The following is a 576,716-nucleotide window of genomic DNA, read 5'->3' as shown; positions in this document are numbered from 1 at the left end:
TGTCTGCGCGATGAAGAGGAAGGTAAACGGCTGCCACAGAGCGTGGTAAGTCCTTTAGAGAGTGTGGGAGGGAGGGAGAGAAGGGGAAATAAGGGGAGAGAAGGACAAAGAAGGGGAGAGAGAAGGGGAAGGGAAGGGGAGGGAAGGCGAGAGTGAAGGGGAGAGAATTGGAGAGAAGGGGAGAGAAGGGCAGAGAAGGGGGAGGGAGAAGGAGTGGAGACAGTTTTAAGAAGTTTAATAAAGTTAGCGGGCATTTTACCTTCCGGCGGATCTTCTAGGTCCTGAAAACCAAAGATCCTATAGGATCTTTGCTGAAAACTCCAATGAGCCATTCAAAATGGCCGGTCAGTGAACGAGATGGCCTTCGACTGCCTGTAAGTAAATAGCAACCGCACTCCACTGGCTTCGACCAAACGGCAACCTATTTTTAGTCGAGGCCGGTTTTGGTTTCGTTGAAATAATCGCAGGAACATAGAAGAAGCCTCGACCACGCGGAAACACTTTCGACCATTAGGGAGAGTGACCAAAACCTCCGGAAACCTCTCGGAAACCTTGGGTGGGGTGCAAGGTCACCAGAGGTTTCCGTTCAGGTTTCCTAAGTGGGACAGGGGCATAAGTGGGGGACTACCATCGACTCCACAGTCTAAAAATAGACTGATGTACTTCCTGCGGCAGCTGGGGAAGCACAATCTGCCACAGGCAATGATGGTCCAATTCTATACGGCCTTCGTAGAGTCTTTCCTCACCTTCTCCATCATGGTCTGGTTTGGCTCAGCCACCAAGCACGACACCTGGAGGCTGCAGCGAATCGTCCGATCAGCAGAGAAGGTTATTGGCTGCAACCTTCCCTCCATTAATGAACTGAACACTGCAAGAGCCAGGAAGCGAGTGGGCAAGATCATCTCTGACCCCTCTCACCCTGGCCACAATCTCTTTGAATCACTTCCCTCTGGAAGGCGACTCCGGACTGTCAAAGCTGCCACAGCCAGACATAAAAAGTTTTTATCCACGAGTAGTTGCTCCACTCAACAGCCAAAAATCTGTAGCCTCCCTTTGATCTGGTATTTTGTTGGTTCACATCCTTGATCAATGGTGTTTTATCATTAATGTTTTATTAATGTTTAGCGTTTTCTGAGTCATTCGTAACTGTCACTGTATGTCATGTTGTTACTTGTGGGCGGAGCACCAAGGCAAATTCCTTGTATGTGAATACTTGGCCAATAAACTTACTTATTCTCCAACACCCCTTCCTTTTTATCAACCCCCTGTCTTTCACTCAGATTCCTTTGCCTTCCCCACCCAATCCATCTGTCTAGAACCCCTATTCCAACATTGCCCACTACCTCCCTTATTCAGTGCTCCATCTACCTTTCCTTTTAGATTCTATCGGCAGCAGCACTTCGTTATCTCCACACCCGTCTATTCCCTTCCTGACTGTCTGCCAAACAACCCCACCTTACCAGGACCCACTTAGTATAGAAACAAAGAGTTTATACCAAAGATAGACACACAGTGGAGAGAAATGATCTCCAGAGCTGCTGTTTGACCCGTTTAGTTACTCCAGCACACGTGTCTATCCTCTTACCACTTGCCAGCTCTTGCCCCACCCCCCACTCCTCGCTTTATTCTGTCTATCTCCCCTCTACAGGGGTTATGGGGAGAAGGCAGGAGAGTGGGATGAGGAGGGAGAGATAGATCAGCCATGATTGAGTGGCGGAGTAGATTTGATGGGCCGAATGGCCTAATTCTACTATTCCTTATGACTTAATGATATAAATAATGTTGCGTGCGCGCACACACGCATATATGTATATTTTATCTCCATCCGCATTACAGTGGTTTCCACGCGTACTCATGAACATTGCTCCAATTTCCACATTTGAAGTACCCCCTTACCCGTGGGCGTTTCTTGAAGCCATGAGATTGGGAAAGTGAGTTCTGTTTTTGAAGGTGACTGTAACATGTGGAATGCATCTGCTTCCTCCGCAGCTTCCCTCTCTATCTTTCTGCCAGGATCTCATTGGAGACACCAAACGAGGAAGAATTGTATGCTGAAATGGGATAGCATGAAAAAGATGGAAAGAATGCGCAGGATAAACCGAGGCGCACGGCTGTTTTTGTGCTGTTAATTGCACAATACTATGCAATACACATGCCCCCCTTGCGATTCTTTAATATCCTCTCTTATGTTGCGGAAATTGCGGTATTTGATTAGATCGGGTCGCTTCTGGGGAATGTGGCCTTCTCAGCTGCTTCCCGGTCTCTGGACGAACAACCACTGATCATTCCCATACACTGCAGCAATGCAATTACATCGCAAGAGGTGCGTATTGAAATAAATATAATGATCACTACAGTGTAACGCTCCCCCAAATATGGTTTAATGCTATAATGTAAATGTATTTATATCCTATGAGAAGCGTTAATGTTGTTTAAACTGCTTCCCTATCCCTGAAAAAAACCCCAAACTTACTTACATTAGCAGATGACCGCAACTAATAAACAAACAACCCGCAGGAGGAACTCAGCGGTCACGTAGCATCCGAGGTGGGAGAGGTCAGCCGACCGTCCTGACCCGAAACATAATCTGTTCATTTCCCTCCATAGACGCTGCCTGACTCACTGAGTTCCTCCAGTAGGTACACACAATTGCTGGGGAAACGAGTTCCTCCAGTAGTTTGTTTGTTTTTTGCTCAAGATTCCGACATATTTACTCTCTTGTGCCACAATAATTAGTAAAAGTAGATACTTTTCCATTCCATTCCTCTCCATGACTGCAACTCTTTTTTTTCTCCAATGGCAATCTGATTATGCCTTATTGTCAGTGCTTAATCACTTATTTTTCTAAAGATAGACACAAAATGTTGGAGTAACTCAGCGGGTCAGGCAGCATCTCTGGAGAAAAGGAACAGCTGAAGGTCTCAACCCGAAACGTCACCTATTCATTTTATCCTGATATGCTGTCTGACCCGCTGAGTTGTTCCAACATTTTGTGTCTATCTTTTGTGTAAACCAGCTACTGCAGTTCCTCCCTACACATTATTCTAGTTATATGTGATTCCTCAATGATCAATCGCTTCTTCGAGCCGAAAGACAGGAAGTGTTGGAGTAACTTGGCGGGTCGGGCAGCATCCGTGGAAAACATGGATAGATGACGTTTCGAGTCGGGACCCTTCCTCGGTTTACTTTTTGTAAACCAGCAACTGCAGCTCCTCGTTTCGACTTCTTCGAGCTATTCTTGTGCTGTGACTTTCAATGCAGTTGAGCAGATTGTGCAGTGGTCTGGAAATTGACGTCAGAACATGTTTATTTTATGCTGCCGCTCATGCGGGAAGATTTACTAACACATGGCGAGGAGGAGAGGGTGGGAAGCGGTGATGGGTGCGGTCACTGAATTCAGAATACATCCCTGTAAATCAATGGCACGAACTTTTCCTTTTCTCAGATAATAAATTAATCGCTGGGCGTGTCGATCCGTGAAATGTCACTTGCATTTCCTCTTGCAATATCCACGTAGTGAATTTTAGTTTATATTTACCCACTCCTGACACCTTATCCTCTCCTGTTCGTGTTATTTTCTTCCCACTCGGTATGTTTTAATTAAATGTAAGGAAACATTTATCGAGAATTGTGTATTATCGCAGTGTTTGAACGTAATGGTCTCACATGCTTTAGTTCCCTTTAACTACAAACACACTTGTGTCTACTCGGTTTTTAAACCATCATTTGCAGTTCCTTCCTATATATTGTAAGCTTGGTGTTTACCTACCCCTCATCTCTTCCAGCTTCCCTCTCCCCCCACAGTTTGAAGAAGGGTATCGAGTCCGTCCCGAAACGTCACCTCCATGTTCTCCAGTGATGCTGCCGGACCCGCAGAGTTCCTCCAGCATTTAGTGTCTTTTTGTTTAAACCGTCACCTGCAATTCCTTCTTTCCACATTTAAGCCTGATGTTTAGGTGTGATTTCGTGGACGTCCAGCGATCACGTTTCTCTCGTGACAAGCTTGGGGAATAAAGCACGAGGTTGCAACCAAGATCTATGATCTTTGGTCGCAACCACCCTCTTTTCACACCCCAGCATAATAATGTAAAGGGGCAAAATAGGGGAGGGGAGGAATAGCAGTTTCGCTATACCCCCCCCCCGCCCCCGCCCGGTGGCATTTGGCTCAGTGGCATCCCTTCGCTGCTACTTTGTATTTGACATTCTGTGTGTGAGAGAGAAAGTGAGTGAGAGAAAGTGAGTGCGAGAGAAAGTGAGAGAGTGTGTGTGTGAATGAGAGAGTGTGAGAGTAAGAGGGAGTGTGTGTGAATGTGAGTGTGTGAATGAGAGTGTGAGAGTAAGAGAGAGTGTGTGTGAATGTGAGAGTGTGAGTGTGTGTGAATGAGAGAGTGAGAGTAAGAGAGAGAGTGTGTGAATGAGAGTGTGAGAGTAAGAGAGAGTGTGTGTGAATGTGAGAGTAAGAGAGAGAGTGTGTGAATGAGAGAGTAAGAGAGAGGGAGAGGTGTGTGTGGAATCAGAGCATCTGCAGGCGTCCTGTGCAGTGCAGGGGAGCCACTCCTCCTCTCCTCTCCTCTCTCTCGCGATGTTGACTGCGTGTCTCCAGCAGCAACACCCCCGCCGCACTCGGCGGCCGCCAATGGGAGGAGCAGCGGCAGCAGCCCGCCCGGCACCCTGACAGATAAAGGAAGGAAAGGGCAGAGGCGCAGGCAGTGACAGCCGGAGCTAGCGGGAAGCAGGGCAGGGGAGAGAGGAAAGGGAGCGGGAGTAGTCATCCATCACTCACTCACTCACTCCGGGCTTGTGTCCGCGGCCATGCGAGCAGCGTTGGGCCACTCACCACATTGATGTCCGGAGACTGCGGCCGTCGGCTCAGACCGCTCGGGAGCGGGGGAACCGGCAGCAGCGACTGAGGGGAGCCCAGGTACAGGCGGCAGCGGCAGCGGCAGCAACCGGCGTCCGGTGGCGTTTAATCCGTGTGGTAGCGGAGCGGGAATGGAGGGCGAGCAGCGAGCCCAGGCCGGCGCGGAGCCACCGCCGTCACCGTCACCACAGCAGCAGCCGCTCCGTCCCGTCGCCAGTCAGAGCCGCTTCCAGGTCGACCTGGTGACCGAGGCAGGGGGCGATGGGCAGAAAGGCCGCACTTCACCAGCCGATGCCGCCGATGCCGCCGCTGCCGGGCAACCGCCTCCTGCTCCCGGCGCCAAGGACAGGGCAGATGGCGGCGCTGCAGCCCCGTGTCCGGCTGAGCCGCCCATCGTTGCCGCCGAAGAGGCCAAGGGACGGTTCCGCGTCAACTTTGTGGAGCCGGCCTCAGGCGGGCAGCATCAGCAACCTCCGGCCTCAGGAGGAGGAGACCCTGCGGCTGCCTCGGCCTCCACCGCCGAGCCGTGTGCGACCGCCAGCGAGGCTATGAACGGCTACCCGCAGAACGGCGACACCATGCTGAGTGAGGGCAGCCTGCACTCGTCCGGCACCGGCGCCCAGCACTACTACGACACCCACAGCAACACCTACTATCTCAGGACCTTCGGCCACAACACCATCGACGCCGTGCCCAGGATCGACCACTACCGCCACACGGTAGCACAACTGGGCGAGAAGCTCATCAGACCCAGCCTGGCCGAGTTGCACGATGAACTCGACAAGGTACGTAATTTCAACACATCCCGCTTTTTCCTCCCTCGCCACTCGCGTTGCTAATTCATTCTCATTCAGGTTTGCATCTCCTCGGCCGCTCGGAAGCTTGGTGCAGCAATCGGTGAGAGTGGTGTAGTCACATTTTCCGTTTCTCGATAATTTGGTATTGAAGATTACTGCCGATGTCACACGATTGTCAAGGTGAAATTGTTAGCTCTCTGTGGCATTGCTCATTGGCTATCCTTGGGTAAAGGTCGGAGAATCAGGATCGATTCGTTTTATTTACCATTAATTGTATGTTTTTACAGTACACTTTTTCCACGTTAATTGGAAATTATATATGAATGCCACTCAAATAATAAAATGGCAAACAAGAGACTGCAGATGCTGGAATTTGGACCAAAAACAAACTGCCGGTGGAATCGAAGTTAAGCAGTATCTAGCAAAGATCCTATAGCGGTATCTAGATTCAAAGGGATATTCGGCGTTTCAGGTCATGGCAGGGAGTGCAGAGAGAAGATATCCAGTATAAAGGGATGACGACGGGGCTGGTTTTAAGTTACAAACGGAGGAAGTTGTTGGAAACTCATTCACAGAATACATTTTCTTGGCTATTTAAAATAATCCGACCATAACAGTAGATTCTTAGGTGCTAGTTTTGGTAGAAAGCTTAAGTTAGGATGGTGTTTCTAGATGTTTTGAGCATTCAGGTTTGAGTATAGAAGTTGGGAGGTCATGTTGCGGTTGTATAAGACGTTGGTGAGTCTGCATTTAGAGTATTGTGTTCAGTTGTGGGCACCATGTTATAGGAAATATATTGTTAAGCTTGAAAGGGTTCAGAGAAGATTTATGAGGATGTTGCCAGGACTAGAGGGTCTGAGCTATAGGGAGAGGTTGAGTAGACTGGGACTCTATTCCTTGGAGTTCAGGAGGATGTGGGGTGATCTTATAGAGGTGTACAAAATCATGAGTGGAATAGATCGGGTAGATGCAAAGAATTTCTTGCCCAGAGTAGGGGACCAGATGACATAGGTCCAAGGTGAAGGGGAAAAGATTTAATAGGAATCTGAGGGGTCACTTTTTCTCGCAAAGGGTGGTGGGTGTATGGAAAAAGCTGCCAGTGGAGATAGTTGAGGCTGGGACTATCCCAATGTTTAAGTAATAGTTAGACGGGTTCAGGTTTGGAGTGATATGGACAAGTTTGGAGGGATATGGACCAAGCGCAGGCAGGTGGAACAAGTGTAGCTGGGACATGTTGGCCGGTGTGGGTAAGTTGGGCTGAAGGGCCTGTTTCCACACTGTATCACTCTATGACTCTAAGTGACCATGTTGTGGTTTCAGTCTTTGTTTTGAGGAATTAACCAGCTTGTTTTCAGAAGTAATGCTCTGTCTTGTGATGTTAGTGTAACATTCTACATGGTGTGTACTTTCCCTTTCTGCCTTCTTTGCCACTTTTTTCAGACAATTTGCTGTAATACAATTCTTTTAACATACACTTGAGTACCATTACAGCTGGGGGTTATTCCAGCAGTGTTTTTCCAAGACTAGATCTGGAGAAGTGAGAATGATAATTACGAAAGACAAAACATTCATGTAACACGGTTGGGTTGTGATTGTTTGTTAAAATTCCATGTGGGTGTTAATTTTCTGGATTTGACTTTATCCCATTCCTTCATTAACTATTATCCTTTGATCTCATGAAATATATTTTCCATGTTATGATGGTGCTTTGCCTGCATCTGGACTTTTGTGTACATATTCGCTCCTTTTGGTAGTGGCTGTGGTTTCTCATGACTGAGCTTCCCTGGGACAGTAGTGAGGAAACCAACATTGTTTTTTGCGTAAAATAAACGTGGGCAACTTTGCGCTTGTTGTTTTTCCTGTGAAGAAAACACGTATACAATTTAGGCATTCAATCTATTTTCAAGAAGCTGTTGCAATTCATCCTGCCCTCACCTCTCCATGGAGATGGGAATTGTTGCATTCCCTTGTATTTTGGATTAGATATTGATTGTGCAACTATTTCTGGTGTAGATGTACCCTTGGATGAAATAGCATCGCTGGGGCTGGATCAACATTTGTAAAGAACTAAATGATTCATGCTACTATATTGTGAGTGCACAAATAGCTGTTGGTATCGGTGGGTACCCCCTTATACCTTCATGTGTAAAGTTCTTATCTGTTTGCAAATGTACATCCACCCAAAATTTGGGATGTTGGATAAAATTTGCTCTCGTGGAATTTAAATGGAAATAAAAGTACAGTATATAAATCAATATCATTTTTTGAGTAGCTCCCTTTTTTGAATAACAAGTAAACTCATCTATGATGTCTATGATCAGATCTATGCATTTAAAGCTGTCTTTGTCTGCTATAGTTTAGCATCCAAAATAAATTATTTATCTAGTGCTTTAATTCAATGGCAAGAGATCAGTGCCTGCAGAACTACAGTAAATATACATTTAAAGCCAGCATTATGGTCACCTGTCCAAAGAAAAACATTTGCAGTTTCTATCGCCTTGGATTTATGTTGTGCCTGTGGATTTATAGGATGGTCCTGATAGAGTGACTTGTTCACTTTTTAACATAGAGACAATAGTTTTTTATGATAGTGGTTTCTCTGCTGCATTGCAGAGAAATGTAGGTGCTCCTCTCTTTGGCAGTAACATGTTTGTTAAATGCTTTATGCCCCATCAACAGTATTCAAAAGTGGTACTAATTCCTGTTTTTATTTCTTTTGTTATTGTTTTGTAACATTAGGAAGTGGGCTGCTTTTGGTGTTTGTCTTTTTTAAATCTACTGCTCGTATTAGAAAAGAAGCTTTGTGAGGAATGTTGTGAATATGCAGTGAATTATGATGCATGCAACTGATTCCTTTTCATGTTTGCTATGTCATCAGGGTGAAGAGTTGATAGATTTCCAGTACATCAGATTTATTCTGTTCTTTCTAGCCTCTTTGCCTTGCATAGATTAAGGAACGGTATTGTCTTTGATAAGAGGGTAGAAAATTAAAAATGCTATGACTTTGTTTTGCCATTGCTTTGAAAACGTTTCGCTTCAGGTTAATGTTTGATGCTAACATTACTGTGCTTGCTTTTAGAGCAGTCAAGATGAACATATTGAACAAGCTGAGGAATTGTGAGAACCATTATTTGTAACCTCGCTTTATAAATAATTTTTTGATTTGATCAAGAAAGACCGAGGCTGGTGACAGATTAGTTACTAACCAGAGATGCCACTCTACTTGATCATTTCCAATTTAATTGGTGTTAAGATCTTGAGATTTGGCATTTTAAACTAATTTTTGGATGAACTCTTTTAATCACTTTCCCCATTCTTATGTAGTTAGACATAACATTGTATTTAGATAATGCTGTCTGAGACATGCCTTGGCATGTATATTAAAGGCACTATAAATATATATTGTTAGTACCAATGAGACCATTGGGGAGTATAATGGATGCACCAAAACATACTTGGGTAATGTATTTTTACTGGTTCAGAATATTGGCCTATTACTTTCATGCAGAAAAGTAACCTTCACTCTCAAGCTTTAAGGCTAATGAAGAGGTACAGTTCTTTTGGTATTCGGACACCACCATGTCAATGATTTTAAAGTCTAAACACCAAGCACCACTTCTAAGAATGCCATCTCATCGTGTAGATGTGAATCGGAAATCTTCTGGTCTGTATATATCAGCTTTGTATCACAGTGCATTTACCAAGGGATTTTTTTTTGTCATTTATTTCCTAAGACACATTAAATCTTGGCATCAGATTTTCTAACTTTCATAAATACTGCATTGCGTTTCATTGGAAATGTAAGCGATGACATTGTGCAGATATGATGTGCCAAGTGATTATATTTTTAAAAATAACCTTTTCTTTTGGATAATGCGCATAATTCTGTAATTGCTGCTTGATGTACTTGATTTTTGTGTTAATCCTTGTGTCTCATGCATCATTCCACTAGAACTGATAGTGAGATTCACGGTTGATATCAGTTGACCTTGTGGCAATGTAGTTCCCAGCTGTAATACAGACTTGTTTTTACAAACAATAAAATTTTCAGTCCCTGAAGGCAGTTTGGGTGTACAGGAATAGTGTCTACAAAAAGGAATCTCATCAGTTGAGACTCTATTTCATGCATTCTTTAATTTACAGAGAAAATCTTTTGAGTCCTGAGCTATTTTCACACATTTTGTTTTGGGGGGAGGGAGACAAGTGATAACAATGCATATACTGATTCTATTGTCCCTGTTGTTCTCCACTGTTTAAAAACAATGGGAACATTCACATGGCAGTAATTCTCCTTACTTGACTGATTTTTTTTTTTAAAGCATGTAAGGTTGTGCTTTTGTGTTTGGTAACTGAAGTGACAAACTATAGTGTCATAAAATGTTGTCTAATAGTTTTATTAAACTTCAAAGTGCAAAAGGTAAGAACAGGATATTTAGATGACCTGCATCTTCCAAATGCTTTTCTTCAATTCATCTTGGGCCTAGTGATTGGAAAGCACTTCTGTAATGGGTAGCAGTTTTACAAATAGATACACATCTCTATTGAGAAAGGATTGTTTTAATTTCTCTGGAGGGGGGGGGGGTGGGGGGGTGCAAACACAATACAATGACAAGATGGTTGGTGAGCTGTAGCATTATGATGTGCTTGTTTTGTGCCATTTGGCATTGAGACAATCTTTATGGATCTCCGGCTTAAGATCATGGCTTGCAAGATCTAATGTGGCAGTTGTATAATGGACACTGATCTTTCAGGGCAGTTATATTTAAGAAGAATACCCTGCTGATCCTCTTGCTGTCAGCACGGGCTTTTGAAATCAAAAGTCCATGTACAGTGGTTGATCTGTTCTTCTGCTGGTGTCATGTGGGCATCTACATAGCTGTGAAATCTGTAAGCAACCTTTAGGTCAGTAGGAAATGATTGAAGAGGATCCTCGCAGTAACTTCCAATGGCATATAGCAAGGAAATCACTCTTGTAATTGCTCCATTTATATTTATTTCCCTTTCTAGAAGATGGTTGCAGTTCTAGCATCGGTGGGGTCCCTGATGCGTTGTCCTCATCGTAGATGTGGGTGATGCAGGCTTGAATTTGTTTGAACTCTAACAGGGAAACAGTCAGGCGCTGTAATCTTGTTTTTCATTTGGTACATGGGTTTTCCAATTGCATTTCTGTTTGATGTGGCATCTTGCCCAGGTAAGCGATGAGTCACAGTTACGGAGTTCTGCCATGATCCCTAGTTTTCAGTTCCCCTCCTTTTTTTTTACACTCGGCAGGGTGGAGGATTATGCTATAGGTGGTCTTGACTGTACCGAGGTTATCAAAGCATGTCAAATATATCAGTGAACTGATGGATCCCCAGGAGCCTTTCCATAAACTGTTTACTCTTTGGTTCATTTTGCAAGTGCCTATGTAAAAACCTCTTGACTGCGACATTTAAAAAAAACAAAAAACCTCTCTTTTAAACTTTGCCCCTCGTACCTTAAAATTATGACATCTAGTTATTGTTGTTTAACTCCTGGAGGTAAACATCCTTAATATCGCAACACAATTCCATCAGTGTTTCTCTCAGTTGTAAAATTCAATGCAAGTGATAGAATGAAAGTGGGGGGGTGGATTCAGCAGCCTTGAGATTTGTGCAGTTAAAAATGATATGAATTGCTTGGGGTGGGAAAGAATACAAATGCCATAATTGAATATAAGCAAAATGACGATGACAGAGGCATGTACATGTCTTATTGTGGTAGCAAGGGTAGAGGTGGAACAATAGAAGATTTAGCTGGAGGATGTTGTTTTAGCCTTCTCTCTCTGCCTGCGGAATAGTTGAGCACTTAGAATTTCCTCTGCTTGTTTTCTACTTGGCTGAAGCAGTCAAATAATTGGTAGAATATTTTACAGTAATGGTTTCATTTGGTCTACTCTGGTTATCAATTGCACGATTGTCTCTTTTTGCATCTGCATGATGCCACTTTCTGTCAACATCCGGCGACTTGTATTCAATTATTTTCAATTCTTAATCCAGTCCTTTCTCTTTGCTTATTGAATATTAAAGAAAGAAAACTATTGCAAATGCTACATATCTGAATTAACAACAAAATGCTCAATATTCAACAGGTCAGCCAGCATCTGTAGAGAAAGATTAATGTATCTGATTTTCTTTTTGTACAGGAACACGAGAAAATAGGAGTAGACCATCAAGCCTGCCCCACCACTTAGAATTTTCATGTGCTGGTCTCAACTCCTTTTCAGTGCCATTTCTCCATTCCCCTCTTTTCCACAATCTGTCAAGTATTTATTCACATCCACTTAAATACTTCTGATGATTTACCTTTCACCAACTGCCAGGCATAGAATTCCAGAGATTTACCACTCTCTGAGATAACAAATTTCCACATATCCCAACATCATCGACTCTATCAAGCCCCCTTAGCACTTGTATGCATGAATAAGGTGACCCACATTATTCTGAACCCTAAGGTATACAGCTACAACTATTTAATCCCTCGTGGTACAACAACCCTCTCATCCAGGAATTATCCTGGTGAATCACTTTAGGACTGTCTCTGTTACTATATCAGGGCTCGAAATTAGCGGTTGCCCGGGTGCCATTGACCACCCAAAGTGCCGCTGGGCAAGCTAAACGGCAACTCATTTTGCCCGGCTTGGCACGCAGATACTGGTTTATACCGGTAGACACAAAAAACTGGAGTAACTCCGCGGGTCAGGCAGCATCTCTGGAGAATAGGAACGTGATGTTTCGTGTCGGCGGCGGCTGTATTGGGGGGCAAAGATACTAGGAGCAGGGTGACGAAGGGTCGGAGCAAATGACGGACTCCGAACAGCGGCAGCAGCGGCCGCGACAGCGGCAACAACGGCTCTTCCTCCCACACCCCGCCCGGTGGAAGGAGCTGCAGTTTGCTGCAGTTATGTCCTTTGGTCATCTCTTGTCAGTTAGTGTCATGTTTAACCTGTCAGATGGGTATAGTCAGTTTTAACAGCTATTATCATAAAATGCCTTTAGAAATTTCCTTGCAAGCTGTATATTTTGTTATGGATAAATTATGTGGGAAGCCAGAGTGTTTCTGTGCCAATAGCTATAACGACCCATGCTATGGCCATGTCATGGTAATTTTCGGACCTTCACAGAAAACATGCTTGCATCAATCTGTAGTGTGCGTGGTTAAGCATATATGTTACCATGGCCCAGGATTTATTGACACGGGTTGATCATATGCTGAATAATCCAACCACATTTTTGTTTGGAAGTGGAAAGAACTAATAGAAATTACATTAATTGCAATGTGTAAAAAGAGTTGAGATATTGTATTATAATTTTGCTGCATGTCATTGTGGTATATATCATGTCTTGATTGGTGAATATGTTTAGTTTGCGACTTTATTTGAAGCAGAAATAATATGTGAATGTAGACAAAAGTGCTGGAGAAACTCAGCGGATGCGGCAGCATCTATGGAGCGAAGGAAATAGGCAACGTTTCGGGCTGAAACCCTTCTTCAGACTGATGGGTTTCGGCCTGAAACGTTGCCCATTTCTTTCGCTCCATAGATGCTGCTGCGCCCGCTGAGTTTCTCCAGCACTTTTGTCTACCTTCGATCTTCCAGCATCTGCAGTTCCTTCTTGAACATAATATGTGAATGCTTCATTGAGCATAATTCCGACTGGTAACTATGCACTTCGTCCGAGCACATTATCGCACGCGTCATGCAAACTGTCTTAAATGACCATCTAAACTGCATTTGGCAACCTAAAAAGCTGTCAAGGTTGCCTGGCTGGCAACAGGGGAAAAAAGGTTAATTGAGAGCCCTGTACATACTTTTTAAAATATATTTTTGTACATGGTATTCAAGTTGAGGCCTGGGCAACACCATGTGCAATTGCAAGAAAACCAGTTTAAAAAAAAAAAGATTACGCTGTTGGTCATAAAGGCCAAAATGTAATTTGGCGCCTGAAATACTTGTTTGACCCACCTGCTAACTTTGATTTAAAAACTAGAACACCTAGATTCTGCTGTACCTCACTTTGTTGTACTCTCTCTCCACTTGGAAAACTGCCTTAAGAATTCCTCTTACCAAAGTGTATGACCTTGTACTTCCCCATGTTAAACTCCTTTTTGCGGTCATTAATCAATCCATCTATGTACTGCTGCAGAATTGCAGTATCCTTATCAGAAACAGCGATGAATGCTGTGGTGGATGTTTATGTTACAGTTTTATTGTGTGTTCTTTATTATTGTACTGCTGCTGACAACCCAAATTTCCACCGACCCTGGTTGTGTGGCAATAAATTATATCTATCTATCTAAATCAATGTTGATTAGGTTTATTTATATTTGGCTTTCCTGAATGATTAGTCATAATCATCTTTGATTATTAACTCTAGCATCTTTCCAATGTTAGTTGTTAAACCAACTGTCCTGTAGATCTCTCCGTTCTGTTCTTTTCCTTATTTCAAAAAGCAAGAGTCACCTTTGCTATTTTCCAGTCTTCCAGTACCACCTGAATTTGAGTTGTTAAGCAATTGTGATCATTGGATTCACTGTCTCTGCAACCATTTTCTTTAAAATCTGTGCATGTAGTTAGTTCATTGTATACTGTCATCTTTAGTCTCCCTATATTTCTCCAGTAATTTATTCTTATTGATTGTCTTGCTGATACTAACAAATGTTTTATTGATGTAAAACATTATTCAACATGCTTGCCTTTACCTTGTTTGCTGTTATTAATTCACCAGGCCCTCTTACAGGTCTCTCTCAAGGCCCCACATTTACCATGGCCGTCTCTTCCTATTTAGATATCTACAGAAACATTTTTCTGTATTTTTGAACTACATGCAAACTTTCTTTCAAAATTAATTTTCTCCGTCATTGATTTTTTTTGTTCTTTAGCTGGATCCTGAACATTTCCCAGCCCTCTGGTCGTTTTAACTTTGATGTTATCTTTTACATTTGTTTGTTAGTTATGGATTGTGCTGGTTTGTTGTGGAATTCTCTTTTGAGCAACATTTTTGCTTGGGATTATAAAGCAGCTTTTTGACTATCTACCACAGTTCTCCACCTGACCTGTCTCTTGCTTACTCAGTCCATTTGGACAACTCCTCCCACATACATTTATCATTGCCATTTAAAAAATGTACTATTCATTATCTACTGGAACTAGGAATGGGAAGATAGAAAAATGAAATTAGGAGAAGTAGACCATTTGATACTTTGAGCTCATTCTGCCATCCATCAAGATTATTTTCATGCATCTATCTCGTATTCCTTGATATCCAGAAATCTTTGTCTCTGTTTCGAATAAACTTGATTAAGCTTTCACAACCCTTCAAAGAGAATTCCAAAGATTCATTACCCTCTAGGTTTAAAAGAATCGGTGGGTGAAAGGGGAAAGAAAAGCCAAAATAGTAAAGAAGGCAAATGCAATGTAAGCATTTATTTCAAGAGGGTTAGAATGTAAAAACAAGGATATAATGCGGATATAATAAGGCACTGGTCAGACCCAAGTAGGAATATAGTGATCAGTATACGGACCCATGTTTGAGGTGGGACGTGCTGGCGTTAGAGAGGGTCCAGAAGAGTTTTGAGAATGATCCCGGGGATGATTGGATTAATAAATAATGAGTGTTTAATGGCACTGGGCCAATACTCTCTGTAGTTTAGAAGAATGAGGGGGGACTTAATTGTAAGGTCTTCAGTCATTCTTTGCCACAGATGGCTGTGGAGGCCGTCGGTGGATATATTAAAGGCAGAGATAGATAGATTCCTGATGAGTACAGGTATCAGAGTTTATGGGGAGGAGGCAGGAGAATGGGGCTAGGAGGGAAAGATAGATCAGCCATGATTGAATGGCGGAGTAGACGATGGACCGAATGGCCTAATTCTACTATAACTTATGAAACTTATTGAAAGCAAAATACTTGAATAGAGTGGATTTGGAGAAGATGTTTCCACTAGTGGGAGAGTCTTTGACCAGAGGGCACTGCCTCAGAAGGATGTACCTTTAGAAAGGAGGAATTAGCAAAGGTGTCAAAGTTTAATGGGATAAGGCAGGAGAATGGTATTGAGAGGGAAAGATAGATCAGTCATGATAGATTGGCGGACTAGACTCAATGGGCCTAATTCTGCTCCTATGACGTATGAACTTATGACAATATGTACAACTATAGAGGTTATCATCCTAGCAACAGATGGAATGCATATGGATAAATGGAATGGGAGGCTTGTAGGTATTTGTGAGTGAGGAAATGCAATTGGTGTCATTGTGCAAGTTGGTAGGGTAAGTTGCTAGTCACTTCCAGATATAGAGGTTGAGAGATTGAGCAAAGAAAAAGTTGGAGATGGTCTGAGGGAAGGATGGAAATTGGTCATTAGGGTTGAGCAAAGGAAGTAGCATGAGTATAGTGAATGTACTACAAAAAGGAAGTAGGGCTAAGATTGAACGAATTATGTTAAATTTTGGGTTGCGAGAACGCAAACATGAGGGGATTGTTAATTGGATTGCATAGAATTGAATATTCCGAGGGGTAAAGACTGGGCTTGCGCGATGTCTCATAGCATTTTATATGGAGAAAATAAGCGAAGTAGCAAGCTGTTGTTCTATATGAGAAAACACTCGGCCAAGGCATTAGTTGGGCTTCTAGTCAATGAAAAATTAGGAACCTTAAATGTTTTTTCTGGTAAATGGCTTGAACTATTGGGTGACAAGAAGATGAGACAGATGGGTTCAGGCACCTGGCAAATAGTAGCAGGTGAAAACTAAGAAAATACGATCAAGATGTTAAGAAATAAGTTCATTCGGTTGAAATGGGGAGTACTTGCAAAATACAAATTACTACCTGTATTGACTGGAATTTTTATGCGTCATGGTACAGGTCCGAGAAAGCAAATTGTCAACTAAAAGATATGGTTATCAGAGTGGGGGATAGACACAACGCTGGAGTAACTCAGCGGGACAGGCAGCATCTCTGGAGAGAATTAATGGGTGATGTTTCGGGTCGACCCTTCTTCAGACTGATGTCGGGGGGGAGGGAGATACATGGATAAGAAAGTGTGAAAATGGGGCAAAGGGATTGGAGATCTTGGAAAATGTAGAATAGATCATTGTTAGCTGGGAGGTGACAACAAAGCAAACAGATAAAATGTTGTCAGAGACATTAAGACTGGTTGGAGAACTGGGAAGGGGTAGGGGTGGAGAGAGAGGGACAGCAAGGTTTACTTGAAGTTAGAGAAGTCAATGTTCATACCGCTGGGGTGTAAGCTACCCAATCGAAATATGAGGTGCTGTTCCTCCAATTTGCACTGGGCCTCGCTTTGACAATGGAGGAGGCCCAGGACAGAAAGGTGTGGGAATGGGAGGGGGTGTTAAAGTGTCCAGCCACTGGGAGATCAGGTAGGCTTAGGCGGACTGGGCGGAGCTGTTCAGCTAAACGATCGCCGAGCCTGCGCTTGTTAACTGGGAATTAGTGGAGATTTGAGCTGGTTGAAATGTAGCCAGGCTTGGAGCTCATGTAATACAAATACAGAGTGAGCCATATTTATTTTGCCTCCAAGGTAAACCGATAGTCCACATTGTCTATAAGCGTTTCTTTTCTTTATCCATTCCATTTCCTTTCCCCTTCTCAACCATTAACGCATAATGATCAGATACATTATTTGTACACGACCTCCATTCTTCTCCCTTTGTTTCTTAAGATACTCTTAAGATAATGACAATCCATGTTTGAAAAACCCGCCAAGAAACTTGCGCTGCGCATGCGCATTACGCTGCGCAGCACCTGCACGCAGTCGATGGTGCAAAGGCAGAATTTCAGCTGCCTTTATAGACCGTTGTCTTTGAACACTTGAAGCAGCGTTGATGGCACATGTTGCACATACTTTTGTGTGTTACATGTACTGCGGATGAAAGGCACGGGAGAATTATGCCTACCTAAGAGATCGATCTCATGCCGTTACTATTTATATTAATAATTACCATTTTATAATTTTTGTCAGGTTAGGCACTGCCTACCTTGCCTACCCTGACGGCACGTCCTTTAAAAGGGGAGAAGGAGTAGAGACAACTTTTTAAGAAGTCTGAGATACACGGCTGTGAAGCTCGGAGGACATTAACATTACCAGTCGGTTATCCTTGGTTCTGAAAACTACTGCTCACTTTTTTTTTCTCCCAATGAGCCAATGAAATTCACCAGTCAGCGCGGGCTACAACCTACGACTACCTTCGACCTGGCAACCCACTGCACCTACGGCACGAGAATTCTCGCTACTGTCCATGGTGACTTCGTTCTGTCGCCGCTAATTTTTCAACATAATGAGGTCGCGTCTAGTTCCCAGAATAGTGGGATCGCATAGTGTCCTGCAGTCGCCTAAAAAGTTGCCTAAGTGGGACAGGCCCATTATTGGCGTATGTCTTTCAATGTTTTTTGTTGTAACTGAGAATATGGTTTGTTGTAAGTTTTATACTTTTGGGGAAATACAATATGCCAACATTAAAAGCTGCCAATTAATCATACAATTGAATACAAAGTTGTAGAAGAACCAAGGATTAAAAGCAAGTTTATTTTAGACAATAGGTGCAGGAGTAGGCCAGTCGGCCCTTCGATCCAGCACTGCCATTCAATGTGATCATGGCTGATCATCCCCATTCAGTACCCCGTTCCTGCCTTCTCCCCATATCCCCTGACTCCGCTATCTTTAAGAGCCCTATCTAGCTCTCTCTTGAAAGTATCCAGAGAACTGGCCTCCACCGCTCTCTGAGGCAGAGAATTCCACAGACTCACAACTCTCTGTGAGGAAAAAGTGTTTCCTCGTCTCCGTTCTAAATGGCTTACCCCTTATTCTTAAACTGTGGCCCCTGGTTCTGGACTCCCCCAACATCGGGAACATGTTTCCTGCCTCTAGCGTGTCCAAACCCTTAACAATCTTATATGTTTCTATAGGATCCCCTCCCATTCTTCTAAACTCCAGAGTGTACAAGCCAGCCGCTCCATTCTCTCGGCATATGACAGTCCCGTCATCCCGGGAATTAACCTTGTAAACCTACGCATGTTTTTTTGGGGTTTTTTGCCCACTTTTTAATGTATTCCTGGTGAAAGCAAGATAGTAACATCAGTACCTGGGAGAGTTAGAGTATATTAATTTGTGGCAAGTATACTCTTAAAGTCAAACTTGAGTGCTATATTTTCACTTTTTCTTTTTGCAATTTAATAACTACAATCACTTGTTGAGATTTTCTGGGTTTTTTCTTGTTGGCAGGTGAATTAAAAAAAATTAGCATGCAATGTTTTTTGGAATCTTTTTTTTCTTGGGCTAACTAAAGTGCAGTTTTTTTTTACTGATTAAAGAATCTCTATAGTAATTGCTTTTTGGGGTAAAAAGGGGGAAGACAAATGAGGAAGGAGGGCTAAGTGCAAATCAAACCGCGCATCATCAAAATAGACAAAACAGATTGTGAAAAAGCAGTTTGGCTCAAGTTTGAAAATGTTTAGAGGTGTGTTCTGAGCAGGTGAATGGATTATTGGATAGGCTGTTAAGGTACTGGTAAAGGACTAATTAGTTGAAGCTGTGTTATTGTATAATATGAAGCAACTCTGATTCCAAATTGGCTATGTATCCTTTATTGAGTGTTGCAGAAATTTGCATCTTGTAGATCAGAATTGTATGTTGGAACTCTTGCGTGTTCTTAAAATGCAGGCTAGCAACAACATTGCTGATTCATCTGTTTGGCTGGGTAAATTGCTGTGTTTTGCTTGAGCACTGCTCATTAAATTCATTAATGGCTGAATGGGTTCTGAAGTCATAGTTGTACAGCACAGAAGCATGCTCTATGACCCACGACATCCATGTTGATCTTGTAGATCCATGTAGTCTGAGGAAGGAAGTCTACCTGAAACGTCGCCCATTCCTTCTTTCCAGAGATGCATCCTGTCCCGCTGAGTTACTCCAGGATTTTGTGTCCATCTTTGGTTTAAACCTGCATCTGCAGTTCCTTCCTACATGTTGATCTTTTGTGCATCAACACTAAACTTGTTTTCCCACATTGAGTCCATATCCTTTAATGCCTTCCTTATTCAAATTCCAATCTAAATATCTCTAGAGCATAATGATTAGGTCTGATTCCACTACCTCTTCTGGCAGCATGTTCCAGATATCAGCCGAGAATATGTATATAATACATTCATGAATATTTTTCTAAAATTTCCCCTTGACTCTTTAAAAAAAAAAAACAAAAAAAAAACACACACACACCCTGTTGTTTTTTTTTTTTTTGAAATCCCTCTCATCTGCCTACCTTATTTCTGTCTCCTTTGCTCTAGGGAAATCAATCCCAATCTTTTCCTTCTTTCTCCATAACTGAGATTTTCTAATCCAGGCAACATCCTGGACGCGATAAGTTCCTCCCGCACTTTGTTAAGATTCCAGCATCTGCAGTTCCTTGTGTCTCCTCACCTGCTAACCAACATGTTTTTGGCTTGTGGGAAGAAACTCACAATGAGTACATGCAAACGCCAGGCATACAGTGTTGGAGGTCGAGATTGAACCCAGGTCACTGGAGGTGCGAGGCAGCAGTTCTAGGAGTGATTGTACGCTTTGTAAATATTGAAAAAGACACTGTCTTTTGCTCCTAGCACTGATGTCACAATTCTATACCTCATCCTACTCACTTGTGCATCAAATTAGACTGAACTTCCCTGAGGTAAATGCTAAACAAAGAAGCTCTCCTTCACAATGTCCTTTGAGTTTCATCTGCCTCCACCCAAATGTCTTCGTTAGTTGTCTGGTCGATCCAGACGTCCAAGGAAGATGATGCCTGTGGCTTGCCTGGAATGGGGAAACTCCAAACAACTAGAGCACCGACTGGACTTTTAAAATGGCCCCTCATGCAGGACCAGTGGACTATTTGCGTACGCTTGTAATCGGGGATGTTGCGTTGTATGGCAATACTTTACTGGACTGTTTAAGACTATTTCACTGCATTTATACTTCACACCTTTGAAGGTAGGCATGCCGTATGCTGCTTTCACCTCCCTATAAACATGGTACCACCTTCGGAGAACTATGGACTTGAGCCCCAAAGTCACTCTGTTTATCAACATTCCTTTGTACCCACTAATTTATTGTAATTCCTTCGTTACTTTCCAAAATGCATACCTTGCACATGCCACGTGTGGCTAATTTCCATCTGCTAGCAATCTGTCCAACCTTCCATCTGATCTATATCAACCTCCCTGACTGTCCACAACATCACCAACCTGTGTCATCTGCACACTGACTAATAATACTTCCTCCATTCACATCCAAGCATCCTGGAATCTCATTTATCGCTTGGGATTTATCAGCCTTTGTGTGCCCCATGACATTTAACACCACCATAACCTGATATCTGTTACGTTTTTGTTAACACTATTGGCCATGACCCGAGTATATTTGGAGGTGGCACTGAACATATGGAATACTGGAATACTGATGTGTTCCAGGCTAGCAACATGCATCTTCCATGTTCTGCTTGGCAGGTGCTGATGAGAAGTATTTATTTGGGAATCTGTTCACCTCACTCCACACAGATAACACATTTGGTCCGCAAGGGGACCTGCTCTCTGGCTACCATTTTGCTGTTGATACAATATATTTACTGAATATCTTAATAGTCCTTCATCATACTTGTCAAGGATACTTCATGGCCCCTATTTTGGTTTTAACCCCCTAATTTAAAATTTCCTAACATATTCCTCGAAAGACTTATTTGATTCTAATTGCCCACACCTGCCATATCTTAAACTCTATTTGCCTATTAATTGTTGCTTTACCCGCAAGTATTATTCCCATTATTTTTTTTTCCAGGTCCTCTCACGCTATTGAAATCTGCGTTTTTCCTCATCACACCCCCACCTAATTCAACGACTTAATTTGAGAACGACCGTTGTCCTTTCCATAACACTTGAAACCTGCGTAATTATGGTAGTTGTTGCCCCCCCACCAACATTTACTACATATTTCGTGGCGAACCACACATTTTCTGAGGCGTTTTGTTGCAGTGTTGGTCCAAAAGCAATTAATTCTGTCTTGATTTATTTTATTTTTTGCCTTGTTGTAATCCATAATGTTGAAACTGCATATCCATTGTTTGCAAATTCCTTGTATAAAAACAAAAATCCCTATTTTTGTGGACCACTACTTTGGTGTTTATGCAGCATAATTAGAATTAATGGACGTTGTTTTCGGAAGGAGATGAGGTAACATTTCTTTAGTCAGAGGGTGGTGAATCTGTGGAATTCTTTGCCACAGAAGGCTGTAGAGGCCAAGACAATGGATATTTTTAAGGCAGAGATAGAATTTTGGTTAGTACAGGTGTCAGAAGTTATGGGGAGAAGGCCGAAGAATGGGGTTAGGAGGGAGAGATAGATCAGCCATGATTGAATGGCGGAATATTGATGGGCCGAATGGCCAAATTCTACTCCTACCACTTATGAGCTTAATTCTAGATTTGAGGGACAAAATGAAACTCGTCATGCCTGCTCTTTGGGCATCCAATGTCTTCCATAGATGGACAATTTCTGATGTGCATAAAGGTTGCAGTGCACAAAGCTTCGTTTGTTGGAAATATTTTTAATTTTGTTGTGTTTTGGAAAATTGTTTTTGTTCCTGTGAAATGATGTTGACTGAAAGAAATCGCCATCTTGGCAATACCAGTATCTACCTGTTAGGTACGTCATAAAATGACATCTCTCAGCCCTTGTGATTTTTGTCTCTTCTTTGGTTGCATTTTTAATGCTCCCATACAGTCTTTCCCACATTTGATCACAAAAATAAATTATTATTTTGGGTTTTTGCAAACATTCTCCAACTGAAAATCAAAATTACAACTGTTTTATGAATTTCATTAAAAACTACTTATTGCTGTAAATTCAGCATTTTAGGCTGCCCTTGGAATCCCAAATGTCTGTGGACTTTTGAATGTCCAATTCAATCACCCGATCTGAACCCAATTGAGCCCAAAAGGCTCTTGTGTAGTGTCATGGCTAAACAAGGTGTTGGTTGCGAGGGCAGTTGGAAAGCCAAGATTGCCGATTGGGCTTGCAGGAGCACTTACTCTTGCACATGCCTCCTCCTGCCATCCTTTTCGGAAAATTACTGTTCCAAACAGCATGGCATAGTGGTGCAGCTAGTAGAGTTGCTGACTCGGCACCAGACAGCTGGGTTTGATCCTGACCTCTGCTGTCTGTGTAGAGTTTGCATGTTCTCCCTATTGGTTTCCTCCAGGTGTTTCATTTTCCCTGCAAATCCCAAAGACATGTATGTTTGCAGTTGCTCTCAGTCTGAATAACCCGAAACATCACCTATTTATTTTTCTCCGGAGAGCCTGCTGCTGTTAATCCAGCCCTTTGTGTCTATCTTGGGTTTGTTGTTAGTTGGCCTCTGTGAGATTCTCCTAGTGTGTAGGGAATAGGTGAGAAAGTGGGTGTCCTGAAACTAGTGTGGATGGTTGACCAATGGTCAGCGTAGACTCTAAACCTGTTTCCATACTGTGTCTTGAAACTAAACATAATCCCACAAATAGATAGGTGTTGCTTGGGCTCAGTGCCCACTGCCACTCCTTTGCATCTGGAGAAAGTGAGGGGAATGAAAGAATATGTTTAATATGAGAACCAGTTCAACCAGGAAAATGGGTATGGGGGACTTGTGTGTTGGGCCTCTGCTCCAGGAGGAACCCCTGGAATGGGAGGTGTAAAGAAGCTGCATTGGTGATGGAGTTTAGCCTATTAGGACCAGGGAATTGGAAATGGTCAAAGTAGTGGAAACCATCCAAAGTGTTACATAGAAACATAGAAAATAGGTGCAGGAGTAGGCTATTCGGCCCTTCGAGCCTGCACCACCATTCAATATGATCATGGCTGATCATCCAACTCAGTATCCTGTATCTGCCTTCTCTCCATACCCCCTGATCCCTTTAGCCACAAGGGCCACATCTAACTCCCTCTTAAATATAGCCAATGAACTGGCCTCAACTACCTTCTGTGGCAGAGAATTCCAGAGATTCACCACTCTCTGTGTGAAAAATGTTTTCCTCATCTCGGTCCTAAAAGATTTCCCCCTTATCCTTAGCCTGTCCAACCCCTTAAGAATTTTGTAAGTTTCTATAAGATCCCCCCTCAATCTTCTAAATTCTAGCGAGTACAAACCGAGTATATCCAGTCTTTCTTCATATGAAAGTCCTGACATCCCAGGAATCAGTCTGGTGAACCTTCTCTGTACTCCCTCTATGGCAAGAATGTCTTTCCTCAGATTCGGAGACCAAAACTGTACGCAATACTCCAGGTGTGGTCTCACCAAGACCCTGTACAACTGCAGTAGAACCTCCCTGCTCCTATACTCAAATCCTTTTGCTATGAATGCTAACATACCATTCGCCTTCTTCACTGCCTGCTGCACCTGCATGCCTACTTTTAATGACTGGTGTACCATGACACCCAGGTCTCGTTGCATCTCCCCCTTTCCTAATCGGCCACCATTCAGATAATAGTCTACTTTCCTGTTTTTGCCACCAAAGTGGATAACCTCACATTTATCCACATTATACTGCATCTGCCATGCATTCGCCCACTCACCCAGCCTATCCAAATCACCTTGCAGCCTCCTAGCATCCTCCACACAGCTAACACTGCCCCCCAGCTTCGTGTCATCCGCAAACTTGGAGATGTTGCATTCAATTCCCTCGTCCAAATCATTAATATATATCGTAAATAGCTGGGGTCCCAGCACTGAGCCTTGCGGTACCCCACTAGTCACTGCCTGACACTGTGAAAAGGACCCGTTTACTCCTACTGTTTGCTTCCTGCCTGCCAGCCAGTTCTCTATCCAAGTGTTGTGGATAAGAGTGGGTAGGGATACGATCAGAGGGGACAGGATAGAATCAATGTTTAAGAAAAAGTTTAGTAGGGCTAAATCGGGCAAACAATGGGTCTGACAGGGCAGTACTGTTTATGAATTTTGGGCAGGAAGTAGAAATTGGTCAGGATACTATGGCTGGAAGCAGTGGAGGGATTTCCTGAGGAAATTATGCCCTTGACTCCTCTGGGGGACCATGGTGTTCAATGGAGGGATCATGATTCAATGAGGGATATGAGGAGCAGTTTGAGAGCTTGTGTCTGGCCTCCACGATAGATGCAAGTTCACTTGCCACCCATGGTGTGAGGTGAAGAGACGCAGGCACATTTTTGTGGCAATGCTTTGTTTCTTTGGCTCCATTGATGGAACCATAGGAGTATTGGATCTAAAATATGTTTTGCCTCTTTTGTTATACCTGCACGGATGTTGCATGACTTGAGCGTTGGCTGTAATTTATGCTGTTCTCTTGTATTTGGATCTCAGTTACATTTAGATGAGGGTTTTAAGTTGAGCAGTTGGGGCAGCAAATTTACTGAAAACAAAAGATACTGACATACCTGTAAAGTCAAATGTGCAGATGGTTCAAATAATTGCCCACTATTGCAAGTAAATGGTAGCTTGCTGTTTGTTTGCCTTCAAACCTTCCTTGTTTGATATATTATTTTACTCCTTTCAATGCAAAAGTGCCATTGTCATGCAAATTCTTGATCTGGTAACAAAATGCCTGTGCAAAATGCTTGAAGTCAATGATTATTTTCATACTTTTTTTCCATTTTATCTGATTGAAGTATTTTCCCCTAGGTATAAACTCCTCACACATATACTGATTTACCTCTAGATTTTCTTATTTGCCATGCAATTTGGTGCCCTGGGTGATTTTAATTGATATCTTGTTTCAATCAAAGATATTTGCCTTTAAAGCACAACAGGAGGGAGCAAGATGTGTTTGGGGAGGAATGAGTTGGATGTTTTCAGGTGAACTAGGCTCCTGAAATTAGGGAAGGGATGGTAGTTTAGGGATAATTTACCTTCTACAACTGCTGCACAGGTACTTTAATTGGTAAGGCATAGAAGCCAGGTGGGGTAAATGGAATTAGTATAGATAGGTATTGCAATCAGCATGGATGATGTGGGCCTAAAATTTCCTATTTCCATGTTGTACTTTTCAATGAATCATGATATATCATTGTAGTATGAAACAAAAGATGTAGATTTTGGCTCGTGCTTTCTTCCAGGGTAGTAAAATGAAGCCAAAACTTATCCCATGACTTCATTTGAGGTAGAGCAGGAAATGTATTTACAAGCTAAAATTCATTCTCAGTAGCAGAAAATAAATTATCTGATTACTTTTTTTTGATGTTATTGTGCAACTTCCCTTTTATTGCAACAATTACTACATTTTAGAAATATTGGATGTGAAATATTAGAATGTTGACATAGGTTTGTATTCATTTATTTCCAGTATACCCTGGGTAACAGTAACCTGGAAAGTAAGGTGCAAAGTCTGCCATTCTGAGTAGCAGTCTTGCATTCTTTTTGTGTGATGTACTGTAACTGTCAAGTATGTCATGGGGATAATACAGCATGTGCATTAATATTTTAACAGTATGCCTTTGATAACGAAGGAACGGGGCTGGGCACTTGCAGAAACACTTGTAGTATTGCCACATCACTGACAGAACTTGTATTAAAATGACTTTCTACTGCAAAATATTTTATTTGCATTTGCAATTTTCCTGTTTGTTCATGCACCTCAATAATACATGGCTTGAATTGTCTCTCAGATACAAGTACCAGAATAAAACTCATGCATAGAATGGTTGCTTTTGTATATTTTGCAATAAAAGATTTATGCTTTATCATTCTTGTAGAGGTGAATTTTAAGGCATTTTGGATACAAAGTGAATTTAATAGAATTAAGTCCCTAAAGAGTGCTGAATAATCCAATCCCCTAGAAAACGTACAGTGACCTGTCTCAATGACTACCACCCAGTAGCTCTTCCATTGACAATAATGACCTGCTTTGGGTGGGGGGGATTAATGGCGTACATCTGCATCAGTCTTCCAAACAGTCTTGAGTCCTTGTAATTTGCATACTGGAAAAATAGGCCATTATCTTCGCACCACATTTGGCTTTGCATAATCTTGAGAATAAAAATATTTATGGCATTCATTGACCACAGCTCTGCCTTCAACACTAATATAGAATAGGCTCATCTTTAAACTCCTGGATCTTCACCTTGGGGCCTCCATCTGCAATTGGCTTCCAGTCTTCCTGACCGTCAACTGCAGATGCTCGTTTACAAAAATGTTCTGAAGAAAGTTCCCGACCTGAAACGCCACCTATCCATGTTTCCCAGAGATGTTGCCTGACCTGCGTTATTCCTGCATTTTGTATTCTATTTCTCAGTTGGTTAGAATTGCTTTAACATTTCCTCTGCCCTGCCCTGAACACTGGTGCTCCCTGGGGATGTGTGCTCAGTCTCGTGATCTCCCTGTACTCCCCTGACTGGGAGGCCAAAAACAGCACCAACTCATTCTTTTAAGTTCACCGCTGATATCACTATTGTTGGACTGATCATCAACGCCAACATCTATGACACCTAGTATAGGAAAGAGAGCAATAATTTATGTCCTGGTTTCAGAACAACAACCTAGCCCTTAATGTCACCAAGACAGAAAATAATTGGTTGTTAACCTGGGGAAGGAGCAGAAGGGAGGAAGTGGGTGGTGGTAAACAGGTTTTTAAAAAAAATGCTGTAACGTCTGCTAAAGCACCTACACATTGTCAATACGATGTGCAGGAATTCTTGAATTACTTTGATATTGTAATTTTAATGGACACCTTGTTTAAATCATGGATATTGCCTTCAGTTACAGCACAGCAAAGGAGACGTTTTGAATGGGGTGTCATTTGATACAGAGAGCGAGATGTGGTTTGGGGAAGATTGAGATTAAAGTTTTTGGGTGAACTCGGCTGCTGAAAGTGGGGAAGGATGATAGTTAAGGGATAATTTACCTTCTACAATAAATTGTAAATGATTTGGCATTTCATCCTTGATGCAAAATAGCTATGGGTGTTTGAGTAGATTTGTATCTTGATTAATTAAAGACTCGCAAAACAATTGGTGTTTTTTCTGTTATTTAAAACTGATTGACTATATTCAAAGTGAATGAATGAAAGTTTATTGGCCAAGTATTCACATACAAGGAATTTGCCTTGGTGCTCCGTCCACAAGTGACATACAGTGACAGTTAAGAATGATACATAAAGCATTAAACATTAATAATAAAACATTATTGATTAAACGTGTGAATTAAATAAAATACCAGAGCAAAAGGAGGCTACAGATTTTTGGTTATTGAGTAGAAAAAAGCGTTTATACGTCTGGCTGTGGCAGCTTTGACAGTCCGGGGTCGCCTACCAGAGGGAAGTGATTCAAAGAGTTTGTGGCCAGGGTGAGAGGGATCAGAGATGATCTTACCTGCTTGCTTCCTGGCCCTTGCAGTGTTCAGTCCAAATGAAGGCCATTCCATAGAAATCAAATGAGATGAACTGTGAATCACAAAAATGCCCCTGGGCCTGCTGCAAATTGTGAAGATATTCCATCTGCTTGAGCAGCAGAAGCAAATTCTATTTTTATTTAAATAATGAAATTCATGCTAAAGCATTAGCTTGTCAATAGGAAATTATATAGTCTTTGGTTTTCAAGTGTTTCTTATTTGGCAGGTTTTCAGCGACGTTGCTTCTATTAATCTCTTCTTTGTAATCAATATTGTATGGCGATTTTGTGTATGTGGTGCATGAATGTATGGTCATTTTGACATACAATGTATCACAACGTCTTTAAATTTAAATCCATAGGATTCCTTGGCAGGCTGCATTGCAGTATATTGATGGAATTGAAACTATATTTATCCTTTGTGGCACTTGATCATGGAAACAAAATAAAAACATGGTGCATAAATAATGGATATCGAGAGTCAAGCATAAACATATGTAAACTGGGAAGGGAAAAGTGGCAATGTGCCAAGTATATATTGAGTAGACTTTTTGTCTACGTTTACTCTCCTTTCAATTGCTAATACAATAAGATAGCCAAAAAGACTAAACTTTGATTTCAATTATAACATGTGTTTTTTTTGAAGCACAATATCACAAACACCTGGAGTTATATCTTGGAACTTTTAAATATATTTGGAGAGAAATCCAGTTTTGTATTTTTGTAGATTTTTACAATCGTATTGTTGAATGAAATATCCTTGACTCTAATTCTCATTACTATAATTTTCAACGAACAAATTAAAATAAATATCTTTGCTGTTAAATGACCATGCAATAGCAAAACCGTTTTTTTGGTTTCATTGCAGCAAGTCATTGTATTATTAATAATTAAAGCTTAGCAATTTTTTTCAACCTACTCGAGAAGTTAACTCTTTGGACACAAGCATGTGGGTATAAATATTTGCCCATGATATATTTACAACTTTTTTAAAACCAAATCTAGATAACCCAGTGGATGCAGAAGCTGCAAATGCAAAGTATTAAATGCAATCTTTTGTCTCCTCGGGTTGTTTCTGTATGGTAGGTTTTGCCAGAAGTTTTTGTATAAAATTCTACATTGTTTACAATTTTAGCTAACTGCAATGGAGAAAGGGCAAAACAGACCTTCCCCGCCCCCCCTCTTTTTTAATGTAGACTCTAATTGTGTACTTTGTCATGAAACACCTTTTCTTGATTAGATGAAAAATAACTGCAGACCTTGGAAATATAAATAAAAGCAAATGCTGGAAACACTTGGTAAGGCATCATGAAAAAGAGAAATATGATGTTTCAGGGCGAGTGACTAGTTTTGACAATTTTTCTGTTTTTCTTTTCGTCAATGTCATCAGTGGACGTGATGCAACAGCCTGCTGTCACCATTTCCCATATCCCCCTCCGCTTTTCATCACAGCCCCATGTCCTTGAAACAGTCCCTTTAGCCCAACTCATCCACTGTTTTATTCATGGTCTAGTTCAGATTGGTTTATATGGTGAGTGCTACTATAGAGGGGAAAGTGAAGTGCATGTATAGAGAGTGGAGTTAGAGTAAACATGAACAGATTTGAAGTATCAAGACCAGCCATTTGCCGATTGCTATATTTTCTCCCCTCTCGAGCAATAAATGAAATGTTTCTTTAAAAGATTATATACTTTTTGTGATGGGGCGTTAGGGAGGAGGAGGAGGAGGGAGAGAGATGTGCAAATATCCCTTTTTACAAAATGTGAACTTGCTGTTGGAGAATAATGACAGACAACTTTTGATGAATGTATCAAATATGTTTGGAGTATTCTTGACTACTTTTGGGAGATTTGATCATTCCATTGACATTGGTTTCAATAGTATGCACTAGTTAAAAGCTTTTATTGTGCAAACTATTTTTTGAAATAATGCATTTAAAAGTAGATTAGCAGTACTGTTACTGTAGTCAGTGAATATTACATGGTTAGATTCAAGATTCAAGTTCAGGGAGGTTGGTGAGAGTGGGTAAGGAACACGGAATGGGTTACCTGAAACTGGAAAATTCAATGTTCATACTATGTTGGTTAGCCTTTTGGCTTTGCTATGACAGTGGAGAAAGTAGTGGATGGCTTGATCTGCAGGAAGGGCAGTTGAAATGACTTTGGAATTGGAAAGCTTGTGTTTTCTTTGCATTTGAGGTAATATTTCTAAATTACCGGCGCCTTGGCTCCAGGTCTCGGAAGTGGTGCCTGGATGTGTACATCTATTCCAAGAATGGTTTAACCAAAATGTGATGTTTACTGTCATTGCTTTTAAAGTATATCCATTTAGAAATTGGTTCATTTAATTTTGTTTTTTTTATGACTAATTTGTGTTGTGAAATTTTTGTGATCAATGCATTTGTATTTTGAACCCTTATTGCTCTTCTGCTCCACTTAAACTTTCACCTGCATTATTAATAAAGTTGCAACCCAGTCGTCTTGAACATTTGGGGATGGAGTAGAAACATTTGTCCTGTTCACCAACATTCACACATACCATGCAGAGAAGGGTGGCACTGCAATATTGCTCTTAGCCTGTGGGCCCAGGTGCTTTTTCGTTTAAGTTTGTGACCCAAATCACGTAACTACCTGAATTTTTAACATATTGTGTAAAAATATTATAGAAATCATACCCGAAACTCATTAAGAACAAAATCTGCACATATTTTTTAAATGAGAAAAACCTCCAATTTTCCGAGTAGTAATGGTCCAATCAATGCACGTTTGACATTGCGTCGGACGTCAATTGACCAATCACGCGCTTTGTTTCATGGTAGCTAGGCAGCGAGCACTCTGGGATCATGGCTGCCTCCTAATTGCATCAAAACAATTGCAAGGTTACAAAGGAATAGAGGTAATGCTAACCTTGCTGATAATTTTGGGTTAGGGTTAGGCATTTTCCTGTCGGTGGAAGATGCCTTGGCCTTCCCCCCCCCCCCCAGCCTGGCACTGCCCCAATCCCACTATGGCCATGACCCCCACTCTGCACATTGGCAGTCAGTGGGGTTCGGTGAACGGGGGAACCCACAGGAACTGCCCTCGCCCATTAATTGGGTTCAGGAGCCGAACCTCTGCGGCAGTCTCATTCAAAATACACACTCACAATTATATTATTTTATATAATATAATTATTCATATTCACAAGTCGTGTGTGTGTGGTTTAAATAGCAGCACGGAATTGGGCTCCCCATGGAGTAATATGAGCTTTGAACACTAGATGGCGCTTACTTTTTCGATCTCATTATATAATTAGCTTAATTAATTAATGCAACATGGCACTGATGAGTTATGACTTCCTTCTCAATTATATTTTATTTAAATCTGTGCAAAACTTCAAGTAGCTCCCAGACATGGGCCACAAAAGTTAAATTTTAGACTAATTTTCAATGCTCGGCCCACAGCCTATTTCCTACGTTAATGACTGTCTGCAAAATACGAGGTGCTCGAAGATCTCTGGGCCAGGTAGCATCTGTGGATGGAATGGATAGACCACATTTCAGGTTGACAAAATGTGGTCTGTCCATTCTCTGCTCAAATGCTGCACTGTGGTGGTGGGCCTGATCTCCAATAACGATGAGAAGGCCTGTGGCTGATCTGGCACTCTGGTGTCAGGGCAACAGCCTCCTCTTGAATGTCAAAAAAACTAAGGAGCTGATCGTGGACTTTAGGAGGGCACAACATCTGAGGACGTACACATCATTGAAGATAAATGGGGATACTGTGGACAGGGTGAGCTGCTTCAAATACCTGGGAGTCCACATCTCAGAGGATCTGACATGGACATCACACGCTGCTGCACTGGTGAGTAAGGCAAGGCAGCGCCTTTACCATCTCAAGCAATTGAGGAAATTCAGAGTGTCTCTGAGGATCCTCCAGTGCTTCTACTCAGCGGCTGTGGAAAGCATCTTGTCTGGAAAAATCACAATTTGGTTTGGGAACTGCTCTGACCAGGACAAGAAGGCTCTGCAGAGAGTAGTGCGTTCAGCTGAACGCACTATGGGAACTACACTCGCCTCCCCCCCCCCCCCTTGCAGGAACTGTATATCAGAAGGTGCAAATCAAGAGGCAACAAGATCATGGGGGACCCCTACCATTCCAGCAACAGACTGTTCCAGCTGCTACGGTCAGGCAAACGCCTCTGTTGCCATGCTGTGAAAACAGAGGATGAGAAGGAGTTTCTTCCCAGAGGCCGTTAGGATTGTAAACTCCTATCTCACCAGGGGCTAACTTTTGTACCAATTTACTGTTGTGTGTTGTCTTTTTAAATTGCTGTTTCTTTTTTTTCTCCTACAAATATGTAATTCTGATTCTGTTCCATTCTGTTTTGTAGTTTTTATTGCACAATCCGCAAGCATTGTCACTTTTCATTTCACTGCACATCTCGTATGCGTATGTGACGAATAAACTTGACTTTACTTGACCTGTTGAGTTGCTCCAGCACCTCGTATTTTGCTCAAGATTCCAACATCTGCAGTTTTTTTTGTGCAGGCAATTCGTCTGAGCAATTTTAGCACATCACTCGTTCTGTTTATGCAAATATTATATAAAGTGCTACTGTTTGTTAAACTTGTCTTTATCTATCTTTCGGTTTGGTCACCTTGACTGCTTTTATCTCAGTAGGAAGATATCAAAGCAGCAAACGCAGTTGTGTTTTTAATGGTGGGTATTTATTGTGAAAGAAAGTGGAAATAACTGTCTGTTCTGAACGTCTAAAATAATCTGATGCTTAACTTTGTTTTGCATCCAGCACTTTAAATTGCATAATGTAGAAATGTCTTACATATATGCATTTCTATTTTCACCCCATTTTCATTTTTATATTTATTGAATCACTTGTACAATATTTCCAATGCCTCTTTTCCCCATATATTCCTCTGTCCCATTTGGTCCATTTAAACTACATCATGGGCAATACATTCTGAGTTTTCCTTTTGTCCATATTCCCGTTGTAGACATGCCATAATATCTCTTGGTATGCTTGTAATCTAAAATCTTGCATTGCTTTCTAATCAAAAATTGTTCTGCATTATGCACTCATTTGCCAGACTACTTAGCAGTTGTATGTTGAAACATTTATCTTGAATATATGCTTTCTTCGCAAATGGTAGCTACTTTTGATAACTTATCACATAACATTGAAACAAAGTTTTATATGCTGGCAACTGAATCAACTCCAGAATTCTATAAAGTCACTTCAGAATTTTATTATGCAGGTGGTGGGTTTAGATTTCTTTCAGCAAATTTAATAAACCACTGTTATCGTAAAACAATTTGTCTTCAATGAACCATGTATAACCACATGGTAAATTGTCTAATTATAATGTAATTTTATCTTAATGTTACTTTATGGCTACATTTCTTAAATGCCAGTTGGTTAATGATTCTGAAATTAAGATTTGTACTTGTAATTTGTTTTGCATTAGAGGCTGACTGTATTCTGGAGATGGGTCACTTTGCAAACAAGTTCAAATGACCATTTTAACTTGACAAAACGGAGATTTCAAATCCATTGGATTAAATGTTCAATTGGTTAAAATGATATTTGCAACAAATTTCAGATGATCCTAGATTATGATGGACAGAAAATTCTTAAGATTGTTGTGTAGATCTTGTCTTTGATCCAGAATTTAAACATGGGCAGCGCAGTGGCAATGCTAGAAGAGCTGCCTCCTTCCATTACCGGAGACCAGCATTCAATCATAACCTTGGGTGCATTTGCAAGGAGTTTGCATGTTCTCCCTGCAACCATTTGGGTTTTCGTGGGATGCTACAGTTCTCTCCCAAATCCGTTCACACCAGAGCATCAGTTGGTAGATGCATTGACCACTGTAAATTACCCTTGGTGTGTAGCTGAGAGGGAGAATTTGGGGAGAGTTGATGGGAATGTAGTGAGAATAATCAAACTGAAAATGAAGGATGAGTATAAATGTGTGGCTGATGATAAGTATGGACTTGGTGGGCCAAAGTCTCTGTCTATTACTGTATTTCCAACTTGATGAACAAATAATGTTTAGATTTGAGGTTACAACTGATAATGACATTATTTTCAATTGGTGCTCCAAGATGCTTTGTCCTAAAAGGAGCAATGATAACATTAGTTATCTTGAGCCAAGGAGTTTGAAGACATTCTGTGATGACCTTTCTCGATTGTTTTCATTACACATTTATGTTGCACTGTGCTAAATCGTGACGGAAATGTGATAATTGGAGATGGCAATGCAGTCATGTTGCATTTATGCCTAGATGCAATTTGCATCTCTCATCAATTGATTGAGATCGTAGTGCTGCGACATGTAATGTGCATTTACCAGCTGCTTGCTTTGTATTTTGAGTGCATAACAACAGTGTTTTGGAAAATATCGACGTTTAAGTGTTTTTAAATTAAGCAATTGTTCACTATTACTTTATTCAGACTTGCTGATCAAAGCATTTTTGTCTGGTTTTTGACCCCAAGGAAGAGAGTAAATTAAATTTTCCCATGTATGGTGCTAACTGACCTGATCAATTAAGTAGTTGATGCCTCTTACTTTTTGTAAACTGACTTCCTCAGGAAGTTGGTTGAATTTTATTTTGCTTGCCTTTCACCTTCAATTTACCATTTAATTGTATTATATAAATTTGTCTTGGCAACTCTTAATAAACAAGCAATTTTAAGTAAACCAATTCTGCACATTACCATTTAAACAAACTGATGTTATGAAAAGTGGCAGAAAGGTTATCAAACTGATGAAGATGAAACATGGAAATACTAGCAAAAAATTGGGATTGTTCTGATCAGAAAAAAATTAAGTGACATTTCATAGAATGTTTCACAGTTATGATTCCAATAAGTGTTTTACATTGGCTGGGATGTTGTGAATTGGAGACCATGGATTTGAGATTTACAAAAATGAAGATGAGATGAGAAACATTTTTCGATGTAGGAAGTTATGACCTGGAATTAGTTTTTGGTGGTGGTAGCAAAATTAAATGATTTCCAAAGAGTAAAGTGAATAAATTGAAAAGGAAATTGTTTGCTGGACTGTGAAGAAAGAGCAGAACATATTGAACAAATAATCTCCATTTCAAATATTCAAAAGTCAGTTTAATTTTAGAGTAGTTCTTCCCTTGTACTGACGTGGTCCTCTGAAATATCACTGTTAGTAGTACTTTGTTGATCACCATTGTTGTTTGTGCAATGTGATGTTCCAGACTCTGCCAATAATTTAACAGCATCATAACCAATTAACTTATTAAGAGATTTGATGGGTATCAATGCCATGCAAATTGCATGAAATGAAGTAGACTTTAATGTGGGCAAAAGCTTGGACAACTTTGAAATCTTTCGCAAAATACAAACTGCTGGAAGAACACAACACATTAGGCAGCATCTGTGGGGGGAATGGACAGATTATGTTTTGGGACGGGACCTTCTCGATACTGTTGCGTAGCCCGCATTAAAACATTTTTGCATTTTAAAAAACAAGAAAAACTATTGCTATTAAAGGTGCTGAAATGACGTGTTCTTCAAAGATGGTTGCTCACCCCAAACCTGAATGGTTCTGCATAAATTGATTTTTTTGCAATATTAAACAATTTAACTAATTTATGAATATTATGTATTAGTTGTTCACTGTCTCAATTTTTTTTGCTGTTAAATTCTGTAAGATCCATTTTTTGAAATTATAGTGGAACCAAAGTAGTGTGCTATTTTTCCACTTTTAACCATGCCCATATAGCTGTTTAGCACTGAGGCCCTGGAGACAGCGCCAGACAATTCCAAGGAGACATTTTGTTTTCTCCTGATGAGCAGGATGCTGGCAACAGTTTGCACTGTACACTGCCAAATACCAATGCTGATGTTAAGTACATTGGACAGCAGGACAACTTGTGCTGACATGGTTTACAGCAAATGTGTGCCCTGCCACACGCATTGTGAAAAGACTGAGCACTCTCAATGACGTGAACTTGGAGTGAAGCTAGCTGGTTGAACCGGGTGGCCTCTATCTTCCCTGCAGTATAATTTTTATCATGGAATTGGGGCTGGCCCATTTCATTGCAGCCCGGGACTGTCTGAACCAAACATGGTCAGCTAGCCACTCTCTATGTGTAGGAAGGAACTGCAGATGCTGGTTTAAACCGATGATAGACACAAAAAGCAGGCGTAATTTAGCGGGATAGGCAGCATCTCTGGAGTGAAGGGATGGGTGACGTTTTGGGTCTCAACCTGAAATATCACCCATTCCTTCTCTCCAATGATACTGTCTGGCCTGCTAAGTTACACCAGCTGACCACTCTGCTCCTTTTTAACTCCATCTAAGAGCATTTCAGCAGTCAGTGAGAATGTCAATGGAATTTATTCTTTTTTAGATAATAGTTATTCCTCATTTCACAAGTTCTATTGATATACACTTCAATCTATTCCCAGACGCTCCCTTTTCTTAACCCCATCTTTATTTCCCAGTTTACTTTGTTATTCTCCTCCTTCCAACCAATATGAAATTATTGAAGACTGTTCTACTTCTAAACCACTGGCAAGGGGTGTCAGGTGTGGAGGAACTGGGACCAAGTCTGAATTTTTGACAAGTGAGACTGTTCTGATCATATTGCCTTTAATTTCTGAAGCTTTAAGCAAAACCACTTTCTCTGCAAAATCTTCCCAATTCACTGGCAGGCTGAGTATTGCAGTTATCACCCTAACTAATGAGCCCCTTGCTCCTTTGGATGGACTATGTCTGTTATATACCCTAGACTACTGAAACGGACAAAGCTATTTGAACTCTCACTTTGAAGGATGGTGGAGACAGAGCCTTTAAATATTTTAAGATGCAGGTAGTGATAAACAGCTGAGATGTATACTTGACTGCTAATAATTTTTCATAGCAAATCCCATGTGGAGTGGGCCATATCTACTGAATTCAAAATAAGTTGTTTTTGAATTTTCAAATGAGGTCTTTTGTTCTAAACTTTTGCCTCGTTAACAGTTCTAGTTTCCTTTTTGTACCTGCTACCCACCACAACCTCCACATTGGGTGTTCTATGAGCAATTCACAAATACTATTTGTACTGCGTTCTTTTCTACAGCCCTGTTTTTGTTGAGTAAACGTTTGTATTCTATAGGGTAGCTGTCTAAGTGGAACTCTTTATTCATTTCCTTGCAACTCTGATCAGATAACATTTGGCAAAAAAAGTGTTTATTGTATTTTGTAACAATGCACAATATTTTCTATCTTCCTGTAAACTAGTTGTTCATTATACAATAGCCTGATATTATACACTGGAGGTTTTTGTACTCCCACAGCAGCGTTCTCAATTGTACACTTGTTCATTGTCTATTATTTAAGTGACACCCACATGCACGAGGAGTTTACAGTGATCTCCTTGTGCCAATTTTGAAATCACGAGCTCAGAGACATTGCATAGTGTGGAAAGAAAAATGTGTGTTTAGTTTTGAGGTTCCCATTTGCTGCCCTTGTTATTGAATGATGACTGAATTCATTCTCAATACTTTACCAGTTCATTCAACAGTCTTTACTTATTGCAACTAGCTGTAACTTATTCAGCTGCAACTAAATTTAGCTAGATGTAATTTGTGTGGCACAGTTGCTTGCTTGAATAGATATTAATTATATTTACTATTTTCATTATTAGTGGTGCTAACAGATGATTTTAATACTATTTATTACCAGCCAGTTCCTGCTATATCGCCTGTTCTTATTTGCTGCATTTTCACAAGAGTCTTTGGTTGCCATTACAGTGATGACAAGAATGCACATTCCTACACCCATCTCCTTGTGAATCTCTAGGGCCAATTAAACCAATCTGTCTTCTCAAACCATCTTGTGCAGCCGGGAAATTTAAACTGGAATTATTCACTATCTAAACCAGTAGTCAGTATATACATTCACCAGCCATACGAGAATTTTGATAAAATGTTTAGTCAGTTTTTGTTTTTAAAAATCGTATTTTTGAAGATATATAGTTTTTGGAGAAATGCCAAATTTTTTGAATTTTTGTTTGTTTTTTCCCCCTAAAGTGACAAGTTTGGTATTTAGATGAATTATATTAAAAAAAAAAAGTAATATGCCTTACTCCAAAATACTGGCCTTTTTTTACTTAACTCATCCTTCAAGGCATTTTTGTGTGAACTTAATGTTAAATCCTTGCTGGGATTTTTAATTACGACGAGTGTCAAAGTGGATTAGAAACGTAATAAATTTGAAAGGTGTGCATTGCAGAATATAAACTAAGTTTTGAAAAGTCAACTACAAGAAAATAGCTGATGATGATTAAATTGGTTGGTGCTTTCTGGCTATGCGATTTTGTAAACATGTATTTCCATCTTTACGAAGGTTTGTTTGAAAACAGTCTCATGACTTCATTTTCCTTGGTAAATGCATTAACTGTTTAACACTCCTAAAATAGTTTCCTAATAATGAACTATTATCTACGCTTATGACATGCATTACCCATGGTAATATGTGTAAGAAAGAACTGCAGATGCTGGTTTAAATCGAAAGTAGACACAAAATGCTAGAGTAACACGGCAGGATAGACAGCAGGTTGTTCAAAAGGGAACTGCAGATGCTGGAATATTGAAGGTACACAAAATTGCTGGGGAAACTCAGCGGGTGCAGCAGCATCTATGGAGCGAAGGAAATAGGCGACGTTTCGGGCCGAAACCTTTCTTCAGACTGATGGGGGGTGGAAGAAGAAGGAAAAGGGGAGGAGGAGGAGGAGCCCGAGGGCGGGCGGATGGGAGGGTGGGAGGAGACAGCTAGAGGGTCAAAATTCTCCCATTTTTTGCTAGCCCTTGCTGTCTCCTCCCCTTCCTTAACCGTCTAGCTGTCTCCTTCCACCCTCCCATCCGCCCGCCCTCGGGCTCCTCCTCCTCCTCCCCTTTTCCTTCTTCTTCCACCCCCCATCAGTCTGAAGAAGGGTTTCGGCCCGAAACGTCGCCTATTTCCTTCGCTCCATAGATGCTGCTGCACCCGCTGAGTTTCCCCAGCAATTTTGTGTACCTAGGATAGACAGCATCTCTGGAGAGAAGGAATGGGAGACGTTTCGGGTCGAGACCCTTCTTCAGACTTAAAGACAAATGTCTGAAGAAGGGTCTCGACCCGAAACGTCACTCCAGAGATGCTGCCTGCCCCGCTGAGTTACTCCAGCATTTTGTGTCTACCCATGGTAATATGTTGGTTTTATTCAGTAAAAGCATATGCCAATTAAACTGAAGCAATAGGGCTAACTGTTTTAAACCAAAGCTTCATAATATGAAGCTGGAAAGATGTATTTATAAAATCGTCTAGTCAGAAAGCTCAATCTATTTAATGGATATTCATATAGCAATTTCAAAGGGATTCATTTGACATGGAATGCACATCAGAGAAAATACCTTTCAATATGTGCTTGGTAGGAAGTAACAGCAAATGCTGGTTTAATCCGAAGATAGATACAAAATGCTGGAGTAACTTAGTAACAAGCAGCATGTCTGGATAGAAGGAATGTGTGACGTTTTGGGTCAAGACCCTTATGATTCTAGACCGATTCAGCAAATCAAAGGGTTAGATGGATATTTTAAAATATATATAAAGCTACATGGCATAACCAATAGATGACCAGTCCAAAATCCTGTACTCCAATCAGGTGTTTACTGAGAAAACCATGTTCTTTTGGAGCAACTGGTGCATGGATCAAAAACTACTTATCATTTACCCTCCAAATAAAAGTATGAAACTCTCTCAAGGACTTGCCATAAATGCATTAATGAGTTATTGGGAATTTGTTATCGGTCAAATATGTCAAAATTGGATGTTCTTGTATATTTCTTAAATCTAGTTTTAATAGTTGTAAATATTTTAAAATGATAGAAGCAAGTACCTACTTTTTAAAACAGTCCCATTTGTCTTTATAATGCACGTTAGTTAAAATCTTTATTGAAATTGTTCGGGGTCTAAGGGGTTGAAAGATCTGTCACCTCTGTCTCAGACCTTTGTTTGCTAATGCATGCAGGGATAGAAACATCGAAAATAGGTGCAGGGGTGGGCCATACGGCCCTTCAAGCCAGCACCGAGAGTCAATATGATCATGGCTGATCATCCAAAATTAGTACCCCGTTCCTGCTTTCTCCCCATATCCCTTGATTCCATTAGCCCGAAGAGCTATATCTAACTCTCTTAAATATAGGAATGTCTGAAACCTTGATGTCTACACTCTAATGGGCCTGTCCCCTTTAGGCAACTGCAGGAGAATATGCAGTCGCCACATGTTCGCGGGTGGTTGCCGGGGAGTCGCCTTCATGGTCGTGAGGAGTTCCCACATTCTGGGAACTAGTCGTGGCCTCATTATGGTGACCGAGAATTTTTCAACATGTCGAAAAATTAGCGCCGACTAGAATGAAGCTGCCGTGCCGTAGGTGGGTGCCAAAGAGGTCCTAGTGGATTGCCAGAAGGTCGGAGGTTCTCGTAGGTTGTAGCCGGTGCTGACCAGTGAATTTCATTGGCTCATTGGAGAAAAAAAAAGACGTATGCAGTAGTTTTCAGAACCAAGGATAACCGACCGGTAATGTTAAATGTCCACCGAGGTTCACAGCCGTGTATCTCTGGCTTATTAAAAGTTGTCTGGCTTCTTAAAAGTTGTCTCCACTCCTTCTTTCTTTCTCCCCCTCCCCTCCTCCCCATCTCTTTTAAAGGACTTACCGTACACTGTGCTAGCCTGTGTTAATTACAGCGCCAACCTTCCTGTTCATCGCGGTGTGTGTCTGTATCACCTTGGCTGTGCACCGTGTGAATTTCAGACTCGCTTGCCCTAGCCCCCGCCTTTGTGGTATGTGTACGTGTGTGTTCCACTGACAGTCGCCGTTCCAGTCGCCTATGTGGGGCAGGCCCATTACTGATTACAATTTTACTTCGGAGTCACTACGTGAGTGACTACGTGAAGAACCCGCCAGGACGCATGCGTGTCATATCGACTAACGCATTGCGTACGACTGGCAGGGTGGACGTGATTCTCCTGCCAGCAGTCAGACCTGAAGGTAAGTTTTTGAAAACTTTTTCCAGGTTTTATCTTCCTGCAGGAGCCTCTACTTAGAGGTCCTGTAAAGCCCGGGGCGAAGTCCGGACGACCCAGTCAAGGGAATACCGGTCACGACCTCGGGCATACCCGAAAACATCGGGGATACCCCCCGACATATAGCCGCTTTAAAGACCGTGAAAGGCGGGAGCGGGCGGCGGTGTATTCGCCTCTCAGGCCGCTGGCGTTGGAGCCAGCAGCCTCATACTGGTGCCGGTGGCACCTGGGAAAACACAGCGGGGATACCCCGACACACAGCCGCTTGAAAGACCACGAAATATGGGTAACGGGCGGCGGAGAAGTCGTCTCTCGGGCCGTTGGCATTGGAGCCAGTGGCTTCATACTGGTGCCAGTGGCACCTTCACAGCGGGGATACCACCCGTCAATGTATATCGCGGCTATCCCTTTCACAGGGACCGCGTGGATATCCCTGCTGCAGGAACCATGGGGATACCCAGCACGGCGGGGGGGGAAGGCCCGACTACAAGTGTCCTTGAGACTCTTGAAAGGCGCCCATAAATAAAATGTATTATTATTATTACAAGGGAACCCGGCTGCATACAAGGACCTCGAGACCAAGCTCGAAGGGGGGGGGGGGGGGGGGGGGGGGGGGAGGAGCGTTGCCCCCGCATTAAAACAGGACCTGCAGGTAAATTCTTTACTCTCAGGTTGTTTAGTTCTATTTCTGTGAGGATGTGTTACAGGAAAGGAACCATGGACTAAGTCCAAATGGAAACTGACTGCGGAGGACCGCGGGAGTGCGGGCAGTCAGCAGCGGTTGGCTACACCTGGACCGCTAATCGATCATCAGTCTCCGACCTGGCACCTGCACAGTCAGAATCGACACAGACTGGCGGGAAGGCCAAGCAAAAAGTTCGGACAGGCCCGAAGACTCGGACAAGTCGGGCTGTGAAGACTCACCGCCAGCGGGAGCACTGTGATCGCATATCCCGCATGGAGCGGTTGATGGAGCAGATGCTCCAATGTGAGATGCTCCGGTATATGGAGTCTAGTCACCATGGGATCCTAGGACGCCCAAGGCAGCACCTTATTGAGGGCTGCATAATGCATCTCCCTCGACAGAGGGGAGCATTAGGAGTCATCTCTGGGCTGACTCTGAAGACAGGGGTTTGGCTGAAGATACCACAAGTGTGCAGGGGGTGCAGGAACAACACAACCAGCAGCAGGAGCTCGACGAGGGCCATCCGGCTCAGGAAGGCCACATCATCACACAAGACCTCACATATCCGGCGGCAGCACCCCTACGCACCCACCAGCAAACCACGATGCACTGAAGCTGGTGAAAGCTTGAAGGCCGTACAACCAGAACAAAGGTCTTTTTTAGGCCACAGCCCAGAACGTCCTTCCTGGAAGATGCGCCAACCCCGTACTCGAGCTCCTCTACCTCCCAGGAGCAGAAGTGAAAAATCATGCACACATGGTTGAGGCAGCTCCTGGGTCCGGTTGCATAAGTCCTCCCATTCGGATAAAGGTATGGAGCCACATCGATGATGTCTCCTGTCACGGATACAAGTTGGTAATACTTAAACTGGTTTGAATATTTACACTGGTTTGGGATAACATAAGATTAGTTTATACTGCATAACAGGTGTGGTTGGAGTTGCCTTTCAAGGCAGGCTCACATTATGGGATGTGGACTGATCATTGTCAACAGCCTCAACCCGCATGTGCAGTATAGACATTTCTGAATAACTTCCATGTGATCATTTCCTCTCACAGAGTTGAAGATATTTGAAATTTAACTGGATGAGGCATTGATACACTCAAAAGCGTTGCAAAATGGGCTAACTTCAGTTTCCAGATTATTTACCAAATCACTACAATCAGTGCTTCGACTGCACAGAGCTAACAAATAAGTGGCATGGCCAATCTGGATGATATTGAACATAGTGTATTTTACTAAATTAGCCTTATCAGCCACATAGCTATATTTGAGAAATTGTGGTTCTCACCCGTCCAGTTAAATTCAAATTAAGTTGATACCAACTGAAACTATTGATTATTGGGAAACAATCAAACCATTTATTTGTCTGGGATCAGCTCTGAGACAAAAGATTAGACCTCTGCTATTCTCAGCTGAAACTACAAAGTCACAATGATGGACGAACAATATTCAGCGTTGCTCCACTAAAAACCTCTCATCTGTAAATCTGAACCTCTCATCTGTCATTTCAGTCAAGCACCTTGAGTATTAGAAAGGCGCTATATAAATCCCATCCATTATTATTATTATTATTTCCAAACTGATGCTATTGCCCAAAGATGGGAAATCTACTAATACCATCTCTAGTTACAGAGGCAGATGGGATTAGCATGAGTTATCAAGTGTTCAGTCATGGTATCAACTGCCAATGGACACCAGGTGCATTCTGTGCATTAAAGAACGTGTGGATACGCATAACCTGCATGCACAAGTCCAAGTTGATACACTTTGGTGGTGGTATATGTTAATCACAAAGGTACAATCAAATCAAAGTATCCGGTGATAGTTTTACCTAACCGCATTTAGCACTGGTGTATTATCATGCAAAATCAATGACAACACAGAATGAATGTGTGATCACAAAGTATTTAATGACATTGTGGATCGATGGAACACTAACGATTGAGATACTTGCATCCAGGCTCAATCAACAGTTGCAAAAAATACGAGGCATATTAGTGGCGAAGGGTGCATTCTCGCTACACTAGGAAGGAATGGTCTTTTTTGTCTTCCTCCATTTGGCCTCAATAGACGGGTCTTGCAAAATTCAGCAAGATTACCGCTTCTGGGTTTTCATAGTGCCTGCCTGGGTTATATACCCATGGTTCCCGCTGATGTGGGGAATGAGCAATAAAACCTTACATGGTTATTTCCGGACAAAAAAGATGCTGGTTCAGTTGTGATGTTGAAACCATCCTCTGCATGATATAATCAATTCATAGACTTACAGACTCTGAGAGACCGTTTCCTGCGGCTCGGGTTGTCAAACCATAAGCATTAAGAGTGCCCACTGCAGATTGCAGGGATAGCACCAAATAGCAGCAAACCGGATAGGAGATGGGAAGTATTGTTTATTCTTCTTTATGTTTAACTCGGCACGGATGACTGACACATTAAAATTCAGTTTTATGGGATTATAACATCAAGTTAAAATTCCATTTACTGTGCCTGAAGTACCTCCTCATCATTTGGCTGCAGAGAATATAAACCACTCTGTCCGGTCTCACCCTCTGACGTCTAGATTATGAAGGGTATCGTCAACTAAAAACCTCCTAGGCCTAGGGACGCAGAGATATGGGTTATTAACATTGTGCTACGTCACTTCGCCGATAGACACCAGCAACATCCCTGTCCTTGGTCAAACTCACGTACTAGTGGTTATGCCATGGCGCTGAGTACAGCGCCACGGGTCCAGTCATTGCTACACTGGATAGAATGATCATATCTGCCGGCTATAATAACATGTTTTGTTTATGATTAGTCAAGCAGAGTAGACAGGGACACAGACCAAACTAGATGTTGTATATCCCATGGACCTTGGGTTGCGTGTGATCACGCATCTACACCAGTATGTCAAGGTCCCTAAGAGCCCCATAGACTCTGACTAGCAATATTGTTAGTTACATAAAACCTCGTTAGAAGGAATCACTACGAACCTTCTCCAGAGGGTTAAATGGGTCTGGCATATACAGGAGTGAACATTGAAATTGAGTCTCACTCTACCAGGACCGCTATACCTCAGCAGCAGGGTTATGGACCACATCCTAGCGGCTGCAGTATGGTCAAACTATTAATCTGTACAAATATTCAGAATAAACCCATTGCCAGATCGGGGGTATTTGCCAACTCTATGATAGGTATGGTTCATACTTCCTCCATGTTGAGGGAGGTTACGATTTCCACTATTGTTCATTAATAGCATCAACATGTCTATATCTATGTCATGACTGAATGCAATATTAATGTTCACTCATCATTGGCCCACTGATGCTGTGTATGACGCCTGGACTCGTTTCCACGGCATGAAATCACAGAGCTTTAAAATCTTCACGTAGTCACTCACGTGACTCCGAAGTAAAATAGTAAGATTAAACGAGAACTTACCAGTTTGAAGTTTGATCTTTATTTTATGAGGAGTAACGTTGAGGGATTACGTGCCCTCCACGCCCACCCTCGATCATAAAGTTCAACTGGTATCCCATTTCTCTAAACTTACTATGTTCAATTCATTTACTGTTATCTGTGATTTCACACCGCTGCTTTGAAGATTGACACGCATGCGTCCTGGTGGGTTCTTCACGTAATCCCTTAATGTTACTCCTCATAAAATAAAGATCAAACTTCAAACTGGTAAGTTCTCGTTTAATCTTACTATTAAACTACTTTCCCCCTTTTTTATTTTTAATATTTTGCAACATGGTGGGATGTAAGTAGTATTGCACTGGCATTTAGGGTCATTTCCTTGCATTCTGTGAATGTACAAATAAATTGAGGCAGTATGTTTGGAAAAAGTGGCAATTAGTTGGAAAGGAATATATCTTTATGCGTTATGTTGCTTGATTTTTATAGCTATGGGTTTGCAAACAACTACATTATAACTAATAAAATATGGAACCATGCCCCAAGACACCATGAGCTTAATTTTTACTGCTGCAATTAGACATTTTGAAGCATTTGATGACCACTTCTCATCAGATTTGATGACCACTTCTCTGTCAAGATTTGTGTCTGAAGTAAATGCTAGATATCATTGCTTTGTAAAACATGATATATACTTTGTGCACAACTTGAATGCTGCAGGTGTGTTCTTGAATATTAATAATTTATTTGTAAGACTTGTCATTGCTATCAAAATTGAAGGAAATTAATATTTTTCCTCTAATCGTACTAGGATTTATTCTTTCAAAGGTTAACAAATGGGCAGTCATTAATAACATGGGGTCATTTTAATTTCTTGCAAAATATTGTTTAGTGTCATGGATCTTTAATTCATACTGACGCATTATAAATTGTGGATTGCTAATACTAAATTCACAACTTTTATTGCCTTTCAGGAGCCTTTTGAGGATGGCTTTGTAAATGGAGATGAAAGCTGTCCAGCTGAAGGTGCTGTTTCAAAACATGTTGTTGACAATATAGGTGTTGTAAAATTTGGCTGGATTAAAGGCGTGCTGGTAAGTAATTTCTAATTTGTTTTGTTTCTACATATTGGAATATCAAATGTAAAAATAAATAAGAATGGGTTAGAACAAGACTTGTTAGCTTAAGATTTCTGGTATATGTGTGGTTATGGATTCAGTTTTGTGTGCCTGGGTGTATTAGTTTGCAACAAAAACTAATCCTTTTTTACAACTACTAATACTTGGGATTTGAAGATGTACTGTCCTGTGATAATTAAAAACTTGTATTATTTCAGCAACAGTTGCATTTGTAGGTATTAACTGCCAGGAATAAACTGCATTGTGTGCCCTTGAACAAATATAAGCAAAATAGCCAGTTGTGCAAAAAATAAACTTCCATTCACCATTTTACTAAGTGTGATATTAATTATAATTTCACCTTCCACCTAGTCTGGTTCAGTCAAACACTGAATAGAAACACTGGAATTCCTACTCTATTTTATTGTATACCGCGGGACCGATCCTCAGAACCACTTACCCGAGCCCAATACAGCCTCGCGCAAATAGAACAGACTAAAGACAATTGGCACAGCCCAATGTACTCCCCACCCCTTTATACCCTTCCGAACTAAGGGTGCGAATGTAGGGATTCTTAATCCTTAATTCTCAAATCATGTGCTCATGTTTGAATCTTCCCTACACTCAATGGAAAAAGCTTATCCACGTTAACTCTGTCTATCCCTCTCATCATTTTAAAGACCTCTATCAAGTCCCCCCCCCCCTTAACCTTCTGTGCTCCAAAGAATAAAGACCTAACTTGTTCAACCTTTCTCTGTAACATAGTTGCTGAAACCCAGGCAACATTCTAGTAAATCTCCTCTGTATCCTCTCTATTTTGTTGACATCTTTCCTATAATTTGGCGACCAATATTGTACACCATACTCCAGAATTGGCCTCACCAATGCCTTGTACAGTTTTAACATTACATCCCAACCTATACTCAATGCTCTGATTTATAAAGGCCAGCACACCAAAAGCTTTCTTTACCACCCTATCTACATGAGATTCCACCTTCAGGGAACTATGCATAGTTATTCCTAGATCCCTCTGTTAAACTGCGTTCCTCAGTTCGCTACCATTTACTATGTACGTCCTATGTCCAGCCAAGATGTAGCACCTCACACTTATCAGCATTAAACTCCATCTGCCATCTTTCAGCCCACTCTTCCAAATGGCCTAAATCTCTCTGTAGACTTTGAAAATCTACTTCATTATCCACAACACCACCTATCTTAGTATCATCTGCATACTTACTAATCCAATTTACCACACCATCATCCAGATCATTGATGTATATTACATTAGATAAATAAACATCTTTGGTGAGGCCACTTTCTGGACCAAGCACAAGTGCCAGCAGGAAGGTACTGAAACATAGTTGAGACATACCAATCACAAGCATGCCTTTAGCATCAGGGCATAGCTGCATTGGCAGAATCCCAGACATCTTGGCAACTTGTGGGCCATCTGGACAGAAACCTTCTGCAACCGCTTCCCAGGCTTCAGACTCCCTGGAGCCATTCATGTCACATGGGTCTCCAGCTCCCTGCAAATGATGTCACCCTTAGTATCGGAGATGTCATCATTCTTCAGGGAACGGCGGTTCCCCTCTCCTACCATAGATGAGGCTCTCACCAGGGTTTCTTTGCTACCCTGTGACACTGCTCTCTCTCCCCACCCCCAACCCCCACTCGTAACAAGGGCAGGGTCCCCCTAGTTCTCACCTTCCACCCCACCAGCTGTCACGAACAACAAATAATCCTCCGTCATTTTCGCCACCTCCAACGTGACCCCACCACTTGCAACATCTTCCCATCTCCTCCCCTGTCTGCTTTCCGCAGAGACCGCTCCTTCCGTAACTCCCTGGTCAATTTGTCCCTTCCCACCTGAACCACCACCTTTCCGGGCACTTTCCCTTGCAACCGCAAGAAATGCTACACTTGTCGCTTTACTTCCCCCCTTGACTCCATTCAAGGACCCAAGCAATCGTTCCAGGTGCGACAGAGGTTCACCTGCACCTCCTCCAACCTCATCTATTGCATCCGCTGCTCTAGATGTCAGCTGATCTACATTGGTGAGACCAAGTGTAGGCTTGGCGATCGCTTCGCAGAACACCTCCGCTCGGTTCGCAATAACTAACCTGATCTCCTGGTGGCTCAGCACTTCACCTCCCCCTCCCATTCCGAATCCGACCTTTCTGTCCTGGGCCTTCTCCACGGCCAGAGTAAGGACCACTGAAAATTGGAGGAGCAGCACCTCATATTTCGCTTGGGCAGTTTGTACCCCAGCGATATGAACATTGACCTCAAATTTCAGGTAGTCCTTACTGTCTCCTCCCTTCTCAGCTCTCCCTCAGCCCTCTGGCTCCTCCTCTTTCTTTCTTCTTCCCCCCCCTCCCCACCCTCACATCAGTCTGAAGAAGGGTTTCGGCCCGAAATGTTGCCTATTTCCTTCGCTCCATAGATGCTGCTGCACCCGCTGAGTTTCTCCAACTTTTTTGTCACCCTAAGTGAAGCAGGTTTCACGGACATTTTCACAGACATCTTCCATTTTTCCAAGTACCCAAACCCCAGCATATTCAGTTTTTGATTGGGAATGGCCCGTCTCTATGTGGTGTAACTGACCCTAACGCACTTATTAAAAATAATGTTAGACTGAGCATGACTATGGCAATTTCAGTATAAATGAATAAAAATTGATTCATTTAAACTCCAAATAATTTTTTTGTTTGTTTAAGTGAATATGGATAGGTTTGGTAAAAATCCAAATCTCATTGCATTTCTCCTGCATTAAAGCTTTCCAAAATCATTGCATAAATAGAAATTTCGCAATGCTAATTAACTGCCAGAAAGATTGTTAGCAAACCCATGCAAACATAAAGCCAGTGATATTGACTACAGTGTAAAAGGTCAACCAAGTCATAAAATAATTGCAGAGATTTTGGTAGTGCAATCTAAATTTGACCATTTAATACCCCATAAGTATATTCTAACATACCTCCGATCCAAAACGTCAACTGGAAATTCTGTTAAACATGAAACTGTCTGACACTTCCCTATCTTATTTAGTTGTTTTTTCCAAGTGGTTCGTATATTTTCTTCATCCAAATTTTTTGAGATGCAGCAACTGAAATTTTAGAAGAAATTTTTTTTTTGATTTGTTTATTTTCTGTAAATTTGACTGGGTCTAGAAAAAATATTCAATGGTTCAGTGTCCATGTTTGTGGGTAACCTAGTGGGACAGCAGTTAGCACTCCAGAGACTTGTATTTGGCCCAGTTTTGGTAAATTTTATTGTGCTTTCTGAATACAGCCATTATGTAGATGGCAAAATATAACATCCTTCAAATACAGTGCCTCCTTCCATTAAATGTGATTTCCCCCCAAACCACCTGAATCTCTCTCTTTTCTTTCCACCACAAGCCATGCAGAAAACCATTCAAAATATTCAAAGACTATTCCAGCACAGTAATTATTTTATGCATGCACCCAAGTAACACATTCTGGACCTGGTTTGTAGACATGGCTTTTATTCGATATCTTTGAAGTTTTCTTTGCAAAAGTATGTACTATTTGGATCTGTTCATCAATGACTATTTTACTTCCTTGGGCAAGTTGGGCTATATTTTGTTATTCGTGGCTGAAAAGACTATAACCATAATGACCTGGATAATTCGCTGCCTCTTCGATTTATTAACTCTAGTTTGGTTAAAATGTGGAATGTGATCGTCAAGCTTTTCTCATGGAAATTTTCACTATCCACTAGGTGCGATGTATGCTAAATATCTGGGGGGTGATGCTCTTCATACGTTTGTCATGGATTGTTGGCCACGCTGGGATAGGCAAGTAAAAAAAAATATTTGTGGTGGACTGGTGCTTAACTGAGCCTTATTTCAAATGCAAGTGATTAATTTATGTAACACCTGGTTCACTTTCCTGATCTTGGTTGATGGATGTTAATATTACAGTTTGTCGTGAAATAATTACGAGCCAGCACAATTACTGCACTGCACAAGTGATACACAGCCGCACAATTAATGTGTGGCATTAGTAACGGCACAGTTCATGTACTGAGGGCAAAATATGCAAGAGTTGAACCTTCACTCAAACATCTTGCATGTGCAAAAATTACGTTGGTCTTGTTGCATGAACATGGTTATTACATTCATTCCAACTTGTTGGGGAATAATTACAGACAATGTTTTCAGTTTGCCTTGTGTTCAGGGTCTTCATCTTTGCAAAATGGGGACAAAACTGTGGGAGATTTTGTTAATAAGATGTTTTATCAGGTTAAGTTTAACATTGTGAGCTGCTTGGAAACGTTTACTTGATATGTTAATTGAGATATTCCTATTTCAAAACACTCCATTGTTGTTGCAAATCCCTATTCTTGAAAAATTAATTAAAGGAGCAGTTTTCCAAAGCAAAGCAGTACTAAGAGAACTGATTTATCCGGAAAAGATTATGTCCTAGCTCTATCCGGATTAATAATGCAAGTTGAGTCGTATTTTGTTGATTAAAATATGTTACTTAGCTTTCTATGATTAAAATTTGCACATATGTATTCTTATAGAAGTATCTTTGGAATTTGATGCTTGGAATTCATTTTTAAACATTTTGGATTTTGCATTATTAGATGCCTAGCTTGTTTTAGTGACAATATTCATGCAGTACCATAACTCTAAGCCATGCCTCAATTTGTCTACAGCTGAAGCCCTTCATTACTTTTTTTTATGTGAGGGCTTGATTATTCCAATGTATTTTCTAGCTAGTCTCTTTCTTTCCAACTTCAACTGGAAATGTTCCAAAACGTTTGCCCATCTCTGCACCAAACGCAATGGTTCTTAAAGTATTGGTTGTTCTCCACACCCCCCCCATGACATCCTTGTTTTTAAACTCTCATGTTCAGAGATTTGCAGTATTCTCCTGCCCTTTAAGCAGTTGTGTGTGTAATTGTGCTCCACCATTGGTGTTCATATCTTTTATCAGCCAAGTCTCTCTGGAAATCCTCACAAATACCTTGCTTTAAATGAAGCTTCCAGGAATGTGAACATTTTCACTGCACAAATGTTGTCCCCCAAATTGTTTGAGGGAGGAATCCTTTTAAAAGAGGGAATATTAAAGGGGTAATGGGGAGCCTGCAGGAAATGCATTAAATATTATATTGGTAGAGAAACATCCATGTGGAGTTGGTCCAAGTTGTTTGTTTATGTATTGTAACAACTTTTTTTAGTGTTTATAGTACCGATGTGCTGCTTCATTTATGCACATGTTTAATTTTTAATGTGAGGGAGGAATTATGATAAAACGTTTGATTGCTATTGGGTAAAGTCAATAGTATGGTCTCTTGGAAGTGAGATATTGCATTAGATGTTGAATATGAAGGCATATTGGAAGTGATAATGGTTTACATTTTCACTTTAATATTTTTTTTAATGTATCTCTAAATCCAAATTGAAGTGTTGCCTGATTTTGGCCTTTATCTGTGAACTGATTTTGAAATAAGCAGTAGATATATTCAAATCTGTGCCATTGTATTAAACTGGTTATTTCAATATCAGTTTGTATTAGTGGAAATGTAAGAAAATGACAAAAGGGAGCAGGTGTAGGACATATCAGCCTTGAACCTCCTTAAGTTCACGACTAATCTTTCACGCTGCCATTTTCAGCACAATATCTATATCTCTTGAAATCTTTTTAATCTCCAGAAATCTCAGTTTCAATAAACATAACCAAGCCTCCAATGCCCTCTGGATTATTATTATTTGGAATTTTTAATCCCAGTGAAGAAATGCATCCTTTTCTTGGCCAAATTTGTAGAGGTTATAAACAGCTGGGGGCCCAAGCATCAATCCCTGCAGTACTCCAGTAGTTATAGCCTGCCAGCTTGAAAACGTTTTTAAAATAGAAGGCAAAAGTGGAAAAAATAATTCTACCCTTGTTGATCAACCTTTAGAGGATCTAAACCAACACTTTCCAAATATACTACATCTACTGGTTACTCCTTTTTGTCTATTTCATCAGTCACGAACACAAATAAATCTAACAAATTAGGCAGACACGATTTTCCTTGTCTCTGTTCAATCCGGTGAAGTTGTTACTGCACCTATTTGATAAATTGCACTGTTAGTACTTAGTTACTCTCGGTATTTAGACAATAAGCGAGTTCGGTATTCCGACTGCGCATGCCCAGGTCATGGGTTACTCGCGATAACCATTCTCTGCAGATCAGCTGCTGCGTGTGTACAGACCCGCGCCCTATCCACAGCCAGGATCGAACCCGGGTCCCCAGCGTCGCCGAACAGCCACTGAACCCTCGCTCCCCACCCTCCATCCGGGGGTGGCCGGCGACCGACTGGACCCCGGACCGACGGGACACCGGCCCGTAGCAGTGCCGGCCCCAGGCCTACAGCCAGCGCGGAGAAGAAGCGTCAACTCCAGCCCAACTCTGCCCGTCCCGCCGGCCCAACCGACAGCTCCGGATCGACTGGACACCGGCCTCAGGACCACAGCAAGTGTGGACCGGCTGTCCGTCAACTCGGCAGGACAGGCTGAGCCGGAGCCAACGCATCTCCCCTCTCTTCCCCCCCCCCCCCGGGCTGGCTGCAAGTCCGGGGCCGCCAGCCCAGGGCTGCCGGCCGACCCTCTCGTGTGCATCCTGTCCCTAGGTTGTTTACCTCGGAGCAAAAAATGGCAACAGCAATTTGTATATTGATCTGTGAGAGCGATTAGTAAATAGTTAGGGAGTCCAGGTATATGGGTAGTCTAAGGTGAAAGATCAACCAGGAACTTGTTAAATAGCAAAGCAGACCTGAAGAACTGGATGGCCTATTCCTGTTTTTTTTTTCACCCTATATTTCGGAGTAGCATAATCAATTGAATTTTAGTTTTAGTGGTGTAATTTTGATATTTAGTGCTAAATTTCACTTTATTATTGAGTTTGATAATTGCTGCTCTTGCTGCCTTTTCTGTTATGCTTTCTTTCCCCGCCTCTGTACATGGGCTAAAAGCTATATTTTATACATTTGCTGTAAGTTCTTGCAAGCATTTACTTCCCTGACACAATCTAATTTATCTACAAGCTACAGTTTTCAATCAGTTGGCCATATTTTATGGCAGTAAATATATACTGATGCACTGTGTGGAACACAGCAACCATTTCTACTTGATTAGGCAATATTACAGTTACAAATTAAAGCGGCTGTATATTGGGCATAATACATTTTAATTGCAATACGTGTAAACTTACACTCCATTTGTGTGACATAAATAGAAATAAAGAAATATTGGACATTCACTCGTATGTTGTACCTATTCTCAAAGACAAGCACAATGGGGCTGAGGTTTTGGTTATGTGGGAGACAGGAAAAGGATTTTCTAAAATGACTTGGTAAGCCTGTTGCTTTGGGTTACGTGGAGTGATAAAGACAGCACTGAAACAAGCCCTTCGGCAACTGAGCCGGTGCTGACGGGTGGCACCAACGATGGCTGCCTCGCCAACAGTCTGTCTGTCCTTTCCTTTGTGTTTAAATTGTATGTGTCAAATGTATGTTTTTAGTGTTCTTTAGCTTGTTTTATGGGGGGAGGGTTAGAGGAAACTTTTTCTAATCTCTTACCTCGACGGAGTCGCTTTTTTTCCTTTTTTTCTTTTTTTCTTTTTTTCTTTTTTCTTCTTTTCTTTCCCCATATCGTATCTCCGTCTACACTGCGGCCTAACATCAAGGAGTTGGCGGCCTCTGCTGGAGACTGACTTTTAAGAACTCCACCGCGGGAGCCTGCGGGACTTTAACATCGCAGATCCCGCGATCCCTTTGCCAGCGATCGACCTCGGAGCTCCAACCGTGGGTGGACTTGCATCGCAGAGCCTGCGGGTCTCTGGTCAGAGACCCGACATCGGGAACGCCAAGCCGCGGGAGTTTCGACCATCCTGATGCGGGAGTTTCGATCGCCCTGACGTGGGAGCTTCGACCGCCAGCTGCGGGAGCTTTGATCGCCCAGACCGATGGTTCGACTGACCCGGCTGCGGGAGAATAAAGATGAAGAAGATAGAACTTTTTTACCTTCCATCACAGTGAGGAATGTGGGGAATCCACTGTAGATGTTTATGTTAACTTCTATGTATTTATGTGTTTTGTTGCCTTTTTTGAATGGCTGTATGGTATCGCATATCACTTTATCTTAATTGGTACATGTGACAATAAAAGCCCTTTGAAACATTTGAACTACCTATTTAACGTGTTTTGATTTACCTTGAGATCTATCTGTCAGAATACCTTCAGTGTGATTTCTTATTTTCCAGATTTTTAACTAAAAAAAAAAAAAAATTTGAGTAAATACTTTAGGCCTCCTTTCCAAATTCATATATTTAAATGATTCCATAGAGAATGTTACTTCATGTCTGGATTTATGTGGGTGAACGACATAGCATAGTTGATGGCTCCGTTTTTCATATTTTTTCAAATGTTTTTTGTTTGCTTTTAATTATTCAACCATATTGCAAGGAGATGGTTACCATAGTTGTATTCTGTAGAGTGATGCTAGTATTAAATGAATGCCAATGTTTCATAGTGCCTGTTCATGTCAAATAAGTATAAATATTTCCCTGTTTCTCGTGCACATACTTCAATGTGGTTCTAATTTGCAGAATTGATTATTCAGAATCTTGCTTCAAACAATTCCTGAATTTTATTTTTCTGTAAACAGGTCTGTCTCTTCTAGTCATTGGCACGGCAACTGTTGTTACCACCATAACAGGACTATCAACATCTGCTATAACAACCAATGGATTTGTACGAGGAGGTAATATTTTTATGCTTTGTTGGCAATATTATGTCATTGCATTTCATCTTTTATCACTCTGTTCTTGATCACTTTTTCTGCATGTGATTATTTGCTTTAGATATAAAAGGAGGAATTGAAGGCTCGTTTGAAAATTTTTCATATTCTCTTCCTTCAATGATTTATCACTGGAAAGGAATTTTAGGATGCAGAAAACCATGATTTTTTTAAATATAAAGAAACAATGCTTTATTCATGTTTCTGGTTAGTTATTAACTACTCCAGAAATAATTTACTTCGTGGACTGGACTTGGCTCATTCAATGTGAAGTGTTTTAAAACTCCTTTTGTATTTGTATGTGATAAAGCAATGAAACGTTGTTTTTAAATACGTGTAAAATAGAGGTGGACAGGGAGTTGGCTATCTAGTTCAATTGAGAGTAAACCATAAAACATTCTGCGCCGTATTTATTTATTAATTGATTAAGGGTTTGGACACGCCAGAGGCAGGAAACATACCCGATGTTGGGGGAATCCAGAACCAGGGGCCACAGTTCAAGAATAAGGGGTAAGCTATTTAGAACGGAGATGAGGAAAAACATTTTCACACAGAGGGTTGTGAATCTGTGGAATTCTCTGCCTCAGAAGGCAGTGAAGGCCAATTCACTGGATGCTTTCAAGAGCAAGTTAGATAGAGCTCTTAAAGATAGCGGAGTCGGGGGATATGGGGAGAAGGCAGGAACGGGGTACTGATTGTGGATGATCAGCCATTACCGGGGCCGAATGGCCTATTCCTGCACCTAATGTCTATTGATCAGGAAGCATAATTCAGTAGAATGGCAGTGTTTTATATTTAAAAGGTACAACCTCCCGCACTCACAAAGCATACTTTCATTCCATTTCAATTATAGATGGGTGGGTTGTGTATAGAAAGACTACTTCAGAAATGGTGATCAAAGCTCTGAATAACTAGGTTACAAGTGCAGACACTGAAATTAGTAGGCCATTTGGTCCCTCGGGCCTGCAGTGCTATTCAAAAATTCCTTTTACTACTTTTTTGGGGGGAAAAGTGTTGTTTAGAGAACTCCTGAATCCTATTATTCTATTGTAAGGTTTGGGGGAAAAAGTCAGTAAATTGAACATCTTGATTCAGACTTCTGTGTCTGAAACCTTAGTACACTGTACTGTAGAACTGCTGCCTCACAGCGCCAGAGACCCAGGTTTAATCCTGGTTTGACCCAGGTAAATTGGCTTCTGTAAATTACCCCTTGTGCGCAGTATGCGAAAGTGGGATAACATAGAACTGGTGTATGGGTGATTGATGGTCGACATGGCTTCAGTTGTCTGAAAGGCCTGTTTCCGTGCTGTATCTCTAAAACTAAAACTGAATATTTGTACATTATGACATCTTCACTTAATTCTGCAGTGTATTATTAGTCCCACAACTAAGTTAATTGTTGGTTAGGTGTGAACGGGGAGGGGATTTGTATGTACCTGCCACGGCAATGTGCCTGGACTGTGTGTGTCCATTCAATATGGACGTGTTATTAAATTCCGGAATTAAGTTACGCTTGTCTCTGGGAGATTTGGGGCCAAGCGAATAGGATATTCAACCAAGAATAAGAAATGGATATCTAATTTCTCTGCCGATCAGGGATGCCAGCTATCTAAAAATTAGATATATACACTAGGAACAGTATCTAAAACGATGTTGCAGGGAAATGGTGAAGAAAAAAAGTTTCTAGTCATCATAAATCTTAATATCAGAATTGAGAAAAGTTATAATTTTTAACAACCACAAATGCAGATGTGACTTTGATAGAATAGAGGGTAGGAGAGATTTGAAAGATACATACAGTAAACATGTTATTACAGACCTCTAATGGATTTTGGTTATAGTAGATGGACCTTCACCTCCTCCCTGGCTGCTTCCACGCCGGATCTACTGCCGCCACAATTGACCCACACAGCTTCCTCAGGCCGCGCTTGCAACTGCTACCACTAATCCTTACCTGCGCTCTGGCAGGTCGCGACCAATGACTCCGCTGATCCTTGCTTCTCCCTTGCCCACCAGAGTTTGAAGAAGGGCTCAACCTGAAACATCACCTATCCATGCTCTCCAGAGATGTTGCTCCATCACTGTGTGTTCTTTTGTTTATTAACCAGCATCTGTGTTTCTACTACTTTCTACAATGATACTCTTAGTCTGTAAAGATAGCAGAGTCTGGGGATATGGTGAGAAGGCAGGAACGGGGTACTGAATGTGGATGATCAGCCATGATCATAGTGAATGGCGGTGCTGGCTCGAAGGGCCGAATGGCCTACTCCTGCCTCTATTGTCTTACTTGGTTATAGTGGACAGCGGCACTAATGGACACCATTTACCCCCCCCGATACATTATAACAAGGGTTTACTGTAGTGGCAAAGTTGACTGATGGTAGGAGGGAGCGAGTAACAAAGGCTAAAGGTGGCAGACAACACTTGAAACCACTGGATGAGAATTGACGGAAAAGACCTGCCATTTCAGCCTTGTACTGAAAATTGCGAAAGTTGGTCAATTCCAGAAGATTAATGAGCCCATTTGGAAGATGGGGTGTTATTCCTTGCACACACAAAGATCAGAAATATATTCTTCACTACTTTTATTGCAGTTTCAAAATATTGAGAATTTAACTAATGGTTATTACTTCTTTAACACTTCTTTCAATGTTATATTAGCTGGTGGAAATATGGAGCTAATTTTCTAATGATTGTTCTGATTTTTGTGGGCTCAATAAACTTGTAACTATGCTTGTCCTGCCCTAATGACCTGATTATTCCCAAATATGTAGACACCTATGAAATCCTTTTAAAATTGTGACGACAGTATCTCATTTCATTGTCAATGTATTCAAATCTAAGAGGTTCTAACCTTGCATCTTTTTCCATACTGCACACCAGCTTCTACAGCAGATGAGCAGAATAGAGAAATGCTATGCTTGCCATCGGGGGCCTACCACCTTTTATGAATGGTCCTTCTTTCCTGCACTTTCAAGCCCTCTCTTCTAAATGCACCAACGCCTGCTTTAGCATGATTCCAGAGGAAATATTTTATCTTCTGTTTGTGGAGATTTAATATGGCCCAGAGCATCCTGTTTATTTTTCACTTTTCACTTTTGAAGGGAAGCATGGCAATTATATCAACTTTCACATAATTAATTCTCATAATATGGTTAATAGAAATGCAATTGAACACAAATTAATACCAGGTAAAAAGCGCTTGCTTCTGCCAACTTGAACAGTGCGTAAAAGTGTAATGACATTGGACATTGAGTTGCCGATTTGGGAATAAATAGGCTGTGATGCCACTGCATGGGGAACTACTCTAACTGGAAGGGCAGACAGTTCCCACTCTGGAACTGACTGGTGACGTCTTGAGTGATCTGGATCCACTGAAAACCCCTCGTGAGTTGGGTTGTTTAACGAATGCTTTGCCCTCCCTCTTCCTCTTCCTCCACCTCCACCATCATGGCACATGCACCAAACTAATTATTGCATAGGAAATAATGCTACATACTGCTCTTTGAATTTTTGTGCAAAGGAAGATTCCTTAGGCACATAATCCCCTCTGTTAAATAAAGGAAGGGGACATCTATAATAGTCAAATCATGTCTAGTAGTTCTTGATCCATATCAATACCAGCCTAAGAAAAACAATCCCTTTTTTTGCTGATCTCCTTTTCCAGTGTCCTGACAATGTTTTCTCTTGGTTTTCTTATTTGGTCTGTACCAACTGACTTGTCAAGCAGTGAATTCTAAATTTTAAATTTTCTCTCACCTCTGGCTATTTTCTAAATTCACTTGATGCATGGGTCAAATAAAAAGGCTGTTATTGCGATTTCCCCCCCCCCCCCCCAACTTTTTGTCAAATCACCGTGCAACTTTGCTCATTCATGAGCCCAACCCCAACTCCTTTAGTCTATCCACGTAATAGCATCTTAGTTCTTGGGTCCTCCAAAATATTCCAACTGGAATTTAAACTGGAGGTGGTGAAGGGAGGGATTAAGCCAGAAAAGGTATAAAGAACACACACTATAGAATTTAACATAAAACATCCCCACACAGCAGAATCAAAGTTTCCCACTGTGTGGGAAGGCACCAAAGTCAGTCTCTTCCTCCACTATTCCTCGTGGTCAGGGCCTCCCCAAGCCCTCCGCAGTTGCAGCTACGGGCGGCCCGATGTCCAGGACCGCTCGCCGGGGTGATACAAGTCCGACGTCGGGGCTGCGGGACGTCCTCAGCGGCGTGGACACCAGAGTCGGCCCCCTCCTACCGGAGTCAGCGGCTTCCAAAGTCCACAGGTCGCGCCGGGTGGAGACTGCCGCTGTAGGCCCTCTGCAAGGCGCCCCAGGACTCCATGATGTTGTTCAGCGCCGCCCGCGTTGGAAGCTCTCCGCACCAGAGCACCACGATGTTGGAGCAACGGCCCAACGCTCCAATCGGCGACCCAGGTAGGCATCGCCCGCTCCGCGGTGACTCCAGCGCTGCGCCGCCGCTGTAGCAGCCCTGGTCCAGTTCCCGGTCCCCGGCAGGAAAGGCCGCTCCGATCCAGCTGGTAGGCCGCGAGGTGGGGGGGCGAGGACGCGACTCGGAGAAATAGTCGCGTCCCCGCCAGGAAGAGACTGGGAAACGGTTTCTCCCTTACCCTGTCCCCCCTCCCCCACATAGAAAAGTTAAAGTTTCCCCCAACACAACACTTTAGACTAACTAAAAATTAAAAAAAAGATTGAAAGACTGGCTGTAGGTAGAGGCTGCTGCATCCTTAATCCTTTAAGTGCATGCTCAAGTTCCATGCCTAATTATTTAATGTTTTATTAACTACTTGCTGATCTGTCCTACCAGCATCATATATTTGTTTTTAAAATGATCCAGTTTCTATTCAATTTAATTCTATTGTTCAAATTTAGCAATTGCAGGCTTTCGTTTGTAGAATTTTCTAATTAATGCTCCTAAAAAGGAGCATATTAAAATTATCTACATTAAATTTCAGGGGGTATCAAATCATTCAATCTTCCAAATGTTGAACCCTATTGCTAGCATAATTAGTCATTGTATGTTGTAAAATGAAACAAAAATGGATTTTGCAGTTGTGCATTGTATTTCCCCACCCTGATCCATTAATGTATACCAACATTTTCTGTGTACTTTTGAACTCCGGGGTACACATTGAAATGCATTTGTGTCTAGCAATTCTGTTTTTCCCCCTTGGAATACACTGAATTCGTTTTCTTTTAAGAAACATTGCTGGATAATTGTCATGTACATGTTAATATTTTGGATAGAAATACTGAATTGCATTAATTGTACTAGATTTTTGCTTTTTTTTTTTGGATGCAAAAATCCAGGACAATGAATGTATCTCAAGCATACATTTTTTCATCCATGTTATGGAATGGCTCTCTATATGCTTGGTCTTCAATCCACAATGCCTGGAAGTAGTTATTTTCTGTTGACGCCCATTTCATTTATTGTTCATTCAGATCTGTTTTCCTTCTGCATTGGTTTGCAAGGTGATCTGGAAGCCAAGTAGAAGAATGTGATCTCTCAAAGTCTGACTCTTCCAGATGCTATTGATGAGCTGCCTGGTGAATTATACATACACCTTAGTACAAGGCTGCTGTCTCCATTGCATATTGGATTCTGAATTTCCTTGAAAGTTTTGACTTTGGCACCAAACTCCATAGTACCAAACTTGACATTCTGAATGCACTTGAAATAAGACTGAAGTTGAATTTCTCCCCCCCCCCCCCATTTAAACATATAACTGTGCCATCAATAGAACAAAAACAATACAACAGTACAGCACAAAGTGGGCCTTACGCCCCACTGTCTATTGTCATCATTATGCCAATTTAAACTGCACATCTGAGTGTACATGCTCTATCTCCCTTTCCTCTCTGTTCATGTGACTGAATGCCTCTTAAAAGTGGCTATTGTATCTGCTTCCACCACCTCCCTTGGCAGTGTAAACTTTCTCCCTCGTCTTGAAAGCTGCACTCACCAGTATTTGACTTTTCCACCCTAGGGAAAATACTCTGATTATCTACTTGTGTAGGAAGGAACTGTAGATGCTGATTTACACTGTAGATACAAAATGCTGGAGTAATTCAGTGGGGACAGGCAGCATCTCTGGAACGAAGGAATGACTGACATTTTGAGTCAAGACCCAAAACGTCACCTATTCCACCTTTCCAGAGATGCTGCCTGTCCCACTAACTTCAGATTTGGAGTCTATTTATTTGGATTTGGAGTCCATCTACCTGATCTGTACCCATCATATACCCATTGTATATTTCGATCAGGTTTGCTCCTTAGCCTCTGACACTCGAGATATAACAATCCAAGTCTGTCCCGACCTCTCCCAGTAACCAATACATTCTAACCCAGTGACATCCTGGTTATCCTCTCTTGGACCATTTCCAAAGTTCAACATTCTCTCTATAATGCAGTGACCATAACTGCACCCAATACTCCAGGTGTGGCCTAATCAAAGTGCCATACAGCTGCAATATGACTTCCTAACTTCTATTTTCAACTCCCTGACTGATGAAGGAATGTGTTCTGTATGATGTTATTACCACCCTATCTACTTATGTTGTCAATTTCAACTAGTTGGGAGGCTTTAATCTAGTTTGACAAGTGGATTGGTACCAGAACAGTAGATCACCAAGTGAAAGAATGAGGGGAATGTAGAGACAAGATCGGGTCAATTAAATCAAGTAGCGTCAAGTTAATTAAAATGATGGGAGCAATGGGCTGAAATGTATTGGTCCTAGCAAGGAGTATTGCAGGTGAAACAGAATTGTACAAGCCTGTATTAGTGCATGGAATATCAATGCATGATGCAGCCATTATGGGGGGGGAGGGGGGGAAATTCTGCAAGAGCTCAATGGTTCATGTATTTCAATAAAATGGTGGATGGTAAAGCATTAAGGATAGTGATGACCTACAATACATCTTTTGTAAGCCAGATGCTGCATTTGGGGCTCTTAATTTATGCAGGATGTGTCCCTTTTTATATGAAAAAAATGAAAAAGCACTTTTTAAAAGTTGATTAAGAACTTTGTACAAATTAGCAAGTTAAATCTACTTCTGACCACTGCAAACACTTAGTTGTAGAGCTGTATGGCACAGAAACAGATGCTTCAACCACCTTGTCTGTGCCAACCAAGTTACTGACCTCTATCACATCAGAAATGGTCATTCGAAAGCTAAAGAAACACTTCTCTACATTTGGCGCACCTGTCCGTTTGCAGACCAACAACGGAAGACAGTTTACCAGCCACGCTTTCAAGCTCTTTGCCAACCGATGGAATTTCCACCATGTCACGAGCAGCCCTGAATACCCACAAAGTAACAGGCTCGCTGAACGAGCTGTCGGAAGCGCTAAACATCTGAAGGAACACGCACACCTAGTGAATTCAGACGTGTATCTCGACCTCTTAAATCACAGGAACATTGCAAGAGACGGAACCCTGAGCTCGCCGGCCCAGCGACTGATGTCCAGAACAACGAGACCTCCGATTCCGATTGCCCAGCAGACGTTGATGCCACGGGTGTTGAAGCCAGCTACAATCCAAAAGCGTATCCAGGAGAAACACGACATACAGAAACGGTCGCATGACAAGTCCAGCAAACCACTCAAACCTCTACTACCGCACCAAGTCGTTCGTTTACAAACTTCCATGGGTCATTCCCGTTTGGGTAGTGTTGGTGGCCTGGCTGAAGAACCACGATCTTACCTTGTGGACTATGATGGCACCCTATACCGTTGGAGCCGCCAACACTTGCTTGCTGTGAAGGAGCCACGGCCACCACCAACTGGTCCTTGCGCTCCACCACTACAGTTCCAGCCGTCTGCTGCTGCGTCCACCAGTTCCAGCGTGTTCCGTACCCCTCCACGACCGGCGGCTATGACTAACCACAATAATACCTCTCCTGCATGCTCCCCCTGTCGGTCACCACTGGTGTCCCCTGCTGCTTTCTCTCTTCCGGGTTCACCGCCTCCCTTTAATCTTTCTGCCAAAGGGGGAGAGGGCTTGGTCCGTATGCGTTTGGGCCGTATTAGTAGACCGCCTGATAGATATGGCGACTATGTTTAAATTCTTACGACATGTGTGCTTACCATGTTCACTCTTTACGGGGAAGGATGTAGATTGGTTTATGCATGAGAACCAATCATGGTAGAATAGCATCACCAACCCCACCCTACTGTACGATTTATACTAACACCCACTTCCTACACTGGTCAGTCTTGGAAGCTGTCACGATGTACTAACAACCTGTACTAACAGTGCTGCAAATGTGTCCTTATCAACGTCCAGTACATCTGAATAAATTTGGAATACATTTTATTAGCCAAGTGTGTATACATACAAGGAATTTGCCTTGGTGCTTGACATCAGCCTCCTGTATACAATGCGCTGACCAATGAAAGCAGTGTGCCAGTTGCTGCCTTCACCTTCCTGTCTACCTGTGTTGACACTTTCATGAAACTATGTACCTGCATTCCTAGGTCTCTTTGTTAAGGCTTACGTTTTATGGCTTGGTATAGAGATACTGCTTGAACATGGGCCGTTTGGCCCACCAAGCCCACACCGACACTGATCACTCGTTCACACTAGTTCTGTTATCACACTTTTTCATTCACTCCCTACTCACTGGGTACAATTTTACAGTGGTTGATTAACCTACAAACCTGCCTGTCTTTGAGGTGTGGAAGAAAGCCGGAGCACCTGGAGGAAACCCACACAGTCACGGCACATGTGCAAACTCCACACACATGGCACTTAAGATGAGGATTGAACCCAGGTCTCTGGCATTATGAGGCAGCAGCTCTCCAGCTGTCGCAATCTATGACTTGTTTTCAAAAAGCATATCCCAAGCATTTAAGTGTGTTCATAACATTACAAGAGATTATATTCTTAAATGCATATTGATACAAGAACAACAACTACTGTACCTTGCTTCCCAGTTTACTGCTCCATGATCTTGTAATTACACAGATCAGTTTGGACATAACTTTACAAAGGTGGCATGCTAAGCTTCATCAGTTAGGGAATTGAGTCCAGCAGATTGGACATTATGAAACAATTGTACAAGAAGTTGGTGAGGCTGCCCATGGTGTATTATTGAGTCTTTGTCATCCTGGTCATCTATAGGAAAGATACTATTAAGCTGGAAAGCATGTAGAGAAAATGTTGAGATGTTACCAGGACCCGAGCTGCAGGGAGAGGTTGGGCAGGCTTGGACTTTATTCCATGGTGAGCAGGAGCCTAAGGAGTGACCTTATAGAGGTTTATAAAATTATGAGGGGAATCAAGAAATAGTTTGAGGTGAGCGGGAATAGATTTAATAGGAACCCGAGGTGCAACTTTTTTTTCTGAGGTTGGCGAGTATATGGACCGAGCTTACAGAGGAAGAAGTTGAGGTGGATACAATAAGAACGTTTAAAATACATTTGGCCAAGTTTATGGATAGGAAAGGTTTAGAGGGATATATAGAGGGATAGAGGCAGGCAAATGGGGTTAGCTTAGATGAGGCATGGTGCAATGAACGAGTTGGACTGACGGGCCCATTTCCCTGCTCTATGATTCTATTTTAGTGCCAAATCTCACGAGTGAAAACTCCATTCTACCAAATGATATTAAATACCTGAAGATGATATTTTGTTTAGTCTTCAAGCAGAGATGATTCTTTCATTTTCTCAATCAATGATATTGGTATGATATACTATTTGACAAGCATTTAATCAAAATTATTGGTCAGGCAGTTGTTCTTGCCATGTCATATTGCTCGAAAGGAATATGTACATTAAAAGGAGACCTGTCTGTCTTTACACACAGTTTGGAAATGCATGAATGTGACTTAGTAGTTGCTATTTTTATTTATAGTCTTGTGTCCTCAGTGCTTTCCTCTAGAATGGGTCATTGATTTTTCAGGTTGCCAGTCAGGAAATTTGCCCAAGCGTCTTGCAATGTGAATAGTGCTTCAGCCAATGCCAGTTTTGATGGTCATCTTTTATTGAAGGTGCGCATTGTGCATGCTTTTAAGGCGTTGCTGGGAAAATAGAATATTTTGTTCTGCAGCACATCTATTAGAACAGTCACCATGTTATATTTCTGCCACCTTTCTAACACTAATTTATAGGGGCCATCTCCTCGAGCAAATTGTGGTTATTGTCCATTAATTTTGTGACAACAAGTTCCTCCAGTATTTCTTCAGTCTGAAGAAGGGTTTCGGCCCGAAACGTCACCCATTTCCTTCGCTCCATAGATGCTGCTGCACCCGCTGAGTTTCTCCAGCATTTTTGTGTACCTCCAGTATTTCTTTTGGTTTGCAACCCTTGGCTGATCCTGCTCCCACATTTGCTTGATATTTCTCATTGTGCACTTCATAATGGCATGCAAAATAAAGTATGTAAGGCTATTTGGTGCTCAAGCTGAATTTAAAGGGATGGGCTCACAACCAAACCTGTCACTGGCGTGCCAAGTAATATGAGATCAATGTGCCATTATTGTTACTGAGGCATTTCTAGGTGTGCTTACTCCTACACTGCTAACACGTCCTCCTCAGTAATTTGGGAAATACAAGGTGCAACTCCAGTTACGAAGTAAATCATTTTTTCATTTTTTCGATACTTCCTTGTAGCCTTGTTTTAGTTCTGACTGGGAATTGAGCAATATGAATAACTAATTGCGACACTGCTATCTGGTGTTCATCTAAGATGTGTTTTGCAAGTACAGTGCAATCTCGCTCAATCCTACTTCCGAGATTAGCAGTTTTAAGTCCTGGGGCTGAGGATATTTAAGAGACTGTCAAGATGACTTGCACTGCAGAATGCGAGAGATTTCAATAACATACCTAGTTTGCCTCTTGCTTTGTTTAAGTCTCTATAAAGGTGACATCTAGGCCACGGTTGGGGGTGTATTCCTAGAAATGGCCCATATTGCAATTTTCCATAACACAAAACTATGTCAAAATACTAGATTTGAAGAAAAAATGCTTTATTTATTATTTTCATGTTGCCTCCATGAGATAATATTTTTTTCTGTATTTCAAATGCTTGAGTGATTGGTAAATTTATGTTGCTAATATAGTGGCTTTGGGCCTATAGATTTTGATGGTGGTTAATATTTGACCAAATTATGAGCTGAAAATGAAGTGTTGTCATCAAAACAAAAAAAGCTTTGTGATTTTAAAATTAGTTTGTCTTTATTAAATGTGGTTAGTCTGTCAACATGCTTGAGATTAGTTTTCATTTACTCTAGCTGACTGATTAAAGGCTCTGGTGATGATGTAAAACAAAAGTTCGAGATTTTCCTGTAGCTACAAAATTCTGCAACACGGTGAGAAAAATATGTTTGATGTAACTCATCGTTAAATGTTGATGTTGCAAGAGAAATAGCTGCTACTACAATAAGCCCAATATTTTATTACATTAGTAAATAGAGAAGTGAGTTTTAAACAGCAGCTACTGTATTTAGTGATTTAAATGAGTTCATAAAACTCGTTGTTTTTGGAAATATCAAACTAAAGGTTTGAATGAATAGATGAAATGATCTAAGAAAGGTGTGAAATAGTTTCTGGAATGTTTTTGTCTATATATTTGGGGTTTCCACAAATTAACTGTTTAATTTTAGGTATTTTTTGTACTGAGGCTAATTTGGTAATACAGTGCAGTGTAATCTCGAGGTTCAATCTTTTGAGGAAGAAAAGTTTGAGAATTGCTTAGTGTAATCTGATAGTTGACAGTTTGTTTTTAAAGTCCTTTTTTGCCAATGTTATAGCTAGGATTATTTTTTTTTGAAGAAGCACTGGGCAGCACAGAGGTGCAGCCAGCAGAGCTGCTGCTTCACAGTACCAGAGACCCGAGTTTGATTCTGACCTCTGTTACTGTCTGTGTGGAGTTTGCACATTCTCCCTATCACTGCGTGGGTACTCTGGTTTCCTCCCACAGTTCAAAGATGTTTGTAGGTTAATTGGGCTCCATAACTTGCCTTAAGTATGTAGGGAGTGGATGTGAAAATGGGATAATATAGAACTAGTGGGAATGGGGGATTGATGGTTGGCATGTATTTGGTGGGCCGAGGATCTGTTTCCATGCTATATCATTCAATTGAATTCAAGACTACTTCCCTAGAAAGCTTGCGTATTATTCCTGAAGTGTTTAGACTGAAAATAAATATAGTTCTTTAAAAAAGACCCTAGAATTTTAACTTGCACAACAGGCCCTTGAAGATGTGTAGGAAGGAACTGCTGGTTTAAACCGAAGATAGACACAAAAAGCTGGAGTCTCAGCGGGACAGGCGGGACCTCTGGAGAGAAGGAATGGGTGAGGTTTCAGGTCGAGACTGGTTAGGGATAAGGGAAACGCGAGATATAGACGGTGATGTGGAGAGATAAAGAACAATGAATGAAACAGGCCATTATATAATATAAATAACAATTACAGCACGGAAACAGACCCATCTCATTGTTAGCTGTTTGTAGGGTGAAAATGAGAAGCTCGTGCGACTTAGGTGAGGAAGGGATAGAGAGAGGGAATGCCGGAGCTACCTGAAGTGAGAGAAATCAATATTCCTCCCACTGGGCTGTAAGCTGCCCAAGCAAAATATGAGATGCTGTTCCTCCAATTTGTATTTAGCCTCACCCTGACAATGGAGGAGACCTAGGACAGAAAGGGCTGTGATGATGGTGGTAAAGTCGGTGATGATGTTGATGAAGTCCATGAGTTCTGCATGGGTGCAGGAGGTAGCACCAATGCAGTCATCAATGTAACGGAGATAGAGTTTGGGGATAGGGCCAGTGTACGCCTGGAACAGGGATGGTTCAACGTACCCTACAAAGAGGCAGGCACAGCTGGGGCCCATGCGGGTGCCCATAGCTATGCCTTGGACTTAGAGGAAGTGTGAAGAGTCAAAGAAGAAGTTGTTGAGGGTGAGGACCAGCTTCGCTAGGTGGAGTAGTGTGTTGGTGGAGGGAAATTGGATGGTTCTGCGGTTGAGGAAGAAACTGAGGGCTTTAAGGCCTTCTGGTGGGGGATGGAGATGTAGAGTGACTGAACGTCCATAGTAATGATGAGGGAGTGGGAGCTCGGAAAGTGGAAGTCATTAAAGAGACGAAGGGCATGTGAGGTATCTTGGACATGGGTCGGGAGAGATTGGACCAGGGGTGATAGGATGGAGTCGAGGTACGTGGAAATCATTTCCGTGGGACAGGAGCAGGCAGGAAACAAGGGGTCTGCCAGGGCAGTTGTGGATTTTGGGGAGAAGGTAAAACCGGGCTGTGCAGGGCTGAGAAACGATAAGGTTGGAGGCCGTGGATGGCAGACGCCAGAAGTGATGAAATTAGTAATGGTGTGTGAGATTAAGGCATGGTGCTCGTCTGTGGGATCATGGTCCAAGGATAAGTAGGAGCAGGTGTCTGAGAGTTGTTGCCTGGCCTCAGCCCTGGTAACGGTCAGCACACCAGACTATCACGGCACCTCCCTTGTTGGCGGGTTTGATTATAATGTCAGGGTTGCTGCAGAGTGAGTGGAGGGCTGTGCGTTCAGAGGGTGTGATGTTTGAGTAGGTAAGGGGGTTGTAAAAGTTAAGATGGTTGATGTCACGCCGGCCATTGAAGATGACTGGTTTACAATGGATAGGAATCTCATTTGACTTTTCGATATTGTGCTTGTTCAGTTTTCCAGAGGGTTGCTGCACTATAATCATTTTGCAGTTTGCCTGCAGCTTCTTAAAGGCTGCAGAAATGCAATTTCACAGTGTCTTGTGATTTTATGTTTCTCGACAATGCGCTTGTTTAACTGTTTGGTTTATATTGTTGCTACTACCCGTGGAATTTCGTTGTTTCAACTTGTGATGTTGCAGGAATGAGCAGTTTTACAGTTAGTAAATGCTCATTTGTCACTGGGATGCACAGTGGTCACTTGTAAGCAACAATGTTAGGACTGCTTTAAATCTTACCAAAACTGTTGGACCAGTTTAATTAAGCTATTTGTTAGTCATGTGCTCTTTACATTGCCCTTCAGTTAACACACTGATCTGTAATAGACACAAAATGCTGGAGTAACTCAGCGGGACAGGCAGCATCTTTGGAGAGAAGGAATGGGTGACGTTTCAGGTCTTGACCCTTCTTCAGACTGATGAATGGGTAACGTTTCGGGTTAAGACACTTTCTTCAGGCTGGTTAAATTAATCAGTCTGAAGAAGGGTCGAGACCCGAAATGTCACCCATTCCTTCTCTCCAGCATTTTGTGTCTCTCTTTGATTTTAAACCAGCATCTGCAGTTCTTTCCTACACTGATCTGCAAGCCTGCTACCCAGTTCTCAGTGTCTCTGCCAATCAAGAACATGTTCAAATATTCAAATGTGTTTAAAAATACAAATAAACATTTAAATATGTTAATTTTTCAATACTGAAGTTGGTTTGATTCAATAAATTTACACGTTACATGAAACTTACCATCCTATGAAATGAATGGCTTTGCTTATCTGTAGTAAAACGTACTTGGTGTTGATTTGATGGCTTACATTCCCAGCACAACAGCTAGGAAAATCGCAAAAAGTTAGTGGACACGAGGAATTGCAGATGCTGGTTTTCAAAAAAAGATACAAAGTGCTGGAGTAACTTGGCAGGTAGCCTAGCATATCTGGAGAATATGGATGGGTGATGTTTTGGGTCGGGACCCTTCTCCAGACTAGGTCACTTATCCATCCATGTTCTCTAGAGATAGTATCTGACCTGCTGATTTGGGCCAACACTCTTTGTCTTTTATTTGCAGAAAGTTAATGTTCTGCTGCCAGGTCCATGTCAGTGGCTGGGTACAGATAATGACTGTGACAAGGACAATGTTGTGTTCATTCAAGTGGGCCATGACAATTCAAACTGGCCCTCTGCAAAAATAAAAGCTGTGAAGTGCGCTCATGTACGATCTGCAAGTTTACCCAAATGTATTGGCAAATGAAGAATATGATCACCTTTCACACCAATCATCTGCTCTCAGGGAGTGCTGGAGTTTGCTCTGTTTACTTCAAGAGAGCCTTTTATTTAAGGGCTCGGGTACCTTGAATTCATGTTCACCTGCTTTGTTTCATACTTTGATGGTTTTCAGTACAATGGAACTTCTTGTTGCTTTGGACTGAATGGGGTAATTTGTATCCAATCCTTATCTTAGTTAAGATTGTGGTGTACCATTAAGAATCAACTCCGAGCCAAAAAACCTAGAATATAAATAACGCGTGTGTTCCTCTGACTGACCTTGCATATGAGTCATGCTGGCAACAAAGCACTCCAAATGATTGATTTAGATAATTGAACTTGTAGAACTGAACATTAAAGTTCTTTGCCGTTGTTGGCTTGAGTGTCTATTGACTAGTAAATATCCTTTTTTTTTTTTTAAAAAGCCCACTTCGGGCAACTACCAGGGTTCTGATGTATCTAGGTTTTAAAGAGCACCATGACATTGGCACTTTGTGTGGGCATTACTGCTTGGACACAGATTTTGGATAGCAAAGCATTTCTTAAATCAGGCCCCCAAGACTTTCTGGAGTCAGTTCTTTAACTGGTAATTTGTTTGCATTAATGATTTATGATGCTCACCATAACTGCAATAGCTTGGTGCTTTTAGATTCAAATCTCTTGAGTTTTTATGGTAACTTGTCATTTTAAGAGACATTAAGTTAAAGGAAAGTTTTTGTGCATGTAGTTTAACAATGGATGATGAAATTTCTGCATTTCTATTTGCAGGTGGTGCATATTATTTAATATCCAGAAGCCTGGGACCTGAATTTGGTGGTGCTATTGGACTAATATTTGCTTTTGCCAATGCAGTAGCTGTAGCCATGTATGTGGTTGGTTTTGCAGAGACAATGAGAGATCTGCTTGTGGTAAGCTTTTTACTTGGTTGAATATTACCCAAGATCCTTCTGTTCTAAATATTTGGATGAATTAATTTTGAGTTACATTGAATTTGGCTATTGACTCTTTCACAATAGGAGGTTGATGTATTAACCTGTTCTAAATTGTTTTATTTTGTAAAGTTGACATTATTTTTCTAATTCTTGAGGATAACAACGCACTCATGATAGATGAAATGAGTGACATCCGGATTATAGGAACCATCACCATTGTATTCCTATTTGGCATATCTGTGGCAGGGATGGAGTGGGAAGCCAAGGTAGGACTCCAATGTCTGAATTCCACTCAAGTGTTTTAACTATGTGCTGTCAATAATAACATATTTGCTCTTAGCAATATAATGTATACACATTTAAAAATTGTAATTTGCTGGGGAAAAGCCATGTGGGAGTAGTTTCTTTTTCTTTTTAAATTTTTTAAAATTTTTATTTATTAGAAGTACAGTAAGTTGCAGTAGTACAAGCCACATATATCTTATTACATTTATTGTACCCCTTCATTTTTTAAGCTTTAAGGAAAGATAGAAATAAAGGAAGTAAATAAAGTGAGAGAGTCGTGTTAGTGTGAAAGAGTGATCAAAAAGAAAAACCCATTAAACAAAGAATTAGGGAAAAAAGTTAAGAAATAGGCCATAGAAAAGAAAGAAAGAAAAAGAAACACAAGCTCTATTATGAAAACCGCGCAAAAAGGATATACCAACTTCGTATTTTTCATCCCCCCCTTACCAGATCCTGACACCATTTCTTTTTTAAAGTATTTGGGAGTAGTTTCTTGAGTGTGGGACTTGACCTTTGACTGTGAAGGAGCAGGAATGTATGGAAAGTGTAGGATAGGAAATGAAGTGATCACCAGATGGATAATAATGGTTAAAGGATGTCCTTGACCTCCTCGAAGAAACACACTTAGCAATCTTTGATCATGACGACCGAAAGTGGCGAATCTCAACACCATGGATTAGGAGCAAATAGAGGCCCTGTGTAAACTGTGGAAGAAATGAATCACCTCGCATGCTATTTGTCTGTCAGCCACTGCCTCTTCCATTTGCCACATCAGAACACACAAAATGAAACTGGAAACCAATCTTAAGGAAAAAGTTATTTAAACGCTGCTGGCCTTTTCAATAGAACGGGTAAAATAAAGCAGGATAAAATAAATACTTTTTTACTGCCATATTAGATATTTATAAACCGTAGATTATTTTCACATTTTACCATGTAATTTGTTATCGCTTATCTCAATTTTGTAAGTGTCTCATAATACTTTTTATATTGATGCATAAGATTTCTTAATTGAATGTTTGGGGAAATTGCAGATCAAGATAATTATGCTCCAATGGTGTTGCTGAGCCCTAGGGTCAAGATTTGTTAATGTGTCTGTTACAATGATGTTATCTGTGCTTAATGATTGTTCAGTTTGCCAGTTACACTGTATCATTCCGATCTGTACACATAGTATAAATACATCATCTGTCTTTTCCCAGACCTAACTCTTTTTAAAACTCAAACTCCTTCTCCACTACCAGCACCAACTGCCTCCTTTTTGACTTTTTTAAAAATAAGTTGGTCCCTGGCATTACCTGTCTTGGGCAAGATAGTGGAGCATTCCTTTGATCTTGTCCTTCCAATCGGCTGTTCGAATTATCACTGTCCTTTTCTTGCTTCTATATCTGTTCCTTGCCTTTATTTTTAAGGGAGAAACTGATTCCTATAACTAACTCCACTGCACCTCTTGCCTGGCTACATTTTGAGTACCCTTTTCTTTTGACCCAATTTTTTGCTTATTGAGTTTGGCCTGCCACCAGTGTCAAGTGTATCTTGAAGTGTAGTCGATGTACCACATTGTTGTATGTTCAAGTTGCATTCTTCACCTCTTCTTGCCTCTTTTCTACTTTTTCTCCTGTGCGTTTCCTAAACCATGTCCTCTCGTTGTGGCATGTGGTGTGGAATGTGTTTACATTTATTTGTTTCCACCACCTCCATTTTGATATAATTACTGTTTACCTTAATCCCACCTTTCAAAGTTTTATGCTACCTTATTTGCACTACCCTGCTTTTACGCTACCCTTCTTTTGGTTCTTCATAGATCTTCCTCTTCCAACACTGTTTCTGCTACAAGTGCACATTTGGCAGAACACTTTTTCAGTCTAAGGGTTTCTAGGTTTCTAGAAACTCTAGGTTTCTGGACACTAGTCAATTCTATATCCCATTCTGAAAAAAAATCTGTACTATGCTTCCAGATTCAGAAGCATGATTCAGGGCCAAAATCTCATCTTTTTAGAACCCTTCTGGTTCTGATATTAAGTTCTGGGTTGATTATTTTTTTTATTGTTCTTTTTCTTGTTCTATTTTCATCTGTTTTTTTCTCACCTTAATGTTTTTATTTCCTCATTAGGGTTTTTACTCCTTTCTGCTACTACTTACTGGTTTCTACTTTTCTTTTTTGCTCTGTCTCTTCCCCCTCCTTCTGCCACTATGTCTTAACCTTGTCAACTGATTTCCAGCTCTGGAGGTTCATCGACTTGGAATATTTTAATAACCGCCTCTCCATTAATGCTGTTTGGAATTTTCCCAACATATCCTCATCAATGTTTTACATAATCCATAATTAATCCAGATAAGATTATTCAAATATTCCCTCTCGTTTCATTGCAGGCTCAGATTGTACTGTTGGGAATTCTGCTAATAGCAATTACTAACTTTGTCGTGGGAACTTTCATCCCAGCTCATGACAAAAGAGCAAAAGGATTTTTTAATTACCACGGTATGTAAATACAAAGAGATTGAACATTTTGTTACGGGTGGTTCTAGAGTTGCTATCCATCATTGAAATATTTATTGAGCTAATATGTCTACACTTTAATCTTTACAAATTCACTTGTGTTTGATTTGCTTGATGCATTGTACTGCCACAGAGGTCTGGTTTGTCCACATGCGAATCCATGTTTTTCAGATTGCTTTACTGTTTGATCATAGCTAACGACAATAAAGTAGGCATGCCCTTAAATTATCCGTAAATATTTGCTTGTAACAGACAAGCGCATTAACAATTAAGAACAGGCATTCTTTGATTCTTTTCATTTTAATCCAGAGCTGCCAAGGTGGTAATGCCAATACAGTCACTTGATTTGGCATTGACATGGATTATTTTGGCATTGACATGGATTTACATGGATAGGGCAAGTTTGGAGGGATATGGACCAAAAGCAGACAGGTGGGACTAGTGTAGCTGTGACATATTGGCCGGTGTGGGCAAATTTTTGCTAAAGGGCCTGTTTCCATACTGTAGCAGTCTATGACTCAGACTGTGACTGAAGATTGAACATAGCTTAAGTTTTTATGTGGACAAACCTATCATGTCATTAAAAGCTTTTTAGCCTTTATCTTCCCATGTATAATTATATTAGTATTTCCTATTTTTGTAAACTTTTTGTATAATTTTACATTCCTTTTTGAGAATTTAGAACATTTGTAGTTTCTGTTTCTTGGTTGCTCACATCTGATTGCATTCCTGTTTATGGATTCTCCTGAATGTCACAGTAAATTTGTGAATTCAGTTTTGTTTGACTTTATTTCTGGGTCTTGTCACTTCTAGACTTTGTTCAGAATGATTACTTCACTTGACTTAATTTCTCTTTCCCCCTCAAATCCTATACACAGCATTGCATTACTGTTACTTTACTTTTGTATCTTGTATTTCATTTTTTTCAGTGAAGTAGCAATCTTGCATTTCTCATTGCGATTTAACACAAGATTGGCTTCCTGACATTAAATTACCAATAATGACTAGAAAAAAAATGAATTGCCTACATACCTGCTGAACTATTTCCAAATATATAATAGCTTGGAAAATGTCAAGCATATGCCACAAGCTGCAGAAGCAGGTGGACGTCAACTATGTTGAGCATGAGACACACTTGTTACTCCAAATGCAAGTTTAGCAACTTTATTGTCAAGCTGGTGCATGATGCAAAAAGGTTTTTATTTGTGACGAGATATTTTAATGATAAACCGTGACCCAAGTCAGAAACTTATTTTAAATTTTATTTTTCTCCATTATTCTCCTTTTCAATTTTGACAGCACGCAACCAGCTGATGATACTACGCACTTTGTTTTTCTTTTAATTCTTTATATTCAAGGCATCCTTTCATTTGTTCGTATATAAGGATTGTTATTAACACATTCTCTTGTCTAATTGTTTACAACGTAACCATTTATGTCATTTAAATTCTCATCACTTTTCTCCCTACTGTTTGTGCAAGTCATTATTAATTGCTTTTGAATCTTGATAATTCACAATTGGTTGTGTAATATTTTTCTCTCCCATCTCTTTGGTCCACAATTTAATTTTCGATGAAACATAGAATTTTCTTGGAAGAACACAGGCACAGTACCCACTTCTGTCAGCACTTCTATCTGGTGCCCTCATTTAACTTTGTGAAAGATTGAAAAGATTCGCATTTTGAGTGTCCTTCAGAACCTGAGGGTGGGCCAAGCTCTTTATATCCTACATAATTATAGTTGCAGTGTAGGGTACAAAAGAATGTCTAATTACTGGGTAATTTGTTGTGGTTTTGATAAGGATACTAGATTGTGCCCTTGGTTGTTTTGATTGCACGTTAGAGGGTAGATGAGGGCCTGGTTTAATGTCATTTGAAGACAGTATCTCACTGTGTATAACACTACATTGGAGCGTTGCAAGCTTAAATTTCCTTAACTATGTGTTCCATTGCATGTTCATTTGCCTAAAATAAACATTTCAGATGACCCTTTATACCTTAGCTAGTGGAACTTGACGTTGTGTATTTGGGATTGTAGCTGCTCTACCCAATTAATAATTACGCATTGAAATAATGTAGAAGACCTGAACAAAGTGTGATCTTGTGAGATTGCAATTACATGTCACATCTTTGCAGGTGTGCAAAAGCAGCTTAGTCTTCCTGACGATAGTCTGGAATAGTTGATACTTTGTGGATGTAAATCACTTCGCTTTTTAATGCAGACAATAAATTGAGCAGTAGTCAATGAAAATACACTTTATCTCAATTCTAGAAGTACAACTTTGGGGAAAAATAACAGTGCTTTCAGTTCAGTATCTTGGATCTATCTCTCGCAATTTCTTGGTTTCTGTCGCTTTGTTTTGTTTTTCTTTTCCTGGAGATGAACCCTTTTAAACGGATTCCTTTTCTGTCAGTCAATAGACTCAATCCCAAGTTTATTCCCCCCTGAGCATAGCTATGAAACATCAACTGTTTGGAGAGTGAATAGAACCTTATGGACTCTTGCAGCAATTGACCCTTTTATGTTCAGTTTAATGCAAAACCAGCTGTGACATGCTACAAACTAAATATGTTCAGTGTCTACAAAACTATCGTGGGTTTTTTTTAATTTAAAAAGATACACATGAGGAAATCACTTAGAATCTTACATTTTTAAGGAAAATTGGTCAGTTCTTGGAATCTGGCATGATTCAGTATGTTCTTTAACCTCAGTCCTTTGAATGAGGGCATTTCTTCCTGTCCGGTAATTGTCACATGAACATTCACAAATGTCCAAAAGTAAAACAAAATTTAATAAGACCTTGGTGCATGGTTACTAAAATATTTCACTGAAAGCACAAATTATAGACATGATCTACTGTATAAAAGCAGTATTATTGAAAAGCAATTGTCACATTAAGTTTACTGTATTTGCATTTCAGGTGAAATATTTTCAGAAAACTTTGGGCCAGATTTTCGAGAAGGAGAAGATTTCTTTTCGGTCTTTGCTATTTTCTTCCCTGCTGCCACAGGTATACTTGCTGGAGCAAACATCTCTGGTGATCTTGCAGTGAGTATTTACTTATTTAAGGAAATTAATTAATTTATGAAATATGTGGTCTGTACAAAATCATCGCTGCAGTTAAGCAGCCATTCTGGCTTTCCCCCAATTTCAGAATTTAGGGGAATATCGTTAGTGATGTACTGATACTAACATTTTAGTGACCTTAAAATAAAAGTAATTATGCAGGGTTTTTTTCACAATTAAATTGTACAAGTTAAATTTTTTTCATTAAATTGCAGGAGAACTAATTTAGTAGTTCTATTACAAAATAAAATCTGTAACTGTCTTTTAAACGTGTGCTGATCTCCCGAATCCTTGCCTGTCACCCGGCCTTGGCTTTCTATTTCAACCACAATATGAAATCCGTATGGGATTTCATTTACAATTTCTAACATGACTGGCAGCAGTGAACTGTACAGTCTCAGTCTGGCAACAGATTTATACGATCATCTCCCTTCATCCCAGCCTTTGATTTTTCACATGGCTTGACTGCTTTCAGTAGCAGAGATTTTCTTCAAAGTATTGCAAAAAAGCTAACAGAATTATCTTTTAATACCTTTTTTGTTCTATTTTTACATTGAGTTTAGGTGCTGGCACCAAATTCTCCCGTCACAAGAATTTCTATTTCCATCTGTTGCTACCTCGGTTAACCCACATAATCTCTATTTTTTTGTTGCTGCAGTCTTGACCAGTCCAACTATTGTCCAGCCTCTCTCGCCACACTTAAGATTCAGTTCATCCAATTCCGTACTGCCTGTATCCTAATGTTCGTACTTGTTAAAAGTCTGGAATAAAAGAAAGGAATGCTGGAAAAGTCCAGCAGGTCAGACAGCATTTGTGTAAAGGAGAAAATTTGGTTCTGAAGGTTTCAGTTTCCCCGGTCAGAAGATGAGCTGCTGCTGTTCAAACTGCCTTTGGGCTCTGTTAGAAAAAAATAGATTGGGAAAAGGTAGATTGGAGATGGGATGGAGAATTGAAGTAACAGGAAACTGGAAGCTTGGGAAAATACTGAACAGAGATGGTCTGCAAAGCAGTCATTCAATCTAGTTGGGCTTCCACATCATGAGCACTGAATGCAGTGCACCAAACTGGAAGAAGTTCGAGCCAATTGCTGATTCACCTGAAGGGCTGTTTAGGTCCTTGGGCCATGGGCAGGGAAGAGGTAGAAAGGCATATGTTGCATCTCTTGAGATTGGATGACAAGATCAATGAGTGGGTATTCAGATTCAGATTCAGATTCAATTTTAATTGTCATTGTCAGTGTACAGTACAGAGACAACAAAATGCATTTAGCATCTCCCTGGAAGAGCGACATAGCAAATGATTTAAATAAATAATAATAAGTGATAATAAGTGTCCGGGGGGTGGGGGGGTGATTGGCAGTCACCGAGGTACGTTGTTGAGTAGAGTGACAGCCGCCGGGAAGAAGCTGTTCCTGGACCTGCTGGTTCGGCAATGGAGAGACCTGTAGCGCCTCCCGGATGGTAGGAGGGTAAACAGTCCATGGTTGGGGTGAGAGCAGTCCTTGGCGATGCTGAGCGCCCTCCGCAGACAACGCTTGCTTTGGACAGACTCAATGGAGGGGAGCGAGGAACCGGTGATGCGTTGGGCAATTTTCACCACCATCTGCAATGCCTTCCGGTCGGAGACAGAGCAGTTGCCATACCATACTGTGATGCAGTTGGTAAGGATGCTCTCGATGGTGCAGCGGTAGAAGTTCACCAGGATCTGAGGAGACAGATGGACCTTCTTCAGTCTCCTCAGGAAGAAGAGACGCTGGTGAGCCTTCTTGGAGGTATTGGAGGAAATGGATGCTGAGTCGCAGAGAGCTGTCCCTTGAGAATGTACTAAGGGGATCGATATAGAAAGATATGCCTGGTGGTGACACATGGTTGAAGGTGGCAGAAGGTGTGAAAGATGAACTGAATGTAAAAGTATTGGATGGAAGGAGAGTACAAAAAGTAACTATTCTTGCTCTGTGCAAGGTAGAATGTGAGATCAGATGGGTGGGCAATGTGGAGATGTGGCTGAGCCTTGTGGACTATTGTGGAGATGTGGCTGAGCCTTGTGGACAATTGTGGAGAAGAACCACAGGAGAAAGACAATTGCCTGAAGCGATTCACCAGGTTCTCTAAAGTCTAAAATTAATTCCTGGGATGAGAGGTTATCTTATAAGAAACAGCTAAAAGGGTTGGATCAATGTACTGCAGAGTTTAGAAAATCTTATTGTAGCATAAGTCCGAAAGGCGAATATTGAAATGTTTTCACAAAGGGAATTTCTAAGGTGGGGAAGTGGTTACTGGTAAAGGGAGAATCATTTAAACTGATGTATAGGAATTTCTTCTTGGGATGACTCTACCTTCGAGCGTAGTGGAGGTAGATGATATTTGAAAGATTGGGGAATTGAGGGTTAAGTTGCACGAAGGAGGAGTTGCTATCAAGGTTTTTGACTACTTCATAATGAAGTTATGCAGCTATACCTATCAGTATATATAAATTTACCACAATAATTGGATTTTCAGGATATATTGTTTTGTACTTGGAATTGTTTTTGTACACAAGAGGACTTGGGAAGTTAGCAAGCACTGCACAGATATTCTATTCAGTGCTTGAGTTTTGCTGTATTTACTGTAGGCCTTTACTGTATGCTTGATTCTTATCATTTAATACTTTTTTGGCAATCAGTTGTGTAATTTTACCTCAATTTATCTGTTTCTCGGTCTCTGTTGCTCTGTTCACTTAACTCCTGTACAATAATTTTAATTTCAGTGAGCATCGTTTCTGCCTCTTCCCATAGCTTTTTCAATTATTTTAAAACCTATTGTTTTAAAAGTAGAATATTAGAACATTAATAACCTACATGAAGGCCATTCACCCCATCCAGACCTGCTTCAATTGAGATGGGGGAGAGAAGCTGCGCAAACTAATCCCATTATTAACTTGCTGTGTGTCGCTTTTAAAGTGTACATTTTAATTGGTGAGGGTTTCTGCCTGTATTGTCCTTTTAATGAGTTCCCTTAAGAGTGGGAAGTCCCCCCCCTACCTGCCTATCTATTGCCTGGACTGCTCATGACTGTGTGCACCTTAATTACTCTTATTTGGTTGCAAATAAATTAGCCCTATCTTTATCTTATCTTCCATTGTCACTACATTTAAGCTCGCTGCTCTTGCAAGTAATTGGGTTTGGTTTCTTTAAAAAGTGCCCCTTTTAATTTTGTGTTAAGAAAATCTCCAAGGCACTTGTTTTAACTCAATTGCACACTGATTCGGCTCTTTTAAACGTGTAAATACTGCTTATGCTGTTTAATAATGTCCAAGTTGTTGTTAATCTTGATCTCGTACAAGTACAGCCATCCTCCCCGAGGAATATTGCTGCCATCTTTTATTATGCTATTTTCAAGTACAATGTCAAGATGAATATAGTCTTTGAAGATAGTGCACATTTACCAGTTACAAATTCTGAAACCTCTTGGGAGTTTTAACAATGTCGATGCAGGGTCAGTTGATTTTAAAATAGCCTACTTGGTTCCTGTCCTGCTGTCCTTTTGTTGAGTAAACAATACTGTAATGTTAAACATTGGGGTGGGGGTGAGGAAGAGAACTAAGATGCAAGGTTATTAAAATGTAATTAATGTTTTCATCTTTAAATAGGATCCACAATTAGCCATACCTAAAGGCACGCTCTTGGCTATTGTAATCACCACAATAGTCTATGCAGGAGCTGCTGTCGCTACAGGTAAAGTTTCTTTTTTTGGTACAATGTTTTTACCTAAATAAAGATGGTATTACAATTAGTATTATTTTATTTCAGTTTGCAATGCTTCGTATTAGACTTCATTCAAGAATTTAGAAAGCATTTACCACAATGCAGTGACCATACTGTAGACTTGAATAATTTTAAAAAATGGAGTGTTACTATAAAATTCTTTATTTTAAAACAATTTCCAATTGCTATTTGGCCAATATTTCCACAACTTGATTTTATCAACATGAAATTGATTGGTTTCATATTATTCACCCAATAGGTGGCTTGATATTTTTTGATTGGTGTAACTTCATTTGTTTTATTTGATCATTCTTGCTACCAATGTCTTGAGCTTATTAGCAATTTTGTAGTGAACAATATTTTACTGTAAATGTTTGCCTTTTTATATTGTGCAAATTAGGAAGTGATTTAATCAATGTAGTACATTAAACAAATTGGCTGAAGCGACAGATGGACAAATATCCATCATTGTGACCTCTTCCCAGGACCTCTTGTATTCTTAACTCTCATTAGGGAATAAATATGTTCGTCACTGGAAAAACGTCATGTATTCTGTTGGGATTGACTTTAATTAACTCCTGATGGTTTTTCCACATTTTGTAATTTATTAGAATATTGAAACAGAGAAGCCTTGAATAGAAAATATTTCAATAATCATTAAAGCTATTTCAAGATGAGCCAGAATTTAGCTAGAATTTGCTAATGATATTTATATACAAGAAATAAGATCTTGCAAAGTAACCATTTTAAATGAATGGTACTTACAATTCTTCTGGTGCATTCCTGTCCTGTATCCTGATAGAAACATAGAAATTAGGTGCAGGAGTAGGCCATTCGGCCCTTCGAGCCTGCACCGCCATTCAATATGATCATGGCTGATCATCCAACTCAGTATCCCGTACCTGCTTTCTCTCCATAACCTCTGATCCCCTTAGCCACAAGGGCCACATCTAACTCCCTCTTAAATATAGCCAATGAACTGGCCTCGACTGCCCTCTGTGGCAGAGAGTTCCAGAGATTCACCACTCTCTGTGTGAAAAAAGTTCTTCTCATCTCGGTTTTAAAGGATTTCCCCCTTATCCTTAAGCTGTGACCCCTTGTCCTGGACTTCCCCAACATCGGGAGCAATCTTCCTGCATCTAGCCTGTCCAACCCCTTAAGAATTTTATAAGTTTCTATAAGATCCCCTCTCAATCTCCTAAATTCTAGAGAGTATAAACCAAGTCTATCCAGTCTTTCTTCATAAGACAGTCCTGACATCCCAGGAATCAGTCTGGTGAACCTTCTCTGCACTCCCTCTATGGCAATAATGTCCTTCTTCAGATTTGGAGACCAAAACTGTACGCAATACTCCAGATGTGGTCTCACCAAGACCCTGTACAACTGCAGTAGAACCTCCCTGCTCCTATACTCAAATCCTTTTGCTATGAAAGCTAACATACCATTCACTTTCTTCACTGCCTGTTGCACCTGCATGCCTACTTTCAATGACTGGTGTACCAGGACACCCAGGTCTCCCCTTTTCCTAGTCGGCCACCATTTAGATAATAGTCTGCTTTCCTGTTTTTGCCACCAAAATGGATAACATCACATTTATCCACATTATACTGCATCTGCCAAACATTTGCCCACTCACCCAGCCTATCCAAGTCACCTTGCAGTCCCCTAGCATCCTCCTCACAGCTAACACTGCCCCCCCAGCTTAGTGTCATCCGCAAACTTGGAGATATTGCCTTCAATTCCCTCATCCAGATCATTAATATATATTGTAAATAGCTGGGGTCCCAGCACTGAGCCTTGCGGTACCCCACTAGTCACTGCCCGCCATTGTGAAAAGGACCCGTTTACTCCTACTCTTTGCTTCCTGTTTGCCAGCCAGTTCTCTATCCACATCAATACTGAACCCCCAATGCCGTGTGCTTTAAGTTTGTATACTAATCTCTTATGTGGGACCTTGTTGAAAGCCTTCTGGAAGTCCAGATACACCACATCCACTGGTTCTCCCCTATCCACGCTACTAGTTACATCCTCGAAAAATTCTATAAGATTCGTCAGACATGATTTACCTTTTGTAAATCCATGCTGACTTTGTCCAATGATTTCACCACTTTCCAAATGTGCTGCTATCCCATCTTTAATAACTGACTCTAGCAGTTTCCCCACTACCGATGTTAGACTAACTGGTCTGTAATTCCCCGTTTTCTCTCTCCCTCCCTTCTTAAAAAGTGGGGTTACGTTTGCTACCCGCCAATCCTCAGGAACTACTCCAGAATCTAAAGAGTTTTGAAAGATTATTACTAATGCAATCACTATTTCTGGAGCTACTTCCTTAAGTACTCTGGGATGCAGCCTATCTGGCTCTGGGGATTTATCGGCCTTTAATCCATTCAATTTACCCAACACCACTTCCCGGCTAACCTGGATTTCACTTAATTCCTCCAACTCCTTTGACCCGCGGTCCCCTGCTATTTCCGGCAGATTATTTATGTCTTCCTTAGTGAAGACGGAACCAAAGTAGTTATTCAATTGGTCCGCCATATCCTTGTTCCCCATGATCAACTCACCTGTTTCTGACTGCAAGGGACCTACATTTGTTTTAACTAATCTCTTTCTTTTCACAGTTTTCTTTCATAATCTATTTTTCCTTTCCTAATTAAGCCCTTTGTCCTCCTCTGCTGGTCTCTGAATTTCTCCCAGTCCTCCGGTATGCTGCTTTTTCTGGCTAATTTGTACGCATCATCCTTCGCTTTGATACTATCCCTGATTTCCCTTGTTATCCACGGATGTACTACCTTCCCTGATTTATTCTTTTGCCAAACTGGGATGAACAATTTTTGTAGTTCATCCATGCATCCTTTAAATGTCTTCCATTGCATATCCACCGTCATCCCTTTTAGAATTAATTGCCAGTCAATCTTGGCCAATTCACGTCTCATACCCTCAAAGTTACCTTTCTTTAAGTTCAGAACCATTGTTTCTGAATTAACAATGTCACTCTCCATCCTAATGAAGAACTCAACCATATTATGGTCACTCTTGCCCAAGGGGGCACGTACAACAAGACTGCTAACTAACCCTTCCTCATTACTCAATACCCAGTCTAAAATAGCCTGCTCTCTCGTTGGTTCCTCTACATGTTGATTTAGATAACTATCCCGCATACATTCCAAGAAATCCTCTTCCTCAGCACCCCTGCCAATTTGATTCACCCAATCTATATGTAGATTGAAGTCACCCATTATAACTGTTTTGCCTTTGTCGCACGCATCTCCAAATTCACTACTACTGTTAGGTGGCCTGTACACAACACCCACCAGCGTTTTCTGCCCCTTAGTGTTTCGTGGTCAGACATATCTGAAGCAACTTGGAACGTGTTTCTTTATATTCGCTATTTATGAATCCAAGCGGTTTGAAATGTTGCTGTTGTAGTAAGTTTGTTTTGGAAATGCTGTAAATTAATTTACGATGCAGACTCCTTTAGCTTGGAAGCTTGAATGACTCTCAATCAATGAAATGACAAGCTTTTAAAAAGAGTGTTTATTGGGAAATTACAATGGGATTTAATTATTGAGTTTCAGAATCCAGGATTTAAGGTTTTAGCAATATTTCGTTGAAACTTTTGTACACTAATCAGGAATTTTCGATTTTTTAATTAAATCGCAACATAAAGAAATGTTTGAGCATTGAATTTTAATGACATAGTGATATTAGCTAAGATTCTATAATGAATCGTTAAACTATGAAAAACTATTTATTGAACCTTGACATTCAATTCATTAAGACATTGTATGGATGATGCTTTGCCAATTTTTGCAGTTATTCTTTGAAGTCTTGGGCATTTTAAATTTCAACCTGAATGTCAGTAAATTTAAGTTCTTTCTACTAAGCTGATTTTAGCAGAGCAGTTGGTGTGGATTATACATCTTCATTTCGCACATTTTAGCCTCACTCCACTGGTTGCCTATTCAGTTTAGGATTCATTTAAAAATTCTTTTATTTGCTTTTAAATCCCTGATTGGTCTTGCCCCGCCCTACCTATCTGAGCTTCTACACCCTTATACACCCACCCGCTCTCTCAGGTCAGATAATCAGCTGCTCCTGAGTGGGCCTAAAACTAAGCGGAAGCTCAGAGGGGACCGTGCCTTTGCTGTGTCGGCACCCAAATTATGGAACGATCTGCCTCTCCACATTAAACAGGCCTCTTCTCTGTCTGTTTTTAAATCACTTCTTAAAACCCATCTCTTCTCTCTGGCCTTTGATACCCAGTAAGATGTCGACTTTATTTACTTGATTTAATTTCTTATTTTGATTGCTTTTATTGCGTGGCTATTATTTTTACTCATGTTTTATGTCTTTTAATTTATTGTTGTATTTCATATGTAATTTTTGTGCCTTATGTGAGCTGTTATGTTATGTTCTGTTATGTTGTCTGTTTATGATGTCTTGTTTATTCTTCTGTACAGTACTTTGGTCAACATTGGTTGTTTTAAAGTGCTTAACAAATAAAGTTGGATTGGATTGGATTGGATTTTCAAAACTCTTCTGGAGTGAAAAAATGTTTAATTATACATTATTTAATTTAATATTCTGTTCCATAACTTTTTTTTAGCTATAGCAGAATATCTACAAAGAAGTAAGGTAGAGAAAGGTGTCACTCAATTAGGTAATTGATCATACAGTAAAAATCCCAGTGTGTACATCATAACAGGAACTGAAATCACCAGAAATGCTCAGCAGCTTGGCAACATCCTAATGGAGAAAGAATTAATCCTCCTTTAGTTCAATGAGCCTGAAGAAGGGCCTCAACCTGACACGTCACCCATTCCTTCTCTCCAGAGATGCTATCTGTCCCGCTAAGTTACTCCAGCCTTTTGTGTCTACCTTCGATATAAACCAATAAACCATAATCTGCAGTTCCTACTTACACCCTTCATTAGAACTGGAAAAGTGGGGGAAAACAATAGTTTCAAGTTGCAGAAAGCGGTAGGGTTGCAGGGAATGGAGGGATGTATTTTTAAAGTGTGCGGACCAACAACTTAAAGGTTCCAATCTCTTGCATTTTCAAACAATCCCCCCCCCCCCCCCCCCCCCCCCCCCAAGTCTAGAGGGTTGCAGCATTTCCAGATGGGAGATGAGGTGCTGTTTTCCAATCATGAATTGGGCAATGTTCCAACAATGTGTGAGGCACAGAAGGAGAATTGGTGATGGGATACCTGATCTGCATTGGTTTCTCCAGGCGATCACATCATGAGCATTGAATACCACACGCTAAGTTGTAAGAGATGCAAGTAAATTCCTAATTCACCTGGAAAGATTTGTTTAGATCCATGGATGCTGTTATGGAGGCGTTGGGGGTATTATTGAAAGGGTCAGTGTTTTACCACCTGCAGATATATAGGAGAGTGGTTTGTGGAGATTAATAAGGTTCTCAGAAGGAATGTCTGTTTCCAACCACTTCTCTTTTGGTATTATACTATATAACAGGAGATGCAATTTTAGAATTGCCAACAATCAGGGACTAAAAGATCAATTACAGGTGAGCCATCAGTTCCCCTCCACTGTTGAAAAATCAAATGTAGGTGTTCTGAAAAGCAATTTCCCACCATTCAATTTGCAAGGGTGATCCTGAGCTTCCTGTAGCTTTAATTCTATATCTTATTCCCATTCTGACCTCCTATCTTATTACAATGAAGCCTAAAGTAAGCTCAAGGGACAGCACCTGATCTTGCGCCTGGACATGTTACAACTTTTGAATTTAATTCAATAATTTTGGCTAACCATCTTCTTAAATGTTGCTGAATGTTTCTATCGATCAGCATTTTTTTTGTTTCCTTTTTCCCTTCCTTCTCCAATTGCCATTGTTCAAGGTAATGTTTACCGTGACAATCTATCCTCATAGATGTTCTCTCTGTTTCGGATGGAAGCTGCATACCAAATCTCGTTGCGCTTATGTGCAATGACAATAGAAGATATTATTATGATTATTCTCCACCATACCTTTGTTCTGTATTCTATTGTATGCTTGTATTCTCCATTATTGATAAAGAGTCCATAACCTGATATGATGATTTTGTTTCTCCATTGGCACTGCCAGATCTGCCGATTGCTTTTGGCACCAGCATTTGCTCCAGTAATAGTGCATACTTTTTATTCCTGGTTAGGTGCTTGTATTGTGCGTGATGCAACTGGGAACCTGACAGATTTGATCACCCCCGGAACACTGAATAATTGCACCACTGCAGCCTGTAAATTGGGTTTCAATTTCTCCTCCTGTGCCACAAATAAATGCTCGTATGGCTTAATGAATGACTTCCAGGTGAGAATTAATTAATTATTTTAAATTTTATGTGCAATCCTGAAATATTTGCGTACAACTAACATGTTAGTGAATTTGTGATATTTTTACTAAGTACTTCAGATTTATAACTAGTGACTGATGTTTGTGGAATACATCCAATTCCAGAGATGCACCAAAAATCTTCTGCTGTAAATAATTTATTGTGAGACTAATCAAAGGATTAATTTTCACATAGATTTTGCTGACCTTAAAGTATACATTGAGAATTTACCTCCTCCAGAAGAGAAAAAACTGGAAGGATGTTATTAGTGCCTGTTGGCTAAGTACCGGATGTTCTGATAATCTAACTTTTTGAAAAGAGGATCAGCAAAATTGTTCTCCATTTTAAAATATGTAAAGATTATAAATTTGCCAATAGTAATAACTTGTAACATTGGACAGTAAATGAAAGCAGCAGAAGTTATTTTTATAGCACCTTAGAAAAAGAGTAAAGCATATTCCATTTATAATTTATCTCATTTTCCTAATAGTATTACACCTGATAGATCCTTATAATTAGATGGCCTTTAATTAGAGAATTACACCATTGAAATCTAGTGAGCACAGCATAAAATTATGCAATAATTAATTTTTAATGATGTCTGGTCCTACTTGTGTACAAAGCTCGGCAGCACAGTGGCACAGCAGTATAGTTGTCATAAGTGTTTATCTGATTAACTCTTTTTAATTGATCTGAATCCCATTTGTTCGTGTTTGCACCTTACCTTCAGGTACATGAGAAACATAGCAAATAGGTGCAGGAGTAGGCCATTTGGCCCTTTCACCCAGCACTGCCATTCAATATGATCATGGCTGATCAACCAAAATGAGTACCCCGCTCCTGCTTTTTCCCCATTTCCCTTGATTCAGTTCGCCCTAAGAGCTCTATCTTAAGGGCCTGTCCCACGGCGATTTTTTTGGCGACTGCCGGCATAATTGACTGACGCATCAGATCAAATACACGGCATGATGCAGCGTGATGACGTATGACGCGGCGTGATAACTAAAACTTTGATTTTGTGCTCTTCCGGTTTGTGCGTTTTTTCTATTTGTGCAAAAACGATACGTGATAGCGCTACGATTTTTGTCAGCAGTCACCATTCTCCTGTGCTGCAAGTGCACCAAGTTTCGTTCCGATCGGTGGCATATTATAAACGTTGGCAAGGTTTAAAAATCGTAAAAAACGCGCGTGCGCAGATCGATCTCCTCTCCTGCCGGTAGGGAGTGGGAAATAGAGGGAATAGAAACATAGAAACATAGAAATTAGGTGCAGGAGTAGGCCATTTGGCCCTTCGAGCCTGCACCGCCATTCAATATGATCATGGCTGATCATCCAACTCAGTATCCCGTACCTGCCTTCTCTCCATACCCTCTGATCCCCTTAGCCACAAGGGCCACATCTAACTCCCTCTTAAATATAGCCAATGAACTGGCCTCGACTACCCTCTGTGGCAGGGAGTTCCAGAGATTCACCACTCTCTGTGTGAAAAAAGTTCTTCTCATCTCGGTTTTAAAGGATTTCCCCCTTATCCTTAAGCTGTGACCCCTTGTCCTGGACTTCCCCAACATCGGGAGCAATCTTCCTGCATCTAGCCTGTCCAACCCCTTAAGAATTTTGTAAGTTTCTATAAGATCCCCTCTCAATCTCCTAAATTCTAGAGAGTATAAACCAAGTCTATCCAGTCTTTCTTCATAAGACAGTCCTGACATCCCAGGAATCAGTCTGGTGAACCTTCTCTGCACTATGGCAATAATGTCCTTCCTCAGATTTGGAGACCAAAACTGTACGCAATACTTCAGGTGTGGTCTCACCAAGACCCTGTACAACTGCAGTAGAACCTCCCTGCTCCTATACTCAAATCCTTTTGCTATGAAAGCTAACATACCATTCGCTTTCTTCACTGCCTGCTGCACCTGCATGCCCACTTTCAATGACTGGTGTACCATGACACCCAGGTCTCGCTGCATCTCCCCTTTTCCTAGTCGGCCACCGAATAGAGGGAGAGGAGGGCAGTGGGGGAGGTAAGGAGGGATAGTGGGGGGGATAGGGGGAGGTGAGGAGTGGGGGATAGGAGGCGGTAGGGAGGGGAGGGGTTATGGAGGGAGTGACTGATGATAGGGGAAAGGAGATGGAAAGAGGTGAGGGAGGGGAGAAGGAGAGGGAGGGCGAAGAAAGGGAGAGAATGCTGGGGATGAGGGGAAATGTGCTGCGCCTGCAGTTGGGGCTATGGGTCAGTGGTGGAATATTGTGTTGGAGGACCAAGCCTCTTGTGTGAAGGGGACCCAATGTTCCTGGTATATGTTAAATTAGGGAATACAGTCCAGTTCATTAACCAAGGTTACACAAGAATAACAAACTACACTGATTTATTGTCATAGTGATAATGACTTTTTTTAAATTTTGAAGACTTGCAGTTTTGATTGCTCAATCAATCATGAAATGTTTTATTTTTTCAATGTTGGGTAAGAAACTAGGCAGATTATATTTGTGCATGTTTAGGGTTCTTTGCCACATTGCCTGCTTGATGAGGAAGATAAAGGAATTAATCTTGGTTTTGTTTAGTCAGGAAAGAGCAGGGACAAATGTGGATTAAACTGCTTTCATTGATTACTGTACTAAAATCTTGAAGGAAATTGAAATTGTAGAGAACAGATTAAACTGTTTCCTTAATCCTCTTGATTATTAATCATGCCATCAAGGGTGCTATCCAGCTTTCAATTGTTGCTGAAGCATTTCAGTTGTTTGTCTGTATGCATTGATTCCGATTAGTGTGTAGGCAATCGCATTTGTTGGTACTGAATGAAGAGCCGCATCAAAGCAGATTAAGGATGTGGCATGGAGAACTTTTTTTTATAAAGCCTGTGGATTTTTTTTAAATGATAGGGTTCCCTGCAATCCAAATGTTCATACCAGGATAAGGTTAAGAGATGGACTTTAACAGTTGAAGGAGCAATTGGTTTCAGGGAGGCTTCAAGGTTATTTTGACCTTCGCTCTATTCACTGAAATGAGGATCAATGCCTCAACAAGCTCTGAATTAACCCCTTGAACACAAAGTGGTAGCATGTTAAAAAGTACATTACTTGAATGTTGCTACCATCAGAGGTTAATTACTACCGTCTGACTGATAAGCAAACTTTATTTGATACTACACGAAGTGGGACCCGTTGGGCAGGCTGGTCCCCCAACGCAATATTCCACCTCTCCAAACCCAAAGTCCAAACCCAAACTCCCAACCCAAAACATTGTCCATCTATTCCCTCCACAGATGCTGCCTAACCTGCTGATTTCCTCCATTTTGTTTTGCTTGAGATTCCAGTCTTGTGTGCCTTGTGCCTTGTAGTGCCTTGTGTCTCCAACAATGATTACTACCTAGCTTTTTGTGCCAGTTTCCTTCTCATTGGCATTAAATTCCATTTCCTTTGTCCCGCATACGATTGAATGCTGCCTGATGTCATAGGCAGTTACTCTTGCTCTGCTTTTGGAATTGAACCTGCTGTTCCAGAAGTATAGATTATTGTGATTGAAGGTTCAATTGTATCGAAAGACTCACCCTAAAGTGAGATAGGACATCATAATAAACATTGCAGTAATATGAAAGATTTGCAGTAAATGTTAAAGATCTGGCTGCAAAAAATAGTCTGTTCAAAGTGAGTTAATGTGATAGATGTAGAGGCACAAAACAATGAATAAGAGTTACGAAATGCATTAAAACTTTCATTGTACATAATGCAACAAGATAAACTTTCTCATTTATTCCAGTAATAAAAATAATCTCATTGCATAATGAATGCTTTTGTTATGCTCTCAAATTAAAGCGTGCTGAATAAAGTGAAGCAAAGTTTCAGCAGCTTTTTCACTAGTATGTCCTGCAAAGGTTAACATGATGAAAGGGGCTTTCATGTCATATCGATGTTTCAAATCTTTGACAGGCATTCAAAGAGTATTAGAAAGGCTCCATATTCTAACGTGGATAGACAATAGGTGCAGGAGTAGGTCATTCGGCCCTTCGAGCCATTCAATATGATCATGGCTGATCATCCCCAATCAGTATCCTGTTCCTGCCTTCTCCCCATATCCCCTGACTCTGCTATTTTTAAGAGCCCTATCTAGCCCTCTCTTGAGAGCATCCAGAGAACCTGCCTCCACAACCCCACCCTCTGAGGCAGCGAATTCCACAGACTCGCCACTCTCTGTGAGAAAAAGTGTTTCCTCATCTCCGTTCTAAATGGCTTGCTCCTTATTCTTAAATGCAGGTTATCTGATAATTAGATTTTTCTGGTTGTTGAAAATCTTCAAGAATAATTCTTGGATCTAGGAGTGCAGCATAGTTCCTTGAAGGTAGGGTCACAGGTAGATAGGGTGGCCAAAAAAAGCTTTTGGCACGTTGACCATCATCAGTTAGAGTTTGAGAATGGGAGGTCATGTTGCAGTTATAAGACGTTGGTGAGGCTGCATTTTGAGTATTGTGGTCGGTTCTGGACACAATTATAGGAAAGAAGTTGTCAAGTTGGAAAGTATACAGAGAAGATTTATGAGGATGTTGCCAGGATTCTGGTCTGAACTATAGGAAGAGGTTGAGCAGACTGTGATACTGTTCCTTGGAGCGCAGAAGGATGAGGGGTGATCTTATAGGTGTATAAAATCTTGAGTGGAATAGATCGGGTAGATGCACAGAATCTCTTGTACAGATTAGAGGAATCGAGAACCAGTGAACAACGGTTCAAGGTGAAGGGAAAAAGATTTAATAGGAATCCGAGAGGTAACATTTTCACACAAAGGGTGGCAGGTGTATGGAACAAGCTGCCAGTGGAGGTAGCTGAGGCTGTGTTTAAGAAACAATTAGACAGGTACATGGATAGGACAGGTTAAGAGGGATGTGGGCCAAACGCAGGCAGGTGAGACTAGTGTAGGTGGGACACGTCGGTGTGGGCATGTTAGGCCAATGGGTCTGTTTCCACGCAGTATAACTCTATGATCGGACAATAAGCTAATTTCAACCATACTCTGATGCAGAAAAACCATTTAAAATAATGTAGTAGCCATTTGGCTTAACTCAGTATGTTATAACTATAACCAGTTACCTTTACATTTAATCTGCCTGTAATAATGTGGGTGGGAAACACGGCATGTTTGCAGGCTGGGATTCTCACGCTCTCGTGCTAGTAATTAGTTTTTTAGTTTAGTAAGAAGAAGCATGGGGAAAGGTCGCGGCTTTCGACCATGCACGTGTTTGAATACGAGTAAGATCAAAATGTACTTAAACAAGAAGACGTTTGGATGAATATCTTATGTTTTTTACTACGACAATAAAGAAACCATTAATTACCATTAATTAAGAGAGTGTGTTTTGAAGATTTATCTTTGGACGGCATTGAATGAGTCGTGGAGAGCTCGTGAATGCGTAACAAAATTATTTCCTTACCCCTGTCTTCAATCATAGTGGCTAGAGGAAAGATTTCTTGAACGATATAATAATCTGCCATTACATCTAGTCGAAAGCTACCCTACAGCCAGGAGGTAGAAGATTGGTTCCGCAGAAGAGGAACTGAAGACTGGTTCCCTAGAAGAGGAACTGAAGATTGATCTGTCAGAGATTTAGAGAAGCCTACCTGACTGGTAGGTTAATGGACAGCTACGCAACTTATCTGAAGATTGAAAACTTCACTGATCGAGAGTGTGAGTAGAACAGCAGGCAGGCTGCCTTAATTAGAACAGCTTCTTAACGAGATGCTGTGAAAGTTCGAAAACATCGTATTTTAAAGAAATTCCTGGCTCTGATAAAGAGTCTGGAGAAGGGCATAGAAGCCAGTTCTGCTAGATTTTGGAAGGCAGCGAAGGGCGACTGGAATCCAGGTGCTTGTCCGTGGTTTGTTTTGAAGTCGAGATAAGATACATTCTTTCTGAACTGAAGTCACTTCTTTACTTCGAAAATATTTGGATGTTTTCTGAAAGTCCAGTTTTGTTTTGGTGTCTTATCGGGTGGTTTGGAACATGGCAGAATGTTTATCAATGATGACTGAAGTAAACTGAAGAGGTCCTGTTTGTCCAAATAGCAGATTTGGCAGTCTGCCAAGACCAGTTTAAATCGATGGAGCAGGTGAGTCAGAGGAGCCACAAGGTGGCGGAGAGAAGCCAAGATATCCGAAGAGCCAAGCTAAGCTCACCGAAAAGGCCCGGGTTGCATTTCTGAAAGAAACCAAGAAGGAGAAAAACAAATTATGGAATTAGATGGTCCAGTTATTTGAATCCCAGAAGGAACTAATGGAATCGGATGAGAACGTGAAGACAGTGCAATCTAATCTGGGGTAACTATTCAGCCTCAGTAAAGAGGTTGGAGATAAACAAAAACACTGCTGGATTCACAGCTGTCTCAGGAAGAACTCGAAAGAGACACCCAGTGGTTCAAGGAAAAGTTGAAGTTATTTGATGATTCTATGGAAGATGCGAAGAGATGGTTAGCTGAAGTTGAACGAAGGACTGCGTGTGCTATAGCAGGAGATGCTACGCAACAAGGTGCTGATATGGAAGAGGAGATTACACCACATGATAGTATCTCGAATGTATCTACACGAAGATCAAGACATAAATCTGGTTCTGTAGCCAGTTCAGCATCAAGAGCCTCGACTCGTGTGGAAGCTTAAGCAACTATGGCTGCTCTTTCGCTACGAGTTGCTGCTTTGGTGAGAAAGCATGAGATTGAAGCGCAGGAAGAACAGTTGAAAGAGGCCGAGGCACGTGTGGAACAGACGAGGAGTGAGGTTGAGGAACAAAGAAGGCAGTTAAAGAGAGAGAAGGAACAGTTGGAATTGGATACGAAGTTGGAAGAAGCCAGGACGAAGATTGACATACTGGAGTGCCAAGGTTCAAGACGCGGCTCAAAAGTATCTCAGAGGAAGAGTTCCTCAGTCCAACAAGGAGCTGCTGAGCTGGAGACAGCAGCTGGATTAAATCCACAGCTGGGGCCACTAGGTCTCGTGGCTTTGAACACCCACTGAAACAATGGTGGGCTGACAAAGCTTTACTTCAACAACAGGATGTCAGACCGAAGTAACAGATTTATGGGCCTCCTGATGAGGCTCATAACAAACCACCAATTCAGTATTCTTTTAGGAGGTGTGATACACAGGTTCGAGCAAGCCAAGATTGGCGGATACCTGTTTATGATACATTGAGGCCCAGCCTGGGAAGAACAACAAGCCAAGGAAACTCGTGACAAAACTTATCCAGACCAGCACTCTTCTCAGAGGCCTGTTTACCATTCCTCTGAGTCCAAGGAGGGATTTAGAGAAGAAAGTCTGTGATTTGATGTGGAATCAAACGAGAATTAGCGAGTCTCTAGCTCAACATAATATCTCTTCCACATTACCTCAAATGGAAATTGTTAAGTACAATGGTGATCCCTTGCAATATGAGACTTTCATAGACCAGTTTGAGAGAGGAGTGGAGAGGAAACGATGATGAAGATTGTTTTCAATTTTTGGAGTATTACACAAGCAGATATCCAAAGGAGTTTGTTGCAAGTTGACGGAGGTTGGCTGCCGGTGAGGGCTATCGAACGGCAAGAAAGTTGCTTAGAGAACAGTTTGGTAACGAGCACCAGATTGCATATGCATATGCATAAAGTAAAGTAAAGTAAATTTATTTATATAGCACGTTTAAATCAACTCGCATTGAGACCAAAGTGCTTTACATAGAAAAAAATAATAATAATTAAGCTTCCGTACATCCATAGAAAAATTAAAATTAAGAAAAATGACACAACATATTGTATAATTCAACACAAACGTCCCCCCACAACAGAATAAAAAATTTCCACTGTGGGGAAAGGCATCAGAAAGTTCAGTCCTCTCCCTCTGTGATCACCTGAGGTCGGGGCCTATTTGTGGCCTCCGCAGCCAGTCCGATGTTTTCAGGCCCTCTTGCCAGAAAGCTGGAATGCCGGCATCGGGTGAACACTCCTCGGCGGCTTGGAAATGTCTGGAGCTGCCGCTTCCTCCCCGGAGACCGCGGCACCCGAAGTCTTCAGACCGCTCTGGTTGGAGCTCCGACTCTGGTGATCTCGAATCCCAGGCTCCGCGGTGTTTAAATCCAGCGCCGCCTGTGACTGGACACTCCGCAGCCACAGCTCCTCGGATGTTGGTCGGCGGTCACAGTACTCCGGAGCTTACCGCACGGTGACCCGGTAAGGCATCACCCACTCCGTGTTAGTGTCCCAGCGCTGCACCGCCGCCGAAGCTGTAGTCCCGGCCGATCCCGACAGGAAACGCTGCAACAGTCTGATGGTAGGCCACGAGGAAGGGGCGAAGAAGCAGCTCGGAGGGAAACCGCCTCTCCGACCAGGTAGGGACCAGGAAAAGTTTCCCCCTTCCCCTCCCCCCACCCACCACATAAAAGAAGACCTCCAACAAACATTTTATAGTAACAGGACTAAAAATAAAAATAAAAAAGGGTGAAAGGACGGACTGCAGGCAGAGCAGCCATACACAACGGCGCCCTACTCTTGCAGTCCGCCATCTTTTTCATGAAATACATGAAAGGCCTATGCTTGGACAGCTATCCAGCTGGAAGACGCGAAAGCATTGCGGGAGTTCGTGATATTTAATATAAGTTGTTGTGTCTCGATGAAACATCTCAACCACATGCAAGAAATTAATGTTGCTAGCCATATGTAAATTATCACACTAAAACTGCTCTATAAATTTAGAGAAAAGTGGAGGGATAAAGCAGGTCTGATGGAGGAAAATGAGAATCGAGAAGCCGTGTTACCAGACCTGGTGGCTTTCTTAGAAAGGGAAGTATGCTTCATGTCAAATTTACGTTATGGGAGTATTCAGGATCCTAAACCAATCGCAACTGTCAAAGGTTCTACCTTTACAAAAACAAAAGGAAGATCAGGACCTAAGGGAAGTAGTTTTGCTACCACTGTAATACTTGCAGAAACGAAATGCGAAAGGGAAGGAGATACATCTACTATCAAGCAAAAAGGATTTTGTTTGTTATGCGATGAAGTTGATCACATCATAAGGTGGTGTCGAAGATTCAAGAAGAGGGAATATAAAGAAAAGATAGATTTCTTAAAGGAGAAGGGAATCTGTTTTGGATGTTTGAAAAAAGGACACATGGTTAAAGACTGTAAGAGTCCCATAACTTGTGATAAGTGCAAGCAAGTTCATCCTGAAGCACTTCACACTGAGCAGAAGAAGCCGGAGCAAATAGAACAGAAGGAGAAGCCAGCTACTAGTGATGCTGTCACCTCACCTCATAACTGCCCATATTGGGGCTGGGGTAGAAACCTGGATCTTCTCTATCTTACCAGTACAGGTAAGGAATAGCAAGAGGAATACAGTGTTGCAAACATATGCATTTTTGGATCATGGAAGTACGGCTACCTTTTGTACAGAAAGCTTGATGAGAAGGCTGGGCATTACAGGAGAAAAGACTAAGATTCTATTGCTTACCATGAATGAGGAGAAATCCTGTGATAGTCATTACATTACAAGTATGGAAATATCTAGTCTGGATGAAGACAGTTTTATACCAATATCTGAGGTGTTTACACATGTCCATGCCTGTTTGTCATCAAAATATACCCAGGCATGAGGACTTGAAACAATGGCCTTATTTGAAAGATGTCAAGATACCTAAAATAAATTCTGGTATCAACCTACTTATCGGAACGAATGCTTTGAAGGCATTGGAACCTATACAGACCGTGATGAGCCAAGGGGATGGACCTTTGCTGTGAAAACCCTACTAGGATGGGTTATCTATGGCTTCTTGAGAAGGAACAACGGAAGCAGGAACCAGAAGAACTACCCTGCCACTGCTGTTAATCAAATATCTACTAGTAAATTAGAAAAACTATTGATCAAACAATACAATCATGACTTCAATGAAAGTACCAATAAGGAACCTGAAGAAATCCCCAGGGAAGAGTTAAAGTTGTTGGATATTATGAACTACTCAGTAAAGATGATAGACAGACACTATTGTTTGGACTTACCTTTCAAACAAGAAAGTGTTAGTCTTCCGAATAATCTGCTAATGGAAAGAGCATTGGGAGCTACAAATGTTTCACGTGGAAATATGTTAAACCGTAGGAAAATCCTGTGGATGAAGTTTCTAGAGGACTGACAGCAGATCACTTCTTAAGCAATAAGAGATGGATCAATGGACCAGTTTCTCTGTAAACCAGATGGAGAATGGCCAAAGCTTGAGCTGGGATTTGAAATCTCTGCTAATGATCCGAAATTAAACAAAACATCACAGTGAACATTATTGCTAGAAATCCTATTATTCTCTCGAAGGACTTTAACATATCAACATTATTGTTACGACATATTCATGAATTGATCGGACATGGAGGAAGAAGTTTCATGCTGTCAAAACTTTGGACTTTTGTGTTTTGGACTATATACTGGGTATCATGCCTGACGTTAAGTGTTTGGTGCGCACAGTACGACTTCAGACTAAGAATAATATTTTAATAAGACTAATAACCAAGTTATGCTTGCTTCGAGAAGATGAAGATGGAAAAATCTATTTTTTTGGATACTGATACTTTCTACCACTACAAATATTTTTTTTATTTTTCATATATATTAAGCTTTTATAGCAACCTTTTTTAATGTCTATTAGTAATTGCCTCGTTATATACTCAGAACAATTAGGGGCCGGTATGCAGTAGCCTTCAGCTTAACTCAGTATGTTATAACTATAACCAGTTACCTTTAAATTTGACCTGCCTGTAATTATGTGGGTGGGATTTATTTTGTGGTACGAGGCGTGTATGTGGCTGGGATTCCCGCGCTCTCGTTCTAGTAATTAGCTTTTTAGTTTAGTAAGAAGAAGCATGGCGGAGAGATCACAGCTTTCAACCATGCACGAGTTCCACCACGCACGAGTTTGACTACGAGTAAGATCAAAATGTACTTAAACAAGAAGATGTTTGGATGAATATCTTACTGTTTATTACTACTACAATAAAGTTACTATTAATGAAGAGACTGTGTTTTGAAGATATATCTTTGGACGGCATTGAATGTCTCGTGGAGAGCTCATGAATGACTCGAAATTATCTCCTTACCCCTGTCTTCAATCATAGTGGCTTGAGGAAAAATTCCTTGAACGATATAATAATCTGCCATTACATCTAGTCGAAAGCTACCTTACAGCCAGGAGGTAGAAGATTGGTTCTACCACTACAAATAATTTCAGTTCAATTTCTACCCTGGATTAAAACATTTAGGGCAGCACAAAGTAGTAGATCCAATCTATTTAAAAAATATTAAAGAAACAATTAACTGCTTCAGTGATGAGGATAATGAAATGAGAGTGCAAGGCATTTTTCTGGTGATTTAAAAGCAATTTAATGACAGAAGAAAAAGGTGAAATGAGATGGCTTTAATGATTGCTAAATTCCATGAATCTGTGGACAAGTATTTCAGTATCCAAGTAAATCATTTTTGTTTAAGAAGGAACTGCAGATTCTAGAAAATCGAAGGTAGACAAAAATGCTGGAGAAACTCAACGGGTCAGGCAGCATCTATGGAGCGAAGGAAATAGGTGATGTTTCGGGTCGAGACCCTTCTTCAGACTAAGGTGGGGGGGGGGCGGGAAAAAGAAAGGAAGAGGCGGAGACAGTGGGCTGTGGGAGAGCTGGGAAAGGGAGGGGAAAGAAGGAGAAAGCAGGGACTACCTGAAATTGGAGAAGTCAATGTTCATACCGCTGGGGTGTAAAGTACCCAAGCAAAATATGAGGTGCTGCTCCTCCAATTTACGGTGGGCCTCACTCTGGCCATGGAGGAAGCCCAGGACAGAAAGGTCGGATTCAGAATGGGAGGGGGAGTTGGAAGTGCTGAGCCACCGGGAGATCAGGTTGGTTATTGCGAACCGAGCGGTGGTGTTGGGCGAAGCGATCGCCAAGCCTATGCTTGGCCTCACCGATGTAGAGCAGCTGACACCTAGAGCAGTGGATGCAATAGATGAGGTTGGAGGAGATGCAGGCGAACCTCTTCCGCACCCGGAAAGACTGCTTGGGTCCTTGGATGGAGTCAAGGGGGGGGAGGTAAAGCGATAAGTGTATCATTTCCTGCTGTTGCAAGGGAAAGTGCCAGGAGAGGTGCTGGGGTGGCTTGGGTGGGAAGGGACGAATTGACCATAGAGTTACGGAGGGAGCGATCTCTGCGGAAAGTCGAAAGGAGAGGAGATAGGAAGATGTGGCCAGTGGTGGGATCCTGTTGGAGGTGGAAAAAATGCTGGAGGATTATTTGTTGTATGTGACGGCTGGTATGGTGGAAAGTGAGGACAAGGGGGACTCTGCCCTTGTTACGAGTGGGGGGATGGGGAGTGAGAGCGGAGTTACGGGGTTTAGAAGAGACCCTGGTGAGAGCCTCATCTATAGTAGAAGAGGGGAACCCCCGTTCCCTAAAGAATGAGGACATGTCCGATGCCCTGGTTTCGAATACCTCATCCTGGGTGCAGATGCGGCGTAGATGGAGGAATTGGGAGTAGGGAATGGAGTCCTTACAGGAAGTAGGGTGGGAAGAAGTGTCATCCAGATAGCCATGGGAATCGGTGGGTTTATAGTAGATGTCGGTAGTCTGTCACCTGCGATGGAGATAGTGAGGTCTAGAAACGGTGGGGAGATGTCGGAAATGGTCCAGGTTTATTTGAGTGCCGGATGGATATTAGTGGTGAAGTGGATGAGTTCTGTATGGGTGCAGAAGGTAGCACCAATGCAGTCATCGATGTAGCGGAGGTAGAGTTCGGGGATAGGGCCACGGTACGCCTCGAACAAGGATTGTTCAACGTACCCTACAAAGAGGCAGGCATAGCTTGGGCCCATGCGCATGCCCATAGCTACGCCTTGGATTTGGAGGAAATGGGAGTAGTCAAACGAAAAGTTGTTAAGGGGTATCAGTAGACAGGAATTGGTTTCATTTTTGTTGGTATGGATTGGCAAGGGCAGCATTTATTTTCTCTCCTTGATTTTTCTTGAGAAGATGTTGACTCACTGCCTTGAACAAGAATCCTTATAATGGCCATAATGCTGTTGGGTATTGGGATGTCTTGAGAATTACAGCCATTTTAAATTGGTTGCTTTTTGTTGCTTTATATACCAGGACCTGACACATGATACTATAAATTAGTTGATTTTTACCATCAATGTAGGCAAGTCTTTGTCCTCTGCCTTGGCTTATTGCATACAAAGTTGTAAACGTATAGATTATAATGTTCAGTTTAGAAATTAATCTTTGATTTCTGAACTTAGCATGGGGTAATTCATGTTTCAAAAAAATAGGATCAAAGCCAGTCGTTGATTGTATTTTTTCACGATATATGGTAACATTACTGATTTTAAAAAGGTTAAGTATCGTAAAATATTTTGGCATGTATGAAGTTTTTGATATTGATTAGCAAGATATTTTACATAAACACAAGTGTATGAGAGGTGAAGGACCATTTCCAGAATGTGCTGCGTTAAAAGAACAAAATTGGAATTTTCGGGTAAAATTAATTGAATGCTTTCTGGTATTGTATTTACACACTGGGGGGTTTTATTTAAAACCTTGTAACTCTATTTTCAATTATAGATTGGTTTTCTGTCTTCACTTTGTGCAGCAGAGAAAGTAAGGCTGGAAAAGTTACAAGGAGCAAATCACTTGTGGCAAATTCTTGAATCCAGTAGTTGGAATTGTTTACATTTGCTAAAGATTGAGGTGGGCAGTGCAGTCTGTCTCAAGTGGTTATAGTGCAATTAGGAATTTTAAAAAATATTATTTTAATGATTTAATATAAAAAATGCTTTGGCTTCTAATCAATTGCTTCTTCTTCTTGCGTATGGCGTGCACAGCCTAAAGTTGTAGGTCAGCTTGTTCTATTTGATCTTATTTGATTATGCAGGCCAAGTTGAATGCATTTGTCGAAGCAGGGTGGACCACGTGAAGGTTGCAATCTCCCACCCCTAATCAATGGCATGCAGCAAAAACACTAAATTACAGGAATAAGTAGAGAGATCCAGGGATCCAAGTTCATGTGTGTAGGAAGAAACTGCACATGCTGGTTTATACCAAAGAAATAGATGACGTTTCTAGTTGGAGCCCTTCTTCAGATACTTCTGAAATAAGAAATAAGAAGATGGGTTCCGACCCGAAACGTCAACTATTCCTTTTTTACAGATATGCTGCCTGACCCACTGAGTTTTTTGTGTCCGTCTTCAAGTCAAGTACATAGTTCCCTGAAAGTGGTGACACGTTGATGGGGTGGAAAAGACTGTCAGTGGCAGGCTTGCCAACATAGATATTGATGTGCACTGATAAATCTCTTGTCAGGTGGCAAAAGGAATTGGTTGAAAGCTAAATTAATAAGGAATGGTGGTGTGCCATCTCAGTGACCACAAAGAATCAGTTTGAAATAGAGGAAGTCTGTTAGTCAGGTTCAGGATAACTGCATTTTGTTTAAAAGTGTCATTTAATTTTCTTCTCCACAGAAGTAAAAAAATTCCCAAGTGTGCAACACTTAAGATTTAAAGACAAAACTATGGTCCCTATTAAATAAAGCTTCATTAAATTCTATGTATTCTTGAAGGGAACTGTTTTCATTTCATAGGGTTCATTGTCTAGTTTAAAGCACTATTTCGTCCCAAACTAAAATGTTAGATTCCAAGGACAGCAAGCCTAGGTAGTTTCTTCCCATTTCTTGACTTTCCAGCATTTGTGTTCTAAAATAAATTCTAATTATCCAATCTGAACCTGCCTAACATACTTTCTCTATTTCAAATTGATTCTTTTTGGTCCCTGAGTTGGCCCACTGCCATTGCTCTCAGAGATCTGGTTACAATTCTAAATTTGTCAGTGGGAGATGTTAGTTTAGTGAGGATGTTAAAACACTAATACTCATGAGAGAGTGTATTACTTGATCCATTAAATGTATGAGGTTTAATTGCTAATGTAGCATTCAAAGAGCAGAAAATAAATACATGATAATTTAAGTATCTCTAATTAGTACTTGAAAGGCTGAAAAACCTAACAGCACACTACCTGACATGTCAGACAGCAGGACCGCAAGAGCGTTTAATGTCATTCAGCTATTGTTGGAGACTTCAAAAGCAATACATTCTGTTTCTAAAGAACAGGTGTGGCTTTTATTCGCGTATGACTCAACTCATTGTTAGATGCACTCTTAATTTATTATGGAAAGCTGTTTTCTGGAGCATTGTACAGTCTTGGGCCTGGACCAAAGTGTATCGTTTCCTGTCCTATTGCCACAGTTCTTTGACCTCCCCCTGCCCAACCCACCCATGAGCCTCGTGAAGTTGAAATGACATTCATGTAATGTTTTGCTTCAATAGACAATAGACAATAGGTGAAGGAGTAGGCCATTCGGCCCTTCGGGCCAACACCGCCATTCAATGTGATCATGGCTGATCATCCCCAATCAGTACCCCGCTCCTGCCTTCTCCCCATATCCCCTGACTCTGCTATTTCCAAGAGCCCTATCTAGCTCTCTCTTGAAAGCATCCAGAGAACCTGCCTCCTGAGGCAGAGAATTCCACAGACTCACCACTCTCTGTGAGAAAAAGTGTTTCCTCGTCTCCATTCTAAATGGCTTACTCCTTATTCTTAAACTGTGGCTCCTGATTCTGGACTCTCCCAACATAGGGAACATGTTTCCTGCCTCTAGCGTGTCCAAACCTTTAACGATCTTATATGTTTCAATGAGATTTCCTCTCATCCTCTAAACTCCAGAGTGTACAAGCCCAGCTGCTCTAATCTCTAAGCATATGACAGTCCCACCATCCTGGGAATTAACCTTGTATGCTGCACTTCCTCAATAGCAAGAATGTCCTTCCTCAAATTAGGGGACCAAAACTGCACATAATACTCCAGGTGTGGTCTCACTAGGGCTCTGTACAACTCCAGAAGGACCTCTTTGCTCCTATATTCGATTCCTCTTGTTATAAAGGCCAACATGCCATTCGCTTTCTTCACTGCCTGCTGTACCTGCATGCTTACTTTCATAGACTGATGTACAAGGGCCCCCAGATCCCGTTGTCTTTTCCCTTTTCCCAATTTGACGCCATTTAGATAGTAATCTGCCTTCCTGTTTTTGCTACCAAAGTGGATAACCTCACATTTATCCGCATTAAACTTCATCTGCCATGCATCTGCCCACATCCCCAACCTGTCCAAGCCGCCTTGCATTCTCATAGCATCCTCCTCACAGTTCACAATGCCACCCAGCTTTATGTCATCTGCAAATTTCCTATGTTACTTTGAATCCCTTCATCCAAATCATTGATGTATATTGTAAATAGCTGCGGTCCCAGCACCGAGCTTTGCGGTACCCCACTAGTCACTGCCTGCCATTCTGAAAGGGACCCATTAATCCCTACTCTTTGTTTCCTGTCTGCCAACAACTTCTCTATCCATGTCAGCACTCTACCCCCAATACCATGTGCCCTAATTTTGCCCACTAATCTCCTATGTGGGACCTTATCAAATGCTTTCTGAAAGTCCAGGTATACTACATTTATTTTCTGAATGGTGGCCGATTAGGAAAAGGGGAGATGCAACGAGACCTGGGTGTCATGGTACACCAGTCATTGAAAGTAGGCATGCAGGTGCAGCAGGCAGTGAAGAAAGCGAATGGTATGTTAGCATTCATAGCAAAAGGATTTGAGTATAGGAGCAGGGAGGTTCTACTGCAGTTGTACAGGGTCTTGGTGAGACCACACCTGGAGTATTGCGTACAGTTTTGGTCTCCAAATCTGAGGAAATACATTTTTGTCATAGAGGGAGTACAGAGAAGGTTCACCAGACTGATTCCTGGGATGTCAGGACTTTCATATGAAGAAAGACTGGATAGACTCGGCTTGTACTCGCTAGAATTTAGAAGATTGAGGGGGGATCTTATAGAAACTTACAAAATTCTTAAGGGGTTGGACAGGCTAGATGCAGGAAGATTGTTCCCGATGTTGGGGTAGTCCAGGACAAGGGGTCACAGTTTAAGGATAATGGGGAAATCTTTTAGGACCGAGATGAGAAAAACATTTTTCACACAGAGAGTGGTGAATCTCTGGAATTCTCTGCCACAGAAGGTAGTTGAGGCCAGTTCATTGGCTATATTTAAGAGGGTTAGATGTGGCCCTTGTGGCTAAAGGGATCAGGGGGTATGGAGAGAAGGCAGGTACAGGATACTGAGTTGGATGATCAACCATGATCATATTGAATGGCGATGCAGGCTCGAAGGGCCGCATGGCCTACTGCACCTATTTTCTATGTTTCTATCCACTGGTTCTCCCTTGTCCATTTTCCTAGTTACATCTTGAAAAGTGCATATCAGTAGGAGAGTCATAAATTAACTGTATATTTTTTACATATGGCACAGAAAGTTGTCACCTTGACTTTAAGAAAGCTTTATATTAATGTAAAAAGTCATTTGTATTTCAAAAATTGTATTCAAATTGTGGATTAGTGTTTTAATTAAACACACCCACCATAGACCTCAAAGCCATCATTCCTGCCATGACTAACATTTTGCTTTTTTTAATAGCGACTTTTGACAAGTTTAAATTTTGTTGTGCATGATAATACTTGATAAAATGAAGTCTGAAACAGATGAGCAGATATTCTAAATAAGTATTGATACTTACCTGGCACAGGTAAGTAGGAAAACGATTGATCAAAATTGTAATCTATTCTGTTTTAATTTGGATTCTTTTCAGGTTATGAGCCTGGCATCTGGATTTGGGCCTTTGATTACTGCAGGAATATTTTCAGCCACGTTGTCTTCTGCCCTGGCCTCATTAGTGAGTGCTCCTAAAATATTCCAGGTATGTATATAACTCCAAATATTTAGATCGCTGGAAAATGTTTTGGCCGCGCTTCCTTTGGCACTTTATAATAGTAAATCTATGTTATGATGGGGACATTGTCTATTGAAGGGAACAGTGCAGAAAAACAAATTATGGTGGCCAAATTTTCTTTCAGAAAGATTGTGCTCATTGAATCTGGATGCTCATCAAATCATAATCATGTGATGTGGAAACAAGATGTTTGTCCTAAACTCTTTCCCACCATGACCCATTTACACTGATCCAATTCTTATTCCCCTCACTGTCCCAAGAACTCCCTCAGATTTACCCCGTGCCTATATACCAGGGGCACCTGCAGTGTCCAGTTAACTTGCCAACTACACCATTTTGGAATGTGGGAAGGTGCCAGGGCATCCAAGATGGTTATCAAAAATTACAACAGGATCTTGATCAGGTGGGCAAGTGGGCTGAAGAATGGCTAATAGAGTTCAATGTCGATAAGTGTGAGGCGTTGCATTTTGGGAAGTCAAACTAGAGAAGGACCTTCACAGTGAATAGTAGAGAACAGAGGGATCAAGGAGTACAGGTACACAGTTCCCTGAAAGTGGCATCACATGTAGGTAGGAGGGTGGTGAGTATGTGGAATGAGCTGCCAGGAAAGGTCGTTAAGGCAGGTACTATAAAAACATTTTAAAGACATTTGGACGTACGTGGATAGGAAGAATTTAGAGGGATAAGGACTAAATGTAGGCAGAAGGGACTAGCTTGGATGGAGCATCTTGGTCGATATGGACGAGTGGACTGAAGGGCCTGTTTACGTGTAGAGAATGTACAAACTCCGCACAGATAGTGCCTGAGGTCAGGATTAAACCTCCAAATCATTGGAGTTGAGGCAGTTATTCTATTTGTGTCACTGTTCTTGATCAAGTTATACGTATGGCATCTGGGAGGAAATATTACATGAAATTTAGATGGACTTTAAAATGCCTTTGCCAGTTGATAGCCATGTAATCACAAATAGATCAGCATCTTGTATATGAAACACTGAGGGAGGTAGTTTCAGCAATAAATTGGAATCAAAATGCCCTCTCAAAACAATTAAAAACTAAGATAGTACAGACCAGTAACATGATTCATTTGATGGCCATTTTTGTGATGGACATGCAGAGGAGGAAATGTTTTTCTTTGTGAATGCATTTTAAAACTTGGAATACAACTTTATACACTGTATATATGGGGAAATTTCTCAGAAATAGTTGCTGAGGCTGCAATTATCATGGGAGATTTTATCTACATTTTGACTGATCAAACCAAACTGGCACGGGTATCTAGAAGAAAAATGTATAGAGACTGCAAGGATGGTATGGAAACTGGATATTTTCAATTTGTTTGTGAGGGAGGAGGATAGATTAATAAGTGATATTGTCGTTATAGATCCTTGTGGAGGTAGTGACCACAATCTGATAAAATCCAGGTGCAGGACCCCAATCATGTCTTCAGCGGTTATAATGGCATGTGTATAATCGCATTAATACTAGTTTAAGATGGACTGAGAGTGTAAGCTAGGATAGGGTAGTATATGAACAGTGTCATTTATTCCTACAGCTGTTCCATAAGGCTTGGGGAAATATTTCCCAATCAAAGATCAGGTTAAATTGAAAAGTAGGATATACTAAGTGGCAAGCGCTGGTGGTGGGCCCAAGGATTGGGAAGTTATTTAGGATTTGGTAGGAGAACACTAAGGAGCTCAGAAGAAAGCAACAAAATAAATTTGAGAGAAAACGTGTAATATCAAAACAAACACCAAGTCTCTGTGGTGATACAAATGGGAAGAAGGCTGTTTAGTTAAGGGTGGGACCCCAAGAGAATGATGCTGTTGAATTAATAACAGAAGACAAAGAAATAGAAGGTACATTAAAGCAATATTTTTGGATCAGTTTTCATTACAAATATCTATAAGATAACAGATGGGCTAATTTCATATAATAGGGGGATATGAGAAGATTGGGAAAAAAAGGCACCAAGTGGTGGAGTAACTCAGAGGCTCAGGCAGCATCTCTGGAAAACATGGATAAGTGATGTCTTGGGTTGGGACCCTTTTTCTGCCAGAAGATTGGAAAACAGCTTTGTTCAAAGGGGGAGCTAGGTTTGATTAGATTTGGCTTTCCCAAATGATTAGTTATCTGGGAAATGGGAAATTGCAGTTAGTTTAACATTCTGTTGTTAACAAGATGGTAGTGTCAAACGGAGGAAATAACTAACCATTTGGGACAGCTGAATCTAATCAAACCTAGTCAGCAATACAAAATTCATGTGTTGGAGAGTTGATGGAGATGATCCTGCAGATGTATTAGGGTTTTTAGATTTCTAAAATACATTTGATAAGGTGACATGTAGGAGGCTGGTGCTGAAATTAAGAGCCCATGGTATTGGAGGAAGTATTTTAGCATGGGTTGAAAACTGGCTGTCACATAAAATAAAGTTGCAATGAATGCATCCTGTTCATGCTGGAGGGATGTAACTTTTGTAACCCCATGGATCTGTTCTTGACTCTCAATTTATTACTATTTCCATGAATAACCTGAAGGAAGGAACAAAATAAACATTCCAACTTTGCTGATGAGACAAAAATAGGTGAAAGAAGATGTTGTGATGAGGACACTGTGATTTTATCGATTGAATGATTAGACAAAAACCTAGCAAATTGAGTTTAAAGTTGGTAAAAGTAATCAAGTCAGATTACTATCTAAATGGAGAGTGACTACAAAATAATAAGATTTGGAAGGATCTTCTAATGCATGAATTACAAAAGGTTTACAGGCAGGTCCAATATGTAGTCAAAAACACAAATGGTATTTTTCCCTTTATTGCAAAGGGATTGGAATTTAAGTATAAGGAGATTTTGTTGCAGTCGTACAGAATGTTGGTGAGGCCACACCTGGAATTCTCTGCATAGTTTTGATCCCCTTACCTAAAAAATATATAACATTTGGGGGCAGTCTGAACGAGATACACCAGTCTAATTCCTGGGATGAGAGGATTGTCCTATCAAAAGAGACTAGGTAGTTTGGATCTTTTAGTAGAATGAGTGGTGACCAGGTTCATATATATAAGATCCAAGAGGGGGCTATTGAGTAGATGTATTTCTTGCTTTCAAGAATTCTTGATCAGTACGGGTGTCAGAGGTTATGGGGAGAAGGCAGGAGAATGGGGTTAGGAGGGAGAGATAGACCTGGGGCCAAATGGCCTAATTCTACTCCTACTACTAATTCTACTCCTATTCCTTATGTCCTTATGAGATGTGAGATATTTTCTCAAAATAAGAAGCCAGTCCTTTAAAACTGAGATATGGAGAAATCTCTTCCGAGGAGTGGATATATGGAATTCTCTGCATCTGTCGGTGGTGGAGAGGCCAGTTTATTAAAAATTGCTACCTTATGGAAATACTGATTTTAAAAGTCAATTTATCTTGCATACCTGATCTTGTTACCAGGTGCATTTTGTACATGTAAGTTTTTTTTAAATTTTGCACAGAGCTTGTTGCTGTTTTGATACTACTTCTGTAATGATTTTGGATGTGCAATGATGATATCAAATGTTTTATTTTTCTTCAGGCTTTGTGCAAGGATAACATATATCCTGGTCTTCACATGTTTTCAGTTGGATATGGCAAGAACAATGAACCATTGCGTGGCTATGTTCTTACATTCTTCATTGGTCTTGGATTCATATTAATTGGTTAGTCAATCTTTTGTAAACTACCTGCAAAATTTTAAAATATAAACTGCAATTTAAATGTAATTAATTACTTTTTTTGTATTTGACATCAGGGAAAATATTTTCCCTATAGTTGCATAATTCCAGAGCAACTGTTTTCCATTAGCAAGGTAGAGGCAGCATTTTTATGTTCTTGTACAATAGTCTTAAAATCATAACCGCTTTTTTAAATTTATCCCAGCCGATGGTAAATGTTTTGTATTTAAGACTTGAATCAGGATTCTCTCAATTTTGTGATGGATCAAACAACTCGGTACTTGGAGCAAGCATTGTGGCAGGAATGGAGTGATCTGGATTTGGAGGGAACTGAGAAAAGCATGGCCAGGGATTGGTTCTTGTGAAAAGATGCTCTTGGCTGTGTCCAATAATATGAGTTTGGAGGGGTGACTCTTTCTGACAATTGGATCGACATATGTTACAATTGACCCCCAACAAGGCTGTATATACTGAGGAAAATATAATAATTTGAACGTGTATTGTTATCACATCCTCTGAACATTCTAAAATGCTTTGAATCTCAGGAAGCGAATGATCATTGATTATGAAGGCAATTCATAGACGGAGAAATGTTTGTGTATTTTGTTCCAAAAATGCCGTGGTGCCTCTTGTGTGGTTTGGCTTTAAAGAAACATTTGCATTTGTTAGAGTACTTCCACTTCACAGGCCTTAAAAATGATACTGAGATAAAGTTGTTTCTGGATGTGAATGCATAACAAAAGTTGGAGAATATACAAACATCTAAGGATGGTGTGTTCTGATGTGTAATTTGCAATGTATTTCTGTTAAACTGATTTCTGGGTGATATCTAATTTGTATTGATTGTGTTTTCTTTTTACTTTTCAGCTGAGTTAAATATTATTGCACCAATAATTTCAAATTTCTTCCTGGCTTCATATGCTTTGATTAATTTCTCGGTCTTCCATGCTTCACTTGCTAAATCCCCAGGTAAGATTTGAATCAAACTCAGAAATTCATCTGGGCCAATGCAGATTTTCCCTTTTTTTGGGAAAGTAAATGTTTACCACAATCATAGGATTTCTGCAGATTTGTTAGAATAGGGGGCACCATTCACTGGCCATCAGGGTTACAGTGACTTTGTCTGGACTGGTTTTGAATTTTATACTGGGTGTTTCAGCTGTACTGGATGAGTCATACAGCGTGGAAACAGACCCTTCAGCCCAACTTGTGTAGGAAAGAACTGCAGATGCTGGTTTAAATCGAAGGTAGAAATGCTGGAGTAACTCAGCGGGACAGGCAGCATCTCTGGAGAGAAGGAATGGGTGACGTTTCGGGGCGAATCCCTTCTTCAGTCTGAAGAAGGATCTTGACCCCAAATGTCACCCATTTCTTCAGCCTAACTTGCTCACGCCGATCTACATGCCCCATCTACACTAGTCCCACCTGCCTGTGTTTGACCCATATCTCTATGGATTCCTAGCCATGTACCTGTTTGAATGTTTCTTAAACATTGTGATAGTACCTGCCTCAACCACCTCCGGCAGCTCGTTCCATACACCCGCCTCCCTTTGTGTAAAGAAGTTATCCCTCAGGTTCTTATTAAATCTTTCCCCCCTCACCTTGATTGGAGAATAGTTGTGTAGTTATACTCTTTGTAAAGTAATTTGGTCAGTTTCATTCACTTGTTCTATGCCTGTAAACTGGAAGTTTATTTTCCTTTAGTAGGCAAGCAAGCCCATGGTGCTTCTCCTGATTGTCACCCCCTGGTCCTGGGCCTGCATTTGTGGCAACATTCCACTGTCCTGATTTTCATCCAAAAACCTCCAGTAATGGGGCTTTCTCTGACACACACACGTCAACTTAAAAGTGTGACATTATGGTGCAGCATTTAATGCTACTGTTCCCTGGCTCCCAGGAACTAGGTTTAATCCTGACTTCGGTTCTATTTGTGTGAAATGCACGGCTTTCTGCCAGGTGCTCTAATTTAACCCCAAATCCCACAAGCAGCACAGTGGCGCAGCGGTAGAGTTGCTGCCATACAGCGTCAGAGACCCAGGTTCGATCCTGACTACAGGTGCTGTCTGTGTGGAGTTTGCACGTTCTCCCTGTGACCAGATGGGTTTTTTCCAGATACTCCGCATTCCTCCCACATTACAAAGACGTGTTCTTACGTTAATTGACCTTGGTAACTTGTAGGATAGAACTAGTGTACGGGTGATCGTAGGTCACCGCGGACTCGGTGGGCCGAAAGGTCTGTTTCCTCGCTGTATCTCTAAACTAAACTAAACTAATTGCAAAGGTGTGCTGGTAGAATAATTGGCCACTGAATATCCAACAAGAAAACAGGAGGGTTGGGATGAGTGATGGATTGTTGAGTTGGGAACAGCATCAACGCCGTGGGCTGATAGATACCTCCTACGTCGTAAGTTGGTCAGTGAGTTCCAATCCAATTTCCTGTAAATGATGGTATTCTTAACCTGGAATACAATGCCTAAAATTAAACGTTTAATCTTTTTGTTCATCCTTATATTTTCATTCTTCTTTCCCCTTCCATTGTTCCTCCTGTCCAAAGATGTCCATTGTCCTTGCACAGCTTCAAATCAGGAGAACAGTTCCTTTTAAGTAGTTCATTTTATAATGTTTTAAGGTTAGCCAGGAGTTAATAGTACCCTGCAAAGTGGTGTCATTTCATCTAATTAGTTTTTTGATTATGTGGTTCAGTTTATGATCAATAATTCATATAGTTTAACTATTCTCTCTAATAGATGTTAAAGCATCATCTTAAGCAGACATGTTTTAAAAAAAAAACTATACACCACATAAAATCCCACAATATAGTTGTGACTAACAACTTGATCACTATTTTTTGTACTTAGGCTGGCGACCTGCTTTCAGATTCTATAACATGTGGATTTCATTGATCGGTGCTATCTTGTGCTGCGGCGTAATGTTTGTCATCAATTGGTGGGCAGCACTATTAACAAACGTCATTGTCCTTGCCTTATATATCTACGTTACTTACAAGAAACCTGGTAAGACTAACACTATGGACAAAGTTTTCATTTTTTTTGTCTGTTTATTTGACAGTAACTTGTATTTATAGAGCATCTTTAGAAACTCTTCCAATAGCAGGAAACTGAAACTTGTTAAACAAACATGATCAGGAAAGCCACTTCCGCCGTCTGTACCAGTGTCTGTTCTTTAATTTGTACGATCCAAGCTGAAGCAACAATATAGCTCTTCAGCATTGGCAAGTTTAAAATAGAAACGGAAAGATTGTCATATAGCATTACTCTTCAATGCTATCCATTACCTCTTGCCTAAATGGATATTTACTTTGCCAGCACAAGGGGTTATATCAGCTATCTAACTATTAACTGTCTAGGTCTATATACGAATAATGAATGTTAGTGCAAATAGGAAGGGTGACCACTCCCTTGTAACCACAATGTTGCAGGTTGGCCAGGAGTGTTAAATTGTACTGGTCTGACAAGTTGTGTTAAACAATTTGCTGTGCATTGAGTCCATGGTCATTTTGTGGGGCTGCTACTTGGAAATTCAATACCATCCAAAGCCTTGGGCATGCCTGACCCAGCTTTACTTGTAAGACCATGAAAGGAAATTGTATTTGGGAGATGCTTGGGGTGATGGGAGGTGATAAAGAGTGGCGATGGAAATGGAACAATACATGGATCAGAGTCTATTGTCAGCTTTCAGTGAGTAGTGGTTTGGGTGGGAGCCGTTTAGCTAATTGGAGAGAAAGGGACTTGTGGTCATTTGGGGGAATGGGGGAGGGACTGAGCTGCAATTGCTGGTTCGAATGGTGGGTGGCAGTGGCAGTGGTTGGGTGATTGTGCACAGGCAAGGAGACAGCAATTGGAACTTCCCTTGGTTCCAATACCTGTCTGTAGCACCCCCAGCGGATTCCCCTGAGTCATACAGAAGTAGTTCTACAAGCAGATAGAAAACTAGCGCAGCCATTGAGTTGCAAATAATCATTTATAGAATGAGACATTGCATGCCAATTTACAATTTGAGTTCCTCCATATGTTATGTGACAGAGATGCAATAAAATCTAGAACCACAAATTATAGACTTCACAATCCATGTGAATCCATCCAAATTATAGACGTCACATTCCTGACGTTTTTTAATTTATTAAAAAAAAATTAAAAAAAAAGCGGAGTCACCTTTCAGAATGGTGGTTTCAAACCCAGTGGCACTCAATTTAATTTGTTGGCAAGTGTCTTTCAGAAAGATTATAAATATTTTCTTACAAGTTTTCACAAGTGCATGCTATGTTTTTTTTTTAATGTTTCAAGGCATGGAACCGATCCTATTTGATGCAGCCTCCCAATTGTGTCATTGGTTGTGGTTTACAGTCCACCTTTACCCCCTGGAGCAATGTCTACAGTTTGATTCTTCACTTAGTTACAAATGAATGGTATTGTCAATGAGCAAAAACAAATTATTTTGTAACATAGTATAAAATGTCTTCATCTCAGTTTTCAGTTGTAATGACAACAGAACTCTTGTTGCTCTTCAGCATTGCCAAATGACAGCAATATTTGTAGTCGGCAAATGCATAATTAAATGCTGAAATTTAGAGGTTGCTGGTGGTTGGTTATCCCTTGTCATATCTTTATCCCTTATCACCCCTTATCGTGGTTATCCCTTATCATATCTTTCCTTGGATCCCATGCGATCTAACCTTCCAGAGCAGCCTACCATGCAGAACCTTGTCAAATGCGTTACTGAAATCCATGTATACAACACCTACAGCTCTGCCCTCAACCTTTTCAGTCACGTCTTCAAAAAACTCAATCAGATTTGTGAAGCACAACCTTCTACGTACAAAACCATGCTGACTGTCCCCAACCGGCCCTTGGGAAAGGCTTTCACAAGGCACCTGGATTTTGGTTGCATATTCAAAACTCTTCATTTCACTAATAACCAACCTGAATGCCCGGTAGCTCAGCACTTCAACTCCCCCTCTCATTCCGAATCCGACCTTTCTGTCCCTGGCCGCCTCCATGGCCAGAGTGAGGACCACCGTAAATTGGAGGAGCAGCACCTCATATTTCGCTTGGGCAGTTTGCACCCTAGCGGTATGAACATTGACTTCTCTAATTTCAGGTAGTCTTTACTTTCTCCTCCCCTTCTCAGCTCTCCCTCAGCCCACTGGCTCCACCTCTTCCTTTCTTCTTCCCCCCCCCACCCCCACCCTCACATTAGTCTGAAGAAGGGTTTCGCCCGAAACGCTGCCTATTTCCTTCGCTCCATAGATGCTGCCTCACCCGCTGAGTTTCTGAGGCACTTTTGTCTACCTTTGATTTTCCAGCATCTGCAGTTCCTTCTTAAACATTTCACTAATTAAGTAGTCTTTTGGCTGCACTCTTATGATTAGTGAGTTGGCAGTTAGTGTGGTGCCAGAATGATCGGCTGTGCATTTTGAAATATGGTTCTATATTGCAACAATAATTGGTTATTAAACTTTTTATCACATGCATAATTGAATAAATCTGAAGAAAATTTACTGACAGTTTATCTTTGTTTTGAAGGAGTATGTCACCAAATTATTGTAAAAAATTGCAAAGCAAATACAATGATCAACTTAGACACAAGGAAATGCAGATGCTGGAATTTTAGTGGAACACAAAGTGCTGGAGTAACTCAGCAGGTCAGGCAACATCTCTGGAGGATGTGGATAGGCAACATTTTGGGCCATGTCCCTTGTCCAGTTTGAAGAAGGGTCCCGACCCGAAGCGTCACCTATCCTTGTCCTGCAGAGATGCTGCCTGACTGCTGAGTTACTCCAGCACTTTGTGGAGAATCATCATCTTTCTGTGTTATGACATTTTCCCTTCTCAATGACATGTTGATATTACCAGCAATGTGTGCCGTGTTAGTCTTCCTTCTCTTCCTTTTATTTATTTTAGTTGCTGTCAAACATGTATTCAGACAGAAACCAGAGTACTTCATTGTTTCTTTTCTTTCCTTGGGAAATGATGTACAAATGTCATCCTATGGTCCTTCAGCTACCACTCACTGAAGAATTGTCAATTAACTCGATAAATTGAATCCGTTTAAGGGGAAATCGGTTTGTTCCTTTTGTTTGTGGCTTAAAGGGAAAAATTCCATGATAGTCGTATGTTGTGGGAATTGTGCAATTTTAAATGTCCTACCGTTTCTCTTTAAGCTGTAATTTATAGCTTGGCCTAGGATTGAAATAAATCACTTGGTTTCCATATAGAGATTCACTTTCAAATGCAAGCACAGAAATCCTGTGTTAGATTTGGAAGTGTTCCTCTGAAGTGAAATTAGCTGGATGTCTGTCTCCCATCATTTGCAACAGAACCTTGAATTTGTTACAAATGTCAAATCACTGGCATGTACTCTGCTGGACGTTTAACCGAAAATATATTGACGACCACAAATCAGATAAAATTATAAACTAATTTCTCAAATATTTGACTAAAACGATTAGAACACACAGAGAGTGGTGAATCTCTGGAACTCTCTGCCACAGAGGGTAGTTGAGGCCAGTTCATTGGCTATATTTAAGAGGGAGTTAGATATGGCCCTTGTGGCTAAAGGGATCAGGGGGTATGGAGAGAAGGCAGGTACGGGATACTGAGTTGGATGATCGGCCATGATCATATTGAATGGCGGTGCAGGCTCGAAGGGCCGAATGGCCTACTCCTGCACCTATTTTCTATGTATCTAACACAACTCTAATGAGTTGACTGTTGTGCACCATGCCTAAAGATTAGTTTTTTGAGATTGTTTTGAGCAATTGGTTTCTTTGCTACTTTTCATTGTTTGAATAGGTTTGGTTTTGATGAAGTGAAGGCAGTAGATATGCTGAAGGGACAATAAATTACATCGTCTGTATCACCCTGTTGAAATCCTGTGAAGATCCTTCTCGCCTTTATTTTATTTCCCTCCTTTCTCCTTGCTCTTTTGTTGCTCATCTTGCCCACTTACATCCTCCTGCTCCCTTTACTGTCTTTCCTGCCCCCTTTACTTTCTTACTTGCCCCAGCAATGGAATTGCAAACAATGTATATCAAGGACAGAGGATTCTGGGATAAGCCATTTAAGCAGCATTATATTGCCCGGGTGAAATGTGTTGGGGTAAGGTAGAATTTATTATACAACAGCTGCTTGTCCAACCATTATTGTAAGGGCATACATTTCTCAACAAAAAATCAGAAAGTCTTTGATTACAATGTCTTTGGTTACATTTACTGGTATCACCCCCTCATCTACGAAAGTGCTTGAAGCTGAATATTGGTGTTGAATTTAAGTTTGAAATGAGCATTAGTCCACATTTTGGCACCCCAATCACTAAGACTGCTTATTTCCATTTCCTGGCATTGACCAATTCTCTCAATCTTGGCATATCTGCTACTGAATCCATTATCCTTTTTTGTGGGTTCAAAAATTCAAAATATATTCTTGGCTGCTCCCCATTCTTACCCTTCATGAATTTGAGACCATCCAAAACACTGCCAATGTTCGAACGCACTTTACCCTATTTGCCCATCTTTGCAATTGTCTCTATTACAGGTCCACCGCTGATTTTCTAGCACCTTTCGTTCCAGACATTATCCACTTTGCTGGACCAAACAGCAGTCATGGTCTCTGAGAGGAGTGTAGTGGCACCAGGCGGTCCGCTTTGGTTGTCGGGAGGGAAGGAGGGGGGCACAAAATCAACCTCAGAAGTCGGTTGAGCTGTAGTTCCAGAGCCCTGGCAGCAGGGGGCAAATTCAACCAGCTGATTGACTGCATAACTCCCGATGAGGTCGATCAGCTGCTTCACCCAACATAGGCACCACACTTCCTGGGGCGATTTCAAGTGTACTCTCATAATTTTGTCCACAGTATACCAGGTGTCAGACTAACAGTTGCCGGAAAATTAGTGGCAGACATGTACTACCAAGTAGACATGTACTACTATCTGTGCTCTCCATCTTCTATCTGTATTACTCTTGTAAGATTTTCTTTAAAACTAGCATCCTTGTGTAGTAATGCTAACTTTTTATTTATTCTCAGGATCTTTTGCTACTTTAGCTGCAATGCAAATTGTGCTGGTTAGAATGAGGTACTGATCTGTTAGGTGGACATAGATGGGCATGCAGCAATTATTTTGTCTTATTACTAGAACTAATCTGATTGAAACAAGAGCAGTGAACATTTGCAGCGTAAAAGAACACTATACCTCGGTACACGTAACAATAAACTGAACTGTTTTTGTTTCTTCCACAGATGTTAACTGGGGCTCCTCTACACAGGCTTTAACTTACCTGATTGCTATGCAGCATGCCATTCGTCTTGCAGGGGTAGAGGATCACGTAAAAAATTTCAGGTAATTGAAAGTCACGTGAATAAGCATTCCAGCATTTAAAGACAAATTTGTAACTGAATTGAAGGATATCAATAAGACCATGTGGATTTTTAAATCCAGTACCAATTCCTTGTAATCATTAAAACATAAGATTAAAGTTGTGTTCAGAATATGCTGGGCAACAACAATACAATACAATACAATACGGTTTATTTGTCACATTACACATAAAGTGCAAGTGAAATGAATATGTCAGCAGCGGTACAATGATAAAGAACACACACAAAAACACAATAAAAATTTAACATAAACATCCACCACAGCATTCATCACTGTGGTGGAAGGCACACAATTTGGCCAGTCATATATGCAGTGTTACAGTAACCAATGGATATGTAATATTTCTATATTAATTTATTCTAAATGATTATCTATGCAGGCCCCAATGCCTTTTAATGACGGGTGCTCCAACATCCCGTCCAGCCTTGCTACATCTTGTTCATGGCTTCACGAAAAATGTTGGACTAGTGGTCTGTGGACATGTTCATACGGTAAGTTTGGGCAAATAATTTATTTTCAATTTAGCCTAACATTTGTATCTTAGCACCTTGCATTTCAGGGCTCCACTATGATAATTTGAAGTAGTTGAATTCTTCCATTTGTCTTCATTGCACACTTTCAGTATTAAGACTGTTTTCTTAAGCTGTAATTCGCCTATGATTTATGCCTCCTTTCTCAGTCAGGATTGCCATCCTTGAATTTTCCATCCAGTTCCCAATGTGACTTGTCTTTGGCCTCATACTCTATTCCAACAAAGCCTAATGTAACATATGGAACAGCACCTCTTCTTCCATCTTGGGCTCAATAATGATTTCAACAATGTCAAATAACTGGCCTTTTCTGAAAGGTCTTCGATCAGGAGCATGAACTCCATTTATCTTGTCTTAGAAGCTACCCTGTTGAGTATCATCAACATTGTCAGTCATTTAATATCCCCCTGGTTTCCACAGATCTTTCCTTTTTTGACCTTCCCCTTTTTTCTGCAACTTTCAAATGGTTTCATTTCAAACTTGTTTCCCAATTCTGATATTAGCACATTGACCGTTCACTCACTCCCCCAGCCGAGTGGTGGTATGACCATTGATTGCAATCCTTATCAACACTTCCATTTCAGTTTTCACAAGTTGTCAAGTTATAGAAGTAGAATTAGGCCATTCGGCCCATCAGGTTTACTCCACCATTCAATCATGGCTGATCTCTGCCTCCTAATCCCATTTTCCTGCCTTCTCCCCATAACCCTTGACACCAATTTTGTACCAGTTTACATCTATATAATCATAATCAAAGTTGACTCATTGAAACGTACCGAATAGTGAAAGGTCTGGATAGAATGGATGTGGAGAAGATGTTTCCACGAGTGGGAGAGTCTAGGACCAGAGTCCATAGCCTCAGAATGAAAGGACGTTCCTTTGGAAAGGGGGATGAGGGGGAATTTCATTAGTCAGAGGGTGGCGAATCTATGGAATTAATTGCCACAGAAGGCTGTGGAGGCCAAGTCAATGGATATCTTTAAGGTGGAGATTGATAAGTTTTTGATTAGTAAGAGGACATGACTTCAGAATGAAGGGACAGAAGTTTAGGGGTAACATGAGGGGGAACTTCTTTACTCAGAGAGTGGTAGCGGTGTGGAATGAGCTTCCAGTGGAAGTGGTGGCGGCAGGTTCGTTGGTATCATTTAAAAATAAATTGGATAGGCATATGGATGCGAAGGGAATGGAGGGTTATGGTATGAGTGCAGGCAGGTGGGACTAAGGGAAAAAAGTTGTTCGGCACGGACTTGTAGGGCCGAGATGGCCTGTTTCCGTGCTGTAAATTGTTATATGGTTATATGGTAAGGGTGTCGAGGGATACGGAAGGACGGCAGGAGAATGGGGTTGAGAGAGAAAGATGGATCGGACGTGTTTGAACTGTGGAGTCGACATGATGGGCCGAATGGCCTAATTCTGCTCCTTCAACATATGACCTTATCTTCACAAGATGTTGCATCTGTGAATCCCATAGGAAAACCTGATTTTCTTTTCTTGCCCATTGCGTCCCTCATAACGTTGGCTCCATTGCCGTACTGTTTTGTTCACTCCAACAAGTACAAGTATACATTGTGTTAAGGCCATCTAGGTAATAGAATTCACTCTTACAAAATTTGCATCGCTACGGACAAGTTTAGTTTAGAAATACAACATGGAACTGGATCCTTCGGCCCACTGAGTACACACCCATTCACACTAATTCTATGTTATCCCACTTTCTCATCAATTCCCTGCACACTATGGGCAATTTACAGAGGCCAATTAACCTACAAATCTGCACATCTTTGGGATGTGGGAGAAAACCGGAGCACCCAGAGGAAACCCACACAGTCACAGGGAGAATGTGCAAACTCTGCACATCAGGATAGAACCCAAGTCTCTGGCACTGTGAGACAGCAGCTCTACCAGCGACGTCACAGTCCTGTCCTTTATTTAAAATAGGAAATGAAATGCACTTTCTTGGGGGGCAAAAAGTAAATAAACACGAAATGCTGTCCTTTTCAATTTGCATTTCATGACACATGGGTAGGTGACACAGCTTTGTAATTTGGAAAATCCCGACGCGGATCATTTTCTAGGAACACTATCCCACCCCATAATGGGGAAGGTCGCCTGTTTGTATTCTCCAATAATTCCCAAGTCTGTTATTGAGTCATACAGCATGGAAACAGGCCTCTCGGCCAACTTGCCTATACCGACCAATATGTCCCATCTACACTAGCATTTCAAATGTGCTTGTTGAATTGTGGTTGTCTGGTGTCAGATCAATTCTTGCGAAACCTAAATCTTTTTGACTAATTCCCAAAATATTCTTCTTAGTCAAAAGTAAGAGTTTTTGAAATAAATTGAACGCAATTATGTGAACTTTTATTAGGGGCCTCGCAGGCAAGCTCTGAAGGAAATCTCTAATGACCAATCTAAATACCAACGGTGGCTAATCAAAAATAAAATGAAAGCCTTCTATGCCCCTGTGTACGCAGAAGATTTGCGTGAAGGAACACAGTTTCTGCTGCAAGTAAGTTTTGAATTTTGTATTAAACACCTTGTAAATTCAACATTTCTGACATGGTTTTGCTGAAGTTCAGTTTTGTGATATCGTTGTGGTCAGGGTAGATGGAATCTGACAAACCATTGCCTATTCATTTCTTTCCGCAAATATTGATTGCTATGTGTGGGTACTCAATTGAAGGCTAACAAAAAGCTAAACATGAAATACATATACTGTTGTCAATTGTCATTTTTTCATTATGTGGATATTGGGATTTGCTTCCAGCGTTGGTGTTAAAACAATTTTCTCTAGTTTGATACTTGGTTGATACCCCCAGTTAAAACCTGGTCTGCAAATCTGACCGTCTTAAATAGACTCGGCAGCAAAAATATTCAAGGTGAATGCTAATGATGCTTGGCTCCGGACATGATAATGAAAAGAATACAAAACTATATTTAGATGTGATGTATAATTCGCACAGATTTGCAGCTATACGACCTGGACCCGCACAATTAAAAAAAAAAAATTTCCTCATCATGTGGCCTGTGGGTTAGATTGACAAGTGCTGACGCATTTGAACTCCAGTGGTTAGTACTGTAGCCCAAACCTGCATTTAATTTCTGTTTCATCTTCTTTCCAGGCTGTAGGACTTGGTCGAATGAGACCGAACACCCTTGTCTTTGGCTTTAAAAAAGATTGGCGCCAGGCACTTATGAAAGATGTGGAAAATTACATAAATGCTATTCAGTGAGTTAATCTTGGTAATTACCGTTCAATGGAATAAAGTAGCTTATTGAAAGTAAAGCATGGGAAAAACAGCTGTAAAATTTCAATAATCCAACAAAAGACTCTTCAGAAATCCTGATGGTTCAGCATCTAGCTCACTGCAGCCCTTGAAGCTCACCCAAAGCTCCATTTCTGGCGCTCCCTTGAAGCTCACGTGGTTCTCTCGAAAATATATTAACCCTCTAGAAAATATATTAACTGGAGAGAGAAACAGAGTTAATATTTCAGGCTGATGACCATTCTCAGAACTAGGAAACGTTAGGAACGTGGACAGCACAATGGCACAGTTAAAAGTGACGTTTCCTCACTGCCCCAGAGGCTCTGGTTCAATCCTGACCTCGGGAGCTGTGTACGGGCAGTTTCCACATTCTCTTTGTGACCACATGGGTTTCCTCCGGATGCACCAATTTTCTCCCACATATTCAAAGACACTGGTTGGGAGTTTAATTGATCATTGTAAATTTCCCTAGTATGTTGGTGAGTGGTGGAATCTGTGAGGAGTTGAGAACATGGGGGATTCATATAAGATTAATGTAAATGGGATGTTGATGGTCAGCATGGATTTTGTTGGCAGACATGTCTGTTTCCACGGTGAATCACTATAATGCAGTGCAATATCTTAATGTGAATTATGTCAGGATATTAATAAGTGATATCCAGTAGGCTGGAAAATATGCCGGTCTGGTACCATCAAGGCCCCAAGTATGCAGGATCCAATTTTACTGTATATAATTATTATGGCTTTTTGTTTCCGTTCATTAACTTCAGAATCAATTAGATCTTTTGTGTAAAGCCCTTTATTCAAGTAGAGAAATTCCTAAATTTTATACAAATTAAATATTACTATTCTATTCACATTTTCATATTGTTTAATGAACCCCAAAACATGTTCTTTGATTATTTTAAATATCTTAAGGTATACATACGTTTCATGTGCATGTTACTAATCCTTATTAGATTTTGCTAAGTATTATGTTTCCTGTTAATGGTTAAAGGGCTGGTCTTGAAATGCATATTTTCTTTGCAGTGATGCATTTGACTATCAATATGGAGTAGTTGTCATTAGACTAAAGGAAGGCTTTAATATTTCTCATCTTCAAGCTCAAGGTGAGATTTTATTTTGATCTGCCACCAATTTAATATTGCAGAGTGATTACATGCACTCCAGGAATAGTGTGGTGTAGAGTTCCATGTAGAGTGGTATTGAAATTGCAGGTACATTTTTCTTCTGCACTGCTCATGGTTTGCAGATATGATGCTGTTACTTGGAATTGTTGATTAATTGCTGGGTGCAGGGGAAATGAGAGGAAGAGATGAATCTAAAGATGAGTAACATTCAGTCGATGTCGCCGTGATCAGTTTTATCCATTATTTGCTCAAATTTTGTATTTTTGTTAATTCTATCTTGTGATGCAAAATGTCAGTTTCTCAATTTGGAGAATGCTGAGCGTCCTTACCATAAGAAATGATTGAGAATGCTATATTATCTATATATTTGAATCGAGGAAAAGCTTCTTACAAATCAGCTTAAGCCTTTATCCAGAATTAAAAGGGTAGAGTTACAATAGACAACCTTTGTCAAAAGCAACCTTGGATCGTTATGATTTCTATGCTGTATCTCTCTCCACATGTATCTTGATATTAAATGTATACCCTGTTGATATACATTGTACTTTGGGGGAATTTGAGGTAGACCTCCCATGTTTTGACACATTCGTCAAGTAATCAGTCTATGCATAGGCATATCTGTTTAAAATTATTGCATTTGGTTCCTTTAAGTATCAACATGACTCTGTTGTGATTATGTTTTCTGGGCCTTCAGTGCATAACTGCAACTATTTTTGAACATTCTTTTGACATATTATGCTGCTTAAGATTAGCTTTAAAAATAAAGTAAATTGGATACCCAGGGACAAATAGACATGGCAAGAAATACTGGGACAAATTTGTGATAATTTATTCAAAAGCAAACCCATTAAGAAAGCTTAATTTTGTTTCCACTTGTTAAATGTTAAAATTACAGTTGGATGTTGAATGATGTCAGGTGTTAAAATTGTATCCAGCTTGATCATATTTTATTATCTTTTCTTGAACTTGACTTTTATGCTCTATTTCTCTCCTTGCTATAATGTCTACATTTAAGTTTGCCTAGATTGTTTGCCAGGCTGTGGGAAGGGACTTGGTGATCTACTAGATGCTCTCTTCCTCCCTACTTCTCCAGTTCCCTTTACTTGATTGGGACTTTAAATGTGTCTCCTAAATACAGGGCATATTCAAAAATATTAACTTGCTAATTGAAGAAATAGATTAAACATTATTTGATGTGAATGCTGTCAATTATTTTCATTTGTACAGAAGAGCTATGTATGTCTCAGAAGAAAACTGCTCATCCCAAGCATACCGTGGTGAATCTGGAACATTCTGATGCTGACTCTAAGCCATCTTCGAAGTCAGTGAGCGAAACTAACAGCCCAGCAGTGTCACAAGACCACAAAGGTAAAAATTCACATTCAGTACAGATAAATAATACTGATCAATATTTTTTCTAAATGTTAATGTTAACTTTAAGTTCTAGTTTTTTTAAATTATTAATCGTCCATTTTAAGAAAATAAAATGGATGTAGAAGTCAATTAATAATACAATACCCTCTTTTGAGGCACCTTTGACCATTCCTACTTCACCAGAACTTGAGCAGCTCTGCTGCTGTTCTTAATAGAACTAAAGAGAAGAATCATTAGTCATTGTCCAATTAATATTGCCACATTTCTTTTCCTCTGTTGTCAACTGACCATTATATTTGTTATTTTTTCCACATATTTCTCCTCTTCCTTAAATTTGTAAATGATTGGTGAATTTTCATTTCTTGACAAAAGTAGTACATTTCCTGAACAGGCATTTTGATGCTGATGCTAAACTATCTTTTTTTAATATATTAATGGAGTACCGATATAATTCCAGTAATTTAGAAGCATTGCCATCTAGCTGAATGAAAGACTTTAATGGCATTCTAATGTACGATCAGAATGCCATATGTTAAACCGTCTGTTCTCTAAACTAACTTGACAAAACTCCACCAATTACTGCACCTAGCAGGAATAAAAGTGGATCTGTCTCGTGAGCATCTTTGGGTGGGTTAAGTTCATAAATTCTAGGTGCAATATTAGACCATTTAGACCATCATTTCTCTTCCACCATTCAATCATGGCTGATATATCTATCCCCCTCAACCCCATTCTCCTGCCTTCTCCCCATAACCCCTGACACCCTTACTAATAAAGAATCTAAGTAAGTGTGTCGGGGGTTATGGGCAGAAGGCAGGGGAATAGGGTTGAGAGGGAAAGATAGATCAGTAACTTAGCAAGGAGAAATAGGATTATGTTCAAATTACATTAAGAGTGTAAAGCGACAAAAGCTATGTTTGATGGATGTAAAATACGCTGCTTTGGGTAGAGGAAATCTCGTATGTCTTTTTGGGTACTTCCAGAAGCATTGTCAGAGCACCGCAACTAAATGTTCATAGCAGGGCTTGTTTTATTTTTGATGGGTGCATTTCATTAAACAGTTGCCCAATTGGCAAAAATATTGTCGCTAATATTGTTAAACCACCATATAGGAAGCAAAATGCGTTTTGTTAATAACGGGGGCATGGAGTGGAGCAGGGCAGTCGGTGAGAGGTCATCCCATAGAGATGCTGCTACATCATAATGGAGTATAGTCACATGAAGTGTTTCTATTCAGGCAGGTTGTTTTCACCTTTGTATGTTTTTTGAAAAAGTATATCAATTTGCAGGCTTTGATTTGGTAGAAATTATAAAGGTAAGGCTGACAATGGGGGTATTGATCATGGCATTAATCAGTGTGTTGCTGAGTGTAGTACAACCAAGTACATGCCACCTGTATGCTCATTTATATGACAAACATTTGATGTTTGAGGTGGCAAATTTATTTTGTGGATGCTGCCAAAAATGGCTAAATCACTGAAGGGAAGTTGGTGATAGTTATTTTAAATCTGGGAAAGGGGAATAAAATCATTCCTACGTGCAAGAGAAATAAAAGAGTAAAATGGCTGGCAAATATTTAAAATGACTCCCACTAAGTTGTAGATTATTTGTAGAGTAAAGCATACTTCACAACCTGGCTAATTAGAGGTGCATTTACTTCAACTGAAGACTGGACCCATGCCCTGGATACGGACAAGAGGCCCTAAGGCCTAGGTTGGCAGTGATGCGATTGCACTGAGAAGGTTTGTGACGGCTTCAACACCAATCACTACAATTTAATGTAACTATTTGCCAATGATCTCAATTCACAATTATAATTCTATCATCATCAATAAACATTAAAAAAAATATAATTACAATTACACTGCAATTAAATGGAGTGAGGCTTTAATTTTCTTGAAACACAGATAAAAATTAATTTATATGATTAATAAGGTAAAATATATTTGCAAATTGACCTTGTCATCTTTGTTTTTAATGGCTTTCCCAACAATGCTTATCAAGCGCTTGCATGCTCCTGCATGGGCAGCTTAAATACCCCTGCGCAGCAAAGGCATATAGTCTTGCACTGATTTTGTACAAGTCAATGCATAAGATGTATCATTCTACTCATGAATGTGGGCAAATAAATCGTTGAAATCTGCAGGCCGAATGCTGAAAGATAGATTAACCCCATTGTCCATTGATTAGCATGGACATGGTGGGTTGAATGGCCTGTTTTCATGTTGTATGACTCTGAAGCTCAAGTTTATAAATCTGACAAACACATTGTATCCATCAAGCTTGGAATAATTATTTAGGAAGAAGCTGCAGATGCTGGTTTACACCGAAGATAGACACAAAATGCTGGGGTAACAGCGGGTCAGGCAGCATCTCTGGAGACAAGGAATAGGTGACATTTCAGGTCGAGACCTGAAGCCTGAAAAAGGCCCGAAGACCGAGAGTCTGAAGAAGGGTCTCGACCCAAAACATAACCTATTCCTCCTCCAGAGATGCTGCCTAATCCACTGAGTTACTCCGGAATTGTGTGTCTAACTTTGGAATAGTTGTTGCCGAGACCCAAGATATCAATCATACCATCAGACATGACCATACTTAAATCTAGGACAGGAAATAAAAAAACAGATGCTTCAATGTAGGCAATCCCTCGGTCAAGGATGACCTGCCTAATCTCCAGTTGTGACATGGGCGAGGTAAAAGTGGGGTCTAGTTACTGCCACAAGTGGACAGAAGGTGCTTGATGGGTAAACTATTAATGATGTGTTCTTTGTATTTTCATTGGGAGAGTTTCAAGGTTTTTAATGTAGCCTGGAACGATCCTTAGATATTTTGCTTAATCACCTGCCAGGGATTTACACAAATTTGTTGGTCCTATTCCAGTTCTTCTCTACCCACTGCCCCCTTCCACCTCCCCCAAAGAGACTTCATGAATACACTTGAGGTGTTTTCCTTCCTTCCTACCAATGGAGCACTTGATGTTTTGTTATTAATCCATCAGTTCAATGTTTCCACTCTGCACTTTCCTCCTTTACATAGAAACATAGAAAATAGGTGCAGGAGTAGGCCATTCGGCCCTTCGAGCCTGTACCGCCATTCGATATGATCATGGCTGATCATCCAACTCAGTATCCCATCCCTGCCTTCTCTCCATACCCTCTGATCCCTTTAGCCACAAGGGCCACATCTAACTCCCTCTTAAATATAGCTAATGAACTGGCCTCAACTATCTTCTGTGGCAGAGAATTCCACAGATTCACCACTCTCTGTGTAAAAAATGATTTTCTCATCTCGGTCCTAAAAGACTTCCCTCTTATCCTTAAACTGTGACCCCTAGTTCTGGAAAAACTGGATGTTACAACAAAGATTTGTAACAGCCAGTCTAAAAATCAGTTGTTTCATAAATTGCCAGTAAATTTCCACATTATCTAATCTCAATGCACCAGAATTATGAAATTGAATAAAAGCAGCGATGTAGTTTCTTGATGCACCAAGGACATGCTCTAAATATATCCATAAACTGTAGGAGATTCAAGGCCAAATGTTTGTTCAGATTACTACCATTTGACAGTGCTATTTCCTTCTTTGGCAGGTAAATGCTGACATAGCAGAAGAGTTGCAGAATGTGCTGGTTGAATATTAATGTGTGCAATAGTAATACAATGTGTGGTATCTCCCCAGATGCTTAAACACTCCAATGGAAAAAACATTAATGCATCTTGCGATTCCATAAACGAATCAATATTTATAGATGGCGACTGTCCCAATATACATTAATGTCAGGTTTTGATTTGCACTCAATCTCCTGTGAAGAGACCAGCTTGCGTCTCCCACAAATTCATACCTTGCTACTTGTCAAGCTAATAAGCCATGGTCTTTAAATTTAACTTGGCTTTTAGTGGGGGGGTTTTCCTCCCCAAATTCTGCAGTTTATGAAATGCATTATTATTTATTCACATTTCTAGAGACTGAAAGTTAGAGATGTGACCTTTTTCCAATGCTGGCATGATATTTCCTGCCACCTGCACTGGAACATATCTTTCATATGATCTCTTCCTTGCAGGGCCAGACTTTTCATTAAATTGAGAGCACTCTGCTCTTTCCCAGCTATTTTCCTTTTGAGCTCTGCACTTGTCAGAGTATGTACTAAAAGGATCGGGACTCCTCATTTCATTTTTTGTTTGTACATAATATTGCTTAGAGAATAACTGTAGAAATTGACACTTGTGAAAGAACAACCCTTGTATCTAGAAACTTTATTAAAGCTGGTCCACTGCCATAATCATCATCCATCATTAATTTAATGGGATGGGTGGAGGAAAGGAATTGACCTATGGATTGATAAAACCCTGCATCAGGACAAAAGTGAGTGGGACAAATGGCCAGGGAAATTGAGACGTTAGTCAAAAACAAGAGGATGCATTGGACAGGTATAGGCAGCTGGGATCAAGTGCATCCCTGGAGGAGTTTTGGGAACTAAGGTGTAAATTAAAAAAGGAAATCAGAAGGGTAAAAAGGGGCCAGGAGATATCTCTGGTGGGTAGCATTAAGGACAATCCCAACAGATTTTATAAATACATAAGGGGGAAATGGGTAACTAGTGAGAGTGTAGGACCTCTCAGGAATCATAGCGGTCACCTCTGTGTGGAGCCACAGGAGATGGGTAAGGTCCTAAATGAGTATTTCTCCTCTGTATTTACCGAGGAGAAAGACAGTAGGACGGAGGAAATTGGAGCAGTTACTGGAAGTGTCTTGAGAGCAGTCAGGGTTACTGTAGAAGAAGTACTGAAGGTACTGTCGTGTTTGAAGGTAAACAAATCTCCAGGGCCTGATCTGATATATCCGAGGACATGGTCGGGATACTGGAGAGGAAATTGCGTGAGCCCTGGTTGAAATTAACTAGTCGTCCTTAAATACAGGAGAGGTGCCGGAAGACTGGAGGGTGGCAAATGTTGTACCTCTTTTCAAGAAGGGCTGCAAGGAAAATGCTGGGAACTATAGGCCGGTGAGCTTAACATCTGTAGTTGGTGAGTTACTGGAGAGTATTCTGAGGGATCGGTTATACATGCATTTGGATGGGCAAGGGCTCATTAGGGATAGTCTGCATGGTTTTGTACGTGGAAGGTCGTGTCTCATAAATCTGATCGATTTTTTTGAAGACGTGACCAAAAAGGTTGATGAGGGCAGAGCTGTAGATGTTGTGTACATTAACTTCAGTAAGGCGTTCGACAAAGTTCCGCATGGTAGGCTGCTCTGGAAGGTTAGATCGCATGGGATCCAAGGAGAGATAGCTGAATGGATAGCAAATTCGCTCCATGGAAGGAAGCAGAGGGTAATGGTGGAAACTTGCTTCTCAGACTGGATGCTTGCGACTAGTGGTGTGCCTCAGGGTTTGGTGCTGGGCCCGTTACTGTTTGTCATCTACATCAATGATTTGGATGAGAACATACAGGGCAAGATTCACAAGTTTGCTGAAGATACAAAAGTTAGTGGTTTTGCAGATAGTGAAGATGGTTATGAAAGATTGCAGCGGGATCTGGATTAATTGGCCAGGTGGGCGGAGGAATGGTCAATAGAATTTAATACAGAGAAGTGTGAGGTGTTGCATTTTGGGATGTCAAACAAGGGCAGGACCTACACAGCAAATGGTAAGCCTCTGGGTAGTGTTGTAGAGCAGAGGGATGCAGGTGCATGGTTCCTTGAAGGTCGAGTCACAGGTAGGTACGGTGGTCAAAAAGGCTTTATGCACTTTGGCCTTCATCAGTCAGAGTATTGAGTATAGAAGTTGTGAGGTCATGTTCCACCTGTATAAGACATTAGTGAGACCGCATTTAGAATATTGTGTTCAGTTCTGGTCACCATGGTATAGGAAAGTTATTGACAAGCTTGAAAGGGTTCAGAAAAGATCTGCAAAGATGTTGCCAGGACTAGAGGGTGTGAGCTATAGGGAGAGATTGAGTAGGCTGGGTCTCTATTCCATGGAGCGCAGGAGGATGAGGGGAGATCTTGTAGAGGTATACAAAATCATGAGAGGAATAGATCAGGTAGATGCACTGAGTCTTTTGCCTAGAGTAGGGGAATCCAGGACCATAGGACATAGTTTCAAGGTGATGGGGAAAAGGTTTAATAAGAATCCTAGGGGTAATGTTTTCACACAAGGGGTGGTGGGTGTATGGAACAAGCTGTCAGAGGAGGCAGTTGAGGCTGGGACTATCCCATCATTTAAGAAACAGTTAGACAGGTACATGGATATGACAGGTTTGGAGGGCTATTGACCAAGCACAGGCAAGTGGGACTAGTATAGCTGGGACATGGTTGGCGAGTTGGGCCGAAGGGCCTGTTTCCACACTGCATCACTCTGTGACTCTATGAAGGGTGAGATGAACTGAGGAAGGGTGAGTGATAATGGTCAGAGGAGCCTGTGACTGGTGGAGTTAGGAGAAGGTAGGGTGATAGAGACAAGGAAAATATATCTCCCTCTCTTTCCTCTCCAGTCCTCATATTTTTGTTCCCTTTCCCATATTTGCCATGTGGTTCTATCCACATATTACACCCACTGAATTCCCTCCCCAGCATTGGTTCCATCTGCTCTTGTTCCTTGCAGCACCAAATGTCTCCTTGTTGTAAAGCATTTCTCCCAATGCAGATATAAATATATATAAAAAAATAATCTTTCAGTATTTTCTTGTCTTCAAATTCTCTATTTCTAAGGGGAAAAAATTAAAACTTTGCCACATGTTCTGGTGGAAATTGGCTCAGATTTTTTCCACAGGAGAATCTGATATTTTGTGGCCATAATACACTGCCTACAATGAAATATCCAAAATCCATCTGCAGCCCTTCTGCTGAATTATAATCTTTTCCTCTTGCAGTTAAACAGATCATTTCACATGAGGTGTAGATTAAACAAAAAATGTAAATTGCCTAAAAGAAGTAACTTAAAACATTTGGATCCCTTCGTGGATTGTATTGTATAATTTCCAGAGAACCAGTATAGTATCAAGTAATTCTCCTTCGATCAGCACTTGAGTAGTGCAGGTTAATTATTTATTACAGAAACATCTGAAGCAACACAAAGTTCACATACTTGAAGAACAGAGGCAGGCACGTAGATCGTGGATACCCCTCACACAATGGAACCTCTATCAGAAGTGAATAAACAGATATTTTCCTCTTGTGCAGTCTCTTGAGATTGAAGTTGACTTGGTTCCACCCTAGATTTGTGAGTTCTGAGATTGCTGATTAGGCTCTCCACACATGTGGCAATGGGCAGCTTCCACTGCTTCATGGCCCCTGTATCCTTCTGATACATGGCCACAAGGATCTTAATGCCTTACTCCACTTTCTGGACCAGAATTACACAGAAGTCAATGGTTATGGTGTTTTAATGGGATATGAAGCTAATTTAAATAATATGAAATCAGTCATTTAACCTTTGAGGGAAATCACTTTTTAATATAACTGAATTTTCTTCTATAAATCTTTGAAGCAATTGGTCTGCAATTCCCTCTGACACTTGGGCACTTTGTTTTCGACAACAAAATCGTATTATGAGGATAGTTAAACAGTTTAGAGTAAAATTGAAATCAATTGATTCATGAAACCTTGGTTAGTATAATGCAGTGATCATAGGATTCATAGAGTTTCCTCGTCTCCGTTCTAAATGGCTTACTCCTTATTCTTAAACTGTGGCCCCTGGTTCTGGACTCCCCCAACATCGGGAACATGTTTCCTGCCTCTAGCGTGTCCAAGCCCTTAACAATCTTGTATGTTTCAATGAGATATCCTCTCATCCTTCTAAACTCCAGAGTGTACAAGCCCAGCTGCTCCAATCTCTCAGCATATGACAGTCCCGCCATCCCGGGAATTAACCTTGTAAACCTACGCTGCACTCCCTCAATAGCAAGAATGTCCTTCCTCAAATTAGGGGACCAAAACTGCACACAATACTCCAGGTGTGGTCTCACTAGGGCTCTGTACAACTGCAGAAGGACCTCTTTGCTCCTATATTCGATTCCTCTTGTTATAAAGGCCAACATGCCATTCGCTTTCTTCACTGCCTGCTGTACCTGCATGCTTACTTTCATAGACTGATGTACAAGGACCCCCAGATCCCGTTGTACTTCCCCTTTTCCCAACTTGACGCCATTTAGATAGTAATTTGCCTTCCTCTTTTTGTTACCAAAGTGGATAACCTCACATTTATCCGCATTAAACTTCATCTGCCATGCATCTGCCCACTCCCCCAACCTGTCCAAGTCGCCCTGCATTCTCATAGCATCCTCCTCCCAGTTCACACTGCCACCCAGCTTTGTGTCATCTGCAAATTTATGAGGAATTTGATTTGCCATAGTCATACCAATAAAAAACAACAAAACACACAAAATACATTTTAACATAAACATCCTCCACATTCCTGTGATGGAATGTGAAAAAAAAGTTCAATCTCTTCCCTTCCCAGAACTGGTTCTAATAATCTATTATTAATATTTAAAAGTGCAAGTCTAATAAAAATGGGGTGAAATAAACTATAATTTTGACTGGAAATCTGACAAATATTTTATTCCAAATGTAAAAATTTTAAATCTCAGTACTTGAGATAAATTTTTCTCTAAATTAGCATTTTCTAAACATGTTAGCTTGAAACAAATGGATGTCTCGGAACACAGATGAAAGTATTAACCACAAAACAAAATGTTAATTTCCTGTAAATTAATTGTAAAACCGTTTAAATATTTACATAAAGAACCCACAATGTAGGAACTTATTTGCACTTCAATGGAATATTGCTAATATTTCAAATTTCTTTTCATCATGGCAAATGGCCATTGATGTTGTAGAATTTAAGTTTGTGACAGGAGAGAGTTTGTCCACGTCTTCATGCAAGAGCTGCTTCTCTCACTGAACATGGACCGTAATTTAACTACTTGATTCCAATATGCTTGCAAAGGACATCCTTTGAAGACGCTACTGATCGTCTTTTTAACTATGAATAATAGTTAAGGAGACATGGGGAAAAATGTTAAAACATCAGTAACCCATACAAATTGTGTATTCCTAACCATTGCAGCTCAACTTGCTTCCTTTCTGTTTTGCATCTCACCACAGCAAGCTGACTTAAGCTAGACTGAATGGTATCCCTAGCCTATGCAAAACTTTCCCCTTTTATAGATAACACCAGGCTCTTTTTGTTTTGAGTAATTCAGTATCTGAAGAACTTCCTTGCGTTTGATATGGCATGGTATCATTTGGTCAGTATGCACTCCATTATTTGTTTATAAAATAACCAAAAAAAAGTTGTAGGCATGGTTGAATATCCATGTACTTTTTGTGTTGCCAAGATCTGTTCATCCCTGACTGAAAAAGGGAGCATCCACTCCCACTGCACTGATTTTGTGAAGCTTGTTTGAATTAGGATAATGTTCATGACAGATCTAAGCAACACACCACAATTAAATATCACAACTATTATTTTGGGCTCATTCATCAACTTTGTCCTCGTCTGTCAAGTACTAAATTAATTTTCAGCATATAATTTATGGTTGAAGAGGGTGGGAAGAAATGTAGAAAATAACAGGATTGTATTGTATTTTAATGCAACATATATTGCACAGAAGCCAACTTTACAAATACAGTATGTAACACTCCCACATCTCCCTTTCCTGCCTACTTCTCTCCTACTTGTTGGTTTCTGTCTACAAACTTATCTGAAAGTATTCAAAAGGTATGAAGGGAATATCTGAAGTGGAAAGGACAAAGTACTGCTACTGAAGGTTTCCGTTTAGTCAGTATACACCAGAAACAAAAATCACACGCTACTTGTCTTTCCGTAAATAGGCACATGCTGGAGATGTGGGCTAGTGTTTGACAGTTCTAAGCAACGCAGCACAATTAAATATCAAAGCTATTATTTTGGACTCATTCATCATTTTTCCCTCATGCTTCAAGTACTAAATTAATGTTCAGAATTTAATTAATCCCATCCCTAATTATATTCTAATCCTGCTACTAATGTTTATTTTTAGTTTGATGCATGTGAAGTTAACTTTTGCTTTATTGGTTGTTTTGAACATAACGCAGATGAAGAAGATGATGGCAAGGCATCAACGCAGCCACTCTTGAAAAAAGGCAGGCATCCCATCTTTTGTTTTCATTTGAATATTTGTTTAAGTTATGCTACAAGCCAGAATTTTAATTTAGCCTTTTTGTTTGTACTATTTGCAGATGCTTGTTTCTTATTTTGCTTTAATACCTGTTGTGTACCTTAATCCCCCTACCTCACCTTCCCAGTCTTTCCCTTTTTATTAGTTGGTCCTAATTCTTTAATGTTTGCAAATCCTGCTTGAATGCCTCCTCCACACAATTCTAAATGACTTCTAATAATGGTGCCCAGTAGCTCGAGGTAATAGTTACATAAACACGCTTCAACATAAGACTGATTTTATCAAGGGAGATTGGACTGTAATGTTGATGACAATATTGATAAAACAATCAGCAACTGCAAGCAATTTTCATTTTTAACCCCTAAGTATCTTCAGTAAATGACAAAATTACACTCAACTAGATGCTTGCTTTCTCTTTTAGAAATGACGCAAATGTACTTTTGTAATGCTCATAATTTAAATTGTTCAACTAAAGACACTGTTGCTATCCCAATCATTTAGTATTTGTAGCATGGAAAATGGTTCACATTTCCAGCCATGATAGTAAAGTATGCATTTGTTTTGAAAATGCACTTGTTGGTTTACCCATATATATTCTCTGGGGTAATAGCAAGGATCCTCCTGAGAATGCCCCTTCAATATGACAAGCAGAATGAAATTCTTCTTTGGTTCCCTTTATTGAAAAGTAGTTATCTTTCAAATATGCATGGGAATGTGATCTGCAGCCCTACAGCCTCCAATTTAGTGGAAGATGATACATGCAGGATTATTCTGTAAACCCCTCTATTAATAAGTTAAATATTTATTTGGAATATAAACTTTTACCATGTTATATTGGCATTTTTCCATTAACCAGAGTCACTGAATGCCTTTTATCTGTCCATTCATCAAAATGTAGGAATATCCTTTTGCACGTCCTTGATATATTGAATAGTTTGGTACAGTTTGAGTTTTTGAAGGGTGAAATAATAAAAACGCAAATTAGTGGTGGGTGTTGAAAAATTAATTTCTAGATCTTTAAATGCACATATTTATGTTACGGTGTTCTGGATTGGTTACTCCCAGGAAATAGGCATCAAAAAATACATAACCTTTCAGATGGATTACTGGTTTGCAGTAAAACATTTAATGACTCAACTATTTTTCTCCCTCCTGTTTGAAATAACGCTGAATTCTATTAATTACATTGACTTTTTTGGACACGCCTGATTTTCTGTGAAATTGTTTTAGAGGTTAAAGGTTCATCTGTGCCTTTGAACATGGCTGACCAGAAGTTGCTGCAGGCAAGCTCTCTGTTTCAGAAGAAACAGGGCAAAGGGACTATTGACGTCTGGTGGCTTTTCGATGACGGAGGTATAATTTCTGTAATCTTCCTTAATATACAGATAAACTTGTCACAGTAAATTAACTTTTGTTTGCGGCATTCTATTTTGGAAATGAGCTGGAAAGGGCAGCTTTGAAATGCCGGCCTTTACAACAATTTTTGACTTTATTAGGTCTGACATTACTTATCCCGTATCTTCTCACCACCAAGAAGAAGTGGAAAGATTGCAAGATCAGAGTGTTCATTGGTGGGAAAATAAACAGAATAGACCATGACAGAAGAACGTAAGTAACCTTTCATATGAAACCTGACATGCATCTATGAGATGTGTTAACATAACCATCTGGTTCTACTTTCAAAATCATTCATCTCTTAGCATGGGTAAGGATACAAATATATTTTCAGATTAAGTACAGATGGAACGTAAATAACCAGTGGAACTATTTACCAATTGCAAATTGTGTTTCATTTCACATTGCTATAGTACTGAAAAGGTCTTGAAACAAATGAGATCCAGTTTCTTAATTTTGCTTGATAATCGGTGCAAACATGGGATTATATAGAACCTAGACTAAGGTTCCAGTAGTTTCTTTTATTTTTAACTTCATGGACATTTTCAGGCAATGATCATACCTGTAGCAAACGCTCTAAAAATAATGTTAAACATTGCAACCAGCATTTATTTTACAGTTTTAATATTAGTGGGGTTCCAGAAGCATTGGAACTGGTCATTGTCCATGTTAATAAGTGAGACATAAAAGCAAGAAAGTAACATATCCAAGTTTTACAACAAAGTCAGATAGGAAAGTAAGAATCCAATAACTATGACCCAAAAACCTAATAGTGACTGATAGAAACATAGAAAACAGGTGCAGGATGAGGGCATTTGGCCCTTCGAGCTAGCACCGCCATTCATTGGATCATGGCTAATCATCCACAATCAGTAACCTGTGCTTGCCTTCTCCCCATATCCCGGGATTCCGCTAGCCACTAGAACTCTATCTAACTCTTTTAAATTCATCCAGTGAATTGCCCTCTACTGCCTTCTGTAGCAGAGAATTCCACAAATTCACAACTCTGGGCGAATTTTTTTTTCTTCTCATCTCAGTTTTAAATGGCCTCCCCTTTATTCTTAGACTGTGGCACCTGTTTCTGAACTCTCCCAACATTGGGAACATTTTTCCTGCATCTAGCTTGTCCAGTCCTTTTATAATTTTATACATTTCTATAAGATCTCCTCTCATCCTTCTAAATTCCAGTGAATTTAAAGTAGCAAACAAGATGGTAACTGAAGAAGCGTAAGATAAAGTGTGAGTTAAGACAAATATAACACAATCAGAAGCTAAATGATAGAATACAGTGGGATCGGGGTATACAGGACATGGAGGTAACAAGCTAGTAAACCAAGCATGATTTACATATAATTTGTTGAGTTATGCGGCATTAAATCACCTTTCAGCCCAACTCGTCTATGCTGACATAAATCCCATTTGGCCCATACCCATATCCCTTACAGCCTTTCCATGTCATGTACCTATACAAATCTCCTTAATATTGGAATTGCACCTGGCATCTCATTCCATACGCCCATCATATACAGTGTGGAAAAAACTGCCCTTCAGGGCCCCTTTTCATGTTTTCCCCCCTCATCTTAAATCTATGCCTCCAGCATTAAACTCCCCTAGCCTGAGAAAAAGATTGACTAGATCTACCCCTTCAATGCCGCCTATAATTTTATAAACTTATAATGTTACCCGTAGGCCTTTTTCACTCAAGTTGTCACAGTACTCGCCTATCCAGTCTTCTTTAACTCAAATCCCTCCAGTCCAGGCAACCTTATTGTGTAACCTTCTTACCTTAATCACATCTAACAATTTGTACAACTGTTAATGACGTCCTAACTCCTAAACTCAATGCCCGGGCTAATGAAGGTAAGCATGTTGACTTCACCACCCTGTCTATCTGTATTGCATCTTTCAAGGAATTACTTGTACCCCTAGGTCTCCAATAACACTCCCCAGGGTCCTGCCTTTCACTGTATGTCCTGGCCTAGTTTAATTTCCTAGAATGCATCACTTCACATTCTTCTGTTAACTTCCATTAGCCATTCCCTTGCACACTTCCCCAGTTGATTGGGAGCCTGTGTAACCATTTACAGTCCCCATACACCACCAGCTCTGATGTCATCTGTAAACTAGTTAATCGTGCCATTTATCTTGTAAGTGCAAGAGTAAGGAAGGCTTGTACTGAGTTTTGAGTGCATTACCTGGAGTAAATATTTAGTTTTGGTTCCTAAACCTAACAAAAGAATAAACTCATGGAAAGAGCCTCAGAAGTAAAATTACTTTGTATAATGATGGGGTTATCCTAATTTTTTTAAGTTTACATTAACAATACAAGATTGAGTGTTTCTTTACTGGATAGTTGCTGAAGCACTGTTTTCTTGACAGCTTTGAACTAAGGAATGTGTTGGCAAGAGAAGCAATTGGCCTTTGAAGGTTTTGAAGATTTGGGGAATTTCATTCCTGAAGGGCTGTGAATGTTGAGCCAGTACGTTTAAGGTCAATAGGCACAGACATTGGAGGAATGTTGGGTTTAAACAGGAAATACTTGAAGTAAGGATCAGCCACTATTTTACTGTAAGGTGACTGGACACTAGATGCCATTAACTTGCTCTTTTCTAATGTTTTGTTTTATAGTTTGTAACCAAATAACTTTAATTGACTTTCAGAATGGCCACTTTACTGAGCAAATTCAGGATAGATTTCTCCGACATCACTGTTCTCGGGGATATGAACACAAAGCCAAGCAAAGACGAGTAAGTGACGCAGTAGATAAATATTAACAATTACAAAACGGCCTTTATTTCCCCATGCAGTGTACAGCATATAAACAATGACGTCTCAAAGATGCAGGCAGGTGTTCACTGTATTTTTCCTGTCTGTGCTCTGACATTGGACTCAGCAGAGACTATTGTGGAAGCACAGCTGTGGCGATGCCTTACAACCGAATGGTGAGGAATCCACTAAACAGCATATATGAGGTTAAACTTTGCACATGGAATTGTTTCTCATTGAATAGAGAAGAATGGGTGTATGTGTTAGTCATGGAATTGTTACAGCACAGGAAGTGTCTTTCCAGCTCATACCCATGTGGGCTTTCTACCAAAGTTACTGAGTAGTTCCACCCACTGGCCTCATTTTAAATTCTTAAATATATTTATCTAATTTTCCCCTTGAAGGCCACAATGGAATATGGTTCCATTACCTCTGTGTGCAGCGCTCTCTAGATTCAAACCCCATATCGTGTCTCTTCCCCTTTTTATCTTGTACTTGACCTCCAGTCTTTCACGCCTCCACCACTGGAAACAACCTTCCACACAATGTCCAGACCTCTCAAACTTTTCTCAAAATAAAATTTTGTCAGCCTCTATCACTCTCATCCTTTCTGTAACGTGGTGACCCAGTCTAGATGTATAACGTCTGCTAATGTTGGATCAGTTCCTTATAAAGATTCAGTACAACTTATTATACCTCTGCCACTCGAGTGAAGTCTCTAAATTATGTACATCTAATGCTTTTTTACCTGTCATGCTGCTGTTCAAATGTCAGAACACACAGTATACCAACATCACTTTTAGAAGAATTGTTTATAACCTCTACCAATCATTCTTGCCAAAATGCACCACCTTGCATTTCTCCACATTAAATTGTCTGCTCAGTCTATCAGCTTGTTTACACCTGCTGCAGTCTATTCACTACAGTTCACAATATTGCCAAGATTTACACCTGCAAATTTAGAAATTGTGACTTTGACCTCCATGTCTAGGTCATTAATATAATTAAAATAAAAGCAATAGCCCTAACACCCACCCATGGGGAACTCATCCTCCAATTTAAAAAATACATTCACCATGACCCCTCTCTCTGTTACTTAGACAGCTTCCTATCCATGCTATCAATATTGATTTTCTTTCAGATGCTTCTACTTTACTGATGCGTATTACCTCATCAAACGTCTTCTGGAAGTCCATGCACACCAATTGCATTAACCTCATCAAAAACTTGTAACAATGGTTAAACACGACCTGCCCTTAAATACATGACTTAATCCTGTCCCGGATCAATGTTTCCAAAATCTTTCCCACCACCAAGGTTAAATTAACTGGCTTGTAGTTGCTGGGGGGGGTTTTTGAACAAGGGAGGATTTTTTGCTATTCTCCAAACTTCTGAAGCAACCACCATTTTCAAAGAACTCCAGGGGATTATGGACAGTGACAACACAATTTCCAACCACAGCTCCTGCAAAATTCTAAGATACGTCCCATGCTGTAATTGTGATGTATCTACTTTATGCTCAGCTGCTTCAGTGCCATCACTTGTTAGTGATGTAACCACTGTTTCAGCTATCTCCTCCTAAACTATTATTTTGGAAGCACCCTCCTCCCAAGGGAACATGGATGCAAGTTATCCATTTAGCATTTTAATAGAGTCCTCAACATGCAACTACAAGTTAATCCTTTAAAGCCCTCTTCCATGTACTACCATCAATGCCTTGGAATACTTTTGGATTCTTATTTATGTTGGCAGCAAATCTTTTCTCTTTGCCTCTCGTTTTAATTTTTATCATCTCCTGTTCTATTGTAATCTGCCTGATTCTCGCTGGTATTTACAATATGACAATTGACATATGCAACTTTTCATTTCATCTTCCTCGCCATAAGCCAGGGAGTTCTGGATTTGTTTTCTTCCTTGGTGCCTTGACCTTTAGTTCCAGATTTACTGGGAGAGAACCACTTTCATCCCATTTGATATTTACCCTCCTCCAATTAATTATTTTTATCTTAGATTCCGCTATTTTTTCCCACTTCTATATGTAACCTAAATGTTCTGATCACCATCTCATAAATGTACCTCCACTGAAACCCTGATCCTCCACATTCCCCCAAACCAGCAATATTATCTTCTTCGTTGGAAAAAATTGGACTTTTTTTTTGTCCCCAAGGAAAAAAATCCATACCAATTTGATGACTGAAGGGCCTGTCCCACTGCGGCGACCTAATTGGCGAGTTTAGAAGAGGTTAGGAGAGTTTGAAAAAGTGTCATGTTTCAGACCTTCGACTATGTAGAAGACCTTCTTCGACCTCCTTCGACTATGTTGAAGACGAGCTTCGATTAGCTTTGACTAGCTTCGGGAAAATTGGACATCGAATAGTGGAGAGTGAAGACGACCTCCCTTTGACCATGTTGAAGACTATCTACGACTACCTTCGACTACCCTAGATTACCTACGAATAACATGCCGACCTACTACGACCTACATCGACTAAACCTAAGAGTAAAATAAATATCAATTTTTTTCCATGGCGACCTTTTTTTACTCGCGGGCATTTTTCAGCATATTGAAAAATACGCCGCGACCTAGCTAAGGCCTCGAGTACGCGGGGACTACTCTCGAGCATGAAGGAGAGTTACAAAGACCTCCTAGGACCTCGTGTCGACCATGCTGCGAGTATGAGTCGAGGGCAAACTCTTCTAAACTCGCCAATTAGGTTGCCGCAGTGGGACAGGCCCTTAAGTTTATTTTTTACATTATTTTTAGCGGATGAATGACCTTTAAAACAAATTGAGTGTACTAAATATTTATTAACGGAATATTTCATTATTAACAGTATTGCAGCTTTTGAAGAAATGATTGAACCGTTCAGGCTTCATGAAGATGACAAAGAGCAAGACGCAGCCGAGAAAATGAAGGCAGAGGAACCATGGCGGATCACAGATAATGAGCTTGAGATTTACAGAATGAAGGTTCTCGATCTTTGAAGTATTTCACTTGATTGCTATATTTAGACTTGGACCCAGCAGTCCTTGGAGAAGCAGCTGCCTGATCACCAGATAAATTTTATTACCAAAATTGAGTTTTCTAATTTTAGCACCTGTTTAGGAAGTTCACTCCTCATCATAAACTGCTGGGTTTTTTTTAATGTTTCATTCAACCCTCTAGTTATCTATATTTTAGGAGTAACTAAGTAGCATGAGCTAATTCTCTTGCTGCTAGACTGTATTGCTGTGTTTGCCAGCTATTTTTTTGCTATTGGATTCTGTTTATGTAACACTTGTTTTGGAGGTATGATGCTTGGTCTCAGTGGGTTTCTTTGTGTGTTTGTGATAAACCAATAACCAGTTTAGAGCCAATCAAAACTACATCCTCGTTTCTCACCCCCTTCTGCTTTGCCGTCCTCCTCGCCTACCTCTCCCTGCCCTCCTCCATTTTCTCTCCACTACCCGTTTCTTCTTCCCCTTCCCCCACAGTTTCCTTTACCATCCTCTTCCACTGTTTTCTGACGTCCCTCTATCTCCGCCTTCCTCCACCTCCTCCTGTTTCCCCCTCCCTTTCCTCCTCCGTTTCTCCTTTCTTCCTCTCCCCCTCCATGGCTTCCTTCTCCAGCCCACTCCCTTGATTTACTGGCCCCACACCACCTCTGTTTCTCCACTTCTCCCTTCCCCCACTCCTCTTTCCCTGTTTTTCCCCTCCCCTCGTATGCTCTTCTGTTTTGCGCAACCTGCCTACCCGACTTCTGTTTGCGCACCCCCACCTTACACACCTCCCCTCTACCCCCCCCCCCCCCCCCCCCCCCCCCCCCCCCCCCCCAACCAAATGTCCTCACTACCCTTTCTCCCCTCAATCCCTCGCTGGATTAAAGGAGACTTGATGGAGGGACAGTAAATCTATTAGCTTCTTGCCGGCACTAAGAAATGGTAAATAATAATAATAATAATAATAATAAATACTTTATTGATCCCCTCAGGGAAATTCAGATGTCCAGAAGCCCCCAACCAACAAACCCACAGATTCAAAACGAACGCAGACAGAAATACATAGAATACAATGTGGACACTACCTGAGAGCAATAAATACTTAAAAAGACCAATAATTACCAATTAAAAATTAAAAATTGCAAAATGCATCCCCCTACAGCCGAATTATAAAATCTAATGGCTGCAGGGGTGAAGGATCTCCTGAACCGCTCCGTTCTACAGGGCAGGGAGAGGAGCCGGTTGTTGTTCCGAGTGCTCTTTTGACTCTCCAGAATTACATGGAGGGGATGCCCGGGGTTTTTCAGGATGACCTGCACCTTGTGCCTCATACGCCTCTCAAGCACATCCATCCCAGAGTCTACTCTCCCCTCCAGCACTGAGCTAGCTCGTTTAACCAGTTTGACCAGCTTCTTGTTGTCTTTTGCACTAATGCTGTTGCCCCAGCAGACCACAGCGTAGAAAATAACACTTGCAACTACAGTGTTGTAAAACATGTGCAGCATAGCATTACACACATTGAAGGATTTGAGTCTTCTGAGGAAAAAGAGTCTGCTCTGGCCTTTTTTGTAGAGGGAGTCAGAGTTGACAGACCAGTCCAGTTTGTTATCAAGGTGCACTCCAAGGTATTTATATGTCTGCACCACCTCAATGTCAGCCCCTGCAGCATTGACCAGCTGAAGGGGGAGCTTGGACCTGCCAAAGTTAACCACCATCTCTTTAGTCTTAGTTGTGTTCAGGATGAGACAGTTCTCTTCACTCCAGGCACAAAAGGCACTGGTCAAGTTCCTGTATTCCTCCTCCTGCCCGTTCCTTACACATGCCACAATCGCTGTATCATCTGAATATTTTTGTACGTGGCATGTGTCAGACTTATAGTTAAAGTCTGCTGTATACAGGGTGAAGAGGAACGGGGCCAGAACCGTTCCTTGTGGGGCTCCAACATTGCACACCACTGTGCCAGAGACACTGTCCTCCAGCTTGACAAACTGTGGTTGACCCGTCAGGTAGTCGTATATCCAGGAGATAAATGTGGAATCCACCCCCATCTAAATAGATGCCGATTGACTTACCTGCTGGTCTTTGGGATGTGGGAGGAAAGTAGAGCAGTTTGCAGAGACCAACATGGTCACAGAGAACATGCAAACTCCAAGCTGCACCTAAGGTCAAGATTGAAACAGAGACCCGGGAGCCGTGGGTCACTGGCACTAACTGCTGCACCAAGGTGCTTTGTTTGCATAATCCAATACATTATTTACCATTTAAGTATTTAAAAGAGCTCCTTTATAATTACTTTTTTTTCACTTTAGACATATCGACAAATCAGATTGAATGAATTGTTGCAAGAAAACTCGGGGACTGCTAACCTCATCGTCATGTAAGTAGTAGCAGAAATTTACAAGTGACCAGTTAGTGATCAGCCCAATGACTGACTACTATATTTTAAATTGCTGCTGTGAATATTGTATTTGAATATAAAATGACCATAAAACCAGCATTGCAAACATTGCATACAATAATCTGTTCATCCTATAGCCATGTGTTTCTCTCAGCCAAAGCATTCTTGTGAAATTGAAATTGACTATTAGGCAAAATTGTTTTTGTTTTTTAAACAACCTAAGTAATTTGAAACATTTTACCTGAAACCTTTATAGTACACACACAAGACTTCCATCAGATCAAACCCAGGCTTGAGGTCACTTTACTGAATTTTAAACTGTGTTGCATTCCAGACAAATTTGAGATGCTTCTACTGTTGTGAGCTGTGATTCATTCTAATACTTCACCAATATTAATAACACTAAATTTAGTTATAAACTTAATTTAAATGAAACCTTGACACTTTAGTGTTGATAAACAAAGTTAACACTTGTTTATAATCATGCATTAAATGCACTAAACATGCAGAATGATTTTTTTAATTGGTGAAGGAAAACTGGTCTTGAATGCTCCAGAAGTACTGTGAAATTGCAAAGACCAAAAGAAATTCAAAATGATTACAATACTTATAGCTAGTCAAAAATTGGTAAAACTACACAAAATAGGCTCTTTTGGCCACGTGATCGTTTATATCTGTTTCGCCATTCATGCTGATCGTGGCTGCTCTAATTTCAAGTCCACATATATGACTGTCATATGTTGAAAGAATGGAGTGACTGGGCTTGTATACACTGGAATTTAGAAGGATGAGAGGGAATCTTATTGAAACATGTGATTATTAAGGGATTGGACACGCTAGAGGCAGGAAACGTGTTCCCGGTGTTGGGGGAGTCCAAAACCAGGCGCCACAGTTTGAGAATAAGGGGTAGGCCATTTAGAACGGAGATGAGGAAAAACGTTTTCACCCAGAGAGTTGTGAATCTGTGGAATTCCCTGCCTCAGAAGGCAGTGGAGGCCAATTCTCAGGATGCTTTCAAGAGAGAGTTAGGTATAGTTCTTAAAGATAGCGGAGTCAAGGGATATGGGGAGAAGGCAGGAACGGGGTATTTATTGTGGATGATCAGCCATGATCACAGTGAATGGCAGTGCTGGCTTGAAGGGCTGAATGGCCTACTCCTGCACCTATTGTCTATTGCCTCTCACTAATAATGTTTTGCCTTTCTTATGATTCTGATCTACCTGATTCTGCTTTGATTGCTCTTATTTCTCATCAACAATAAATGGAACAGGCATTTATATAAACATGAGATTTCTGTAAATTGTTACTCTACTATTTCGTCCCATTGCATAGTGAATGTTTTTCTTACATTCTGAAATAAAATTGTAATTCTGTTCTGGAATTAAGATAATTTGATGTCGTGTTTGCTATTTTGTTTGTATGACTTGATAGACACTTAGTTGCAGTCGTTCAGATCTGAGAGCTGCCAGATAGTTGTCCCTTCCTTCATTTTGCCAAGTAAGATCAGCCTTTAAATTAGGCCTTTGCTTTAAACCCCTACCTTGAATTCCAAGCTCTTCCAGAGATTCTATTGGTTTATGACAACCACTCTTACCATCACCATTATTTCTGAAGACACAATTTATATGAATCAATTTTTTAAATGATTTGGAAATTGCCATTGAAGTCGATGATCAGTGGCATTTGGCTCTGGACGAATGTGAAAGAAATGTCAGGCAGTAACAACAGTACAGACCAAAAAATCTGTGGTCTATATGTTGTAACAAATTGCTGCAATCTGTGGTATTCAAATGAAGAAATCCTTTCAACAAGCTAGAATATATTTCTGTTGTCAGTTTGCTACAGATTCTACAAATATATTTTTCTTTTTCAGGAGTCTACCGGTAGCACGGAAAGGTGCTGTATCAAGTGCACTGTATATGGCTTGGATTGAAACACTCTCAAAGAATTTGCCACCCATTTTATTAGTGCGAGGCAACCACCAGAGTGTTCTTACTTTCTACTCCTAGATGAGCACAGGGCACCACCCTGATAACTCTACTGCAGTGGCTGGAAGTAGAAATACAATGAAGTCCTGGGCTTGTGTGTGACACTTCCAGTTGATTGAAAACAAAATAAGCACACAAAGGGGGAAATCCTTTTTTGAGGATCACAAGAACTTTATACCCTGATGGACTGTCAATTTGCCTGATTTGAATGTAAGCATTTTTCTGACTGCACAGGAAGTTTTCTTTCTGCTATGAGAAGAGCAGCAATAAATTTTTATTTTTAAGTAACTTAGATTTCATTGATATGAAAGCCTTCAACAGCCTTACTGAGGTGCCTTCCAAAAAAAACAATTATGTACCAAATTCCATTGATTCCCTATTTTATGTATAATGAATGTTGTTAAATGAAGTGGTTTGATAACACACTAGTTAGTGCTTTAGAATGAACAGGAGTACTCAGAAGGCGTATCTATGACCTTCTGTCACAAAAAAAAGCTGCTTTCACTATTTGTCTTCCACAGGCTGTGTGTGTTCGAGGATCAACACTCAAAGCTCTGATATTTAAATATCTGATATATTTTCTTTAGCAATATTGTTGCTCTTATAATTCTCCCTTCTTTCTCTTCCCCCAACCTCCCTGCCATGTCTGAAATGCACTGGCAGTAATTTAGGAGCAATTTTCTGCAATAATATTGTGATTGTGGAAAATGACAGGAAATTTAAGTATTCCTAATATTATCAGGAAAGTTTAGTATAGAGGCTGCCGTGAATACCCCCTCACCTCTTCGCCAAGACCCATGTGTGAAAATTTAGGAATTTAACTTCCTTACATACACCCTGTGCAAATGTCCTTAAAAGGTTGTAACATAGCATTGAGGCTTGAGCAAGACTGTTGTTATGGTTGTCATGTTTTTAAACTGCATAATACTTTGAAAAGGGAATATTAATACAAAATCTTAGCTTTTCAAATTTTAACTGGCATTTCTATCCTTGTGGAAATAAGTGTTGCTAAAGTCTTAAATGCATCCAATCATTTCCATGCCCTTTGCTCCAAGTTAACAGATCACTTTCATGAAAATGTTAGTTACATGAGATTTTTTTCTCTCAAGGCATTTTGCATTTGCTTGTGATATCTTATAGCTGTTCTGGTCTTTGTGCTTAATTCAAAATTTAAAAAGTTGCCAAATACTTTTTCATGAAGGTATTGTTAATTTAAATGTACACTAGCCAAGACCTACTTTCCTCCCCGGTCTTCACAGCTTTGTAATAGTATTCTAGCATCAAGTGGGTATGTAATAAGCTATATTCCTTTTCCCATTGCAAATAAACGCATGACATTTGAAATCCATTAAAATACAATCTGAATTTGTATGACGCCAGGTGTAAACATGACCATAGGTAGAGTAATGATTCTCTACTGTTTAAGTATATTGTAATATGAACAGCTGTTGTGCTTCCTTCCTGACAAGAATGATTTATTATTTTTTAAATCGATAAACTAAATCAGTGTCACCTAATTATGCTCAGTACAAAAGTTCCATTAGAGAACAAATTTTGAAGCTCCGTGTACTGTTTAATTCAGCCAGTTAAATGAAGAGATTTGATTCACTTAAAGTATATAAATTGACTTAATGTATATATGCATAAGATGTAGAAAGAAAAGCTTACAAATTGCAGGGTGCATTCTTGTGGTCTACACTGCCACTGTTCAACAATTTATGCTATCTCCTAAGGAAATACAAATCACTAAGGTAAGAGTGGTTATAATAGAGTTCTACATGCTTATAGGAAATATTTACCCTTGTTCCAAAGTGTTCCCATTGCTTTTCTAAAGTGGTTTGTAGCCAAATCTGAAACTTACTGTAGCTCATTATTAGCAACTAACATTAAAAAAATCACAAATGTGAAATTGTACCATACACTGAATATTTGTGTATTGAACTTTTTTGAAGGAAGCTAGTGAGCGAGTGACTAGGAAAAATGGCTGATTATTGATTTTGTTAATTTATTCATCATGTGTAAATCAATTATTTTTGCATTTTAAGGGGTTCTTTTTAAAACTTGATGCTGCATTTCTGTCTTTTTTTGTTTTAAATATGTCTGCAATATTGTTAAAGCTTTTTTTTCTCCCTCCACCCGCTACCCAGAGGGTGATCTACCCAAAGAAGCTGAATGAAACATTTTGATAAACTGTACTATAACTCACTGAATTGCTTTTCTAATTATTTTAACATTAAGAGTATTAAAGATGATACTTTGTACATTATTGCAATAAAGAAAAAGTTGCATTACTGCGTGGCATCATTGTCCCATTATACAGCAAATATTTATCTTTCAGCAAATTTGCAATACCAGGTTCTCTATTTGAACATCTTAATTAACACATGATAAATGCAGGCAACCTCTGCATTACAGCTGTTCAGGTAATGACAATTTGCTCCTGCAGAATTCACAAATTGCTACTTGTAAATTTCAGACGTGGAATAAAATTTGCTCAGCATTTGAACACTCCTGTTTCTTACATGTGCAGACGATTTGTGTTAAAGAAAATTAAAAAATAGAGCATTTGTGAGGGTATAACCTGTATTCAGTCCCAGTACCATTTCAAATAAGCTCCTTGTTTCATTATGTACAACATTGGTCGAATTCCTTGCAAACTGGCCATTCAACTATTTTGATTATCTTAACTATCTTGAAATCCTGCAGATAAAATGTGTAGTAATCACTTAAAGTAGGGAGTGGAAAATAACTGATATGCAGATGTATTTCACCACATTTACAAGCTTGAATGATCAGTGTCATGTGCACCCTTCCAAACTGTTATGTGTAAACACTGTGTTTAAATGGAAAATGGTGTCCCGGAGGTCAGCCATAATTCCGTGAGATAGGTTTGAAGTTGCACTGTGATGTTCACATCTGTGCACCACAAGGGGATTTGTAATGCAAACACATTTAAGATAATATCTTGAACCCGTTTCCATTGCAATTCCATTTGATTCTCAGAAATGAACACGAGGTTACTGATTTGGGCAATTACTTGTTGACAAGTTCAACGTTTTGGTAAGCAAATTAGCTAGATTTCTCAGCAAATGCCACTAGAATTTAGTATTTAATCTGTTTTGATTGACATATGAATCTGTCAACCAAATCTTCTATTTTCAAAGATTATTACTGGAAAATTACTAACACCCATTTTTACTGTCTGGAAGTAACAGCATATGTTGGTGCGTGCTGCTAGACCTAAATACAGACGTCATTTGTTTTTAATCTTCTAAAATATACTTGCTGGAGTTATGAGTGCATTTGTGTAGTGCCAGAATATTTCTTATACCATTCAATCTTATTCCTATCCTCAAAATAATGAAATGAACAGTTCATTTCTGCACAATTTGCAAAATTTAGTGCAACTTCTGGGCCCAGATTTTAAATGCCTTCACCTGCTATGCAGATGCCAACGTGCCCTATAAGTCCATTAGTTAACATGCAAAGGCCTTAGTTCCCAGAATTTCCCAAAGTTAATTGTGGAACAAGAAATTAAATCGTTTTGCCAGAGAAGTACTGAGGGAGTGCTGCGCTGTCAAGGTTTGCGACAAAAAAGCAGAGTTCAAAGTACCTAATTTAAATGCACGTTTTTAGATGTTTAGTAATTACTGGTATGGTGTTTTAGAAACATAGAAAATAGGTGCAGGAGTAGGCCATTCGGCCCTTCGAGCCTGCACCGCTATTCAATATGATCATGGCTGATCATCCAACTCAGTATCCTGTACCTGCCTTCTCTCCATACCCCCTGATCCCTTTAGCCACAAGGGCCACATCTAACTCCCTCTTAAATATAGCCAATGAACTGGCCTCAACTACCTTCTGCGGCAGAGAATTCCAGAGATTCACCACTCTCTGTGTGAAAAAAGTTTTAATAGATTTGGGGGGGAAAAAACATCAAAAAGCAGTAACACAGCTTCAGACTGAACATAAATTTACTAAGCTATTTGTTGACATAGTCAGTTTGAGTGAATTCTTTCTTTTAGCCCTTAAGACAAAATGTTATTGACCCAGAACTTATTCCCATCAACAAACCCATTAATCTATTGTGTTAAAGAAGGAACTGCAGATGCTGGAAGATCGAAGGTACACAAAAATGCTGGAGAAACTCAGCGGGTGCAGCAGCAACTATGGAGCGAAAGAAATAGGTGACGTTTCGGGCCAAAACCCTTCTTCAGACTGATGGTGGGTGGGGGGGGGGGGGGGGGGGAGAAGGAGCCCGAGGGCGGGGGGATGGGAGGAGACAGCTCGAGGGTTAAGGAAGGGGAGGAGACAGCAAGGGCTAGCAAAATTGGGAGAATTCAATGTTTATGCCAGCCGGACGCAAGCAACCCAGGCGGAATATGAGGTGCTGTTCCTCCAATTTCTGGTGTTGCTCACTCTGGCAATGGAGGAGACCCAGGACAGAGAGGTCGGATTGGGAATGGGAGGGGGAGTTGAAGTGCTGAGCCACCGGGAGTTCAGGTAGGTTATTGCGGACTGAGCGGAGGTGTTGGGCGAAACGATCGCCCAACCTCCGCTTAGTCTCACCGATGTAAATCAGCTGACATCTAGAGCAGCGGATGCAGTAGATGAGGTTGGAGGAGATACAGGTGAACCTTTGTCGCACCTGGAACGACTGTTTGGGTCCTTGAATGGAGTCGAGGGGGGAGGTGAAGGGACAGGTGTTGCATTTCTTGCGATTGCAACGGAAAGTGCCCGGGGAGGGGGTGGCACGGGAGGGAAGGGAAGAATTGACAAGGGAGTTGCGGAGGGAGCGGTCTTTGCGGAAGGCAGACATGGGGGGAGATGGGAAGATGTGGCGAGTGGTGGGGTCACATTGGAGGAGGCGGAAATGGCGGAGGATTATTTGTTGTATTTGCCGGCTGGTGGGGTGAAAGGTGAGGACTAGGGGGACTCTGCCCTTGTCGCGAGTGCGGGGATGGGGAGAGAGCAGTGTTGCAGGGTATGGACGAGACCCTGGTGCGAGCCTCATCTATGGTGGAGGAGGGGAATCCCCGTTCTCTGAAGAGCGAGGACATTTCCGATGCCCTGGTGTGGAACGTCTCATCTTGGGAACAGATGCGGCGTAGGCGGAGGAATTGGGAGTAGGGGATGGAGACTTTACAGGATCAGTACACTTTAGTTTTGCTGATCTGCTGGTATCAATTCAAGTGCCATCCTGATCCCAAGAACAGTCTTGCACGATTTAATGCCTTCAGGACAATAGATTCAGATTCAGATTCAATCTTTATTGTCATTGTACAGTGTACAGTACAGAGACAATAGGCCCACAACAAACTGCATTTCAAAAGCAAGTACAAATCTAAGTCAGCTAAATCATACCCTTAACCTTAGTGGACATTAAACCTCAGATTTTGCATATTGTTAAACCCCTGTCTCACGGTGCGAGCCCACCCATGAGTGATCCCGAGTTAAAAACAAATCAAACTCATGGTAATCACGTAGAATTAACGTAGCGTGAACGTCGGAGCTCGTGGACGTAACTTAGCGACTCGTAACGCTAACGGCAAGTACTCGGGAAACTTGTTATCTCGTGAAAATGTTTCAACATGTTGAAAGATTTCCACGAGTCAAATTTACTATTGAAGGAAAAAATGAAACTTTTAAACTCGTAATAGCGTAGTAGCCCGTGAGTTTACCGTATTAACTCGTGGGTACTATCTGTATGTATGTTTTTTGTGTTTTTGTGTGAAAGCTGTCGGTTTTAATCAGCATTGTCTACGGCCCATCGTTAAAATGCATCAGTCTCTGTGATATTGGAGTCAATTCTCCTCAACAGCTTGGCATTAACGGAGAGCTCCCGAAGCAGAAGGCGTCCCGATATGAATAATGACATGGTTCACTTAACTAAACACAAGACCGGACGGCAAACACATATCAAAAGTTAAACTCTGCGCCCGGTTGGAGAGTGGGGATGGTGGAAGAGGAGACAGTTCACATACACCAGCGTCAAATACAGTCCTGAGAATTCATGTAGCTACGCAGTAGGGGGAAAAAAGTGACCAAAAAATATATTCCGCTCGGTAACCCGCCCCAGACCTGAATGCCAAAATATACCGATAAATAAATAAACGTGATTTTAAATATCCAGCTGATATTTACACTGTTGAATGTTTTAACATATAGGTCAAATAAGAAAATGGTGTAAGCTCCAAAGACGTGGGTAGGTTAATGGTCTTGGTGTAAATGTCAATGTGCGGGGATCGCTGGTCGGTGCGGATTTGATGGGCCGAAGGGCCTGTTTCCGCGCTGTATCTGTAAAACTAAAAACTAAATAGGGAATATGAAGGACAGTGGGGAAATAGGCCCAGAAATTTCAGTAGTGTGAAGAAGGGTCTGGACCCAAAACATGGAGGACAATAAATAGGAAGAGCAGCGTGCTTTGTCAGCGCCGTAGGTGACTGCTATTCGTATACATTGTGTATGCAAGCAAATAATTTCACCATGCCTCATCACATGTGACAATAAATGATTCCTATTCCTATTCCTGCTTTTCTCCAGAGATGCTGCCTGAGTTACTCTGACTTTTTGTGTCTACCTTTAGTGTAAACCGGCCTCTGCTGTTCTTTCCCACACAGCTTCCATACACGACTGGCTAGAGCGCAGGGATGGGATGAAAGCCTTTGTATTCCCAGGTAATGGGAAGCGCAGCTCATCCATCACTGGGTTTCCAGCCTCCCAGTATTCACAACTTGAGATACCGGAGTGCCACGACGGTTAACGTAATTATACCTGATATATTTTTACATCTTCCAGAGACACGCAGTTACAATCAAATGACTTAAGTTCAAATCCCACCAGGGCGGCTATGGGATGTAAATTGTTATTGGTAATGGCGTCAACAAAGCTATGACAGATGACTGTAAAAACATCTGGTTTCCTCTTGCTTCTGAGTGCAGGAATCTGACATCCTTGTGATACACGTACAACTCCTGGTCGCCCATAACGTGACCGACTCTGGAATGGGCGAGCAAGCCATTCGGTCAAGGACATTGGCCTTGTCAATTACAGCCAGATCCCGATATATGAATAAATATATTTTTTTGCCAAACACAAAAATGTTGGAGGTCTTCCAGCATTTTATAATTTATTTGTTCAAGATTCCATCACCTGCAATCTCTTGCTTCTCAATGTCACTAAGTAAGGTGGCGTGGCGGCACAGTGGTAGAGTTGCTGCCCCACAGCGACAGAGTCCGGGTTCGATCCCAACATGACTTTGCCATCAGCCAGGCTTGTGCTGGAGCTGTCAGGCAATTTCAATAGCCCGCGGCAGCAGATTTGAGAGTATTAACAAAATTTAAGGCAGCAACATCCTGGTACACAAAACAGTGCTTTGTTCCTGCAGCAGTTATCTTTAAAATCATGCCCCTGAACAACGCATGAAGATGTCTTATTTCCGTGTTAAAGAAGTTGTCCAACTTGAATACAGAATACAGTGCTGGAGTAATTCAATAGACAATAGGTGCAGGAGCAGGGCCATTTGGCTCTTCGAGCCAGCACCGCCATTCAATACGATCATGGCTGATCATCCCCAATCAGTACCGCCATTCCTGCCTTCTCCCCATATCCCCTGACTCCGCTATTTTTAAGAGCCCTATCTAGCTCTCTCTTGAAAGCATCCAGAGAACCTGCCTCCACCTCCCTCTGAGGCAGAGAATTCCACAGACTCGCCACTCTCTGTGAGAAAAAGTGTTTCCTTGTCTCCGTTCTAAATGGCTTACCCCTTATTCTTAAACTGTGTCACCTGGTTCTGGACTCTCCCAACATTGGGAACATGTTTCCTGCCTCTAGTGTGTCCAAGCCCTTAACAATCTTATATGTTTCAATGAGATGCCCCCTCATCCTTCTAAACTCCAGAGTGTACAAGCCCAGCTGCTCCATTCTCTCAGCATATGACAGTCCCGCCATCCCGGGAATTAACCTTGTAAACCTACGCTGCACTCCCTCAATATCAAGAACGTCCTTCCTCCAACTAGGGGACTAAAACTGCACACAATACTCCAGGTGTGGTCTCACTAGGGCTCTGTACAACTGCAGAAGGACCTCTTTGCTCCTATATTTGATTCCTTTTGTTATAAAGGCCAACATGCCATTCGCTTTCTTCACTGCCTGCTATACCTGCATGCTTACTTTCATAGACTGATGTACAAGGACCCCCAGATCCCGTTGTACTTCCCCTTTTCCCAACTTGACGCCATTTAGATAGTAATTTGCCTTCCTCATTTTGCTACCAAAGTGGATAACCTCACATTTATCTGCATTAAACTTCATCTGCCATGCATTTGCCCACTCCCCCAACCTGTCCAAGTCACCCTGCATTCTCATAGCATCCTCCTCACAGTTCACACTGCCACCCAGCTTTGTGTCATCTGCAAATTTGCTAATGTTACTTTGAATCCCTTCATCTAAATCATTGATGTATATTGTAAATAGCTGTGGTCCCAGCACCGAGCCTTGCGGTACCCCACTAGTCACTGCCTGCCATTCTGAAAGGGACCCGTTAATCCCTGCTCTTTGTTTCCTGTCTGCCAACCACTTCTCTATCCATGTCAGCACTCTACCCCCAATACCATGTGCCCTAATTTTGCTCACTAATCTCCTATGTGGGACCTTATCAAATGCTTTCTGAAAGTCCAGGTACACTACATCCACTGGCTCTCCCTTGTCCATTTTCCGAGTTACATCTTCAAAAAATTCCAGAAGATTAGTCAAGCATGATTTCCCCTGTGTAAATTCATGCTGACTCGGACCGATCCTGTTACTGCTACCCAAATGTTCGGCTATCTCATCTTTTATAATTGACTCCAGCATTTTCCCCACCACCGATGTCAGGCTAACTGGTGTATAATTCCCTGTTTTCTCTCTCCCGTCTTTCTTAAAAAGTGGGAGAACATTAACTACCCTCCAATCCACAGGAACTGGTCCTGCGTCTATAGAACATTGGAAAATTATCACCAATGCATCCACGATTTATAGAGCCACTTCAGCCTTCAGTCCCATCAGTCTATCCAACACCATTTCCTGTCTAATATGGATTTCCTTTAGTTCCTCTATCACCCCAGATCCTCTGGCCACTACTATATCAGGAAGATTGTTTGTGTCCTCCTTAGTGAAGACAGATCCAAAGTACCTGTTCGGGTCAATAGGTCAGGCAGCATCTGACCTATTGGTAGTTGAGGCCAGTTCATTGGCTATATTTAAGAGGGAGTTAGATGTGGCCCTTGTGGCTAAAGGGATCAGGGGGTATGGAAAGAGGGCAGGTACGGGATACTGAGTTGGATGATCAGCCATGATCATATTGAATGGAGGTGCAGGCTCGAAGGGCCGAATGGCATACTCCTGCACCTATTTTCTATGTTTCTATGTTTCTATCTCTGGAGAACATGGATAGGTGACGTTTTGGGTCAAGACCCTTCTTCAGATATTATATTGTTCATACTATTATACAATCTTCAGGATTATAATATTGTTTTCTGGTCAATGCCATTGATCAGGGAGAGAGATGTGATAAAGTAATTAGACTGAGGGTAACAAAGAATTATAGATCATAACTAGACCAAGTGCAGACCCGTTGGGTCTGTTCCCCCAACGTGCGGTTGTGGGGGGGGAGGCGGCATGCAGCGTCACACACACTAACTATCCCCCCCCGCACTCACGCTAATTACCCCCCTTGATATTATATTAATATTATTAATTTGCTCCTTTTACCCCATAACCACCCTATCTACTTACGCATAGCCCCCAACTTGCAGTCACACCTAGAGAGGGGGGGGAGGGGGGGGGGGGGTAGAGAGTGAGGGCAGAGAGAGAAGGGGAAGAGACACAGAGAGAGGGGCAAGAGGGAGAGGGGGTGGCGAGGAGGAGAAGAGGGAGGGTGGGTGAGAGGGGAAAGGTGGGGGTAGAGGGGAGGAGAGAGAGAGGGTGAGAGTGAGGGAGGGGGGGAGAGGGGAGGGGGGGAGGTGGGGAGCAGGGAGGGTGGAGGGAAGGGGTAGGGGTGTGTGGAGGGGAGGGGGGTTTAGGGGAGGGACGGTGGGGGAGGGGAGGAGTGGGAGAAAAATAGGAGAGAAAGAGAGAGGGGGGAGAGGAGAGGGGGAGAGGAGAGGGGGGAGAGGAGAGGGGGTTGAGGACAGGGACGGTGGGGGAGGGGAGGAGTGGGAGAAAAAGAGGGGAGAAAGAGAGAGGGGGGAGAGGAGAGGAGAGGGGGGGAGAGGAGAGGGGGTTGAGGACAGGGACGGTGGGGGAGGGGAGGAGTGGGAGAAAAAGAGGAGAGAAAGAGAGAGGGGGGAGAGGAGAGGGGGGGAGAGGAGAGGGGGGGAGAGGAGATGGGGTTGAGGACAGGGGGGAGGAGAGGGGGGAGAGAGGAGAGGGGGAGTGAGGGTGTGTGCTGAGAGGGGGCGAGGTGAGGGAAGGGGGAGAGGTGGGGAGGGGGGTGGAGGGAACGGGGTATGGGTGTGTGGAGGGGAGGGGGGTTTAGGGGAGGGACGGTGGGGAGGGGATGGAGGGGAGGAGGGGGAGAGAAAGAAGGGAGTGGAGTGGAGAGGAGAGGGGGGGAGGAGGGAGGGGGAGAGGAGAGGAGGGGGGAGAGGGGGGGGGGGGAGAGAGTGCCTTTTTATTTCAACCCAAACCCCCCAAACAACCATTTGCAGGCAGTGCTTTTTTACTTTAACCATATTTTCATTTTCAAACCACATTAAGGGAACTTACTCACAGTTGTGTAGACATGTGTTCAGTGTTATTCACAGCTCAGAGAAACGTGACCCTCTGCCTTCCTCCAGCTTGCAGACTAATTGAGGCACACCACTTCCTGGTTTTATAGTCCATCCCCCCTGCTGCCAGCGGGGACAGCAGAGAGAATGGGGAATTTTGTAAAATCATTAATATCTCTGTCATTTTTCATCAACTGGAAAAATCCTAGGCACACATGCGGCGGAGGGGGGCTCTGAGCGAGGTGGCCAAAAATGACGGCCGTAGGTAGCGGCGTTCTCTCGGAAATCGCAGCACAGATGGCCAAAACCGGTCAAGAACAGACTTTTAGTAATATAGATATTGACTAACAAACAACTGAAATTGATCTTTGTTTACAAACTTAATAAATATAAAGGGCACAGTGATGGTCACCTTATTAGATTACTAGGAGGGAGCCACTTTGGGATTTCCTGAGGCCATGAAAAGTGTCACCGGAACGAAAGTCACTCTGCCTTTTAATTACTCTTTAACGTTTGCAAATTGACCACACACGTTTCTTTTCATTCATTCCCGGAAAACATTCCCTGCACAAACCTCTTCTCCGGCTTCATCCCGCTATGTGGCTGGCTTCATCAGCAATGTGTCCTCGTCACGGGCCTCCTGGCTGTTCCACCTCCATAGCTTACTGCTTGAGAATCTTGCTTCAACGGGACCCATGGTCTGTTCGTTGGCTGGCTGGCTGACGCTGGTCGAGTTGATGCCAGGCTGCAGGACTGGCATTGTCATCAGTTACGGCCGGGTCTGGAGGTTGCAGGGACTTTGCCCATCGTGCATGGATGCCCATCCCTTGGAGAGACAGTCCCTGTGTGATGATTTTTCCACACGTCGGTAGTCGTTGTTGGCTCAAGAGTAACTCGGGAGAGGAACTTGGTACATCGCAGAAATGAGAAGTAAACGGCAAACTTAGACATACACGTGGAAACTCGTGAACATAAACTTTGAATCTCGTATACAACCACGAGTTTGATTTTTTCTTTCACTCGGGATCACTCGTGGGTGGACTCGCACCGTGTGACAGGGCCATTAGTGTTCCTGATTTAAGATTCTGTTAAAACGTTGTTTAAAAAATACAATGCTTTTTACTGGGTTAAGTCCTAGCCTGCCCAACCTCTCCCTATAGCTCAGAACCTCCAGTCCTGGCAACATCCTCTTAAATCTTCTCTGCACTCTTTCCAACTTAACAAAACCCTTCCGATAGCAGTGTGACTAAAAATGAACAAAATACTCCAAATGTGGCCTCACCAACATGTTGTACAATTGTAATACGACATCTCAACTTCTATACTAAATACCCTAACTGATGAAGGCTAATGTACCAAAAGTCACCTTGACCACCCTGTCTAACTGCAACACTGTTTTCTGAGAACTACGTACCTGTACTCCCAAATCCTTCTGCTCTACAACATTCCCCAGGGCCCTATCATTCACTATGATGGTTCTGCCTTGGTTTGACTTCCCAAAATGCAACATCTCAAATTTATCTGTGTTAAAATCCGTCAGCCATACCTAATTCTAATTTCTTTATTTATATAGCACATTTTTAGTCAACTTGCATTGACCCCAAAGTGCTTCACATAATTACATCCACACACACAGGCAAAGGTGGGTGAAGTGTCTTGCCCAAGGACACACACAGGCAAAGGTGGGTGAAGTGTCTTGCCCAAGGACACAACGACAGTATGTACTCCAAGCGGGATTCGAACCAGCTACCTTCCGGTTGCCAGCCGAACACTTAGCCCATTGTGCCATCTGTCGTCCCAACCGACTGAGACCACAACCCTGCTCAAATTTTGATAACCATCTTCACTATCTACAATACCTCACACTTTAATGTCATCTGCAAACTTACTAATCATGCCTTGTACATTCTCATCCAAATCATTGATATAAACCACAAACAGCAATGGACCCCCAACACCGATCCCTGAGGCACACCACTAGTCACAGGCCACTAGTCCCAAAAACAACCGTCCACTCTCACCCTCCGCTTTCTTCCATGAAGCCAATTCGCTATCCAGTCAGCTAGCTCTTCCTAGATTCCACGCGATGTTGTGCTGAGAAAATTCCCCAGGGCAACAGAATGGAAATTCCTGGTCTCCACTGTTGTCATTTGTGATCCACTAATTTATCCTCTTGTTTTTCAATCATTGTTCTGTCAGTTTATACAATGTCCACATTGTAGACTGAATTTTTGGGTTCTTAATTTTTGTGTTAATAACAACGCATGGTTTTAGAGTTAATACTACTGTGTTCGTTCAGAAACATTTATTTTATCTTTGGTTGATGCAAGTAAAGCATTTTTGTCCCTTGGTATTACTTTGAGCAATACTTTCAGGTTTATGCATTGTACCTTTTCCCCATCCTATTACATTGCCTTAATTTTATTTTAACATACTTATTAAACCTGTGTCTGATGTTTCAACTGGGTCCCTCACAGCAAAGCACAAAAGATTCCTTAAGACCACAAGCAATCATGGAGAGCTGGCAATGTAAAATGTCACCTTCAATATACTGCCTGACTTTTTGTGATTTGAAGAATTGTAGATGAAACCCAAGCAGATTGCTTCAGCCCACTTCACAAAGGTTGTGTCCAAAAAAAGCAGAATATATATGGATGGAAGTTGAGGGCTTCCAGCTGTTAATTCAGGGAGGGATTCTACTTTGGAAAATTAATGACCATGAAGGATGAGGAATTTCATTTCCTAGATTGGAAAGGCATTTCCGATATTCCCGGAAACATTTTCAGCAAGTGTATTGATCTGATCTTGCTTTTTGTCTCATGTTCGATTATGTCAGGTTCAACAGCTGGGACATTATTTTTTACTGCAGTCATTTACAAACTCACACCTACTTCAGGAAAATACCAGTGTGTAAACTAAAATATAACACGTGTTAAATTTTTTTAAAAAACTGCAGGAGTCATGAATCTTAAATAATAAAAATGCTAGAAATACTAACTCAGATGAAGGTAGACAAAAATGCTGGAGAAAGTCAGCGGGTGAGGCAGCAACTATGGAGCTAAAGAATAGGTTCTTCAGACTGATGGGGGGGTGGGGGGGACGGGAAGAAGGAAGGAAGAGGCGGAGACAGTAGGCTGCGGAAGAGCTGGGAAAGGGAGGGGAAGGAGGGAGAAAGCAAGGACGACCTGAAATTGGAGAAGTCAATGTTCATACCGCTGGGGTGTAAACTACCCAAGCGAAATATGAAGTGCTGCTCCTCCAATTTGCAGAGCTGATTGGTGGGACTCATTCTGGCCATGGAGAAGGCCCAGGATTTGGAATGGAAGGGGGAGTTAAAGTGCTGAGCATACCGGAGTTCCAGCGCGGCGAATCGGGCAAGGCATCGCCCACTCTGCGATAGCTTTCCAGCGCTGCACCGTTGCCGAAGCCGAGGTTGTGCTGTCCGGAGAAAAGCCGCCTCTCCGACCAGAAAAGCAGTTTCCCCCCCCCCTCCCTCCCCCACATAAAAAAGACTAGAGCTCCAGAAACAAAACACTTTCACTCACTAAAAATAAAAAAATAAAATTTAAAAAAGAGGTGAAAAAACGGACAGCTGCAGGCTGGGCAGCCATACCCATACATGACGGCGCTCGGTTGGACAGGGGGAGAGAGTGAGCAGACACGAATAGAAGGGCCTGCTTACCACTCCTACTGTTAACACCTGCTTACCATTCCCACTTACCACACCTGCTTACCACTCCCAGCTCTGCTTGGGTAGATGGCACTGAGCCTCTACACGCTGGAGTTTAGAAGGATGAGGAGGGACCTCATTGAAACGTCCTGTACAGAATGGATGTGAATAAGCTGTTTCCAATGGTGGGAGAGTCTAGGAACAGAGGTCAGCCTCTGAATTAAAGGATGTTCCTTTAGGAAAGAGATGAGAAGAAACTTCTTTAGTCAGAGGGTGATGAATATGTGGAATTTATTACCACAGAAGGATGTTTAGGCCGTCAATCAATATTTTTAAGGCAGAGATAGATAGATTTGTTTTGTGTTTTTTGGGTTGTTTATTTTCGTTTTGGTTAGTCTAGTTTTTGGTTTTTAGTTTGTGTTTGGGGGGGGGGGTTGAAACGGGGCTTGCTGTCTCTCCCTGCGGGGGGAATGCGACTTTTTTGTCGTATTCCCCTTCTCTGCCTCCGTCTGCGCTGAGGCCTAATGGCGGAGCTGGCGACCTCGAGGCTCAGGAGGCAGAGCCCGCCAGGACTCGCCCTGGGCTCGCTCCCGTGAGGACGGCCCGGCTCGGGGCTGGAACAGGGCTTCCGTGAGGGGCTGTGACGGCCGGCCCGAGGAAGGAACGGTGCTCCCGTCGGAGTAGCCGAGCTCGGGGAGGTACGGCGTTCCCAGCGCGAGGGAGGAGCGGCGCCCGGTCGGGGCGGCCCAGCTTGAGGGAGGAGCGGCGCCCGGTCGGGGCGGCCCAGCCCGAGGGAGGAGCGGCGGCCTGGCGCGAGGCTGAGACGGTGGCAGTACTCACGTGAGGGCGATCCGGCTCGGGGCTGGAACGATGCTCCGGGGGCTGGGACGGCAGTTCTGGCGGCGGTGGCCTGAGACCGGGGGTTCGGCCGCGGGCCAGCGGCTGCGTCAGCAGGTCTGGTGAGCGGCAGCTTCGACTACCCCGGGCCGCGGTGTTTGAGCCGCGAGGACAGGTTTTAACATCGCCCGGGGGGTATCGCCTCAGCGCAGAAGGAGAAGAGGAGGGAAGAGACTGCAGCCCTAAGACTTTTGCCTCCATCACAGTGAGGAGATGTGGGGTGGACTCACTGTGGTGGATGTTAATATGTGTTTATTGTTGTTTTTTATTGTATTGTATTATATGTATGACTGCTTAAATTTCGTTCAGACTTCGGTCTGGATGACAATAAAAAGGCTATTCTATTCTATTCTATTCTATTCTATTCTATTATTGATCAGTACAGGTGTCAAGCGTTATGTGGAGAAGGCAGAAGAATGTGGTTAAAAGGGAAAGATAGATCAGCCATGATTCAATGGCGGAGTAGACTTGATGAGCCTAATTCTGCTCCTATCATTTGAGAACTTAGACCCAGCAACTGATTATTGCAGTTCCAAAGGAATAGGGACAGAAGTCATGCCAAAATGCTTTGTTTACATCTGACAGTAGCATACAAGGGGAACCAAATTAAAAGTTTCACCTCTCAATTATTAGTGACGCATGGAAACAGATGCAAAATCTTTGAAGTTTCAGAAGTACAGGCATTATGATTTTGATTGCTATTCAGTTCTAGATCCATTTTCATACTTACAAGTTAGGAAGTGTTGCTTAACACAGGTTCATGCGAGTGCTAGGAAATTATGTAGCAATTTGTAGATGAAGTTCAACAAGTGTAGACACTGACAAGAGGATATAGTTGATGGTAACCTTGCTTTGGCAAAAAAAACAAAAGGATTTCAAAAAGAAAATGTTTAGATACATCAATAGAAATTAGATAGCTGCATCAATGCACAATGGTGTCAAATTCTGAAGTTACAAAATTATTTGTGATAGAGACGGACAAATATTTTTAAAAGATTGTAAAGGAATGGGATTGTAGTTGGAATAAATAGTGCCATTTTAAACAGCAAACTATAATCTTTCAGATCATCACTAATTTCCATCAGGCACTCAAATACACCTGGACCATTTCCGACACTTCCCTACCATTTCTTGACCTCACTATCTCCATCGCAGGTGATCCTGACCTACATTCACTATAAACCCACTGACTCCCATGGCTATCTAGACCCTGCTTCCTGTAAGGACTCCATCCACTACTCCCAATTCCTCTGTCTACGCCGCATCTGCTCCCAGGATGACGTGTGCCACACCAGGGCATCGTAAATGTCCTCATTCTTCAGGGAATGGGGGTTTCTCTCCCCTACTATAAATGAGACTCTCACCAGGGTTTCTTCAATACCCCATAACACTGTTCTCTCTCCCCATCCCCCCACTCGTAACAAGGGCAGAGTCCCCCTCGTCCTCACCTTCCACCCCACTAGCCGTCACATACAAAAAATAGTCCTCCATCAGTTTTGCCACCTCCAACGTGACCCCACCGCTCGCCACATCTTCCCATCTCCCCCCGTCTGCTTTCCGCAAAGACCGCTCCCTCCGTAACTCCCTGGTCAATTCTTCCCTTCCCACCCGTACCACCCCCTCCCCGGGCACTTTCCCTTGCAACCGCAAGAAATGCTACACTTGTCGCTTTACCTCCCCCCTCGACTCCATTCAAGGACCAAAGCAGTCGTTCCAGGTGAGACAGAGGTTCACCTGCACCTCCTCCAACCTCATCTATTGCATCCGCTGCTCTAGATGTCAGCTGATCTACATCGGTGAGACCAAGCGTAGGCTTTGCGATCGTTTCGCCGAACACCTCCGCTCGGTCCGCAATAACCAACCTGATCTCCCGGTGGCTCAGCACTTCAACTCCCCCTCCCATTCCGAATCCTACCTTTCTGTCCTGGGCCTCCTCCATGGCCAGAGTGAGCACCACCGGAAATTGGAGGAGCAGCACCTCATATTTCGCTTGGGCAGTTTATACCCCAGCGGCCTGAACATTGACCTCCAATTTCCGGTAGCCCTTATTGTCTCCTTCCCTTCTCAGTTCTCCCTCAGCCCTCTGGCTCCTCCACTTCCTTTCTTCTTCCCACCCCCCCCCCCCCCACCCCCCACCCTACATCAGCCTGAAGAAGGGTTTCGGCCCGAAATGTTGCCTATTTCCTTCGCGCCATTGATGCTGCCGCACCCGCTGAGTTTCTCCAGCACTTTTGTCTACCTTCGATTTTCCAGCATCTGCAGTTCCTTCTTAAACATATAATCTTTCAGAATTGTGTCAATGACACCAATAAACTGATAGCATGCACAACCAGAACCATTGATTGATATGTCACAAGCAAACTAGTATAAAAGTGGATAAAATATTTTTGGCAACTATTGGCAACAGAGGATTAAAGAACCATAAAAGTTGAAGTCTGGTTGGATTGCTTGCGCTTGGAATGCAGTGTTTTTGAGATGTCAAGGTAGAAAAATGTACACTTATTATGGGAAGATAGTCACTGGTTTGGATATCATTCAAATCATGCAATAACAATGTTTCATACATTTAAAATTAGAAACTGATCTTCCTTTGTGCTGCTGGCGGTAATACTTTGATGGTGCTACAATGAAGGCCAAAAACAAAGCATAAAGCATGAAAACAAATGTCAAATAGCTTTTTAACCACTTGTCTCCCCACAACAGAGCCATCTCCAGTTGACCTCCTAATACATAAAACCTCAATGGCAATTTTGCTCTACAGTGCATTCGGAAAGTATTCAGAACCCATCACTTTTTCCACATTTTGTTACATTACAGCCTTATTCTAAATGGATTAAAAATAAAAAAAAGTATTATCAATCTACACACAATACCCCATAATATAAAAGTGAAAACAGGTGTTTAGAAATGTTTGCAAAGTAATTAAAAAGAAATAACTGAAATATCACATTTATATAAATATTCAGACCCTTTCCTCAGTACTTTGTTGAGGCACCTTTGGCAGCGATTACAGCCTCAAGTCTTCTTGGGTATGACACTACAAGCTTGGCACACCTGTATTTGGATAATTTCTCCCATTTTTCTCTGCAAATCCTCTCAAGCTCTGTCAGGTTGGATGGGAAGCGTCGATGCACAGCTATTTTCAGGTCCCTCCAGAGATGTTCGATCGGGTTCAAGTCCGGGCTCTGGCTGGGCCACCAAAGGACATTCACAGACTTGTCACAAAGCCACTCCTGCGTTGTCTTGGCTGTGTGATTAGGGTCGTTGTCCTGTTGGAAGGTGAACATCCGTCCCAGTCTGAGGTCCAGAACCCTCTGGAGCAGGTTTTCCTCAAGGATCTCTCTGTACATTGCTCCGTTCATCTTTCCCTCAATCCTGACTAGTCTCAAAGTTCCTGCTGCTGCTACCACCATGCTTCACCGTAGGTATGGTATTGTCCAGGTGATGAGAGGTGCCTGGTTTCCTCCAGACGTGACGCTTGGCATTCAGGCCAAAGAGTTTAATCTTGGATTCATCAGACCAGATAATCTTCTTTCTCATGGTCTGAGAGTCTTTTAGGTGCCTTTTGGCAAACTCCAAATGGACTGTCTTTTACTGAGGAGTGGCTTCCGTCTGGCCACTCTACCATAAAGGCCTGATTGGTGGAGTGCTGCAGATATAATTGTACCTTCCGGAAGGTACTCCCATCTCCATAGAGGAACTCTGGAGCTCTGTCCGAGTCACCGTCACATCCCTGACCAAGGCCCTACTCCCCCGATTGCTCAGTTTGGCCAGGCGGCCAGCTCTATGAAGGGTCCTGGATGTTCCAAAGAACTTCCATTTAAGAATGACGGAGGCCACGGTGCTGTTTGGGACATGCAATGCTGCAGAAATTGTTTTATACCCTTCCCCAGATCTGTGTCTCAACACAATCCTAACTCAGAGGTCTACGGACAATTCCCTCGCTTTCATGGCTTGTTTTTTGCTCTGACGTGCATTGTGAACTGTGGGACCTTATATAGACAGGTGTGTGCCTTACCAAATCATGTCAATTTAATTTACCACTGGTGGACCCCAATCAAGTTGTAGAAACATCTCAAGGATAATCAATGGAAACAGGATGAACCTAAGCTCAATTTTGAGTGTCATAGCAAAGGGTCTGAATACTTATGTAAATGTGATATTTCAGTTATTTCTTTATAATTACTTTGCAAAAATTTCTAAACCTATGCTTGCTCTATGATGACACGTAAAGCTAAGTACTATGGATACTGTGCTATTAACCAATGTTTGTGCAACCAGTCTAGTATTGGGCAAGGCAGTGTCACGTTTCTTGATCTCTTTCTTGGAGCTATGTTGTAACTCGCCTCCATCAAATAGTTCCAATCACACAGTGCAGTCCAGGAACAGGCCCTTTGGCCCAACATGTCTGTGTCGAACAAGATACCAAGTTAAACTAATGGAGACGTTTCTGTGATCAGCCACATTTATCATAAGATCATGTGATAGGAGTAGAATTAGGCCATTCGACCCATCAAGTCTACTCCGCCATTCAATCATGGCTGATCTATCTCTTCCTCCTAACCTCATTCTCCTACCTTCTTCTCCCCATAACCTCTGACACCTGCACTAATCAAAAATATATCCACTGACTTAGCCTCCACTGCCTTAAAAATATCCACTGACTTGGCCTCCACAGCCTTCTGTGGCAAAGAATTCCACAGATTCACCACCCTCTGACTAAAGACATTTCTCCTCATCTCCTTCCTAAAAGAACGTCCTTTAATTTTAAGGTTATGACCTCTAGTCCTAGAATCTCCCACTAGTGGAAACAACCTCTCCACATCCAGGCCCATTTGGTGCCTTTTTCAATCTCACCATCAAATTTGTAACATAAAGCACACTGCCGATCCCAGAGTGCTGATAACTCCAATGGATTATACTTTTTGTTAAAGAGTCCAGTCAGTAAACTAGAAGTTAAGAATATCATCTCATTGCCATAAATGCAGAAAAACAGCTAAATACTATGGATGCTAAAAATCTGAATAAGAATGACCATGTTAGAAAACATTCAGCAGCATTTTGCAAAGGTTTTTCAGCTTGTTTAGCTCACCAGCATTTACCTCATTTCCAGTCAGAAGGTAATCAATGAATGACCAACATGCTATCTGACAGCAAATGAAAGACTTGATTATGGCATTGAGAGCTTAATCTCCAGTCTGTCTGTTGGTAAGTAGGTAGTCTCCTCTTTCAGTGATCAAGGGTTTGCCTGGATTTAATGATGTACTGGGACTGCTGAGCAAGGAGAAAAACCTTGACTTAATGAGACCCTGGTGGGAAGAGATAGGGTCTCCAGTGACCTCAGTGACTTGAGACTGTCTGGCCAGGTTCAGAGCACAGAGTTTTGATTTCATGATGGTGTATGTGTATGTGTAGGATAGTGTTAATGTTGCTGGTCGGCGTGGACTCGGTAAGCCGAAGGGCCTGTTTTCGCGCTGTATCTCCAAACTAAACTAAACTGCTGCAGATTTCACTTACAAAGGACATTTATTATCACATACACCAAATGGTGTAGTGAAATTTGACTTGCCAATGCAGCACACGAATAAAGATAAGACACAACACTAAAGAATTTAACAATAAACATAAAAACATCCCCCCACAATGGTTCCCACTGTGGGGGAAGGCAGCAAAATCCAGTCCCATACCCTGTTCGCCCATAGTCGGGCCTATTGTGGCCTCCGCAGCCAGCCTGATGTTTTCAGGCCCTCTTGCCGGAAAGCTGGAACTTCGGCGTCGGGTGAACACTCCTCGGCGGCTTGGAAATGTCTGGAGCGGCGGCTTCCTCCCCGGAGACCGCGGTATCCGAAGTCCTCAGGCCGCGCTGGCTGGAGCTCCGAATCTGGCGATCTCGGATCCCAGGCTCTGCAGTGTTTTAAATCCAGCGCCGCCCGCGGCTGGACGCCCGCAGCCACAGCTCCTCGGACGTTGAAGTCGGCGGCCACAGCACTCCGGAGCCCACTGCACGGCGACCCGGTAAGGCATCGCCCGCTCCGCGATGGCGTCCCCGCGCTGTGCCGCCGCCGAAGCTGTAGTCCCGGCCGGTCCCGACAGGAAAGACCGATCCAGTCCGATGGTAGGCCACGAGGAGTGGGGCGAAGAAGCAGCTCGGAGGGAAGCCGCCTCTCCGACCAGGTAGGGACTAGGAAATAAAGTTTCCCCCTTCCCCTCCTCCCCACCCACCACATAAAAGACTAAAAGACCTCCAAAACTAATACTTTAACTCATTAAAAATTTTTAAAATAGATAGATAGATAGATAGATAGATAGATAGATAGATAGATAGATAGATAGATAGATAGATAGATAGATAGATAGATAGATAGATAGATAGATAGATAGATAGATAGATAGATAGATAGATAGATAGATAGATAGATAGATACTTTATTAATCCCCTTATTCAGGGGAAATTCTGATGTCCAAATGGTGAAAAGACTAACAGCTGCTGGCAGGGCAGCCATACTCGACAGCGCCCCCTATGGTGATTAAGCCATTCTACTGAAATCTGTCAGTCAGTGGCATATAATGTCAATAAATTATCAACATTTAATTTGGTGAGCCAGCTCAATAATCCCATGTCTCTGTCCTCAGATGCAGCCTGATGTACAGAGTATTTCTAGCTTTTCCTGTTAACTTTATGCAAAAACAATCACCATTTGCATAAGTGCTAAGGAACAGCACGCATTCAGCCGGAAGCCTCGGAAGATCAGCCTTCATGGAGGGAGAGGCAGAAGCAGATACAGACAATGCAGACAGCACTTCCATCCCACATATAGCAACACACAGAGCTAACTGAAAAGTAACGACAGGAAGAGAGAATATGGCGCGGGACCTCATAGTAAAGAGGATTTAGGATTTTGGTGGAAGTAGAACCAAGCTACAAAGCAATTGCATGGCAACTTGGAAAGGCAAGGAAGAGCCTTGGTATACAGTTGTTTAATATTCATATTACTCATCAAAATCTTCATACTAAGGAATACCAGTGGTTTATATTGATGCACTGATCTTCAACAGTATGTGCAGACTTTGATGTTCAAGTAAATGAGTATTAAACTACCATTGCACTTACAATCATTTTCATAAGATTGTGGATTCCGGTTCTTCATTGAGGTGTTGCACTGTCAGAGGTGGGATATTTCAGATAAAACATTATACCAAGGCTCTTCTTGCCTTTCCAAATTACCATCCAATTGCTTTGTAGTTTTGCTCCACTTCCACCAAACGGAAGCATTTCAGTTTATAAGGGGTAGGCCATTTTGAACGGAGATGAGGAAAAACTTTTTCACCCAGAAAGTTGTGAATCTGTGGAAGTCTCTGCCTCAGAAGGCAGTGGGGGCCAATTCTCTGGATGCTTTCAGGAGAGAGTTAGATAGAGTTCTTAAAGATAGCGGAGTCAAGAGATATGGGGAGGAGGCAGGAACGGGGTACTGATTGTGGATGATCAGCCATGATCACAGTGAATGGCTTGAAAGGCCAAAAGACCTACTCCTGTACCTATTGTCTATTGTATCAGGTAGTTAAGAGATGGCCTTGTTATCATGTTCAGCACAGACGTTGGGCCGAAGGGCCCGTTCTTGTGCTGTACTGTTCTATGTTCCACTGTTGTAGGGAAAATGATTAAGGTTCATAAGAAATGATTAAACAATTCACTTAATCATATGAAAATTTAACTCTTTCAGTAACAAATTTTCCATCAACTAATCCAGTGGTGGATTGTTGGCTTGGAACTGAAGCCATAAAACATTAAAGCTAGTATGGACTTCTTAAGGCAACAGGTTTTTATTAAAATGTATAAGTCTTTGTTACACTCAGGAAACCAGAAAATGGATTGGAACCTAGACAAATATTTTCAAACATGGCCCTTGTCAAGACTTCTCTTCAATACTGCCAAATTATGACACATTTTAATCCCTGAAATTGTATCCTTTCCAATTGTACTTTGCTCACACTCAATTAGATTTCTGCATGTGGTGCAGAGGGTTAGTACACATTGTTCACCTCTTGGACCTAGATTTAAATTAATTCCAGATTAATAATGTAAATAAACTAAGTTTCTTTGATCTTTGCAGACTAATCAACCTCTCAGCGCCCAAAGAATACGTCCCAATAAATTGCCAATGGATGATTTTGTATCAAAGACCCATTAGACTTAAACGTTTCTGAAGGGTACGGTTTAAAAAGACAATAAATAAATATTCACATAACCATATGGGATGCATAAACACCATGGAGAAATAATGTTCATGTCTTTCACAGAGCGTGTTGTTCTCTTTACTCACTTCAAAAGAATATGACCTGCACTCTGAAAGACATATTTTACCAATCCAAATATCATTGTGCAAGCCAAAGAGGTCAACTTGTTGGAAGTGCTTCTGCAGTTTATTGGCTGGATGCCTCACAAAGATCATGACCTAGCTTTACAGCAGAAAGGTACGTCGGATCTCAGATTGGCAAGGGTAGATATCGCAGAATGAAGCAATATGACCATTTACCCCATAGCCCCCATCCTTTCCCAGAGACCCTGACAATTACATTCCTTCATGTAATGGAGCGGCTGGGCTTGTATACTCTGGAGTTTAGAGTGTGAGTGTGGAATTCTCTGCCTCCGAGGGCGGTGGAGGCCGGTTCTCTGGATACTTTCAAGAGAGAGCTAGATAGGGCTCTTAAAGATTTCGGAGTCAGGGGATATGGGGAGAAGGCAGGAACGGGGTACTGATTGGGGATGATCAGCCATGATAACATTGTATGGCAGTGCTGGCTCGAAGGGCCGAATAGCCTGCTCCTGCACCTATTGTCTATTGTCTATTCATGCATATACACACAGAAAACTCTGGTTAGCTTAGTTTCCACTCCTACAGCCAATGTGAGTTCCAGATCATGATCATTAAAGGTTTCTCCTCACAACCCCCTGTAACATTCACTAACAACTTAGAATCTGTGTTGCACTCAGTTAGAATAAGGTTGCCAGATTTAAGTGGCTTCTGAGGCCTCTGTGAACCATTCACAACTGCCTTCCTAGTGCCCGGTTGCACACAATGTATAAAATAAAAGAATATACACGCATTTTATTACAAAGGACATTTATTGTCACAGACACCAATTGGCGTAGTGAAATTTATAAGTTGCACATGATAAACATTTGTCAACGTAATCTCGCCTCCCCCCCCCCCCCTCTACTTTCAGCCTAAAGAAGGGAAGAACCTTGGTATAATGTTTTATCTGTAATATCCCACCTCTGACAGGGCAACAAACTTGGAGACGTCACATTTAATTCCCTTGTCTAAATCGTTAATATATATTGTAAATAACTGGGGTCCCAGCACCGAGCCTTGCAACACCTCACTAGTTACTACCTGCCATTCTGAAAAGGACCCGTTAATTCCTACTCTTTGCTTCCTGTCTGCCAACCAGTTCTCTATCCATGTCAATACTCTACCCACAATACCATGTGCTCTAATTTTGCACACTAATCTCTTGTGTGGGACCTTGTCAAAGTTTTTTTTTTTGACAGTCCAGATACACTACACTCACTGGCTCTCCCTTATCCATTCTACTTGTTACATCCTCAAAAAATTCCAGAAGATTGGTCAAGCATGATTTCCCCTTCATAAATCCATGCTGACTTTGACCGATCCTGTCCCTCTCGACAGGCCGCTCATGACTCTTTGAACAGGCATTTCAAACTCATGACCCACATGTGCCTGTTCAAAGACTTCTTTTTCTGTGATCGATATTTATATCTATATTACATTTATATACATCTGCTGATCTATATTTATACTTAGTTATATTTCTGTACAAGTATAACAAATTTGCCAGAACATCCAATAAAGTGAAAGAGACAAGCTACTGTATTAATACATCACATGGTCTGCTGCTATAGCACAGGCTGAACATTGACAGTGCAATGCTGCAGGTAATTTGCTTATATACGGTTTATTCACTGGAGTGTTCCATAATTGGAAATGCAAATGAGCCAATCCCTAAACCTTAAAATAGCTATTGGCAGTACAAATACTAGCACAAGAAAATGTGTAGGAAGGAACTGCTGCTGCTGGTTTACACCGGCGGAGGAAGGGTCTCGACCCGAAATGTCACCTATTCCTTCTCTCCAGAGATGCTGCTTGTCCCGCTGAGTTACTTCAGCATTTTGTATCTACCTTCGGCACAAGAAAATGATTGGTTTCCTTTTACTCTGAAGTTCATGGTATGAAGTTTCATTGGAGCTCTAGCGACACACAGTGGTGAAGTGTATTTTTGTCCACATGTTGCAAATGCTGCATTCGAGTTCCTGGATTATTCTACCTGAAATTTGTTTTTTAAATTGAACGATTACTTTTTTTTTGTGGTCCACATTAAATTCATTTTCCTTACAAAACTAGCGATTCTGTCATATAATTTATCCAAACAGAATAAAATTGTGAGCCAAATTAGACTATTCATGATCCCAAATATCCTTTCAGGTGACTAAAGGTTTCAATTCCATGGTTACTGTTTGAAAGCAAGACTGATGAGATAAAATTGCTCTCAAATGGACATCGGTCTTTGGCTGGTGGAAGGAATGCCTTTTTAATACAGGGCCTTCTCAACACCATTTTATACATGGGTGGAACGATTCTTGATGTGGGAGCAGGTGTGAAGCTTACTGGGGGTGGATCTGGATGTGCAGTCAAGGTTGCAACTGGATCGGCTGTCATCTTATTGAAGAGTTGAACAGGTCTAAAGGGATGAGCGTTCAATTCCTTATTTCCATGTTTGCACCTTCATATATGGGCTGAAGCCGTGACAAGCAGTTGGATTGCTGGAGTCAGAGCTGTACAGCATTCAAAAATAGGCCTTTCAGTCTCACACATCCAGGCCAACTAAGATGCTCATCTGCATTAGTTCTATTTCCCTACATGTGGCTCTTATCCCTCAATTCCTTTCCTTTCCCTGAACTGTCCAAATGCTTTTGAAGTGCTGTGATTGTATCCACCTTTGTCATCTCCTCGGGTACCCACAAACCTCTGTGAAAAATCTGCCTTCATATCTCCTTTGAATACTTCCCCTCTCATCTTATGACCTCTATGACTTCCCTGCCCTTAGAAAAACAGTCTATCTACCATCTGTATGCCCCTCATAATTTATATAAACCTCTGCAAGGTTCCCACTCAGCCTCCTGCACTCAATTCAGAACAATTCCAAACAACCAATCAAAGCTTATCTAAAATCAATCAATCAATCAATCAACCAATCAATCAATCAGTTTTATTCATCAATTTGTATTTGCCGGCAGCGTTACAATGAAAAAAGAACACACAAAAACACTATAAAAATGTAACACAAACATCCACCACAGCATTCATCACTGTGGTGGAAGGCACAAAATTTGGCCAGTCCTCCTCCATTTCGCCCGTGGTCGGGACCTCAACCCTCCGCAGCCGCCGCTGCGGGCGTCCAGATGAGTAGACAAGGTAAAGTCCAGGTAAGTCCTGAATCGGTGCCTCCCTACCGGAGACCGCGGCTTCAAGTTGGTGTAGGCCGCAGGCCGGCGGTTGAAGATTTGAAGTCCCCGCCGCGCTGCAGCCAGGAGCACTGCAGACCGCAGGGCCGGTGGTCGGAGCTCCTCTCCAGGGATCCCTGGCGAGGGACCCCGCTCAGGATGGTAAGTCCCCGCCGCGCCCGCGGTAGAAGTTGGCCGCGGGCCGGCAGTCGGAGCTCTTCTCCTCCCGGGTCCCCAACGATACTAAAAAAACAAAAAGAGTAGAAAGAACTTATGCGCTGCTTGCAGGGCTGCCCGTCTGCAGCGCCCCCACTGACCTATTATCTCTCCTTGTAACTAATCTCTCCTTGTAACTAATCCCCTCTATTATAGAACATAAAATAGTACAGTACAGGGACAGGCCCGCTAGCCTACAATGTCTGTGGTGAACATGATGCCAAGATCAACTCTTATCTGTCTGCAAATAATACATATTCCTCCATTTCCTGCATATTCATGTGCCAATCCAAAAGTCTCTTAAATGCCACTGTCATATCTACCTTCGCCACCACTTCCGGCAGTGCACTCCAGGCACTTACCTTGTCCCACCAATCTCCTGTAAACGTATCCTGCTCACAATAGACATAGAAACATAGAAAATAGGTGCAGGAGTAGGCCATTCGGCCCTTCGAGCCTGCACCGTCATTCAATATGATCATGGCTGATCATCCAACTCAGTATCCTGTACCTGCCTTCTTTACATACCCCCTGATCCATGATCTAACTCCCTCTTAAATATAGCCAATGAACTGGCCTCAACTATCTTCTGTGGCAGAGAATTCCAGAGATTCACCACTCTCTGTTCTAAAAGATTTCCCCCTTATCCTTAAACTGTGACCCCTTGTTCTGGACTTCCCCAACATCGGGAACAATCTTCCTGCATCTAGCCTGTCCAACCCCTTAAGAATTTTGTAAGTTTCTATAAGATCCCCCCTCAATCTTCTAAATTCTAGCAAGTACAAGCCGAGTCTATCCAGTCTTTCTTCATATGAAAGTCCTGACATCCCAGGAATCAGTCTGGTGAACCTTCTCTGTACTCCCTCAATGGCAAGAATGTCTTTCCTCAGATTTGGAGACGCAATACTCCAGGTGTAGTCTCACCAAGACCCTGTACAACTGCAGTAGAACCTCCCTGCTCCTATACTCAAATCCTTTTGCTATGAATGCTAACATACCATTCGTTTTCTTCACTGCCTGCTGCACCAGCATGCCTACTTTCAATGACGTGTACCATCACACCCAGGTCTCGATGCATCTCCCCTTTTCCTAATCGGCCACCATTCAGATAATAGTCTACTTTCCTGTTTTTGCCACAAAAGTGGATAACCTCACATTTATCCACATTATACTGCATCTGCCATGCATTTGCCCACTCACCCAGCCTATCCAAATCACCTTGCAGCCTCCTAGCATCCTCCTCACAGCTAACACTGCCCCCCAGCTTCGTGTCATCTGCAGACTTGGAGATGTTGCATTCAATTCCCTCGTCCAAATCATTAATATATATTGTAAATAGTTGGGGTCCCAGCACTGAGCCTTGCGGTACCCCACTAGTCACTGCCTGCCATTCTGAAAATGACCCGGTTACTCCTACTCTTTGCTTCCTGTCTGCCAGCCAGTTCTCTATCCACATCAATACTGAATCCCTAATATTATGTGCTTTAAGTTTGTATACTAATCCCTTATGTGGGACCTTGTCGAAAGCCTTCTGAAAGTCCAGATATAACACATCCACTGGTTCTCCCTTATCCACTCTATTAGTTACATCCTCGAAAAATTCTATAAGATAAGTCAGACATGACTTACCTTTCGTAAATCCATGCTGACTTTGTCCAATGATTTCACCACTTTCCAAATGTGCTGCTATCCCATCTTTAATAACTGACTCTAGCAGTTTCCCCACTACCGATGTTAGACTAACTGGTCTGTAATTCCCCGTTTTCTCTCTCCCTCCCTTTAGACAATAGACAATAGGTGCATTCGGCCCTTCGAGCCAGCACCGCCATTTAATGTGATCATGGCTGATCATCCCCAATCAGTACCCCGTTCCTGCCTTCTCCCCATATCCCTTGACTCCGCTATTTTTAAGAATCCTATCTAGCTATTTTTTTTAGTCGTAGGTCTAGTCGAAGCCAGTCATAGTAGGTCGTGATGCTAGTCGTAGGTAGTCAAAGGTGGTCGAAGGTAGTCGAAGGTAATAGCTCCAGGGTGAAAAAAAGGTCAGTAGAAAAAAAAAGGTAATTTAAACAGCAAAACGTCGCCTCTTTCACTCCAAGGCATGTTCATTCATAGCTGGAGAGTTTTTTGGAGAGAAGACGTGTTTTAGAGATGGCACCAAAAAGGCAGCAGCGCAGGGGGAGGGAACAACCCTAAAAAAAAACTGCCATGCAGGTGTTGCCCACCCAGGAGGAGGAGTGGCAGGATGTGATGTCACAGGAGGTGATAGTGCAGGAGGAGGTAGCCCTGCATGAGAGACCCCTGGAGGAGGAGACCAGGGTGGTAGTATATGTCTCCACCACCACCCCATCCTTCACTGCCTCATTTGAAGGCAGCAAAGCAGCCCTTTCTCCTGTGTCTGACACAGCTTCAGAGGCAGATGCCCCATTGGTGGTGAGGGGGGGGGGCTGGAGGAAGGTTATGCCCTACACCTTCACCAGGCAGCAGGAGGGGGACCTTGAGGAATGGTTCCAGCAGAATGCCATCCTACACAAAAAGGAAAATGAGGGGTACAGGGACAGGGACAAGAATGGCATGCTGGCCATCCACTGCCCCACATGTGTGCTTAAAGTTCCGTCTTTTGTCAAAGCCCAGCGCCACTCTCTTCCAGTCATCTGGTGCACTGGGACAGTCCATCACATCATCTTAATTCACCCATTGAGACCTCTTCATGTGCTTCCTCTTCAGCCTTGCTCTTCCCCTTCTGCCGTTCTTAAAAGGAAGCAAAAGGGCTACTGCAAACAGCAGTAGTTGTATTTTTACTAACATCCTCCAAACTAGTTCCTTCCTTGCTTGCATGGTTCAGAATGATTTTTTTTTTAAAAACCTGGGAGGCATTTTTTAGTGAGAAAAAATGCAGATGTGACATAATTTTATCAGGTGATCATTTGAGCTGTAGACTCTCGTCACTGGTCGTTGTTGGTTTTCGGTGTGGTCCTCTGAGGTGGAAGGGGGTCGTGCTCATTCATGGACCAATTTGCCAGAGACCATCCTCGAGTAAAACGTACATGGTCGAAGCCAGTCTTCAACATAGTCGAAGGATGTCATCTTCATAGTTGAGGGAGGTCTTCAACATAGTCGTAGGAGGTCGTAGGTCACCGCGACCTTGATTTAATTTTAGTCGTTTAAGGTCACCAGAGGTCGCGGTGGACGTCTCCCATGTGGGACAGGCCCTTTATGCAACCATCCTTGCCATCTACTACTCTCCAATCTTCAGGTCCCCAGCAAACTTGTCAGAATAGAGACATTCTCATCCAAGTCATTTAAATATGACAAACAACGCTGTATTTCTACACTGTACTCAACTAAAATATTATAGTGCTACATTATCCAAACTCTAGGGTGACTACGTAGTTTTTAAACCCTGGATAACAATTTACAAAGGAGGAACGGGGAAATCTGTCCTGAAATTCTCCACTTCTCCACCAGTGCAAGTAAGATCATACCCACAATCTCAGTTCCAAATGATGGTAGGTCAGCAAATTAGATTACCCAACACTGCAGGAATAAACCAGGACAAATCACGAAATCACATGATTAGAGCCAGATAGGTCAGTAGGTCAGATAGCAATTGTGGATGGAAATGGATGGATGATATTTCAAGACTGTTGTAGTCGAAGGGAGATGCCTTCTAGAAAAAGTTGAGGGGAAAGAGGTGGCGGCAGGAACTAACAAGTGACGCCTGTAGAAAACAAACTAGCAGTTTGTTTCTTACTCACAAATCCAACACCTGCAGTCTCTACTAACTCCACTAATCTATTGGTATGATTGTGCCCCCTAGTCTTGGGCTCCCCAATTGGCAGAAATGTTTTCTATGCAATCTTATCAACTTCCTCACCAGCTTGTAAACTTAAATCAAAGTACCATTTATTCTTTAAAATTCCTGGGACAATCACCCCAGTTGGTGTAACCTTTTCTTGCTAATTTACCCTTAGAGTCCTAGTATCATTCTGATGAGTCAAATTTTCACTCCCACTCTCTCAAGGCACAGCACTGAGAAATGTTCACAGTTTTGAACATGTGAACATAGATGCCATGTGTAGGAGCCATTTATGCTTAAGTCAGTATATTATAGTCATGTCTAGATATTTCTAGTTCTTATCTGTATGTATGCTGGTAGGTGGTATTTGATGCGTAGAGGGGTATGTCTACATCTGGAGACGCTAAAGCAGACTCAGAGATTTAGAGTTTATATAGTTTGCCTTGATGGATCGTGAGGACAACAGTTTTTACCGCAATCACGTTCACGACAACCTTCATGTTCACGAGACGCCACACGGAAGAAGCAGTTAGTAAGAACGAAAAGTTATGAATCATTTTTTTGTTTTATATTACTTCAATAAAAACCAATTAATCAGGAAACGACTGGAAAATTTGTTTTTGCAATCTGTTGTGTAAACTATATCTCCATCCACATCCCCGAGTAGTAACGGTAATTAAAAATTGGACATTGAAAAGTTTAGAAATTGCCGTTACACCATGTTTCATGAAGCTGCAGCAATATCTCCAAGTTATTGCACTCCACTAGTTCTTTTGATCATTTCCTGTACTTGCCCATCACATTTTAATAACCACTTTAATATTGTACACTAATAGGCCTTTCTCACGGGGCGACTTGACGCAAGAGGTAACCAGAGTTGAACATCGTGGGAACCTCGTACGATAACCGTACGGCATTCATGGACCACCGTGGACCACCGTGGCGCTAATGGCAGGTACTCATGTAACTTGTTGACTCGGGAGAAAATTCAAGCAAGCTTGAATTTCTCCAAGAGTGACTTATACACTTGTGGTTGAACATTGACACATTATATGGACGTAGTGGCCAGTGCGATATCCTGTAATAACTCTTGCGTTTACCGTGGGAACTCCTGCGAACGGTGAACCCGGAAGCTGGACAGAGGGGACAGAAGGTGAGTAATCTGGAATGAACATGCTGGTCGTTCTCTGCCCACACGATCTCTACGGAGCTTCCAGGCTGTTTATATAATAAAAGAGCATTCCAAAAGTGTCTCACCAGCAATCTGCAGCCTTCAAGAGGTCTTTTTAAATGAAATGTTTATTTCCAACGTCTGGTAAGTTTCGGTAGAATTGCCACCAGCGTTTAGAGAATATGTACCTGTGATTTTGTCCTATTTTTTTCTAATACTCATTAAATCAACGGGAGACTAAAAGTGGCATTTAGATAAACAAAGTTGCTGTCCTTGGCGAATATCGATGCTATTATCTTTATGTAAACTGTGAGGGTTCGCAGCTGCCACAATGCGTCTGACTGAGTTATACCAATGTAATTTAGGCACAAGCTGGTTTAATTGTGGGAAAAACTCTTCAAAGCCCTTCCAAGACTGGAGGAATTCCCCAGAAAGTAGCTCGTTTTCTTTTGTAGAACTTTCCTCTGTCAACGCATAGATCTACAGTTAGGGAACCAACTGCCGGTACTGATGTATTTGAGTGTTTCAGGGAATTTCCTCTGATTATTTTCAAGCTTTGTCCATCTCTTTTGAACTCATTTGATTCGATACTATTTGATTTAGGAATGGTGGTTACTTATTATATAAATTATGTGACCTATTTTCTGTTCCTATGATTCTCTAAGTACTTTGTTTATAAATTCTGAACTCGTGAATTCGAGATTTCAGTGGTTTTCTGTATGCGGCTCACTCAGATACACTTGGCACAAACCGGCTTTTCCCATTTGGACAGTATAAGCCGTTTACAATCGCGTTGGACTCACTACATTTCTATGATCTGTAATCGTTTAACATTGAGTATAAACGATTATATTTAATACTCGGAATGCATATTGATTTTAGCGATGCCATATAACTTTCTCTGTATGTGAAGGGAACGATCGCTTCTAGTATGTTTACACCTCTCTGTAAAACATCCATCCTTAAAATGGTGGTCTCAATATCGCCAATGGAACATGTGTCAATGTGTCAAAGCACTTGTAATGCTTGTCTAAAAAAAAGTGACATCATTTGTGCCACGTGATGATTTAACAACACTTCACAGTTCACAATGTTCATTCAAGATTTAACGGGAAAGCTCGGGAGACGGACAAGTCACTCGCACAAATAACAGAAATGCCGAGTACCCATGGGAACTCTTTATCTACCCCCCGTTATATCGTGTGATATCGTGCTAGACCACGACCACTTCACTCTGGTTACATCTTGCGTCAAGTCGCCCCGTGAGAAAGGCCTATGACCCTCATCAATTTCTATCATTGTTGCTTCCAGCTTTCCATCGTTTCGGAGGTACTCTGTTCCATCCTATTTTAGCCGAAAGTAGACTCCTTCACATTTTCCTACAGTCGAATACATTTTTTTCAAAATGTTGTACATTTAATTTATCTGCTAACATCACTTTGTAAGTTAAAGTGTCTTAGCTAAAGAACAGGCCAGAGAATAGACACAGACACAAGCTTCTCCACGACTCCAGAATAAGTAGAAGTAAAATTAAAAGTAGCATGTTGGAGAACTGCTAGATGATTGGTTGCAGATCATCAGCTGATTCATGACATAACAATCTAGGGCAAGGATATAAACATAGAGCATAACATTTTAAATGACACATTATCTCTTTACATTATTACAATTTCTCATTAAATAAAAAATGTGATCTCTCTAATTTAAATAAAGTTAACAAACTTTCCAGCTTTCACTCGATAAGGTTAAAAAAAAAAAGACAGGAGCAGTTCCATCAGGGGAACAATCTAATGATAAGTGTAAGCAAAAAGAAAATACAGAAGAAATACGAGAGGTCATAAATCAAAGATAGATAGCTGAGACCCAGAGCTGGAAGAGCCGGTAGTTCAGGAACATTCAGGCTGCTTCACTGCCTCAGTCTGTACCCTGCATTAGGGACAATACATCTGGAGATGCCTTGAAGGTGTGTGACCCGCAGCATGGCAGCAGTGGGCTAAGAGCTGCACCAGGGAACAGTGAGGCATAAAATGCATTAGTCAGTCAGGAGAGATTCCATGGGTGGTGTGGGCAGACAGATATTTCAATGCCCATCAACACACTTCTATCTCCTCGTGCTAATCTTTCATCTCCTTTTTTAATTAAATATCTATGAATCTCAGCTTTAAAAATATTCAGATATTCTGCTTTTGCCATTCTTTGAGGCAGAGTTCGAACGATTCATGACTTTCTGTGTCGAGTATAGAAGCAAAGAGGTCCTTCCGCAGTTGTACAGGGCCCTAGTGAGACCACACTTGGAGTATTGTGTGCGGCTTTGGTCCCCTAATTTGAGGTAGGGCATTCTTGCTATTGAGGGAGTGCAGCGTCGGTTTACAAGGTTAATTCCCGGGATGGCGGGACTGTCATATGCTGAGAGAATGGAGCGTCTGGGCTTGTACACTCTGGAGTTTAGAAGGATTAGAGGGGAACTTATTGAAACATATAAGATGGTAAAGGGTTTGGACACGCTAGAGGCAGGAAACATGTACCCGATGTTGGGGGAATCCAGAACCAGGGGCCACAGTTTAAGAATAAGGGGTAAGCCATTTAGAACAGAGACGAGGAAACACTTTTTCTCACAGAGAGTTGTGAGTCTGTGGAATTCTCTGCCTCAGAGGACGGTGGAGACCGGTTCTCTGGATACTTTCAAGAGAGAGCTAGATAGGGCTCTTAGAAATAGCGGAGTCAGGAGATATGGGGAGAAGGCAGGAACAGTGTACTCATTGAGGATGATCAACCATGATCACATTGAATGGCGGTGCTGGCTCGAAGGGCCGAATGGCCTACTCCTGCACCTATTGTCTATTGTCTATTAAACAATAATACAGAGTTATAGAGTCATGTACAGCACGGGAACAGGTCTTTCAGCCACCTTGCACTGGGCTAGTCCCATTTGCCTGCATTTGGCCCATAGCCCTCTAAATGCTTCCTATCCATAGATCTGTCCAAATGTCTTTTAAAAAAGTCGTAATGGTATCCTTTACTATAGCTCCACAGGCAGCGTATTCCAGATATAGACTGTACTCTGAATGAAAGAAGTGCCTCTGAGGTCCTTCTTAAATCTCCCCCCTCTGAACTTAAGACAATGCCCTCTAGTTTTAGAATCCTCTACCCTGGAAAAAAAGACTATGAGGGCTCACTCTATGCATGCTCCTCATGATCTTGTACACCTCAATAAAGTCACCCTTCACATTCCAAAGAAAAATGTCCGAAAAATTATTCAACCTCTCCCTATAACTCAAGTTCGCAAACCCAAGTAACATCCTAGTGGATCTCTTCTGTACTCTTTCCAACTTTACGACACCAGTCCAATAATGGACTGCATACTGTATACCAAGTGTGGTCTCACCAATGATTTATACAGCTGCATTGCAATGGCCCAAGTATTGTACTCAATACTCTTCCCAATGATGGAAAACACGCCAAAAGTCTACTTCATTGCACTGTCCACCTGACTTCCACTTTAAGGTAACCATGGTACTCCCAGATTTTCTAGTTTTCTCTTCTCTTTTAAAATCAGTGTGATGAAGGGTCCCAACCAGAAACATCATGCATCCATATCCTAGAACTGTGTGTGCTTTTTTGCAAACCAATATGTGCAATTCTGTGTGTGTGTGTGTGTGCGTGTGTGCGTGCATGTGTGTGTGTGCTTTCTAAAATTAGAACCCCAAAGAAAGTAAGCTCTTGACTAGAAACACAAGGTGATAGAGAAGGGTGAGGTAAAGAATGGAGCAGATGTTATCAACATTCAGTTTCAGAAGTGTTTTTGGCAACATTCTGAGCAAAACTTGTGATCAAAAGGCTTGTGAGCAAAATTAATTTGAGACCATGAAACAGATGGATTGGAGGGAAGTCATGAATGCCATTATATTTAAAATTATGTAAAATTATCTTTGATGCAAAAAGCACAACATTGTGGTGAATATGTATTTTACAATGGAGGATGGTAGGCACTGCGGTTGCTTGGAATGGGGTGTAAAGAGTGACATTTCAGTTTGCAGCTTCCATCAATCCTGGAGGTGTACAACAGCTGTTAGAGATTGAAGAGAGGCTGCCAGATGTACCAGACAACAGTGGATATTATTTTATACAGAAAAATGCAAGCTGTGAGGCAAAATTAGTTAAGTGTGTGATAATAAATGGAGACCAGGGATAGAAGTGACAGTCTATGTTGAGGGATTATGCATTAATAGAGGTAGGAGCCTGGGCTTCTTAAGTAAACAGAAAGTGTAAAAACAGGGAGATTAGGTTGAACCTTTACAAAACATTGCTTAGGCCAGAACTGCAGCATTGTGTCCAATTTTGGTCACGCAGAAAGGCAAGCCGCTGTTGGAGGATCAAATGAAATTTATGACTTTAACAGTTACGCCGAACAGACATGTGGGCTTTCTGAAGATGACTGCTGACTAATCCAGTGGAACTAACTTGATTCCTCTTACAGAGCCATCACATGATTATTACGCTGGGGGCTGGTTCCAGGAGCCAGGCTTGGCCCAGACAGAGTGCTCTGTCATACGGCACAGTTACAAGCTGAGGATTGTGGCTGTGTGCTGACTTACGGAGATGCCCCAAAGCAGGAAAACTTTCAAAAGCAGCAGGGAAATCTGCGAGTGGAAGAGGAGCTGTCCAAGGAAAACATCGGGGTAAAGCACTGCTGGCTGTCACAGCTATTCATGCTTCTTTCGTGACTTCATGCTTATTTTTGTACATATGTTCCGTACATTAACGATCCCATATAAATCTTCCCAGAACAAATAAGCCATCACCTGCCAATCCTCCTGCCATACATATCAACTTGAACAATATCCATTAAAAACACCTGGCAAAAGTCTTGCCAAGAATAACTGGTTTATTTTGAGCAACTCCGATGCTACCAACTAAAGTAGATGAACTACATCCCATCTAGGGCATAACCAATGGGGCAGGAACCTGGGAGCTAATCACATTAATGGGAGACAAAATAAGCAAGGAAGTCCAAGAACAAGACACAAAGAACAAGAAGGCAAGTCAAAAGAATCAAAAGAACAAGAAGGCAAAGGGAAGCTTACCTATTAAACCATGTTGTTTGTCGGCCAGGTCAGGTAGCGTTGATGAAAACTTGTGTTTCCAATTCTCATGACAGAGAAAGATTAAGGCTGCGACATTTAAAAGACCCTTGCAGAGATACCTGGATAGCAAAGATTCAGAGGGATATTGGCCAGGTGCAGTCAAGTGTATCAAGCTTGGTTGGTCAACTTGGTCGATATGGACGAGTTGGGCTGAAGGGCCTGTTTCCTTGCTGCATAGCTCTATGACTCTGTTAACTTTGCTTTTCTCCCCATAGGTACTGCCTGACCTGTTGAGTATCTCCAGTATTTTCTGGGGGGGTTTTCAGGGCTTCATGCTGTGCCGTCCAAATTACTTGCTGAATCTGAATCTGAACAATATCTCAGTGATTCATGTACAAGGACACCCCGCGTTTCCTCTGAATATTAACACCATTCATTCTCTCGCTGTTTAAAAGTACTCCAATTTTCTGTTTCTTGATGTAAAAAAGGAGGTATTCTCACACTTTTCCACATTATATTCTATCTTCAACCTCTTGCTCACTTGGCATTTGTGCCCCTCCTTTCTTCCCCCACCCACACAGCCCCTCCCCTTAGCTGTGAGGTAGCTGGTGACTGTCAGTGAGAGGATGAGGGCGAAGTTAAGACCTTCATAATGGATCCTTTTTTAGCTTCAACTTTCTCCATGGGTAAGAGCTGAACGAGGCTGCAGGAGAGACTCGGGTGCTCCCCATTGTAGCTTATTTGAAAGTTGTAGAGAGAAGCTGGTTCAGTTTGTCACACGAGTGCTCAATGCCTGTGGTCTGAGGATTCTTGGTAGATGCACAAACTGACATTTGAACACAGAGGAAATCGGGTAGGAATAGGACGCTGATACCCTCAAATCTGCCCCATTATTCATTAAGATCATTGACCGTGTTGTAACTCAGTCCCAGTTTCTTCCGTTATATCTGTGGTCCAGAGAAAACAAAAATCAAGCAATCCCTGTTTTGAGAATAAGCATCAAATATTTGGTGGCATGAAGGCGATTTGTCACCGAGAACGTTGGGACCCTGATTCCAGGGCTCACCTGGCCACTGCTGAGTCCATGCTCACCAGAGCCTGATTCCCACCTGCTCTTCATCTCACTGGAAACACCTTTGAATGTTAGTGTGGCGCACCTAAGACGGTGTGACCACCTCGATTTAATTTATTTGATGGTGCATTGGCAGTTTATAATGTGCAGCAGTGAGGCGGAACGTCTGTGTCACTCCAGTTGCTGCGGGGACTGGAAACAGCAAGGCACTTCCCCCATCTCGGCAGAAGCAAGCTGGGGATGAATTAAGACGCACCGTGTCCTCATTTGCTATCTCACACCTGCTTTTATACAGGTTATCTATCTGCCTTACGGTGCCCATTCCTGGGTCCCGTAACAGATCGTGGGGGCTCGTCCGGGATGAGCGCCACTTCCTGGTTGGAGCTGGGGCTGATCAACAAATGACACCTGAGACCGAGACAGGGCTGATTCGAGCTGAGTGCCGAGAGCGGTGAGTCGGAGCAGAGACTGTGCCATTGCTGAACTGTGATCCATCGTAAAAGACGGTGAAAAGCTGCTGCCATGTCAGAGAGTGGGAGGAAGAGCCTAGTGTGGGACATTAGGAAGTCACTGCTCACCTTGTCAGCTGCAGAGCTCTTTCACATCGCCAAAGAGGTGGGTTCAACGTCAGATTGGGACCTGTCTGAACTCCATGAAGGAGACCATGAAGGCTGCTTCGACAAAATCAGTTCATTCATGTACAGTAAGCATTTGTTAGAGTCAGAAGACAGTGAAATGTCTGAATTGTTGGGTTTGAAAGATGCTATTGATGATATTGTAAAGACCCGAAATGTATTGTGTCTGCCAGAGCTAGAAATACAACCCATAGGAGCTCATGGAGATACTACTAACCAAATGTTCCAAGTCAGTTCTACTTTGCCAAACAGTGATGCTTTCACAACTGACCCAGTACTACCTACTGCTGTATCTGACTCCACAAATGCAGAGTTACTGGCAATGCTCACTAGCTATGAGGAGCTTGGTAAAAGGCTGAAACAAAGCATTATGGTACCGACAACTCAGTCACCAGAAGACTCTCCGCCATTAGCAGCACAGGCTAATAAGTCTCGAAGTGACTCATCATACCACAACCCGACATTTGTCCGACCCATTCGAGAGGGGATGATTTCCATAAGAGATCTCTCCTACCTCCAGAGAAGGGAGTTTAAGGTACAAGGGGGCCAGGTTGGTGATCATTCATCAGACATCAGTTATAACAATGTCTGTAAGCAAATAGAGGAAAGGATCAAAGAAGGCTTCCATGATGCAGAGATAGTTCGTGGTCACCACCTTTCAAATCTGAAGCAAAATTAAAATCTAATAATGTCTGGTTCTTTAAGGTGTGCAACACGTTAAAGAACCTATCATCGAAAAACTGAGAGTTATTTCATGATCCTAATTGGGATGGTACTTTAAGAGCTAGGCCTGAATCTTGTCTTCAATATTGGAATTAAATAGATTTTCCAAGATTAACAGCTACCAAATGAGACGCCTATGCTGCCTCATTTTCAATGGAAATCAGTGTTTTGGAAAATCAATGGTTCGATGATACTTTATTGTCATTTGCACTTAGATGCAGTAAAATTCTTTTAATTGCATACAATGCAGTAAAATCTTACTATCCAGAAGCACATTCATAGCTAAGTACAAGAGTGTAAGAATACTGAGCCTCCACAAGGGTCTCCACTTTTCCAGCACCTTCTTGTCTCCTGGCTACAGAGGGAGGCATGGACCAACGGTCTTGAGTGAATCCTACATAATTTCACCCCAACGTCTAAGTAATATTATGCTGAAAGGTATGGATGATGTTTAACTTGTCAATAAATAGCTACCTGGAAGCTCTTTGTGAAGAAATCGTTATTTTACTAAAGGGCCTGTCCCACTTTCACGACCTAATTCACAACCTTTTTTACTCATGGACATTTTTCATCAGGCTAGAAAAACGCCCAGACCTACTTGATGCCACGAGCATCACGGCCTGCTCCGACCTACCTACGACCTCCTACGACCTCGTGATGACCATGCTGCGAGTATGAGTCAAGGGCAAACTCGGCAGAGGTCGTGAATTAGGTCGTGAAAGTGGGACAGGCCCTTAACTTTGCTTCCAGACCTGTAGCTAACAACAAGTTACAGCATGTAAGAAGAGGTAATTTATTTCATAACCAGCAACATTGATTTGTTTGGACAAATTTATGCTGCTACTATTTTCTTCTGAAGTGGATGGGTGCCCCACAGTTAGCTTCTTCAAAATTCTAGGTCTTTAAAAATTATAATGAAATGATTGTTAACATCATTGACAAGTTGATGCCTGCCCCATAATAAACATGTTTTGGTTAAAACATGTTTGCCAATATATGTGGAGAAAATTATAGGTGGGTAATTCATGTCAGAAATTAAAACCACCAAAGCAGTAAATCACAGGTATAACTTTTTATTTGATGTTCTATTAACCACAGAATATAAAGTTGTGATGTATGATTTGTTCAGAACAAATTATTGAAGCACTGAATCATATATTTTATGCTGTATGGCCTAATTTGACTGGCATGAATCTGTCTATATTATAGAATATACCAACACGCAATTTCTCTATAATTACACCTATTTTTCCTGATTTTTGTCCTTGCATATGCATGTTCTCAATTTAGCTATCTTCTATCATGCCAATTTTGTTGTAATGCCTGTCCTTCAGTTCTCTCGACACTGCGTGGTGCTGTAGTTCCTTCAAGAAATTTCAATATAGTCTGTTTTTGAACGTTCATGTAATTATTAGGTAAATCTGACTAGTTTTTATTTAGCTTTTAGTTCTTTCCCGTCATTGCTGCCTCAGATGTCAAGACATCTGAATTTCCCCAACCTCAGTTGATCCTATCTTTCATTCCTGAAGCTGCCTACTTTTCATTCTCTTCTCACCCAACTCAATTAATCCTCGAATGTGTCCATCCCGATTTGGAAAGACCATGTGTCCTGCTGCACTGTCAAATAAAGCCCATCCCAACACCACCTCCCACCCCAATCAAGATACCCTTCAACTCTAGGAAAGCACCGTGGCTCAGCCGTAGAGTTGCTGCCTTACAGCGCCGGACACCTGGTTTCAACCCTGGCTATGGGTGCTGTCTGTATGGAGTTTGTACGTGCTCCCTGTGACTGTGTGGGTTTTCTCCAGGTGCTCTGGTTTCCACCCACACTCCAAAGACGTACAGGTTTGTAGGTTCACAGGTTTACAGCCCTGTTATGCTGCTGAAAGTAAGAATTTCATTGTACCCTTTTCAGTACATATACTCTTAAATACTCTTGACTTGACTCTTGAGATATACAGAGGCTGATGTATGGCTCGGCTTACTCTGTCAGAGGCCTTGGGCGATCAACTTGGTATTGAAATCAGTGCAAAGTTATGACTGTAGAATACTTGTTCACCTGTTCCCCACTAAAAATATCTGAGAAATTAATGGATTCACGAGCAAGTCCATTTTTAAGAGGACAAAAAATGTAATTACGAGCATTCTGATCCTGGAAGATTATTCAAAACATAATGGTTCAAGAATTCACTGTTTACTAACACACTAGAGGCAGTTTGCCACGGCTAATTAGCCTACTCACCGGTACACCTTCCGTACAAAGGTAGAAACCCACACAGTCACATTGAGAATGTCAGACTCCACGCAGACAGCAGCTAAGATCAGGATTGAACTGGGACCTTTGGAGTTGTGAGGCAGTGGCTCTATTAGCTGCACATGGTCAGCACATCTTTGCAATGTGGGAGGAAACCTGACCAAAACCAATGCAGTCATGGGAGATAATGCTGGGTCCAAACTAACAGCTCCAAAAGTCTAAATCAAACCTAGGTTCCTACAGCTGTGAGGCAACAGCACTGCCTGTGCCACTGTGAACCTCTACTCTGCGATAGAAATACTGTTTTACACATTTGTCAGCAATGTGAATAGTGAGGGTTATTGCCAATGACTGCAATGTCAAGACAATTCCTTGCTAAATTAATATGAAACAGATGGAATTTCTATAATTCATATGTCTCTCAGTGCAAATTTACACATTGGAATATTTCTAATGTGAATGATTATGTGATAATTTGACACAATTGTTAACAATTGTTGATAGATTAAATTGCAATAATTCTATTAATGATCTTGAGATAGATACTTCTTCAGAAGGCAGGCACAGGTTATTGTTTGGGGATGATCACAATGAATGGCAGTGCTGGCTCGAAGGGCCGAATAGCCTCCTCCTGCACCTATTTTCTATGTTTCTATGTTTCTATGTAGATGTGCTGATCAACAACATATTTTTTTCCAGATGTCAGCTGAACTGCTGAATTGTATTGTACTTCAGATTTTTAGCAATTTCTGTATTGCTTTCCCTAGAGGAGTAATTGCAAAATTTGTTAATTCGAAAGAACAGATTTAACTACAGAGATGACATACAAACAAAAGTTAGTATAAATAACTGACATACGAATGATGTTACAAAACAGCATGAATTGTGCCCTTTCTATGTATATTTTGTTTTTGACTATATATCATGTACAAAAGATATATGTGCACATTAAGTGTCCAAATCCTGGTCATTAACCATACACTGTGCTCTATATAGCAGGACTTCTGGGGTGGTTATCTCTGGTTTGCTTCCAGTACCTCATGCTAGGGAGGACAGGAACATGGAGATAGGGGATCTGAATGTGTGGGTGTGGGGCTGGTGCAGGGAGCAAGGATTTAGATTTATAGACCACTGGGATCTCTTCTGGGGTAGGGGTGACCTGTACAAAAGGGACGGGTTACACCTTAACTGGAGGGGTACCGATGTTCTGGCAGGCAGGTTTGCTAGGGCTAGCAAATAGTGTGTGGGGGGGGGGGGGGGAAGGGATTGACAAATTCGGGAGTATAAAGATGGAGTTGAAGGGGAAGTTAGTACAGGAAAAATTACAAAAGATTCTCGAATTAATGGGAAGGAAAGTTCGAGAAGGGATAAGAGAGTAGGTTCAAGGCCAATTGCGAGCGGTGCGAGAGGGGAGGTGAATACCAAGGTCAAAGTGTTGTATATAAATGCACAAAGTATAAGAAATAAAGTGGACGAGCTTGAGGCTCAGTTGGAAATTGGCAAGTATGATGTTGTGGTAATTACTGAGACATGGCTGCAAGAGGGCCAGGGCTGGGAACTGAATATTCAAGGGTATACCTCTTATCGAAAAGACAGACAGGTAGGCAGAGGGGGTGGGGTAGAACTGTTGGTGAGGAATTAAATTCTGTCCCTTGCAAGGGGTGACATTGAAACAGGCGATGTGGAGTCAGTATGGATAGAACTAAGAAATTGTAGGGGTAAAAAGACACGAATGGGACTTATCCACATTCTCCCAAACAGTAGTCTGGATATGGGGTGCAAGTTGAATCAGGAGTTAAAATTGGCATGTAGTAAAGGTAATGCTACGGTTATTATGGGAGATTTCAACATGCAGGTAGACTGTGAAAATCAGGTTGGTACTGGACCCCAAGTAAGGAAGTTTGTGGAGTGCCTCTGTGATGGATTCTTAGAGCAGCTTGTATTGGAGCCTACCAGGGAGAAGACAATTCTGGATTTAGTGTTATGTAATGAACCGGATTTGATAAAGGAACTTGAGGTTAATGAGCCATTAGGAGTGAGTGACCATAATATGGTCAAGTTTAATCTACAATTGGAGAGAGAGAAGGGTAAATCGGAGATGTCAGTGTTACAGTTGAATAAAGTGGACTATGGAGCCATGAGGGAGGAGCTGGCCAAAGTTGACTGGAAAGATACACTAACAGGGATGACAGTGGAACAACAATGGCAGGTATTTCTGGGAATAATACAGAAGGTGCAGGATCAGTTCATTCCAAAGAGGAAGAAAGATTTCAAGGGGAGTAAGGGGCGACCGTGGCTGACAAGGGACGTCAGGGACAGTGTAAAAATAAAAGACAAGAAGTACAACGTAGCAAACATGAGCGGGAGGCAAGAGGATTGGGTAATGTTTAAAGAGCAACAGAAGATAAATAAAAAGGCAATACGGGGAGAAAAGATGAGGTATGAAGGTAAGCTATCTAAAAATATATAAGAGGATAGTAAAAGCTTCTTTAGGTATGTGAAGAGGAAAAAATTAATTAAGACCAAAGTTGGACCCTTGAAGGCTGAAAAAGGTGAATTTATTGTGGGGAACAAGGAAATGGCAGATGAGTTGAATAGGTACTTTGGATCCGTCTTCACTAAGGAGGACACAAACAATCTTCCTGATATACTAGTGGCCAGAGGATCTGGGGTGAGGGAGGAACTGAAGGAAATCCACATTAGGCAGAAATGGTGTTGGGTAGACTGATAGGACTGAAGGCTGATAAATCCCCAGGGCCTGATAGTCTGCATCCATGGGTACTTAAGGAAGTGGCTCTAAAAATCGTGGATACATTTGTGATAATTTTCCAATGTTCCATAAATTCAGGATCAGTTCCTGTGGATTGGAGGGTAGCCAATGTTATCCCACTTTTTGAGAAAGGCAGGAGAGAGAAAACGGGGAATTATAGACCAGTTAGCCTGACATCGGTGGTGGGGAAAATACTGGAGTCAATTATAACACATGAAATAGTGGCACATTTGGTTAGCAGTAACAGGATCGGTCCGAGTCTGCATGGATTTACGAAGGGGAAATCATGCTTGACTAATATTCTGGAATTTAACTAGGAAAATGGACAAGGGACAGCCAGTGGATTTAGTTTACCTGGACTTTCTGAAAGCATTTGATAAGGTCCCACATATGAGGTTAGTGGGCAAAATTAGGGCACATGGTATTGGGGGTAGAGTGCTGATATGGATAGAAAATTGGTTGGCAGGCAGGAAACAAAGAGTAGGATTAACGGGTCCTTTTCAGAATGGCAGGCAGTGATTAGTGGGGTACCGCAAGGCTCGGTGCTGGGACCGCAGCTATTTACAATATACATCAATGATTTAGATGAAGGGATTCAAAGTAACATTAGCAAATTTTCAGAAGACACAAAGCTGGGTGGCAATGTGAACTGTGAGGAGGATGCTATGAGAATGCAGGGTGACTTGGACAGGTTGGGTGAGTGGACAGAAGCATGGCAGATGCTGTTCAATGTGGATAAATGTGAGGTTATCCACTTTGGTAACAAAATCAGGAAGGCAGATTACTATCTAAATGGTGTCAAGTTTGGAAAAGGGGAAGTACAACAGGATCTGGGGGTCCTTGTTCATCAGTCAATGAAAGTAAGCATGCAGGTACAGCAGGCAGTGAAGAAAGCAAGTGGCATCTTGGCCTTTATAACAAGAGGAGTTGAGTATAGGAGCAACGAGGTCCTTCTGCAGTTGTACAGAGCCCTAGTGAGACCACACCTGGAGTATTGTGTGCAGTTTTGGTCCCCTAATTTGAGGAAGGGCATTCTTGCTATTGAGGGAGTGCAGCGTTGGTTTATAAGGTTAATTCCCGGGATGACGGGACTGTCATATGCTGAGAGAATGGAGCGGCTGGGCTTGTATATTCTGGAGTTTAGAAGGATGGGAGGTTATCTTATTGAAACATATAAGATTATTAAGGGTTTGGGCACGCTAGAGGCAGGAAACATGTTCCCGATGTTGGGGGAGTCCAGAACCAGGAGCCACAGTTTAAGAATAAGGGGTAAGCCATTTAGAACAGAGACGAGGAAACACTTTTTCTCACAGAGTCTGTAGAATTATCGGCGGTGGAGGCCGGTTCTCTGGATACTTTCAAGAGAGAGCTAGATAGGGCTCTTAAAGATAGCAGAGTCAGGGGATATGGGGAGAAGGCAGGAACAAGGTACTGATTGGGGATGATCAGGCATGATCATGGCCTACTCCTGTGCTTATTGTCTATATAAGGACATCTTGATCAACAATTGGTGCAATGAAAATTACAACAAAAATAATTGACTTTATAAAAGTTAGAACATTCCTTTGAACAGCAAATAAATTTGCTTAATGTTAACATATCTTTCATTTACCTAAAGAACTATTTTCTTTCTTGGCATAAATACAGCATTTTATTTGGAAGCACAGAAAGCATGTTATCAGGATGCATCACAGCTTCGTTTGGGAACAGCTCCATCCAAAACTGCCAGAAATTGCAGTGAATTGTGGACGCAGCCCAGACCATCACACAAACCAACCTCCCTTCCATTGGCTCCTTGTACCTCATGATGCCTCGTCAAGGCCAGCAGCATAATGAAGGATGGATTGCAACCCTGGCCACTCCCTCTTCTCCCCTCCCACCAGGCAAAAGTTATAGTAGTGTGAAAATGCACGAAACCAGATTCAGGGACTGTTTCTTCCCAGCTGATATCAGGCAATTGAATCAACCTACCACAACCAGAGAGCAGTGCTGAACTACTATCTACCACTCTGGTGACCCTCGGACTATCCTTGATCAGACTTTACCTTGCACTAAACGTCATTTTCTGATAATGTATCCATGCACTATAAATGGATTGATTGTAATCATATATTATCTTTCTGCTGACTGGTTAGCACGCAACAAAAGCTTTTCACTGTACACATGACAATAAACTAAACTGGACTGTTATTAGTGATTTAGAAGCTGAATATTTTCCTGGCTTTCTTTGCTGGGAACAATGAAGTATATATATGTGTGTAGAAAGATAAAATTATTAATAGGGACCAGCAAGATGTTTGACCTTACAAACAGATGTACCAAATATAATAGTAAAAGTAAATTTGTTCAGTCTTGGGTCAAAGGTGGAGTGCTAAGTACATTTATGTGAATCCCTTCAATATAAATGGGGATATCCAGCAACGATTCCCAAGTTCAAAACCAATCACATGGTGATTAACAAAAAGAGGCACAGTAACTCATGCCAAATCTATTCTTATCCAAACAAGTTCGCAAGCAGTCTCATAAACTTATCACCAACACAGCATCGAGTAATTACTATAGCAAGAGAAAAATCACAAGGGGAGGAAAGTTAAGAGTTGGCAAGCTTAATTGATCTCATGAGATTGGTATATATTAAATAGTTCTACAGCTCAAAAATGAAACCACTGAAGTATGTCTGTAATGATCTAATGCAATGTTATAAACCAATCTGAAAAGAGGCATTCAAATAAGCAACTTTCTTGTATGTTCACATTTCAATTTGGTGAGCAACTTATTGGATCTAAACCAATTCAAAGACTCAGTTTGTTTAGTTTTGGGATCTTAATTTGCACCAAAAGTCTCCATTATGTCTTGAAATTTAACCCAAACAATTTCCGTGAAAAAAGATCAAGTAGATGGTAAATTCAGTTAAACACCCCATGTTCTCATACTTACTGGCAAACACTTAGAGCTTATCAATCATTTTGTGAATGCTAAGATCAAAACAAAATGCAAGAATCCAATAAAAACTCAGGATTCGTGCTCACATTTGAATGATATTTTCCCCAGTATTTGACCAGCATTGTTACTATTTTCACAATAAAAAATGACCACTAACACCTCTTGTATTTTAAAATGCTCTCATTCAGAATATGAATCTGGGTTCTTTAAGTAAGTCACAAATGTTATGGGAACAATCTAAACCATGTTTTCTTATAATTGCAATTACATAAAATGCTGTGCATAACATCAAAATAATGAATTTAGTAATTTCCAGCAATAATAATGTTCTATCCAAGAAAAACATTTGAATTTGCCAGGAAGATAATTACCTTCTTCTGATGTGGTTGAATGACGTTTTTCAGTTTCACGTCTGGTTTTTATATAGTAATCCATAAATCTTTGATTGATGTTCCCCCCAGAGGTATATTTTCTAAGCCATTGATGATTTAGTTTTGAGAGTTATTCAATTATTAAGGCTATGAAACACAGTTAGAGCAGAATTGCACGAATGATTTGTTTTTTGGGTGGTATAGCTAAGTTGGAGGCTGTGCTCAACAGGAAAACTGTTCAATGACCAAAATGTAAATGTGGGACTGATTTATTTTTCACCCCTTACCCTGATCAATGTTCAGAAATAATTACCACATTACTTGGCGCCTTTTGCAAACTCAGAATGTTGCAAAATGCCTCGCAGGCCTTAAACAATTTACAGACATTGTCAAGATTGTAATATGTTCCAAATCTTTTTCATTCACTCAGCTAATGTACCAAATTTGTGAGCACCGAAGCAGAAATTATTTCTTGTGTACTTTCTTTTAAGCTATGAAATGCTTGTGGGCAATTCCTTTTAGGTACACCACTTATTCGTAATCAAGTAAAAAAGCAACAATTGTTTTAATGCACTGGAACAGAATGTACCATTACTGTTAAATAGCTATTTCAAAAATACCATTCACTATTTCCTACCTTCAACCCTTTGTATGCTTAATAGTTATCCTGTTTTGTGACCTACTATTTAGAAAGAAGATTAGTTAATAAAGCTAATAGATGTTTATATGGTCCTTGATGAATTCCAGTTAATGAAAAGGTTGGAAGTTGTTTAGCAAAATGGTTGATTGTTGGTATCTTGTCCTTCGAAAGAGGCTGCTCTAAAATAACAACCTATTTTGTTCTATATTTAATTCTATATAAACAATGATGGTCAGGAATTTTATTTGTGGAAATGACTGAAAAGAATATAGTTACCATTTATATTTTAAATGTAGATCCTTTCATGGAAAGATTTATATGTCAAAGGCTAACCACGCTCTTGTAGCGGCACCTAGTGGTGGCCCTGGTAATATCGAACCCTCGCTATTGGCTGACGCGGTCACGTGAGCGGGGGAGCGTTGTCGCGGGTTTTCTGTAACCGCTCCACGCGGTTTGAGTGAGCATCGTTTATTTTGGCTGTCAATATCTACTCGGGTAGTCACTTTATTTTCGTTTAAAAAATAAATAACTTTTTTGTACCCGACTGTCTCGACTGGTGCCCCGTTAGTCCGATCGGTACTCAACATGCAAGCCGCCACCATCCCCGACGGCCAGCAAAACGCCATGGGCCTGAAACTGCCCGTTTTCTGGGCAGAGCATAGCATAGAGGCCCAGTTCCGCCTTCGAAACATGATTGCCGACGCCACCCAATATTTCTACGTGGTCGGGGCGCTCAGCCGCACGCTGGAGACCGGGGTAAGTGCCAGTGGTGTTACTACCACCAACGCTAGGATGCTGAGGCCTGCCGGCGCCCCCCCCCCCCCCGAATGTTTGCTGGAAACGCCTCGGCTGATCGTCAATAGGGGCTGTCACGATCGGCCAAAACAACCGCCTCTACGTGCGAGACCGCCATTCGTTTCCTGGTCGACTCAGGGGCCATCGTCAGCCTCCTTCCCCGTGCTGGTAAGCGAGGCCTCGTCCTGACTGCCGTCAACCGTAATACTATCCGCACCTATGGCACGCGGACCCTATCCCTCAACTTTGACTCCCGCCCATACGACTGGACCTTTACCGCTGCTGACGTGGCGCAGCCGCTCCTGGGTGCCGACTTTCTTCGGGCCTTTTCGCTCATGGTGGACTACGGGGCGGGTGCCTCGTTCCACCGGCGGGCCCCAGCCCCACGACCCCGCGACCCGCGGAACCCCCCCAGCCGGCATCTGAACGCGGTGGCTGAGGTCTAGGGCACGTATGCCTCCCAGAGCTACTCATCTCCCGGTGTTTTCGAAGGTGGACCTGATGCGCGGTTATCAACAGATCCCTGTTCACCCAGACGATGTCCCAAAGACCGCCACCATCACCCCATTTGGGCTGTTCGAGTTGCTCCGTATGCCTTACGGTTTAAAAAACGGCGCGCAGGCGTTCCAGAGACTGATGGACATGGTGGGTAGGGGATTGGACATTGTTTTCATCTACTAAGATGACATCCTGGTTACGAGCCACTCCCAACATGAACACTTTACGCACCTGCGGGCGCTGTTCCAGCGGCTCCAGGACCATGGACTCGTAGTCAATCCCGCCAAATGCCAGTTTGGCCTCCGCACAATATAATTCCTGGGGAACCATGTTACCGCGCAGGGCACCACCCCATTACCATCTAAGGTGGAGGCCATCCGGCAGTTCCCCCGGCCGCTCACTGTAAAAGGGCTGCAGGAGATTGTCGGCTTGGTTAACTTCTATCATCGTTCCGTGCCGGCGGCGGCCAGGATCATGCTCCCCCTGTTTCAGTGCCTCGCTGGTAAGCAATGGGACCTCGTGTGGTCCACCGAGGCTGAGGCCGCGTTTGACGACACGAAAGAGGTTCTGGCCAAAGCCACCATGCTGGTACACCCACGGGCCACAGCCTCGACTGTTCTCACAGTAGACGTCTCTGATACGGCCGTGGGTGGGGTGTTGGAGCAGCTCATTGACGGCCGCTGGCAGCCGCTAGCCTTTTTCAACCGTCAGCTGTGGCCCCCCGAGCGCAACTCCAGCGCGTTCGACCGGGAGCTCCTTGCCCTGTACCTGGCCATCCGTCACTTCAGAGCAGGCCGTACACGGCCTTTACTGACCACAAGCCCTTAACGTTCGCCTTGGCCAAGGTGTCAGACCCCTGGTCTGCTCGACAGCAGCGACACCCGGCATTCGTGTCAGAGTTCACGACGGACGTACAGCACGTGGCCGGGAGGTTCAACAAGTTCGCCAATGCCCTGTCCTGCCCGGTCCTGCCGGCTGTGGTGGCCGTGGCCCACAGTGTGGATTAGGCGGAGTTTGCTGCAGCACAGCGCTCGGACCACGGGATGGATGGCTACAGGACGGCCGCTTCAGAGTTGTGGTTGGCCGACGTTCCGTTCGGTCCCACGGGAGCGTTGGTACTGTGCGATGTTTCCACCGGGCGCCCACGCCCCATTGTTCCCGCGGGTTGGCACCGCCGGATTTTCGACGCCATCCATGGCCTGGCCCACCCTTCAATCCGGGCGACATCTGCGCTGGTGGCGGATAAATTTGTCTGGCAGGGCCCCCGCAAGCAGGTCATGCCTTGGGCTAGAGCCTGCATCCCCTGCCAGACATCCAAGGTTCAGCGTAAGGTACAGGCACCAGTGCAAGACTTTGTGGTTCCCTCGGGCCGTTTCCAACACATCCATGTGGATCTAGTGGGTCCGTTACCGCCGTCCCGCGGTGCCACGCATCTCCTCACGGTTGTGGATTGGAGGTTTAGGAGGTGGCCTGAGGCTATTCCGCTGTCGGACAACTCCGCCGCGTCTTGTTCACGGGCTCTTGCGGCCCATTGGATTGCGAGGTTCGGGGTTCCGGCTGACCGGGGGCTCCGTTTACGTCCTCATTGTGGGCTTCACTGGCAAAATTATACGGGGCGCAGCTGCACCACACCACCGCCTATCACCCCCAGGCCAACGGGTTAGTGGAATGATTCCACCGCCACCTGAAAACGGCACTGAAGGCATGGCTGTCTGGTCCGGACTGGGTCGACCAGTTGCCTTGGGTGCTGTTAGGCATCCGCACGGTCCCTAAAGCGGACTTGGATACCTCGTCTGCTGAGGATATATGGCTCGACTTTGCGGGTGCCCGGGATTTTCCTCCCTGCAGTTCGAGGGCAGCCGGAGTCTACCCCGGCTGTTTTGGCGAGTTTCCGGGAGAGAATGGGCGGCCTGGCCCCTGTTCCTACCTCGCGGCATGGGACCGCCCCAGTGCACGTGCCGCCGGACCTTAAGAACTGCCTATTTGTGTTTATCCGCAGGGATTTGCATTGGTCCCCATTGCAGCGAATCTACGAGGGTCCGTTCCAGCTGTTGTGCCCTGGCGTCACCACTTTCCTGTTGGACGTCGGGGCCAGAGAGGAGATCGTGTCTGTCCGTCGACTTAAGCCGGCCCACCTGGAGGTCGACAGCCTCGGCATAGGGGCCGTCCACTGGCCGGTCCGGTCACATCTGTTCCCCTCTCACCTGTTGTTTCTGTTCCTCATGCACCGTTACTGTTCCCTGGCTTTGTTCTGCCAGCCCCACCTGTATCGCCCACCTAGTCCGTTGTTACCATGCGTTGCGGTCGCCGTGTCCAGCCTCCTGCTCGGTTCCGTACCTTGGGTTCTGGGGGTGGTCCTGTAGCGGCACCTAGTGGTGGCCCTGGTAATGCCAAACCCTCGCTATTGGCTGGCGCGGTCGCGTGAGCGGGGGAGCGTTTTGCGGGTTTTCTGTAAAACCATTCATTCGAGCTGCACGCGGTTCGAGTGAGCATCGTTTATTTTGGCTGTCATATAGACTCGGGTAATCACTTTATTTTCGTTTAAAAATAAAGAACTTTGTTGTACCCGACTGTCTCGACTCGCCAAACTCTCTCCTTTTCACATTGTGCCTGACTTTTTGTTGGTAGGGGATGTGATGATGTGTCCTCCCTTAAGGCTTCTCTGATCCCCGTCACCAGCAAAGTGGCCAGGAAACACCACAAACAGTGCTCAGCTGCCGAAAAACACTGGCTCTGGACTGAGCAGAGGCTGTGTCTAACTAGCCACAAATGGATCAACTCACATGCACTTTGTCAGCCGTACTCCTTAAAGACCAGGGGAGTTCCAGCAAGGAAGGGAGAGAGAAAAAGCAGGAGAGACAATAGACAATAGGTGCAGGAGTAGGCTATTCGGCCTTTCGAGCCAGCACTCGCCATTCAATGTGATCATGGCTGATCATCCATAATCAGTACCCCGTTCCTGCCTTCTCCCCATATCCTCTGACTCCCCTATCTTTAAGAGCCCTAACTAGCTCTCTCTTGAAATTATCCAGAGAACCGGCCTCCACCGCCACGCAGAGAATTCCACACTCACAACTCTCTGTGTGAAAAAGAAAGAGAGAAAGTGAGAAAGGAGAAATGAGGATTCAGAAAGATGAAGAGGAAGAGAAAGAGAAAGTGAGAAAGAAAGAGAGAAATAATTGAAATAAATAAGGAGAGAAATAAATGAAATAAAGCAGAGAAAGAATTGAGAGAAAAGAGGAGAGAAAGAAAGAGAGAGCTTGTGAGGAACCTCCCTACTAATTGTGTTTCTCATTTCCAGGCTTGGAGGAAGGCTGAGTTGCCGGGGTAAACCCGAGACCAGCAGCGCAACCTCTTTGAGGCCAAGATTGAGCCACCAGGGCAAGGCTGAGACCACTAGGTCCTCCTCACCTGGCCGTAGATGACAAGGGATTGCATCCCACATAGATCCGGACCTTCTTGACTCCATTGTTTTTCACTATATATAAACCTCATGACACGAGTTCACCCTACCACGTAGTGTCAGTCCAGTCATTATCAACCTGGTGTCATCCCCCACACCACACGGGGGTTCTTGAGCGGCCACCTTTAAATAAATCCTCTATGGATAAGTTAAGATAGTTAGCCCAGAGGCAGTTTCCTTTCCTATCATTCACATGTGAAATATTTCTCAAACAGTAAGTTTAATGGTACTAACAACTCACATTACTGTATTGTGTTTCACATAAATGTTCTACATTAAAATAAAGGAGTTATCATCATTTTTGCAATGTTTGTATGGTGCAACAGTGGAGATTAGTTTGCTCTCATCAAGACCTAATATTTTTGAGAACAATGGATTGACCCAAAAACTTTATAAACAAGCTCTTTTTAAATGTCTTGAAATCTAATGAACATAGATCAGTATTTTCTCTGTTCATTTCACTCCAGGTCTTTGTTGTGACAACTACCTAACCTCATCTTCTTGGTTTTCTAACATTTGATTCTGATTCAGTGACAGTTATAAGCAAGTGTTAAAATGGTTCTTCGCTGTTAGTCAAGGACTCAATGTCCACCTGATTTCATCAGTGTTCCAGTACAATGTTAAATGGAGCAGATGATTAATCATGCAATGGTGGGGACTGTGGCGAAATATTTGCAAGGCAGCTCTGGGTTACACAAGACCGACTAATTTGATTCCATTTTTCGAGTTGGTATGTTGATGAGGGTGGCATGATTGATGCAGTCTCATATTTCACTTGGGCAGCTTAAAGTCCAGTGGTATGAATATTGATTTCTCTATTGCATAGTTCACCTTATTCCGACCTACAGGCAGAAACTAAAAGCTGCTAATCCTGTGGTCAGAACAACGAAAAGGTGGACAAGCGAGGGCATTGAGATCCTACAATCCTGCTTTGACTGCATGGATTGGAATGTGTTCAGGGAAGCAACCACAAGCCTCGATGAGTATACAGACACTGTATCATCATTTGTCAGCTTTTGCGAGGACAGTTGCATTCCAACTAAGACCCGGACATGGTTCAACAACATCAAGCCCAGGTTCACTGCAGAACTCAGACAGCTCCGACGGTCCAAAGAGAAGGCCTACAGGAGCAGGGATGCAGACATCTACAGGCAGGCCAAGTACAAGCTGAGAAGAGGAATCAGAGCTGCCAAGGAAAGGTACTCTCAGAAGTTGAGGAGCAAGCTCTCAGCTAGTGACTCTTCTTCAGTTTGGAAGCGTTTGACGACACGAAAGAGGTTCTGGCCAAAGCCACCATGCTGGTACACCCTCTGGCCACAGCCTCGACTGTTCTCACAGTAGACGTCTCTGATACGGCCGTGGGTGGGGTGTTGGAGCAGCTCATTGACGGCCGCTGGCAGCCGCTAGCCTTTTTCAACCGTCAGCTGTGGCCCCCCGAGCGCAACTCCAGCGCGTTCGACCGGGAGCTCCTCGCCCTGTACCTGGCCATCCGTCACTTCAGATACTTCCTGGAGAGCAGGCCGTACACGGCCTTTACTGACCACAAGCCCTTAACGTTCGCCCTGGCCAAGGTGTCAGACCCCTGGTCTGCTCGACAGCAGCGACACCTGGCATTCGTGTCAGAGTTCACGACAGACGTACAGCACGTGGCCGGGAGGTTCGACAAGTTCGCCAATGCCCTGTCCTGCCGGCTGTGGTGGCCGTGGCCCACAGTGTGGATTAGGCGGAGTTTGCTGCAGCACAGCGCTCGGACCACGGGATGGATGGCTACAGGACGGCCGCTTCAGAGTTGTGGTTGGCCGACGTTCCGTTCGGTCCCACGGGAGCGTTGGTACTGTGCGATGTTTCCACCGGGCGCCCACGCCCCATTGTTCCCGCGGGTTGGCACCGCCGGATTTTCGACGCCATCCATGGCCTGGCCCACCCTTCAATCCGGGCGACATCTGCGCTGGTGGCGGATAGATTTGTCTGGCAGGGCCCCCGCAAGCAGGTCGTGGCTTGGGCTAGAGCCTGCATCCCCTGCCAGACATCCAAGATTCAGCGTAAGGTACAGGCACCAGTGCAAGACTTTGTGGTTCCCTCGGGCCGTTTCCAACACATCCATGTGGATCTAGTGGGCCCGTTACCGCCGTCCCGCGGTGCCACGCATCTCCTCACGGTCGTGGATTGGAGGTTTAGGAGGTGGCCTGAGGCTATTCCGCTGTCGGACAACTCCGCCGCGTCTTGTTCACGGGCTCTTGCGGCCCATTGGATTGCGAGGTTCGGGGTTCCGGCTGACCGGGGGCTCCGTTTACGTCCTCATTGTGGGCTTCACTGGCAAAAATTATATGGGGCGCAGCTGCACCACACCACCGCCTATCACCCCCAGGCCAACGGGTTAGTGGAATGATTCCACCGCCACCTGAAAACGGCACTGAAGGCACGGCTGTCTGGTCCGGACTGGGTCGACCAGTTGCCTTGGGTGCTGTTAGGCATCCGCACGGTCCCTAAAGCGGACTTGGATACATCGTCTGCTGAGGATATATGGCTCCACTTTGCGGGTGCCCGGGATTTTCCTCCCTGCGGTTCGAGGGCAGCCGGAGTCTACCCCGGTTGTTTTGGCGAGTTTCCGGGAGAGAATGGGCGGCCTGGCCCCTGTTCCTACCTCGCGGCATGGGACCGCCCCAGTGCACGTGCCACCGGACCTTAAGAACTGCCTATTTGTGTTTATCCGCAGGGATTTGCATCGGTCCCCACTGCAGCCGGCCGATTTCATCAGTGTTCCAGTACAATGTTAAATGGAGCAGATGATTAATCATGCAATGGTGGGGACTGTGGCGAAATATTTGCAAGGCAGCTCTGGGTTACACAAGACCGACTAATTTGATTCCATTTTTCGAGTTGGTATGTTGATGAGGGTGGCATGATTGATGCAGTCTCATATTTCACTTGGGCAGCTTAAAGTCCAGTGGTATGAATATTGATTTCTCTATTGCATAGTTCACCTTATTCCGACCTACAGGCAGAAACTAAAAGCTGCTAATCCTGTGGTCAGAACAACGAAAAGGTGGACAAGCGAGGGCATTGAGATCCTACAATCCTGCTTTGACTGCATGGATTGGAATGTGTTCAGGGAAGCAACCACAAGCCTCGATGAGTATACAGACACTGTATCATCATTTGTCAGCTTTTGCGAGGACAGTTGCATTCCAACTAAGACCCGGACATGGTTCAACAACATCAAGCCCAGGTTCACTGCAGAACTCAGACAGCTCCGACGGTCCAAAGAGAAGGCCTACAGGAGCAGGGATGCAGACATCTACAGGCAGGCCAAGTACAAGCTGAGAAGAGGAATCAGAGCTGCCAAGGAAAGGTACTCTCAGAAGTTGAGGAGCAAGCTCTCAGCTAGTGACTCTTCTTCAGTTTGGAAGCGCTTGCAAGAAATTACCAGCTACAGGAGGAAAGCCCCCCCCCCCCTCCGCTCTTTGGACAATCGTCAGCTGACCAACGACCTAAATGAGTTTTACTGCAGGTTTGAAAATCATAAATGTAACCCTGGTACCCCCTCCCCCCCTCCCCAACCAACACAGCCAGACACCAGTCTACAAAGAATGGACCCTGCACCCTCTCCTTCCCATTCACCACTTCACACCTACTTAAGGCAAGACTCCAGTATGAAAAGACTGGACCATTTCCTACCCCAACCAACACTTCACACCCACTCACAGCCTGGCCTCAGTCTGCAAAGACTGTGCCTTTCTACACCCACCCCCCTCCAATCACCACTTCACACCCAATCATCCACATCCTCTGTGCTGCACAACATAACTTATCCAATATCAACAATAAGAATAGAAGAGGTAGAGAGGCTTTTCAGAGGACAAAAGAACCAGAAATCTCCAGGACCTGACAATATTGGATAATTCCCCTCTACTCTCAAGCTCTGTGCCAAACAGCTGGCACCGGTCTATACATACACTTTTAACCAGTCCCTGCAAATATGTACTGTCCCTGCCTGCTTCAAAGTCTCCACTATTGTCCCTGTACCTAAAAAGGCAAGGATTACTTGTCTTAATGACTCCAGGTCTGTCGCACTGACCTCTGTAGTCATGAAGACACTCGAAAGCCTTGTGCTGGCCAAGCTGAAAAATATCACAAACTCCCTGCTGGACCCTCTGCAGTTTGCATATCTGGCCAATAGATCTGTGGATGATGCAGTCAACCTGGGCCTGAACTTCATCCTACAGCACCTAGACTGCCAGGGGACCTATGCGAGGATCCTGTTTGTTGATTTTAGCTCTGCATTCAATACCATTGTGCCAGAGCTACTACACTACAAACTTTCCGAGTTGACTGTGCCTGAACCCACTTTGTCAGTGGATCACCAACTTCCTGACAGACAGGAAGCAGCATGTGAGGCTGGGAAAGCACATCTCGTACCCGCAAACACTCAGCATAGGAGCACCGCAAGGCTGCATACTCTCTCCTCTCCTCTACACCAACGACTGCACCTCCACAGACACCTCTGTCAAGCTTCTCAAGTTTGCGGACGACACAACCCTGATTGGACTGATCCAGGATGTGGAGGAATCTGCCTACAGACAGGAAGTGTCACAGCTGGTGTCCTGGTGCCATAGCAACAATCTAGAGCTCAATGCTCTAAAGACACGTGGAATTGATTGTAAACTTTAGGAGAGCTCCCCCTCCCCTCACCCCACTCACCATCAACGACACCACAGTCACATCTGTGGAGTCTTTTAAGTTCCTGGGAACCATCATCTCCAAGGACCTTAAGTGGGGGACTACCATCGACTCCACAGTCAAAAAGGCACAACAGAGGATGTACTTCCTGCGGCAGCTGAGGAAGCACAATCTGCCACAGGCAATGATGGTCCAATTCTACACGGCCATCGTAGAGTCTGTTCTCACCTTCTCCATCATGGTCTGGTTTGGCTCAGCCACCAAGCACGACACCTGGAGGCTGCAGCGAATCGTCCGATCAGCAGAGAAGATTATTGGCTGCAACCTTCTCTCCAGTGATGAACTGTACACTGCAAGGGCCAGGAAGCGAGCGGGCAAGATCATCTCTGACCCCTCTCACCCTGGCCACAAACTCTTTGAATCACTTCCCTCTGGAAGGCGACTCCGGACTGTCAAAGCTGCCACAGCCAGACATAAAAACTGTTTTTATCCACGAGTAGTTGCTCTACTCAACAGCCAAATATCTGTAGCCTCCCTTTGATCTGGTATTTTGTTGGTTCACATGCTTGATCAATGGTGTTTTATCATTAATGTTTTATTATTATTATTAATGTTTAGTGTTTTCTGAGTCATTCGTAACTGTCACTGTATGTCATGTTGTTACTTGTGGGCGGAGCACCAAGGCAAATTCCTTGTATGTGAATACTTGGCCAATAAACTTACTTACTTAACTTACTTAGTTAACTTCAATTAACCCCTGGCATTCCCTCTCTCTCCATCCCTTCCCCCACCTAGCTTCTCGTTTTCACACAAAAGACAGCCACCAATGGCCTGTTTCCTTTATCATCTGCACTTTTTTGCATATCTTTAATTCATTGGTCTATATCTCTCGTTTCACTTATCCCTAACCAGTCTGAAGAAGGATCTCGACCTGAAACATCACCCATTCCTTTGTTCCAGAGATGCTGCCTGTCCCGCTGAGTTACTCCAGCATTATGTGTATACCTTTACATAGGAACATGCAGTGACTCAGTTCCCCGAGCGTTATCAAATAAAAACAAAGCCTCATTGTGGTTTTACTCAGCATAATTGTTATGACAGTCCACCAAACTGTTTATTAAATCAAATAAAAATCAATTTGAAGATCTTATTATCCGCACACCAATCTTACCTGATCCACCTATCGCTTCTCAGTTCTTGCCCCGCCTCTTCATCTCACCTTTCTGCCAGATATCACTGCATCTCACTCCTCCCACCTTACTTCATTAATCTGACAAAGGGTCCCAATCCAAAATATATACTGATATGTTTATTTTATAGTGTATATTTTACCTATCAACTCGTACTGTGTCTGGAACAGATTTCTCTTATTTACTTTAATAGCATACCTAAATATGTTCACTATTTCATTTCAGTTGAGAGGGATGAAAGCGTATTAGCTGCAGTTAGGCCACTGTATTTGCGCAGTGAATCAGGCTTAAAGATCAAAAAACAAACTGCTGGAGGAACTCCAAGGCAGCACCTCTGGAGAGACATGGACAGAATGTGTCCGTTCGGGACCCTTCTTTATTTAGAACAATGGTGTAGAGGGGTGACAACAGGTAGAAAGATGTGAAGGGAAAGGGGTGAGGCAAGAGCTGGCAAGTGATCGGTAGATCAAGGTAAGTAGATGTGATTACCTGAGTTCCATCATTTTTTATTTTGTTTTGGATTTTTATTCCTAAATTTACTGTCTTTCCTCAACTCTATTTGTAATGTTTAATACAGTGCTGGACTGGAACACTTCTCTTGATTCCCTTTCTACAAGCCCTCTTAGTTTACTTGGTTTTGTCTTGTGGCAGTGTTGAGTTATGTATTTGAAACCGTTTCTCCCTCTCCTTTACTCTCATGTCACATTACATTAATTTATAGACCCTCAGCCTTTATGAGTAGTTTTATTAGATGCTTTTGTCCTGCTTAAACCTTCCCCCTCATGTCTGGGATTTTCATCTGACAGCATGTAGTTTATACACTATATTGGTTTTCCTCCCTTTGATTTCAAATTCTGCATAATGTATTGCTCAATTCCTCCACTGTTCGATCCAACATCTTATTTAATCCTACCTTTTTTTGGCAGCTTATGTTTGCATGATCATCATTTTCAGAATGTCTTCTAGTCTTTAGCATGAAGAGAATATACTGATTATGGTTCAGCTCTCGCCTTCCTTGGCGTTTTATTCTGATTGGATTTCCAGCTTTTGGCCGTGATCGAGCTGAGTTTTATATCGTCTTTTGGTTTCATCACTTGCCGATCTCGCCAGAGCTAAATCAGCATGTCCATATTTTTGTTTTCTTTTCTTTTATATATCTTTTAATTCCCTTCCCCAGCTGCTTTCTGTCAAGGAAAAGCCCAAACAATGATTTTTCCACACATGTGGATTATAGTAGATACGTTTTTTAATAGACTTATCATATGTCTTTAAATGGTAGATTAGCTTCTGTCTATAAATCTATCATGGCTAATATCCACTGCCACATAAAAACCTGGAATTTTACCAGTTTATCAACAATCATTATTTTCTTGTCGCTGCCTAGGGATTCCATTGTTGGTGGATTCCTTGATGTTTGACTTTGCAGTGCTATTCATCTGGAAATAATAATATTGCTTATTCATTTGCGTTTATTTAATAGCAAGCATGAAAATATTGACTAGTAACTATCGTATTTTATATAACTATTCCCCTGTGATATTAAATCACAAGAAGAAACACAAATATTGCCAACTGTTTTCCATATCTGAAGCGATTCTCCAGCCTGGCTATATGCTCTGCCTGCCCATAAGATTAATTGGATTCATAGAAAATGTAATTCACATATTTTACTCTTGCAACATTTGAGAAGCATCAGGATGAGCATTTGATTCTCCAAGGCAGGGTCCAAATGCAGTTAAATAAGATTTGTAAGGACAGATATAGACAGCTCCTCCCATCCCTCAGCCCTCAGGCTCCTCCTCCTCCTTTTTCCTTCCTTCTCCCCGCCACCCCCTATCAGTCTGAAGAAGTGTTTTGGCCCGAAACGTTGCCTATTTCCTTCGCTCCATAGTTGCTGCCGCACCCGCTGAGTTTCTCCAGCATTTTTGTGTACCTCAGATATAGACCATGGCTGATTTAGATGTGGTGGGCAGAAGTGCCTGTTTTTGTACTTCATGATTTTTTTAATGTTTTTAACACACAACACAGAAACAGGCCCTTCACCCCAACTCATCCATGCTGACCAAGATGCCCATTCAAGTGTTTGACCCACAGGCTTTAACCCTTTCATTTTCACTTACGTGACTCATTCTCATACCACTGTATAGGTTGGGGAGCATTCAAAGTAACTAGTAGCTGCCACGCAGCCCATGGTTTGGCGATATTCTAAAAGCAAAAGACCTACAGATGCTGGAAATCTGAAATACAAACAGAAAATCATGGTGTTACTCTGAACGTCAGACAGCCTCTGGTGGAGAGAAAAACAAGGTTAATATTCCAGTTAAATAAGCTGTCATCAAAACAGGTCAAATGAGAAACCAAACATGTCTTAATTTTGCAGAGAAGGTGACGAAGTGGAGAGAACACAAGTAAAGACTGATAGGGAGGAGACCAGGAGAATCCAGATGACACAAAATGCCAGTTATGTGATGATAGTAGGCCCAGTCTAATCCTTTGCTCACCTTCCTGACTTCATCCCACATTATTTTCTGCTTTAATTGAGGGAATTTGTGGCAGGGAAACAATGCCATTCGATCCACTGTGTCTATGCTATACAGAACAAGAGCTGTTTAGATCGATCTCACTTCCCAAGTTCTCAATTCAGTCATCATGCAGTTCACGATTGTTCAAGTTCTCATCCAGGTTTGTGTTCAGAGTGATGAAGGTTTCTCTCTCTACCAGCTAGTTTCAGACTTCCAACACTTGAGTGAGAATAAATGGTTGCTCAGTTCAATGATCTTAAATCCATGCTTCTTTGTTATTGATTTATCTAATAAGGGAAATAGGTCAGCGCTGTTCATACTGCCTCAGACTCTCTTAATTGTGTACACCAGTTAAATAGTTCCCTCAGATAGAAAGAAAACAACCTATTTTGGCCATTCTCTTCACAATCAAAATCATTTATGTTTCAACTGCATGTCTTGCTCTGATATGGATTAGTACCATATATAGGTTAATGAAACTCCTGGAGTTGAAACGATTATTGTCCATGCATCATCTTCATCTCTCTTTGTAGAAATTATTTGTATCTTTTTAGCGAGTACCCATTTGCCTATTCAAGTAAGTGTACAGGAACTGGGCAACAGTCAAGCTGTCCAACTATCAACTGAGGCTGATTCCCAGTCTGAAGAGAAGGGGTCCTGATAAGATCTTGTGTAACCTGGCTGAGTGAATTGAAGGGAAGGCATTGGGCCACTTTGATGAAGCTGAGTATACATTTGATAAAAAAAAGTTCCATGTCTGCAACTGTAACACTAAATCAAAGGATTTTCATGCTTCCCTTTGTAACTTCTTTTGATAAATGAAGATTAATGTTAGAAAATCAGATTTTTGCTTGGGCTTTACACTTTTGATCATTGGCACTAAAATTAAACTAGAACACAAATTTACAGAATAGGTTTATTGAATGTAACTCAATTAAAAACATTTTTTTTTTACCCCCTTGCATAAGGTGAAATGTCTATGATGTATCTAATAGGAATCATCCAATAAACAGTTCCTTCTTGTACTGTTTGCTTTAATAGTAGGCTGCCCAGTTTTTCTTGACTTAGGGGTAAATTGCACTTTGTCACAATTGAAGCCAGAATCGTTAAAAAACAAGTGTTGTTCTCACTAACTTTCAGAAATTTTTATACTTATGGCTGTTTTGTAACATTGGAAAATAAGGCAACTGATAAGTGAACACTTTAAACCATATTGACAAAAGATAGCTTCTATGGTTATAGTAGAGCTGATGTTAATGCTCCATCACATGAGGGTCTCAAATGAACCTGGGTATCAATGAAAGATGTGCGGGAGTTCAACTGAACAAAATCAGGATTATGATGCAAGAGTGGCACAAACAAACTTGCCTCTTTTTACTGTGCAGGAATTGGAGGAATTTGAAATAATTTAACTTCTTTACAAATGGGAAACTATCAACATTTTATTTTGTGGGATATTAGATAGATCTACGGACAAAATAAAAATAGGTAAAAAAGTAAAATGAAAACCAAAATGTGCAGTTCTGTGTAATAGAGGTGGTAGCGGTAGGGCACACTGCTTATTGGTGAGAGCAGGGTCATGCTATTTTTGTGTGGATAAGATCAACAAATTTAAGTTGACTGCACATGCTACACTTATTATTTGGTATACTCTGTAAGCAAGTATTAATTGCTCTTGGTTTTAAATATGCTCGCAAGTAACACATTCAGTCATCTAAAATCGATATATCCCAAAATAATAAGCTTTATTGTAAGAAAGGTTGTTGGCGTACTGACACACTTAAATCTACAGAATTAAGCACCCCCATTACAAAATGTTCATTTTATCAGTTTAAAAAAAAAAGAATCTTATACAAATCTTTCTTCTCCTAAATAAAATGCCATATTTGTGTTAAGAAATCTTCAATGCGGAAGGAAAATAGATCTTTTGACAAAACAGATATGTATTAAAATTAGGCTCATTTCCTTGCTATTACAAGCAAGGAGGTACCAAAGTTTACAAAGTCAAATATTTTTACTGAATTTTTCCACGTCTCAATTGTTGACCAATATACCCCTGTTATAGAACACATTTGTACAGTATATAAAAAGACTTTACAATCTTCTCGTCAGCAACGATCAGGCATTCAATGTGCACAATTATCTTGTAGTACATGAAATGCTTTTGAAAATGTAAAACATACAGTAAAATGCTGCCGAGATCATGATGGTCTGAAACAGAAATTCTCATGCCAGTTTCCTCCTGACAAGATCGAATTATGGTTGTACAGTATGCTGACCCTGATAGAATAAATATCAATAGCACCAGTTTTCTGTACAAGCATCATAAAAGTACAGGCTTACTGCAGTCTATAAACATGAAAGTGAAGAAATATAACCCATTTTGTTCTGGGCTCTGGTACCAGTTATCTATCATATATTGCACCACTTGAAGGAAAAGGAATGTGGTGAATGAATTGGTTCCTCTGAGAATGCCCTTGGTATACAGTACAGTCTGACTTCGCATTGCTTACTGATATTAATATAATATGAACAGCTACATAATATTATCTGCAATCCAGAGAAATGGCTCATTATTTTGATATTGGTCTAAGCTATAAGAAGCCATTTACAATTCTCTCTCACAGACTCTCATGTAAAATATGAGCTCACTGACTGAGACGGATGAGGTGATATTAAATATACAGTAACCATGACTGAGGTTATATGCAGTATCGTTAATACTGCAGTGCGTAAAACTCATTTATGTAAAGAACAGTCATGCAGTCAAGACCAGAATATGAAGTCAAGATGTTCAGTGGAGACTCAAAGCTGTTGACTGTAAAAAGCTTTTTGAATGCAGACATGTTTGTGATAATTGAACAAATAATTCTAAACAGAAATAATGCAAGTCTCAGCTAGTTTAATGAAGCTGGATCTGTAGTCTCATTTTGAGAGCTTCTCCCAGCTCACCAAGGAGGTAGTCATTGTCTTTTTTGTCTTCCAGTTTCTGCAATGCTTTTTTCTTGTACAGAGGAATACTGGTGATTTCCAGTGTGTAAACACCTTCCAGAGGTCTCTTCTTTGTCATGTGCAAGTAGCTTAAGCCATCCTTCTGGTGGATACGAAAGAAGCTGTTATCATTTCCGTGAGAGATAACATAACGGACATGATGGTTGAGTGGTTCAATAGCTGGGACAAGTTCCAGAATGTGCTCCTTGTAGTTCAGTTCTGAGATATTTAGATTCATTTTGATCGGGGTATCCGTATCCAGACTGGCCAAGCTAATATGTTCATTCTATCATCAAAAATAAATAGGAAAGTAGCATTAATAATTAAATTCATGAAATATTTCAATATTTCAGCATCCCTTTTCACCATTGGAATACCTCAAAATAAGCTGCATAGACAATTTGTATGATATGAGCAAACCTTGTTCATGGAATTTTTATGATAGACCAGTGAATATCTATCTTATCTCATATATTACTTTTGGATATGTGGGCAAAATACGAATCCTTATTTATAAATATAAAATTAAAACTGGTGGAGGAAATCTGAAATAAAACCAGAGAATGCTGCAAAAAGTCAGTTGGTCATGCAAAATCTCAGAGAGGAAAGTTAATCTTTCAGATCAATTACTTCACCAGATATTTAAATATATTTTTCTCCCAAATAAAATGCTGTATTTATGCTAAGAAATAAAATAGTTCTTTAAATTAAAGATATGTTAACATTAGGCTAATTTCTTTGCTGTTCAAAGGAAAGTTCTAACTTTTACAAAGTCAAATATTTTTGTTGTAATTTTCCTTGCACCAATTGTTGATCAAGATGTTCTTATATAGAGCACAGTGTATGGTTAATCAACCAGAATTTGGACACTCAATGTGCACATATATCTTTTGTACATGATATATAGTCAAAAACAAAATATACGTAGAAAGGGCACAATTCATACTGTTTTGTAACATAATTCGTATCAGTTATTTATTGATGAGACCTAACTTTTGTTTGTATGTCATCTCTGTAGTTAAATCTGTTCTTGAACAAAAATGAACACATTTTGCAATTGCACCTCAAGGGAAAGCGATACAGAAATTGCTGAAAATCTGAAGTACAATACAATTCAGCAGTTCAGCTAGCATCTGGATCAGCACTTCTGAAGAAGTATCTATCTCTAAATCATTAATAGAATTGTTACAATTTAAATTAATTTATTACCAATTGTTAACAAGTGTGTCAAATTAGCACACAACTGTTTGTATGTTGCACATGTCATTAGTATAAGTTTTCTGGGCAAGCATTGTAAAAAGTATAGATTTACTGCAGATTGAAACATTATCTAAGGAATTAAACAGGGGATTGTTACCTGTTCAGACTGGGTACCATTGGCATTTCTTCTTTTTCTGCCACCTGCCTTGGAATAGCCATTGATTTTACATTCATAGCAGGTTTCATGAGATAAAAGATTGTCATCATCAGGCTCACCATCATAAGACATGTATTGCCCTTTATTGAATCCCATTCCAGACACACAATGGCTATAGAATAAAGAAAGAGGGAATTGGAATATAAAATAAATGATAGAATAGAAAAAATAAAATTATTATTTATCAGAATATTCCTGAATTAACAAATGTCTACCTTAAATCTGTTTTAGATACCTTCAGTTTCTTCAAAAAACTCGCTCTATTTGTAACTGTTTTTTGAAAGAATTTCCATTATAATGCTGAGTGGATAATTTTTTAACAACTTTTAAGAAATGTTAACAGACTCAATTTTGAATTGCTGCTGACAACACAAAATTTCAGCATTGGGATTGTTATCACATTTACAAATATTGGCCAATTGGTTAATTAATTCCGTAACTCACGCCTTCGACATTTCAACTCAAACACCATGAACAATGGACCATAAAATGCTGGTCTTGCCACTGATACCCAGACCCTAAAAATAATTAAATAAATGGTGCATTGGAGACCGCATGCTCATATGGCTTCTGTCTCAGGAACATTGCTGGACTTAGAACCAGACTTTGCAACTCAAAAGGAATGATGATGTGGTGAATTTGGTACTTGAAATTGGCAAATCTATGTGCAATCTCTTAAACATACAAAAATATGTTAATTAGGAAACTGACGTAACAAATGAACAGTGAATTTCTATGTTCACCTGGCATGTGTCTACCAAATTAGATTCCAGATGAAGGCATAGTAACACTGTTAGTTTTAAAACTGAATGAATGTACTATTTAGATGTCTTGCTTACGTAATATGATTAAATTGAAAATATTAGCAAGTCTCAGAATGCGACTAATTTGAATTACAGTATGAATACAGGAGAAAATAATGTTAGTTGTTGCCAATAACATGGAAGACTGCACTAAAAAGTAAAAAGCTTACAGAACTGGTTGATGAAAAGCAAATTAAATTTAAAATAGTAAATTGTATGGTGGTTTATTTTATTAGAAGTAAAAAGACAATTTACTTCTTCAAGCTGGGTCAGAAACTACAGGTAAAGGAACAAAGAAACTGGGGAATAAAATACAATTTGAAAGATAATGTTAAAATTAGCCAGGTTCAAGATCCATCCACCATCATGAGATCAAAAGTGGGATATTCTCTGGTGGCTCCGGAGTCCTTTGTTCCATATACTAATTCTGCATAATGAAGCATTATGCATCCATATTCAGGGGACCGAAGAAGGGTCCAGACCCAAAAACATCACTTATCCATGTTCTCCAGAGATGCTGCCTGACCTGCTGGTTTACTCTAGCACTTGCACCTTTACTTGTAAACCAGCACCTGCAGTTCCTTTCTTCCATTCTCTTCTAATATTATTTCAACTATTGACTGTGAAGAATTAACAATATTTACTTTTGAAATGACTCATCATGCTCATTATAAAACAGTATGGGCAACATCATTATGTCACACAACAAAGATGCCATAATTGTGAACAAAAATAAATTGAAATTAATGAAAATGTTATATATACCAAGCTAGAGAAAAAAAAATGATGTCAATAAAGGAGCAAAATAGCAGGAGAATTAGTTATGGAAAGACATATGTAAACATAGGTTGATAGAAAACAGGTATGACAAAATCAAATATGATAAGGACAACTGCAAGTTCACATTGAAGGTAGACACAAAATGTTGGAGTAACTCAGCGGGACAGGCAGCATCTCTGGAGAGAAGGAATGGGTGATGTTTCGGGTCGAGTCCCTTCTTCACACTGATGTCAGGGGAGTGGGCGGGACAGAGATAGAATGTAGTCGGAGACAGTAAGACGTAGGAGGACTGGAAAGGGGAGGGGATGGAGAGAGAGGGAAAGCAAGGGCTATTTTAAGTTAGAGAAGTCAATGTTCATAATGCTAGGGTGTAAGCTACCCAAGCGAAATATGAGGTGCTGTTCCTCCAATTTGCACTGGGCCTCACTCTGACGATGGAGGAGGCCCAGGGCAGAAAGGTCAGATTGGGAATGGGAGGTGGAATTAATGTGCTGAGCAAGCAGGAGAGAGGTAGGTTAAGGCGGACTGAGCGGAGGTGTTCAGCGAAACGATCGCTAAGCCTATGCTTGGTCTCACCGATGTACAGAAGTTGACACCTGGAGCAGCGGATACAGTCGATGAGGTTGGAGGAGGTGCAATAGAACCTCTGCCTCACCTGAAAAGACTGTCGGGGTCCTTGGACGGAGTTGAGGGGGGAGGTAAAAGGGCAGGTGATGCAAGGGAAAGTACCTGGAGAGGGGGTGGTTTGGGTGGGAAGGGACGAGTTGACCAGGGAGTTGAGGAGGGAACGGTCTCTGTGGAAAGCAGAAAGGAATGGAGATTGGAAGATGTGGCCAGTAGTGGGATCTGGTTGGAGGTGGCGAAAGTGTTGGAGGGTTATATGCTGTATAGAAACATAGAAAATAGGTGCAGGAGTAGGACATTCGGCCCTTCGAGCCTGCACCGCCATTCAATATGATCATGGCTGATCATCCACCTCAGTATCCTGTACCTGCTTTCTCTCCATACCCTTTAGCCACAAGGGTCTTTCCTGTAAAGCACCTTGAATTGCAGTTTGCACGAATGGTGCTATACAAATAAATTTGCCTTGCCTTGCCTTGCCAAGGGTCACATCTAACTCCCTCTTAAATATAGCCAATGAACTGGCCTCAACTACATTCTGTGGCAGAGAATTCCAGAGATTCACCGCTCTCTGTGTAAAAAATGTTTTTCTCATCTCAGTCCTAAAAGATTTCCCCTTTATCCTAAAACTGTGACCCCTTGTTCTGGACTTCCCCAACATCGGCAACAATCTTCCTGCATCTAGCCTGTCCAACCCCTTAAGAATTTTGTAAGTTTCTATAAGATCTCCCCTCGATCTTCTAAATTCTAGCGCGTACAAGCCGAGTCTATCCAGTCTTTCTTCATATGAAAGTCCTGCCATCCCAGGAATCAGTCTGGTGAACCTTCTCTGTACTCTCTCTACGGCAAGAATGTCTTTCCTCAGATTAGGAGACCAAAACTGTACGCAATACTCCAGGTGTGGTCTCACCAAGACCCTGTACAACTGCTGTAGAACCTCCATGCTCCTATACTCAAATCCTTTTGCTATGAATGCTAACATACCATTCGCTTTCTTCACTGCCTGCTGCACCTGCATGCCTACTTTCAATGACTGGTGTACCATGACACCCAGGTCTCATTGCATCTCCCCTTTTCCTAATCGGCCACAATTCAGGTAATAGTCCACTTTCCTGTTTTTGCCACCAAAGTGGATAACCTCACATTTATCCACATTATACTGCATCTGCCATGCATTTGCCCACTCACCCAGCCTATCCAAGTCATCTTGCAGCCTCCTAGCATCCGCCTCACAGCTAACACTGCCCCCCAGCTTCGTGTCATCCGAAAACTTGGAGATGTTGCATTCAATTCCCTCGTCCAATTCATTAATGTATATTGTAAATAGCTGGGGTACCAGCACTGAGCCTTGCGGCACGTGACGGCTGATGGGGTGGAAGGTGAGGACAAGGGGGACTGTGTCCTTGTTGTGAATGTGGGTAGGGGGAAGCAAGAGCGGAGCTGAGGGACATTGAGGAGACCCTAGTGAGAGCGTAGATGCTGGAATTTGGATTAGGGGATAGCATCTTTACAGGAAGCAGGGTGGGAAGAAGTGTTGTCTAAATAGCTATGGGAGAGTAGGTTTTGTAGTAGATTTCGGTCAATAGTCTGTGTCCTGTGATGGAGACGGTGAGATCCAGAAACGGTACGATGTCAGAGATGTTCCAAGTGAAGGGCGTGTGAGGTGTCTAGGATAGGTAGGGAGGGATTGGACCAGGGAGGATAGGATTGAGTCAAGGTATGTGGAAATTATTTTGGTGGGATATGAACAAGCAGAAACAATGGGTCTGCAGGACAGTTCTGTTTGTAGATTTTGGGGAGAAGATAAAATCGGGCTGGTGAACGATAAAGTTGGAGGCTTTAGAGCAGCGGTTCTTAACCTTTTTTGGCACCAGTACACTCATACGCGAACAAAACACCTTATGTGATATGTACCTTTGTTAGGCTCCTAAACATGGGCTCAACAAATCGAGATGTTATTTGTGTCCCATTCATGACCACCGGCAAAGCCCCAAGTGACCCACAGGTTAAGAACCACAGCTTTAGAGGGCAGAGAGCTGGAAGTAATAACATCAGAAATGGTGTGTAATATTAAGGTCTGGTGCTCATCTGTGGGGTCATGGTCCAAGGATAAGTAAGAGGTGGTGTCTGAGAGTTGTCGCCTGGCCTCAGCCTGTTAGAGGTCAGCGCGCCAGACTACCACGGCACCTCCCTTGTTGGTGGGTTTGATTATCAAGTTGGGGTTGCTACAGAGTGAGCAGGGGGGGAAGGGAGGGGTTTGGGCGACCACGTCTTAATCCAGACCCGTTACTACAGCGACGACACCTTAGCCCAGACTCGTTACTACAGCTCCTTCCCTCCGACTCTACGACCACGTCTTTACCCAGTCCCGCAACTACAGTCTCCTTCTCTCCAAGTTCACATTGCTTCCCTTACTTCTCGAAACTCCATTTCCGGGTCGCTGTGGAAAAGACTGGCAATTCTAGTACAGTAGACTTACCCTTGCCCCACTCTGTAATATCCAGTTGGACAGCCACAGAGATAGCCTCCTTCTGTGTTTGAGCAGCCATATGAGCATGGGTTCTTATAAGATGAACATTCATTCACATCGTGACAAGTGGTGGCAAATTCATCAAAATTGAAGCCTGAAGGGCAGGCACATTTGAAGCTCCCGAGGGTGTTGTGGCAGGTTGCGGATCCACAAGAAGTTGGGTTGGAGCATTCATTCTCATCTAAAGGAAGGAATGATGATATTTAGAAAAGCTGTAATGTGTAGCCTAAATTTGTCTGCTATGTTGTTGCAACCCAACCCACAGGCAAAAACCAGGACAAGATTCACCCTACAATACCAGAATCAAAGGTTCCCATTGCTCACAAGTTTCATTATATTGAGATATATGATATCCTCCAGCCCTGTCGTTCTCCGAGGCTCTGTTGGGGCAGAGTAGTGTTCCCACTCTGGCCTCATGCATTTCTCTATTTTTTTTATAACCCCAGCATTTTTGGGTTTCTCAGTCTAATTTTTAGGAACTTCACTGAGGGTCTTTCCAGACTTCAAAATCTACCTGTCCCAAAGGTTAATTCTTCAGCTCAATACCATATTTCTTATTATGCTCCTGTGAACCCCTAAACCAAGGGTTCCCAACCTTACCAAATTTACTAGGGGGTATATTTCTCCTACCCAGGGGGTAAATGTGTTGATTCTGGATTTGTACATATTTTTTCTCATTGACTGACTGTGTTTGGTTCTGGTATACCGGTATCTGTTCATCATTAGTTGTTCATGAATAAGTGAAATAACATTGTTATGTGCTATTAAAGTTGCCAGGGGTAAACCGGACGAAAAAAGCTGGGAACCCCTGCTCCAAGTGATCTGCTATTGAACAGGGAATGGTACGGCAGTACGGAACTGGCCCTTCGGCCCACAATGTTCGACTGCCAAGCATGACGTCGAGTTGAACTAATCTCTGCTTGCATATCCCTCCTTCTCTGTACAACCATGTGCTTAAATAAACGCCTCTTGGACACCACCATCATATTCACTTGTACCAGCACCTCTGGTAGCGTGTTCCAAGCACCCACCACTCTCCATGTAAAAAAAAAAAAACTGGCCCAAAACATCTCCTTCAGACTATTCGTCTTCTGACCCAAAAGTTGTGCCCTCCATTCTTTCACACGCTCATCTTTGGGAAAAACGTTCTGAATGTTTAGCATATCTACGCCTCTCATAATTTATATGCCCTCTAATTTTTCCAAGGCGCTGTTGCTTTTCTGACCTCATGCCATTCTCAACATAGTTCAATAGCACATTCACAGTCAGATGTGCAATTATACTAACAAACCGCAATTTGTATCCTCCTTTAATCAGATATGCAGGAATCTATAAATGTCAAAAAGTGGGCTAAAAAAAAAAAGCAGTAGCCAATAACTTTGAAAATGTGGGAAAATATTCACATAGGGAAGTGTTGTAGAGCAGAAGGATCTAGGAGTGCAGGTGTTCCTTGAAGGTGGAGTCACAGATAGATCAGGTGGTCAAAAAGGCTTTTGGCACATTGGTCTTCATCTGCCATAGTATTAAGTATAGAAGTTGGGAGGTCGTGTTGCAGTTGTACAAGATGTAGGTGAGGCCGCATTTAGAGCATTGTGTTCAGTTCTGGGCATCGTGTTATAGGAAAGATGTTGTCAAACTGGAATGGGATATGGACAAAATTCGGGCAGGTGGGACTAGTGTAGCTGGGACATATTGGCCGGTGTGGGCAAATTGGGTCGAAGGGCTTGTTTTCATACTGTACGACTCTAGAGGTATTATTTTTCATAGTATAACAAACAAAATTGCTACATCGATCTTCTAAACATCGTGTTTTACATGGTTGCTGAAAGATTTACTTCTTCACTTTTCATGATTTGGTTGTCACTGGTATTGATTGCTATCCTTTTTGCATTAGGCAGGTGATGGTGAGCTGCCTTCTTTCTGGTGATGGTACTCTGGCAATGCTGCTGAGCTAGGTTTGATCCACAATTTAAACCTAGTTTTGCTGAAGGAACAGTATTAGATTTCCAAATGTGCAACTTTGAGAGTTATCTGCAGATGGCAGTGTTCCCATGCCCTGGTCCCCTTGTCTTGGCAGCATAGTTCACTGGTTTTAGAAAAGTTTTGGAGAAGCCTGGGCTAGTAACTGCATTGTATTTTGTACACATTGCAACTAATGTACAAATTGAATAAATGTTTAGTTGTTGATTTAATGGCATTGGCTGCTCTATGCTTCAAAGTGTCGTATTTATTGAGCTCTAACACTGTGCTTGTGTTAGGAAGTGGAATGTATACCATCACACATCCGTTCTGGTGCATTGCAGATAGTGGAAGTGATTTGTGGTATTAGGGACGAGTCACTCACTGTAGGATACGCAGCCACTGACGTCTTGTGCCTATGGTATTTATGTAGCTGATTCAGTTGAATCACTGGTCCATTGAGACATCGGTAGTCATGAAATGCTTTGAGAGGCTGGTGAAGAAACACATCTGCGCCTTCCTCCCTCGGAACATGGACCCGTTGCAGTTCGCATACCGTCCGAACAGATCCACGGACGATGCGGTCTCCCAGGTCTTGCACACCGCTCTCTCCCATCTGGACAGCCAGAAGGGGGGCTACGTGAGGATGCTGTTCATAGACTACAGTTCAGCCTTCAACACGATAGTCCCCACCAGACTGGCCGGGAAGCTAATGGAATTGGGGCTCAACACCTCCCTGTGTGCCTGGGTCCTGGACTTTCTCACCGCCAGGCCCCAGGTAGTCAAGATGGGAGGGAATACATCGAAGTCCCTCACCCTGAGCACAGGATCGCCCCAGGGTTGCGTCCTCAGCCCCCTATACTCCCTGTACACACATGACTGTGTAGCTAGGTTCAGCTCCAACTCAATAATTAAGTTTGCTGATGACACTGTGGTGGTGGGTCTGATCTCAGACAACGATGAGAAGGCCTACCGGGAGGAGGTGGCTGATCTAGCACTCTGGTGCCAGGATAACAGCCTCCTCTTGAACATCAAAAAAACGAAGGAGCTGATCATGGACTTTAGGAGGGCACATCATCCGAGGACGTACACTCCATTGAGGATAAATGGGGATCCTGTGGACAGGGTGAACTGTTTTAAATATCTGGGAGTCCACATCTCCGAGGATATGACATGGGCATCACACGCCTCAGCACTCGTGAGTAAGGCAAGGCAGCGCCTTTACCACCTCAGGCAATTGAGGAAATTCAGAGTGTCTCCGAGGATCCTCCAGTGCTTCTACGCAGCGGCGGTGGAAAGCATCTTGTCCGGGAACATTACCATCTGGTTTGGGAATTGCTCTGCCAAGGACAAGAAGGCTCTGCAGAGAGTAGTGCGTTCGGCTGAACGCACTATGGGAACTTCACTTGCCCCCCTGCAGGAACTATACATCAGGAGGTGCAACTCCAGAGCCAACAATATCATGAGAGACCCCTTCCACCCCTGCAACGGACTGTTCCAGCTGCTACGGTCAGGCAAACGCCTCCGTTGCCATGCGGTGAGAACAGAGAGGTTGAGAAGGAGTTTCATCCCAGAGGCCATTCGGACTGTAAACGCCTATCTCACCAGGGACTAACTCTACTGAACGTTTTTCCTTCCATTATTTATTATGTAAAGGTATATGTGTGTTATGATTGTGTTTATAGTTTGTTTGGTTGTTTGTCTTTTTGCACAAAAGTCCGCGAGCATTGCCACTTTCATTTCACTGCACATCTCGTATGTGTATGTGACAAATAAACTTGACTTGACGACTTTCAAGTGATGGTAATGCCACTGAACATCAAGGTATAGTTGCCCTTTTGATCTTGCTATATAGAGCCATTGGGAGTTTTATTTGCTGAGGAATCACAAATGTAATTGAATATTGTGTAATTATAAATGAACATTGCCACTATTGACAAGTTCACAGGTTATAGGAGCAGAATTGGGCCATTTGGCCCATCGAGTCTACTCGGCCATTCAATCGTGGCTGATCGGAGCCCATTTTCCTGCCTTATTCCCATAATCCTTGACAGAAGGAAGGTCATTGATAAAGAATTTAAAGATGGTTGGACGTAGGGCACTGTACTGAGGAAGCTCTGCAGCTGGGGCTGGGAAGATTGACTTATAGAGTTATAGAGTGATACAGTGTGGAAACAGGCCCTCCGGCCCAACTTGCCAACAATGTCCCAGTTGCACTAATCCCAATTACCTGCACTTGGTTCATATCCCTCCAAACCTGTCCTATCCATGATCCTGTCTAACTGTTTCTAAACAATGGGATAGTCCCACTCTCAACTAACCCCTCTGGCAGCTTGTTCCATACACCCACCACCCTTTGTGTGAAAAAGTTACCCCTCAGATTCCTATTAGATCGTTTCCCCTTAAACTTATGTCCTCTGGTCCTCGATTCACCAACTCTGGGTAAAAGACTGCATCTACCTGATCTATTCCTCTCATGATCTTATACAACTCTATAAGATCACCCCTCATCCTCCTGCCCTCCAAGGAATAGAGTCCCAGCCTACTCAACCTCTCCCTATAGCTCACACCGTCTAGTCCTGGAACATTCTCGTAAGTCTTTTCTGAATCCTTTCAAGCTTGACAATATCTATCCTATAACATGGTGCCCAGAACTGTACACAATATTCTAAATGCGGTCTTATACAGCTGCAACATGACCTCCTAAATTCTATACTCAATACGCTGACTGACGAAGGCCAAAGTGCCAAAAGCCTTTTAGACCACCTTTTCTACCTGCGACACAACCTTCAATGAACCACTCACCTGTACTCCTAGATCCCTCTGCTCTACAACACTACCCAGAGGCCTACCATTTACTGTGTAGGTCCTGCCCTTGTTCGACATCCCAAAATGCAACAACTCACACTTCATCAATCATTCCTCCGCCCATCTGGCCAATCGATCCAGATCCTGTTCCAATCTTTCACAACCATCTTCACTATCTGCAAAACCACTAACTTTTGTATCATCAGCAAATTTGCTAATCTTGCCCTGCATGTTCTCAACCAAGTCATTGATATAGATGACAAACAATAACGGGCCCTGCACCAAACCCTGAGGCACATCACTAGTCACAGGCCAGTCTGAGAAGCAACCTTCCACCATCACCCTCTGCTTCCTTCCATGGAGCCAATTTGTAATCTCTTCTTGGATCCCATGCGATCTAACCTTCCAGAGCAGCCTACCATGTGGAACCTTGTCGAACGCCTTACTGAAGTCCATGTAAACAACATCTACAGCTCAGCCCTCATCAATCATTTTGGTCACGTCTTCAAAAAAATCAATCAGATTTGTGAGACATGAACTTCCACATATAAAACCATGCTGACTATCCCTAATGAACCCTTGCCCATCCAAATGCATGTATAACCTATCCCTCAGAAAACTCTCCAGTAACTTACCAAGTACAGATGTCACCGGCCTATAGTTCCCAGCATTTTCCTCCCTCCAGTCACAACATTTGCCTCCCTCCAGTCTTCCAGCATGCTCTCCTGTATATAACACTCTCCTGCATTTAAGGACAACTAGTAAATTTCCACCAGGGCTCCTGCAATTTCCACTCTAGTTTCCCGCAATGTCCTTGGATATGTCTGATCAGACCTTGGAGATTTGTCTACCTTCAAACACGACAGTACCTTCAGTACTTCTACAGTAACCCTGACTGCTCTCAAGACACTTCCAGTGACTGTTCCAATTTCCTCTGTCCTACTGTCTTTCTCTTCGGTAAATACAGACAGAGAAATACGCATTTAGTACCTTGCCCATCTCCTGTGGCTCCACACAGAGGTGGCTGCTTTGATTCCCGAGAGGTCCCACTCTTTCTCTAGTTCCCCTTTTCCCCTTATGTATTTATAAAATCGTTTAAGTCTAGGCATAAGCTCAGACGCAACCGCTCTTTTGCAGTTGCAGCTCCTAGACTGTGGAACAGCATCCCTCTTCCCATCAGAACTGCCCCCTCCATCGACTCTTTTAAGTCGAGACTTAAAACTCATCTTTACTCCCAAGCCTTTCTTGACGTCCTCTAAGGGAGGGCTATATGTATGTATTTATTTATGTACTTAATCTATGAACCAATGATGTATAACGTTAGTACCTTCACCAATGTAAAGCACTTTGGTCAACGAGAGTTGTTTTTTAAATGTGCTATAGAAATAAGTGACTTGACTTGACTTTTGGGGTTGTCCTTAATGCTGTCCGTCAGAACTATCTCCTGGCCCCTTTATAGCCCTTCTGATTTCCTTATTTAGTTTACTCCTTAGTTCCCAAAACTCCTCCATGGATGCACTTGATCCCTATACCAGTCCCACACCTCCTTCTTGTTTTTGACCAGCATCTCAATTTCCCTCGTCAGCCAAGCTTCCTTACCTTTGCCTGCTTTGCCGTTCACTCTAACGGGGATGTACACATCCTGAGCTTTTTTCAGTACACTTTTAAAAACATCCCACTTGGCCGATGTTCCTTTCCCCTCAAATAACCTGCTACAGTCAACTTGAGCGAGAGATTCTCTCATATCCTCAAAGTTGGCCTTACTCCAGTTGAGCATTTTAACACGTGGACCCTCTCCATAACTATCTTAAACCTAATCAAACTGTGGTCACTAGTCCTAAAAGGCTCCTCCACACACACTTCATTAACTTGCCCATCCTAATTTCCCATTACTAGATCCAGCATTGCCCTCTCACATGTGGGGGCCTCCACATACTGCTTAAGAAAACTCTCCAGAAGACTTTTGAGGAATTGCACACCATCTAAACCCTTCATGCTATGATTTACCCAGTCTATATTGGGTAAAATAAACTCCCCTACTACAACAACCTTATTTGACCTGCAGCTGCCTGCAATTTCCCAGCACATTTGTCCTTCAAATTCCCGTTGACTATTTGGGGTATGTGGTGCACCCCCAACAAGGTGACCATCCCTTTCACGTTCCTCAGCTCCACCCATATAGCCTCACTAGACGAACCGTCCGTAATATCACCTCTGAACACAACCGTGACATCCTCCTTAACCAACAATGCAATCCCCCCTCCTCTTTTTCCCTCACCCCTGTCTTTTCTGAAGCCCATGTATCCCGGAACATGGAGCTGCCAGTCCTGCCCGTTCCTTAACTAGGTTTCAGTCATGGCTACAATGCCCCAGTCACTCGTACCTATCCATACCCTGAGCTCATCAATCTTACCCATCAGGCTCCTTGCATTAAAACACGTACAGTTCAAACCAACCCTCCTTCCTCGTTCTCCGCCTTTCAACTGCCTATTCTGTCCACTAACCTTACCCACACCACCCTCCATACCAACTTCTAGCCTCTCATGACTTCTGACAACCTTTGTGTGAAATTTGATTCTAATCAGTGGAATGTTTTCTCCTTCATGCTCAATGATTTAAGTTTTACTAGGGCTCCTTGATGCAAAATGCTCATTTGAATCAGGAGCATTCATACACATCCAAATTCTGTAATATAGCCCTTTGATCAATGTCTCGATCAAAGCTTTGATAAGTTCTGCAGGGGGAGTGGTTCTGGTGAAACTCAGTGAGTAGTGCTGTTTGATAACACTGTTAAAGTGTAGGTGTGAAGTGGAAATCAAGCTAGACTTACTCTTGCCATAGTGCATGGTAATGCATTACAACCGGACAGTGTACTTTACATTTAGATTACCTGTGTCAGTTTGTTCAGTAAAATTAGAACATTTGTTTGATCTAACTGATTTAATGTAGTGAAAATTTAGCAGGCTAGCACCGGAAGGCAAATCAAATAAATCTATCAGTTGGGGTTTCAGAGTTCAGATTGTAGAGTAGAACTGTGAACTGGTGCAGAGTCACTTTACCAGGCGTGCTGGGAGGGCCCTTATGATTCTAATTTCAGCTGTGTTCTCAACATGAAATTTACAATCCATAATTTTCTGTTTTCATTTTACTAACTATCAACCTAAATCCCTCTTTACTCACCCACTTGCCTCTGACCTTCCAATTTGCAGGCATTAAGGGAAAGGGCATACACAAATAATCCCCCCCCAGTAAAAATATCAGTGATCTTTACTTTAGTAGTTTCTACATTTAAAAATATTTTTTTTTTGGTCTTTCAGTTCCAAGAATAACTTTTCATAAAGATGCTGGAATTCACTCCAACGACCTGAAACAAGCCACTTGAAAAACAAAATTTGTAAAAATCAAGGAAATTAGAGAGAAAATGAAGAATTAGAAAGTCGTGTTGATCATATTTATAAAAGTTGCATCATCTGAAGATTTTGTTTATTCTTGCTTTGACTGTGCAGAAATAAAGTTAACATTTTTTTTTTACTTGTCTTACATAACTGATCAAATCATCTTATGATCTGAATGTAAAACGAAGAAGTCTCTAGAATAAATGAATCTATTCCATAATATAGCAGAAATGGTCAGTGCTGCATAGTCCCTTCCATAAGTTTTGTGAAGGCAGAATTCTTATTAATAGTCTTCTTACCCCTATTTTGATATGATGAAAATCATCAATTTGCATAACTACTTAGAAATTAGGAATTCAGCTTCTGTTTTATTTCTGAAGAAACTATTGCATTTGATTTCTAGAAACATAAATTCATCCTCTTGTTTTTAATTTTAAGTTCAAGGTCAGGTTTCTTCTGCTGACTTTGATAGTTAAAAGTCACACAATTAAAGTACAGACTTCCTGAACCTACTAAAATAAAAATGAATATTAGCACTCCTGGCATTACTCACCAACACATTGATTCCACTGATAGTGCTGCATATAGCCATGAGGGCAGCTGCACCTGTAACCTCCAAGCATGTTTTGACAACCATGCTGACATCTGTGGCTTCCATCACATTCATTGACATCTGCAACAAGGAAGGGTAATTATGATAAATGAAGAAGTGCTTTGTAAAAAAAAACAGTTCCCATTTATTCCTTTCTTTCCTGTAAGTGCTGACACATTCCAGGGTATGATTCACAAAGTGCTGGCAGACCTCCAGTATCTATCCCAAGTGACCATTTTAATGGTTGAGTCTAGACTCTGTGTGCTGGCTACCACATCAAAGTCGAGTCTGATTCCATCCAAACTTAACTTGCATACTTTTCAGCATGGGTCACTGGAAAGCAAGGAAGCGTGGGTGCCCTTCCTATCATTTCCCCCTATAGAGCCAAATGGTATTGTGACCAGCTGCAGCTCATTGTGGCGCAGTGGGAAAGTTGCTGCCTTACAGTACTTACAGCACCAGAGACCTAGGCTTGATCCTGGCTTGATCTGTATGGACCGCGTGGGTTAAATGCTTCAGTAAGATCAATAGACAAGAGGTGCAGGAGTAGCCGCAGTAGACAATAGGTGCAGGTGATCACCCCTCATTCATCTAAATTTCGAAGAGTACAGACCCAAACTATTTAGACACTCATGATAGGACAATCCTCTCATCCCAGGCATTAGCCTGGTGAATCCCATCTGCTGCCTCTATTGCTACTATATCCCTTCTCAGGTTAGAGGACCGAAACTGCAGTTCTTCAGCTATGGCCTCACCCACACTCAACTGTAACAAAGCCTCTTTTGTTTTCAAAACTCCCGTCTCTTTGCCTCAAAGGCCAATTTGCGGTTTGCCTTCTTAAATACTTGCTGCACTGGACTGCAGGCAATTTACTGAGTCATAGAACTGTACAGCACGGAAACAGTTCCTTCGGCCCACCTTGTCTACGCTGACCAAGTTGGCATATTGGTCTATTCAAGTCATACTAATTATTCCTAATTAGTCCGTGCCTATCCAAATGTTGGTAAATCCTGTCCCTAAGAATCCCCTCTAACAACTTTCCCACCACTGATGGCATGCTCACCAACCTGTAATTCCCTGACTTATCCTTGTCGCCCTTCTTAAATAATGGTACAATATTATCCACCCTCCAATGTTCCAAAACTTCACCTGTGGCTGGAGATGATGGAAAGATCTGTACAAGGTCCTCTGCAATTTCCGCTCTTAGGTTGCACAAGGTCTGTGGATGCAGTTGGTGAGGTCCCAGCGATTTACTCCCTTTAAAACTATCAAGGTATACTTCCACACTTCCTATACTCAAGGAGGTATTCGCTTGATCCTGTCTGCCCAAATCTGAAGTGTGCTGCCTTCTACCTAATTTGAGTCTCAACATCTTGTCAGATTAATCAGGGTTTCTTAAACCTGACAGCACTGCCCTTCATCCTAACAGAAACATACTGTCCCTGTACTCTGGCTTCGAAAGCCTCCTACTAACCAGCAGCTTCCTTACCCGCAGACAATTTCTCTCAATCCACCTTTGTACACTCTCACTTGATGCCTCCAAAATCAGCCTTGCTCCAATTTAGGACCTTAACTTGTGGGCCAGTGCTATTTCCCTGCATAAAATTATGCTCACTTTAAACCAGTATTCCAAAACAGAACACAAAAGTGCTCCCACACTTCAGTCACTTATCCTGTCATTTACTTTTGCAAGCTCTCTACAAGGACCTTCTATAAATTAATTAAGGAAGCTTTCTTGGACATATAAAACAAGTTCCACCCAGTCCAAGTTCTTTATACTCTGCGACACCCAGTCAATATAAAGAAGTTTAAATCTTTCACTAATAATACCCTATTGTTTTTTTTACAGACATGTGTAATTTCCCTTCTCTATTCCTCCTCTAATTCGTTTTGACTATTGGTAGTGGTGGGACGCAATGACACAACTCCATCAAAGTGATCACTCCACTCCTACTTGTTCATTCTCCCCGTACAGCCTCATTGGACCAAGCATATCCTCTCTGAGCACTGTAGTTATGTCCTTCCTGATCAAAAAGGCAACTTGCCCCCCCTCTATTATCACTCCTGCTTCTTTAGTTTTAATTTAGTGAAACAGTGTGGAAATAGGCCCCTTTGGCCAACTGACTCTGCACTTACCAGCGATCACCTGCACATAAGTTCTATCCTACACACTAGGGACAATTAACAGAAGCCAATTAACCTACAAACCTGCATATATTTGGAATGTGCGAGGTAACCTGAGCATCTGGAGAAAACCCGCGCGGTCACAGAAAGAATGTATAACAAGACAGCACCCGTAGTTAGAATTGAACTCCAATCTCTGGTGCTGTGAGGCAGCAACTCTACCGCTGCGCCACTGAGCTGCCAGTCCTGCCCTTCTCTCAACCATGTTTCTGATATGGCTGTAATATTCCAGCCCCTGAACCAATGCACCTGCCAACCAAGATGCCCCATCTAAGCTGGTGCTGTTTATCTGCGTTTGACCCATATCTCTCTGAATCTTTCCTCTCCATATTGCACTTATCAAGCTGTGCAGGAAAATATTCAAGCAATTAGAAATTCATAGCATTGAAACAAAGAATTATTTTGACTGAAGCAGGCATTCAGCACACTGAATCCGTGTGCTTGTTGCAGAGCAATGCTGTCAGCCCCATTCCCCCTCGCTTTCACCACAGCTCCATGAGTAATTTTCCCATGACTATCCAATTCCTTTTTGATAGAATACCTTTAAGCATGGGGTCAGTAGAAAACTAGTGAGGGAATGAATAATTACAGTATGCTATTTTACATGGACTCTTCATTTCATCAGATCAATAAAGATAAAAATCTTGAACCCAGGGCCTAGCTAATTATCGTTTAGCTGTGATGTGATAATGGGAATGTCAGTCAAATCAAGACAGTGGATAATTTTTCCCTTATGTACCATCAGTTTTTGTTATAATTCGTTAAAATGTCAAATGAAATAAAAAATTAAACTGTCTTTGGGGGATAATAACTGTATTTGAGATAAATGGGCCAAATACAGTTGCCAGTTGGAACAATAATGAAAAGTCTAATGCATGTTGAGGAAACACTGCCATCTGATGAGTATCCAGCTGTCTAGGTTTTTATATCAGATTGACAGGAAAGCTGAAGGATTTCCAGAAACAGCTTCTTCACAAACTTGTCAATAGAAAGTTAATATATTGTAAACATAACAAGCCAAAATTATTCTTGAGGATTGTCATTGGCACTCATGCATTTTGAAATAACATATTGAAAGGGAACAGCTGGTCATTTAATATATCAAAAAGTATATTTTGCAGAATTCTTCAAAATTAAGAGAATTCTTCAATATTAGCATTAGCAGTAACTCCCAATGTAACAGCATAGATCCACAACTAATGGAGCTACTGCCTCACAGCTCCAGTGGCCAAGGCACATTCCTAACCTGCAGTGTTGCCTGTGTGGAGTTTCTCCTTATAACCATGATGGTTTCCTCTGCATGCTCAGGCTTCCTCCCACATATGCAAGACGTAAGAGTTGATAATTTAATTGGCCTCAGTATATTGCCCCAGGTGTGTGGGTGAATGCTAGAATCTGGGGGGGGAGTTGATGTAAATGTGTGGAGAACAAGAACAATGGTGCAGTCAGTTCACCAATCCCTTTCTTTTATTCTCCTCACATTAGTGTGCATGGATGCTTGATGGTGGCACAGATTGTGTGGGCCAAATAGCCCGTTTCCACGCTGAATGGTTCTATGACCCACTGAAAGAAATTGCAGTGTTGTGGACATAGCCCAGTCCATCTCATGAACCAGCCTCCATACTATCGACTTCATCTACGGTTCACACTACCTTGGGAAAGCAGCCAACATAATGAAAGACCACTCTCAATCCAGTCATTCCCTCTACTCCCCTCTCCCGTAATGCAACATTTTAAAGGCATGAACCACCTGATTCAGGAACAGATTCTTTCATGCTGATTACTGATCAATCTTCTGATATGCTAAGGATATAATCCTTAACTTCCAACCTATCCCATTGTGAACCTTGCACATTTAAAAAATCTGCATGTCCTCTGTAATGCTATAATGCTGTAACACTATATTCTGCACTCTGGTATTCTTCTCTTGGGTACATGTATATGGGTTAATTGTACTCTTGTAGAATACAATTTGACTGGATGGCAAGTAAACAAAGCATTTTCTTGTAACGCAGTTCACATGACAAAAGTTAAGTTGATATTAATAACAATCATGCTAATGCAATATAATGATTTTAAACACTACCATAAGTTATGGTTAATATATAGCATCCCAAACAGATGGCTGCATTGGAGAATATAGACCTGAAGATCCATACCTTCGCAGTTCAAACCGGTTTGATCAAGAGAAAATCCGCGCTGACAATCACAGCTGAAACTTCCAGGTGAGTTCTGACAAAGTCCCTTTGATCCACAGAGTGAAAGTTGTGATGCACATTCATTGTTATCTACAAAAATAAAAGGTAGATGTAACCTGATTGTTGAAGGAAACCCCATAATTGAAATGCAACACGACAAAATAATTTATACAGCCAGAATTCTCATATCTCGTGGTAAAACAACTTGCTCTAAGGAGCCGGGTTGCTTAACAGAAGCCAAATGCTGCTGATATAAGTCTGAAGGTCTCGGCCCGAAACGTTGCCTATTTCCTTCGCTCCATTGATGCTGCTGCACCAGCTGAGTTTCTCCAGCACTTTTGTCTACCTGCTGCTGATATAAGGCAAGACCCTTTATCTTTGACCATCTTGAATGTTCACTGGAAGTCAGTGAGAACAGGAGAGTGGCCCTGGGTCAAGGAACATTCCAAAGCGGTTTTTAACCTGGAAATTTTTAGTCAACTACAATTTATGGGAATATGGCAAAATGAAGACAGGTTGGAATATAGAGACACCCAGACAACTGGAAGTATTTGTAAGCTCTTCATATATTGAGTGTGCTTCTTAAACCATCTAGAAAATCTTGTTAGTTATTAGTTGTAGCTTTCATTCATTTTCTTTTTTAAGGTTGTGTGAAGCCTTCAGAACCCAGTTTGCTTTTTATTGGTTGGAATTGGTGTCTGCTTGTTTTAAATGCAAAAATGTAATCTAGGTTAACTTTCTGGACTTTTTACCATATCATTTACTAGCTCACATGAGATGCATGCAGGAATTTACATCTGTCTACTTTAGAAGGCCTGATAAATGGAATAGGGATAGGCATACCCTTCATATTATTAGGTAAACATGGGTACCAAGTCTCTATTGTCTTAAGTTTCCATTTTCGGGATGATTAGTGGGAATGTCTGCTTTGGCTTGTCTCACCTTGCACACACTGCTGCTAACTTGTATACTTTTGTAAGCTTGTTTCTCAATTGTCTACCTTCAAAATTTTTACAAACCCAACGTTTTGGGGTCATTTTTAATGTTATAATTATAAGACTTGACTGGGTACCTCTGCACGCTCCTTTTAACACATGATTATTTTTTCTGCCTGTGGAACCAGGTATAAGGTTGAAGTGATAAGAACATCACTAAGTCACATGGTTTGAAATTTGACACCCAAGTGCAGATTAACACAGTGGACATACAAGTGTAGCATGTTAGTTCAACAATTAGTGCTGCTACCTCACAAGTCCTGTGACCATTGTTTGATCCTGAACTTAGGTGCTGTGTGCGTTGTGCCTGCATCTTCTCGACTGACAATGTGCATTTCTGCTCCAGTTTCCTTCCACCTCCCAAAGTTGTGCTGATAGATTACTGAAAACTACCTCTTAGTGACAAAGAATAAAAAGGCAATTTAATAGAAAATAAGAGATTAAATTGCCGGGTTACAGGGGGATGGAAATTAAGGGATGGGGCACATAGTCTCCATCTTTGTCATGAGTAACTATTTACTTTGGAGTTGTGTGATATATTTGATTACTAAAGTGGCAGGTCACATGTTTGGCAGCATGACACCTTGGGGCATCTTTTTTGTATCTGTGGTATATCATAAATTCTATTTCAACCTTGGGGCAAAGCACAAGAGTTCAATTAATAAAAAAAAAGCAGTTGAAAATAGCAGGAAATACTGGCAATGTGACACAGACATTTTTGCTGTATTCCATGTGTGTGTTAAATATCACACCTCTGGACACTCACTGTAAAGGCTCCAAGTGTAATAATGCAAATAAGATCTTTGAGCAGGTATTTATTATTCTTACCAATGCAAGCAGTGTGATGTTGTGTGAAACCGGGTGGGCACTTGCACGTAAATCCTCCAATGGTGTTGACACACAGGAACTGACAGTTGTGCTGCTTCGTTGAACATTCATCAAGATCTGAGATTTAAGAAATAAATGACGATAGTGAACAGGTAAGATGTCCCAAAGTAACAGCATCATCTATATTAAACACTAAATTGGTACCTTAAAACCACATATATTTTGCCCATATAGAGGATTTACATGGCTGCAGATTGTTGAATACCAGAATTGTTTAAACTCTGGGCAAATTTAAGGCACGAGATATTCAGTCATGTGTCAGCCAAAGATGTAACAATATTAATTCATGCAAACAAGATCGTCAATGGACTGGGTCTGTGCCTTGGTTTCATTCAGCAAATTAAGGATTGATTTTGTGACTCCATGGAGGGCTACTTAAAATATGATTTGTTATCCAAAATGTAATTAAGTTATTTATTATTCACATTGCATTATCTTAGTTGCTTACTAAAACATCCGGAATTTAAAATCAAATAAAATAAAAATACTATTAATTCTCTGCGTTGAATTTTTAAACTTCTTTAAACCTTTGTCTAACCATCTCCTTCACTCTCCACTTCTTATTTCCCATGCGGTGAAACCCACTTTATTCTCTCCTAGTTTAAAGGTTCTTTGAAGGCAATGACCACTGATGCAGCAAATTCTATTCTCTCAGCTGGATTCATTATGTGAATAAAGCAACATGTGGACTAATATCTCAAAACGTTACTAGATGCAAAACAAGTACAGGTACACAACCTTTTATCCGAAAGCCTTGGGACCAGACACTTCTCGGATTTCGGAATTTTTCGGATTTCGGAATGGAAGATTTTTATGGTAGATTAAGTAGGTAGTGCGGGCGGCTTGAAAAGTCTGGAGCGGCTGCCTCCTCCCCGGAGACCGGGGAATCATTGTAAATCATTGCTTAAATGTTAGTCAGTTAGTTTGGAGGGATTTTATGTGGTGGGGGGGGTGAAGGGGGAAACTTTAATTCTTAGTCCCCTACCTGGTCGGAGAGGCGGGGAGCGGGCAATGCCTTACCGGGTCGCCGTGCAGTAAGCTCCGGAGCTCTGTGGCCGCCGACTCCCAACATCGCGGAGCTGGGGCTGCGGGCGTCCGGCCGCGGACGGCGCCGGTTGGAGCTCCGACCTCGGCGAACTCTACCCCTGGCTGCGCGGCGCTCCAAATCCAGCGCGGCCCGCGGCCGGATGCCCGCAGCCCCAGCTCCGCGATGTTGGGAGTCGGCGGCCACAGCGCTCCAGAGCTTACTGCACGGCGACCCGGTAAGGCATTGCCCGCTCCCCGCCTCTCCGACCAGGTAGGGGACTAAGAATTAAAGTTTCCCCCTTCACCCCCCCCCCCTTCACATAAAAGCCCTCCAAACTAACTGACTAACATTTAAGCAATGATTTACAGATGTTTAAGTGTCTCCCCGGTCTCCGGGGAGGAGGCAGCCGCTACAGTAGTACAGACCTGGGTTGACCGTGGGTCGTTTCGGGTCAAGTTTGGCGCCAAACGCGAGCTTTGGTGTGCAGACATCCTGGATTAAATGTCCGGTTTTCGGAGCTTTTCGGTTTCCGGTACTCCGGATAAAAGGTTGTGCACCTGTACTGAGAATGCTGTCTACATGTAAAGTGCCTTTTATTTACCTCTGCACGTCTTCCCATCCTCCTGTAGAATGTAGCCTCTTGGACATGAGCAGTGGAAGCTTCCTTCTGTATTCTTACAGATAAAGTTGCAAGGTTTTGGAGACTGAGCACACTCATCAAGATCTGTTAATGTGAAGTAATAACAGTGAATTATTTGAAAATTCCTCAGAGATTTGTTGGAAATACTTGGAATGTTTAGGTCTTAATGAATATTATTATGGCATATTGTCTGCTAGCTCTATCTCATCTTATATGGTATGACTTAACAGACTGAGTTTTCTATTCAATGCCATTTAAACACAGGTGGTAATTCATTGATTTCATAGTACTGGCAATCAATAAAATCAAAAATGTGGATGAAGTTAGATATCATCTTCAAATGCTTTATTATCCAAGAATTGTAATCAAGTTCTCAGACAGAAGGTACACAAAAAAGCTGGAGAAACTCAGCGGGTGCAGCAGCATCCATGGAGCGAAGGAAATAGGCAACGTTTCGGGCCGAAACCCTTCTTCAGACTGATCTCAGACAGAAGAATTGGTTGTAATAATTGATGAGCTGTCAACACTGATTTTAATGCATTGTTGCATTGAACATTCAATAAGTTGCCGTGGACCTCCTGCTCTCTCATTTACAGATATTATTTTATTCATAATGCCCCTACTGACTTGAACTCTCTACCTGAATGTTCTATAGAAAGGACAAGCAGGTGGGCAGAAGAGGTGGGGTAGCTCTGTTGGTGAGGGATGAAATTCAGTCCCTTGCGAGGGGTGACATAGGGACTGACGATGTTGAGTCGTTGTGGATAGAATTGAGGAATTGTAAAGGCAAGAAGACACTAATGGGAGTTATCGACAGACCCCAAAACAGTAGCCTGGATATAGGGTGCAAGTTGTAGCAGGAGTTAACATGCAACAAAGGTAATGCCACTGTGGTTATGGGAGATTTCAATATGCAGGTAGACTGGGAAAATCAGGTTGGTTGTGGACCTCAAGAAAGGGAGTTTGTATGGTGCCTCCGAGATGGATTCTTAGAGCAGCTTGTATTGGAGCCGACCAGAGAGAAGGCAATTCTGGATTTAGTGTTGTCTAATGAACCAGAATTAATAAGGGAACTCAAGGTAAAGGAACCGTTAGGAGGTAGTGATCATAATAATAAGTTTCAATCGGCAATTTGAGAGGGAGATGGTTAAATCAGAAGTGTCAGTGTTGCAGTGGAACAAAGGGGACCATGGAGGCATGAGAGAGGAGCTGGCCAAGGTCGACTGGAAAAGGATCCTAGCAGGAATGACGATGGAACAGCAATGGCAGGAATTTCTGGACATAATCCAGAAGATGCAGGATCATTTCATTCCAAAGAGGAAGAAAGATTCTAAGGTGGGTAAGAGGCAACTGTGGCTGACAAGGGAAGTTAGGGACAGTATAAAACTAAAATAAAATGTGTCAAACATAGCAAAGAGTAGCGGGACGCCAGAGGATTGGGAAACTTTCAAATGACATCACTAGGTAACTAAAAGGGCAATACGTGGTGAAAAGATGGAGTACGAAGGTACGCTCGGCAAGAATATAAAGAAGGATAGTAATGGGCCTGTCCCACTTAGGCGACTTTTTAGGCGACTACAGGAAAATATGCGGTCGCAACATGGTCGCCGGTGGTTGCTGGGGTGTCGCCTGTATGGTCGTGAGTAGTTTCCTCTTTTGCCCAAAGAGTTGTAGCGTCTTTCTGTTCGTCGGAAAACTTTCAATATGTTGAAAAACATGACTAATGGGCTTGTCCCCAAAGAGCGTAGCTTGTCTTCTCCTGACGTAGGTACAGTATTAGGTTGTCGTCAGATTAACGTAGGTTGTCGCCAGATGACGTAGGTTGTCGCCAGATGACGATAGGTTGTCGCCAGATGACGATAGGTTGTCGCCAGATGACGATAGGTTGTCGCTGGTGCTGTCTTCGGTGAATTCCATTGTCATAGTTGCCGGCAGTCGCCTAAAAAATTGCCTGTGGGACAGGCACTCGACGGTTTTTCGGCGACCTGCTACGACTATAACAATCGCCGGCAGTTGCCTAAAAAATCGGCAAGTGGGACAGGTCCATAAAAGCTTCTTTAGGTATGTTAAGAGAAAAAGATTAGTAAAGACAAATGTGGGTCCCTTGAAGGCAAAATCAGGTGAAATTATTATGGTGAACAAGGAAATGGCAGAAGAGTTGAACAGGTACTTTGGTACTGTCTTTACTCTTGAACATCACAAAAAATAAGGAGCTGTTCGTGGACTTTAGGAGAGCACATCATCCGAGGACGTACACACCATTGAGGATAAATGGGGATACTGTGGATAGGGTGAGCTGTTTTAAATACCTGGGAGTCCACATCTCTGAGGATATGACATGGACATCACACGCTGCAGCACTCGTGAGTAAGGCAAGGCAGCGCCTTTACCACCTCAGGCAATTGAGGAAATTCAGAGTGTCTCCGAGGATCCTCCAGTGCTTTTACTCAGCGGCTGTGGAAAGCATCTGGTTTGGGAATTGCTCTGCCCAGGACAAGAAGGCTCTGCAGAGAGTAGTGTGTTCGGCCGAATGCACTATGGGAACTTCACTCGCCCCTCTGCAGGAACTAGACATCAGGAGGTGCAACTCCAGAGCCAATAAGATCATGGGATCCACCCCTGCAACAGACTGTTCCAGATGCTACGGTCAGGCAAACGCCTCCGTTGCCATGCTGTGAGAACGGAGAGGTTGAGAAGGAGTTTCTTCCCAGAGATCATTAGGACTGTAAACCCCTACCTCACCAGGAACTAACTTTACTGTACCACTCTACTGTGTTTTTTTTTAAATTGCAGTTTTATTTTTTCCTCCCTTTTTCCTTCCGCCCACAATATTTAATATGTAACAGAATATGTGATTCTGTTCCATTCTGTTCGAAGTTTGTTTGTTTGTTTGTTTGTTTTTTTGCACAAAGTCCGCGAGCATTGCCACTTTTCATTTCACTGCACATCTCGTATGTGTATGTGACGAATAAACTTGACTTGACTAAGGAAGACACAAATAATCTCACAGATGTACTAGAGGACAGAGGGTCTCGGGAGACAGAGGAACTGAAATAAATCAGCATTAGGCGAGAAATAGTATTGGGTAGACTGATGGGAGTGAAGGCTGATAAATCCCCAGGGCCTGATGGTCTGAAATCGTGGATGCATTGCTGATCATTTTCTAATGTTCTATAGATTCAGGATCAGTTCCTGTGGATTGGAGGATAGCATTTGTTATCCCACTTTTCAAGAAAGGAGCGAGAGAGAAAATGGGGAATTATAGACCAGTTAGCCTGACATTGGTGGTGGGGAAGTTGATGGAGTCAATTATTAAAGGAGTATTAACGGCGCATTTGTATAGCAGTAAAAGGATTAGTCCAAGTCAGCATGGATTTATGAAGGGGAAATCCTGCTTGACTAGTCTTCTGCAATTTTTTGAGGATGTGACAAGTAAAATGGATGAAGGAGAGCCAGTGGATGTAGTGTATCTGGACTTTCAGAAAGCCTTTGATAAGGTCCCACAGGAGATTAGTGGGCAAAAATTAGCACACATGGTATTGGGGTATTGACATGGATAGAGAATTGGTTGGCAGACAGGAAACAAAGAGTAGGAATAAATGGGTCCCTGTCAGAATGGCAGGCAGTGGCGAGTTGAGTGGCGCAAGGCTCGGTTCTGGGGCCGCACATATTTACAATATATATTAATGATTTAGATGATGGAATTAAAAATAACACGAGCAGATTTGCAAATGACACATAGCTGGATGGCAGTGTGAACTGCGAAGAGGATGCTAGGAGGTTGCAGGGTGACTTGGACAGGTTGAGTGAGTGGGCAGATGCATGGCAGCTGCTGTATAATGTAGATAAATGTGAGGTTATACACTTTGGTGGCAAGAACAAGGAGGCAGATTATTATCTCAATGGTGTCTGATAAGGAAAAATTGAATTGCAACGAGACCTGGGTGTCCTTGTACACCAGTTACTGAAAGTAAACATGCAGGTACAGCAGGCAATGAAGAAAGCTAATGGCGTGTTGGCCTTCATAACGAGAGAATTTGTTTATAGGAGTAAAGAGGTCCTTCTGCAGTTGTACAGGGCCCTAGTGAGACCACATCTGGAGTATTGTGTGCAATTTTGGTCTCCTAATTTGAGGAAGGACATCCTTGCTATTGAGGCAGTGCAGCACAGGTCCACGAGGTGAATCCCCGGGATGGCAGGACTGTCATATGACGAAAGATTGGAAAGACTGGGCTTGTATTCACTGGAATTTAAAAGGATGAGAGGGTATCTTATAGAAATGTATAAAATTATAAAAGGACTGGACAAGCTAGGTGCATGATTTTTTTCCCCCAATGTTGGGGGAGTCCAGAACCAGGGGCCATAGTCTCAGAATAAAGGGGAGGCCAACCTCTATAATTCCCCGTTTTCCATCTCGCTCCTTTCTTAAAAAGTAGGATAACATTAGCTATTCTCCAATCCACAGGAACTGATCTTGAATCAATACAACATTGAAAAATGATCACCAATGTGTCCACAATTTCTAGAGCCACCTCGTGGGCCCAACTTTCCCACACCGGCCAACATGTCCCAGCTACACCTGTCCAACCTGCCTGCGCTTGGTCCATATCCCTCAAAACCTGTCCTATCCATGTACCCGTCTAACTGTTTCTTAAGCGTTGGGATAGTCCCAGCCTCAACTGCCTCCTCTGGCAGCTTGTTCCATACACCCACCACCCTTTGTGTGAAAAAGTTACCACTCAGATTCCTATTAAATCTTTTGCCCTTCACCTTGAACCTATTGTATGTCCTTTGGTCCTCGATTCCCCTACTCTGGGCAAGAGATTCTGTGCATCTACCCAATCTATTCCTCTCATGATCACCCCTCATCCTCCTGCGCTCCAAGGAATAGAGACCCAGTCTACTCAACCTCTCCCTGTGGCTCAGTCCCTCTAGTCCTGGCAACATCCTCGTAAACATTCTCTGAACTGTTTCAGGCTTGACAATATATTTCCTATAACATGGTGCCCAGAACTGAAAACAATACTCTAAATTGGGGAATTTATGACCACAATACTCTAAAATGGGAGTGGGATAACATTCTCTTTCCCAGTTCTAATGAAATGTCTTTTACCTGAAACGTTAACTCTTTCTTTTTCCTCAGAATGCTGCCTGACCTGCCGATTGCTTGCACTATTTTCTGTTTTCACGACTGAGATGGAAGTCACTATTGAGAAGAGTTGTGGCTACAGCTTGCTCCTGATCTTTGTTGAATGTGATTTTAATTCTGACTCTTCTTCACCTATATCTATAGCTATATGCCTATAGCTGCATTCAGCTCATGTTTAGGCAGCAGATATGGCCAATATTAAAAATATTGTACCCTTGTGGATATAACTCTGCTCTAAGCTAACAAATGTTCCAACAAGTAATATCACAATCGTCTTTAATTTAAAGTTATATTAAGCTAACAGAAATTCCTGCTCTTTAAGGGCATGTCCCACTTACGTGACTTTTTCGGCGACTGCCGGTACCCGTCATAGGTCGTTACAGGTCACTGAAAATTTTCAACATATTGCAAATTCAGCGGCGACCAGAACAAGGTACGACACTTTGGGCGGCTACTCACGACCATACAGGCTTCACCCCGCGACATGGTCGTGAGTCGTCTCCTAGTCACCTATAGAGTCGTAGCGTCTTTCTGGTCGCCGCTGAATTTTCAACATGTTGAAAATTTTCGGCGACCAATGACGGGAGCCGGCAGTCGCCAAAAAAGTTGCGTAAGTGGGACAGGCCCTTTAGAGCAATACAATTGAAGAATCACAAAATGGTCATTACATGGAAAAGGGCCATTTTGTTCACTGATTTTGTACCAGTTCTATGAAATCCCATCACAGTTTGTCACACTCGCTTACCCTCTTGCTATAGTTCAACATCTTCCCTTCATCCAGTTTCCTTTTCAAAAACGCTACAAATAAATTAACCTCCACTATTACCATAACCATGTATTTCAGACTCCAGTGATCCATGCTTCATGTTACTTTAGTTTATTTAGCCAATCACCTTCACTTAATTCCCCATGATTCCTGAACCTTCTGTCAGTGGGGGGGGGGGGGGGGGGCACTCATCATCTGACAATTGGTTGTCCATCCCTGTGTCTGACTGGTCACCTTTCCAAGTGTTTATCATCAAGACTTTACTAACTTATTGAAGCCCTTGCAGTTTAGTCTGGCCACGTTAAGAGAACCAAAAATGGATTGTGTGTTATACTTGATTAATATGTACAACCTCGGAGAAAGTTGTGAACTAAGCAGCTGATGCAAACCAACCTTGCATCACTGCACCATTGAAAACCTCTCCTCACCGGCACTGGAACAAATTGCCATGGGACCTCCTTGCAAAGCAGTTAAATGCAAGTTTTCACATGCAAATGTTTATACCCCAGTGTTTTTTTTAATGTTACAAAATTGTCGTTGACATGCATAAAAGTATTATTAATGACGCAAAAAGGATTTAAACCTACTTACCAGTGCATGTTGTATCAATAAAGTCTGTAGTGTAACCAAGCTTACAGAGACAGCGGTAAGAACCCAATGTATTGATGCACTGCCCATTCTGACATAGGTTGGGTAGCACCTTACACTCATCAATGTCTGTAATTTAAAACATCTATATTAAACACATATTTATGAAAAAAGATACTAAGAAAAAGAGAAGTAAATAATTTTTTGGTACTTTATTCAATTGAAAGTAATTATTTTACACAAGAATTTTATTAGTGACCGCTTACCACTTATCAATCATGTATACTATGTCTAAAAACAATTAATTTGCTTATTAATCAAAATGTCCATACTTTATTGCCGTCCTCACAAACTATTTAGAAATTAAACTTCTTTTAATCTTTTAAGATACAATTTGTGAGTAAATATTTGCTTTACCTTGTCCATCAGTCGTATAGCCTGGACCATGTGGACATAACTTTCTGTACTGTGTAGTTCCAGGTAGTGGGCAGAGTTCACATTGATTACCCCAGCCACGACCTCCGTCGCAACAACACTCAGACTTGGTGACCATATTGCGACTGCTGGAAGACATCTGACACATGGTCTGCAGCACCTCTGCAAAGCAGAAGGCTTGGCGATTGTCTGCGACATGAAATTTGGGATTAAAATCTGAATATCAACTAGATATTAAAATTTAAAACCAAGTATTTGTGCTGTTTATTCAAAGAAATTGAGTCAATATAAATGTAGTCTGTCTTAAATCAATAAGCTAAAGAATGAGTGGACTGCCTTTTTACTGTTGAGAAAGATAATTTGAACTGCTCTGTTACTGATCCAGCCCACTAGTACCAATCTGCCTAATATTACTAAAGAAAGATCCCTGGTTCACTGTTAGTTACTGGGAGCAATGGTTTCACCCTTTGTGTAATTGGGAGTGTTTTCATGGGTGTTGCCTCCATTTACATGAGACACATCACTGGAGACAACATACAGCTGTCACTCTCAGAATGCACCCAACACAATCAGTTTATGAGGCTTTTAAGACAATCTTAGGCTATGCGTTGGGACTGAGGAAATCGAGAAAAATTCCACATGACTGTACATTCTTTTCATAGCACCACTGGCTACATCCACAAAGCAATACAGACCTCTGAGCCCCATCCAAAGTGATTTATTTCATCTCTGCTTCTGAATTATTTTCAATGTGGGAGCCCAATAGTGACACAAAATAAGAGCCAATAAAGGGGCAGACGACTTAGGAGTTACCATCTTGTAGGCTTTAGCACAGACCAAAATCTAGGTCATTGAATGAAAGGGATAAGACTGGAGGGAGGGAGGCCTCTAAAGACCCTCATTTGCTCCTGCTGCATTTCAAAAGGATTAACATAATTAACCTGGACCTACCAAAGTTATCCATCAGTGAGTCCCAGTCAGTGCTTACAATGGGTGAGCAAGAGGAAGGAGGGGCAGAATGTTAAACTTCATGCCACAACTAGGGTTAACATGTAATGGAGATAGACACAAAAAGCTGGAGTAACTCAATGGGACAGGCAGTATCTCTGGAGAGACGGAATGAGTGACTTTTCGGGTCGAGATCCTTCTTCAGACTCTTGCTCCAATGACGTCTCGACCCGAAACGTCACCCATTCCTTCTCTCCAGAGATGCTGCCTGTTCCGCTGAGTTACTCCAGCTTTTTGTGTCTATCTTCAGTTTAAACCAGCATCTGCAGTTCCTTCCTTAACATGTATTGGGTTGGGAATTAGAAGGTTGCAGCTATTCTAGTGAAGATTCAGGGAAGCGAGCTAGTATTGAGTGAAGAGATTGAGTCACATCACCCCATTTTCCATATAATAGCTGGAGAAAATAACAAAAGAAAATCCAGTCAGTCACTACATATAACAGATGCAAGAAATATGAAAAAAAATTAATGCTGGAAATATTCAGTAAATCAAACTGTAACTCTGGGGAAAGGGTTAAAGGCTCGGTCATATTTCAGGACATTCAAACTTATGATTTGTTTGGGACATAAACCTTTTCCCCCTACCCTCAGAAATATCATCTAATCAAAATAAAATTCAGACTACTGGAGCAATACATTGGCACTAAAGAGTTAACTTCTTTGTTTGTAAATTGGATTCTACATAGCAGTTGAGAGTTACAAGTAATAAAAAATTCTCTGAAACTGAGAATGAGGGCTTTCATAGAAAGTGAGAAATCGATATTTAATACACAAACATCTCTACAGTCATATGCATACTTTAGAGAGTTGAAACTGCTCATCAAAGTTTGAAAAATTAGTCCAGATGGGTTAAACACACAGCTTTTTTAATTAATGAGGTACATTTTATCCAACTGCTCCAAATGCACACTCTGCCATCATTCTTTCAGGATGATCAATTCATTTACTATTCCCAATTGTGTGTAATGATCTCACTCATAGGCCTTTCTTGGTATTTCCCACTGAGCTGCTAGTTTGAGAATTGTTCTCAGATTACAGCATAAAACATCTACTATAAACCCACTGACTCGCATAGCTTTCTTGACTACACTTCTTCCCACCCTGCTTCCTGTAAGGACTCTATCGCCTATTCCCAATTCCTCCGTCTACGCCGCATCTGCACCCAGGATGAGGTATTCCAGACCAGGGCATCGGAGATGTCCTCATTCTTTAGGGAACAGGGGTTCCCCTCTTCTTTTTTTATTTTTTAATATATTTTTTTATTAAAGGTAATCAATTACAATGCTTCAAACAACTTTATATCAAATTAATTCAATTTGCATTAAGTAAAACACTAGTAATACTTATCTACTATTTTTTTAGAAATAATGATAGAGAAAGAATAGAACAGTTATAAATCATTAAGAGAGTGATTAAATAATAATTTGATTATATATAAGAAGGAAAAGAGAAACGAAAAAAAAAAAAAAAAAATTGTATACAATATGTATTATTAATAACACTACTACAAGTGATAGTATCAATAAAGACATATATGTAATTCCAATATAAAAATGAATTATTCTCACCAAATCCCGCAGGGTGCACGCCGAGCTGTGTTGCCAAGAACAGCTACTTCTCTAAATACTGTATATATGGAGACCATATCTGTTCAAAAGAATTATACTTGTCCAATAGGACAAATCTAATTCTTTCCAGATGTAACGTCTCCATCATCTCTGTTGCCCACATTTTGGTTGTGGGGGATAATGTTCCCTTCCAAAATTTCAATATGATTTTTTTTCCAATTATTAAACAGTAATCAAAGAAATTTCTTTGATTTACTGTAAGTGATAGATGTAAATCCGGAATTCCAAATATTATTAGCTTTGGGTTAGGGTCCAATTTAACTTTGATGACTTCAGAAATAACTTTAAAAATTTCTGTCCAGTAATAATTCAATTTAGGACATGTAACGAAACTATGTATTAAATTTGCCTCTGCTTTCTTGCACTTATCACAAATAGCGGAGAGATTCGGAAAAATACTATTTAATTTAGTTTTCGAATAATGTAACCTATATAATACTTTAAATTGTATCAGTATATGTCTGGCGTTTAATGAACACCGGTGTATTCGTTGTAGACTTTCTTCCCAGTTTTCTTTTGTTATAGCCAATCCCATTTCATTTTCCCATGCTTGACGATATACTTCCGTTATTGGATTCTCCTTATCCAAAATGATGTTATATATATAGGCTATTAATTTTTCTGTATTTGGATATAAATTAAACAGTTCGTCTAACAATCCTGCTTCTTTATTTTTATAATCTTGTGTATTGGATTTAATATAATCTCTAATTTGTAAATACCTAAACAAATGTTGTGGAGACAATCCATAAATATCTTGTAACTCCTGGAATAAAAGAAATTTTCCTTTTCTATACAGGTGTTCTATCCTCTTCTATTATAGATGAGGCTCTCACTAGGGTCTCTTCTATATCCCGTAGCTCCGCTCTTACTCCCCATCCCCCTACTTCGCCCAGTTTGCACGAACCAACCTGATCTCCCGGTGGCTCAGCACTTCAACTCCCCCTCCCATTCTGAATCCTCCATTGCCAGAGTGAGGCCCAGCGCAAATTGGAGGAACAGCACCTCATATTTCGCTTAGGTAGTTTACACCCCAGGGGTATGAACATTGACTTCTCCAATTTCATAGTCCTTGCTTTCTCCCTCCTTCCTCTCCCCTAGGCTTACTGTCTCCGCCTCTTCCTTTCTTTTTCCCACCCCCCCTCCGACATCAGTCTAAAGAAGGGTCTCGACCCGAAACATCGCCTATTCCTTCTCTCCATCGATGCTGGCTAACCCACTGAGTTCCTCCAGCATTTTTGACTACCTTTGATTTTTCCAACATCTGCAGTTCTTTCTTAAACAGCATAAAGATCATCACTTTAGGTATGACAAACCTAGGAATGATCCATGGTAGATGCGAGAGAAATTTATACACCTGGATTAATGTGTCCACTTGGCCTGGACTAGGCAGTCTCAAGGTAACATGGTGGAAAATCAGTTAGTGTTGCTGCATTGCAGCTCCATGTACCCAGGTTTAATTCTGACCTCGGGTATGCTCTGTGTTTGCATGAATGGGTTTCTTCCCACATCGATAGAGATATTGTAGATTAATTGGCTGTAGTAAATTATCCCTTATTGCAAAAGGAATCAAAGAGGAATGGATGAGAACGTGAGGGTACAGAATAGGTTGCAGGAATGCAAGAGAAAAATATAAAGAGGAATTAAACTGATGGGAATATCCCTCTGGGAGGCAGTATGGATCAGATAAGCCCAATGGGCTCCTTCTCTGTCATTCTATTTGAATTTACCAATGCACTCTGTGCCTGAGGGCGTTGCTCGAAATCCTTCACCACAGTCGCATTTGTAACTACCAACAATATTTAAACAACGTCCATTTTCACAGATTCCCGGTTTGCTCCAGCACTCATTATCATCTAGAATGAGAAGATTAAAGGCAAATCATAAAGTTAAAGAAACATCAACAAACCATAACAACTTTGATTCTTTATCATATACTGTATTGCATTGAGTTACTCTGGATCTTCTCTGAAAAGTTATAAAAGAGTCAGAATCGTACTGCCTGGAAATAATGACTCCAGACCTACCCATTAATAAGAAATTAAAGTGTGCACATATGCCAAGAACACACTTTAAATTCTTTGTCAAAATAAAATAATAAAGAAATAATTGAATAATTCAACTAAATACTTTTCTACCAATGCAAATCTTACCCAGGATCCTAATTCCTGATGAATGAAGCTTCAACCCTCCCCAACACCTCAAATCTCCATTCTCATTAGACATCTTCCTGGTGAGCCATGATCCGAGCTGTACTTGTCTGTACAAGAGCCTTTGCACACATGTCCAAGGTTGAATAATGACATAAAATGCTTTAGAATATTGCAGTATGGCAGTGGAGGGGTGGGGTGCACAGAGCATGTATTAGCCTAACGTGCATTGCGTGTTCTAACATCTCCATAGAAGTGAAGACATTTTCCACATCCCTCTACCTCATCTCATGTTGCCAAGTTTCTGCAGCACAGGAAACCGGAAATTTGAGGCGTCACACCAACTAAAAGCATGTCGACTTATCTATTGGTCAGGAGACGCACGAGTGTTTCCTTTCCTTGAGCCAAGTTCTTCTGCCAAATATTTGCCCCGCACCACTTCACAGATAGCTACATCTATGAAGTCCATGGATTTTGACTAAATGCTCGTGTTCTCTTGACTGAATACAGCAATAGTCCCAGAACTGTGATATTAGTCATGGAGGGCTATTAATTTCCTGCTGTAGTGAAGTCTCCCGATAATCAGGATTCAGAGACTTAATGTCATTAATTTGCAAAGTGAGTAATTCAATCCACATTGCATCTCGTTTGTAGGTGGTCAAGAAACACCTTACCAGTGCAACCATCTCCATCAGGCCTGCGGACCATTCCTGACGGGCAAATACACATGAAGGTACCAATCAGGTTTTTGCACATCATGCCCCTGGATTCACAGTCATGGAGTTCCTGTGCACATTCATCAAGGTCTGTGACAAACACAAAATAGAAAGGTAGTTTACATAACAAACAATAATAAATAGATGTACAGACTTTGATCCTTTTTACACACCGCATCATAATTAAATGTAGCTCGAAATAACAAAGTCAAAGAAAAAAAAGATCTGAATATTCCTCTCAGGATTATTTTTGCCACCTGTAATTGCACAAACATTTAAAACAGTAAAATCAGAGTGCATTGTGACCATAACTGTTCAGATAATATATGGATATCTCAGCTATTGACTGAAAACCACATTTTGGTGCTTGTTTAGCTGGCATATGTCTTGATGACAGGATTACATTTAAATCCCATGTAAACTACATTACAGACACAAGGCTACAATGCATGAAACTAGGAAAAACACAGATACAGGCCATAAGTCGGCTTTTATATCGTGCCAGCCAATCGACTTTCCTTGCATACAACTTAATTGCTTTTTAGAGCAATATTACACCTTATTGTATCATTCAAGCCGTTGGCGAAGGACTTTTTAAGTCTTATTGATTCTTTTAATTTTGTGCAGTGTGTGTCTGGTCCCACACACGAACATGGACATACATTGGACCTTGTTCTCTCCTATGGCTTGCCTGTATTAAACTTGGAGGTCTGTGATAGTTTGTTTTCTGATCACATGCCTGTACTGTTTGATGTTGGTTTTTCCAGTGCTGCAGTTAGACCTGTATCGTCTGCTCGGCGCTGTCGGTCCTTTAACCCTTCTGCTGCTGGCCAATTCTCTGCTGCATTCGATCAGCTCTGTGCCCCCTCTGCGTCCACTCCCCTTGGTGCGGAGGAGATTAGTTCTTGGTTCCATTCCTCCTGCACAACTATACTGGACTCTGTGGCTCCTTTAAAAACTTTGCAGCCCAGAGCTAAACCCGAGCCCTGGTTTAGTGACGCAACTCGTACAGCTCGACGGGATTGTCGCAGAGCTGAACGAAAATGGAAGAAGGACAGGCTGCAGGTTTCATCGCAAATCCTAAAGGACAGCTGGCGAAATTATCAAAATACTGTTAAAGAGGCCAAAAGATATTACCTGTCTAATATAATAGTGGCTAAGCGTCACGACCCACGCGTATTATTCAAAACTATTGATTCTGTTTTAAATGCCCCACAGCCTGTTAGCTTGGAAGCATCGTCCGAATTGTGCAATGACTTCCTGCACTTCTTTATCAAAAAGGTCGTTTCTATAAGGGCTCTCATCTCAGCTCCTGCCTCTGACCCCTCTGTTCCGGCCCCATGCCTGGTGGCATTTGAAAAGTTTGTGCCTCTGACATTGTCGGGTCTAGAGGATGTGGTTAGGCATATTAAGCCGTCGGGTTCCCCCTGTGATGCTGTCCCTCCTCTTCTTTTTAAAGAGGTTTTCCCGAGTATAGGGCAGTCGGTTCTCGCCATTATAAACAGTAGCTTGTGTTCTGGGGTTGTCCCCATAAATTTTAAATATGCTGTAGTGCAACCACTACTTAAAAAACCAGGCCTGGATCAAACTGATCTGTCCAATTTTAGGCCGATCTCCAAGTTGCCTTTTATCTCCAAGATCATGGAGAAGGTAGTTTATGCGCAGCTGAAACTCTTCCTGGATGAGCACAATATTCGGGAGGTTTTCCAGTCTGGATTCAAGGCTATGCATAGCACAGAGTCGGCTCTGCTAAGGGTCTTCAACGACATCCTCCTGGCAAACGACTCAGGTAATTATGTGGTTCTTGTCTTGCTGGACCTATCTGCCGCCTTCGATACAGTGGACCATGGAATTTTAATTTCCAGACTACAGCACCAAGTGGGCATTTGTGGCAGTGCCCTGGGATGGTTCAGGTCCTATCTGGCAGACAGAACCATGCGGGTAAGCCTTGCTGGCTTTGAATCCTCCTCCACTCCCTTGGTATATGGGGTTCCACAGGGCTCAATTTTAGGGCCCCTGCTCTTCTCCTTATACCTACTTCCTCTGGGCTCAATTTTAAGAAGGCATGGCATCTCCTTTCACTTTTATGCGGATGATAGCCAGTTATATATGCCACTCAGGAAAGAGGAAGACTATTCTTTAAAATCACTTCTGTCTTGTCTTGAGGACATTAAGTCCTGGATGGCCTTAAACTTTCTGGGACTTAATGAAGAGAAGACAGAGGTGATTTTGTTTGGCCCCAATGGCTGCCGTGAACCTCCCTTTGTTGACTTGGGTCCACTGGCATTGTCTGTAAAGCCAACCGTCTTGAACCTGGGTTTTAGGATGGACGGTGATTTTAAACTAGACAAACAAATAGGCGCGGTGGTTAAGTCCAGCTTCTTTCACCTAAGGAAGCTGGCAAAGGTGAAGCCCATTCTCGAGCGGGAGCATTTTGAAACAGTAATCCATGCCTTTATTACATCGAGGCTGGATTACTGTAACGCACTCTACTCTGGAGTCGCACGAGCTTCATTGGCTCGTCTCCAGCTTGTTCAAAATGCTGCCGCTCGCCTTTTGACTGGAACTCGAAAGAGGGAGCACATTACGCCAATTTTGGCCTCCCTACACTGGCTCCCAGTGCACTTTCGAGTTCATTTCAAAATTCTTTTATTTGTTTTTAAATCGTTGAATGGGCTCGCCCCGCCTTACCTCTCTGAGCTGCTCCACCTATATGCTCCTGCCCGGTGCCTCAGGTCAGCTGATCAGCTGCTCCTTGAGGTACCAAGGTCTAAGCGGAAGCTCAGAGGGGATAGAGCCTTTTCTGTTGCTGCTCCGGCACTCTGGAACACCTTGCCGTTGCACATCAGACAGGCCCCCTCACTGTCCATCTTCAAATCCTCCCTAAAAACATATTTTTATTCTTTGGCTTTCGACACTGGCTGAGGCATTGCTCCTGTTTTTAGTGCTTTTAATGTCTTTTAATTTTTAGTGTGTTTTTTATAGTCCTTCGTTTTATGGTTTTTAATTGTTTGTAATAGCTTTTTGTTCATGATTTCTCATGTACAGCACTTTGTGGCAACTGTAGTTGTTTAAAGTGCTTTATAAATAAAGTTATTATAAAGTTATTATTATTATTCAGCCATTTGCACTCTTCATTTTAAAGGATTTTTCTGACGATTTGCCATGGTGAAAAAACCCTGCTATGTGATTTCACCTTTTTCTTTGGCAATACATTTGCTCAGCAGCAACAATACATTTCCTGTCTAAAGGTGATTAAAGAGTGAACATTATGGGACAAAATGCATTGACAAGCAAGGCTGAGCCTGTGACTTGAGTCTCAGCCACGTGTTCTGGTGGTCACGTATTACAAGAGTCCCAAATGTCTTTCAATTTGCAAAGGTAGGAAATGGCATTTTTCTTGATTTTTTGACCTCACCTCTGCACATCTTTCCATCTTCTCTTAAAGAGTAACCATTGGGACATGTGCATTCAAAAGAGCCAAAGGTGTTGATGCAGCGGAATGCACACAGCAGTGGGTTCAACGCACATTCGTTTATATCTGAAAAGTTAAAAAGTTAGAAATGAGAATGTTTCCTAAACATTTTTCTTTATTCAGGAATCCCTGTGTTGGACTTAAAGAGATCAATATCACAAAGTTCACTCAATGTCAAAATGAAAAAGGTGGAAGAAAAAATAAAATAATCCTAAAGAAATGTGAGTTCCCAAAGTGACTGTGAGTGGACAAGGGATTTTAACATGACTGAGTCCTTGAGTTTAAATGGCGCTGGGTGTGGGGAAGGAGGGGTTAAATGAAGATTACGAACAACCACATCATCTAAATCCCAAACCTAAGAACCTAACACCAATCTATCACCTTCATATTTCATTGATCAGGTTAAGAGGAAGGCAGAAGGTGACTGGATGTAAAGAGAATGAAAGCTTCTCCTGAAGTCTGGGGGAAAGGCTGAGGCCATTCACTTTATCAATGCATCTCATAATTTGTTCACCCCTTAGCTTTCTACACTCCACAGAAAGAAGCTTAAAATGAATACTCATCGAGTAAACATCAGAGCATTCGATTCTTGGTCAGCATGTGACATTTACATCAGAAATAAGACAGGTCTCTTGCAGGTCTGCCACCCAGCCTGGCACTGCCTCAGTCCCCCTATGGCCGTTACCCCCATTCTCCCCACTATGGCAGTCAGTGGGGTTCAGTAAACGGGGGAACCCAGAGTATCTGTCCTGACCCTTTAATTAGGCAGGTTCATGAGCCCTTAAAACCTGGGACCTCTGCTGCAGTCTCATTAAATTTCCTATTAAAGCGACTGGAAGATGCCTTGCAGGACTGTCCCCCAGCCTGGAACTGCCCCAGTCCCACTATGGCGGTGACCCCCACTCTGCACACTGGCAGTCAGTGGGGTTCAGTAAAGGGAGGAACCCACAAGAACTGCCCTCACCCATTAATTAGGCTGGTTCAGGAGCAGGACCTCTGCGACAGTGTCATTAAAAAAAACTACTTAATTATATATGATTACTTAATTATATATACAACACTTACTTAATTATATATGATTACAGTCATATTCACAAGTCATATATATATATATATATATGTGTATAATAATATAAAGTTTAAATGGACTGCAACACGGAAATAGGCTGCCCATGGTGTAATATGGGCATTGGCCACTAGATGGCGCTTTCTTTCCCGATCTCATTTTCTAATTAGTTTAATTAATTAATGTGCAACGTTTGGCACTGACGAGTTATGACATCCTTCTCAATTATATTTCATCTAAATTTGTGGAGAATTTCAAGTAGTTCCATGACGCGAGTCACGAAAATCGATTTCTAGACACATTTTTGATGCTCGGCCCACAGCCTATTTATCCTTTTTTCTGTGCAATGTACGGCTTAATTTTAATCATGTATAGTTTTTGCTTTGACTGGATAGCTTGCAAACAAAAGTTTTTCACTATACCTCGGTACATGTGACAATAATAAACTAAATTAAAGTTAAAGGTCTATTTGTTCTTTTGAGACAAATTAAAACTTCTGGAGGTGATGGCTTAACAACTGATTTACACTTGGTTCAGTGGCACAGGGGAGGCCCAAACCTACTATGAAGCTGGCTGGCAACATCTCAGAATCCATGAGGAAGGACATCATCATTCACTTCTGCTCACAAAAATGGGAAAGGCAGGAACTCAGAAACTGTTTACCCAACTCACCCGTAAAATGGCAATTATAAGATTCTGCCCAAGGTCATTGGGGCAGTTTAGACCTGCAGGAAATCTCTGACACCTTGTGCTCCCCAGGGTGATAATCTCCTACGTTCAGGGACAGGGTGATGGATTATTGCTTGCCAGCTTGAATCAGAAGGCCTTTGTCAGAATCTGCACGTGGTATAATGGATGTACTTTCCATTAAATTAAAAAATCAAATAGCCAGAATGTCTGCGTAATTGATCAGTAAATAAGTAATTTACACAGGCTCTGGGCACATACTTTAAAAACACATTTTGAAAGTGAAGACCTGTAAATGTCATCTTCCTGCAGCTCTTTTTCTCTACACCGCTCCCCCAACACCCCTTTCCTCATCAAGGGCACGAGAGGCATGGAGTAAATTCAAATGGCTTTTATCTCATAATCTGCCTGGGTCACATAGCAGGAAACCATGGTCACATTTACCACATATAGCCAGCAACTTGTATAATGATCAGAAAGAGTTACCTTCACAAGTCATCATTGGACCAGGCTCAAATCCTTCATCACAAGTGCATTCAAATCCTCCAACCACATTAGTGCAAGTGCCATTGCCACAGGGGTTACCAATTGAACATTCATCAATGTCTGTTTTAGAACAGGAAAAATTATTGGCATTTTTAGTTCTACTGTTTTGAACAACTCTGCACTAAAAACATGTAACATTAGACTATCATAACAAATTTACATTCTGAACATTTACCGGTAAAGTATGCAAATAAATTTAAGAATGTTCAGGATTAATGTATACCTACACTATATTAATGGTGGAAAATAATATTATATTTTAGGTCTAATTTGTACTTTCAGAGAGAATATTAAAATGTATAATAGGAAATCAGCATGCCATTTTTCCTTTGCAAATAATTCAACTAAATAGAAATTAAATTAGAATATAAACGGGGGGTAAGCCATTGTAACCAATATCCACCACCATAGTGATTCTAAGCCATTCATTCTATAATGACCAACAACAGTTTTCCTACCAGCACAATTAACTCCACTGTAGTCCAGGCTGTATCCCATGGGACACTCGCATCGGAATGATCCATCCGTGTTGATACAATGGCCATTTGAACAAATTCCAGGGTTTTCAAAGCATTCGTTAACATCTACATTGCAGAACAATAAATCAGATCAGGATAAATCAACCATCGTGATTAAACAGCTTCATTCTAAATGCTTTCTAAAAGCTTTCAAGAGAGAAACATAGAAACATAGAAAATAGGTGCAGGAGTAGGCCATTCGGCCCTTCGAGCCTGCACCGCCATTCAATGTGATCATGGCTGATCATAATAGCTAGATAGGGCTTTTAAAGATGGTGGAGTCAGGCGATATGGGGAGAAGGCAGGAACGGGGTACTGATTGGGGATGATCAGCCATGATCACATTGAATGGCGGTGCTGGCACTAAGGGTAGAATGGCCTACTCCTGCACCTATTGTCTATTGCATAATGTCAAATCTATCCAGTAAATTCAAAATATAAATTATTTTCAATAATTCAAGCCTTTCTTTAAGATTAAATTATCGGTGTCAAGGCCAACATTTATTGCCCATTACTAATTGACCTTGAGAAGATGGTGGAGAGCCAATGCTGTCTGACTGGTGAAGGTACTCTTAAAAAGCTGTGGGGTAGGGAATTCCAAGATTTGGACCCAGCAGCATTGAAGAAACACGAGTATCTTCCATAAGTAGGTAAGGTAAGGTACTTGGAGGGAACAAGCAGCTGGTATTTTCATGTGTACCTATTGCCTTTTGACTTCCTGTTGATAGAAGTTACGGATTTAGGAGATACTGTTAGAGTAGCCTAGGAGACAACTGCTGACCATTTTGTCAATGTCAATAACTGCAGGGACTAAGCATCTGAAATCATGGGGTGTACAAATCCAGCAGGCTGCTTTGCACAGGGTGGATGTCAGATTCTTGTGAATTGGAGTTGTGCTCATCCAGAAGGGGAAAATAATCATTATCCAGAGGTGTTGTTTTAAAAATCCAGAGGTTTTGGACATGTTTCAAGGAAGCTTTGAGCACACAATGATGAATTTAATCATTAATGGCTGACTTTGGCATCTAACGACTTGCCAGATGTGGAAAGTGATCCACATTTTTGAGAATCATGTTATGAATTTCTATTATAGGATTACTCTGTTGTGCCGTGGGGCCAGGTGGACAGTGGACTTTTGAAAGGTTGAGTGCTATTCACACCCTCTTGTTTAATCAGTAAACCAGTTAACTATAATTTTCAGCTCGACCTTCAAGCACATGCATTTACAAGCATCCTCTGAGCTGGACCTCTGAGGTCCAGATGACATTGGTCCTGGAGTCATAGAAACATAGAAAAATAGGTGCAGGAGTAGGCCATTCAGCCCTTCGAGTCAGCCACGCCATTCAATATGATCATGGCTGATCATCTAAAATCAGTACTCCTTTGCTGCTTTTTCTCCATATTTGATTCCTTGAGACCTAAGAGCTAAATCTTACTCCCTCTTGAAACATCCAGTGAATTGGCCTTCACTGCCTTCTATGGCAGATAATTCCACAGATTCACAACTCTCTTGGTGAATAAGATTTTCCTCATCTCAGTCCTAAATGGCCTACCCCCTTATTCTTAAACTGTGACCCCAGGTTTCCTCAACTCCCCCAACATTGGGAACATTTTTCCTGCATCTAGCCTCTCCAATCCTTTAAGGATTTTATATGTTTCTATGAGATCTCCTGTCATCCTTCTTAATTCCAGTGAATACAAGCCCAGTCGACCCATTCTTTCATATATCAGTCCTGCCATGTTCCTCCTTGCTCTTAAACTTAAATCCTCTTGCAATGAAGGCCAACATGCCATTAGCTTTCTTCACTGCCTGCTGTACGTGCATGCTTACTTTCAATGACTGATGTACAAGCACGCCCAGGTCTCGTTGCACCTTCCGTTTCCTAATCTGACACCATTCAGATAATAATCTGTCTTTCTGTTCTTACCATCTCACATTTATCCACATTATACTGCATCTGCCATGAATCTGCCCACTCAACCAACCTATCCATGTCACCCCACAGCCTCATCGCAGCTCACACTGCCACCCACCTTTGTGCCATCCGCAAACTTGGAGATGTCACATTTAATTCCCTCGTCTAAATTGTTAATGTATATTGTAAATAACTGGGGTCCCAGCACCGAGCCTTGCGGCACCTCATTAGTCACAGCTACCCCATGAGTCAAGTCACCATAGGTCGAACTGTTCCGCATTATTTCTGAAAATTATTCCATTATCACAGTAGACAAAAATGCTGGGGAAACTCAGCGGGTGAGGCAGCATCCATGGAGCGAAGGAAATAGGTGAAGTTTCGGGTCGAGACCCTTCTCCAGACTGATGTGGGGGTGGGGGGGCGGGAAGAAAAAAGGAAGAGGTGGAGACAGTGGACTGTGGGAAAGCTGGGAATGGGAGGGGAAAGCAGGGACTACCTAAAATTGGAGAAGTCAATGTTCATACCGCTGGGGTGTAAACTACCCAAGCGAAATATCTGATGCTGCTCCTCCAATTTATGGTGGGCCTCACTCTGGCCATGGAGGAGGCCCAGGACAGAAAGGTTGGATTCGGAATGGGAGAGGGAGTTGAAGTGCTGAGCCACCGGGAGATCAGGTTGGTTATTGCGAACCGAGCGGAGGTGTTGGGCAAAGCGATCGCCAAGCCCACGCTTGGTCTCACCGATGTAGGGCAACTGACACCTAGAGCAGCAGATGAAATAGATGAGGTTGGAGGAGGTGCAGGTGAACCTCTGTCGTACCTGGAAAGTCTGCTTGGGTCCTTGGATGGAGTCAAGGCGACAAGTGTAGCATTTCCTGTGGTTGCAAGGGAAAGTGCCGGAAGAGGGGGTGATTTGGATAGGAAGGGACAAATTGACCAGGGAGTTACGGAGGGAGCAGTCTCTGCGGAAAGCCGATAGGGGAGGAGATGGGAAGATGTGGCCAGTGGTGGGATCCCGTTGGAGGTGGCGAAAATGTCAGAGGATTATTTGTTGTATGTTAGGCTGGTGGGGTGGAAGGTGAGGACAAGGGGGACTCTGGTTTGGAACACCTCATCCTGGGTGCAGATGCTGCGTAGACGGAGGAATTGGGAGTAGGGGATGGAGTCCTTACAGGAAACAGGGTGGGAAGAAGTGTAGTCTAGATAGCCAAGGGAGTCAGTGGGTTTATAGTAGATGTCGGTCAGTATTTTTTATCCCAGTATGTTTGTTCAGAGTGATGTGCAACATTGCAGACAGAAAAGAGAAAAGTATCATGGTAGTGCATTGCTTGACACCAGATAGGTCAGAAGCAGTCATGATGCCTTTGCCTGATGTGCCACCTGCAACTAAAGCACTACGACAAACCAAAGGGTGTTGGCTGACTGAGCAACTACAAGCATTCTCACAGAAAATGTAGCAGAGCAGCCGCTTTGCATTTACGAACTATAATTCCGCTGTGCAAGGAGAGAATGGGCAAGTGACTTTTCGGATTGGGATCATTGAGTCTGTAGAAGGATCTCGACCCAAAATGTCGCATGTCCATATCCTCCCCAGGTGCTGCCTGACCCACTGAGTTCCTCCAGCACTTTATATTTTACTCAAGATTCCAGCATCTGCATTATCTCGTGTCTCCAATTCTGCTGCCTGGACAGTCTGGAATGGTAACAGCATTGTTTGGCTGAGTGCATGTCAAAATGCATACTGCTCAGACGGATCAATTATGCCACATGTTCTACTCCTGAGCCTGCTGAGGCCGTTTATAACCAACTCAAACAACTGCTTTGTGCATATTTGGTGCTGTGTGGCCAACTTTACAACTGCGACTACTCTCCAGAAGCACTTCATTTGCTATAAAATGCACTGATCTCCTGAAAAGGGCTTGCATGATGCCATATAAATGAAAGTTCTTTCTTGTAGAAATTCTTAATCATATCAAATATTTAACTGGAGTGTCCATAGTTACTTTGTTAAATAAAACACTGCAGTTACATTCAGCTTTTCTTACCTTCACGAGTCTCTCCAAAGCCAGGGATAATTCCATGACCATATGGACACAGATCCAGGAATGCAACTGCAAAAGAGATCAAATTTATTTTATAACTGACACCCTTTGGCAGCTTGAGGTCTCAGCGGTGACCAGGGATTTAAAGGGTTAGGTGCAGCGAAGAAGGGGAAATCAACCAAAATATGAAGTCAGGAGTGTGGAGATCAAGAAGGCACTTGAGTTTGGGTTGAGTTTAAGGAGCAGGAGGAACTTTAAATCGCGGGGGGGGGAGAATACTGAGAAGCAGATGTATAAGGTTGAGAGGAGGAATCAGGAATGGCACATTGCTAGCAGGATATGTGGAAAATCAAACCATTTGGTAAAGGGTTTAAGGAAGGTTGACAGATTTTGAGACATTTTGGGGGATGGTCTTAGATGGGGTGTATTGCATTCAATTGCTGGTCTCCCAGTGCATTGCTGAGGGACTAAGACCACGTCTTCCTGGGTTTGCCTAATAACAGACTCCTCTAGGACAACATAGTTCAACTGCCCTAACAGTCTTCTAATATTAGGGCTGAACCAAGAACAACATCATACATTTGTCCCCGATGCAGAAAATGCATCAGAGGGCTAATGACGACCGGACGTAAGTTGCACTATTTCCCTGATTTGACCTAGAATAGTCACAATTTTCAATTGCATGGTTTTGAGAAATACTATTTGTGTGACCAGATCAGGAACAGTACCAAGTGGAAAAGGGCAATTGCAATGCATGAAGTTAAATGGCAGACACAAGGTCAAATGAACACAAGGAAAGTTAAGCACAAAGAACTTCATACAAAAAGTGATCTATAAATGATTAGGGGTTTAATTGGGACAGTGGAAGCAAAACCCCTGGAATCATTTAAGAAATAGTGGATAGTTGTATTTCTGGAAAAGGCCTATTGGTCTTTTTTTTTAATCCAAAATTGTATTGCAAACAAACTATATATGAGAGCAGACCAGGAAACCATTTACCCAAACAAGTCATTCCCCATTGCATTTTTACAATTCACATTTTATTTTAAGTTTAAAAGTTGTACATGATAAGTCCAACGTCAGATACTTTACCTTCCCCATCTTTGGGGCAGAGCTCACAAGGGTCTCCCCAACCCTCTCCTGGCATTTTACTGCAACAGCATTTTGCTTTAGTTGTGTTGAAAGGTTTTGCCACTGAACACTTTCCACTATCAAACTTGGTGAAGCAGAAACTTTGACGTGTATCTGGGGAATAACATTAGATCAACATAACTTTCAGCATAGACTTTTAACAAGGTACATTTCAAATATCAAGCAAAAACAATCACTGTCCAATCAAAACTTTGCTAATATATGGGTGTTTCCTTAAATACAGCACTCAGTAGTGAAACCGAAGGTCTCCAAATTTCCAGGTTATTTTCCTGTTTTTTATGTAATATTCCCATTGTTTCTTATCCTGTATTATAAGTAGTATAGATCAGGTGCAGAGCCAAAATAATGAAATGAAGCAAAAATAAATAAATCTGATTTTACAATAAAATATCAGATATGCCCCTGGTTTTCTTGCCTTTTTTGGTGACATTTTTCAAGCAGGATTTCATCAAATCCTTTAGGCTAATTTATACCAGAAAGATTACATTAATTTTGCAATTAAATAACTATATAAGCCAAATTCTGATTATGCTTACGATTTTAATCATTTATCACCTGATTAGATTTTCTGATGTCCCAAGTTTTTGTAGCAGAACACGAGTAGCGGTGGCCATTTGGTCACGTGTGAAATGTGTCACGTGTGAAACGTTTTTATATTTATTGTTTCTCTTTTTATTGTTTATATTTTGTGTTTAAACTTTCCATTGAAATGCTTAATAATGAATAGAACTTAAAATCATGAAATAAAAATCTAGTTTGCTCACCTATTTTTAACAATGTCTCATTCTGTAGATCCTCCCAGTGTCAATGCTATTTATAGCGCTATAACTAGGTTTTTTTGCACTCGTCGCGCTTGTTTATAAAATTCAAACAACACGGTTATAATGACCCTGGGGTGAACTACGGGCCACGTGGTGGGTTAGGTGCCGACATTTTGTAAGGGAGCTTTAAATTCAGTAAGTGTCCATATGTCTTATATGTTTTATTTAAAAATAAATCTCGTTTTTCTTTCAAATTTAAAATTTGATCAAATTTTGGTCGATTTTTATCACATATTAGCTCAAAAGGATCATAGGTAGGCCCATTTTTAATCCTGTGGTATTTTCATTATAATTTAATAACTTTCAAATTTGGCCACCCATGTCACAGGTTGGTACTCTTATTTACGGAAACAGATATATAATCAGATTAACTTCATTCTATTGAACTTCTGGAAAACAAAAGCTGAAGATGACTATTTATAGAGCTTTTCCGGACTTGAAACTATAGTTGGAAATTACAAAACAATTATGGAAATTCAAGGTGCAAAGCAAATTATTTATTCTATTCCAATTTTCAATGATCTCTGTGAAAATCACTCTTGGGTATAATGCATGACCTAATCCTTATATATTATATTTCAAAGAACATGCTAAAAAAAGACAAAACTGAACACATAAATTTCATACAATAGTCTTGCTGAAGTGGAAGGAAATGCAGACTTACCAAAGCACCGACGCCCATTCTCTGAGAGGATGAAGCCTGGGCGGCAATCACACCGGAAACTGCCAGCAGCATTCTCACAATCACCAAACAGACAAATATTAGGATCTTCTTCACATTCATTTATATCTACAGAACAGGGAAGGTTATTTAGCTAAATAATGGTACAAGCATTGTAGTGAAACATTAATGATAAAACACCATTGATCAAGCATGTGAACCAACAAAATACCAGATCAAAGGGAGGCTACAGATTTTTGGCTGTTGAGTGGAGCAACTACTCATGGATAAAAGCTGTCTGGCTGTGGCAGCTTTGACAGTCCGGAGTCGCATTCCAGAGGGAAATGATTCAAAGAGTTTGTGGCCAGGATGAGAGGGGTCAGAGATGATCTTGCCCACTCGCTTCCTGGCCCTTGCAGTGTATAGTTCATCAATGGAGGGAAGGTTGCAGCCAATAGTCTTCTCTGCTGATCGGACGATTCGCTGCAGCCTCCAGGTGTCGTGCTTGGTGGCTGAGCCAAACCAGACCATGATGGAGAAGGTGAAAACAGACTCTACGATGGCCGTGTAGAATTGGACCATCATTGCCTGTGGCAGATTGTGCTTCCTCAGCTGCTGCAGGAAGTACATCCTCTGTTGTGCCTTTTTGACTTAAGCCCACAAATATCAGATAGTTTTTGATACGATCAGGAATATGGTGAGAAAAAGTTTCCCAGAAAACTTGCAATGCTATCAACTTCCATTAAAATTAGGTCAGCGTGTATTTTTGTGGAGTGTATTTCTTTATCAAAACTGGCAATTTTCACCAAACACTTTTATAATTACACAGCTGAAAATGTTTAATATTTTATTCATTCGTGTACAGCATTTGAAATAGATTAACAGTGCATAGATATATTAGCTCAAATGGTTAAGTAGAAACCTCAAGGATTCAGAACAATAGGAAGCACTGAGATCCTCACCTATACAATTTTCATTCTGCACCTCATATCCTGAAGGGCAGATACATCTGTAAGCACCATCAAGGTTCTGGCAGGTTCCAGGGGCACACGATGTGGGAGACAACACACATTCGTTGATATCTGTCCAGGAAATAAAGCAAAACTGATGCATAAATCATGTGCAGAATAACATTTCCAAAGCTTCCTGCAAGTCAATAATTGATACACTCACCCATACAGTTCTTCCTATCAGGTGTAAGCTCATAGCCTTCCTGACATAGACACTGGAAAGAGCCAATGCTATTGAAACATTGTCCATTTCTACAGACTTGGCCAGAGAGGATTGTACATTCATCAACATCTGAGGAAATGATGGAGAATACATTCAATGAAAATAATGTGGGTCTTATTCAACAAATAACTTCCAAAAAACATACGTTATTTATTCAGAATAAAAGATGAAACACAAATTCAATGTTAGGACACAAGAATCCCACATAACAGTAGAAAAGTAACATTTACAAACCAGAAATGTAAATAAGATTTTTGACATGGCATCATTAAATACATTGACTGCAAAGTTTGTTATTTTGACTTTCCCTACCAACCCAAAGAGAAAACGTGGTGTCAGATAACTTTTATTATTCACTGGCAAAATGCGATTAATGTAAAAGCACATCAAAAGTAGATTGTGTGCTATTTTTGTATTAAGCACCGTAAATTTATGGATTCCTACAAGTTGAAATTTAAATTTGCCAAACAGTGCCAAGCAACTTGTGTTTTAAATGTTATAGATTACGCAAGACTAAAATAACTACACTTTGCCAGGAAAACAATCTCATCAGATGTCTTATTATATATGTCTGTGCCTTACCCATGCAGTCATTATTGTGAGTTAACTCAAATCCTGGGAAACAGAGACAATTGTAGGATCCCACAGTGTTCTTGCAGGTTCCATTTCCACAAGGCTGCCGTTCACATTCGTCGACATCTGCAAATGTTAAATTATTCTGTTAACATATTATTAGATAATCCATAATCACTGATATAAGCATTTGCATAACTAAATATCTGAGGGATACTTTAAAAGTGAAAAAACAAACAGTTGTTCTTGGATATAACACACCTTTTATTTTACAAACATGATGTACCAATTTATTGTGCAATATTAGTTTCTTCGTTATTTAATATTAAAATATCTATGTGTTCTGCTGACTGTTTTAGTTGGAACAGCACTGACTCTCCATTTACACAGATACTGACAACAATGTTAACCATTATGCTGACTGCCGATAGTCTCACTTACCCATGCACATGGTCTGATCAGGAGTTGGCTTGAAGCCATTATGACATACACACCGATAACCTCCTCTCAGATCAATGCAATCACCGTGGCTGCAGACATTTGGAATTTCCAGGCACTCATTGCGATCTAAGAGAATCATGTAGAACAATTTTTGGTAATGGGAAACAGAACATTTTGAGACATTATTAAATTCTAAGTAATTGAATGTCTATTATATCCATTAAAGAATAAACTCTGGTTTATAAACTCTGGTAGATAAGTGAAGGCCTTGGCATCACGTTTGATACAGATATTTTGGGTCAACGGGCTGTTCTTGTGCTGTAACGTTTTATGTTAGTGCTATGGTTACGTGGATGGGCCAGGTTTAGAGGGATATGGGTCAAATGCAGGCAGGTGGGACTAGTGTAGATGGGACATGTTGGCTGGTGAGGGCAAGTTGGGCTGAAGGGCCAGTTTCCACTCTGTAAGACTATATGACTCAATGTTACTGCTAACTATCTGCTCATAATCAGAGCACAGTCATATCTTTCCACACCCCACATTAGCACTGCATTCTCTCCATTGCCCCATCTTTCCCCTCATTGAAATGATATATCAACTACAGATATAGGGTCAGCTTCTACATCTACATTTCTGACACCCAATTCAACTTCTTCACCATTCTCCTTGTCACTTCACTGCTTGTTTGAGATCAGTTTTGGGCTTCACAATTTCATCCAGTTAGACATGGGCAAGATTGAAACCTTCATCATAAGCCTGCATCTCAAAATCATCACCAATTTCATATTTTTCCTAGAAAATGCTGCAAACCACCATGGTCTTGAGATAATGTTCAATCATGTATTGAGTTTATGACCTTATATTATCTCTTGCACCTAATACTACCAGAGATACAACAACCAGGAGAAAAATATTATAAGGAAAAAGGGCACAACTGCATCTACACCAGATTTGTAACGTCACTTGCCTTTGCAATGACCTTCACGCTACCTGCCAGCGAATCGTAATCTGGGCGTTCATTATTTCTATGTAACATTGCCCCAATGTTCATTGGCCAGGTCTCTTATCAGTTTCAATTCATCTAAAAAGTTGCCTCACATATACATTTTACTAACCCATCTCTTTTTCCCTGGCTGACCCAGTCAATCAATAGTCCTAAATGAAAATTCTGATATGCATGTTTAAGTTCCGTTTTTGCTTTATCTCTCTCCATTTCTGAAGTCTTCTACAAGCTACAAAAATTGGAATCCTTGTGCAACTCACTTGAGTTCCACGACAGCATCAACTGCTTCAGCCCAAGCTTTTGGAACTCCCTCAATAACCAAAGCTTTTGGTCACCTTTATTAATACTTGCGTTCATTCAGTGTTTAGTTTTTTAAATATGCGCGTGAAGCACCTTGGGATGTATTTTCAGTGATTGGGATTTTATAAGTGCAAGTCATAACTATTGTAATAGTCATGTTTGCCAATTTGCTTGCTGATATACCATTAAAGATGCTTGTTAATAAACTTAATTTTCAACAAAATATGCTGCTTTGCTGAAGTAAATTCTTACCAATGCAAGCTCCATTCGGTGCTAGTTTGTATCCAGCTGAACATTCACAGCGGTAACTGCCAGGAATATTAATACAATCTGCATTTCTTTGGCAAAGGATGTCACCATTACTGCATTCATCAATATCTAAAATAAAATTATTGGCATCAGAGATTATATAACTATCACTGACAAGTGATGATATTTAAAAGTTAAAACTTCAAGCTGTACTTAAATTGTATCAAAGAATTATAGCTGGAATCACAGACATTAAACTGATTTGCAATTACATTTCCACATTACTCCTTTGACTTAAACCAGTAAGAGTAAAGCAACATTACACGAAAGGGAGCAAATCTTGGAGATCCAGCCTAAACAAACCCACTGGTGTAAACTTGGGTCTATGAAACCTGAACATGAGCCCCAGATGATAGTTTGCGAACACATTTGATATTGGGTCTCTGGGTTTAGTTGCTGCAGAGAGCAGGCTGCCAGGCAACCCCAGCAACTCATCAGTAAAGAGATTTAAATTCAGAAGTTGCTGTGTAGCTTGAAAGACAATAGACAATAGGTGCAGGAGTAGGCCATTTGGCCCTTCGAGCCAGCACCGCCATTCAATGTGATCATGGCTGATCATCCCCAATCAGTACCCCGTTCCTGCCTTCTCCCCATATCCCCTGACTCCACTATTTTTAAGAACCCTACCTAGCTCTCTCTTGAAAGCATCCAGAGAACCTGCCTCCACCGCCCTCTGAGGCAGAGAATTCCACGGAAAGGACCTTACACGTTCAAAGATTGATACTGTGATGGTTCAAATAGGAATATTGGTGAGTAGCTATTGGGGGCAAATGAAAAGGTAGCTGCCAGAGTATGTTGGCAATAAGGGGCAAAACCAATAAGAAAGGAAATCAGAAAGGATGCGTTTCCTAAATGGAACCAGCAGGAGGCAGCAAACTGGCATCTGGATCCTTATTTCTCATGGATCGAGGCTATCGTACATTTTGGACTGGGCAGCGGATTTTTTTGTGTTGCCAATGCAGAAACAATGGCTGCTGAATTTCCACATGCAATGATGCACATTTTACCCTTATTTTGTTTTCAAAAAATCAACTCGTGTTCTTAATATCGTTCGTTTTCAGGAGTGCCATTCATTATGGAGTAGATGTTTGGAATAATTGAACATTCAGAACAAATTGTTGAACAAACCAACAAAGCAGTTTGTGGGATTTTCACAGTGTGCAAACAGAATGTCACATGGGAAAACTATCAAAACCTCAAAACCAATTATTAAATGGATCAAAAATCCTGGTGAGATTTTGAAAATATTAAGTAATAAAGTAGTATCTTTATTTTACAGTTAATAAACAAATTGATATTCAACAATGCTTTTATGTCAAGCTGCACCTCGTTGTGAAACTCCACGGTTTGTGATATTAAAGTCAAAGCATCACGTCTCAAAAACGTAAGCAGAATGATTTATAATGTAACACAATACCTTCACAGATGAGAAGTAAGTCGTTATAACTAAATCCCATCGGACACTCACAACGGAAGCTACCAATCTGATTAATACAGACACCATTTGCACAAATTCCTGGGATTTCTCTGCATTCATCAATATCTAGAGATAAGAAATCGATCATTAGAATCACATTGTGATTGACACAAACATAGGTGGAGGAGCAGGAAGAGTAGATAAAGCAGGGATTCTGCAGAAAGATAGGTTGGGAGAGCTGGCAGAGAAGTGACAGATGGAATACAGTGGGGAGTCAGAGAAATCAGAGGTGCAAAGGGACTTGAGAGTGCTGGTGCAGGATTCCCAAAAGGTTATTTTTTTCAAAGTCAATTGATGCGTTATTGTTAATTTTATGTCTGAAACATTTTTTTTTAGATCAAACCTGGGAACATGGAGTTAAATCACAGATCGCACACTCTCAGTGAAACACAGAATTGCATCAAGGGACATTGGAGCCTGCACTTATTCCCATGTTTCTAAAACGGATTAATTAATATATGCTTCATGATATCCCATGTTTCCAAAATGTAGTAGCTGATTTATTTTCGTGTTGGAAAGAATCTGAACAAATAAAATCTATTGCAGTCAAGAATAATTGTATATACAAGTTATGCAAAGTTTTTTACGTTGTTGATGTGTAATGAAACAAATATGATATCTATATACTTAAAAAACTTTGTGTGTGTGTGTGGGTGTACGGCATTTTGCCTTTGAAACGTATTTCCTCAAAAACATGACGCAAAAAAACGGGGAGATTTTTACAATTTCGGTAGGGATTTATCTTATGAGTTCAGAAATCCACTCCTTGGTCAATTATTTCCCCAGATTTTGAATAAAATTGATCACAAACTCATTAAAAAATATATATAATCGTCGCTTGAGCTGCTGACGTCACAATGCCCACATTCCCACCAATCGAGGCCCACCTGCCTCCAGGCGCCGCCCCCCTGCCGCTGTGAACTAAAGCCCCCGCCCAGCACAAGTACGCTCGCGCCACGCCTCCCGTAGCTGGACTCCTACGCCCGCCCGCCTTCCCATTCCAACCGCCCCCCCCCTCCCGTTCTCAAAATGCTCTGCAGATCGGGAGGTAAACCACTCCGTCTCCTCCACCCAATGATAGAACATGGCGGCGGCAGTTATTGTCGCGCGGGGCATTACTCCCTCTGGGAAACCTGAAATTCCTCCGTTGATCGCAGGGACACGAGGAATCGTCACACGAGAGCTGCCGAGGCTTTCCACGCCGCCCGAGGTCGGCACCGTCCGAGCCGCCCACTCACTGAGTTCAGGTCCGCCCCCTTCCTCTCTCTCCCCCATCCTCCTTCCCTCCCTCCCGCTGCAAACCCAACGTGCTGCCAGTCGTGCCTCTCGCAAGTCCTTTGATAAAAACCTTGCGACCACCCCCCTCTCTCTCTCTCCCCCCCTCCTCTCTCTCTCACTCCCCCCCCCCTCCACCCGCCCCTCCCTCTCCTCTCCCCCTCCCTCTCCTCTCCCCCTCCCTCTCCCCCCCCTCCCTCTCCCCCAGATCCGGGCAAAGACTGTGCTGCCACGTTGAAGGTAGCAAGGCAGACAAAGGACATATTACAAGACTGCTCTACAATCTTTACAAACAATTTCAGCCATTTTGCTCCAAGTAAATAATCTCAAACAATTATCAAGGGTTATACTTACACAGATATTCATGTTTAGAGCATTACTGATTACATATTTAAAATGAAACAAAAATGAAACAAGGAGAAATAAGTTAAACCCTAAAACAAGGTACTTTAACATAATCTTTTAAAATCCACTTCAGACAAGTCCTACTAGCAGTGGTCACAGATATTAGAAGCCCACGTTTCAACGTCACACATGGAGGCAGCACTTGACCTCTTATTGAACATTTGTTTTTATACTGTGCCTAATTCAATAACATTTGGGTTTACGACTTTCCTGTGCTTTGATGTTTGGAGTGTTCACTTCCTGTAATTTATCCTCCTACCTCATCACTGGGATATTGATATAACAACAGAGAAGCATTCTGTGACTATTGGTGTGGGAATTACATGTTGTATGTGTTCTTGATTTACAATTAACCATAGATTCCCCTGAAATATATTTTGTGCAACGTAAAATATTTTAAAAGGACCTTTGGGCACATGTAACATGGAAGAATGTAGAAACAAAGAAATGCCAATGAACTGCATGCTGCATCTCTGGAGAACATGGATTGGTGACATTTTCGGCTGAGATCTTTATTTGGACTGATTCTAGGGAGGGAGAAGAAAACTGGAAAAGGGGAGTGGCAGGACAAAGGAATCTCTCTACTTACCAATTGGTTTTCCAGTTCCAAAGTCAATGGTATAGCCAGGACCTTGATTTCCACACAACAACTGGTATTCAGCTAAAATATGAAATCATATCAACAAATGGCACATTAATTATACATTCATGAAATTTCATTCCATTTTAACACAAATATTTCTGAAATCCAACCTGCAAATGGTTTTAAGTATTTGCTTATTTGTGGGATTCCTTGTTCGAACTAAGCACTTTTGATATTTATCTACAGATGATTCAATTAATAATTTTACGGATATAAATGTTTCTGTTCATGACTCAAAGTCACTAGAATTCTCCAGAATTAGTAAATATATTTAAGAATCAGGGAGTATAAGTGAGATTAGGTTTAGTTAGAAACTGAAAGGCATTTAATCCACTTGTTTTAACAGATAGAGACCAGAGTAAAAAAGCCAACAGTAACATAAAATGAAATTGTTCTGACATGGGAAAGAATACAAATTGAATATACATCACTGGTAAAGCACTGTTATTTCTGTTCAGGTTTTATTTCTGAAATCACAATTTAATACTTTCCAGGATATATCTGTGAAGGCCTGGGTTTCACTGCTGGCACAAGACTAAGTTGGGAGTACTTGTCTATGAAGTCCTTGTGGAATCAAGAGAGCAGTATGAACTTCCACAGGCTTCCCAGCTGACAGGCTGAGCATATGCCAGGTTGGAACACATAATTCATTGAAACATTTGCCAGCTTAACCACAAACTAGATTTTTATCCTGTCTCGGTCACTTACAGCTGCAGACAAAATTCTTGCTTAACCTTGCCCATTACTTTCCTCCCAAAGAAAATAAATTCTCATGTCTTCAGACAAAGGATAGAATATTTTGAGAAAGATGAAAGGTGAACAGATGAAGGCCAGACATTTTATAAAGTGTAAACCTCTGTCACTTTTAGTGCTTGGGATTATATATAGGAAATGGTCAGGCCTGGAAATTTATCCTAGACGTGGTCCAAATTCAGTTGCTGTACAAATTTGTTTAAATCACAGATATTTAGCATGGTAAGAGACCATCGGCCTTGGAAAATATAAAATTCATTTCACAGTATGAAAATAAATGGACCAAAGGTGCTTGTCTGGGAAAGCTTGCTGAACACTGGAATGAAAAAACGTTATGGTTTTATCTAGATGAAGTGATAGAATAAATAATTTGGAACAGGGCACGCAGAATTCATAAAATAAAGCATTAATGTCTGCACGGTACGGAAAACTTTGTGTACAGTCAAGAGAAAGAAGAAATTAGAAAAAAAACAGAGAAACAAGGGTTGGAAATGCAAATGAGGCTGCAGTACAATATAATGCTATGGGGACTGAGGATGTCACAAAGTCAACAATGTAGGCACTATGTTTTATGTGAAGAACATTTGCAATATGATGAAGGAATTAATTGCACAAATAAAAAATCAAGAGTTTCGATGACCGAAGATCGGAGAGTCAAAGAGGAAGCCTCTGGTTTCATGGATGCGAGAAGTGGACTGGCAAGAGAGAGACCAGGGTATTACTACCAGCATCTTCAAGGTCAGCTGCAGGATACGCCCTCCCGCTGCACAGGGTAGTCAGCAGAGAGGGACGTCAGGTCGCAGGCCTGCTGGCTTCCTGGATCAGGGGCGCTCCAGGACTTCGAACATGTGGATTAGACTTTGGACTGTTCGTGTTTTCTATGTTTTTGTTTATTTTAACCAGTGCCAAAATTGTGGTGACTGTGCATTTGTGATTGTGCAAAGGAATTTCACTGTGCTGTGCATAAATGACAATAAAGAACCATTAATATATTGTGAATGGGATTACGGGGTAAAGCAGCAGAAGGAACAAGGAACTGAACATCCATGGGTGGGGTCGGGTACTTTTCGGCGCCTCTGTTTATAATATCGATACTCATCAGAACCCTAACCCTAACACCCCGAAACCCTAAACCTAACACCCCAAAACCCTATCCCTAACACCCCGAAAAGGCGAAACGGCGGTGCCGAATGGTACCATTCCGCCATGGGTGTACTGCCTTTACAAAATACAAGCAATCAAGAAGGGGAAGTGACTTAATATTGATGTTCAGAGAGGAGATGAACACACTAGTGAGAAAGGATATCAGTTTTGATAATGTGAAATCTGTATGGGCAATGCTAAGAAATACCAATGGGCAGAAAACTCCAATCGGGGTTATATTCAGAGATGCAAATTATTTTTGGTGATTTTTGATGATGTCAATAAACAAGAAATTAGAAATGTATGCAGTAAGCCTACAAATGTAATTATGCGTGACTTTAATCTACACGTGAATTGGGCTAACCAGATTAATAACAATACTGTGGAGGAGGAAGGAGGGTGAATTCCTGGAGTGCACACATAATGGATATCTGGACCAAAATCTTGAGGAACAAACTAGTGAGCAAGCCATCCTAGACTGGCTTGAATGGGGAGCAATGATCAGAATATGATGGGATTCTACATTCAAATGGAGAGTGGTGCAGTGGATTGTGAGAATAGGATCCTGAATCTAAATAAAACTATATTGATATGAGGAAATTGGTGGCAAGATTACATTGGAGAATGTCATTTATGCGATGATGGTAGATTATCAATGGCAACTGAGGAACAAATGGATGATCTACCACAATTCTTCAGTCCTATCTGGGTTAAGAATAAAACAGGAAGGGTGATTTAACCAGTTGTAATAAGAGAAATGAGTGGATCCCAAATAAGGTACAGTGCCCTCCATAATGTTTGGGACAAAGACCCATCATTTATTTATTTAGCTCTGTACTCCACAATTTGAGATTTGTAATTGAAAAAAATCACATGTGGTTAAAGTGCACATTGTCAGATTTTAACAAAGGCCATTTTTATACATTTTGATTTCACCATGTAGAAATTACAGCAGTGTTTATACATAGTCCTCCCATTTCAGGGCACCATAATGTTTGGAACACAGCAATGTAATGTAAATGAAAATAGTCATGTTTAGTATTTTGTTGCATATCATTTGCATGCAATGACCGCTTGAAGTCTGCGATTCATGGATATCACCAGTTGCTGGATGTCTTCTCTGGTGATGCTCTGCCAGGCCTGTATTGCAGCCATCTTTAGCTTATGCTTGTTTTGGGGGCTAGTCCCCTTCAGTTTTCTCTTCAGCATACTCAATTGGGTTCAGAATGCATTTCGTTGTCTCTGTACTGTACACTGACAATGACAATTAAAATTGAATCTGAATCTGAATCTGAATCAGGTGATTGACTTGGCCACTCAAGACTTGACCATTTTTTAGCTTTGAAAAACTCCTTTGTTGCTTTCGCAGAATGTTTGGGATCATTGTCTTGCTGTAGAATGAACTGCCAGCCAACGAGTTTTGAGGCATTTGTTTGAACTTGAGCAGATAGGATGTGTCTATACACTTCAGAATTCATTATGCTACTACCATCAGCGGTTGTATCATCAATGAAGATAAGTCAGCCAGTACTTTCAGAAGCCACACATGCCCAGGCAATAACACCCCCACCACCGTGTTTCACAGATGAGGTGGTATGCTTTGGATCCTGGGCAGTTCCTTCTATCCTCCATACTTTGCTCCTGCCATCACTCTGGTATTTCATCTTCGTCTCATCTGTCCACAAGACCTTTTTTCAGAACTGCGGCTGCTCTTTTAAGTACTTCTTGGCAAACTGTAACCTGGCCATCCTATTTTTGCTGCTAACCAGTGGTTTGCATCTTGCAGTGTAGCCTCTGTATTTCTGTTCATGAAGTCTTCTGCGGACAGTGGTCATTGACAATTCCACATCTGACTCAGACAGACAGACTTAACAAGGAGCTTACGTGGATTTTGAAGAAGCAGCAACAAGGAGAAGCAGGAAGAAGCTGAAGCCCGTGTGGGAGGAGAGAAAGAGGTGAGTCAGAGGGGAAAACAGTTGAAAACTGAGGAATTTGGTCTGTAAATTGGTTAATTAGGCAATTTATCAGTCAATATAAGCAAGGCTGCTCTAGGGGAGCGGCCTTGTGAGTAAAGTGTGAGTCTTTGGCTCGGGAGTCTTCGGCGAAGAGGCTATGCAAATCGCTGGAGAGGGAGAGACGAAAGAAGGAGATGTCAGGCAAGCTGATTCAGTGCGATGCTTGCAATATGTGGGAGGTCAAGGACACTGCTGGTGCCTCTGGCTGCTACAAGTGTGAGAAGCGCATCCAGGTACAGCTCCTGAAGGACCGAGTTGGAGAAGGAACTGGAGAAGCAAGTGGATGACCTCAGGTTCGTCTGAGAGGCCGAGTCGTAGCAAGATTGTTACACCTAAGGTACTGGAAGAGAGAAGGTGGATAACAGTGAGAAAGGGAAGTAAACATGGAATGCACAGGTCCCTGGGTGTTGTGCCTGTTGTGAACAGGTTCAGCCACTTAAAAGCTGTCTGGACAGAAGACGTTGACGCACTAAGCGGCGCACTGGCTTGCGAGGCAAAAAGTGCTGTTGAGCCAAAACCAAAGAGGCTGACGTCAGGCAACGCAGTGGTGGTTGGAGACTCCATTGTGAGAGGTACGGACAGGAGTTTCTGCGGCAACAGACGGGATTCGAGGATGGTGTGCTGCCTCCCGGGTGCCCGGATCCAGGATGTCACGGACAGAGTGCAGAAAATCCTCAAGGGCGAAGGTGAACAGCCGGATGTTGTAGTGCATGTCGGCACAAACGATGTTGGAAAGAAGGGGATGAATAGTCTGAAGCGTGGCTTTACGGAGCTCGGAAAAGTGCTGAAAAGCAGGACCTCCAGGGTGGTTATCTCCGGTTTGCTTCCAGTTCCTCGTGCTGGCGAGAGCAGGAACAGGGAGATACAGGACCTGAATGTGTGGCTGGGAAACTGGTGCAGGGGGCAGGGATTTAGATTCTTAGTCCACTGGGATCTGTTTTGGAGTAAGGGGGAACGGTACAAAAGGGACGGATTGCACCTTAAATTAAGTACTGTATTTTGGGTAGCTTCAGTTTCAAAGTAAACACTGATCACAAAGGATACAATGAACTATTAATACAATGTCCTCTTCTCTTTTGAATAAAGAGCAATTCAGATGAATTCAGCTGTTTGATACAAGTTTGAAGTGAATGCTTTGTTTCAGTTTCATTCTGTGTGTGTATTGCTTCCTCAACCTTTTCTATTGTGTCGACTTTAATGAATTCACTTTTGAGGACAATGCAAATTTGAAAATCGAACCAACATGTACTGGTGGCCATAGAAATTTGTGGGAACAAAATAACTGGATGGGAGATTAGCCACTGAAACTTCAAATGATCACATCTCAATATACACACTACCAGATATCCCATGGATTACCTCAGTGAAAACAACCTTATTTGCTTTATATGCACACATAGTCATTTTATGTTCCTCATTGCGGAAGATGATAATTAAAAACTCAACTGGTTACGAAATAATTGTTCTTTGCATTCCAAGACTTTAAGAGTTGTTGCAATTCTGAGACGGCAAGAATAAAATGATTGCTTGCCACCAATTCCTCAACCACTTATTTGTGCGGGTATTGAATTCCAGTGAGTGGGGTATTACTTGGAATTGTAGGGTCGGAGAGACTAAATATTTCATTCAATTCCATTCAGGTGGGCAAATAAATGTACTTATAAAAAAACAGCTAATGTAACTAACTTCCACTTTCAACTCGTACAGTATTTGCCAGTCACAATGCCTATTAAACACCATAGGGTCAAATGAAATCTATTCTTGCATTATTTCCTTGTCTCGGTTTTCCCAGTATTGGGAATGCCTTGCATATAGAGTTTTTAAATAAGCATTTTAATAAAGCCATCAATTTATTTGCTTGAAAAGATAAAATTTCTAGCTAAATATTTGGCTTTCATAAACTAAAGCCCCTGTCCCACTTACGTGTCCTTGGCACGCTAAATACACGACCTCGTGGTCACGTTGCGGCGCGATGGTCCCGCGAAGGTCGCGCGCGACTTCATGCGCCCGCACAGCCGTCTGGAGCGCGTGACGTCATTTGAAGATGGACACAAAATGCAGGAGTAACTCAGCGGGACCGGCAGCATCTCTGGAGAGAAGCAGTGGGTGATGTTTCAGGTCGAGACTCTTCTTCAGTTGAAAAAAGGTTCTTGACCCGAAACGTCACCCATTGCTTCTCTCCAGAGATGCTGCCGGTCCGGCTGAGTTACTCCAGCATTGTGTGTCTATCTTCAATATTCTTGGCCCCGCTCTGGGAGTAGAAGTGGGGGTGAACCGGATACGCAATGGCCGTGAGCCCCAGGCCGAGCTCGATGATCGTTTGATTGCTTCTGCTGCTGTTGGAGGTGAGACGTTGCGTCGCGCCAGGGTCTTGGGCCTGTCCCACTTTGGCGGTCAGTTACGTGACAGGCCAGTGGCACGCAACAATTTTGTTTGCTACAAAATTTCAGAGCACCGTGCGATACCGCGCACAACTCCATACCCCTCCGCGCTTCTCAGTGGGACCAGCCCCGCGCGGCCACACGATGCCCGCGCGCCTCAACGCGACGATGGGTTTGTGGAATTTGCCAAGGACACGTAAGTGGGACAGGGCCTTAAGTGTTACATGTGCAAAGCAGTTGATAAGAGAGGTTGATGACTCACATGTTGCAGGGGTCGGACAGGGCTCACAAGGTTTGTTCCAGCCTTTACCAACATTATAGGAACAGCAACACATTTTTTTGGTTAGGTTGAAGCCAAGCTCATTCTCACAGGTTTCGTTGTAGTGCCGGTAGCATAGGCTTTTCCTCATGTCTGAAATATAAAACATAGTTAGTAAGTGAATCCAAATTTGGCATCATTTCTGTTTTTAGTTATTAAGATATTTTAGACTAGCACAATACTGATTTGCTCTTTCCAATCAAAAATTCAATCAAGTACTGCCATTCTTCTATTAATTGGCACTTGAATTTGAATTACATGTGATACTTAAAGGGCTCCTAATTCTACAGGTAGGCAAATGACACAGTGGGCACATAAAGCTTCCTAATTTGGAGCTCTGTGGCAAGATTGCTCATATTTAGCCCAGTACAATTTCCTTATTCTGTAGCTATAAGAAATAGAGCTAGCTAATGTATTCATGAGTCTAAAATAAAATAATCTTCAGGTTTTAAAGATCAAAATAGCAAATTTCATTTTTCTTCTATCACTCTTCATATTTTCACTTTCATGTCATTATGAAACCGATTACTAGGACAAATGACTGATTTCACGGATGAAAATGATTAATGTGGTGCCTATTTACTGAATGATCTAAATGACTGCTTGAAATAGCCGGACCACTTCATATTTATAAAAGGAACCAGCGTAACTGATTACACATAATGGTTATTGCCATTTGCCCAAAATAGGTGGCCAACCATGATGAATGCCAAAGGAAATAAAAATTAATCAATTCGTACACTTGTGTAAACACTATGACGACGATTTTTAACGGCATTAGTTGGTTTCCGTTTTATAGCTGTAAAGGTACATAATGGCCCTTATTTTCATATGCACATCATTCCCTTGTACATTCACAAATGAAACAGTCTCAATTAAACCTTACTACTTATGGAATTTCAGAATGAAATATCCTCCTCATATTCCTCCAATTTAAATGCAAAGTTCATTAATAATGAACATCTAACATTTTTGACATTTAAAGCATGCATTTTCTACACATCACTGTTTCACTTTAGCATACTGCTGACACTGTGTGTCAAGTTCAGCTGCAATCAATAGATGCACTCATTGAAAGTATTCTAGGAAGAGATCTGAAGTACCAATTTCCCGAACAATTTTATGCCCTGACTATTTCCTGGAGTGACATTCATCCAGCTTCATATGATTGCCAACAAAATCACTGTAATCAAAACATTATTTCACAGATGGAAGCCCTTGAAATTAAAGGCCATGAACTTAAAACAAGGATGACTGATTATCCCTATGACAACCACAATACTAAACCCTCATCCTGATGTATTGAAATGCAGATGGAAATGTTGGTTTGCATACCCTTTACAGTCTTTCCTCAATGAAAAGTATGAAAGGAGAATTATTATTTGTCATGGAGTTACGTTTTGTATTAAATAATGTTGAGTAATAATCAGCAGGACTCACCCATACAGTTGTTTCCACCATTTATCTGCATGTACTCTGGAGGACAGACACAGGTGTAGTTGCCTAGTGTGTTGTAGCATGTGCCTGGTCCACAGATGCCAAGGTAGGTGATGCATTCATCAATATCTGTGAAAACATACACAGCAGATTTCTTTATTTTCAGAACAGGAAGCATTATTCAGTGGGAGATATGAATTTGCCTTAAAAATGTAATGTAGTGAGCAAAACATATTGAAGTTCACAACCCTGATTTGGTTCCATTGATTTCACAGACATTACTATATTACATGAACAATTGTTCAAACAAAGGTGTATTCCTGCCCTAGATGTCTCATAACTGTTTTAACTCACTGGAGACTCATTTGGATCACAATGAAAAACATGCGCTGAGATATTAATCTATATCTCTTTGATTTTAAAAAGATTCTTGTTTTGAACTCAAGGTTCTCCTCAGTAAGGTGTATTGTTTTGGATACAGTTAGGGGTGCGGAGGTGTTTTGGACACTGTTGGGGGTGCGGAGGTGTTTTGGATGCTGTTGGGGGTGCGGAGGTGTTTTGGATGCTGTTGGGGTGGGGAAGGTAGGGATCCTCTCAGTGGACAGCAGCAGCAGCAGCAACAACAGCCAGTTTTGCGGCATGAGGAAAGACCAGCTTTGAACTCAAGTAATAAGTTGGCACTGACAGATTAAACTGGATTTATCTTCAGGAAAGAAGCCTAACATTGGGAAGTTGAGGTCATGGCATTGATAGGCACATTGAATTGTGATATTATAGCTATTACATGGTGAAGGATGGACAGGACTGGCAGTTCAATGTTCTGGTGTACAGGTGCTGTACAGATACCAAAAAGGAAACCATGAGAGCAAATAGTAGACCCTAGATATCCTTGACAGATAAGGTAATGGTGAATTCAAAGAGATTCTATAAAGATATTATAAACAAAAGGGTAACTAGATTTATGTTAAGGATTAGAGTGCAGAAACTAAGAACTGTAGATGTTGGTTAATACACAAAAGGTGCTGGAGTTACTCAGCAGGTCAGACGGCATCCCTGAAGAACATGGATAGGTGACTTTTTGGGTCGAGACCGAGTCTGAAAAAAGAAAGTGGTGATTAAGCTAGTGACGGTTGCAGAAAAGATTCACAAGGATGTCGCCGGATTAGGGTGGCTTGAGGTATAAGAATGGCTGGATAGGTTTGGATTGCTTTCTCTGGAATGAAGGATGAGTTTAGACGTTTATATAACCACTAGACCAAGTGCAGACCCGTTGGGTCTGTTCCCCCAACGTGCGGTTGTGGGGGGGGAGGCGGCATGCAGCATCACACATTAACTACCGCCCCCCCCCCCCCCCCCCCCCCCCCCGCACTCATGGGGATGGAGGGGAGGAAGGGGGAGAAAAAGAGGGGAGAGAGAGAGGGGGGGGAAGAGGAGAGGGGGAGGGGAGAGGAGAGGGGGGGGGAGGGGAGAGAGAGGAGAGGGGGGGGAGAGGAGAGGGGGGTAGAGGAGAGGGGGGAGAGGAGAGGGGGGGGAGAGGAGAGGGGGGGTGAGGAGAGGAGGGGGGGGGAAGGGGGGGAGAGGAGGGGGGAGAGGGGAGGGGGGGAGGGGAGGGGGGAGAGGGGAGAAGGGGGGGAGGGGAGAAGGGGGGAGGGGAGAAGGGGGGGTGAGAAGGGGGTGAGGAGAGGGGGGAGAGGAGAGGAGAGGGGGGGAAGGAGAGGAGGGGAGGAGAGGAGAAGGGGGGGAGAGGAGAGGGGGAGGAGAGGGGGGGGGAGAGGAGGGGGGGGAGAGAGGAGAGGGGGGAGAGGGAGAGGGGGGGAGAGGAGGGGGGGAGAGGAGAGGGGGAGAGGAGAGGGGGGGGAGAGAGGAGAGGGGGAGGGAGAGGAGAGGGGGGGGAGAGAGGAGAGGGGGGGAGAGAGAGAGGGGGGAGAGAGGAGAGGGGGGAGAGAGAGAGAGGGGGGAGGGGGAGAGGGGGGGGGGGAGAGGAGAGAGCGAAAGAGAGAGGGATAGGGAGAGAGAGAGAGAGAGGTGGGGAGAGAGAGGAGGGGAAGAGAGAGAGAGAGTGCCTTTTTACTTCAACCCAAACCCAAACAACCATTTGCAGGCAGTGCTTTTTTACCTCTAACCATATTTTCATTTTCAAACCAAATTAAGGGTACTCACAGTGCTGTAGACATTTGTTCAGTGTCATTCAGAACTCTGATTGAGGCACACCACTTGCAGAGACTGATTGAGGCATACCACTTCCTGGTTTTATAGTCCCTCCCCCTCCCTCCAGCAGGGGCAGCAGAGAGAATGGGGAATTTTGTATAAACATTAATATCTCTGTCAATTTCCATCAACGGGAAAAATCCTCGGCACACATGCGGCGGAGGGGGGCTCTGAGCGAGGTGGCCAAAAATGACGGCCGTAGGTGGCGGCGTTCTCTCGGAAATCGCAGCACAGATGGCCAAAACCGGTCAAGAACAGACTTTTAGTAATATAGATGAATAAGATGGACTGTTCCAATTTTCATCATTAGTCCTAAACATTTCCAGCACCCACTGACCAAAAACCTCTATCAATCAGGACTCAAACCTAACATTCACATGAATCATTTCACACCTATCATTCCACCAGGGTAATGTACTTTCCTCCAAGTTTTCACACTATGCCATTATTCACTGTGGTGGCTACATCATCTGAACACACTGCAACTAACTCTCCTACATTCTGCACAACTCTTACAGAAGACAATTACACAGATTATAGATTGGCCTGGGATGAACATTAATACTCAGGTCTTTGCATCCCCACACTTCTCGGCAATCATCCTTTACAGAAAAGTTCCATGCATTCAGCTATCCTTTTCCAAAAATGTACTTAACTCACCTTCGCAAATACGAGTGTCTTCATTTAAGTAATAGCCAGCTGGGCATTCACACTGAAAACTGCCAAAAGTGTTGACACAGTTGCCACCTTGACACAGGCCTGGCAGCTCCTGGCATTCATCAATATCTGAGAAGCAAAGTACATACAGAGAATTACCATGACAAATGACACAATCTCCCTGTACAGAATTGCATAGCCAAAGATATTAACGGAAGTATTACATTAAAAATAATCTTCATATCTGGTCATATTAAATAGAGCAGAAATAATATACCAGGGAGACTAAGAGTACACAAAACCCAGAACAAATGACCCCAATCCCAGGATTCTAGACAAGATGATTGCAGATATTGCACATGTATTACTGAAGGGTTTCTAAAATCATCTAAATTTTGTCAGGATGTCAGGATTGGAGGGTAAGAAATGCAACACCATTGACTAGAAAATAGGGAGTACAGCAGCGGTGCAGGAAACAGGTCTGAATGAAACTGTCACCTCGTGAGCACCACAATCTGGCCTAATTTATCTAAATTTTGAAAGAAAGGTGAGCAGAGGTCTGTAATGGAAGGGAACGAGATTGCAGACGCATCAGGAAAAACATTGCACAAACTTTGCACTAAATGAAGTAATTGATCGTTAGAGGATCAATGATTTGGAAAAAGAAAGTACTGAAATTAAAATGCCAAACAATGGAGATCAAGTAATGGTTAAAATCCTGTCAGATACGGCTGGTCTTCAGCCCCAGTGTGTGAATTAAATAGTGTTATAGCGGCAGGAGAAACGTACATTAGTGGGAATGAGGGGTTACCTCACTTCTGCAGGAACCCCCATTTGTAAAAGTCCTTTTCGTTAATACCCTTCTCCAAGCTCTACAAAGCGGAGTAAATAGCTATGATAAAGTGTGCCGCCCATACAGGTGCTATAGGTATGGTCTCATAAGGTAATGATATGGCTGATAAGGTAGCCAAAGATGCTTCCATGAGGCCCTTTATCACTTACACTTCCCTTTACCATCTTATCATTTCTTTTGGAATCCTGGCATATTTATTGAGGGACATTCAGGAAATTGCCTTTAAACATGATGTTCCCCTATTTAGCAGCTGTTGCTCACGGACAAAGTCACGTGAGCAAAGGGGGGATGATTAAATTACTATACAAACACTGGTATGCACCGGGATTTTCTTGCACAGCAATATTTGGTACTACGCAGGATGTGCAGTATGTCACAAGTACAACGCAGGGAAAAAGAGTACAAACGCGCCAGACTCATGTGATGAAGGGAGAGGAACCTTTGGAACGATTACCGATAGATGTTATACAATTAACGAAAGAAGAAGGGAAGGAATATGTATTAGTTATTGTACATACCTTCTCAAAATGGGTGGAAGCTTTCGCTACTAGAAAAGCTGACACCACCACTGTAGTAAAATTATTGTTAAGAGAAATAATTTGGTGGTATGGATCACCAGGATACTTAGAAAGTGACAGAGAATCGCATTATACAGGGAAATAATGCAAGAAGTTTGCATGGCACAGGGAGTTAAACAGAAATTACATTGCCTGTATCGCACACAATCATCAGGCATGGTTGAAGACATAATGGGAGGATCAAGACCAAATTGGCAAAATGTTGTCACGAAAACTGGACTGAAATGGCCGGATGCACTGCCCTTTGTGCTAACGAGTGTGAGAATGACTCCTGACCCCCAGACTGGCCTAAGCCCATATGAAGTAATCAGGGGAAGAGTAATGAGAACATCACTAGGATGGGATGGTAGAGAGGGTGTTACTTTACAAGGAGTGAGACAAATGGTAGAATATTGTAGAAGAATTGTGACGGCCCAAAAGGAAAATAGGGAATGCGTACAGGAGGTGCAAAGGCAAGTTACATCGGAGCCATGTTACAGTACAAGTCCGGGTTATATTGGATAATAGTTAAAGACCATAAACAGAAACATGCCCTAGCTCCAATATGGGCAAGGTGCTTCTGGTAATAAATACTGCAGTCAAATATGCAGGAAAAACTAACTGAATTCATGCTTCGCATTGTAAACAGGTGAAGAATCAGGACGGTGAAACATGAAGTACCAGTTGGTAGCGATAACTGCTACCTGTATGATCTTGGTCGACCAGAATGAAACTGTCCAGAAAATATGTGAAGAATCAATTAACCAAAATGTGTATTTATGTTTTGGCAAAGTGGTAACATGTAACAATGCTTTACTAATGTCTGATGCATGCAAATGGATGCTAACACAATTAACGAGACATATACAGTTTTCCATAAAATTGAGATAACGGTGTTTGAAGTAATGGTTGTTACATACGCTGTGGTGACAAGACATGCCAGATTAGTTTAAGGTATAGGAGGCGGGAAAGGAGGGGCGGTGAACGACATAACACTTAAAATGGAGATGATGTTCATATGTTTTTATATATGGCTTATAAGTATGGATATGAATCAGTCAACATGGATAAAAAGGGATATCGCTGAGACTGAAAGGTTTGTTGCTATTGCATTCCCATGGTGTGGAGTGGGAAAGGTGGAGTGAGGCAGCATCAATCTAGCCTCTGTGTTAGAAAAGGTTGCCAATGATGCCTCCATAACTATTAAAGAAATAAATGCTGAGATTGTGGTCATCGGGACAGTTGCCCTGCAGAATCGAATAGTTTTGGATTCCCTCCTGGCAGAAAGAGGGGGAACATGTGGTGTAATAGGATTAGAATGTTGCACATATATCCCTGATGCAAGTGAAAACATCACCAACCTGGCAGATCATATCTGCAAAGAAGCAGCCACAGTACATGATGGTAAACAGAACATCAAAAGGAATGTCTGTATATAAGGAGCGGATGAATCTTTGTTCGTTGAGCAATCTCCTAGATTTCCCCCAGTGATCACTGTATTTGGCGCTCTTGAATAAAGTATTGACTGTCTTTTCCGATATTTGTGTTGTGTATTAAAGTTTTCTTTAACAGTTTACACAAAAGGACACAAAGTGCTGGAGTAACTCAACGGGTCAGGCAACACCTCTGGAGAACATAGACAAGTGACGTTTCTGATCAGGACCCTTTCTCAGACTTATGTAATATATTAGCCTGGATAGAAAAATTATTAAGGAAAGAATAGGAATAAATTAGTCATTCTTAGGAAGACAGAGTGCTACCTGTCCCGGACATGAAACATTACAGTTCTCTTTCCACATAAGTGACCCATGTTGGCTGTTCTAGTCATTTATTCGAATTGGGCTGTTTGAGGTGACTGCCCTTTATGTTCTTCCTTTAATCGGCCATTTATTGTTTTTCTGCTTTTTTTTCATTTCCAACATCTGCACTCATTTACTTTTGTTGCAGTCATGTGACATTTAGTCATTTATGACGGGATGTAAACCATGATTAGAAGAAATTTCCAAGTCTTGAATACTTTGTCAATGGATTAGAATGTTCCTCAGGATGGTAATTATCCACTTACCCTCTAAAATGACAGTGATAGCATTGGGCTTAAATCCTTCACCTCCTGGACAAAGTATCTTGTATTCAGCTGTGAATATAAACACCAGAGACATTCAAAGTTGTTATTTCAGCAAACTATGGAATTTTGTTACGAATGGTTGACCCTGATATTTGCATAACAAAAAATGAGGTCTGCTCGTCCACACATACAATATTTCAGGTCTTGAGTATATTATTACAATGTGAATCCTCTGCCTGCCAGGCATAATACTTCATAGCTGATTTTAAACACTATTGCACTCTGCAGTCCCAATTTGTGTTAATTCAAACATTTGCTCATCAATTTTATTTTGTTCAATCATATCATTACTTTCAATTAATATTTTCTCAATGAAAAAAATACACGGATCTATTTATAGCCTTCAACTACTCTTCTATTCACCATCCCCACAGTGCTCTATTGATAGCCAGTAAATTGTTGTAAACTACAATCATTATTGTAGTTTGGAGAATGCAGCAGTGCAGCAATGAGGGATATAGCTATTGGTTTGGAGTGGATTTTAACCTACAATGTTCTGAGAGCCACCAAATTAACACAAAATTAAATATGCCTACAACTTTGTTGGAACACAGATCTGTTTGATTCACTATATGGTGATATCCTTTCAAATTAAAGGTATCTGTTTCCTAATCATCATCATAGTAAATGATGGCAGAAAGCAGACAAGAACAACTTTGTGTTTTTTCCCCTCATTCTATAATTCCCACGTTCCTAATGTTATTCAATCTTGGATTCTTGGAACTGTTTATATGCAGAAGATGCCAGAAGATCATAAGTAAATGGGCCCAGAACCAGAAGATGGCTCTGATGTAACCTTAGTTGATTTTGTATATCCAGATGCCTTAATTAATGAGGCTGTTACATTTTTTATTTCTATAAAATCAACAAAGACTGGCTTACAATTATAGACTAATATAATAGACAATAGGTGCAGGAGTAGGCCATTCGGCCCTTCGAGCCAGCACCACCATTCAATGTGATCATGGCTGATCATCCCCAATCAGTACCCCGTTCCTGCCTTCTCCCCATATCCCCTGACTCCGCTATTTATAAGAGCCCTGTCTAGCTCTCTCTTGAAAGCATCCAGAGAACCTGCCTCCACCGCCCTCTGAGGCAGAGAATTTTACAGACTCACCACTCTCTGTGAGAAAAAGTGTTTCCTCGTCTCTGTTCTAAATAGCTTACTTATTCTTAATCTGTGACCCCTGGTTCCGGTCTCCCCCAACATCGGGAACATGTTTCCTGCCTCTAGCGTGTCCAAGCCCTTAACAATCTTATATGTTTCAATGAGATCCCCTCTCATTGAAGTGAAGTATATAACAGTGAACTATAACAGCATCAAATACATGGATATTTGTTATAGCATATGATGCATTGATGATTCATATATATATATATATATATATATACACACACACAACAAAATGATATTTTCCTAATATATATAAATGATAAAAATGATATATTCCTGTATACGATATATATATATAGTATGCATATATATACATGTAACTATATACATATAACTATATATATATATAATGTATATATATATGTGTGTGAGTGAGTGAGTGAGTGTGTGTGTGTGTGTGTGTGTGTGAGTGAGTGAGTATATAGGAATACATCATTTTAGTGGAAATTAATTCTGGCATGAGGATTACTTATTTTTTAATGAGCATGATATAGCAGAAGTTATTTTTTGTTTATTAGCTGTACTAATTCATTTTATTTGATGTAAAATCATAGGCAGCAGGTCAATGATTCCCTGATGGTATTCAGGGAAAAGGCAAGACTTCCGTTGACCATTCAAATGCAGAGAATAAATCCCTCGGAAACTGGCCAACAGACTAAAGAGTGCAATTGCAAATCATCAAAACCAGTACTCCACCAATGTTCTGAAATGCTCTGTGTCAGATTACCATCCACAGCCTGTCCCACTTGGGCGTCAGTTACCCGTCATTTATGAGACATGATTTACGCGTGACGCACACGTGATGCGCACATGGCGTGCATTATGCACGCATGGCGCGTGGTGACGTAGGCAGTGATGCGCGGTAGCGCGCGGCTACCCAGGATATTGGGATTCACAAAATCTTTGCGCGCAAATGAAGCCCAAGTGGGACAGGCCCTTCACACTTTCAATGATTCACAAAACTCTGCACCTTTACCTTGGCCCTAAATGGCTGGCCCATCACCCTGAGAATTGTTCCAGACTATTCAGTTAGGAAAAAGCACAATGACACAGCCAAGGATACTGAAGGCAATAAATAAATACACTTGTAGTCTTCGTCTCATTAAACTCCTAGTTCCTCACTATATTAAGTATTTTTCTTTGAGTCTTCTACTGCGAATACAAGTAAGAAATAGTTGTTTCTCATCTTTATCAATCCCTTATTCACATTAGAATATGTTTTTGCTTCTAAGGAAAACATGTTTACTCTCTCTGCACTGATCCACACCTGTTCTATGAAAGAGTATACATACTTGAATTGACATCAGGGCAGATTTCACAAGGGTTACCCCAGGAACGTCCCAGAGAGCAACAGCATGAAGCACGAGTGACACCAACACCAATGTCGACACTGCAGGACAGGCCTCCATCACCCCGTTGGCCATACTCCAAAAAACAATTCCCCACACGAGTATCTGTGCCAAACAAATAGAGAAATAACATTGAGGGAATCGTTGCATTGAGTGGAAATGATGTACATTGTTTCAGACATTTGATGAAATACTTAATTTTAGACATAATTTATGAGGTAAAGTTTCAAATGACAGTATTATGAACAGGAGCACTGGTCAGAGACATCAGTGCAGCTGATGTATTATGTTCTCCAATGTCTAATTCTTAAACTTAATCACAATTAAATATGGAATGCTGCAAGACATCTGAATCAATTCTCTGGTCTATATTCCCTTATGATTTGAGTAACATTTTGGCCTATTTAATCAAATTTTAAAGAATGTTAAAGATTGAACCCAAAACGTTCAATCATGAGCAATGCACTTACATTATCTGGATGCGATGATGTATATTATTAGGGGATTTGATCAAACACATTATTTCAGACAAAGTTCCTAACACTAAGCTTTGCTTGATACAATAGCATGAATAGCAGTAAGCTTGTATAATGTAGTTTTTTAGTGCAGAGTCTGAATAATGACAAAATGTCTGTTAGCAGATACTACAGTTTCTTAACAACTTTTTTCAATTTAAATGCAAAATTAAATTAAAATGCAAATTGAAATTGATTCATTAGTTATACATTTCCAGTCTATTGTGCTGAATGGAAAGCATTAAAGCTCTGTTTCAGAAAAAAAGTTTTTGCACAATCACTATTGGTGCTCGTTATTGACGGGGATATTACCGAGATACAAAGAACGGAGAAGTCTGGTTTTATTGTCTTACTTGCAGTTACTTGATATCAGCTAAGGTAACAGTAAGGGTAATGAAAATTGATCTGTTTTTAGGACTTGCAAAGAGGACATGTGAACATTGTTACCATTTATGACGTTGAACCGATGATGTCTGTTGAAAAGCTACCTTCAGCGCAGCAACTGACTAAAACACAATGCTGCTATGCCCACTTTAATTGCCACCATGCATTGCTGAAGGTCACAGAGTAAGAATGAATCATGGGTAAGAAATGGAAAGTTAAATGATACAAATGGAACTATAGCACACAAAATATTTAATTTCCAGAGGAATCAACTGTAGGAAGGAAGCAAATAGGAAAAGAAAAATGTCTAAAAGTAGCAATGTGTAGGAAGGAACTACAGATGCTGGTTTAAACCGAAGATAGACACAAAATTCTGGATAATTCGGCGGGACAGGCAGCATCTCTGGGGAGAAGGAATGGGTGATGTTTCAGTTTGAGACCCTTCTTCAGACTTGATGTTTCGGGTCGAGACCCTTCTTCAGACTCAGAAGAAGGGTCTCAGACTCTGAAGAAGGGCCTCGACCTGAAACGTCACCCATTCCTTTTCTCCAGAGATGCTGCCAGTCCCGCTGAGGTACTCCAGCAGTTTGTGTCCAAAAGTGGCTATTTTGATTCGGACTCTAGGGTACAATCGTAAGAAAGCAAGTCTTCATAACTGTTCCCATTTTGCCGGTGACTTCATCCAGAGTGTAGTGTATTCTGATATCATCAAATGTTATTTCAATCATACTTTGAGAAGAGCAAAGATGGTGAAGCAGAACAGGACAGAGGAATTCCCTAGTCATGATGTCTGTACATGCGTTCTACCTTAAATGGCACCTCATAGAGAATGCTCTGCTTCAAACACAGAGAAATAAATAAGTAGATTTAATATTCATGATATAAATGTTACGGATGAAAAACAGCTTCAAGACTGCTTTTATTCAACAGTTTCACATATAATGGGATGGCTATGACCAACTGAAACACAGCAATAATTGCTTCCCACTTTTATGTATCTAAGATTTCATGAAAATCAGATAGCGTAAATTTATCGATACAAATGTCATTTATTTTATAGAAACTTTGAATTTAGTTGTGCTTTATTTTGCAAACAGCTGGATTGCACAATGCAGTTCCTAATGATTACATAGTGCGCCATTATTATTAGCATTCTCTCTCAGAAATTATTTACTGTAGATTACAACATGAACAAAGGATATACTTTATATGTTAACATAAGCCATTGCGCAAGTTTTCACAAAATAATAACTTACCAACACAGCCAATTCCACTTGGATTAAGCTCAAAATCTGCAGGGCAGTTGCACAGGTAATTGCCAGGCATATTGACGCATAAACCATTGATACAATTTACTGGATCAGCACACTCATTAATATCTGCAGATTTAAGGAGAATAATGTTTTACCTTGGACTGATGCACGTTATGATACAACATCTTTTCTACTTCAGTAATTACGAAAGTTAGTGAGCAATAATATAATTAAATTATCGTAAAGCAATCTTCATTTCCTTTGTGTTGATCGTCTATGTGTGGGGCCCATTAACATTTAATGGGCAAGGCATTGATGTTTATTTTTCAGCTGTGTTTACCATGGAGAAAGGCATGCATCCACATGGTAGGGTTGCCAACTAAATTGGTTTGTCCCGTACAGGACCGCCCTTGTCCCGTATTTGACTGCTAGTACTCGGGGCGAGGGGACTGTCGGGTCGGAGCGCCGCTTCCGGCCCCGCCTCACCCGTCACGACGTAGTGCAGCCCATGGAGTGCAGCAGCAGCGCCTCGCCCATGGCCCCGTCGGTCGGCAGCATGGCCAGCTGTCCGACCTTCGGACCTTTGCTTACAGCGGACACCACCACCCCTCCTTCTCATGACCGATCATCGGTTCATGAGTTGGATGGGGTGCCAAACTTTGTGCTCGATGTCGTGGGGGCCAAACCTCCTCAGCTGGCCTTTGTGTGCAGTCCAGCACCCGGGTCATCTCATCATTCACCCAGCCACGGCCAAGTTGGTCAACGAATTGCCATTGGGAATTTGTCCCATTCACATTGTGTTTTATGAATTTTTGTCTTTGGAGCGATTTCTGTCTTTAATTTGTGTATTGGTGATGTCCTTATTATTTATTTTACTCCGACTATATGTTTTTTCTCTTTTGTTAATTTCTGTAAGGTGTCCTTGAGACTTTGAAAGGCGCTCGCAAATAAAATTTATTATTATTATTATTATTATTATTTTGACCTTTTTGTCCCTTATTTGGGAGTGAGAAAGTTGGCAAGCCTATCACACGGAAAGTTGGGAGTTGAAGACCTATAATAAAGTGTCTTTACTACTTTAAACTCAGATTGTCCGAAAATCATAGACAGATATCAATGGGGGTCAAGCTCAAGAAGGGTTCGCAAGGTTCTCTTAAGGTATTTCCAGGGAAGAAAATTAATGAATTTTGCAGATGTTTCCTGAAACTATACTAGCACATATATTAATATAGCTGCTCAGTAATGTCCCTAGGTATATGATCATAAGACATCCCTAATGTAGTCATATGATCACATTAAGTTTAAGAGTAATTTTTCAAGATACATCCCAGTAATAGCTGTGAACTAGAATGGAAAGAGAAACTCAGGGATTTGATTAAAACCCATGGTATTTTGCAAATTGCTAAGCTGTGGACTGACAAATCCCTGGATCCTGATGGATTTCCACTTGGGTCTTAAAATAAATGGGCAATTAGAAAGTTGATGCATTGGTTTTAATTTTGAAAACAAATCTCTCCAATTTGGAGAAGGTCCCATTAGATTGTAACACATTGGTGTGGATTGAAGTTTGATTGGCTAACAGGAAAAAGACAGAAGACATAAGACCTTGGGGATTAATTGATAATATGAATGGATTAGTACAGGGGCCTCAGATATATGTGACTTGGATGAAAGCTAGCAGAGTTATGGTTGTTAAAGTTGTTCATCACACAAAGATCATTGGAAAGTAAGTTTTGAAGGAGACACAAATAAGTTATATAGAATACATAGGCAAAATGGGCGAGGAACCATCTGGCAAATGTCTATGAAATTATCCATTAAAAAATTGTTATCTAAATGGAGTCATAGGGCCATAGAGCGATACTGTGGAAACAGGCCTTTCGGCCCAACTTGCCCACACCAACCAACAATGTCCCAGCTACACTAGTACCACTTGCCTGTGCTTGGTCCATATCCCTCCAAACCTGTCCTAACCATGTACCTAACTGTTTCTTAAACGATGGGATAGTCACAGACTCAACTACCTCCTCTGGCAGCTTGTTCCATACACCCACTACCCTTTGTGTAAAAAAGTTACCCCTCGGATTCCTATTAAATCTTTTCCTCTTCACCTTGAACCTATGTCCTTTGGTCCTCGATTCCCCCCACTCTGGAGAAGAGACTCTGTATATCTACCCGATCTGTTCCTCTCATGATTTTGTACACCTCTATAAGATCACCCCTCATCCTCCTGCGCTCCATGGAATAGAAACCCAGCCTACTCAACCTCTCCATATAGTTCACACCCTATAGGCAAGAGCCTGCAGAGCTCTGAGTTACAGGGGGATATGGGTGCCCTAGTGTATAATCACAAAAAAACTAGTGTACAGATCCAGCAAGTAATAAAGAAAGGTAATCACAATAAATATTATTATTCATTGTGAGGGGAACTCAATACAAAGAGAGGCAGGCCATCTTTTAGCTTTTTGGGGCATTGACAGGGCTTCATCTGGAGTGCTGTATTTAATGAAGAATGTTAATATGTTGGATGGTGTTCAGAGATTTATTAGACTGATACTTGGAACAAGTATAGCAAAAAGGTTGGACTTGTCCAAAAAGGTTGAAAGAGCTTGAGTGAAACACACAGAACGTTGAGGTGTCTTGACAGGTGATGTGGAGAGGACATGTGTCCTTGGAACACTCTTCCTCAAAAGGCCAAGGAATCTATATCTTTAAGGCAGGAGATGGTAAATTCTTGGTCATCCAGGGGCTGAAAATGTATGTAGGATGCAGAGCTGACATTATATAAGAGCAGCCATTCCCATTTTGAAGGGCAGAGCAGGCTGAGGGTTATATTGGCTTACTTCTGCTCCTGATTCATATATTTGTTTGTATTGAGAATTTTGTGATCATCTCTTATGGACACTAAGATGACAAATGACCCTGTATTTCATGATAACAAAGGTAAGGACCCTGTTAATATAATTTAAGCTCAAGTTATAGTGTACTATTGATTGCTCGTATTTTAAAATTTTTACAAAATGTTAAGGTTACATTTTCATTGAAAATCATTATATGTTTGATGGGTTGGTGGATTTTCACAAATTATTCAGAGATCTTTACAAAAATATAACAGTATCCAGATAAAAATTTTAAATAACATTTGTGACTATTGCAGATTACAATGTAGCTATTTCAATGGGAACTGTAAACCAATTCAATCCAACTGCAATATTGCACACTAATAAATACGGTAAATGATGCACGAAACCTTCAAAAAATTAACTCTGTAACTGTCCCGTTCCTACCTGTACAGTTGCCTCCACTTCTGTCCAGTTCGTAGCCATCATCACATACACACCTGAACACACCCTGAAAGTTCAGGCAGGTGCCAAAGACACAGATATTATCAAATAAACATTCATCAATATCTAGAAGAGAAAAAGACAGTGCATTTTTAATTATAAAATAACAATTCTTTTATTTTATTATGAAAGCAGAAATGTCACATTCTTAAATTGTCTGGTCTTAAAGTGCATTTCAATGGGACCTGTAAAATTTCTGATCCAACTATTTGCTTTCTTGGAAAGCACTCATTTTCAAAGCAATTTTAGAAATTCATACCCTGATTTTAACCTTGAGAAGTGGAAATGCCTGCGGAGCTTGCAGTGGGTGTCATGCTTGGGAAAACCAGCGGTGATAATGTGGGAAAATGGAAACAATAACATTGGTGAGATCAGTGAAAATGGGACGTAGAAGCAGGCTTCAGAGATCCCAGAAATTTGGAGGTTGTAATGTTGCGAAGTTCTTATAGATCCAGGCTCTCTCACCTCTTTTTGGCTGCTGGATTTCTGCAGCCAGGAGCCTGGTCACCAGCATTTAATAGATATCACAATAAGACAGAGAAAGACATCCTCTTTAAAACATTTCAATGACTGACTCTCCAGTGGATGGATTGCAAGCTGGCTCCTTACATTCCCTCTATTATAATTGCAACAAGGCTTGTATTTTCAATTCCCACCCATCACTATGCATGTATTTTTGTAGTTTAATCTTTATCAATATTTTCTTATTAATTCATATTGCAATCTTCTGTGGAAGATAAACAAATTGTTTCAATATTAGTGTGCTTCACAGTTTAATAAGCAGTCCAAACTGTTCTCCTACAAGAAATCGATCAAATGAAAAATGTATTGAACTAAAAGCAACTGCATTCAACCTTCACTAAGATCTTATGTTGCCCACTTTCATGAAGATAATGTGGATGATTTTGTACCCACCTCTTAAATGCGAATAAGATTTAAAAAAAAGTGAGGTATAACTTGCTCTGACCTCAATAATAATCCCCAGGCCTTTTTCTTGACAGCCAGAATCCTTGCCGGAGTCAACCACATACAGATCGTTATTCTCGATCATGGATACCAATTGCCATTAGAGAACAGTAACTTTCAATATTAACTAGCTGACCATTCAAGAGAAGTCAGTCAAGACATAGTTTTTCAGTGTGCAGGAAGGAACTGCAGATGCTAGTTTACACAGAAGATCGACACAAACTGCTGGAGTAACTCAGCGGGACAGGCAGCATTTCTTGAGAAAAGGAATGGGTGATGTTTCGGGTTTCAGTGCTAATCAAGATGAGCATCGAGCTCCTTCCAGGTATATGTTGGAAACGTTTGTCCTATTTCACAGTTTGCTGTCCACTATGTCATAAGGAATCGGGGTCAAAGTGACTCCTGCTTGAAAAAAGGTCATTGCAATTTCAATAATCTTTCTGATGGAGAGACCAGGTTGCTTCATTAAGATTGTATGTTTTCTCATGGTGCACTATGCCATCTGTTGCATGTACAATGTTTTCCATCTCCACACATCCATCTACTGGAGAACCAAAAGTGATCTCTGGCCCTAATACACAACTGGTATGTGACCGTTTACAGTGAATCATTAAAGTTTATGTGTAGTATCCCTGCTCTGCTTGACTTCACCCATGCCCGCTGTGCCTTAGAGCTAGGTCAGATGCCACAGAACCGACTAGTGCTGTTGCTCTCCCCTGACCGATCTTCCCCCAACAACAATATCAAAAGTGTATACCGTCTTGGAGGGGAATGGCCACAGGGGATTCCTGCACACTCTACCTACTCACTTTCCTGGTGGTCACCCCATATAGTTCTGCTTGTACCTCAGGTGTGACCACCTCACTATAACTCCGATCTATGTTACTTACAGATCGTGCGGTTATCCAGCTGCAGCTCCAGTGCCTTCACTTGGTCATGTAGGAACTGCAGCTAAACGCACTTCCCACAGGTGTCATCTCAGGGCAACTGGAAGTCTCCCTGATCTCCCACACACATCCTGCAGGAGGAGCATACTAATGCCCACTCTGTGATTTTCACTGTACTATTACTATACTATCACCAGTGGAACTTGTGATAAGAAATAATAGAGATATAGATATGACATTTATCTATCTCTTGAGAAGTGTAAAAATGACATAATTTCAATGTCAAAAGACAAACTCTGGTTTGCTTCTACTGTTAGGGAAGAAGGCTCCGTTTCAGCATTGCTGCTGTGAGGGTTCACGCAACACAAACAGGATAATATTCAGAAAAAATTACATATATTCACAAAAGGTAAAAGGCAACTTTAACGTTCTAATAATAAAAGGATTCCTATTATTTCATTATTTGTGTTCATAATGTGTGCATTTAATTATCAGTTCGCAATGTGCTCAATCCCTTTTTCATTTTGCTGTTGCACATTTACTGTTATTTATTAATATAATTATTCTTGATTACAATGCCAAATGTTGAAAATTTAGCCACACCTCACTTTTGTGGAAGCTTGGCCTTTTGTCAGCAGTTGCCCTACCATTTGTCCACTGATTAAAAGTTTTTTTTCCCAATATTTACATTTAGTGAAAAGAACAGCATGTCTTTGCAATAAAAGGAGAACAGCTGGAGGAACTCAGTGTGTCAAGCAGCATCTGTGCAGGGAAATGAAAGTGTCAAAGTTTTGAATCGAGATCCTTCAGCAGCCTGACCTGCTAAGTTTCGCCTGCTGCTCTCATTTCCTTGCTGCAGAATCCACCTTCTGCACTCTCTTTTTCCACCATGCCTTTTCAGATTTAATCACAAATCAAGAAGCACGTGAACTTGTGCAGGAAGGAACTGCTACTGCTGGTTTAAACCGAAGATAGACACAAGTTGGAGTAACTCATCGGGACAGGCAGAATTTCTGGAGAGAAGGAATGGGTGACGTTTCGGATCGAGACCCTTCTTCAGACGGGTCTGAATAAGCACATGAATTTACCTTGACAGGATCTGGTATCAGAAGCTGGTGTGAATCCCATCTCACAGTCACATCGGTATCCTCCAGGTGTGTTGAGGCACTGGCCATTTTCACACAGATTCACATTCTCTGCGCATTCATCCACATCTGTAAATAATAGTGCATAAAGTAAGACTGTTATCACCTCACAAAAATCAATTTCCTATGTTCAACAGAGCGAATGTTTTCATACTCTTACCTAGAAGTGAGTGGTGTAAAAAATATATATTTTCCTTTTGACAAATAAATTTCAGTCTGATTATTTTAAATAAATAAACATACATCTTTAGCACATATGCCTTTTCTGTTTTATATCAGACAAGGTTATTTGATGAAATCAATCTTTAATCATGTTAAACTTTAACAGAATGCTCATTATGACAGAACTTTTTGGAGGTTGGAATGAAGTGACACCGAGTTTATATTATATAATTGATGAAATGCAAAATTGGCACCTGTAGATTGGTTATTGCATGTGAACCAATCATAGTAGAATAGCATCACTAACCCCACCTTACTGTATGATTCCTACTAAAACCCACTTCCTACACTAGTCAGTTTTGGAAGCGGTAACGATGAACTAACAACTAACGACCTGCTGTACCGTTATATTATGCTTACTGATTAAAGATGATTTTGAACTACAGATTGTGTAGGTTACTTATTTACACGGTGTCAGTAAGCTTGGAGTAACTCACCGACGTGTTTAGCCTGCAGCGATTCCTGGGTATGGTGAACTATCTGGGAAAGTTCATACCGAACCTCAGTGAACTGAGTTCGCCTCTGAGACAACTAACTCAAAAGGATACTGCCTGGTCCAGGTTCCAGCAACACCAAAAAGCATTTGACGCTTTAAAATCCAGGCTGACCAGCGCTCCCACCTTGACATTTTTCGACCTGAAGCGCCCTGTGACAGTTACCTACGATGCCTCACGATACGGACTAGGCGCCGCCTGCCCAAAATCATCTGCCAATGGGACTTTATGCCCTGTCTCCTATGCCTCCCGCACCATGACCGACACCGAACAGCACTACGCTTGAGAAAGAGCTGCTGGCTGTGGTCTTCGCTCGTTCTAAATTCAAGGACTACGTCTTTGGGAATGTTTTCACGATCGAGACAGACCACCAACCTCTGGTGACCATCCTCAACAAACCTATCCACGCAGCACCTGCACGTCTGCAGCGTATGATGATGCAACTCCAGCGATTTGACTTCAAAATTGTTTACAAAAAGGGTAAGGATATGCTCGTGGCTGACACCCTCTCTCGTGCACCACGGGCATCCAACGAACGACACCCCTATGAACGGGACGAGTTTACGGTTCTCAGCATTGACTTTGTTCCCACAAAACAATTGCGCCGCCTAGCAGAACACACAGTTGCTGACGCCACCCTCCAGCTACTTTCATCCGTAATCAAAAGAGGTTGGACAGACAGACAATCCAGCACACCACTGGAGGTGCAGCCGTTCTTCTTAGTCCGTGATGAACTGGTAATACAGAACGGTGTCATAGTTAAGGGCCACAAAGTCGTGATCCCTTCATCCCTACGTGACGAATACTACAAAGAGGCAAACAGCGGCCACCCAGGCACCGATGCCACGCTGGCCCACGCACAGAATATGTTTTACTGGCCCGGCATGGCCAAGTACATACGGGACAAGACAGCCTCTTGCCCCATCTGCATCAGCCTGGCGCCGCACCAACGGAGACAGCCCCTGCTGCAACAACCTCCACCAGCACTGCCCTGGACCTCGCTGGCGGCAGACATTTTCGAGTGGCACGGTAAACATTATCTAGTCCTAGTTGACTCCTATTCTAACTGGTTCGAACTTGATTTACTGCCTTCTATAACATCAGAGATGGTCATTCAAAAGCTACAGAAACACTTCTCCACATTCGGCGCACCTATCCGCTTGCAGACCGACAACGGAACACAGTTTACCAGTCACGCCTTCAAACACTTTGCTAACCGATGGAATTTCCACCACGTCACGAGCAGCCCCGAATACCCACAAAGTAACGGGCTCGCAGAACGAGCCGTCAGAAGCGCTAAACAGCTAATGGTCTTAACTTAACCAAGTCAGATTTAACCACTTAACCAAGTCAGATTTGTATCTCGACCTCTTAAACCTCAGGAACATTGCTAGAGATGGGATCCTGGGCTCACCGGCCCAACGACTGATGTCCAGGCCAACAAGACCTAAGATACCAATTGCCCAGCAGAAACTGGTGCCACAGGTGCAGAAGCCAGCTACGATCCAGAAGCGCATCCAGGAGAAACACGACATCCAGAAACAATCTCATGACAAGTCCAGCAAACCACTTAAACCAATATTACCGGGCCAAGTCGTCCGTTTGCAAACTACTGTGGGACATTCCCGTCTAGGTTGCGTTATTGGCCCGTCTGAAGAACCCCGATCTTACCTTGTCGACATCGATGGCGCCTTGTACCATCGGAGCCGCCAACACTTGCTGGCTGTGAAGGAACCACGTCCCCCACCAGCTGATCCTTTTGCTCCACCTCTACTGTTCCAGCTGTCTGCTGCCCCTTCCACTACCAGTCCCAGCATGTCCCTTACTCCTCCACCACGACCGGCGGCTATGACTAACAACAAAACTACCTCTACCGCATGCTCTCCCTGTCGGTCACCACGAGTGTCCCCTGCTGCGTTCTCACTTCCGGGTTCACCGCCTCCCTCTAATTTTTCTGGCGAAGGGGGAGAGGGCTTGGTTTGTACGCGTTCGGCCGTATTAGTAGACCGCCTGACAGATATGGCGAGTATGTTTGAATTCTAGCTGCATGTGTGTTTAACTATATTCACTCATTACGGGGAAGGATGTAGATTGGTTATTGCATGTGAACCAATCATAGTAGAATAGCATCACTAACCCCACCTTACTGTATGATTCATACTAACACCCACTTTCTACACTAGTCAGTCTTGGAAGCAGTAACGATGAACTAACAACTAACGACCTGCTGTACCGTTATAATATGGGTACTGATTAAAGATGATCTTCAACTAGATTGTGTAGGTTACTTATTTACAGCACTTCTACCAGCAAACACAGCAGAGTGTGATGTGGTCTTTGTGGATTCTTGACTGTAACTGATGCTATCACAACTCCCTCGAGACCGTACCACACTGTAATGTGACATCATGACAATTCTGTATATTATTTATTAATTTCAGACCAGGTGATGTGAATTATTATATAAGTTTAGATTTGTTTAATTGGCTGAAATACACATAATATATATGTGATTCTGAAACGTTGGCAGTATGTTATTAACTTTGAGATTACTTTGATTGAGCACAGTAATTTTCCAAAGTTTAGAGTAAATTGCAATGTTGGAAGAGAAAATCTTAGCATGGCAGCAATGCAGCTGGCTACATTGCTACTGGGGTGCGTGAGACAACATTCTAATGAGCTGCACATTACAATTGCAGATGTGTCAGGGCACCAGAACCAAACATCTGTTTTTACGTATTACTCAGCTATCAATCTGTAAAATAACTGTTGCTCTTTTAATATAACAGCAGACAAATTTGTGCCAAGCCACAGGACATAAGTAATCTCATCTTGGCAATCAGTAGAGATGCGGCAAGACAAAGGAAAGGGTAACATTTCAGTTGGCTGGTGTTCCTGGTCTTGATTGCCATTTTGCTGAAGGAATGAGTGGATTTGTGGCGGGGGATGAGGGCAGCACATCGGCAGCATTAAGCAAAGTCCTTTTAACACGTTACGTTTCAACCTCATTGAAAAGTGAAATTGTGTTGTTTCTGTCCTCGTCTACGGACACATTTTTATAAACAAAAAGAGCTTCAGTTTCATTCCTTCATCATACCTGAACATGTGAAGCCATCACCACTGAAGCCTTCAGAGCAGAGGCAGCGATACGAGCCAGGTGTGTTCATACACTCAGCATTCAGGTTACACTGGTGCGTTTCATTGTTGCACTCATCGAGATCTATCAAATCAAAAAGGGCAACACATTAGTTGAATGAAATATACAGCGCATTATTCTTCTTTAACATAATTGGAAAACCATAAAGAACAAAAAAATGCCATTAGTGCAAACAAGTCAAAAGCATCTTAAGTTTAAATTGGAGAAATAATCTGGCTTGGTAGCCACAGAAGGTAATTTATAACTGGCAGTGGTTGAACCACGATATATTCTGTAAACTATATACTGAGGTCTGTATAATTGTGCAAGAAAATACAGAGGGGCTTTGCAGACACTGTATATGTTCACGTTCATCTATTCACTGGCCTGCCACCACAAACTTCAGGAATATTTTTTTCCCTTCTGGCGTGCACAAAGAAAAATGCACCAAGATCTTGTTCTGGGAGGAGTGGGGGATGGGGGATGGGTGGAAACATGGGAAAATGCCACCAGACACCTATTGGAGCCGTTATTGCTAGCTTCACAGTTAACGGGCATTAAAGGGGAAATTGTACTATTGAAAGTATCTTCGGATTGACCCCAAACATCAGCTATTTCACACCAGGGTTGCTGCCTGACGTACTGAGTTCCTTCAACGTTTTTGGATTATTTCTCTGGCTTGCTAGAAAGGAGCATATTTATGGGGTGTGACATTGCAATGCCAGAAATGACTGATGCTGGAAAGAGCCCAGTTACATTTCTGGGGTAATGCCAAACACTCCAAAATTGGTTGTTAGAATGTTTCATTCTCTTCAAATTTAAATTTCAACAAACAACAATCATAAAACTGAGGAGAAAACAAATTAAGTATTTCCAGTCAAGGAAAAAGAGTGGTATGAAGGCAATGTTCTCCCAGCATTCCTCTAGTATTTAAGTTGTCCATAAATGCTCATTCAACATCCACACAATAGCGGTCAGGATCCTGTGAAAATTACAAGCTCCTTTTTCATGAACTGTTCACTTATACAAATGAAGGAACTTTACAATCACTTGCATTTTTTTGACGTAATAGGAAAAGGTAGCAGAATTGATGGACAAAATGGTGAAATACTGGCATGGGTGACTCTCATCAGTAATTGCAATCTCAAGATGGGAGATCAGTTTCCTCATGCAAGTCTTCCATTGCTACAGCATTAGCTCAAGATCATGATCTAGATAAGCCTGATACCACTGGCACTTAGGAACTTTAGTGAATGTATTAAAGCAGAGCCTCCCAAAGCACATTATACCGCAACCAAATTAAATTCCTTCGGAATGCAAGAAAATGTAACTCTGAATATGTGTCAGTTCGTGCAGTTTGCCAATGTTGCTCCACACATGCAATGTAGTGTTCTGAGATTATACAGACACTTCTTAACCTGTCTGGATATCTACATCAATCAGGTTGTGTCACCCTCTCCCTCAAACCCTTTGTTCTTTGAAAGAAATAATTCTTGGTACCAGGTCAATTATTAACCTCCTAAAGTTTCACCCTTGTAGCAGCTGCAGCCTTCCAGCACCTATAATGGGGCTTTCTCACGGGGCGACTTGACGCAAGAGGTAACCAGAGTTGAACATCGTGGGAACCTCGTACGATAACCGTACGGCATTCGTGGACCACCGTGGCGCTAACGGCAGGTACTCGTGTAACTTGTTGACTCGGGAGAAAATTCAAGCAAGCTTGAATTTCTCCAAGAGTGACTTGTACACTTGTGGTTGAACATTGAAACATTATATGGACGTAGTGGCCAGTGCGATATCCGTAATAACTCTTGCGTTTACCGTGGGGACTCCTGCGAACGGTGAACCCGGAAGCTGGACAGAGGGGACAGAAGGTGAGTAAAAAAGGTGGTCTCAATATCGCCAATGGAACATGTGTCCATCGAGGACGTCCCACCTCATTGTCATTGTTGGAGAATCTTTTTCACTGGAACACTTGCAGAGATGGCTCCCAGAAAAGCTCAAAGAAAGGGGGTAAAGCATGTCAGAAAGGTTTTTGCCATGCAGGAGAATGAGGAGGAGACGCAGCAAGAGAGACAGGTGGAGAGGCAACAGGAGATGCCACAGATAACACTGCCTGTGGGCTCCTTGGAGCAGGGAGAGGGTGAGCAAGGTGGATTTCAGATTGCCTCCCCAGTAGCCGTTGTAGGAATAGCCTCAACAGATGCGTATATAAAAGGAAGATGGCAGAAGGTAAGGCCATATAACTTCACCAGGGAACAAGAGGGGGAACTTGTAGAATGGTACCAATTCAACTAAATTCTTTACGATAAATCCAGAGAGGATTACAGAAACAGGGAGAAAAAACGGAACCTGCTGGAGACGAAGGCTGCGGAGTATCCCAGGTGCTCATGTGAGTATATATAACGATATATTAGTACATCAACAGGAAAACCATTTAATGTTATCCATGATTTAAAAACATACATTGCTATTGATGTAAAAGTGCTGTTTTTGCAGTTAACTTAAACTTCGCTTATAAGTGTGTCTGTGCCCTGCAGCTGCAAAGTAAAAAAGTCTCAGACAGCTTTTACACGCTCTGTGTTTGAAGTTGGAATCATGTCTCCAAGAGCCATAAAATAAATTATGCATGAGGGCAGGCAATTTTCACTTGTAATGCTTGTCTTAAAAAAGGCTATCTGTATTTACAAGCTCGGGTGAAATTCTGACAAAGTTTGTGAATGCACTTTTATCCTCTTCGCACAGCACATTAAGCAGTTTATCATATTGTCCAAATAGAGGTCTCCATTAAAAGATGGGCTTCACCCAGTGAGACTTCCTCTTAATTCTCTTTTTAATTAATCTCACCCTTCTGCCTTCACGCAAGCGTCCTCGATTCACATAGAGGGCTGCTGCATACAGCGCGTCAATGAAAAACACCACCATCCTGTACTCGAAACTACTTAGTACAGGCATGTCTCCAAATGAGCCAATTCGACCAAGGGAGGATATTTATAGTATGTGAACAAAAAAGTGACATCATTTGTGCCACGTGATGATTTAACAACACTTCACAGTTCACAATGTTCATTCAAGATTTAACGGGAAAGCTCGGGAGACGGACAAGTCACTCGCACAAATAACAGAAATGCCGAGTACCCGTGGGAACTCTTTATCTACCCCCCGTTATATTGTGTGATATCGTGCTAGACCACGACCACTTCACTCTGGTTACATCTTGCGTCAAGTCGCCCCGTGAGAAAGCCCCATTATTAAGAGCCTTTAGGAAATATGCACTTTAATGCTAAATGATTTGATTTTTAATTTGTGTGCTCAATATAACTTCATGAAATAATCTCAATTAACAAAATACAAACTTTCTTTACTTTAAATAATAATAGAATTGATGATCAGAAGAATCAAGTGCTTCAAACAAGCGTAGTTAAAATTTAAACCTGCTTTTCATCAGATTCCTTTGTCCGCTCAATGGTTTTTAATTCAGATCTAATACCTTCAAAAGTCAATCCATCATATAAATTCAGGGCAGAAAAAAAAAATCTCAAAGTGAACTGGAGTTTGAAGGAATGGATCTTTCATCGGTTTGTTATGGCTGATAGTTATGCCGTTTTATGTGTTCTGTGTAGTGCAGTGTAGAAATAGATTCAGAATATATTTCTTTTTTGAAATAGCTCGGGTGGTTATTTCCAAATTACATTGGAAACTACCAATATTCAGTCATGATTTTCCATGTAGTCGTACGCTCCAGATCCCGTTGGTAATTACTCTCAGAAATTCACATTACAAATTAGACTTTTTAAACTTTGTATTTCATTTGGAAAAATGTAATTGAAACCAGTCTTGGTATCATAAACCTGAAGAGAGAAAAAAATAGTATTTAGTTTTTCCTGGCTCTGTACTAAAAGTTGCCCAAAGGCTTTGCATTAACTCTGTATTCCACTAACTTTGGTCTCCTGCCTAACCTCCACTTTCTTTGTCTTGCCACTGGTGAATGTACTATCAGCTGCTGTTCACACCCAAAGCCTCCCTGTTGCTTTGTTTCTCTCTCTTTTTTAAAACTCTCAAAATGCCTTCCTACTATTTTGGTCATTGTTTATTCAATTTTTATTAAAATGGGCATTTGCAAAATATCTTGGGATGAATTTCTAATTATGTATATTATTTAAATGCTGTTTTAAATTCAAACACAGTTGTTTTCCCATAATAATAATAATGCAATTCTTCTCAACAGAATACACTAATGTAATCTGCTAGATCTAATATTTAGCCATGCAAAACGGTGCAAAATTATCTGAAAACATATTTGCAAATGCATTTCGCAAATTACTTTTGGAAGCCATTTATTTATCCACATTTGCAGGTAATGCATTTTTTGTCTTACTATTCCTTTGCAACATGAAATCAAATCAATTCAGTTCTGCTTTGTAAATACAAAATTGTTCATTATCCCTTGACCATGGTGAACTCACCAACACAAGAGGTACCATCACCAATCCATCCATCACGGCAGCTGCACTGGAAGTTTCCAGGAACATTGGCACACGATGCATGCATGTCACAATTGTGAGCCCCAATTTCGCATTCATCAACATCTGAAAACATATAAACAAGGGAATCATAGAACTGATAAATCAGCTACTGATTTATAACTTGCTCTGCAGAATAAACTTTTTAAATATAAATTAATTAGTTATCTCTCTGTTACTTCTAGTGGAAAGTAATATCTATATCCATAATAAATATACTTCAAACAATAGATGCAAGCAAAAACAAGCAGGTTGTGACAAAGCTTAGGGTACCTCACAATAAGCACTATTAATCAGTATATTTCCTTGGTTTCTGGACAATGCAGCAGGTTTGCAAACCTTGTGCAATTGCCAACATCTCCAACACCATACGGAGAAGTAGTATCCCCATTAACAACAGGAAGCTTTCCTCTTGTGCTGACAATAATGTTCCTCCTTCAGCCATGGAAGTAATTTAGAACGTAAATGTTTGTCCGGATTTCATTATTTCTTTCATTGTTTACTTGCTTTGGCACTGCTTTCCATAATTTTCCTGAGGAATTTTAATATCCTAATAAATGAATGACCTGTTCTCAGAATGTCTCAGTGACAATTTTGTTCTGTAAACAGCCATTGAAAGTGGCCTTTCAGTTTTCCTTATTATTTGATATTCATGGGGTCCTTTTTCTATTTTATTGCTGAAAACAATATCTTGTGAATCACTCCTTTAAGCTTTTCTATCCAATTCATGGAAGCACCCGTCTTCTTAATGAATGTTCATTAATCGGTGAAATGCAAATTTCGAAAGTAACTTAGATTAATGTATTTTTAAAAATGGATACAGCATAAAGAGAAACTAACTGGTGATATAATTAAAGAAAGTACCAGATTAAAAGTGAAGAAATCTCAACATCAATGAGGGCTAAATCGTTTAAATATTGACCCTCCCAAATTACCAAGTATTACTAAATTTATTCCACGAGGATTTAATTTAAGTGTGAGATTAATTTAAACAAGGTTTAATTTAAATATGAGATTAATTAAAATAAATCTTTGCTGAGTATCTTGAACAACATTCAGTATGGTCATTTGTTTCACTTGTTATTTTATGGTCTTTTACTTTTTTTGGTGCAATACTATGATAGAAAATATCTGATGTATCTGATGCTATGATGAGATTTTCCCAATCTGACTCATTTAACGAAAGCTACATTCTTTGCATTCAACAATGATTTTTTATAGTTTAGGATTATGAATTACTGCAGTGCCATCTTAAAAAAACACCATGGGTAAATTTCTGAATGCACTGGGGAACAGAACTTTGCTCACTGCCGGCATATAATGGCAAGCATTTCCTTGATTTTTCAAATGCATTACCAGCAATGAAGTTCCTATCGTCAGAGTATTCTCTTAAAATTACGCAGATGTGTTTTATATTTCATGATATAAACATTTTAAAAGAAAAAATATAGGAAGATCTTTAATAAGACACATCTTGCAGCAGTTGTTTAAACCCTACCTGAACATCCGGTTGATCCCTTCTTCACAAAGTATCCAAGCTGGCAATGGCAAATGAAGGAACCTTTGGTATTCTCACAGTCACCATAGAGACAGATGTTCTCGTTCAAGTCACATTCATTCACATCTGAAATGATACATCCTTGTGTCACTATCTGCAACAATTAACTCTGTTATGGTAGTGTTAATAGTGCTTTAATTATATCCTGGATAACTAATATGCAAATGGTAAGATTTGCTTATGTTGTATTGGACGTACAAAAGGTTTTTACTAATTTTAGGAAAAAAAAAGTTGTCTTCTTTGTATTACCAATGCATGTCTTCATGTCCATTGAAGCCATGAATCCATCAAAACACAGGCAACGGTATTCTCCAGGGATGTTAGTGCATTGTCCACCATCACAGATATCAGGATTATCCTCACATTCATCAATGTCTAGTGAAGTAACACAAGAAATGTCAAGTGAAATGCATTAATTTGACGAATTTGCAAAATAACTTCACTACAAACTCACAAATTGCTGAAGTTACTTAACGGGTAGTATCGCTGGAGAACTGCATGACTTACTGAATTACTCCAGCACTGTTTTTTTGTAAACCATCATCTGCAGTTCCTTGTTTCTACATCTCTAAAAAACTCTGTTGCTTAAAGATTCTAATTTTCAAAGGCAGTAAAATTTATTGAGACAAGTCGTAACCTTAATGATTTTTAGTACTTAATCAGACCCTTGGAGATTAACAGCAGAAATAGTAGCCTACCTTATGATGTGAAATACTTGAAACTCTGCACTCAATTGCCAGAACCGTACTATGTTAAATGCAGGTACATTGCAGGACTCCCATGCAAACAGGAAAGTCATAACCTACAGGCTAAGCACCATCAGCCACCCCCTGGCTGTGCTCTGCTGCTGGAGTCCAAAAGCAGAACAGAAGCTTGTTGGGATTTACACTGGGTGGCCAACTCTTCAATCCTGCACCATCTAACCTGCCTGGGTTTCAGCATGCCCACTGGCTACAGTGGAAATATGAAGCAGCAGAGATCAAACAATGCAAGATACAGCTTTAAATAAGAATACATTGTTTGTTCTAGGTTATCATTATTTATATTAGTTGATTTGACTCTTTCCATTTTTATATTTTAATAATTAAAGTTAATAATTTAATATTTGTATTTACAAACAAACCTGATCTCCTACGTTTCACTGAGTTACGTTTGGGTGAGTGCTTAGTGTGAACAATCACATGTCAATAAAATTGATCTCCCGGTGGCTCAGCACTTCAACTCACCCTCCCATTCCGAATCCGACCTTTCTGGCCTGAGCCTCCTCCATGGCCAGAGTGGGGACCACCGTAAATTGGAGGAGCAGCACCTCATATTTCGCTTGGACAGTTTGCACCCCAGCAGTATGAACATTGACCTCTCTAATTTCAGGTAGTCCTTACTTTCTTCTCCCCTTCCCAGCTCTCCATCAGCCCTCTGGATCCACCTCTTCCTTTCTTCTTCCTGCCCCCTCCACCCTCACATCAGTCTGAAGAAGGGTTTTGACCCGAAACCTTGCCTATTTCCTTCGCTCCATAGATGCTGCCTCACCCGCTGAGTTTCTCCAGTATTCTTGTCTACCTTCAATAAAATTCAGGCACTTTTTATGGGTCATCTCCGAATCATTTAAACCCACTAAGAGTTCATCATGACAGACTAAAATAAAATACCCTCTCCATTTACCTGCACATGTTCTTTTATCTGGCATCAGAGCATAACCTTCAATACAACTGCATTCATAGCTGCCTTCTGAATTCGTACAATGTGTGTCACAGCCTCCATACATGATTGTACATTCATCAATATCTATAATATGGTGAGTGATTACAAAAAAGGCCACAATTAGGTTTTTTGAATGATATACATTAGACATTCAGAATACAGTTTATATGCTTATTTCATTATATTAAATAAGTTGTATAAAGGGGTAAACCCCAGAGTGCTTTACAACATCAAAATTGAAAAAGGTAGGGTCAACATTTCCAGATTCTCTTCTTGAACTTCAGCAGGAATGCCTAATTCCAAAGCAGAGTGAGACAAGCCATTTATAAAAGAGAAGGTGACCCTGGTTGATACCAAAGTTACATTTTGAGAAGGTAAATTTAAAGAATGGGAAAGAGCACGTTAAAGTATCCACAAAATATTTTGTTCATTTATAGATTACTGGATAGAGTATTTACATATGAAACATTGATAACAAAGGAGTGGTGACATTTGTTTGCCGGTCGGTGTTTGGCCTGATGAATTTGTAGTGAACAGAGTCAATGCTGAGGACTGCCAATCGTTCCTATCTGTACATCATTGCGCTGCCAGTCCCAGTTCATTCGTGCTGCCAGTACGATGAGATGTATCCAGGAGATTTTGACTAGAATCTGGCAAACACTAATTGAGTGCTTTATGGGCCTGTCCCACTTACGCAACTTTTTCAGCGACTGCCAGCATCCCTCATAGGTCGTTGCAAGTTGCCAAAAAAATTCAACGTGTCGAAAATCCAGTGGCAACCAGAAAGACGCTACGACTCATTGGGCGACTGAGGAGACTACTCACTACCACACAGGCGACACCCTGGCGACATGTCGTGGGGTGAAGCCTGTATGGTCGTGAGTAGTTGCCCAAAGAGTCGTACCTTGTTCGGGTCGCCGCTGGATTATCAAAATTTTCGGCGACCTGCAACGACCTATGCCGGCAGTCGCCGAAAAAGTCGCGTAAGTGGGACAGACCCATGACTCTTGATAACCAGTCAGCGGTCCCCAAATATATACTAGCGGTCCCCAAATATATACTCTGTGGCAATGTCAGTGGGTTAGGAGCAATTTTAGCTTCGAACCCAGAATTTGATACCAGGTACTCCTCTTTAAGAGAATACTTCTTGATACAAATAACTAGCTTGCTAGAGTTTCAGAGATTACGAATATGGATCAGGAGTCACATATAGGCCAGAAAAGTAAGAGCAGCAATTATTTTTCAACAATCCAATAGACACCAGTCTAATAATTAGGACATAAACCCTATTGGTTTGAACTTAAAAAATCTAAATGATTTAGTTTATTGTATTCAAATTCTCAGCTGTGGTGATAGTTAAATAGGGAGTGGAGAGTTCTGCATTTTTAATCACGTTAAATTAAGATTGTCCATCATAATCAGATGGAGAGGCATTAATAGAGGCAGAGCAGGTTTGTCGTTCTACCGTTGCTAATGTCTGATAGGAAAATGAGATACATTTAATCTAAAGTCAAACTGAATATTTTATGATCGATAGATACTTATTCAAGATAAAGTTCCCTCTGGAAATTTTCCTTTCTGGAGCAATGTTTTGACAGAGCAGAACATCTAGCCATCCATACAAGTATAATCCACAGCCTAGGCCCATTGAACATGCACACAGCAGGGTCCTAGGTATTTCTCAAATCATAACGACTGCTTCGAGTGTAAAGGAAAAGCCTGGTTGTGACAGTAGCACACTTAAAAACTACCATGTGAGAAGGTGTGGCAGAATACAAATTGTCTATACCTCATTTACTTTCCTGAGAATGAGAATTAAGAGAGGATTGGAAACTGAAATGAGAGAAAAGGTGCAATCCCTCAAGCCTGCTGTGACTTATGAAATTCCTAGGATGTAGCTGATAATAGTCAATAGACAATAGGTACAGGATGTCTTGGATTCTTGTGGTGCCACAGTATCGTGAAAATTAAAAGTTCCAGGTGTGGGTGAAAGACGATTCAGAATATAAAAAATTCATCTCCTTGTGGCGATTGAATAAACTCCCTCCTGCTCTCCCTCTTCACATTTCTTTTCTTCACTATTCTCTTTATCTGTCTTTCACTCACGCTCACTAGTCTATCCTTCACTTTCTACAACCTCTTTTTCCTTTTTCTCCTTTTACTTCTCTTTAAAAAAGAAAAGAAAAAAGGAAGTTGTACAGAGAATGTAATATGTTAACATAATTTTTGTACCACTGTATTGTACTTACTTCTAATAAATAATTTTTAAAAAAGAAAGAAAAAAAAAGACAATAGGTGCAGGAGTAGGCCCTTCGGCCCTTTGAGCCAGCACCGCCATGCAATGTGATCATGGCTGATCATCCACAATCAGTACCCCGTTCCTGTCTTCTCCCCATATCCCCTGACACCGCTATCTTTAAGAACCCTATCTAGCTCTCTCATGAAAGTGTCCAGAGAACTAGCCTCCACCTTCTCTAAGGCAGAGAATTCCACAGACTCACAACTCTCTGTGTGAAAAAGTGTTTCCTCATCTCCGTTCTAAATGGCTTGCCCTTATTCTTAAACTGTGGCCCCTGGTTCTGGACTTCCCCAACGTCTGGAACATGTTTCCTGTCTCTAGCGTGTCCAAACCCTTAATCATCTTATGTTTCAATAATATCCCCTCATCCTTCTAAATTCCAGAGTATACAAGCCCAGCCACTCCATTCACTCAGCATATGACAGACAGTCCCACCATCCCGGGAATTAACCTTGTGAACCTACGCTGCACTCCCTCAATAGCAAGAATGTTCTTCCTCAAATTTGGAGACCAAAACTGCACACAATACTCCAGGTGTGCTCTCACTAGGGCCCTGAACAACTACAGAAGGACCCCTTTGCTCCGAAATTCAACTAAGCACAAGCAGAGCCCATCTGTGTACAGCAAAAGAAAAATAAGGCCTGTGTATGATCTGACATGGGATGGCCACATGCTGCCAATTTTAGAGTTTATTTCTAAAATGGACCAATCTGAATGTGGCTCCATTTGCACATTAAAACCATAGGCTGGCACATGTATTTATTGTTCAAGAAATAAGAATTTGATTTGACTTCTAAGATTTTTGCAACCAGAAATTAGGGAGGTGCAGATGAATTTGTTCCTCGGAAAGCAATATCAGGATAGCAACAAATAACTTTAATTTTAAGCAACTCATTCAGCATTTTTAAAGTAACAAGACACAGCAATGAAAAGCAGTTGCTGATATATTGGATGGTAAAATGGTATAATCTAACTATATATTGAGTACACCTCTTACCTACACAGCCTTGCCTGTCTGGGGTAGCCTGATATCCAGAGATGCAAGCACACTGATAGGTTCCAATCATATTGACACACTTGCCATTTCTGCAAAGGTTGTCACTGAGGAAACACTCATTAATATCTGAAAAAAAGAAAGTAGAAAATTTCACATATAGCAGAGAAGTGTTCAAGTTCAAAAATGAGATTTTGAAAATAAAATCTGGCCAAAAGTCAGAATCATCTCCTACGAGTATAGTGTTATATTTATCTTACCAACACAGCCACTGCCATCTGGAGTAAGCTCGTGCCCTGGAGGGCACATGCACCTATAGCTGCCTTCTGTATTTATACAAGTGCCACCTCGGCACAGCAGAGGGTTTCTCTCACATTCATCAATATCTGTGGAAGGAAAGAAAAGATAATATCATGAAATGTGCTCGAGATACAATACAATACAATACAATTCAATTTATTGTCATTTGGACCCCTTGAGGTCCAAACGAAATGCCGTTTCTGCAGCCATACATTACAAACAAATAGACCCAAGACACAACATAATTTACATAAACATCCATCACATCGCTGTGATGGAAGGCCAAAAAAACTTATCTCTCCACTGCACTCTCCCCCCCGATGTCAGAGTCAAAGTCAAAGCCCCCGGCGGGCGATGGCGAATTGTCCCGTGGCCATTAAAGCCACGCCGGGTGATGCAAGGTCGCGCACCGGGTCTTGATGTTAGAGCCCCCGGCGTGCGCTCGCAAACTCCCGCGGCCATTCCAAGCCGCGCGGGGCGGTGATGTAGGCCCCCGCTCCAGCTCTTCAACCCCGCAACTCGGGCGGGAGAAGTCGCCGTTGCGGGAGCCCTGAAAAGCGGACTCCCTCCAGGGACCCGCGGGCTCCCGGTGTCGCCGTCCGCCAAACCCGCAGTTGCAGCCACCGAAGCTCCGGAGGTCGGGCCGCAGCAGCGTCCACCACAGCTCCACCCGCTCTGGACTCGGCCAGCTCCGCGACGGTGAGGTGAGTAGTCGGCACCAGAGCCCCCGGTCTTCCTGTTGGAGGCCGCTCCTCGTTGCAGCCCCAACGACAACGGAGACCCGACAAAGAAAAGGTCGGGTCTCCCGTGCAGGGAGAGATTTAAAAGTTACCCCCAACCCCCCCCATACCACCCCCACCCCCCCACACACATACCCCAACAAAAAATAACAAAAACGACATAAAAACATAGACATAAAATAATAAAAAACGCAGACGGACTGCAGAGGCCGCTGCTGACGAGAGTCGCGCCGCCCACCGGATTGCCAAAGCAGTTGAATCAAAATGTACAATCTCCTGGCCCACTGCATTATTCAATTGCCATAAGTCTTATGTTACAGTTGTACAAGGAGTAGCTGAGGCCACATTTGGAGTATTGTGCTCGCCTTTGGTCACCCTGCTATAGGAAGGATGTCATTAAGCTGCTAAGAGTGCAGAGAAAATTTACGAGATGAGGTCAGGACTTGAGGGCCTGAGCTAAAGGGTGAGAATGGGCAGGCTAGGACTTTATTCCTTGGATTGCTGCAGGCCGAGTGGTGATCTTACAGAGTATAAAACAATGAAGGGTACAGATAGATTATTTTACCCAGTGTAAGGGGATCAAAAATGTTAGGACACCAGTATAAGAAGAGAGGGGCTAGATATAACATGAACCTGAGGGACGACGTTTTCACTTAGAGGGTGAATGGTGCATAGAATGAGCTGCCAGGTGAGGCAGGTACTGTAACAGCATTTAAGGCACTGGGGAGGTACAAAGGTAGGAAAGGTTGAGAGTGATATGGGGCCCAAACACTGGCAAATGGGTCTAGCATAGATTGGGCATCATGGACGTAATAGATGAGTTGAGCCAAAGGGTCTGTTTCCGTCCTGTATGACAGTCATTCTTACTGTCATTTACCAAAAGAAGTCAATAAAAATGAAAAGAATACAACAAATTATTGTTACAATATGTTTCACAGGAACCCATCATAATTATGTTGCTACAATATGCAGCATAGAAGACCATAGAATTTTTGACACAGGCGTGAGGCAGTTGAAAGGGGCTATCCAAGCCCAAACACATCTTCCACTATTTGGTCTGCTGTTGCAACTCTTCCTATACATGCCCAAGTACCCTGATAAGAGGTTTTGCCTCCACCATCTTTTCAGGAATTGAGTCCACCACATTAGTTGAAAAAATGACCACATCTCCTCCCTAAACCATTTAAAGCTCAAACGTATGTTCAGATCCATACTAAAACTAGTTGAGGTTGTCAACATAAATACATTTTCTAAATTGATGATTACCAGTAGCTATAAAATATTTGCTTCAATGACCAATGCACAATGAACAAATGGCTGACTATAGAAGAGCGTTAAAGTATGGAGCTACTGGGATAGATCTTCCCTCAGCAGCTATTCCTCCATGTCTGCAAATAAATTAACCATTCCATTTGTAGGTGTGTTCATGACAAACACCATTCTCTGACAAGGCAAGACATTCCCACTCTGTTACCTGTCTAGATAACCCTTCAGATCTGTTCTAGCAGCCAAATACAGCACTCACCTCACCCCTTCCAATCTCATCCCCTGCAAACCTGTAGCTCTCCACTTAGTACCTATTCCAATTTTGTCATCAAACCATTTAACAAGGGAGGTCCTGTAGTATTCTGGTGGACTGTCATCTGCCATGCTAAGGCCAGATGTCACCTTTCAGACACCTCCTCGTACCTACTCCTTGACCAGAATCCCACGAACAAACACCCAGGCCACTGTCTCAGAACATGTCACTGATCGCACTGCTACCAGCAATCTCCTCTCCACATTCTCCAACTTTACAGTCCCCCAACCTCCCATTGTCCATCACCTTTCTAAAATCTACAAATAGGACTGCCCTGGCCAACGGGCATTGTTTCTGCCTGCTCCTGCCCCACTGAACTCATCTCCAGATACCTTGATTCTATCTTGTTATTACCTTGTCCGATCCCTTCTGACGTACATCCGAGACGCCTCACATGCTTTTAACCATTTTAATAACTTTCTATTCCTTGGACACCATCACCTCATCTTTACCATAAATGCCCAGTCGCTTTACACCACCATTCTCCACCAGGAAGGCCCCGGGGGCCCTCCGGATCTTTCTTGAAAAGAGACCCAATCAGTTTCTCTCAACTAACACTCTCCTGGCCAAACTTGTCCTCACCCGTAACAATTTATCTTTTGACTCCTCCCATTGTCTTCAAGTCAACAAGGTGTAGCCATGGGCACTTGCATGGGACCCACCTATGCCTGTTTAATTTTGGTTACAATAAGGACTCCTTGTTCTAAAAGTACGTGTTTGCCCAATTGGCTTGGTTTTTAAAGGGCTCTCGGAAAATGTGTTTTGTTGGCTTGCAAAGTGTTTGCCCAATTGGCTTGGCTTTTAAAGGGGCTTTCCGAAAATGTGTTTTGTTGGCTTACAAAGTGTTTGCCCAATTGGCTTGGCTTTTAAAGTGCTCTCGGAAAATGTGTTTTGTTGGCTTGCAAAGTGTTTGCCCAATTGGCTTGGTTTTTAAAGGGCTCTCGGAAAATGTGTTTTGTTGGCTTGCAAAGTGTTTGCCCAATTGGCTTGGCTTTTAAAGGGGCTTTCCGAAAATGTGTTTTGTTGGCTTACAAAGTGTTTGCCCAATTGGCTTGGCTTTTATAGGGCTTTCCGAAAATGTGTTTTGTTGGCTTGCAAAGTGCTTGCCCAATTGGCTTGGCTATTAAAGGGCTCTCGGAAAATGTGTTTTGTTGGCTTGCAAAGTGTTTGCCCAATTGGCTTGGCTTTTAAAAGGTTCTCGGAAAATGTGTTTTGTTGGCTTGCAAAGTGTTTGCCCAATTGGCTTGGCTTTTAAAGGGCTTTCAACAGTTTTCGGATGGATAAAGCATGAATAAACATTTTATTAGATCAGGACTGTTTAATTGCAAAATTGACGCTCATTCCGTGAATTCCGCTTAGTGGCAAGATGGCGCCGATGACATCATTTCCGGTTAGCGGCAAGATGGCGCTGAGTGCGTCATTTCCGGTTTGTGGCAAGATGGTGCTGACTGCAGAAGGCACAGAGTGAAGTCGTTGAATAATTCAAGAGAGCTGACTGCTCTGTCTATGGTGAGTGCGTTTGTTGGACGTTATTTAAAGCACATTTTTGCTTCAGCAGCAGCCACGGCAGGAGGCTTTAAACGTTTGAATCATTCGGTTTACACACTGTATGTTCATCACGTTCTGAAGTTACTTGGCATTTTAGTATTGGTTGTGTGTGTGATTGAGTGTGTGAGTGAGTCTGTGTGTGTGGCTGTGACTGAGTGTGTGTGTGTGTGTCTGTGTGTGTGTCTGTGAGTGTGTGTGAGTGTGAGTGTGTGTGTGTGTGTGTGTCTGTGAGTGTGTGTGAGTGTGAGTGTGTGTGTGTGTGTGTGTGTGTGTGTGTGTGTGTGTGTGTGAGTCTGCGTGTGTGTATAGTGGGTTGCACATAAGGTCTCCGGGTGAAAGGGCTTGACGAACGGAGCCGCACAATCCATCTGGAGGACATCGCAGCTTCCGGTATATGTTGTTAATACACGAAACGCGTACTTTCCTACCTGTTAAAAAACGCCAAAATGGTGAATTTTTGCACTGTAAATAATTGTGGAAGTCAGGGTAACCTTGAGAGACATCTATCCTACTTCAGAATTCCAAAAGTGAAGAGAAATGAAGGTAAAGAGCAGCGAGAGCTGAATGGACAACAACAGCTAAAGTGCTTGGCGAACATTGGCCGTGCAGATATCGAGATTGAAAATATTGGGAATTATCGCGTTTGCTCACTGCATTTCTTCAACAGTAAGGCATTATTTGTGTTTTTTCTTGATTCCTTGGGTATCTAAAAAGTTTCAGAAGTGATAAATCTGGCTGTAAAATGTTAAAATCGCCCATGGTTCTGAAGTGGGTTCTGAAGCTAAATTTATCATTAAAAAATCTCCAGACTTACGAGTGGTGTGTGGAAAAGTAAGTTTTCTATCATTATGGTATTGAGATGTATATTTTGGCAAATAATAAAATGTCCTGACAGCTTAAACACCCACTCCCTTTCAATAGGATATTGTCAATTTGCTGAGGTTGATTATGTCCAATTAACAGCTAACAATTATGCCATTCCTTGGCTTGCATCAGAGTAAAATGTAATTCAAAGCCCATGTACGGTTTGCGATTTTTTTTAAGGATACTGCCAGCCCATCAGCTGTGAGTTACTGAACTGCCAGCCCACCAGCCGTGAGTGACTGCACTGCCAGCCCACCAGCCGTGAGTGACTGACTGCACTGCCAGCCCACCAGCTGTCAGTGACTGAACTGCCAGCCCACCAGCCGTGAGTGACTGCACTGCCAGCCCACCAGTCGTGAGTGACTGAACTGCCAGCCCACCAGCCATGAGTGACTGAACTGCCAGCCCATCAGCCGTAAGTGAACTGCCAGCCCACCAGCTGTAAGTGACTGAAGTGCCAGCCCAATAATCCATTCAGTCCATCCTCTCCCCCTTCTCTCTCTCTCACAGAGTCTGTCACCTGTTTTGGGCAGAATTTCTGGCAGTTTCTCAGCTGCCAGCCTGCCAGGTCGGAGTGACTGTACTGCCAGGCCTCAGTGACTGAGCTGCCAGCCCAAGAATCCATTCGGCCCACAATGTCCATACTAGCCCTCTGGAAACCAGTCCCTTCGGACCACAACACCCATACAAGCGCAACAGAAAGCCCCCCCCCCCCCAACTGGCCAGCAATATTGGAATTGGTGGAGAGGTGGAATATTGCGTTGGGTGACCAGCCCTCCAGTGTGATGCTGGGACCCAACTGGTCCCACTTAGTCTAGTATGTTCTATTACTACATTATTAGACACTTTCAGGGAATAAAATTGTTCAAGTAAAGCATAAATAGACTTACCCATACAATTCTTCATCATCATAAATCCACTCTCAAAGCCTTCATAGCACTCACACTCAAAGCTTCCAGGGGTATTGACACAAGTTCCATTCCCACAGAGGTCAGGAGAGATGCGACATTCATCAATGTCTTATTAAAGTAGAAAATAAAACATATGCAGGAATTATAACGAAATGAAGAAAATCAATAAGAATTTGTTTCACTGCTGCACAATCTTTATATATTTTTTGTTTGAACATAACTCCTGCATCTCCGCGGGAGAAAAGTAAATTACAACAAAAGGTACGTCCAGTGGTTGAACATATCGCAGGTCAGTGAAACCATATGAAATAGTATAATTAGTAATTAAACCCCTGTCCCACGGTACGAGTTCATTCCAAGAGCTCTCCCGAGTTTGCCCTGATTCGAACTCGGAGATTTACGGTAATGGCCACTCGTTGGTACTCGGGGCTCTCGTGGACATTTTTCAACATGTTGAAAAATCTTCACGAGTCTTCCCGTGCTTACCTGCCGTTAGCGAGTCTTCCTGAGTACCTGCCGTTAGCGTTACAAGCTGCTAAGAGACGTCCCCGAGCTCCGACGTACCCGCTACGTTCATTCTCCGTGCTTACCACAGTTTGATTTTTTTTTAAACTCGGGAGAGCTCTTGGAATGAACTCGTACCGTGGAACAGTGCTATAAGGATGCAGGTAGACAAAAGTGTATTTGAGGCACTCAAAGACACCTGGACCATTTCCGACACTTCCCTACCATTTCTTGACCTCACTATCTCCATCACTGGTGATAGACTTCTGACCAACATCCACTATAAACCCACTGACTCTCATGGCTATCTAGGCTACTCTTCTTCCCACCCTGCTTCCCGTAAGGACTCCATCCCCTACTCCCAATTCCTCCATCTATGCCGCATCTGCTCCCAGGATGAGGTGTTCCACACCAGGGCATTGGAAATGTCCTCATTCTTCGGGGAAAGGGGGTTCCCCTCCCCTACTATAGATGAGGCTCTCACCAGGGTCTCTTCCATACCCCGTAACACTGCTCTCTCTACCCATCCCCCCACTCGTAACAAGGGCAGAGTCCCTCTAGTCCTCACCTTTCAGCCCACTAACCGTCACATACAACAAATAGTCCTCCGTCATTTTCGCCACCTCCAACGTGACCCCACCACTCGCCACATCTTCCCATCTCCCCCCGTCTGCTTTCCGCAAAGACCGCTCCATCCGTAACTCCCTGGTCAATTCTTCCCTTCCCTCCGCACCACAGGCACTTTCCCTTGCAACCGCAAGAGATGCTATACTTGTCGCTTTACCTCCCCCCCTTGACTCCATTCAAGGACCCAAGCAGTCGTTCCAGGTGCGACAGAGGTTCACCTGCATCTCCTCCAACCTCATCTATTGCATCCGCTGCTCTAGATGTCAGCTGATCTACATCGGTGAGACCAAGCGTAGGCTTGGCGATCGTGTTGCCGAACACCTCCGCTCAGTCCGTATTAACCAACCTGATCTCCCGGTGGCTCAGCATTTCAACTCCCCCTCCCATTCCGAATCCGATCTCTCTCTCCTGGGCCTCCCCCATGGCCAGAGCGAGCACCACCGGGAATTGGAAGAGCAGCACCTCATATTCCGCTTGGGCAGTCCGCACCCTAGCGGCCTGAACATTGAATTCTCCAATTTCCAGTAGCCCTTGCTGTCTCCTCCCCTTCTCAGCTCTCCCTCAGCCCTCGGGCTCCTCCTCTTCCTTTTTCCTTTCTTCTCCCCGCCCCCAACCCCCCCCACCCTACATCAGTCTGAAGAAGGGTTTCGGCCCGAAACGTTGCCTATTTCCTTCGCTCCATAGATGCTGCTGCACCCACTGAGTTTCTCCAGCACTTTTGTCTACCTTCGATTTTCCAGCATCTGCAGTTCCTTCTTAAACACTATAAGTATGCAGCCTTCTTTAATTGGAAAGTCTGTATGAGGCACTCCAGAAGGCATTTCAAACAAATCTCAGCAATGCACCATATTAGTAGTGAATATTTTGAAAAACAAAATGGGGAAAAACAAGCTTGATATTCAAATTCATCTTGCTGGATTTTGTTACAATCTTCATTCATGCTATAACATATCTTATCATTGTAAATTCTGTGTGGAGCATAACAATGAAAAGACTTAAAATTACACGTTAATTTTCATCAAGTAAAATTAGACAATTTTAATTAAATTTAATTATTTAATGTATTAATATAAAATTATTTTCAAATCATATCATTTAAATATTAATTGTCTGAAATCACAACTCATAAGATCATGTATAATAAATGTTTAAAATGTGCACTTGATTACATTTATAGATGTAATATTGTGATAATGTCCTTACATCGCCAATGAATTGCACTGTTTGCAGTGTGTTCTACCCATTTAATTTTTAACCAATTTCTGCTGTTTGAATTTGCGGTGTGCCTAAAAGGTATTTTAGTTGTGATAATTTCCTACTCGTGTTGCTCAGAGTCAAAGTTGAGTCTATTGCCATAGGCATACATACGATGAGATGCTCATATAATGAAAATATTGTGTGCAGCAGCATCACTAGCAGAACTCAGAAAAATACACAAAAAAAAAAATTATACATAAATACATTTTACATAAAATTCTGCAGGACAGTAAAAAGAAAACAAAGTATGCAAAAAAAACAAGACAGTGCAAAACACAATTGGAATAAAAGTCCACTGTAGTGGACCACAGTGTAACATCATCAAGGGAGGATGAAGACTGTGTGGGTTGAATTGAGAAACTGATATTTGAGGTAAACTGTTGTTCGTCTTTTGGATTTCTGTACCTCCTGCCTAATGTTATTTGTGTATGCTCTGCATATGCTGTCAGTTCGGTTTATGTTATTTATTATATTTGTAGTGTTCATATTGTTAACACTGGTCATTTGGCTCATGTTATCTTACCTGTGCAGTTCCTTTCCTCCATATCCAGAGCAAATCCACTGTCACATTTACACCTAAAACTGCCAATGGTGTTCCTGCATTTTCCATTAACGCAGAGGCTGTGGAACATTTTGCATTCATTGACATCTAGAAGAACAACAATGAAGAATTTGAAGAGCACAAAGTTGTAGTGGATAGTATATGACGATTCTGGATAATAACTAGACTCATAGTAGTTTACATCAGCAGATAAATATTCTGTGCTTTTGTAATGTAGTAATTTTATCACATTAAAATTGCTATATTTTGACATAAAGATATTGAACATGAGGTCAGACCATTGAACGTTATATAGAGTGTACTTTTTAATTTTATCTTTTTCACTTTAATCTCTTTTATTTAAATTTAAGAATTAATTATGTTTTCTTTTCCAGACATGACCTTTATTGGGAGAGGTAGTGCCTTTTGTCCATACCTTTATGAAATGGTCTTCCTGTTAGAATGTCACCTCTATTGGCAAACCCTGGACCTCTTGGACAAATAAGCTCATACTCCTTAGTGCCAGGATTAGGGCATTCGTCACAGTCCAAACCCCAGGCAGATCCAATTGAGCAACAGCAGGCATCCATTCGGAATCTTCCAGGAACTGGCACTGTACATTCATCTTCATCCCACTTCAGGTAGCAATGTTCAAGGCGGATATCTGCAAAGATATTGCAAACCAATAAGAGTATTGTCCCACACAGGACCCATAATATCATAATACCCTCCTGAACCAAATTTCTGACAGCATTTGAAGTTATTTTCGAGTACAGTAGATTTGCTCTCATCTGTATTTGGAGGTGAAGGTCAAACCAGAGTCTCCAAGAAATATACATAATCCAGAATTGACTTGAATTTTGAAGGTGAAGTATAAATGGCCAGAGAATGACTTCTATTTCTAAATAGAAGATACTGCATTGGAACATTCTTTCGTTGACTGAGTCCACAACGACCATCAATCATCCATTTATACTAGTTCTAAGTTATACCACTTTCACATCCACTCACTACACACTCGGGGCAATTTTACAGAGGGAATTAACTTACAAACACTCATGTCTTTGGGATGTGTGAGGAAACAGGAGCACCCAGAGGAAACACACATGGTCACAGGGAGAACGTGCGAACTTCACAGATAGCGCCGAGGTCAGGACCTGGATCTCTGACGCAGCAGATCTACAGGAGCCACTGTGCCGCTGATTTATTGCTTCTCCCATTTTGTAGTTAAAACATAGCATACACTTACAGTTGTATACAGTTTCACTGTTTCTTCAATGTGGGTGCACTTAGTGTGGTTGCACAGTTCAGGTGCTATTAAGTGTAGTTTGAAGGAATTAAACTCCTAAAGTTCTTGGTAAAACATCAGGTAAGAGCTACAGGTGAAAGCTCATTTCCTCCTATAGAAATTTGTCATAATTCCAGAAATGGTCAGTTAGCTGACAGAATTGGGCTGAGATGGATTCCCAGTTTACGTCTCTGAACTGCATCAGTTTTCTGTACCATTTCCAGCGCTTCTACCTGTCCACTTTGTCATTCTCCATTTTTCACTTCTGTTTAAAAATGAAACATCTACTTTTCACATCAGCTTCTGTCTACTAATGTATCTACTAATGTAGGAAGTACCCTGCTTGTTCTAAAGTTATCTTGGCCTTCAGAGCAATGTACCGATCCCAAAGGAATTATGCATTGCCATGCCCAGACAACAAAGTTGAAGAGATGAGAAACAAATAAGATATCATGGTTATTTCTGGTTAATTTTGCTTTATGGAGCAACATAAAACTAGAGGTGAACATTGTGCACTCATGATATATATGTCAACAGAGTGAAAATAATTTGGCATACACACAAATATCAACTTCCACCGAGTTGAAAACAGAAATTACTTCACTCACTTTCATAAAATAGATGGGAAAATCAATGGGTATGAAGTTTAAATGCGCTCCAAAGTGGTACATATTCGGAACATTACCCTGGCACATACGTTCATTTTAGTGCCCTGTTTTATGTATATGACTAATTATTTCTCCGGAAAAATATACTAACAGATGCCTATTAATCTTCAGCCAGACAATAGGCCATCGCAATACTCCACTCACTTCAACAAAAGTCTTGCTCCCTCTCCAAAAATCCCCACCACCACCTTCACATAACATGTTCCTTTACTCTAAACCATTTTACTGCTTCATCTGCGAATGAACTCGGTGCTGAAGATTGAAAGTGCATTCTGTTCCTAGGACCAGCACAAAGTGATGTTCTGGAATGAAAAAGCAAGTCTAAGCACCAGTCGACTGCTGATAGCTGTCAATTTCAAAATCTACCAAGTTAACCCAACATCTCCCTCTCTGTCGAAAGTTTATAGCTTTGAAATTGTGCACTCGGGTTTATTTTGGAGCTTTAGAGCCCACAAAAAAATCTGTTAAGCTGGAATAGGGCATTATAAAACTACAATAGTAGATATCCAAATAAAAAATGTTTATATTAGAGTAGAAAATGATTTGTTTTTCCTACATCTTCTTCTGTACTCTAAATACAACAGCATGGATTGACTCATTCTGGCTGGCTTGATGCTCTTTTATATACTATAATTACAGATAAATGCAAATTCAGGGATTAACGTCCATCTTTTGATGAAGCTGGCCACCTGAAACAATTCCTGCACATTGGCTTTGCTACAGAATGTAATGCTACTACCAGGTTCCCACTTGAATTATAATTTTGGCAACCCTTGTACTATGTGGGATGGGGTTATGTTCCTAGAAATTTGTCCATATCATGACTTTCAATAATGTGAAATAGGGTCACTTACACTTCTGTCAAGAAATAAGAGTAGAAAAAATTAAAGTTGTGTTTATCTATTTACTTATTTTTTCCACAAAAAAGACAGAACATTTTAATTTGTATCTCAAATGTTTGGGTTGTGATTTTTGAATTCTGGAAAGGTTAATGTCCATCTCCACAGGAGCAAGGGTACAGACTACCTAGGAAACCAGCAAACCAACTCCTGCATTAAAATATTTGTTATAAATGTTGGATGCAATGTGTAGCGTTCTATTCCTTGAATTATGTCTTCCGCACATTTCTATGAACTAAAGCAGTAACCGTGCCTCTGGCAACAGCCTACATGTATAAAACAGATAACCTAATCCATATGTTTTACAGTCAAATCACTAATCATAGGGTTTAAGCTTGAGTAGAAAATGAACTATGTACACTATGAGAACAATGTGTGCTTTGCTTATCAAATTTTGGCATACAGAAATTAACAAGTAAAAAATTCAAGTTACACAAACCTCTATTATATTTAAATGATGGTATATAATTTATTTCTTACCCACACAAACCCGACCTGTGCTGTCTCTGGTCAATCCTTCAGGACACTCACATTGGAAGGACCCTTGAGTATTGACACATCTCCCATTTGGGCAAATATCAGGAAAGACTGTGCATTCATTCACATCTGTCCAAAGTAAGAAAGAGAGTGAAAAACTTGATGCTTCTTTCTTCTGGCTTATTACACATAATTTTAAAAAGATAGTCAAAGCAAATGCACAAACATATTAGTGGTATAGAAATGTGTTAACAATCCCATGTCTTCAATGGGAGCAATTGTCAGAAATGGAGCTCAAAGTGGATGATGATTCACATCTACTACAAACCCACTGACTCCCATGGCCATCTGGACTACACTTCTTCCCACCCTGCTTCCTGTAAGGACTCTTTCCCCTCCTCCCAATTCCTCCATCTACGCCGCATCTGCACCCAGGATGAGGTGTTCTAAACCAGGGAATCGGAGATGTCCTCATTCTTTAGGGAACGGGGGTTCTCCTCTTCGACTATAGATGAGGCTCTCACCAGGGTCTCTTCTATGCTACACTTGTCGCTTTACCTCCCCCCTTGACAACATCCAAGGACCTAAGCAGTCTTTCCAGGTTTGGCAGAGGTTCACCTACACCTCCTCCAACCTCATCTATTGCATCCGCTGCTCTAGGTGTCAACTGCTCTACATCGATGAGACCAAGTGCAGGCTTGGCGATCGCTTCGCCCAACACATCTCCACAGTTCGCATTAATCAACCTGAAGTCCCGGTGGCTCAGCACATCAACTCCCCCTCCCATTCCAAATCCGCCCTTTCTGTCCTGGGCCTCCTCCATGGCTAGAGTGAGTCCAATCGCAAATTGGAGGAGCAGCACCTCATATTTCACTTGGGTAGTTTACACCCCAGCGGTATGAACATTGACTTCTTCAATTTCAGGTAGTCCTTGCTTTCTCTCTCCTTCCCAGCTCGCCCACAGCCCACTGTCTCCGCCTCTTCCTTTCTTCTACCCGCCACCCCCACATCAGTCCGAAGAAGGGTCTCGACCCGAAACCTCACCTATTCCTTCTCTCCATAGATGCTGCCTCACCCGCTGAGTTTCTCCAGCATTTTTTTCTGCCTATGATGATTCACAGGATTGATTGAAAAATAGAGCATGGTAACTGGCCCCTTCAGTCCACCTATCCACACTAGTTCCACTTTCTCATCCACTCCCTACACGCCAGGGGCAATTTTATAGAGGCCAATTAACTGTTAATAGAATTTGCATTGCATGCAAGGCCATAAAATATCTTTGACTCCTTATGAATATTTAATAAAAGATTTGTTCTTTCAAAAGTTCAGTGGGTGAAATATTCCCTGCGATATGATAGCAATCTAATAGGCGAGGAAGGTGTTTATTTTGATTCTTCTTCAAAGGGGAGTTGGGTCGCAACAAGGTTAGGTTTGAGTTTTGTTTATGATCCTGTTTGTAATGTTTGTATTCATTTAAACATCGTAAAATTAAAAAATAATATTAAGTCTATGGCTATTCAGAACATTGATCGATTTGAGTTTGCTTGTTACTGCCTTGTATTTGAGGTACTATGCAGCTAGCTGTAATTCTATAATCAGCTGCCTTCTTTTTCACACAATACCAAATAAAACAGAAAAAATACACCAAAAAATGCTGGAGTAAGAATAAGGAATAAGAATAAGAAAAGAAATGGGTGACGTTTCAGGTCAAGACCTTTCTTCAGTCTGAAGAAGGGTCTCGACCTGAAATGTCACCCATTTCTTACCATTACCTATTCCTTTTCTCCTGAAACGCTGCCTGATCCGTTGCGTTCCTCCAGCATTTTGTGTCTATCTTCAATGTAAACCGGCATCTGTGGTTACTTCTTACACAGAAAAAAAAAGATTTTTAATGTTTCTGCCAGGTGGTAATTTTTTTCTGCCAGTTCTTTGTGCCAATTAAGCTCAGTTCTTTGTGCCAATCACACTGACATGATTTCTTGGGAATAAAGTGACATTCTGGCACAGCAGAACATCATGGGGCTGCCACATTTGTTGGGGTTGGGACATGGAGGTGCTGATATGGGTGGCTAGGATTATCTTTGTCTGCTTTAGTTACTTTCTTCTACTTTTTCAAGAAATGATACATAACCATTTCAACACGTCTGAAAGAATTTGTCTGCAGCATCAGTTATTTTTTCCAAGCTTGTGTCAAAATGGTGGAAAATCTATTAAGAAATGTGAAACCTGGTGGTCCTCAAAATGAATCGGCTTAAACATTTGCCAGTTAAGTCCATTTCTGCTTTCTCCCACGGCTCAATGAAATATGGCAAAAATGATTTTATTAATTCCATTTGTCTCAGAATTTTCATTACACATTGCATTCATTTTGCATTTTAGATCCTGCAATATAATCTACAATGAAACTTCAGAGAAGTACTGACGAAGTTCAACATTTTCATTGCCATGTCGCATTTGTGATGTTAAAATGAAACATAATCTTCTCTCTCAAGTGGACATATAACATCCCATGACAGCTTCTGAGGAAAAGCCGGCTGGATTTTTTCTCATAACATCCTGAACATAGATTACCTATGAGGCTTTTTACGATGTCATGAAAATGTAAGTTACATTTGCAACTACTGAAATCCATTCCAGAACATTTTTCGATGTTAAACACAGTGATTTTTATTGTTCTGAACCACATAAGCATCCTGTAAAAATTAGGTGGCTGCCCAGCGAACAATTGTTGAGTTTCAATTTTAACCAGCTCTGCGGAAGCAGGGTAACAATAGCTGGCTGAATTTGGTTGATTCTTTTCTAAATGCAAGAACAGACCAAATGGCAAAACATCTGAAACCTTGTTTCACCGCCTTGAAACCATTAGTCTGAAGAAGGGTCTCGTCCCGAAACATCCCCCATTCCTTCTCTCCAGAGATGCTGCCTGACCCGCTGAGTTACTCCAGCATTTTGTGTCTACCTTCTCATCTGAAACCTTCTTGTGTCCACAGACTGATACAGCAACACTATTTCAAAGATACTTCATGGGAAGGAACCATTTATGATGGTGATACAAGAATTGCAGATACTGGAATGTGTAACAAAAAAATTGCTGGAGGATCGCAGCAGGTCAAGCTGGATCAGTTGAGACAAAATTGACAGACGACGTTTCGAGACCCTTTATTGCATTTATGATGTGTTTAATCTATCTAATTTGTCACATAAATGAAAGGTCTGAATTTTTTCTATTGCTCTAGTATGTGTTTCTACGTCAAATCATCTTAAAGGTTTGTCATTTTCTTACCTTCACAGGACACACCCTTAACCCTTGCATAACCTCTTGGACAGGCACTATCTGTAAGGAAAGATACACATCCAAGTTCAAAATCCCCTTTGATTTTGCATTGAATTGTTGAAGAACAATTAGTTTAATGTTCTGACAAAAGCAAAACACTGCAGAGAATAAAAATTCTACAATTAATAAGAACGTTTTTGGCAAATGAAATCACATTTCTCAAGGGAAGCTGCCATTCATAACTATTAATCTGAATATTGGGGACACTGCCCATGTACAGTGCAGGACAAACTCTGTCCAGCAAACTCTGCCAGTGGCAAACATATTTGAATATTAAATATATATGAATAAAGAAAATAACTTTCCAATAAAATTTTTGTTCATCTGGTACAATATTCCTTAACGTACAACAGAAGGGCCTATTAACATACCTGCATAGTGCACATTGTTTGAGCAGGTAATCAAAATCAGGGTAGAGACCTGCTGGGATTTAGCACTGTCCACCCTCTCTTCAAATTAAGCTCGCTCTTCGAATAGATGGTGAAGATATCAACTTAATTTGGAAGTTGTCTTCCGATAGCAAGTTAGGATTTGAAGTTAACAATGGGCGACAGACTGAAGGCAAGTAAGGGAAGGTTGTGGTTCCACGCTAAAGTGAATATGGCAGCAAGAAAATGTTGAGCCAGGAAGGGCCCAAACAAGTACGCATTTTTACTCTTTCACTGAGGACAGGGATGGTAGTTTAACAGGTGTCCAACAAGTTCCTACTCTGACCTATAAATGGAGCAAATTAATTTCAATGTCAATAACTGTGAGGTGACTTCTCGGGAGAAGGAATCAGAAATGAATAGCCGAACAGCCGTAAAGGTGCAAAGGGACCTAAAGGAACAGATTAAATTGGCAACACAAGAAACTGCAGATGTCGCAATCTGGAGCAAAACATAAAGTGCTGGAGGAACTCAGTGGTTCAGGCAGCATTTAAAGAGGGAATGGAAAGGCTAAGATTTAGGTCAGGACCCTTATTCAGACTCGAGTCTGAAGAAGGTTTCTGACCTGAAACATCAACCGGAATATTCCCTTCACAGATGCGGCCTGATAGGTTCCTCCAGCACTTTGTGTTTTAAGGGCCTGTCCCACTTAGACTCTGCGCTCGCTTCATGATCACCACATGGTCGCCACATATTCACTGGTGTTCTCTGGTGAGTCTCGTTCATGGTCGCAAGGTGTTCCCACATTCTGGGAACTAGTCACGGCCTCAGTATGGTCGCCGCAAATTTTTCAAAATGTTGAAAATTTTTCTGTAGCCAAAAATTGGTCGCCATGCAGAAAATCGATAATCCTGTCGTAGTAGATGCAGTTGTAGTGGGGTCGCCATGTAGTTATGGGTAGTCGAGGTAGTCGTAGGTAGTTTTAGTTAATTGCCTTTGCTGAACGGGCATTTTCACTGGCTTACTGGGGAAATAAAAACGTAAGCACGAGTTTTCAGAACCAAGGATAACCGACCGGTAATGTTAAATGCCCGCCGAACTTCACAGCTGTGTATCGCTGGCTTATTAAAAGATGTCTGGCTTCTTAAAAGTGTCTCCACTCCTTCTTCCCCTTCTCCGCTCCTCACTCTTTTAAAGGACTTACTGTACACTATACTAGCCGTCTTAACCTTCCTGTTCATCGCGGTGTGTGTCTGTATCACCTTGGCTTAGCACCGTGTGAATTTCAGACAGCGCTCCCCCGCTTGCCCTGGCCCCCCCGCCTTTGCTGTGTGTGTGTGTGTGTGTGTGTGTGTGTATGTGTGTGTGTGTGTGTGTGTGTGTGTGTGTGTGTGTGTGTGTGTGTGTGTGTGTGTGTGTGGTGTGTGTGTGTTGAATTGAATTGAATCTTATTACCATTTTGGTTATCAGATTGCATGGGACTTTCTTGCTTGGTAAGAGAGGATACTTAAAATTATGAAGGGACTTTGATTAGGTAGATGTAAACAATGGGATATAAAACAAGTCACCATAGCTACAAGAGAGTCATTAAGTATACTCAACCAATATGGAGGCAAACAGCATGAATACTTTTTAAAATAAAGTTGCACAAGATCAAGAATAACTTTCCAGTCTTCACTAACAATCTTATGATTCAACATTTCTGTGAGAACAAAGAACAGAAAATCTAACACACATTAAACAATTCTGTCTTACTAACATGGTGTACATTACCATTAAGGAAAATTCATTAGTGGTATCAATGCACTTAATTGAGTTAGCAGAGAAATTTTATACAAAATAGCTAACGTATTTATTACTAATAGAAGAACGCGTGGCATCAGAACATACACCATTTTCCCATAAAAAGTAGTATTAAAAAGCTCGAATAGGTGAAAACAATGTTTAAGAGTTTAAAATAAAATAAGGGGAACTAACTATTCAGGTCAATTTACCAAATCCTGGTTTTATTATTGGTAAGAATACATTGCAAATAGAATTCTAAGTTTCAGGTTTGAAGGTAAGAGCTGGACGATGGTGGTAGAGGGATGTTTTTCAGACTGGAGTGCCACAGTATCGGTGCTGTGCCCATTGTTCATTATGTATATTAGTGATTTGAATGTGAATATAAGTGACATTGACAGTAAGTTTGTGGGTAATACAAACTTGGCAGTGTAGTGAAGAGACTTATCTATGATTACAATGGGACCCTGATCAACTGAGCCAAGAATGGTAGGTGAATTTAATTTTGTGAGGTGTTGCTTTCTGGTAGGACAAACCAGGGAAAGACTTGCACAATAAATGGTAGGGCTCTGGGGAGTATTGGAGAACAGAAACACCTAGGGATCCAGTTTAATAGTTCCATAAAAGTGGCAACAGCCGACTGAATGGGCAAGGATGGCATTTGGGACAGTTGCCTTTGTCTGTCAGGCTATTGAGTGCAAGAGTTGTGACATCATGTTATAGTTGAAGACAACATTAGGAAGGTCACATTTGAAGTACTATGCAAGTTCTGGTCACCCTCCTATAGGAAGGATGGCAATAAACTGGTGCAAAAAATATTTTATTATATCTTATACAGAGAGATCTTATATCTTATACAGTGGGAGATGGAGGGGAGCAGGATAAGTTTCCTCATTCGGGCAACCTATGACATCCTTCTTAGCCCAAAAAATCTCAACCAATGGCTGGGCAAAGATCCATCATGCCCCCCTGTGTTCAACACCAGCCACATTTAGGCACATCCTCACTGGGTGGAAAGTTAAGCCTCTCCCAAGGACGGTACACCTGGAGACATAATCAAGTGCTCAAATGCCTGGCAGCGACTTTGGAACGCAGGAGAACAACCAACAATGCCCTGCCGCCCAGCACAACCAACCCAGTTAAGAAAATTGCCTTTGTTCGGGGGGGGGGGGGGGGGGAACAAAGGCAATGGAAAATTCCACCAAGGACCAGGTTTGGACAGCTGGAGGCAGCCCGGGATTGGCAGATGCTGGTGGATGTGGACCAACGGCTTACAGTTCCATCAGAGATAGCCATCACCAACTTGAGGCTTGATCTTGTGCTCTAGTCGAACTCTCAGCACATGGTGTATTTTGTGCAGCTCACAGTCCCTTGGGAGGATGCTGTGCAGGAAGCCTTCGAAAGAAAGAAACTGCGATATACAGAGCTTGCAGCGGAGGCAGAACAGCGGGGCTGGAGAGCTAAGATCTGCCCGGTAGAAGTTGGATGTCGAGGATTCGTGGCAACATCTACCTTAAGACTGATGAAGGACCTGGGGATCAGCGGACAAGCCCTACGCCAGGCCATCAAAGAAACATCACGGGTGGCATAGCGGAGTAGCCGGTGGCTCTGGCTGAAGAGGAAAGACCCCATTTGGTCTTCCACATAACCGACTAGACAGATGCAGAGGGGGGTGGTTCTGGGACGCCAGAATGCACCGCTGAGCCTACTGGAGACAGTCGTAGGGTTCAATCAGCGAAACGTCGATGAAAGTAGGTGCCCACTTGATAACCCCAATGACGTGTCTGCCTAGCCTTTCTCAACGTCGGAGGAGCATAGGTGGGTGCAGAAGGCTCCCATCACCATCGGGAATAAATTGATATTTGGCACTTTGGACTTTTAACATCTAGTCCTGTGTATTTGTAAACATTACTGGGTCTGCAGGGTATGAGTTAAGGAGAGTAGATTTTTATTTTCTGGAGCAGAGGTGGCTGAGGGCTTATCATGTAAAGGTTTATTAAGTTATGAGAAGCATAGGTAAGGTGAATTGTAAAAAGTCTTTTCCCCAGGATAGAGAAGTCTGAGACCAGAGGGCATAGGAATATGACTCAAAGGTGTGGTGCCAAAATACAAAGATTAATTCCAAATTAGTATTCTTCAATTTACAAATCTTGCACAGTTCAATTTTCATCATATTTTCAATGCAGTAAATGCCGTTGCTCTAATCCATTGTTTTCAGTACCTAGTTCACAGCGCTCACAAGGACTTCCCCATGCAGCTCCCAGCGTAGCACAACATTCTGACTTCAACGTTGCTCCATTGATGTTTACTTCACAACGACTGTTTTGAATGTTCAACCAACAAGTTCCTTTCACGCTGTCTGTTGGAAATTGTGAGAAAATCCAAATAATTACACGAAATCTTGAGAATTTTCTACTGACAAATATCTCAGAATGTCCTGCACTTGAACCCATGTATAAGTGGGTACTTAACATAGCTTTCCCAGAGTTTAGGATGAGGCTATGTTGCTCTCCTGGCAATATATGTGTTTGCAATATTTCTGGGCTGGCCCTGTCTTAATCTGAAGAATAGTTTTTTCATAAAGGCTTGTTTGTATAAGGATCACTGAGCTTTCCCAGCCGTTTGTAATTTAACCACAAGGAACTGCACAAGACAGACTCAAACATACTTCTCTGGGAAGTATAAAGTTTCTGGTTATCAACTTCCCTCAACAGCAAAGCTATCAACTAGTATAATATTGGTGACAATTCAGTTAATGATTTCATATTTTAACTCTACTTATTTCATGTTTTGTCTTTCTTGCCTTATCTTAAAGTAATATTCAGGCTTTCTTTTTTTTTCTCCCTGCAATTGCCTCATAGCCTGCCCCTGCAGTATCATACTCAGTTGTGATCACCATCATATAGGAAGCATGTAAAAGGCCGACAGAAAATGTATTAGCATGGGCACCAGAGTAAACTCAAACTTAAGCATTTTGAGATGGTGCCAAAAGCACAAAGAATTATTTCAAATGGTTGTTATTGTAATCCAAGAAAATAGTTTATGGAAGTAGCCTTCATTTTAAAATTCTGAACTATTCAATTGCCAGTAAGTTTTTATAATTGTAAATGTTTTTGTTCTTATCACAATACTCGGAGGGCCATGGATGAAACAGTTCAGCTACAGTTTTACAAGGGATAACCTGGAGTTAACAGAATTGAGAAGTGAATGCAAAAGGAGTTAACAGTGAGACACTGTTTGCATTTGCAGATGGAAGATAGAACACACATGTGATATATGATGGGCAAAAGAAATGAGGATGTAATCAACTTTTTAAAACACTGAAATATGGTCCGAAATTGTCTGTAAGAGTGGTAGCAGCAATTCAATCAGGTTTTCGACATGGAATTGGATAGGCCTCGAGGGAAAATAATTGGTTCTATTGCAAGGACAGAGTAGGGAAATGGGACTGACTGGCTTGACAACAAAGAACTGGCATGGACTCAATGGAATGAATAGCCTCCTATGGTAATATAATGATTTTAGAAAAAAGTCCAAACTCAGCTGGATTTTCTTGACTTTTTTTTATGAAGGGAGACAAAGTAGTCTAGAAGCCACTGAAATAAAATGAGAATGTGATGGAAATATCCAGCAGGTCAGGCAGCATTCCATGGGGAGAGAAACAAAGTTAATGTTTCAGCTTAATTACCCTTCTCAGATGTCTATAAGCCTTTGGCAGCTTTATCCGCTTTTATGAAGTTAGGTTATCCTATTCCTAATCTTTGGTGATTCTGTCCCATGAAGTAGTTATCAAAGATTTTATAATTTAATTTTAGTGGATTGGTATTTTAATACACTGCATCATTGTGCTGAGAATTGCTCGACTATAATTAAAACAGTACCTGGAGCTTCTAAAAGATCCATTGTGATCTGGCAATACAATCCGAGTCAGCCTTAAATGTATTCCAGACATTCATATAATGACATCTTTGGCTTTCTGTGCAGAAGTAAAAAAATAAGAAAGACCACCCCTCTAATGAGTTTCAGAGTTGTGCCTATGTGAAACGACTCTCATCTATGTGGAGTCAATTATTCCAAAGACTATCTCAAAAAGATTGCCAGAGGTTGTGGTGGAAGCAGAGAAAATTGTGTGGGGTTTAAGAGGCAAATGGATATACAAGGAATGGAAAGATATGCAGGCAAAGGAATTTAATTTGCTATTGTAGGTAGACAAAAAAAGCTGGAGAAACTCAGCGGGCGAGGCAGCATCTATGGAGCGAAGGACCATAGTTCAGCGCATACATTGTGGGACAAAGGACTTGTTCCTTTGTGGTACTATTCTGTTTTAGGTTCTCAATGTGACCAACCGAGGACGTATTCAAGAAAATAAATCTACACAGGGCATTGGAATGATGGATAATCATAACCGGTGAACAATTTCTCCTTTGTTGGATATGACCAGAATCATTAATTGATTTCTAAAACATAAATCTGATTAATTTGTTTAATTTCAATTAACATCATAAAATAAGGGTCCAAACCAATTCCCCCAGGACAGATCATTTAAATTAATTTGAAGATCTGATATATCAAAGAATATGAGATTCAGGAAATATTGAAATTTGTCAATTGTAGCCATGGAAGAATAACGGTCTGATGGTGGTGTAATCTTTAAATACTGTATACATCAGTGCTAGACAAGAGTAGTTTAATTATTTCCATCATGAGACATTTCAATTAAATTATTTGAGAAGGAAAGCAGCACCACGCTGTTGTAGAAAGGGCTTGAATGAAATATTTGTTTTATCAGGTCTAGAATCCTACAAGTTTTGTTATTGAACAAAAAGTGAAATTTTCTGCCTTACCAATGCAGACAGTTCTGCTTGGATCCAGTTTGCTACCAGTGGAGCACTCACAGGAGAATGAACCTGCCGTATTCCTGCATTCTCCGTTAACACAAGGACTGTTCTCACATTCATTCACATCTGGGGAAATAGAATAGCCATTTTAAATAAGGTTACCAATTGACAGCATCAGGTAGGCAACACACAAAAAAAAAAGATAAATGTTAATTAAAAATAGCTCTCAGAATTACTTCTACAAACAATAAAGGGAAATTTATTGTAAAGCAAAGCTCAACTCTATCTAAGCTAGTTAATTTTCAAATGGGATTGTGCTTTAAGTGAAAACAAATGGTCTATCATTGTAACTAGAGGAGGTCTCACTCTATACTTTCTGACATGAGATCCGAGCCCTTAAACACTGTGGTAGTTCATGATCTACTTCGCATTTTATGTTGTGTCTTAGCTAAATTCATCTGAAAACTGTGTAAGCAATAATTATGATTATCATCAATTCTGACAGATGTTAGACTGTCTATCCTTGTAAGCCATAAATCTGATCTCATTCCAGAGGGAATAAGTTTGAAAAAACATGAAATTTGCAAGTCAATAATTACTGGGGTTTTTTAGTTATGCTGAAAACCTGTCCAATGAGCATAAATGTGACAATTTTTTAATTGCCCTAATTGTCCACACACTGGGAATATAGGACAAATAGGTTCATTGATTAAACTTCAAGTGTAGGTAAATGAGTTTCAGTGTCTAGCTTCTCATATTCACCAGTCAACATTTCCGAGAGAAGTTGCAGCTGGAGAAAATGTGTAATGACATGGCATAATCAAGAGAATTTCCACCTTGAAAAGAATGGAAAACCGAGACAGTCTTGCAGTTTTGAGATTGTGGAACAAAGGCGATTCAAACAAAAAGCATAACCAAAGAGAGATTTTGAGAGGTTATTAGCACTACTGTCTCAGCATGCTCTGGGACTTTTATCAAAGGATTAAGATAACTAAGAAAATTACAAATGGCTTTAGTTCCTGTTGGAATCCTCAAAAACAAACGTAAACATCATTTACCATTCAAGTGTACCAAATCTCAGAACCACAGCAAGATTGAGGTTTCTAAGTTTCCTCAGGCAGGCATGTCTTATGACTATATATATCTGTTTCAAATTAGGAATTCACTTTGTGGTTTTAGTGTTTGCATAAGCCCTCTTGTTACAAGTGTGGGTTACATTAGAGAAACAAAGGAAAGTACCTTTTGGTTTACCACTTACAAAATGCTGGATAACCTGGAAATAGACATTAAGGGAAACCTGTTTTACATCAGTCCTGTTATGCCATTTGGGAGAATTTTTACTGTCCGGGCTAAAATGCTGTAAACCACAGCATCCTGATTCAGCTCCAGTGAGTCAACCACATGGGAAACAAGGTTTTGAGGAGATTGAGAAAATTCTTAAGAAAACAAACAGCATCTGTCAGTTACAACAATATTCTATTCAGTATTTTGAGTGTAGGTCCAGTCTATAACATCCGCTTCTCCAGAAGTTGATTAACTTTTGAGCTGTAGTTTAACATGAAGCGTCACTCTCCAAAACAACTTTCAGCAAGCATTTAACCATGCCTCACTTGCCAACCCTGTGGCGGCGGCAGCGGCAGCAGGAGCCAGGAATGCCAGCCAGGTACTTAGGATCCATTTATATGGAGAAAGATAGAAAAATATATATATACTTGGCTCACACTATTGCTGATGTATGTGAAGGAAGATTGCATGAACAGGGTTGTCTCCTGATGTGGGGCCATATTGTCCACTACCTTTCACTCTAATGCCCATTTTTATGTATTAAAATTAGCTCAGAATCTTGGCAGGCTAAATGAAATGAGAGATTGTGAGATATAGCACAGGAACAGGTCCTTCAGCCCATGATGTCTGTGCCAACCAAGATGCCAAATTAATGCCTGCAGATGATCCATATCTTCCCCCACCCCCTTCCCTGCACATATGTGTGCCTGATTAAACGGTTCTCAAATGTCGCTCTCGTATTTACTTCTACCATTTCCTCAGGCAGCATGTTCCAGGTACCTATCACTATGTAAAAATTTGTCTCTCACTTTAAAAAAAATGTCCCCCCTCTCTCCCTAAAGTTATGCGCGCTAGTATTAGACATTTCCATCCTGGGAAAAAGACTGATTATTTATCCAATCTATGCCTCTCATAATTTTATAATTTTTTTATCAAATCTTCCCTCCCGACCTCCAATGCTCCCCAGAAATTTCTAATTTTGAATGCATCCTTTGCAGAATACCAGGTGCAATTTCTTGAAACAATGTTCAATCGGAATCTGAAAGCAATATGCTGACTGAATGTGCATCCACCTATTGAAACTGAGGAGCTTAGACTGGCTGAAAGCAGCTAATTCACCCTATAGCAAGGATGGAATATGAACCCATTATGGTCTGAAAGGGCAACGCTGAAAACCAGGTGTTGCAGTTAAACAACAAGCCATTAATGAGTGTGTCCTCACTGTACAGTTTTACTGCAGTTAAAAACTTGAGAGGGACATTTTAATGTTTAATGACTGGCTTCTCTGTGAGAATGGAGAACAGTTTGACAATGAATGAAAAATTACATTTATCATCTCAAATATTATGTTTGCAAACAAATTGACAATTACATGACTAAACTGCAAAAGTACTAATGCAACACTGATAGTGACGTCACTGAGAAACCATCAAATCTATCTGTCAGGCTTGATTGCTGACTGGCGTGACTTTCCTCACTGCCTATAATTAAGAGTAGTTATGGTCAATTTCTGCTGCTTTTTATTCCCTTTTGTCATTTGTATGACCAGTGGAAAAGACACAATCAACAAAAGTCTAGTAGAGGAATGAGAACACATATTAAGATCGGTCTGTTGCCTGTTAGCATTGTTTCTGCCTGTAGTATTTGAAGTGCCCAAAACAAAATCTTGTTTGGAAAGAAAATTAACCAAAAACATGGAATTCGAGTTTTCAAATACTTCATTTGATATTTTGAAATGCCTGCTGATACTGCAATACAAGAAGCATCTTTGTAATTTGTGCAGATATTCCATGTAAAGAATATGCTTGATACTTTGTCATGCTGAATGACTATAAATATTACATTTGTTTGTTTGACTGGGCGCATTCACCTTCACATGTTTCGGAGTCTGGTTTGAAGAGGTAACCTTTTGGGCAACTGCAGGTGTAGCCACCAGGTGTGTTCCGGCAAAGCCCATTATCACACAGGAGCCTGTTATCTGCGCATTCGTCAACGTCTAGAAGACAAGAGCAATTTAAAAAATAACATCAGAGTGAAAAGGAAGTATTCACATAAGAATTAGAGAATTTCATAACAGAATTATTACTCACAAATGCAAATAAAGGTTATTTACTCTCCTATTTGGCTTGGCTACTATTAGTAGCATTACTTTTTTTAATCACACCAAATTTCTGCATCGGTCAGTAGTTTATGTATTATTTAACAATAGCGGGTACACTGAGAACCATACATAATTGCTTGCTGCTCACTGTGATGTGCTATAATCATACTACAATTTGAAGCTTGAGTAATATATTCTAAAGAGAAATAAAGTTAATAGAAGATTTAATCCTTTACAGGGTATAATGCTCAGATGCCAAAGCCAATTATTCCACTAATTGTACTATCATGATTGCCAAGTTATATGACACCATGTACAATATGAAACAGATAACTTGTTTCCAAGAATATTATGAAAGCCATGATATAAAATGACTCACAGAAGTACATGATATAAAATGACTGTCATGTCATGTACATGGTATAAAATGACTCACAGAACATCCCCTTTGGTAGTTTCAATAACCATGGCATCAATGTTACACTGAATACAAAAATAACACTCCCACTACATACCACAGATAAACTTCAATCAAGAAAAAAATGTCAAGAAAGGAATGTCATTAATTTTCCAGTAGAATGTGACTAATGACCTTTTTACTGAACCAAAAATCCCTGGACATTGATTTGAGAGAGTATGAGTCACTGCCAGTCTGAACTGCCATTGAGATGGATTATTCTACTTCATTGGAATGTTTAAATTGAATAATCAGAAAGGAGAACAGCAGTTTGCATAGAGAAAGCATCCTTAATAAAATACATTGCTCCAAGCACTTTCAAGGAATTGCCATCTAGCAGTCAAATAAACAATTGTATCACCAGTTTCCACAAGGAGAAACATAGGCAGCAAAGTAATAACAGCAACATCAGCACTAAAGAATACAAAAAACAAGCTTTTTATGGGCATGATGATTAAAAAAATGAATAATATCAGTGTGATCTTCAAACAGAAGAATCAGATTGCTGTTTAAAAAAATAATAATTTCTGCCTATATTTTACTATTTATTTGCAGAAAACGACAGCTCTTTATCATTCATAGCCAAAGTCACTGGATTTGGAAGAAGACTGGTATAACACATCTCACAAAATATTGGAATTCTTTCAGTGACTTAAGTCATGGGATATGCCTGTGAAAGGGTTAAACCGAGAGGAAACTTGCAAGTCTCTGATTAAAAAGTCAACAAAATCCCCTGTACCCTTGTAATCATGTAGTAGACATTACAGCATGCTGGCTATTTTCACATTGGCAGCTGCCTCACTGTGCAGTGCATTAAACAAATACAAAAAGAAACGCAAAGTTTGAGAAACATTTGAAGAAACAAAATTTCTTACAAATGTGAGTGGAAATGATTTTTTTTTGTTGCCAAAAGCACAAATGATCTTTGGCTCACAAGACTCCATGGTAAACAGATGTAGAATTCCTTTGAGTTGAACATGCACAGGGGAAGAAAAGTCTTTCAGTAATGCTTCCCTTACCTCATTACATAGAAATGTGCTATCAAAAATAACTCCAGTTAGATTACTAAAGGTGACCTTTCTTCTCAAAAACAAGATGTGAAGTTTTCTGAATTTAAGTCTGTAAATAATATTTAATGACTGTGTTATTCCTTTTGTCTATCAGAACTTGTGGTCACCCTATCCTAGCATCTTCTAAGCTAAAAGAATAAACTTCCAGCAGCTCAAAGACAACTCTGGGAATACACAATTCATAAGGACCACCCAGCATTCAACTATGGTACAACAGCCCTGCTGGTAGCTCAGCTGAACATGTACCAATTTATGTCTGGTCTAAGATGCTCTGATAGCATATTCATTTTAAGACTTGGATAAAAATCTTTTTCAGTGTTATCAAATTTTAAATACACTCAAAAAAACTCACACCATTTCATTTGGTATTTTGGCATCACTGGCAGCCAGCATTCAGTGAGTTCCCTATTCTAGAAAGTGACAGTGTGGTTACTGAGAGTTTAACAGGAGAAGCAAGCTAATAATACAGTAAGATGACTGGTTGGTGAAGGAGGTGTGAATATGATTTTTTTTTAAACTTCAACATGTAATCAGCTCATCAAATTTATCAGATTTGTAAGGCGAGTTCTGGTTCATTTTCATCTTCACTAACCTATAAAAAAAAATGTGAACAAAGGAACTAAGTTACAATTGGAATAAATATATTCCTTAGTCTTCAGTAAATGTCATTCGTTTGGTTTTGGTGCTCAAACACTGCTTTGAGAGATCAGTTTTTTTTTTAAAGGAAGCAGAAAGCAAAGTGAAAATGTGAAATTTGCTATATCACTCAAAAATAAACATCCATTGTCATACTTACCCACACAATTCTTTCCACTAATGTCTGACTCATAACCAATGTTACAGATACAGCGGTAGCTGGCCCGAAGATTTTCACATATTCCATTGGGGCAGATATCCGGGTCCAGAGCACATTCATTAATGTCTATTCACCAAACAAAAAAGCACAAATAAATGTTCCTTACTAAGGTAATAGATTTTTGTTTAAATGTTTTCAGAGAATTTTAATTATGATAAGGTGATATGGGTTTCTAAACATGAACCACAAGATTAATTTGAATATCTGGTGTTCCTGTGAAAACCCTTAATGCAGGCTGTGCATTTAGAGAATCAAAAGTCCAGGAACTTAAATTTCCTGTTCATTATTTCTACAATTTACTGATATGAATCGTATTAATTATTCTACATGCACATGCCTACTACAATGATTGTCCCCCAATGAAAGTTTAAAAAAACACTACAGCTATTGGAAATCTAAAATGAAAACAGAGGAACACTGAAACATTCAACAAGTCAGGCAGCTTCTGTGGAAAGCCAAAGCTGATAATTTGGCCTTGATGTACTGTTGTACACGACATCTAGTGCCACTGAATTCCCATGAAATTTGAGGCAACACTGCATTTGTGAAAATCAGCTTTAAAGTTTATTTTGAGTAGTAAAGCTCTTACAATGAAAGGCAAACGAGTTGACAAATATTTTAAGAACCACAACTTCCATAACCTTTCATGCTGGCCAGCCCACAGTATAAATTGGAGTGATATTAATATCCCAAAGTCAATGGGACCACAGCTTTCGACGGCAGGCACTTTGATGCTGTCAGCATGCAACACAGTTATCACAAAACCTCTGCATCAATATTTTCACTGTGTGCAGCCTAGTAGCTCAGCATGTTACTGTACAAGCACAATGTTCAATTAAATGGTAAGTTGATTGAATTATTGGCCACCACTGGACCCACATGGTAGGAAGTGGTAAAATGCACAGAATGTTCCACAGTCACTGAACCTAATTATAGAGCCTGCATTCAGTTTCAGTTCAAATTTGCTAATGCTGCATGACCTGAAGATGGAGCCTCGGGCCTTTAGATCTGTATGGTAGTAACAGAGCACATGTTTGCATTGCCACTAATTTTGTGAAGACCTTAGTATTTTGAAATAGGGTACTAATTCACAATTTGTAGAATTTACAAACACATGATAAGAAATAATGCTTGTCTCACTTAACTGCACTATTGTTAAATACTCTACAGATCCACTTGTAAACAGGTGCCCCCGTAAAATGTGCACCAAACAGTACACATCGTCCAGTGTCTAGTATGACTGAACAAATCTAATACAAAATAAAGTATTTTTTCGCAATCTTTGTTCATGCAAATTGCTTGAAGCATAACAGATAAGACTCAGGCAGGAATGAGATTCTGAGGGAGGGGTTTGTGTGCCAGGACACTGAGGCTGTCTATAATCATTTGTCACAGGGCGGGGCAGGTTGTTTGTGGGGGTGGTGGGTGCGGGAAATTCAATTTATTTAGGGTGAACTTATTGAAGTGTACAAGATCATGAGGTACATGGATAAGGTGAACACTTACAGTTTTTCCCGCCAAGGTAGAGGATTCAGAAACTGAAGGTCATAGACTTAAGATGAGAGGGGAAGGTTTAAGAGGGCCCTCAGGAGCAGCTTTTTTCACTCAGAGGATAGTATGTATCTGGAAAGAGCTGCCAGAGGAAGCTATGGAACGGCATACAATTACTCCTTGTAAAAGACATTTGGATCGATATATGCACAGGAAGAGTTTAGAGGGTTACGGACAGACAACTAGAACTAGCCCAAAATGCCAACTTGGTCAGCATGGATTAGGTGGGCTGTTTCCTTCTGTGCAGCTCTATGACTCTATCTGTGCAAGATCTAAGGTGCAGGAATCCACATGGGGTCCAGCAACACGGCTGGGTTGGATTCTTGTACCTTGAGGATTGATTTAGGCTTCCAAATCAGCCCATTTAATGAAGCATCAACTTTTAGCTGTTACATAATTAAACAATTATGGTTCCATTTGGAAACCTCAGCTTTAGCAACGGGATAGAAGTTCCACTGACCAATAATGAATATCAGGGAAAGGGAATATTTCTTATGTTGACTAAAAAGATAGACAACTTCTCTTTGGGATGAACATGACAACATGAGGTGTCCAAATTCAGAAACAACAATTGAAAAGAAAACAGGATGGAGAATTACAAAGATGGAGATAAAAGAGAACAGGAATTGATTCCAATTTGATACACGAATGTTTCCTAATGTACCTCTTCCATCTGCAGTGATACCAATTCCGCTGCTGCACAGGGCTTGGAATTCAGCTATAAAAAACAAACAAGGATTTGGTTAATAATCCTTGATTTAAACAACTACTACACAAATTGACAACTCCCCTCACTTGATAGCAATATTTGAGAGACAAAAGGTTTTTCAAAGATGGCCACGCTGATAATAACTGCGAAACACAAGCATAAAATGCTACTGTAAACTAAACCAAATGTACATGGTGACCCCACTTACCTGGTTAACTAAAATGTTGGACAAAGGAGCACTTACACAGCTCAAATATACTTTATTACTACTCACTACTTAACTTAAAAATTTCCACAACTTTGTACAGTTTAGCAACTACCACTCGCCCTCCTGCAGAAACTATACATCAGGAGGTGCAACTCCAGAGCCAATAAAATCATGGGAGACCCCTTCCACCCTTGCAACGGACTGTTCCAGCTGCTACGGTCAGGCAAACGCCTCCGTTGCCATTCTGTGAGAACGGAGAGGTTGAGAAGGAGATTCTTCCCAGAGGCCATTAGGACTGTAAACTCCTATCTCACCAGGGACTAACTTTACTGTACCACTCTACTGCTTTTTTTTAAATTGCTGTTTTTTTCCCTTTTTCCTTCCGCCCACAATATTTAATATGTAAAATAATATGTGATTCTGTTCCATTCTGTTTGTAGTTTGTTTGGTTGTTTGTTTGTTTGTATTTTTGCACAAAGTCCGCGAGCATTGCCACTTTTCATTTCACTGCACATCTCGTATGTGTATGTGACGAATAAACTTGACTTGACTTGATCACAGGGATGATGTCCCAGATATTACCCAATCTAGAAACTGGCCATGTTCACTCTGAGGGTAACTGCTCATCTCTGAGAGCTAGTTTCAGTGTCCTCTTCTTGGTGATAATTTGGTCTTGGGTTATGTCAGCTTATGTCTCCCATGTCCTTTTAGTTTTTTTAATTTAGTTTAGTTTAGAGATACAGCGCGGAAACAGGCCTTCGGTCCTCTGAGTCCGCACCAACCAGCAATCCCCACATACTATACACACTAGGGGTAATTTACATTTATACCAAGCCAATTAACTTGCAAACCGGTACGTCTTTGGAGTGTGGGAGGAAACCAAAGATCTTGGAGAAAACCCATGCAGGTCACGCAAATTGTGACCGATGGCCTGTTTACAAGCTGAATGACTCAGTAACCATTATGTGTCATTGTCTTTTAAATATGCAATAAATGGATAATACACAGAAAGAACCACAGTAAACAATAATCAATAAACAGACCCAGATGCATGAGTAACAATGATGGAGCTGCAATATGGACAAACAGTTATATTTATGCTAAATGAAAATGTGGAAATAACCATAAATCAGGGATTTTTTTAAATTTCAAAGAGCCTATGAAAAGCATTGATATTATTGGGAATATTTGTTATGTCACAAGTCAAGTCAGATTTATTCGTCACGTGCACATAAAGTGCAGTGAAATGAATTTGCCAGCAGCGGTACAATAAAAAAAGACACACAATACACAGTAAAAATTTAACACAAACATCCACCACAGCATTCATCCTCCATTTCCCCCCGCGGTCGGGACCACAACCCTCCGCAGTCGCCGCTGCGGGCGGCCAGATGTGCAGACAAGGTAAGTCCTGAATCGGGACTTACCTTAGAAGTCTTTTCTAAGAATTTACAGAACTATGTAACATTATTGACAACCTTCATTCTGTCTTTAACCTAACACGAGCACTGTAACCTTACATGGAGCTAGAGTACATAATAAAACTGCACCAGTGACTATCTCGGCCTTATTCGGGTTATGACACCTGACATGACACCCCGGCATATAAACAAACTCCCATAATATTTTTAAATTAAAAAAATCAGACGTATATACATTTGCTTATTGCTATGAATGGCAGAATTAGTTTCTTGTCTCTCTCCACTTTTAGTAACTGTTGTTCCTTATTACTCTTACGCACTATTGATGCCTGTCATTATGACAATGTTGGCATTTGGTTATCATATCGTTATCTTATCGTGATCTTTGTGCACTTTCCGACATAGACAAACCGAGTCATGGACTTCTGTAAAAACAGAACCTGTTCATTATCCAGGAATGGTCAGTAGGTTTGCAGCATTGCCATAATCTTTACAGAAGCTCTTTAGTTGAACAGGCTCAGGGCCACTTCTGGCTGTGAAAGGAACTCTATGTGGGCAGTTTATCAAGAATTAGTAGGGGATGCCTTGATTAAGTTAATCAAGTAATAAACCAGCCTGTAGCATTCCCCTTGCACGGTATGTTTTAATGGATCCGTCAGGAAAAGGTGCACTCTTAAACGCAGGACTAATATAGCTATTTCCTAAAATAACTCTGAACAAGCTTTATTAATTAATGAAGATGAAGGAAAAAAAAAAAACACGGTATATTTAGGGTGAATATTTATAGACATGCCTTGGTGACAAGAGATTGGGCCATGAGCATTGGTGAATAATCTGCAAAGATTTCAGGAGCCATTCAATGGAAAAATAAATTACAATCCACACTTCAATGTTATATTATCACCTCTGGTTAATCTAGTAAAAACGTTTAAAAGTTATTTATTAATATAACTGAGAACAAAATTTACATTTCTTTCCATAAAGTCATTATTTTCTGATTTCCAGATTGCTTCAAGATTCAGAACAAACTAAAACTAAATGGAGGTTTTAAATATACATTGATTTGCATAGTGTGTTTATTCATACTCAACACAAAGAGAGTGCAATAAATATTTGTGTGGACTAAGGCAGTCCTTCCAACTTGGATTAGCATTCAAGGTTTCTATGTGCATCACTGAGTTGAGCTAATGGTGTAAGGTTAGCAGCACTTGGTGCTATCATGCCTGGAACCCAATGTTTAATATACTGTGACCACTGAAACGCTTTCTGAGTATATTCATAGATAGTGGAATTAGGCACTGGTGCAATATTTCCACCTTTATTTAAATCCCTGTTTTTTTGGTATCCTGCCAAAATGAAAAGATACCTGAGTTTTTCGCTGGGCAGGGCTGACATGGCTCTCCAAATCCATTATCCAGACTTGCACAGCAGCATTCTGATTTTGTCACTGCTCCAGAGAATGGGCGGATACACAGTCCTTTCTTAATTCCTCCATAACATGTGCTGCGCATGTGGGTATCTAAAACGATTAAAAAAACACTATAAAGAGGCATTCAAAGACCTTGGATGCTCCTCATTATGTCTGGAACTCAAGTTAGAAACCTCTCCTTTTGAAGTTAAAAATGTTTATCAAAGCCCTGTTCAATGCACTAGTTGTCAAGACATAACTATGGCGCTGGAGACAGGGAGCATCCAAGTAGTGTCAAAAGGACAAATGAGAAGCTTCAAACACACAGCACTTGTGCAAACAATGTATCGGAAACACAAATACTTTCCCGAGCTATAATTCACTGTTCTCCCTCTGAACTGATAGTGAAAACATTGCTGAGCTTACAGTATTATTATAACTCCAGACTTCAACCGTTCCATAACTATTGATCACTTAAACAGAGTTGGCACTTGGTTCTATTTTATTCTTATTTTTTTTTAGAAAAGATTGAGATCACGATATCTTTGAGGAACAGTGGAAAACGTTCATACTGATGGAAATACATGCAGAGAAGCCTAGATCTCGCTGGCATTTAAAAAAATATACTGAAAACAAGCTGTGAATATTAATGGATTTATTTTTATAGTTTGTGTAAAACATTACAGGTTAAACAGAACGAGTCAAAACAAGCCTTTAACAAATTCCCAAAGAGTAAAACAGGAGAATGTTAAACCACATATGACAGATACTGAAGTCTCCCATGGGAGTCTGACCTTTTGCAGCCATTAGACATCTGGTTCAACTTTTACAGTTCCAAAAAACACGTTGGGGAAAATTAAGACATCCTCCAAATATTGCTACAACCCATTAAGCGTTACAATTCCAGTAACTCCTCGCACTTCATACGCTGTGCTTGTTTTCTGGCCTCACATTGTCAAGCCAGAAGTTCAAGATTCAAGTGAGTTTATTGTCATGTGTCCCTGATAGGACAATGAAATTCTTGCTTTGCTTCAGCACAACTGAACATAGTAGGCATGACTACAGAACAGATCAGTGTGTCCATATACCATTGTATGAATATATACACACATGAATAATTAAACTGATAAAGTGCAAATAACAGATAATGGGTTATTAATAATCAAAGTTTTGTCTGAGACAAGTTTAATAACTTGATGGCTGTGGGGAAGTAGCTATTCCTGAACCTGGTCGTTGCAGTCTTCAGGCTCCTGTACCTGCTACCTGAAGGTAGCGGGGATTTGAGTTTGTGGCCAGGATGATGTGGGTCCTTGATGATGTTGCCAGCCTTTGAGGCAGTGACTGCGATAGATCCCCTCAATGGAAGGGAGATCAGAGCCGATGATGGACTGGGCAGTGTTTACTACTTTTTGTAGTCTTTTCCTCTCCAGGGCGCTCAAGTTGCCGAACCAAGCCACGATGCAACCGGTCAGCATGTTCTCTACTGTGCACCTGTAGAAGTTAGAGAGAGTCCTCCTTGACAAACCGACTCTCCATAATCTTCTCAGGAAGTAGAGGCGCTGATGTGCTTTCTTAATAATAGCATCAGTGTTCTCGGACCAGGAAAGATCTTCAGAGATGTGCATGTCCAGGAATTTGAAGCTCTTGACCCTTTCAACCATCGACCCGTTGATATAAACGGGACTGTGGGTCCCCATCCTACTCCTTCCAAAGTCCACAATCAGTTTCTTGGTTTTGCTGGTGTTGAGGGCCAGTTTATTGTGCTGGCACCATATGGACAGTCGCTCGATCTCTCTTCTATACTCGACTCATCCCCATCAGTGATACGTCCCACAACAGTGACGTCATCAGCGAACTTGATGGAGTTCGCACTATGACCGGCTACGCAGTCATGAGTATAGAGTGAGTACAGCAGGGGGCTGAGCACACAGCCTTGAGGTGCTCCCGTGCTGATTGTTATCGAGGCTGACACATTTCCACCAATACGAACAGACTGTGGTCTGTGAATGAGGAAGTCGAGGATTGAATTGCAGAGGGATGCGCAGACACCCAGTTCTGCGAGTTTGGTAACAAGCTTGGAGGGGATGATTGTGTTAAATGCCGAGCTGTAATCAATGAATAACAGCCTGACATATGAGTTTTTGTTGTCCAAGTGGTCCAGAGCGGAGTGGAGGGCCAGCGAGATCGCATCCACCGTTGATCTGTTGTGGCTGTAAGCGAACTGTAGTGGGTCCAGGTTTTTGTCGAGGTAGGAGTCGATTTGCGCCATGATCAACCTCTCAAAGCACTTCATCACCACAGGCGTTAGTGCCACTGGCCGATAGTCATTGAGGCACGTCACCATGCTCCTCTTGGGCACTGGTATAATTGATGCCCTTTCAAAGCAGGTGGGGACCTCAGACCTCAGAAGTGAGAGGTTGAAAATGGCCGTAAAAACTCCAGCCAGTTGGTCCGCACATGTTTTTAGAAAACGACCGGGTATACCATCAGTGTTCAAGGCACTTTTCGAGGGTTTACCCCTCTGAAGGATTTCCTGACGTCGGCCTCTGGTACTGTGACTGAAATACCATCACAGCGAATGGGGGCTCGGGAAGGCACATCAGTATTCTCCCTAGGGCTCATCAGGGAGTGATGTTTCGCCAACATTAGAGCTGCCTCCTGGTTTCTCCTTGAAGGAGATGATTGCATTCAGGCCCTGCCACAGCTGCCGAACATCTGTCTCATCCTCCAGTTTGGAGCAGAAGTCCCTTTTGGCCTTTTTGATGGCCTTACCAAGGTCGTATCTGGACTTCTTGTAGACCACTGTATCATCAGACATGAATGCCCGATGTCTGGTCTTCTGATTGGGAAACACTCGGAAGGTTTTGTAGGGATGCAGTCCTCCACACATTTCTTAATGAAGTCTGTAACGACTATGGCGTATTCGTTCAAGTCCATTGCCGAGTCCTTGAACATTGAACAGTCTACAAACTCCATCCAGTCCTGTAGTTGTTCCTCTGCCCCCCCCGACCAGCCCTGTACTGTCCTCACCTCTGGGGGTGCGCTCTTCAATTGCTGTAGGCAGGAAGAAGCAGCACTGCGATATGGTTGGATTTACCGAAGTGAGGGCGAGGGATAGAGCGATAGGCATTCTTGATGGTGGTGTAGCAGTGGTCGAGGGTTTTAGGTCCTCTGGTGCAGCAGGAGACATGTTGGTGGAAGTTCGGGAGTGATTTCTTGAGGTTCGCCTTATTGAAGTCCCCAGCAATGGTGGTAAATGCCTTGGGGTAAGACGTCTGCTGTTTGTTGACGACGGCGTGCAGCTCCTCCAGTGCCAGACGGACGTCTGCCTGGGGTGGGATGTAGACCGCGGTCAGGATGATGGAGGTGAATTCCCTTGGGAGGTAGAAGGGACGGCACTTCACCACCAGATGTTCGAGGTGTGGAGCAGGAGTTGGACAGGACTGCCACGTCTGAGCACCACGCAGAGTTGACCATGAGGCAGACGCCCCCTTCTCTCCCTTTCCCAGATACCAGTGTAAGATCCATACGGTGGATGAAGAACCATTCAGGCTGGACCGCTGAGTCTGGGGAGCTGGGGGTGAGCCATGTCTCTGTGAAACAGAACACTGAGCATTCCCTCAGCTCCCTTTGATAAAGCATCCTTGCCCTTAAGTCCTCCACTTTGTTTTCAAGGGACTGTACATTGGCCAGTAGGATAGTAGGGAGAGGTACCGTACCTGTGTTCCTCCGTCTGGTCGGGAGTTTCACAGCCAGCGTGGGAAAGTTTAAAGTCCGGGGCTCCCGCAGCTGCGGGAGATCGCAAAATTGCCAGCGCCTTCAGGTGCCCAAGCAGCTTGTCCGAAACGGCACCGATTACTGCCGTTTCCCTGATCCAGTTGAGTTGATAGAAGTTGTAGGTGAACCTTTTCTGTTCTGGTGCTCCGCAAAAGTCGCCGTAGGCAGGCGCCATCTTGAGCTAGGAGTGGAGAGAGAAGTTCCTTGCACTAGTTAACTTTAGTGCTCTATCTCACACAGCAGACTATAAAAAATGTAATATCAAAGGGGAGTTTTACGTGGCATTGTGGGAAATTAGAGAAGCCAAATTATTTCCCAAAAAGGGAGAATTTGCATTTCACCCATATTTGGCTCAGTAAACTCATGGATATGTTTTGCTCTTAAGGCAAAAAGAGACCCTGCAAAAAATGGATAAATTGGTGAAATGTACCTTTGGTGAAATTTACCTCAAAACAAAACTGGGATAATTCACCTCCCTCGCCTGCCCATGTTGATGCCCATAACATGTGGTTCAGAACAACACCTCCCCACAGAATTGAAGCATCTGCATCATTGCTACCAAGTCTAAAGGAAAGTAGGTCAGAACCTTAAAAAGTGGCATATCTATGGAAGAGAATAGGCATAAGCTATTGGCACCTACCCTGCAGAGTCCTAGTTCATTATACCAGTCTTGATGTTGGAGACTAAGCGCACACGGACATGCACCCATCATACCTTAAAGGGGGCATCTCCGTCATTGCCGTCGTTGTTCATTCAAGCAGACATAATGAGAAAGCATAAAACTGCTGTCCGATGGGTACACCACAATAATGTCTGCCTGTGGATTCTTTCTGTAATTTGCTCCTCCCGAGAATTTGAGATGTAATTTTATGTACATTTTACACACTACAGGTGCACAACCTTTTATCCGAAAGCCTTGGGACCAGACACTTCTCGGATTTCGGGATTTTTCGTTTTTTAGCGTAGATTTTAACATGTGGCTCAGTGGTAGAGTGCTCGGCTCGTGGCCGCAAGGTCGCGAGTTTGCGCCTCGATCCCGGCAGTTACCCGGTCAGGGCCGGCCTTTAGCCGATAGGACCTATTTCTCCCAATTGGGCCCCGCGCCTAAGGGGGCCCCGCGCTAGAGTAATCAAATCAATTGGAGCAAAGATCTTATAGCGCGCAAGATGGTCCACTCCTGCGAAATACAATGAGCTGACGCGTAGTCCGCACCGGAGCGTAACCTCCGTCATTTCAGTAACCCCGACCCGACTTCAGTTATGCCTCTCGCAGCGTTGCGGGGGAACAGTTTAGGTGTTGTTAAATGTTTTAAATGTTTTTTATCACTTCCTTTTTAAACGGCACATGCCTTGTACTTTTTAAACGGCACATACTGCGGATGCTGATTAAACCGAAGACAGACACAAAAGGCTGGAGTAAATCAGCGGATCAGGCTGCATCTCTGATGAGGAATACGTGATAATAGGAGGAAATAGGTGATATTTCGGGTCGACTTTTTCAATAGCTGCCATGAGGGGAGAAGCGCCGGCACCAAGAGCGAGCGAAAGTGTGGACAGACGGACGAAAGCAACGTTCATAGAGCGGCGTTGGTAGACATTTCGGGTCGAGACCCTTCTTCAGACTGATAGTCAAGAGAAAGGGAAACGGGAGATATCGGCATATCTTCCATTCACTTGTCCTTAGTACCGTCCATAGTTCTTGCTCCTCTTTCCCGAGTCAGTCAGAAGAGGGGTCTCGACCCGAAATGTCACCCACAAAGATCTTTGGTCACCTATTCCGACCTATGATCGTTGCTTTTGTCCGTTCTGTCCGCGCGTTCGCTCGCTCTTAGTGCCGGCGTTTCTCCCCTCAGACTCCGCCAAACAAACACACACACACACACACACAGCATGTCCGGCAGATCGCTGCGGGCCGAGAGAGAGTAGAGAGGTAGAGGGGGAAGAAAGGGTTAAATGGGGAGGGGGGTGTGAGGGGGAATGGAGAAGGGGGAGGTGCCCTCACGCTCCCGGGGCAGCTCTCCCGTCCCTCTAGTCGCCGTGCTTCACGCACACAGCCCCGGTTCCCGCCCTCCCCCCTCTCTCCAGGAAGACGCGGTGAACAATACACGGAGGGCTGGGCCGGGGGTTGCAGCAACGTTTACAAACCTCGGACTCAGCTCACGCCCGGACCCAGGCATCCGTTCCCGCCGCTGGACCTCTCCCTCCCTTCCCCTCTCCTTCTCCCCTCAGACTCCGCCAAACAAACACACACACACACACAGCATGTCCAGCAGATCCTTCCTCTCTCTTTTCCCTTCTCTCCCCTCCCTTTGCCGAAACCCTTCCTCAGACTGATAGGGGGGACTGATAGGGCAGTCTGAGGAAGGGTTTCGGCCCGAAGCATTACCTATTTCCTTCGTTCCATAGATGCTGCTGCACCCGCGGAATTTCTCCAGCATTTTTGTGAATCCCTAGACCTAGTTCAGTGAGCGTCCACCGAGGGTCACCCGGAGAGGTGACCGCGGAACCTCTCCGGGCGACCCTCGGTGGACGCTCACTGTACTAGGTCTAGGGATTCCTACTCTCCCGGGCAATATACCCTCCCTTATTTCCAGGACCGAAAATGTCCGATTTTCGGAGCTTTTCGGTTTCCGGAATTTCGGATAAAAGGTTGTGCACCTGTATTTATAAAAGTATTGTGTATTTTGATTAATTAACAAATGAGCATGAATGACATTCAGGAAATGCGAAGAATAACTGCATCCAGAAATGCTTAGTTCAGTTTGATAAAGGATAGGACTTTCGCAGGCAGAGTACAGATATGTCCAATGTCTAAGCTCAGGAATTTTGGTTATGGTGCTATTCCTAAGGTATGAATTAATATAATCCAGTGTGCTTGATTCCATCTGCCTACCTTGATTTTTCTATCAGTCATACAAAATCATTGTTTCCAAGAATCTGGTGGCAAGACCCCTGAGATGTTCTTAAATATTTGATACCACATGTTGAATTACAAGATTTAGATTATAACATCATTTAAATCATATCTTGGGCACTAACTAATTTGTGACATGGTATGCAAATCTAATATGATTATATAGCAGTACAGAACAAAACTAACATGCAATTCAGTTTTCATTATTGATTTAGAATGCAAGTTAAATGGCCAGTCTTGAGTTTTCTATTCATAACTAAAATGCAATGAAGGTAAGCAGACTATAAAAAAAAATCATAGTTCATTTTGTTCGCTTTATCTGTGATGATAATCTACAAATAAGTAAATTATTCGGCATGCCAAAAGGTTCAATTATGCTTACATCAGACTGACGGAGCTTTTTAATTCAAACATTTAGATCTCTCTGATTGCATTCAAATAGTTTATGCCTAAATTTAAAGGATTTCCCATTTCCAAAGCGATTTGAATTCCCAGAATATCTGAAACATGAATTCCGGCATCCCATGAAAGAATAAATAGAGAATGACAACCAGATGTGTTATAACTGTTCTTCCTCAGGTCTCTGTCTGGAATTATAAAGTATTTCTTACCGACACAAACCCGCCCATCTACACCAACAGCCAGGCCTGGGGGGCACTCACACCTGAAAGAGCCTTCAGTGTTGAGGCATCGGCCGTTCATACAGATTCCAGGTTTCTGGCATTCATCAATGTCTGAACAGAGAAATATGAAATGTCATCTAATTCACAATGTCATTATTTTAGCTGACACAACAATAACAGTATGGTAGCAGGTGTTCTATTCCTTACATTAAAAAAAAGATTTCCTTCCTTAATCCCAGGATGTTCTATTCCCTTTTAGTTAAACAATAGTTTTCAAATAAAAGTCAGGCACATTTTGCTCTTACACTATTTGAAAAAAAAAATGAATGCATAATCTATATACATGTAAATTGGAAGTGTGGCAGTATTCTTCAGATGTGCTCGATTTTTACCTTTGCCTTCCTGTGAAGTTTCTCAATAATATTCCAAACCATTTTGTAATAGAGGCAAACCTACAATTTATTTATTGAGGATACACAAGATAATAGTTTGCAATACTTAACTATCTGTGTTTGCATTGTAAAAATGAGTTAATTGCATCATAGAAAGTTATGCATTGTCCATTTTGTTCCGATTACCTACATTAAAGTATGCTTTCTCTTAAATAGTGCAAAACAACCATTCTAGCATTGAGATTTGAGTTCTAAGAATCTGGAGTTTCATTCTTACCACTTTTAATTGTAACTCGAATTATTTTCTTCATTTTTTTCATTCTACTATGCCATTCACTTAAACTTTCTAACTTTGTTTTTTAATTTTTGATTTTGATAATTCATTGTAAACAGGACCTTTATTATAACTTGCTAGCATTATATCATACAGTTTGCATAATAAGTTAAGCTTTATTATTATTAGTATATTTAAAAACTATCCTCACATTGACTCATTACTGTCACTTGCGAAACATATTTTGTATTTCCACATACAATGAATATTGTATTTCCACATACAATTGGATGACTTGAACTTGAACTTGAACAATAGTGTCCATTCCACCATGTCTCACGAGTAGCCATTGTGTAGCGATGTTACAAAATTTTGAGATTTTAAAAATCAAGTCTGCAATTTATCTCATCAGATAAAGCCTAAAAAGAAGTTTAATTTGACACCTATTGACTTTCATATCTTCAGTATTTAAAAAGTTATGGCCATTTTCATATTCGGAAATTAGCATCTTGTTCCCTATTGCTTTTTCATTGACTTAACACAAAAGCTGTGATCGAGGACAGTCAAAAGCCCATAACTTTCTTAAAAATTAAGAGAACTGAAAGAAATGTTCAGTTATTATAGATTGAAGCATTCTGAAACAAATATGAAACAATCTTACTTGGATGACCTGAAATTAAAGCATACAATTAGTTAGTTACCTAATTGTAGCTAATTACAAAATGTAATTACCAGATCTAAACATCTATCCATTTCTTAAGAAAATATTAACATTTTTAAATAGTCTAAGTGTCCAAATAACATTCACACAAGAATTCACAATATAACATGATTTTAAAATCTCATTGTCATGAATTTATAGGCCAAATGGAAGGAATTTAATGTTTAATTCCCGTAAATTAATGGCCATTTAAATCATCTTGCGATCGATTGGAACGTTGTATTTGCGGTGAATTTGAACCCCTTAACGGCAGGAAAAACACTGCTGGTTCGTATGGGGCCATAATCACATTTTCGCCAAGGAAATTTTGATTAAAGTCATCCGAAGAAACAAGTTTATAGATTTAGAATAAACGACTTAACTTATGTTTTGTCCCCTACGTGAGATCCGTCCCATTGTCGGCGTTGAAAGTCGCTTTTTTATTTTACTCCAGCGATTAAATTGTCCCACGATTTTTTTTGTAAACTTCCGAGAACGCAAGTCGGAACGATTTTTCAGCATCAGCTAGCAGCCCGAGAAAATATATCTTGGACAGGCAGGAGTAAACAGCATTTTAATCCCGCCACCCCCCCCCCTCAAAGTCGCGCGCACGGCCAGTGGCAGAACTGCAGCGCCGCTGAAGGTAATTATTGTAACATACCTACATTGAGAAAATTGTAAAGCTATGAATTTGTACCTCCTGGCATTGGTAGGACAAATCGGAAATGATCTTCTACTTTAAGTTGAAAATTCCTGTTTTGCTCTTTATCTGAACTTCTTTGCAACTTATTTCTTTTGTGACCACCTAATAATTGAAATCCATCCCCTGAATCATAAACAAATGTTTTTACTTAATTTTGCTTCTTACCAACACAATATCGTCCATTTGGTGCCAGCACAAAACCAGGCTTGCAAATGCACTTGAAACTCCCATCTTCATTGATGCACATGCCATTTAGACACATGTTGGTGGTGGCACACTCATCATGATCTAAAGAAAATGAAAAGCAATCATTAGTTCTCAATAGCATTTAATGATATCACAGTGATTATTTTGTTTAAACTTCCTTCTTACTGAATTGAAGGGCTGGATAAATTTCATACCTGTCCCTCAACTCGATATTGGCTGCATTTGGTATATTTTGAGCAGCAATACTCATTTGAATGGTGTCACTGACCTGGGTGGTAGTTAAATGATGGGAAGTGGTTCACTTAATTTCCTCATATTAATTAATTTTAGAAATGATTAATGTCACATGTATTGTAATGTCATTTCTAACAGTAATTTATAATAAATAGCAATTTTAAAAATTATTTATCATTGCTGTATTATAATAAAGGATTTTGAGTTTGCGCATATTGCTTGTCAATTTCTCCAATTTGATGAGCAAGATCTAAATGCTCTTTATTGGATTTCCGCTTCATTTGAGCAGTGTAAGATATGATCTGCCCCCTAAGGTAAGCCTTAAGGGCATCCCATACGATCAGGCTAGAGATTTCAGGGGATATATTAGTGGAAAGAAAAAAGGCTATCTCTCTTTCCATAAACTCTACAAACTTATCATCCGAGAGCAAAGTTGAATTGAATCGCCACTGCCTACTCTTTTGAGGGAGATCTGGAAGGGACAAGGCCAGAGCAAAGGGACATGGTCAGAAATGACAATACTCTCATAGTCACAGGAATTATTATCCTCATTGGTTATCAAGAAAGAAATAGTCAATTCTAGAATACGTATGATGAACATGTGAGAAAAATTAGTGTTCCTTAACTTGTGGATGTAAAGAGCGCCACACATCGCAAACACCGTAATGGGAGAGAAAGGCTTGGATGAAACAAGCTGATTTACTTACTGTACTGGGGTTAGTAGAGGATCGGTCTAAAAGAGGATCTAAACAACAATTGAAATCTCCACCAAGTATAAGAGAGTATGTGTTCAGGTCTGGAAGTAATGAAAATAACCGCTCGAAAAAACCTACATCGTCTACATTAGGGGCATACACGTTGACAAATACTAATGTATTGTATAATTTTCCAGTCACAATTACATACCGACCAAACTTGTCAGAGATCACATTATGTGGCTCGAAGGAAATGTTCTGGCTGATAAGGATTGAAACTCCTCTGGCTTTAGCCTGAAAGGAAGAGTGGAACCCCTGCCCCACCCAACCTGACAAGAGACGGCCATTGTCTGAGCAACGGATATGAGTTTCTTGCATGAAGGCTATTTCTGTTTTGAGTTGTTTAAGATGCGAAAAATCCTTTCTTCTTTTAACAGGATGGTTTAAACCTTTGACATTCCAGCTCACTAGCTTTATGTGTCTATCCGTGCATAATAAAGAAAAACGTTAAGATATAATGTAAATACAATGAACCAAATGGCAGGCTGAAAACAAAGCAACGAGTCAGTGCAGGTTGAAAATGACTAGTATGTAATGATGTGTTTATATAAATTGCAAAAATGTTACTGGCAGTTACATAACTCCCCTCTCCACCCAAGAAAGCTGCTATAGAAAGAAGCAGCAAGTTCTTCCAAACAAACATTTTACAAATTGAATCTTCCTGTCTAACGCTAAACTATTTCTCCAGTATTATGTACTAAAAAATACATTTAAGCACATTTAATGTAATACATTATTACATTCTATAATAACATTTTGGCTTATCCAAATAGCCCCCCAAAAAAAAGAAAATATGGCTATGAAGACTGAATATCAACTTTGGAATAACTGAACAGTGCAAACACTGAACTGTGTCAACAGTGAACTAAATGGTTATATGTAACCGAAAACTCACATGGGTTAACATGTCCTTAAAAATATGATTGCAGCTTGAAAGTTACTTACTGGCCCATAAAAGCTTTTAAAAAGCCGAAGTTAGAATGCAACAGCACACAGGTATAGGGCCAGGCCATATGTGGTAACAGCACACAAGAAAAAAAAAACAGCTGGAAATCATTTCTAATTTACAGTGCACATATAGTGATATTTGGCTGTAGCCATTTTATATGTATCTTAGTGAACAAGCAGCACACCCGGATGAATGAACACGTTCAGCCATGTAAACGAACCACAGACGTTAGCTAATATGCTGCACGTCGTGCCAATAGGTAGAGCTATACAGTGTTACCTCTCATCCAGTGGGTTTAAAGTTCCTAAACAGATCCTTTATGGGGGTTTAGGTGGCCTAGGGAGGCTGTCGATGTATTTCTGCGCCTCTTCGGCTGAGTTTATCCACTTTCTGTCTCCACCGGACAACGTGAGACGGAGTCGAGCTGGATATAGCAGAGCAGGCTTTCGTCCCAGTTTGTAAAGTTCTGCCATGACGTCTCTGTACTCTGCCCGCTGGCTCTGAACTTCACGGCTATAATCCTCCACGATCCGAATTGGTTTGCAGCGAAATTCGAGTTTCCCTCTCCGACGTGCCTCTCTGATGAGGAGATCCTTCGTCTGGTACCGATGCAGGCGGAGAATGACTGGCTGCGGTCTCTGGCCGGGGGCCGGTTTAGCGTTTAAGGAGCGATGGGCTCTGTCGACTTCTGGAGGGGATGTCAACGTCTCGCTCCCGAAAACCTCTCGCAGCAAACATGAGAAAACCTCAGTGGGTCGTCTGCTTTCAGTGGATTCCGGTAGACCGAGGATGCGTATGTATTGTCGCCGACTTCAGCCCTCCAAGTCGGCCACTTTAGCATTTAGCTTAGTATTGTCACCATTCAGAGTGGAACAAATGTTCTCCAGGTCGACGACTCACTGGTTAAGGTCAACCGGATCATAAGGTAATGCAGGACTTTCTGAGCAGTCTAAATATTCCCAAACTGTCATTAGATTTTAGGGAAAGATTGGATAAATCCATATCACAGGCAGAAATAGCTTCAGTCATTTCCTCAATGCAATCAGGCAAATGTCCAGGCCCTGACGGCTTCCCGGCAGAGTTTTAAAAAAAGTTCTCTCTGCTCCTTTCCCCACAGCTGTGTTCCGTTCTACCTGAATCCTACAGACAAGGTTCTCTTCCTCCATCCTTTGCCGAAGCCTGTATTACTCTTATTGTCAAAAAAGGTAAAGATCCAACCGAAAGCGCCTCCTATAGATTCGTCGCCCTTCTTAACACGGATGCAAAAATTTTAGCTAAGGTTCTAGCTCGTAGACTAGTGAATGTCATCCCTACTGTTATATCTGAGGACCAAACCGGCTTTGTTAAGAGCAGACATTCCTTCTTTAATATACGTCGATTATTAGATATTGTTTACTCTGCTTCTGAGGATGTCCCTGAGTGTGTCGTATCCATTGATGCAGAAAAAGCATTTGACCGCATTGAGTGGGTCTATCTATGGGCTGTTGTGGACAAATTTGGTTTTGGAACAGATTACTATACTCATCCCACCGCCTCAGTTCGGACTAATTCCTAGTTGTCCAAGCCGTTCGACTTGCATCGGGGAACCCGCCAGGGGTGTCCTCTGAGCCCCATGCTTTTTGACTTGGCCATTGAACCACTTGCCATGGCCGTTCGCAGCTGTGAGGACATAGCCGGTATTTGGAGGGGCAGTACGCAGCATAAGGTCTCACTATATGCTGACAACCTTTTGCTTTTTGTCTCAAACTCAGGCACCTCTCTGCATTCTGCTATGTCACTGCTCAATAATTTTGGTCAATTTTCAGGTTATAAGATAAATCTTGGAAAAAGCGAACTGTTTCCCATTAACTATGAAGTACAACCCTCGGATCTTACCAACCTGCCATTCAAAATCGAAAAAAACAAGCTCTCATATTTGGGCATTTCAGTTACGAGGACATACAAGGATCTTTTCAAAGATAATTTTATCATTCCATCATCCAGATCAAACAGACGCTAACACAGTGGTCACCCCTGTCAATGCCACTTGTCGGCCGGATAGATTCAATCAAAATGACCATTTTACCAAAATATTTGTATCTTTTTCAGGCTTTACCAGTTTTTATCCCCAGGTCCTTCTTCGACCATCCTATATATGGAGAGCTAAGCGGCCTCGTCTTAATAAGGCCCACCTTCAAAAAACCAAGGCTGCTGGTGGCCTGGCTCTCCCAAATATTCGCTTTTATTATTGGGCTGCTAACCTGCGCTGCCTTGCATTTTGGTCTTTCTTTCACAGCCAGCCCGATTGCCCCGACTGGGTAGCCATGGAGTTACACACAGATGATAATATGTCCATACCTGCACTACTTGGTTCCTCACTTCTACTCCCCTCAATTAAATCTGTAAAAAATCCAGTGGTTAAACACTCTTTGAGGATATGGGTTCAATTCAGGAAATGTTTGGGGAGCATAACTTTTCTCTACTGAGCCCTATTGCATCAAACCACCTTTTTAAACCATCAACTCAGGACCCTGGCTTTAAAGAATGGCATAGGAAGGGTATTGTGCGCTTCAAGGACCTGGTTATGGGTAACACTGTAGCATCATTTGAACAATTAAGCAACAAATTCAATCTTCCAAAGCCGGATTTTTTCCGATACTTGCAAACAAGACATTATGTGTTCTATAAACTGCCCAGCTCTTTTATACCAACAGACACGACCCTTGTTGATACAGTTCTTTCTTTAAACCCGTCTCAGAATAGACTTGTCTCAGCTTTATATGGCAGGATGTTGGACCTAAGGCGCGCTCCCATGGACAAGCTCAAGGCAGCATGGGAGGAAGACTTGGCCTTCTCTCTCTCGGAAGATACATGGAGTTCCATTCTTAAACTGGTTAATTCCACCTCTCTATGTGCTCGTCACTGTCTGATCCAATTCAAAGTGGTAGATAGGGCCCATATCTCAAAAGCCAAATTATCTACTATTTACCCTAAGGTTAGTCCATTCTGTGTTGAATGTAAAATTTCTGAAGCCTCTCTTATCCATATGTATTGGTCATGCCCCAGCCTTAACAAGTTCTGGCTAGAGGTCTTTCATACATTATCCCAGGTGTTAAACATCAAATTGGAACCAAAGCCTCTAATCGCTCTTTTTGGGGTCACTGGTGAGGATGTCAGATAAACGCCGCACTATATCTTTTGCTTCTCTTCTGGCTCGGCGAACAATCCTGCTCAGGTGGACGGAACCTACCCCGCCCACTCATACACAATGGCTGACAGATATTATGTCCTGCCTAAAACTCGAGTAAATCAGGTACTCACTTCAACATTCAAATGGAAGGTTTCAGAAAGCATGGGGACCTTTTTTAAATGCATTCCAGGCTTTGTAAATGCTTGATCATCAAGTACAGTTTAACATTAACAGTCTACCCATTCATTTATCGTGGATTATTGTTGGGACAGGCTGATATTTGCATATGCTCACTGGCAGTGACTGGGGAGGGATTATTTTTGGTATCTTGTTTTTTTTTTATTGTTGTTGTCTTGTTATATGTTGGCATAAGTTGTTTTTTATTTATTCTTTTCGTACACTGTCTGTAACAAATGGATAACTTTGCACTTTGTTATGTCATGAAAACTAAATAAAAAAGATTTTGATTTAAAACTATAACATTGAACTGAAACCATCTTTTTACCAATGCAATTTTTTCCATCTGGAGTCAGTTCAAAGCCAGCATGACAAATACATTGGAAGCTTCCATCTGTGTTCACACAACGACCATTTTTGCAAAGAAGTCCATTGTGAATGCACTCATCAATATCTGAAAAGAGACGGTATAGAACAAGACATAAACTTGTAAATGTGTGAAACTCACAAAAATCACTGCAAATACACCTTTCAACCACTGCAACTATACCAAACATAATGCAAAGCTGAATGAGTTCAGCTTATTTACCTTAGAAAAAACCTTTGTGATATTCTTTTGTAACACATTAATTTCATGTTACCCAAGAGTTTCAACAGAAAGGACTAGCGAAGACAATATCAAACTCCTCTGTTATGTACTGTACAATTTAATGAAGATTCTGTTGTTTCACAGATCATATTTTAGACATTACTTCTGGAAATGGGAATGAAGTTGAATTTTGTTATGTAGAAAGCTGCCTCTCTATATCAACAGGGAATATTGAGCTTTTCATTAAATTCTGCATCAAAGACTCAATGTAACTTAAGCCTACAATACTAATTTTTCCAGGGTGGAAATGTCAAAGACTAGCAACATAGCTTTAAGTTGAGAGAGAAAAGGTTTGAAGGAGATATGTCATAGTCACAGAGTCATAGAGCATTTAAAAAAGGCTCTTCGGCTCAACTTGCCCATGCCAACCAAGATGCCCCATCCCACATACCTGCATTTAGCTCTCTAAACCTTTCCCATCCATATACTTTTAAATGCTGTTATAGTACCTGCCTCAAATAGCTCCTCTGGCAGCTCATTCCATGTACTCACCACCCCCTGTTCAGAAAGAGTTGCCCCTCAGGTTCTTATTAAATCTTTCCCCTCTCACCTTAAGCCTACGAGCCCTTGTTTTTGATTCCCATACTCTGGATAAATTACCTTGTGCATTTACCCTATCTATTCCCCTCATGATCTTATGAATTTATTTAAAATCATCACTCATCCTTTTGCGCCCTAAGGAATAAAGTCCTAGCCTGTCCCACCTTTCCCTTCAGCTCAGGCCCTCAAGTCTAGCAACATCTTCGTAAATCTTCTCTGCACTCTTTCCAGCTTAACAGACCATCCTATAGCAGGGTGACTAAAAATGAACACAATAATCCAAATGCTGCCTCGCCAACGTCTTGTATGACTGCGACATAACATCCCAATACTCAATACGCTGACTGGTGAAGGTCAAATACACTAAAAGCCTATTTATCTACCTATGGTGCCACTTTCAAGGAAATTATCTGCACTCCGAGATTCTTCTGTTCTACAACACTCTCCAGGGATCCGCCATTTACTGTTAAGATCCTGCCTAGGTTTGACTTTGCAAAATGCAACACCTCACACTTATCTGCACTAAATCCCATTAACCATTCCTCAGCCCACTTACCCATCGGATCAATATCCTGCTGAAAATTTTGATAACCATCTTCGCTATATACAATACCATCCACTTTAGTGCCATCTGCAAACTTATTAATTATGCCTTCTACATTTTAATCCAAATTATTGATATAAAGCACAAACAGCAATGGGCCCAGCACCTATCCCTGACGTACACTACTAGTCACAGGCCTTAAGTCTGAAAAACAACCTTCTGCCATCACTCTCTGCTTTCTTACATGGAGCTAATTCTCTATCCAATCATCTAGCTATCCCATGCAATCCAACCTTCCAGAGCAGACTACCTTATCAAATGGCTTTCTGAAGTCCCCATAGACAACGTCTATGGCTTTGCCTTCATCAATCTTTTTGATTACTTGTTCACAAAACTCAGATTTGCAAGACGCAGTCTCTCATGTACAAAACGATACTGACGATCCCTAATCAGCCCCTGTCTATCCAAATGCATCTATATCTTATCCCTCAGAATTCTTTCCAGTAACTTGCCTACCATAGATGTTAGACTCATTGGTCTATAGTTCCTAGGCTTGCAGCCCTTCTTAAATAGAGGCACAAAATGAGCCACCCTTCCATCTTCCAGCACCTCACTTGTGTGTAAAGGTGATTCATACATCTCATCCAGGGCATCTGCAATTTTTTCTCAAGCTTTCCAGTGCCCTCAGATATATTTGATCAAATCCAAGAGATTTATCGACCTTCATATGCCTATCTATCTCCATACATTCATGAGGAAGTGGTGGGTGCCTGGAATACAAAGCCAGAGATGGTGGTGGAAGCAGACACGAAAGTGGTGTTTAAGAGGTTTTTAGATAGACATATGGATATGCAATGAATGGAGGGATATGCAGGCAGAGGAGATTAGTTTAAGTTGGTATCATGTTCGGCACAAACATTATGGGCCAAAGAGCCTGTTCCTGTTCTGTACAGTTCCATGTTCTATGTAGATGTAATTCAACTGTACTAGGGTGATTTCACGAAAGGTCACTGGATCATAGATCCTCACCCATGTGACTGCAAAATCCAACTGGGGTACAAGCGTCACTTCCGGTACATGTTATTGATGCTGAAAACGCGCACTTTCACACCCGTTAAAAACCGCGAAAACGGCCCGTTTTTGAGCTGTAAATAACTGTGCCAGTCGGGGTGACCGTGAGACACAGTTATCTTACTTTACAGTCCAGAAGATAGATAAAAACGAAGGTAAATACAAGAGGGAGCTGAAGGGGCAACAACAGCGGAAGTGGTTAGCGGACATTCGCCGTGGAGATATAAAGATCGAAAATATCGGGAATTATCGCGTTTGCTCGCTGCATTTCATCAAAAGTAAGGCATTATTGACGTTTTATCTTTATTCATTTGTTATATGAAAAGTTTTAAAAGTGAAAAATCCGTCAGTAAAATTGCAAAATCGCCCATGGTTCTCAGGTGGGTTTTAACATGCAAAATGAAAACGCTTCTGAAGCTACATTTACCATTTAAATAATCGTAAACTATCAATGCGTTTTGAAATAAATTTTACTCAGATGCAAGCTAAGGAATGGGATAATTGTCAGCTGTTAATTGGACAAAATCAGGACATTTTATTATTATTATCCAATTAACAGCTGACAATTATCCCATTCCTTAGCTTGCATCTGAGTAAAATTTATTTCAAAACGCATTGATAGTTTACGATTATTTAAATGGTAAATGTAGCTTCAGAAGCGTTTTCATTTTGCATGTTAAAACCCACCTGAGAACCATGGGCGATTTTGCAATTTTACTGACGGATTTTTCACTTTTAAAACTTTTCATATAACAAATGAATAAAGATAAAACGTCAATAATGCCTTACTTTTGATGAAATGCAGCGAGCAAACGCGATAATTCCCGATATTTTCGATCTTTATATCTCCACGGCGAATGTCCGCTAACCACTTCCGCTGTTGTTGCCCCTTCAGCTCCCTCTTGTATTTACCTTCGTTTTTATCTATCTTCTGGACTGTAAAGTAAGATAACTGTGCCTCACGGTCACCCCGACTGGCACAGTTATTTACAGCTCAAAAACGGGCCGTTTTCGTGGTTTTTAACGGGTGTGAAAGTGCGCGTTTTCAGCATCAATAACATGTACCGGAAGTGACGCTTGTACCCCAGTTCGATTTTGCGGTCACGTGGGTGAGGATCTATGATCCAGTGACCTTTCGTGAAATCACCCTATACCTAAGGATGCACGTCCAGCATTCATATAAGTGTTGGTATTATTCTATTTCAATTTATATAATGAAACCTTGAGCCAATCATCCTTATTTGTGATCAGGGATAAATTAATATGTTTGCTTCTTTTTGCTAAGAAAACACTCCTCCAGAATAGTAAGATTAAATGAGAACTTACCAGTTTGAAGTTTGATCTTGATTTTATGAGGAGTTACGATGAGCGATTACGTGAAGAAGGGCCGTCCGTCTGCGTGCGCGTCAATCTTCAAAGCAGCGGTGTTAAATCACAGATAAAAAAGAAGACCTGAGAATAGTAAGATTGTGAAAAACTTGAACTTCCATATGACCTTGATAATATGAGGGTGGGAGCGGTGGGCACGTAATCGCTCATCGTAACTCCTCATAAAATCAAGTTCAAACTTCAAACTGGTAAGTTCTCGTTTAATCTTACTATTTTACTTCGGAGTCACGTGAGTGACTACGTGAAGATTTCAAAGCTCTGTGATTTTACGCCGGTTACGAATCCAGGCGTCACACACTGAATGGATTGACCATGGATGCGTGTAATCATTAAAGCATTAAGACATTACGTAGTTAAGTAAAGAAACTGATGCTTTAAATGAAAGAAAAGTTTTAAAAAAAAGTTACCCCTCCCAACCTTGGGGGGGGGGGGGGGGGGGGGGAGAAACTAAGGGACAGAACTTAAAATTGTACGTGCAAACATTCCCAGTCCGGTTATAGGTTTGTTATAAAACCGGTGGACCGTTATTTCATTCGTGCATCCTGCAGCCACTAGGATGTCGTCAAGGGGCACGTCCATAGCTCTTGCTGCCGACGTAGATGCAGCCCTGGTGGAGTGAGATTTAACCATATAAATGTTTACTCCTGCTACCGCCATTACCTCTTTTGACCATCTGGAGATGGCTTGAGTTGACACCTTTTGGTGTGTTTTTGTGTTTTTTTAATTTTTTTATGGCTGATGAGGACCGATTGTTCTGTGCCTGAGATTCTCCGTAACTCTCAGATAGTGGTGTTAGTATGTTACCACCCACACAACCGTTGGTCCTCTGGAAATGCCAAGAACTGGATCTCCATCCCTGGCATTCCTGGCCTGCTCTGTTTATCAGGTTCCTGATTAGGAATGTTATGTTGTTCATATTGGTGGTCATGTAGTCCAACCGTAGCTTTTGCAGTGTCTGGACTCTTTGTCAGCATACCACCTTCAGGGTTAGTTATAGGCGGTCCCCACTGTCAAAGTAGGGCTTGTACCACGCTCACATCCCATGTGTCAGTGTACCTTGGCCTTGGAGGTCTTAAATTGTAAATTCCCTTCATGAATTTTGTTGTAAAGGGGTGCGTTCCTATCGAACTGTGCCCTGCTTCCGGCATCAGATTGGAGGAGAGTGCGCCTCTGGCACTATAGATGCACTATAACTTAGTTTATAGTTATAGTACAGTTGATAGGAACTCCAAGACATCCGTTATCCGAACTGTGTTGTATTTGTTCGGACAGTCCTATGCCTTGAAATGGCCTCCTCAGAATCTGCAGACCAACAAGTTATACGTTCATGTAGTGGATGATTGCTCCCTGTAACTGGGTTTACTAGGAGGTCCCTGCTCTTGGGTACAGCCATTACTGGCTGGACTATAATTCCCAATTTTTTTGGGGACCAGGCTTGAGTAGGCCAATCTGGCACTACCAATATGCCTGTGACTTAGTCTTGCTTGATTTTTTGTCAAGCATCGGTTTGTGAGACAAATTGGCGGAAAGCATACATAAACATTCCTCACCAATTGAGGGAGAAAGCATCCACTGCCTTGCTCCTGGATCCAGCTCGCAGGACACATATCTGGGTAACTAATGGTTAGTCTAGATGCAAACGGTTCAACATCTGGTATGCCAAATCGTGTAGTTATTTTGTTAAATACTGTCTGATTCAACATCCATTCTGTGTTGTTATTAAACATTCATGATCCAGCATCTGTCACCGTGTTATATCTACCTCGTAGATTTCCCAAATATTCCTCTCGATACACCAGTGCCAAATGAGGTTTGACAATCTGTCGTAAGATACAGATTTTAATCCTTGCTTGTTAATGGATATATGCCACCGCGGTGGTGTTATCAATCTGAATTTGAACAAGCACCAGTTGCATATCGCTACAGAGAACCTTGAGTTCATATTGTGCCCCCAACAATTCTGGGTAATTGATTCCATGTGTTGGGGAATTACAGACTCCTGCTCATTCCATCTGCCCCCACAGCTTTAGACTGTGTTGGTGTCTTCCCATCCTTAGCCGCTTGCATAGGTCTGAAGAACCCTCGATGGCTTTCGAGCAGAATTTCCCTGAGCTGTCTCCCATTCGTTATCCACCATAGTTATTCAACAATGGCCTCTGATGGCAATCCATAGTTTTCCAATTCGGCCTGCATATAATTTGAGTGTTCATTCCTTTGCTTGCTGTAAGTTCTGGTAATGCAAAGGCCCGTACTGCTGGGAATGCAGCTACTATTTGCCAATTACACTCGCTGTTTGCCTGATAGATGGCTAGAATTTGACTATCAGGTCATTGCAGGCTTAATTAATATTGTCGTTTGCCCCTAGGCAAAGTCACCAACATATTTACTGTTTTTGATAGTAAATTCTAGGTAATCAATTACCCTTGTAGGTGTCAATTTTGATTTAACTGGATGGATGAGGTAACCAATTCTTTCAAACAGGGTTTTGGTTTGCTTGACTCATGCTTCTGCCAATTCTTGGTGACTCCAAAATGAAAATGTCCTCCAAATATGCCATTACTATGTGGTTTTGAGACCTTTGTAGGCCCAGAATTGGTTTCTGTAGTTTTGTCAATAGTCTAGGAGCTGATGTCAACCCATTTGGCAGATCCATACCATCCAGTTAAACTTCAAATATCTCCTGTTCTTAGTGAATAGACACCGAATAGTATGCATCTTTGAGGTTGATGCATGCCATGTGACCATTCTATAGGAAGCTCCTATAAAACAGTAGTTAAACCGTAACAAAATTACTGTTTCTAAAAGTCTATACTGCACAAATGAGTTACACCTGGATGAAGTGACATCCTCCATTTGTCACATGTCCTGAATGGCAATCCTGCCCAAAAATACTGAGCCTGCCTCGAAGACAATTCCAGTCCGAGTTCCAAGTCTGCTTGGAACGTGTGTATGTTTTGCAGTAAAATTATCACGATATTATCTGTTTTTAAAAGCCCGTTCTGAAATTTCTTGTTATTATCATTTTGAGCAAGAACACAAGAGTAAATTACCAACATGTAACTGCTCCACAATCCCTTGTTTCAGTAAACCCAGACCCACCTACCTCCATGGCTACCGGTGGTCTTGTGGTAAGCCCAAAGGCCCCTGATGCGGATTCCTTTCCTCTCCTTGATTTGGAGTAGGACTGGTAAGGAGTGTGGATTCCATGTTTCTCCCGACATCTGCTTGGGTCTGGTCTGAAACCTCATCATACTGAGCCTGCCTTGTAGGACAATTCTGGCCATTATTTTGAGTCTGCCTTGAAAGACGACTCTGATCATATTTCCGTGCCCAGCTTTCAAGCTACCACCGGATTCAGTGAACCGCTCCACTGAGAGTGAGGTTCGTAGGCAGCCCTGAAAACAGGTGCTGCCGCAGGCCCCTGAGGATACCTGTGCTGACATGGCCCTTCCAGTGGACCTAAATGAGATTCTAGCTTTGGTCAGACTGAAAAGGACCATGAATGCTCCTCTCCTTAGAGCAGGAGACATTTGTGCAGCCCTGAAAACAGGTGCTGCTGCCCTGCGGGTTCTCCATAATACCCGGGCTGTCAAGAGCTAAATTCCATCCAGGGAAGCACCCAGTGGAACCTGGATGATTGCAGAAGCACTTATTTTCTGTTTGTTTGTATGGAAGCTTATTATTCCTTTTATGTAAAGCATTTTGGTGTTGACTTAAACAGTGCAATATAAGTAAAACTTACTTACTTACTTTCTTCTGCTTGTCCCTTGGAAGGTTTCCCCCCCTCTCTTTGTACTCTGATTCAGAGTGGTTTCTTCCACATGTAGTTCCCCCTTCCATGGGGAAGACATTGGGCTGCCCCATGTGCGAGGCTCCCGGCACCGGCACTGCTGTAGGCCGTGCTGATACTGCTCCTTCCTTTGGAGCAGATTATTGTTGGAGCAACTTCTCCATGAGTTGCTCCATGTGGGAGAAGTCGTCCTCAGACGCTCTCCGTTGAGGGAGGGTATCCCTCTTCCCCGGACTCATCTGAGTCAACGGGTTAGTTTAGACTTACGGGTGGCATTACGTCCCGCAGGGCAACCATGGAGCTCCTGCTCCCGCGCAAAGTCTCCTGCCGATTCTGCTGTCGGCGCTAATGTCGGGAAGCGAGGCTCCCGCTGATGCTGCTCCCTCCTTTGGAGCAGATTATTGTTGGAGCAACTTCTCCATAAGTTGCTCCATGTGGGAGAAGTCGTCCTCAGACGCTCTCCGTTGAGGGAGGGTATCCCTCTTCCCCGGACTCATCTGAGTCAACGGGTTTGTTTAGACTTGCGGGTGGCATTACGTCCCGCAGGACAACCATGGAGCTCCTCCTCCCGCGCAAAGTCTCCTGCCGATTCTGCTGTCGGCGCTAATGTCGGGAACAAGACCGTCGCCCGCTATTTGGAAGGCTGCGGTCTTCGGCAGCCGACATCCCCGCGGGCCGTCTCCTCGACATCTGGGCTCTGAAAAAAACTTCAAGCCCGAAAGAACGCAGGTAAGTGATTTCAACTTCCCTTACCTGCTCATCCCGACGGCCTGGGAGGCTCAATGCCTGCCAGTCCGTCGTGCGTGTTGTGTTCAGACGTAATGACGCGCACGCAGACGGACGGCCCTTCTTCACGTAGTCACTCACGTGACTCCGAAGTAAAATCTAGTCCTTGCACTCACAATAAAGTGGAGGAAAGGAAGGATGATTGCTTTCAGATTTTTTTCTTACTCTCTCATAGTCCCAGCAACTTATTTTTTTCTTATTTTTCTTTGTTGCTTTCTTTTTCTTCACTTTTCCTTTGTCTATTTTAACACAGCACAAATAAGCATGCTTCCAGTTCAGAATCTATTTTTCAACAGCTTATATGTTTTTTTTCAAATCACTTGCAGAGCCATGCTTTCAAGGAATGACACGTTGAGATTCGACAGAAACAGTTATGTATTGAAGAAATTGTAAATAAAATTCCTGCTGTGTGATTGTATTAAACAAATGTCCAATAAGCCCTTTCAAATTATTTTACTTTACTTACATTGGCACAATGTGTTTCAATGTCATAAGACCACACTGAGCCTTTCCAGACTGCCTTCCCCCTGTAGATCCCTTTGATGTAGGGGAAATCAGTACCCGTGCTGGACTGGGCAGCTTTCACCACTTTTTGCAATCTTCTTTGTTCCTGGGCATTTGAGTTGCCGAACCAGACCATGATGCAACTAATTAATATGATTACAACTGTACATCTCTACATTACAATTAACTTCAAATGATTGAGAGCATCCTAAATGCTTCCAAAGGTAACAGCATACAATTAACCAATTCATCAACAGCAATATGTTTACTTTCTTCTGATTTGACTGTTCTTGGGTAAGTGAGTCATATTAATTCTGTCAACATCCAAAACATAAACCTGTATTTTTCAGAAATGCTGTGGCACCTATTGCACATTTTCATTCACCATTACTTTATTTGATATTTAGAGGTTTGACTGTTCTTTCACTTACCAATGCAGGATTGTTTGGTGGGGGTGCTCTGGAAACCAGTGTGGCATTTACAATGGTAGGAGCCTGGAGTGTTAATACAATCACCATTTGTACAGGGGCTTGAAGTACACTCATCAAAATCTACAGAGATCAATAAATGAGATATTAGTGAAAATTTAGAGGAAGCCCCCCTCATCGCTCAAATATTTGATCTTGTCTTAAATGGAGGAAAAAAAGACTAATTCATCTAAAACATTTTATATTGTTACGCAGACAAATCTTAACAATCATTATTTAATGTAACTTTTGACCAATTTCTGTGCAGTCTGTTGCTTTCAATAACTCTTATTTTGAGCAATTTGAGTTGCAATAAAATGTTCTTCTTTGCTGTTAAATATTGCTGGGCTCAGTAAAATAAGATACATGATTTTAAATGTTTTATTCAATGGAGAATGAGCACAACTCTGCAAATTGCTACAAATCACATTTTGCACAAAACAAAATCTGTCATTGAAAGAGTTGCAGAAATGAAAGCCCAGAGAAATCTGGAATTCAACCTCATGAGGACATCAGGTATGAGGTGCAATAAGATAAGAAAATTGTTCTTCTAATTGAGTAAGCAAAAACTTAAAAACTGGAGAGCCTTTGACCTGAAACATGCTTTCTTAATCTATGAATCTGAAATGTTGAATATTTCCTGCAATTTCTGTTTTTGTTTAAGTAATTCTTAATCCATGGAAGAATCTGGCACCAGATGGAGTACAGACGTTTTTTTTAAATTACAGAGTTTGGGGAATTTAATACGAAAGGAGAGGTTATGCATCAGTAATATAGGTCAGAAGGGAGAACACACCTGGAGTATAGTATACAGTGTTTATTTTTCTATTTGAAGCATATTTAAATATTTAAATGTTAAATAACTATCAAAATATCAATGTAAATGCTTTGGAAGCAATTCGGACACGAAGAGTCACAGATGAGGCTAGTAGACACTGGGGTTAAGAAGAGAGATGGGGGAATTTGATTGCAACAAACTATTCAGAAGGATCGTGACAAGAAGGATATGGAAAGGATATTTCCTTGTGTGAGATAATCTAGAACTAGTTGTCACTATGTAAAAATAAGGGGTTGCTCTATTTATTCAGAGATGAGTAAAAATCTTTTCTATCAGAAGGTAAAAAGAGTGCTTTACGTCAATGTTGAGAATGTCGCAGGTACACAAAAATGCTGGAGATACTCAGCGGGTGCAGCAGCATCTATGGAGCGAAGGAAATAGGCAACGTTTCAGACCAATTCCAAGTTCAACAACACAAGGTTTGGGTTGAGATGCCAAATCTTGCAAGAACAAGCAGCATTTTCCAAACTAACTTGGGGAAACTCAATCCAGGTCCTGCCGTTCTGTTAACCATTCTGTTAGATTTATGATCAGGCCTGGTGAAGTAGTTGGGAAAGTTTGATGCTAGAGCATTTTACGATCAATTGCATCGTGTAAATATGGTTTATATTCTAATTTGGCAGATAACAGTGGGAACTCTATGACAGAACCAGCAGTGCGACCTGGCTTCTTTGGCAGGTTTTTTGTTTTGAAGTGCTTGAACCTGATGCTCCTCCATTAGGAGCTGGTGTATTTCACCTCAGAATGCATTAAGGATGTTAACAGTGGAGACTTTTGAAAACGTCTGCTCATGTAGCTCCACAGCTCTTTATTCTTTGTTTTTACAGAATAGCTTGCCTATTGACAAAAATGCAATGATAAGCTTGGGAATCCTGAATAGTGCAGACCTGACAATTGGCAATGGACCCCTTGTTGATATATTCAGTGGGTCTAATGCATATTTGAGCTTCCTGTCCATGGACAGTTAACTTTGCCAATATGATGGTACAGGCCAGCTCCATGTTATGAATGCCCAATTCATGGACATCCATCCATACATACGAAGTAGCTCCCACAATATAGGTAAATTCAAAAGTCTAACGTATGTACATACATTCATTCCTACAAATTGCAGAACTAGTTTCTCCTATCTTTCCACATTTAGGCATTGGTATTTTCTTATGCTTTTGATGTTATTCATTAAAATATTGCGGAGGTCTGGTTGACACATCAAAGGATTTTTGTGCATTTTCTGACATGGATAAAATAGACTGATGGACATCCCCGTGTCATTACACGGAGATGACCTATATCTATCAGACAGGTAGAGGGTTGGGAGAGTAAAAGAAGCCACAGGGAGAACGATTCTTCTATCAGTATGATGGTCTCAAATTTATATCGCAGTAACATCTGGTGCCTTAATTATAATTTAAATTTTAACACAATATTTACGTTCATAACTTTTTAGAAACAAATATCTTTTTTAATATGATAGTAACAGATCTGTATTATTTGATCTATGACTACAGACTTTCAAGCCACAATTACCTGCTTCACTGGAACAAATCAGCTGAGCACTGAGAATGAGTAAGTAACAAGAATTACCGATACAGATTGAAGGATATGGGAGGGGGAAAAATCCATGGCCTTTACTCCTGTGTTACTTATTACAGGAAATTGAAGCATACTAACCTAATTTGCATCATTGCACAGTAATTGGAAAGCCACAGTGCATGGAAGAATTTGAAATTAATGAATGCTCTTTTCTATCTGTGAGGAATATAGGTTAGAGTACGGACAGAGAGTAGTTTAAAGCTTTGTCCTTTTGTACAATGTGCCATTTTATACTGATTACAAACTTCTACTGATCAGATAAGATGACAATCATTTAGAAAGCTATTTTAAATACATTGTTAAATCTTACCAACACATTCTCCAGGCACATCTTGCTTAAAGCCCATGTTACATTCACAGCGGTGACCAGTGGGTGTGAGAATACACCGTCCATTCTTGCAGAGATTGATGAAGTGCTTACAGATGTCCAGTTTTGTTTGATTAATGGTAAAAGTACCTGGAACAAATTCCCATCGTAACACATAAATAAAGCACTTCGCAACCTCAACACAGATTCCAAAGTGGATTGGATTTTGCCCGGCAGTTTTCCAATCATTGCTTTGTGGAGGAGACAAGAGGATATTTCACATCACGTGCTAGCCAAGAGGAAGTTGGAACGATCTCAAAAATTAAATGGACGAAAGAGAGTTTAACAATGGTAATTATGTACGGTCTGCAAGAAAAGAGCTTGATAAATTGACTTTTATTCCTGTTTTCTTGTGGGAACATCAAGGTAACAGGCTTTTAGAGTCCTACTATTGTTGCAGCCTAGTTGTTATCAAACTGTTCACAGCTATTTCCATTTTAAACCTTTAAATATACTACCTTTATTCATAAGTTTAATTTTAACTTTTACAAGAAACTTGTTAGTTTTCTATCTTTAGACTCTAGAGATACATGGTGAAGAAGGCCCTTTGGCCCACCAAGTCCACCTGACCAGTGATCACCATGAACCCTAACCCTATGCTACACACTAGGGACCATTTATAATTTTTACCAAAGTCAATTAACCTACAAATCTGTACGAATTTGTAGTGTGGGAGGAAACTGAAGCACCTGGGGAAAACCCACACGGTCAGAGCAAGAAAGTACAAACTCCGTACAGTCAGGATCGAATCCAGGCCTCTGGTGCTGTAAGGCAGCAACACTACCGCTGCGTCACTGTGCCGCCATCGTTCCATTTCCCAGCATTCTGATACCATCACAATCATGTATTTTTCAATTCATGTTTGATATGATAAATCATAGCTTTACAGAATATATAATTTGAACAGGCTTATAAAAACCGTCCAGCCAGCAGAAATCCCATCTAGAAATTCCATTGTTCCCAAGATGATATGCCGGAATGCACAGGTTTGGTGGGCCAACAACTACTTGGGTTGTTCTCCTGCTGCCTCCTCATATAATCATGTTAGAATCAGTTATTCATCAGTACCAGTAGCACTTTAGTGCAGTCATTTTGATATGGCAGGTTGATGAGTGGATGAAAATTGGAGTTATGATGGGATCCGCCCAACACTACTGGCAGTGATAATATCCAAGACGTTGAAAAGAGCTCTTGGGGCTGAAGAGAATGTAATTCAGGGAGTTTTCTGCAATCTGGCATGCAGATGTGTTTTTTAGGATGAGATTGAGGATGGGAGATCAAGGGCTGATCTGATTGTGGGACACAACCGGAAGAGCAACATCAAAATGGATGGGATCATGGATGTGAGGAGCATTGCTGAGGGCTTTTGAAGAGAACATGCACTTGAGGAATGACACAAAAAGCTGGAGCAACTCGGCAGGACAGGCAACATCTCTGGAGAGAAGGAATGGGTCTGAAGAATGGTCTCGACCCAAAACATCACCCATTCCTTCTCTCCAGAGATGTTGCCTGTCCCGCTGAATTAATCCAGCTTTTTGTGTCTATCTTTGTTTTAAACCAGCATCTGCAGTTCCTTCCTATACACTTGAGGAATGGCAGGATTCGACCAAGAAAACATTTCTCAAGAAATTATATGTGATCAAACTTCCAGGTATATATACACTTGTAACTTTAGGTATGTGTTCTTCCAGTTACAGATTTTTTTTGAAATTATGTTTTTTTTAATGTTTGTTTAGTATCAGCAATCATGGCAACAATTTAAGACAATTAATTTAGAGAATTACGCACAATAGCACACAATACTTTAAAAGGTATCTTCCTTAGCATATTGATATGAAGTCACTAAACAAGTGGATTGAAACCACTGTATAAAGTGGCCATCATACATGAATAGCAATAAGCAGTAAACTGTATAAAGGTGGCAGAATGTTTCTTGGTAAATTTCAGTACTGCAAACTTTGGTTTTGTTCCCCTTTCTTTATATTTTCGGTTCTTAACTAGTTGTTAAAATAGAAAGGCATAAAATAGAAAGGCATAAAATAAAACCTTACCGATAACTGGCGGTCTATGTCGTCCATTTCCATTACCATTTCCACCTGAGCCGCCATTAACAATGGAAGGATGCGTCACAGGAACAGCAGGTGGATATCCTTCTCCATTAAAATCAAATCTAGGAAAGCCAGCCGTGTCAGGGAAGCCTGGTCTATAATTTGGATCATAGTGTGGAATGCCCTGAACAACTGGGACACCTTCAATGCAAAGTCTACGATATTCATCTGTGTTAAAAAGAAATGTGCTCAGCATTACATTGGTTAATCCATTTGTAACTTTCATACTCAAATAGTTATAACTCTTTCTTTCACATAAGATGTTAAGATAAGGCCCATTTGTACGATAGGTAAATGTGAATTAGCTATGGCACTACCTCAGGAGTTCAATGCTGTTTCCTGGCCAATAATTGTGTCTTTTCCTGCACCACTGCAGCAGATAATTTAGCCATTATCACAATGCTGAAAATCAAAAAATGAAATCTGTAGATATAGGAAAACTGAAATAAAACAGAAATGCTGTAAGCACCCAACAAGCTTAGGCAGTATCTGTTTGGAGAAAAGGGTTTTCAACCTGAAACATTAACCTTGTTTCTATTACCACATATGCAGTCTGACCTTCAGAGTGCTTGCAGCATTTTCTGTTTTTATTATCACAATGCTTTCTTAAGGAGTGTGTGCACAAAGTGGCAGCTTTGTTGCCTACTTTCAACAGTACCTACAACATAATTCTCATTGGCTGTGAAGCTGTTGGTATGCCTTTTGGTTATGAATGGCATAACATAAAATACAAATTCCTTCTGGGAAAGGAGTTGAGGGATAATTGTGGGGTGAACTAGGGTTTCATGGAGAAAACAGTGCCTTTGAATTGCTCAAATGAAGGGGTGAGACGATTCTTTGACTGTGGAGGTGTTGGAAACTGCACATATTCCATTGAAAACAGAACTTCTGGAATGGAAACTGAGGACAAAATAAACTCTTTCATAGTTACAGGAAGGAGGGAGCAATCATGCATGAAATAGCCACTTTGCCCCAGGTGTCCATTCCTCTTTTGCATCAGTTCCACATAACCCCTAATTCCCTAACCTTTCAAACATGTATCCACCTTCTCCTTAAATACTCTACATTTGTGCCTCTACAAACTTGAGATAATGAATTATAGACATTCACTACCCTGTGCAGGAAGAAATTCCAACACATATCAGGTTTAGGACTCCCCCCCCCCCCCCCCAACCCTCCATATCTTATAACTACGTACACTTGTTTAAGGTTACGGAGACATCTCAACAGGTACCTCCTCATGCCCCCTTAGTTTCTTGCATGTTTCAATAATATCTTCCCTCATTCTTTGAATTCCCAAAGGATACAAATCCAACCTCATTCATTGTTGGTGACAGCCCACCTCATCCCAGAAATTAGAATAATGAATATCTTCTGGACTATCTGCATTGCTGGTAAATCTTTTCTTAATCAAGGAAACAATGAACACTTGGATGCTGGATATGACATGACTTGTTAGTACAGTCAGTGGGTGTTCCAAATGCTAAAGCCAAACATTAATCATAATGGAATTTGTGAATTGCCAATTCCAATCACACTTCTGAGTTGTTGGACATTGAAAATATTTTCTACTTTTGTCAAACAATGCAATTCCATTGTGGGCAATGAAATTTGAGTTACCATGCAGCACACAAATAAGATAAACACAACACTTTTAATTTAACATAAAACCTAAAAAACATCCCCCCCACAGCGGAATCAGCGTTTCCTATTGTGAGGGAAGGCACCAAAGTTCAGTCCTCTTCCTTGGGGCCTATTGAGGTCTCCGCAGTCGCCGCTACGGCAGCCCAATGTTTTCAGACCCTCAAACGGAAGAACACTCTCAGCAGCCCGGAGCCTCCGAATCGGCTGCTTCCTACCGGAGACCGAGGCTCCCGAAGTCCACAGACCAGCTGGGCGGAGACTCAACACAAGCGACCCTCGGCAAAAGGTCCCAGGCTCCGCGATGTCAAAGTCAGCGCCGCCCGCGTCTGGAAACTCCGAGGACCACAGCTCCAAGGTGTTAAAGTTGGCAGTCCTAGTACTCCAGAGCTCCAACACGGCGATTCCCGGTAAGGCATCGTTCGCTCCGAGACGGAATCCAGTGCTGCACCACTGCTGAAGCTGAAGCTCTGGCCAGTCTCCGGCAATCCAATCCAATCCAAACCAAATGGTAGGCCGCGAGGAAGGGGCGAAGATGCGGCTCGGAGGATAGTTGCATCATCGACCAGGTAGTGACTGAGAAAACGGTTTCCCCCTACCCCCACATAAAAAATACTAAAGACCTCCAAAAACAAACTTTAAAACAGACTAAAAATAACAAAAAGGATGAGAGGACAGACAGCTGCAGACGAGGCAGCCACACTCGATAGCGCCACCACTCCAGTATCATTCCACTTTTCACAAGTGCAGAGCTCTGAAATTTATGTTTTAAACACCCCAAAAGCATGTACCATGAAGTAGCTGGCGATGCTGACAAGGAGATTCTGGTTGTCTACCTGTGCTCTGATTAAAGAACTATCAGTAGTGGTTGTTGAAAGAATGAGCTGGTCTACTATCAACTTACTGAGTCCTATGTTGTATGGAATGTAGATCTTAATGAAAACATGTTTCCTGCCAACTTGTCAGCTTAAATTTGGAATTCCCATATTTCTTCTTACCAGAACCCCTGATGGGGCACATCTCTGGAACAGAACCGAGGGCCCAACAACGTCCAGAATCACAGCAGCACTGCATCTTAGTGTAATACCTGGTTAACTCCTGGGCACAACGGCCATTAACCAGGCTGGAAAAACAAGTACCAGCTCGCTGATCTGAGAAAGAAACAAAGAGATTGATTACCGGTACTTATTTCACAATATTTCAACATTCTTGATGTATATTCAAAAAACCTTCAAAGAGCATTTTTTTTCTGTTTATTTTTAGAGATAATTCCAAGCATTATTCCAAGCTATTCGGCCCACTGAGTCCATGCTGATGACTGATCACCCATTCACACCCATAACTCTCCTCCTGTCTTGAACCCCATTTATGTGCGGTCTCACATTATTTTAAACTCTTCACTGCCTCATTCCAAATAGACATTCTTAACATGTGAGCTTTTACAGTGCAACTTGCCAGACTTTTCAAGTATACTGAACAAACTGCCAAGCCTGATTCTGTTTTAAACTGTCGTTGGCAACTTACTTTCTGCAAAGGTTGATTAAAAACAAACAGCAGAAGAACTGTTTCTCGTTCTTCACCTATCTCCAGTCTGGTGACTTTGTGCCTGGGTTCAGAGTAACGAATGTAGGATAGGATTTGAAGTTAGTACGCTTTTGTGCTACATGGCGTTAAAGGAATTTAAAAAAAATTCACACAGCTAGTTTTTAGTTTATTATTTATTAGGTTTAGCTCCCAATTTAGCTGTAAGTGGTGAACCAGTTATTCACCTTTTTCAGAAGAGATTGCGAATCCTATAACCTTTTGACCTGTTAAGAGATATAGAGCAATCTTATGATTTTAACATAAACCTAACTTACTGCATAGGGCAATTGTTGTCTCATGGAACTAATTTCATCTGATATTGACTCCCATATTTTCTTCTTTCATCCAGTCACTTCTTCCTATGCCAGTATTTCTTCCAATTTTCATCATTTTAATAGTTTCTAATTCCAACACATACCCATCTTCTTTCCATCATGTACTTGGAAGGTCTATACCCTTTTGTCCACAAATCATGAATGTCAAGGGCCTTTTGCTTTCTCTTTGACTGGAGTGCCAACTAGTCCGCACTTTCTACCACACTCCATTTCTTGACTCAACATGTTCTCACAGTGAAGAAATTCACTTTTGACTCCACTCACTTTGTTTAACCGGGGAGAACTGTGCTGGATCCTAATCGAATATATAGACCACACAGCCAAGTAATACTTTTCTTTCATGTGGTATGTGGTACAATTTGGTGTCAAACAATCACAAGTTCCCACCTCTATCACTTTCTTTTCCTGGTACATTATGTGTATAGAACAGTACAGCACAGGTAAGGGGCCCTTCAGCCCATAATGTGCTAGCCAAACATCTGTGGTTAAAGATTTCAAGATTTCAAGATTTCAAATTTATTTTGTCACATACACCTTTCGGTGTAGTGAAATTCTTTTTGCCATGCAGCACATAAAAAAAGAATACAACATAACAGTAGTAGGTAGTTTCAGATAGATACATCAAAACATCCCCCCACAATGGTTCCCATTGTGGGGAAAGGCACAAAGTCCAGTCCCATCCCCATGTCCACCCATAGTCGGGCCTCCTTACTCGAGACGCGCAGCTCCGCCGCCGATGCCGAACCGGCACCTCTGCCACCGCTGCTGAGCCGGTGCCGCCGCCGCCGCTGAGCCGGTGCCGCCGCCGGTGTTGAAACTAATCTTCTCTGCCTGCACACGATCCATAACCAACCATTCTCCGTATCTAAAAATGTCTTAAATGTCACTATCATATCTGCCTCTACCACCAGTCGTGGCAGCATATCCCAGGTACCCATCGCTCTTTATGTAAAACAGAACTCCTTTAAGTTTTGGTCCTCTCATCTTACAGCTATGCCTCTGAACATTTTCACCTTCAGGAAAAGGTTTTATCTACCCTATCTACGCCACTCATAACTTTACCTACTTCTATCAGGTCTCCCCTCATCCTCCGATGCTCCAGAGATAATAATTCTAGTTTGTCCAACTTTTCCTGCCGAATATGCCACAATGTAATGTTACAAATGAGTTTTGAGGTTTCAAATCAATGATGGAGAAAGAACACCTCAACAATGTAAAATAAAATCAAAAAGTATTAAAAGATCAATCAAACAACGGGTCTCATGCCCTTCTGCTCACTGGGGGCTTGTTAGGTACATGTGGTGACTAATAGTATACAGTGGTCCTGGCACCGTTTGCGCGTTGGGCCTGAGAAGAAGTCCCATGAGCTCACATGCAGCATGCATTTATGTAATCAATAAGCTGGTGCTTCTTTCCTAATCTAAACTGGCTATCCTTCTTAATACTGAAAACAAAGGATTTTCATTGCACTGGATGCCGAGCAGCTGCATGTCCAAATGAGCCTGCTATGTTCTTGCAGCTGCATGTCCAAGTGAGCCTGCTTTCTTGACATGGGAACTGTTAGCAGACAACTCATTATTAACTAAATCGCATGTTTTTATCCTTACATTACAACCTGGTTGGGTGAAGGGTCTGCTGCCATGTTGTACAATTCCATAACTTTCCCTCAGTTTCCATTGTACCTGTGTTGACAATTGCACACTCAATCACAGAGTTTCTCAAAGGACTTAACTTCAACTGGTTTGTTACTTCAACAGGGATTATATCCATTCCATTTTCACTGCTCCTGCTTTCACCTTCTACATTCAAGGTGGATGTCTATCATTCCCAGTATCTCCAGCATGATGGCATCTCCAAACATGTTATTTTTCTTTCACCATTCCTCCAATAACATTGTGGTTCACATCTCATTCATCTCCACCTTCTCTTCCCTTCTCATAGCATTTTCCCAAGCTACCAAATGTACAGCAGCTACCCTTTTATTTATTCATGTTCCAGCAGAAATGGCCCCAAACATTTGAGCAGTCACGAGCATTTGGCATCATATTAATTTACACTCCAGTACTACTCTAACATAATCCTCCTACTGTCCCAAAGACATTCAATGCAAGTATGAGGAACAGTACCTTGTCTTTTGATCAGAATCCTTATACATTTCTACACTCAACAATCATCCAGTTTTCTAAGACATTTTTTACAAATGATTTTATAAAATTATCCAATAGTTCCACCATTTGATTCCTTGCTTTGTACCATTAACATATTTTGCCAGATGGGGCAGTACAGTGGCACAGCGGTAGAGTTGCCGGTTTACACCGCCAGAGCCCTGGGTTCAATCCTGACTACGGGTGCTGTCTCTACAGAGTTTGTACGTTCGCCCCGTGACCTGCGTGGTTTTCTCAGAGATCTTCGGTTTCCTCCCACACTCCAAAGACATAGAGGTTTGTAGGTTAATTGGCTTGGTATAAATGTAAATTTCCCCTAGTGTGTGTAGGATAATGTTAATGTGTGGGGAACACTGGTCGTTGCGGACTCGGTGGGTCAAAGGGCCTGTTTCCGCACTGTATCTCTAAACTAAACTAAGCCTAAACTGAAGAAGGGTCTCGACCCGAAAAGTCACTCATTCCTTCTCTTCAGAGATGCCCCATGTCCCGCTGAGGTACTCCAGCATTTTGTGTCTACCTTCAATCTAAACTAAATCATCATCTCTCCTGAAATGCAATCTCTCCTGTCTTCCACAGAATAGGAAACTTATTCTGCCCTTTTTTGTGATATTCAGTGTTCAAAATATGCTGCATTTCTACTTTCCCAGGTCTCTTGATAAATTATTGGTCTGAAATGTTAATACCACAGATATTGCCTGACCTATTGAATATTTCCAGCATTTTTGTTTTTATTTCACATTTTGGATATCTTCATTATTTTATTATAAAAAAGAGTGTTTAGAATGGATCTCAGAATTTGACTGCATTTCTGAAGTAATTGGTTGATTATTTAGGCTAATGTGACCTGCCAAGTATCATCTACTTCTACACCAAATCGCATTCTCGTGTTTTTTGTGCATAAATAATAGTAATGCCCTGCTTCATGTGTCATTTCTAAAATAACACCAACGTTGCAGAGACTTGTTCTATCCACTTGCCCAAGAAGAACGGTGGACTTTCCTGCAACTGTTAGTCCATAATTGGAAAGCTATACAACACTTTGTGGATCCATGTCCAGAAATATACATTTGTAGGCACTAAATTTAACAATAAAATTCCAAGTTACTTGAAAACACCATTCTCAAGTTATTTGAAAACAAATCCAGAGCTTCCCAGCTATTTGAATCCAGATTAGACTGATTTTATTTATGAGTTCACAGAGAAGAATTTTAATGATTCATGATGCAAGTTAGAATATGAAACGATTAGGAAAGATGATAAAAAAGAAAGCTACATTATTTTAAGCTAATAATTAAACTAGCAAAGAATACAAAAAAATAGTAAACTATGCTAGCAGCACATAATTAAAAGGGAAAAAAAATGAAGGATAGTGTAGCTATCATTATTCAGTAGCTTTCAATGAGATCCTCCCTCATTCTTCTAAACTCCAGCCCAGAGCCTTCAAACAGATTCAGATTCAGATTCAACTTTAATTGTCATTGTCAGTGTACAGTACAGAGACAACGAAATGCAGTAGAGACAACGAAACTCCGTGCCTTTATCATAACTTCAATGTCCTTCATCACTGCCCACTCTACTGCCAATTTTGGTGTCATCTGCAAATTTACTAACAATATTAACTACATTAACTACATAAGAAAGAAATTAGAAAAGCTAAAAGAAGATATGAGGTTGCTTTGGCAAGTAAGGTGAAAGTAAATCCAAAGGGTTTCTACAGCTATATTAATAGCAAAAGGATAACGAGGGATAAAATTGGTCCATTGGAGAAACAGAGTGGGCAGCTATCTGCAGAGCCAAAAGAGATGGGGGAGATATTGAACAATTTCTTTTCTTCGGTATTCACCAAGGAGAAGGATATTGAATTATGTGCGGTAAGGGAAACGAGTAGAGTAGTTATGGATACTATGAGTTTCAAAGTAAAAGAAGTACTGACACTTTTGAAAAATATAAAAGTGGATAAGTCTCCAGGTCCTGACAGGATATTCCCTAGGACATTGAGGGAAGTTAGTGTAGAAATAGCCGGGGCTATGACAGAAATATTTCAAATGTCATTAGAAACGGGAATAGTCCCCGAGGATTGGCGTACTGCGCATGTTGTTCCATTGTTTAAAAAGGGTTCTAAGAGTAAACCTAGCAATTATAGACCTGTTAGTTTGACTTCAGTGGTGGGCAAATTAATGGAAAAGATACTTAGAGATAATATATATAAGCATCTGGATAAACAGGGTCTGATTAGGAACAGTCAACATGGATTTGTGCCTGGAAGGGCATGTTTGACTAATCTTCTTGAATTTTTTGAAGAGGTTACTAGGGAAATTTACGAGGGTAAAGCAGTGGATGTTGTCTATATGGACTTTAGTAAGGCCTTTGACAAGGTTCCTCATGGAAGGTTGGTTAAGAAGGTTAAACTGTTGGGTATAAATGCAGGAATAGCAAGATGGATTCAGCAGTGGCTGAATGGGAGAAGCCAGAGGGTAATGGTGGATGGCTGTTTGTCGGGTTGGAGGCAGGTGACTAGTGGGGTGCCTCAGGGATCTGTGTTGGGTCCTTTGTTGTTTGTCATGTACATCAATGATCTGGAGGAAGGGGTGGTAAATTGGATTAGTAAGTATGCAGATGATACCAAGATAGGGGGTGTTGTGGATAATGAAGAGGATTTCCAAAGTCTACAGAGTGATTTAGGCCATTTGGAAAAATGGGCTGAAAGAGGCAGATGGAGTTTAATGCTGATAAATGTGAGGTGTTACACCTTGGCAGGACAAATCAAAATAGGACGTACATGATAAATGGTAGGGAATTGAAGAATACAGTTGAACAGAGGGATCTGGGAATAACCGTGCATAGTTCCTTGAAGGTGGAATCTCATATAGATAGGGTGGTAAAGAAAGCTTTTGGTATACTAGCCTTTATAAATCAGAGCATTGAGTATAGAAGCTGGGATGTAATGTTAAAATTGTACAAGGCATTGGTGAGACCAAATCTGGAGTATGGTGTACAATTTTGGTCGCCCAATTATAGGAAGGATGTCAACAAAATAGAGAGAGTACAGAGGAGATTTACTAGAATGTTGCCTGGGTTTCAACAACTAAGTTACAGAGATAGGTTGAATAAGTTAGGTCTTTATTCTCTGGAGCGCAGAAGGTTAAGGGTGGACTTGATAGAGGTCTTTAAAATGATGAGAGGGATAGACAGAGTTGACGTGATCAAGCTTTTCCCTTTGAGAATAGGGAAGATTCAAACAAGAGGACATGACTTCAGAATTAAGGGACAGAAGTTTAGGGGTAACATGAGGGGGGAACTTCTTTACTCAGAGAGTGGTAGCGGTGTGGAATGAGCTTCCAGTGGAAGTGGTGGCGGCAGGTTCGTTGGTATCATTTAAAAATAAATTGGATAGGCATATGGATGAGAAGGGAATGGAGGGTTATGGTATGAGTGCAGGCAGGTGGGACTAAGGGAAAAAAGTTGTTCGGCACGGACTTGTAGGGCCGAGATGGCCTGTTTCCGTGCTGTAATTGTTATATGGTTATATGGTTATTGGTCAGTATGGACAGGCGAGTTTAAGTGACAGGTGGCAGAGGCTGCTGAATTCCCTCCTTTGCCCCTCAGTTCCCCTTCCGTTACCATTCTAGTTCAAAAGTCTTGCACCGTTGAGGCCGCATTGTTGTCATCAGATGACAACATTTAGATCCCAGCAATAATTTTTACATCAGTACTAACCTACCACAGGCCACGAACAGTATGCCATAAGAAACTCAGTAAAGGTTTACATTTTTTTAAAGTTGCCTTAGGTCCCAGGGGAAGTAGAGTTGTTGCAGTGGGCCTGTGGGCTCGACATGAAAAGACGCTTCATTTGATTTGGGATACTTCCCACAACCCACCATTTCTATAGCTTCAATCCATCCCAAGCCTTCTTCCCTTCAACTCTGCCAGTTTTGGGTAGGAGACAGTGAAATAAGTGTAAATGAACCCATGACCACTTTAGGCCATGTAACCCTGCAATTGGCCCAAGGTAAAAACCGGGATGAATATCTTTTGTGTGTTATTTGTAATCTTAAGCACATTTTGAAATGTTTTGAACGGGTGATTTACAAAATTTTAGATTCCTATTTATTATATTTTGTTTATCCTGTTCCAAGAAATATTGGCCGCTTTTTTTAGTGGCCCAATCTTCTTTTCTTTTAAACAATATTGCAAAAAAGAAAAAGAACAAAAAAATTGGTTCTCTTGGAAATATTTCATAGAAGTAATCTAATATGCAATAATGCGGATCCAACCAGGTCAAATACAGAACTCAGATTTGAGGGAAGTAAGCTCAATAATTTCTTCACTCTGGCTGAATAAATGAGCTAATTTTTAGTTATTTTGGACAAATTCTTCACACATCTGTATCAGTAATTAAAGAGCCTTTGGCCTGAAAAGTGTGTCTCATTCCAAAGAAGCTGCCTGATCTGTTGAGCAATTCCAGCATATTTGGATCCATGAAAGACACAAGCATATTTTGCTTTTTATTCTCATTTCAATAATGTTCCTACTTGGCTCTCCTTTCTACTCCACCCCCCACCCCTGCCGACAAATTAGCAGACAACCTCTCCACTAATTGATTGATCTGCCAAACTGATACAAATCCAATGCAAAATTAATGATCCCATCCCTTCCCTCTGACTGCACCCTCAACTGTCAACCCAACTTCATGATCCCTGCAGCAATGCTTGCCAAGAGCCTACCAGCCAAAGACTGTCACTGACCCCGTACGAATCACCAAATCTCTCCCCCACCCCCCCCCCCCCCCCCCCTCCCATTCCTCTTTTCTAGGCGTAGACCCAATTACTTTGCGTGCCACAAGAAAATGTCTTAAGCTTTGCAGGGACTTAGGCCATATGTGTGACTCAATTTACCACTCCTGGGGCCATAGGCATTCATGGATCTGAGTCCTTCATGGGTCCAAACAACTTCAAGGCACATCTGCAAACTGACCTATTCAGTTTTGCACTGTCAACAGTCACACTGACAACCTCTAAACAGATGTCAACCAGAACAACAGAACAATTGTTATACATGTATCCTCAAATGGAATAAAATTTCAAAAGTTGAATCTTGGTTATTCCACACAATTGCTGCCTGGGCAAGAAATCTAGTGTTTCCTGTTTACGTTACAATTACTTTTTATCTTTTTGGAAAATGCCTGTATTTATTATTTATCAAAATTGTCAATGTTTAGCAAATATTTGTTTCCATATGGCCTTGAACATTCAATAACGTAGCTGGAGATCTTAGTAAATGTGTATGTTTAGAAAACACCCAATATCAAGTTTATTGCCAGAGTTTTTAGAAGAAAGGGAAAAACAGACGTAATGAATTGGATTATTTATTTAGGTTCAAGGTGTAGAGTAAATGTGAATTCAGAAGATAAAGAGCAGATGGAGAATACTTCAAACTTTTCACCATCTATATCTATGTTTATCTATATCTATATATATCTATCTATATATATCTATATCCCCCCCCCCCCCCCACTCACTAATTTTGTCGCCTCCTGCTGGCCAGTGACCATAACGGCTGCTGACGCCCGGCTCTGCACGAAAAACGCTGACATTTTTCCCATTTCGCCTGCGATTTTACTTCCTCCACTCCCCCCCCCCCCCCCTCCAGCCCGGCTCTGTCACGCTGGCCGAAGCCGAAGATCGCCTGCTCCCCCCCGCTGCTTTTCGCCGTCCTCGCTGGCTTACACTGTCCAAAAATCCCGCGCGTCAACGGCCTGCAGGCGCATTGAGGGCGTACGCAGCGTCTCGACGGGCGTAAGCAGCGTCTCAACATCGTACGCAGCGTCTCGACATCGTACGCAGCGTCTCGACGTTGTACGCAGCGTCTCGACGTCGTACACAGAGTCTTGACGGAGTACGCCTAGCTCGTGGTGTTGCGCGATAACGTCAGGCCGCCCCCTCCCCTTGCAACCGCGCGTTGCGGGAACAGACCCAACGGGTCTGCACTTGGTTTAGTATATATTTAAAACTCTCGTGTTGGTTTGTCTGGGTTCTATTCCGCGAATATTCGTTTTAGGCGTTTCTGAATCTCCTCCTCCAAAATTTGCAAAAACTAAACAATTTTTACATATTCCGGTAGGGTTTTCCCTCCCCTTCTTAATGTTTGTTAAATTAGAACATTCGGTTGATCCTTTCCCTGCTTTTTTGGTTACATAAAAGATTTCAAAATGTTAAAAAAATCAAACTGCTTCTCACCCATAGAATGTTGACGAACGTTCCGTCGTGTGATGTTACAATGCCCAATGCTCACATATGGCCAATCGCAATGGAACTCATTTACATATGCCTTTGCTCCAGCTCCAGCCCCGCCCCCCCACCTAATGTAGCAGCACGTTCCATTGTGTGATGTCATATTGCCATTTCTCAGATGGCCAATCGCAATGGATCTCGTTTACATATGCCTTTGCACGAGCCCCAGCCCCGCCCCCCCGCCGTCTGTGTCGAAGCGCGTGATAACCCTTCTCTCCTCACCCCTCTCTCCTCACCTCTCTCTCCCCTCTCTCCTCCAACCTCTCTCCCCCCATTCCCCTCACTCCTCCCCTCTCTCCTCACTCCTCTCCCCTCAACCCTCTCCTCACACCTCTTTCCCCACCCCTCTCTCATTACCCCTCTCCTCCTCCTCTCCATCCCCCCCTCTCAACACTATCCCCATCTACCTGTCTCCCCCTTCACCCTCCCTGCTCTCCTCCCCTCCCCATCCTCATCCTCCTCTCTCTCCCTTCCCCCCTCCCCTTCCCTCTCCTCTCCCCCTCCCCACTCTCTCCCCATCTTACCCCTCTCCCCTCCTGCTCCCTCCCTCTTCCCCCCTCTCTCCTCCCCCCTCTTTCCCTATTCCCCTCACCCCTCAATCCTCTCTCCCCACCACTCTCCTCACCCCTCTCTCCCCACGCCACTCTCATCACCCCTCTCTCATCACCCCTCTCTCATCACCCCTCTCCCCATCTCCTCCCCCTCTCCCTCCCCTCTCTCCCCTTCCCTTCTCCCCCTCCCTCCCCACTCTTCGTCTTCTCTCACCCCCCCCCCCCCCCACCAACCCCTGCAAGGCAGGACGGGACACTCCAGGAGGAAGGGGCACTCCAGCATACTCGTGTGCCAGCTGCTACAGGCGCCCGACGGGGAGGGTTGTGCTGGAACTGGAGTGAGAGCCGGGGCGGAAAAATAATCCGCCACTGGAACCAAGGACAAGCCTGGGTTCGAGGTCAGGGACGAGCCTACTGGAGCTCAGGCGGTGTCTAAGCTGATGGCTGGAGTCTACAGCCAGGCTGGGCACGTGAACCAGGCCGAGTTGCAGGCCATGGCGCTGCTCTACAACCTGGGTAGGTCCTGGGGCAGGGAATGGGAATGAGGGGGAGGAGGATGAGAGAAATGAGATGGGGTGGGGAGTGGGGTTGTGGAGAGATGGGGTGGGGAGTGGGGTGGGGTGGTAGAGGGAGATGGGGGGTGGAGGAGGGAGATGCCCCTCACTCCCACCCCCTCTACCCCCCCTCCCTGTCTACCCTCACTCCCCCTCTCTACCCCCTCCCTATCCGCCCTCACTTCCACTCTCTCTTCCCCCCTCCCTCTCTACCCTTCCACCCCCTCTCCCTCTCTCTCCCTCTCTACCCCCTCCCTATCTACCCTCACTCCCACCCTCTCTACACCCCTCCCTCTCTGCGTCTCTCCCTCCATCCCCCTCCCTCTCTACCCCCATCCCTCTCTGCCCCCCTTCCCTCTATACTCCCCTCCCTCACTATTCCCCCTCCCTCTCTAGGGCTTGAAGAGGGTGAAGAGGAGGAGGAGGAAGTGCTGGGGGATGAGGAGAAATTATCACACCCGCGCAGTTGGGGGTTATGCGTGAGTGGTGCAATATTGCGTTGGGGGAATGGCTTGCATTGGGGGAAAGGGTGAGTGGTGGAATCTTGCGTTGGGGAGCAGATCCAACGGGTCTGCACTTGGTCTAGTACAACCTAAAATTCTATGGCTAACTATGATATTTCTCCCAATAAAACAACTTGTTGGAGATTAAATTAATCTGGGCTCCCCTATGGGTGAACTGCTCACTGGATAAGTAGGGGGAATCTCAACTTGGAAAGAACATCATCCCTGAAAGATTGGAATGGAAAATCAGAGGGGTTTTTTTCTGCATTAACAACACTGTTGGATGTTGTCCTCTTGAATTTGAGTGGATATTGCATAGGTGTATGAAAAGGTAAGTATAATGAAAATATAGAATTATGCACTGTCTGTAATATTTAATTTTAAGAAAACCATTTCAAGAATGAGTGGTGCTTGCACTTGATATTTATTTTACTTTTTTATTTATATGAATGATAAGGCTAATTATTACTTATCCTTGTGGAGTTTGTAACAAGCTTCGTTCTTGAATTTTATTGTTGGTAATACAGGCAGTCCCACAATGGAATTGCTATTTAATAGATTTGGGTGGTGCTAGACTAATTTGAATGGTGGTTAAAAGACAACTACATTGCAATTGATATTAAGAGCACTCTGCCTTCAATTAGAAATGGAATAAATTGCCATGTCACTAACTGATTTCATCATTTTCACATAACAGTATACTTAACACTCCATAACTATTAGTATTGGAAAACCTCCAAGAACCAAAACAAACAGATCAACTTTTTGAAATCAACACATGCATAGCATACTAAGCACCAGGCACTTCCAGATCAGGTCAGACTAACTGACCTATAGCCTGCGGTTGTGGGCCATAATAACGTAATGCAAATTGTGAAGACAGCTGTACTTCTGTTGAGCTTACTGTCCCAAGAGGAACAGTCTCCAAATGCTGGATTCCAGATTAGAAACATAGAAACATGGAGAATAGGTGCAGGAGTAGGCCATTCGGCCCTTCGAGCCATTAAATATGATCATCCAAAATCAGTACCAGTTCGGGCTTTCCCCCCCATATCCCTTGATTCCTTAGAAACATAGAAATAGGTGTAGGAGTAGGCTCTCTATGGCAAGAATGTCCTTCCTCAGATTAGGAGACCAAAACTGTACGCAATACTCCAGGTGTGGTCTCACCAAGACCCTGTACAACAGCAGTAGAACCTCCCTGCTCCTATACTCAAATCCTTTTGCTATGAATGCTAACATACCATTCGCTTTCTTCACTGCCTGCTGCACCTGCATGCCTACTTTCAATGACTGGTGTACCATGACACCCAGGTCTCGTTGCATCTCCCCTTTTCCTAATCGGCCACCATTCAGATAATAGTCTACTTTCCTGTTTTTGCCACCAAAGTGGATAACCTCACATGTATCCACATTATACTGCATCTGCCATGCATTTGCCCACTCACCCAGCCTATCCAAGTCACCTTGCAGCCTCCTAGCATCCTCCTCACAGCTAACACTGCCCCCAGCTTCGTGTCATCCGCAAACTTGGAGATGTTGCATTCAATTCCCTCGTCCAAATCTAAGAGCTAAATCTAACTCTCCCTTGAAAACATCCAGTGAATTAGCCTCCACTGCCTTCTGTGGCAGAGAATTCCACAAATTCACAGCTCTCTGGGCGAAAAAGTTTTTCCTCATCTCAGTCCTAAATGGCCTATTCTTAAACTGTGACCCCTGGACTCAATTACAGTACTCAAATAAAACAGGAAATAACAATAATCAGTGCTGCAAGTCAACCTCTTCTTTTGTAAATTAAAACAAAATATTGTACCATGCAGGAAGGAACTGGTGCTGGTTTAAACTGAAGAAAGAGACAAAATGCTGGATTAACTCAGCAGGACAGGCAGCATCTCTGGAGAAATGAAATGGGTGGTGTTTCGAGTTGAGACCCTTCTTCAAACTGACTTCAGAGTCCAAAGAAGGGCCTCGAAAAGTCACCAGAGATGCTGCCTGTCCTGCTGAGTTACTCCAGTATTTTGTGTCTATTTCCAAATATTTTAACACTCTACATAAACTAAATTACCTTTAAGTGCATGTTGCCTCACAATTTGGAAACAACATGGATTAACAATCGTTCCACTGAAATAAACTGCTACAAGACAAGCTGAAAAGCTGCTCCCCCGTTTATCTCGGATTGATGGAGATATCCGAAGAGACTTAAATGCTCACTTGCTAAACAACCTTAAAAATATATATTTACAGATTCAGAACCTGGCTGACACAAAGCAATATTTATTTGCGCAGAGTTGCTAACTAATCAAAGAGATACTTTCCCTCATGAATACTTCACCTTGTGCTAATTAAAATCGTACTGTACGCTTGCAAGGCATTGCAAACCTTCTAGTGTTCAACTGACTATCTTCTTTGAAATGTTACAAAATGTACTATAATCATGTTAACCTCTATAATACTAAAACTCTTCCTATTGTATGTACCGACAATGTGTCAATCTGCTTTTCCTATCTTTTTCCAAACATTAGGCTGCAGACTTCCCATTTTCACATATCCTACTCATTTTCCCTTTGCGGCGATAAACATCTTTCCGTCGCATTCCCATCTATATTTCGGATGATATTAATCCTTTAAATTTTATAAACAGCCCCAAAAACTCACCCATTTCTGAAAAAGAAATCCGAGTGACGTCACAATGCACTCGCAAGGCTGGACGGGACACTCCTTGAGGCAGCTGCCGATACCTGGTGGCGAGGGTGGTGCCGCGGGCCCTGGTTGGAGCCAAGCCTGGTGCTCGAGCTGGAGTGAGAGCAGAGCCTGGAGCTTGGGATGGGGTAGTGACCAGGGCCGAGAAAGAAGCCGCCGCTGGAACTAAGTACGAGCCTAGGTCCGGGGTCAGGGACGAGTCCAGAGATTAAGTCGGGGCCTGCAGTGGAGCCCAGGCAGCGGCCAATCTGATGGCTGGAGTCTACAGTCAGGGCCGGGCCGAATACGAGAACCAGGCCGAGTTCCAGGCACTGGCGCTGCTCTACGACCCGAGTAGGTCCTGGGGCAGGGAATGGGAGTGAGGGGAGGAGGATGAGGGAAATGAGGAGGAGGGAGATGGAATGGGGAGTGGGTTGGTAGAAGGAGATGGGGAGCAGTGGAGGAGGGAGATGGGAAGAGGTGGAGGAGGGAGATGCCCCCTCCCTATCTACCCTCACTCCCACCCTCTCTATCCCCTCCCTCCCCCCCCCCCCACTCTACCCCCTCCATCTCCCCCATTCCTCTCTCCCCCTCCCTATCTTCCCCTCTCCCTCTACTCCCTCTCTACACTCTCCCTCTCCCTCTCCCTCTCCATCCCCTCCCTCTCTGCCCTTGGTTTATGTAACTTAATTTTGATTTCCATTTAAATGAATTGAATGAGGCACAGTCAGACACGTGTATGGTTTATGGTTGTAGTCCAGCTGCACATTCAAGGGACTGAAATCCCTCGTCAGGCTGCAATGAATGGCACTATGTATATTATTGAAACATCATGGGAGACAAAATCAGTCCAATTTATTTGAATAAATGACAAAATGGGAAAAAAGTTAAATAAACCAAAACATATAAATAATGAATGATGGAAATAGAAAGGAGGTCGGTTAGTATCTGTGAAAAGAAAATCCAGATAATGATAAGCTGGATACTTAGCAACAAAAAAAACAAAAAGTAGGTATATACAAAATAAGTAGAGGAATTAGTAGAGGACATTCTAGGGATAAAACAAGATCAAACTAGAGTTGAATTGCAGAGGATAGAGAGGTCAGTGGAAAGAGAAAGAATATAAAAAAGAATATTTAAAATATTTATTTCTGTTAGCTGAAAACTAAAGAGTACGACTCTATTCTGAGCAGGCATTGGTCCATAGCACAAAATTCATGACACACTGTCAGTGATTTGGCAGTGATTCTTCATCGAAGTTATGAAATTGCCTCATGTGGGAAAAGAAAATGTATCACTGGTGTACAACAAAATATTCTTCTGAGAGTAAAGTAGATGAAGTTGATTTTGCAAATTAACACTCCAAGCACAGAGCTTCTAGTGATGGTAGCATGCGTTGTAAATTCAGTTTCCATCCATGGTAAAAAGTTGTATGAACTTCTTGAAGCTTAGTATTCAAATTTCAAATATGAATAGTCACCAAACAAAGCTCCATGACAGCTAGAGGCAGGCACATATATGTAAATTGTGGCATGAGGCACATTTGGGGTAAAAATGAATGTGTTTTGCCCAATTTTCCATGTGAAAAATAGGCACATTGGTGACAATTCCTCACTGTGCTGGTCCGCATTTGTACTTGGACCACTGATATTTATTAAAGAAAATTGGCTTCATAGAAGGAAGCAGAGGAAGATGGTGGAAGGTTGTTTTTCAGTCAAGAGGCCTGTGACTGGTGGTGTGTCACAGGATTCAGTGCTGAGCCCATTGCTGTTTGTCATCCATATCAATTATTTGGATGAGAACACACAAAGCATGATTAGTAAGTTTACAGATAATTCTAATGCGCTATATACATAATTGTAGATAGTGACGATGTTTGTCAAAAATTGCAGCAGGATCTTGAATGGTTGGGCAGGTGGGCTGAGGAATGGGTGATGGAGTTTCCAGAAATGTTCATTTTGGAAAGAATAACCAGGGCAGGGCCTACACAGTGAATGGCAGGGTTCTGGGGAGTGTTGTAGAGCAGAGGGATCTAGGAGTACAGGTAGATCTATATACATTTATATAATATATTTATATTACTAAAACTCTCATTTTGTCTGTATGTATGCGTGAGTGCGTGCGTGCGACATTCCAAAACCCTGCGGTACACGATAGCGCTGCAAGTTATGGCCCATCTTACTCACCATTGTCCTGGGATGTAAAAGAAACAAGTTTCTTTCGGATTTATGTTATATTTTACAAGTTATTGACATTTAAAACTTTACAAAAACCACTTTTTAAAACCACTTTTCCACGCCCTGATCGTCAGCAGCGTTCAACATCGCAATGGGATCATGAACCTCATTTACATTTTTTTAAATCGCGATTTAAAAAAATATCGGTTATAATCAAATTCTTCCATTTTCATTAATTAACAGCTAACATTGTGTTCATGTTATTTTCAAGAAAAAACACAATTTTCATTGCAGTATTCACTGCAGTTTAGAAGGATGAGGGGGATCTTATAGAAACATATAAAATTATAAAAGGACTGGACAAGCTGGACGCAGGAAAAATGTTCCCAATGTTGGGCAAGTCCAGAACCAGGTGCCCCAGTCTTAGAATAAAGGGGAAGCCATTTAAGACTGGCATGAGAAAAAACTTTTTCACCCAGAGAGTTAAAGGTGAACTCTTTGGTTCAGAACCAGGGGCCACAGTTTAAGAATTAGGAGTAGGCCATTTAGAACTGAGGTGAGGAAAAACTTTTTCACACAGAGAGTTGTGAATTTGTGGAATTCTCTGCCACAGAAGTGCAGTGGAGGCCGATTCACTGGATGCATTCAAGAGAGAGTTAGAGCTCTTAGGGCTAGCAGTTAAAGGGCTGCTTTTGTTTCGGTTTCTGATATCCTTATACTTCTTTGATACATTTGACTGCAATGCATATGGAAATGTCAGTATTCATCTCTGGATGCATTCAAGAGAGAGTTAGAGCTCTTAGGGCTAGCGGTTAAAGGGCTGCTTTTGTTTCGGTTTCTGATATCCTTATACTTCTTTGATACATTTGACTGCAATGCATATGGAAATGTCAGTATTCATCTCTTGAGGATAGTTAATGAAAGTGGTAATGACAAGGGTAAAATTAATAGAAACAAAGAACCACAGATGCTGGTTTATACCAAAGATAAACATAAAGTTCAGGAGTTACTCAACAAATCAGGCAGCATCTCTGGAGAAAGGATCTGAAGAAGAGTCCCGATCCGAAATGTCACCTATCCTTTTTTTCCAGCACTTTGTGTCTATCTTAAGGATAAAAATTAGACTTCATTGTGTATTTAGTAAACGTTCTGGCAATCTGATATTCAATATTATTCGCCCAACGTCAAACATGAAAATAGCTCTTCAGAGGTGGGGGGGGGGGGGGGGGGGGGGGGGAGACCTGGGTGTCCTTGTATTTCAGTCACTGAAAGTAAGCTTTCAGGTACAACAGGCAGTGAAGAAAGCTAATGGCATGTTGGCCTTCATAATGAGAGAAGTTGAGTATAGGAGCAAAGAGGTCCTTCTACAGTTGTACAGGGCCCTGGTGAGACCACACGTGGAGTGTTGTGTGCAGTTTTGGTCTCCTAATTTGAGGAACGATATTCTTGCTATTGAGGGAGAGCAGTGTAGGTTCACAAGGTTAATTCCCGGGATGGCGGGACTGTCATATAATGAAAGAATTAAGTGATTGGGCTTGTATTCAATGGAATTTAGAAGGATGAGAGGGTATCTTATAGAAACATAAAATTATTAAGGGATTGGACACGCTAGATGCAAGAAAAATGTTCCAGATGTTGGGGGTGTCCAGAACCAGGGGCCACAGTTTAAGAATTAGGAGTAGGCCATTTAGAACTGAGGTGAGGAAAAACTTTTTCACACAGAGAGTTGTGAATTTGTGGAATTCTCTGCCACAGAAGTGCAGTGGAGGCCGATTCACTGGATGCATTCAAGAGAGAGTTAGAGCTCTTAGGGCTAGCGGAATCTCAAGGGGTATGGGGAGAAGGCAGGAATGGGTACTGATTGTGAATGATCAACCATGATCACAATAAGTGGTGGTGCTGGCTCGAAGGGCCGAATGGCCTACTGTGCCTATTGTCTTTGTATCTATGTAAAATTGGCTTGGAAAAGGAAAAACTGATCAAAGGTTTGGAACCTAAAATCCAGTACTTCCACTTTTTAATCACTGTATTGCATGAGACTAATGGAAACTAATCAATAGGCATTTCCCATAAAGAGTTGATGACCAAAATGAATTATTTACATGACTAATAAAAGTTATGATTTGATGCCACATAGTTGATATTTTTCAAATGATTTTAATACCTTCTTCAGTTTCAACAGCTCTCATTACCAATCCTACAATTTTACTGAAACAGCAGCAGATGAAATCAACTAGTGACAGAAGATAATTCTCAAAGTAACATTCCATGGAGTAATTCATCCAGAACTATTTCCTTCACATAATACACCATCAGAAGGCTGCCCAAAGCAAGTAGAATAATAGAATGAAGGATTTGTGTTGTATTTGGCAGATCTTTGCTTTCACTTTTAAAATCGATATCTTGCAAGTCTGTACTTTATACTCACCAATGCATCGAGAGCCTTCTGGAGATGTTACATAGCCACGGAGGCAGGTACAGTAAAAGCTTCCAATAGTGTTCGTACATTCGCCTCCATCACAGGTACCAAGGATAATTTGACATTCATCAATATCTGGGGGGGGGGGGGGGGGGGGGGAGGAAAGGGAACAATATATAGAGTATGATTAAAAATATATCCATATGGGCTATTAGAGATAAATTTGCAATTGTTATAAATGTTTACCTGAACAGTTAATTCCTTTGAAAATCTAAAATTTAATCGCAGCAAAGAATCATTATCAACAGCAATATTCAGGGGCATGTCACAACTTAACTTGGACTCAATGTTTTCAGTGTATTGCCTACAGTCACCCAGGCCCCATATGGAACATTAGGCTTCACCAGTTCTTCACCCGCTCTATTATAGATGAAATGTAGACAAAACTCCCTCACAATAAACATTTACAAGATATTTGGACAAGCAAGGTTGAGTGGTGGATGGGCTAAATGCAGCAAATGGACTAAGCCTAAAAAGGACATTTTGGGCAGAATGGACAAGTTGGGTAGTAAGGCCTGGTTTCCGTGCTGCATGGTTCTGTGTTGTCAGAGAGCTTTTTAATGTCACCAGCCAGCTGTTTTAGAATCATCAGCAATGATGGCCACATGGCCCAGAGTGTATACTATTTTTTTTAAAGGTGCTATCTAATTAGTTCCTTCCTTTGCTCTTTCCATCAAATGTTGCCCCTTCTGTAACTTATCTAACTTGATTTTCAAACTTTCTATTGAATCTATTGCTACCACCCCTTCCTGATCACAGATAGTATTAAAAAATAAATCTTCCTATCTCCTCTATGATTCTTTTGCCAGTTAATTTAAATATTTATCGAATGGTCAATACCCTCTGGAATGGGAATAATGCTTTCTTACTGATTGTAAGAAATATCCTCATACATTTGAACATTCTTCTTGGAACCCTCTTATTCTTTTCGTGTCTGTAAACAACGATCTCCCAGTGTGCTCTCAGCTCTGAATTTCCACATCCTCAAATATTACTGGGTTTGATATATTGAGTTAGATTTAGCTCTTAGGGCTAACGGAATCAAGGGATATGGGGAGAAGCAGGATCGGGCTGTTGATTTTGGATGATCAGCCATGATCATATTGAGTGGTGGTGCGGCTCGAAGGGCCGAATGGCCTGCTCCTTTGAATTGACAAAGATTAATGACCCATTTTGTATACAGATAGCAGATATATAATTTTACACGCACTTTATTTCTTAAAAGTGAACTTCAATGAAGGACTTAGTATATTAGACATCTTACACACAAATAAACCTGATGGACACAGAAAATTGCATATTTTTGCCGTTACCAATAGGAAGGTTGGGCAATTGAACCCATTATTACAATTATTCAAGTTAATTATTCATTAATATATCCCACTTTAAAAATATCCAATAGTCTATGCTCCATCACTAGGTTCTCACCAAGAAAACACAATTTAGATTACATTGCAACAACTGCCTAAAGGCAGCGGACAATGTGTGAAAAGATCTAAAATATATGTTGAATGGAAAAAGGTTGAATGGAGATGCCTATAATACCCATATGATAAAGTGAGTACAAGTGTTTGCCTCCTTCACTGCAGGGTAGAAACTTTTAAATCTCTTCCCTGTACGGGGACCCGACCTTTCCTTGTCGGGTCTCCGTTGCCGTTGGGGCCTAGCGCCGTGGAACGGCCTCCAGCCGGAACGACAGCTCAAGTCACGGAGCCGGCGGAGCTGCGGACCTACCATCGTGGAGCAGGCCAGCTTCGGAGCGTGGAGAGCTGTGATGGCGCGTTGCTGCGACCCGACTCCGACCCGACTCCGGTGGATGGTGACACCGGGAGCTCGCGGGTCCCCGGTGGGAGACTGCTTCACGGAGCACCAGCAACGGTAACTTCTCCCGCCCGAATTGCGGGGTTGAAAGTGGCCTGGAGCGGGGCCTTACATCGCCCTGCGCTGCTTAAACAGCCGCGGGACTTGCTAGCGCCCGCCGAGGGCTCCAACATCAAGACCCGGAGCAGGGGCTTACATCACCCGGCGCGGCTTTAAATGGCCGCGGATTTGCTAGCGCCCGCCGGGGGCTTTGACTTTGATTCACTGTGATGGCTGTTTGTGTAAATTGTGTTGGTGTGTCTTGGTTCTTTTCTTGTATGACTGCAGAAACCAAATTTCGTTTAAACCTCATGTGAGGTTCAAATGACAAATAAATGGTATTGTAGTAATATTTCAGAGATGCCAAGAGGAGTGATAAAAAAATTGAAGAAGAAAACCTCCAAAAGATTGTTAAGGATCCCATTAATTAATGGCCAGCCAGTGGTAATATTTAAACAAATGAATTTGTATCATGAGGTAACATGAACGGTTGATGAAGAGAATGAAGTTAATGCCATCTATATGAACCTTTATTTAAAAAATGGTCAAAATCCAATATAAAAGCTTCCAACAATTTAGCCTAAAATCAGAAAATCAAATGGTAGATTCAGTGCTGGGACTATTTATTTTTTGTTCTTGTACATCAATGACTAGGAATTGAGTGCGCAGTGTAAAATTTTCAATTCAGCAGACACCACCAAACTAGAAGGCATGGCAATCATTGCAGAGGACAACATGGATAATCTAGCAGAATGAGCAGACGAATGACAGATGAAATATAGTTAAGTGACAATTATTTTTGTACATCCTTTGTACACCAGCACTGCATTTCCTTGTATCAAGTATTATATTTTGGCATGAAGAATCACGTACACAATTATCTTAATCTTGCCATTTGTACAATTCCTGTAGCCATAATGACTTTATGTGGCTCTGTGAAATTGTTGAACATGTAAATCCGGATTCCCCTGAGGTAGCGTGAGCAACGAGCAGCCATTAGGTCTCATAGAAACATAGAAAATAGGTGCAGAAGTAGGCCATTCGGCCCTTCGTGCCAGCACCGCCATTCAATATGATCATGGCTGATCATCCAGAATCTGTACCCTATTCCTGCTTTAGCCCTAAGAGCTAAATCTAACTCTCTCTTGAAAACATCCAGTGAATTGGCCTCCACTGCCTTTTTGGAGATAATTCCACAGATTCACAACTCTCAGGTGAAAATGTTTTTCCTCATCTCAGTCCTAAATGGCCTACCTCTTATTCCTAAACTGTGACCCCTGGTTCTGGACTTCACCAACATCAGGAACATTTTTCCTGCATCTAGCCTGTCCAATCCCTTAAGAATTGTATATAGTTCTATGAGATTCCCTGTCATCCTTCTAAATTCCAGTGAATATAAGCCCAGTCGGCCTATTCTTTCATCATATGTCAGTCCCGCAGGTCTTAGGTGGAGAAGCTCGATCCTCGCACATCTAAAATGCCTTTTAACAGGTCGCCGTTAGCCATGGAATTTTTAACTCTTAAATCTCACTGATGTACGGAGACTTTTAAAATAGTTTAAAAGGTATATTTAAATTTAAAAACAGGTTTAGAAATATACTTGTTAAAAATAACAAATGAGAAATTAATTTAAATATAAATTTAAAAAAAACATTTGCTTTTTATTTATGGATAGGATCATGCTAAGTCACCAGATGTAAAGTACGTTCAGTCTCTAAGCTCAGCGCATCAGGGATCTTCGTGACAAATTCAGCAGAAGGTGAGGATGCATTCCAGCTACACTAACATTTGCTCCCTTGTGGATTTAGAGGTACAGCACCAACTTAATGCAGCCTGATCCCTCAATATAATGAGAAATCTGCAGGCTGTATATTGACTTCATTCATTTCAGTGGAGAGGATGAAACCAAGAGGGAGATTTGAAAAGTTTCAGGAAATTTATATTTTTTAACTAAAAGTTTTTTTTTGTATTAATCTCTTTCAAACTATATTTCAGTTTTATTTTTAATATTTTAATAACTTTTAAATAGGACAACTAACTGTAATAGTTTTTTTTTAAATTAATTCTGAACCAAGAAAATTAAAGAGATCAGCAAAAATCATCACAACTCATCCAATGGGGCCAGATTACACAATCTTTTGCAAGACTCCAATAATCTGGGATCTGATTGTTTGGATATTCTGACGGTCTGACATCTGGCTCACTCATTACTCCAGAATGTGTATCAGGGGGCCAGAGAGCAAGTGGAGGAGAATGAATTCCAAATGCCTTCCAACGTTGAATCCCACTTAGAAACATAGAAACATAGAAATTAGGTGCAGGAGTAGGCCATTCGGCCCTTCGAGCCTGCACCGCCATTCAATATGATCATGGCTGATCATCCAACTCAGTATCCCGTACCTGCCTTCTCTCCATACCCTCTGATCCCCTTAGCCACAAGGGCCACATCTAACTCCCTCTTAAATATAGCCAATGAACTAGCCTCGACTACCCTCTGTGGCAGGGAGTTCCAGAGATTCACCACTCTCTGTGTGAAAAAAGTTCTTCTCATCTCGGTTTTAAAGGATTTCCCCCTTATCCTTAAGCTGTGACCCCTTGTCCTGGACTTCCCCAACATCGGGAGCAATCTTCCTGCATCTAGCCTGTCCAACCCCTTGGGTCTTGCAGTGTCTCAACAGTCACACCGAGAAATATGCAGGCTAAACACCGACTTCAGTCGACTGAGAGGCCGACATCACACTTTGGGCTGGATGTGCCTTTGGAGCTGTAGTTGAGATTGGGAACACTGGAGGTCAGGACAGTGGATAGGTTTGCAGCTGGAGCCATTATTTGGACAGCTTATGTAATTTCCCCTCCCTTTAAACTCATTGGATTCACTGGAGTGTAACATATAACAAATGTGAAATAAAAGCGTTTGGGTAGGAGTGAAATACAATCCTAACAGAAATCTGCGAATCCAGCACTATCTATTGGAGTGGACAGTCCACTACAGAGATAAACAGATCCAAACTGCCCAAGGTTTCAAGGATCAAAGTAAAGGGCAAAAAGATCTGGGGATCGTGAGGAAAATTGCTTATGCAGAATAATTGTGATTAGGAATTCATTGCCTGAAAGATGATTAGGGTTATCTTGAGGTAAAATTAATTTTCAGAGTTATAGAGAAAGCACAATGGAAGCAAGACTAAGTTACTCTATGAAAAGCAGACATGGGCTTGATGAGCCAAATGGCTTGCAGTACGATCTCAAATGATCATATATCTGATTATTTTTTTTTGACATCTTACTGCGTGCAAAATAGCTGGCAACTCTGATTAATAACTGTGACTCCACAAATTATTTTAATGATAGCTTTAGCTCACACTGAGAATGTGATCTGATGTTTGCAAATATAAGTTCCTTCATTTGATCATGGACATTCTTCCATTCGTCAGAATACAAATGAACTTTAGCCTGTGATGTATATTTTAATGAAATGGCTTTCATTTTAACAAAATTGGTCTTAATAACTGCTTCCACTTAAACAGCTTGATGTTCAAACAATAACACAGGCTGTGGTCAATTTTCTGGTCACTAATTATAAAACTTGATTGAATATGTCCATGTATCAACACTCAGAAACATAGGGAGTAACATTTTCCATGGCGAGGACATGGTTTTCTGCTCTTCATTGCAACTATGAAGAGCACGGGAGACCCCGACCTTCACTGCACGGGAGACCCGACCTTTTCTTTGTCGGGTCTCCGTTGTCGTTGGGGCTGCAACGAGGAGCGGCCTCCAACAGGAAGACCGGGGGCTGTGGTGCCGACTACTCACCTCACCGTCGCGGAGCTGGCCGAGTCCAGAGCGGGTGGAGCTGTGGTGGACGCTGCTGCGACCCGACCCCCGGAGATTCGGTGGCTGCAACTGCGGGTTTGGCGGGCGGTAACACCGGGAGCCCGCGGGTCCCTGGAGGGAGACCGCTTTTCGGGGCTTCCGCAGCGGCGACTTCTCCCGCCCGAGTTGCGGGGTTGAAGAGCACCTGGAGCGGGGCCTTACAGCACCGCCCCGCGCGGCTTGGAATGGCGGCGGGTCTCTGCGAGCGCGCGCCGGGGGCTCTAACACCAAGACCCGGTGCGCGACCTTGCATCACCCGGCGTGGCTTAATGGCCACGGGACAATTCGCCATCGCCCGCCGGGGGCTTTGACTTTGACTTTGACTCTGACATCGGGGGGGAGAGTGCAGTGGAGAGAGAAGTTTGTTTGGCCTTCCATCACAGCAATGTGATGGATGTTTATGTAAATTATGTTGTGTCTTGGGTCTATTTGTTTGTAATGTATGGCTGCAGAAACGGCATTTCGTTTGGACCTCAAGGGGTCCAAATGACAATAAATTGAATTGTATTGTATTGTATTGTATTGTATTGTAACTACTGACAGAAGTAAAATAAAAATCTATTTCTCCCACTTGAGTTAACTAGAAAACATGGGAATCTAAACAAGAACTGCATTTCTGCACAACCATCATGTTTTTGTAAAATTTAATTACATCTTAAGATGCATCATGAAGTCTAACAGGATTCAGCAGCAATAAGATTCAGTTTCTATGTTATATCATAGTCATACAGCTTGGAACCAGGCCAATTTGCACACTGCCAAAACATTCATTTACAGTAATCCCATTTTACTCTCTACACATTCCCATCAGATTGCCCACATTTTACTGTTCTAGTAGCAATGTACAGTGGCCATTTAACCTAGGAAATTGTTCATTTTTGGTGAGTGGAGGGAATCTCACGAGGGAGGACGTGCAAACTGGACTTAGACAGAACCAAAGATCTAGACTGCACTCAGATGGCTAGAGCTGTGAAAGTGCAGCAAAACTAATTGCATCACTGTGCCAGCCCATATCTTGGGTATTTCCAGAACCAATGGCAACAGAATAAATTAAACCCCACTTTTACTATATGGGACTATTTTCTACAGAAATCCTTGCTTTATTCCACTATTTCAAGAAAACTGTTGAACAATGACATTGTCCATCAACAAATCTGCTGCATTGGCTGTCCATTTATGAGATTGCTTAGAAGGTACACAAAATTGCTGGAGAAACTCAGCGGGTGCAGCAGCATCTATGGAGCGAAGGAAATAGGCGACGTTTCGGGCCAAAACCCTTCTTCAGACTGATGGGGGGTGGGGGGGAGAAGGAAGGAAAAAGGGGAGGAGGAGGAGCCCGAGGGCGGGCGGGCGGATGGGAGGGTGGGAGGAGACAGCTATAGGGTTAAGGAAGGTGAGGAGACAGCAAGGGCTAGCAAAATTTGGAGAATTCAATGTTAATGCCATCCGGACGCAAGGTCCCCAGGCGGAATATGAGGTGCTGTTCCTCCAATTTCCGCTGTTGCTCACTCTGGCAATGGAGGAGACCCAGGACAGAGAGGTCGGATTGGGAATGGGAGGGGGAGTTGAAGTGCTGAGCCACCGGGAGGTCAGGTTGGTTATTGCAGACTGAGCGGAGGTGTTCGGCGAAACGATCGCTCAACCTCCGCTTAGTCTCCCCGATGTAAATCAGCTGACATCTAGAGCAGCGGATGCAGTAGATGAGGTTGGAGGAGATACAGGTGAACCTTTGTCGTACCTGGAACGACTGCTTGGGTCCTTGAATGGAGTCAAGGGGGGAGGTGAAGGGACAGGTGTTGCATTTCTTGCGGTTGCAACGGAAAGTGCCCGGGGAGGGGGTGGTGCGGGAGGGAAGGGAAGAATTGACGAGGGAGTTGCGGAGGGAGCGGTCTTTGCGGAAGGCAGACATGGGGGGAGATGGGAAGATGTGGCGAATGGTGGGGTCACGTTGGAGGTGGCGGAAATGGCGGAGGATTATGTGTTGTATTTGCCGGCTGGTGGGGTGAAAGGTGAGGACCAGAGGGACTCTGCCCTTGTTGTGAGTGCGGGGATGGGGAGAGAGAGCAGTGTTACGGGGTATGGATGAGACCCTGGTGTGAGCTTCATCTATGGTGGCGGAGGGGAATCCCCGTTCCCTGAAGAACGAGGACATTTCCGATGCCCTGGTATGGAATGTCTCATCCTGGGAACAGATGCGGCGTAGGCGGAGGAATTGGGAGTAGGGGATGGAGTCTTTACAGGGGGCAGGGTGGGAAGACGTGTAGTCCAGATAGCCATGTGAGTCAGTGGGTTTGTAATGTATGTCGGTCAGGAGTCTGTCCCCTGCGATGGAGATGGTGAGGTCAAGGAATGGTAGGGAAGTGTCGGAAATGGTCCAGGTGTATTGGAGTGCCGGATGGAAATTGGTGGTGAAGATTGCTTAACAAGGGGCATTACAGTGGCGCAGTGGAAGAGCTGCTATCTCACAGCGCCAGTGACCTGTGTTCAAACCTATCTATGAGTGCTGTCTGTGCAGAGTTTGGAGGTTCTCCTTGTGACCATGTGGGTTTTTTCCAGATGCTCCTGGTTCCTCCCACATCACAAAGACGTGCAGGTTTGTAAGTTAATTGGCTAATTGGCAAATTGCCCTTAGCATGTATGGTACAAAAGTGGGATAACGTAGAACTCGTGTACGGGTGATCGATGGGAGTGGACTCTGTGGTCTGAAGGGCCCATTCTAATGTTGTATCTCTCAATTAAACTAAAGGGAATTTAACAATTCCCTGCATTACAATTGCGGCTGTATTTCAGTAGCGGCTGTGAAGCTCATCGGGTTGTCCTGTGGCCATTACTACCTCTATAAAAATGTAAGTTCCTTCTTTCTTTGGTGTCATAAAAACTAATCTTAGGAGCAAAGCAAGGGAAATTCAATCAAGCCAATTACATACAAAAGGGAATTTGAAGTTTAGGGGTAACATGAGGGGGAACTTCTTTACTCAGAGAGTGGTAGCTGTGTGGAATGAGTTTCCACTGGAAGTGGTGGAGGCAGGTTCGATTTTATCATTTAAAAATAAATTGGATAGGTATATGGACGGGAAAGGAATGGAGGGTTATGGTCTGAGTGTAGGTAGATGGGACTAGGGGAGAATACGTGTTCAGCACGGGCTTGTAGGGCTGAGATGGCCTGTTTCCGTGCTGTAATTGTTATATGGTTATATGGTTGAAGGGTCACAAATTAAGTAAAATTTGATTTTGTCTAGACCTTGCTAGCATTTGGAAAACACACCTCAGCTGTGATCCAACAAACCACTGTATGGAATGTGCTATAAAGCATTTATTTTAAAATTAATGTCACACAGTGCAACTGATATTATCTGAAATTCTTAGCCAAACTCAGCTTGACAAATGTTGTTCAAAGCATGAAAGGATGCTTTCTAACTTGCTTAGGCAAGTTTATTAAAAACTTACTAAAGTATCTTAATGTGTCTAAATCTATCCTGTGAGACGAATCAGTAATAGATACATATGTACATACTTCCAATGGATACCTGCAAAAGCAGCTGTATTTAACATTCATTTACAAATAACAAATATTTATACGTCAGTGCAGATCTTCTGCTGAGCAGACAAGCCCATAACTCGGTTGGACAGTAGAACAACCTGAACAGCGTAGGCTTCTGCTCAGGAGAGCATTGGCCCCAAGACATAAATAATGCACTGGTGGACTCATGGAGCCCAAAGAATCTCTGCCAAGTTTGCAGTTTCCAGGTCTCAGGCTGGGAATTCTGCCCATTGAGTCTATGCCAGATTAAACCTGGCATTAAAACAAATAGGAGAAATCAGCTGCCAGCAGAGAGGAGAGATTATTATTTGATTCAATTAAAATGAAGTATTTTAAAATTAATTTTCAGCACCATGTGTGTATGCACACATGTATTTCAATACTTTAAATACCTTTTCATACACCCAATAACAAGTTTTAACACCCAATGAACCTGGTGGCAGAGTCTCAATTACTACCAATGCCATCAGTAGATTAATGCCCCTGTCCCACTTAGGAAACCTGAACGGAAACCTCTGGAGACTTTGCGCCCCACCCAAGGTTTCCGTGCAGTTCCCGGAGGTTGCAGGTGGTTGCCGGAGGTTGCAGGTAGTGGAAGCAGGTAGGGAGACTGACAAAAACCTCCGGGAACCGCACGGAAACCTTGGGTGGGGCGCAAAGCCTCCAGAGGTTTCCGTTCAGGTTTCCTAAGTGGGACAGGGGCATAAGGGGCTGTCCCACTGAGGCGACCTAATTGGCGAGTTTAGAAGAGTTTAGGAGAGTTTGAAAAAGTGTCATATTGATGACCTCCTTCGGCTATGTGGAAGACCACCTTCGACCTCCTTCAACTATGTTGAAGACTAGCTTCGACTAGCTTTGGGAAAATTGGACCGAATAATGGAGAGTGAAGATGACCTCCTTCGATCTCCTTCGACCTCCCTTCGACTATGTTGAAGACTATCTACGACTATCTTCAACTACCTTTGATTGCCTATGACTACCCTCGATTACCTACGAATAACATGCCGACCTACTATGATCTACCTCGACTAAACCTACGAGTAAACATAAATATCGATTTTTTCCATGGCGACCTTTTTTTACTCACGGGCATTTTTCAGCATGTTAAAAAATACGCCGCGATCTAGCTGAGGCCTCGAGTAAGCAGGGACTACTCTTGAGCATGAAGGAGAGTTACAAAGACCTCCTAGGATTTGAGTATAGGAGCAGGGAGGTTCTACTGCAGTTGTACAGGGTATTGGTGAGACCACACCTGGAGTATTGTGTACAGTTTTGGTCACCAAATCTGAGGAAAGACATTCTTACAGAGAAGGTTCACCAGACTGATTCCTGGGATGTCAGGACTTTCATATGAAGAAAGACTGGATAGACTCGGCTTGTACTCGCTAGAATTTAGAAGATTGAGGGGGGATCTTATAGAAACGTACCAAATTCTTAGGGGGTTGGACAGGCTAGATGCAGGAAGATTGTTCCCGATGTTGGGGAAGTCCAGGACAAGGGGTCACAGTTTAAGGATAAAGGGGAAATCCTTTAGGACCGAGATGAGAAAAACATTTTTCACACAGAGAGTGGTGTGTCTCTGGAACTCTCTGCCACAGAAGGTAGTTGAGGCCAGTTCATTGGCTATATTTAAGAGGGAGTTAGATGTGGCCCTTGTGACTAAAGGGATCAGGGGGTATGGAGAGAAGGCTGGTACAGGATACTGAGATGGATGATCAGCCATGATCATATTGAATGGCGGTGCAGGCTCGAAGGGCCGAATGGCCTACTCCTGCAACTATTTTTCTATGACCTCGTGTCAACCATGCTGCGAGTATGAGTCGAGGGCAAACTCTTCTGAACTCGTGGATTAGGTCGCCGTAGAGGGACAGCCTCTTTAGGCTCTTACAACGAGTGAGCCCCGATGTAGAACAATGCTGACTGGATCTTAACAATGAGCTGGAATTCAGGAACATTGCACCTGGAACATGGCTCAAGAAACAATCTGATACAAGTGCAGGCAGCCAGTGTTCATGGAATACGATAATCTTCCCCATTATATACACCCATTTAATTTGATCAGTACCCAGATATACATTTGTTGCCCTGCATTAGTTCAGTCTATTTCCATATAACCATACGATAATCTTCCCCATTATATACACCCATTTAATTTGATCAGTACCCAGATATACATTTGTTGCCCTGCATTAGTTCAGTCTATTTCAAGCAAATTAGGCTCGTTTTTTTTAAATATAGGGTCCAACATGATCAATGACCTGCTGGGATCCTGTAATTCCTGATTGGAGTCATGAAAAACAATTGGCTAAAGATGTTTTGAAACGTAAAAAATATATATTTTTAGCTGGGTAAGAATGCATTGGAGACACAAGAGTCTGATGGATCTTTCCATGATGTTTGGTTGCACAATGGACTAAGAAAAAAGAAAGCTCACTTTTAATGTAAAGCTCAGTAGACATGGAAGAGGAGCACAATTTCAGTATTAAGAACGACAAAAAAAATTAGGGATACATATGCTATAAAGATATTGTAAATCCCATAAAACTGCAAGAGGTTTATCTAGCAGTTAGGTTAGGAATATGAATATGCTAAGAGTATTCATCCAAAAGTTGTTGATTCACTGTTCATCGAAGTAAGGGAGAAATTGGGGAAAAACTGAAATATTATTTGAAAGATTCTTTGGAAAAAACAGGGAACAATCTCATTAATGACTTAACTAATTGCACCAGTAGGTGAACTTGGTTCATTAAATCATGTTTAACGTTATTGTATTTTTAAATGCAATACGTTGTATTATGGAACACTATTATGGTTGCACTTTGTACAAAAGACTAGATGACTTGGGGCAAGTTGGTTGGGGAAATCTGGTGATAATGCAAAGTAACAATGGTATTTTACAGTAAACTGTTACTTTTTATATTTTGATATCTCATTGAAGTCTTGCCTCAATCAATAAACTCTAACTCAAAAAAAATGGATTTAAGCCTCCCTCCAGAAACATAAGTCAAAACTGCAAATGCAGGATATCTGAAATAATGACGGAAAATGTGAGAAATACACAGTAGTTCAGGCTGCGGATTAGTCAGGATGCTCCCTGGCCCGCTGAACAGATGAATTTGTTTATTGTAGGAACATGAGCTAATGTATCAGTGTAGTGATTGCTAAAGAGAAGACATTAAAGTGAGTCTAATATCTTCCTGCTTGGTAAAATATAAAAGGGTCTGTGGCAATGGAAAATAGTACAAGAGGGTACTCTTGTTTAATGGATGTTTAAGAAGGAACTGCAGATGCTGGAAAAATTGATGGTAGACAAAAAAGCTGGAGAAACTCAGCTGGTGAGGCAGCATCTATGGAGCAAAGGAAATAGGCGACGTTTAGTGTTGCGTATTCCTTCGCTCCATAGATGCTGCCTCACCCGCTGAGTTTCTCCAGCTTTTTTGTCTGCCTTCCTGTTTATTGGATAACACTTTCCCCCTCATAAATATCTGGCTCTGGAAAACATTGCTCAGATATTTTCCAGATCCATATAATGGGGAAAGGCCAGTGACATGAAATGTCAACTTTGTTTTTCTCTCCACAGATGCCGCTTACCTGCAGAATTTCTCCAGCACTTTCTGCTTTTATTTCAGATTGACAGAACCTGCAGTATTTTTGTTTGTGGTTCACTCTCTATGCCACAATCAAACTGTTGCAATGGTGTGTAGGAACTGTAACATGCTCTGCACCATTTCACCACAGCTTATTTGATAGGACCTTCTAAACCCACAATATCTACCATCAGCTGAGCAAGGACAGGTGCATGGAAATACTGTCACTTGCATGTTTTTTTTCAAACCACACATCATTCCGACATACAAATATTTTGCCATCCTCTCACCGATTTGGGAGCTCCCTAGAATACCTCCACCAGAAGGCTAGTTTAAGACAGATGCTCACCTACATTCTGGAGGGAAGTTAGAGATGGGTCAGTTCTTATTAGTAGTAATTCAAGATCTCAAAAACAAAAATGTTTTCTGGTCATTTATCTTCATAGCGAGATTGCTTTGTTATTTTCATACAATAGTCACAATGCTTAAAAAGTGTGATAAATTGCATTTATCATGCTTTGAGACATAAAAAGAGATGCCATTGTTATATATTCTGTACGTACTAATAAAAAGAGATGCCATTGTTATATATTCTGTACGTACTAATGATTTAATAGATTTTTACCTTTCTAGCTATGGAGATGTATGGCAAATTGAAAGCTTTTAATTGCTGGCCTGATTGAGATGAGGCAACTCAGCCCAGAGCAAGGATCAGGGGCATTATGGTTTGCCTGACTTTACACAGCTTAACGTGGGTTTATCCAACATCCGTATATATATTTTCTAAAATCAATATAAAGCGCAAACAGGAAGTGGTCAAGATTAAACTTTTAATTATATAGAGGGCAAGGCGACTTTAATTAGGCAAGGCGACTTTAATTGGGCAAGGCGACTTTAATTAGGCAAGGCGCCTTTAATTAGGCAACACAGCTTTAGCATTTCCAAACCAAAGGCAGCACAGCTTTAGCATTTCCAAACCAAAGGCAACACATCTTTAGCATTTCCAAACCAAAGGCAACACAACTTTAGCATTTCCAAACCAAAGGCAACACAGCTTTAGCATTTCCAAACTATATTTTCAAACCACATTAAGGGCACCAACAGGTCAGTAAAACCACTCAGTCTAGTAGACATGTGTTCGGTGTTATTCACAGCTCAGACTAAGAGACGTGACCCTTTCGTTCCCCCCATTTTGCAGAGACTGATTGAGGCACTCCACACTTCTGGGTTTTATAGACCCTCCCGAAGGGGCGTGGCCTTCAGGAGAGAGAATCTCAACATTTTTTAAACACTAATAACACTTTTATTTTTCATCGATGGGAAAAATCCTCTTGTCCTGCGCAGTGGAGGAGGGACTCTGAGTAAGATGGCCAAAAATCACAGCCGTAAGTGGCAGCATTTTTTCTAAAATCAATATACAGAACAACAGGAAGTGATCAAGATCAGACTTTTAATAATATAGATATATGGGTAATAATATTTATTTATTTGGTAGGGGCCATAAGAGCACTCAGGACCAGGGATACAAGTTGATATTTGCTCTTCTAATTTAATTCAGCAGAGGCATCAGTTTGAATTTAACAAAACTAATGTATTTATATTTAAGAATTATGTGTCCAACATGGTATGACATTTGCTAAAATATTGTCACAGCAACCACTGTTACTCGAGAGTTATCATCCTTCAATACTCGATGTTTGTTTCGATGTCCACCATTGTCATTACCCTATTAAACAGACATGCAAAAGTCAGCGGAAGCAGCATTTATTTTGTTTATACTGCCAGAGTTCATGGTTTTTTTATTCTTATTAAGTCAACTAAGGAATAATATTCGGGACTTTGTATAACATTCTGAGAAGTATTCTTATATTCAACAAATAGTGAACCTCAGAAGAAACTGACCTAATTTCCTGTGCAATGTTCAAAAAGGATTTTATCCTGACTGTCTGCAACTGATATAGAAATTGAAAAGCAGATCAGAGCCAGCAATGCCAGTCAAATTTCTAGTGTGACACACAATTTATTTTGGTTTTGATCATAATCTCATGCTATTTTGGAAAGAATCATATTTCAGATGTATTGGAATTGCAGAATGAATCTATAACTCCAACATAATGCAGAAATGTCCTTTCTCCACTCATTTTACTATGTTGCTTTTTATGCTGAAGATATGATGATTTTTGCAACTGAAAATATTTTGGTGATGCAGAATTGAGGTGCTGCTTTTCTTTTATTTTGGATTAATTTGTCATTTAGAACACTTCAGAATGCCATCACAGGACAGATGAATTTTATCTGGAAATAATTAGTCACAACCTATGCTTACTTTTCATATCACTTTTCAAACATCAGTCTGAAGAAGTGTCTCAATGCAAAACATCACCCATCCCTTCTCTCCAGAGATGCTGCCTGACCCGCTGAGTTACTCCAACATTTTGCGTCTACCCCCACTTTCCATACCATACCATATCCATATACCAACATCAAAGAAACACTCCATAGAAACTACCATAACATTAAGTACTGCACGGCTAAAATAGTTTCCTTTTCTGTATTTCCAAATAAAACAAATTCAATCTTAGTTAAAAAAGAATGGCTGTAATTCAATGTCCATGATAAGCAGGTCAAATAACATTTTTTAAGTTCTTTGAAGGTGTGACAGAGTTGACTGTTGAAGGTACTCTTACAGGATAAGTCTATCTTGATTTTCCAGATTATTTGACGTGAGATCGGTAACTAAAATGAGGGATCGTGCTCTGACAATGGGAGACCAAGATGACGTATTGTAACTCTAATTGCAGTTCAACTTGGACCAATGCCTACTCTTGTGGTGAAAAGTATTTTAAAATGATCTTAGCCAATGTAATAATTGTATAGTCTTTACAGCAGACGTCTGAATTTACAGGCACATGTAAAAGGGATGGAATTCACAGCCCATTTTATGCTCTGCACTTAATGGAAATAAAGAAAATTATGGTAAGTGGGAACACCATTTTACGATCCCACGCATGATCAATTTCATGCACAATATTTTTTTAGGAAGAGGAAAGTTAAATGAGATTTACAGAAGTTTAGCATCTGGAGAGACAAATTTGAAATTTTCAGTTCTGTGCCTTTCTTATGTTTCCTTTCCCAATCATTGTATCCTCTTCCAGTCCTACAAACCTTCCTGAAAATCACTCACTTCCGAACTTAGTATTGTATGCACTCCTGTTTTCTATTATTTGTGGCTATGCCCGTGGCAATCTACGTTCTAATCTCTGGGATATCCTTGTCTCTTCCTTGAAATATTCCTTACACCTTTCTCATTGAATTGCAGTACTGATTGGGGATGATCAGCCATGATCACATTGAATGGCGATGCTGGCTCGAAGAGCCGAATGGCCTACTCCTGCACCAATTGTCTATTGTCTATTGAACATGCATTTAGTTACATGTACCATTATTCCCTTGAGTAATTCAGTCATTTTTGTCTGATATATGCTTGAAGTGATTTGGATTGAATGCTGTGGTGGATGTTTGTGTTAAATTTTTATTGTGTATTGTGTGTTCTTTTTCATTGTACCGCTGCTGGCAAATTCATTTCACTTGCACTTTATATGCAAGTGACGAATAAAACTGATTGTATTGTATTGTATTGATTGTATTGTATTGTATTGATTGTTGTGACCTTTTGGGTTGAGACCTTTCTTCTGACAGTGTCAGGGGAGGGGGAGACAAGAGATATGGTAGGGTAAGGTGTAAAAATGACAGATCAAAGCAGACAATGCAGCATTATAGATCATTTATATCTGCATCTATTATAAGCCTAATGACTCCCACAGCTATCTAGACTACACTTCTTCCCACCGTCTCCTGTAAAGACTCTATCCCTTACTCCCAATTCCTCCGTTTACGCCACATCTGCACCCAAGATGAGGTGTCCTCATTCTTTAGGGAATGGGGATTCCCCTCTTCCATCATAGATGAGGCCCCCACACAGGTCTCCTCGGTACCCCGCAGCTCCGCCCATGCTCCCCCTCCCCCTAGTCGCAACAGGGACAGATTTCCAGAAAGGTGACTGGAAAATTGAGTCACCTTTCACCCCATCAGCCGTCGCATACAACAAATAATCCTCCATCATTTTTGCCACCTCCAACAGGATCACACTACGCCACATCCTCTCATCTTCACATCTTCACCTCTTTCTGCAGAGACCGCTCCCTCCTCAACTCCCTGGTTAACTCATCCCTTCCCATCTAAACCATCCCCTTCCCAGGTACTTTCCACTGCAACGGCAGGCGATGCAACACCTGTCGCTATACCTCCCCCCTCGACTCCATCCAAGGACCCCAAAAGTCCTTTCAGGTGAGGCAGAGGTTCAATTGCACTTCCTCCAACCTCTTCAACTGTACCCGTTATTCCAGGTGTGGATTCCTATATATTGGCAAGACCAATATTCGTTTAGGCTCGGCGATCGTTTCACTGAACCACTCCGTTCAGTACGCATCCTGATTGCTAAACACTTTAACTCCCCTTCCAATTCCCATACTGACCTTTCTGTCCTGGGCCTCCTCCACTGTCGAAGTGTGGCCCAACGCAAATCGGAGAACATCAAATTAATTATAACATCACTTGAAATTCACCTGAATGTTCCAAAAAAGGACCCTCCTCATAGGTCAGGAAAACTACATTTAAAAACTACATTTAAAAACTACATTTAAAGTTAGTGTTGAGAAAAATATAGGTTTTATTCTAATATTGTGAATGAAGTGAATTCTCGTCTGACAAGAGTGAAGACAATGTAACTGGCCTCAATACCATTAGAAATAACACGGGCATATAATAATATCATACATGTAATTGCCAAAGGAGATAATTAGAATGAAGCATGAATGGCTTCAGTACTTATATCAGCAAATGGAAAGAATTAAAAACTAGCATTCCAGACAAGTTCTATAATTAATCGCAGGTGATCAATTTTGCATGCTATGTCATTTACTTTTTTTAAATTTTCAGACACAAGATTACTGGAGGTGGAAAGACTGATCACAGCCATTTACAAATACTGCACAAAAGTGCAGACTAGAAAACTTGCACTTGTTGGGTTGAATAGTTATTTCTATGTCATAATGAAATATGAGTAAATGAAATATCCCAGCAATGGCAATTTGGATGGAGTCAAATTGCATCCTGGTAGCAAACTGAACTGCAGCCAACCCCAGTGTAAGCAAAGGTTGCACAAGAATGTGCTTTGCTGACTTGAATCAGACAAACATACAACATAGAAAAATACAACACATGAAAAGTCCCTTCGACCCACAACGTCTGTGCCGAATATTATACCTACTTAAACTAACCATCTGCCTGCAAATGTTAGCTTTTTTAGTTTTAGAGGTACTGTGCAGAAACAGGCCCTTCGGCCCACTGAGTCCACTCCGACCAGTGATCCCCACACACTATCACTATCCTACACACACTAGGGACACTTATACCAAGCCAATTAACCTACAAACCTGTACGTCTTTGGAGGAAAACGAAGATCTCGGAGAAAACCCACGCGGTCACAGGGAGAACGAACGTACAAACTACATACAGATAGCACCCATAGTCGGGATCGAACCCGGGTCTCTGGCACCCTAAGCGCTGTAAGGCAGCAACTCTACTGCTGCGCCACAGTGCTGCCCTAATGCTCCATATCCTTCCATTCCCTACATATTATGCGTATATCAAAAAGCCTTTGAAACCCCATTATCATATCTGTTTCTACCCCTATTTGTAAAAGAAAACCCTTCCATGCACATCTCCTTTAAACTTTCTCCCTCTAACCTTGTAGCAATGTCCTCAAGTATTTGACATTTACCCAGGAAATAGGTTCTGACCGATGGAAAACAATAGCCACAAATAATCTAATATTCTAATTTAATTATTAAAATAAAAATTAATGGCTAATGTTTCTGCATAGTCACATTGATGTTGCACTGTATTGCATCAAACTTCCTCATGAAGGGAGGCTATATACGAATTCACAGTAAGATCACACCTCTACAAACACTATCTTAAACCACATCTTAAACCTCTCCATCTTACTTCATTCTGCAGCACTTCCAAATTGACATCTTGAAATATGCCAGCAGTAATTTCTCCTAACTCTTGCTCTGGGTTCATTCATTTTTCTTTCCTCTACCCCTAAAGAACCTTGCAGCATTTCCAGTAGGTTAAAGTTTAAATGCAAGTTGTTCTAAAGCTCTTCCATTTCTGTAATATTTTGAAGCATGAAATATGATTATCATGGGCATTATACTCCACCGCTAAGAACAATGAGCCTTTCATTCCTAAGGTAATTGCTAATGGCAAAGATTAAAAATGTGAAAGTTGCGATGTAATGTGAAAAGTTCATCTTAAGTTCTTTGGTTAATTGTTTGTGTAAAAGCATAATTTAAACCGTCACACAATATTTAATTTGTGAGTTCAGAATTTGAATGATTAATTTTGAGCAGATATATATTTAAATCTATATACCGTATATTTTTCAGTCATTGTCTTGAAAATATGATTGGCAAATTCTCAATAAAATCAAAAGTTCCTTGTTATCCCATTGCTGCATCTATATTACTAAAAGTCTGATCTTGGCACTGTATATTGATTTTATAAAAAACGCTGCCACTTACGGCTGTGATTTTTGGCCATCTTACTCAGAGTCCCCCTCCGCTGGTCAGGACAAGAGGATTTCCCCCATTGATTAAAAATAAAATACTTTTTAATGTTTTAAAAATGTTGAGATTCTCTCTCCTGAAGGCCACACCCCTTCCGGAGGGACTATAAAACCCGGAAGTGTGGAGGTGCCTCAGTTCTCTGCAAGATGGGGGGAGCGAGAGGTCGCAATTCTCAGTCTGAGGTGTGAATAACACTGAACACATGTTTACTAATTTGTGAGTGGTTTTACTGACCTGTCAGTGCCCTTAATGTGGTTTGAAAATGTGGTGTGAAAATGCAAAAGTGTTTATTGGCTTGAGAATACAAACGTTGCCTTGCCTAATTGAAAAGTTGGTTTGAGAATGCAAAAGTTGGTTTGAGAATGCAAAAGTTGTCTTGCCTAATTAAAAGGTTGGTTTGAGAATGCTAAAGTTGCCTTGCCTAATTGGAAAGCTGATTTGAGAATGCCTTGCCTAATTGAAAAGTTGATTTGAGAATGCCTTGCACTATTGAAAAGTTGATTTGAGAATGCCTTGCCTTATTGAAAAATTGATTTGAGAATGCCTTGCCTAATTGAAAATTTGGTTTGAGAATGCCTTGCCTAATTGAAAAGTTGGTTTGAGGATGCTAAAGTTGCTTTGCCGAATTGAAAGTTTGGTTTGAGAACGCTAAAGTTGCCTTGCCTAATTGAAATGTTGGTTTGAGAATGCCTTGCCAAATTGAAAAGTTGGTTTGAGAATGCTAAAGTTGCCTTGCCTAATTGAAAAGTTGGTTTGAGAATGCTAAAGTTGCCTTGCCGTCTATATAATTAAGTCTAATCTTGACCACTTCTTGTTTGCGCTGTATATTGATTTTAGGAAAAACACTACGGCATACGGCTGTGATGTTTGGCCATCTTACTCAGAATCCCCCTCCGTTCATCGGGTGCCGAGGAGTTTTCCCATTGATGAAATATAAAAGAGTTATTAGTGTTTAAAAAATGTTGAGATTCTCTTTCCTGTCAATCACGCAATTAAGGCCACGCCCCTTCTTGTGGGAGGGACTATAAAACCTGGAAGTGTGGGCGTGGCTCAGTCTCTGCCAGAAGGGGGAGGGAGAGGTCATGACTCTTTCTTTAGTGGACTTGCACCCTACTTGAAATGGTATGAAACTGCATTTGAATTTGGTGGCCTTGCACCCTGCTTGAAATGGTGTGAAACGGCACTTGAATTTGGTGGCCTTGCACCCTGCTTGAAATGGTATGAAACTGCATTTGAATTTAGTGGCCTTGCACCCTGCTTGAAGTGGTATGAAACTGCACTTGAATTTGGTGGCCTTGCACCCTGCTTGAAGTGGCATTTCAATGAATAGCCGTGAGTCAACTGCCAGCCCACCAGCCTTGAGTGAGTGAGCTGTCTGCACACCAGGCTTGAGTGACTGAGCCGCCAGCCCAAGAATCCAATCGGTCCACAATGTCCATACTAGCCCCCTGGAAACCAGTCCCTTCAGCCCATAACACTCATACTAGCGCTCCAGAAAGCCTCCCCCTCCCCCACTTAGTCTAGTTTAATTATAAACGCCAAAGATTCTATCAGAATTTAATTTTCCTTACAGCCACGAGCAGTTATGAATTTTGGCTTTATGCTTTATTTTTGAACACCTATTCACTATTCCTCTCAAATAAATTGGAAAGCAAAAATACATTTTGTTCAGATTTTGTCAAGGAAATTACTGGAATTTTTTATTTAAAACATAATTGCCATTTCAGCTTTAATCTAGAATCAAAATGTCCTTATAGCTCACCAACCTCTGTGCTACATAGAACAAAGAGAACATAAGATCAATTTACGGCCAGGGGTCAATTAGATTATCTCATTCGGAGTTGGATTTTGGTTGGTGGGACAAATTTGGAAGATTTTCCATCGTGAACAACAGCCCTTTTTGGAAGAACATGGGTTGGTTTACAACAAGCTTGGCGTAAGTTGCCACATATACTATTTTTGATTGTTTGCCAATACTTTTTGTACAGTCTCACACATGAAAGATTATAGTCCTTGAGGCAAACAAAGGTGGCATTTTGTGATTTAGTGTGCATAAGTTAGGCCTCTGTAGCCACTCCAGGTGAAATATTCCAAGAACTATGTCATTGTAAATGTAAGATTTGTGCAGTCTGTAGAGAAAAAAGTGCTTTCCATGCCCAGAGCACCTGTGAAGGGAATCCCTGAGTGTAAACAGCTCCCAATCCTGCTGCTCACTTCTCACATCAAAAACTGGACAATGATTTTGGATAATAAGAGAATCAAGGGTTATGGGGTTTGTACTAGAAAATGGTAACAAAGTAAAAGATTAACCATGATCTTTCCGAACAGCAGTGTAGGCACAGATCCATGTCTCAATGACAAAATTCTCCCTCTCGGATTAGTAGTAATCTGGACACCAATTCTGTCCTACGACCAAGCCACTGGGATGGTCGCTTAACTTTAAACCTTTGTTGATTCAGCTATGTTTTACTAAATAATCATTTGCTTAATAGTAATGATTATATTTCACAGGTGTATAAGATTATTTTAAAATTAGGTTCAGATCTTCTGGTTGTGCTGAATGGGGCCAGTTTTGGCACTCAAAGTTTAGAACTAGCTTAACATAGCTCTCTCCACCCCATTTCAATGATATGGTTTAACTAATCTCAGCAAGCACCATGCCAACATAAATTGTTTAATTTTACATACCAATTACTATTTTGGCCATTCTGAGTAAGATTGCCAAGTGGGCCAAATTGTTGATAATTCTTGGACATAGGACCTCAGAACAGTATTAAAACTGCCTTATCTCACTGCAGTTAGAGCCTTCAATCGGAAGAAAGAGGAAATTTTTATTCTACTGTCGTAGTTGGATTTCACCCCAAGTTAATTAATATAAAAAAGTAATTGCCCTGCCTAGTTTCTGATAATGATCTTTATTTTAAACCAATAATTTAGCCTTTCTTAAAAGTCGATCATACATGTAATTTATCTAGCCATGCTAGATATAATATTATTTTCACTTTTACTTTAGCAAATATATTTCTAACCTGTAATAAAATAAGCAAGGTTTCTTTTGATCTGTGAAGGTAAAAATATCTACCTATTCATGAACTAATGGTGTTCTCCTTACTGCTCCCCAGCTTGTGATCTTCCAACTTATTACATTTAACGTGCATTAAATTACCAGGTAGTTGGGCTTGAAAAGGCAGGCAAACACTTGGGTGCAAGCCTTCCTCTGTTGGCAGCTTATAGCAGACTTTCTTATACATTGCAAGTTAAGTACTGCAGCAGTTCATGTTACTGCCTCACACATTTATAACAACATTTAAGAGACATTTGGACAGGCACATGGATAGGAATGTTTTCCAGGATGTGCGCCCAACAGGGGCATGTGCAACTAGTGTACATGGAGCACCTTGGTCGGCATGGACAAGCTGGGGCAAAGGGTCTTTTTCAATGCTGTATGACTCTTTGACCTCCAAAGATCTGGGTTAAATCCCAGGGCTGCCAACTCTCACCCTTTGAGCGTGAGAGTCACGCATTTCAGCAAATTCTCACGCCCTCACGCTGATAACAGAATTCTCATGCTGTCTTCAGTCCCTGTCTTCAGGAGGAGGGGAGGGGGGGGGGGAAGAGGAGGAGAGGAGGAGAGGAGGAGAGGAGGAGAGGAGGGAGAGGGAGAGGGAGAGGGAGAGGGAGAGGGAGAGGGAGAGAGAGAGAGAGAGAGAGAGACACTGTGTATGTGTTGTCACATCCTGGCCTTAGACAGGGCTGCCAACTTTCACGCTTTAAGCGTGAGAGTCACGCATTACAGCCAATTCTCACGCTGATGACAGAATTCTCACGCTGTCTTCGGTCCCTGCAGTTTGTCTCTTTGCGCCACATCAGAGCGATTTGTGTGGTCTGGGGAAGCGCATCACATGGCGGCTGTGAGTGAGAAACATAGAAAATAGGTGCAGGAGTAGGCCATTCGGCCCTTCGAGCCTGCACCGCCATTCAATATGATCATGGCTGATCATCCAACTCAGTATCCCGTACCTGCCTTCTCTCCATACCCCCTGATCCCCTTAGCCACAATGGCTACATCTAACTCCCTCTTAAATATAGCCAATGAACTGGCCTCAACTACCTTCTGTGGCAGAGAATTCCAGAGATTCACCACTCTCCGTGTGAAAAATGTTCTTCTCATCTCGGTCCTAAAAGACTTCCCCCTTAGCCTTAAACTGTGATCCCTTGTTCTGGACTTCCACAACATCGGGAACAATCTTCCTGCATCTAGCCTGTCCCACCCCTTAAGACATTGCGTCTCTTCTCTTCTTTCTTGGTTGGATGTGCAGCCGCTGACAACATGAAGCAGCCGGAGACAGAACTAACCAGGTGAATCGGTTGTAAAACATGGGGGAGACCACAATGAGGCCAAACATCTAGGACCGCGTTTGGCAACCTACGGCACACGGGCCGAATCTGGCCCGTAACCCGAAAAAAGGTGGGGGTTTTTTTTCAATTCGTTTTCGCTGGATCGGGGCAGGCGAGCCGACCTGAGAACTGCAGCCAGTCCCTGGGACGCGAGCTGATCTGGGAACGGCAGCCAGCAACGGGGTACGCAGAATGCCAACTTGATCATTATGGACAAATTGGGCCAGCCGTGTACGTTGTGTAATTCTGACTATGCAGATCTGAATGGGCTTAGAATGACCATTTAAGCAAAATTGCCCCCACTTTCCCGATTTTGATTCTTGAGATTAATTCCCTTTGCTCTGTGAACAGCGTTAAAGTACTTGTGAGGTAGAGTCAGGAAAGGGAACATGTTATATATTTTTTAGTTTGCTTTAATTTGTTAGTTGATGTTTGTTGACTGCCATAATTTCTGAAATGGTCTTAAAATTACTTAACTGTTATAAAGCAGTAATAAGTGATTTTTGTCCAAACAATTGGAACTTGCATAAAATGTTTGCATTATTAGCAGGGCTGCCAACTCTCACGCATTGAGCGTGAGCCTCACGCATTTCACAAAATTCTCACGCTCCCACGCTGACCACAAATTTCTCACGCTCAAAAATCTGCAGGTGCTGGAAGTTCAAAATAAAGCAAAAATTGTTTGAGGCGAGTAAAAACCACCGGGCATCGGCAAGTCTCCGCTCACTCCGGATGTTGTCGCCGCTTCACTGACACTGACACACTCTCTCACACACACACAAACACACACTCTGGCACACACAAGGTTTACTGGGATATAGGCCATATGCGGATAAATGGGACTAGTTTAGATGGGGCATCTTGATCTGCATGAACAAGTTGGGCTGAAGGGCCTGTTTCCATGCTGTAAGACTATGACACATTGTAAAAAGGGTGCAATTGCTCTGGAGAGGATCCAGGGGCGATTTAGGAAGATGTTGGCAGGACAGGAATTTTATTTTCATTTTGAAGAAAGATTTGATAACTGGGATTGTATTCTCTGCAGCAATGGAGGTGAAGGAAAAACTTAGTTGAGGTGAATAATATTATGAGAATAGGACCTGTTTTGATTAACAAATAGTGTAGGAAGGAATTGCAGATGCTGGTTTAAACTTAAGATAGACACTAAAAACTAGAAAAACTCAGCAGGACAGGCAGCATCTCTGGAGAGAAAGAATGGGTGATGTTTCGGGTCGAGGCCTTTAGACTGAAGAGGTTGAAAACCAGCCATAAAACACAATGACCGGAGATGTGTGTTATCCAACTAAGGGCAGAAATCAGAATCATGTGATCATCTTTATTGACATGACACCATAATAAATATATTACAGAAAAAATAATTTAATGGGGTGGCACGGTGGCGCAGCGGTCGAGTTGCTGTCTTACTATCACATGGGTTTTCTCTGGATATTCCGGTTTCTCCCATATCTGAAGGAAGTGCCGGTTTGTAGGTTAATTGGCTTCTGTAAATTGTCCCTGGAGTGATGGATGGAACTGGTATATGATAGATTGCTGGTCGGTGTGGACTTGGTGGGCTGAAGGGCCTGTTTCCATATATATTTTTTTACATATATATCTTAATTTCATTGAACCATATATGATTGAATATGTGGCATCATTTTCGTCTTGTTTCTATATTGAAAGGGTAAGGTTGATTGATTTATTTGTGCAGAACAGTGATGGAAGTCCGACTCTTGCTTTGTTTCTCTGTGTTTTTCTCCCTATATATGCACAACAGCATGAATATAATCTGATTCCCATACATGAATATAGTCATTCATGTGCTGCACCTGTTGATCACAGCCTGGCTCTATTGTGGAATATAATTAGGAATGTAATTTAGCCTAACCTTATTCATACCTAATCCAATTTAAAGCATAAATGTTGCATTCAAGTGTAAGTTAAAAGACTCGCTACAATATGCGCCAGATTGCGCAATTTCAAGCTGAAAAATGCGAAAGCTGCGCTGCCTCCCAATTTCTCACTCTCAGCTCTCACCCAATGTTGGCAGTCCTGAATCCTGACATGCTCCGTGTAACCTTGTTGATTGGCTAATGTACTGTGCCCTCCATAATGTTTGGGACAAAGACCCATCATTTCTTTATTTGCCTCGATATTCCACAATTTGAGATTTGTAATAGAAAAAAAATTACATGTGGTCAAAGTGCACAATGTCAGATTTTATTAAAGGCCATTTTTATACATTTTGGTTTCACCAAGTGGGAATTACTCAGGTGTGTTTAATTGCCTCCTTAATGCAGGTATAAGAGAGCTCTCAGCTCCAAGTCTTTCCTCCAGTCTTTCCATCACCTTTGGAAACTTTTATTGCTGTTTATCAACGAGGACCAAAGTTGTGCCAATGAAAGTCAAAGAGGCCATTATGAGACTGAGAAACAAGAATAAAACTGTTGGAGACATCAGCCAAACCTTAGGCTTACCAAAATCAACTGTGTGGAACATCATTAAGAAGAAAGAGAGCACTGGCGAGCTTACTAATCGCAAAGGGACTGGCAGGTCAAGGAAGACCTCCACAGCTGATGATAGAGGAGTTCTCTCAATAATAAAGAAAAATCCCCAAACACCTGTCCGACAGATGATAAACACTCTTCAGGAGTCAGGTGTGACAATAGACAATAGGTGCAGGAGTAGGCCATTCGGCCCTCCGAGCCAGCATCACCATTCAATGTGATTATGGCTGATCATCCCTGTGTGGAATTGTCAATGACCATTGTCCGCAGAAGACTTAATGAACAGTAAAATAGCGGCTCCACTGCAAGATGTAAACCACTGGTTAGCCGCAAAAATAGGATGGCCAAGTTACAGTTTGCCAAGAAGTACTTAAAAGAGCAACTACAGTTCTGGAAAAAGGTCCTGTGGATGAAGATTAACATATCAGAGTGATGGCAAGAGCAAAGTATGGAGGAGAGATGGAACTGCCCAAGATCCAAAGCATACCACCTCATCTGTGAAACACGGTGGTAGGGGTGATATGGTTTGTGCATGTATGGCTGCTGAATGTACTGGCTAACTTATCTTCATTGATGATACAACTGCTGATGGCAGTAGCATAATGAATTCTGAAGTGTATAGACACATCCTATATGCTCAAGTTCAAACAAATGCCTCAAAACTCAGTTCATTCTACAGCAAGACATTGATCCCAAACATACTGCTAAAGCAACAAAGGAGTTTCTCAAAGCTAAAAAATGGTCAATTCTTGAGTGGCCAAGCCAATCACCCAATCTGAACCCAATTGAGCATGCCTTTAAATGCTGAAGAGAAAACTGAAGGGGACTAGCCCCCAAAACAAGCATAAGCTAAAGATGGCTGCAATACAGGCCTGGCAGAGCATCACCAGAGAAGACACCCAGCAACTGGTGATGCCCATGAATCGCAAACTTCAAGCAGTCATTGCATGCCAAGGATTTGCAACAAAATACTAAACATGACTACTTTCATTTACACGACATTGCTGTGTCCCAAACATTATGGTGCCCTGAAAACGGGGGGGGGGGGGGGGATGGATGTTGTAATGAAAGTAGTCCCTCATAAATCAACACACCCTGTCTTCTGTCTTCTGTCACACACATTCACCCTCCCAAAGACACTTCAGTTTCTGAGACTTTCCTTTAAAATAATACAATTAGGTCTGTCTCCTTGGAATAAAACTGTAGTGAGGAGTGTATTCACTTTTTCTGTTTAAGAAACACTAAATGGAAAGTTGGCTTCAACAGCTTTATGATAGACCTTGCAGCTTGGATCCTCAGAGAGCTAAGCATCTGAGGGAGTCCAGGTGGCAGCCTGAATAAACATTTTGACAGGATGGTGCTTGGACCGAGAACATTCAGTCAATCCTCTTTTCACCTGCTAACTATCAACCTCATAATAAGGGCTCAGGAGCAAAATATAAACTGATTTCATTCCCGATGTCAATAATTCCACTGAATATCCCAGACTGTACAAAATAATTAGCTTAAACAATTTGTGCAGAACTGTAACTGCTCAAAACCCATGGACTTTGCTCCATAGGTATGGATCAACACTAAATATTCAACAAAATGTCAGCTGCCCAATAACAAGACCATATACATCAATGATGATGGTGCTGCAAAAGTTATATTATCATATTATAAATCAGAGGGATGCACTTTACAAACCCAATTTCAAACCCCAGATGGGGAATAGAAATTTGGTTAATATTTTGAAATTTGGGGAGTGAAAAAACCTACCAAATCTTCTCAGTAACAATGAAGGCAAAAACGATCAGATTGTCATGAAAACCCATCTAGTTTACCAAAGTATTTTTGGAGACAAAAGTAGCATCCTTATCTGGTCTATGTCAAGACTCACTCCATGTGGGTGACACTTAAATGTCCTCTGAAATGGTCTAGCAAGCAATTCCATTATATCACTATACCTAAACAAAGGAGCAATAAAACTAAAGACTTTTGCTCATGATTGCGGAATGTTTAATTGCATTTGCAATTCCACACCAAACAAACTGTCTATGCTTCATGTTTACGACTAATTTCCATCCTGCACTCAAATTCACTTTGAGTGCAGGATCTCCAACATCTCCCTACCGTTTCTAGATCTCACCGTCTCCATCACAGAGACTATTGACCGACATCTATTACAAACCAACTGACTCCCATAGCTATCTACTCTACACTTCTTCCCACCCTGCTTCTTGTAAAGACTCTATCCCGTACTCCCAATTCCTCCGTCTATGCCGCATCTGCACCTAAGATGAGGTTTTCCATACCAGGTCATTGGAGATATCCTCATTCTTTAGGAAACGGGTGATCCCCTCTTCCATTATAGATGAGGCTCTCACTAGGGTCTCCTCGATATCCCATACCTTCGCTCTTGCTCCCCTTCCCCCCCATTCGCAACAAGGACATAGTCCCTCTTGTCATCACCTTCCACCCCATCAGCCATCGCATACAGCATATAATCCTCCAACATTTTTGCCACCTCCAACCGGATCCCACTGCTGGCCACATCTTCCCATCTCCACTCTTTTCTGCTTTCCACAGAGACCATTCCCTCCGCAACTCCCTGGTCAACTCATCCCTTCCCACCCAAACCATCCCCTCCCCGGGTACTTTCCCCTGCAACCGCAGGAGATGCAACACCTGTCTCTTTACCTCCCCCCTCGACTCCATCCAAGGACCCTAACAGTCTTTCCAGGTGAGGCAGAGGTTCACTTGCAACTCCAACCTCATCTACTGTTCCAGGTGTCAATTCATGTACATCGGCGAGATCAAGTGCAGGCTCGGCGATCGTTTCGCTGAACACCTCTGCTCAGTCCGCCTTAACCTTCCTGATCTCCCGGTTGCTCAACACTTTAACTCCCATTCCATTCCCAATCTGACCTTTCTGTCCTGGGCTTCCTCCATTGTCAGAGTGGGGCCCAGTGCAAATTGGAGGAACAGCACCTCATATTTTGCTTGGGTAGTTTACACCCCAGCAGTATGAACATTGACCTCTAACTTCAAATAGCACTTGCTTTCCCTCCCTCTTTATCCCCTCCCCCTTCCCAGTTCTCCCACCAATCTTACTGTCTCCGCCTACATTCTATCTCTGTCCTGCCCGCTCCCCTGACATCAGTCTGAAGAACGGCCTCAACCAGAAATTTCACCCACTCTTTCTCTCCAGAGATGCTGCCTGTCCCGCTGAGTTACTCCAGCATTTTGTGTCCACCAAGCTGTCTATGCCTGCTTGCAGCTACACCTAAACATCTAGATAGCATTAAGGCGTAGGCTCTTAAGTAGAAAATAACATTCATACTACTGATCACCTCCACAAGAAAGGATCAAGCCGCCCAGCTTTGACATTCGATGGCATTGCCATTGCTGATTCCCCCATTATCAATATTTTGTGTCTCACCATTGACTAGAAACTTGACTGAGACAGCCATATATATATATATCTATATCATGGCTGCAAGAACAATTCAGAGGCCAGGTGACTTACCTTCTAACACTCTGTGCCCCTTCCTCCATTTACAGACATAAATCAAGGTCCAGATAAAATATTCTCCACTTGTCTAGATAAGTTCAGTGCCAACAACTCACAAGCAGCTCAACACAAGCCAGGAACAAAACAGCTCACTTCACTGGCATTTCGCCAATGCACCTAAACTTTTCTTCCACCATTGACACACCATTAGCAACAGTGTGTACCTTCTACAAATGCACTGCAGGTAATCATCCAATTTACACCTCCCAGACAACCTCTACCACCAAGGAGGACAAGGGCATTAGTGGATGAGAGCACCACCACATGCAGATTCCTCTCCAAATCAAGCATCACCCTGACTTCGAAATCATTGCTAGTTCTAAATTCTGGGACCTCTTCAGCATTGTGAGAGTACATTCACCAGAATGCAGCACACTAACACATCCTTCAGCAATATAGCCCACAGATTGGTGGACTATTTGCAATAGCTGGACCTAGATCGAATGGCACTGCCTTACCTCACAAAGTCAGTGCTTGAACAGCCTTCTTCAACAAAGCACCCTGGTGGGCCACTTCTCCCCTGCTCGTTTGAGAAGCTGTTTCGTCGCCCTAATGCCAATATTGACGCGAGAGTCACACCTGTTACAATGCCTCGTAAGTGAATGCAAGAGTAGTGCTGGATTTTAGTACCGTGTGAAGGAGTTCCAAAGTGACTTTAGGCATTTTTCTGCAATGGTGCAATCAGGTAGAACACGTCCGGCTCTGCTGGCTATTTACTTTCTAACTGATTGGCAAAAGCTCTTCGAGTATCGATGTTGCTATCCTCGCAGGGATGTAGAAGCAGATAATACTGGGAACATCCAGATTTCCAGCATCAATTAAAAAAAATCTGAGCATGCACAAGCTGTTGACATTTGATGGCTCTAAATAACCATTGGGCATCATGCCAGTCATTCAGCACTGCATTTTGTTTATGCACAGAGGATTCTCGGTGGGCAAGTATCTCAAGATTGGAATAACATGGAAGAATGCACGGTTCTAATAGGAAATGGTAAGCAAAATACAAGTAGCGGTGCAATCCAATCCCAATTTATAATATTTTGCCTAAAAAAGTGTAAACAGGCAAAGAATGTTAATAATTAGTTTACCTGCAGTTTTAATTTTCAGTTTTTAGAGATACAGCGTGGAAACTTGTCCTTCGGCCCACCAACGATCACCCATACGCTAGTTCTATCCGACACACTGAGTACAATTTACAGCTGCCAATTAACCTACAAACCCGCACGTCTTTGGAACATGGGAAGAAACTGGAGCAACCGGAGAAAACCCACACGGTCATACTCCATACAAACTGCACCCGTAGTCAGGAACAAACCTGGGTCTCTGACGCTATAAGGCAGCAACTCTACCACTGTGCAACCCATATAACATTCAAGTAACAGAAACTAATTTCCTCATGTGATATACTGTCAGTGATCATTTTTCCACTAATTTCAATTTCTGATCTCTATGTAGATCATAATAACTGCGAGAAAGAATAACCTAATTCACCACTGAGGCAAGGGATTTATATGATTAACGTGGTCAATAAATACTACACGACCTTTGACAATAGGATGTGTTTATTCTGTAAATTACCCCTGTTTGGAGAGTTCTAGTTCTCACTTTAGCTCATATGGGAATGGAAATTAAGGTGCGTAACATTGTACTAAAAGTGTTCAGTGGAACACTGTTTCAATTGCTATTAGCCCTGCAAAGACATTTTTTTCCTGTCAGTAGGGTAGTTTCTTCAGACTCCCTCATTAAAAAAAACTCATTTGTCACTGATACTGGGGAAATACATGTTTGTTTTAGCTGAGAGTTAAACAAGGTTTGACGCCTCAGCTGTGAAAGAGAGGAAACCTAATCCGGGATCTGTTTACTTAGCAAACTATTCAATTTCAAATTTATCTAATGAGAAACAAACAAAGAAAATATGAGGATATTTTGAATCCAGAAAGGTTTCTTACAAGATCTGGAAATATGATTAAAGGCTAGTGTGATCTTAAAGTATTTTGGGAAACATAATATAGTGGTGAGCTGTTTCAAACATTCCGATCCTGATCTTCTCCCAGCATCAGAACCATTTAATGGTAACTCGTGCTGGTTATCTAATAATGCTAAAGTTACTGATAAAACTTGAAAAAATACTTTAATTAATAAAAACAAATTACATTTTCATGTTTCATAAACCACCGTAGAAGGCCATTCAGCTTTTTAAATCTATGCTGGCTCTCGGAGCAATCTCAGCTTTCTCTTAAACCAACTTATTTCCTGGTAACCTCTTCTCTCTTAATTCCCATCTTGTCCCCCCCCATTCTCCTGCTACAGACCTTCACAATGGAGTAATTTACAGCAATCATTTATCCAACTAACCAGCATGTTTTTAGCAAGTGGGAGGAAACAAGAGCACCCACAGGAAACCCATGAAGTCAATGGATAAACATATAAACTCTGCACAAGCATTCCCCAAGGTCAGGATCAATCCTGGTTCACTGGAGCTGTGAGAAGGCAGCTCTGCCATCCTGTACCACCCTGCTCTGCCACTATGCCACCTTAGCAAAAGTCAGCCAAACTAAAATATAATGTAGTAATCCACCTACAAAATGAAAACGTGCAAATGATAAATAATCTCCTGATCTGCATTACCACTCTGCAATGATGTTCACTGTGGTCTAATTTGAACGCTTGTAAATATTCAGAATCTTAATAATTTTGACTGCAAGTAAACATGAAGGCCTGGCTTCATCAACTGTCAAAGCATTCATGGGAAGGCTCGCACTCAACCTCTTGTCTACAATTTCAATAACCAAGATGCTGCTCAAATATACTTCCAGGTAAAAGCAAACATAGTGGGTGGAAGACCACTGGGTGCAGATGGCTCCAGTGCCCCAGGTTAAACTCCACAATTTTATTTAGGGGAAGTTCGTTTAGAATAAGTTAGTTTACGAATAAGTTAGTTGGAGAATTCACAAAAGGAAGAATTCTCAAAAGTTCTTCCTTTTGTGAATTCTCCAGCTTCAAAATAGTTAACCACATTAGGGTTCATTAACTTGTTGCTAGTTGATATTTCATACTTGTGGCTAGTTGATATTTAAGGCTAGTTGATGCCTTAGTATTTGTGGCATACACAATAATTTGAGACACTTCTTTAATTATGTCATTTTGATGCCCTCACAAACTTCAGTAAATTTATGAAATAAATCTCTATCAGATTATGAGCAGACTTCAATTACCAAACAATTCAATCAGCCATCCATTTTTTCTAACTTTCAGTGTGTGGGTTTCTCTAATCCATGTTTACTTTCTAGATCAGATGATTATATCAATCTGGATATTTTCTCATCAGTTTTGCCAGTTATTCTCCTTCAATTACATTGCATTTCTGAGACGATAGAACCATATTTTTTCCATTAGCAATGGCATCCTCAAATATACAATCAATTGATTGAAATCAACAATGGAGTAAAGCAAATTCCAAGTATGATATGAGAAAATAGAACAAAGATATACTACAGATGCATATATGAGGTCTCATTGTTTTTGGCATTGCAATAACACACTTGATTGTGCCAATTGTACTGCACCAGAACCAGCTCAGACTTGAATGTACATATCTGTAATTCATATCTGGCAATCCATTGTTCCATCTTAATAAAATGAAGTCTAGCACAACTGGAAAAGAATGTTAATTCTTTTTACCAGTTATATAAACTGGTAATTAATCATTGCAAAAAAGCTCTGCAATCAGTCACATGTAAACTACATTCAATTCATGCCACCTGCTGAACTGCAGTAATAAACACACCACATAAGACACATGACGTAAGCTTCTTACCTTCACATTTCTGCGATACTTCACTCTGTTTGTGACCCGCAGGACATTTGCACTCATAGGACCCAACAGTGTTGATACAGTTTCCACCTTGGCACATGCCTGGGATGGCCTGACATTCATCAACATCTGGAAGAAAGCAACACTTCTGTTAAGTAAACTGAAAATCAGTCAAACTCCAAATACTAGTTGCATCTGTCTTCAGTAAACATTGCTAACAAGCAAACCAGCTGCCCAGTCAAATCTGAAAAAAAAAGTGTAAAGTGTCTTATGTGAGATTATCAAACTGCAGGACTTCTCTAGGATTTTGTCTCAACAGCTTTTGGAACTGTTTCAAGTATAACATTAATAGAACTTTTCAATTAATGTACAAAATGATTTATGTAAAGTGTGCTTTGCTTCCATTTTAGGAGAAAGTACACCCTTTTGTGGAAATCCTACACCATTCATAATGTTTTCCATCTTTTCGAATATACCCATCACTAACATGCCTTTTCTAATTGGCATCCAATATTTTGAGTGCTACTTTGCACGCAATGTACGAAGAATATAGTTTAGCTTAGTTTATTGTCACGTTTTCCGAGGTACAGTGACAAGCTGTTTTTGTGGCGTGCTATCCAGTTAGCAGAAAGACTATACATGATTACAATCAAGCCGCCCACAGTGTACAGATACAGGATAAAAGGAGTAATGTTTAGGGCAAGAAGTCCAGCAAAGTCCGATTAAAGATAATCTGAGGGTCTCCAAATGAGGTAGATAGGAGGTACACAAAATTGCTGGGAAAACTCAGCGGGTGCAGCAGCATCTATGGAGCGAAGGAAATAGGCGACGTTTCGGGCCGAAACCCTTCTTCAGACGGTAGATAGGAGGTTGATAGGAGGTCAGGACCACTCTCTAGTGCGTGATAAGATGGTTCAGTTGCCTGATAACAGCTGGGAATAAACTGTACCTGAATCTGGAGGTACGCATTTTCAAACTTCTGTACCTCTTGCCTAATGGGAGAGGGGAGAAGAGGGAGAAGACGTCTTTGATTATGTTGGTAGTCATGCTGAGGCAGCAAGAGTAGATGGAGTTCATGGAAGAGAGGCTGGTTTGCATGATGGTCAGGTCTGTGTCCACAATTATCTGCAATTTCTTGCTGTCTTGGATGAAGCTGTTCACAAAATATGCTGTGATGCATCCGATAATTTTGCAGCGCATCTGTAGAGATGTTGTTGGGGACATGTCAAACTTCTTAAGCCTTCCAAGGAAGTGGAGGCATTTGGGTGCTTTCTTGGCCATTGCTTCAATATAGCTGGTCCACGACAAATTGCTGGTGATATTTACTATGATTAACTTGAAGCTTTCGGCAAAACCAATCTTCAGCAAAACCAATCTATACTGGGGTATGTGTATCGTTTCGCTTCCTAAAGTCGATTACAACCTATTTTGTCTTGTTGACATTGAGGGACATTTTGTCATCATGACACCAGGTTATGAGGTTCTCAATCTCCTTCCTGTATCTATCTTGTCATTATTTGATATCCAGCCCACTGTGGTGGTGTTGTCTGTGAATTTCTATATGTATTGTTGGATTTGTATTAGGCTGCACAATCATGTGTGTACAAGGAGTAAAGAAGGGGCTGAGAATGCATCATTGCAGGGCACCAGTGTTGAGGATTATCATAGAGGATGATTTGTTACCTATCCTCACTGATTGTAGTATAAGCAATGAGTCTCTTGGTTTGTTGAATCAATCCAAAACTCTGTGTTTCCTCCAGAGCTCACAGATCATCACTAATTTGATATTTAACTTATCACGTCACTTGGATACATCACCTTGGTGTGCAGTAAACTGATGATGCACCAATCAAATCCTTTAATTCTGCCAAAGACTCTATGTAACACTTTTCAGATTCTGATGTGTGAAAAATCTGCTGCAGCAAAATTGAAGCCATCCACTAGGATTTAGCCAAACTCGACTTCTTCAGTTGCTCTCTCAGCTTATTCGAAAAGGCAGTATGCATAAAAGACAATACACCATATGTTATCTCTGTAGGAGTTCCTCAGATCGTGTTCTAGGCCCATTCAACTTCAACTGCTTCCTCTGTGATCTTCCTTTAATGGATTTGCTATTGATTGTATAGGTACCCCGTTCACAACCATTAACTCATTTCACCACCAACACAAGCTTGAACATCTACAAGAATGCACCACAGAAATTCAACAAGACTCCTTGGACAGCACCTTCCAAACCCATACCTACCAGTTAGAAGGGCAAGTGCAGAAAAGCATGGGAACAACACTACCTGGAAGTTGCCCTCCATGCCACACAACATCCTGATTCAGAAATAAATTTGCCATTCCTTCACCATCGTTGGCTCAAACTGCTGGAGCTCACTCCCGAGCAGCAACCACCACTACACTCGCTTTCAGCTACTGTTCAGCCGTAGTACATTACACAAACACACTGAAATATTTTCATTAGAGTGCTGGAGTAACTCAGCGGGTCAGGTAGTATCGCAGAGTCCATAATTCCCTGAAAGTGGCAACGCAGTAGATAGAGTAGTGAAGAAAGCATACGGTATGGGGTGCCCCATTGTTTGAGGTATAGAGCATAATGATCAAGAAGTCAACTTTATAGGACTTTGGTTAGGCTGCATGGAATATTGCATGCAGTTCTGGCCATCCAATTACAGGAAGGACATGGACATTTTGGAGAGAGTGCAGAAAGGTTTACCAGAATGATGCCTGGATTAGGGGTTATATGGTACAGGAAGATGTTGGACAGACTTGGATTGTTTTCTCTGGAACGGCAGAAGTTGAGGTTAACCCCGAAAGAAGTATATAATATTATGAAATGTATAGCTAGGGTCGACAGTCATGAGCTTTTTCCCCCAAGATGGAAATATCAAATACTGGAGGGCAAAACTTTAAGGTGAGAAAGGCAAAGTTCCTATCCTGTACTATGTTCTAACTTTCTATAATTAAACGACTAGTTTAAAATGATCTATTCATTGCAGAACACATGGAATGAGAGTTCTAATGTATCTACATTTAATGAGCAGCAGTGAAGAACCAGAGTTCCTTCGATCATAGAACTTCAACAACGCCACATAAAACAAGATGAAGCTGAAACTAAAGTTCAAACTGCCAAACAAAATGTCAGACATTTAAAGCAGCATGGTCTTAATTGAGAAACAGGAGATCTGTTATAACATTACCCATGAGTAGTCCAAAGCACAACAGGAATCATCTACATGTTAAAGGGAGTATTTTTAATCATATTTGACACTTTAACGCATACACATGTCTTGACGGATCTTAAATCTGGGCAAATTAGGCCAGTGGTAAAACCTGAGGTTAATCAGAAAGCATTTTTAACTATCTGAAGTTTCTAGCTTCAGGTTATACAACCCCAACAGGAAATGGCTGACTTTCGCTCTTTTGCAACTTTTACAAAGTATTATTCAATATAATTCCTAGAATGTCTTGAATGCATATCTCCATGTAATAAATGCTATGCTGTTATTACTTTTGCCAATATTTTGCATCAAAATGACATTGTTTTATAAAAGCATTGCTGCTAATTTTCTCCCCGTTCCTCCAAAATTGAAGACAATCTCTTAAAATTTTATAAATAATTTCAGAAACTAGTTCAGAGAAATTAAACAGACTTGCTTAGATGGGGCATCTTGGTCGTCACGGAGGAATTGCTCCGAAGAGCCTGATGACTCTAAGATGTGGCATTAGACTGCAGGAAGATGACCCCCTTCTGCACTGTTGAGTGATAAAATATATAATTTCCATTCAACTTGCTCAATAGCCACTGATTCAGGTTACCTTCATTGTCACAGTGATAAATTCATTGAGAGATAGAGCCCAGAAACCGGCTCTTCGCCCTGCCGAGTTTATACTGAACATTTTCATACCAATGCAATGGACAATCATGCAATAGTAAAAGCATTTGTTATCACTTCGTGCATGTTATCATTTTAAATATTTCACCTGCACTTTCTAATTATACAAAATAAAGATAATGGTTTGAGTTATCCAATCTGCGGATGTGGAGTCATAAGGATGATTGCCCGTACTTACCCGTTTCCAGACAGGTGGTGTATTGATAGATGGAGTGACATGCTAATTGCCAAATTGGACAACATCCAAATGTCTGCTAGTGAAGCGAACCCTCACTTTGTCACTGGGAGATATAATCTCACAACTTCTGCATCGTTGGTTATCCACTGCTATGCAGCAATGCAGCTCATCCGAGATGTTCACGTACAACTGAACTGTTAATTGGCATAGTCCCAAAGCTGAGTGAAAACCCTGGAAGAAATGGATTCTCTAGCTCACCCTCAAAGTCCAGGGATTGCGTGTGTATGTGTGGGGATCGCGGGGGTGGGAGGGTTTGCAGGGGATCTGAATTTTGTTAATGTGTAGGAATGAATTGCAGATGCTGGTTTACACCAAAGATAAACACAAAATGTGGGAGTAACTCAATGGGTCAGGCAGCATCTTTGGAGAAAAGGAATAGTTTTGGGTCGAGGCTCTTCTTCAGACTTGACCAAAAATGTCACTTATTCCAATTTATCTTCTGAATTTTGTTAATGTTCAATAAGGCTCAAATAATAATTTCCCCCAACAAGCAGTCAACAAGACCAATGTATTCTGGACAACAATTATGAGACAGAAGCTAGCCCTCATTTAAATACTGCTTAAATACTTTTTAAACTTTCATTTTCTCCCAAGTGACTGAAATGGAATCTTTACCATGGAATGTCCCCTAGTTGTGTTTTTAGCAAGGTGGAAGGTAAGTATATAGCCCTCACCATTTCTTCCACATTGTTCGACCAGAGATTCCCTGACATACTCCTTCAACCCCTCCCTCTCTCGCTGCTTCTGGGTAGAACGTTTACTGCTGTTAAGGGATAGATAATCTTCAGTTTAAGCAAGGGGCAACCCTTATATTAACGACAGTTAGCTACTTTCATCCCTGATTTCAGTTCATCTCATCCTCTTTCTTCTTAAGCAGTCTTGGGGTCGAAAGTGACTTGTTTCCACTCTAGTTCTGAAGTGGCTGGAGGCCAATATGGGACCTGCTGTCAGATGAACAGGACGTACTTGGCAGAGGTGGCACAGGGAAGTTAGGGAAGGTGATGTGCTCCTTCGCCACTTACATTGGACTTCTGCATGCTCCCAATGAAGGGACTAGAGGTTAGCAGTGCAATCCAGAATGTTCTTTCTCCATTTTGAACAATCATGCACCAGAGAATCCACACGTTAGTGGGGGGCATATTACTTCTACAAAGAGGCTTCTGAGAACATCCTTATATTATTTCCTCTGCCAGCGTATTTAATCCAAAGTGACAACGGAATTTTACATACACCGTCTCAATAATCTATGATTTAGAAAATAAATAGCACCAAGTTTCTGTGCATGTTCACTATACAAAGATACATTCCTATTGGAGTATCTAAATGGATATCAGGTGAAGGCAGGTTTGGTGCCATGCTATTAAGATTAAATTGTTCAATGATATTCCCCATCTCTGCAATCAGTTGAAGCACAGTCAACTCAAAAACAGAGGTCAGAGTGTGGCTGTTGCTTGTGGAACACAAACCGAAGGACTTCACCACTGGGAGGGAGAAAACCTCAATGGTTTGGTCTGAGGCAGAAAAGTGTAACTGAGTTGGCGAATGAGCCAAAGATCGCTGTCGATGATTGTCATTAAAATATTTTTATAACCTTACCGTTAATATTTCAGCAATTTTCTGTTGCCTTGTGCTTAATATATTTTGTAAATATAAATTAGTGATTAAGTGCAGAACTGTCTTAAGAATATTTCTGTAAATTTACTGGAGGAAATAGGGATCATTTATCACATAAAACATTTAGTGCTGGTGTATGGCTGCAAGTTATAGTGAAGCATCTGGAAAACGTCTATAAGTGCATCAGACACGCATAATAGAAACCTCCTGCTGTTTTGGGAAAATACGAGACAGTCAAACCAAACACCTCTGCAAAAGATGTATATTAGAAAAGAACTCTACATTTCAAATGCTCCTTATAAGCACAGGCTACATTTGTAATGTACTTAACTTGCCTCTGCCAGACAATGCCCTGTCTCGGGAGACAAGACTCCTCTGTGCAATTTGAGACAGAGAAGATTTGTCATTTCAAAGAACAAGTAATAAAACAATCCAAGTGTGAGATTCCCAGACTTCAGGAAATATAAATGATGCTGACCAGGATCGCAAAGATCAATTCTCTGTCAAATCTTATCTGAGCTCTGACCAATGTTCCCAAGGAGGACAAGTTCATTCTCCTTGCAGATCTCACCACTAGAATCGGCCATGAATCACTTCTCTGGAATAGCAGTAATGAGAACAAAGTTGGAATAGCCATCTCCAATTCATCAAAACAGCTTTCTGCCAACTTGGGGATGTTCAAAGACAAAGACTTCAAACCCAATACCAAGTTCCTGATCTGCTAAGCAATAGTAATTCATCAATGTATTGGAGAATTACCACCAACAATGTCTTGTAAAATACTCTGAAAACATTAGCATGATAACTGGGCTTGGGTAAATGTTCTCTCCTAGGCAACAACCATATTAAAGCTCTGTGGGATAGTCCACATCATAGCAGCTGGTATAGCTGCTGCCTCACATCGCTGGAGACCTAGGTTCTGTCCTAACCATGGGTGTGGTCTATATGATGTCTGCATGTTCTCCCTGTGACGTCATGGGTTTCCTCCGGGTGCTCTGGTTTCCTCCTAAAGACGTGTGGGTTTGTAAATTAATTAACTAATTCTCGGTTAATAATCCCCAGTGTGTTAGGATTGGATGCAAAAAGTGAGATAACATAGAACTACTGTGAACGGATGATCAATGGTTGGCATAGACTCAGTTGGTCGAAGGACCTGTTCCAATGCTGTATTTCTAAACTAAACTAAACATCGTAAAAATTGGGACCAGGAATAGACCATTTACTGTAGCTCCTGGTGCCAGTTCGATCGTTAAACAGCATGATGGCTGATCCCATAAGCCTCGTCAAATTTCCTGCCATTTTCTCCACAACACTTGATTCCCCTCCAATAAGAAATCTATCTCTGCCTTGAATATACCAAGAACTCTGCCCCTACAGATTTTTATGACTTGAAGTTCCTAGACTCCCAATCTTCTTGTGGAAGAAATTCTTCTTAATCTCGTTCTTAAAAGGTTTTGTACTGAACTCACGCCTTCAGGTTCTGAATTCTTCCATAAGTAAACTTCCACTTGGTATCCACCCAATCTGAGGAAGGCTCCCAATCCTAAACGTCACCCATCCACGTCCTCCAGAGGTGTTGCGTGACTCACTGTTATGTCAACACTTCATGCTCTATTTTGTAATCCAGTACCTGCAGTTGCTTGTGTCTCCAATCAGTATTTACCCTGTTCAACCCCTGACGAATTTTGCAACAAGCTAGCCCTTCAATCTTCTGAACACTAGTGAGTCAAGTCCCAACTTGCTTAACATCCTCACAGCTTCAGATGCAAGACATCTTTGTGAATCTTCTCTGATTTATATCCAAAGCAACAATATCCTTACACAGAGGGGATAAAAATTGTTCACATTACTCAAGAAACTGAATGCCTTCCAAAGTTGTAGGAACACATCCCTCATACTATATTCCAACCCGTTTGAAATAATAGCCCATTTTTCATTGATCTTATTACCTGCTGCACTTGAGTGTTAAATGCGTTCAAGAAGCACCCATAAATCCCGTTATACTGCCATTTTTCACATATTAAATAATTTTGTTCTTTTTTTTCTTGCAAAATAAACTTTACACTATACCCCTTTTGCAAATTTTTTTGTAATCTGCAAATATATACAAATTTATGTATGCAAATTTATAATCTGCAAATATAATATACATTATACAGTCACTTTCTTCCTCTAAGCCATTAATGTATGTTATAACCAATTGTGGTACCTCATTGATCATAGGCTTCACAAGTTACAGGAGTGGAATTAGGCCATTCAGCCCATTGAGTCTACTCTGTCATTCAATCATGGCTGATCTCTGCCACCCAATACCATTTTCCTGCCTTCTCCCCATAACCCTTGACACCCGTTCTAGTCAAGAACTTGTCTATATCCACTTTAAATATATCCACTGATTTGGCCTCCACAACTCTGTGGCAATGAGTTCTACAGATTAACTATCCTTTGACTAAAGAAGTTCTTCCTCACCTTTTAAAAAGAGTGCCCTTTAATTCTGAGGCTATGACCTCTTGTCCTGGACTCTCCCACCAGTGGAAATATCCTTTCCACATCCACTCTATCTATGCCTTTCACTATTCTGTAAGTTTCAATGAGGACCCCCTCAACCTACTAAACTCCAGCGAGTAGAGGCCCAGTACTGTCAAACGCTCATCATTTGCAAACCCACTCATTCCTGGAATTATTCTTATAAACCTCCTCTGGACCCTCTCCAGAGCCAGCACATCCTACCTCAGATACGGGGCCCAAATATGCTCACAGTACTCCAAATGCAGCCTAACCAGAGTCTTGTAGAGCCTTGGCATTACATCTCTGTTTTTTGTATTCCAGTCCTCTTGATATAAATGCTAGCAATGAATTTGCCTTCGTTATTAGCGATTCGACTTGCAAATTAATTTTGGAGTCCTGCACCAGCACTCCCAAGTCCCTTTGCACCTCCAATTTCTGGATACTCTCTTCATTTAGAAAACAATCTACGACTTTCTTATTACCAAAATGCATGACAGCGCACTTTGCTATACTGAATCATTGGCTTCCAATGTGAAAATGTCCCCCTTACCCTCACTCACTCACTGCTTACTGCTGGTGTCAATTTAATGTATTGCCACATGAGAACAGCAACAGCAGCTCAGGTGCAGGATACATTCATAGAAACCACCTCATTGCACCACATTTTCCCAGAGAAGGCCAGCATGCAAAGACACAAAATTATTATTAACAGGTCATAGCTAAATACAGTTAGGCAAGAGGGGAAGGTTTTCAAGGTTCTGAGGCTGGTGTGAACTGTAAAAAAAAATGGCACAGTCTTTATTAAACCATTGAGCACAGTGTTCATAAAACTTGGACTGTTATATGCACTATTTACTTTTTTTAAAAGCAAAATAAAGAGAAAAAGAGGATTCAAGATGGACTTTGATGTAATGTTATTAAATTATAGGGAGCTTCGCAATACGAGGTATTACTGTTCTGCCTTTTGGGTGGATCAAAGAAAAACATTGTAAATGTTAGTCTTTGCCAAGGGGCAGGATTCTCAGGTCATCTGTGGTATTATATCTCTAGTGGGAGTTTAGTGCTATGGTTTGCGAAAAAGGAGGGGGAATGGCAGGGTTGTTGGCAGAAGTGCGCGATTACAGCAATGACTGTGGGGAAAATGGGCTGCACTTCTCTGCATTGCGATTCCATAAATGTACTTATTGCACTGCATATTCCACAAAATAAACTGAAAGTCAAGCAGACATAGTATTATGCCCAATCTGTCATGTTTACATTGTACAAAAAGTTTCTTGTGGATTTCCAGTGAGAAGATATCATAAAATGTTCAGTCTTTGATCTGTATTCAAAGGGGGCATTTTGAAATCTTCTTGGATATTTATTAAACAGCATCCAGTAAAAACACCGTGCTTCATCAATCAGAAGTTCTGAGCTTCAAATGTCAAGCTGCTCTGAGTTGGTTTTCTCACATATGACAACAGCTGTGATGTTGGAGACATAAGAGACTGCAGATGCTGTAATCTAGAGCAAAATGCAAACTGCTGGAGAAACTCTGATGCTCCCTGACTCTATAGGCTCCTCTAGCAGTTATTTTTTTTTTTGCTGTGATGCCAGAACCAGTCTCAGGGCAAAGGATTGAAATATTGGTTTGTGTTTAAATTTTGAATCCTTATCCTGTCGCTGCCCAATTTAAAAATGGACTATTATGGTGTATGATATTTGTTGAAAACATTAAAGCTCTTTGTGTCATAAAACGAGATTAATTTAACCTTGCCATGAGACAATTGTCTAGTTGAGTTTGTTAACAGAGACTCTAGGTTCTGCAAGAGTGGTAGTCATGGAATCATGAACATAGTCACACTGAGAAGGGACAGCATATTCAGATTTTGTGGAGACTGCAGATATTTCCCAACTGTAAGACACACTATGGGTGAGCAATCTGTTCATGGACAGATCAGTGAAGTGCTCTGACACCCAAAACCTCTTTACATCATGCTATCCAGAACAGGATAACTCTGCTTCCCGTGCAGCTTCATAAATCGGGTGTCTTCTGCCTGTGCCCTGCCAGGAACTTGCACAATGGTTGGATCCATGGGCGGAAATCCAGGGGTGGGGGGGACACGGACTATAGCCTGTCCCCCCCCCCCCCCCCCCCCAAGTTTTGAGAGATGGGGGACAATCCCCCCCATGTTTTGTGACCTGGGCGCTACAGCCAGTCCAGGTCGGCTCGCTTGCCCTGGGACTGGTTGTAGCGCCCAGGTCACCTGCATGCCCCGGGACTGGCTATAGCGCCCAGGTCGGCTCGCCAGCCCCACACTGGAAAGACGTGCAGGTCTGTAGGTTAAGTGCTTTGGTAAATTGTCCCTAGTGTGTCGGATGGTGCTAGTGTACGGGGTGATTGCTGGTTGGTGCGGACACGGTGGCCCAAAGGACCTGCAGTTCCCAGGTCGCCTGCGCTCCCAGGTCGGCTCGCCTGCCCAGGGACGGGCTGTAGCGCCCAGGTCAGCTGTAGCGGCCAGGTCGGCTGCGTGTCCCGGGACTGGCTGCAGTTCCCAGGTCGCAAAAACGAATTGAAAAAAACAAAACGCCTGCGGGCCGGATGATTTCGTGTTACGGACCGGATCCGGCCCGTGAGCCTTATGGTCCTGTCCCACGGTACGAGTTCATTCCAAGAGTTCTCTCGAGTTTCCCCTGATTCGAACGCGGAGATTTACGGTAACACGAGTTTGAATTTTTTTTAAACTCGGGAGAGCTCTTGGAATGAACTCGTACCGTGGGACAGGGCCATAAGGTTGCAGACCCTAGATGTCAGGCCTCATTGTGTCCCCCCCATGTTTTAAAAGCGATTTCCCCCCATGGTTGGATCCACATTTATTGATAGAGCAGACCACCTCTTTTACACTGGAAAGGACAGACTCCAGGCAAGGCTTGAATTGGAGTTTGAAGCTGGTCAGCCCCATGCTTCTTAACACCCTATGCAGAATTTCAGATGGACCAGAGAATACTCTGAGCATCTTTAGGTACATGTCCACTAAATGTTATCTCAGGGGTCTGAGGTTCCCACCTGCTTTAAAAGGGCATCAATAATACCGGTGCCCAAGAAAAGCTAGGTGAAGGTACACAAAATTGCTGGAGGAACTCAGCGGGTGCAGCAGCATCTATGGAGCGAAGGAAATAGGCGACGTTTCGGGCCGAAACCCTTCTTCAGACAGGTGACGTGCCTCAATGACTATCGACTATTGGCACTAACGTCTGTGAGGATTAAGTGCTTTGAGAGGTTGATTATGGCGCAAATCAACTACCTCGACAAGAACCTTGACCCACTGCAGTTCGCTTACCGCCACAACAGATCAACGGTGGATGCGATCTCACTGGCTCTCCACTCTGCTCCATTAAACTCGCCAACAAACAAACTCTGAACTATAACAGCCTATTGCACTTTATCTGTTTATTTATGTGTGTATATATGCGCTATATAGACACACTGAACTGTTCTGTATTTATGCTTACAATACTCTGTTGTGCTGCAGCAAGCAAGAATTTCATTGTCCTATCTGGTACACTTGGACCATGCTAACAAAGTCTTCAGTTAAGTTATATATACAATTATTGCTCTTGAAGGAAGTTACATTACATATATGTAATACTACCCATTACATATATATTTCCAGCATCTGCAGTTCCTTCTTAAACACATATATAACCTGGTTGCAACCCTTACACATTTTGGGATCCACTACACACAGACCCTGCTTCTGGATATGAGTGTCAGGTGCAATGATGTTATCCAATTCCTCTTTGAATATGATACCTCTGCTGCTGGAGACACGTTACTTCAGATGCTGGAATCTTGAGGAAAACACAAAGTGGTGAAAGAACTCAGCAGGTCAGGCAGCATGTGTGGAGCAAAACGGGCAGATAGTTTTTCAGGTTGCGGCCTTTCTTCAGACTGATTAGAGTAGGTGTGAGGAAAGCATGAAAAAAGTGGTGGATGTCTGGCAAGAGATAGGTGGATGCAGGAGATGAGGGTCGATTGGCAGATGGGTGGAGTAAGTGATAACGAATAGAGATGATAAAGAAACAAAAGGGTTTCAGAAAAGAAGAGCAGAGGCGTGAAATATAATACTGCGGTACAAAAGGGAATTATGTGAGGGATGGGGATGAGATTACAAAGGAGGGGAAAGAATCAGGGTGACAGGGTTAAAAGATGGTGGGGACACTTGGATGTGAGGGCGGGCAAAAGAGATTGGGGTGGTATTACTTAAAATTTGAGAATTCAATGTTTAAAGCATTGTGCATTTATTAATGATTTGGAAGAGGGAATTAGGAACAACACCAGCAAGTTTGCGGATGACACAAAGCTGGGTGGCAGTGTGAACTGTGAAGAGGATGTTAGGAGGTTGCAGGACGACCTGGACAGGTTGAGTGAGTGGGCAGATGTGTGGCTTATGCAGTATAATATAGATAAATGTGAGGTTATCCACTTAACGGCAAAAACAAGGAGGCAGATTATTATCTCAATGGGGTTAGGTTAGGAAAGGAGGAGGTGCAGCAAGACCTGGGCGTACTTGTACACCGGTCACTGAAAGTTGGCTTACAGGTACAGCAGGTAGTGAAGAAAGCTAATGGAATGTTGGCCTTAATAACAAGAGGATTTCAGTATAGGAGTAAAGAGGTTCTTCTGCAGTTGTATAGGGCTCTGGTGAGACCACACCTGGAGTATTGTGTACAGTTTTGGTCTCCTAATTTGAGGAAGGACATCCTTGTGATTGTGGCAGTGCAGCGTAGGTTCACGAGATTGATCCCTGGGATGGCGGGACTGTCATATGAGGAAAGATTGAAAAGACTAGGCTTGTATTCACTGGAGTTTAGAAGGATGAGGGGGTATTCTTATAGAAACATATAAAATTATAAAAGGACTGGACAAGCTAGATGCAGGAAAAATGTTCCCAATGTTGGGTGAGTCCAGAACTAGGGGCCAGTCTTAGAATAAAGGGGAGGTCATTTAAGACTGAGGTGAGAAAAAACCTTTTCACCCAGAGAGTTGTGAATTTATGGAATTCCCTGCCACAGAGGGCAGTGGAGGCCGTCGCTGGATGGATTTAAGAGAGAGTTAGATAGAGCTCCAGGGGCTAGTGGAGTCAAGGGATATTGGGAGAAGGCAGGTTATTGATAGGGAACGATCAGCCATGATCACAATGAATGGCGGTGCTGGCTCGAAGAGCCGAATGGCCTCCTCCTGCACCTATTTTCTATGTGTTGTAAGCCACCCAAGTTGAATTAGAAATAGTGTTCCTCCAGTTTGCACAGCCTCCCTCTGACAATAGAGGAGGCCAAGGACAGACAAAAACAGTATGGGCATGGGGAAGGGAGTTGAAATAATTAACAACCGGAAGATCCAGCAGGCCTTGGGAGACTGAGTGCAAGAGTTCGGCAAAACAGTGGCCTAGTGTTCGCTTGGTCTCACCAATGAGGGTACATCGGTGGCACCAAATGCAGCAGCTGAGGTTGGCTAGTGAATCTGTCTCATCTGGAAGGACTGCTAGGGTCCCTGGATGGAGGTAAGAGAGAAGTACAGGATAGATGTTACATCTCCTGCAGTTACAAATGAAAGTATCTGGGGAGGGGTGGTTTGCGAGGGAAAGGGTAAGTAAATGTGTTATATCTGGACTTTCAGAAGGCTTTTGACAAGGTCCCACATAAGAGATTAGTATACAAACTTAAAGCACACGGTATTGGGGGTTCAGTATTGATGTGGATAGAGAACTGGCTGACAGACAGGAAGCAAAGGGTAGGAGTAAACAGGTCCTTTTCACAATGGCAGGCAGTGACTAGTGGGTTATCGCAAGGCTCAGTGCTGGGACCCCAGCTATTTACAATATATATTAATGATTTGGACGAGGGAATTGAATGCAACATCTCCAAGTTTGCGGATGACACGTAGCTGGGGGGCAATGTTAGCTGTGAGGAGGATGCTAGGAGGCTGCAAGGTGACATGGATAGGCTGGGTGAGTGGGCAAATGCATGGCAGATGCAGTATAATGTGGACAAATGTGAGGTTATCCACTTTGGTGGCAAAAACAGGAAAGTAGACTATTATCTGAATGGTGGTCGATTAGGAAAAGGGGAGATGCAACGAGCCCTGGGTGTCATGGTACACCAGTCATTGAAAGTAGGCATGCAGGTGCAGCAGGCAGTGAAGAAAGCGAATGGTATGTTAGCATTCATAGCAAAAGGATTTGAGTATAGGAGCAGGGAGGTTCTACTGCAGTTGTACAGGGTCTTGGTGAGACCACACCTGGAGTATTGCGTACAGTTTTGGTCTCCTAATCTGAGGAAAGACATTCTTGCCATAGTACAGAGAAGGTTCTCCAGACTGATTCCTGGGATGTCAGGACTTTCATATGAAGACTGGATAGACTCGGCTTGTACTCGCTAGAATTTACAAAAACTTACAAAATTCTTAAGGGGTTGGACAGGCTAGATGCAGGAAGATTGTTCCCGATGTTGGGGAAGTCCAGAACAAGGGGTCACAGTTTAAGGACAAGGGGGAAATCTTTTAGGACCGAGATGAGAAAAACATTTTTCACACAGAGAGTGGTGAATCTCTGGAATTCTCTGCCACTGAAGGTAGTTGAGGCCAGTTCATTGGCTATATTTAAGAGGGAGTTAGAAGTGGCCCTTGTGGCTAAAGGAATCAGGGGGTATGGAGAGAAGGTAGGTACGGGATACTGTTGGATGATCAGCCATGATCATATTGAATGGCTCGAAGGGCTGAATGGCCTACTCCTGCACCTATTTTCTATGTTTTCTATGTCTATACGCAGCTACTCTCGTTATGAAGGCAGACATGCTATTCGCTTTCTTCACTGCCTGCTGTACCTGCATGCTTACTTTCATTGACTGATGAACAAGGACTCCCAGATCCCGTTGTACTTTCTCTTTTCCCAATTTGACACCATTCAGATAATAATCTGCCTTCCTGTTTCTGCCACCAAAGTGGATAACCTCACATTAAACTGCATCTGCCATGCATCTGCCCACTCACCCAACCTGTCCAAGACACCCTGCAATCTCATAGCATCCTCCTCACAGTTCACACTGCCACCCAGCTTTGTGTCATCTGCAAATTTGCTAATGTTACTGAATCCTTTCATCTAAATCATTGATGCATATTGTAAATAGCTGCAGTCCCAGCACTGAGCCTGCCATTATAAAAGGGACCCGTTAATCCCTACTCTTTGTTTCCTGTCTGCCAACCCATTTTCTATCCATGTCAGCATTCTACCCCTAATACCATGTGCCCTAATTTTGCCTACTAATTTCCTGTGTGAGACCTTATCAAATGCTTTCTGAAAGTCCAGGTACACGACATCCACTGGCTCTCCCTTGTCCATTTTCCTAGTTACATCCTCAAAAAATTCCAGAAGATTAGTCAAGCATGATTTTCCCTTCGTAAATCCATGCTGACTCGGACCGATCCTGTTACTGCTATCCAAATAGGCCGCTATTTCATCTTTTATAATTGACTCCAGCATCTTCCGCATCACCGATATCAGGCTAACTGGTCAATACTTCCCTGTTATCTCTCTCCCGCCTTTCTTAAAAAGTGGGATAACATTAGCTACCGTCCAATCTACAGGAACTGATCCTGAATCTATAGAACATTGGAAAATGATCACCAATGCATCCCATCAGTCTACCCAACACCATTTATTGCCTAATGTGGATTTCCTTCAGTTCCTCCGTCACCCCAGATCCTCTGGCCACTAGTACATCAGGAAGATTATTTGTGTCCTCCTTAGTGAAGACGGATCCAAAGTACTGGGTCTGCTCATCTGCCATTTCCTTGTTCCCCATTATAAATTCACCTTTTTCAGTCTTCAGTCTTCAAGTGTCCAACTTTGGTCTTAACTAATTTTTTCCTCTTCAAATACCTAAAGAAGCTTTTACTATCCTCCTTTATATTCTTGGCTAGCTTACCTTCGTACCTCATCTTTTCTCCCCGTATTGCCTTTTTAGTTATCTTCTGTTGCTCTTTAAACATTACCCAATCCTCGCTTCCCGCTCATCTTTGCTACATTGTATTTCTTCTCTTTTATTTTTATACAGTCCCTGGCATCCTTGTCAGCCACGGTCGCCCCTTACACCTTTATTCCCCTTTGGAGATCAAGAGCTTTCTCAATGCACTTTACACAAGTTTTGAATGGCAGCCTACGTCATTATTGAATTTCAGGAAAATGATAACGATCTCTAGCAATAATAAAATGTTGTGGCTAGTTTCTTCACTTCCATCTCTTGGCGGTGCCCTGCAAAACATTTTCAGCCTACTCAGAAAAATGACATTACTATTTCTTTAAGAACTTCACCAGCAACAAAGTGATTTGCTGGGAAATATGCCTGGTACAAAAATACCATGTTTGCTGAAATATTTAATACTGACATTAAAAACATAAATATTCCAAATCCATATTAAGTACTAACCGATTTAATTTAAGACTGTAATTGTTTTCAGTCCATTTTAATGGATTTAATGTTCTCTTCTTCAGTAGGCTCTGCTGCCATCTGAGACATCTCAGGCATCTTTCATTTCACTTGAATTTCTCATCAAATTTCAACAATACAAAGCTGCCTTTTCAACAGAAAATTCTCCAAATAATCAACAGACCATCAACATTTGGAATGGAGAGAGACTAATGTTTTGGGTGTAAACCCTTTGTCTGAAAAGTTCAAAGAAAGATATTATCTTTGACTTTGTGTAGTTAGACTTTTAGTTTCTTTTTTTAACGTGTTTAAATGATCATATTTCGATGATATGCATTAGATCCAGAAGGATCAAAACCCAAAACAATCTAACTGCTCTGATTGAATTATGAAAAAAATCTAAATTTTGATCCAGTCTAGAGGATTCAAAAGAAAAAGTAATAAAATTTTAACATTTAAACTGACAACATGAACTGCTGAAATATACAACATCAAGATTGGTAATGTTTTAAATGTGGAAAAAGGAGTTCTAACACAATCTGACTCAAGTTGATGCAAGTCCAGAAAGTGGCGTCTTCCTGAAAGGCACTGGAAGTATCGGATAGGAAATAAATAATGAGAAACTGGTCCTTAATTTTTCAGAATTACTGCACTATGGCTGCTTGTTGTGATTGACAGTGCAAGCAAGATTTTTGTTTTTAACAGGGCCATGGCCTTAAAAATATGTGGTGCCATATCGAATCAAGCATCAGGATTGTCCATTATAAAGAGTTCAAACAAAGTCATGGAAGTGAAACATCTTTTAAATTTCAGAGACTGTTATTTTCCTGTTACTTCTGATGTGCATTATTCCATTTCATCTGGAAATTTAGAACATCAGCTGAACAGAACAATTGATTGAAAGCAGCTCTATAAAGAAATATAGTATAATATCACACCTAAAAAAGAAAATAACCATTTAGTAAACATTAAATTACACTCAATCACAATGGCACAGGCCCGTTGATTGCAGTCATTCCATTCCCAAACTCAGCCGACCTAGATATAGAGGACATTTCTTACTGGCCAGATATTCAGGAAAAAATAAAACTATTAAAAATGTAATAAATATCATAACTTTTGGGAATTATTTAAAAATTAGTGAATTTTTAAAATCATCTATCAATGTATAAAATAGAACAAACGATTCACATTGGGATTCATGGGATTGCCACTCTAATCTCATAGAGGATCTCTGAACTGATTCACTCACATAAATCCTAGGAATCCCAGCATAATGGAACTATAACCGAGTAAAATTGGGATCCCTCGATTCTGGTCTTTAAACCGTTAATATCACCATCAAGAACATCAAGGCAACATGTCGGCATTCAGTCCAGTTTTAAATTACTTTAAACAATGCGTTCCAGAGCATTACAATAAATATCAGATATTTATTATCTTCAACCATGCTATGTATAGATATTTAATACAATGACAGAGGTGATTATTGCAGTGAAATTACCTTGGCAAGCACCGGAGCGAATATTTGGGATGAATCCACGGCGACAGGGATGTGGCTGAGCTGGACAAATTTCACAGGGATGGCCCCAAGCACGGCCGACAGTCGCACAGCAGAGTGTTTTGGTGCAGATGATGCCACTGATCTGGCCTTGGCACATATCATTATTCACTTGTGTAAAGCAAGGACCAGTCCGGTAATCTGTCAGTGCAAGAAAGAAAAAAGAATATTCAGCCACAAATTCATTTTTTTTAATGTAAAGCTGACTTTCTACTTTACAAGGATAATATGAATTAAGAATACTTGCTGATTGAGTAGACCTCTTTTATAGAACGTAGAATAGTACAGCGCAAGAATACCCCTCGGCCCACAACTTTTTTGCCGAACATAAAGCCAAAACCACTTGAATCTGCCTGCTCATAATCCCTATCTCTCCATTCCCCGTATATCCATGTGCCTATCTCCATGCGCCTGTCCAAAGGTCTTTTAAAATCGACAATCAAATATGGTTCCACCACCACCACTCCCAGCAGCGTATTCTAGGTACTCACCACCCACTGTGTAAAAAAAGTGCCCGCACATCTCCTTTCAACTTTGCTCCTCTCACCTTAAAGCTATCGCCTCTAGTATTTGATATTTCCATATTGGGAAAAAGGTTCTGACTGTCTACCCTATCTATGTCTTTCATAATTTTGCATACTTCTATAGGGTTTTTCCCTCAACCTACGGCATTCCAGAGAAGACAATTAAAGTCTCTCCAACTGCTCCTTGTAGTTAATACTACGTGGTATTAGCTACCACATTTGGAGTATTGCTTGCAGTCCCAATACAGGAAGGATGTAGATGCTTTAGACAGGGTGCAGTGGTTTACCAGAATGATGCCAGGATTATGGGATTCAGGCATCATTCTGGTAAACCTCCTCTGCACCCTTTCTAAAGCATTCACATCCTTCCTGTATTGGGACTGCAAGCAATACTCCAAATGTGGTCCAACCAAAGTCCTATAAAGTTGCTTATCATTTATCATTAATCTGCTATGGGTACATATACAGGTTTTGACAATATTCCCAGTGAAGCTATGGTGTGTACTACTTTTAGCCAACAGCATATTTCAACCTCAGTTACTCATAGTTTTCTTAAATGTATTCATCCTCAAGATATGAATGCCACCAGCAAGAAAGGTGTTTAATGCTCTCAGAGTATGGTGGTTATCGTCTGATATTGAAAACAAACCTCCTCAGTGAGCTTTTCGCTTATTTAAGGGGTGGATACACCAAAAGATCCAGCCAGGGGGGAAGACAAGCTTTCTTTCTTCTTAATACTTTTACTCCATTTGTACAAAGTTTGCACATTCTGCACATGACCCGTGTAGGTTTTCTCCAGGATCTCCGGATTCCTCCCACACTCCATTGACGTACAGGTTTGTAGGTTAATTGGTTTGGTATAATTATAAATTGTCCCTAATGTGTTACGATAACGTTAGTGTGCAGGGACTACTGGTCGGCATGGACTCGGTGGGCCAAAAGGCCTTTTTCCATGCTGTATCCCTAAACTAAAACTTTTCCTGCTTTAAGTAGTATGAAATTCAAATCGTGCCAAATTCTTTTTTTTTTTGTCGTGCAAACACATACTTCCTTGAATTTGGTGACCAGAACAGTGTAGATGCCTTGTTCCACTTTTCTTGTTGACCTAGTTCACTAACTTCAAAATACTCAAATGGGATCCACTCGTCTCTCCAGACCTCTTAATATCCAAGTATTTATTGCTTTGTTTGACCAAGAGCATTATTTGGCTCACTTGCCTAATCATCTTTGCTTCCAATATTGTACTGACCTCTTCACCCCACTGATTGCATCTCCTGGAAACCACCAGGGAGTTCCAGATCCTCAAATTATCCCATAAACCTGCACCTGATCAAGGTCTTGACATCTTAATTGACAATCTGGCTTGCAGAAATGAATCCCCCAATTTCATCCTGTCAAAGAACTTCTAAACCCAAGTTGAATTATAAATCTGGATTACCGAATAGCTCAAACAGTAACATAAGCACCACAACACCTTACTTTGTTAACAGTTAATCATTTTAATCCATGCTCTCGAGGACTGTTGTAATTGGAAGCTGTGGGCACTGAAGATAATTTCCTCTGTGCAAACATTTATAGCATAACTTTTATTTACAATATTTTAATAAACAGATTTAACTTTATTTACTGAAACCTTTCATCACATTTTCAGCATTGGAAATGAAGTCGTTTGGAAAAAAAAAATCAAACCAATATGAGCCTTCAGTTTAAACCATAAAACATACTCACAGTATTTTGACTCGTAAACATAGTAAATGTGCATTATGAGTCAAATTTCCTGGAAATCATGTCCATTAAAATAATGCATGCAAACCGTAATTTCAAACATTCAAGATTATTAAGAAGCCAAAAAATATTAAAACTAATCCGTTACATTTTCAATAATACGGCAGCATGTTGTTCAGACACTGCAGCATGTAGTTTAAGGAAGAATTTTGAGTTATAAGTACAGTTGCATTTGAACAGAATGAAGTTCCTTCTTATGAATTTTTGTGCTTATTATTACTATCAACCTCTATTCTCTGCAGATTCCAAAAGCTACAAAACAGTTTACTGATCATTTCAAACAAACCAAGAAATCTTTTTTTTTTTTAGGCACTGAGTGTCCTTAACAGTATAATTCATGTTGCTTAATTTAAAGTCCCCGGGTAATGAATGGGAACCGTTTTTCTCAGATATCCATAAGTTGATTTAGTCCATCAGTCGGAAAATACACAGAATCACTCCATATGGTAATCATGCCACCACAGTATTGTAAAAAGATGGCACAAAAACATATATTGCTGATAAGAAAAATACATTTATTAAAAGTGGAGAGAAAAACACTGCATTATACGACTTCCAGTTATCAGGAAATGCATTTTAAGCTGATTAAGAATAATGGCACATATCCTTCTTTGCCCTATGGGCAAATAATTAAAGTAATCGCAACTCATTCTAGGTTACAGCTATTTATCGACATGCACTAATCATGTTAACATTTGGAAAAGTTAGTGAAGGGCAAGTCTTAACTTCAATTAAACATCATGATTGTATGTTTTAAAGAACCAAACAATAACAAGCTGAGCCACAGAGAACTTTCAACAGTCTGATGTGGAAATCTTTGCATACGGCTTTATTAACTAATTCCCACTGAATTTATGCAGGTGTTCTGGAGCTTCAAGGAAATAATATACAGCTTTTCATGGCAAAATCAATGACATCTTTGTTGCAAATTAGGCAAGAAAATAGATCACATTAAAGACCAAGAAACAGCTGTGCAGAACATAGCTAGCCATCTGTTTAACTAAGAATTACAATTTACTAATTTAACAAAAATGGCCCAAAAGAACTATTTTCCCTGAAACAACTTCTGGGACCATTAAAACTAAAAGGATCAGATGCAAGGAGATTTTTTTCCTGGGTCTGTCCCCACAGTGCAGTGAATATCATAAAATCAGCTGGGTCTAATCCTGTGAAGATATATGCCAACAACTAATAATGGATAAAAATCAGTGACATTCCTTTATATCTTTACATTCAGATCTGCGTGGTTAATGATTTTTACTGCGACCAAGCAACTTAGTACTGACACTTTTGAGAAATATAAAAGTGGATAAGTCTCCAGGTCCGGACAGGATATTCCCTAGGACATTGAGGGAAGTTAGTGTAGAAATAGCAGGGGCTATGACAGAAATATTTCAAATGTCATTAGAAACGGGAATAGTACCGGAGGATTGGCGTACTGCGCATGTTGTTCCATTGTTTAAAAAGGGGTCTAAGAGTAAACCTAGCAATTATAGACCTGTTAGTTTGACGTCAGTGGTGGGCAAATTAATGGAAAGGATACTTAGAGATAATATATATAAGCATCTGGATAAACAGGGTCTGATTTAGGAACAGTCAACATGTGCCTGGAAGGTCATGTTTGATTAATCTTCTTGAATTTTTTGAAGAGGTTACTCGGGAAATTGATGAGGGTAATGCAGTGGATGTTGTATATATGGACTTCAGTAAGGCCTTTGACAAGGTTCCTCATGGAAGGTTGGTTAAGAAGGTTCAATGGTTGGGTATTAATGGTGGAGTAGCAAGATGGATTCAACAGTGGCTGAATGGGAGATGCCAGAGAGTAATGGTGGATGGTTGTTTGTCAGGTTGGAGGCCAGTGACTAGTGGGGTGCCACAGGGATCTGTGTTGGGTCCACTGTTGTTTGTCATGTACATCAATGATCTGGATGATGGTGTGGTAAATTGGATTAGTAAGTATGCAGATGATACTAAGATAGGTGTGGTTGTGGATAATGAAGTAGATTTTCAAAGTCTACAGAGAGATTTATGCCAGTTGGAAGAGTGGGCTGAAAGATGGCAGATGGAGTTTAATGCTGATAAGTGTGAGGTGCTACATCTTGGCAGGACAAATCAAAATAGGACGTACATGGTAAATGGTAGGGAATTGAAGAATGCAGGTGAACAGAGGGATCTGGGAATAACTGTGAACAGTTCCCTGAAAGTAGAATCTCATGTAGATAGGGTGGTAAAGAAAGCTTTTGGTGTGCTGGCCTTTATAAATCAGAGCATTGAGTATAGAAGTTGGGATGTAATGTTAAAATTGTACAAGGCATTGGTGAGGCCAATTCTGGAGTATGGTGTACAATTTTGGTTGACTAATTATAGGAAGGATGTCAACAAAATAGAGAGAGTACAGAGGAGATTTACTAGAATGTTGCCTGGGTTTCAGCAACTAAGTTACAGAGAAAGGTTGAACAAGTTAGGGCTTTATTCTTTGGAGCGCAGAAGGTTATGGGGGGACTTGATAGAGGTCTTTAAAATGATGAGAGGGATAGACAGAGTTGACGTGGATAAGCTTTTCCCACTGAGAGTAGGGAAGATTCAAACAAGGGGACATGACTTGAGAATTAAGGGACTGAAGTTTAGGGGTAACATGAGGGGGAACTTCTTTACTCAGAGAGTGGTGGCTGTGTGGAATGAGCTTCCAGTGAAGGTGGTGGAGGTAGGTTCGTTTTTATCATTTACAAAATAAATTGGATAGTTATATGGACGGGAAAGGAATGGAGGGTTATGGTCTGAGCGCAGGTTTATGGGACTAGGGGAGAATACGTGTTCGGCACGGACTAGAAGGGTCGAGATGGCCTGTTTCCGTGCTGTAATTGTTATATGGTTATATGTTATATGGTTATATGGTTTATAAAAGAAAACAACTATATCTTCCTAAGCAGGTCATCTGTTAGAGGACATTAGACAAAACACATCTGTGTATACTGTTAAATCCCGATGTTGGGGAAGTCGGATGGTATGGTCGGGAAGCGAATGGTATGTTAGCTTTCTTAGCAAAAGGATTTGAGTATAGGAGCAGGGAGGTTCTACTGCAGTTGTACAGGGTCTTGGTGAGACCACACATGGAGTATTGCGTACAGTTTTGGTCTCCAAATCTGAGGAAGGACATTATTGCCATAGAGGGAGTGCAGAGAAGGTTCACCAGACTGATTCCTGGGATGTCAGGACTGTCTTATGAAGAAAGACTGGATAGACTTGGTTTATACTCTCTAGAATTTAGGAGATTGAGAGGGGATCTTATAGAAACTTACAAAATTCTTAAGGGGTTGGACAGGCTAGATGCAGGAAGATGGCTCCCGATGTTGGGGAAGTCCAGGACAAGGGGTCACAGCTTAAGGATAAGGGGGAAATCCTTTAAAACCGAGATGAGAAGAACTTTTTTCACACAGAGAGTGGTGAATCTCTGGAACTCTCTGCCACAGGGGGTAGTCGAGGCCAGTTCATTGGCTATATTTAAGAGGGAGTTAGATGTGGCCCTTGTGGCTAAGGGGATCAGAGGGTATAGAGAGAAGGCAGGTACGGGATACTGAGTTGGATGATCAGCCATGATCATATTGAATGGCGGTGCAGGCTCGAAGGGCCGAATGGCCTACTCCTGCACCTAATTTCTATGTTTCTATGTTTCTAAGTCCAGGACAAGGGGTCACAGTTTAAGGATAAAGGGGAAATCTTTTAGGACTGAGATGAGAAAAACATTTTTTACACAGAGAGTGGTGAATCTCTGGAATTCTCTGCCACAGAATATAGTTGAGGCCAGTTCATTGGCTATATTTAAGAGGGAGTTAGATGTGGCCCTTGTGGCTAAAGGGATCAGGGGGTATGGAGAGAAGGCAGGTACAGGATACTGAGTTGGATGATCAGCCATGATCATATTGAATGGCGGTGCAGGCTCGAAGGGCCGAATGGCCTACTCCTGCAACTATTTTCTATGTTTCTATGTTAATGAACAATGGAAGCAATGGTTACAATAAACTCAGTGTCACCTCATCTACCTCTGTAACTACCTCTGTAACTAACAGTCATTAAAAATTTTCAATAATTTAATAATTTTTCTCATATTTTAGAAAAGGTAGTCTCAAGTACAAAATGTCTTCTCTTCACATTTAGGTTAACTTTTGCAAAGATTAACAAGAAACGTATTTTTATACATGACTTATACCTCTCTCAATTACATGTTAATGGATACTACATGGATACTGCATAGAAGGCTACAAGGAGATAATTCATTTTGGACCCTAAAGCACCACAACTCTCTGCGAGGCAAAAAGCTAGAAATAGCAGCAATCTAAGTACTATTAGGTTACCATCTATATGGCTCATTAAAGTCTCATTAGATTTTTTTTGTAATCAAATCGATGGGCAGCTGACCTTTACATTAACAGGACTACAGTAGAAGGGAACAGAAGTCACGCCACAACTACTTGAAACATTTTCTAGCCACACCTGCAGCACCGCATGCTATTTGCTGCACCATGCTTCAGGATGAGTTCAGGGACTGAACCATAGAAAAATACATCAATATCTAGACACCAGGATTAAATTACGAGACCATGTTACACTGTAGCAGGGTTCAAAACTCTCGAGTCCAAAAAATAATTTTATTCTGCAAAGTAGTTCAGATAATATGCAATAAATTTTGGTAAATGAAGCTAGGTCACAGACCAGTGCCTAACACTCTTATTCTCAATTACTTGTTTTGCCTAATTTAGTGAGATGTTTTGATTGAAGATTTTTCAGGGTATTAAGGGGAACTGTTCGGAGAGAAACTATTAACACTGGAGTGTCTGGGACCATGACCAGAGTCTAAAAATTAAACATTTTAGGAGTATAGACTCCAACATGCGAAGTCAGGCAAAAATGGTAATTCACTTCCAAAGACAATAATTAAAGCGACAAGAACTACTACTTTTATGTCTGAGATTGATATTTTATTATTCAAAAGAGTTAAGAAATATGCAGCAAAGGTTGGTAAATAAAGCTAGGTTACAGAGCAGTATCAAACACAGGTTATGCAGACATATCTTATGCTACTCTTGTCAGGAGCTCCAGGCACACAATAATAACAGGAGTCTTAAACGAGAATATGAAGTGTGAAACCAATGCAACATCCACTGCAATCTCCCAACTGAAGTAACTAGGGACATAACATGGAATGATCGTAGTTTGTATCCTGTGGTGTCACATCATCTAATGTTTTTCTATAATTACGAGAATCAAGTAGATAATAATTTTAAGTAACTGTAAAACAATGTGATTTTCATCCAAAATAAAGTAATTCCCAAAATGTCAAAAAATAGCTTTCAACTGTTAACTTGACGATTACTTGCTTTTGCTAAGTGCTTGCTTCAGAGATATGAAGATAAAACTGTAAATCAATACATTGAACCACACATATCAAGAGCAAATCCATACTGGTATGCTTTGTAGAGTTTCCCTTTAACCTAAATAGATTAAAAATGTTGTCTTGCCCAAAAACATTACAAACATTGCAGTTTACCCTTAAATTCGTCTTATATGTGCTTTAATAGTCATCTTATGTTTGTAGGATGCCTCTAAATGTCCATATGATTATCATCTGGTATCTGCAGAGCAACTGCAGAGTTTAAAATGCAAGAATTAGTCAAGTCCTGAACCTTCGAACAGTACAGTTTTCTGGAGAAAATACTGTACTGAAACTCCGTAATTTCACCCAGCTTCTAAGAGCAAGGCCATTTTGATGCCTGGGGAGAATCATTTGTACCTGCAGCATATCAGTGATACCAATGTCTGTAAGCTCCTGAAAGTGATACGACTCGCATTCTGAAGGGGCTCGCTAAAATGTCACTATTCCTTTTCTCCAGAGATGCTGCCTGACCGCTGAGCTACTCCAGCATTTTGTATCTACCTTTTGTCCCCTTTTCCAGGCCCTCATTCCTTCATCTCCACTATGGATGTCCAGTCACTCTACACCTCCATCCCCTACCAGGAGGGTCTTAAAGCCCTCCATTTCATCCTTGACCGCGGAACCAACCAATCTCCATCTACTAATACCCTTCTCTGCCTAGCGGAGCTGGTCCTTACCCTCAACAACTTTTCCTTTGACTCCTCCTATATCCTCCAAATCCAAGGCGTAACTATGGGTTCGTGCTGGGTCCCAGCTATGCCTGCCACTTTGTTGGGTACGTCGACCAATCCCTGTTCGAGGCGTACCGTGGCCCTATCCCCGAACTCTACCTCTGCTACATTGATGACTGCATCGGTGCTACCTTCTGCACCCATGCAGACCTTGCTGACTTCATCCATTTCACCATTAATTGCCATCTGGCACTCAAATTCACCTGGACCATTTCTGACATCTCCCTACCGTTTCTAGATCTCGCCATCTCCATCGCAGGCAACAGCAGGGGCGGAAATCCCGGGAGGGCCGGGGGGACACGTCCCCCTTCTGTTTTGAGAGGTGGTGGACATCCCTCCCAGTTTTTGTAATCCAGATTTTAAAACCCGGTGAAATCTCCGCTTTCCGTGAGACAGTGGGGTTGGGACTGCTGATCGAGGGCGCCGATTGGACGAGAGAGACGTCGGTCAGCAGGCAACGGCGGTGGGACATGATGATTCAGCGCGATCATTGGAGGAGGGGGGAGTGGGGGGGGGGGGTGGGACTGAGGATAGAGCGCGGTGATTGGAGGAGGGAGACATGCCAAAACACTCTCAGCACAGACCTGCGCCTCATCGATCTCGGCTCTCCGGCGCTGTCCCGTCCCCACCCGAGTTCCCCCACCCCCATGGGTGGCCAGAGAGGTCGGGTGTCAGACGGGTGCTGTGCCCCCCGGCCCACAGCCAGCGCAGAGAAGCAGCGCAAAACCCAGCTCAACTCTGCCTGTCCCACCAGGTTAACCTACAGCCCTGCCTGGACTTGCGGGAAATATGGCCCAGGTTTACAGCCAGCGCGGAGAAGCAGCTCTGGTGTCCCGTCAGTCCAGTCAGGGCTGTAGGTTAACCTGGCGAGACAGGCAGAGTTGAGCTGCATTTAGCGCTGGATTGAGCCTCCGAAGCCTCGCGCGTGTGTGAGTGTGCGCATGCGCGCCAGGCCACCAAAAAATTGTGTCCCCCCTGTCCCCTCCATATTTTGATAGCGATTTCCATGCCTGGATGCCGCAACAGACTACTGACCGACATCTACTATGAACCCACTGACACCCATAGCTATCTGGACTACACTCCTTCCCACCCTGCTTCCTGAGAGAACTCTATCCCCCCCCACCCCTACTCCCAATTCCTTTGTCTACGCCGCATCTGCACCCAGGATGAGGTGTTCCAGACCAGGGCATCAGAGATGTCCTCATTCATTATGGAACGGTGGTTCCCCTCTTCTATTATAGATCAGGCTCTCACCAAGGCCTCCTCTATATCCCGCAGCTCCCCTCTTACTCCCCATCCCCCTACTAGCAACAAGTACAGAGTCCCCCTAGTCCTCACCTTCCACCCAATCAGCCGTCACAAACAACATATAATCCTCAGATATTTTCGTCACCTCCAACGGGATCCTACCACTGGCCACTTCTTCCCATCTCCTCCCCTTTCTGCTTTCCGCCGAGATCGTTCCCTCCGTAACTCCCTGGTCAATTCACCCCTTCCCACCCAAACCATCCCTTCGGCGATCGCTTCACCCGACACCACTGCTCAGTTCGCATAAACCAACTCGATCTCCCAGTGGCTCAGCAATAGACAATAGGTGCAGAAGTAGGCCATTTGGCACCGGGCCAGCGCCACCATTCAATGTGATCATGGCTGATCATCCACAATCAGTACCCTGTTCCTGCCTTCTCCCCATTTCCCCTGATTCCGCTATCTTTAAGAGCTCTATCTAACTCTCTCTTGAAAGCATCCAGAGAACCGGCCTCCACCATCCTCTGAGGCAGAGAATTCCACAGACTCACAACTGTGTGAAAACGTTTTTCCTCATGTCCGTTCTAAATGGCTTACCCCTTATTCTTAAACTGTGGCCCCTGATTCTGGACTCCCCCAACATCGGGAACATGTTTCCTGCCTCTAGCGTGTCCAAACCCTTAATAATCTTATACGTTTCAATAAGATACCCTCTCATCCTTCTAAATTCCAGAGTATACAAGCCCAGCCACTCCATTCTATCAACATATGACAGACCCGCCATCCCGGGATTAACCTTGTGAACCTACGCTGCACTCCCTCAATAGCAATAATGTCCTTCCTCAAATTTGGAGACCAAAACTGCACACAATACTCCAGGTGTGGTCTCACTAGGGCCCATACAATTGCAGAAGGACCTCTTTGCTCCTATACTCAACTCCTCTTGTAATGAAGGCCAACATGCCATTCACTTTCTTCACTGCCTGCTGTAACTGCATGCTTACTTTCAATGACTGATGAACAAGGACCCCCAGACCCTGTTGTACTTGCTCTTTTCCCAACTTGACACCATTTAGATAATAAATTCTTCCTTTTCAGTCTTCAAGGGTCCAATTTTGGTCTTAACAATTTTTTTCCTCTTCACATACCTAAAGAAGCTTTTAGTATCCTCCTTTATATTCTTAGCTAGCTTACCTTCATACCTCATCTTATCTCCCTGTATTGAAGAAGGGTTTCGGCCCGAAACGTCGCCTATTTCCTTCGCTCCATAGATGCTGCTGCACCCGCTGAGTTCCTCCAGCAATTTTGTGTACCTCCCTGTATTGCCTTTTTAGTTATCTTCCGTTGCTCTTTAAAAGTTACCCAATCCTCTGGCTTCCCCATCTTTGCTATGTTATACTTCTTCTCTTTTATTTTAATACTGTCCCTGACTTCCCCTGTCAGCCATGGTTGTGCCTTACTTTCTTTCTTTGGAATGAACTGATCCTGCACCTTCTGTATTATTCCCAAAATACCTGCCATTGTTGTTCCACTGTCATCCCTGCTAGGCTATCTTTCCAGTCAACTTTGGCCAGCTCCTCCCTCATGGCTCCATAGTCTCCTTTGTTCAACTCTAATACTGACACCTCCGATTTACCCTTCTCCCTCTCAAATTGTAGATTAAAACATCATATTATGGTCACTACCTCCTAATGTCTCCTTTACCTCAAGTTCCCTTTATCAAATCCAGTTCATTAAACAACACTAAATCCAAATTGCCTTCTCCCTGGTAGGCTCCAGTACAAGCTGCTCTAAGAATCCATCATGGAAGCACTCCATAAACTCACTTTCTTGGGGTCCAGTACCAACCTGATTTTCCCAGTCTACCTCATGTTGAAATCTCACATAACAACCGTAGCATTACCTTTACGACATGCCAATTTTAACTCTTGAACTTCAACTCCCCCTCCCATTTCGAATCGGACCTTTCTGTCCTAGGCCTCCTCCATTGCCAGAGCGAGGCCCAGCGCAAATTGGAGGTACAGCACCCCATATTTCGCTTAGGTAGTATACACTCCAGCGATATGAACATTGACCTCTAATTTCAGATAGTCCTGGTTTTCTCCCACCTTCCCGTCCCCCTTCCCAGCTCCCCCACAAGCCTACTGTCTCCGCATCTTCCTTCCTTTCTCCCCCCCCCCCCCCCCGACATCAGTCTGAAGAAGGGTCTTGACATGAAACGTCGCCTATTCCTTCTCTCCAAAGATGCTGCCTCACCCGCTGAGTTCCTCCTGCATTTTTGCCTACCTTTGGTCCTAAGATATGTCTCTTGAGATTTTCCAACAGGCAAGAAAGCCAAAGAGGAACATACTTAGTGCTTTGACTCCTGGAGGTGTTAATTTGCCTTAGAAAACTTACCTCCAAATTCAATTGTATAATTGAAATAGATTTTTTTAGAAACTTACATTTCACAGGTGAAGAGCCTTGAAAGTACAAAAGATTTCCTGTGAATATCCCAATAAAGGAGGAGATAGGTAAATATGTTTAACCAAGAATCCCACCTCAATTTAAAAGATTGTTTTAAAGTAGGCGAAATCACATTCTAACCAGGTATCAATCAAACCTCCAGCCCCCCTGGGCAGAAGCACATCCTCTGGAATTCAAGAATTCCACTGATTCTACAATCTGTTACTTTTGCATGGAAACTAAATTTGACTTAACATTATCTGGTCAAATCTGAAAGTCTGTTTTAACATAGAACATAGAAGAGTACAGCAAAGGAATAGGCCCATCAGTAAACAATGTCTATGCCAAACATAATGCCAAGACCAACTCTCACAGTGCCCTCCATAATGTTTGGGACAAAGACCCATCATTTATTCTTTTGCGTCTGTACTCCACAATTTTAGATTTGTAATAGAAAAAAATCACATGGTTAAAGTGCACATTGTCAGATTTTATTAAAGGCCATTTTTATACATTTTGGTTTTACCATGTAGAAATTATAACTGTTTGTTATTTCAGGGCACCATAATGTTTGGGACACATGGCTTCACAGGCATTTGTAATTTCTCAGGTGTGTTTAATTGTCTCCTTAATGTAGGTACAAGAGAGCTCTCAGCACCTACTCTTTCCTCCAGTCTTTCCATCATATTTGGAAACTTTTATTGCTGTTTATTAACATGAGGACCAAAGTTGTGCCAATGAAAGTCAAAGAAGCCATTATGAGACTGAGAAACAAGAATAAAACTGTTAGAGACATCAGCCAAACCTTAGGCTTACCAAAATCAACTGTTTGGAACATCATTAAGAAGAAAGAGAGCACTGTGTGAGCTTACTAATCGCAAAGGGTCTGGCAGGCCGAGGAAGACCTCCACAACTGATGACAGAAGAATTATTTCTATAATAAAGAAAAATCCCCAAACACCTGCCCAACAGATCAGAAACACTCTTCAGGAGTCAGGTGTGGATTTGTCAATGACCACTGTCTGCAGAAGACTTCATGAACAGAAATACAGAGGCTACACTGCAAGATGCAAACCACTGGTTAGCAGCAAAAATAGGATGGCCAGTTAACAGTTTGCCAAGAAGTACTTAAAAGAGCAACCACATTTCTGGAAAACGGTTTTGTGGACTGATGAGACAAAGATTAACTTATATCAGAGTGATGGCAAGAGCAAAGTATGGAGGAGAGAAGGAACTGCCCAAGATCTAAAGCATACCACCTCATCTGTGAAACGCGGTGGTGGGTGTGTGATGGCATAAGCATGTATGGCTGCTGAAGATACTGGCTCACTTATCTTCATTGATGACATAACTGCTGATGGTAGTAGTATAATGAATTCTGAAATGTACAGACACATCCTATCTGCTCAAGTTCAAACAAATCCCTCAAAACTCATTGGCCGGCAGTTCATTCTGATTTATCCATTCCTTCCCCGCTCCGTCTCCAACCCAAAACTTGCCCATTTTCTCATTCCCAGTTGTGGCAAAGAGCGTTTCACCTGAAATGATTTCCCTTCAACAAACGCCACCTGACAATTTCCAATTTTATTTCATATTTCTAGCATTTGCAGGTTTTTGGATTTTCAATCACATATATTAAATTGAAAGGAAAAAAAAATCATTCTTACCTGGAAGAAATTATTGAAACCCAGGAGAAAGGTAAGGGAGGTGGCAAAAAGGCAGGTGCTACTCCATATCAAGTGTTTGTGCGGGTGTGTGATGTCAGAGGTGAATGTGCTGTTGCGAGTGATTCAAGACTGGATCAGATTGTTGTGGAAGAAAAAGTTTACTCAGAGTGCAGGAATGATGGTACTATCGCAACCTTTAAGAAACATTTAGACAGGTTCGTGAATAGGTTAGGATTAGAGGGATATGGGCCAAATGCAGACAGGTGGGACGTGTCGATGGGACATGTTGATCGGTGTGGGGAAGTTGGGTCGAAGAGCCTGTTTCCACGTTGTATGACTATGACTCATCATAGAGGTGGTGGAAATGGTTGAGAATGAGCCATTGAGGAGGTCAATGGAGTGGAAAGCATGGTTAAGAGGAATCCAATCATGTCTCCAGGAGACAGGGATGTAAATTGGAGTACAGAAAATGGAACACACTCATTGGAGAGCCCCACGGTGATAGGGGTTATCACAGTGAAAAAGGATATTGATATGAAAATTTGCATTATCAGAACATATATCTCATGAAAGGAAAACCAGAACAAATGGAAAAGAATCCTGAAAGCCTGTCAGTTGGAAAGATGTGTTATCAAGGTACCCGTGTAAGATGGTGGACTTCAGGCGAAAAGCATTGTAGTACCTTGATTGCATCTGCAGATGTTACACTACCCCCAGGCAATTGGATATTCAGAACTTCACAGTGCAACATGTTTGGACTCAGCTGCCTTCAGCAGGACTTTACATATCATTAAAGGTTTCAGTCGTGATTAAGATGCTCTGTGTTGCAATTGATTCTTTGTACTGTCAAATGTTTAACAACAACACTCCATTTACTGTTGGAGATAATTAATTTAGCTAACTTAACCAAGACGCCAAAGACCTGAAATAAGAAAAATAGAGTAGAAAAACATCTGGAATGCATTATGACCTTGCACTTTTATCAAGATATTTGCCGAGGGATTGTTAACTTTGGATGCAAAGCAGTCCCTCCCTTTCCTGAGAATAAAATAAATTTTCACAGATGAATGAATTACATGTTGTCTTAGAAACCATTAATGAGAAATAATTCCTAAGTGTGCTCGTGAACCATGCTCAAATGGCAGACATTTCCTCATCCACAGTGCAATTTATTTGTTGAGCCTAGCACCTCCAATCATTAAAACTAAACCAATCATTTTTTAAAATAATATATTTCATCATCCAATACGTACAGCCTTGATTGGCAGAGTGGAGGTAGGGTGCAACGCAGTCTTTGCTGTAATATAAATATTTCCAAAGCACAAAATGGGTTTATTTTTTTGCTATAGCAATCTCTCAAGCTTGTCCTGCCATTAATTAAGATCATCCTTGACCCCAACACCATTTCACCACTTTGTCCCCACACCCTCAATACCTTCACAGTTCAATTGTTTGTCTGTCAATCTCTGCACTAAATATATTCAGTGATTCTACCTCTGAAGTTGAAATTTCCAGTCAAAAAACAGAAATTCCATCAGATCTGCTTCTTAAAAATATATTCCATGATTCCGAAGTTGTTCACTAGTCCCAGACAGCGCCATTTGAGGAAGCATCCTCTGAACATCCTGCTTTTCAATCCCTCCCTGAATCTTACATGCTTCAATATGATCACCCCTCATTTTTCTTCTGTATTCCTATGAATTTAGGGCCAATTTGCTTGATCCCATTTTATCAACTCCAACATTCTAGGAATCAACCCAGTGCACCTTCTCTGTACTGCCTCCAGTGCCAGCATTTGCTTGTTTCAATATAGAGACCAAAGCAATATGCAGTATTCAAGCCATAGTCTCACCAACACTCTGTAAAATTGCATCAAAACTTTACTTTTATATACACCATATCTATTGCAATAAATACCAACATTCCATTAGCTTTCCCAATTACTTGCCATGCTACAGACAAACATTTTGTGGAGCTCCTTTTTCATGACTGCATTTTATATTCTCATTCCCCTTAAATAATCATTTGCTTTGTCATTCATTCATTCATTCATTCATTCATTCATTCATTCATTCATTCATTCATTCATTCATAAAAAAAGGGTAATTGCGCATTTCCCACATCAAACTATCTAACATCTCATTGGCTACTCACTTAACCTACCCATACCTACTGAAAGCCCTTTATTACATGTGGCAAAAAATGTTAACAGTCTTTATTTAAAAACCTAACTGTTTTTATTGGTCACATGTAATGAGCAAGGATTAATCAGAGATCCTGTGGCCAAAGAAGCGCTAGGAGGCAGTGACTACAGTATGATATAATTTCACATGTAGTTTAAGAGTCAACAGCACACACAGATGATACATCTGTGTCCATAGATAATGTCATATCTATTAACAATTTGGATGAAAATGTGGTCATCATTGTTGGCAAATTTGCAGATGACATAAAAATTGATGATCTAGCAGACGGTGAGGAAGGTTATCCAAGTTTACATCAAGATCAAGATCAGATGGGAACGTGCGTCAAGAAATAACAAATGGAATTTAACTTTGATAAGCATGTGATGTTGCACTTTGGTCGGTCAAACCAACACAGGACTTGCACAATAAATCATAGAGCCCTGGAGAGCGATGCAGATCAGAGAGATCTTGATATATGGGTGCATGGGTTGCGAAAGTTGGTGAGAGAAGTGGACATGATGAAGGTGGCATTTGGCACACTTGTCTTCATTGAAAAGTGCGTAAAGCACTTTTTTTTTTTTTGTCTGTAAGGTAATCCTGTTAGTCTTTGTCCAAGATGGCTGCCGTGAAGGGAGAGTGGACGCTGGCGCGCTTTAGCTGCCGCTGCTCTCTCTTCACATTGTGTTTTTGATTTTTTGTTTTTGGACTGAATTCTGTTTTTAATTTGTGTTTCTGTGATGTCTTTATTATTTATTTTCTGATTATATGTTTATATTCCTGTTAACCTATGTAAGGTGTCTTGCGATGTCTGAAAGGCGCCCAATAAATAAAATGTATTATTATTATTATTATTAAGCACATAATTTGTGGCTTCATTATGCAGCTGTATAGGTAATTGGTGAGACCATATTTAGAGCACTGTATGCAGTTGTGGGCACCCAGTTATCGGGTGGATTTTATTAAGTTGGAAAGGGTGCAAAAAAAATTCACCAGAATATTACCTGGACTTGCAAGCTTGAGTTATAGGGGGAGATTGGATAGCCCGAGACTTTTTTGGACTATAAGAGGCTAAGTGGTGACCTTACTGAAAAGTGTTAGATGAGGAACATGGATAAAGTAAATGCTCAAAATCCTTTTTCCAAGATAAACAATTCTAACACAGGTTTAAAGGGAGAAGGCAGATATTTAAGAGTAACCCCAGGGACAACTTTTTCCACTCAGAGACTAGTCCTCATCTGGAACGAACTGCCAGTGGAAGCTAAAGAAGCAGATACTATTATGACTTTTAAAATACATTTTGACAAATATACAGATAGGAATAGGATTGGCTGAGACGACCATGTGCCAAATGCTACCACCCCAATATGCCAATTTGGTCGGCATGGACAAGGTGGGCAAAAGGATCTGTTTCTGTGCTGTACAGTTCTATGACTACGAGTCTGAAGGATCCTAACCTTTATCCATGTGCTCCAGAGATGATGCCTGTCCAAGTGAGTTGGACCCCCCCCCCACACGCACACGCACACATACACAAAATAACAGATGGGCTCATTCAAATATCAGACAAACTTGTAAAAATCCCAAATCAAAAGGGATAATGTGCAAGAGATACTCATGGGGCTTAAGGAGAACAAAATGCTGGAACCTTAAGGCTGCACCCAAAGAATGTGGCTGCAGATTTGGGGGACCCATTGGTTGAGGGATGATAACCAGAAGACTGGAAGATTTACTGGAAGGCCAATCAATGCGATTCCCTTGTTGAAAAAAAGAAGTCAGAAGGTAGTGAAGCAAAAACCCAGTCAGTTTTGCAAGTATTTGGGATTCCGAGGGACAGGGTCCATCAGCAATTGAATAGACAAGGACTGATAGTTAGGGATAGCCAGCACAGATGTGTGGGAAATTGTCTCTCAAATATGTTAAGAGTTTTTTTGAAGAGGTAACAAAGAAGATGGAGGAGGGCAGGGTTATGTTTTTTTAACATTGTCTATATGGATTTTAGCAAGGTCTTAAAAAAAGTCCCATCTGGTAGACTGGTTAAACATTTTAGATCTCAGGGAGAGCTAGCTAATTGGATACATAAGTGAAGATAGACACAAAATGCTGGAGTAACTCCGCAGGACAGGCAGCAACTCTGGAGAGAAGGAATGGAGAGCGGTTGTGGTTTGATTTGGGAAGCAGTGCGTGACGGTGGAACATTATGTATTTTACACTGGAGCCCTGTGATTAGTTGTGTGCCACAAGGATCGACACTGGGCTCATAGAAACATAGAAACATAGAAATTAGGTGCAGGAGTAGGCCATTCGGCCCTTCGAGCCTGCACCGCCATTCAATATGATCATGGCTGATCATCCAACTCAGTATCCCGTACCTGCCTTCTCTCCATACCCTCTGATCCCCTTAGCCACAAGGGCCACATCTAACTCCCTCTTAAATATAGCCAATGAACTGGCCTCGACTACCCTCTGTGGCAGGGAGTTCCAGAGATTCACCACTCTCTGTGTGAAAAAAGTTCTTCTCATCTCGGTTTTAAAGGATTTCCCCCTTATCCTTAAGCTGTGACCCTTTGTCCTGGACTTCCCCAACATCGGGAGCAATCTTCCTGCATCTAGCCTGTCCAACCCCTTAAGAATTTTGTAAGTTTCTATAAGATCCCCTCTCAATCTCCTAAATTCTAGAGAGTATAAACCAAGTCTATCCAGTCTTTCTTCATAAGACAGTCCTGACATCCCAGGAATCAGTCTGGTGAACCTTCTCTGCACTCCCTCTATGGCAATAATGTCCTTCCTCAGATTTGGAGACCAAAACTGTACGCAATACTCCAGGTGTGGTCTCACCAAGACCCTGTACAACTGCAGTAGAACCTCCCTGCTCCTATACTCAAATCCTTTTGCTATGAAAGCTAACATACCATTCGCTTTCTTCACTGCCCTCATTGAGCTCATTGTTATTCATCATTTATTTAAATGATTTGGATGAGAATATATAGTAAGTTTGTAGATGAGACTACATTAAGAGGTCTTGCTGACAGTGAAGGTGGTTGCCAAAAAATACCCCGGCAACTTGATCAGCTATCCAAGTGACCGAGGAATGTGAAAAGGAGCTCAATTCGGAAAAGTGTGGCGTGTTGTATTTTGGGCACTCAAGTTAGGGTAGGACTTTCACAGTGAATAGTAGAGCCCTGGGAATGTTATACAACATAGAGGACTGAGGAGCATAAGTACATACTTTCCTGAAAGTGGCATTACAAGTAGACTGGTAGTGATGAAGACGTTTGCTACTTTGGCCGTCATCAGTCAGAGCATTGTGTTCAGGAGTTGGTGAAGTTGCACTTGAAATATTATGAATAGATTTGGTTATTCTACTGCAGGAAAGATGCCATTATGCAGGAAAGAGTGCAAAGAAAAGTTATGAGACTATTGCCAGGACCAGAGTACTCAAGTTATAGAGAGAGGTTAGGTAGGCTTGCACTTCTTGCTTGGAGCATAGGAGACTGAGAGGTGACCTTATTGAGGTGTATAAATTTATGAGGGGCGTACATAGAGTAAATTCACACATTACTTTTCTCAGGGAAAGAATAAAAAATGAGAGGGCATAAGTTGAAGGTGAGAGAGAAAAGATTTTAAGGGAACCCGAGGGGCAACCTCTTCACACAGAGTAGGTGGGTATATGAACAAACTGCCAGAGGAGGTGGTTGAGGCAGGAACAGTACCAACAATTAACAGACATTTGGATAAGGTGAAGGATGGGAAACGTTTAGAGGGATATGGGCCAAATGGGACTAGCTTAGCTGAGTATCTTGGTTGCCATAGACAAGTTGAGCCGAAAGGCTTCTTTCCGTTCTGCACGACTATTATTGGCAAGATGTCAGTAACCAAACGTGCAAATAGCTAAACATTTGTGAAAGCCGAATATAATCAAACCTTGTCAACACGGCTTATGTTTGACACAAGGACCTATCATTTATTTATTTGCCTCTATATGCCACAATTTGAGATTTGTAACAGAAAAAAAAAATCGCATGTGGTTAAAGTGCACATTGTCAGATTTTATTAAAGGCCATTTTTATACATTTTGGTTTCACCATGTAGACATTACAGCTGTGTTTATACATTTGCCCCCCCCCCCCCCCCCCCCCACCCCCATTTCAGGGCACCATAATGTTTAGGACACATGAGAAACAAGAATAAATCTGTTAGAGGCATCAGCTAGATCTTAGGCTTACCAACATCAACTGTTTGGAACATCATTAAGGAGAAAGAGAGCACTGGTGAGCTTACTAATCACAAAGGAACTGGCAGGCCAAGGAAGACCTCCACAACTGATGACAGAAGAATTCTCTCTATAATAAAGAAAAATCCCCACACACCTGTCCGACAAATCAGAAACACTCTTCAGGAGCCAGGTGTGGATTTGTCAATGATCACTGTCCGCTGAAGACTTCATGAACAGAAATACAGAGGCTACACTGCAAGATGCAAACTCCTGAATAATGCAAAAATAGGATGGCCAGGTTAGTTTGCCAAGAAATACTTAAAAGAGCAACCACAGTTCTGGAAAAGGGTCTTGTGAACAGATGAGATGAAGATTAATTTATATCAGAGTAATGGCATTAGCAAAGTATGGAGGAGAGAAGGAACTGTCCAAGATCCAAAGCATACAACCTCATCTGTGAAACACGATGGTGGGGGTGTTATGGCCTGGGCATGTATGGCTGCTGAAGGTACTGGATCACTTATCTTCATTGATGATACAACTGCTGATGGTAGTAGCACAATTAATTCTGACGTATATAGAAACATCCTATTGGCTCAAGTTCGATCAAATGCATCAAAACTCATTGGCTGGCTGATATTGATCCCAAACATACTGCTAAAGCAACAAAGGAGTTTTTCAAAGCTAAAAAATGGTCAATTCTTGAGTGGCCAAGCCAAACACTCGATCGGAACCCAATTGAGCATGCATTTTATATGCTCAAGAAAAAACTGCAGGAGACTAGCCCCCAAAACAAGCATAAGCTAAAGATGGTTGCAATACTGGCCTGGCACAGCATCACCAGAGAAGACACCCAGCAACTGTCCATGAATCGCAGACTTCAAGGAGTTATTGCATGCAAAGGATATGCAACAAAATACTAAACATGACTATTTTCATTTACATGACATTGCTGTGCCCCAAACATTATGTGCCCTGAAATGAGGGGACTATGTATAAACACAGCTGAAATTTCTACATGGTCAAACCAAAATGTATAAAAATGGCCTTTATTAAAATCTGACAATGTGCACTTTAACCACATGTGATTTTTTTTCTATTACAAATCTCATATTGAGGAATATAGCAGGAAATAATAAATGATGAGTCTTTGTCCCAAACATTATGGAGGGCATTGTAGATCAGCCAAGGTCATATTGAATGGGAGGCAGGCTTGAGGGGAGGAATGGCCTACACCTACTACTCTGTTCCTGAGCTCTTACCGGAGATATGCTGGTTGTGCTTTTCATGAGGGTTGCCTACCCTTCAGTATTGTTGTGGACTGCCCAGCAATTAAAGAATAAGCTCCTGGACTGCATTGATTGGAACCCATGAAGCACATTAAAAAGGTAACACTTTTGCTGATTATTTCTTCAAATATTTAAAATTAAATTAAGGATCTGAATGCAATTGAGAGGGAGCACAGCCGATCCCATCACAGCTGTAAAATTATAGTTTTCCAGCAACACTGCTGGGAGTCGAAACTAACCACCAAGTAGCTTGCTTGTGTTTCAGTTGCAACTACACCAACAAACCCAACATGCAGAGAGCAGTTCATCTCTTCAAGAAGACATGTAACCCTTTTAATGAATTGAATATTAGCCCAGGTTTCACCCTCACCTTTAGATCATTTCTATGTAAGTTTCGTTCGGCACAGCTCCATCAGGAATTTGTATTAAGCAATGCCAAACGTCAGGAAATCACACCGGCACAGGTTAACATTTTCCATTTATTTAAATCAATGGATATTTTTGTGGGTTGCACAAGTTTCATTTCCTGGTATGTATCCTCAGAGAGCGAGGCTGAAAATGGAGTGCAATAAGTATATTTCTTCAATCATTTCCATCTTCAAACCAAGGCAGAGAAAACAAACATGAAAGAAAAAAGCCCCTTTGAAAGAAACAATAATGAATTTTCGGAATTCATTTTACAAACAATTAACATTCCATGGAAAATAATAAATAAACAAATTCATTCAAACACAAACTAGAAAGCATGACTTTCAGTCTCCAATGAATTAAGTAATTTCACACAAGTCAAAAAAGGAGCATAATTCAGCTACGATTCTTAAAATTCCATATTTTCCCTATTCCTTATGACACAGAAAGAAGTCTGTGGACTGGGAAATTAACCCACCAACCCACTTTTGGACAAGGGAGAAAACTGGAGCACCAGGAGGAAATCCGTACAGACATAGGTAGAAAGTGTTAACTGCATTCAGAATGCAACCAGGGTCAGGACTAAATTTGGAGACACTATTGCGCTGTAATATAAATGAAGTGTTTTGACCCATCAAACTTTTTCTTGCAATCAATAAGGTCTTGGCTCATCTAGATCATTAATATATATTGTAAATAGCTGGGGTCCCAGCACTAAGCCTTGCGGTACCCCACTAGTCACTGCCTGCCATTCTGAAAAGGATCAGTTTACTCCTACTCTTTGCTTCCTGTCTGCCAGCCAGTTCTCTATCCACATCAATACTGAACCCCCAATACCGTGTGCTTTAAGCTTGTATACTAATCTCTTATGTGGGACCTTGTCGAAAGCCTTCTGAAAGTCCAGATATAACATCCACGGGTTCTCCCTTATCCACTCTACTAGTTACATCCTCAAAAAATTCTATAAGATTCGTCAGACATGATTTACCTTTCATAAATCCATGCTGACTTTGTCCATTGAATTCACCACTTTCCAAATGTGCTGCTATCCCATCTTTAATAACTGACTCCAGAATTTTCCCCACCACCGATGTTAGACTAACTGGTCTGTAATTCCCCGTTTTCTCTCTCCCTCCCTTTTTAAAAAGTGGGGTTACATTAGCTACCCTCCAGTCCTCAGGAACTACTCCAGAATCTAAAGAGATTTGAAAAATTATCACTAATGCATCCACTATTTCTGCGGCTACTTCCTTAAGTACTCTGGGATGCAACTTATCTGGCCCTGGGGATTTATCGGCCTTTAATCCATTCAATTTACCTAACACCACTTCCCGGCTAACCTGGATTTCACCCAGTTCCTCCATCTCATTTAACCCTTCGGTCCCTTGCTATTTCCGGCAGATTATTTATGTCTTCCTTAGTGAAGACAGAACCAAAGTAGTTATTCAATTGGTCTGCCATGTCCTTGTTCCCCATGATCAATTCGCCTGTTTCTGACTGCAAGGGACCTACATTTGTTTTAACTAATCTTTTCCTCTTCACATATCTATAATAACTTTTGCAGTCAGTTTTTATGTTCCCTGCCAGTTTTCTTTCATAATCTATTTTCCCTTTCCTAATTAAGCCTTTTGTCCTCCTCTGCTGGACTCTGAATTTCTCCCAGTCCTCTGGTAGGCTGCTTTTTCTGGCTAATTTGTACACTTCATCTTTTGTTTTGATACTACAGGTACCCCTGATTTCCCTTGTTATCCACGGATGCACTACCTTCCCTGATTTATTCTTTTACTGCAGGCTACAGCATGGCTTTCATTTCCAATTGTCTTAATATGTGACACGATGTACTCATGTTTTCTTCTAACAAGAAAAGAACATTGTGGTTATGCTACTTATCATCTACATAGTTAAAGACACTTTCTTGCATGACAATGAAAATTATTGATAGTAAATGCTTGCTGCATATTTTCTACCTAGAACTGAAAGTATATACAAGGTATATTGGATGGGAGAATCAGGAATGTATTAAATGAATTAAAAATCAAACTTCCATAACCTCCATGTTCAATTTCATAATGTAGTTTCCTATCAGAACTTTATTTCAGGAGCATGAGTTCATAAAATATATATTTTCATAAGAATAATTTCTGAGAAGGATGAATAATTTTTAAATTTTAATTATATGAAACCTCAGTTTGCCAATAAATGGCGAGTACATGGACTAAAAATATTTAGATCTAATCTGTGTTAAATTAATTGTGGTCAGAATACTATAATCTTATCTCAGTATTATTATATTGTTTGTTTTAGGGCAAAATTACTTAGGTTCCTGGTCCTCATCCGATTCTCACAAAAGACCCCAAGAAAATGCAAGCTCCCAAACTGGTTGAATGGATAAAACATCACGCGGTGCAACATTTAACCCGACAGATCTGAATCCAAATTTTGGCAAGGAAACAAATTTAAACCATTGCATTGATTTCAATTGTCGGCTATGTCCAAAGATTAAAAACAAATCAGTTTTGGCTAATAATTCCAATTACCATCAAGCTATTTTTCCTGGTAAACTTAAAAGCATGCAATCAATCTATAACGGAATGCCTACTCTTTAAGCATTGAATGTCTTTGTTCTTGAGATATTAGAACAACTAACACTACAGCACAGGATCGGTCCTGTGGTCCAGTATTTCTGTGCAGACCATGTTGGCATATCAGGGCTCTCACTTAACTTTTTTTCCCTGTTGCCAGCCGGGCAACCTAGGCAGTTTTTTAGATTGCCAAATGACAGCTTAGGTGGTCATTTAAGACTGCTTGCATGACGCGTGCGATAATGTGCTTGGACGAAGTGCGTAGTTACCAGTCAGAATTATGCTCAATGAAGCATTCACATATTATTGCTGCTTCAAATAAAGTCAAACTAAACATATTCACCAATCAAGACATGATATATACCACAATGACATGCAGCTAAATTATAATACAGTACATACAGTATCTCAACTCTTTTTACACGTTGCAATGAATGCAATTATTTCTTTCCACTTCCAAACAAAAATGTGGTTGGATTATTCAGCGTATGATCAACCTCGGTGAGGCCAAGCGCAGGCTTGGCGATCACTTCGCATAACACCTCCACTCAGTTCACAATAACCAACCTGATCTCCCGGTGGCTCAGCACTCCCATTCTGAATCCGACCATTCACATGTGATTTTTTTCTATTACAAATCTCAAATTGTGGAGTACAGAGGCAAATAAATAAATGATGTGTCTTTGGCCCAAACATTATGAAGGGCACTGCATGTCTCCTAACTAATAGAAGAATCTCAGAATAACATGCAGAGAAGCAGAGACTGAAAATGCAGAATAATATCTGAACTACAAACCACTTCAACAACTGGCAGTTTTTCCCACAGTGATAGCAAGACCTGTTGTGAAATGCACTCCCCAGACAGCAGTGTTGCAGTGAAATCTCCCACACTCCAAGCTGATCATGATTCTTTTTTTCTTCTTTTTTTTAAATACCTCATAAAAAATGATAATTATAATCAGGAAAATATAAAATTATTCTTGTCCTATTAAAATTTAACATGCCCGAGCTTAAATTTCACCAGAAAGCCAGTCGATTAGGAGGAAATTATCAAATTACAGCACCATCTTGCTAAAAAATACGATTAAATAGTGTTCTGCACAAAACAAATATTTACTTAACAATTGCATCATGCTTTCCCTTACTAACAAACTGGCAAGTATTGGCATTTAAATGACAAATATCACAGATTAAAATTTAAAATTTAAAAAAAAAATCAATAGATATTTTCTGCATGTGTAAAACATTCATATTCATAGACGTTTCTTTGATATTTATTATGAAGAAAATAACATCTTGTTTAACTTTGTACAAACACATTTTCCAGAATTTGTATTGTGTAATGCCACAACACTGCTTGAAACATAATTCAGAGAAGAAAATTGTTATGGAAATCAGGCATTTATTACGTCATACAAAGTCTGCAATGTTCCTACTCGATCATTCTTGCACCCGACTGGCTGACACACAAAGGAGCCCAGAGAGGTTAATTGACATCCTGTGTCATACATCTTTTGTAACGTTCAATCATACATGTAAAATGTACACACCACACAAACACACCACACAAAGTTGACCTTTGAGGACACCTGCTTTCCCTTTTCTCCCATCTCACATAATACTATTGGCTATAAATTCTCTATATGGTGCTGTGTATTACAAAAGAAATTGTAATCTATAAAATCGTTAAATGCAGTTGAATCTTTTGTTATGTTTGTGTAATTTCACAATTTTTTGTTGAGACTTCTGCATGTTGGGTTTAAACAGCACATAATGCACACTATGAAGTCAATCACGCAAAATATAATTTAGCATCTGAAATGTATGAATGACTCAGAATATACAACTGTAGAGTTGGTCTTTACTGAAGAGAAGCCTTGATTCTGAATTAATGTAAGGGGCATGGTTTAACCTGCCCCAGGGTAGGGGATTCTCAGCACATTACTTTGTCTTCTCTCCAAATGTGCCAACCCTCCCACTTTTAATGTCCCACAGGTCAGGAATAAGTTTCCAAGTATCAACTCTCCTCTAATTAGCCAAACCCTGACATGATCATTTCTCCAACTAAACCATCTTAGTCACTGACACTTTTGCTTGGTACCTATGAATTAATATTCCTTGGTTAATAAACTAGGCCACAATGATTTTTGTGGCACCACATTGCCAACATGGGTTGATTGCTTTAGCTCTGACAGACTCTTTCTAATTTGCCTGAACCCTTTCCTGAAGCTTTTGATCTTGAATTCATTCTACTCTCATCTCCACTAAAATTACATTGACAGGACCCGACAGATTTTTGGGATCTGCACTGTAATGCATGTGCATCCTCTGCCACTTTCTTCTCAAACTATTACCGTATTTCCCGGCAATGAAGACCCCCATTTTGAGCTGCTAAATTTTGAAAAAAGGCCGGTGGGACAAAATTTCCCCATGCTAAAATAAAAAAATAAATAAAAAATGAAGATAGTAACAATTCAATTTGCCCAAGGCTTCCAGATCTCCTCCATTCTGAATGACTGAATGGATGGGGGGTGGAGGGTGACGGCAGGTGGAGAGATGGTGGGAAAAACGGGAGCACACCGGGACAAGTTGAATCAGTTGATCGCCTTGCCTCCCTGCTGCTTTTCGCTGTCCCCGCAGGCTTGCACTGTCCGAAAATCACGCGCGTCTACGGCCTGTCGGCCCGCAGGTGCATTGAGGGCGTACGCAGTGTCTCGACGGGCGTACGCAGCGTCTCGATGGGCTACGCAGCGTCTCGACGACATACACCTAGCGCGTGGCGTCTTGACGGCGTACGCCTAGCGCGTGGCGTTGTGCGATGACGTCAGGCTGCCCCCTCCCCTCACAACCGCGCGTTGCGGGAAAAGACCCAACGGGTCTGCACTTGGTCTAGTATATATTTAAAACTCTCGTGTTGGTTTGTCTGGGTTCTATACCCCGAATATTCGTTTTAGGCATTTGTGAATCTCCTCCTCCGAAATTTGCAAAAACTAAACAATTTTTACATATTCCCGGAGGGTTTTCCTCCTCCTCTTAATGTTTGTAAAATGTTTGTAAAATTAGAAAATCCAGTTCCTTCTTTTTCGGTAAAAAGCATAAAAAATGTTAAAAATATCAAACTGCTGCTCGCCCCTTAGAACGTTGACGAACGTTCCATCGTGTGATGACACAATGCCCAATGCTCACAGATGTCCAATCGCAATGGATCTCATTTACATATGCCTTTGCTCCAGCCCCAGCCACCCTCACCCGTCTGATGTTGCAGCACGTTCTACTGTGTGATGTCACAATGCCATCCCTCACAGATGGCCAATCGCAATGGAACCCATACATATGTCTTTGCACCAGCCCCAGCCCCGCCCCCCGCAGCCTGTATCGAAGAGCATGATCGCCCCTCTCTCCTCCCCCCATTCCCTATTCCCCCACCCCTCTCCTCAACCCTCTCCCCTCCCCATCTACCCCCGTCTCCCCCACCCTCCCCTCCCCATCCTCACCCTCCTCTCTCCCTTCCCCCCTCCCCCTGCCCTCCCCTCTCCTCCCCACTCTCCCCATCTTACCCCTCTTCCCTCCTGCTCCCTCCTCTCCCCCACCCTCTCCCCTTCCCCCTCTCCCTCCCCCCCTCCCCCTCAATCTCTCCCCCTCTCTCCCCCCCGTCTCTCTCTCCCCCTCCCTGTCTCTCTCTCCCTTCCGCTCTCTCTCCCCTCCCTCTACCCCTCTCTATCTCTCTCCCCCTCAATTTCTCCCCCCTCTCTCTCTCTCTCACCTCCTCCTACCCCTCTCGCCCCTTCCCCCACCCCCTCTCTCCACCTCCGCCCCGCCCCTCCCACATCCCCTCCCCACCCCTCTTTCCCCCTACTCCCACCCCTTACCCCCTACCCCTCTCCCCCCCTCGGCCCCACCCCCCTCCCTCTTGCACCACTCCCCTCATTCCCCTCTCCCCCTCCCACACCACGCTCCCTCCCACTCCTCTCTCCCCCTTCCCCTCATCCCTTTTCTCCACCTCTGCCCTGCCCCTCTCACATCCCCTCTCCCACCCCTCTCCCCCTACCCATCCCCCTCACTCTCCCCCTTCCCCCCCTCTTCGCCCTCCCCAATCTCTCCCCTTTCCTCCTCCCCCTCTCCCCTCCCTCCCCATCCTCCCTCACTCCCTCCTTCCCCATCCCTCTCTCCTCTTCCACCCCTCCCCTAACCCTCTCCCCCTCCCTCCCCACTCTTCCCCTTCTCTCCCCCCTCCCCCACCCATCTCTCCTCCCTCCCCCTTCCCCTATCCCTCTCTCCCCTTCCCCATCCCCCGCTCTCTCCCTTCCCTCCTCCCCTCCCCAATCTCTCCCCATCGCCAACATTCCCTCTCCCTCTCTCCTCATCCCTCTCTCCTCACCCCCATCCTCCCTCTCCCCATCTCCTCCTCCTTCCTACCTCCCCCTCTCCTCCTCCCTCCCCCTCTCTCTGCCCCCTCTCCTCCCTCCCTCTCCCTCTGCCCTCACCCATCTCCCCTCTTCCTCCCTCCTTCTCCCTTCCTCCAACCCTCCTCTACCCCCCACCAACCCCTCTCCCCCCCCCTCCCTCCCAACCCCCCCTCTCTCCCCCCCACCTTCCTTCTCCCCCCCCTTCCCTCCCCCCCCCCTCTCCCCACCCCGTCTCCTCCTCCCCCGTGTGTATGGGAGGTAGTTAGTGTGCGTGTGAAGCGGCAGCCCCCCCCCCCCCCGCAACCGCACGTTGAGGGACCGGGACCCAGCGGTCTCCCCACCTCGTCTCCCCCTACCCCCCCCCCCCCCATCTGTGTGTGTGGGGGAGGAACAGACCCGGCAGATCTGCACTTGGTCTAGGATATTATAAGAATAGGCGCAGTTCCCTTTTAGCAACTCAAAACAGACCTTCATATTTTATTGATAAATTGAAGGCACGTCTGAATGGTTCAAATTTAAAAAACAACTGATCCAATATAGCCTAAACAGAATCCAGATTTGTTCCCTGGATCCTGGTCTGTTAGCAAATTTTAGCTAAATCAGCCACAAAACTGCTACTTTAGGGTCAAAAACAAAATTAGCCAAGATGCTCATTCCTAATTGTTTCAGGGGATGCATAATACATCTAGCAGTTGAATGCAAACAGAGTGCCAGCAGAGAGGGCCATCACTCCACATTAAAAAATGCATCCCCAAAACTAGTTTGCATCTCCTTCATTTACTCTTTTGTTGGAGGAAATTGAACACAACAAAGACAAGAACCACCTCAATCAACCAAAGGTCTTTGCAAATTACCAGTACACTTCCTGTAACTGTAGAGGTAGAAAACCAAAAGAATAGATGAATGGAACCAAGGAGGTCTTCCACCAGTAATATCTTTATCAATGGTTTTGCAACAGAGAAAGATAGTGAAGGCCAAAGTAATGCCAATGAATCTCCAACTTGAAGACCATCATTTTCTGAGAACTGTTTTTGAAATCTAGAGCAAGATCAACCCCAGTTTTCCAAAACAGAAGGTGTAGGATTAGATTCCTACATCTACATCTACCTAGGTGGGCAACCATTTTAGTGTGTTTGGTACACAGTAAACTCCTCTTGCATTTAAAAAATAATAAATACATTGGTCACTGAAATTCTGTGTGAATGTATATTTCAGCCCATGATCCCAATACATTTCAGAGGAAAATCCAGCTTGGACACCTTGACCTAAACTTTCTCTGATGTCATGCAACATTTTTGTGTGCTTACTTTGCCATTAACTGCAAGATGTAGGCATGTTAATTAAATGAGATTAAAGTCATAATGATTGTTTTGAGGGCGAGCTAATGTACTCTCATCTCTCAATGAGGTGAAATCCAAACTACTCACCAACAACATCTGAAACCAATGTTCTATCATGCCACTGTGGGACAACTTATATTCCTAGATTGCTGAAATTAAAACCCATTGGAAAAAAAAGGAAACCTGAAAGCTCAATTCAATTCTAATTTTTCAGGAAACAGCCAGCTGACTTATATGCACAGTACAAAATCATTGCAGCTGATAGCTGGAGGTACATAACACAGCTTTAATTACAAAACAATTGGAACATTTAATACACTTTTATAAAGAACAAACCATGTCAGAAACTATTATCAACTTTAGCAAAATAAAGGAGACTGCTGGAGGAAGTCAGCGGATCAGGCAGTATCTATGCAGGATGACGTTTTGGATCAACACTTTTCCTCCAGTGTCTTGACCTAAAGGATCTTGACCTAAAACATCAACTATCCATTTCCTTCCATAGATGTTGCCTAACCCACCAACTTCCTCCAGCAGTTCTTTTTTGCATCAGATTCCAGCCTATGCAGTCTCATACCTCTTTATCTTTGACCAATTTCAGTTTATTTCATAAGTTGTAGGTGCAGATTCGGCTCATCAAATCTACTCTGCCATTCAATCAAGGCTGATTTTTCCTTCACAACCCCATTCTCCTGCCTTCGTGCCATAACCCCTGACACCCTTCCTAATCAAGAACTTCTGCCTTTCTGGTGAATATTTTTTAAGTACCTTTATTAAATATTCATAATTAGTGCTATACAATGGCCTAGGAGATGTTTACAAAGCCTCACAGAATTATAGCAAATATTACCAACAAGCAAAAAAATAAACTGTGAGAATCAAGCGGGTCAACTATCCACTGTGGGTGGAGGGGTGGAGAAGGAACTGTCAACATTTCAGCTTAAGGTAAGGGTTAACAAGTAATCTTAAATGCCACAAGAATGTTAGTACAAAAATATATCCCTAAATTGGTCCTCCCAATTAGGTTTGATTTTATTCATTCACATGGGCTTTACTGGCAATGTCAGCATTTGGTCTTAATTTGCAATCGCCCTGAACTGAGGCAGCAGTTAAGAATTAATCTCTGTGAGAGGACTTCTTCACCAATTACAAGATTATCCAATGAGGTTACATTGTGGTAACCTTTTACAGTATTTTGAAAACACACTTCAAGGGAAACTTAAAAGAACACTGGGGAGATTGGCAAAATCTTACATCCAGATGGCCTGGAGCACTTGATAAGTATCGGCCATCCCTGCGTTACAAATGCCCAACTTGTGGGCACACATATATATTGACAAGTTCCCATAATATTATTCAATTTAAAAAACTAACTTGCATATATACACTCTGTCCAAACAGCATAACTCATATATTTTTGATGCCATTCATTTCAATGCTGTGGAAGTGTGGTTCCCATAATTTAGTGATTGTTTGATGTATGCATCAACATAAATAAACCCCAACTTCTTGGCGTCGGTAAAAACAGAACCCATTTGTTAACCAGGGACGACATGTACCAATGTTTTTGGTATTTCAGACTTTTGGAGAAAGTACGTGATATTGAAGAGAAAAGGATGAAGTGGTGGATTTAGTATAAGCTCATGTTTGCAAATGGAAACCATGGTATTTTTATATATATTTTCACCTGGCAGATCAATCTTACAATACTTGAACATTACACCCAAATATTATGTTGCATTAACACAAAATGTGTTTACAGAGCTTGACAGAATGAGTGGAGAAATTAGATTCCCTTTGACGGACTGCCCTGAACCAAGAGTTACAGTCTAAAGTAAAGGGCAGGCATTCAGGACTGAATTGAGACAAAACTTCTTCACACAGCATGTAATGAATGTTTGAAATTCTTAACCAAGAGGGCTGTTGATGCTTATCTACAGAAGATTGTTCTAATGATATTTGGATCAAACATTAGTCACAGTTAATGCAGTGCATCATGCCGGAGGTGCAATACATAATTTACATCATGGCGTTACACACATATGGTTCTCTAATGCGCTTTAACATATTTAATGTCATTGTTATGCAGGTTTGAAAAAATAATTCAAAAAATTCAACGCCTTTGTTTGATAAGTGACCGAGTAGAAGGCCAAATGAAAGTACAAGAGAATCTGCACAAGCAAAATCCTTCTGCAGGAGTCACGGGAAAGAAAACACAGCCCAGGTCCAATTCACAGTATAATTTTGACAAAAAAACCCGATGTACATAGTAATAGCTGCCGTAGAATTTATTTATTTCAAGTTAGAATTGTCTTTATAATAAGTAGATATATTCAATAGGAATTTTCCTGCATTTTTTAACGAATCATTATGCCATTATTCAACTTCCTAAATGCACATTGGATTTTTGATAATCAACTCCAGATTACTTCACAATAAACCTAGAATAGGAATGCTGCAGCCGTCTACGCCGCATCTGCTCCCAGGATGAGGTGTTCCATACCAGGGCATCGGAAATGTCCTCATTCTTTAGGGAACGGGGGTTTCCCTCCCCCACTATAGATGAGGCTCGCACCAGGGTCTCTTCCATACCCCGTAACACTGCTCTCTCTCCCCCTCCCCCCATTCGCAACAAGGGCAGAGTCCCCCTAGTCCTCACTTTTCACCCCACTAGCCGTCACATACAACAAATAGTCCTCCGTCAGTTTCGCCACCTCCAACGTGACCCCACCACTCGCCACATCTTCCCATCTCCCCCCCTGTCTGCCTTCCGCAAAGACTGCTCCCTCCATAACTCCCTTGTCAATTCTTCCCTTCCCTCCTGCACCACCCCCTCCCCGGGCACTTTCCCTTGCAACCGCAAGAGATGCTACACTTGTCGCTTTACCTCCTCCCTCGACTCCATTCGAGGTCCCAAGTAGTAATTCCAGGTGCGACAGAGGTTCACCTGCATCTCCTCCAACCTCATCTATTGCATCCGCTGCTCTAGATGTCAGCTGATCTACATCGGTGAGACCAAGCGTAGGCTTGGCGATCGTTTCGCCGAACGCCTCCGCTCGGTCCGCAATAACCAACCTGATCTCCCGGTAGCACAGCACATCAACTCCCCCTTCCATTCCATAAACAACCTCTCGGTCCTGGGCCTCCTCCATGGCCAGAGTGAGCACCACCGGAAATTGGAGGAACAGCACCTCATATTCCGCTTGGGGAGTCTTGGGAAGTATTGCATCCTGGTGGCATGAACATTGAATTCTCACAATTCTGTTAGCCCTTGCTGTCTCCTCCCCTTCCCAGCTTTCCCTCAGCCCTCGGGCTCCTCCTCCTCCTTTTTCCTTTCTTCTGCCCGCCCCCACCCCCTATCAGTCTGAAGAAGGGTTTCGGCCCGAAACGTCGCCTATTTCCTTCGCTCCATAGATGCTGCTGCACCCGCTGAGTTTCTCCAGCATTTTTGTGTACCTTCGATTTTCCAGCATCTGCAGTTCCTTCTTAAACATGCTGCAGCCACAGTTGTTAATACATTTTTTGGAATTCTATTGTGCTTGAATAACAAAGCATCTCACAGCTAGCTTCCATATTGAACAGAAATGGAATGACACATCTCCATTTATTTCGAGAGGGCTAATATATAAAAACAAGGATGTAATGCTGAGGCTTTATAAGGCACTAGTCAGACCGCATTTGGAGTATTGTGAGCAATTTTGGACCCCATATCTGAGGAAGGATGTGCTGGCATTGGAGGTTTATGAGAATGATCCCAGGAGTGATTGGGTTAATATCTGATGAGCGTTTGACGGCACCAGGACTGTACTCGCTGGGGTTTAGAAGAATAAGGGGGGGGGGAACTCATTGAAACTTACCGAATAGTGAAAGGACTGGATAGTGTGGATGTGGAGAGGATGTTTCCGCTAGTGGGAGAGTCTAGGACCAGAGGCCACAGCCTCAGACTAAAAGGACGTGCTTTAGAATGTGGATGAGGGGGAATTTCTTTAGTCAGAGGGTGGTGAATCTGTGCGCAGATTCACAGATTCTTGATTAGTTAGGGTGTCAGGGGTTATGGGGAGAAGGCAGGAGAATGGGGTTGAGAGGGAAAGATAGATCATCCATGATTGAATGGCAGGGTAGACTTGATGGACCAAAAGGCATAATTCTGCTCCTATAACTTGAATCAAAAAGAATAATGTCAATTTCAGAAAAGATTACAAGGCATGAATGTTTTGCAAGATGAGAGGTCTATTTTGTCTCAATTGCAGATGCAATTCCAACCCAGCAAAGAGGAAAGAGCACCTCTTGCAGTGACAGGGAAGAAAGCCATTGGATGATGTTGGCTGAGAGATTTGCAGTGTTGCTGAATGATACCATTGCAGTCAATAAAATGTTTAATGACATGTCGTAACTGGGAAAGAAAGAATTGCAAAGGCAAGTTCTTTTATGTTTCAATGTGATACAAATCTCCCCCCTTATGATCATTTAAACTTCACTTAATCTTTAATTCGGTGAATTATGTTTTTGATTTTCTATCATAAATAATCTGTAACACATTCCAAAAAAACAAAAAATCTAGAAACATATACAGAAGAAATGTAGACACAGAGAAAGTGTAGTTTTCTATCCTGAAAATGAGGAGAGTACCAGCTCCATATTGTTAATCAACAGGATTGCGGTATCTAGTTCACAGAGCCAGGCTGGCTGGCTGGTCTGCAGCCATGCTGATAAACGACTCCAACAGTCAAACACTGAATTTAGGGATCAAACTCTGAGCAGGCAAGCACACTGTGTTCATGCTAGATGAAAAGGGTTTGAAAGCCAGTCATTAGCTTGTAAAATTTGATCTGTGTCAGGGTATAAAAGGATACATTTGGATGGATGATTTTCAATGCGAGGAGCTGAGGTGCACACCAGGCATGTAATGTAAAATTTCTGCACTCTATTAAAAAAAATTACACTTGAACCAGAGTAGAGTCAAAGAGTAATATTGCAGGAGAAAAGGCCTATCTACCCAACTCGTCCCTGACTACGATGCCTTCCTGAGCTCATCTCATTTTCCTGAATTTGGCCAGTATCCCTATCAACCTTTCCTACCTATGAACATGTTCAAACGTCTTATAAACACTGTGCTGTATTTCCCTCTACCACTTCATCTGGCACCTTGTTCCGTATACACAACATCCTCAGTGTGGAAAACATATCACTCTGGTCCCCATTAAATGTTTTCCCTCTCGCCTCTACTTTTTAAGACCATCACTTCAACTGATAATTAATTGGATGTATGATACACCAACCTCAAGTATTAATCAATTTACTCTACCATGGTACAAAACGAAAGCTCCAATTGAAATCACTAAAGATGTAAGAGACCTAGTAAATTAATTTGAATTCTTGCATTTTTTATTGCAGTTCCTCAGAACGTTTGAATTTTATTTACACATGCTGTATAATTATTTTAGATTATCCAATTATAGTAATTTAGAGCCAGCATTACAGTGAATTGCAAGACCCTACTCAATTTGTCATTTACGTTTAATGCCACAACATGTCTGCCCCTTAGAAACTGAAGTGCCTTCCATGCACAACCATCAAACTAATGTGGCCCAGATTTGAACCTATTATTCTGAGCGGGGTTAATCAATTTACGTGACATAATGCCATTTTTTAAAAAATATCTGGTTGTCAGAATATAATCTTTAAGCTCCAAAAATAAATATTTTTAAGGTATGTAAGGTCTACAGATTATTTTTAGAATGAATTAATTTTGTTGATGCACATAAATCCACACTAAATAAGTTTTAAATTCCCAATTTTCAAACAACAGCCTTAAGTCTAGTTGTACATGTTTACCTAAAAATAGTCATATCTGTGACAGAGATCAACAGTCATAACCTTTAGGCATGTTGCAGGACTTTCAATGCGATATCTCCAAATGTTTTTAATGTCAATAATGCCCAATAGGAAGCAACATTTTGAAGAGCAGCAGACACAGAAAACTAGTGAGAAAGAAGTAATGTCTGCTGAAAACCAGGCAATCTTCACTCGCTATCTAAAGGGCCTGTCCCACTTTCACGACTTAATTCAAAATCTCTGCTGAGTATAAAGGACCTAAAAAAAAAAAAATCAAGATCGTGGTATCTACGAACTCCTTCGACCTTGCACGACTATGTGCACAAACTCCTATGAGTATGTCTACGAATTCCCACGACTATTTTGATGCCCTCCTTACGAGTAAAAAGTTGCAATTTCTTTCATCCCGACCATTTTTTTACTCGTGGACATTTTTTATCGGGCTGGAAAAAACGTCCCGACTTATCTGATGCCACGAGTACCTACAGCTAGCATTAAGAGCTGCTACGATATATCTACGAACTCGTTATGAACATTCTGCGAGTTTGAATCAAGGGGAAAATTGGGAGAATTTGTGAAATTTACCTCGTGAAAGTGGGACAGGCCCTTTACCCTTCCACTTGAAGCTTTGATTTTAAAAGAGTTCTGTTACGTTCACTGACATGTCAGTGAGACCAAGAGTGGGCTTGGCAACCGCTTCACAGAACACTTGCACTCTGCCCACCAAGACAAACAGGAGCACCTTTTCCCATACTGAAGCACACATTCTCAGCCTCCTCCACTGTGAGACTGAGGCCAAATGCAAGTGGAAGGACAGTAACTCACATTTCACCCGAGTACACTGCAGCCCAATGGCAAGAGCACAGAATTGACCAAATTCAGGAAAACCTCTCCTGCTCTCCTCATCAACTCAGCTTTGTCTCCCACATCCCCTTTTCCACTTCTCCTACCCCTCAGTTCCTTTCTCCTACTCAATCTGCTGATCACTCTGCTCCACTCACGATGTCTCATTGCCCCCCTCTCTGTTCCCTTTTACCAAACATCATTTCCTGATTTTACATTTCATTCCTCACTATACTTTATCAGATTCCCTATTTACACCCTTTCGTCCTCCACTTATCCTCTCCAGCCTCGGTTACTAACGTCAACCTTCTCTCTCTCTCCCTTTCCCTCCCCCCCCCCAAACAGACTCATCTGCCAATCAATCCTTCTGAATGTTAATTATCAAAAATGAATATGAAAATCAAACGAGTTACAGCCACATAACTGAACATAAATTTACCCCCATAGGACTTAATGCCTTGATGCATGGTCCTGAATGCATTGAATTTTGATGAAAGATCACTGATCTGAGACATTAGTCATTTATTTCCGCTTAGATGCTGCCTGACCCGCTCATTAATTCTAGCTTTATCTGTGTTTATTTCAGATTTCCAGTGTCAGCAAATTTTTGCTTTTCAATTTTGTTTCCTGCCCAGATATCACAGCTGAAAATCTACCTTAGCGCATTAATCGTCTTAAATTTCTTCCCTTGCATCTTGAGTGTCAATATTGCGAAGAAGGCAAATTGTGACAGTCTCATTAGAGTTTGGAGACTGTCACAATTTGTCTTCTTCGCAATATTTTTTTCAATTCAATTCAACTTTATTGTCATTGCACAGATACAAGTATAGGTACAACAAAATGTAGTTTAGCGTCTGGTCATAGTCATAGTGCAAGATAGGAATTAAAAAAAAAAAATACAGAATAAGCATACATTAGAGTAAGAAGAGTACTGGTTAACAATGTGGATGGAGAGACCAAAGATATCTAGCGACGGGACTCTGAGTTCAGCAATGTAAGTGTGTTGTTGAAAATGCTGTTCCTCATCCTGCTTGTTCGAGACCTGAGGCTCCTGTACCGCCTCCCTGATGGGAGGAGGGCAAACAGTCCATGGTTAGGGTGAGAGGGGTCCTTGATGATCTTCCTGGCCCGTCTCAGACACCGTTTTCGGTGGAGGGCATCCATGGCAGGGAGCGGGGCACCGATGATGTGCTGAGCGGTTTTCACCACCCGTTGTAGTGCCTTCCTATCTGCTGCGGTGCAACTGCTGTACCATACCGTGAAGCAGGTGGTCAGGATGCTTTCGATGGTACAGCGGTAAAAGTTGGTCAGGATCTGGGGGGACAGGTGAGCTTTCTTGAGCCTCCTCAGGAAGTAAAGGCGCTGCTGCGCCTTTTTGATCAGTTTGGTGGTATTGAGGGACCAGGACAGATCCTCCGAGATGTGTACCCCGAGGAATATTTGTTTCAAGTCCTGACATAATATTGATTAGATTGAGTCTGGTACAGGAGGAATGAACATACAAGGAGTCAGAGGCCAGAACCTCTGAAAACTAATGACCAATTCTAACGTTGTCATCAAATTTGACGACTCGGATAATGTCATTATGATTTGGTGAGTTGACCAAAATCTCACAAAAGCCTAATGGCAGGTCAATAATTAAATAACAGGATATTTCTCTGAAAAATGCAGTCGAAGGAAATTATCGAAGGAAAATCTATTCCTATTCTTGCAAAACAAAGAAAAAGCATTGGCTAATCAACTGTGCATCTCTCTATTTTACCCCACCATGTTTATTCCTATATCTTCACTCTGGACCAACTAACGGTTCAGATGATACAAAGCTGCAAGAGAGTTGGTAATTTTAACTAGTTTGTTAGTTATTGAATCCTGGGGAATAACTCAATCAAGTAGTACTACTGTTTTTGGTCAGCTTGAAATGTGCAGATAGCAATGGCTATTCTAAACAAATATCAAAGTAAACTCACAGAAAAAATCCTTTAAAATATTTTCCATTTGCCAGAAGTAAAATACTCACTCTTCATAGAACATGCAAGTCCTTTACTTAATCCCAGAGAACAGAGATGCATATTATTAAAATATAAGGCTTGGAGAGATCTTCAACAATGTGCAGAATTACAGATGGAACTCCGCTAGTTTAAAGAGAGCAGGACATTGCATGAGTCATTGATATACTTTCCAGGACTATGCCGCTTGTCAGGATCTTAGGAATGTTATAATCTGATCGACTGGGAGAACCCCAACTCTGTGTGGCAGCACAATGATCACTGGAGAGTTCAGGAGTACATTAACCAAAGATTCAAATTATTATCCAGTCATTCTTCCGGTAATATGGACATTGGATGAAAACTAGAGCAGGCCTACTGGGATTTTTTTTCTTCCAATTTTTCTTCTTTTTGTCTTTTCCTTTGGTGTGTAGAAGGTTAGGGGGTAGCCTTATTAATGTGTACAAGATCATGAGGGGTATAGTTTCCAAAAGCACTGACTAAAAGTGAGAGGATAAATATTTAAGAATGACCTCAGGGGCAACCTCTTCATTCAGAGAATAGTTCATATCTGGAAATAATCTGCCAGCGAAAACTATAAAATTAGAGACAATTGTAACATTTAAAATACATTTTTACAATTTTATATTTGTACAGATATATGGATAGGAAGGGTTTGAGGGATTATGGGCCAAATGCAGGCAAAGTGGACTGGCCCAATATACCAACATGGGTGACAATGACAAGGTAGGCTTAAATACTTGTTTCTGTGCTCAACAGCTCTGTGACCCTGAGCAGCTATATATGGCCCCATTTGCACAAATGATACAAAGAAGCAATTTCTCAGTTTAAAAATGTGTTTCTCACCAGTTTTCTTTTAATATGGTTATTTTAATCCAAATTTATAAAGTGGGTCAAATTAAAATGCAGTAAAAATGTTGTATGCAAATTATATAGCTAGTGTTTAACATTGGAAATAAATATTTAAAGAGTTGGATTATTTCAAAATATGCAAAAGGTCGTTAATGATTCAAATTCTGCAATCTGACACAAAAAATGATATAGATGATAAAAAACATACCAGGAAACAAATCAGATTTATAGTGATGTTAAAACAACTTTGTTGATCCCATTTTTCATTTCTGTGTTAAGCCATTTCAATAAACATGGGGATAAGAAACCTCTACTCCCATTTCCTGAATATTATAAATTTTCCATTGCCTCTGGATACATTTGTAGAAAATTACATTAGTACATAGAGTGATAAATGTAGTGTGATAAAATATACTAGTGTTCTCTTAGTAGCTCAGATCATTACCACACTATACATGAATGCATATATTCATTTTATGGGTAATTACAGAGAACTGTTCACTTCTAAAATGCAGTTCTTTCTTTGCACTGTTAAATACTTATTAGCACATTTTCCCCAAAGATGATTTATATATAATATATGCCAACCGTTTTACAATAAAGAAATGTAAAAGAGAGCATTTGGAATGGATGAATTGAAAGGGGAATCAACAGCATATGTTGCCACCCTAAAACATGTCTTCTCAATACCATGATGATCAACAGCACTCGCTACCTCCCAAACTGGTAGCAATGCCAAATGAAGAAAATGGCTGACAATAAATAGCTCCGGAGTGAGATTTCTCCAACAAACTGTACATCTGAAGTATATAGTTGACGGTACACTATAGTCTGTGGAATTCTCTGCCTCAGAGGGCGGTGGAGGCAGGTTCTCTGGATGCTTTCAAGAGAGAGCTAGATAGGGCTCTTAAAAATAGCAGAGTCAGGGGATATGGGGAGAAGGCAGGAATGGGGTATTGATTGGGGATGATTAGCCATGATCACATTGAATGGCGGTGCTGGCAAAAAGGGCCGAATAGCCTACTCCTGCACCTATTGTTTATTGTCTATTGATTAAACTGATCCCATAATGACATGAAGCAGAACCTAGTACTTAGGTTTGAGATGTACAATTCTATCCACCTTATCTTTCTTCTGCACACCATGGATGAAGAACATACTATAGATGAAGGCAAGGGGTTGAAAAAACACCCAACACATACAAATAATATTTACCTATCTATCTGTTAAAGATACCATTTGATATGCCAACCGTCTCACAATAAAGAAATCTAAAATACAGCATTTGGTATGGATGAATTGAAAGGCTTGTCTAGCAACTACACATAGGAGGAGATGTAGCCCTTTCAGGAATTAACACACCTTATCCAACCAGACTTTCTATTTTACACGTCTATAAGTCAGTAACATGACATAGGCTTTGAAACTTTGCCTTTAAAAATAAACCTCCTCATGCAAAAGTGATCCTCGGGAAATCAGTTTAGTTTAGTTTATTGTCAGGAGTACACAGGTACAGTGAAAAGCTTTTATTGCATACTAACCAATCACAATTAAAATCAAAGGTACACAAAAAAGCTGGAGAAACTCAGCGGGTGCTGCTGCACCCGCTGAGTTTCTCCAGCTTTTTTATGTACCTTCGATTTTCCAGCATCTGCAGTTCCTTCTTAAACAATTAAAATAAAACCATTTTACAGTGGATAGATACATTATAAGGTAATAATATTTAGTGCAAAGTAAAGCCAGTAAAGTTTGATCAAAGATATTCCAAGGGTCACCAATGAGGTAGACAGTAGTTCAGGACTGCTCTCTAGTTGTGGTAGGATGATTCAGTTGCCCAATAACAGCTGGGAAGAAATGTCCCTGAATCTGGAGGTGTGTGCTTTCACATTTCTATACCTTTTGCCCTATGGGAAAGGGTAGAAGAGATAGTGGCCATGGTGTAACTTGTCCTTGAATATGCTGCTGGCCTTGCCGAGGTATAAATGGAGTCAATGGAAGGGAGGTTGATTTATGTGATTGTCCGGGATGCGTCTACAATTTCTTGAAATCACTTCGTTGACATACATCATGAAGTCTAAAGGAAGCTGGTACGTATAGCCCTCAACTGACAGGAAAACAACGGAGAACAAAAATCTCAAAATTGCCACAAAGACCAAAATAAAAGCTCAAATCCATAGACAGAAAATATCCAGTCCTCACCAGGTTCACAAATTCCACCCCTTTGTCGGGATTAAGTACTAGAAACATGCAGCATTCCCTCAGGTGGATGCATCAACATGGTGACGTTAGATGCAAAAGTGACATGACAAACATTAAGATTTCCTCAGAAGCATTTCCTTGCTCGCTAGTCCCATTGTCAGTGGCGTGAAGACTACCTCAGTTTGGGCATATTTTTACATGAACTGAGATAGTCAAAAACTGTGTGTGCTCTCTATTCAATCGTACTATACAATTAACCCACATACAACAGGTAGTGCAAAGAGAAAAGTACCAGTGTGTAAAATATAGCGTTACAGCATTATAGCATTACAACAGAGAAAGTGCAAAAAAAGTGCTAATATGCACTGGGATAGAATGGGAGATCAAGACTACACCTTATGAGATGTCTGTTCAGTTGTGTGATAGCAGGGAAGAAGCTGTTGCTGAATCTGGTGGTACAAGCTTTTAGCTTTTGTATCTTCTACCCGACAGGAGAAGAAATGACTCGGATATAAACGGCCCTTGATTATGCTAGTTGCTATGCTGAGGCTGCATTAAGTGTAAATAGAGTTGATAATGTGGGGGAGGGGAAGAGGTTCATTGGTTTCTGCGATGGGCTGGGCTACACCCACACAGTTGCATTACACAGAAGGTTCCTCCTTCCCTCACATCCAATCATAAGAAACATTTGTTCTAAGGACCGATGTAATATTATAAATTATCATCTTCTAAAGTCTAATATTTCTCAAGTGTCCCAGCAACTGTCTGAAACAGATTTTGAACTCCTTAAATATGTATTGACAAGCCTGACCTCTATTCACACCCAGTCTGTTATACTTAATTACATTGTGGAGTTGACCAGGAATGTTACCCCAATTCCATATATTTTTGTGTCCCCTGTGCTAAGCCTAGTTTATACTTATATTTGAATGCTAGAATTAACATTCTGGAGCACAAATATAATTTTTTGTTAGAGTCAATTTATTTATTTACTATTTGAAGATAATTTTATTTTAATATATATCACAAGAAAGCATGAAATATATCCAGTGCTATTGAGATATCTACACCCCAAGTTAACAATGTATTTGCAACAATGGTTAGAACTGAGTGTTGGAATACGATGCTCGAAACTATCAACATAAAGAAAGACCAATTTAACAAGTATTTATTGACCTGTAATCCCAACACTGATCAATTTTAATATGAGAGCTCCTTTAACATGAAGGCAGTGTTTTTTTGGTCAAAGGTGGGTCTGAAAGCAGAATTTTTTGTTCTCCTTGAGATAATATTTTCTTCCAAACAATTACTATAGTTAAACTTCACAACAATCTCCACATGGAATAAATTGTTCTGGCTTTTGTTTTGATATATTAGTGAATTGAATTGATCCAGATTCTCTTTCTGTACTCGAAGATAGTTGAATTAATATTTTACAAATTTCACTGTTACTGTGTAATTAAGACACACTGGAAATTGTTAAATATACATCATGCTTTAAACTGAAAAATATATTTCTAAAATCGGTTAGGTATGGGGAGCTCCAATTTAAATAATTTAACATCTGCAAAATGTAATCAGCAATTTGCATATTATCAAAACAAAACAAATAGCACAATCTGAAATAAGTGGCAAGATTTAAAAGCTGCAGTTATCAATGTCAAAAACAAAACAACTTACTTTGTCATGAATTAATCACCGTTTGCATTCTAAATGTTAAACAAAGCAAACACTGCATGCTCTTTTGTAGTCAATCTCTCGATACTGGTTGGATTGTGCAGTGTGTAGAGAAAGGCTTTTGTGCGAAACAAGGATTACGATTAAGTTGCACAGTGTTCGCTTCAGAGAAGTTCAAGAGGCCCCATTTACCCTAGTTAAAAAAGAACCCTTTCAAATCTCTCATTTATAGCTAATTTAAAAGCAATGACCTTTGTATATCACGGTCACAATCTGTAAAACATGCAACGAGTTAGCCGTTTCTTTAGATGAGAGCTTTGCAAACCCAAGTGCATTGAAGCATAATTCCTAAAAGCCTCCAGCTTCGACTTTAGTATATAATAGCTCAGAATTTCCAGGAACAATGCAATCTTTGATTTGTGCTCAAGTTGCATCCTCTTGTGTGTTGATCATTTTGTTTCAAATTTATTACCAAATCTACTGGCCAAGCAAGGTTAATATGCCACTGAAAACATAATGAGGAATTAGTGACCGCAAAAATTGTTCAACCGACGCCTTGGTTCACGTGTAAATCAGACTATAATCAATATTTATACATAAATTACTATTCACTTCAAATTCCAGAATAGCTTCTTCCCCATTGTCATCGTACTACTAAATAATCTTCTCATAAGTTAAGTGTTGGTCTCAATCTCCCAACCTACCTCGTTGCAGTCCTTGCACTTATTTTAAAATCTGCAACTTTAACACCACAGCACTAATACTATACTCAGGTATTTTTCCCTTTGCACTACCTGTTGTACTTGTGCAATGGCTTGATTGTACTCATATAGTATGATTTGACTGGATAGCACATTGTTTTTCACTGTATATCAGTACACTCGACAATAAATATAAAGTACAGATCTTTTATTTCCCAAAGAAATACATTTTTATTTCTAATTTCTGTTTACTGTGTAACGTAAACACTACTTTTTGTTTTACTGTTTCCCTCAGGGTATCCAAAAATATAGGCTTTGTCCTATAAAAAGAAGCCTAATACCAATTTAACAATCTTGCTATGAAAATTGGCATAACTGAGTGTTGGAAGGTAGTGCTCACAACCATCAACATAAAGGCAAAGATTTCTGTTTCAAGCAGAACTTAACAAACAGCCGACATGCATACTCCACCCTTTCACATCTCGCCTATCTCCCAAGACCTACCAAGTGCTGGTGCACCAGCCGAGAGCAATACAAATTCCCGAAAGATTATTGCTTACTGCAAATAATGGCACATGTTAAATGTGCCTGGAATTTCAGTGGTGTAAAATTGGCCCAGTGTGTAAGGTGTATTGCAAAGCACCCATCTGTAGGAAATTCCAGCAACTTAAACAGAACCTATAATTTTTGCTAGCATATAATAATAGCTGCTCTGATCTGCTATACATCTGTAAGATAACAGACCCGTCTGAAAGATGATAGGGGATCAAAGTAATTTATTAAAGAGGATTGCCAATGAAGTATTTACCAGGATATATTCAAATTTGGATGTTCTGTATATAGAGTATATGGTTAATGGTTAATACAGTCTACCCTTGTTATGACGGACCTCTATAAAACAAATTTTGGTTATAGCGGACGGAGGGTCCGCACAGTAATGTTTCTTTAAGAACACAAGCTGCTAGTTACACTGCTGGAGGTCATTGAAATTGACATGCAATTGCTTCAATTGATACTTGTGCAATGATGCTCTATTAAACAATATAACACTTGATCTATTAAACAATTGACACTTGTGCAATGATGCTCTATTAATCAGTATAACAATTAGCTTTAGTAGGTTTAGCTTGCAATAACAGAAATACATTTTTAGCTTTTCAAAAGAACTTTGTATTTAAAAACAACTTGTTTAACATTACAATGTCAAACAGCACATTTGGTTGGCAAGTAGTATGTCCTACTCAAATTGAAGTATGTAAAACTACCAACATGAATCCATGCTGCGTTAAAATCCTGGCTCTAGCCCTGAAAAGCAGCTGTGCAACTCATAGGATTACTACTACAAGTGTTGCAAATCATAAAACGAAGAGAGAGATGGAAGACAGTGAGGGAACATGCATGCCTTCTCACCGACTAAAGCCTGGCCATTTTAATTGAAGGGATCCATAACTTATACTTTAAGACAGGAGGGAAGTTATCTACACCCACAACCAGGCATGCCTGGCAGGAAGTGGTAGCACATTCAATCTCCGAGGTCGAACATATTGGAACACGAGCACCGCAGAAAGGAGTATCATAACCTCACATGTGTTGTGAAGATGAGAGTTACAGACTCTAGATTTGCACAAGGGGTGTCCTGCTTCCACCCACAGCACTCAGTCACCACAACTATCTCAGAGTTAATGTTCTAAGTTGAGGACCTTTCTCTTTCTCTCTCCAAAGATGCATCATTACAATTTCCAACTTGATCTGTGAGTGGACAATGATAGTCTTACTTTGGCAAAACGTCACTGAATGGGCCGATTGCATCGAATTGGCAAAGGTAAAAAAAATTACAACTCTAAAGGTATCAAGTATGCAAATATTTCTGGAAAAGGTCTTTATTGCATTGCACTCTTGAAGTGGTCAATTTCATTCACATAAGATTGAAATAAACAACACTATATGATGGAATTTCTAAGCCATGGCTTTGAGATACCACGTACATCAGTCAGTAACTAAGCAGGAGACACAAATTCTTTTTAATTCCCTTTTCTGATGATATGCCCAGTAACAATGACTCATTTTAAGCAGATGCATCAGGTTACTTCTTTTTCCCATCTTAACAGTTAAATGTTCTCTAACACTGCAGCTGTGTGCACAAAGACCCTTTCATCCACTTAAATATTGAAGGAAAAAATGAAGTAGTTTTCTAGGACACCCACATGTTCATTTGGGCATGAGCTTGTTTCTTTTGAACACAAAAGTGACCCAAAATCTCAAGTGATTTGCTTTAACAGTTCAAAATGCATACAAACTTGTATTTTATGCTTGGTTCTGTGCTTCCCCATAGTTTAAATCAGGGAAGTAATAAAACAGCTGGAGAGACATCTGCAGCACCATGCAGTAAGGATGAGCAAATGGATTAGGCAACATTTGCCCCACTGAAGGTTATATCCTTTGATGTGGTTTCTCTGAGTAATATACACTCTGCTGTTATCATTTTGCTTGCTGCGGTCTGCATCCGCTCTGAACAGCTACAATAAAGTTGCCATCTGCTGTCTTCACAATGCAGGAAAAGTACTGGGATTAATGCCAAATTATATCTTCACTAAAATGACAGTAACTAGACTTTGTTTTCTTATTGTAGGTGTCATTGACAACCTAGCTTATTACTACTTCAGAAAAGTATTCTTTTCTATTTTCTTCTTTTTGCTCATGATGTATGCCATTCTTGTGAGAAACCGATGTTGAGTGCTGGAACCAGCTTTGAAACACAAACCAAGGAAACATGAAAGAAACTAGATCAAAGGACTTGTTCATTTTCCTTTAAAAGTCAAATCAAAGACAACCTGCTTTCTAATTCCTAGTGTAGGGTTTGTCTTGCAATCATGTGCCTACTTCAGCCACAGAATCTAGTATTTAGACTACACCTTCATTACATACATGATGTATTCCATCAGGGAGCATTTGATTTTTTGGGGGGAAAAGTCATCCTCAGCAGCAATCACAATGTGGAGGAAGGCTGATTAGAAGGAACTGTAACCAACAGCGCAAGCAATTTATGCACCAGCCGACCAAACTCAAATTAGAAAGATCTGGGTTCAAGTCCGATTGCAAAATTAAACACTGTATACCAAAGATTATACTTTGTTCACCATTTAGGGAACACTGCATTGTTAGGATGTGTAGAAGGGAACTGCAGATGCAGGTTTATACCAAAGATAGACACAAAGTGCTGGACTAACTTAGGGCGTCAGCCAACATCCCAGGAGAAAAAGGATGGGTGACAAAATGTGTAGAAAGGAACTGCAGATGCTGGTTTATATATTCATGTACCTGTCCAAATGTCTATTAAAGGTTGTTCCATATAGCCACCACCCTCTGTGAAAAAAGTGCCCCTCAGGTTCCTGTTAAACCTTTTCCCTTTCACCTTAAACCTTTGCCATCCACTTATTGATTTCCCTACTTTGGGAAAAAAAAGACTGTGCATTCACCCTATCTATTCCTCCTCAGCATTTCACACACATCTAAGATCTTCCCTCAGTCTCCTGTGCTCCAAGTAATAGGGTCCTGGCCCGGCCAACCTCTCCCTAGAGCCGAGATCCACAAGTCCTGATGACATCCTCATCAATCTTCTTTCCAGCTTTATAGCAGATTTTCTATAGCAGGGTGACCAAATCTGAACACAATATTTGTAGTGCGTCCTCTGGTCCAAGATTCCTTCATCAGTTTGCATCATTAAAAATAGATTAGGTGATCTGGTCATTCATTTGTTGGTGGAGAAACCTTCCTGCATGCAAACAAGCTGGTGCTTCTGCTCTTGTAATGACTAGCCAAAGTAAGACTTGAATACAAAGCATTTTGGGGCCATCCTGTGACTCTGAAAATGTACCAAATAAATGGAAGCAGTTTCTCAGTTACGAAATATGTAAAATCAGCAGCAAAGCCAAGCAATCAAGGCTTATAAATATTGGGCTGAATTATTTTGACTGACTGATAGCAGGCGGTTCCAAAGAAAATTGCAAAAAGCAGCCATTTTGGCCACAAAACAGTTTGGATTTCCGTGTACATACCAGCAAATGTAGGTTTGAAACGTTCTAATGATTAATTAGATGCCAATCTGGCAGACCACCAGCTCTGCTATTGGACAGTGCTGAGCCCAGCAGTGACAAGCAGGAGATAGGTCAGATGCATCTCTTTTCTGACACTTAGCTCTACACCATGAAGGGGTAGCGTACTGTAAGAAAGGTGATTCCACCTTTGGCAAAAGACAAGTTTTGTCTTATTTAACTTTAATTGCTTGTTAAGAGTTTTAGTGAGGGTTTATTTTTTTATATTTATATTTATTTAAATTATTTTCATATCTCTTTCAGAGACATTTATGGCTTGTAAAGAGGCATGGTCTTGGGATATGGCACCTACATCCTATTGTTGCTTGGAACCCATTCCCATAAGGAGATGCAGGATGCTGCCTCTTATTCAGCTGAACACAACCAGGAAAATTAGAGTGGGTAGGTTGGGACATCAGGCAGCCAGTTTGGATTGTAGACCGAGCCAAGCATCATACTGCTAATTTGGAATAGATTTTAACATACATTTTCAACTATATTTATTTTGCATATTTTTCCAGGCAGTTGCTAACTAATTTACCTCATGGATTCAGCCAATTTCAGACCCAAATCTTGCAGCAAATGTGATGAATTCCAGAATTCACCGCGCCTCGTGATGCATTTCTGGCTTGGGTTGACGGGGACACAAGTGTAAGTGAGATACTATTATAGGATACAAATGTGCCAAGTCCCAAGCAACTTCTGAAAGGGCCAAGGGCAAGATCTCCATCATCCATCCCAAAGAAAAATAATTTTTGATGCAAAGCGGGGAATCTTGTGGTCTCCATATGGAGATTTTTTTTTCCAAATGTTTAGCAGCTTTATTCCAATCCCTTTGGAATTGTCATAGGAATTACATTTTGGAGAAAATGTGTAGTCTCCCCCTCCACTTCAGGGTCACATTTCCTACACCCACTCCAATATTCAGTCAGTGATGTCAGTGTACATTTGATAAATGCAACACGTCATACCAGCATTCGATTGAGTAGAGCCCAATAAGGGTTTATTTCACAATGATCCTTTATAAGGGACAATTCCCCATGAGTGCAAGCAGGGGCAGAAAACCCGGGGGGGGGGGGCCCAGAGGGGACACGTCCCCTCCATGTTTTGAGAGGTGGGGGTCATCCCCCCCAAGTTTTTGTAATCCGGATTTTAAAATCCGGTGATCGAGGGCGCCGAATGGAGGAGAGAGACGTCGGTCGGCATGCAATGGGGGCGGGACATGATTCAGCGCGATGATTGGAGGAGGGAGGAGTGAGGGGGAGGGGGTGGTACTGAGGATAGAGTGCGGTGATTGGAGGAGAGACGTGGCACAATCGTGCGCTTCATCCACAGCCAGGAACGATCCCGGCCGGGTCTCTGGCGCTGTCCTGTCCCCATCTGAGTACCCCCCCCCGCGCGGGTGCGCAGAGAGGTCGGCAGCAAAGATCCTCTGCTATAGGATCTTTGGTCGACAAACGGGCCAGGGCAGAGAAACAGCGCTAAACCCAACTCTGCCTGTCCTGCCAGGTGAGCTTACAACCCTTCCTGGACTTGCGGGAAATATGGCCAGCGCGGAGGAGCAGCGCTGGTGTCCCGTCAGTCCAGGCAGGGCTGTAGTTAACCCGGTGAGACAGGCAGTTGAGCTGCATTTAGCGCTGGCTTGAGCCTCCGAAGCCTTGCGCGTGCGTGTGACCGCCAAAAAATGGTGTCCCCCGTCCCCTCCATGTTTTGATAGCGAGTTCCGCTCTTGAATGCAAGGATGGAGAGCAATGCTCACTGACACAATTAAATATGAAGAAACATTCAAATGTTAATTCAACTTTTCAAGGCAAATGAAAATCACTAAATTATCTGATAACAATTTCTAAGCCCTCCCTGTATTTCAACTTCTTTGGAAAATGCCCACCCTGCAACATTATGTCTCTATCACCAATTTCGTGGCTAAGACCATCATGTCAAGTATCATCTTCTGCCCCTATATTGTCCCCACTGTCTTACGCACAAGACTCTCCGAGTCTCTTCCTCACACTCTAAATAGCTAATTTTCAAACACATAGCCTACAAAGGAGAGATAAATGCCAGAGAGACTGCAGACGTTGGGATAGTGTGCATAAGCCTGGGTCAGATCTCAGCGACTGTCAGAAAGTGAGAAATATGGTGGGTTCGGTGCAGACATGTTGAGTTTCCAGAGACTCAGGCTGCACCGTCACCAAACAGCTAGCTGGTGGATTCTCTAAAGGGTATGGATGGAGCAGAATATTGGGACTACCCCTAGTTTGAGTTAGAAAGTGAAGCAGTCTCTATCATGAGGCAACAGTGCTCAATGTCACTCCAGTACTCACATGCTCATTTGAAAAGTATAAGGAGCATTTACCTAGCTCAAGTAGCATCCCTCCTCAGAAATTTGTCTACTGATTTTTGCAAATTACCATAAAAGTCAGTATTACTTTCTGCAACTTTGTCTTTCTCATCTGTAAAGGTTTGGATGTCACGCTACTGTTTTGGTGGGACCCTGACAATATAATAAAAATTATGTTTGGTCAATTCTGGACAAAATACATACATTTCTTTTAAAAGAAGTGTATTCATAAATATCATTATCAGCAAAACCAAAATGACAGATTTGAGGACAGATTGCAATACTCAAGAACAGTAAAAATCAGCACGAACAAACCATGTACTATTAATTATGATTAAATTCTAAACGATACACATGCTTATTCCAAATCTGACGTTTGTTTCTGTCAGATGAGTTTGTCATTAATTTACTTCATTCCAATACCAACTTTAATGCTTCCTTTCAAATTGTAATAAGTGAAATAATGCTTGAAGCAGAGCTTGCCATCAGTTTTCATAAGGTCAGTATATCCAATACAGTAATAACATTTCTGTAATTGAATGCATCTTTCAAAAAAAGCAATGCTTACTCAATGCATTGAATCTATCTGCAGAAATTAAAGATGACTTGTTCTTACCTCTCTCACACTGAGGACCAGTAAATCCATAAACACAGGCACAACGATTAGGTCCAATACAACGACCACCATTTTGGCACCCATTTTCACAGACAGCTGTAACATGGCAAAATTAGAATGTTATACAACGATCTATACTTAAAGTACCAAAATGCTGGTGTAACACAGAGAAATGCGTACAATAAAATGCTGTGCACCACAAGGAAATATTTTAGTATAACATTCAATGGCTCCGGCAGATGTCCATCTGTAACCAATTTAACTAAAAGCTCTTTATGAACCCATCATATGAAAGTTAATTGACTTTGAATGTTTTTTCATTTGAAGAGCCATACTGTGCAGTGTGTGATATACAAGGGTTAATGAGTCTCCACATTAATAGATCTACAACAAACACAAATTTGGTTCCTATTAAGGGATGGCATGTAAATTTGGGAACATTTCAACATAGGTCAAATTGAAAACCAATTGAGGTAAATATAGAATCTTGGCACTAGGGGCAATGTTTTCAAGTTCCTATGTTCTATGAAAGCACCAAATTAAACTGTATATCAGCAACTTCCACCAATCGTGTAGCTGTCCATGGCCGTCCGAAGGGGGGGGGGGGGGGGGGGGTGCGTTGGGTGCGTTCGCACCCCCCTTTTCCTAGAATAAAATCCCGAGAAAAAATAAATAAAAAATTGGACAGCAATTCGGGGAATTCTGGTTCTGGCCCGTGGGATGATTTGAAAAAAAATATTTCCGACCTGCGCAGTTGGGAGAAGCTGGCGACGCGGTAGCGACGTAAAGTGACTCCGTCTCTCCGCGCGCGCGCAGTGGGCGGGATTAAATACCCTGGGCCTAGTTTGGGCGAGTGGGACCGTGAAATATTGCGTTGCGGGAAGTGGAATCTGTCTGTTTGTTAAACTACCCGCGAATGGGCCAATCCGACCCGTGGGATGATTTGGGAAAAAAAGGAGTGCTCGCTTCTCCGTGCCTGGGGCTACAGTATCTCCCAGCACGGAACATCGCCTCCATCCGCGGAGTCGGGGCCTTGCCGCTGGTCAACCTGGCAGCCATGGAGCGGGTCCGCTGCCAGCGATTCTCCCGTCGCCGGGCGGGAAGCACGATTGACAGTACTGGCAGCGGCACCGGGTCCACAACAACAACCCCCCCCCCCCCCCACTGGTCCCTCGCCCCCCACCGGTCCCTCGCCCCCCGCCGGTCCATCGTCCCCAGCCGCCGGTCCCTCGCCTCCCCGTTGGTCCCTCGTTTCCCCCCCCCTCGCATTGGTTGGCGGCGTCAGAGGCTGTAGTGCGGGGTGACCGAGGGTCGGAGCGAATGTCGGGCCCCGCCTGCCCTCATAGCGGTCGCTGTGTGCCACTCTGGAGGGGAGGCGGTGGCGAAGAGATCCCAACTGCCACCCTCTTTGGCGGCGGCACTTAGTGGTGGACAGGGACGGCCAAGGCAGCGGGGCGATGAATCCGGTGTTGTCCGAGGAGCGCTGACCTTCCTTCCTCCCCACCTCCTCTGCTCCTTCCCCTCTCTCTCTCTCTCTCTCTCCTTCTTCGCCCCCCCCCCCCACCCACTGATCCCCATTCCCGCCTCTAATCAGTCCTCAGACATCCCCTGTGCTCCCCTCCCCATCTACCCCCCCTTCTCCCCCCCCCCCCCCCGGATCTTGACTCCGCCAAAATTATTTCTGAAATATTGGTCATAAATTTGGTGCAAAAATGTTCTAAAATGCTTAGAATGCAACAGAGATAATCTAAAAGGGGGGCTTCACATTAAATTTTTGTAATCCTGTCATCCCCCCCCATTTATGAAAAGCTTCGCACGGGCCTGCTGTCTGTTATATTCTTTGCAAACCTCATGAAATATTTCTTTAATAAATGTTCAGCCATCCATGTTCCTCAAAAACACACTTTGCAGCAGTAAGAACAGAATGACATTGGGAGGAGGCAAAGATAAATCTCCAGAATACAATAAAAGTTCTCCTGACTGAAGGAAAGTTTACAGGCGTGAAGGAGAAATATGAGTGTCCATGAGGGGAAAGGTCGATTTGGGTGCTTGTCCCACAAACTGTGGAATACACACAACAATTTAGTAGTAGGGTCAGAGAAAATGCAACTACAGAATGGATTCAGTTATATCCAAGAAGCTGTACCATTATGTTGAAGTGATTTTAAAATAAATAAAATTGTGTCCAATGAGAGAAGTAACTTCAACAGATTGTTGGTAGAAAATTAGGAACGAATTAGATATATAAAACAGTTATAGGCTTAACGTGTTAACATGAAAGCAACTGATACTTTACTTAAATGATCACTTTAAGAACTGTAGAACACTGGAAAGACAATGAGCATCTTTGACATCCATGGCTAATTAGTAGAAAGCTATGAAAAATACATGGATTTATCTTGATCAATAAAAGCTTAATAATATGTAGATAATTAGGTATGTTAATAATATTCAATCTCAGCATAAGATCATACGAATTAGAAGCATAAAATGGCCATTCAGGTTCTTGTACCTGTCCCACCATTCAATTAAGTCATGGGTAATATTTTACATCAGTGCCAATTTCTAGCACTAACATTGATGTCCTTAATATCTAGAGATCTTTCATTACCTGTTCAGTTTGACCAATTTATTTTAATATGAATAAAGAACTGAACTCAAAAAGGATAAAGTTCTACATAAGTCCCAATTCATATAAACACAGAAAGAGCAGCGCTCAAAATAGAACTCCCAGTGTTAAGATTGATTCACATATCCATCTCCTTAGATCTATTGAAATTAATGGCTGTGTTGCGTAGGAAGGAACGGCATATGCTGGTTTAAACCAACAATGGACACAAAAATCTGGCGTAACTAAGCAGGTCAGACACCATCTCTGGATAAAAGGAATAGATGATGTTTTTAATCGAGACCATTCTTCAGACTCAGGGGAGAGGGAAATGAGAGATACAGATGGTGATATAGAACAAATGAATGAAAGATATTCTTAAAAGTAATGATAATAAAGGTCACTGTTAGCTAGGGTCTATGAGAAAACGAGATGCAGACAATGAGGCTCAACTTTGAACCTAGTGCAATTTGGGTGGGGGAGGGATGGAGAGAAGAGGAATGTAAGGGTTACTTGAAGTTAGAGAAATCAATATTCATAACCCTGGGTTGTAAGTTGCCCAAGTACAACATAAGGTGCTGTTCCTCCAATTTGCGTTTTGCCTCACCTGACAATGGAGGAGGCCCAGGACAGAAAGGTCAGTGTGGGAAGGGGAATTAAAGTGTTTGGCAACTGGGAGATCAGGTAGGTCCAGGCAGACTGAGTGAAGGTGTTCAGCAAACGATCAGCCCAGTCTACGTTTGGTCTCGCCAATGTACAAGAGTCCACACTTTGAACAACGGATACAGTAGTTGAAGTTGGAGGAGGTACAAGTAAACATCTGCCTAACCTGAAAGGACTGTCGGGGTCTGTATAAGAAAGAACTTCAGATGCTGAAACCGAAGATAGACGCAAAAAGCTAGAGTAACTCAGCGGGACAGGCAGCATCTCTGGAGAGAAGGATTGGGTGACATTTCAGGTCGAGACCCTTCTTCAGACTGACGGGGTCCCTGGACAGAGTCAAGGGAGGAAGTATAGGGACAGGTATTGCATCTCCTGCGGGTGCAGAGGAAGACACCTGGGGAACTAATGGTTGTGAAACTGGCTCACTGACCTTTGCAAACCAAATTCCCCATGAACACTTCCACCAAAGCTCTGTCTAGCATGAAAAAAAAAACCATGTGTTATCCTGAAGAGAAAAAAATGCTAATCGTGATATCTGCTCTTCCTACCTGCCTTCAAACACAAAACTTTGTCATGGATTTTCTCACATAAGCTCTGAACCTGAAAAATCTCAGAAAATACAGGTTGATCAAATTTGTCTTGGACTTTTTTTAAATACATCACATTTCCTTCTGTTTAATATTATCTTAATTTTACTTCCTTGTAATATATTGCTACATAAGTCTGCTGCTCTCTTGGAGGTAGTAACTACTCTATCTTTGGCTATGGAGATGTTTGCAGAAACCCACATATAGAAAGTTTAGTTGTGTGATCGACTAATGATAAGGATTGAAATTTCCATTTTTTAATCGTAGTATTGCTAGGGTTAGCCCTATCAATTAGGGGCGCAGAGTGGCGCAGCTGGTAGAACTGCTGCTTCACTGTGTCAGAGACCCATGTTCGATTCTGACCCTGGGTGCTGTCTGTGTGGAGTTTGGATTTTCTCCCTGCGACCATGTGGGTTTCCTATGGTTTCCGCCCACATCCCAAAGTCGCGTGGATTTGTAGGTCAATTGGTCTCTGTAAATTGCTGGATGAGAAAGTGGGACAACATAGAACTATCAGGTCGTGGACTCGGAGAACCTTTTCCATGCTGTATCTAACCTACTGTTCTGATGAATACATAAAAGAACAAATTTTCTTGTAGGGTCTAAGTACAGCAACAACAGCTAACCCGCATCACAGATTTATCAACTGATAAAACTAACATTGATTTTAGAATTTTTACAAAAATCTTTGGTTTCACAAACATTCAAACACATGCAAAAAAATGTTCAAAATTAAAAATATTCAAATAAGAGATGATTGTATATATTGAAAACAAATAAATGTAAAGCACTAAAGGTTACAATAAACTAATACATTTACCCTATTTCAATTAATTAAAAAGTAAAATACCAGAAATACTTCTCTCTTTCTAGGTCATTCCTTTCCTTTGAAATTAATAGTCACTGAGATACAGCAAGCAGATTTCCAAGCTCAACTGGGATTCCATGAATAACTTTACAATTGGGAAGTCGCCCGTGAGAACCTGCTAATGTTTGTGACTTCTGAAATTATGTAAAAACTTCTAAATTGTGATGTGGGAACTGCCGACAGCACCATACAGAACGTCAAGCATTTCTGAAGGTAATCCAGGGTATTGCAAATTAATTCTATTAATTTTTTTTAAAAGTCCTATCAACAATTTTGTTTCTAAAATGCTGATCAGACAATATATTTTAAATACATTTTCAACTCCTTTGCAAATAGTGAAATTCCATTGTAACCTTATAAAAAGCTATACACAGCAACAACATTATCTAATGGTTAATACTGATTAAATTTGAGTGTGGAATTTGATGTCAAGGCTTTTCTAGCACTAGGCCACAGTGGTGCATTCTAATATTACAGTTAAACTATCACTTTTATCACATATCCATCAGTAACATCTACTTACGCTGTCCACAGTGGGTTCCTGTGTATCCTTTCTGGCACTGGCAATGGTTTTCTGCACAATTCCCTCCATTCATGCATCTGATGTTGCATTGTTGAACTACAAAAAAGGTATTAATTTACCATTAATCTTCCACTCGTACCGAAGTAGAAATGGTTATAATCATAGAACGGATTAGAAAATATCATGCATTCCTTTATCGTGAAGTTTTATGCAATATCAGATTAAAAATCTCTAACAATATAGATCAAGCCACGATGGATTCATACTCAATTAAGTGAATCACAAAAACACTTATTTAGTATTGGTTGCTGATAGTATTACACAATCTAATGTTTCAACCAACTAGCACAGCATTGGAAAGTAAAATAATGTTTGGAAACCTACGTGATTTAGTCCCACAGTTCGGAGAGATCTGTCCGTTGGAGCAGGTGCACATATTGGGGCGCGAGCAGAATCCATCACCACAGGTGTTTCGACAAATAGCTGCAGGTCAGAAGCAATGGATACGCATGAAGAACATTTCAAATTTGATGTTTTTACATAAATGAAAGAATGTTTCTTGAATTTGATTATATATTGGTTCAGATTTGATAATAAAGTAACTGGCAGGGTATTGTTGCTCACCATTATTAAGAAGCAATTTATACAGCAATATATAGCTTCTGTTTAATAGCAGTCTCATACAGAAGCTGTTATCTTACTGCTCCAGACGTTGTGCTGCACTAGTCCTTTCCACGAAAATTCCACATTAAAAGGTTATGACACTGTGGCATTTCACCACTAAATGGCTTTAGACATGCAAGAAAATTAAAGACTTAAGGGCGTGTCCCACTTGAGCATCATTTGTGCGTCACGCAAATGGCACGCAAAGATTTTGTACATCCCAAAATCCTGGGGCGCCATGCGCGACCGCGCGTCACTACCTACGTCACCACGCACCATGCGCGCATACTGCGCACCATACACGCAGCACGTGCGCGTCACGACGCAAGCGTCGTGATACGTAAATGATGTCGCGTAAATGACGCCCAAGTGGAACAGGCCCTTTAGGCATTACAATATAAATGAAAATTTAAGGTAAGCAATCTTGATTACTGCAAACCAATCTCTGGCATTAAAAATAAATCAATTTTAATTATGCTGAGGAAGTAAAACAAACAAGCTTTGTTCTAACCTTTACACCCAAGACATTCTCACTTTCCCCCAAATCTCTTTATTTTACTTGATATACATAATTTGCATTGTATAGCACCAGACAATTAATGTTTTGAAATAAGTTATTCTCTTGTTGAGTAGCAATAAATGTGCCATACGGTAATATCAGCAATACTGCAATCTGGTTTCAAAATTCAGCTCCAAAGCAGTCAACATCTCTCTCATCTATCAATACCAAGCAGACAATAAATCTCTCCCCCAGACATATCTCAGCATGGATAAGGGACACCCCATTATTTGTTCTGTTCACACTAGCGACAGTGGCACAGCTGATAGAGCTGCTGTCGCACAGCACTAGAGACCCAGGTTTGATCCTGATCTTGGATGCTGTATGTGGAGTTTGCACATTTTCCCTGTGACCACATGGGTTTCCTCCTGGTGCTGCATAAAACATTGAAATTGCAGTATCTTAAATATTTTCTAAATATCTGTGGAAAGACTGTTCATAACATTCCATGACACCTCTTTGTACGAGCCTAAGAGATTCAACTATTTTCATGTTCTCCCTCTCCATTGCCTGGGGCTCGCCTATTCTCCATCTGAGAGTAATAAATTGTGATACTTTTATGTAGTATACTATGTACCGAGTATTACTTCTACATTCTATTACTTTTGCCTTAAGGAATCCAAATCCAGATTAGGTGAGCATTTCGCTGAATATCACAACTGTTCACTAATTATGTTAATCCTTTGCCTCATTTTCACCTTAATATCTCTGCTTTTAGTTCATAATTTAAATTTGACATATTCAACAGGTAAAATACCTATGAAAAGCCAGCAAAAATGGACACAAATATGCCCAATAACCTATTCAGTAAAAACTATGCTTAAAAAATTATGCAAGGAAAGAGAAAAAAAGTTAATTCACGCCTGAGCAAACATCACATTCAGGTCCTATAAAACTGCACAGGTAACTTATGCCAGCCCTGAACTCCATCCACTATATCAGCCAGGATTTTAAAAATAAATTTTTTTTTTTTTAAACCCTTCTCATCATGTTCACTGATTCTAATAAATGAGCACCAAGGCAATAGATTGTTTTGTGGCCTTGAGCCACTTGGAACTGGCATGAGACTTTCCAAAATACTTGAGACCAGAGCCTCTACAGAAAACAAACATTTTCATTCAATGTGTTGAACTACATTGAAAGTCTAAAGCCAAATTGAAATACATGTGCTTGACAGGCCCTTTATTCCACAGCCCACACGAGAAACTGATATTAATGTTAGTATGTTGACATTTTACTTGAAGTAAGGAGTATGTTTACAAATGTAAATTTCTGATAATTTGTTGGCCACATAATATGTGGATCATGGCATCATGCCCCTTTGACCCTGCTAATCTTTTTGTCCATCCCTTCCAGATCTCCCACTTGACTCATATTTTCAAAGATCTAGCACTCTGCAGCACTCCTTCAAATCTATCTTCATTAACAGTCTACAAGGATCATGTGTCATCACAAACTAGAATCTTATCTCCAGATACCCAAAGTCCTTGAATGTTTTTTTCCTTCCAAACCCATGCCCAAACATTATTAGAATATAAACATAGAACTAGGTTTCTGCCCACATCCCATCTCTTATCATAGTCATTAAATACACAGTCTGTGATTATGAAAAAAAAGAATCTCTCCCTTCTTGACTTGTGCTTGGCTTTTGACATGATTGACAAAGCTCCTCTGTCAACCAGCTATGCAAGACTTTATCACCCGGTTCCAATTTTATTTACAAATAATCATCTCTACTCACTTTCAATCACACACCAACACCACTACATCTGCTGTCACAGCAATCTATTTTTGCACCTGATGACCCCAAACACCATACCAATGCAACATTCCTCTGCCGTCCCTCACCAGTTCCCTCTTCCTGCTCCTTGGAAACATCTAAAAACATCTTCATTTTGTACATCCACGATTATGACACTTGACTACATTTCAACAGCACCTATATTGACACCCCAAAGTTTCTATTCAATCAGACTGCTTGTCCAACATTCTAATTCCTGTATATTCCAACTATGAAAAAAAGACTTCTCCTACACTTCTCATTTAAACATTTCCCCTCTCAACTTGTTATCCTGCTATAAACTCCATTAGTCTATTGATTTATTATCAACTGCCTGAAACAGAACCAAATTGTCACAAACTTGATGTCATGTCTGACTGCAAGATAACCTTCACAACAGATATTTGCATCAACCACTTATTTCTGCTTCCCTGTGGTATCTCCACCCACTTTTATCACTCTTTCACTTTTTAAAATAAAGCTTATCTAACATTAATAGAAATAAACTGACTGAGAAGTGTGTATAGCCCAAGTTGTTAAACTAGTGGCAACATCATAAGCTTAAGTTCAAATCTGCACAGAATAGCAGGACTTCCATGGGGATAATGCAGGATGTCAGGGCATTAGTACTTATGTTGGATCAGAAGATTTCCCATATTGTATCAGTGACATACATTCAAAAATCTGCGACATGAGATAGGCAGTTTTCAAGTCCCAGGGATCTGATGCAAGAAATTCAATGACCTCACATCCCTGGTCAACATCAGTGAATGAATCTTCAAATGTCACATCCCAGCAAGTACACCAGTAACCCAATCGCCAAGGCCATCTGCAATTGCTTGCACTGAAAGTCAGCAGCTTTCTACCACCCATGTCAAGACCACTGGGATAACTGTGTAGGAACACCCGGTTCAACAAAACCACAAAGTCATACATTGTAAGATTATAAATTTGATTTGCTTTGTTAATTTTGTGCTGTCCTTTACTTTGACATTATGGCCAACCAGAAAGTGCGAGGACAATTGATAAAGAATGAATTGGAGTTGTAATTAGTATTATTGCAGTCAAACACAAGATAACTAGAATAGAAAGGAAATATTTAGGAACCTCCTTTTCCACCTCTTCTTTCCCAGCAGCTGATTGGAATATAATTGATGGTAAAGGGTAAACCCTCAAGATGACAAGGTTGTACAGTGTACAAGAGGCCATTACAAATCTTGAGATGCTCATCAAGGCTACTCTAGAATCGGCCAGACAGAAAAAACCCCCATAGAAATATAGAATGGTACAGCATAAAAACAGGACCTTTTGGCCCACCTTGTGACTATAATGTCTATCTAGACTAATCCTATTTGCCTATATTAGGTCTGCATCCCTCTATGCTCCTCTAAATAACTCATCCTTCACCCTAAGGTTGTGCCCTCTAGTTCTAGACTTGAATGCCCTGAGAAAACAACCTCATTTATTGCCCCTCATAATTTTATAAACCTTTACAAAGCCTCCTACATTCCAGTGAGAATAAATTCTGGCTATCCAATCTTTCATTATAAATACAGCCCCCCCCCCCCCCCCCCCCCATTCCAGGCAACATCCCGATGAACCTCTTCTGCCTACACATCATTTCTGTTGTGTGCAACAGGAAGAGTGCACAATACTCCAAGAGTGATTCATCCAATGTTTTTTTTCCACAGATGCAATACGAGATCCCAACTCTTATACTCAATGCCTTGGCCCATGTAAGCAAACATAAGAAATGCCACTTCACCTCCCTATTTACCACCTTGCCATTTTCAACCACAAGATGCCTCAGCACTCCAAAGGTTACTGATAGTTACTCTGTATCTTGCCAGAGCAGACCATTTATCTGCCCAATCACACTATCTGGTAACACGACATTCGTTCTATCCACGTGTTAGTGATGCACCAGACTAAAGAACCATATCACATGCAAAATGTCCTTCTTTCTCAGCAGCCACACTTTTGCTTGTCATGGTAGCTCCAATGCAAATCACACTAGAGTTGTCAAATAATGAAGGCATAATGACTACTCCCAGAATACTAAGATGGAAATGTCCAACACTAGAAGGCATAGATATAAGGTGAGAGGAAGAAAGTTTAGCGGAGATTAGCGGGGCAAGTTTTTTTCCCCCCCTCATAGAGAATAATGAGGGGCCTGGAATGCTTTGCCAGTTGGTTGTGGAGGCTTTTAGATAGGCATGTGCGGGGAATAGAGGGATATGGATCATGTACAGGGAGATGAGATCAGTTCATTTTGGCATCATGTTTAGCATCAAGGGCCCATTCCAATGCTGTACAATTCTATGTTCTAATGCTAGGTATGGGTATGCATGAAGCACTGTACATCGCCACAACAGCGGACAATGAGTGAGCATAATTATCTCAGTCCAACACTTACAATTTTACAGATGGTAACCACACAGAGACAGGTGTGGTGAAATGCCATCCAAAAACCATGGGGTAAATTGCAATCTTCAAGAAACCGTGTGTACGCTCCACATATTACTTTCCAACAAGACATAAGAAATGCATAAACTTTATAAATGGAAATCACCAGACACTTCCTTATGATATAGAGAACGGCAAACTATGTTATGATATAGAGGGGGGGGCTGGGCCAAACCAGACCATGATGGAGAAGGTGAGGACAGACTCGATGGCAGTATAGAATTGGACCATCATTTCCTCAGCTGCCGCAGGAAGTACATCCTCTGTTGGGCCTTTTTGACTGTGGAGTCGATGGTGGGCCCCCATTTCAGGTCCTTGGAGATGATGGTTCCAAGGAACTTAAAAGACTCCACAGATGTGACTGTGGTGTTGTTGATGGTGAGTGGGGGGAGGGGAGGGGGAGCTCTCCTAAAGTCTACTATCAATTCCACTGTCTTACGAGCATTGAGCTCCAGGTTGTTACAAAGGCACTAAGACGCCAGCTGTGTCACTTCCTGTCTGTAGGCAGATTCCTCCCCATCCTGGATCAGTCCAATCAGGGTTGTGTCATCCGCAAACTTGAGAAGCTTGGCAGAGGAGTCAGTGGAGGTCAGTCATTGGTGTAGAAAGAGTATAGGAGAGGGGAGAGTACGCAGCCTTGCAGTGCTCCTATACTGAGGGTCTGCGGGTCCAAGATGTGCTTTCCCAGACTCACATGCTGCTTCCTGTCTGTCAGGAAGTTGGTAATCCACTGACAGAGGGGTTCAGGCACAGTTAACTTGGAGAGTTTGAAGTGTAGTAGCTCTGGCACAAGGGTGTTGAATGCAGAGCAAAAATCAACAAACAAAATGCTTGCATAGGTCGCCTAGCAGTCTATGTGCTGGAGGATGAAGTGCAGGCCTAGGTTGACTGCATCATCCACTGATCAATTGGCCCGGTATGCAAACTGTGATATTGTTTTATTGTTTCTAGAGTATGGTGTCAGATTTTGAATTTGACTTCAGTTTTCTACATTAACCAATAACTTCTAAACAATGGAAATTCTATTTGAAAGGCAAAATTATTGGGAGAATAAGTAGAAGACGCACAAAGCAGTATAAGTTTATAGAAGCCGGTGGATCAAAAGGGGGTAAAGAACATTTTCTCCTGATGGGAGAAGAGTGACCGGGGTCAAAGACAGCCTGAAGTGTTGATGGAGGGAGGTTGGTTTTTGCGATGGTCTGGGCTGCTTCCACAATTCTCTGCCTAAACCATGCTGTGATGCATCTCAATAAAATGCTTTTGACGGTGCATCTGAGGTTTACATACTGTTCTTCACTGTTTCTCAGATACAGAATAATACCTTTCCCTCCCCAGGTGGAAACAGGCTCTTGCTGCAAGTTCTTTACCCCCTTTTGATCCATCCGCTTCTATCTATCTACACATAACTAAAACTCTGATCTTGTGCTCTTCCAGTTTGCGCGGTTTTTCTATTTGCGCAAAAACGGTACGTGATAGCACTATGATTTTTCGCCAGCTCACTCCCCGTTCTGCAGTGCTGCAAGTGCAACAAATTTCGTTCCCTTTCCTGCCAGTCAGCGCCGCACGGATTGGTGTCTTATCCTATCACTCCCCAGGACGGTCCGCCCCTTCCTGCGCCATCGAGCCTTTATTGGAGCTGAGGGACGCTGTAGGTGGCCGGCAGAGGTCTCTAACTGGAGACAATTTTTGGAGGGACCGGAAGCAGCCCAGCCCAGCCCGGCATGGAGTCGGAGATGTCGCCAAACGGAAAGCGGAGACTCTGATCTCAGCGGAGAACGACCAGCGATCAGCGCCCGCTGCGAGTCCCCATCACACCATCAGCACCAGCCCCTTCCCCTCTACCCCCACAACACCCCCCGCCCACACCCCCCTCTCCCCCCACTACCCCCCGCTGCCACACCACTCACCCCCCCACCTGCCACAACACTCCCCCCTCACAACTGCCCCTCGCCCCTACCCCCACAACCCCCGCCCCTCCCCCGCAACCCCCCTGCCCCCACCCCCAAAACTCCCCCTCCCCGCCCTCACACCCCTCCCCCAACAACCCCCCCTGCCCCCACCCTCCGACTCCACAATGCTCGCTGCTCCCCTCCCTCCCCCCACCACATACACCCCACCCACACACCCCCTCTCCCCCTCCCACATACACACCCCTCCCCCCCCACCCCCCATCCCACTCACATACACACGCCCCCCACCACACACGCCCCCCGCAACACACACCACCCTCTCCCACCTCCTACACTCCCCCACCCAGACACACACACCCCACTTCCCTCCCCTCCTCCCACACATGAAGAGGAGAGGGAGTGAGTGCTGGGAGATGAGGGGAAATGAGCCGTGCCTGCGCAGTTAGGGGTTATGGGTGAGTGGTGGAATATTGCATTGGGGGAACCGGTGAGTGGTGGAATATTGCTTAGGGGAATGGGTTGCGTTGGGGGACCAGCCCCTCCCCCCCTGTAACTGGGACCCAACGGGTCCCACTTAGTCTAGTAAACATATACTGTTGTGCGTCCTACTTATTCTCCCAATAATTTTGCCTTTCAAATGGAATTTCCACGAATACTTGCTTGTTTAGAAGTTATTGGTTAATGTAGAAAACTGGTCAAATTCAAAATCCGACACATCATACTCTAGACACAATAAAAGAACCATAGAGAGTACCAACTCATAAGCTAGTCAATATCAATCATAAACTAATTTATAAGTAGGTGATAATCCTTTAAAGTAGAGTTGGCAGGTGTTCTATCGCTGAATGCATGTACAGCTGTGCAAGATTAATAAATGGCACTGGCTTGTTTAATGCGTATTGTTGGTTGAAATCACAATATATCAACTTCATGTACTTTATCGATAAGGTGAATTGCACAACTTGGGCGGCACATGCGAATGCATTTTAGAACCAATTCAGCTCTTCCAATACCCAAACTCCGCAAAGGGAACTTTATCATACCTATCTATCTATCTATATTTAAAACTCTGTGTGTGTCTGGCTGTGTGGCTGTGTGTGTTTCTGACTTGTGGCTGCCAGCCTTTGATTCGTTGCTACGTCAACACCCGACCCACAAACGCCCTGATTTTTTCCATTTCGGTAGAGATTTCACTTTTCATTCCAAATGTGTCTTTATGTACACATTTTTAATAAAATCCTTCTTCCCCCCCCACCCCACTCACTCATTTTGTCGCCTCCTGCTGGCCAGCGACCATAACGGCTGCTGGCGCTCCCATCTCGTCTCAAAGATGGCATTTAAAAACAGCCGCACTGCCGATTCCTGAGCTGCTTGAGTTGGAGGACCACGTCTCCCATGGGGGCTATGGGCATGTATGGGTGTGTATGGGTGCCAGATTCGGCCTTTGATTCCATGCTACACCAGCACTCCGTCATTAAACTCCATCATTTTTTCCATGTCACTAGCTCATTCACTTTTACATCCAATCTTGCACTCCTCAAAACATTTGTTCTTTTTATGTACCCATTTTTTAATAAAATCCTACAACCCCCCCCACTCACTCATTTTGTCACCTCCTGCTGGCCAGCGACCATAACGGCTGTTGATGCCCGCCTCTGCCTCAAGGACGCCACCATTTTTCACGGGGTTTGGGATGGGGCCGTGACCGGGTCCAAAAAGAAGCCGCCCCACGCCCGCCAGCAGTCTCTCTGTCTCTCCCCTCTGTCTCTGCCCTCTCTGTCTCTCGTCTCTCCCCTCGCTCTCTCTCTGCCCCTCTCTCTGCCCTCACACTTCCCCCCGCTCCAACCCTCCCCGTTGTTCAAATTGCGCAGAAATAACCAAAGATCCCATAGCGGCTAAGCGGCTATAGGATCTTTGGAGAGAACGAGCGTTCACAGCCAGCGGCTCGACTCATGCACGCCAGCTCCAACCCCCCCCCCCCCCCTTCACCTCTCTCCCCCATCCTCTCCCCCACTTCGCCCCCATTCCGCCCCCGCTCCAACCCTCCCCATACTCGGCGTCTGAAGCGCAGTTCTCCCCCCCCCCTTCTCTCCATCGGCTGCCCCGTTCTCGCTCTCCCTTTCTCTCTCTCTCCCAGGCACAGTGAGCAGATTATTGCGTTCAATAACCAGCCCTCACCTCTGACGATGCGCACCCCCCTCAAATTCTCCTCACTCCCTCTTCCCATCCGCTCCCTCTCCGCCCCTCACGCTCCCTCTCCCCCCTCCTCCCACCCTTCCTCTCCCCCTCACCCCCCTCCTCTCCCATCTCTTCCCCCCTCTCTCCACCCACTCCCCCCTCCACATCCGTTCCCTCCCCACTCTTCCCCTACCCCTCTCCACCTCCCTCCCCTTTCTTCCCCCCTGTCTCCCCTCTCCCGCCCCTCCTATCCCATCCCTTCCCCCCCTCTCTCCACCCACTCCCCCTCTGCACCTCTCTCCCCCTACCCCTCTCACCCCACTCTTCCCCCTCTCTTCCCCCCACCCCTCCCCATTCTTCCCCCCTCCCCATTCTTCTCCCCCCTCCAGCCCTCCTCTCCCCCTCCTCTCCCATCCCTTCCCCCTCTCTCTCCACCCACTACTCCTCTGCACCTCTATCCCCCTACCCCTCTCCCCCTCCCTCCCCTTCCCCCTCCTCCTACCACTATCCCCCTCCCTCCACACTCTTCCCCCTCTCTCCCCTTCCCCTCCCTCCTCCCCCTCTTCCCTCTCTCCCCTTCCCCCACCCCTCTCTCCCCCCTCCCCCACCCTCCCCTCTTCTCACCCTCCCCTCTCCCCACCCCGTCTCCCTCACCCCCCCTCCCCCCACCTGTGTGTTTGGGGGGTGGTTAGTGTGAGGCTTCAGTCCCCCCCCCCCCCCCCGCGTTGGGGAAACAGACCCAACAGGTCTGCACTTGGTCTAGTATACTTTTAAGAGTGTGTGTGTGTGTGTGTGTGTGTGTGTGTGTGTGTGTGTGTGTGTGTGTGTGTGTGGTTTTGCCTTTGAAACGTATTTCCTCGAAAACCAGACGCCAAAACCCGGAGATTTTAACATATTTCTGTAGGGATTTAACTTATGATTTCAGAAATCCACTCCTCTAGATTTGGTGAATTATTTCCCCATATTTTGAATAACATTGTTCACAAAACATTAAAAAAAAATTAAATCAAACTGCTGTATGAGTCACAGTGCCACCTCACAGATGTTCAATCACAATGGATCTCATTTACATATATGACATCACAATGGGACAGTGGTGGGGGATTGGAACCTTTGCGTGATCCCACTAAAATCAAACTGCTGCATGAATCACAGTGCCATCTCACGCCACCGCTGCCCAGCTGCTGACGTTACAATAACAGTTAAATTTTTACATCTTCTGGTAGAAATTTTCCTTATGATTTCAAAAATCCAACCCTCTAGACATTTGGTCAATTATTTCCCGAGATATTTACTAAAATTTATAAACAAACTGACATTTAAAAAAAAATATTAAGGTTGCCCAGCTGCTGACCTCACAATGCCTTTGCACCTGGCCCAACTGCCTCCTGACCCCCCCCCCCCAGGTTGTTGATTCCATTGTTCCATTGCCCTCCCCCACCCTAAACTCCCCCCCATCCCCTCCCCTACCCCCTTCCCGCCACCCCATCCCCTCCTTCCCCCCTCCCTCCAAGCCCCCCTCTCTCTCTCACCCCTCCTCCCCCACCATCCCTCTCCTCCCCCCCCACCTCTTGCCCTTCTGTCTCTGCCCCTTTCTCTCTGTCTCTCCCCATTCTCTCTCTACCCCCCTCCCTCTCTAGACGTGCCTGCGAGTTGGGGGCTAGGCGTCAGTGGATAGGGTGGTTATGGGGTAAAAGGAACAAATTAATAATATTAATATAATATCAAGGGAGGTAGTTTGCGTGTGTGCGGGGGGGAGGGGGGGGGGTAGTTAGTATGTGTGACACCACATGCCGCCCCCCCCTCCCAGCCGCCCCTCCCCCACAACCACACGTTGGGAGAACAGACACAATGGTTCTGCACTTGGTCTAGTGACCTATAAAAATGATCCTGAATTTTTATTTATGTAGTTGCTTCTGACGTTTAAATTTGAGCATCACCAAGTTTCTGGGACTACCTGAATTTATTCCCTTCCTCAATTGCCTCCTGAATCAGCATGCCTTTTCGGGCAATTAATGGTGAATTTTGATTTAAATATAGGCCAGATTAGGAAGGAATGGTAGACTTCCTCCCTGGAAGGACATCAATGAATAGTCAGTTTTTAGAACAATGTATCTTTGTGGTCATAATTACCCATGACCAGATTGTTTAAAAAAAAAAAAAAAATTGTCGTAGTGGGATCTGAACTCTGTTCTTCAATTGTTTATCTGGGTCTGTGGTTTACTTGTCCAATAATTTAACCGTTGCAACGCCATATGGATGACAAAAGTGCAGTTCCACCCAACTACAATATTTGGTTATCCTGATTGATACACATTTCTGGCTGTCTGCATTCCAAACACAAGCACAGTCTGGCTAATGCAATTCCCAAAACTGATGTCTCAACACCCAGGTGCTCAAATTTTAGTTTGGGTTCCTTGTCTTCCTTTGATTCTATTTGACATTGGAGAACATTTGCTGTGGCTGTTCAACTACAAATTATAATTTCCCATCTGCACCGAAAACTTAACCTAAGCTCTATGGTGAAAATAATGGCTTAAGAGAAATTAAAAGCCTTATTATAACAAAGATAATACATGAACAGATCATCATGACTTTTGCACGTTTGCGTTCAGATGTTTTATACAAGCTGTATATATTTTACTTAAACATTTCCATATGTTCAAACTATTGCATTGCACCATATATCACATTCCAGTTTATAATGAAAAAACGTGTCACGTGATTAGGAACAACTGCACTTACGGACAATGCACTGATTTCCGCCAGGTAACGTTTTCCACCCCGGGCAGCAGTAGGAGTGAAATCGAGATCCACAGACATTTGGCCTATGATGCACATATGGAAAATCAAAACCATTCAAAAAAAGTTACACTTTAAACAAACCACTTTCAACAGCACAGCATACCAACTTCACGGTCAACACAGCATGCCGAACTCTAATTTAATTACAGCCAGCACAAAGAATAAATTCATACATAATTTTACACATAAAAATAAACTTATTTTCCTCAATATAACTCTCTATCACGCACGTAGTAGGTGGAAGAATGGAAACTTGGCAAATTAAACAAGTTCCACTTTTTGAAGACAAAAAACAATATTGTTTTCTGGTTTCTGCTATCCTATTATATAAATCTGGCAATTCTGAGTACAAAACGTTAATCAATTATTTGAATTATTAAACTTGTTCTACAGTTTTCATCTTAAGGAATCGTTCTTCGTTGAGAAACATTTTTTAAGTTTAAACGAATCCCAACTTTCTTCCATGATTGTAAACTCCCACATCTGTATAAACCTTGGAAATCAATCTGCTCTGATCAACTCCTCAGAGATAACCCACAGTTGAGGATCTTATTTCTTGAATCTATAAAGTATATTCTGTGAATTTAATAATCATACTCCAATTGCAAAAAAAAGTATCATTCATTTCAGAATTTTGACGACAGTAACAGTTAAAACCCGACTTGGCCCATGAACTTGTAACTGATTTATAATGTAGTTGAAAGTCTAGTATCATGATGAAAATGATCCTCACTTGCGAAAGTTGGGCACCAAAAACATAAAACCTGAACACTCGCCAACTAATCTATAGCTTTTCTATATTTCCCTTCATCTTTACTTCTGCTAAATGCTGATTCTACACGCATCTGATCATTGTTACACATAAACATATCCCGAGGGGAATTACTACATAGAAATCCAGGAAACCCAAGAACTGACCCAATGCTCAAATACTGTAAAATCCAGGTTGGTGACAGTACAGGCGAAAGCCTGGCTTTACATTAAAATGCAATAGTATTAAAATACAATAGTCACAATGATTTATCTTAATATCCCACCCCACATTAGTTTGAATTAAAACATATTCAAATCTATGCATTTTTATATTAAAAACAAAAAAAATCAGGTGTATACCCTCTGAGCATATCATGCTGGCCTCTCCGCCTCATTCTGTTGGTTGCTTCCCTCATTTCAGTTGGATTGAATCTTTGTGCTTCAGATCCTCTTGGATATTGTTGGGCCGTCACTTTTTCCAGCGCGATGCCTGTTATTACTATACATCCCAGCAGAAATTTCCAACAGCATCGTATCCCCATCATGAGAACACACTCGCTCCTTGGCTTTTTGAAGGATTTTCCAGATCAATTTTTTTTAAAGAACAAGTTCAGAAGTCTGTTGATCAAATTAGCAGTCACGTTATGGCTCGAGCTCCTCTTAACTGTTGCAAAACTCTGGTGAACGTTATGATTGTTATGTGGAGGAAAATGCAGAGGGGGGGTTGGTGGGGGGAACACTTTGTCTTGGCAGCTGAAAGGACAATGTAGAGTAATACTAGGATCCCCCAATCCAACGTTTGGGAAGAGGGGGAACGCAAGGATATAAAGCCGGAGAAGGGGGAACGTGTCCAGTTGCAGGGATGCAAAACGTGCCTAAGAACTTCACAAAAAAACCGCCAAGCCAGGCGAGCTGAGACTGAAAGACTGCGCAGCGACCAGAGGCTTTTCACTGGCTCCTGTCAATGAGGAGCGGGTGTAAGCACGTGGGTTGAGGGGAGGACTCAGCGACAGAGGCGAGTAACTCGTTCTCGCATCAGCTCCACTGGGTGGTGCAAACGAAATGAGGGAGAGAGCAAATTCCTTTCTCCCGCTGTCCCAGATTAATTTTTGTGTTGCAATCAGTGCAAGTTATCGTAAATGATCTGAAAAATAAAGCCAATGGTACATCTCAACTTTCTTTACCCCCCCAATCTCCCTTTGAATTGGCAATTTTCCGCTTGTAAAAAGGAGGCGATGCCACTTGGCGGCCGCGGATTCCGCCAGCCCCAGGGAGGCGGCGGCGGCGGCGACGCTGCTGAAACTCGGGCTGCAGGTTATTCACGGGCTGCTCCCACACCTGGGTTTGTGATCCCGGGCAAGGGTCGCCCTTTCGCTCGGCTGCTAGCGTCAGATCCCAGAGACCAGTGTGGACTCCGCGCCTCTCTGCAAGTCTTAACAGTTCCCAAGGTCCTTGTGAAAAAAACCCTTCTAATTTAAATCGGCGACCACTTCACTTTCTTTTGAATTTTATCATGTGAACTTGTACTGCATCCTTCCAAGAGGGGAACTGCTCACACACGAAAAAAAACACATTTTCAAGCGAAATGCGAAAGTTTGCAAAAACATTAGGGAACTTAACACCGCAACTCGCATCTTTTTTACATTATGTGTAGGAGGGAACTGCAGATCTTCGATTTGCATTAATAATTTTCGCGTTTGATTTCCAGTTTAGCATCGTTGTTAATCTCTAAATAAATAGCATCTTGTGCATACTTCCTGAAATCCCAAACCACATACAAGAAAACAGTTATCAAATTATTGGTGAAACATGCAATTGGTCTTATTATTAACAACACCATAGAAAATTCAGTTAGATGAATTGAGTGCAAATTCCATCTCAAATCAGTTTCCACTGCATGGCTGATAATATTTTAGCTAACACTTCAAATTTAGTTGGGAGTCAACTTGACTGAAGTGAACCATATGAGATTCTATGAGTTATGCAATCTTCCATCAGTTAGATTTGACATCACAAGGAATACAGTTCCAGTGTGATGTTGTCAAATTTAAACACTGCCCAGGGCATTCTTAACTAACTTCTAGATTCTTTCAAAACAAGTTCTGGAGTTAATTTAAATGTTAAATAGTGCAGATGCTGTCACCCATGCACATTGGCAATGTTTGAGGTCACAGGGTCATGAAAGGCATTAGCCAAATGCTATTTTTTCTTTGCATGTTTAAAGTTTAACTTTTAAGACACGCGTTTAACCACATATCCCCAAAATCCTCGTGATCAGGAGAGGTGGAATTCCAGCAAGGCAATTGACCAGAGAAGCAGCTTAATTTGAACATAGCATTAGAAATGCTAAAGTAAAATCATAACTGTTAATAAGACCACTTACTACCATACAAACAGGTTTCCTTCCTCTATAAGTTACACCCTTGTTTTGTATCAGCCTTGACTGCCTCTTATTTTGCCAAGTCTGGCATGCTGGCACCGTTGATCTCTGAAACTGCCCCTGCACCTGCAACATTTAACTGAATTAAAGGAACTTAGGTACCAAATAAGATAAATTAAATTTAAATTTACTTTTGTTTCAATAATAAAGAACTAATTCAAATAATTACTTTACAATAAAGTGAACCCATTGAAGAACTATAAAATAAATCTCAAATGACAAACCAAACACTGAAAGCAATTTAATGTTGAAATTCAGGTTAAGAACAAACAATGTTTTGACATTTTTCTGAGCTATTACCAAGAAAATTATATCAGTACAATTGATTCAATGCATCATATTCGAAGAGAGCATTACAAACATTGTAATACTGTATACACTTTTTAAGAAAGGCGGGAGAGAGAAAACAGGGAATTATAGACCAGTTAGCCTGACATCGGTGGTGGGGAAGATGCTGGAGTCAATTATAAAAGGTGAGATAGCCGAAAATTTGGATAGCAGTAACAGGATCGGTCCGAGTCAGCATGGATTTACGATGGGGAAATCATGCTTGACTAATCTTCTGGAATCTTTTGAAGATGTAACCAGGAAAATGGACAAGGGAGAGCCAGTGGATATAGTGTACCTGGACTTTCAGAAAGCATTTGATAAGGTCCCACATAGGAGATTAGTGGGCAAAATTAGGGCACATGTTATTGGGGGTAGAGTGCTGACATGGATAGAGAAGTGGTTGGCAGACAGGAAACAAAGAGTAGGGATTAACGGGTCCCTTTCAGAATGGCAGGCAGTGACTAGTGGGGTACCGCAAGGCTCGGTGCTGGGACCGCAGCTATTTACAATATACATCAATGATTTGGATGAATGGATTCAAAGTAACATTAGCAAATTTTCAGATGACACAAAGCTGGGTGGCAGTGTGAACTGTGAGGAGGATGCTATGAGAATGCAGGGTGACTTGGACAGGTTGGGGGAGTGGACAGATGCATGGCAGATGAAGTTTAATGCAGATCAATGTGAGGTTATCCACTTTGGTAGCAAAAACAGGAAAGCAGATTACTATCTAAATGGCGTCAAGTTGGGAAAAGAGGAAGTACAACGGGATCTGGGGGTCCTTGTACATCAGTCTATGAAAGTAAGCATGCAGGTACAGAGGAATCAAATATAGAAGCAAAGAGGTCCTTCTGCAGTTGTACAGGGCCCTAGTGAGACCACACCTGGAGTATTGTGTGCAGTTTTGGTCCTCTAATTTGAGGAAGGACATTCTTGCTATTGAGGGAGTGCAGCATAGGTTTACAAGTTTAATTCCCGGGATGGCGGGACTGTCATATGTCATATGGACTATTTTCGACATTTCCCTACCGTTTCTCCCTACAAACCCACTGACTCCCATGGGTATCTGGACTACACTTCTTCCCACCCTGCTTCCTGTAAGGACTCTATCGCCTACTCCCAATTCCTACGTCTATGCCGCATCTGCACCCAGGATGAGGTGTTCCAAGCAAGGGCATTGGAGATGTCCTCATTCTTTAGGGAACGGGGGTTCCCCTCTTCGACTATAGATGAGGCTCTCACCAGGGTCTTCTCTGTATCCCGTAGCTCCGCTTTCACTCCCCATCCCCCCTCTCGTAACAAGGACAGGGACCCCCTTGTACTCACCTTCCACCCCACCAGCCGTCACATACAGCAGATAATCCTCCGACATTTTCGCCACCTCCAACAGGATTCCACCACTGGCCACATCTACCCATCTCCTCCCCTTTCGGCTTTCCGCAGAGACTGCTCCCTCCGTAAGTCCCAGATCAATTTGTCCCTTCCCACCCAAACCACCCACTCTCCTGGTACTTTCCCTTGCAACTGCAGGAAATGCTACACTTGTCACTTTACCTCCACCCTTGACTCCATCCAAGGACCCAAACAGTCTTTCCAGGTGAGGCAGAGGTTCACCTGCACCTCCTCCAACCTCATCTAGTGCAACCGCTGCTCTAGATGTCAGCTGCTCTACATCGGTGAGACCAAGCGTAGCCTTGGCGATCGCTTCGCCCAACACTTCGGCTCGGTTCGCACTAACCAACCTGATCTCCTGGTAGCTCAGCACTTCAACTTCCATTCTGAATCCGACCTTTCTGTCCTGGGCCTCCTCCATGGCCAGAGTGAGTCTACTGCAAATTGGAGGAACAGCACCTCATATTTCGCTTGGGCAGTTTACACACCAGCGGTATGAACATTGACTTTTCCAATTTCAGGTAGTCCTTGCTTTCTCCCTCCTTCCCCTCCCCTTCCCAGCTCTCCCACAGCCTACTGTCTCCGCCTCTTCCTTTCTTCTCCCCCCCCCCCCCCCCCCCCCCCACCACCTCTACATCATTCTGAAGAAGGGTCTCGACCCAAAATGTCATCTATTCCTCTGCTCCACAGATGCTGCCTCACCCACTGAGTTTCTCCAGCATTTTTGTCTACCCTTAATTAGCCATAGTTAGTATTTGGTAGAGTAAAGCATTCTCAGACCTTTATCAATTAAAAGGACATTTTTGTTATGTTAAGCATTTCTGCATTTTCTCAAACAAGGATGGTACCATATTATGCCTTTTTGCCAATTGTGATATAAATTTAGAAGTTATTTTCTGAACATCAATCACATCTTGAGTCTTCCAGGCTTTTTTGTTTTCTTCAAAAATTAAAATGATCATATTTAATTTCAGGAAATATATTCCCTCAAGGCTTAGTTCATCATTGGACAATTATGGTAAAATTGTCTTGAAGTGTTTGGTCATGTTGTTAATCATAAATTTTGAATGGTAAAGCAGAGATACTGTATGCTGCAGTCTACACCCTCATTAGGTTTCTGCACTACCATAAACAGACATTATATCCTCTTTCAACTAAAGATTGCCTTTGCATGCTCAACGTCTGAAACAAAGTAGAGAGATTAAAGGATTAAACAGAAAACAGTACTACGCTTTGCCCGATTTAGATATATCAAGTGCAGCCACATTTGGGTAAATTTAATTTTCAACTGGATTATAACTTGGCAAAGCGTGTTTTCCACAATTGTAAACAGCATCTACTTTTTATTCTATTACAATATTTACATTGAACTGTGCAAGTAGTTCAAATGGTCTGCTGCATTGCAAACGTGCATGCATAATTTGAATTGAACCAAGCATATCAAAAACTTCCTGAGTGATACAATTCTGCCTTACACTGAGGTGTGGCTCTTATTCTGCTTGAATAGAAGTAGAGCTTAACAGTAACTGTAACTTGTACTTATATTGGATCTTTAATATATACAATGGCTCAAGGCATTCCCCTGGATGCTCTGGTTTCCTCCTACATTACAAAGACATGTAGATTGGTTGGTTAATTGGCCAGGATAAATTACTCTTAGTGTGTTGGTGAGTGTGAGAATCTGGATGGAGTTGAGGGGAATGTGGTAAGAATAAAATGGAATTAGCGTAGATGTGTGCACAATCTGTGTTGTCTACTTTCATGATAATGACTTTATGAAACTTTATTTTGGAGTACACTGTTATGTCCTCATCATGTGCCGTATCAATTTACAATTAAATCCTATTAGAGCTTAGAGTCTAGAGCTTAGAAATACATAAGAGGACAAGGATGCTGCTGCCCATTAGACTTTTAGCTTTGTGCCAGGTTTGGGTTATTGACCCTCATCTTTTCCTCAAGAAGACAAAGGAAGATGATGGTGAATTTTATTGCATATTGAAGATGATGGTGAATTTTCCCATCAATGTCTTTTGTTCGTGAGTGGTGGCTCCAGAGATTGGGGAGGTGGCCTAAGTTTACCAGGGTTCCGTAGTGACATTTATTGTCAGAGGTTTGTATTATACAACAGTGGCATGTCGACATGTCTTTAGTTTGTGCATGTTCAGTGTAAGATCTATTAGATTGATTTAGATAAAGGGATTAAAAGTAACAATCGCAAATTTGCAGATGACACAAAGCTGGGTGGCAGTGTGAACTGTGAGGAGGATGCTATGAGGATGCAGGGTGACTTGGACAGGTTGGGTGATTGGGCAGATGCATGGCAGATGCAGTTTAATGTGGAAAAATGTGAGGTTATCCACTTTGGTGGCAAAAACAGGAAGACAGATTATTATCTGAATGGTGTCATTGGGAAAAGGGGAAGTACAATGAGATCTGTGGGTCCTTGTGCATCAGTCACTGAAATTAAGCATGCAGGTACAGCAGGCAGTGAAGAGAGCAAATGGCATGTTGACCTTCGTAACAAGAGAAGTTGGGTATCGGAGCAAAGAGGTCCTTCTGCAGTCGTACAGGGCTCTTGTGAGACCACACCTGGAGTATTCTGTGCAGTTTTGGTCTCCAAATTTGAGGAAGGACATTCTTGCTACTGAGGGAGTGCAGCGTAGGTTCATGAGGTTAATTCCCGGGATGGCGGGGCTGTCATATGTTGATAGAATGGTGCGGAGGGGCTTGTATACTCTGGAATTTAGAAGGATGAGAGGGAATCTAATTGAAACATATAAGATTATTAAGGGTTTGGACAGGCTAGAGGCAGGAAACATGTTCCCAAATGTACAGGGAGTCCAGAACCAGGGGCCACAGTTTAAGAATAAGGGGTAAGCCATTTAGAACAGAGATGCGGAAAAACTTTTTCACACAGGGAGTTGTGAATCTGTGGAATTCTCTGCCTCAGATGGCAGTGGAGGCCAATTCTCTGGATACTTTCAAGAGAGAGTTAGATAGAGCTCTTAAAGATAGCTGATGTCAGGGGGGCAGTGTTAGCTGTGAGGAGGATGCTAGGAGGCTGCAAGGTGACTTGGATAGGCTGGGTGAGTGGGCAAATGCATGGCAGATGCAGTATAATGTGGATAAATGTGAGGTTATCCACTTTGGTGGCAAAAACAGGAAAGTAGATTATTATCTGAATGGTGGCCGATTAGGAAAGGGGGAGATGCAACGACACCTGGGTGTCATGGTACACCAGTCATTAAAAGTAGGCATGCAGGTGCAGCAGGCAGTGAAGAAGATCGAATGGTATGTTAGCATTCATAGCAAAAGGATTTGAGTATAGGAGCAGGGAGGTCCCACTGAGTTATTCCAGCATTTTGTGTCTATCTTTGGTTTAAACTAGCATCTGCATTTCCTTCCTACTCAACCATAATTTTTATGTTTCCTCACTTCTGGCTGGCTTCTCTCACAATAAGCTATTATTTTCATTCTAATGAGACATTAGGATCAGAATACGTTAATATTGGCTAACTTCCTGTAACGCTGTAATGTTAGAAGCTTTGTTCTGTATCTGCTGCATCATTCATTGCACTGAGGGCATTCTTAATAGGACCAAAGGTCAGAGGTCCTTCTCCTGTAGCACCCTCCAACCCCAACCCTCTATCAGAAGGACAGGTTATGACACTAGCATTCCCTAAAAGTTTCCATGAGGCTTTGTTTATGTTGGAGAATTGTGCCAATGTCAGTATTCCTGTTGTTTTTGAAGCAAATCTAATGTTTGGGTAGGTAAGAGAAGGAATATATAAGTGATTAGAAAGTATGAAACATTTAGTAGGTAGAAGAGGAAGACTACTACACTCTAAAGATATTAGAAGCAGACTTGTGGTGTAGTCAATGGACTGTATAATGTACAGGAATATTACTCATTGGGTAATCTGACAAATAGCAAAGTTGAACATTGCCCCTACTATTTCTGTTGCTGTAATAAAACCAGACACCTACTGTGCTGACAAAGTTGTTTTCCTTTGGTTAGCTGACACTATCCAATTTACAACAGAAGTTCTCCCGAGTGTTTCAGTATTTTCCGGGGTCCTTCAAGTACAAAAGGTTTAAGAACACACTCAATAAATGTAAGATGATGAAAATCAAACATTGATACCTGACCACTAGCCAACACAATGATTTATATCATGCTATTATCTTAGTGAGTACCTTCACAAATAGAAAAAGTGGCCTGGCTTGGCTGCTTCTGTTTGTCAGTCTCAAGAAGTCTATGTGCACTAGCTAATACAGTGATATTATTTCCAAAGCACTTTCAAACCGATTTCTATATAAGCATTATTAAATTTGCTATGAATGCTAAATCAGGCAGCATTTTCAATTATATATTTTTTCAAAAATAGTTTTTAAATTATATTATTTCATGAGCATTCATAGCAAAAGGATTTGAGTATAGGAGCAGGGAGGTTCTACTGCAGTTGTACAGGGTCTTGGTGAGACCACACCTGGAGTATTGCGTACAGTTTTGGTCTCCTAATCTGAGGAAAGACATTCTTGCCATAGAGGGAGTACAGAGAAGGTTCACCAGACTGATTCCTGGGATGTCAGGACTTTCATATGAAGAAAGACTGGATAGACTCGGTTTGTACTCGCTAGAATTTAGAAGATTGGGGATCTTATAGAAACTTACAACATTCTTAAGGGGTTGGACAGGCTAGATGCAGGAAGATTGTTCCCGATGTTGGGGAAGTCCAGAACAAGGGATCACAGTTTAAGGATAAGGGGGAAATCTTTTAGGACCGAGATGAGGAAAACGTTTTTCACACAGAGAGTGGTGAATCCCTGGAATTCTCTGCCGCAGAAGGTGGTTGAGGCCAGTTAATTGGCTATATTTAAGAGGGAGTTAGATGTGGCCCTTGTAGCTAAAGGGATCAGGGGGTATGGAGAGAAGGCAGGTACAGGATACTGAGTTGGATGATCAGCCATGATCATATTGAATGGCGGTGCAGGCTCGAAGGGCCGAATGGCCTACTCCTGCACCTATTTTCTATGTTTCTATGATATGGGGAGAAGGCAGGAACGTGGATGATCAGCCATGATCACAGTGAATGGATGTGTTGACTCGAAGGGCCGAATAGCCTGCTCCTGCACCTATTGTCTATTGTCTATTGTCCATTCTGTAATTTTCTTCAGTGAATGATTCCATGATGTTTTGGAGCTTAGCCTCCAATGTACACATATGCAATGCTCCTCTGAGTAACCTGGTGCAATGACCAAAGTTGGAGTGACTGTGAGCTGAGAGTAGATGTGATGTACGACTGACCCGCTGAGATCCTCCAGCACTTTGTTTCCTCGTGTGTAACCAGTATCTGCAGTTCCTTGTTTCTACATGATATAGGCTGAGCTTAGCTTTACCTCAGCTGGAACCTTGGAACTGAGTGGTGAGAAATGAAAAGTATTGTGATGAAAACAAATCTTGACACCAGTCTACATTGAGATCGGGTCGATTTTGGATAGTCATAGAGTGTCATAGAGTTTACAGCGTGGAAACAGACCCTTTGGCCCAACATGTCCCATCAACACTTCTATCTGCCTACAATTGGCACATATTCCCCTAATCCTATCCTATTCATGTACCGGTCTAAATGTTACTTAAATGTTGCGATAGTACCTGCCTCAACTACCTCCTCTGACAGCTCGTTCCATACACCCTCCACCCAATGTGCAAAATCTTTCTCCCCCCCCCCTCTCTCACCTTAAACCCATGTCCCCTGGTTCTTGATTCCCTTACTATGGGCAAGAGACTCTGTGCATTTACCCAATCTTTTCCTCTCATGGGATCTACTGGGTAATATCACAATTTGTAGGTCGCCATGTATCAGACTTAAGACAACAAACAATTGAAAAGGCTTTTGTGAGGTTAAAGTAGGTTATGTATTGTAATTGGTCCTGTTCCCCAAATTTTTCATTGAGTTGCTATACATTTAAGATGATGTACATTGGTTTTCTAAGTGGATGGTGTCTACTCTGCTATTTTGGGAACAGCTGGAAGGAAGTGGTTGAGGATGACCCCGATGATGATTTTGCACATGGGAAGATAGCAGGGAGACCTTTTGTTGTCGCCTTTATCAAATTTGTCTCCTTCCTGAGGTGATGTTGATGATATCCTTCTTCCAGACATGAGTAGTCCAAAACTATCAACCAAGAGTCAAGAGTGTTTTATTGTCATATGTCCTAGATAGAACAATTAAATTCTTACTTGCTGCTGTATAACAAAATATGTAATCATAATAAATAATATAATAAAAACTCAGGAAAAAAAGAACAAACAATAAAAGTGCAACAACAATAATAATAATAATAATAATAATAATAATAATAATAATAATAATAATAATAATAATAATAATAATAATAATAATAATAATAATAAAAATAATAATAATAAAAATAGTCTATTGTAGTTCATAGCTTATGAGGTTGTAGTGTTTAATAGCCTGATGGCTGTAGGGAAGAAACTGTTCCTGAACCTGGACATTGCATTTCTCAGGCTCCTGTATCTTCTTCTCGATGGCAGTGGTGAGATGAGTGTGTGGCCAGGATGGTGTGGATCTCTGATGATGTTGGCTGCCTTTTTGAGGCAGCGACTGCGATAGATTCCTTCAATGGTGGGGAGGTCAGAGCTGGTGATGGCCTGGGCAATATTTACAACTTTTTGCAGTCTTTTCCACTCCTGGACGTTCAAATTGCCGAACCAGGCCACGATGCAACCAGTCAGTATGCTCTCTACTGTGCATCTGTAGAAGTTCAAGAGAATCCTATTTGACATACCGAATCTCTGTAATCTTCTCAGGAAATAGAGGCGCTGATGTGCGTTCTTTATGATTGCATCAGTGTGCTGGGTCCAGGAAAGATCGTCAGAAATATGCACGTCCAGGTATTTGAAGTTTTTGACTCTCTCCACCATCATCCCATTGATGTAAACAGGATTGTGGGTCCTCAAACTTCCTCTTCCAAAGTCCACAATCAGTTCTTTGATTTTGCTGATATTGAAAGCCAGGTTGTTGTGCTGGCACCATATGGTCAATCGGTCAATCTCACTTCTATACTCTGACTCATCATCATCTGTAGTTCGTCCCAGAACAGTGGTGTCATCAGCGAACTTGAAAATGGAGTTTGCACTATGTCCGGCTACACAGTCATGAGTATTAAGTGAGTAAAGCAGGTGGCTGAGCACGCAGCCTTGATGTGCTCCCGTACTGATTATCACTGAGGATGAAGTGTTTCTGCCAATTCGAACAGACTGTGGACTGTGGATGAGGAAGTGGAGGATCCAATTGCAGAGGGATGTGCAGAGACCCAGTTCCGTGGGTTTTGTAACCAGCTTTTTATTTATTTATTTTGAATCAAAAATATTTATTCAAATATTAAAATAGACAATAAAACAAAACAGCATCATAATACAAGACGAAACAAATATGCTAAGCAATTGCTAAACAACTATATTGCAATCCTTGTCCAGGGTACATTCAACCCCCCTCGGTGTAGACAGGGCGTCTTCCCTTTCCATCCGCACCCGGGCACGGACGTATCCCTGGAAAAGGAGCAGGCAGTCGGCTCGGGTAGAGTCTTGTAACCAGCTTATTTATTTATTTTTTATTTTTTATTTTTTTTAATCAAAAAATTAATTCAATTATTAAAAATAATATTTACACTACAATAAAACAAGCCAGAACCCACCACCATAATACAATACAAACATATATCCATAATAAACTACTATACAACTATGTTACAATCCTTATTGAGGATACATTCAACACCCAGCGGAGCCCAGCGGTCCCGGAACTCCCTCAGGGTAGGTATGTTGCAAAGCCTACCTGAAGCGTCGTTGAAAATCTGCCGTTGCAAGTGTGCGCGATTTTGGCGCCGTTTAGAGGGGGCGGGTTTAAAACGCGATTTTCTCTAGGCTGTTCAAATCGAAGATGTTCAGCCTAGTTAATTATTAACGAAAAATCGCTGGAAGACCCCGTCGCAAAAGCTATTATTAGTTTTAAAGGCCTCGTAAAATAGTTATAGTAGTTTAAAAATCAATCTCTAAACCCGCGACCGCCAGCAACCGCAGAGTCTCATAAAGCAAACAGCTGAAGTTAGGCTGTATATATTTACATTAAAAAGGGCTTCTAAAGAACCCTTTATACAAAGTTTAATATTGCGAGTAGCTCAATTTGGGCCCATTATATCGCGCAGTATTTTTCTGGGCATTTGGGGCACAAATCTACCGCAATGTGAACGTTCTAAACCAGCGCGTTCCACAGGGACCCACTAGAAAGCTGATTTAAATGGGCATTTATTTACAGCAATTGAACACTAAATTCCTTCCATTTGGTCTATAAATTAATGTAAATGAGATTTAAAAATCATGTTTTATTGTGAATTATTTGTGAATATTATTTGGACATTTAGGCTATTTAAAAATGTTAATCATTTATTAAGAAATGGATAGATGTTTAGATCTAGTAATTGAAGTCTGAAATTAGCTACAATTAGGTAACTAACTAATTATATGCTTTAATTTCAGGTCATCCAAGTAAGATTATTTTATATTTGTTTCAGAATGCTTCAATCTATGATAACTGAAAATTTCATTCAGTTTTCTTAATTTTTAAGAAAGTTATGGGCTTTTGACTGTTCAAGATCACACCTTTTTTGTTATGTCCATAGAAAATCAATAGGGAACAAGATGCTCATTTCCGAGTATGAAATTGGCCATAACTTTTTAAATACTTGAGATATGAAAGCGAATTAGGTGTCAAATTAAACTTATTTTTATGCTTTATCTGATGGGATAAATTACAGACTTGATTTTTAAAATCTCAAAATTTTGTAACATTGCTACTCAGAGCCTTGTAACCAGCTTGGAGGGGGTGATGGTATTGAACGCAGAGCTGTAGTCTATAAACAGCCTGACGTAAATGTTTTTATTGTCCAAGTGGCCCAGTGCGGAGTGGAGAGCCAGTGAGTTTGCATCCGCCGTGGACCTATTGTGACGGTGGACGAACTGTAGTGGGTCGGGGTTCTTATTGAGGAGTAGTTGATATGCCCCATAACCAACCTCTCAAAGCACTTAATCACCACGGACGTTAGTGTCACTGGCCGATAGTCATTGAGCACGTCACATTACTATTCTTGGGCACTGGTATTATTGATGCCCTCTTAAAGGTGGGAACCTCAGCCCTCAGCAGTGAGAGATAAGCAAACCAATATTGCTAGCATGGACCTCAACTTCCAGATGGATCCAGTGGGCAAACCACATAATTCATGTGCCCCAGGCACGTGCCGTGAGTGATTACTCAGGGTAGGCAGTCAGTCGGCATTTAAAAAAAACAACTTAAACCGCGCATGTGCAGATTGTTCTCTCCGTAAAAATAAAAAATAAAAATAAAGACAGTAACAATTCAATTTGCCCAAGGCTTCCAATTCTCTTTTATTCTGAATTACTGAATGGGTGGGGGGTGAAGGGTGATGGCAGGTGGTGGTCGGGGATCATGCCAGTAATGCCCCTGTGCCACTAGCAGAAGGTGCTGAGGTGGCAGCTGGTTTCCCGCTGTCCGGCCCGGCGGTCGCTTGCAGTCACCCGAGCTACTTCTCCCCCCCACCACCCCCCCCCCCCCCCGGCCTCATTCTTCTCTCTTTGTTTCCTAAGATACACTTAAAATAATGGCAATCCATATTAGAAAAACCCGCCAAGAAACTTGCGCTGTGCATGTGCAGTAGATTGCTGCGCATGTGCAGTACTGCAAAGGCAGAATTTCAGCTGCCTTCAGCCCCGCTTGTCATTGACGGCTTGAAGCAGCGCTGATGGCACGTGGGCTGCACAGACCTTCGCGTGTTGCCAGTGCTGCGGATGAAAGGCACGGAGAATTATGCCTACCTAAGAGATCGATCCCTTAGATAGGCATAATTCTCCCATGCATTTACTATTTATATTTAGTAATTACCATTTTATAATTTTAGTCAGGGCAGGCAGTGCCTACCTTGCCCACCCTGACGGCACGTGCCTGATGTGCCCAATGTCAGAATCCTAATGCAGCCACTCTATTATGACCTCTGTCACAGCAAAAGATTACCAGCTGGACAGAGCAAAAAAAAATCAAAGATGTTCTCTAAATCACCTACAAAAAATATGACTTTTCCACTAATCACTCGTCCATAACCATTTAAAATGGAGAAGGAGCATTTAGGATGGCATTGAAAATCTCTTTTTCCATTCATCAGGTGTACTATGAAGCCCAGTGTGGTGAGTAGAAGGAGTGCACCTCCCTCTGCATCCTCCTGTAAAGCAACTCCCGCCTCATTTGTATTGGGAATTGCTTCCTCCACATCGTCCTCATCAGCTCACTCAGAAGCCATAGAACTGGAGCACGAGCAAGTCATGTTCAATCCCATGGGAGTGTCCGTGGAGACAAAGCCTCTTGAACTGTGGCTATAGGCAGCTTGGTTTAGTCATCAGCAATAAGATGATGACATTCATACCCTTATATTTAAATCTGTCTTGTACAAGACCAAGAGCTAACCCAGCCACAATACTAAAGATAAGGTCTAGCAACAGGCTAAATGAGAGGCCCAAACTTAACTGGGTTTGCTCAAACTTAATATTTAGAAAATATTTGGAATGTTTTTTGAATGACACTGTAACTTCTTATAAACTTCTTATAAAAGCAAAAATATTTTAAGAAGTACTTAACTGTTCAACTTTAAAAAAATATTATTAATTAACAATCCATGAATGATCTTTAAAAATGCGTTGGTGAAATGTTAAACAAACTTTTAAATATTGATACGGCAATTTTTATCCGGTCCTTGTACCTTTTTTCTTCAAATAAAATTAATGGGAAAGTCACTTCCTCAGACATGACACAAAATCTTTAGTGGACAATTCATCTAAGTTCTCATTGCTCACTTATCTCAGCATGTGTTCATGGATGTAGTACGGATTGCAGGTTTATGGCAAATTGTGAAATGCAACCTCTAGATTTCTGCACTTGAAAATGTACATATGGAACTCCCAAATAATACCTGCTCCAACATACCTTGAGGAGATTTTACAGTGGAGCAGTCAAAATATAGAAACAAGAAAATGCAGATGCTGGTTTACAGCAGTCTGAGGAAGTGTCCCAACCTGAAATGTCACCATGTTCTCCAGGGATGCTGCCTGACCCACTGAGTCACTCCAGCACTTTGTGTTTTTTGCATTGAGTAGCTTTTCATTATCATGACTGCGAAATCTGGACCATGTAGGCAAATGCAACCCCTACTTAAAGAGAATCCCCCAAACAGAAATAAGTGACCAGATAATTAAGAACCTAATAAAAACAAATATGCTTAATTGCTTGTCATATTTTTTCTCTCAAGTTCATTACTGTTTTATGCTGTTAGAACTTACTACCTGTTTACTTGAATGACTGTAATTTTGTACACCATCTGAAAGGTGGCTAAAAAATATTTATGTAAACATTTACAATAGATTACAAAATGCGTTGAACCAACTTAGAAGGATAACATATTTTGAAGCTTCTGTCCCAGATGCAATAAACTATAAACAACCATTAAATAAAAATGATAAATGTTTGCATCAAGAATCCCCTTGGGCTTCTCCCTGTCAAGCTAAGGTAAAATGCACTTTTGATGTGTCTATTTATTACAGTGGCCAAACGAGAGAAACTCCTCAATGTTTTGGAAAGATTAAGAAGAAATGAAAACTTCATGCTACACATGGTGATGCCACCTTCATAAAAATACAAAACAAAAATTGGGTAATTGCATTGACCAACAAAATAATAGAATTTATACTATTGCTAACGTACCAATGACAGGGCAGAGCAAACAGAAATACTTGTGATTATCGAGTGCTGATATTATCTGCGATTCACCATTATTACAATTCACAGGATTGTTTGGGCATTGTGCATGCCTGGAGGTACAGCCTAAAAGCATACATTTCTTCAGCTGATCAAGTTAAACATGGAAATCTTAAGGAATTCATGATTCAAGTTTTCTCCTTAGTCTTATGACAAACAATATAAGTCATATAATTTCAGAAATAGCATATGCTATTGTGTGGGCAAAATTGGCCATCTTCTCAATGTCATGTATTGAAAATACTGCAGATCTTGCTTTAGTTAAATGCTCCCATGGTGAACCAATAAAACAACAAACACTGTAGAAGGTAAAATCCCAAATTTGTAATGTTAGGTAAAGACCATTAATTAAAAATCAGTAAACAGATAAAAGTTAGATGATTCTCCTAAAAAATATAAATAAAAAATATAAATTCAACTGGAAATATGTTAAGAAATACATTGTAGCATTGGTGATGTGAGCATTTTAGTCTGGATTGTCCAACAGATACTAGACTCAAAACACTAAATTTGATAAGTTAGGATTGTTTAAAACTTACTTCCATTTCAGAGGAGTGCATTCCAATCTTTTGAAATTTGCATCATTGCCATGTTCAGGCAAGCTGACCTTCATCTGATGTCAGACAAAAATTGAGCCTGCATACTCTTCTGATGACCAAAGAAGGTAAGACCATGGGGAATTCCGGAAAATTACTATGGATGTTCTTTCTGAGCCTAACACATTTGAACAGTTCACAGGAGGAACTGTTGTGAATGTAAGTGAAGGAAGATAAAAAATTGAGAACAGAGTACAAATTGGTCATCACTTGAGGCAGTTTGACATGATTGGAAATATAAGTATCTGGGTCAGGCATGTGTTTTACAGCTGCCAAATTATTAAATTGGAAAAAGGTATATAAAGAATGTACTACTAAGGTTATCTCTCATCAGATACTAGTCATTGTGGCATTTCCCTTTAAGCTAACCAAGAAGGAATGTAAATAATTAAAAAAAATATGTAAATTAACTGATGAACCAGAAGCTTAACAGCACAAATCATATAAAATATCAGTTTATCAGAGGCTAGGAATTCTGTGATGCACGGTTCATCTCCTGATCTTTCAAATACTTTCCCATATCCACAAGGTAAATATCAGGAATTATGTCACCTGCTGATTTAGAAATCAGTTTCTTTCCTTTATGGCACTGAGATAAAAATTGTGGAAATCCCTATCCAAAAGCATTATGACCATTCACTTATCATGTGGTATACAACATATCAAGAGGGCAGATCATCAGAAACTTGTCAAGTTTGGGATAGGCCATCTGATAGTAAGCTGCACCAGACTAGGGCAGCACGATGGCACAGCGGTAGAGTTGCTGCCTTACAGCGCCAGAGACCCAGGTTCGATCCTGACTACAGGTGGTGTCTACGTAGAGTTTGTACGTTCTCCTTGTCACCTGCGTAGGTTTGCCCTGGGAGCTTTGGTTTCCACCCACATCGAAAACGTGTCTAGATAAAATTGTAAATTGTTCCTAGTGTATGCAGGGTAGAATTAGTGTGCAGGGATTGCAGGGCACGGACTCGGTGGGCCGAAAGACCTGTTTCTGCACTGTATCTCTGAACTAAACTTAACTAAAATTTTGTAATGCCACAGAAGTATTAGATAATGACTATCTCCAACTATGTAGATCACACAGCAAAGAAACCGCCAGTGCTGGAAGTTTGAGTTAAAAACAGAAAATGATGGAAATACTGGGCAGATCAGGCAGGGTCTGAAAAAAAAATTTGACTTATTATTCTGTCTCCCTCTGTACAAATCCTGCCAGACCGACAGAAATTTCCAACATATCCTGTTTTTATTTCCAACAAGAAAGAGCCTATCCATCACATTCACTGGCACTGCCTTTGCTAAATCTCCCACCCTTAACACTCTGGAGATCACTATCACCACAAACCCAGCTAGACCTGCCACATAATTCCATCAGCCTTCTGACTATTTCCTGTAGATGGTGGAAAGGATTTAGAAGATTAGGATGCAAGCTATTTACCACAGAATATCAAGACTTTGAGGTGCTTTCAAAATACAAGTGATTGCAATGCATTTTTACATAGTAAAGACTGCAGGCACACTGAGCTGGTGGTGGGAATGATTGTATATGTTGATGGATGAGGTACCAATCAAGCAGAGCTTGGGTCTGGATAGTTTTAAGTTTCTCAAGTGTTGTTGTAGCTGCAATAATCCGAACAAGAGGGTCTGAAAACTGGAACACCCTATCCACTGGTACCTTCACCAGAATTAATGCAGTAGTCTGAGTAGTTAATTTGTCACCACTTTCTCAAGGCAATTAGGGATGTACAATAAATGCTGGCCTTAATAGTCACACTCGGAACCCAAAAGATGAATAAAAGAAAAGATATAAAAATGAGCAAGTTTCAGGACTCTTGCCAATAAATTGTTTAGTGAGGGTGACTTCCACATTATGGGGGGTGTTGGGGGGAGGGGGGTTATGGGGTGGAGGTTTGGGGGTATTGTGTTCTTTGAAAACAGTTCGTATCGCATTTTCCATAAAGTGAACCTGTGTGATCTGCACATTCATCAAGAAACACCAGTTGAATAAAAATAAATAAGTACTGCAGTTCTTAGTTATTACTCAAAACCTGAATACAGCTCCTCCTAGATTATGAATGCATTACTTATGGACACCCCATACATATGAACCAGCATTTGTATGGATGGCACACAAAATTGCTGGGGGAACTCAGCGGGTGCAGCAGCATCTATGGAGCGAAGGAAATAGGCGACGTTTCGGGCCGAAACCCTTCTTCAGACTGTATGGATGGCGATGTATTGTTCTGGGCCTGCAGGCATCTGGAGGTGTGAACGGGGCATTTCTGTATGCCTGCAAATGCATTTCCTTTGTTCCAATTTAAAATTCTGTCAACCAGGCGGAAGATTCCCCTCGAACAGTCATTTTCCATTTGATTATTTAAGTTGGATTTGGCATCATCTGCCTCAGACATTAGTTCTTTTTCTTACTGAAGCCCCTCACAAAGCTGGATTAATCTCATAACTAGGTTCGACAGGTTTGCCTGGAGTTTGACATGAACCAAACTGACTTTTTGGAAGACGAAGGAGTGCAACATCTTCAACATTGATTATCAATATATTAATTGATGCTTTATGAAAAAAGCAAGGGTATTTCAGTATTCGGAAATACATAGCTGGAAATTGTCAGATAATGAAGCAAACAAAGTATACCTGGTTGAAACAGATGCAGTGACCTTTCATTTAAAGTATCATTTGTAAGATCTTATTTCATCTTTTGCTTAAGTTCTCACTAGAACAGATGTTAGTGTCCAGATGATTCTGCTTGCTCCACATTACATTGAGCTAAACTCACATGTCACGCAAAATACTTGGGCTGTGGATTTGTATATATGGGAAATTCCATCCTGGAACAAGCATAACACCTGAAAAAGTGGATAATTGCCATGGCATAGCCTTCACAAAATAGTAGCATAAATCTAACCCAGACTGTCCCATCAGTCTCCTTTCAATCATCAGTAGAGTAATAAAAGTAGCTATCAGTAGTATAATTGGATAGAATCTCATGACCATTGGCCTATTTACAAATGTTCAGTTTGTTTTTGCCAAAGCCTGTCAGCACCTGGTCTTATAACAGCCTAGATCCAGACAAGTGAAGAAGTGTTGAATATGGGACAAAATGCACCACAAAATCTTGCCAAGATTTCACTATTAATAAGTCCCAAACTCCCAATCTCTATCTTACAGAAAGATGTGGGCCAAATGTTTTGGGGAATGTCATTACCTGTACTTCTCTCCAAGACTGGCACTGTGATGATTTGGAAATATATTATGGCTTGTTCAGCTTTGTTGTGTTAAAATCCATGAACACCTTACCAACAGCACTATGTGAGTAACTTTACCACAAGGACTGTAGCAAGTGAAGAACCTGGATCCCAACCTGTTCCCATACTTCTCAAGGCAATTAGAGGTGAACATTAATTACTGGTATTGCCAACAAAATTTATATCTCATAAATTAACAAAAATCAAATGAAAGCTGCTGCTTTTGACAACATGACAGCACAAAAGCCAAAGGAAAAAAAACATTCAATCTTCCTTTCATCTTTCCTTCCATCGTTCCTCACTATTGTTGATGAACTCGTATCTTTCAGTTACATTGAGGTTTGCTCTGGTATGAGACATCACATTGTACAACTGCAAATTTGCATAACGTGCACAATTTAATTGCAAATACCATTTATATTATGATGATGACAGCAATGTCAATGAAATATAGAAAAATGCTCTAAAACATAATTAGATCTTCCCTCTTAACCATTGTCATCATGCTCCCACCATTATTATTTTGGAGGTTAGTCTTGATCAGGTCAGAAGGTGTGATGAATCAACCATTGTCCCTTGGGTGTAAATGAAGAGTGAAGGCATGCTGCTCCCTCATCTCCTCACCCCACCACCTACATATATTGAGTTAGAAGTATGAGGCAGTAGTCACATTGTCCCTGGATGAATGTAACATCCACAACACTCAAGAAGCCTGACAATATCTATGATAGACTAGACTAAGTGGGACCCGTTGGGTCCCAGCATCACACAGGAGGGCTGGTCATCCAACGCAATATTCCACCTCTCCACCAATTCTAATATTGGTGGCCAGTTTGGGGGGGGGGGGGGGGGTGGCTTTCTGGAGCGCTAGTATGGGTGTTGTGGGCTGAAGGGACTGGTTTCCAGAGGGCTAGTATGCAAATTGTGCGCCAAATGGATTCTTGGGCTGGCGTCTCAGTCAATCAAGCCTGTTGTGCTGGCAACTCACTCACGGCTGGTGGGCTGGTAGTTGACTCACGGCTAATCCTTGAAATTCTATTTCAAGCAGGGTATAAGGCCACCAAACTCAAGTGCAGTTTCTTACCACTTCTAGCAGGGTGCAAGGCCACCAAATTCAAGTGCAGTTTCATACCATTTGAAGTAGGGTGCAAAGCCACTAAAGACAGCGAGTCATGACCTCTCCCTCCCTCCATCTTGCAGAGACTGAGCCACACCAACATTTCCGGGTTTTATAACCCCTCCCCCCCCCCACCGGAAAAGGTGTGGCTTTCATGGAGTGATTGACAGGAGAGAGATTCTCAACATTTAAAAAAAAAACTAATAACACTTTCATTTTTCATTGATGGGAAGAATTCTCTGCACCTGCTCAGCGGAGGAGGACTGAGTACGATGGCCAAAAATCACAGCCATAAGTGGTAGCGTTTTATCTAAAATCAATATACAGTGCAAACAGGAAGTAAGTGCATTTACAGTAGTGCCTTTTAACTTCAAGCCAAAGCACCCAAGCCACCATTTGCAGTAAGTAGTGCATTTCAACTTCATGCCATCATTTGCAGTAAGTGGTGCCTTTCAACTTCAAGCCAATGCACCCAAGCCACCATTTGCAGTAAGTAATGCCTTTTAACTTCAAGCCATTGCATCCAAGCCACCATTTGCAGTAAGTAGTGCCTTTCAACTTCAAACCACACCCAAGCCACACCCAAGCAACCATTAGCAGTAAGAGGTGCCTTTCAACTTCAAGTCAAAGCTCCCAAGCCACCATTTGCAGTAATTAGTGCCTTTCAACTTCAAGCCAAAGCAACCAAGCCATCATTTGCAGTAATAGTGCCTTTCAACTTCATGCTACCATTAGCAGTAAATAGTGCCTTTCAGCTTCAAGCCAATGCACCCAAGCCACCATTTGCATTAAGTAGTGCCTGTCAACCGCATGCCACCATTTGCAGTAAGTAGTGCCTTTCAACTTCAAGCCAAAGCAACCAAGCCACCATTTGCAGTAAGTAGTGCCTTTCAACTTCAAACCAAAGCTCCCAAGCCACCACTTGCAGTAAGTAGTGCCTTTCAACTCCATGCCACCATTTGCAGTGCCTTTCAACTTAATGCCAAAGCATCCAAGCTACAATTTGCAGTAAGTAGTGCCTTTCAACTTAAAGCCAAAGCACCCAAGCCACAATTTGCAGTAAGTAGTGCCTTTCAACTTCAAGCCAATGCACCCACGCCCCCATTTGCAGTAAGTAGTGCCTTTCAACTTCAAGCCAAAGCAACCAAGCAACCATTTGCAGTAAGTAGTGCCTTTCAACTTCAAGCCGCTCCCAAGCCACCATTTGCAGTAAGTAGTGCCTTTCAACTTCAAGCCAAAGCAACCAATCCACCATTTGCAATAAGTAGTGCCTTTCAACTTCATGCCATCATTTGCAGTAAGTGGTGTCTTTCAACTTCAAACCACACCCAAGCCACCATTTGCAGTAAGTAGTGCCTTTCAACTTCAAGCCAAAGCAACCAAGCCACCATTTGCAGTAAGTAGTGCCTTTCAACTTCAAGCCAAAGCAACCAAGCCACCATTTGCAGTAATAGTGCCTTTCAACTTCAAGCCAAAGCTCCCAAGCCACCATTTGCAGTAAGTAGTGCCTTTCAACTTCATGCCACCATTTGCAGTAAGTAGTGCCTTTCAATTTCAAGACACACCCAAGCCAAGCCAACCGGGCGGGGGGGGGGGGGGGGGGGGGGGGGGGTAGTATGAACCATTTTAGAACCAATAGACATTTCTTTGCAAGCTTTAGAACGAATAGACATTTTTGCCAGCTTTAGAACCAATAGTCATTTTTTTGCAAGCTTTAGAACCAATAGAGACACTTTTTGCTAGCTTTAGAACCAATAGACACTTTTTGCAAGCTTTAGAACCAATAGACATGTTTAGCAAGCTTTAGAACCAATAGACATTTTTTTGCAAGCTTTAGAACCAATAGACATTTTTTTGCAAGCTTTAGAACCAATAGACATTTTTTTGCAAGCTTTAGAACCAATAGATATTTTTTGCATGCTTTAGAACCAATAGAGACACTTTTTGCAAGCTTTAGAACCAATAGACATTTTTTGCAAGCTTTAGAACCAATAGACACTTTTTGCAAGCTTTAGAACCAATAGACATGTTTAGCAAGCTTTAGAACCAATAGACACATTCTGCAAGCTTTAGAACCAATAGACATTTTTAGCAAGCTTTAGAACCAATAGACATTTTTTTGCAAGCTTTAGAACCAATAGAGACACTTTTTGCAAGCTTTAGAACCAATAGACATTTTTTTGCAAGCTTTAGAACCAATAGACATTTTTTTGTTGTAAAGTTTAGAACCAATAGACACTTTTTTTGCAAGCTTTAGAACCAATAGACACATTCTGCAAGAATTTTAATAATAATAATAATAATACATTTTATTTTCGGGTGCCTTTCAAATCTCAAGGACACCTTACAAAGATTAACAGAAGAGAAAAAAACATATAGTCGGAGAAAAATAAATAATAAGGACATCATCAATATACAAATTAAAGATAGAAATCGTTCCAAAGACACAAAATCAAAAAACACAATGTGAAGAGAGAGCAGCGGCAGCTAAAGCGCACCAGCGTCCACTCTCCCTTCCGACAGCCATCTTGGACACAGACTAACATAGTAACTACATACAAAAAATCATCCCTCCACAGTGGTGACCACTGTGGGGGAAGGCACAGAGTCCAGTCTCCAACCGCAGTTCTCCCAAAAGTCAGGTCTATTGAGGCCACAGCTATTGCCTCTACGGAGGCCCGATGTTCCTGGCCGTTCTGGCTGGGTGGAGTTGCCCCGGCGTTGGGAGAGTCCTCACAGTGGCTGGGCCACCTGGAACGGCCGCTTCCTAGCAGGGATTGTCGGCTTCCGAAGCCGATAGGGACGCACCGGGTTGGAGCTCCCAGGCTCCCGATGTTAAAGTCGGCGCCGCCCGCTCCGCTCCGCAGACCCGCAGCCCGGAGGTGTTGAACATGGCGGTCACAGCTCACGGGAGCTCCAGCGTGTCGATCCAGCGCGGCGACCCAGGCAAGGCATCGCCCGCTCCGCTCCGCGACAGTGCCCCAGCGCTGTGCCGCCAACGAAGCCGAGGTGCTGGGCGGTCCCCACCAGGAAACGGCGCTCCAAGCCCGCTGGTAGGCCACGAGGACGGGTCGACGGGCAGCCAGGAGAAAAAGCTGCCTCACCGACCAGGTAGGGACCTAGAAGTAAGATTACCTCCTTCCCCCCACATTAAGAAGTCCATTTCTCCTACAAACGAAAAACAAGACTTACTAAAAAAACTGGGGGGAAAAATGGATTAAACGGACGGCTGCTAGTTAGCAGCCATTCCCCAAGATGGCTCCTCCTCCCTGAACCACTAAGGGCACTTACATTTGAGTAGACATGTGTTCAGTGTTATTCACAGCTCAGAGAAACGTGACCCTCTGCCTTCCTCCATCTTGAAGAGACTGTGTGGCACACCACTTCCTGGTTTTATAGTCCCTCCCCCCTGCCGCCAGCGGGGGCAGCAGAGAGAATGGGGAATTTCGTAAAAACATTAATATCTCTGTCATTTTTAATCGACAGGAAAAATCCTCAGCACACATGCGGCGGAGGGGGGCTCTGAGCAAGGTGGCCAAAAATGACGGCCGTAGGTGGCGGCGTTCTCTCGGAAATCGCAGCACAGATGGCCAAAACCGGTCAAGAACAGACTTTTAGTAATATAGATTTAAGCAGATGGATTGTGGATGCAACTGCATAGCTTGTCGGATAATCAATGGGAAAAATCTTAATTGCATCTTCCTACAACAAAGCTCTGCAGACACCATGTTTCATGATACTGAAATCCCCCTGCTTTCCGGTATCACACCCAAATTGATATTCTATGTATGAACATTCTGGCAGGATATTTGAACCTGCTGAGAAGAAGGTGCAGAATTGAGACATGGAGGCATGAACCATTTGAATGCTATCAGTAACCATTAGGCATCAGCATTAATCCACTGCACCACTGCCTTCAGGAGAAGAAGAAGTGATTTGGTTTCCATCTAAAACCAACTAAATGATAAGACTATGGACTGGAGAGGTGATCCTGCAGGGCATAAGCATGAATCGGCAATTGTTCAAGATATATGTAAAGAACCAGCAATAAAAAACCCTGGTATTTGTAAATGTCAAAGGAGTTTTGGACATATTTTTAGTGCATAGCTATCAGTTATTCATTAAGCCCCAGTAGCTCCAGTAGCTCTAGTAGTAGAAGAATCAATTGTTGGAGAAACTCATTTGGATATTTTAACAGCTTTAGGTCGGACAGACATTTGCAGGCCTTGATCAGATGGGATGTATACACATGAGACATTTGATATTACCTCTATCGTTTTCTGCAAGCTATTCATAGCAAAGTAGAATTTGACAATAACATGAACATGTCATCAGCGTATTGATTCATTCATTAAAGGCATCTGGCCAGGCACAGCACATTCCCCTCCAACTTGTTGAATAGCACTTAAAAGGAGATTTTTCTTCGTCTCTAATCAGTTGTCATACCTGAGTCACTGCTTTCCTAAGATTAGCTATCTCGGCATCAACTGGGACTCATCCTGGGATCTTAAGGTTTGTATAGTATATCATCACATCGTGTAATACTTTAAAGCATTAAGCCATCAGGGGAACATCAGATAGTTATTTTATGTGGCTGAGATGAAAGAATGCCCTTTGCAACTGGGATGCACATGTGAATTTATCTTCCTTTCAATGGTCATACAAGTTTATAGAAGACCCTTGTAATAAGTAACAATCCATACACATGTGGTATTGCGCAGTTTGCACAAATTTTATAGTTCTGGGTTCCATATGCATAGCACATGAATGTTTTAAAATGGATTGGTTGAATCCCCACCTCATTAGAACAGCTGGTAGCTAAGAGTGAAACCAGCAATTGGCAAGAACAAATCCCTATTCATTTGTCTATATCAGATAACAGAGTTTCCTGTACAAATGGTATAAGGTCCTTATGTACACTTACTCTGAACTTGCGCTGGTATTATCTTAATAATGTACTGTTGAGCATTTAGAAAACAATTCTTGTAAAACTAAAAATAATCTTTTTTGATGAAGACCATAAGTAACATATTTTACACATAATATTTTCTGAAATGGGCGTGTAAAGTTTTTCCAGCACGGTGGAATGAGAGAAATCAGTAGATCAAGCTAATGCAGACACACGAATATTGTAAGTCTTCAGGGAAACATGGCATGATAATTTCTTGCAGCTGTGCTGTTAGGTCCCTGCAAATTACCAGACTGGAGAGGAAATGCTGGCCACACCCTCTGACGCACCAGAAGCGCAGTATAGTACAGCAGGACATTGTGTGCATTAACGTACAACACATTCTTTTTATGCTAGCAATTTCTGTCTTGGATCAAAATGTATTATTTTAAATGGTGACTTTAACATATTGTGTGAATTAGTTCTTCAGATTCGAAGCACAGAGTTATATTCTTTTTCTCAAAGGTTGCATATAAATGAAGCAGGTTCTCACAAAAGTAGACGTGTACCTTGCCTCAATTAATATAATGTCGAATAAACATAAGATTCAACATTTGATTGCATATTACAGGATTATGTAGGATTGTGATAATTAAATAAAATGGGAAAACAGTCGATCCGGACCAGGGCTGCATCATAGATGTGTAGACTGCTATTCTGCTCAATTATTTTTAGGAGGGCTTGAAATAAATTTTGCATATCTGTTCATTGTGAGATGAGATTCCTTGATAAACAGTCACTTTTGATTTCTGCAGTCCCTCACAGAAAGAAAGAAGTTGCTCATAAAGCATTTTTCAATTGTCAGCATATCCCAAAGCCTTTAACAGGCAGTGAAAGACCTACTAAGGTATGCATTTTTCTGCTGCTTTTTCATCCCTTTCAATACATCCCCAAGCATTTGAAATACTTTTGAATTTTAGGCCCTATTCTAAAGCGGGAAATCTGCAAAGGCAATTTGAACAAAAAACCTCCTCAAATAGTAAAATATTAATGATTAGAAATCTGTTTCAGAAATGTTGAACGAGGGGTAATCACTAGCCGCAACCCTAGGGATAACTTCACGTTCTTCAAATTAGTGTCATGGAATCTTTAATATTTTTATTTTGTCCATTTATTTCTGATAACTAAATGCACATAACAATCTGGTGTCAACTTGATGGCGAGAAAGGTCTGATGCATTTGCAGCTAACTTATTTGGGTAGTACTCATGGGGTTCATTGTTCTTCCAGCTTACGTCAATGCACTGTTCCTTTTTTTAAGAATTAAGGTTTCTTGGAGCCCCAGAAAGAGTTGAATAGAGTTGAAAATAACAGTTTCTTTCAAGCTCTGTTAATTTCAGAGCTCTGCCATTACTTGATTCACATTATAGGAAATTTGTTTGTCCCTGTTGGGAAGATAAGGTGAAATAACTCTTATTTTGGGGGCAGATGTTACCCAGCTCTAAAACTGCCAATTACCAGTGTCAAAGACCACATTGGTTCTTGCAAATGTGTTCTTCCATCAGGAGATCAGCTGCCAGCTCTTTAATGAATCCAGAACTGTGCAGGGCTCCCAATGCCAACAGCCTTTGACTTAAAATGGAGACACAAGAAACTGCAGATGATGGAATCCTGAGCACAATTAAGTCCTGGAGGAACTCAGCGGGGCAGGCAGCATTTGTAGTGGGAATGGACAGATGATGTTTCAGATCAGAACCCTCCCTCGGGTGGATTAGAATGGAGGAGAGAACTTGGAAAAGAATGGTAGTTGTGGGACAAAGCATGGCAAATGATAGGTTGGTTACAGATGAAGGACACAATTTTCCTTGACATAAAAGCATTGATTGCTCATGATACCATTCAAGCTCTCCAGCTGTCAAAACTGCTGTCTGCTGAATGATTATGACATTCAAAACTTATCAGGATCCAATAAAAAAAATTGAACAATTATTTTCATTATAAAAACTCAATTGATTTTACATACACACACGTACGCAATTGAAGAAAATGTTAACAGAAATAATTAAAACAAATAAAAGGTTATTAATCTATCCTTGGCAGCAAATTTCTCTGGACTTGTCGTATCTGCACGAGGTTGGTATGGGTGACCTCCAGTTGGCTCAGCTCACCCACCGTGGACGTCGATGGGACCCTTGATGTGAGAGCGAGGAGGGACCTGCAAGCCACCGCCAAGAGCGAGGTGGGCCATTGGGGAACGAGGATGGTCATCAGAAAGCAAGGTGGGCCGTCAAAGAGCGAGGAAGGTCATCAAGGAGCGAGGAGGGTCATCGGAAAGCAAGTACTTGTGTACTCTCTGGGTGAGATCTGCTACATGATATTACTGGGTTGTATGCAAAACAAAGCGTTTCTGTATCGAGGTACATGTGATAATAAAGTATAATTGAATTGAATCATTGGAGTATGGCCTCCCTGAGAGCTGGGACATATGTGCCTCCTGTGGATTTCATGAGAAACATAGAAACATAGATCATGGCTGATCATCTAAAATCAGTACCCCGTTTACTGCTTTTCGCCCATATCCCTTGATTCCTTTAGCCCGAAGAGCTAAATCTAACTGTCTCTTGAAAACATCCAGTGAATTGGCCACCATTGCCTTCTGTGGCAGGGAATTCCACAGATTCACAACTCTCTGGGTGAATTTTATTTTCCTCATCTCAGCCCTAAATGGCCTACCCCTTATTCCTAAACTGTGATCTCTGGTTCTGGACTCCCCCAACATCGGGAACATTTTTCCTGCATCTAACCTGTCCAATCCTTTAAGAATGTTATATGTTTCTATCAGATACCCTCTCATCCTTCTAAATTCCAGTGAATACAAGCCCAGTTGACCCATTCTTTCATCATATGTCAGTCCCGCCATCCCGGTAATTAACCTGGTGAACCTACGTTGCACTCCCTCAATAGCAATAATGTCCTTCCTCAAATTAGCAAACCAAATTTGCACACAATTCTCCAGGTGTGATCTCACCAGAGCCCTGAACAACTGCAGTAGGACCTCCTTGCTCCTAAACTCAAATCCTCTTGCAATGAAGGCCAACATGCCATTAGCTTTCTTCATTGCCTGTTGTACCTGCATGCTTACTTTCAGTGGCTGATATACAAGCACACCAAGGTCTCGTTGCACTACCCCCTTTTCATAATCTGACACCATTCTGATAATAATCTGCCTTCGTGTTCTTGCCACCAAAGTGGATAAGCTCACATTTATCCACATTATACTGCATCTGCCATGCATCTGCCCATTCACCTAACCTATCCAAGTCACCCTGCAGCCTCATAGCATCCACCTCGCAGCTCCCACTCCCACCCAGCTTTGTGGCATCTGCAAACATTTAATTCCCTTGTCTAAATCGTTAATGTATATTGTAAATAACTGGGGTCCCAGCACTGAGCCTTGCGGCACCCCTGCCTGCCATTCTGAAAAGGACCCGTTAATTCCTACTCTTTGCTTGCTGCCTGCCAACCAGTTCTCTATCCATGTCAATACCCTACCCCCAATACCATGTGCTCTAATTTTGCATACTAATCCCTTGTGTGGGACCTTGTCAAAGGCTTTTTGAAAGTTCAGATACACCACACCCACTGACTCTCCTTTATGCATTCTACTTGTTTCATCCTCAAAAAGATCCAGAAGATTCAGTCAAGGATGATTTCCCATTGCTGTCCATACTGACTTTGACCAATCCTGTCACTACTTTCCAAATGCGCTGCTATAACATCTTTAATGAACAACTCAAGCATCTTCCCTACTACCGATGTAAGGCTAACTTGTCTATAATTCCCCATATTCTCTCTCCCTCCTTTCTTAAAAAGTGGAGTTTTAGCTACCCTCCAGTCCACAGGAACTGATCCAGAGTCGAGGGAACATTGGAAATTAATCACCAATGCATCCATGATTTCTAGGGCCACTTCCTTGAGTACTCTGGGATGCAGACCATCAGGCCATGGACATTTATCTGCCTTCAATCCCAACAGTTTACCTAACACCATTTCCTGACTAATGTGAATTCCCTTCAGTTCCTCCCTACCATTAGATCCTCGGTCCCCTAGTATTTCTGGGAGATTATTTGTGTCTTCCTTAGTGAAGACAGAACCAAAGTACTCGTTTAACTGTTCTGCCATTTCCTTGTTTCCCATTATAAATTCACCTGTCTCTGATTGTAAGGGTCCTACATTTGTCTTCACTAATCTTTTCCTTTTTACATATCTAAAGAAGCTTTTAGAGTCAGTTTTTATATTCCCCGCAAGATTTCTTTCGTGTTCTTCCCCCCCCCCCCTCTTAATTAACCCCTTTGTCCTCCTCTGTTGAGTTCTAATTTTTTCCCAGTCTTCTGGTTTGCTGCTTCCTCTTGCCATTTATATGCCTTTTCCTTGGATTTGACACTATTCTTGATTTCGCTCGTTAGCCATGGTTGAGCCTCCTTCCCAGTTTTATTTTTTCACCAGACAGGGATGAACAATTTTTGGAGTTCATCCATGCGGTATTTAAATCTTTTCCATTGCATCTCTACCATCCAACCCTTTAAGTATAATTTCCCAGTCTATCTTAGCCAATTCCCATCTCATACTTTCGAAGTCTCCTTTCTTTAAGTTCAGGACCCTAGTCTCTGAATTAACCATATCACTCTCATGCTAATGCAGAATTCCACCATATTATGATCACTGTTGCCCAAGGGGTTCTGCACAACAAGATCGCTATCTAATCCTTCCTCAGTACACAATACCCAGTCCAGGATGGCCTGCCCTTTAGTCGGTTCTTCTAAATACAATATTGGTTTAAACAACCATCCCGTTCCAGGAAATCTTCCTCCTCAGCGCTGCCACCAATTAGGTTGGCCCAATCTATATGTAGATTAAAGTCACCCATGATAACTGCTGTACCTTTGCTTCACGCATCCTTAATTTCCTGCTTGATGGTATCCCCAACCTCCCTACTACTGTTTGATAGTCTTTATACAACTCCAACAGGCGTTTTCTGCCCTTGGCTATTTCGCAGTTCTACCTATACCGATTTTGCAGCATCCAAATGAGGTCTAACGTGGCAGCTGAGATGTCCCACAACTATTCGTCTGCTGAGTGGAAGTCTACAATGTAGCTTTCTCTTGGGAATTGCCCAGTTACAGGGATATCTGTTGGAAGAGCTGTCTGTCATGAATGTCAGCGATTTTTTACTCTGCAAATGAAATATCATGAATGGGAAGTTTTATATCTTAGTAGTAATTAAACTGGCCATTACCCATAAAGTGCCAGTCGTGTGGATAATTAATAGTGCAGGGAACTAATGATCCATTTTTTGAAACTGATGATATTTGTCCAAAAATAGATTGACCAAATGTTATAAAACACTATACTAAGTGGGACCCGTTGGGTCCCAGCATCACATGGGAGGGCTGGTCACCCAATGCAATATTCCACCTCTCCACCAATTCCAATATTAGTGGCCAGTGGGGTGGGGGGGGCATTCTGGAGCGCTAGTTTGGGTGTTGTGGGCTGAAGGGACTGGTTTCCAGAGGGCTAGTATGGACATTGTGGGCCAAATGGATTCTTGGGCTGGCAGCTCAATCACTCAAGCCTGATGTGCTGGCAGCTCACTCACTCACGGCTGGTGGACTGGCAGTTGACACGGCTATTCCTTGAAATTCCATTTCAAGCAGGGTGCAAGGCCACCAAATTCAAGTGCAGTTTCTTACCATTTCAAGCAGGGTGCAAGGTCACCAAATTCAAGTGCAGTTTCTTACCATTTCAAGCAGGGTGCAAGGCCACCAAATTCAAGTGCAGTTTCTTACCACTTCAAGCAGGGTGCAAGGCCACCAAATTCAAGTGCAGTTTCATACCTTCAAGCAGGGTGCAAGGCCACTAAAGACAGCGAGTCGTGACCTCTCCCTCCTGCATCTTGCAGAGACTGAGCCATGCCCACACTTCTGTGTTTTATAGTCCCTCTCCCCTCCCACCAGAAGGGGCGTGGCCTTCATGGCATGATTGACAGGAGAGCGAATCCCAACATTTTTTAAACACTAATAAATTTTATTTTTCATCGCTGGGAAAATTCTCGGCACCTGAGGAGCAGAGGGGGACTCTGACTAAGATGGCCAACAATCACAGCCATACGTGGTAGCGTTTTTTCTAAAATCAATATAAAGCGCAAACAGGAATTGGTCAAGATTAGACTTTTAATTATATAGAAGGCAAGGCAACTTTAATTAGGCAAGGCAACTTTAATTAGGCAAGGCAACTTTAATTAAGCAAGCCAACTTTAATTAGGCAAAGCAACCTTAATTAGGCAAGGCAACTCTAGCATTTCCAAACCAAAGGCAACACAGCTTTAGCATTTCCAAACCACATTAACAGCACTGACAGGTCAGTAAAACCACTCACAGTTTAGTAGACATGTGTTCAGTGTTATTCACAGCTTAGACTGAGAGACGTGACCCTCTGGCTCCCCCATCTTGCAGAGACTGATGGAGGCACTCAACACTCCTGAAGGCCACACCCCTTCCGGAGGGACTATAAAAGTTTTATAGTCCCTCCGGAAGGGGTGTGGCCTTCAGGAGAGAGAATCGCAACATTTTTTAAACACTAATAACTCTTTTATTTTTCATTGATGGGAAAAATCCTCTTGTCGTGCGCAGCGGAGGGGGACTCTGAGTAAGATGGCCAAAAATCACAGCCGCAAGTGGCAGCGTTTTTTCTAAAATCAATATACAGAACAACAGGAAGTGGTCAAGATCAGACTTTTAGTAATATAGATGTCATAAATTACGAGCCAAATTTCAAATCAGACCCTGAATATCTAGCGATGTTACAAAACTTACCTTCAGCAGCGCTGCAGTTCTGCGACTGGCCGTGTGCGCGAATTTGGCGCCTTTGAGGGGGGGGGGCGGGATTTAAATCCAGTTTTCTACTGCCTGTCGGATGCGATTTCCTCGGGCTGCTAGCTGCTGAAGAAAAATCGATCCGTCTTCCATTCCCGGTTTTTTTGTTTTTAATCGCGAGACAATTTAATAATTAGATTAAAATAAAAAGCAACTTCTAACGCCCTCAACGCCTACAACGTGACGGATCGCAAGAATGGGACAAAACAAAGTGTAAGTCGTTTAATTTATATATAATCTTGCTTCTTGAGATGGCTTTAATCTAATTTTACATTGCGAAAATGGGATTTGGGCCCCATACGAACCGGCAATGTTTTTCCTGCAGATATGGAGTTCAAATTCACCGCAAATGCAACGTTCCAATTGATCGCGTTCCAGAAAAACCCACTCGCAAGATGATTTAAATGCTTTTATTTTGGACAATCATGTCATAAGAGCATCTAAATCGTCTACATTTTGTGTTATTGTCTATCCGTAGTCAATATTTTAATACTAAATATCAGTTTTAGTCCCATGTATTGCGCAAAAAAATAATTATTTTGCTTATATTGAGTGGATGTTTCTAGATTAATTTATGGGAATTAAATTCCTTCCATCTGGCATATAAATTAATGACAGTGAGATTTAAAAATCATGTTATATAGTGAATTATTGTGTGAATGGGATTAGTTTGTTATTTGGATACTTAGGCTATTTAAAAAATATATCCTTTTTTTAAGAAATGGATCCTACAGGACATTCTTAATTGGAAATTAGTAGCCAGAAAGGCATGTCATGCGTGGTTTGAAGAGCAAAAATTTGTAGTTTACAACGCCAAAATTGAAAAGTTGAGGAAAAACAAGGTGTACAGAGTTGCTGATTAAAAAGGCGCAGCAGCGCCTCTACTTTCTGAGGAGGCTTAAGAAAACTCACCTGTCCCCTCAGATCATGTCCAACTTCTACCGCTGTACCATAGAAAGCATCCTGACCACCTGCTTCACGGTATGGTACAGCGGCTGCACCACAGCTGACAGGAAGGCACTGCAACGGGTGGTGAAAACCGCCCATCGCATCATCGGTGCCCCGCTCCCTGCCATGGCTGTCCTTCACCGCACAGGGTGTCTGAGATGGGCTGGCAAAATCATTAAGGACCCTTCACACCCAACCATGGACTGTTTGCCCTCCTCCCATCAGGGAGGCGGTACAGGAGCCTCAGGTCTCGCACCAGCAGGCTTAGGAACAGCTTCTTCCCCAACACCATTACCCGCTGAACTCACAGGCTGGCGCTACACCAATATATCCTCATTTGTATATATTGTCTTAATCAGCACTTTACTACTTTGCACTCTGATTAGATGCAAAACTGCATTTCGTTGTACCTGTACTTGTACTATGTGCAATGACAATAAAGTTGAATCAAATTTAATCTAAATTGGTTACAATCTGAGGAGTATGATGATGCTACTGATTATGATATCTGCTAGCACCTGATCTGTACCAGCTGTACCAGCTAGCAACTGATCTTCTCCATAAAGACTTGGTCTATTGCTAGAAATTGTGATTTATTTACCTATCTGTTACGCTTACAGCATATAATACAATAATATTAAAGTTCTGATCTTGAGAATATCACATTTTTGAATTTTCAAGGCAGTCTGGGTGTTTACTACTATTTCCGTCACAACGGTCAATTTTGTAATTAACTACAATTAGGTAATTAACTAATTATATGCTTTAATTTCAGGTCATCCAAGTAAGATGTTTTATATTTGTTCCAAGTAAGATGTTTTATATTTGTTTCAGAATGCTTCAATCTATAATAACTGAAAATTTCATTCAGTTCTCTTAATTTTTAAGAAAGTTATGTGTTTTTGATTGTCCTCGATCACAGCTTTTGTGTTAAGTCAATTGAAAAGCAATAGGGAACAAGATGCTAATTTCCGAGTATGAAAATGGCCATAATGTTTTTAATACTGCAGATATGAAAATGAATTAGGTGTCAAATTAAACTTATTTTTATGCTTTATCTGATGGGATAAATTGCAAACTTGATTTTTAAAATCTCAAAATTCTGTAACATTGCTAGAATATCTGTTCCTCACTTGGGTGGAACATTAGTGGGTGATAAACAATCCCGGTTATACAAAGGCTGCATAATGTTTGCAAGACAGGAGTGAATTTTAGATTTGTAGGATCTGGTGGGTATTCAGAAGAAATTATAATGCACATGTAGTGTTATATTGTTTGCTGTACAATACAGTACAACATGAAACCACAACAAAACAATAAATGCAGCAATATAAAAGCACAATAAATTATTTATTTATTCCATCTCAGTTGTGAATATTTATGCAATTGCTTCCCCATTCATTGCATCTGAGTTCCTCGCCACACCCGTTGCCACATTCATCCATCCACATCTGCTCTGATTCCATTCAATCTGGTTCATTTTGCATTTCCCACCCACTTTCACCAAATCCATTTCACTACATTTTCTATTCCTTTAATCTCCACAATTCTCAATCATTCTTCCTGGATGTCATGCCAATTGGTTATTATTGTTGAATATTCTCAGATATAAAACCACAACACAACCAAACGTCAAAATAACAGAGCCTAGTTTTCTATGTCATCTATAAACAATGTGATCTCTAATTATTCTTTCTTCTTTGACATCCTTAAACAAATTCCAGCCTTCAAATATTCGGACCATCTGCCCCAAAACTAACCATTAGTCCCAGCCTCAATTCCCAGTCCAGCTTACACTCTATTAACAGCACCAAAATATTCATGGACATGAAAAATATATTCCCGACCTTGACATGGTCTTGATTTACCAACATGCCATCCTTCTTTATAATTTCTCCATCAGTCAAGCCCTGTTTGTTGCGTGTTTGGTCATCAACATAATATTTACAAAGGTGTTTACTGAGATCAACCAAAGAAGTATTCATTGATTGATCTATTGCATGCTGGGGAAGCCTGCCTATCTGAGACAATATGTCAATTAGGTCTTTCCTATCTATCTCCACCTCCTGTTTCAACGTGTCCTGTGCTGATCATGCTTCTAATTACCATAGAATCATTAGAAAGAATGTTGTAATTCTGTGACCTCCAGTTACGAGAGGTTATCTTCAAGACAATATTTCAGTAGGTGATTTGTCCTTATTTGCACTAATGAACATTCAAGCTCAATTACACAAACTGGTCTGACTTTGGCAGTGTATACATACACTCTTGTCTCACCATAGGTTTTTACATTATTGTGCTAATTATCCCAGTTGATGATCTCTCGTTTCATGAATGTTAAAATTTCTTCCAAATGAATATTCAAGCAATAGGTTTCAGCTAAAACCACCAATTGAATTCTCATTCCTGTAGAACTGTGCAGCTGCCACCACAATATAAGCCATCTATAGACTTGCTTTCTTAAATGCTTTCTTTTGATGCCTCTTTTTCTTCCACAAACTTATCCAATATGCACCCACTTTCATTCTGTTTCACGTTAAGACCTGATTAAGTAATTGTTTTTAGCTCAGTTCTTCAATTCATATATCTAATTCCATGACGAATATAAAATGATCACCCCCATTTTTAAATCTCTTCAGCACTCATTTTGATTATATTGTATGGCTTTCTACAACAATTCTGATCCCACCTTGATTTGTTCTCAGCTTTGATTTTATATAGGATTTGCTTCCAAGCACAGAATATGGGTCAAATACCAATTTGATTAGACCAATTTTGCTAATGCATTCTCCCTTGTAAACCTGAGAATCATATTATTAGACAGCCAAGCACAGGTGAACCAGCATGAACTAGGCAGCAAGGCCTTCCCCGAGGACTTTCATATGAAGAAAGACTAGATAGACTCGGCTTGTACACGCTAGAATTTAGAAGATTGAGGGGGGATCTTATAGAAACTTACAAAATTCTTAAGGGGTTGGACAGGCTAGATGCAGGAAGATTATTCCTGATGTTGGGGAAATCCAGAACTAGGGGTCACAGTTTAAGGATAAGAGGGAAGTCTTTTAGGACCGAGATGAGAAAATCATTTTTTACACAGAGAGTGGTGAATCTGTGGAATTCTCTGCCACAGAAAGTAGTTGAGACCAGTTCATTGGCTAGATTTAAGAGGGAGTTAGATGTGGTCCTTGTGGCTAAAGGGATCAGGGGATATCGAGAGAAGGCAGGGATGGGATACTGAGTTGGATGATCAGCCATGATCATATCGAATGGCGGTGCAGGCTCGACGGGCCGAATGGCCTACTCCTGCACCTATTTTCTATGTTTCTATGAACTAACTGAAACTGGGATCTCGAAATCCCTGATAATGTCAGCATTTATTGCCATTCCTAATTGGCCTTGAAAATTCATCATCGTTGAAAACATTAGCGACGCAGTGGTGCTGGTTTCCGACGGGAACGGTGACGGACTCACCACACATCTCTGTCCTCCAGTTCCTGCGGACTTCCGCCGCTGGAAGTATAGGATTTTGGTGTGTGTGCTTTATCATCATTATCATTGAAAAGGTGGCAGTAATCTACTTTAACTTCCAATAATTAGTCTGGGTCCAACTATATTGACACTAGTCAAGAAAGCACTCCAATGCTTCTACATCCTCAGAGAACAAAGGAAAATTTGGCATATCTCCAATGACACTTACCTATTTCTACGCAATGCACCATAGAAAACATCCTATCAGGATGCATCACAACTTGGTTTAGCATCTAACTACCTGAAGTTGCAGAGAATTATGGATGCAATCTAGTCCATCACACAAACCAGTTTCCTCCCCCCTTTTGACTCCATCTACACTTAACGTTGCCTTGGAAACGCAGCCGACATAATCAAGGACCACTTACACCCGTCAATCCCTCTTCTCCCTTCTGGCAGCAGATTCAGGAGCTTGGAAGCACACATCAGATTCAGAACCAGCTTCTTTCCTGCCATTATCAGTCTACTGAACAGACCTGACGTATGATAAGGGGGGTAACCCCAATCTCCCAACCTACCTAATTGCGGCCATTCCATACTCTTATGGATGAAGTGAGGCATTGTTGCTTTATTTTGTTGCTTTAAGATTGCTACTTTTTAAAGTCAGCTGCTTTCTGCTCTCTGTATAGCAGGAGCCTTCTGATTAAATAATCTCGTTTCAAGCTCCAGAGTCTTAGTGTGCCTGACATTTAACATGATAGTCAGACAGAAAATCAATGTTCGTTTAGTTTGGTTTAGCGTAGATATACAGCATGGAAACAGACCCTTCTACTGACCAAGTCCACGCTGAACATCAATCCCCATTCACACTAGTTCTGTGTTATCCCATTTTCGTATCCACTCCCTGCACACAAGGGGCAATTTACAGAGGACAATTAAGCCACAAACCCACATGCATTTGTGATGTGGCAGGAGACTGGAGCTTCCAACAGAAACCCAGGTGGCCACAGGGAGAATACGCAACCTCCATGCAGACATCACCCGTGGTCAGTATTTACATGTATTGGCACGTTTATAAATATTCCACATTTTTTTATTCTATAAAGCAATTAAGAAAATTCTGGTCCTAGGTTCTGTCTATTGAATGTGGTGAGGAGTTTCCTACTTTACTAGTATCATACATCACAGATGCACTGTCCCTTCATGCTGAATTGTGAGTGCACCCAAAAACAAATCTACCAATTTTTGAAGCTGCATACTTTTCTGGATATATTCCGGAAATATGAAAAAAATATCTGCACAGGGTGGCACAGTGGCATAGCGGTAGAGCTGCTGTCTTACAGCGCCAGAGACCCAGGTTCGATCCTGACTACAGGTTCTGTATGTACTGAGTTTGTATGTTCTCCCTGTGATTTCGTGGCCGGGTACTCCGGTTTCCTCCCACACTCCAAAGATGTTTGTACATTAATTGGGTTTCGTAAAATTGTAAATTGTTCCTAGTGTGGCACGGGCTCAATGGGCCGAAGGGCCTGTTTCCATGCTGTATCTCTAAAGTCTAAAGTAAAGGTAGAAAAAGTAACAACATTGAACCCACTCATTCTTTTGCAGAAATATTCTCTTCACTCAACTAGCTCCCACTATCGAATTTCTAGACCAGGTTTGAATCAAAAGATGTGCATAGTTAGTATTGAGATAAGTTTGTAGTCAGTGTTGAGAGAAGAATTGCCCACATCAAAGGACTGTTACTGATAAGTGCTGTAAAAAGGAAAGCTGAGCACTGATGAGAAACTGAGCAACTTTAGGAGGACTGATGAGAATGAATGTAAAACAAATGGAAGTCATTAACTGATGGAAACCAAAATATCTTACTGTATCTGATGTGAATAAAATTTAGCTACCACAACTTTGCATTTCAGATAATAACACAGACATCAGACATTGTACAGGTACTAATGTAAGTATTGTAGGATCTTTAAAGAAAAGACTCCTGAAAGGTTATGGATTCATGTTCACATCACAGACCTGAGTGCAACATCTAGTCTGCCATTCCGATGTAGTACTGAATGAGTGTTGTAGTGTTGGAGATTCTGAGGCTTGCCCGATGATAGCTATCAGACCATAAAGCAGTCTTGAAAGATCTGCAACTCTGAACTAAAAATGAAGTGAATTTTTCATCAGGATGTATGGCAGCTGAATGAAAATAGAACCTCTCTCAGGTTTCAACCTACTTTTAGATTACTCATGTTGCTCCCCCATTTGTTGGCACTAATGTGATTACCATGGAAATCAATCTTCACGCTAAACATCAAAATTGATAAAGCACAACTATCCCACAGGTAAAAGGGAGATGGAGAATCAGACTTTGTGAACCCCTCTACCATGTTTGGTCCAGCATATTGATACAATAGAGAGGGTTGGATTGTTTTCAGGGACTTTCAACCAATCACTGATCCTTTCAAGATAGATGTCAACGAAGGGGGCGCCGTCCTGTGGGGTATGGCTGCCCAGCCTGCAGCTGTCTGTTTTTTAATCTTTTTTCTTATTTTTAGTTAGTTGAGTGTTTTGTTTTTAGGAGTTCTAGCCTTTTCTAATGTGTGTGGGGTGGGGGGGGGGGGGGGGGGGGGGGGACTACCTTTCAGGGTCACTACCTGGTCGGAGATGCAGCTTTTCTCCGGGCTGCACTTTCGACCCGTCCTCGCGGCCTACCAGCGGGCCTGGAGCGGCGTTTCCTGATGGGACCGCCCAGAGCCTCAGCTTCGGCGGCGGCACAGCGCTGGAGCGCTATCGCGGAGCGGAGCGGGCGATGCCTTGCCTGGGTCGCCGCGCTGGAGCTTCGGTGAGCTGAAGACCGCCGAGATAAACATCGCGGAGCTGCGGGTCTGTGGAGCGGCCAGCTGTGGGCGGCGGCGCTGAACTTTTCACTGGGAGCCTGGGATCTCTCGATGAGATCACCAGTAGTGGAGCTCCATCCGGCGCGGCCTTGTTGGCTTCGGAAGCCGTGGTCTCGAGTAAGGAGGCGGCCGTTCCAGGTGTCCTATGCCGCTGAGAGGATTCTCCCGACGCCGGAGCACCATCACCCGGCGAGAACGGCCTGGAACATCGGGCCTCCGTAGCGGCGACTGCGGAGGCCTCAATAGGCCTGACTATGGGTGGACATGGGGATGGGACTGGACTTAGTGTCTTCCCTCATAATGGAAACCATTGTGGGGGGATGTTTTTTATGTTAAAGTTCTTTATTATTGTCATGTTTGTATTCTTTTTTTATGTGCTGCATTGGCAACAAGAATTTCACTACACCTAGGTGTATGTGACTAATAAATAGACCGTTGAACCTTTCAACTAGTGACAGTAAAAGTAGCTGAGTACATAGAACACAGGCAAAACGTTGGGTCATGAGACAGTCTTGGCTCTGTGGGCTGTAGGTCTCTGCACCACTCTCCTGGACACGCGGCACAGTGGTCATTTGCTTCAATTACTGTTTGCCTGACCTCAAGTGCAATTACCTGCCCAGTTTGCCAACAAAACTGTGACCACACTTCAAAAATAATTAATTGGTTGTGAACTATTTGGGGATTCCTGAGCTTGTGAATGATGTGGCATCATTGCAAATTGCCTTTACCTACTACTCTTAGAGAGCAGAATGAGTAGTCAACATGAGTCCTCAACACAAGTCCTCAACATTAGTCCTCTCTCTCTCTTTCTCTATCTCTCTCTCTCTCTCATTCTGTCTCTCATCTCTCTCTCATCTATCTTATCTCTCTTGCTCTGCTGAAGTCTCTTCTTGCAACAATCTTATTGGATCACTTCTTTGGGAAACACGCATGCTTATTGCAATGTTCAGATATACAGCCACCCACTCTATAGTTACTCTATTAAATCGTTTCAGGTTATACAGAAAAACACCAACAAAAACATTGCTTAAGTTCAAAAACTGCTTCAAATTACTTCTGGACTCATAGTTAAACCTTGTAGATCCTTATTCGTGGGCATCACACATTATGTTAGTCTTTGGCAAAGTCCAAAACATTTAGATAATGTCAGGACATTCAACATGTATCTGTTTTGCACCCCAAACCATGTTTAGGTATGCTGCAGTAGCTAAATCCTCACTCAATAATAATAAACGAGCAACAAATATCACAAATAAATAAAATAAATTACCCGTTATGCACAAAAAGCATGTCCCAGAATAAACAAGTAGAGTGAATTGAAGCTCTTCAAAGTTGATTGTTCACGTGAAAGTAAACATTCCCTTTCGTGTCAGTAATTATATTTCAGACAAAAATGCACATGTGTCTGATGTGAGAGGGAACCATATGTGCTTTGTGTATAGTTAAAGCATTTTCACAAGGCAACAAATAGCCAGACTAGTGTGAATCAATTTTGGGCAGTACACAGTATTTACACAAGTGCACTGTGTGAATCTGTGTGTTTTACAGCATTTGGCACTTCTGAGAAAAATCAAATTTGCATGGTGCAAATCCTCCCTTTTTTTATATTAGAGAAGTAAAGGGTCATAACGGGTCTATGATGTGTTTATCTGTATTGCAGTAATCCATTTCAACTTTGTTTTGTTTGTTTATTGACAAAGTAGGCACATGATACTAGCTTTATATCATTCCAATATGAAAAATCAACTGGTTAGAAAATATGATATTTTTTCTCTAATTCTGTGAATTCTGTTGTGGTCACAATAATTTTGTGCAGCAAAATTTAGTTGATTCAATTAATTAATATTTAAAATATTTGCTATTTCTTTGTGATTTTCTGGTCAAATTGTTTCCAAAGATTTTAATAAAATCATCCTATAGAAATAAGGTGGATTCAGCATTTTGTCCTTTCTTTTAAATGTCCAGCTGCTTCAGATTAAAACAAAAATAAGCTTCTGATGGGTGTTATGATGATGATTGTGAGTCTGACCTGCATTTTAGTGTTTCTTTAGGGGATTCAGGTGTGCATTTTTATAAGAAAGGAGAACTCTCAAAAGTCCTGGGCACGGAAATTCAGTCACATACCACATATCTTTTTTTTAAGCATTCCATGGTTAATTTCCAATGCAAAGTTGATCATGAAACCTGATCACAATCTTATAGTGCTCCACGTTTTCAGATGTATATTGCCAAGTGCTTAATATATCAATACACTAACCTCATGGAACGTGCAGGAATGATCTTAGTCAATGTGTAATGTTCAATTGACTGCTCCCCTGTGACGCTGATTCAAGGATACACAGTTAACATTGAGTATGGATTACATACTGCAAAGCAGGTCCTAATACCCTAGGCATGCACATTTTAGAGGTATCAGAAATTAACAAATTTGCAAAGGTTGTGTTGGAGGAAAGTTCACTTCATTTTATAGGAATAACAACTGCTGTTTGGTTGCTTGCAGATGTTATAATGGCTCCAGCTTGAAAAGAGACTTCCAGGAGTTAAACTTCTCCTTTCAACATTACAAAGGACAATGTTTCTGAGGCATTGGTGACAAAACCTTTCACCTTCGGTTCCTTGGTGATGATATTACCAATGATTTACAGAAGGATGGACAGAGGGATCTTGGGGCCCATGTCCATAACTCCTTGAAAGTGGCAGCACAAGAATATATAGAAACATAGAAACATAGAAATGAGGTGCAGGAGTAGGCCATTCGGCCCTTCGAGCCTGCACCGCCATTCAATATGATCATGGCTGATCATCCAACTCAGTATCCCGTACCTGCCTTCTCTCCATACCCTCTGGTCCCCTTAGCCACAAGGGCCACATCTAACTCCCTCTTAAATATAGCCAATGAACTGGCCTCGACTACCCTCTGTGGCAGAGAGTTCCAGAGATTCACCACTTTCTGTGTGAAAAAAGTTCTTCTCATCTCGGTTTTAAAGGATTTCCCCCTTATCCTTAAGATGTGACCCCTTGTCCTGGACTTCCCCAACATCGGGAGCAATCTTCCTGCATCTAGCCTGTCCAACCCCTTAAGAATTTTGTAAGTTTCTATAAGATCCCCTCTCAATCTCCTAAATTCTAAAGAGTATAAACCAAGTCTATCCAGTCTTTCTTCATAAGACAGTCCTGACATCCCAGCAATCAGTCTGGTGAACCTTCTCTGCACTCCCTCTATGGCAATAATGTCCTTCCTCAGATTTGGAGACCAAAACTGTACGCAATACTCCAGGTGTGGTCTCACCAAGACCCTGTACAACTGCAGTAGAACCTCCCTGCTCCTATACTCAAATCCTTTTGCTATGAAAGCTAACATACCATTCGCTTTCTTCACTGCCTGCTGCACCTGCATGCCTACTTTCAATGACTGGTGTACCATGACACCCAGGTCTCGCTGCATCTCCCCTTTTCCTAGTCGGCCACCATTTAGATAATAGTCTGCTTTCCTGTTTTTGCCACCAAAATGGATAACCTCACATTTATCCACATTATACTGCATCTGCCAAACATTTGCCCACTCACCCAGCCTATCCAAGTCACCTTGTAGTCTCCTAGCATCCTCCTCACAGCTAACACTGCCCCCCAGCTTAGTGTCATCCGCAAACTTGGAGATATTGCCTTCAATTCCCTCATCCAGATCATTAATATATATTGTAAATAGCTGGGGTCCCAGCACTGAGCCTTGCGGTACCCCACTAGTCACTGCCCGCCATTGTGAAAAGGACCCGTTTACTCCTACTCTTTGCTTCTTGTTTGCCAGCCAATTCTCTATCCACATCAATACTGAACCCCCAATGCCGTGTGCTTTAAGTTTGTATACTAATCTCTTATGTGGGACCTTGTCGAAAGCCTTCTGGATGTCCAGATACACCACATCCACTGGTTCTCCCCTATCCACGCTACTAGTTACATCCTCGAAAAATTCTATAAGATTCGTCAGACATGATTTACCTTTTGTAAATCCATGCTGACTTGTCCAATGCTTTCACCACTTTCCAAATGTGCTGCTATCCCATCTTTAATAACTGACTCTAGCAGTTTCCCCACTACCGATGTTAGACTAACTGGTCTGTAATTCCCCGCTTTCTCTCTCCCTCCCTTCTTAAAAAGTGGGGTTACGTTTGCTACCCACCAATCCTCAGAAACTACTCCAGAATCTAAAGAGTTTTGAAAGATTATTACTAATGCATCCACTATTTCTGGAGCTACTTCCTTAAGTACTCTGGGATGCAGCCTATCTGGCCCTGGGGATTTATCGGCCTTTAATCCATTCAATTTACCCAACACCACTTCCCGGCTAACCTGGATTTCACTCAATTCCTCCAACTCCTTTGACCCGCGGTCCCCTGCTATTTCCGGCAGATTATTTATGTCTTCCTTAGTGAAGACGGAACCAAAGTAGTTATTCAATTGGTCCGCCATATCCTTGTTCCCCATGATCAACTCACCTGTTTCTGACTGCAAGGGACCTACATTTGTTTTAACTAATCTCTTTCTTTTCACATATCTATAAAAGCTTTTGCAGTCAGTTTTTATGTTCCCTGCCAGTTTTCTTTCATAATCTATTTTTCCTTTCCTAATTAAGCCCTTTGTCCTCCTCTGCTGGTCTCTGAATTTCTCCCAGTCCTCTGGTATGCTGCTTTTTCTGGCTAATTTGTACGCATCATCCTTCGCTCTGATACTATCCCTGATTTCCCTTGTTATCCACGGATGCACTACCTTCCCTGATTTATTCTTTTGCCAAACTGGGATGAACAATTTTTGTAGTTCATCCATGCAGTCTTTAAATGTCTTCCATTGCATATCCACCGTCAACCCTTTTAGAATTAATTGCCAGTCAATCTTGGCCAATTCACGTCTCATACCCTCAAAGTTACCTTTCTTTAAGTTCAGAACCATTGTTTCTGAATTAACAATGTCACTCTCCATCCTAATGAAGAACTCAACCATATTATGGTCACTCTTGCCCAAGGGGGCACGTACAACAAGACTGCTAACTAACCCTTCCTCATTACTCAATACCCAGTCTAAAATAGACTGCTCTCTCGTTGGTTCCTCTACATGTTGATTTAGATAACTATCTCGCATACATTCCAAGAAATCCTCTTCCTCAGCACCCCTGCCAATTTGATTCACCCAATCTATATGTAGATTGAAGTCACCCATTATAACTGTTTTGCCTTTGTCGCACGCATATCTAATTTCCTGTTTGATACCATCTCCAACTTCACTACTACTGTTAGGTGGCCTGTACACAACACCCACCAGCGTTTTCTGCCCCTTAGTGTTTCGCAGCTCTACCCATACCGATTCCACATCCTCCAAACTGTCCTTCCTTTCCATTGCGTTAATCTCCTCTCTAATCAGCAACGCTACCCCACCTCCTTTTCCTTTCTCTCTATCCCTCCTGAATATTGAATATCCCTGGATGTTCAGCTCCCAGCCTTGGTCACCCTGGAGCCATGTCTCCGTGATCCCAACTATATCATAGTCATTAATAGCTATCTGCACATTCAACTCATCCACCTTATTACCAATGCTCCTTGCATTGAGACACAAAGCCTTCAGGCTTGTTTTTACAACATTCTTACCCCTTATACAATTATGCTGAAAAGTGGCCCTTTTTGATTTTTGCCCTGGTTTTGTCTGCCTGCCACTTTTACTTTTCACCTTGCTACCTATTGCTTCTACCCTCATTTTACACCCCTCTGTCTCTACGCTCACACATTTAAGAAACCCTTTCCCTTTAACTCCATCCTCCACTATCCCATTCGACACCCCACCCCCCTTGGTGATATAGTAGTAAAGGAGGCATATGGTATGGTTGCCTTTATATGTCAGGGCATTGAGTTTTAGAGTCAGAAAGTTATGATGCATCATTACCGGACTATGGTTGGGCGGCATTTGGAGTAATGTTTGTAGTTCTGGTCACCCCATTACAGGAAGGATGTGAAGGCTTTGGAAAGGATGTGGAGGAGGTTTACCAGAATGATGCCTGGATTAGAGGGTATTACCTTCAGGAGGATATTGGACAGACTTGGATTGTTTACTCTGGAATGACAGAGGTTGTGAGGAGATCCAATAGAAGTACATAAAATAAGAGGCATAGAAAGGACAGACAGTTATGCCCCTGTCCCACTTAGGAAACCTGAATCGAAACCTCTGGAGACTTTGCGCCCCGCCCAAGGTTTCCGTGCAGTTCCCGGAGGTTGCAGGTGGTTGCCGGAGGTTGCAGGTAGTGGAAGCAGGTAGGGAGACTGACGAAAACCTCCGGGAACTTCTGGGATCCGCACGGAAACCTTGGGTGGGGCGCAAAGTCTCCAGAGGTTTCCGTTCAGGTTTCCTAAGTGGGACAGGGGCATTAGAACCTTTTTCCCAGGATGGAACAATCAAATACTAGAGGCCAGAGCTTTAAGGTGAGAGGGGCAAAGTTTAAAGGAAATATGTGGGGCATGGTTTTTGCACAAAGTGTTGGTGATTGCTGGAACACCCTGCTGGGGTCAATGGTCAAGGCAGATATGATAGCGGCAGTTAAGAGACGTTTGGTTAGGCATATGGATATGGAGGGACATGGATTATGTGCAGGCAGATAAGACTTAGTGTTGTCACTTTTTTCAGCACAGACTTTGTAACGGAATGGCCTGTTCTTCTGCTGTATTGTTCTATGGTCTATGGTCTATGATCTATATGTGGATCAACCACATTTAGACGGCACGGTGGTGCAGCGGTTGAGTTGCTGCCTTTCACTGTCATTGCAGCACCAGAACCCCTGTTCGATCCCGACTACATGTGCTGCTGTATGGAATTTGTACGTTCTCCCCATGACCACGCGAGTTTTCTCCGAGATCTTCGATTTCCCCCCACACTCCAAAGATGTGCAGGTTTGTAAGTTAATTGGCTTGGGTATGTGTAAATTGTCCCTAGTGTGTGTAGCCGTGTTAATATGTGGGGATCACTGGTTGGTGCTGACTCGGTGGGCTGAAGGGCCTGTTTCTGCGCTGTATCTCTAAACTAAACTAAAACGAAACATTGATGCAACAGCCAAGAAGGCACCTCAATGCCTATACTTCGTCAGGCGACTAGGGAAATTCAGCATGTCTCCAAAGACTGTTACAAATGTCTACAGATGCACCATTGAAAGTCTACTGTTGGATTGCATCACAGCTTGGTTTAGGAACAGCTTTGCCCAAGACTGCAATAAATTGTGGAGTAGTAGATGTAGCGCAGTCCATCAAACAGACCAGATGTCCCACCATTGACTCCATCTACACTTCACAATTCCTCTGGAAAGCAACCAACATAAAGACTTGTCCCACCGCAACCATTCCTTCTTCTCACCCGCCCTCATCCAGCAGAAGGTACAGAAGCTTGAAATCATGCATCTCTGCACTTGGGAACTGCTTCATCAACTCTGTTATATCAGTCTTCTGAATGATCCTTCCATAAAATTGTAATTGTAATTAATTTATTAGCCAAGTATGCAAACATACAAGGAATTTGATTTGCCAACAGTCATACGCAAAGCAACAAGATACATAACCACATAAAAATCAAACATAGACTTAAACAGCCACCGCAACGGCATGTGAGAATCTCCAGGGCACATAGCGTAAGTGGAGACGCACAGCCATCAGTTCAATGTCCGGGCCACACACACGCTCCTTCACCGTGATGTGACCAAAGTTGTACCGACTGCTGTCACTCTCTCTGCAGTCCCTGTCCGCCCAAACAGTCAGAAAGCCGTCCTCACTCGCACTGGACTCCGGGATGTCCTCATGGAGCCATGTCCCCACAAAACACCAAGATCACTGCAATCATGGCACTCCCTCCGAGTCCAGTGCAGGCAGCACATCTATCTTGTTTTTTTGCCGACCTCACATTCCCCACTGTGATGGAAGACAAATAACTTACACCTTCTTTCCTCCTTTGCTACCGCGGTCGGGACAATCGAAACTTCTGCAGTTGGGGCGATTGAAGCTCCCGCGATCGGGGCGGTCAAAGCTCCTGTGGCTGGAGCTCCCGCAGTCGATCCCAAACAAAGGGACCGCCAGCCCCAGGGTTAAAGCCGCAGTGCAGATGGAGATACGATGAAAAAGTTGCATCTCCGTCGAGGAAAGAGATAAAAAAGTTTCCCCCCAACCCCTCCCCCCCACCCCTCCACCCCCACATAATAGAAATAGGATCCGATTCACCTTTCCCCCATTGTACAAATGGACTTTGTCTATGGAAATGATATGCTACAATGCTGTGAACTATATTCTACACTCTGTATCTTTCCCTTTGCCTTATCTATTGTACTTGATCTTGACATGATTATGTCTATGTATAGTATTATGTGGTCAGTTTAGATAGTAAGCAAAACAAAGCTTTTCACTGTACTTCGGTACACGTGACAATAATCAACCTAAGCTAAACGTGTAAGGTGAGCACCAACCACACCCTCACATCTGGATTGCTTGTCCTTAAAATGGGCATTTCTTAGCTTCGGGATCACTGCAGACTAATCACTGCCATATGTCACAGTGTGTAGCTCATTGCTGTTCACAGGATATGGGACTACTTTCAATTATTCCTAATCCACTGGCTATGAACCTTGCACGATCATTGGCAGACTCATCTCCTAATGGGAGCATCCAGACCCTTGCTCTAGCCACAAACCCATGCATGATCATGATGCAGGAAAGAGCTGCAGATGCTGCTTTAAATCGAAGGTAGACACAAAATATTGGAGTAACTCAGCGGGACAGGCAGCATCTCTGGAGAGAAAGAGAGAATGTCTGAAGAAGGGTCTCGACCCGAAACGTCACGCATTCCTTCTCTCCAGAGATGCTGCCTGTCCCGCTGAGTTACTCCAACATTTCGTGTCGACCTGTATGATCCTGACCCCTGGTGCTCTGGATCCCAGTCCTGGTCCTGGCTACATTCTGGATCCCCAGGTTTGGCTGCAAACCCTGTTTACACTCTGGATTGAGCACACATTCCAGACTAATGAGTGACGCTGAAGCATTAGGAACAATCACAGGCTTGGTGGGATGTCTACATTTTACTATAAATGGGGCTTGATGGGCCAAAGGGCCTGTTTCTGTGCTGTGTGACCACAACTCTAGGTATGTACAAGGTTTGATATGTGATTATGAATTGATGAAGGGATTTGGAGCTGAATTGTCAGATCTGTCTCTTTTTCTGTGGATGCTGCCTGGCAGACTGATTGTTCTCATCAATTTTTGTTTATTTCCAAAATAATCGAGGCGAATTTGGAAAACATGGTGCATTCCAGAAAATTGGGTATAAAATTGTGCCATAAATGCATCAGATCAATCAACATGGAAGGCAACTTTTTGCTGATGTTTATCCTCCAACCAAGTCAATATGGCTTTGTGTACTTTATTTTTTTCTGCTCAATATAAAAATTGGTCAAAAGGGAATATCATTTAAATATCTTTTGGATTTTAATCTGTTTGTCTTTTGACCGTTTTCACTTTAAAAAAAAATTTGAATGTGTGAATTTACAATTGGCTATTTGTGCCATTCCCACCCCTCTCCCAGGTCAGAACAGCTGCCAGAAGCTCCCACAACCACAGTGCACCTCTCCTTTAATCAGTGCTATGTCTCAGAGACTATAACCTTGTAAATCCTGAACAGCAACTACCTTCTTCAACTGAGAGGTTCAACTAGAATGTGGTGTCACTGAAGGCTCTCTGTGAATAGGCACTTCACTGAGGGTCAGGTCTCTGCCACAAGGTCCGCAATCTACCCGAAGTAGCCAGATGTTGTCTTTGATGGTGGAGTGTCGCTAATGAAGGATGCATGTAATGAGAATCTCAGCAGTTAGTTACTGAAGGCATCCAATGCAGGCTGGATTTTAGTAATGCAGGCTTTTTTTTTAAGTGATGCAAGCCACCCACAAAACCAGGCAGCTTTCCAAACTGTGTAGTCTATGAAGAATGTGGTTAGCATTGGCTACCCTCAGCAACCACAGAAATGAGCAGGCAATAGAATATTGCCATGCTGCCTCCATTGAAAGCAAAGGCTGGATTAATCACACAGTCATAACCCTTTTCCCGGTTTCAGGAGCGAGTTAATTTTCTCCCCAGCATGGTATGCAGAGCTGGGAGCAGCTGTGATAACAGCTGTATGATGTGTAGGATACACAGTAAGTGGGACGAATGACTGAACTGTAAGAACCCTGGGTACCTTACCGAGCATAAATGGTGATTGATATATAAATTGGGAAAAAATGCAAAGGCTATTACTGAGGATTCTCAGGGATCTGATGGCCCTGGAGAGAACAAATTTAATACATGATGCAGATAATAGACAATAGACAATAGGTGCAGGAGTAGGCCATTCGGCCCTTTGAACCAGCACCACCATTCAATGTGATCATGGCTGATCATTTCAAATCAGTACCCGTTCCTGCCTTCTCCCCATATCCCCCGACTCCGCTATCTTTAAGAACACAATCTAGCTCTCTTTTGAGAGTATCCAGGGAACTGAACTCCACCGCCCTCTGACGCAGAGAATTCCACAGACTCACAACTCTCAGTGTGAAACTCTCTCTGGATCACACCCTTGGAGGGTAAAAAAAAAAAATCCCCTCCCATAACCACCTGCCCCAATTCAGCTTCATTGGACAAAACTGATAATCAGAGCTTGACCCAAAATGCTGGAGTGACTCACAGGGTCAGGTAGCATCTCTGGAGAAAAGGAATAGGTGATGTTTCAGGTCGAGACTCTGCTTCAGACTTGACCCAAAACGTCACCTATTCCTTTTCTCCAGAGATGCTGTCTGACCCGCTGAGTTACTCCAGCATTTTGTGTCTATTTTCAGTGTACACCAGCATCTGCAGTTCCTTCCTACACAAACAGAGCTTGACTTAAGGGCCTGTCCCACTTGGCCGTCATTTGCGCATCACGCAGATGGCGCACGAAGATTTTGTACATACCAAAATCCTGGGGACCCGCGTGCGGCCGCGCGTCACTGCCTATGTCATCACACACCATGAGCACGTAATAAGCACCATGCGCGCATCACGTGCGTGTCACAACGCGCGCATCGTGCGTCGTGACGCGTGAATGATGTCGCATAAATTACGCGCAAATGCCGGCTAAGTGGGACAGGCCCTTTAGGGTTCCAATCAACAGTAACATGACCAGATAAACAATAGGTTTTGAGGATAGAGCAGCTTGTTTGGTGCGAGAATTATTTCCACATATATGAGTAACGTATTTTTGGTAACTTTTTGAAGAATTCTTCATTCTTCTATTTATTAATTTGGTTTTAACTGATTGAAATGCTACACATATAACATGGAACAAAGAACATAGAACAATGCAGCACAGGCCCTTCAGCTCACAATGTTCAAACCAAACATGATACCAGATTAAAATAAGCTGTTCTGCCTGTACGTGATTCCCTGCATATCCGTGCACCTATTCAACAGCCTCTAAAATGCCACTATTGTATCTGCTTCCAACACCATATGTTGCAGCCCATTGCAGGCCCCACACTGTGCAAAGAACTGGCCCTGCCTTTAAACGTTTCCACTCTCACCTTACAGCTTTGCCTTCTACTCTTTAACATTTCTATGTTCTACCTTAGCATTTCTTTCTATGGATTCTGACCCTTTCCTATCCATGCCTCTCATAATTTTAGAAACTTTCTATTCATCTCCACTCAACCTCTGACACTCCAAAGAAAACAATACAAGTTTGTCCAACCTCTCCAGATAGCTAACACCTTTTAATTCAATCAGCATTTTGGTAAACCCTCTCCAGAGCCTTCACATCCTTCTTGTAATGGGACAACCGGAACTGCACACAGTACTCCAAATGCGGCCTAACCAACGTCCTATAAGGCTGCAACATGACTTCCTGACTCTTACATCCAATACCTCAACTGTACCTCTTATATCCAATACTTCAACCAAACCAATACCTCATTCACTTTCTTTACCACTTTATCTACTTGTATTGCCACTTTCAGGAGCTGCAGACTTGGGCCCCAAAATCCCTCTGTACATAAATTGAATACATTTTTTCAAGCATAGAATTTGGTGAATAGATTTTGATGACCAGTGAATATCAACATAGCTCAGATCTCTTGTCAAAATAGCCTCTGTTCAGGGCGATTGAGTTGTTAAACTCAGATGCAGGTGAATACGTAAGCAGTCAGAGTCTGCAGTATTTGGTTCCTGAACCAACTTCACTCAATTCAGCATGATGGTCAAAGCCTCAACACGGCTCCAATGACCCACCTCTGATCCTGTGCTGTCCCTGTGATCACTTTGGGTTTTTTTTTGCAGGTGCTTTGGTATCTGGGCTGCCGGTAGGTGTATTGACAACTGTACTTTACACCATCATATAGTCAAGTCACAAACATAACCAACAAATTGAGATAGAATAATGTAGGGCAACAAAATACTGTTGAGATGGGGTGGGATTGATGGCTCTGTTGGGAGCCAGCATGGCCTTGATAGACGGAATGGTCTCCTTCAGTGTCAAAATAAGTAGACAGTGACTTCCCAACATGTTACACCATGCAATCTGAGAAAGTGTTAGTCTTCAAAATCATGCTCTCTATGCCAGCCCCAAAAGAGCGAGGGAGAGGGAGAGGGAGAGGGGGAGAGGGGGAGAGGGGGAGAGGGGGAGAGGGTGGGAGGGGGAGAGAGAGGGTGTGGGATATGTTGAGAGCTTAGACTCTAGTGAGGGCGACTCTAGTTTCTCTCTATTTCTTTTGCGTTCTCTTCTTTGTTCTTCTTCTGCTTTTCTCTTTCTTTCTGTCTTAGCTTTCTTCCTTTCTGAGACAACATATTCAGGAAGCCACTTATGGCTGTGCTGAGTTGGAAAATTAGTGAATGAACGCTGAGCAGGGACACCTCCCTGGGTAGCCCTTTTTGAAAGTTTTTCTTCTACTACTCTTTGACTTACTGCTGTCCCGGTTCTGCCACATAAATCACAGAGCACATATTCTCCCCGTGGCTCTTCCTCTGGTAACGTCTGCTGCCTGTGGTTTGCAAGATTGTGTGTAACATGCTGAACATTGATGAATGAAATCTCTGCAGGTGTTTTCTCCAGGCCCCAAACCCCAGGTCGACCTCACCTGTATGACAGCAATGTTATTTTCTGCTTCTATTTTAGTAACTGGTACTTGCTCTGATTGAGATGGATGTTCAACTCCTGTGATTGGGGAGGTGACTGGTGAGCAGAGCCTGGGAAGTTGATGATCGTTCACGACCAACAGGATGCATTGGTTGGGCAGCGGGGGGCTGCTGAGCTGTCTGGCTGTGCACTATCCTGTGTGCTTCTTGGAAACATGGCATTCATTAGGAGGAAATGGTCCTTCAATGCAAAGGGCCAGCCTCTAATCCTATGAGCATATTATTGAGGTCAGTAGCTGCCTACTATCATTAAAATCCAGCAATGTTGGCAAACCCCAAGATCTGGAGTGTTTCCCTGCTGAAAACCATAATTCGAGACCCTTCTTCAGTCTCCCTGATTTACTCCAGCATTTTGAGTCTATTGGCAGGAAATACCTTCTTCATCTGAGAGGTTCAACTAGGATGTGGTGTCACTGAAGGCTCTCTGTGAATAGGCACTTCACTGATGAACTGATGGGGTTTCGGCCTCTTCTCCCAAGGTCCCCAATCTACCCCAAAGTAGCTAGATGTTGCCATGACAGTTTCTCTGATAATGGAGCATCACTATTGAAGTATGCATGTAATGAGTATCTTAGCAGTTAGTTACTGGAGGGAATGCTCTCTACTAGCTTAAGATTACTCTGTGATCTTTGAATGGTTTCTGAGCAGCCTGCAGTCAGATGTGAAACTGCCTAAAAAAGTGTATCTCACAAATTAATATGATAGATTGCTAGTTGTGCTAAGACCATTGTGATCATGCATGGAGCTTTGAACTCTAGTTTATGTCACTTTTAGTAGAATATGCAGTGAGGAATGAACAGCATAATTAGTTGTTAACTTCTTGTCGGAAAAGGTTCAGATGCATAAAAACGAATCATGTGGAAGTGTCACATCAAATGTTTGCAATTGTCACAATTACATCAATTATTGATAACTAATTCAATCTACTCTAAGTAAAATTTATTTGAGCTTGGTAACACCTAAAAAATCAGACAGTACCCATTTTCATTTCAAGCCAAATTTCTCTACTATTTCATGCAATGTCTTGTAGTAGACATTTTAATATTACAGTTTTAGCTAGTGTGGAACTGGCAAGCGCAGTGTGCACAGAGCAATTTCCATCTATGATTTTTTATACATATGGTTGAAAGTCTTGAAACAGGCACTGGACACATAACCTGATTGTCCCAAGATTGGTTTTATGCAATCGCATATTAATAATAGGCACCACTGTAGAAGCAATCATACTGTTGGCACCAATTAGATACAAGACCATGTGCCAGAAAGTAATGAATGTGGAGCCAATTTATTCCCAATACACAGAAATAATATATCAATTTCAAAAGCCTACTGTTAGCTCTTGCTGAATTTGATCACGTCATGTACCAGAATTCCAAAGAACTTGGTTTTGATCCACTCCTCCCCTCATCATCAACAAGCACCTTTTCAAGTGTCCGGCAGTAAAAACTAGCTCTTTTAACTAAATTTGAGTATTTATTTAATTATAAAAATTTGATACATTAGCATAAAAGTAATAGTTGACCTTGTGCTCACATATGATGTTGCCAAGGAAATGTTTGCAACTTTCTGACATGTCAAGAATGAATTGTGTGGGTTTGAGGCGTGACGCTACTCAAGGAGATATGTTGACTTTGTTGGATTGGATGGAAATAGAGTCCGATGAAGAAAGTGATACAACAAAAAACATTGTGGAGTTAATGGATTAGATAGTGCATTAATCAATTCATTCAACAGGAGATCTTCATTTGACTTAATTCAACTTCATATTTAAAAATTATAGAATTGAAACTGCAGCTTTCTTATCAGTTCTAATGTGCTATCCTTTAGTGTAACACATTCGTGAAAATAAGAAGCAATGACTCAAGTCTCGTTTCAGAACAGCTCTTCTCAAAATACTGTTTAGACTGTAGACATCTGTTTCTATAAACAATTATGAAATGTTTAAAAATCTCCAAATTGATAGTCGAAGCAGCAAATGTAATTGGAAACTAGCAAAATAAAATGATTTGACAGGAGGTCAGGATCTGTTCGGACCAAATAAATTGTGACATTTTGATCCAACCGTATCTTCATTCACTGCTGTAAGTTACTCAATGCCCTAGTTGTAAAGTGTCACACTTCATCACATTCTGAAGAAAGCTATGTTGACAGTGAACAAAGACCAAGTACTAGTAGCAGTCATTCTTCGTACAGACCTTTATTGTTACTTCCTTCAATATATTTGCTTTGACTACATTGTAAACACCCAGCACAGAATGTCAGAGGGAAACATCTGATACATTTTCACCGTGTAAGTGAAGTATTTGTTCCACATAATATAGTTAGAACCTCATTGCTAAATTATAGGATTAAAGTTTTACTCCATATTGTGCACAAAGGAAGTCCCAGGCTAATAGCATTTATGGGAGCTGACTGCAACATTCTATTCAGACTCCTTTTGCTTCATATTAGCGGAAGAAATTTCCTCTAAGATGCTCCCACTGTTGTCAAAATAAGATTATGGTGAAAATTTTATCTGCATTATCATGTTTTTTGTTATGTTTTTAGCTTGATTTAGCTCGACCCGAAACGTCACCTATTCTTTCGCTCCATAGGTGCTGCCTCACCCGCTAAGTTTCTCCAGCATTTTGATCTACCTTCAATTTTTCCAGCATCTGCAGTTCCTTCTTAAACATTCTGGCTGTAATATTAGTGTGGACGCAATGTCACATTCATTTGTAACATCATGCACATATGCATACACATGGTAAAAGCTTAGTCCTTTGGACTGACCTAAAGGTTAAGGTGTAAATCCAACAGTGTAGTGATATGTATGCACTACTACCAAAATTAAATAGATTGGATCTTTTTCTATTTATGCATCAATCCCAAATTAGGAAAACGGACTGTGTTTTTTTTCACCTGTGCTTTTCTAATGTTGGTGCATGATTAGACCGTATGACTTGGATTCATATTTTATCTAGAATATCAGGTGCTATCAGTTTTTTTGACATAATGTTAAAATTACTATATTTCATCTCAGCCAAAATATCAATTTATTAGTCTGGGTCAGGAAGAGAACACGGCGGTTATTGTAACCATGTGCTCTTTCAACATCCATAAAATTTCACCGCAGCAGGTGGTATGAAAAAAAATCAAAAGAGCTTGATGAATACAAATTAAATATAAATTGAGAATAAAATGGGTAGCCCACAATGAGTTAAAGCACAATGATACATCCACAATCAACACCTGTAACCTAGAACAATGATATTAAACATGGATCTATCCAACCTAATTCATCTTCTAAAGCTCACATTTATTTTACTTGCTTGAGACAATTACTTTCAAATCATTCAATTGACATCCACCCTGCCAAAGTCATAATCTAATCCAAGTAATTGCTCATATTGTTGCTGTTCGTCTTCCTAACATCATTGACTAGTTTAGTTTTTAGCTTAAAGATACAGTGCGGAAACAGGCCCTTCGGCCCACCGGGTCCGCACCGACCAGCAATCCCCGCACATTAACGCTATCCTACACACACTATGGAAAATTTACACTTATACCAAGCCAATTAACTTATAAACTTGTACGTCTTTGGAGTTTGGAGGAAACCAATGATCTCTTTATTTTTATTGGTGTGCTGCAAATGGCTCAGAAAAGATGGCTGCCGGAAGTGAGAGTGAACGCTGGCGTGACGTGCCGCTGACTTCTCTCCGAATTATGTATTATTGTTGTATATGTTGTTTTTGTTTCATTTTATTTATATATTTGTAATTTGCTTGTTTTAATTGTAAGGTGTCTTTGAGTGTTCTGAATGGCGCCCATAAATAAAATGCATTATTATTATTATTATTATTATTATTATTATTATTATTATTATTATTATCTCGGAGAAAACCTATGCGGTCATGGGGAGAACATACAAACTCTGTACAGGCAGTACCCATATTAGTCGGGATCGACCCATAGTCAGGATCGAACCCGAGTTTCCGGTGCTGCAAGCACTGCAAGACAGCAACTCTGCCGCTGCGCCATCGTACCGCCCCAAAGATTGATTGAAGTGCTTCTCTGCGCAGACAGGCATGTCAAAGTCAGAAAATGTCAAAGTCAGAAAAGGGTCATTCATCATTTGCTGGCCCCTCTGACTTCTGCAATCGTTAGCAGGCGTAAGATGGATTGCTGGCATTGTAACTCTTTCATGCAGGGGGCCTGTTATGTCATGGCAAACTGAAGTCTGATCCTGTTCAGAAAGTCTTGAATGCAAATTGAAGGGACCAATGACAGAGACTTGCACAGCATTTCTGTTTTGGCTTTGAGAAATGAATCAATGTTTCTGTCCTTTACTTAAAATAGATTGATGGTAATTTAAATATAATTAGTGTTAGGTGAAGAACCATTACTTACCTGATACCTAATTCTATTTAACTCTATTTGCTACATTTGTGTTGAACAAGTACCTCACAAAAATGTTGAATTTTGTCTTCAAATTTTATTAACTCTGTTATCTACAAGCCTGACAGGATAAAAGTTCTAGATTTTCAACATCTTTTGAGAAAAGAAGCTTCTGATTTCCCTTTGACATGGCTTAGACCTAACTTTGTTATGCTTCCCTGTTCTGTCTCCCCCCAGAAGGAAATATTATTTTGGGGAAAACGTTGAATCCTTTAATCTTTTGCAACATCTTGATTAGATCATCACTTAACTTTTTAAACGTAACAAAACAGAATTTCTCCTCATTGGCTCCAAATCAACACTTACCAAAATTAACAACCCCACTCTCACTATTGACTGCACCACTGTCTTCCCATCTCCTCAGGCCCGCAACCTTGGCGTGATCTTTGACTCAACCCTCTCCCTTGAGCCTCACATCCGCCATGTTGTCAAAACATCATTTTTTCACCTCCGCAACATTGCCAAAATCAGACCCTCTTTCACACCCCCCGCTGCTGAAAGACTCATCCATGCCTTCATCTCCTCCCGACTGGACTACTGAAACTCTCTTCTCTTTGGCATTAATTCCAGCAACATCAACCGACTCCAACTGGTCCAGAATGCAGCCGCCCGACTCATTACCCACACCAAATCCTGGCACCACATCACCCCAGTCCTCAAAGAACTTCACTGGCTTCCCATTTCCCAGCGGATCATCTACAAAATCCTGGTCCTCACCTACAAAGCCCTCAACCACTTGCCCCCCCCCCCTTATCTCACTGACCTCCTCTCCCCCTACCAACCCTCACGGTCCCTCAGACCCATTTCAGCCGGTCTCCTCTCCATTCTGAAATCCAACCTCTGCACTTTTGGAGACAGAGCCTTCTCCAGGGCAGCTCCCAGGCTCTAGAACTCCCTCCCACAATTGATCCGAACTTCTGAGTCCCTCACCATCTTCCAGTCCCGCCTCAAAACCCATCTCTTCACCTCTGCATACCCTTAGTCCCATGTCCCCCTCCCCTTTGCATCTCTGTCTTACTGCTCTATTTTGTTTTGTTCTTGACTCACCATGTAAAGCGACTTTGAGTCCTTGAAAAGCGCTATACAAATAAAATGTATTATTATTATTATTATTATTACGTAAGGGGGCTATAAACCAACTTTTCAATATTTTAACTCTTTAAACTGGGCATTATTTTGATAAAAGTTAGTGGAATCCTTCCAAAATCAATTTAATCTTACCGAAGTGATGAATGAATGCAGATGTGGAGATGTCTCTGACCAAGGCTCTTTGGGACTAAACCATAACCTGCTCTTATTTTATTCCAGTGGGCCTTTTGTTCTTCTCTTGCATGGATGCCCAAATCAGTTTTCACAGTTCTTCATAATTAAGATATTAGCCAATCTCAAGCATTGGCAATTTTCCATTACATTTCATGTAGTAGTCAATCTTTCATAGAAAGCATAGGAATTGATATTTAGTTAAGAAATGACTTGAAAACAATTCTAGAATACGACATTAAATGAATAGCTTTATCATATCTGCACATTAGCCGTGGTGAATCTTCGTATCGACTTCTGTGTCTACAATGTTAATGTAGAATTTCTAGGATCATGTAAATGCAAATACTGGACCCCCTAGGTAACATCTATGGGCACCCGCACACACCTATGACCTTCCATAATATTATTAGATTCAAAAGTGTGATGAACACACATACATTGTTCTAACAGGTGGTGGAATTAGATTCCTCTCCCTCCACTATTTGTAATTGTTCTTTTTTTTAATCAATCTTATGTGTTTTGGTGCCATTCATTATAATAATGTGGATGAATGGTTACAATATTGAGTGTTTTTATATATTCTCTGACGTGGACAAAACCAACTTATGGATGTCTGTAAAAATGTAACCTGTTTGTAATAAGGCAGCCTGTATATTTGTGATGCTCTGGCATTGCCATCCTTCCCCTCTCTCTCCAATGCCCTGACGGTTGGTCCTTTACAGCACTTCTTAATGCTGGAAGCCTGCAGATGCTGCATACGTGAGGATTATGCCTATAAATGTCTTTGACCTCACAATATCACAATTAATAGGAAGCAGGCATTTCCATTTGATGACTATACAATTTGAAATAAACGTATATGTAAATCTATTTGTAGATCTTTTCTGGGTTAGTCACGGGCAACCATCTATCTATCTATCTATCTATCTATCTATCTATCTATCTATCTATCTATCTATCTATCTATCTATCTATCTATCTATCTATCTATCTATCTATCTATCTATCTATCTATCTATCTGTCTATCTGTCTGTCTGTCTGTCTGTCTGTCTGTCTGTCTGTCTGTCTGTCTGTCTGTCTGTCTGTCTATCTATCTATCTATCTATCTATCTATCTATCTATCTATCTTCTATTAATATATAAAACTGTGTGCCTGTCGCCTGCCGTCCGTCCGGCTGCCTTTCTTCCTTTTGATTCGTTTCCATCGTGTGATGTCACAATGCCCAATGCTCGCAGATGTCCAATCACAATGCCCAATGCTCGCAGATGTCCAATCGGAATGGAACCATTTACATGTACGGCTTCCGACTGCATTTCTTCCTTTGATTCACTGCAACTCCGAAACCAGACGCAGAATCGCCGACATCTTTTCCATTTCGGTAGAGATTTCACTTTTCTTTCTAAGTATCTGCTCCTCATTACATTTCGTCGTGTTTAAGTACATGTTTTTAATCAAATCCATCCCCCCCCCCCCAATATTTCAAAAATAAACTGGCTTCTCACCCATAGAAGCAGCACCAGCCCCAGCCCCTGGTGAACGCTCCATTGTGTGAAGTCACAATGCCCGATGTTCACATATGTCCAATCGGAATGGATCCATTTACATATGCCTTTGCAGGAGCCCCAGCCCCTGGTGAACGTTCCATCGTGTGATGTCACAATGCCCAATGCTCAAAGACATTGTTGACATAGATGGAGTACAGAGAAGGTTCACTAGACTGATTCCTGGGATGTCAGAACTTTCATATGAATAAAGACTGGATAGTTGAGGCCTGTTCATTGGCTGTATTTAAGAGGGAGTTAGATGTGGCCCCTGTGGCTAAAGGGATCAGGGGGTATGGAGAGAAGGCAGGTACATGATATTGAGTTGGATGATCAGCCATGATCATATTGAATGGTGGTGCAGACTCGAAGGGACAAATAGCTTACTCCTGCACTTAATTTCTATGTTTCTATGTTTCCCTCGCCTCACCCCTCTCCATCTCCCACCCATCACTCTCTCCCCCACCCCCTTCCCTCTCTACCCCACCGCCTTCCCTCTCTCCCCCCGCCCCCTTCCCCTACCCCTCTGTCCCTCTTCCACCAGTCCCTCTACCCCTCCCTCCCCACTCTTCCACTTCTCTCCCCTTACCCCACCCCTCTCCCTCCCTCACCCCTCTCTCTTCCCCTCCCTGTCCCACCCCTTCCCCTACCCCTCTGTCCCTCTTCCACCACTCCCCCGTCCCTCTTCCACCACTCCCGCTACCCCTCCCTCCCTCCCCACTCTACCACTTCTCTCCCCCTTCTCTCCTCCACCTCTCCCTCTCCTCACCCCTCTTCCATCCCTCTCTCCCCCACACCCCTTCCCTCTCTAGCCCCACCCCCTTCCCTCTCTCCCCCGCCCCCTTCCCCTCTGTCCCTCTTCCACCACTCCCCCTACCCCTCCCTCTCCCACTTCTCTCCCCTTACCCCACCCCTCTCCCTCCCTCACCCCCCTCCCTTCCCCTCTCTCCCCCACCCCTTCCCCTACCCCTCTGTCCCTCTTCCACCACTCCCCCTGTCCCTCTTCCACCACTCCTGCTACCCCTCTCCCCCTCCCTCCCTCCCTCCCCACTCTTCCACTGCTCTCTCCCCCCACCCCTCTCCCCCTCCCATCCCACTCTCCCCCTCCCTCCACACTCTTCCCCCTCTCCCTCCTCATTCCCTTACCGTTCACAGTCTCTGTCTTTAAGATGGAACTACAGATGCTGGAAAATCGAAGGTAGACATAAAAAAAGCTGGATAAACTCAGCGGGTGCGGCAGCATCTATGGAGCGAATTGAATGGTCAACGTTTTTGGCCGAATACATATGCCTTTGCAGGAGGCCCAGCCAATGGTGAACGTTCCATTGTGTGATGTCACAATGCCCAATGTTCACATATGTCCAATCGGAATGGATTCATTTACATATGCCTTTGCAGGAGCACAAGCACTTGGTGAACGTTCCATCGTGTGATGTCACAATGCCCAATGCTCAAAGACATCGTTGCCATAGAGGGAGTACAGAGAAAGTTCACCAGACTGATTCCTGGGATGTCAGGACTTTCATATGAAGAAAGACTGGATAGACTCGGCTTGTACTCGCTAGAATTTAGAAGATTGAGGGGGGATCTTATAGAAACTTACAAAATTCTTAAGGGGTTGGTCAGGCTAGATGCAGAAAGATTATTCTAGATGTTGGGGAAGTCCAGAAAAAGGGGGCACAGTTTAAAGATAAGGGGAAATCTTTTAGAACAGAGATGAGAAAAACATTTTTCACACAGAGTGGTGAATCTCTGGAATTCTCTGCAACAGAAGGTAGTTGAGGCCAGTTCATTGGCTATATTTAAGAAGGAGTTAGATGTGGCCCTTGTGGCTAAAGGGATCAGGGTGTATGGAGAGAAGGCAGGATACTGAGTTGGATGATCAGCCATGATCATATTGAATGGTGGTGCAGGCTCGAAGGGCCGAATGGCCTACTCCTGCACCTAATTTCTATGTTTCTATGTTTCCCTCTCATCACCCCTCTCCCTCTCCCACCCATCCCTCTCTCCCCCACCCCCTTCCCTCTCTACGCCACCCCCCTCCATCTCTCCACCCGCCCCCTTCCTCCTACCCCTCTGTCCCTCTTCCATCACTCCCCATACCCCTCTCCTCCTCCCTCCCCACTCTTCCACCTCTCCCCCTTCCCCCTCCACTCTCCCTACCCACTCTTTCCCCTCTCCCCCCACCCCTCTCCCCCTCCCTCCCTCCTCCCCTCACTCCCCATCCCCCCCCTCCCCCACATCTCTCTCCCCATCCCCCTCTCTCACCCCCTACCCCGCTTTCCTTTCCCTCCAAAATCTGTCCCGTTTCCTCCTCCTCCTCTCCCCTCCCTCCCTTCTTCTCACCCCCCCTCCCCCCACCGGTAGTGTTTGGGGGGTGGTTAATGTGAGTGTGATGCCGCAGCACCCCCCCCCCCCCGCAAACGCCGTTGGGGAAACAGACCCAACGGGTCTGCACTTGGTCTAGTTATTATATAAAAGTCTGTTGCTGCCGCCTGCCGTCCATCCGGCTGCCTTTCTGCCTTTTGATTCATTCCATCGTATGATGTCACAATGCCTAATGCTCGCAGATGTCCAATCGGAATGGATCCATTTACATGGACGGCTGCCGGCTGCCTTTCTTCCTTTGATTCCTTGCTACGCCGAAACCAGACGCAGAATCGCCGACATCTTTTCCATTTCGGTAGAGATTTCACTTTTCTTTCAAAGTATCCGCTCCTCATTACATTTTGTCGTGTTTAAGTACACATTTTAAATCAAATCCTTCTCCCCCCCCCCACCCCCCCCCCCCCCCCCCCCCCAATATTTCAAAAATAAACTGGCTTCTCACCCATAGAAGCAGCCCCAGCCCCAGCCTCTGGTGAACGTTCCATCGTGTGATGTCACAATGCCCGATGTTCACATTTGTCCAATCGGAATGGATCCATTTACATATGCCTTTGCAGGAGCCCCAGACCATGGTGAACGTTCCATCGTGTGATGTCACAATGCCCAATGTTCACATTTGTCCAATCGGAATGGATTCATTTACATATGCCTTTGCAGGAGCCCCAGCCCCTGGTGAACGTTCCATCGTGTGATGTCACAATGCCCAATGCTCAAATACATTGTTGCCATGGAGGGAGTACAGAGAAGGTTCACCAGACTGATAATAATAATAATATAATAATATATCTTTTATTGTCATTGCACGTCAGTGCAACGAGATTTAGTGTGCAGCTCCACTGAAGAAAGGTAAATAAATACAATACATAAATAAACAAGCTGAATTGATTGACGTGACCATCTGAGGGAGACTGTCCAAAGGGGGTGGGTGGGGGGGCACTCATTAGGGCCGGTTCAGAGCCGCTATAGCTCTTGGGATGAAACTGTTCCTGAGTCTGGAGGTTCGGGCGTAGAAGGCCTTGTAACGTCTGCCGGAGGGAAGTAGTTGAAACAGACCGTGGCAGGGGTGTGATGAGTCCTTATGGATGCTGAGGGCCTTCCTGAGGCACCGTGTGTGGTAGATGCCCTCCAAGGCTGGTAGCTCTGTCCCGATGATCCTCTGCGCTCTGTTGACGACGCGCTGAAGAGCTCTCCTCTCCGCCTCCGTGCAGCTGAGATACCACACAGAGATGCCATACGTTAGTATGCTCTCTGTGGTGCAGCGGTAGAACGTTGTCAGCAGCTGTTGGGGCAGACCAGTCTTTTTTAATGTCCTCAGGAAGAACAGTCGTTGCTGTGCCTTCTTGACCAGCGCGGCGGTGTTTGTGGACCATGTGAGGTCTTCTGAAATGTGAGTGCCCAGAAACTTAAAGCTGGACACTCTCTCCACACTTTCCCCGTAAATGGAGATTGGGGCGTATTCTCCAGAATGGGACCTCCTGAAGTCAATAATCAGCTCCTTGGTCTTGGAGGTGTTTAGTGCCAAGTTGTTATTGGCGCACCAGTCCGCCAGGTTCTGCACCTCCGCTCTGTATTTTGTTTCATCACCGTTGGTGATCAGCCCAATCACTGTTGTGTCGTCTGCAAACTTCACGATGATGTTGGTGTCGAATGCAGGGACACAGTCGTGAGTGAAGAGGGAGTAGAGCATGGGGCTTAGTACACAACCCTGTGGTGTGCCGGTGCTCAGGGTGATGGTGGAGGACAGGTGCGGGCCCAGTCTCACTGCCTGCGGTCGCTCCGTGAGAAAGTTCAGGATCCAAGCGCATATCGGTGAGCTGAGGCCTAGCTGGTGGAGTTTGGTGGTGAAAGTCCTGATTCCTGGGATGTCAGGACTTTCATATGAAGAAAGACTGGATAGACTCGGCTTGTACACGCTACAATTTAGAAGATTGAGGGGGTATCTTAT

The 576,716-nt window shown here is 41.7% G+C and overlaps 2 protein-coding genes across 4 annotated transcripts; one reads left to right on the top strand and one right to left on the bottom strand.

Moving 5' to 3' along the window:
- The first annotated feature begins 4,618 nt into the window (after positions 1-4,618).
- On the top strand, positions 4,619-147,230 carry slc12a2 (solute carrier family 12 member 2). Of its 3 annotated transcripts, none has more exons than XM_033017779.1 (27): positions 4,619-5,646; positions 46,202-46,321; positions 50,093-50,168; positions 55,030-55,125; positions 70,893-71,032; positions 71,212-71,322; positions 73,715-73,823; positions 76,762-76,889; positions 80,535-80,619; positions 86,811-86,965; positions 104,717-104,824; positions 108,421-108,544; positions 109,427-109,528; positions 111,418-111,573; positions 116,812-116,911; positions 117,330-117,441; positions 119,852-119,992; positions 120,606-120,712; positions 121,779-121,858; positions 123,107-123,247; positions 133,331-133,378; positions 134,644-134,766; positions 134,910-135,021; positions 137,469-137,555; positions 140,409-140,544; positions 142,863-142,930; positions 144,825-147,230. In XM_033017779.1, exons 1-27 carry the CDS (start codon positions 4,993-4,995, stop codon positions 144,958-144,960), a joined length of 3,555 nt encoding a protein of 1,184 aa, XP_032873670.1. In that variant the 5' UTR covers positions 4,619-4,992; the 3' UTR covers positions 144,961-147,230. The 3 variants fall into 3 exon arrangements, with proteins under 3 accessions (XP_032873670.1, XP_032873669.1, XP_032873671.1); XM_033017778.1 differs by having other exon boundaries at positions 133,328-133,378; XM_033017780.1 differs by lacking the exon at positions 133,331-133,378.
- Positions 147,231-208,330: 61,100 nt separating this feature from the next.
- fbn2 (fibrillin 2) lies at positions 208,331-513,069 on the bottom strand. The gene is made up of 65 exons (XM_033017776.1): positions 512,132-513,069; positions 510,959-511,041; positions 499,042-499,140; positions 498,658-498,753; positions 493,409-493,504; positions 441,933-442,130; positions 423,707-423,832; positions 389,822-389,947; positions 371,554-371,706; positions 368,858-369,082; positions 366,750-366,896; positions 363,973-364,092; positions 354,597-354,722; positions 348,943-349,065; positions 346,697-346,819; positions 339,354-339,506; positions 336,314-336,367; positions 334,039-334,164; positions 331,485-331,610; positions 328,337-328,456; positions 325,714-325,851; positions 321,292-321,342; positions 318,012-318,137; positions 315,113-315,340; positions 314,659-314,784; positions 311,727-311,855; positions 306,066-306,191; positions 305,809-305,934; positions 302,474-302,596; positions 301,061-301,186; positions 300,752-300,877; positions 299,197-299,319; positions 294,692-294,814; positions 290,822-290,947; positions 287,824-287,946; positions 284,540-284,662; positions 282,328-282,489; positions 279,802-279,870; positions 276,330-276,455; positions 273,465-273,590; positions 271,968-272,117; positions 265,360-265,431; positions 263,031-263,156; positions 261,557-261,682; positions 260,002-260,127; positions 259,570-259,686; positions 258,928-259,056; positions 258,717-258,836; positions 257,758-257,883; positions 256,213-256,365; positions 255,124-255,189; positions 251,104-251,229; positions 250,586-250,705; positions 248,290-248,412; positions 244,830-244,961; positions 243,736-243,861; positions 239,353-239,559; positions 238,939-239,064; positions 232,394-232,516; positions 230,706-230,822; positions 228,844-228,972; positions 224,462-224,581; positions 215,696-215,927; positions 210,953-211,124; positions 208,331-209,881 (listed from the first exon to the last, which is right to left on the bottom strand). The coding sequence occupies exons 1-65, from the start codon at positions 512,314-512,316 to the stop codon at positions 209,507-209,509; spliced, it is 8,670 nt and encodes a 2,889-aa protein (XP_032873667.1). The 5' UTR covers positions 512,317-513,069; the 3' UTR covers positions 208,331-209,506.
- Positions 513,070-576,716: the final 63,647 nt, after the last annotated feature.

The sequence above is a fragment of the Amblyraja radiata genome, chromosome 3 (genome assembly GCF_010909765.2).
Source record: "Amblyraja radiata isolate CabotCenter1 chromosome 3, sAmbRad1.1.pri, whole genome shotgun sequence".
Taxonomy (NCBI): domain Eukaryota; kingdom Metazoa; phylum Chordata; class Chondrichthyes; order Rajiformes; family Rajidae; genus Amblyraja; species Amblyraja radiata.
Note: the sequence above shows the minus strand (reverse complement) of the source record. Positions and strands in the feature narration are given on the sequence as shown.

Bases quoted from the DNA above. Each gene is read 5' to 3' on its own strand.
- slc12a2 (XM_033017778.1), top strand. From the start codon at position 4,993: ATGGAGGGCGAGCAGCGAGCCCAGGCCGGCGCGGAGCCACCGCCGTCA. The intron at 80,620-86,810 runs GTAAAGTTTCTT...ATTCCTGGTTAG, and splicing joins AGGAGCTGCTGTCGCTACAG to GTGCTTGTATTGTGCGTGAT. The intron at 117,442-119,851 runs GTAAGTTTGGGC...AACTTTTATTAG, and splicing joins TCTGTGGACATGTTCATACG to GGGCCTCGCAGGCAAGCTCT.
- fbn2 (XM_033017776.1), bottom strand. From the start codon at position 512,316: ATGATGGGGATACGATGCTGTTGGAAATTTCTGCTGGGATGTATAGTA. The intron at 265,432-271,967 runs GTGAGTCATCAA...TTCATATTTTAG, and splicing joins CTGTCCGACCCCTGCAACAT to CTGAATACCAGTTGTTGTGT. The intron at 248,413-250,585 runs GTAACTCTTTCT...TTAACTTTTCAG, and splicing joins TCCAATGATGACTTGTGAAG to ATATAAACGAATGTGCGTTG.